Genomic DNA, 557421 nt, shown 5'->3' on the forward strand with positions numbered 1-557421 from the left:
GTCTCAGTACATTTTATAGATGTGACATCAAAGAAAACATGTTCTCTAACCAGAATGGAATAAAATTAGATAATACTAACATAAATAAATTTGGGAAACTCACAAATATGAAATAAACAACATACTTCAAGATAACCAATAGGTCAAGGATGAAATCCAATGGAAAATTAAAAATTTGAGATGAACGAAGATGAAAACATAACACACCAAAACTTATGGAATACAGTGAAAGCAGTGCTTAAGGAGAGGTGCATACCTATAAAGAGCCATCAATATATTAACAAAGAAGAAAGACCTCAAATCAATTACTTAAACTTCTACCTTAGGAAACTAGAAAAAAGAGCAAACTAAATCCAAAGCAAGAAGAAGGAAATAATAAAGATTAGGGTAGAAATAAGTGTGATATAAAATAGAAAAACAATAGAGAATCAACAAAGCCAAAAACTGTGACTTGAAAAAAAATCAACAAAATTGACCAAATTTGAACTAGACCACTCAAGAAAAAAAAAGAGGAGACTTAAGTTACTATTTGTTATTTTATTTGCTCAGTCATTTCCAACTCTTTGCAGCCCCATGGCAAGCTACTATACTCAAGAATAAAAGCTAATCACTACTGACATTACAGAAATAAAAAGGATTATAAAGGAGTACTATGAATAATTGTATACCAAAAAATTAGATAATCTAGATAAAATGGACAAATTCCTTAAAAGATGTGAACTACTGAAACTGACTCCACAAGAAATACAACAATCTGAATATACCTATAACAAATAAAGTGATTTAATTAGTAATTAAGAAACTACTCACAAAGAAAAGCCTAGCCCCAGATAGCCTCACTAAAGAATTTTATATTGTTGAAAGATGAATTCTTCCTTCATAAACTCTTCCAAAATAATGGAAGAGGAGGGAACACTTCTCAATTCATTCTGAGACCAGTATTACCCTGATACCAAAATCAGATAAAGACATTACAAGAAAAGAAAACTATAGATAAATATACCTGATGAATATAGATGCAAAACATCTCAACAAAATACCAGCAAATCAAATCCAGCAACACATAAAATGGATTATTCAGCAGGCTGCTGCTGCTGAGTCACTTCAGTCGTGTCCGATTCTGTGCAACCCCATAGACGGCAGCCTACAAGGCTCCTCCGTCCCTGGGGTTCTCCAGACAAGAACATTGAAGTGGGTTGCCACTTTCTTCTCCAATGTGTGAAAGTGAAGTCGCTCAGTCGTGTCTGACTCTTTGAGACCCCATGGACTGCAGCCTACCAGGCTCCTCCATCCATGAGATTTTCCAGGCAAGAGTACTGGAGTGGGTCGCCATTGCATTCTCCTATTCAGCAGGACCAAGTGAGATTTAGCCTAGGAATGCAAGATTGTTTTAACATCCAAAAATCAAAAACTATAATACACTACTTGAACAGAATAAAAGTCAAAACCATTTGACCACATCAATAGCTGTAGAAGGCATTTGGTAAAATCCAACATTCTTTTTTAAAACAAGAAACATTCAACAAACTAGGAATAAAAGGTATCTTCTTCAGCCTGATAAAGGACATCTAGGCAAAAACCCATAGCTAACATATTTTGTGGTGAAAGACTGAATGCTTTCCCCCTAAGGTCAAGAACAAGACAAGGAAGTCGGCTCTTTCCACTGCTATTCAATATTTCACTAGAGGCTCTAGCCAGGACCGGAAATGTGGAGTGAAGTAGGCTGACCACAATGAATCAAAGTAGAAATCAATAACAGAAAGATAAAAGGAAATCTCCAAACACTTGTAAACCAAACAACATACTTCTAAATTATCATTTCATCAAAAAAGAAAGTCTCAAGGGAAGTTAAAAAAAATTATTGAATAAAATAAAAGTTCAAATACAACATATCAAAATTTATGGGATGCTGAGGAAGCAGGACTGAGAGAAAAATTTATTTCATTAAGTGGGTGTAAATAGAAAAGAAGAAAGTCTTGAACCAATGATCTAAGCTTTTGCCTCAAGAACCTAGGAAAAAGAGCAAAATAAACCTAAAGTATTAAGAAGGAAGACAAGATTAGAAACAAATAAAACTGAAAACAGAAAAACAATAGAGAAATTCAAGAAAGAAAGAGTTGTTTCTTTGAAGGAATCGGTAAAATTAGCAAGACTGACAAAGGAAAAAAAGAGATAACACAGATCACCAGTGTTTCAAGAACAAAACAGGAAATATACTATAGACCCTGCAGACTTCAAAAAGATACCAAGGGAATATGGTGAACACACATAAATTTGACAACTTACATGAAATGCCAATTCTTTGAAAAATATGAAGTACCACATCTCACCCAAACTGAAGTAGACAATTTTAACAAACCTGTAACTATTAAGGAAATTAAATCTGTAATTTAAAAACTTCCAAAAAAGAAACCTCCAGGCTCAGATAGTTTCACCAGAGAATTCTACCAGCATTTAAAGAAGATTCGACATCAAATCTACATCATCTCTTCCAGAAAATGGAAAAGGAGGACACATTTCCCCATTCATTTAATGAAGCCAGTATTACTGTGATATGAAAATTAGATCAAGACCATACAAAGAAAGAAAACTTCAGACCAATACATCTAATGAATATAGACACAAATGTGCTTAAGAAAATATGAGCAAATAGAATTTAGCAACGTATAAAGAGAATTATATACCATGACCAAGTGGGCTTCATTTCAGAGATGCAAGGTGGGATCAATTTATAAAAATCAATCAATGTAATTTGCCATATTAACAGGCTAAAAAGAAAAAAAAAATCACATGGTTATATAATCAGTATAAGAATGATTGACCAAATTCAACCCCCTTTTGTGACAAAAACTTTCACAAAAATAGGAACGGAAGGCAAATTTGCCAAGTTGATAACTACAGCTAATTTATACTTAATGAGGAAAAGATTGAATGTTCTCTCCCTAATTCTTATCAAAATATCAGGAAGGTTCTTTGTAGATATAGAGAAGATTATTCTAAAGTTTAAATGGAAAGGCAAAGGAACTAGAAGATTTAAAACAATTTTCAATAGGAAGAACAAATATGGGTAGAATCAGTCTGCCCAATTTCAAGGTTTATTATATAGCTACAGTAATCAAGACTCATAATAGGAAAAACTGAAAAACCAGACCTTATTAAAATTTAACATTTCCTCTGCAAAGGGAAAAAAAAGTATCCATGTAAAGAGGATGAAAAGACAAGTTACAGACTGGAGAAAATATTTTCAAACCACACATACACAGAAGGACTAGGAACTAGAGTATATGAAGAACTCTCAAAACTCAACAGTAAGAAAATAAACAATCCATTTAGAAAATGCCCCAAAGATATAAACAGACATTTCACCAAAGAGAACATATAGATGGAAATATAAGCATGTGAAAGATGTCCAACATCATTAGCCAGTAGGAGAAGGTAAATTAAAATCACCATGAGCTATCACTGCAGATCTATCAAAACGGCTAAAATCTCAAAAACAATATTAACACCAAATGTTGGCAAGAATGTGGAGAAATGGGGTCCGTCATACATTGCTAGTGGAATGGAAAAATGGTAAGCTACTCTGGATGGCATCACTGACTCAATGGACATGAATTTGAGCAAACGCCAGGAGATGGTGAAGGACAGGGAAGCCTGGTGTGCTGCAGTCCATGGCGTCCAAAGAGTCAGACACGACTGAGCGACTGAACAATGCTCTGTAAAACAGGTTGGCAGTTCCAAAAAACCAAGCATGCAACCACCACACAATTCAGAGATTGCTCTCCTGGGTATCTATCTCAGTAACAGGAAAACTATTTAGGCCAAAAAACCTGTGTGCAAATGTTTACAGCAGCTTTATTTATAATAGCTCAAAAAACTGGGGGGTGAGGGAAGATGTCTCTCAATGGGTGAGTGAATGGTTAAACAAACCACGGTACATTAATACCATCCAATAAATAAACCTGCATGATTTTCCAAAGAATTATGGTCAGTGAGGAAAAAAATCCAAAAAGTTATGGACTGGACAGTTTTATTTATTTATAATGGACAGTATATCATTCTTGAAATTACACAATTTATTGAAATGATAAATAGACACATGGTTTCCAGGAGGGATGGGAAGGGGTGCCAGGCGAAAGCAGGTGTGGTTTTACAGGGAAACCTGAAGGATTCTAGTGGCGAGTAAAGATTTGAAAAGGCATTTAACAAAACAGAAAATTTGATTAGTCTATAAACACATGTAAAAGTGCGCAACCTCATTTGTATTGGGTTGGCCAAAAAGTTCGTTTGGGTTTTTCCATCCGATGTTACAGAAAAATCCAAACAAACTTTTTGGCCAACCCAAATAATTAGGTATATGAAATGAAGATCACAATTTTGATACCATTATGCAAATGCAACTACCACACAATTCAGAGATTGCTCTCCCGGGTATCTATCTCAGTAATGTTGACAAAAATGAAGAAGTCTGACAATGTTATGTTTTGGCAAGGATGTAGAGTAATTGGAACAATCATCCATCTCTGCTAGGAGTGTAAACTTTATGACCACTATGGAGAACAATCTAGTATTCTCTGAAAGACTTAAATGTAAGTATACCCTATAGCTTAGCCATTCTACTCCAAGATATATACACTAAAGAAAAGTTTGCCCTTGCATGCCAGGAAATATATAGATACATGCAAGAACATTATTAGCAGCATTATTTGTAATAACCCAACTACAACTGCACACAACAAAACAGATGACCTCATAAACATAACGCAGTGAAAGAAGAGGCCAGACACACAACAAAATGCTCGTGCTATATTGCTCCATAAACAGAAAGTTCAAAAACTAAACTACAGTGTTTAGAGATGAGTAACAAGCTGATAAAACTATAAAATATATATAAGGAAGTAATTACCATACACTTAGGATAGTTGTTGCTTTAGGGGGAAGGACTTATGAAAAACAATGGGATCTGAGTTGATGGCAATGTCCTGGTGGTTATTACAAAGTTTAGTGTATTTTTCTCTGTGTGTAATTGTTTATGAGAAAATAACGCATCCCTTCATATTTCACTGTCTCGACTTTGAGAAGAAATGAGGACGGAGGAATGTAGGTGTGAGGTTTGACTGTGTGAGAAAAAGCAGCACAGGAGAGTCTGAGGTCAAAATTTAGAACCTGTCAAGAGAGACGGGGGGGAAATGGAGTGTTGAGGAAATGGCAGACCCGCTAGGTTGATGAAGTGGGTAGATTGCCTATGGATGTTGTTGTTGTTGTTTTCTCAATGCTTAGGAATAATAAAGTTTGTTCTAAAGTGCTAAATTTCTTACTCCCCTCTGTTACAAGTTGGACTTGAGCTGAGGGACTATAGTTTTTTTTTTTTTTTTTCCAAACTGTATTTGGTTCACCTTGGCTTTGAATCCTCCAGGCTATCCAGGGCAAGAAGAGGAAAACATTTGACGTGGAACAGAAAGGCTCCCTCCTTGAGCATGAAGACGGGTGACCCCATCCCTCTCTCCTCCCCAGTCCTCAGTTTAAGCAAGATGGGAACAGGGTCAGGAGAAAGATAAACAGACCAAATCAGGTAAAAGTTTCCCAAATTTGGAAGTCCTGGAAAGGGACACTTTCCTTCTGTCTCGTTCCGTCAGGTTCTCCAGGCAGATCTCCTGAACTATTGATGTCAAAATTCATTGTCTGGAAGTACAGCACAGAAGCAACTTTAAAAGCTTTATGTGCTGTGTTGAGTCGCTCAGTCATGTCCGACTCTATGTGACCCCAAGGACTGTAGACTGCCAGGGGCCTCTGTCCATGGGGATTCTCCTGGCAAGAATAGTGGGGTGGGTTGCCGTGCCTTCCTCCAGGGAGTCTTCCCAACCCAGGGATGGAACCCAGGTCTCTCTCATTGCAGGCGGATTCTTTACGGTCTGAGCCACCAGGGAAGCCCGTCATCTCAACTCTGAACCGCCAGGGAAGCTCCTATAAAAACTTTATAAGAGGATGATTTAACTAGAGTCTCGAGCACCCTTAACGTTTTCTCCTTGTGTTGTGGGGAAGAGCTCTGCTTCTTCTTCCCTGTCTTTTCCTGCCAAATCTTGCCAGCCCAACTCTGATCACACACTGACTCCCTCCCTGCCCAGCCCGAGGACCAGGTACCCCTCAATGGCGGGGACATCAGGTGTCACTGGGGCTTCAGGGACCAGTGCGGACCGGAGTTAGGAGTTAGAAAAATGAGCCGTTCAGGCGGCTCTCGAGGCCAAGCCCAGTGGACAGCGACACCCCCCGGCCCTTACGACTGTCATTCTCCCAGAGTTTTCCGCGCCGGACCCAATCTGTACGTAGCATACCAAGTCCCCTGAGCCAGCCTTCCTAAGGCGCCCGACACCGAGTTTCCATTTTTTTTTTAGGCAAAAAGGCAGGGAAGCCTCTTTGGAAGGCAACCACCTGCGCTGTTCCATCTCTTCCCTTCGCCCTGGAGCAGGCAGCCTCTCTAGCAGGGGATTCTCCCAGGATGCGGGCCAGCGCCAATCAGGACGCTCGGCACCTGCCCCCAGTGCCAGCACCTGGAGGGGCGATGAGGTTCTCGGCTCCGGGCAGCGTCAGTCCTCCGAGTGCCGGGGAGGGCGGAGGAGCCTCACGTGGGCCTCTCCAGCCCGGGGCGCCCGGAAGGACGCGCGCAGACCCCGTGGGAGCCCAACCCCGGAGCCGTCGCCGGAGCGGAGCCGCTCAGCAGAGGTAAAGAGTAAGGCGTTAATCCAAGCCGAGGTTCCCCGAAGGAGGCAGAAGGGAGGGCGCGCGGCGGGCGGAGGACCACGCGGGGCGCCGGGATTTGCGCCGGGATGCTCCCGGCCAGCGCGTACTTTCGAAGGCGCCTCCGAAGCCGGGTAAGCGCGCCCCTGGATCGCCGCCCTCTGCCGACCCCTATCTTGGCCTTGGCCGTGGCCATGCCCTGCTGGGTCTGGGCACCCGCTCGCCTCTCCCGCTCGGCCCCAGAGCAGCTCCCTCCGAGGAGGTGGGGGTGGGGGGAGGGGGGAATGTCTCCGGCTTCGTGGCCAGGCCCCCGGGTTCTGCGGTCCCCGCCCCGGGGCGGGCCTTGCCGGGTTCCTGCCCGCGGCCGCACGTCCGCCGCCCGCCTCGGCTTGGCCTCGCCGACCTGCTCCGCGGCGCTTTCCGCCCGGCGGGACCCCCACACGGACGCGGCTTCTGCGCCTTGGCGCACGCGAGCTCCCAGGGACCATGCGGCTGCCCCGGCCCGCGACACGGCTGGCCGCGAGGTCTGGCCCGGCGCGCGTGAGTGAGCGGGGCTCGGGGCGGGGACTGAGGACCCGGGGTGGATGGGAACTGTCCGTCCGCGCTGCGGGTGGGTCCGAGCGCGCGGGCGCCCCCGGGCCAGCCTTGCAATTTGGGCTCGATGTGCTGATGGTTTTCCTGAAGTTTTTCAAAATAAGTCGGGCGGAGGTGCGTTCGCGAAGCCTGTTCAGCCTCGCCGGTCCAGGATTGCCGGGGGCTGACTGCCTGCCTCGGGGACAGAGAAATCGGACTGTCACCCGGGCCCTCTGTCCGCCTCGTCCTGGGGCCCAGGGCGGGCGTCCAGCCCCGCATCCCTCGGGCAGCGCGCGGGCAGGAGGGCGCGGCAGGTCTGACTGGAGGCGCCAGCCACATTGGAACTCGGCTCAGCGGCCGGGAGGAGGGTTTGGCTCTGATAGAGAGATCCGGAGGTGAGCGGAAAGCAGTGTCGGGGTGATTCCCCCCATTCTGCTGCTCGCGCTCCACTAACTCGGAAATCCGGCTCGTATGGGCGAGTAGAGCGCCCAGCGCGGCGCGTGCGAGACCCTCACCGCGGGGGTGGAGGGCTTCCTGGCTACTCTGCGCCTCCCAAGGCGGCGAAGGAGGGCAGGGGTGGAGAGCTGTCTTCTCTGTCGGTGTCTTTGGGCTATTTACACCATCCATGCTTTTCTGCCTCATCTGGGCATTGCTTTTCTCTGGGGCCCTGCAAGTTTGCTCCAACTACTTTAATGTGGCGGAGATGCGGATTGGGGGGCCGGTGTCCAGCGCGCAGGCTGGGGGCCCCCGCATCAGCTGAGGCACTTTCTTTCGTCCTTTCCAATCCGCCCTGCTGCGGACCGGGAGGACCTGGGTTGCGGGGAAGGTGGTTTCCACTAGCAGGACTCTGCTGCGATCCTAAGGAGGCTGCAGTGTAACTGACACGGGTCGCGGTCTACACAGTCTGATCTCTGTGCTCTGCCAGGTCTCCCCGCCCCCCCCCCCACCTCCCGTGGGTCGGCACGTTTTATACCGTGTGAGAGACAAACGATGTTGGACTCCAGATGCAGCAAGTTCACTTTGTTGCGATCCCCTGGGATCTGGAGTCTTGGGCGGGGGTGGGGGGTGCGAAAGGCCGCTTTATTTCTGTTCTAATGAATGTACTTGAAATCACATTTGAATCTTGCCCCTTTCCTTCAGACTGACAGAGTTGGACCTAGGGGGAGGAAAGAGCAAAGGAACATTTTCTGAAAGCAGTTGTAATTTCTCAGACGTCTCCCAGGAGGGTCCAGCTCCCACGCAGGAGATCTAAGCCAACAGAATACAGACATGTAGGTTCAGGTCGGCACTCATGTGGTTTCCTGAGGTTCAGCCGGGGCATTAGACATCAGCAGCAAGGTCCTCCTCACAGTTCCCTCACTGTCATAATTCCTGCCATGCTAGGGGTTGGGGGTAATGAAATGAGACAGGACCTTGAATGGGAAAAGTCTCAAGTTCCTTGGGAGGAAGGGGTATTATATGCATAGATAGAAGCCCAGCTGTAAACATCACTGAGATTCCTGCCAAAGCTAGAAATCTGCATGTAGTTGACCTCATCAAAAATAGTGTTTGGGAAAGCTAAGATGGGCCTGTGCTGCTGATGAGAGCAAGTCCTTCATGTTTTGCTAAAGAATCTCTGTTTTGTCTCTGACTTGCCCATCTGTAATTGGAAATGAGCTCTGCCTAGACCAGAGAGCCCTCAGCCTGAATACAAATGTCATCTGGCAGCAGAGGAGCCTGGCACAGAAACAGCCCACCCCTCACCCAGAGGCTCTGAAGGGGATTTTAGTGAGCTCTCCTGATAACTTTGGAAGGAGCCTGGGGTGACTTACAGGAAGGAGTTGGGAATCCTCTGGGTGGCCATTTAACAAAAGAGCCTTTTCCCGGGGTGGGCAGTTCAGGACCTGTCAGTTGTGAAAAGTGCCCTGAGGTTTAGAATCTGGCCTGATGGTTATTAACACTAATGAAAGCTGCTGCTGTTTGCTAACTACCTTCTGTGTACCAGAGATAAGGCTTTGCAAAAGATCAGTATTATGATCCCCATATTTCATGGAAATATGAAATTTCATATTTAGGAAAGGTTAAGCAATTTGCTAAGATCGTAAAGCTCGTCAGTGGCAAAGCTGTGCCTGGAACCCAGGTCTGTCTGATTCTGTCTCTGCTCCTTCCACAGGGCAACTCTCCTCCCCCTAAGAACAGACACACATGTGGGAGCTAAAAATACAGAACATTGTGAATAAAGACTGTTATTTGTAGGTCCAAGGGATGTTTGTGATCCCATTAGACTTCAGAGGACGTGCTGTCCTGGTAAAACGGGATGCTCTTTTCTCCCTCTAGAACTCAGGCATTTAACTCATACAAAACAGATTAATTTCTTTAATATGTAAAGTATAAACGGCGATGACATTTATTTACCATTCAGTTAGCAAACATCAAAAAGATGGACAAACTGCTGATGAGGTTCTGAGAAAACAGGCAGTTTCATACATCGCTGGTCAAAGAGTAAACTGGTAGTACTCCTTTGGAGAGCATTTTAGACGCATTTATCAATATTAGTAATGCCCATGCCATCTGACTCAGTGATTCCAACTTTAAGAATCTAATTTGCCCTTGTTCTCGCATGTGGCCACATAGACATGTATCCTTTATAGTATTGTTTGAACAATGAAAGAACAACCTACATGCTCATTAAAGGGGGACTTGTAGTACTTCCAGATAGTGGAATACTGTTCTGTTCCTCCATTAAAAAAAAAAAATTTAGGAAGCTTACTATTAATATATAATTGATATAGGACAGTTTTCAAGATAGGGGCTAAGTGGAAAACATGCATAGGGTGTGTATAATAAGCTACTGTTCACACTATAAAAGAGAAGAAAGAAGAAGCAGTTCAAGATATTTGCTTGTATTTGCATAACCATATATACAAAAGCTAATAATATCTGTTGCCTCCAGGGAGAGTGGCCCTGTAAACTCTCTTATACATTTTTACTTTTGAATCATGTGAATGCATCAACTATTCTTAATAAAAACCTCTTTCCTTGCCCTGTGTCTGACATAGTCCCTCAAGCTCTTCTCCAGCTGAACGGGGTGGGGCAATATTCCCCCTAGGGTTGCTTGGTTCCCTTTTGGATAAAAGCAAAAGTGCTGAGAGACCGCACAGGGCCCATAGGCTCTGGGCCATCTAAAATTCTTTTGACTTCAGGCAGGTTTTGCTTGGAAAGTTGGGATGAGAGGTGTTTTAGCCTCTCTGAACTGGGTAGGGGAGATAGGATATCTCCAGCCTTGAAAACAACACGAAGAAATACCAACTATCCTTTTTACTGCCATATTTGTTGTTGTTTAGTCTCTAAGTCGTGTCCGACCCTTTGGGACTCCATAGACTGTAGCCCACCAGCCTCCTCTGTCCATGGGTTTTCCCAGGCAAAAATACTGGAGTGAGTTGCCATTTCCTCCTCTAGGGGATCTTCCTGATCCAGGGATTGAACCCACATCTCCTGCATCGGCAGGTGGATTATTTACCACTGAGCCACCTGGGAGAGCTCTCAGGATGGTACTGCCCGATTGTTCCTCTATACAGGATAAAGCATCAGCACCTGGATAGCATTAAACAAGGGAGGGGAGGAACACTGTGGTTGGACTTCAGAAAGGGCAGAGGAGGTCTGTTTCTGGTGTTGCATTTGGACCTCGGAAAGGAGAGGAAGGGAGATACGCTTGAAAGAAAAGTTTTGAAAATTGTTCTGGGATCTAGGAATGTATTATAGACCCAGAAGAGGAAGGAAAGATATTGATGCAGTTGTCCGTGCATCAATCAATGTGTCCCCAGAAGCCCCTTTGGGTGCTCCCCATCTGCATAGATGCACAGCTCAGTTTTTCCCCCCATGCAGCCTAGAAGCCATTAGATGCACAAAGGTGGTTGGGGGCAGGTATTAGGCACTGACTTCCCTCCTTCAGGTAGGACAGACTGTAGAATAGCAGAACCAGTGGAAGAAAGGCTTGCTTCTAATCACATGAGAAGAGGCCCTCCTGCACTGTTAGGTGGGAAGCTTTCATTGGGAGCTCTCTCTGTTCAGTTACTCTGCTGAGCATTCTGCCTACATTATCTCATTTAACCTCTTGATCAGTTACACGTGAAAACCTTTTGCCATCAAGCGACGACAACTTTATGCTCTCCTTTCAATGGCTTTTCCGATCTCTGCCCGGTAACCTGCAACACAGGCATAGCGGCATCACAGAAGCGCTTGCAGACTCAGTTTGGGTTATAACAGCATGTGGCTGAGCATTCCATGCTTTGATGGATGAGCTGGAATCTGTGCAGGCTGGATAGGTTTGTATAAAGCAGGGTTCAGGGACAAAGCAGTCAGCGCTCTTGGTTTGGATTTTCATCTTTCTTGTTTCTGTCTCTGTGTGTGCATTAGGGCTGGGCTGAGTGGACTGCGAGTGTGATGTTCCCCGGGGATGGAGGGAGGAGGAGGGATTGTCTCTGCTTTAGTCCAGATACCAGTGGTGTGGAGGGCCGTGAGGATGTGCTTGGGAGGCCCGAGGTCTGCAGTCAAGGAGGGAGATGAGCAGAGTGTCCCCTGAGCCCTAGATCTGTGCTGGGAGTCTGTCTGCTGTTTGGGAAAAAAAAAAAAAAAACACAACAGCCTGAGAGCTGAGAGGCTTGCTCATGGCAAACCTTTCTTCTCCCACGCAGCTTACTGGCTAGGGCTCACCTCTGACTCCCATTCCACTTCAAAAAGAAGCAGCTTGAATTTTTCTCCAAATAAATTCTGGAGCACACAGGCTCCTTCTCTATGCTGCAGTTGCCAGCAGGAGTGAGAGCAAGAAGCTGGATGGGAGTCTCAGCTAAGGCGGTCGGGAGCCAGCCAGAAGGCGGGAAAGCCAGATACCCCATCTATGGATATTTTCAAAAAGTCACCTTATGACAAGCACAAAGATGCTATTTACATACGTACGAGTAGTGGATGATCAGCCTAACACACTTCAATTCAGAAAATGCCTATTGTTTTCTGAGGAGGCAGAAAGGTGAGCACAGTCTTGTCCCCAGATCTGAGTTGCCTGCAAGGCAATCTGGGAGAGAAACATTCATGTCAGCAGTAGGACTTTGCAGACCAAAGAAGTCAACGCCAAGCAGAGGAACAGGCGACATGCTGTCACATGCAGGGGCTAGGGTGAGTCAGGCTGCCACGGTAATTCTGATAGATTATGAAGGTCTTTTTGCAGGAGGTGAGTTTTGAACCGAGCCTTGAAGGTGAAGTATGATTTTGACAGATAAGCTCAGGAGAAAGGGCAGAAGTGGCTAAGAGAACAGCTTGGGCAAAGGCACAGGATTATGATAGAATGTGGAATGTTCAGAGATACACTCATATCAGTAAAACATCATGATTTACCCAGCTTCTGCCTCAGGCACAGCATTTTCAGATACTTAGAGAATAAAACTCTATATCCCCATTAAATAGGTGCCCACTATGATTTTTTGTTGTTGTTGTTCTTTTTTGGTGGTAAAATCAACAGGGCTTGATGATGGATTAGATATTAGAAGTGAAGCTCACAAGGACAAGACTTGTAAAGCTATAATAGGTTTGTATCAGATTCATTGTAGTTTAAAGAAAGTACAGTGGCTGGTATTTTCCATATGTGAAATTTACGTTTCTGCTGTACCGCACCGCTGAGTCACTGAGTTGTTCAATTGGGAGGCAGTGGCGCATAGAAGGAAGAGTACTGGGACCAAGGATGTAGGTTCTGTCTCACTATTTTGTTTATTCATTTATTCAGTCATCCATTTATTCCTTCATTCAACAAACATGATCCATGTGCCTGGGCCACATGCTGGGATCACTGGGGAGAGGTAGGAATGGGGGAGAGAGAAAGAGAGAGAGAGGGAAGGAAAGGGAAGGAGGGAGCGAGAGAGAAAGAGAAAGGGGGAAAGAAAAGGAAAAGCCATGGTCCCTGTACCCTCCAGGGACTTGAAGTACATGGAGGAGATCATAGGAAGAGGTGATAAATATAAAAATAGGGACGAAGGGCAATGGGAGAGGCTAGTTGCTAAAATGAATAACAACCTGATAAATTGTATGAGATACCTCCAAGAGAACAAATCAGAAAACTAAAAACTTTCAGTGGGTCTCAAATACTCGTTCAGGTAGTAAAACCCATGGGAATCATGGTGCTCTTTAAAGAACCCCATGAAATATTTATATAGTAAAATGGCTGAATGTATAATTTTGAACTAAATCCGAGAGCATCCTATGCCAGACTCTATCACAGGCACAGAATTGTAGGTGTCACATTTTAAGAAAACTTTCTGAAACAAAAACTTTAAATTGAGAATATTCTGTCAGCTCATTTTTTCTCCCTGAGAATTGAGGAATGACTGCCAGGTTTCTATTTTAGTGCAGGAAACCCTCAGTCCAGCTGGTAGAACATCAGGCCTCCACAGGAGCGTGGTTTTGGCAGTTCGAAGGTTGTGGATGACTTTAACAAGGGCAATTTCGGAGGAGTGACGTGGCCAGAAGCTAGTTAGAGTTGAGTTGAAAAGTGAGGATCGCGTTTTCGAGATGTGAACAAGTATTTATTGAATGTCACAGGGGATACCATGTTCAGTTCAGTCGCTCAGTCGTGTCCGACTCTGCGAGCCCATGGACTGCAGCACACCAGGCTTCCCTGTCCATCACCAACTCTCAGAGTTTGCTCAAACTCATGTCCATTGAGTTGGTGATGCCATCCAACCATCTCACCCTCTGTCGTCCCCTTCTCCTCCCGCCTTCAATCTTCCCCAGCATCAGGGTCTTTTCTAATGAGTCAGTTCTTCACATTATGTGGCCAAAGTATTGGAGTTTCAGCTTCAACATCAGTCCTTCCAATGAATATTCAGGACTGATTTCCTTAGGATTGACTGGTTGGATTTCCTTGCAGTCCAAGGGACTCTCAAGACTCTTCTCCAACACCACAGTTCAAAAGCATCAATTCTTCAGTGCTCAGCTTCCTTTAGAGTCCAACTCTCACATCCATACATGACTACTGGAAAAACCATAGCTTTGACTAGATGGACCTTTGTTGACAAAGTAATGTCTCTGCTTTTTAATATGCTGTCTAGGTTGGTCATAACTTTTCTTCCAAGGACCAAGTGTCTTTTAATTTCATGGCTGCAGTTACCATCTGCAGTGATTTTGGAGCCCCCCCTCCCAAAAAGGTCTGTCACTGTTTCCCCATCTATTTGCCATGAAGTGATGGGACCAGATGCCATGTTGAGTGGGGAGAAAAACCAAAACAGTCAAAGCCCCAGTCCCCATGGAGCTTGAAGTCGTTGGGAGGAAACAGATTTTCACAAGGGCGGTATAAAGTGACACAGTGATAAAAGCTGTAAAGCAGAGGTACATGGTAAGCTCCCTGGTGGCTCAGTCATAAAGAATCCACCTGCAATGCCAGGGATCTGAGTTCAATCCCTGGTTCAGAAAGATCCCCTGGAGGAGGAAATAGCAACCCACTCTAGCATTCTTGCCTGGGAAATCTCATTGGCAGAGGAGCCTGACAGGCTATAGTCCATGGGTTGCAAGAGTCAGACACAACTTAGCAACTAAACCACCGTCACTAGAGGCACGTGGTACATTATAAGAGGGTTTCATGGATGGTCTGAGGCCACTCAAGGAGGACCTGGAAAGTCATCCTGAGGGAATGCTGATTGAGCTGAAACCTGAAGAGTAAGCAGGAGTTAAGGATGTGAGGGGACTTTGGGAACTGGGAGAGAGTATTCTAGAAATGGAGAAAGGCTGTGGCTACAGGGAACATGGTATGTTAAGATGCCAAAGGCCAGTGGGTTGGGGTGCAGAGAGAGAGAGGGACAAGCACATGAGGTGATCAGGAGAGGCAGAAAGGGGTTAGAACATGCAGAATCTGATTGGCCACAGGTAAGGATTTGATGTTTCTAAAGGAGTGGGTAGTCACTGAAGCAGGAGGGCGACATAGTCAGATTTTCTATTTCAAAGAGATCTCTCTGGTTGCATGATGTGGATCGTCTGTTCGAAGTGGTCAAGAGTATATCCAGTGAGATCAATCAGGAGACTCGTGAAGTAGTCCAGGTGAAAGATGACAGTTGTTTAGACTGGGCTGTATGTAGTAGACGTGGAGAGAAGCAGGCAGATTTGAGAGGTCTAGAGGGTAAAAGGAACGGGAAGTGGTGGTTTGGATGTGAGCGTTGAGAGGAAAGTATTGTGGATAAGTCCTAGGCTCCCAGTTTTGTGTGGTGGACAGTGGTACCATTTCCTGAGACAGGATATAGTGGGGGAGGACAAGACTTCAGGGCAAACATCATGAGTTCAACCTCAACCGTGCTGTACTTGAGAAGCCTTTGAATCATCTGAAGCAGGAGGTTTGAGAAGTCTGGGCAGGAAATATGCCTCTTGTAAGTCATCAACATCTGGGGGTCATAGAAACCATGGCATGGATGAGGCTGCCTAGGGACTGAAGATGGGCCCAGAAGAGAAGGCCTGGGACTAACTTCAAGTAGAGTAGGATGATTCTGAAAAGTAAACAGAGAAGGATGATCCAGAGAGATAGGACAAAAACCAGGAGGTGAAAACTTCATGAAAGCCAAAAGCAGAGTGTTTCCTGAAGAAAAGAGAAAGCAGAGGTGCTGCTGGGAAGTGAGTTAACATGAGCACCAATAAAGGTCCATTGGCTTTAGAAACATGGAGATCATAAGTGATTTTAAGCAAGAACTTCAGTGATGTGATAAACAAAAGTCAGATTGTAGTTGATGGAGGAAAAAGTGGAAAGTGAGGAAATGGACACAGCTTATATAAATGTATTTCCAGGTGTTTGGCTGTGATGGAGAGAGAGGGTCGTTTCATTGTTTTAGGAGGAGGCAGTTGAGCACGTTTAAATGCCAATGAAAGGGGCCAGTTGCACAAAGACAGAAATATAGATCAATGGAACAAAATAGAAAGCCCAGAGGTAAATCCACACACATATGGATACCTTATCTTTGACAAAGGAGGCAAGAATATACAATGGATTAAAGACAATCCATTTTAAAGACAAATCTCTTTAACAAGTGGTGCTGGGAAATCTGGTCAACCACTTGTAAAAGAATGAAACTAGACCACTTTCTAACACCATACACAAAAATAAACTCAAAATGGATTAAAGATCTAAACGTAAGACCAGAAACTATAAAACTCCTAGAGGAGAACATAGGCAAAACACTCTCCGACATACATCACAGCAGGATCCTCTATGACCCACCTCCCAGAATATTGGAAATAAAAGCAAAAATAAACAAATGGGACCTAATTAAACTTAAAAGCTTCTGCACAACAAAGGAAACTATAAGCAAGGTGAAAAGACAACCTTCAGAATGGGAGAAAATAATAGCAAATGAAGCAACTGACAAACAACTAATCTCAAAAATATACAAGCAACTCCTACAGCTCAATTCCAGAAAAATAAATGACCCAATAAAAAAATGGGCCAAAGAACTAAATAGACATTTCTCCAAAGAAGACATACAGATGACTAACAAACACATGAAAAGATGCTCAACATCACTCATTATCAGAGAAATGCAAATCAAAACCACTATGAGGTACCATTTCACGCCAGTCAGAATGGCTGCGATCCAAAAGTCTACAAGTAATAGATGCTGGAGAGGATGTGGAGAAAAGGGAACCTTCCTACACTGTTGGTGGGAATGCAAACTAGTACAGCCACTATGGAGAACAGTGTGGAGATTCCTTAAAAAACTGGAAATAGAACTGCCTTATGATCCAGCAATCCCACTGCTGGGCATACACACTGAGGAAACCAGAAGGGAAAGAGACACGTGTACCCCAATGTTCATCACAGCACTGTTTATAATAGCCAGGACATGGAAGCAACCTAGATGTCCATCAGCAGATGAATGGATAAGAAAGCTGTGGTACATATACACAATGGATTATTACTCAGCCATTAAAAAGAATACATTTGAATCAGTTCTAATGAGGTGGATGAAACTGGAGCCTATTATACAGAGTGAAGTAAGCCAGAAAGAAAAACACCAATACAGTATACTAACGCATATATATGGAATTTAGAAAGATGGTAACGATAACCCTGTATACGAGACAGCAAAAGAGACACTGATGTATAGAACAGTCTTTTGGACTCTGTGGGAGAGGGAGAGGGTGAGATGATTTGGGAGAATGGCATTGAAATATGTATAATATCATATATGAAACAAGTCGCCAGTCCAGGTTTGATGCACGATACTGGATGCTTGGGGCTGGTGCACTGGGACGACCCAGAGGGATGGTATGGGGAGGGAGGAGGGAGGAGGGTTCAGGATGGGGAACGCATGTATGCCTGTGGCGGATTCATTTCGATATATGGCAGAACCAATACAATATTGTAAAGTTTAAAAATAAAATTAAAAAAAAAAGTTAGAAAGGGGCCAGTTGAATGGAGAAGTTAGACATTACAGGAAGGATAATTCACAATGTGAGGTTCCTAGAAGATGAGAGGACAGCGCTGAATGTGCAGGTGGAGGGACTGGCCTTGGGATGGAGAGGGGCCACTCTTGGAGGTAACTGAAGAGGGGGAGGGTAGGATAAGAGTGGATGTTAGAATGCTTGTGAGTGCTGGTGGCAAGATGAGGATGTTGCCATTGATAATGAGAAGAAAGAGTGGATAGAGGGGAGACGGGAGAAGGGCATTCTATTAGAATGGGCGTGATGAGGACAGTGAAGAGAGAAAGGGTGATGACAGTAGAGAAAGAGGATCGTATCGAAGCACTTATTAGCTGTGTGACCTTGAGCCTGTTTTCTTACCTGTAGGATGAGGGTAATAACCATGATGCCTCCTCCATAGAGTTGTGCCTGGCACATAGAAAGTGGTCAGTAAATGCAAGCTACTCTTTTAACTTTTATCCTCACTGTCAGTGGCTAGCACAGTGCTGAACAGTGGCTAGCATGGTAATTGGTTTTAGTTTGAAATAGTCATCAATACTCCCAGGTAGTTAGTAGCTCAGAGGTAGATGGCCACCTGTCCGTCTCCTGCTTGTCTCACATCCCATCTCTGAGGCACCCAACTCTTTCTTCTCCAAGCACTTGGAAGCTTTTCTACTTTGCTTAACGCTGAGGGATTTGTACATGGTGCTTAGCCAGGGCAGATTCTATTAGGGGATTTAATCATATGGGTAGGGCACAGGGCCAGGGTGAAAAGAGAAGTTCAATTAATTCAAGAGCCCAGTCTCCTCCAACCTCATTCATATCCAGAGGACAGAGCATCTGGAGAACTCATTCCTTCATTCCTTTCAGAATGTCTATTGAAGCCAGCTTTGCATCAGGCCTGCATCCAGACTGAGATAGAGATGAATAGGAATGGTTCCTGCTCTCCTCCTATTAATCTGATCAGATAAATGTTATAATGACTGTGTCACATGCTGGGAACACAGGAGAAAGAGCCCATAGCTGTGCCCAGACAAGGAAGGGAAGCCTTTCCAGAACAGGTAGTGTTTGAGCTAGAACGAGAAGATGAAAGTCTTTGCAGACAAGAAGAGAACATCTTTGTAGACAAGGAAGGAGGCCTTGCAGGCCGAGGGAGGCCCAGGAGTCTCAAGAGATGGCAGGAGGAACTGGAAGCCGCATATAATCCAGTAATGTCAGAAAAGGAAATGTTAGATTATGAAGATGAGTTGAGAGACTGGATGGAGCCTGGCATGCTGCCTCCTGGGCTAAGGACCTTGACTTGCCCCAGTAGGAGATGTGCAGCCACTGTTGATTTTTGATAGAGGCAGAGTGACTGGTCAGGAGACAGTAGTGGTAGTCGAGGTGAGGGCTGACCAGAGAACAAGTTTCAATGACACGGGTCTGAGGTACAGTCACCTTGGTGCATGAATAAAAAGAAATTAAAAGCCATTGGCATTAAGGAAGTCACGGAAATTTGAGGCTAGGCTGTTAGAGAGGTCATCTTCGTATATGTTGAAACTTTCTGGGATGATGGTGGAAGCTTAGATGATGAGGAGACAATTGCTAAAGTCCTCAGTGAGTGAGGGAGCCTCAGTGATGGGGCAGGGAATAGAGTGAAGAATAATCAAATAGCATAGAGATCTCAAAGGAATAATTGTTTTTTTGCAAGATAATGGAAATCAAACACTCTAGACTCCTGGAGAGCAGAATAGACTCATGGAAGATTTTAACTGTTGCTTGTGTCCAAGATGAGGCAGCCATCATAAAACAGGATATATTTCCAAGGTTCCAGGCCACTGCTGGAGGACACCATGCAACACTACAGATGGGCACCCACAGGTTCAAGATCTCAGAAGTCAGCTGAGTGGGCATGATGACTCCACAAGCCAAGATATTGTCCTTGGTGGAGTCCCTTTCCCAATCCCTCAAAGAACATTTCCAGTCTCTTTGCTGAGGTCTTGTCCTCCCACTGGAGCAAAGGAGTTGGGCAAACTGCCTCCCTCATCTCAAGGTTCTGGCTGTTCAACACCTGCCTTCTCTTGGCAGATGGGTTTCATTGCCAACTTACTGCTTTGTTGGGCATCCACTCTGTACCTCGGCTGTGCTGGGCACATTGGAGGATTCAGAAAACTACCAGACATGGTCCATGCCCTCAAGAATCACTCTAATTAGAAAAGTCAGACTGGTATACCTGGAGTATTAAGAGCAATAGTAAGAGGCTGTGTCCAGACAGTCAGGAAAGGAGGTACGGGCATTGAGCTATCTAGTCAAGAGTTGGTGGCTCAGATGGTAAAGCATCTGCCTGCAAGGCCGGAGACCTGGGTTCAGTCCCTTAGTTGGGAAGATCCCCTGGAGAAGGAAATGGCAACCCACTCCAGTATTCTTGCCTGGAAAATCCCATGGACAGAGGAGCCTGGGGGGCTACAGTCCATGGGGAAGCAAAGAGTCGGCCACGACTGAGCGACTTCGCTTCAAACAAAAACAAGGAATCTGGAAAAAATCTTCCAATTTTTGGATGAGGGAGGAGGCTTGAGAAGTGGTGGTACCATTCACAAAGATAGGAAATTCAATAGAGGAAATCGATGAAGACCTCTGATTTGGAAATGGAGAGTTTGTAGGCTTCTTTAGATGTAGACAGATGTGGGTCTCATTTGTCTACGTTGATGAAATGGCAAGTTCTGAGCAGGCATCAAGAATAGATGTTTTGTGAGTTCCCTGGTAGCCTCGTGGTTCGGATTCCATGCTTTCACTACTGTGGCCCAGGTTCAATCCTTGTTTAGGGAACGGAGATCCCACAAGCCACGCAGGACAGCCTAAAAACACAAGGAGCCAAATACGGAGAAGGAAGGGAGGTTCAAAAGGGAGTGGATATATGTCAACCTATGACTGATTCATGTTGAGGTTTGACAGAAAACAACAAAATTCTGTAAAGCAATTATCCTTCAATAAAAAAAATTAAAAAAAAACAGGAGGAGCCAAATGAAGACAATGGTAATAAAAAGATGAAGAAGGCACATACTTTAGAAATAGTTAAGGCAAAAATGGATAAGATTTGGTGATCAGATGTGAGGGAGAGATTGGGATCACTTACAAGTTACTAGGCATGGGGACTGGGTAGATGGTGCATGTGTGCTTAATTGCTCAGCTGTGTCCCCTTAGTCATAGCCCGCCAGGCTCCTCTGTCCATGGGATTCTCCAGGCAAGAATACTGGAGTGGGTTGCCCTGACCTCCTCCAGGGGATCTTCCCCACCCAGGGGTTGAACCCGGGTCTCCTGCATTGCAGGCAGATTCTTTACTGTCTGAGCCACCAGGGAGGTCCAGTTAGATGGTGGTACCATTAATTAGAAGGAGAAATGCAAGAGGAAAACACTTTGCAGAGAAGAGCAAGTAAAACCATAAGGCCTGTTTGGGAACATTCGAATCAGAGATTCCTGTGGAATAGCTAAGCATACAGAGTCTAGGAGCCACTTGGCGGTGCGAGTCTGAAACTCAAGGAGCATTCGGCCCAGGTATATAGCTTTAAGGTCATACTGTCATGCTGCAAGAGAGTCTCTGAGCACCAAGTGATATGGGTCCACAGATGTTGGTGTTGTTATTGGACTCTTAATGCCTTGTTAATTGAAAGGTCATATGGGAAAAGGTAGGTTGGTTGAGAATGCTTCTTGTAGTATTTTCTTTCTTTCTGTCTCTGTTAACAAAGCCTGGATCAGAGCACATGCTGCTTCGCCTTGAGAAAGAATGCTTATCTGGATGTCAGAGCTTTCCTTAATCCAGGTCATCTTCCCAAATATTTCCCTCCTGACAGACAAATAGTAACTGTATCTTCTGGATCTTTTTGAATCTAAAAGAAGATATTTTATAGACTTGCCTGGTGGTCCAGAGGTTAAAAATCCACCTGCCGGTGCAGGGGACATGGACTTGATTCCTGGTCTGGGAAGGTCCCACATGCCACCGAGTACCTAAGCCCCTGAGCCACAACTACTAAAGCCTGCACTCTAGAGCCCAGGCTCAGCAACAAGAAAAGCCTCTGCAATGAGAACCCCCGCTTGCCGCAACTAGAGCAAGCTCACGTGCAGCAACAAACACCCATCGCAGCCAAATAAATAAATAAAGGTATTTTACTAAAAGTGCTTCCCAGGTGGCAACAGTGGTAAAGAACCCACCTGCCAATGTAGGAGGCGTAAGAGACACGGGTTTGATCCCTGGGTCAGGAAGATTCTCTGGAGGAGGGCATGGCAACCCATTCTAGTTTCTTGCCTGGAGAATTCCATGGACAGAGGAGCCTAACGGGCTATGGTCCGTGGGTTCACAAAGAGTCAGATACAGCTGAGCAACTGAACACATACAGCACATTTTACTAAACTATTTGAGGACAAAAGACTGCAGTTTCTCTGAAACAGATAGAACTCTTTTAACACTTTAAGAGAAAAACAACAGGAAAAAAAAAAAAGGCTAACACTCTCCTTAGCCCCATCTTCATGTCTGCTCATGCTTTAGCCACTCCCTGTGCCTCCTCTCACGAGGTGAGTTTGAGTAAGTGTGAGGCTACAGGACTGTATGACTATGCAGACGCGGTAAATAGCCATGAAGTTAAAAGATGCTTGCTCCTTGGAATAAAAGTTGTAACCAACCTAGACAGCATATTAAAAAGCAGAGACATTACTTTGCCAACAAAAGTCTGTCTAGTCAAAGCTATGGTCTCTTTCCTTCTTCAGCTCACTAACTACTTCACCGGTGTTCCTGGCCTTTTGTCTACCCGTCACCCTGATTTTTAGCAGGCATTTATTGATAGAGCCATGCAGGTCATTATAGTTTTTATATACTTTTATTTGATATACTTTCCTTTTTATATACTTTTCCTATTCCTTTCTGGAATTCCTTGAGTCCCCCACCTCTGGGGCTGCTCTGGTGCTAAGTCGCTTCAGTCGTGTCCGACTCTGTGCGACCCCATATACGGCAGCCCACCAGGCTTCCCTGTCCCTGGGATTCTCCAGGCAAGAACACTGGAGTGGGTTGCCATTTCCTTCTCCAATGCATGAAAGGGAAAAGTGAAAGTGAAGTCACTCAGTCGTGTCCAACTCTTCGTGACCCCATGGACTGCAGCCTACCAGGCTCCTCCGTCCATGGATTCTCCAGGCAAGAGTACTGGAGTGGGGTGCCATTGCCTTCTCTAGCCCCTCTCTTAAGACTCCCAGATTTCCCCACAGTCCAGCAACCAAAGGGGTAATGTTGGCACAGCAGGGACTCCTCTTCCCAGCCCAGGGCTGCTCTGGACACCAGTACTGATTGGTCATCATGGGTCCTACCCGTTGTTTTTCTGGATTGAGGCTTACTGTGTATCAGACACTGGGCCAGGTGCTGAGATACCATGGTGAACAAGGCAGGCAAGGTCCCTGCCTTTGTGAAACCTATAGTCTAGACCAGTGTTTCTCATCTCATCGCAGCTGACGGCCTGATAACTCTTTACTGCGGGCAGCTTTCCTGCACACTGTTGTGTTTAGCAGCATCCCTGTCCTCTACCCATTAGATGCTTATAGCAATCTCTCCCCTAATTGTGACAACCCAAAATACAAACAGACGTTGCCAAATGTCCCCTTGAGGCCAAAGCATCGCTCCTTCCCCACTGAAAGGATGAAAGGTATTATCAAATGATTGATCACGAAAAGAAAAATACAAAGTACAAAGATGCTCTGAAAAAAAATTAGCAGATACCACGATGGAGAATGAAAGGAGACTTTAGGTTTGATTATATGAATCAAGGCCTCATTAATGAAGCCTCATTTGGCTTAAAACTCAACATTCAGAAAACTAAGATCATGGCATCTGGTCCCATCACTTCATGGCAAATAGATGGGGAAACATTGGAAACAGTAACAGACTTTTTGTAGGAGGGGCTCCAAAATCACTGCAGATGGTGACTGCAGCCTTGAAATTAAAAGATGCTTGCTCCTTGGAATAAAAGTTTTGACCAACCTAGACAGCATATTAAAAATCAGAGACATTACTTTGCCAACAAGAGTCTGTCTAGTCAAAGCTATGGTTTTTCCAGTAGTCATGTATGGATGTGAGAGTTGGATCACAAAGAAAGATGAGCGTCAAAGGATTGATGCTTTTGAACTGTGGTGTTAGATAAGACTCTTGAGAGTCCCTTGGACTGCAAGGAAATCCAACCAGTCCATCCTAAAGGAAATCAGTCCTGAATATTCATTGGAAGGACTGATGCTGAAGCTGAAACTCCAATACTTTGGCCACCTGATGTGAAGAACTGACTCATTTGAAAAAACCCTGATGCTGGGAAAGACTGAAAGTGGGAGGAGAAGGAGACGACAGAGGATGAGATAGTTGGATGGTATCACTGACTCAATGGACATGAGTTTGAGTAAACTCTGGGAGTTGGTGATGGACAGGGAGGCCTGGGGTGCTGCAGACTATGGGGTCGCAAAGAGTCGGACACAACTGAGCTACTGAACTGAACTGAACTGAACTGAACTGAAGGGGATGAGAAAGAGCCAGTCACATGAGGAATAAGGGGCTGAACAAAAGGTTTTTGCTGTTTGAAGAACAGAAAAAAAAAAAAAAGACTTGTTGACTGGGGCCTAGGAACCAAAGGGAAAAATGATGCAAGATGAGAGAGGAGAAGTAGTCAGGAGCTAGATTATGAGAGCCTTATAAACCATGGTGTGCTAAGAGTACCCCCAAATATTTGTGCAGTGTTTTAAGTAGACAAGAGATATGCACAGGTTAATGTCTGAAGATTATCTGTGTGCTGAGTGGCAGCCAGTTGGGAAATGATGCCAGTGGTCCCAGGCAAGAGACTGGGGGTGGCCTGGATCAGGGCCATGGAGATGGAGAGGTGTGGATGGATTTCGCATGTGCCTTGCCTGTTCCTGGTGCCTCACATATTCTGGTCATATCCAAGGGTTGGCAGTACTGGTGCAGGGACCACCTTGCCTTTATTCAGTAGCATTAGCTGAGTGCCCGCTGCACACCCAGTGAGTAAGACACTCGTCCAGGCAGCCCAAAGTCTAGTAGGGAAAGGGACACACAATACGATCCCAGAGTGTGGAGGTGCCATGTCTCTTGAAGCATGGAAGTTTGTGGAGTGGGAGGTAACCCAGTCTAGGGGGAGAAGAGTCAGGGGAGGACTGGAGGAGGGGACAGCTAAACTGACTCACAAAAAAATAAGTTAACCAAGTGAAGTGGTGGGGTGGGGAACAGGCATGCCAGGCCGAGCACGACCCAGTGGAAACCCAGAGGATGCAAAGTATGCATGGGAGGGCAGAAGCATAAAAACCAGGGCAGGAGCAGGAGAGAGAGGAGGCTGCAGGGGTCGGCAAGAGCCTGACCATGAATTAACCTTTGGGTCTTGAGGTGAGAACAGGAGCGGATGGGAGGCATGCGCTCTCCAGCTTCCGATCTAGTCTCCTCCAGTGCATCCCCCGCTTGCTACCAGAGCACTCTCTGAAGTCTAGATCTGCTTAAGACCTCTCAAAGTTCTCTCATATTCTGTGTCCCACAGAGTTCCCCACAGCGGCTCCCAGGTGTCCTCGCTCTACTCAGCTTCTGCCACTCCAAGTGACTTTTACCAAACCCAGTCTCTTCCACAAACCATGTGCCCTCATTCACAACTAAAAGAATCCTAAAAAGAGAGCACAAGATTATCATCACAGGTAAAATAACTAATATGACAGAAATGTTTACTAATCAGAAGATTCCTCAGTAAACTAGCAGCCACTTAAAATAACGTAGGGACTTCCCTTGTAGTCCAGTGGTTAAGACTCCACCTTCCGATGCAAGGGCTCCTGGCTCAATACCTGGTCAGAGAACTAAGGTCCCACATGCCTCGGGGTATGGCCAAATTTTTTAAAAAAATGATGTAGAAACATATTTGACATGAAAAGGTACATATGATCTGTAGCTAAATTATAAAGTGGCATGTCAGTTCAGTTCAGTTCATTCGCTCAGTCGTGTCCTACTCTTTGAGACCCCATGAATCGCAGCATGCCAGGCCTCCCTGTCCATCACCAACTCCCGGACTTCACCCAAACTCATATCCATCAAGTCAGTGATGCCATCCAGCCATCTCATCCTCTGTCGTCCCCTTCTCCTCCTGCCCCCAATCCCTCCCAGCATCAGAGTCTTTTCCAATGAGTCAACTCTTTGCATGAGGTGGCCAAAGTACTGGAGTTTCAGCTTTAGCATCATTCCTTCCAAAGAAATCCCAGGGCTGATCTCCTTCAGAATGGACTGGTTGGATCTCCTTGCAGTCCAAGGGACTCTCAAGAGTCTTCTCCAACACCACAGTTCAAAAGCATTAATTCTTCGGCGCTCAGCTTTCTTCACAGTCCAACTCTCACATCCATACATGACCACTGGAAAAACCATAGCCTTGACTAGACGGACCTTTGTTGGCAAAGTAATGTCTCTGCTTTTGAATATGCTATCTAGGTTGGTCATAACTTTCCTTCCAAGGAGTAAGCATCTTTTAATTTCATGGTTGCAGTCACCATCTGCAGTGATTTTGGAGCCCAAAGTGGCATGTACGCAGTATAATTCTAGTAAGCATGTGGGTATATGTCACTATGAGAGTATAGGAAAAAGTCAACAGGTCTTATCTCCAAGCGAACAGTTACAGGAGATTTTAACTTTTGTCTTTTGACTTATGTATTATATTTTAAACATTTCTAATACACAGTTATTACTTTTACAATAAGAAATAAACAACAAACAAAGCTGCTCTGGGGACATGGCTGGCCATGTTCCCAAGGGTGACTGACCTCCGGCTGGTTACCCTGACTGCTCCTTGTAGACACAGCAGTATTTTTCTCCAGGAGGACTGCAAGCGAGACTAATTCATTAAGTGCTTTCAGTCCTGAAGATGACAGAAACCAGGAAAGCATAAAGTCTCGTTACTACGACAGCCAGTAGCCTTGATGTCTGTGTGTTTATTTATTAACAGGACTTTATGTATCCATCCTCCCACCAGTTCCAGGAGCCTCACAGCTGACTTTGATACAGATCACATTTTCAAATTGGTACAGCCCATCCGTCAGAAGAAAGACAAGGCTGTCTCACCCGAGGATTAAAACTACAAGAACATGGTCCTTGGAAGCAAAATGAGCTTGAAAGATACTGACAAGGGCTGGTGAGGGGTTAGGAGAATAGTGTGCCGAGGAGCAAACTGGATCCGTGGGTCGCTTTCTTTAAGTTAACGATTATTGAATAATGACTTTACTGTGCAGGCGTTGAGTGTGCTTCTGTCACCTTTGCAGCAGTTTTATAAGGAATTATTCCCATTTTAGAGCTGCTGAAACTGAGACTCAGAGAGGATGAAGAACTGGTTAATAAGAGCTTAATTTTTAACATAGCTGTTTCTTCAATGAAATACCCACTCCCCCACAACCCCCACCCTACTTAATGGATGTTGCTTAAAGGCAGGGGATTTTAAAGCTTGGGAAATTTTCTATTGATTTTGGCTTAGAAGTTACTTAGAAGTTAGCATCAAGTAGATGCCAAATGCCCTTGTTGAATGGATGGATGAAGGTGTGGGTGGCTGGACAGATGGACAAAGAAAGAATGGTTTTTAACAATCATACAAAGGCAGAGAGAAATGATCACATTAGAAACACCCACAGTCTCTACAAATGGACGTCACCAGGATACTATAGGTCTGTCTGTTCTCTACCAGAGACTTACAAGTCTATGCCTGTAATCATCAGGAGAGACATTTTTCGAATGCTGGAGAGAAATGGGACCCTGCTGGGGATGTGGGTCAGTCAGTCCTGTCACAGCTTGGGGAGGAGAGGTGCTGGCTTGGCCGAGTTTGTGAACAAAGCTTAGATGTCTGCTGTTCTCCTTTGCAGACTGGTTACCGTGGTCCTACTGTGTTCTAGCAGTTTGCCTGCCTTACTCTACTCTCATGGTCTCGGAACACAGGGCAGTAAGGAGACCCAAACAGCACTGCTTCATAGGAAGCACAGCTTTATTTTATTTTGTCAAGGTGGTGCTGAACTGACAGCTTTCTCTTGGCTCAAGTGAAGAGCTGTTTTTCTCCGTGTGTGTGCTGTCAGCTTTAGGAACGCACGACATCAGTTATTGGGTCAGCAAGTAGAAAATGAAGGAAGCGTTGGTTCACATGTCTTATCTCCTGAGTCATCTTGCTTGCTCTGCGTGGAAGAGGCTCACACCTTCATTTTTCCAGCTCTGCCTTAGTCAGCCAGCAGCAGGAACAAAGGCCCTTGTATCCAGACCACTGTGGAAGCCTAGAAGAGAAATACTTTGGGCAACTCGAAGGTCTTTGTCTTCTAAGGAGTTCATAGCTTCCTGAGAAAGAGAGTGTCCACCAGCTTCAGATCACAGAGCAATGGGATTGGAGTAATGATGAAAAGCCTGTGAATGGAGGGGCTGCAGAACCCTGGACTGGCTAGTTTCCTCTTATGAAAAAATGAAGGCAGTTGGGATGGACTCTGCTTTTTCCTATTCTTTTTTTGCTCTAAGAATGTTAACTTCTTTAATCACACACCTAATGAGGTTAATCTGGGAAGACCTGAAGGCGCTAACTTCTGAGAAACGGCACTTTCTCATAGGACACTTTGAGAACTGTATCTGAGCCTGAGAGGAGATGCACGGTCTCTGGTGGTAGGCTGTGGCAAGTACCACTTTGCAGATGTGGAAACTGAAGGCCAGACTTCCCCACGTCCCCCCAGAATGGCAGGGAAATCCTAATGCTTGGACCTGTGCAGTGGCTGCAGGACAGGTGCCTTCCCTTTTGGATAAGAGGCACTTTCCCAGAGGCCTCCCCAGGTGTATGGGAGAATCTGAATCCCTCTCCTTGATCTTCCCTGGTGCTTCCTTACCAGCCCCATCCAGCCCCAATTTGGATTGGGGAACAGCTTTTAAAAATTATCTCTAAAAGATCACACGCCTACATATACACACCAAGTCAGCTCTTTGTATTTTATTCAGGAAATCATAAATGACTCTTAGACTGAATAGAAACCTGAACCAATCAAATAAGTTCCCCAGGGGCTCCAAAGAAACAAGATTCACAGAACTGGCTGGCAGCACTGCAGAAAATAGAGCTGATGGAGACCCCCACATGGGTGTGGGGTGACCTTGACAAAGGAAATACTAGCTGGTATTTTGATCCGCCTTCTTTCTTTCAGGACACTGATGCTGCTGGATGCACTAGCAACAGGCTCCTGCTTCTTCTCATAACACCTGGGCAGATGAGATGGGGAAGACGGCAGGGCAGATGAGAGGGTGCCCACGTGAGCCACAGATGGAGAACGAGCCCTGCTGAAATTCCTACAAGCAGGGATTTCCGTGGTGGCTAAGACTCCAAGCCCCCAATCAGGGGACCTGGCTTTGATCCCTGGTCAGGGAATTAAATCCCACATGCCACAAGTAAGAGTTTGCAGGTCACACTAACAGTTTGCATTCCACAACTAAAGATCCCACATGCTGCAATGAAGATTGAAGATCCCAGGTGCTGAGCTAAGACTCTGTGCAGCCAGATAAACAAATAAATAAAAATAAATATTAAAAAATTTCCTATGGACAGGATTTGGGGTTCCTAAACTAGAAACAGGCTACCCACACTCTGATTGTGCTCCAACAGCTCAAATTCTATAATCTCAAAATTTTCCTATTACATTTAATTGTCTTTCATTCTGTTTCTCTTCCTTTACTCTTCTGTGGGTGGTGAGGTTATCAGGCATTGGTAGGGCAACCAACTTGCCCAGGCCTTCCAGTTGTAACACTGAAAATCTCACCTCCAAGGAACTCTTGCAGTCCTAGGGAAACCCAGATGGTTGGTCACCCTAAAGGTATGTCATTGCTTTAAGAGAAACTCCTATGAAGGGAGAGTGTGTCTCCAGGTTTCTTCTGGAGGCGGTCTCATATGGTAGTTAAAGGTGTGGGCTCTGGGCACATGGCCAGGGTGCACATCCTGGCTCTGACTCGCATCCATGCCAGACCTGGGGCAAGTCACTGGACCTCTCTGTGCCTTGGTTGCCTCATCCGAGAAATGGGTATAATGGTAATCCATACCTTAAAGCATTGCTATGTGAAATCATATAAAGCAACACATGTAAAGCACTTTTATTTAAAACTACCTGTTAGTTGCAGTTATTTTGTTAATGAATGTCAAAGATCACAGGAACTCAGAATCGATAGGAAGCCCTCTTAGATTTCATCTCGTGTGTGCATGCTGTTGCTTCAGTTGCGTCAAACTCTTTGCGAACCTAGAGACCATAGCCTGCCAAGGCTCCTCTGTCCATGGGATTCTCCAGGCAAGAGTACTAGAGTGCGTTGCCATGCCCTCCTCCAGGAGATCTTCCTGACTCAGGGATCAAATCTGCATCTCTTATGTCTCCTGCACTGGTAGGCAGGTTCTTTACCACTAGCGCTACCTGGTAACCCCAAGTTTTCATCTCAGTGACCCCCAAATTTAAATGTGATTCACACATCGTAGCCACCCCAGTCTGTGCCCCTTTTCTGTGTCTCCCCACAGTGGTGACAGCTGCTGCTGGTGGAGATTAGTTTGTTCAGCCTCTGAGTGGATGCCACTCCGCTATACCTGGTGGCAGGGGTGTGGGGTGTGATGGCTAGGAGTGGTAACTCTCGATTGTGAATGTGCACACAGAACACCTAGGGATCTTGTTAAGCCTTCTTAAACGTGGATTCTGATTCAGCCGGTCCAGGTGAGGCCCAAGATTTTGTATTTCTAACAAGCTCCCAGGTGATGCTGCCGATCCAAGGTCCACAGTGTGAGAGCAAGGCCACATTGAATGTCGGCCTGCATGAGTCTGAGCAAAAGATGAATATAGTTCCCTGTGCTAGACAACAGGACCTGTTGTTTGTCCATCCTGTATATTGACATGATAGTTTACATCTGCTAATCCCATACTCCCAGTCCTTCCCTCCCCTACTTGCCTCCCCCTTGGTAACTACAAGTCTGTTCTCTATGTCTGTTATGTTCTGTAGGTAGGTTAATTTGTGCCATATTTTAGATTTCACATATATAAATATATATATATATAAGAATGTCTATGTGTGTATAACTGAGTCACTTTGGTGTACAACAGATAGAGATTGGCACAACATTGTAAATCAATTATGCTTCAATTAACCAAGCCTATGAAATTCATGCCCAACAAATTCCTGAGATTAGAGAATTAGTTCTGTGGTCGGGAAGATCCCTTGGAGAAGGAAGCGGCAACCCACTCCAGTATTCTTGCCTAAGAAATCCCATGACAGAGGAGCCTGGTGGGCTACAGTCCATGGGGCCACAAAGAATCAGACAAAACTTAGCAACTAAGCCCGCAGGCCTGAGGGCTGGGATGGGAATTTTTTGCTTATTTTCAGCATCAGAGCTGGTTCGAGACTATTGCTGTAATCTGACCTCCTCACTCACTCGTGTCCATGGGTTTCCTCTCTTAAATGGTAGAGTACCCCACCACTGCCCAGAAATCACACATGGAGAGTGACATGGGGCTGTAGAAAGATTCAGAACTACTGGCCTAAAGAGACAGGAGCCCCTAAACCTGGGACTCTGGTGTCCCACCCAATATCCCCTCAGTCACCTTGCCTGGGAGGGGTCTAAAACTTCCTCAGTCACCTCAGAACATGAGTCTGAATCTTCCACCTCCACTTTGGATAGACATCCAAATAGATGGATCTGAGTACCAAAATAAGCATAAACAGCAAACCCCTCACATCTGAGGAGCCTTTATTCCTTCTCCAAAGCCTTGAGCAGGAGTCCCCTTGCCCTCCGTCTTCCCTCTCAGACTGTATCAGGCACCAAGACAGGATCACCATCCAGTGCAGTGAATACATTCTTTGCTTCCCGCCTCAATAGATGCGGGAGGAACCTTCCCAGGAGAGGTCAGAGAAAAGGCGCCGGAATATCAAATCTGCCGGCTGCTGCCTGGCTTCCCCGAGGCCAGACTTGTGCTAACTTGAAAAATGGCCTTATGATAATGAGCCTTAAAAGCACTCCACAGACCCCGGTGGCCAGGGAAGAGACTGGGGGATTCACTCTTCTCAGCGCCTTCCCCTCCGCCGCCCCTCTCAGCACCCGCGCTTTTAATCTCCCACACGTCAGCCGAGTGTATTACACATTTGTATCTGTCACTTCAGATCCCCCCCGCATGGCTGCTCCCAGCCAGCGGGGCTTTCTCCTTTCTTCCCAGAATGTTCCCCCAGGACAGCCCGGCCGGTGATAACGGCTTCCAGTTTCTTTTGTTTCTCTTTGGTGAATCCCAGCCCCCAACTCCAGCCTTACAGGACCCAGCCCCCTGGCGCCCCCTACCTTCAGCCTGGTGGAATGCAGCCACATGCCTTCTGAGGGATCCCACAGAAGTTCTTAAGTTTTCCAAGTTTCTGAGAGCTCCCCTCTCACCCCATTTCCCTGAGTGGCTCCCTGAAAGAGAGCAATGGTGTTCTGAGACACCTCCCAACACAGATCAAAGTAACAGCAATTGTAGTATGTGCCTCCGTTTCCTGCAACCGGAATGGACCCCCAGAAGTTGTTGTTGTTTTAAAATATAAATTTATTTATTTTAATTGGAGGTTAATTACTTTACAATATTTTATTGGTTTTGCCATACATCAACATGAATCCGCCACAGGTATACACGTGTTCCCCATCCTGAAACCCCCTCCCTCCTCCCTTCCCTTACCATCCCTCTGGGTCATCCCAGTGCACCAGCCCTAAGCAACCAGTATCATGCGTCGAACCTGGACTGGTGATTCGTTTCATATATGATATTTTACATGTTTCAATGCCATTCTCTCAAATCATCTCACCCTCTCCCTCTCCCACAGAGTCCAAAAGACTGTTCTATACATCTGTGTCTCTTTTGCTGTCTCGCATACAGGGTTATCGTTACCATCTTTCTAAATTCCATATATATGCATTAGTATACTGTATTGGTGTTTTTCTTTCTGGCTTACTTCAATCTGTATAATAGGCTCCAGGTTCATCCACCTCATTAGAACTGATTCAAATGTATTCTTTTTAATGGCTGAGTAATACTCCATTGTGTATATGTACCACAGCTTTCTTATCCATTATCTGCTGATGGACATCTAGGTTGCTTCCATGTCCTGGCTATTATAAACAGTGCTGTGATGAACATTGGGGTACACGTGTCTCTTTCAATTCTGGATTCCTCAGTGTGTATGTCCAGCAGTAGGATTGTTGTTTTTAATCCTGGTGAAAAACATAACAAAGTTTAAGGTCTTAGCCATTAAAGTAACTTTTTTCTTGGCCCCTTGACATTTGAGATCTTAGTTCCCTGACCAAGGATCGAACCCCATACCCTTGCACTGGAAGCACAGTCTTAACCACTGGACTCCCAGGTGTCTTAGCCATTTTTAAGTGTACACTTCAGCTGCTGCTGCTGCTGCTGCTAAGTCGCTTCAGTCATGTCTGACTCTGTGTGACCCCAGAGACGGCAGCCCACCAGGCTTCCCCGTCCCTGGGATTCTCCAGGCAAGAACACTGGAGTGGGTTGCCATTTCCTTCTCCAATGCATGAAAGTGAAAGGTGAAAGCGAAGTCGCTCAGTCGTGTCTGACTCTTAGCGACCCCATGGACTGCAGCCCTCCAGGCTCCTCCGTCCATGGGATTCTCCAGGCAACAGTTCAGCAGCATTGAGTATATTCACACTGTTGTGGAATAGATCTCTATAGAACTTCTTCATCTTGCAAGACTCAAATTCTATACCCACTAAACACTAATTCCCCTTCTCCCTACCCCAAGTCCATGGCAACCACCTTTCTACCTTCAGTTTCTATGATTTTGACTACTTTGGATGCTTCATAAGAGTGGGATCACACAGTATCTTCACTTTTGCGACTGGCTTATTTCTCTCAGCATAATGTCCTTGAGGTTCATCCGTGTTGTGATCTGTGGGTGACTTCCCTTTTAAAGGCTGCATGCTATTCCATTGGGTGTATCTACCACATTTTTTTTTTTATCTTTTCATCTGCTGATAGACAATTGGGTTTCTTTCTTGGGTTTTCAACTCTTTATTTTGCAACCAGTCACCCACATAAACTAAATGACTTGCCCACAACCACACAGCCAATCAGATGTCTGTTTGGTTAGGATTTTATCGTTGTCTTCTGGATTTTGGAATCTGCATTTGGGGAGGTCTGGTCCAACCTGGCACTACTGGGATAGACCTTCTAGGATTTTAACCGACTGCCAAGGCAGGTAATGGCATCCAGGCAAGTTCTAATGACTGTGAACCTATGAGAATGTTTGGCTTTGAGTTTGGTGTGGTCAAATGCCCTAGGTATATGGACTCTGGATTTTTATGATATTAGGCAATTATTGTTCATTTGTTTTGGAGTGCTAATGTTATTGTGTTATATGTTTTAACAAGAACCACTTTTAGAAATGCATACCAAAATGTTTATAAATTAAATGCATGGTGATTTAGGGTGTGCTACAAAATAATCAGGAGAAGGTATGGATGGGACAGGCTGGGGGCTCGTTATACCACTCTCTACTTTTGCTTTCTGTATAACCATACAGAAACTGTATATAACCATAGTTTATATATATATAGATTAAAAGTTTAAAGTTTTATTCTTTGAAAAGCATTTTTTTCTTCTTACATTTGGATAGGGTGATATATGCCCACTTTCCTGGAACTTAGATTCTTACTGAAATAGCACTTTTGACTAGTTTCAATGGTATATTGCACAGAATAAAATGCTGCCATCATTGGGCAAATAATGTAAAAATGAACATACAAGCCCTGCAGGATGTGGAGATGACACCAGAAACAGCCGTGTGGCTGAGGGTCAGTGGCATGAGGGGTTCAGATTTCACCACCAGAACATCACAGGCTCTAGACTTTGCTCTCTCATCCTGGACCTGAGGAGCTTCTCCACCAGACCCTTCTGTCAGCAGTCCGCAGCTTCCCAACTTTTGAATATTTGGCCATGGTATGAAGCAGATATGTTTGTCTGTTGTTCAGTTGTTTACACATTCATTCTTCTGCCCATCTCCAATTCATCCCCTTTTCTAACCACCCACGTCCAAGCAATACCATCTGTGTTTGAGTTTGCCTTCTAAGTGTCTTCTATGTTTAACCCATAGCTCACTTTAACCCATAGCCATGGCCACGCCCCTCATCCACCCCACTGACATCCATAGCTCGGTTATTCTAACACCTCTTAATTGCTTTCCTTATCACCACTCTTATCCTGTTCTTTCCCTTTCCATGTGTTCTTCAGATTTTTTCATTCATCCTTCTTAATTAAAACCCAGAAAGTCCTCCCAGTGCCCCTGCAATGAAGTCCAAACCCCAGTGATGCCTTCCAGAGACCTTGGGACCTGACTCTAATTGCCTCTCCAGTCTCATTTTTCGTCCCCACCCTCTCTTTCCCAGTGCCCCAGCCCCCCTGAAATTCTTTCAGTTCCTCAAAACAGCATGCACGTTCTCATTTTCAGGCCTTTGCACATGTTGGTCTTTCTTCCTGGGATGCTCTCCCTGGCCCCACCTCCTCTGGGTAACTGTTCCTCATCCCCCAGGTGTCATCTAATGCTCACTGCCTCCTAGAGGTGTTCCTTGACCCAGTCAGTTGGTACTCCTGCTCTGAGGTCATCCTGTAGTTCTCTCATCATCGCACTTAGCTCCACTTGGAGGTATTCTAAAATATTTTTTGAACTGACAGAACAAATTTGATTTGAAAGAAATAGAAAATTTAAAAATATATATTACAACCATGTTGATGTTGGATAGCATCACCGACTCAATGGGTATGAGTGTAAGCAAAGTCCAGGAGATAGTGAAGGACAGGGAAGTCTGAAGTGCTGCAGTCCATGAGATCGCGAAGAGTCAGATGCAACTTAATGACTGAACAACAACAACAGTATATTCCAACCAGCAGGTTATAGTATCCTCAGATACTCTGTGATCTCTCAATCAACCCACAAATATTCCTTGACCTGATATTCCCACAAATAGCCCCTGGTCACCGAAAGTTTTCCAGTTGCCTCAGTCCATGGTGCTGCCCTCTGCTGTCGGGACCTGCTTGTTGTGTGACCTTACCCTCTTCAGGTATTCATTCCACAGAGCCTGTCACCCTCCTCACTTCTAGGCCACTACCGCACAAGACCAGCCCGACACCCTCCAGCCACCCCACCTTTCACCAGGGGAGCTGGACGTTCCCAGCTGGTCTGCCCAGTGGCCCCAGAGCCTCAGCCCTAGTGGAGATTCCTGCCTGGACACATGTCCTGTGCTTGCAGCCCCGCCCTGCGGCCACGGAGCCTCACCCATCAGTGGGGTCCTTTCCTGCCCCTGAGATGCTCAGATTCCATCAGCCTGCACTCTCTGACCTCTGGGCCTCATTGCACTGCTTCTGCAAGATCTGCTATCACTGTTCTTCTCTCTTCTTCTCTCTGAAGCATCCCTCTGACCTGTGCTCCCAAGCCCATCCTCTGCTTCCTCCTTCAGGACCTTATGCCATCATTGCCCTCCTTTTCCCAGTATCTTTGGTCCGTCGCCCTCTCCCCTATGTTCTTTCCTTCTGTCTACTCCTGCGCTTGGGCTTCCATCTCATATAAAATCCCCCACCCTCTGACCCCCATAAGTTAACATCCTGGCTCTCTGCTCCCTCTCCTCACCGGTGCCTTCTCACCACTTCTGTCATCACAGGTCTCCACTCACTCCTCAACCACTCTGGTCCCACCACTGTCACCAAAGCCATTCCTGTGCCCATCTAGCCACAAGTCCTAAGTGGTCACCTTGACCTCACGGATGCCTTGGGCGTCGATGGCAGCCTCTTCTCTAGGGCACTGTCTTCCAGCTGCCTGGCATGGTCTTGGCCTGCCGTGGCTTCTGTCCTTGGTCACACCTTCTGACTCATCTGCTGGCATGCTCCCATCTTCCCAACTTCTAAATGTAAGTTTTGTTGAGATTCTGTCCTCTGCCCACACCAGCTACCCAGCTGCTTCAAAAGACCCCTCGAAGTGGTCTCCAAACATCTCTCCCGCTCTTGGTTTGCATTTCAACGTTGCTGAACAAGGCAAAACTCAAACTGCCCTCCTCTAAGTGAGCAACTCTTCTGGACTTTCTCTGTCAGCAGTACTGTTATTCTCTGGTCCCCCAGACTCAAAACCCGCAGCCACCTTTGGTACCATCCTCTGCTCACGCCCAATCAGCCTCTAGCTCAGTCAGTCATGCTGTCCCCAGGATTCTCACATCCGTCTCCTTTGAGTTTTTCCTACCTCACCTTGGTTTAGGTCTCTCTGCCACTGGCAGAAACCGTCGCCCTTCCTACTCCCCCAGATCCTTTTATTCCAGTCTTTGTGCCTCCAGTCCAATGTATACTCTGCTGCCAAGTCCATGCATTTGAAGAAGTTGTTCTCCAGGAACAGCAGTTTCCACATCCCATACTCTCAGGCTCTGATCCAGGTTCTCCTGGTTCAGAAATGATCTGGGTGGGGCCCAGCAACAGTGTGGGACGATTCTGACATATCTCAAAGTTATGTGCAAAAGAACCACTGACCAAAACCGCACTAAGCAAGTTTCTCCTCTGTTGAAAAACCTAAGCATTTTGTTTAGTTAGGATTCAGCGGATATTACTTTTTAAAAGTCTTAAACAAGATAGAAATGTATATCTCCCTCACTTAAAAGAAGTCTGGCCATGGATCATTGTTGCTGTTTGGTGCCTAAGTTGTGTGTGACTCTTTTGTGACCCCATGGGCTGTAGCCTGCCAGGCTGCTCTGTCCATGAAATTTCCCAGACAAGAATACTAGAGTGGGTTGCCATTTCCTTCTCCAGGGGATCTTCTCGACCCAGGGGTCAAACCCACATTTCCTGCATTAGCAGGTGGATTCTTTACCACCTGGGGAGCCCCTGGCCATGGATAGCGCAGGGGTGTAGCAGCTCCATGGTATCATCTGGAACCCAAGGTCCCAGCTTTCTGTTTCAACTCCTGGAACACGGCTCTTGTGGTCCGGGATGGCTGCTAGAGCTCTAGCTGTCACATCTGTTGCTTTTGCTCCAATTTCCAAGTATCAGGTATTTGTTTTTCCACATCAAGCAATCCTCACACACCAGCTGAGTGTTCTGCAATTCAACCCGATTCTGACACTGTCTATCCAGAGACTGCTGTTATTAAGTGGTTAAGTCGTGTCCGACTCTGTGCGACCCCATGGACTGCAGCACACCAGGCTTCCCTGTCCTTCACTATCTCCCGGAGTTTGCTCAAACTCATGTCCATGGAGTCAGTGATGTTATCTAACCATTTCATCCTGATGCCCCCTTCTCCTTTTGCCTTTGATCTTTCCCAGCATCAGTCTTTTCCAATGAGCTGCCTCTTTGCATCAGGTGGCCAAAGTATCGGAGCTTCAGCATCAGTCCTTCCAATGGATATTCAGGACTGATTTCCTTTAGGATTAACTGGTATAATATCCTTGTAGTCCAAGGGACTCTCTAGCACCAGAATTCAAAAGCATCAATTCTTCAGCGCTCAGCATTCTTATGGTCCAAATCTCACATCCGTGCATGACTACTGGAAAAACTATAGCTTTGACTAGATGGACCTTTGTCAGCAAAGTGATGTCTGTGCTTTTTAATATACTGTCAGATTTGTCATAGCTTTCCTTCCAAGGAACAAACGTCTTTCAGTTTCATGGCTGCAGTCACTATCTGCATGATTTTGGAGCCTAAGAAAATAAAATCTTTCCTATTCCCACTTTTCCCTCTTCTATTTGAACATGAAGTGAGAGGACTGGATGCCATGACCTTAGTTTTTTTAATGTTGAGTTTTAAGTCAGCTTTTTCTCTCTTCTCTTTCACCTGCATTAAGAGGCTCTTCAGGAATCTTTGCTTTCTGGCATTATAGTGGTATCATCTGCATGTCTGAGGTTATTGATGTTTCTCTCAGAAATCTTGATTCCAGCTTGTGATTCATCCAGCCTGGCATTTCTCATGATGTATTCTGCAAAGAAGTTAAATAAGCAGGGTGACAATATACACCCTTGACGTACTCCTTTCCCAATTTTGAAACAGCCTATTGTTCCATGTCTGGTTCTAACTGTTGCTTCTTGTCCTGAATATAGGTTTCTTGGGAGGCAGGTAAGGTGGTCTGGTATTCTCATCTCTTTAAGAATTTTCCACAGTTTGTTTTCCCCATATTAGATACAAAGGAAACTGGGAAATACAGTTTTTGTTCTGGGTGGTAAAATGCCCAGCTAAAAATTGAGGTTCTCTCAAAAGTTACATACTGTATGATTCAATTTATATAATATTCTCTGAATGTCAGAAGTATAGAAATGGAAAACAGAGAATGGCTTCCCAGGTGGCTCAGTGGAAATCTGCCTGCCAATGCAGGAGACATAAGTGAGAACTCACAGTATTTGTCCTTCTCTGTCTTATTTCAGTAAGAATATCCTCCAGATCCATCCATGTTGTTGCAAAATTTCACTCTTTTTTAATAGCTAAGTAATATTCCTGTGTGTCTGTGTGTGTGTGTGTACCACATCTCTATTGATTTATCTGTTGATGGACACTTAGATTACTTCCATATCTTAGCTACTGTAAATAGTACGGCTATGAACATTGGGGTACATGTATCTTTTCAAATTAGTGTTTTCGTTTTCTTCAGATATATACCCAGGAGTGGAATTGCTGGATCATATGGTAACTCTATTTTAGTTTATTGAGGCTCTTTCTTAATGTTTTCCGTAGTGGCTGTACCAGTTTATAGTCCCACCAACAGTGTACCAGGGTTCCATTTTCTCCACATCCTTGCCAACATTTGTCATTTGTGGTCTTTTTAGTTTTAGCCATTCTGACAGGACAGGTGTAAGGTGATATCTCACTGTGGTTTTGATTTTCATTTCCCTCATGATTAGTGATGTTGAGCATCTTTTCATGTGTCTACTGGCCATCTATATGGCTTCTTTGGAAAATTGTCTATTCAGGTCTTCTACCCATAATATAGCCAGGTTGTTTGGCTTTTTCAAAAAAATATTGAATTGTATTAGCTGTTTATATATGTTGGATATTAAAGCTTCATTGGACATACCATTTGCAAACATTTTCTCCTATTCAGTAGGTTGTCTTCTCATTTTGTTGATAGTTTCTTTTGTTGTGCAAAAGCTTTCAAGTTTAATTAAGTCCCATTTGTTTATTTTTGCTTTTGTTTCCTTTGCATGAGGAGACTGAGTCAAAAAAACATTGCTACAATTCATGTCGAAGAGTGTTCTGCAGGTTTTTTTTTTTTTTTTTTTTTAGGAGTCTTATGGTTTCTGATCTTGCGTTTAGGTCTTTAATCCATTTTAAATTTAATTTTGTATGTGGTGGGAGGGAATGTTCTAATTTCGTTCTTTTGCACGTAGCTGTTGTTTTCCTGGCACACGTGTTGAAGAGACTGTCTTTTCTCCATTGTGTAGCCTGGCCTCCTCTGTCATAGATTAGTTGACCATAGGTGTGGAGGTTTATTTCTGCGCTCTCTATTCTGTTCCACTGATTTATGAGTCTGTTCTGTGCCGGTACCATACTGTTTTGATGACTGTAGCTTTGCAGTGTGACATATTTTGAGTGGCCTGTCATAAACTCCTCCATTAGGTTTATGCTGTTTGTGTTGAAACATAGAAAACAGACCCCAAGGGTATTTATGAAGCACTTATCTCTTCACTTACATGATCCTGATTAGAGCCAATGAAGCAGGTAATTTTCTCCCCTTCGGGAGCCTCCATTTGGAGAAAGCACCAAAATCCTTAGGTGTGTTGCCAACCTGACAGAATGAAAATGGCTGTTGTCCGGTGAGCAGGGGCAGTGAGCAGCAAAGAAGGACTTTTTTTAGATCCATATGTTGCTGTAGTGACTACAGTGAGAGCAGGAAGTACTGAAGCATATTTTACAAGGACTTCTAAAGAATTTCATCCTGTCGTCTTTCTCCATGTTCTGGTGCTCTTTCCTGAAGGCATTACCCAGCACCAGCTGCTTTCTCACCCTTGGGCAGCTTTGCTGAACTTGACTGTGCCCCCATGGGAAGGAATTAAGCTGCTCGTCAGGAGCTTATGCTCAACCAGAATCCTGCCCAGAGGCTTTTCCCAACAGCTTTCTGAGCTGCCCCAAAAGGGGCAAAGGAAGGTGCTGAGGAGGGAGTGAAGGAGGAGGGTACAGGGCTTGGAGAGGATCCACCCCATGGGAAAAGGGTGCCTCAGTGGCAGAAAGATGCTGACGAGAAAGAGGGAAGGCACCTCGAGGAAGAATAAAGGGAAGCAGGCACAGGCCTGGAGAGTGAGGAGGAGGGATGGAGTCAGGCAGAGGAAACATTAGGGGCCTGTAAAGAGAACCTGGGGGCCTGCCTAGCAGAGCTGTCCTCAGCCCTGAGGGACAAGCACAGTACAAGGCAGAGACTGCCTGCTATGGAGAAGCCTCCTGGCCTACAGGGCAGGGCATCCTGACCCTGAGCCACAGGCTCTCAGGAGGGTTCAGGGATGGGCTTTGGGTGTTCCATGAATTCCCTGAACTGGTAGGCATGATTCTGTGTGAGCATATGCTTTTTTTCTTTAGAAAGAGTGGCCATGGCTTACATCAGGCTCTCAAAAAGAGCCATGTGCTGCTCAGAGCCGAGAATGTGACCAGTGATATGAAGAAAGGGAGCTTTGGAGGGTGGAGTTGTAAGGAAGTTGTAGGTAAGGGCCAGGTGGAACAGGGAAGGAGCCAGAGCAGAAAAGCCGGTGAGAAAGTACCAACTGGTGGGAGGGGTCTTGGGGGAGAATGGATATATGTGTAAGTATGGTTGAGTCCCTTCGCTGTCCACCTGAAGCTATCACAACAGTGTTAATTGGCTATCAGTTTGGTTCAGTTCAGTCGCTCAGTCGTGTCCGACTCTTTGCGACCCCATGAACCACAGCACGCCAGGCCTCCCTGTCCATCACCAACTCCCAGAGTTTACCCAAACTCATGTCCATCGAGTCAGTGATGCCATCCAGCCATCTCATCCTCTGTCATCCCCTTCTTCTCCTGCCCCCAAGCCCTCCCAGCATCAGGGTCTTTTCCAATGAGTCAGCTCTTCGCATGAGGTGGCCAAAGTATTGGAGTTTCAGCTTCAACATCAGTCTTTCCAATGAACACCCAGGACTGATCTCCTTTAGGATGGACTGCTTGGATCTCCTTGCAGTCCAAGGGACTCTCAAGAGTCTTCTCCAACACCACAGTTCAAAAGCATCAATTCTTCGGCACTCAGCTCTCTTCACAGTCCAACTCTCACATCCATACATGACCACTGGAAAAACCATAGCCTTGACTAGACGAACCTTTGTTGGCAAAGTAATGTCTCTGCTTTTGAATATGCTATCTAGGTTGGTCATAACTTTCCTCCCAAGGATTAAGCGTCTTTTAATTTCATGGCTGCAATCACCATCTGCAGTGATTTTGGAACCCCAAAAAATAAAGTCTGACACTGTTTCCCCATCTATTTCCCATGAAGTGATGGGACCAGATGCCATGATCTTTGTTTTCTGAATGTTGAGCTTTAAGCCAACTTTTTCACTCTCCTCTTTCACTTTCATCAAGAGACTTTTTAGTTCCTCTTCACTTTGCCATAAGGGTGGTGTCATCTGCGTATCTGAGGTTATTGATACCCTGACACAAAATAAAATGTTTAAAAAACGTACTAAGCTGTGGCTTATAGGCAGTCAGTACAGGCAACACTCATCCTCCCAGTTCCCCTGTGGGGATACACGTCCTGGCCTGCTCTCAGTCCAGGCAGAAATCACAGCCAGGACACAGGATGGCCTGCTTCCACCCGCAGGCCCTGGGGCAGCCCCTGTCCAGGCTGACTCCTCCTGATCAAATCATTTATCTCAGCAGAGTGAAACCCTCAAGCTCAGGCAGACCTTCCCTGAGAGCCCAGACCGGTCTGTTCCACTGAGAGACCTTTCCTAACCCACCTGTACCTGCCTGTCGAAGCCCCAGCACTGGTCACTGTGCCTGGTGTCTGTCATTCCCTCTTCAGGGAGCCCTCCTCTTATCCACAGTTGTAGCCCCAGCAGTAGCCTGGCCCAGCATCTGGTATATGATAGTCACTCAATATTCAATAAATATTAATTGGATGGATGGATAAATAAAAATTTAAGAGTGTGTTGCCTTACAGGTGAGGATATGACACCCAGGGAATAGTTTGAGGCTCCGAGCTCAGAAAAACAGCAGAGGCTGACCTTTAACCCAGCAGGAAAGAATAGGAGAAAGATGAGTCTGACTTTTCGAAGGCACTCCATTGAGGTGAGGCCTAATTCCACCTACAAGATATATCCTGTGGGGTCCTTGGCAGGAAGATTTCTTCTCATTAATTCTTTGCATGTTATACATTCAAAAGCAGAAGAGGCTGAATAAATTGATGGGGTGGGGAAACATTAGGGAAATAGTTACATCTGAGGGTGAGTGAAATAGCTGAGTCATGGATTCAAAACAGAAGCCTACTTATTTGTGGTCTAGTTAAGCAGACCGCATTTTAGGATTACTCATTGTGGGTGGGATGCTGAAGAAGTACAAGCAGTATAAACCCAAGGCAGGAGCTGATGGAAGGAAAAGAACCTCCAACTTCACCACCCTCACACTCACTGCCTCTCACCTCTGCCCTACGAGAGGACAGTGAATCTTGGCCCTGGTGAAGCCCTGTCCTTTGCTTGAGGCCATCAGCCCTGCCTTCTGCTCAGTCTATTGTCAAATAGTGAAATGGCCTTTAACCAGCAATGCTGGTGCTCCGCTCTTCAGGTTTTTCAGTTTAATTTAATGAAGTGAAATTCACAGAACCATTTTAAAATGTAAACTTCAGTGGCACTTAGTACATTCACAGTATTGGGTAATCACTGCTTCTATCTAATTCCACATTTCCATCAATCCCAAAGAAAACCCAGTACCCATTAAGCAATTTCTTCCCAATCTGCATCTATGGGTTTGCCTGTTCTGAAATTTCGTGTAAATGGAATCATGCAATACATAAACTTTTGTGTCTGGCTTCATTCATTCACTTGACAGTGTTTTTGAGGTTTACTCATATTGTAGCGTGTGTCAGCATGTCTACTTTTTATGGCTGAATAATATTTCATATTCTGTATATAGAACAATTTTTATCCATTCATCACTTGATGAATATTCGGACTGTTTACACTTTTTGGCCGTTATGAATAGTGCTTCTGTGAACACACGTGCACTTGTATCTGAGTACCTGTTTTCATTTCTTCCGGGTATATACCTGGTAGTGGAAGCCCTCTAAGTCAGCAGTCCCCAACCTTCTTGGCACCAGGGATGGATTTTGTGGAAGACAATTTTTCCATGGACCCAGGGTGGGGGGGTGTGGTTTCAGGATGACTCAAGGGCATCACGTTTATTGTACACTTTTTTTCTGATCTTACGTTGCCACTGACCTGATAGGAGATATCCGTCTGCGGCCCAGAGGTTGGGGACCCCTGTTCTAAGTTTTTGCCCCCAAAATTAAACATGAATTTAAAATCTGCTGGCAAATGCTTATCAAAAGCTCAGTAAGGAGAAATATCACTTGTGATAGGTTTTTAAGCTTCAGTTTTTTGATGGGAAATCCTTTTGTCAAACAGCTGACCCCAAACACTAATGAAACAGAAAAGCAGAGATGCTCTGTGTGAGCCAGGTGAGACCAGAGGCTCTGTGAGATCAGCCTTCGTACAATACAGCGCCTCACTCACCACCCAAGACCCAGGGAGGCTCCCCGGACCTCCGAGGCTCTGGACAGCAGCTGTCAGTACTGTGGCTCCTGAGGCTCTAGGCTCCGGATCAAGCTCCCCCTTCAGAGAGCTGCAGATTTAAACATGCCACCTGTAGGCTTCCCTGATGGCTCAGATGGTCAAGAGTCTGCCTGTAATGCAGGAGACCCGGGTTCGATCCCTGGGTCAGGAAGATCCCCTGGAGAAGGGAATGGCAACCCACTCCAGTATTCTCGCCTGGAGAATTCCATGGAGAAAGGAACCTGGAGGCCTACAGTCCGTGGAATCACAAAAAGTCAGACTCTCTCTTTCAGAGAGGTGTCCCTGGGTCTTAGGAGATACAGTAAGAAGCTGATTTTTTTAAAAATTTTTAAATTTTATTTGGCTGCGCCAAGTCTTCCTTGTAGCACACAAGATCTTTAGTTGTGGCATGTGGGATCTAATTCCCTGATCAGGAATCAAACCTGGGCCCTCTGCATTGGAATCACTGAGTCTTAACCACTGGACCGCCAGGGAAGTCCCAAGAAGCTGCTTTTTAATACACAGAATGAGGTAATAACAGCCTTCCCATCTAGATCTCAGCCTCCCCTTTAAGAGGGTCCTTGGATGAAACTCCTCTCAAGGCTTACTGGAAACACAAGCTGAGATTTGTTTTAACTCTCTCGTTTCCCTTTTTGCTTTGGTTGCTAAGAAGCTCAGAGGTAAATTTGCAGTCCACATCCAACAATTCCGTGTATCAATTTTATGATTAGTCAGGCATTGTTATGCTAACCCTTCTTGCTGTCTTTATTTAATATTTACTCAACTGGATGGTATGCATTTCTGATGCACTTAAAATTATTTGGGGGTTGAGGTTAAGACAGTCATTTTTTCATCTTGCTGGTCAGGAGTATACATGTCCTCCTGTCAGTAGAACCCCAATTAGATCACGAGGAGGCCACAACAGCTCCCTTGCACCCCACTGGCCCTGACTCCAAGGAGGAGAAGCCCCCACCGGACAGATCAGGTGAAGGTGGGTGGGCCCAAGGCCTTATACATCATCAATTTCTGTTCAGCCACGCCTGTGCAGCTGCTTGTGAGCAGCACTTTATGGAATAAAAGACAACATAAGGATGATCTCAGGCCACTAGGAATTCTAGGAGGCAAGACAGAGTGGGCATTAATGACTGTGGTTAGTAGTTAGAAATGGAGCAGAGTATTATATACCCCAGGAGCAAGGTGAGGAGGAGAGTTTTCTGACCATGGGATTTGAAAGAATGATAATTTGTTCTGGGTTTTCTGACAGGTGGTGGTTGGGAGGACAGTAGCATTCTAGGCAGCAGGAATACTTGAGCATAGGCAGATGTGGGAGAAGCTGTGTAGATCAGTGTAAGTAGATGCACAGACTGTAAACTCAAAGGCTTGCAGGGATGTGCAGTTAACGTGCATGTATAAGGCATGTGTGTGTGTGTGTGTGTGTGCGTGTGTGTGCGTGTGTGTGCGTGTGTGCGTGGTAGGAAGTGCAGAGGGGCTTGTAGTGGAGCCAGGTACCACCCACTCCACCTAGTAACACTGTCCTTTCAAACACTGTGGGGCATGACAACCAGCAAGACACACATCTGCTGGCTGTGTGATTCAGGCTCCAGGCTGGGGTCACAGGGCTTAGGCCGGAGGTTCATAAGGAGAGATAAGATGGACCCAGGAAGGCAAGGGATGTTTAGGTTTTATCTTAGAAGCAGGAGGAGCCTTCAAAAGATTTAGGCAGGAGGGCAATGTAGTTGTATTTTAGAAAGTAACAAAACAATGCTCTTAATATACACTCATGTGTTGAAAATGATAGAAAAATATTAGCAGCAATTATTATCCCAGATATTAAGAATCTGGGTGGTTTTTATTTTCCTTATACTTTTTTATCTTATGTTTATAGTATTAGAAAAGGAGTAAGTAAAAGTTATAGCAAAATTAAACATTTAAACTATTTTTAAAGCTTTTTTTTAGAAAAATTTTATTTTTAAGATTTTTTTAATGTGGACCATTTAAATTTAAAGTCTTTATTGCATTTGTTACAATATTGTTTCTGCTTTATGGTTTTGTTTTATTTGTTTGTTTGTTTGTTTGTTTTGCTACAAGGCACGTGGGATCTTAGCTCTACAACCAGGGACGGGACCCATGCCCCTGTACTGGAAGGTGAAGTCGTAACCACTGGATCATTAGGGAAGTCCCTAAAATATTTTTATGGACGATAATCTGTGAGGGGTCACAAGGCTCTGAACACCAGGACGTTGGTAGCAGAAGTAGAAAATAGTAGGTGGATGTGAGCGTTTTTTAAAGTGGGAGTTAGCCTAGTTGAGAGAGAGAAAGAGTATGAGTGGACAGGGGCTGGAGCAGACAGGATGAGCCTTTCCTTTGTGGAAAAACAGCGTCTGGAGAGCCCAGGTGCCCCCCTGGCCCTCCAGTGTCCCTGCTTCCCCGGGAATTTAATGAGAATTACTGGGGTTGGGGCTTGTGGTGCCTCTTAGCTGGCACAGAGAGCTGCTTCCTCCCAAAGGCCTTAAAAGCCCCAGTGGGACTTGGTTAGTAGGTCTCATAGAAGAAGCCTGGGCAGTGACGAGATGATGTCTCAGCTAAATGAATAGACTGAGATGTTCCAGGGAACATACTCATGCATTCCGGGCATCTGAGTCTAAAAATCATGTACTAATATGCATTCACATTTCCTGCTTCTCTGCCCCCATTGGTTTTTGCTCTCCTCCTGTAGATAAACAGATTTTGTTGTTTTCAAGTGGAGATCCCAAGGCCTTCTTAATGACAGGTGGAGTTTTAACTCTAGGAGTCCACATGAATGATAAAGCAATGATATGTGGCCATGACCTTGTGTAGAGGCCTGGCTTCACCACTGGCTGGGGGTCTTGGGAAAATCATCTCAGTAAATGGAGTTTCAGTTTATTTTTGTGTTAAATAGAATAATAATATCATTCCTTATGTTGCCAGGTTGCTTGAGCTTTACTGTGTGTGTGTGTGTGTGTGTTCAGTTGCTTCAGTCGTGTCTGACGCTTTGTTACCCCATGAACTGTAGCCTGCCAGGCTCCTCTGTCCATGGGATTTTTCTGGCAAGAATGTTGGAATGGGTTGCCATTTCCTACTCCATGAGATCTTCCCGACCCAAGGATTGAACCCAAGTCTCCTGCATTGCAGGCGGATTCTTTACTGCTGAACCACCAGGGAAGCTTTACAGTAGATGATGTGAAAATACTGCATAAAATATAAAGAGCCATATATAAGCATGTGTTCGTGTGTATGTGTGTGTAGTTACTGTTATGAATATTACTATTTCTTCTCCAAATATAGTTGTTTTTACAAAGAGTGCATGCCCCTAAACATGCCTGCTGCTGCTGCTGCTGCTAAGTCTCTTCAGTCGTGTCCGACTCTGTGCAACCCCATAGACGGCAGCCCACCAGGCTCCCCATTCCCTGGGATTCACCAGGCAAGAACACTGGAGTGGGTTGCCATTTCCTTCTCCAGTACATGAAAGTGAAAAGGGAAAGTGAAGTCGCTCAGTCGTGTCCAACTCTTTGCGACCCCATGGACTGCAGCCTACCAGGCTCCTCTGTCCATGGATTTTCCAGGCAAGAGCACTGAAGTGGGGTGCCATTGCCTTCTCTGTAAACATGCCTAGTCATGACCTAAACAGTCTCATCTTAGCTCCATCTCTGAAGTAAAACACCTGAGGGGCTGAGGCTGAGCAGGCTCCCTTGGCTTTATGATACAGGCCATGACACACAGGTTCAGAGGAGAGCCCTGGAGATAATGGGCCAAAAGGGGCCCGCCAGGATTATGCGCATATATATTTATGTTGTGGGTAAACATCTCAAAGGTGACTGTAACTAGTAGGAGAGTATAATCTATAAATTCACGGTCATGCTTCTATTCAGAAAGGAAACTATTTGCTATTTGATTATGCCCTTTGCAAGCATATTAAGAATGGCTAATCTTGGCTCCCTAGTGTGAAATGGAAAACTCTGACCATAAAACATACTTACGAAAATGCAAACAATGTTATTCACCAACGGCTATATTCGAGACAAGATGTCAGCTTAATTGGCTTGAAGGAGTGACATATAAACAAAGCCAAATGCACGAGATGGGTGATTCTTCTTCTTTGCCATGGCCGTTACTTGATGTAGAGGTGGTAACCATGCCCGTACTGTGTCAGCTGTTCTCCAGTTGTGTCCTGGTCAAGCAGCATCAGCGTCACTGGAAACTCATTTTGTTGTTGTTGTTAGTCCCTAAGTCGCATCTGACTCTTTGCGGCAACCCCAGGGACTGTAGCCTGCCAGGCTCCTCTGTCCGTGGGATTTCCCAGGCAAGAATACTGGAGTCTCTGGGAAATCTTCCCGACCCAGGAATTGAACCTTCCTCTCCTGCTTCGCAGGTGGATTCTTTACTGCTCACCCACCTGGGAAGCCCTTTGAGAACTAATTAGAAATGCACTATCTCAAGCCCTACCGGAGTCCTGCTGAATCAGAAACTCGCAGCCATGCATTGTAACAAGCTCTCCAGGGGATTCTGATGTTGGCTAAAGTTTGTGTAATTCTTGTACAGGTACCAGCCCCCAAACAGTTGGCATTAATTATCTTTGTGGTTTCTTGTGTTTCCTTAAAATGCCTTATTCTTCATGCCAAAATAACTGAGGTTTTCCATGTTGGTTAAACTTCTAACACTAAGGATATCACCTAGCCTACAACTTTATTCCCAGACTTACACCAAAGAACTAGGAGGGCAGTGGTGAGAAGACAGGGGGCACTTGTCAATTGCAATGTGCGGCCAGTTCCCTGCAGCATGTAAGTGCCTTGAGACCTCAGAAGTAAAAGCACCGATGGGCCTCATGCAAAGGTCTCTTGGTATCCAGTTATGAAAGAAAATGTAGAGATAGGGAGGATGTGTGCAGGATGGCTCTTAAACCCAGTGATTTAATGGAGACAGAAAGTATTGATAGATTGGTGATTTTCCAGGCCCTGAAGAAGAGAATGGCAGGGGATTTCTTTTGGAGGGTGATGAAAATATTCTAGAATTAGATAGTAATTATAATGATTGCATAATATTGTGACCTTGCTAAAACACCACTGAATTATATACTTTTCAGTGGTTAAAATTTGAATTTTGTTATGTGAATTTTATTTCCAAAAATGTTTTAAAAACTGGTGGTTTGAGTGGAGAAGTAATGATCCTTCTTTTTTCTTTTCCCTTCTCCCACACCCAGCTGCAGTTTGACACAGGGCACGTAGTAGATGCTCAAAGAGCTCTCCGTTAGTTGACTGACTGCTCTGACCCCTAAGAAAGGGGTTCAGATGAGCAGGCACCAGGGGATTTAATGTGGTTGGGCTGTGGTCCCCGAGGCAAGTGTACCTTTTCTTGGAGTAAATCCTCACCTCTAGTTCCAGAGATTCCACTGTGATCATGGGGGTGGGGGTGTGGGGGGAGTGAACAAAGGTTAAAGGAAAATGACATTGCTTTGAGAGCCAAATTGCTTCCGGTTCCCTGTGGGGAGCACAAATCTGTTTATGCCGTCAGAGGCAGGGCTTGGGAGGCCAGCTGCTGCGCCGCCCTGACGTGGAGAAGGCGCCTCTCCTGGGCTGAGTCCTGCCAGCCGCAGACAGCCCCAGGGAACCTGGCGGGATGAGCTCAGGGGCCTGGGGGAGTGAACATCGCAGACAAGGACCAGGCCCCTCTGCTCGCAGATATAATCAGCTTTGATGGTCAGAGGCCGAGGCGTTTTTCCAATTAGGGCTGTTAGAGGATTCTGGCAGGGGCAGCAGTGGGCTTAATTGAACAGACCCGCACTCATTGAATTAGCCAGTGGAGGGGGGATGAGAAGGGTGCTGATGTGAGTGATGCTGGAGCAAGGATGGAGCAGCGATGGGGACCGGAAGTGGGGAGGTTGGCAGGGACACACAGTGAGGCCTGGCCATGCGGTCAAGGGGCTGCTTTTCAATGTGTCCTTGTTTGGCGAGAAAGCTGTGCAAACAGGCATGGGGGTGGGGCACAGAGCCACCTCTGGTACAGATAGGGCTGCCTGGGGTGGGGGTGCTCTGGGTGCTCAGCTTGTGGGGAACTGGATTCTCAAAGGCTATGGCCAGGGTTTGGGGACACTGTCCTGTGCCCATCTGCCTTCTGAGGGACCTGCAGCTGGTGTCATGTCCTCCTTTTTCTAGAACCCCCAGAACTAGGTCTGCACCACCAGGCAACCTTCTTGCTGGTTTGAGAACATGAGCATCACTGAGCTCCTTACAGGTCCTGAGTCCACACCCTCCTTTTACAGAGGAGGAAATTGTTTCCTAGAGAAGTTTAGGAAGTTGCCTGAGAGACCATGTAGTTCATAGAGTCCGTGAAGGGTTGCAGTCCAGGCCTCCCTATTTCTATCTTTCCTATTCCCCAATGTTCCATTGAAATAATAGAAGAAAAGGGAAGAGATAATCCTATTTTATTGGTTTTTCAGTCGCTCAGTCTTGTCTGAGTCTTGTGACCTCATGGACTGCAGCACACCAGGCTTCCCTGTACTTAACCATCTCCCGGAGCTGGCTCAAACTCATGTCAGTGATGCCACCCAATCATCTTGCCCTCTGTCGTCCCCTTCTATTCCTGCCTTCAGACTTGCCCAGCATCAGGGTCTTTTCCAATGAGTCAACTCTTCACATGAGGTGGCCAAAGTATTGGAGCTTCAGCTTCAGCATCAGTCCTTACAATTAATATTCAGGATTGATTTCCATCAGGATTGACTGGTTTGATCTCCTTGCAGTCCAAGGACTGTCAAGAGTCTTCTCCAACACTACAGTTCAAAAGCATCAATTCTTCAGCTCTCAGACTTCTGTATGGTTCAACTCTCACATCCATACATGATTACTGGAAAAACCATAGCTTTGACTAGACACACCTTTGTTGGCAAAGTAATGTCTCTGCTTTTTAATATGCTATCTAGGTTGGTCATAACTTTCCTTCCGAGGAGCAAGCATCTTTTAATTTCATGGCTGCAGTTGCCATCACCATCTGTAGTGATTTTGGAGCCCAAGAAAATAAAGCCTGTCATTGTTTCCATTGTTTTCCCATCTATTTGCCATGAAATGATGGGACCAGATGCCATGATCTTTGTTTTTTGAATGTTGAGTTTTACGTCAGCTTTTTCACTCTCCTCTTTCACCTTCATCAAGAGGCTCTTTAGTTCCTTTTCACTTTTTGTCATAAGAGTGGTGTCATCTGCATATCTGAGGTTATTGACATTTCTCCCAGCAATCTTGAGTCCAGCTTGTGCTTCATCCAGCCCAGCATTTCACATGATGTACTCTGCATATAAGTTAAATAAGCAGTGACAATATACAGTCTTGACATACTCCTTTCCCAATTTGGAATCAGTCCATTGTGCCATGCCTGGTGCTAACTGTTGCTTCTGACCTGCATACAGATTTCTCAGGAGGCAGATAAGGTAGTCTGGTATTCCCATCTTTTTAAGAATTATCCACAGTTTGTTGTGATCCACACAGTCAAAGGCTTTGGTATAGTCAATGAAGCAGAAGGAGATATTTTTCTGGAATTCTCTTGCTTTTCCTATGATCCAATGGATGTTGGCAATTTGATCTCTGGTTCCTTTGCCCTTTCTAAATCCAGCTGGAACATCTGGAAGTTCTCAGTTCACATACTGTTGAAGCCTTGCTTGGAGAATTTTGAGCATTACTTTGATGGCATGTGAAATGAGCCCAGTTGTCAGTAGTTTGAACATTCTTTGGCATTGCTGTTCTTTGGGATTGGAATGAAAACGGACCTTTTCCAGTTCTGTCACTACTGCTGAAGTTTCTAAATTTGCTGGCATATGGAGTGCAGCACTTTAACAGTGTCATCTTTTAGGATTTGAAAAAGTTCAGTTGGAATTCCATTACCTCTACTAGCTTTGTTCATAGTGATGCTTCCTAAGGCCCACCTGACTTCGTTCCAAGATGTCTATCCTGTTTTATAGATGAGAAAAACAGGGCACAGAAAGGTTTTTAAATTTTCCCAAGTTACATAGATCAGATCAGATCAGATCAGTTGCTCAGTCGTGTCTGACTCTTTGCGACCCCATGAATCGCAGCACGCCAGGCCTCCCTGTCCATCACCAACTCCCGGAGTTCACCCAGACTCACGTCCATCAAGTCAGTGATGCCATCCAGCCATCTCATCCTCTGTCATCCCCTTCTTCTCCTGCCCCCAATCCCTCCCAGCATCAGAGTCTTTTCCAATGAGTCAACTCTTCACATGAGGTGGCCAAAGTACTGGAGTTTCAGCTTTAGCATCATTCCTTCCAAAGAAATCCCAGGGCTGATCTCCTTCAGAATGGACTGGTTGGATCTCCTTGCAGTCCAAGGGACTCTCAAGAGTCTTCTCCAACACCACAGTTCAAAAGCATCAATTCTTCGGCGCTCAGCCTTCTTCATAGTCCAACTCTCACATCCATACATGACCACAGGAAAAACCATAGCCTTGACTAGATGAACCTTTGTTGGCAAAGTAATGTCTCTGCTTTTGAGTATGCTATCTAGGTTGGTCATAACTTTCTTTCCAAGGAGTAAGCGTCTTTTAATTTCATGGCTGCAGTCACCATCTGCAGTGATTTTGGAGCCCCAAAAAATAAAGTCTGACACTGTTTCCACTGTTTCCCCATCTATTTCCCATGAAGTGATGGGACCGGATGCCATGATCTTCGTTTTCTGAATGTTGAGCTTTAAGCCAACTTTTTCACTCTCCTCTTTCACTTTCATCAAGAGGCTTTTGAGTTCCTCTTCACTTTCTGCCATAAGGGTGGTGTCATCTGCATATCTGAAGTGATTGATATTTCTCCCGGCAATCTTGATTCCAGCTTGTGTTTCTTCCAGTCCAGCGTTTCTCATGATGTACTCTGCATAGAAGTTAAAGAAACAGGGTGACAATATACAGCCTTGACGAACTCCTTTTCCTATTTGGAACCAGTCTGTTATTCCATGTCCAGTTCTAACTGTTGCTTCCTGACCTGCATACAAATTTCTCAAGAGGCAGATCAGGTGGTCTGGTACTGGATATTAAGTATTAATATTAAGTAGCAAATCTAGAGTCTGATCCTAAATCCATATGAACCTTCAACCACTGTGAGGGACTGCTATGTGCCTTGCATTTTTAAAATACTTTCCAAATTTTCTACAATGAGCATATAAAAAAACCTAATTGTACTTCCTGATGGGCTAGGCTTGGTGGCTGCAAAGAACATCTCCCTGATCATATTTCCTGACTCTGCAATTTGCTCAGACATTGGCCATTTTTACCCTCAAGGCCACATTTAGAATGAAAGTTCCTAAAGAGAGATGTGCAAGTGAGCCCCCCTCCTCTGGGGCTCACTAAGGCCTGTCCATCTATGGAGGAGCCAGAGGTTGGCTCTGGTCTGCAGTGACCAGGTTGCAGGATTCCTGGAAGGCTGGGCAGATTTCCCAGGCTTCCCAGGTGGCTCAGTGAACCTGCCTATAATGCAGGAGATGCCAGAGATACGGGTTTGATTCCTGGGTCGGGAAGATCCCCTGGAGGAGGGCACAGCAATCCACTACAGTATTCTTGCCTGGAGAATGCCATGCACAGAGGAGCCTGGTGGGCTACAGGTCCTAGGTCTCAAAGGTCGGACATGACTGAAGCGACTGAGCACAGCACACAGCACTGCTCTACACCCACCAGAACCTTGGGCCTTCCAGAACCTCCTGTCCTCTCCACTTACATGTCCCTGTCCTCCCCTCGGGTCATGCCTCCTCTTTGAGAGCAGTGGTGGAGGAGTAAGTGTGAGATCCAAGCCTCACTGCCAAGTTCACAGCCCATCTCACTTCCCAGTGGAGTGATCTGGGCGAAAAGTTGCTTTAATCTTTCTGAAATGCTTGTGTGAAAATAAAGACAAACGTGCATCACAGGATTTGTTGTGAGGATGAACTAAGTCTGCAGTTACCGCAGTGCCCGGCACATCAAAGCCATCCCTCTGCTGTAACCGTCTGCATGGTCTGTGTCCGGCGTTGCCCTACACACCTGCATACCCAAACTTGAGAAAACATGGTGTGGCGTCGTCTCTTGAGGGACTTATTATCTTGTGAAGGCAAAAAAAACCCCTCCACGTATGAAACACAAAATTAGAAAGAAAAGTAGGCTATATGCAGACAATTCTTATTATGTACAGAGAAAGAAAAAAGATGCTGCAATGCTTTGATGTAGAAGATAGCCCAGAATTGAGACACTCACAGGGTACAGGAACTCAATGCTGGGGCTTTAGGGCATCCCTTCTGGTCTCCTTTCTTTGTGATTATTTTATTTCACTGATGTAAGTGACTTGAATCCTCCCATCCCTGTCCCTTCAATTCTGCCCAGCAAACTAGACTCTTCCGTTGCTTGGCTACCAGGCAGGTGGTCTCAAATGTGGGGAAATAAAAAGCTGCCCAGCCTTAGAAATTGGCCACAGACGTCACTGCAGGAAGACAAATAAATATAGAACATGAAGGGGTTATTCATTTAGAGCCCTGCTCCTCCAACATCGCCCTGCTGTGATTCACCAGATCAATTCAAGATGCCGTAATTCGGTGTGTCAGGGAGGCTGGGAAGAGAACAGATCCAACCCCTCCTGCCTCCCCCCAACCCCAGCCACATCCCCTCTTCCCCACCCCTTAGCCCTCACCTTAGCTGCCTCTGATGAGATTCGCTCCTCCCTTGCCTTGGGATATAAGTTACTACAACTTGTTTCAAGAAAACCAATTAAGAAACCATAAATTGCGGTTGACTCGGAAGGTCAGTGCACAGGCTATAAATACAGGCGTTTCTAACCTGTGAGTGCAAGTCAGTCTGAAGCCCATTCTCTCCTCCACACCCACGTCTTCCAGCTGAAGCTTGCCTCTGATGAACAGAGAGCACGTCCAGGATCAGAAAGGCACCCCTGGTGCCTTTAATTCTGCGGCCTGTCGGCTGGAGTGGACCTGAGCTCTGGAGGAACTGCAGGCCTCAGACACCTTAGCTAGACTCCCAGTTTTGTTTTTCTTCATAACAATCATTTCTTCACAGTGCATAAAACGTATATAGGTTCAAGGTAGAAACTTGGAAAATAGTGAAAAGCACAACGGGGAGATAACCCATAGTTCTACCCCTTAAAACAAATCTAACATTTTAGGATATGTTATTCCATGCTTTTTCCCCCTTGGCTATATATATATATAACAAATAAGGAGATATATGTATGCTGCTGCTGCTAAGTTGCTTCAGTCGTGTCCGACTCTGTGCGACCCCATAGACGGCAACCCAACAGGCTCCCCTGTCCCTGGGATTCTCCAGGCAAGAACACTGGAGTGGGTTGCCATTTCCTTCTCCAATGCACGAAAGTGAAAAGTGAAAGTGAAGTCGCTTAGTCGCGTCCGACTCCTAGCAACCCCATGGACTGCAGCCTACCAGGCTCCTCCATCCATGGGATTTTCCAGGCAAGAGTACTGGAGTGGGGTGCCATCGCCTTCTCCAGCGTATCTCCATATTTGTTTTTCCTCACAAAAATGTGTCATTTAATGATATTGTTTTGGAGCCTGCTTGCTCAGCAATATTTATGTTAAAGATATTTTTCCATTAGTGTGTGCTCAGTCAGTTCAGTCGTGTCCAACTTTTTCTGACCCTATGGATTATAGCCCTCCAGGCACCTCAGTCCATGGGACCCTCCAGTCAAGAATACTGGAGTGGGTTGCCGTGCCCTCCTCCAGGGGATCTTCCCAACCCAGGGACTGAACCTGCGTTTCCTTCATTGCAGGTGGATCCTTTACTGCTAAGCCACTATTCTGGAGAAGGCAATGGCACCCCACTCCAGTACTCTTGCCTGGAAAATCCCATGGACAGAGGAGCCTGGTAGGCTACAGTCCATGGGGTCGCTAAGAGTCAGACACAAGTGAGCGACTTCACTTTCACTTTTCCCTTTCATGCATTGGAGAAGGAAATGGCAACCCACTCCAGTGTTCTTGGCTGGAGAATCCCAGGGACGGGGGAGCCTGGTGGGCTGCTGTCTATGGGGTCGCACAGAGTCGGACACGACTGAAGCGACTTAGCAGCAGCAGCAAGCCACTATTCTGTGTGTGTGTGTGTGTCTGTGTGTGCGTGCTCGGTTGTGCCTGACTCTGTGACTCCATGGACTGTAGCCTGCCAGGCTCTTCTGTCCTGTCCTTGGAATTTCCAAGGCAAGAAGAATACTTTGTCAGGTAGATTCTTTACCACTGCACCACCTGGGAATCCCTGGTATTCTCTGTGTACCAGAATGTATTTAACTTTCTCCTGCTGTTAAGCATTTATATTGCTTCCAGATCATCCCTCATATATAATGCTGCAGGTAACATTATTGACTTAAAGTTTGCATAGAGCCTTAATGACTTCTTTTGGGTAAATATGGAAAGTGACATGGCTTGACCTGTAATTTTTAAGACTGCTACATGTTACCAAGTTGCCTTCTGGAAAAAGATTGAACCTGTTTCCACTTCCCCCACATATGCTTGTGCCCACTTCCCCATACCCTTGCCCCTTACCCTGACTATTGACAGATATCTTTTAAAATCTTGACCACTGTGTATGGTTGAAAAAAGATGTCATGTGGTTTTAATCTAAAAGCCAATTAGCACCTCCTAATACTTCACAGTGGAAACAGTGTCAGACTTTATTTTTCTGGGCTCCAAAATCACTGCAGATGGTGACTGCAGCCATGAAATTAAAAGACGCTTACTCCTTGGAAAGAAAGTTATGACCAACCTAGATAGCATACTCAAAAGCAGAGACATTACTTTGCCAACAAAGGTTCATCTAGTCAAGGCTATGGTTTTTCCTGTGGTCATGTATGGATGTGAGAGTTGGACTGTGAAGAAGGCTGAGCACTGAAGAATTGATGCTTTTGAACTGTGGTGTTGGATAAGACTCTTGAGAGTCCCTTGGATTGCAAGGAGATCCAACCAGTCCATTCTGAAGGAGATCAGCCCTAGGATTTCTTTGGAGGGAATGATGCTGGGGCTGAAACTCCAGTACTTTGGGCACCTCATGCGAAGAGATGACTCATTGGAAAAGACTCTGATGCTGGGAGGGATTGGGGGCAGGAGGAGAAGGGGACGACAGAGAATGAGATGGCTGGATGGCATCACTGACTCGATGGACATGAGTCTGAGTGAACTCCGGGAGTTGGTGATGGATAGGGAGGCCTGGCGTGCTGCAATTCATGGGGTCGCAAAAAATTGGACATGACTGAGCGACTGAACTGAACTGAACACCTCACAGATCTCCCAGAACCACCAGGAGCTTAGCCTGGAGTGGATGCTTCTTCCTCCCCAATTTGCTGAGGCCTTCAGAGGTCCTCACCCTCAGGAGGGTAGCGGTGACAGCACCCAGGTCCCAGATTCCCCCTGGGCAGGTCCCGAGCAGGGCATCTAAAGAGTCCCAGTCCTGATCATCTCAAAGAAAAACGATGCTCCAGCCATGCACCTGGGCCGCAGGCCTGCAAGTCACAGGCACAGTGAAGCACAGCTCTGAATGGGAACGTAACCGAGGCTGTGGGCTCGGGCCCGGGGCTGGCTCCTTTGTTTCCCAGCAGAGACTTCAGTTCGGCTGCCAAGAGGGGTCTTGGGGCTCAGTCTCATCAGCCACATGTGTGTGCAGCATGTAACCATCTGCTAAGCCCTTTGACATATTGATAACTGTGTCATTTAATCCTCAAGACAACCCCTCAAGGAAGATACAAAAAGTATCCCCATTTACAAATGAAAACATCAAGGTTCAGGGACTTCCCTGGGGGTCCAGAATCTACCCTCCGGTGCAGGGCACTCAGGTTCAATCTCTGGTCAGGGAACTAGGATCCCACATGCCACGGAGCAACTAAGCCCAAGTGTGGCAACTCAGACCCAATGCAGCTGAAAATAATTACATAGTTTTCTTTTTTAAAAAAAAAAGAAAATATTAAGGTTCAGAAGGATTGAGCAATTTTTCTGGGGTCAAAAGGAGAACTAGGATTTAAATTTAGACTTTAAAATACTAAACATTTCCAGTGTGACCTATAACATATCTGGCCCCTGACATTTCTCAGCCCAGCATCACTGCCCTCATTCTTACGTGTTTGTCTTTCAGGACCCAGGAACTCTTTCTCAAAGGTCTGGCTGGGAAAGCAGGGTGCCTGAGCCGTCGCTGGCAACCCCCTCCCCTGCCAGCTCGGCTTGCACCCCAGCCACATCAGGCCTGCTGCCAGGAAAAGGGAGAGAGACCTCCATAACCATCAGGGCTGTGAGAGGATGAATTAGATAAAGTCCATTAGGCGAACCTTGACATCCTTTGACTTACAAAGCAATATTATTAATAATGTTTGAAATGAGATTATCTCAGAAACATTAAGTGCTCATGGAACAAGTGGTATCAAACCCACAGCAGAGTCTTCTTCCTAAGCAATAGCTTTAGCCCAAGGCTCCTCTTAATTTGTAGTAAATACAGTCAGCTATTTAGCTGTGTTAAGAGAGCTCTCCTCTCTTTGAGCCAGGAGAGCTCATAAACATGTCTATTCTTGAAACTTGCTTGATCTAAGATGAATATAAATGACAGCTCAAGGTGCCTGCATGCATGTATACATTTATTCATTCATTCATTTGGTGTTTATCGAGCCCCTGCCACATGCCAGTCCCTAATCAGCCATGAGGGATTCAGAAATGAAGCCTTGTACCAAAGGCTGCCTCCCCAACATTCTTGTGCAGTTAAATGTATCTGTAATCAAATAACTCCATAACCCCAAGAGCAGTGCTAATAGAAGATACACAGCACCTGCTGCAGGCCTGGAACTCAGGGAACACTTCACAGAGGAGCTTTGCACGTGGAGTGGGGTGAGGGTGAGAGTGGGGGTGGACACCCACTCTATAGCTCCCCCAAAGTTCCAGGATGTGGCCTGAGGGAGCTGGAAATGGAAGCAGGGGAGGGACCTGATCAGATGGGTTTTAGGGAACTCAGTCTGGCGGTAGAGTGGAAAGGGGACTGGGAGGGGAAGAACTGGGGCCAGGAGCCCAGCAATGCAGGGCCCAGGTGAGAGACATGGGTGGCAGTGGCCAGGCTGGTATCAGCAGTGCCCAAACCCAGCTCCCCGTGGGGAGCCTTGTGGTTACATTTAACCATGTACCTGAGGAGTTCTGAGTCCTTTGGTCTGGACAGAATCTGGGGACCTGGGTGGGACCAAAACTCTCCAGGTGATGCTGGTGGCACCTTGGGAACTACTGGCTGGGGTGTCCTCCAGCTTGGAGATTCTAGGAGACCAGTTAACATGCAGGCTTTGTGAGCTATAAAATGCCGTGCAAACATGAGCAATACATTTCTCAGGATTTTCTGTGTAAAAGTAATTTTACCAAATACCACCATTTCACTTCTCTTGGTGTGAAATCAGGGGCAGGTTTGATTTTCAGTCTCTGGCACTGTATCTGTTTCTCTGGTCCTCCAGCCTCTAACAGTCCAGGCAAAAAAAGAATTCTTCTCCAGCCAAGGGATACAAAAAGGGAACCACTTTGACAGTGAATAATCCTCTCTCTTTCCCACCACCAACTCACCTGTTCGTGTATTTGGGAAATTCAAATGATATTCCTCTGCTTTTAAATAAGACTATTATTATACTCTCAGACTGCTCTTGTTAACCATTCAGAGTCCATTTACCTCCTCCCGGGGGACTTCCTTGACCTAAGCCTCACAGGGAAAGCCTGCTCTGGCCAAGACCTGCTCTTCCACTGACCCTATTACTGTCATGTACCCGCCAAAGCTCATAAGCTCTCTAATGGGCTGAGTCCAGATAAACTTGATGTGGTATATGAGGTCCTTTCTCTTCCCAGTGGCATGTATTTGAATGGGTAAATTTAAACTTCTGAACCTCAATTCCACCATCTCTAGAATGGGGGAAATAAGACCTGTATCCCAGGGATCATATAAGAATGGAATGAAGTGATGCACGTCATGTGTAGGAATACGGAATTACAGAGTTGCAGCTTTTGGGAAGAGAGATGTCACAGTAAGTGAAAAGGCTCAGCAAGTCTGCAGACAAAGCAGTCTGGCTCTGCCAGTGCTTTCCCAGCAAGGCCCGACCCTTCAGCCTGACAGCATGGTCTCCTTGTAGACACTTATGTCACCAAAACACCCTCTATGAGCCCAAAGATGGCTCTGGTAAGTCATCAGATCAGTTTAAAAGAAGTGAAAACTTCCAGTTACTTCATCTCAAAAATCTTCCAAGGCATTCCTGGGAGAGGAGATCAGATTCTTCTCTCTCCTCTTCTTCTACTACCCTCTTTTTTTTCTTTCTCCTCCTTTTTCTCATTTTAAAACATTATTAAGTCCTGAGTTTGACCAGCCAGCTGGGAGGAAGTTTGCCTTGAGTTGTCTCTTACAAAAGAAGGACAGAGAGTATCCTAGACGAGACCTGCATGGACTAAAAATTTTATATTTGCAGAGTGATTTAAATTTACAAAGTGCTGTCACATTATCTTAGTCGATCCACACAGCTGCCCTAGGAGGAAGGTAAAGTCATTCAGTAACAAAGGTGTATTACTACCCTCGTTCTGCAAGATGACAACATGGGCTTGAAAACAACTGAGAGCCCTGTCTAGAGTCACACAACTGATAAATGGCACATACTGGGTTTAAACCCAAGGTATCTGCCAGCAGAATTCACCAATGTGGCTTGAACCGAAGATTCGTATTTTAGGTGATGGGAAATAGTGGTGAAGAGGAAGACTGGAGCTACATTCTAGAGGGCTGGACAGGCAAGTTGTGTTTATGTAGTGGGCAATGGTGAGTCTCAGAATTCTTCAGAGGAGAGAAGAGACCTGACCAAGGAATGCTTTAGGAAAGTGAATGTAGCAGCACACAAAAATTGATGGAAAGAAGAGATTGGTAGGAAAGGGACAAACTATTTGATTTCTTTCTTTAAAAAAAACAATTGAAGTATAGTTGATTTGGGCTTTCCTGGTGGACAGTAAAGAATCTGCCTGCAATGGGGGAGACCTGGGTTCAATCCCTGGGTCAGGAAGATCCCCTGGAGAAGGGAATGGCTACCCACTCCAGTATTCTTGCCTGGAGAATTCCATGGACAGAGGAGCCTGTAGAGCTACAGTCCCATGGGGTTGCAGAGGGTCGGACACGACCGAGCGACTAACACACACACACATTGTTGATTTATAATGTGTTAATTTCTGCTGTACAGCAAAATGACTCAGTTATACATTGATGTATATATATTCTTTTTCCATTGTGGTTTATCACAGGATGTTGAATACAGTTCCCTGTACTATATAGCAGGGAACTACTCTCGTTGTTTATCCATCCTATATATGAGTTTGCATTTGCTAATCCTTCTCCCTGTCCTCCCTCTCCATTGGCTACCACAAGTCTGTTCTCTAAGTCTGTGAGCCTGTTTATGTTTTGTAGATATGTTAATTTGTGTCATATTTTAGATTCCACTTATAAGTGACATCATATGGTATTTGTCTTTCTCTTTCTGACTTGACTTAGTGTGATAATCTCTAGGTCTATCCATGTTGCTGCAAATGGGGACAAACTATTTGAAATGTGACCCTCAACTCAGATTGTGGTAGTTGACATAGAAAGAAAGAGACAGATTAAATACAAGAGACAGTTAAAGGGTATCAGAAATAATGCCAAGGCTCCAAGCCTTGGAGTGGAATGAGTACCATGAACAGAAGTAGGAAGTATTATTAATAACAGCTTATTTTTTTTTGAGAAACTGGAATCTACTAGCCACTGCAAAATTAAGAGATTTGGGGGGATTTTTTCATTAAGTCCTCCTAATGGCCCTGTCACATAGTTAAAATTATCATCCCCATTTTAGAGATGGAAAAACTGAAGTCATTATGAAGCCCAAGATTACAAAGCTAATAAGCTGTGGGCCAGTTTTTCAACCCAAGTTTAGCTCACAGTCTCTAGAATCCACATTCTTAACCCAGCGCTGAACAGTACTTTCCACCCACCTGCAGATATAAACCGGGACACAAGGACAGTCGGTTTGGTGAGCAGGCACACCTGGCCTTTGTAGCTGCTGTCACCACTAAGAGAGCAGGTTTACCCTTCTGCTGATCAGACCGTCATCCCTCAAGGAGATTGGGTTTTCTGTTTAAGATGATTATTATAGAAAAGGTCTAGGCAGGGTGGGTGGGAGGTGGAGAAGGCAACTCTAGTTCAGATCCTGGACAGACTTGGGAAGGTATTGGCCTTTGGAACGTTATAGAATAAGGAGAGGATGCAACTAGAGATTATCATACTAAGTGAGATAAGTCAGAAAGAGAAAGAGTGATATCATATCACCATATGATATCATTTGTATGCGGAATTTAAAATATGACACGAACCTATCTACAAAACAGAACTCGTAGACTTAGCGAACAAATTTGTGGTTGCCAAGGGCTGAGGGGAGGGAGAGGGATGGACTGGGAGTTTGGGGTTGGAAGATGCAAACTATTACATTTAGAATGCATAGACAACCAGGTCTTACTGTACAGCACAGGCAACTATATTCAACATCCTGTGGTAAACCATAATGGAAAAGAATATAAAAAGAGAATTTATAAATGTGTATAACTGAGTCACTTTGCTGTACAGCAGACCTGGGCACACATTACAAATCAACTATATTTCAACTGAAAAAAAAGAATAAGGAGAGAGATCAGTGGAAGAAACTTGTAGGATAGAGGAGGAAAATACTCAAAAGCCCAGAACATTCTGATAAGTAAAGGACTTTGTATGGGCAGCCAGGCAGGGAGAAAAGTGCAAAAAACAAAAAGAGATGAATTTATTTCCACCAGTTGTTTTGTCTGGGTTTCTCCAGCAATATTTCTTTTTAGGCTGTTGCACTCAAAGTCTAACAGCAATAGCAAAGCTTCCCTAATCCCCAGCTCAGAATTATCCATCCTAGATATCTTGGTCCCAGACAGAGGATTTGGTCTTAAACTCAGATAATATAAACATCCAAAAGACAGGAAAGACCCGAGGAACTTAACATCATGGAACTCTCATATTGGAAGAAGCCCTTAGACCAGGCAAGAGAGGCCCTGGTGCTGGGTTTCCTCGGCCATGCCATCTCCGATGAGCAGACAAGTCTGTGGGGGTCCAAAGGAGGGGTCTGTGCCTTCTCTTTTAAATCATTCCTATGCCCTTTCCAAACAGCCATGAGGTGCTTCTGGGACCTGTTCAGGCCTCTTCTCCCTTGTCTGTTCTTCCACAGGTATGCATCCTTCTGTGCAGGTGACCAAGAGGCAGTTCTTCAGGGACAGTGAATGGAGCCTGGACTTTCAGCCTGGAGAGTCCACACTCCATGTACATGAGGCCCCTCATGGGTACAGAGCAGGTCTGCAGTAGAAAGAGGAGGGGACTGGGCTGCAGACTGGCTACTGGGCCAGCTCTCTGCAGGCTGCCTCATTTCAGTGTGAAGTTCCAAGTAGTCTTGGCAGTCTCCAATTGAGCCTGGATGTCCAGGTGTTACAAAGTATATTTATCAAGGCAGGAGGATAGAAATTTTTATTTCACAGGTGCTAGCCTGATTTTTTGGAGAAGGCAATGGCACCTCACTCCAGTACTGTTGCCTGGAAAATCCCATGGAGTCCATGGAGTCACTCAGAGTCGGACACGACTGAGCAACTTCACTTTCACTTTTCCCTTTCATGCATTGGAGAAGGAAATGGCAACCCACTCCAGTGTTCTTGACTGGAGAATCCCAGGGACGGGGCAGCCTTGTGGGCTGCCATCTATGGAGTCGCACAGAGTTGGACACAACTGAAGCGACTTAACAGCAGTAGCAGCAGCAGCCTGATTTTTAATTTTGAGATATTTATACATATAGTCTGTGACCTCCACTTGTCATCTTGCCCTGGGCCCCACAAATGTTGGAGGAACTAGGATAAAAACCTTGGGTTCCCATCAAATGCTTGAACACCTCCAGTCATGACTGGTATTGGTCTCTCTGCCTCCCAAGTCACTAGACTGCTCTGTTTCAGCAGCTTCTCACTTCCCAAAAGTGCCCCTGGGTGAAAATTCCATCAAAAGCCCATCTTCCTGTTCCAGAAATAACATTTAGTAGTCCTAAATAAAGGCTTACTCTGCTGAGCAGTAATGTGCTGAGATTAATGAGCTTTGGGGCCTCATAGATCAGGGTCCAAACCCTAATTCTGCCAGTTAGGAAATGTGTGGCTTTGGGCAAGTTCCCTGACCTTCAGTTTCCTCATTTGTAAGGTGGAAATAATAATTCCCACTTCACAGGATTGTAATGGATAATGAATATCTATGATCAACATTCAGTTCAGTTCAGTCACTCAGTTGTGTCTGACTCTTTGCGACCCCATGAACCACAACACGCCAGGCCTCCCTGTCCATCACCAACTCCCAGAGTCCACCCAAACCCATGTCCATTGTGTCAGTGTTGCCATCCAACCATTTCATCCTCTGTCATCCCCTTCTCCTCCTGCCCTCGATCTTTCCCATCATCAGGGTCTTTTCAAATGAGTCAGCTCTTCACATCAGGTGGGCAAATGATTGGAGTTTCAGCTTCAACATCAGTCCTTCCAATGAACACCCAGGTCTGATGTCCTTTAGAATTGACTGGTTGGATCTCCTTGCAGTCCAAGGGATTCTCAAGAGTCTTCTCCAATACCACAGTTCAAAAGCATCAATTCTTCGGTGCTCAGCTTTCTTTATAGTCAAACTCTCACATCCATACATGACCACTGGAAAAACCATAGCCTTGACTAGACGGACCTTTGTTGACAAAGTAATGTCTCTGCTTTTTAATATGCTGTCTAGGTTGGTCATAACTTTCCTTCCAAGGAGTAAGCGTCTTTTAATTTCATGGCTGCAGTCACCATCTGCAGTGATTTTGGAGCCCAGAAAAATAAAGTCAGCCACTGTTTCCACTGTTTCCCCATCTATTTGCCATGAAGTGATGAGACCGGATGCCATGATCTTAGTTTTCTGAATGTTGAGCTTTAAGCCAACTTTTTCACTCTCCTCTTTCACTTTCATCAAGAGGCTCTTTAGTTCTTCACTTTCTGCCATAAGGATGATGTCATCTGCATATCTGAGGTTATTGATATTTCTCCCAGCAATCTTGATTCCAGCTTGTGCTTCCTCCACCCCAGCGTTTCTCATGATGTACTCTGCATATAAGTTAAATAAGCAGGGTGACAATAGACAGCCTTGACGTACTCCTTTTCCTATTGGGAACCAGTCTGTTGTTCCATGTCCAGTTCTAACTGTTGCTTCCTGACCTGCATACAGGTTTCTCAAGAGGCGGATCAGGTGGTCTGGTATTCCCATCTCTTTCAGAATTTTCCACAGTTTATTGTGATCCACACAGTCAAAGGCTTTGGCATAGTCAGTAGGTGTCAGATTCAAAAAGTCATCTCCAAGACTGTCAAGGAGCTTATCGCCTATTTTCTCTTAGGAGTTTTTGTGGTTTTAGGTCTTACATTTGTCTTTAATTCATTTTGAATTAACGTTTGCATATGGTATAAGATAGTGGTCCAGTTTCTTTTCTCTTTTTGCATGTGTTCGTCCAGTTTTCCCAACACTGTGGGAATCAGGCATCTTCCCTCCTTTAATTCCCTAGTGGGCCACAACAAGGACAAGGCCCCGAAGTGATAGGCTGAATAGGAGATAACACTACTACCGCTGTGCTAGGCAGATGCAGAAGACAACTGAGAGTGTGAGAGCTAGGACAGCTGGTGTCCTAGGTGGGACTTGGCCCGCAGCGCCCCCCTGCTACCTTAACAGATGCTGGCTGTGGCCACGGTGAATGAAACTGACAGCCCTGGGGCCAGCGTCCCCCTCCAGCTATCCTCCAAGGGCCAGGCTCTTTTCACCCACAGAAGGGGCTTTAAAGGCGACTTCATTCATCCAAATAATGCCCATATTCAAGAGTGAGAATGAACAGCAGTCAGCAGCCTGGGGCCAACAATAGCCACCTAGAGTGTGGTGAGGCTCTGCCGTCTGCCTGATGCCCAGTGTGGTATTTAAGCAGCAGCACCTCCAACTCCTGTGGCTGGGCTGTTGTTTCCTTCCAGGGGAACTTTGCTTTTGTTCATTTTGCTTTTCCTTTTAATTTACAATCACAGGAAAGCACTCAGTTCCATCAAAGTCAGTTCTGAAAACTTTGAGCCTAAGAGAGTTAAAAAATGATATCTGACCTAGTCTCTGACCTACCCACCAGGATCCCTTGAGATTTAATAAGACGCCATCTAGAGTTGAGGTTTTCACTGTCTCCTAATAACATTAAACCAGCAGTGCACAGAATCTCTTCATGAGCAAGTACACGTTCCTATGCCTTATACTCTCTTCCCAGACATACTTTTTCCATGTCCATGAGACAAGCCCATACATCACTATGTCAATGGACGATGAGACTTCTGATTTGTAGTGTATCTTACAGACTCCTGGAATTTTAGAAAGTATAAATGGCTTTAAAATAAGGTATTAATTATGCTATAGTTAATAAATTGGTTATAGAGATTATGTGACATATGTAGACTTGTAAGTCATTGGGGCATAAAGAGAATGGACCGTGTTCACAGCCAACCAAGTGAACAATGGTTGAAGACACTGGGCTTGTTGAGTTTGCCTGGGAGAAGATGTTGGAGAAAGCATGAGAGGACAGGCTATGATAGTTTTTTGTCAATATCTGAAGACCTGTCTCTTAAAGACCTGTTTTTGTGCTGCATTTTTTCCATTAATCAATGTGACTCCACACTTTCTTTTTCATAATATCCCCCTCCCCACTGCCTCCATCTCTTTCAAGTGCCACTTCCTTCATGAAACCTTGCTGAGATAGAGCCAGTTGTCTCCTCCATCAGACTGCCAGAATTTACCACACTATATTCTTTTTAAAAAAATTCTTATTATCTCTTTGTCTTGTTCACTAGAGTGTGGGGTCCTTGAGGGCAGGAGCTGGGTCAGTTCAGTTCAGTCACTCAGTTGTGTCTGACTCTTTGCGACCCCATGAACCGCAGCACGCCAAGCCTCCCTGTCTATCACCAACTCCCAGAGTTTACCCAAACTCATGTCCACTGAGTCAGTGATGCCATCTAACCATCTCATCCTCTGTCATCCCCTTCTCCTCCTGCCTTCAATCTTTCCCAACATCACGGTCTTTTCAAATGAGTCAGCTCTTCGCATCAGGTGGGCAAAGGATTGGAGTTTCAGCTTCAACATCAGTCCTTCCAATGAACACCCAGGACTGATCTCCTTTAGGACGGACTGGTTGGATCTCCTTGCAGTCCAAGGGACTCTCAAGAGTCTTCTCCAACACCACGGTAGGGGCCGGGTCACACTTTCCTATTTCAGCACTTATCATAGAATAGATCTTTCATGAATGTCACAGAATGAATAAGTGAAAAATAATTTTTTGATAGGAGTTTTTTAATATAAGAGCTCTGTGAAATGATGGGGCCATCATCAACTCCATTTCATTGATGAGGTAGCCAAGGCTCAGAGAGAAGAGGTGACTCACCTAAGGCCACACCACTAGTAAGTGGGGTTACAGACAACTTCTCTGGTCTTCCAGGTTGAATGCCACCTTCTTACCTATGAGAAAAAGTATAATAATAACAAGCAAGCTGCTATGTACTGGTGCTAATTATGTCCCTCCTCACTGGGACTGGGCCTTCAGTTAAGATGGCAAGACTGAATAATGTGCTGGTAGAAACTGAACAGATTGGTGGTTGCCAGAGGCATGGGTTACAGGGTGGGAGAAAAGGGGGAAGTGGTTAAAAGGTACAAACTTCCAGTTACAAAGTAAATAAGCTGTGGAGATGAATATGTAGCACAGGTGACTACAGTTAATCCTGTGTTGCAAAAGACAACCCTCAGAATGGGAGAAAATAATAGCAAATGAAATAATTGACAAAAGATTAATTTCCAAAATATACAAGCAGCTCATACAACTCAATACCAGAAAAACAAACAACCCAATCAAAAAGTGGGAAAAAGACCTAAACAGACATTTCTCCAAAGAACACATACATATCAGATGGCTAATAAATACGTGAAAAGATGCTCAACATCGCTCATTATTTGAGAAATGCAAATCAAAACTACAATGAGAAATCACCTCACACTGGTCAGATGGCCATCATCAAAAAATCTACAAACAATAAATGCTGGAGAGGGTGTGGAGAAAAGGGAACCCTCTTGTTGGTGGGAATGTAAATTGATACAGCCACTATGGAAGACAATATGGAGAATACTTAAAAAACTAGGAATAAAACTACCATATGACCCAGCAATCCCACTACTAGGCATATACCCTGATAAAATGATAATTGAAAAAGACACACATACCCCATTGCATTGGGGTTCCTTGCAGCGCTATTTGCAAAAGCTAGGACATGGAAGCAACCTAGATATCCATCGACAGATGAGTGAATAAAGAAACTGTGGTATATATATACAATGGAATTCTACTCAGCCATCACAACAAATGCATTTGAGTCAGTTCTAGTGAGGTGGATGAACATAGAACCTATTATACAGAGTGAAGTCAGAAAGAGAAAAATGAATATTGTATATTAATACGTATATATGGAATTTGAAAGCAGTACTGATAAACCTGTTTGCAGGGCAGCAGTGGAAACACATGGGGATTCCCTGGTGGCTCAGACAGTAAAGAATCCACCTGCAATGCAGGAGACCTGGTTTTGATCCCTAGGTTGGGAAGATCCCCTGGAGAAGGGCATGGCAACCCACTCCAGTATTCCTGCCTGGAGAAAACCCACAGACAGAGGAGCCTGGTGGGCTACAGTTCATGGGGTCTCAAAGAGTCAGACATGACTGAGTGACTAAGCACAATGGAGACACAGATATAGAGAAAAGACTTATGGACACAGGGTCAGGGGGAGGAAGGAGAGGGTGGGATGTACGGATAGAGTGGCATGGAAGCATATACATTACCATATATAAAATAGATAGTGGGAATTTGCTGTGTGACTCAGGGAACTCAACGTAGGGCTCTGTAACAACCTAGAGGGCTGGGATGGGGAGGTGAGAGAGAGCTTAAAGAGGGAGGGGACATATGTATACTTATGGCTGATTCATGTTGATGTTTGGCAGAAATGAACACAATATTGTAGAGCAATTATCCTTCAATTAAAAATAAATAAATTTAATTATAGAAAAATGGTATATTCCAAAGTTGCTAAGAGAGAGTGGATCTTAAAAGTTCTCATCACAAGAAAAAAAATTATAACCATGTGTAGTATCAGATGTGACCTACACTTCTTGTGGTGATCATTTCACAATGTATACAAACATGGAATCGTTATGTTGTACACCTGAAACTAATACATCAGTTTTAACTTTGAAAAAAGGAATGGATAATGTTGATCATACCAGACCACCTGACCTGCCTCTTGAGAAACCTGTATGCAGTTCAGGAAGCAACAGTTAGAACTGGACATGGAACAACAGACTGGTTCCCAATAGGAAAAGATACATCAAGGCTGTATATTGTCACCCTGCTTATTTAACTTCTATGCAGAGTACATCATGAGAAACGCTGGACTGGAAGAAACACAACCTGGAATCAAGATTGCTGGGAGAAATATCAGTCACCTCAGATATGCAGATGACACCACCCTTATGGCAGAAAGTGAAGAGGAACTACAAAGCCTCTTGATGAAAGTGAAAGAGGAGAGTGAAGAAGTTGGCTTAAAGCTCAACATTCAGAAAACGAAGATCATGGCATCCGGTCCCATCACTTCATGGGAAATAGATGGGGAAACAGTGGAAACAGTGTCAGACTTTATTTTTCTGGGCTCCAAAATCACTGCAGATGGTGACTGCAGCCATGAAATTAAAAGACGCTTACTCCTTGGAAGAAAAGTTATGACCAACCTAGATAACATATTGAAAAACAGAGACATTACTTTGCCAACAAAGGTTCGTCTAGTCAAGGCTATGGTTTTTCCAGTGGTCATGTATGGATGTGAGAATTGGACTGTGAAGAAGGCTGAGCACTGAAGAATTGATGCTTTTGAACTGTGGTGTTGGAGAAGACTCTTGAGAGTCCCTTGGACTGCAAGGAGATCCAACCAGTCCATTCTGAAGGAGATCAGCCCTGGGATTTCTTTGGAAGGAATGATGCTAAAGCTGAAACTCCAGTACTTTGGCCACCTCATGCGAAGAGTTGACTCATTGGAAAAGACTCTGATGCTGGGAGGGATTGGGGGCAGGAGGAGAAGGGGACAACAGAGGATGAGATGGCGATGGCATCACTGACTCGATGGACGTTGAGTCTGGGTGAACTCTGGGAGTTGGTGATGGACAGGGAGGCCTGGCATGCTGGGATTCATGGGGTTGCAAAGAGTTGGACACGACTGAGCAACTGAACTGAACTGAACTGACTAGATGGACCTTTGTTGGCAAAGTAATGTCTCTGCTTTTTAATATGCTGTCTAGGTTGGTCATAACTTTCCTTCCAAGGAGTAAGCGTCTTTTAATTTCATGGCTGCAGTCACCATCTGCAGTGATTTTGGAGCCCAGAAAAATAAAGTCAGCCACTGTTTCCCCATCTATTTGCCATGAAGTGATGGGACCAGATGTCATGATCTTAGTTTTCTGAATGTTGAGCTTTAAGCCAACTTTTTCACTCTCCTCTTTCACTTTCATCAAGAGGATCTTTAGTTCTTCATTTTAGGATTTGAAATAGCTCAATTGGAATTCCATCACCTCCACTAACTTTGCTTGTAGTAATGCTTCCTAAGGCCACTTTACTTTACACTCCAGGATGCCTGGCTCTAGGTGAGTGACCACACCATCATGGTTATCCAATGTGTCATTGAGTCCCTGTACTATGAATAAAATAATGATTCCTGTATCATTAGCAGTTTACTTATTTCCATTTTTTCTGTTATAAATAACACTATGGTGAATATTTCTCTGATTCCAGTGTTGCCTTATTCTGTTTCATTTCCTTCTGAATATATTACCAGAAATAGGAATGTTGCATTAAACAAATGAACATTTTCAGATGTTAATTTCATACATACAATCTTTAATATAAATGGAATGTTACTCTACCTCATTCTCTTTAACAACTTCATAGTATTCCGTGGAAGAACTGTAATTCATGTAACATGTAATTCAGCTTGGGGTACAAACAAGTTCATAGCTCTTATTTCTCTAATTAATTAATCAACCCCCCTCAAATATTCCTATTAGCAAAAAGTTCATTTTCACCCTCTTGAGACCTCTTTACCCTCTCCCTCTAAATGTTAGGGATCTTATTCAGCCCAGAGGAAGCTACTACTGTTTCCAGGTACAACATTGAGAAACAAACGTAGAAATTCCAGCCAGTCTGCTTGCATTTGGTTGGTGCTACGTAGTGTGCTAGGTTTTCCCTAGTAGCTCAGCTGGTAAGGAATCTGCCTGCAGTGTGGGAGATCTGGGTTTGACCCCTGGGTTGGGAAGATCCCCTGGAGAAGGGAATGGCTACCCACTCCAGTATTCTGGCCTGGAGAATTCCATGGACTGTATTGTCCATGGGGTTGCAAAGAGTCAGACACGGCTGATTGAGGTTCACTTTCCTTTTCACGTCGTGTGCTATTGAATGCAAGCTCTGACACTATCTGACGGACGTATTCATCCACTGCTGCGGATGTAATTCACTTAACATTTCCTCTACTGATGGGTATTTATCAAATATTTGCAATCACAAATAATACTACAAAGAATATACTTGTATCTGTGCATATGTGTATTTCTGGTAGGAAAACTTACCATTGTGGATGTCTTCTCTGCCATCTGTTATGGGGCCATGGGTTCTTGGTGTTCACCATGAATCTGCCCTCAACAGCTTCTTCTCATACAGAAGCTTCAGTTGGAGACACAATTTTCTGATTTTTCAGGGCTGCTGTAAATTTGTTTATTGTTTCTTATTATTTCAATAGGATGTTGTGCGGGGTAGGAAAGATAAATACAGATTTTGATAAGCCATTTAAAACTAGAAACCTTTGCTATATACATTTCTAAAATAAATATTGCCAAATATTTGCCCAAAGAGTTTTACAAATTTTCACCTAGAAACGAAGAGTATTAAACCCCAACCTGATCAACACTAGGTATTAATATAATAATTTCCTATAATTTAGTAGAAAGAAGAAATATGTCTCAGTTTCCATTCCTTTGACTTTTAGTGGGGTTGGATAGTTCTACATATATTTATTAATTCATTTCATCCTTGGTAAATCATCCATTTCTGTGTTTTGCTTATTCACCTATGTGGTCTTAATATATTCCTTTATCATCTAAATAAGTTCTCCTATTTATTGCAGGTAATTCCCCAATCTATTATTTACCTTTTAATTAATTTTTGTCCTGGGTTCATGTACACATAGAATTTTAATTTTGAATGTAGTTAGGTTTTTCTTTTGTGCCTGTAACTTGGGCGACCCACTTCACCAGTTTGGGGTACAAATAAGTTCATAATTCTTATTTATCCAATGAATTTTTCAACTCCTCAAAGGTTCCTATTACCAAAAAGTTCAGTATCTCCCTCTTGAGACCTCTTTACCCTCTCCCTCCAAACCTTAAGGATCTTCTTCAGCCCAGAGGAAGTTGTTCTTGTTTCCAGGTACAAAGCTGAGAAAGAAACTTAGGAATTCTGGTCAGTCTGTGTTTGGTTGGTCTCCAGGATGTGCTACTGAATGCTAGCTTTGGCTCTGTCACATTTGTCTGCTGCTGTCGCAAAATCTTCTCTGCTGACATGGTCCCTGAACAGCCCTGATCCTAGGTTAAATATCTCCTGGTGCTCACACAGCCATTGCTCCCCAAAGCCCCATGCTATGCCAGCCTGGTGCTCTGTGATGATCTAGAGAGGTAGGATAGAAGTGGGGAGGGAGGCTCACGATGAAGGGGATATATATAATTATGACTGATTTGCATTATTGGATGGCAGAAACCAACACAGCATTTTAAAGCAATTTTCCTCCAATTAAAAATTTTTTTAAAAAGAGAGAGAGAGACTTCTGGGAGCTCAGCTCAGAGCTTGGTGATGACCTAGATGGGTGAGATGGGAGTGGGATGGGAAGGAGGGCCAAAAGGGTGGGGATATATGTATACATATAACTGATTCACTTTGTTGTACAGCAGAAAGTAACACAACATTGTAAAGCAATTATACTCCAAAATAATAATCAAAATGCTGAAATTAAAAGAAGAAGCATCTGACTCAAGTCACGTGACAGGCCAGAACCAGCCATCACCTTCACAGGTACCCTCTGCTCCCCTGGAGTTCTTTACTTCCAGCAGATCTTGGTCAGGGCCACTCCCCAGGATTCCCTAAGTTTGGATCTTAGGAAGGAATGGAAGTCTTGGTCTCTGCCCTCTCAGAAGGATCTTGGGATCCTTATACAATTTCATACATTACTTTTTCAGCTCTGTGCATACCAAATGGCCTCAAGAAGAGAAGTACAGTTTTCATCAAGCCACAAAAGCTTTGGATGACTTTTCCTGGAGGTCAATGGGTGCCTGCTCTTACTGGTCAGGTTGCAGATACTAAAAGTCACTCTACCTATCTTTTAAATTATTTTTTCCTAGTTTTTATTTTTGCTTCATTTCATTTCAGCTATGTTAAGAGTAAGTATATTTGACACAGGGGATTAGGTGATTACAAGTCTTTGGAAGATCTAAGGGGCAGGCTCTAGGCTGAGCCCCTACAAATGATCCCTGAAACAATAGCACTGTATCAGGAAGCTGAGGGATCACAAAGCTAAGACTGTGGCTACTGGCCATAGGAACACATGGCCTCAGCTGTAATCTAGAGGTCAGGAAGCTGCCACCATAATGACTGGCTCCAGAGCCACACAGATCCTGCCTGTTTAGTCGCTAAGTCTTGTCCTACTGTTTTGAGGCCCCATGGACTGTAGCTTGTCAGGCTCCTCTGTCCTTGGGATTTCCCAGGCAGGAATACTGGAGTGCGTTGCCTTGCTCTCCTCCAGGGGATCGTCCTGACCCAGGTGAACTTGCATGTCCCACATTGGCAGGTGGATTCTTTACCACCGAGCCACGTGAGAGGGGATGCATCTGATTGGCCCCACTTAAATCATGACCAGAACCCTGGCCGCAAAGGGAATCTGGAAAATGTCACTTTTAGAGTTCTAGCTTCTGCAATGCAGTAAGACAGGCAAGAGGAGGAAGGACTAGATATTACACTCCAACCCACCATACCAGTTATTTATAATTACATGACAAAAAGAGGCTACACAGGTGATTCCCCTGCTAAGAAAGAAAGTGTGGCACAGTGACTGTCCCTATCTATAGACATAGAAACATCTGGAATAAATTTGAAAAGCCCACATAACCCAGCAATACTTACACATCTAAACTTAATGCCCTTCCCCTTAGATCTTTAAAATGTCCTATCAGAAGAGATGATTCTTGAGTGGAATATTAGATGTGCATGGCTCGGGGAGGAGGGAAGTATTCCGAGAGGAAAGAAGCGACTATGACCATAGTTGAGGCCCTGTCCCATGCCAGCCATGAATTTTGCCACTGGACGAGGGGGCAAAGCCTGTCCAGTGAAGCCTGCACCAGTCAATTCAAACCCAGAGAGCCCTATTCAGATGTGGGGCTCCCAATTTGATGATGAATTTGATACATTGGAGCTCATTCTGAAGACAGGGACAAGGATAATAAAGAGATTCAAAGCCATGTACCTGGGGAAAGGTAAAAGGAAATGAGAACATTTAGCCTGGAAAAAAGAAAACCAGGGCAGATGCTCTGTCTTTTGTTCATTCAATCACTAAGTGTTTACTGAGTCCTTTTTGTCCCAGGCATTCTGCTAAGCAGGTGCCATTCCTGCCAGAACTGGGCTTGCAGTTTAGTAACGGAGATGGGCCCACTGCAAAACAATGATAAATTATGGATTATAAATTATGCAAGTGCTACAAAGGAGGGATCCATAAGGTACAGAATGAGGAAGTGTGAAGCCTGCCTAGAGGAGTTATGGAATGCCGGAAGGGGCCGGAGTTCTTCTCAAGCTGATTCCTAAAGGAGTAATAAAAAAATTGCCAAATAGATACAGGTGGGAAGAAGGTGGCCTAGGATGAAGGAACAGTGTATATAAGGATGAAGAGATATAAGAGAGGACGGCTTAACTAGGGAAAGACATGCATTTCAGTATTAGTGGAGCAAAAGTGCAAAGAGAATGCCAAAGACTAAAACTGGACTAGAAGGTAGGGGCTGTGGCAGAGATGCCTCTGCGCTGTACAACCTGGTCCTGCTCTTTCCCGGGCACTCAGCCCTTCACGTCTCCCAGCTTCCCTTGCACTTAGGTGTGGCCTGAGTCTGGCCAATGGCATGGGAGTAGAAGTGACGTGCACTCCTGGAGGTCTGACCCACAAAACCCTTCCTCTCATGATCCTCCACGCATCCTCTGTCTGATGGCTGGAGGCAAAGAGGCCCAAAATGGGAGGATCCTGGGTCCCCCACGTGCAAGGCTCCCTGCCCAATACCCAGGCCCCAGGTCTGGGGACTTCTCTTTTATGCCAGCTAACTGAGCATTGATATATGGCATGCTATCTGTCTTGAGATGTTGAGAAGACTGTCTTTCAGAGAGAGGGATCCATCATAAATGACCCTTGAAGGCAAACCAGCTTGAACAGGTGAGAGTTACACAGAGGCAGCTTTCCACTCATCTCTTCCTTTATTATTTGTTACTCAAGTGTCATCTTTCTACCTCTCCCCCATTCCCCCTACTTCTCCAGAAAATTTAAGAAAACAAGGAAGCAGGCCATGCGGGGATCAGCATGTCCACACAATATGCTCCTTCTCTTCCTCTCCTTGCCACTCTCAGCAACGCTTTGGTTGTTTTTCATCTGGGAGTCCCTCACCTTCTGGTTGGATCTGCCCTTTTTGTATTAGCCTCCAATGAGCAGTGGGATAGAGAAATCACGTTTGCCTTTAGTGGCCTAGTTCTCCAATCTCCCATCCCTGCCAAGACTTCTGCAGGAACAGGTTTGATTGGCAGGTCGGGAATAATTAGAGGGGTGTAGTCTGCCAGGAGGAAAACACTGAACTGGATATGGAGCCTGGCCAGTCCTATAGCATCAAGCAAGACAGCAAGTGAGTTATCTCCCTTTTCCTCTTTTTCTTCCTCACTTTCTCAGAGGGGACCATTCTTGGGTCCATGACCCACAGGCTTTGTTTGTTCCTTAGGATCTGCCAGCCTTCTCTCTCCATGGCAATACAGGGGACATGGTATGCTCGAAGTCCATTTCCCAGTATCTGAGCTCACCAATCTAGAATCACCTAGGGCATTTGGGGGAGGGAGAGTCTTCACCATTGCAGGTCAGTCCAATTTGGGCTTTGACCCTCCCTGTCTGCCTGTCTCTCTCGCAGGTAGTGTGATGCGCGGGTTTGCGTATGGCGGTTCTCCAGAGGGTTGGTGTTGGTTTGAGCATGTGTGTGCACACACGCACATTCATACCACATGTCTCCCAAGGCCAAATAATTCTGAGACAGTTTAGTCTGAATCCAAATGAAGGAAAAGTTTTCCCTAACAGAGCATCACCCATAAAGGTTTCCCTGTCCACAGAACAGAACTCAGTAGACGGTATTACGCAGGGCAGCTTTGATTTGGAGTGGGATGTCCTCCCCTGAGGGCTCTCTGCACAGAGAAAGGAGTAGCAGCCCCTGCACCCACCCTCTCAAGGGGCCTGTGTCCCAGATCCTCCCGGTTCCACCACCTGGACAGTGGAGTTTGAAAAGGGAATAGCCCAGCTCTTCCTGCTGTTGGTGAGAAGAAACTGAGAGACTTCAGGCTTCAGTTGCTTTGCCTCTTTGCTCATTGACAGATGACACGGTTCAGTGCCCTTTCCAGGTGGGAAAGCTCGGGCGAAGAAGTTCACATCTCTCTCCTCATCATAGTCCAGCCACAGCAATCTTCTCCACCTTGGCTTCTGGTTATAAGGCCCTGAGCCACTCTGTAAGAAGCTATGGCCCAGGAGCCAGCAGTGGTCATGAGAAAGTGGTCATGAGAAAGTCTACACTCATGTGCCAATCACCAGAGCTCTGCCCAGGAGTTAAAGACAGACTCGTAAGCCAGAACCCTAAGGGAGACTTCTAGGGGGCAAGTTACATGGATGTGTTCGCAGTGAGAAAATTTGATTTGTGCCCTTTCTATATGTGACACAGACTTCCTTAGTAACTCAGATGGTAAAGAATCTGCCTGCAATGCAGGAGACCTGGGTTCGATCCCTGGGCCAGAAAGATCCACTGAAGAAGGAATGGCTACTCACTCCAGTATTCTTGTCTAGAGAATTCCATGGACAGAGAAGCCTAGTGGGTAGGTACCCATGGGGTTACAAAGAGTGAGACAAGACTGAGCAACTAACAGTTTCACTATATGTTACACAGTAATAAAAAGTTAAAAAGTAGTCTTACAATATGGAAGCGAGCTAAGTGTCCATTTACAGATGAAGAGATAAAGATGTGTATGTATATATATATATCATATATCTATACACACAAGTGTGTGTGTGTTGGAATACTACTCAGCTGAAAAAAATAGTTTACTGCTTGTAACAACATGGATGGATTTGGAGGGTTTTATGCTAATGGCACCCCACTCCAGTACTCTTGCCTGGAAAATCCCATGGAAGGAGCAGCCTGGTAGGCTGTAGTCCACGGGGTCGCTAAGAGTCGGACACAACTGAGCGACTTCCCTTTCACTTTTCCCTTTCATGCATTGGAGAAGGAAATGGCAACCCACTCCAGTGTTCTTGCCTGGAGAATCCCAAGGATGGGGGAGCCTGGTGGGCTTCTGTCTATGGGGTCGCACAGAGTCGGACATGACTGAAGCGACTTAGCAGCAGCAGCAGCAGCATGCTAAGTGAAATAAGTCATATAGAGAAAGAAAAATACTGCATGATGTCACTTATATGTAGAATCTAAAAAATAAGACAAACTAGTGATTTTAACAGAAAAAGAAACAGATTCACAAATACAGACAGCAAACTAATGATTACCAGTGGGGAGAGGGCAGAGGGGAGGGGCAAGATAGGGGTAGGGGATTAAGAGGTACAAAGTACTGTGTATAAAATAAATAAGCTACAAGAATATATACAACACAGGGAATATAGCCAATATTTTATAATAATTGTGATTGGAATATTAAATGTTAGAAATTGTGAATCACTATTGTACACCTGAAACATATAATATTGCACATCAACTATACTTCAATAAAAGTATATATAATCTTACAAGTCATTAAAAATTTATGATAAATCAAGTTAATTAAAACAGTGGGGCATATGAATAATTGTAGGTAAGTAGAATTGAATAGGGAATTTAGAAATAGATCCACACATAAATAGATCTGAAATTAATATGTACTAAAGACGATAATTTAGTCTAAGACAATTCGGCTTACCTGGCAGAACTGGCTTTCTATCTAAGGAAAAAAAAACTAAAACTGAAACCCTAAGAGCACAAAAACAGATCCCTGCAAGATGAATAATTAAATTTTTTAAGTGAAACATTTCTTACATAACCCTGTGTGCAAAACTTCCTAAGCCAAGTAGGGAACAAAAAGTGATGAAAGATTTAGCTCCCTAAAAGTTTAAAACTTTTACACTGTAAAGGAGTTCATACTGGGGAAAACATTTACAGTAGTTTTGACACTGCAAGTGTTAATATGCCTAACTGGTAATATTCAAAGAGACTGATAAGAAAAGCACAAAGTAATGAGTAGGAAAAGTGTATAAAATTAAGGAGTGGTCATTCAAATAAGAGGAGATTTTTTTAAAAACATCACCATGGCCCCCCAGGGTCAGAGACCCAGATGCAGGCTTGGCCATAGCCTGGAGCTCATGTTGGCTGGTCCCAGAGGGACTACTTACTAGGAATATTTTGGGGAATTGTTTATCATTCATACTTCCTACCAAATCCCTATCTTCTCTGTCTTTCTACTTAGGAAGTTCATAAACACTAATCTCTATATCTCTTTCCAACTTGACCTAAATTGGCATCCTCCCACCTCTGAGAGTTACTGGTGAAACTGAAATTCTCTCAGTCATGTCCGACTGTATGTGACCCCGTGGACTTACAGCCCATGGAATTCTCCAGGCCAGAATACTGGAGTGGGTAGGCTTTCCCTTCTCCAGAGGATCTTCCCAACCCAGGGATCAAACTCAGGTCTCCCACATTGTAGGCAGAATCTTTACCAGCTGAGCCACAGGGAAAGCCCAAGAGTTACTGGTTCGGTTCAGTTCAGTCACTCAGTTGTGTCCGACTCTTTGCGACCCCATGGACTGCAGCACGCCAGACCTCCCTGTCCATCACTAACTCCCAGAGTTTATCCAAACCCATGTCTATTGAGTCACTGATGCCATCCAACCATCTCATCCTCTGTCATCCCCTTCTCCTCCTGCCCTCAATCTTTCCCAGCATCAGGGTCTTTTCAAATGAGTCAGATCTTCACATCAGGTGGCCAAAGTATTGGAGTTTCAGCTTCAACATCAGTCCTTCCAATGAACACTCAGGACTAATCTCCTTTAGGATGGACTGGTTGGATCTCCTTGCAGTCCAAGGGACTCTCAAAAGTCTTCTCCTCCAATTATCTTTCTTTGGACAAATCATCCTCCTTTATGATGATAACCTGTGAAAAAAAAAAAACGGAAAAGTTGCCCTGTGGGCTCAGTCTCCTCAAGGTGTCTTATTTAAACTCAATCCAATATGCAAAACCTATGTGGAAAGGAATGTAAACCTTTATTGAAGTGTTTGGGAAATCCCAAGGGAATAAATTTCATTCATAATATATAAAATACTCAAAACTCCTCTTTACCTTGAGAGTCCCTTGGACTTCAAGGAGGTCAAACCAGTCAATCCTAAAGGAAATCAATCCTGAGTTTTCATTGGAAGGACTGATGGAGAAGCTGAATCTCCAATACTTTGGCCACCTGATGTAAAGAACTGACTCATTAAAAAAGGCTGATGATACTAGGAAAGATTGAAGGCAGGAGGAGAAAGGAATGACAGAGGACAAGATGGTTGGAGGGCATCACTGACTCAAAGGACATGAGTTTGAGCAAGCTCCAGAAGATGGTGAAGAATAGGGAAGCCTGGCATGCTGCAGTCCATGGGGTCGCAAAGAGTGAGACACAACTGAGCGACTGAACAACAACCTCTTTCCCATTTCCACCTCTCCCAGTGTCTCATGCACATGGCAGCCACCTCGTCTCCTCCTCTTTGCAGTCTCTCCAGAATGCTTTTCAAGTACCTTTCATGCCAGCTCTTGAATTTCTCCTCTTCTCCTTTCATTGTCTAAGTATATTCAGGTCAGGTCATATCTATTCAAATAGAATGGTGTCTCCCGATTTACCTTTTACTCTCCAGTCCAGATGAGCTGGTAGACACAGATTAGCAGAAAGCAGAAGAGGGGGAAAGCTATAAATAGTGTATGTTTCCCTATTATGCAATATGTTTTCCTATTGCACACACACACACACACACACGAATGTAAAGTTGCTCTTTTGTAACCTGTTTTCTGAGAGAGCATGGCTTATCTGTATCCAGTCTGTTCTAGAGCTTTCCCTGATGAGTAATCTGGCCACAAGCAGTTTTCAACCCTTCAGCCCTCAGGGACCAGTGGATGAAATGGGAAACAATCTCCATCTCCACTTCTTGTGGGGAGCTGGAAGCCCCAGGGTTTCTTGGGGAAGCCTGCCTACCCCATCCACAGGGTGCAAAGTGATAAAGATTCAGCTGGAAGAGCCATCCCAGGCCACTCTCGCGGCCAGAGAAATCAGTGCATGTAACAGATAGAAATACAACTCATCAAGATACAAACCCTGTTTCCTTGGTTTTGCTCCCTCTGCCCAAGATGATATTGACAAATCATGTAGGTCAATTTTTAGAAAAGTTTAACGGAACGCCACAAAGACACCCAAAGAATTACTTGAGAATTAGCAAACCCAGAATATGAAATAGGAGCCATATATATTGTGGCATGCAGTTGACTTGAGTGTGTGTGAGTGTGTGTGAACTATTAAGAATAGGAGGCATATTTGGATGTAAATTTCCCATTCTGCTCACTAAGCCCACAGGATTCTACCAGGCGCTCTCCCATGGTTTCCATGAAGTGTTGCCCCACCTGCCAAAGGCCTGCTGTCACCATTGCTGTATTACCTGCAAATGGCCTTTAAATAAATATATATATATATATGGTTTCTTTTTTTTTTTTTTTTGGTTGTTCTGGATCTTTGTTGCTGCCTCTGGGCTTTCTATAGTTACAGTGAAAAGGGGCTACTCTTTAGTTGCGGTGCACAGGCTTCTCATCGCAGTGGCTTCTCTCGCTGTGGAGCACAGGCTCTAGGCACACAGGATTCAGCAGTAAAGGCTCAAGGGCTCTAGAGCGGGGATCAGTAGCTGTGGCACATGGTCTTTGGTCTTCGGTTGCTCTGCAGCATGTGGGATCATCCCAGACCAGGGATCGAACCTGTGTCCCCTACATTGGCAGGTAGATTCTTAACCCCTGGGCCACCAGGGAAGTCCTCCTCAGGGCTCTTTTGCCCATTTTAGAATGTTCTCATTGAAGTGATTAAGTATCCTGAATAAATCCTGGTGCAATTGTTAAGCCCCCCAAAACCAGAAGTTGCCTCGTCCCATCCTTGCTGTATCCTCACCCTGGCCCAGTCAAACCCAACCGGCAGCATGAATAGGCCAGGTCTCTAGATTTGACCCAGGAGACGGAGCAGCTCCGTAATGCTCCCCAAGCCTCCCTGTGCAATGTAGGTTGACAGATTTCAAATCTCACTGTTACATTTGTTTGTGTCCTGTGAGATTTGCCTTAATTTGGTCTCAACGTCTTTGGTCTCCTTTTATCCCATTACTTCACATCCGTCCCTTGGACAGCTTGAGCAAGCCTCCCCCTTTCTGCTACTCTGAGTTAGATGGCTCTATGGTCCTGAGACCCATCCCTCACAGGTTAGCTCCTTCTGGTCCACCTGTTATCCTAGCGCCTTGCCTCTCCTTATCACCATCTGGCCTGAAACTTTACTTCCTTTCAATGGCCTGCGTTCTCACCTGGATCTCTTCCAGACTGCTGATGTCTTTCCAGCAAGGAGAAACAAACCCCACAGAGGCTTCTGCCTTTCCTAACAAGCATGTTCACAGTCAGCGGGCTGGAGGCCTGCTGCCTAGGGATCTCGGAACACCTCCCAAATGCCAGTAGAGATCAAATACAGATGGAGAGAAATCCCAGTGAACCATATAGACCAATGAGTCTTCCCAACACACAGGCCGTGATGCCCCGTCCCTCCTGCGAGTGGTGAGTCAGGAAATAGAACGTGGAGTCCGAAAAGCTGGGGTGACATGGAAATGGGGCCATGGCACAGGGCATGTGTTCCTTGCAGAGCAAGAACTACACTGGGCATGGAAGAATGGTGAGGGCAGGGTGCCCTGGCTCTCCCCAAAATAGCTGTGTGACCTTGGCTGAGCCACTTTGCTTTTCTGAGCTTTATGTTTTCTGTGAAATAAGAGAAGTGAAAAAACTGCCGTGTCTGAACATCAAACAAGATGCACACAGGAAAACTCTGTCAGAAGTAACGAATGTTGTTTTGAAAGGCAGAAAGGGAAAGAGAGTTGAGTCCAAGGTGAACCAAGCCTTTAAAACGCTTGCTGACCTCCACAGTCATCTCTCTGAAGCAGAGAGAACAGGCCCATAATCGGGAATCCTGACCCCAAGAGCCACAGAGACAAGTGTCATCTGCATAAAACAGCCCACGCTCTGCATGCAAAGCAGCTTCCCCATTAGATCTGCCATCCCACAGTCTAAAATGTGCTGAACACTGGAGTGGAGCTTTATGAAGACACAAGATTCCAATGCCCTTAAATGGTCTGTCATTTTAAGAAGAAAACAAAATATACCTACTTGACCCCAGTGTGGCAACAATACAGTTACCTGAGAACAGATAGGAAGGTCAGATAGAAGTGTGCAGCACGGAGGCCCTCCTTGGGGTGGTGAGAGACCCCTTTCCTTTTTGTTTGGGTTGGACCTCAGATGTAGAATGTTAAGTTAATTATACTCATCAGTATTACTTCTCAGATAGTCCACAATATGATTCATCATTGGTCTGGGCAAGGCCCTTCTTCTCTATTATTTTTTTTTCTCTTTTATTCTTATTCCTGTTTTCATTCTCCTCCTTCCACAGTCAGCCATTCTAACATGTTTAATGCATATACATTTTGGGGTATGTATTTTGGATTTTGTTTTATTGAGGTAAAATTGACAGATAACAGTGTATTGATTTCAGGTATATCACATAGTAATTTCATATTTGTATACATTGCAAAATGATCACCACAATAAGTCTACTTATCACCTGTGACCAGTGGCCAAAAAATGTTTTTCTTGTGATGAGAACTCTTAAGGTCTACTCTCCTGGAAACTTTCAAGTACAATAGAGTTTTATTATAGTCACCATGCTGTGCATTATTTCTCCATGACTTATTTACTTATTTTATAACTGGAAGTTTGTACCTTTTGACCTTCTTCACCCATTTCTCCCTCCTCCACTCCCTACCTCTGGCAACCACCAACCTGTTCTCTGTATCTATGAACTTGGGTGAGGGGGTTGTTGTTTTTGTTTCGGTATGTGTTCTTTTTTTTAAAGCATAGTTTGGTGATTGTGGGATCTTTTCTTTTTTCAGTTTGATTTGTTTATTTTTGGCTATGCTGGGCCTTCATTGCTGCTCAGGCTCTTCTCTAGTTGGGGTGAGCAGGGGCTGCTCTGGAGTTTCGGTGTGCAGGCTTCTCACTGTGGTGGCTTCTCGTATGGGGCTCAGGCTCTAGGGCCTGAGGGCTTCAGTAGTTTTGGCAGATGGGCTTAGTTGCCCCACGACATGTGGGTTCTTCCTGGACCAGGTGTCGAACTTGTGTCCCATGCTTTGGCAGGAGGATTCTTAACCCGGTTGCTGGACCTGTGCTTGTATTTTAAATTTATATAAGCAGTGTTATACATCTTTATACGTCTAATTCTGTTTGTGTGTGTGTTTTTTTTTTTAACCTAGCCCTCTGCTAACATTTATCCCTGTCACTCTGTGTTACTCTGGTCCAATTGGTCCTTGCTCTCAGCAGTTGCATTATCCTCTGAGGTGTATGTCTACCTGACTTTATACTCTCCAGTGATGATCACTGAGCTTGCTTCCAGTTCTCTGCCACCATAAAAAACACAGGGATGAACATCTTCACACGTGGCACCATATGGATATATTGAGAAATTTGGGGGACACAGACCCAGGAGCAGAGTTGCTGTCTCATGGGGTCTGAACTTAATATGACCAAGTAGTGGTAAGTCTCTCCCTCAACGGCTGTTATAACTACACCCTACCAGCAGTGCCCCTAAATCCCCACCAATTTTTGCTAGTCAACCAGTGTAGAGGGATAGCTCACTATGGTTTCCATTTGCATTTCCTAGATTATGTTGAGTTTGGGCATCTCTTCATTTTCTTGTTAGCCTTTTGATTCTGTTTTATAAACTGCCTGTTTACTATCGTTATTATATTGAGGTTCTCTTTTCCCTTGATGATTTGCTGAGTTTCCCTGTATCTCTCAGAGAGGCCCCTACTCAAACAGCACACACCTCTCTGCTGCTGTGGTACTTCCTCTGGGACAAAGGGACCAATCTGACCACCAAGTCTTCCCACCCTCATCCTGGGAATCAGGGCTTGGTAATGGCCATAAGCACAATCAGAGTAAAAGGAGCCCCTTTGTCTGATTCCCTCCGCCAGCCATGCCAGAGCATTGATGTCTGAGGAGACAGGGAACAAGGGGAAAAAAACTGCTCTTCTTAGGAGCTGCTAACCTGCTGTGTCAATTTCATGAGTTAATAAATGACTGGAGAAGGCTTAATTGCATCAGAAGAAATTGAGATCAGCCGGTGCTTAGGCCCTGCTCAATTAACTTGTGCTCCAAAGGGGGCCAAGCAGGGTGCAGGGGGCAGCTGATCGTTAATTACATGGGCTGGTGCCAGCTGCGGCAGGAGCTTCCTGTCACTGCTGGTCCAGGCGGTGAGGGAGATGACCCGCCTCTGGGTGCTGAAGTCACTGAGGGCAGGGGTCCTTCCGAGAGAGCACAGACCCCTGGCCTTATGGGGACTGGGAAACCCATTTCCAGCAGATTCTATCAGGGAGGCTATTTTTTTTTTTAAAGTAGAGTTGCTTTACAATGTTGTGTTAGTTTCTGCTCTTCAGCCAAGTGAATCAGCTATACGTGTACATACATCCCTTCCTTTTTGGATTTCCTTCCCACTTAAGTCACCACAGAGCACCGAGTAGAGTTGCCTGTGCTGTATACAGTAGGTTCTCATTAGGTATCTTTTATATCCATGGTAGTGTGTGTGTGTCCATCCTAATCTCCCAATTCATCCCACCCTCCTTTCCCCCTTGGTATCCATACATTTGTTCTCTGTGTTTGTGTCTCTTTTTCTGCTTTGTAAATGAGATCAGATCAGGGTGGCTTTTATGTTCCCCCAGCTTTCACTAGAAGAATGGACTTAAGGTTCCCCACCTTGACCTCTATTGGCTCCATCCCACCCAGAGACACCATGTTACCTTTGGTTCTCCCCGCACTCCCCTTGTCCTCCTTTTGGCCTGTGTGCCCTGAGGACACAGAATCCAGATTCAGCCTTGTTATGGGCAGCAGATGATGCCACAGGCTCCTCAAGGTCACCCACCTCCCCTGCTGCCTCCAGCCTGAAATCCTCCCAAAGACCTTCATTCCTGCATCTTTTCCCAAAAGTACCAGATCGCAAGATTCAAACCTGTTAAAGATGCAGATTCTGGGTCCCTCCTCTGGAGATGCTGCTTCAGGAGATCTGGAGTCTCTGCCTTAATGTGTGGCTCAGGTGGATTGTTACTGTCAAGCCAATGTGAGAAATCCAGCTTTAGGGACACCTTAGCTCCTGGTGAGATAAGAGCAGATGTGCTGGGAGGAGAGACAGCAGGGGCCAGGAGGCTCTGCTCCCAGTGCCTCTCCAGTCCCATCTCTATCTTGCTGTGTGTGGTTAAGTAAGTCACTTGTCCTCTCTGAACTTGATTTCTTCTTCTAGAGAAGTAAAGATGTTGGGACAAATTTTTTAGAGTTCTTCCATTTCCACGGACCATTTTTCTATAAAGTAACTGGTTAAGCAAGCATGTTGTATGATTTATGCCCAAAAAGCAACTTTGATTTTTTTTCTTCAAATATCCCTTTACTTTTTATTTTATTTTTATCTTTTTGGTACAACTTTCCATTTATTTAGGCATCTTTAAGTCTTTCCGTAAAATTTTAAAGATTTCTAAAAAAAAAATCCCTATACTGTTGTTCAGTTGCTCAATTGTGTCCAACTCTTTGCAATCCCCACGGACTGCAGTACGCCAGGCTTCCCTGTCTTTCAACATCTCCTGGAGCTTGCTCAAAGTCATGTCCACTGAGTCAGTGATGCCATCCCACCATCTCATCCTCTGTCATCTCCTATACAGCTTGTATTTTATGTGTGTGTGCTCTCGGTTGTGTCCGACTCTTTAAGACCCTCATGGACTGTAACTTGCTAGGCTCTTCTGTCCATGGAATTTCCCAGTCAAGAATATTGGAATGGGTTGCCATTTTCTACTCCAGGGGATCATATACACCTAAGACTTAATGCTGCTGCTGCTGCTGCTGCTAAGTCGCTTCAGTCGTGTCCGACTCTGTGCAACCCCACAGACGGCAACCCACCAGGGTACCCCGTCCCTGGGATTCTCCAGGCAAGAACACTGGAGTGGGTTGCCATTTCCTTCTCCAATGCATGAAAGGGAAAAGCGAAAGTGAAGTCGCTCAGTCGTGTCTGACTCTTAGCGACCCCATGGACTGCAGCCTACCAGGCTCCTCCGTCCATGGGGTTTTCCAGGCAAGAGTACTGGAGTGGGGTGCCATTGTCTTCTCTGATAGGACTTAATAATTTTCTCATTATTTTATATGATGTCTTTAAAATTACGTTTTCTGTGTTGCTAGTGAAAAGTGATAGTAAGATGACTTAGAGCGTTTCTTCTTTTTCTGTTCTTGGAATGCTTTGTGTGAGATAGGATGGTTTCTTTATTAAGTGTTTGGTAGGTGTTTCTGGTGAAGCTCTCTGGGCCTACGTGTTTTATTTTTTCCTTCTTTATTTTGAAAGTCAACTTCTGATGATTTGATTTCTTCACATTATAAGATCTTTCAAGTAATTTATTTCTTCTTGAGGAAATACTGGTAGGTTACATTATTCCATAAATGTATTCATTTCATCTGTATTTTTAGATTGGCATAAAGTTGTTTTTAATACCCTTTAGTTTCCTTATGTTTGCAGCGTATGTGGTAATATTCCATTTTCATCTCTCCTAGTCTGTAACTTGTGTTTTGTCTCCCTTTCATGGATCAAAATCTAGGAGGTCTATCACTTTATTTTTTAAAAACTTTCTGTTGGCATATTGTTGATTTACAGTGTTCTGTTAGTTCCTGCCGTACAGCAAAGCGAATCGGTTATTTGTTGTTGTTATTGTTGAGTCACTAAGTCGTGTCCAACTCTTTGCAACGCCTTGGACTACAGCATACCAGACTCCCCTGAGGATAGCGAAGGACAGGGAAGCCTGCAGTTTGCAGAGTTGGACACAATTTTGTGACTGAATAACAACAGCAACATGTCCATTGAGTTGGTGATGCTATCCAACCATCTCATTTTCTGTCGCCCCCTTCTTTTTGCCTTCAGTCTTTCCCAGCATAGGGGCTTTAGATTCTTTTCGCATATAGTTCATTACAGAGTGTTAAGTTGAGTTCCCTATGCTATACAGCATGTTCTTATTAGCTATCTATTTTATATATAGGAGTGTATATATGTCAATCCCAATTTCCAGTTTATCCTCCCCTCCACATCCCCTAGTAACAATAAATTTGTTTTCTACATTTGTGACTCCACTTCTGTTTTGTAATTAAATTCATTTGTATGTACTCTTTTAAAAAAATTATATATATAAAACGACATGGTATGATATTTGTCTTTCTGTGTCTAACTTACTTCACTCTATGACAATCTCTACGTCTATCTATGTTGCTGCAAGTGGCATTATTTTGTTCTTTTCTGTGGCTGAGTAAGGGCTTCCCAGGTTACTTAGTGGTAAAGAATCCGCCTGCCAAGCAGAAGACATGGGTTCAATCAGGAAGATCCCCTGGAGAAGGAAATGGAAACTCACTCCAGTATTCTTGGCTAGGAAACCCCATGGACAGAGGAGCCTGGTGGACTCCACAGAGTCTCACAGAGTCAGACACGACTTAGTGACTAAATAACAACAACAAATGACTGAATCATATTCCATTATCTATGCACCACATCTTCTCTATCCACTCCTCTGCTGATGGACACTCAGGCTGCTTCCATGGCTTGGCTATTGTGCATAGTGCTGCTGGGAACATAGCAGTGCATGTATCTTTTTGAATTATGTCTTTTCTCTGGGTATATGCCCAGGGGTGGGATTGCTGGGTCATACGGTAGTTCTGTTTTTAGATTTTTAATACTCTCCATATTAATTTTCCATAATGGCTATATGAATTCACATTCCTACCAACAGTGTAGGAGGGTTCCCATTTCTCCACACCCTCTCCAGCATTTCTCATTTGTAGATTTTTTTGATAATGGCCATTCTAATTTATGTGAGATGATAGTTTTGATTGTAGTTTTGATTTGCATTTCTCTGATAATTAGGATGTTGAACATCTTTCCATGTGATTTTCAGCCTCCTTGAATATCTTCTTTAGAGAAATGTATATTTAGATCTTCTTCCCATTTTTCAAAATTTTATTTATTTTTAATTGGAGGATAATTGCTTTATAATATTTGTGTTGGTTTCTACCATATATAAATACTTTTTGATTGTGTTGTTTTTTTGATACTGAGTTGCATGAGCTGTTTGTATATTTTGGAGATTAATCCCTGTTGGTCAATTCATTTGCAGATGTTTTCTCCTGTTCTGTGGGTTGTCTTTTCATTTTGTTTATGGTTTCCTTTGCTGTGCAAAAGCTTTTAAATTTAATTAGATCCCATTTATTTATTTTTGCTTATTTTCATTACTCTAGGAAGTGGATCAAAAAAGATCTTGCTGTGATTTATGTCAAAGAGCGTTCTGCCTATGTTTCCCTCTAAGAGCTTTATAGCCCCAGCCTTACATTTAGATCTTTAATCTATTTTGAGTTTATTTTGTGTATGGTATTAGAGAGTATCCTAATTTCATTCTTTTATTTGTATTGGCCAGTTTTCCCAGCACCACTTGTTGAAGAGACTGTTTTCTCTCCACTGTATAGTCTTGACTCCTTCGTCATAGATTAGGTGACCATAGGTGCACGGGTTTATCTCTGAACTTTCTATTCTGTCTCATTGATCTAATTTCTGTTTTTGTGCCAGCATCATACTGTTGATTACTGTAGTTTATAGTATAGCCTGAAATCTGGAAGGCTGATTCCTCCAGCTCCATTTTTCTTTCTTAAGATTATTTTGGGTATTTGGGGTCTTCTATTGTGTTTCCATACAAACTGTAAAATTTTTTGTTCTAATTCTGTGAAAAATGCTATAGGTAATTTGATAGGGATTGTACTGAATCTGTTGATTGCTTTGGTATAGTATAGTCATTTTCACAGTATTAATCCATCCAATCCCAGAACATGGTATATTTCTACATTTGTTTGTGTCATCTTTTACTTCTTTCATCAGTGTCTTAGAGTTTCCAGAGTACAGTCTTTTGTGTCCTCAGGTAGCTCTATTCCTAGGTATTTTATTCTTTCTGATGCCTGGTAAATGGAATTGTCTCTTGAATTTCTCTTTCTGATATTTCATTTTTCGTGTATAGACATGCAGTAGATTTCTGTGTATTAAGTTTGTAACCTGCAACTTAACCGAATTCATAGATGAGCTCTAGTAGTTTTCTTGTAGCATCTTTAGGATTTTCTATATATAGTATCACATCATCTGCAAACAGTGACAGTTTACTTCTTTTCCAATTTGAATTTATTTTTCTTCTTTTTCTTCTCTGATTACTGTCTCTAGGACTTCCAAAACCATGTTGAATAAAAGTGGTGGGAGTGGATATCCTTGTCTTGTTCCTAATCTTAGAGGAAATGCTTTCAGTTTTTCACCCTTGAGAATGTTAGCTATGGGTTTGTCATATATAGCTTTTACTATGTTGAGTTATGTTCCCTCTGTGCCCACTTTCTGGAGAATTTTTATCATAAATGGGTGTTGAAAGTCAAAACCTTTCTACATATACTGAGATGATTGTATGGTTTTTATTCTTCAGTTTGTTAATGTCATGTATTACTCTAATTGATACATGTATATTGATGAATCCTTGCATCCTTGGGATAAATTCCACTTGATCATGGTGTACGATCAAGTACCCTTTAGTTTAAAATGTATTCAGTGGGAGAAATCTGCCCCTGCCCCTAGAGTAAAACTTATGCCAGGCCCATTGCTTTTTCATTCCCTCCTAGGTGATAGTCTCATAGTCACTCTAAGTTATAGATACAGTTTCAACTCAGAAATTAGAGTGTCAGTCATGAGTGATAATCAAAATACTCCCCACCCAACAGCATTACTCTTCTCCTATTCTCCAGTTTGGATCTGCTGCAACTGGGGCATTGGGCAAAATCCCTTGCTGTCTACATTCCCCCCACTCTTACCCTCCCTCCCACTATCCTCAAGAGCTGCTGCGAAATAGAGAATTCTTACTGGTTAGAGAGCAGAGAGTAGCTTTAGACTGGTTCCTGCTTTTGTGAATGCTTTCTGGGGCTCTTCTGAGGTTCCCTGATGGTTCCTTAACCCAGGCAAACACATCATCTCTATTCCTGGCCTTTTTGGCAACTCCTTGCTCAGCCCCTGGGGCATCTGGAGGCCTGGCCTCCTCAACTGGGGTCTTCTCACGCCTCCAGGTGGCACTATTGAGCAGGACTCAAGACAACGAGCCCTGCCAGTTCCATGGCCCTCCCGCCTCTTTTGCTGGTTGGAGTGAGAGATTCACGGCTCAGCAACAGCTCTTGCCAAGGAAATCTTCCTCACCAAATCTTCACCAGATTATTGACCCATCTCTCTTTTACAAAGCACTCATGAATCCTGACTCAATGAACATGAATCTGAGCAAACTCCAGGAGACAGTGAAGGACAGGGAAGCCTGGTGTGCTGCAGTCCATGGGGTCACAAAGAGTCTGGCATGACTTAGCGACTGAACAACAGCATGAATCCTGAACAACAGCATGAATCCTGAAGCAGATTTGCATCCTCATGTATATTTCCCCTCACATGGCCAGGGAGGAGGGACCTATTCCAAATTCACTTTAGTCTTCTGATGTCAACCCATTGGCATCTCAATCAACACTTAGGTGGGAAGAGTCCCACTCTGACATCCAGCTACATACAACATACATTTTCATATGAGTGAAAACATCTCTTAGAAGAGAAAGCCTGAGTGTCCAGAACATCCAAGGCAGGCACTGAAGACATTGTTAAGGCCTAGATCTAGAAGGAGGTGGAGGCGGGGATGGAGCACCTCTGCAGGTGACCAACTGCCTTCTCAACTTCTCTGGGAGCTCTGTTCCTGAGACCTGCTGAACTCAGATGGGTGCAGTCCTTGAGGCCTGAAAATGTCTGTGCTTTGACCTCCAGCTTCCTGCTGAGCCAGAGATCCTGAGGTTGTCAGCCCTGTCCCTGTGGAAGGTGGCTCAGCACATCCCATTCATGGTTAGGTTCCCTCCCTAGTGAAAACACACACCCAGTGGAGCAGGTTCTCCTCGGGACAGTGAGCAGCAGCCCAGCATCACCATCGGGGGCACCCTTCCTCTCCCCACCGCCCCCAACACCCCATTCCTAGGTTGGGCCCAGATGCTCCTCTAAATAAGGTTGAGTGGATAAAGAATTTTGGCTTGAAGGGATGCCCAATAATTTGCCTACACTGGATTCCTCAGTGGATCTCACTTCCTCCACCTCCATCAGCATGAACTTATCCATCCAAGTGTCTGGTTGGCATGTTGGCCTGAGGGGTCAGGGTATTGGAGTAAGAGAAAGGTGTGAGCAGCTCTGGGCACTGGAAATACAGACAGTTCCAGGAAAGAATGGGGTAAGGGGATGGGAAAGAAGTATATGGGGCCAGAGTGAGAGGGATCAGCTTTGCAGCCAAAAGGGACACATCCACCAGGGAACAGGGCAGCATGCTCCAGCAGGAGCATGAAAGAGGAGCCAGACTCCCTTCCGCCATTGAGCCTCGCTTCCCAGAGCAGGAGGTTGCTCTTGTCCTGATGCCGTGTTGGGCAGAGGGTTCCAGGCAGTGACACTGAGGGAAGGAAACAAGGACAGGATAGGATGTGGCCTTAGAGGTCTGAGCCTAGGTTCTCAGGCTGGGGGGACCTCAGACCAAGGCAGTCACGGAGGTCAGGAAACAAGCCCCTTGGGGGTGTCCACTCCAGAGTCCTGGAGTCACAGCCAGATGCCAGCGTGTACCCATCCGTCCTCTCAGCCTCCCCCACCAGCTCTCACTGACCTTCTTCCCCTCCCTTCTCTGGCAGGAACTGATGCCCTTGGCCATGATGCGCCCCCAGCTGCTATCTGTTCAGGCACAGCCGGCGTGACTCGGCTGTCACTGATCCAGCTGTTCACGTAAGTGTGAGGCACGGAAGAAGGTACCTGGATCCTGGGTGAAGAGAGGTGCTGGTGGAGAGGGAGCTCCAGAAAGTCCTGGTCACAGAGGGTGGGCCCGGGGCTCTGCAGTTGGCAACAGCCTTTGTTCTCTTTGGCTGTCCTCAGCCCCTGAGTTGGTCCCCACTGAATCCATTCTGTCCAGGCCCTGCGAGGGTACATAGGGACCTTCTTCTCAAAGCCTCGGAAATTAATCCGGTAAGAGATGCGGCAGAAACTCCATAGCACTGGCCCTTCAGTCCTGACTTCAGTCCTGACTCAGACATTTGCTATTATGACTTTAGGCAAATCATCATGATGCTGTTAAAGTGCTGCACTCAATATGGCAGCAAATTTGGAAAACTCAGCTGTGGCCACAGGACTGGAAAACGTCAGTTTTCATTCCAATCCCAAAGAAGGGCAATACCAAAGAATGTTCAAACTACACACAATTTCACTCATTTCACACAGTGTCATGCTCAAAATCCTTCAAGCTAGGCTCCAGTGGTATGTGAACTAAGAACTAGATGTACAAGCTGGATTTAGAAAAGGCAGAGGAACTGGACATCAAATTGCCAACATTTGTTGGATCATAGAAAAAGCAAGGGAATTGCAGAAAAACATCTGCTTCATTGACTACACTAAAGCCTTTGTGTGGATCACAACCAACTGTGGAAAATTCTTAAAGAGATGGGAACACCAGACCACCTTACCTGCCTTCTGAGAAACCTGTATGCAGGTCAAGAAGCAACAGTTACAACCAGACAAGGAACAACAGACTGGTTCAAAATTGGTCAAGGAATACGTCAAGGCTGTATATTGTCACCCTGTTTATTTAACTTATACACATAGTACATCATGAGAAATGCCAGGTTAGATAAAGGACAAGCTAGAATCAAGGTTGTCAGGAGAAATATCAATAACCTCAGATATGCAGATGACACCACCCTTATGGCAGAAAGTGAAGAGGAACTAAAGAACCTCTTGATGAAGGTGAAAGAGGAGAATGAAAAAGCTGGCTTAAAATTCAACATTCCAAAGATAAAGATCATGGCATCTGGTCCCATCACTTCATAGCAAATAGGGGAAAAATAGAAACAGTGACAGACTTTATTTTCTTGGGTTCCAAATTGACCTTGGACAGTAACTGCAGCCATGAAATTAAAAGACACTTGCTCCTTATAGGAAAAGCTATGACCAACCTAGACAGCATATTAAACAGCAGAGACATCACTTTGCCAACAAAGGTCCATATAGTCAAAGCTATGGTTTTTCCAGTAGTCATGTTTAGATGTGAGAGTTAGACCATAAAGAAGGCTGAGCACCGAAGAACTGATGCTTTCACACTGTGGTGTTGGAGAAGACTTGAGAGTCCCTTGGAAAGCAAGATCAAACCTGCAAACCTAAAGGAAATTAACCCTGAGTATTCATTGAAAGAGCTGACGCTGAAGCTGAAGCTCCAATACTTCGTCCACCTGATTCAAAGAGCCTACTCATTGGAAAAGACCCTGATGCTGGGTAAGACTGAGGGCAGAAGAAGAGGTGATAGAGGATGAGATGGTTGGATGGCATCACTGACTCCATGGACATGAGTCTGAGCCAACTCCAAGAGATAGTGAAGGACAGGGAAGCCTGGTGAGCTGCAGTCCATAGGGTCGCAAAGAGTCAGACACAACTCAGTGACTGAACAACAGATAGAATTGAATCCAGCAAGGAACCAGAACCTGTGCCATCAACATCAGGCATGAGTGAAACTGTAGCTTGCCCTCCATCTCCTATTGTTGACAGTCCTTCAGCTCTACCATCTCCCATCTCCTCTCCCTCCTCCAGTCAGTAATCTTCTTGCCTGTTCCATAAATGCCAGCCCCTGAATGCCAGCTGTTTACTACTGTAGTTTTCAAGCTACTGTAGTTTAAGATTAAAAATGTTTTGTGTTTGTTTTTACATATTATTTATGTGAAAAGTATTATAAACCTATTGCAGTACACTACTATATCGCCAGTTGTGTTAGTTGAGTACCTAGGCTAACTTTGTGGGACTTAACGAGCAAATTGGACTTAATTATCGTGCTCTCAGAATAGAAGGCATTCATATGTAGGAGAAAAGACTAAGAAAGAAAGTGAAGTCACTCAGTCGTGTCCGACTCTTTGAGACTCCACGGACTATAGCCTACCAGGCTCCTCTGTCCATGGGATGTTCCAGGCAAGAATATTGGAGTGGGTTGCCATTTCAGACTTACAGTAAACTGTAGAATGAAAGCTGTTTAGGTTCAGGGAGTTATTGTGAGTATTTACATCTATTTGCAAAGAGAAAACAAGCCCACCTGAAACCATAAACGCAGAATTGAAATGCTATGCACCACCAGGACTGGAGCCTCCAGGCGGCTGGCCAGGACCACATGCACTCTGCATGTCCCTTCTAGGTTTACGACTGTGAGGCCAGACTTAAGCGGTCACGAAATGTCTGGGTCTCCCTTTTCTGTACAGATAACCATGCTTGAAGGGTATCTTAGAGTTTACAAGGGGCCATTGTATATGTGAATCGTTTTATTCACGGTCATACTAGTAAGCTGCGTTTTTTTGTAATCTCTCTTTTACAAATGAAAAAGAAGGCCAGCTTCCAAGATGGGGTGCCTGCTAAGTGGCACATTTGGGCTTTGAATGGCCCTTCAGCCCCATGGCTCCGCCTATACTGCTGTGCTCCCCTTTACAGGCCACTTCTGCTGTGCAGCCTTCACGGTGCTGAAAGAGGGAGGCCAGGCATGGAGGGCAGAGAAGGAAGGATGCTCTCCCTGTATGGTTTCATAATTCCCTGCTTCCTAAAGCAGCCTGGGCATATCCTGGGAGACCAGGCCAAGACTTTCAGGAGAGTGGACCACTGCTGGCTCCTGCAACCTCAGGTTGCTAGAGTCTCTCTGTCTTTTGAGCCATCTCAGGGGTGAACAGGCCAGTGAAGCAGGAGAAGGAGGAGTGATGTTGTTGTGATGGTGTATAAGTCCTCCCAAGGCTGAGGTTCACCTTCTCACCCCAACTCCCAACAAACACTCCAATGAACCCTGAAGCATGGCTCACCTCACATTTCAGCAGTCAAACCAGTTTCCAACAAGGATGCTCTGCCTGCAGATGAGACTCAAGTGGCTAGAGATACACTGCCCTCTGGTGGTCGATCAGGGTCATTACTGCCAGGCCTGTAAAAGAAGCGCCGTATGGGGAAGGATATATATGGATGTGTTAGTCGCTCAGTTGTGTCGGATTCTGCGACCCTATGGACTGAAGCCCGCCAGGCTCCTCTGTCCATGGGCTTTTCCAGGCACGAATACTAGAGTGGGTTGCCATGCCCTCCTGCAGGGGATCTTCCCCAACCCAGGAATCAAACCCAGGTCTCCTGCATTGCAAGCACATTCTTTACCATCTGAGCTGCCAGGGAAGCCCATATGGGGAAGTGATTACTTTTATTAAGTGCCTGCTGTGTGCCAGGCACTATGTATAAAGCTTCAGGATAGGATAGAGTATAACATGCAACTCCTGACCCCAGAGGACTCATAATTTAGTGCAGGAGTCACGATGTTCCCACATGAAAGTTGACAAGCATTGCACCAAGATAGGACCTGAAAAGTGGCACATGGAAAGGCGTTACAGCAGAAGTGCAGAAAGAGAGGTTGCATCACTATGAGGCAGCTGGGGAAGGCTTCTCAGAGCCCTGAAGGATGGGCAGAATTGAAACAGATGGAGAAGGTGAGAGATTATGGTCTCCCCTACAGAAACCCTTCAGGAGCCCCCATTGTCTCCATAAGCATTAAATCCCATCTCCTTGCCTGCTTCATGCCTACCCCAGCCTTCCTGGATCCTTACAGTTGCTGAGAACTGTATGTTACCTCTGTGTTCTTTCACATTCCTTGACTGTGCATTCTACCCTCTGCACTTTGTCTGTTGGACAAGCCCCCACACAGCTTTTAGAAGTCTGCTCATGGAACATAACATGTTCTCTGGAAATTTTCCCCAAGTAGGTAGCTGCCCCCTCCCCTGTGTTCTCACAGCCCCTGGTCTGTGCATCTCTGGTTCTTAAGGTTTATTAAGTGTCTTTTCATCACTAGGCAATACGTGTCTTAAGAACTGGGACTATCTGATGTGCAGAGGATTCCTGTGAGAGGGGCAGGGAAGGACAATGGGCAGTGAGAAGGGGAAAATAAATCGGTGGTGAGCATGGAGGGAAGTCGGGGAGGGAAAAGCCACTGAAGCTCAGTCTAAATTAAGTCTGCATCCAGATAAATGTGTCCTGAAGGCAGCGCGGTGCCAGAAAGGCTCTGGAGTAAGAGGGGTGCAGGGCATGGTGAAGGGCTGACTGTAGGTCATGTGAAGACAAAACCAGTGAAATCCTTTAGGAACCCATTGCACCAGTGCAGGTATGCAGCATACAGTCATAATTGCTGTGAAGAATAGAAGATTGGAAGAAGCCAAATAATTGGAGGATTTGAAAGTCTGGGCAAGGACTTCCCTGGTAATCCAGTGGTCAAGAATCCAATGCAGGGGACACAGGTTCCATCCCCAGTCCAGGAAGATCCCGCACGCCACGGAGCAGCTAAGCTTGTGTGCCACAACTGCTGAGCTGAAGCTCGTGTGCCTGGAGCCCATGCTGTGCAGTAAGAGAAGCCATGGCAGCAAAAGCCTGTGCACCGCAACAAAGACAAGTCCTCACTCACCGCACCTGGAGGAAGCCCGTGTGCAGCAACGAAGAGTGTTTAACATTTATTTTAAACATTAAAAAGAAATGCTTATTTATTTATCAACAAATAAACATTTTAAAAGAAGAAACTCTGGGCACCTAGGGGAATGCGCCACAACCTTGTCAAACTCCAATGTGCAGATAATCACCTGGGGCCTTGTTAAAACACACGTTCTGACTCCTTCGGCTGGTGGAGGGGCCTGAGATGCTACGTATCTAACCAGCTCCCAGGTGCTGCCTGGACTGATCCACAGACCACACTGTGAGCATCTTTGAGTGAGTTAGAAGCAGTGCCAGTGCCTGCCAGGCTCCAGGAGCACAATGGTGAAGAGCAGATGGTGTCTCTGGGTGAGGAAAGGCACCCCTTCCCCAGGTGGATACAGCAGACCACACGACTTCCTGAGCAGCTGGTGTTCCAGCCCCCGCTTGCCCTTTGAGAGAGCAACAACCTGTAAAACCCTTTGTGGCAGCTCCAGTAGAACCGGTAACTCAGAGGTCGGCAGAGGTGGGGGCGCCCACTGGAAGACAGGGTAATGACTTGGCCTGTCACAATTGGGTTCAAGCTGCAAGCTGGAGACTCAGATCTGGGACCAGTGGGCCTACTGATGACAGAGCACCCGGGAGAGCCGGGTGAGGTGAGGTGGAGCCCAGCGACTAATCTAACCCTTGGGGCCTTTTTCAGGATGACACTCTTCTAACATCATCTCCGTCTCTTTTGTTGTCTTGCAGGTCACCGTTCCCTTTATGAACGTAAGTGCTTGCGGTCATTCTGTCCTCAAGATGCCAAGTCTCCTCCCATCCTCCTGCTCCATTGGCAGAGTCAGCCTTGGTCCCTCTGTGCCTGGGGGGATCGAGAATCTTTGTCCAGTGACCTGAAAGGGGAGTCAGCCATCAGACAGCCTCACATCCAGAGCATGCCTCTGCCCCACCCAGCCCCCCTTAGCAGGACTTGTCTCCCCAGCCTCTCCCCAACCTTCCAGGAGCTGGAATGTGCCTGCCGGCTCCCTCTGAGCTCACCTTGCCCTTGTTTCCTGTATGAGTTGGAAAGAGAGGACAGATGCCACCCGAATGAGTGTGGGTTGGAGCCAGGGCAGAACCAAGTGGAACTTCTGAGGCTCAGACCCTGTGCCTTCCACCTACGTCAAGGGCTCGGGGACCATGGGTGTTTGTGCCCCAGAGGGCAGTGATCAAGAGCCTGGCCACTGGGGGTGAACCAGGCTGGGTGGACTCTCAGCCAGACCAAGTAGAGCCTCAGCTCATTGTGAGTAAAGCAGGGATAATTAACAACTATCTCGAAAGGTGATTTTGAAGATTAACTGAGATAACCAGGGGCGTGCTCAGCACAGTGCCTCACACAGGCTAAGCCCTCAGAAACAGAAGCTATTTATTCTCCGTGTCTTAGTCCCATGGGGTGGGGGGCATGGGGAGAGGAGAATTAAAGCAGAAAGACAGCAAGAACCTTTGAAACTAGATGGAAACAGGGAGCAGAATTACACCGCCAGTCAGCTCTCCTCCGCCTCTCTTCCCTCCCGCAGCTGTGAGTCCCAGGTTAGGCTGGCCTGGCCGCTGAGTCTGCAGGAAGCTCCTGGCGTCCCACCCCCGGGGCCCTCCCTGCTCTCAGGTCCCCGCTCCCCACCATGCCTCCAGCTGAGGAAGGTCAGCTGCCCTCACCTCTCCCCCACGTGTCTTTGCAGAGTTTGATGGGGCGTCGGGCGGATGACAGCGGGAACAGTTGTGATCACTGGCGGAATCCTAGCTACGGTCATCCTCCTCTGCATCATTGCCGTCCTGTGCTACTGTAGGCTCCAGGTCAGTGCCCGGGGCCCAGGGCCACAGGCCGCCAGCAAACCACTTCCCCAGCGTGGAGGCGACAAAGCCCCAAGCCTAGAAAGCGGGAGGCTTATGTTGAGGGGGCTGGACCTTGCAGGGTGGTCAGAAAGGAGCTTTTCTTCAGCCTGCATACTCTGGGCACCCGAGACAGTGAGCTGGGAAAGCACCGGCTCCTTGTGTGGTGTCTCCCAGAGGTCTGAGATTTCAGGATTAGTGGGAAGGACACCGCTGTGGGGAGACTGAAAGCAGCTCCCAGCACCCCAGCCTGGGCTCAGTGGAATCTGTATGTCCCTCCCTCTCTGCCTCCCCGCCTCTCTCAACCACGTGCATGCTAAGTTGCTCAGTCGTGTCCGACTCTTTGCTTCCCCATGGACTGTAGCCCGCCAGGCTCCTCTGTCCATGGGATTCTCCAGGCAAGAATACTGGAGTGGGTTGCCATTTCCTTCTCCAGGAAATCTTTCCCACCTAGCGATCGAACCCGCATCTCTTAAGTCTCCTGCATTGGCAGGTGGGTTCTTTACCCCTAGCGCCAGCTGGGAAGCCTCTCAACAGCCACCTGGAGTTAATACACAGGAAGTAGGTGGAGGAAGCGAGAAGAACTGATCTTGCGGGGCCGGGAGGACTTCGCTGTGGACCGTGGGCTCCTGGTGTTGACTTGTATATCCAGGGTTGACCAAGGGCTTGGGCAGGGTCCTCGGCGGAGCAGGGGCGCGGGTATCTGCGCATACTCAGAGGGGAGCACCCCGCCCTCAGGCAGCCCTCCCCTCTCTCCCCTCAGTATTACTGCTGCAAGAAGAGCAGAGCGGAGGATGCAGACGAGGAAGGGGAGGAGGAGCACGACCTGCCCACACACCCCAGAGGCCCCGCCTGCAATGCCTGCAGCTCCCAGGCTCTGGACGGCCGAGGCAGCCTGGCGCCCGTCCCCGGCGAGCCCTGCGGCCAGCCGTGCAGGGTGGCGGCCGGCCACTGCACCGCCTGCTCCCCATACAGCTCCCCCTTTTACATACGGACGGCTGACATGGTGCCCAACGGGGGCGGAGGCGAGAGGCTCTCCTTTGCTCCCACCTACTACAAGGAGGGGGGACCCCCATCTCTCCAAGTGGCAGCGCCCCAGAGTTACCCGGTGACGTGGCCAGGCTCTGGGCGCGAGGCCTTCACCAATCCAAGGGCTATTAGTACAGACGTGTAACCCCTTTCACCCCTGACCCGCCCCCAACACACACCAACACGGCTGCTCCCCACCCAGGATCATCAATGGGGACAGTGGACGACCCCTCCCACAGCCTGCAAGGACCTTCTCAGTTTTTCTGGCTCTCCTTGCCCCACAGTGGAAGGCTCACCTGGATTCAGGCTGTTGAGGGCACTGAGAACCAGGGCAGGGGCTGGCCCCATGGCCCAGAGGAAGGGGGCCTGACAGGTCATGTTGGCAGCCTGGCCGGTGTCTCTGCTGGGACTTTTCTCCGGCCAGGCCAGCGTGGCCACAGCCCTCACACTTACCTCTGTCCCCTGGCTTTGCCAGACTCTGAGGAGACGAGCAGGAGCCCAGGGAAAGCTAAGCAAGGGCTCCGGAGGTCTCCAGAGTCCTTGGGGGATGAAAGGAGAAAGTCGGGGGTGAGGGCAAGGGGAGAGGCCAGACCTGAGGCCTTGGCAGAACTCGAGAAGGGTGGGCAAGGATTGAAGGGCTTTTTCGGGACCTGCTTGCCACAATGAATCCAGGAGCTAGTTCACCATCTCATTTTGTACTTCAGCTTCCTAGAGACTGCAGTTCCGGTAGCTGTTCCAACACAGATGCTACTTCCTGAGCACGCTTGTATTTGCCCCCATCCTCACGGAACATAGCGACTAGACTTTAAAGGCCGTGGCATGAGGTTATTTGCAGGGAATGCACCCAACATGGATGTCTAGCCTTGTCTCCCCACAAATCCTCTTTCTCTGCCTTGGGAACCAGCTATCCCGGCTGTTGAAACTTTTCCAAGTTTTGTTACTAGAGTTTGAGTAGCTTAGTGAGGGAGAGCCTGCCGATGGTGTCTGGGGCCCTGGTCCACCACGCTGAGTGTGGTGCCTCGATGCGGCCCTGCAAGGACCTGTGCATTCCCAGGTGTATACACACACACATCTGTCACCACCAAGTGTGTACAAACATCACCACCTGGTGTGTGTGCACACACACACACACGCCTGTTACCACCACGTGTGTGCACACATACCACCATCACCAGCGCTCACCAGGGCTCTGCCACCTTCAGGAACCGCAGAGCAGAAGAGTGATGTGGCAGCTAGAAAGTCAGCCTCCAGACAGCAGGAGTGACAGGTGATCAGGGTGGCAGCCACAGCAGCCACTGATGGGTACAGGAAGCGCCTGCGGAGTCTCCCGTGAAACGATCCTGCCACGTGGAAGCCCCTCCGGAGACCCAGTATCCTACCTGGGCATCCAGCCGTGAGGCCGTAGACCAGCACCCCATCTTCCCATCAGGGATGGCAGCGCTGGCTCCGAGGATGGGAGCAGATTTGACTCAGCAATCAGATTCCACGCTGGCCACCCTCCCTCTGCTGACCCAACCCTCAGTCTCTGAACGAAGGCCTGTTTATTGCTGGGTCGCTCCAGCCCCAAGTCCAGATCCCAGATATAACTCAGCTGTGGCCTTATGCTGTTTGTGTGGCTGCATCTGATGAGTGTCCCAGTTGATGTAAGGGATGGCTGCCCACCCTCTCCTAAGGGCATTAGTAACCCCCAGCCTCTCTTGAGTCATTGCAGTGTGTGGGACAAGAAGGGAGCAGGCCCCTTGGCCAATTTTTGCTGAATTTTGATTTTTGCATCTGAGAAAGGGAGGGTGCAGCTGGGGGAGGCATGAAGGGGAAGAGAATTCGCCACACCTTTGCATCCCTCTGGGCACTTCTCACCTTGCATCTCAATCTGGAATCAAGGCTAACTGGGTTGAGAACCAGAGGACCTAGGGTCTGGTCACATTTGGGTTACTCTGGGTCCTCTGAGGACCGGTCCCTTATCTCCTCTGAGACCCCATTTCCTCCAGGGAAATGGGACTCGCCCAGATGGACTCTGAAGGCCCTTTAGTGCTCCAGGAAACCAGGATTCCCCGAAAAGTCCTGCCAGCCAGACCACTCTCTCTCACCCTAGTCCTGGCAGGGGGCTGGATACACTTTCCAACTGCCTGATCCCGTGTGCACGGATGCATGTTGATGGATCCAAGACCACAGTACATTGCAGGGTTAGCTGGCAAAACAATTTTAACATCAGAAAAAAGCCAACACGTTTGACCCTCCTACTGGGTGACTTCAAGTTCTCTGCTACTAGGAAGCAGCTTTCAGTGGGGGTAATCAGCTCTGTCTCCCAGAGCCCAGAGGGACCAGCTTAGGGACAGTGGCTTTCACATCCCCACACCCATCCCACTGACAGCCCTTCCTGGGCTAAGCACACCCGTTGATGTGAGCTGCTAGGCCTGGCCACCCTAGCTCTTCCTGATGGCCAGCCCCAGTGTCTTGCTGCCATGGGATTCCACAGTTGCACAACCACATCAGGGGCTGTCCCTCCTCACCCCCAAAATTCTAGTACCTCCCACCTTCAGAGAAGTCAAGACCCAGTCAACTCTTAACGTGCTTCTTGGCCCTCATTCTTTGAGATCCTGGAGTGAAAAGCATCTTCGTGCAGTCCCTCTCTCCTCCCAGAGCTTCCCCAGCCTCAGTCAACCCACAAGTCAACGTCTGAGTTTGGGGCATTGGAGAGATGGTGGCCGCGGCTCCCCCTGCCCCGACTGCGCAACGCTGCTCCGGGCACAGCCTCGAGGTTGCCCGCCAGCCTCCCAGCAGCTGCAAGGACCTTGCCTGTGGAAGAGGAAGCTCACCCCACTCCACTGCACTGTACTTTTTGGCCACCGAGTCTGTGCTCTGGGACACTGTTTGGACACTTTTCAAACTGCACCCTAAAGAGGAAGCGGAGAGACAGAGACCCCTGCTCCCGCCAACTTTTCTCTCCACTTCACTGCTCCTGCTACAGAATTCTTGCCCTGCATCTTTGATAACTTGGAGTCACAACCAAGCAAATGTCCAAAATAAAGGAGAAATTTGAAATAGAAACCCCCGCAGGGTCCTCGGTACTTTACCTGGGGGAAGGGGCAGCGGGGCACGGACTGAAGACTGAACACCCCCTTCTCAGCGCCCAGAGCGTCCTTTCTCTGCACTGAGATCTGCCAGCTTCCTCTCCCTTCCGGCTTCCCTCTGCTGTGCCCCCTGCCACCCCCCATCCCTTTTCTTGCCCTAATCAGAGCTCACTTCCAGGAGGGATGTGTCATGTGTTGGGAAAGGGGATTGAAGCATAGCTGCTGCTGCCTCCTGAGGTGGAAGGAGCCTTCGGCTGATGGTGGGGAGTCTCCCTGGGGAGCAGCCTGCCCCCCAAGCCTCACTGTCCAGGCCCCGGTGTCCCCCCCTGTAGTTTGCCTTAAGTCCCCAACTCTGATGCCTGAGGAGACCCTGACAGCCTGAGGAGGGAAGGCCAGAGAGTCTGGGGACCCGCTCCTGAGCTCAGCAGGGATGGTGATATCGTGAGAGGCGTGTGGTGAGGACCAGAGAGCCAGGGCGGAGGTTCTTTCTGGGCGAAAGGGAGTGTTCTGGGAGGACGAGGGTGAAGCTGGAGCTGTGCACATGTCTGTGAACATGTGTAAGAGAGAAAAAGAGAGACACCCACGCCTCGTCCCAGGACCACACAGCCCGCGGGGCAGCGGGCAACCTGGCCTGAGTCACGCAGCACCCAGGCCCCTGGAGTCAGGGTGCTCTGCCCCGGCAGGCCTTTGACACTCAGCCAGGGGGCAGTTGGCTACAGCTCTGTCACCAGCTGTCCCCTGGGAACAAAAAACCTGAGGCAGCCACCCCAGGCTTGAGCACCTCCCTCCTCCACTCCCCACAGAGCAGCCACACACACCCTCACCCACCCCCCGCCTCTCCCCAGCATCTCAGGCCACAGGGTGTACTTTTCTGCTTCTCAGTTTCCTCATCCATAAAATTGAGCTTGTGATGCCTACCTTATTCCATTGCTTTGAAAAGTGAGTGAGCCCGGCACGCACAGTAGCCATTGTCATTAGAGGGATTTGGCGGGGACTCAAATTGGAGCTGTGGAGGCAGCTGGGATCGCTCTGGGCATCTGGGTGAAAAGCTCCTCTGGGCTCATTTTCATCTCTGCTCCTCGCCAAGACTTCTGAAGCCTCTCCTCCATCGCCACCTCTCTCTGTCTCTTCCAGACACTGCTGGACCATCTCTCTGCCCATCACCGCCTCTCCCTTCATTTGGAACTTCTCTCCCCATAACTGCCTGTGACTCTTGGAGGGACCCAGGGTCCCATCAACCTGTGCTGTGCTGCGCTTAGTCACTCAGTCATGTCCAACTCTGCAACCCCATGGCATGTAGCCCGACAGGCTCCTCTGTCCATGGGGATTCTCTGGGCAAGAATACTGGAGTGGGTTGCCATGCCCTCCTCCAGGGAATCTTCCCAATCCAGGGATCAAACCCAGTCCTCCCACACTGTAGGCAGATTCTTTACTGCCTGAGCCACCAGGGAAGCCCAAGAATACTGGTGTAGGTAGCCTATCCCTTCTCCAGGGGAACTTCCCGACCCAGGAATTGAACCGGGATCTTCTGCATTGTAGGCGGATTCTTTACCAGCTGAGCTACCTGGGAAGCCCCCATCAACCTAGGACTGCCTTTTGGCCTCACATTTGCCCCAGTAAACTATACAAATAAGGGAGAGAATATTCATACATACAAGAGTTCAGCTCTCAGCTGGGTTCTGTGCTTATTTCATTGGCTTCCAAGTTCAAGTTCAAGGCTTGGGTTCAAAAGTCAGGTCAGAAGGGGTCCAGGGGACCCCTCCAGCCCTTCCTCTTGAGCCTGGACTCCCCAAATTGTCCATCCCTGGCCCTGCTGAGTCTCACCCAGAACCTGCTAGACATCCTGGCTTCTCTGTCGAGGCGTGGACGAAGGCCTCCAGGTGTTGGTGGGGAGGTGAGAGTGGGAGAAAGAGTAGAGGGAGGGAGTCACAACATCTGGCTGGGAGGGACAGGAATGCACTTCTGTAGGACACCATCTGCATTGTCACAGAGTCGGGAAACCAGAGGAGAATGGGACCCGCCCCACCCTATTGCCTCTCGAAGTGGGCTCTATAGGAACCACCTCCACTCGACTCTGAATCCCCCTCCTTGTGTTCTGCCTAAACCCACAGAGAACAAAGGGAAATGACAGCTGAGCTCTGCAACATAACCCACAGGCCACGAAGGACTCTATTTCCCTGGCTAACCACCATATCATCATTTCTAATCCCTCCTATCTGGGGGGTGGGTCAGGGAGAATTCCTAAGAAATAAAATCAAAGTCCTCTTTCTCTATTTAGCTTCCAAAAGGCTAAGCCAACTCTGCAAACCTGCTGCGCTCCTGTTCATCTGTTTTTGTCATAACACTTAAAGGGTGACTTTAGGGAAGTTATTCATGTAATTCTAAGTTATTTGGGGAAATGTATCCATGGACTTGTTTCCACTTCAAAATGAGCTAAGGCCGCTTGACTGGCACTAGGAGACTGAGAGCTGAGAAATAAGACTCTGGGACCTAACTCTACTAGTTCTGTAAAAGAGCATCAAACCATTCCCATGCCCCACTTCCACATGCATCCTTAGAGAGGGGTGGCCAGCCAGATCCAGACAGCCACCAAGCACCACCCACCCACCTCCTGCCCTGCCTGCCTTCATCCCTCCTCTGTGTCTTGCTGTGGATGCAAGTGCGAAAAGGCTTCATCAGGCCAGATCATATTGCTTTCCTCCCTTTCCCTTTGCTTCAGTTCAGTTCAGCCATTCAGTTGTGTCCGACTCTTTGTGACCCCATGGACTGCAGCATGCCAGGCTTCCATGTCCATCACCAACTCCTGGAGCTTGCTCAAACTCATGTCCATTGAGTCAGTGTTGCCATCCAACCATCTCATCCTTTGTCATCCCCTTCTCCTGCCTTCAGTCTTTCCCAGCATCAAGGTTTTTTCCAATGAGTCAGTTCTTTGCATCAGGTAACCAAAGTAAAGCAAAAATACATCCTTTACATCAGGGGCTTACAATCCTGTACCTTTTATCTTTTTTTGGATGTGGCATGCAGGATCTTAATTCCTTGCTCAGGAATTAAACCAGTTCTCCCTGCAATGGAAGCACAGAGTCCTAACCACTGGATCAATAGAGAAGTCCCTACAGGGTACTTTTAGATGGGAGGAAAGAGAACCTATGAGTGTAAAAAAGTGAGTGTTAGGTGCTCAGTCGTGTCCAACTCTTTGCGACCAGGTGGACTGTAATCCACCAGGCTCCTCTGTCCATGGAGTTCTCCAGGCAAGAATACTGGAGTGGGTAGCCATTCCCTTCTCCAGGTAATCTTCCCAACCCAGGGATCAAACCTGGGTTTCCTGTGTTGCAGGCAGATTCTTTATCAGCTGAGCCACCAGGGAAGTAATGTTGACACTTTAATCACGAGTTCTGTTCTGGACCTAACTAAACAACGCAAGGTTCAACAGAAGCCTGACCCTCTTCACAAAGTTCTCTGAACTCTTCCCAAACATAGGACCCAACCAGGGAACAGATCTTCTCCAGATAACCAATCAGTGCTGTTGCCCACAATATCAGTGTAGTGAGGAGGCCATGGCTTACTCTGCAGGGAGGGAGTGTCTTGAACTTTCCTTCTGGCAGGAATCCACCTCCTGAGGTGGAGGGTGGAAGGAGGGTAGAGAATGGCACCTCCACCTTCTAATGTCTAAAAGGCAAGATCGTCAAAAACAACCACACACAGGCTGTGAAAAATTTCAACACTCACCAAATCTGTGAAAGCATTGTCTAACAAAAAAGTTCAAATGCATCCAGGAATAACACACTTCTCATGAATATTCTTAAGGATAATATTTTCTGCCTTGTAATCCATTTGTTGGGCAGCCATGAACTCTTCCTGAAACTTAGGAGATGAACATCCATGCAGAGTCCCAGCCCTAAACATGGCAGAAGTCCCCCTTTCTCCATCAAACTGCCCCCCACAATCCTAAGTGAGCCTGCTTCCCAGGATGGTCCTTTTCCAAGGGTAATTGGTCTCAGGGGGACAATCTGCCCAGGCCTCCAGGAGAGCACTTGACTCCCCAATTTCCTCTCCATCCTGTCATGAAGCAACCCCTGACTCCTTCTTACACACACACCATCACTACCACCAGCAAGGAACCCCAGCCATAGCTTGGAGCTGGCAGGTAGGCAAGGCAGCCATTGCCCTGAGCTCACTGGCTCCCAGGCCTGCTCCACCCAGTGGGCAGGACAGGTTCAGTCTTCACAGAGGTGAACGTCCAGAAACTGGGGGACTGGACATCTGAGCTCCAGTGCTGGCCTGCCTGCAGGTACAGGTCAGGCCCCACACCCACGCCAACCCATCACAGTATCTATATATCCTCCTGGGCTGGGTTTTGCCTTAGGCCAGAGATTTTCTTTCTACCCATTGGGAATTACATCCTTACTCCTAACAAAAGATCTTTCCCCTGAGAAGATCCATGTTCTGGGTCTAATCAAATCTCCTAAATTCATAACTGAGGCCTAACCCTCCTCACAACATCTGAGTTCTTTCTGCAAACATGTAGGGCCCAACCAAGGAACCTAGAATGATCAGAAGACCTAAACCCCAGACCCCGACATAGAGATCAAGGGTCTCACCAGCCCCCTCACCCTCCCCTTCCTCTGCCTCCCTCCCACTGCCTGTGGTCCCTTGTCTTCGCATCTAGGAAGGAGTCGTGAGCTGGTGTCAGTGAATGAGGAGGAACTCAAAAGAGAAAAATTAAGAATCGAGTATTTTCGGAGAGGGAAAAAAGTGGTAATATAAAATGTCTGACACTGGAGGAATACACACACACGCACACACGCACACACGCACACACACACACAGGAAAATGGCTTCCTGTTGGAAGGGAGAGGGAATTGGCGAGATGAAGGCAGAAACAAAACTTTCCAGTGTACGCACGTGGTAGGTTGCTTCAATCGTGACCCACGCTGTGTGAGCCTATGGACTGTAGCCCTCCAGGCTCCTCTGTCCATGTGATTCTCCAGGCAAGAATACTGGAGTGTGTTGTCATGCCCTCCTGCAGGGGATCTTCCCGATTCAGGGACCAAACCCATGTCTCTTATGTCTCCTGCATTGGCAGGCAGATTCTTTACCACTAGCGCTACCTGGGAAGCCTCTTTGAATATATACCTGGTTATGTTACTTTCCTCTGGTAACTTTATATTTTGAAAAGTGTTTTCTCTCAGTTAAATTATACCAGACTGTCTGAGAATAGCAAGTACCCTCCGGGCAGTCATATGCAGGTACATACCTGGCTATGAGCAGAGCCCTTGGGGCAAGCCTGCTGAGGCCTGTGCTCAGATCTGAAGAGATGCCAAGTGGTCAGGAGTCTCTTCAGATGTTGCCGAGTTTGGACTCTCCCAGCTCTGGGGCTGGGTCACGGCTCATGCGTGCCGGCTCTCCACAGGCAAAGGGGCTTCTGTGCTACAAGTTTGGAGCAATTTTCTCTCCACAAGACCAGCAGGCAGAAGACTAAAGGGAAAAACAGTGTCAACTCACATAGGTTCATATCAGATAAATATTTTTTGAATTGCTTTCTGTTGTGGTAAATTTTCTATAACATAAAATTTACAGTTTTAAACATTTCGAGGTATACAATTCAGTGGTGTTAGTTCAATAGTGGATTTATTTATTTACCTATTTATTTGAGATATAATTGACATATAACACTGTATTAGTTTTAGGTGTACAACATAATTTAATGATCACTGCTATAAATTTAATGTCCATTACCACATATGGCGACACATTTGTTGTTTCTTGTGATGAGATTTTAAGATCTATTCTCTTAGCAACTTTCCCAAATGCAATACAGTAATTTTTAAAATACTTATTTGGCTTCACTGGGTTTTCGTTGTGGTATGTGGGATCTAGCTGCCTGACCAGAGATTGAACCCGGGCCTCCTGCATTGGGAACGCAGAGTCTTAGCCACTGGACCACCAGGGTAGTCCTCAGTAATTTTTTAAAATACATAATTATTAACTGTAGTGACCATGCTGCACATTACATCTCCAGGTCTTTTTATCTCATAACTGCAAATTTAACTTTTTTTAAGTTGATGACAAGTTCAAATGCATGCTAAAGCTCTACCTTTTTATCCACCCCCTCTCACCCCAACATGCTATATTTTTTGTGATATTTTATTTTATTTTAATTGGAAGCTAATTACTTTATAATACTGTAGTGGGTTTTGCCATACATTGACATGAATCAGCCATGGGTGTACATGTGTCCCCCATCCTGAACCCTCACTCCCCATCCCATCCCTCAGGGTTGTCCCAGTGCACTGGCTTTGAGTGCCACATGCTATATTTTTGATGTCACAGTAGGTTCTTTTAACACTGTGCTTCTCTAGTTCATTTGCTAGGTTTCTCCCCTAGAGAGGGCAGTGGGGCCAAGGGCGCAGGATCTGGGTTCTGGTCTCAGTTTTGCACTAGTAAACACATATCCTTAAGTGGTCACTTAGTCCCTCAGTTCCCTAATCTGTAAAATGAGGGATTTAGACTATTTAGACTATACAATTATTTCATTCATTTCGTTTTAGTAATTCAAGTCCACTTTTTAAGGAGATTCTAGGCAAAGAAACTCAAAGCCAAAATGCAAGGAACCTACTGGTTATCTAAATCCATTCAAGTGAATTCACATTTCAGCAAAGACAAAATTTCCTGGTTGTCAGAAATCTGACACATTTGTAACCTTCAGAAATCAGTATGTGGCAGAAAGTTCTAAATGAAGGCAAGGGGCCAGAAACTATTCTCTGGTGAGCCAAGTGCTTCGCTCTGCAGCCATGTCCATAGCTTTGAGCTGTGTGACCCAACTCCAACTCCAACTCCGACCAAAGTGCTCCCAGGCTGAGCTAGGTGGGAAAAAAGCACAAATGGAGGAAAACAGTCATGAGAGAGCAGGGCTAACATAGGCAAAACTCTTCATTCAACTACCATTTGCTGGGGATGGAGCACTAGGTGCTAAGCATTGTGCTAAGAGTTAGAGAGAGAAAAATGAAAAGTACCACCCTTGTCCTCAAGCGGGTTATATTCTAGGATAGAAAATTAACACATATTTCACAGGTAAAATACTAAACTTTCCAGGTATTTACTTGCCCTTAACTAAAACACAGAGTGGAGGGACTTCTCTGGCAGTCCAGTGGTTAAGTAAGATTCCATGCTTCCAATACAGGAGGCATGGGTTCAATCCCTGATCAGGGAACTAAGATCCCACATGCTATGTAGCATGGCCAAAAAATTTAAAAAAGACAAAAAGTCGAGTGGATACTCAAAGAGTATAAGATGGAGTCCATTGTCTTCATATTGGCATGGTCAAAGCCGGGCAGGGGCGTCCATCCGCCTGTCAAATGTGGCTTCGTTACTTTAGGAAGTAGATAGCAGCCTCAGCGTTTCTTTCCTGCCAGACTTTGTCCTCATGTTAGAAAGAGTGAAATTGCTAAGGACAGTGTCTTAGCTCGGGCTGACGAATTACCATAGATAGCTAGCTTAAACAGTAAACATTTATTCCTCACAGTTCTGGAGACTGGGACGCTCAAGATCAAGGTACTATCAAATCTGATGTCTGGGGAGGGCCCGCTTCCTGGTTCATGGATGTCCATCTTACACTGTGTCCTCATATTGTGGAAGGAACTAGAGAGCTTTCTGGGGCCTCTTCAATCCTATCAGGAGGGCTCCATTCTCATGACCTAATCACACCCTAAAGACTGTGCCTCCTAATATTATCACACTATGCGTAGGATTTCAATATGTAAAATTGGGGGAGACAAAAGCATTCAATCCATAGCAGATGGGTCCTAGGTCCCTGGGGCATAAACCATTAATCAAGGCAATTTTTAGGTGGTAAACACAAATTGAAATTCAACCAGAGTGGGCACAGATATGTAGAGGATGTGCTAGAGCCTTGAGAAGATGGAGATACATAATGTGGTAAATTAAAGAGAGAAGAAAAAAGATAGACTGGAAGAGTTAATACCATTGTGAGGATCAGAGTCCTAGGGATAGAGGGCAGTCAGAGATCACATAATCACCCTCACCTCAATGTACTGTCAATGCAAATAATCAATAACCAATCTAAAAATAGAGGGGTGTTTTATTCAAGCCAAACTGAGAATTATAGCCCAGAAGACAGCTTCTTAGTAGCTCTGGGAATTTACCCCAGAGAAGCATGGTTTTCAGCAGTTTTGTATCTTATCAGAACAAAGAACATCAAACATGACCGGGGTACATTCCTTCAAGTTTTCAAAAAAAAAAAAAAAAAGACAGATTAGCACATCCAGTGAGTCAGTACGACCTTGGTGCCGGGAAGGGATCCTTATCATCAAAGGAATACTTGCATTGATGTCCCAGGAAGTGGGGCATTTATCTCTGTCTTCAAAACAGACATTCTTTACTTCTGGACAGCACACCCTTTTCTTTAATGGTTAGAGCAGCTGTACAATATACGTGTGATGGACCACAGACAGAATGTCCTAACTGGCATAAAGTTCAAGCCAAATCATGTACAAGCTAGGAAGACTTCCTCAAATCTCAATATGTGAAAATTTCTTCCATCAACCATTAGAAACCATCTGGCAGGGAGTACTTCCCTGGTGGTCCAGTGATTAAAAATCTGTGATTCCACTGCAGGGGACACAGATGTGATCCCTGTTTAGAGAACTAGGATCCCTCATGCTGTGTGGTGCAGCAAAAAAAATACACATGCACGCTCTTTGGGTTTCGCTGGTAGTCCAGTGGTTAGGACTCCACGCTTCCACTGCATGGGGTGCAGGTGGAAATGGCAACCCGCTCCAGTATTCTTGCCTGGAAAATCCCATGGACGGAGGAGCCTGGCGGGCTACGTCCACAGGGTCGCAAAGAATTGGACACGACTGTGCAACTAACATACACATACACACTGGGAACTAAGGGGCTTCCCTGGTGGTGCAGTGGTAAAGAATCCACCTACCAAGCAGAAAACGCAGGTTCAGTCCCTGGGTTGGGGAGATCCCCTGGAATGGCAAGCCACTCCAGTACTCCTGTCTGGGAAATCCCATAGACAGAGAAGCCTGGCAGGCTACAGTCCATGGGGTCACAAAGTTGGACACGACTTAGCAACTAAACTAAACCTTTAGGAGAATAACATTACATTCTTTTTAAGATAAACACCACTTATTAAAATGTAAATAATAGTAAGGAAATGTTAGTCAAAAGGTACAAACTTTCAGCTATAAAATGTAAGTTCTGGAAATCCAATACAGTATGTGACTGTAGCTTACGCTGCATTGTATACTTGAAATTTTCTAAAAGAGTAAATCTTGAGTGTTCGTAACACAAAAAAGGTGAATATGTAAGGTCATGAATATGTTAATTAACTTGATTTGTGGTGATCATTTGAACTGTGGTGTTGGAGAAGATTCTTGAGAGTCCCTTGGACTGCAAGGAGATCCAACCAGTCCATTCTGAAGGAGATCAGCCCTGGGATTTCTTTGGAAGGAATGATGCTAAAGCTGAAACTCCAGTACTTTGGCCACCTCATGCGAAGAGTTAACTCATTGGAAAAGACTCTGATGCTGGGAGGGATTGGGGGCAAGAGGAGAAGGGGACGACAGAGGATGAGATGGCTGAATGGCATCACTGACTCGATGGACGTGTGTCTGAGTGAACTCCGGGAGTTGGTGATGGACAGGGAGGCCTGGCGTGCTGCGATTCATGGGGTTGCAAAGAGTCGGACATGACTGAGTGACTGATCTGATCTGCGGTGATCATTTCACAATATACATATATCAAATTATCATGTTGTACACTTGAAATATATATAATTTTATTTGCCAATTGTACCTCATAAACCTGGGGAAAATGTAAGTAATTCAAAGCAGATGAGAGATTAGATATCGTAATTCTACTATTCTATCTTCCTATGATTATTTGGGGTGCTATTAGTTAACAACCTAGTCTTTAAAAACTACATTTAATTTTTAGGTGTGTAATAGGGAAGAACCTTTGTGTTCTCTTATAAACTAATCACTAAGGGGATGTTGCCTATAAGCTTAAATACACATAATGGCCCAACTCTGGCAACCTTGCCTCCCAGATAATGAGCATTAAGCTAAAACACCTTTGTTTAGCTCAGAGGAATCATCCTGACCAGGTCCACGTGTGAATGACTGCAGGGAGGAAGAAATTAACACGTCCCCTCCAGAGGCTGATGGGAACCAGGAAGTGCTTGACTTTACACCCTCCCTTTTTAGTATAAAAGAAGCCTGATTCTAACTCAGGTAAGATAGTTTTTTGCCATATGAGTTCGTTATCTTAGTCTCTGGCTTTGGGAATAAAGTCACTATTCCTTGCCCCAACAGCTCATCTCTCAGCCTATTGGCCTGTCGTGCAGCTAGCAGTATGAAGTTGGACTTGATAACAGGTATTTATTTCCATTTAGGTCAAGAGTTTTTGTTTGTTTTTTTTTTTTCTTTTAGACTTACTAGGAATTTTTCACATCTTGCACAGATGTGTTAAAAATAAGATGTCAACTTTGCTACATTGAAGTATTATGGGAAGGAAATAATTCCAAAATTATGTATAAAACACCTATGAATCAGATATAATAAAGGACAAGGTATATGATGCACAGAAGTACAATATACTACACTTGATCTTAGCCAAAAGGCCGAGAAGCAGTAGAAGTACAATATAAATGCTAACTAATATTAAATAATACTCATTTAATAATACAAGGGGACATTTGGTCATATGAAAAGAATCCTTAGTGGTTTTGACATCATGGTGGACTGATGGTGAATTCATCTGTGCTTCTGCTTTTCTTGCTTTCTGAGAAATTTCTGAGGATTCCTGATCTCACTCAGGAAGCATTATGGTAAAAATCTGATTGAAGAAATATACATTTTATCTATGCTGGGTTTTTTTTTTTTTTTTTGGTAATTGGAATGGCTAACCTCTTGGTAAATCTGCCCCAAACTTTCATCACTAAATAAAACCCACCAAACTGATGGCTATTCTAAAACGTACTTTCCTTCTTTGTTTAAATTTGCTAATTCAGGCATGAAGTTTAAAGACAACTCTATAGAAAGACTATTACCTTGAGTTCACATGGAGTAATTATTGAGGACTCATTCAGAAAACGAAGATCATGGCATCTGGTCCCACCACTTCATGGGAAATAGATGGGGAAACAGTGGAAACAGTGTCAGACTTTATTCTTGGGGGCTCCAAAATCACTACAGATGGTGACTGCAGCCACGAAATTAAAAGATGCTTACTCCTTGGAAGGAAAGTTATGGCCAACCTAGATAGCATATTCAAAAGCAGAGACATTACTTTGCCAACAAAGGTCCATCTAGTCAAGGCTATGGTTTTTCCTGTGGTCATGTATGGATGTGAGAGTTGGACTGTGAAGAAGGCTGAGCGCCGAAGAATTGATGCTTTTGAACTGTGGTGTTGGAGAAGACTCTTGAGAGTCCCTTGGACTGCAAGGAGATCCAACCAGTCCATTCTGAAGGAGATCAGCCCTGGGATTTCTTTGGAAGGAATGATGCTAAAGCTGAAACTCCAGTACTTGGGCCACCTCATGCGAAGAGTTGACTCATTGGAAAAGACTCTGATGCTGAGAGGGATTGGGGGCACGAGGAGAAGGGGACGACAGAGGATGAGATGGCTGGATGGCATCACTGACTTGATGGACATGAGTCTGAGTGAACTCCGGGAGTTGGTGATGGACAGGGAGGCCTGGCGTGCTGCGATTCATGGGGTCGCAAACAGTCAGACACGAATGAGTGACTGATCTGATCTGATTTTTAATTAAAGAAAGAGGGAAAATAGTTTCTCTTCCTGTACCTACCAATAATATAAATTTTTTAAAAAATGGCACAGCTCCTCTATTGTGGCTCCTGTATATATATTTTTAATTTATTTGGCTGTGTTGGGTCTTCAGTTGCGGCAGGTGGGATCTTTCCCTGCAGTGTTCCGGGTGCTCTCTAGTTGCGGCATGGGGGCTCCAGAGCGCAAGAGCTCTGTAGCTGTGGTGTGCTGGCTTAGTTGTCCCGTGGCATGTGGGATTCTGGTTCCCTAACCAGGGATTGAACCCATGTTCCCTGTATTGGAAGGCAGATTCTTAATCACTGGACCACCAGGGAAGTCCCAGCTCCTGTTCATTCTGATTGCTGCTGTATAAAATTTTCAAATTAAATGTAATTGTTGAAGTTTTTGTTTTGTTACTTTTTCTCTAGTTTCCAGAGAATGTATTGACATTCTTCTAAAAACCATTTGCTCTAGATTTTACCTGGGGAGTATTCTACATGTGGCTTACCATCTCTGTGAAACTCATAAATAAATGAATGAAAAATTGATAAAATGTGATGCCATATCGCTGACAACAGACCAGGATGGTGATTTAGTAACCAGAAGTGTGTAGCTTTTGTTCACACTGTTCAGTAATGTGTCTGATGAATAATTATAGCCCCACATCAAGTAATGGAACTACTGGCTATAATCAGAAAGATAGTGGGGACTTTTTAAATTAACTTTCTCCAGTCAAACTACATGGAATATAAGAAATTATGAAACTGACTGGCAGTGCACTTATAAGAGGCAGTCAAACAAGGTGTTTTCTTAAAAAGCTGCTTGAAGCAAAGAATTACTCTGTTTTGTGGACAACAATACCAATTTTGCAGGGCTTGGCTATCAGCTGTCTTGTTTATACAACTAACCTGGTGCGCCTCACATGGGGCACTTGGTTCTAAGCACCCAGAAGCCTCTGCCTGACTGGATGCAGGGCCCAGCAGGCCTGTGGCTTCAGCCCCACTTACCACTTTGTTTGCACAGTTTCTGATCCTCAAAGGTGCATCTGTTGCTTTTGAACCTGGCTTTGTTTTGTTTCTAATTTTATTGATGTATAGTTGATTTACATTGCATTAATTTCTGCTATGTGGCAAAGTGATTCAGTTATATATACATTCTTCATATTCTTTTCCATTATAGTTTAGGATATTAAATATTGTTCCCTGTGCTATATAAGAGGACTTTGTTGTTCATCTGTCTTATATATAATAGCTTGTATCTGTTAACCCCAAACTCCCAATCCTTCCCTTCCCCACCCCCCTCCCCCTTGGCAACCACAATTCTGTATTCTAAGTTTGTGAGCCTGTTTCTGTTTTTCAGACCATGTCATTTTATATTTCACAGGCAAGCATATGGTATTTGTCTTTCTCCATCTGACTTACTTAGCTTAGTATGATAATCTCTAGGTCCATCCATGTTTCTGCAAATGATGCTTCATCCTTTTCTATGGCTGAGTAATATTCCATTGTATATATCTACCACATCTTCCTTATCCATTCACCTGTCAATTGACATTTAGGTTGTTCCCAAGTCTTGGCTATTGTGAATAGTGCTGCTATGAACATCGAGGTGCATGTATCTTTTTGATTTAGTTTTGTCTGGGTATATGCCCAGGAGTGGGATTGCAGGATCATACAGCAGCTCTATTTTTAGTTTTCTGAGGAAGCGCCATATTGGTTTCCATAGTGACAGCACCAACTTACATTCTCACCAACAGTGTAGGAGGGTTCCCTTTTTTCCCACAGCCTCTGCAGCATTTGTTATTTGTAGACTTTTTAAATGATGGCCATTCTGTTTGGTGTGAAGTGGTACCTCATTAAATTGTTATGATTTGCATTTCTCTAATAATTAGCAATGATGATGGCTCTGTTTTTTTTAAGTTCTCTTGAATTTCTTTTATCTATTATCGTTACATGTTCAGAGTTACAAAAAGATGTTAAAGTGAGAACTTAAAATGGCATCTTTGGTATTATAATAAAAGGCATTACCAAGTTGAGGGTTCATCTTAAGTACTGGTTTGTATATTAGAAAATTAGAGATCCTAAAAGGTGTCAGGCTACAAGTCAAAAAAAATGACTTGTGTCTCATTTGTAGTGTGTGTGTGTATGAAGGCCTTCTGCAGGCCCTAAATTCATATATCATGTGGGTGGATTCCTTGGTAAAGAGTACCCTGCACATATATGAAACAGGATTTGTTCCTTTTTCTTAAAGTAGCTAAGGACTTCAGTAGCTAAGTTCCTTCCCTAGTTTAGCTTGATGAAGCTACTTGTTAAAGAAAAAATATTCAATGACATGTGCTAAAAATGATAAGGCAGACTTCATCCAGGACATTAATGCTGGTATAGGGACCACTGCAATGGGATGTTACAGTGTGGAGAAAAACAGGGTTCAACTCCAAACACAGCTTGGGCAAGAGGGAATTTAGAGCCAAGGTGCAGGGATAGAAAACAACTAAGAGGAAACACCAGGGATAACAGGGGTTCTGGCTAAACTGACTTAATGGAATTCTTGCAGAAGGCAGGCCAGGGTGATGAGACATCACCTAGGGCAGGGGTCCCCAACCTCCGGGCTGCAGACCCGTACCTCCTGTCAGATCAGTGGTGGCATTAGACTAGAAAGTGCAGAATAAATGTAATGTGCTAGAAATGGACATGGAACAACAGACTGGTTCCAAATAGGAAAAGGAGTACGTCAAGGCTGTATATTGTCACCCTGCTTATTTAACTTATATGCAGAGTACATCATGAGAAATGCTCGGCTGGAAGAAACACAAGCTAGAATCAAGATTGCCGGGAGAAATATCAATAACCTCAGATATGCAGATGACACCACCCTTATGGCAGAAAGTGAAGAGGAACTCAAAAGCCTCTTGATGAAAGTGAAAGTGGAGAGTGAAAAAGTTGGCTTAAAGCTCAACATTCAGAAAACGAAGATTATGGCATCCGGTCCCATCACTTTATGGGAAATAGATGGAGAAACAGTGGAAACAGTGGCAGACTATTTTTCTGGGCTCCAAAATCACTGCAGATGGTGACTGCAGCCATGAAATTAAAAGACGCTTACTCCTTGGAAGGAAAGTTATGACCAACCTAGATAGCATATTCAAAAGCAGAGACTTTACTTTGCCAACAAAGGTCCATCTAGTCAAGGCTATGGTTTTTCCTGTGGTCATGTATGGATGTGAGAGTTGGACTGTGAAGAAGGCTGAGTGCCGAAGAATTGATGCTTTTGAACTGTGGTGTTGGAGAAGACTCTTGAGACTCCCTTGGGCTGCAAGGAGATCCAACCAGTCCATTCTGAAGGAGATCAGCCCTGGGATTTCTTTGGAAGGAATGATGCTAAAGCTGAAACTCCAGTACTTTGGCCACCTCATGCGAAGAATTGACTCATTGGAAAAGACTCTGATGCTGGGAGGGATTGGGTGCAGGAGGAGAAGGGGACGACAGAGGCTGAGATGGCTGGATGGCATCACTGACTCGATGGACGTGTGTCTGAGTGAACTCCGGGAGTTGGTGATGGACAGGGAGGCCTGGCGTGCTGTGATTCATGGGGTCGCAGATTCAGACACGACTGAGCGACTGAACTAAACTGAACCATCCCCAAACCATGTCCCTACCCACTGTCTGTGGAAAAACTGTCTTTCATGAAATCAGTCCCTGGTGCCAAAAAAGGTTGCGGACCACTGACTAAGGGATGCTGAAGGATGAGGAAACAGGTTAGATACTGAGGGTGGAGGGTCCTAGTTAAACTGGGATTCTTGTGAAAACTTTATTTTCTGAAGTACACAGATAGGCCTAGGAAGATATTCATTCTGAAGTACACAGATAGGCCTAGGAAGATATTCAGGAGCCTGACTAAAGTTTGGGCAAGCAAAGAATCATTGTCAGCTTCTGTATCAAATATACCATGATCCAGAATGCAACTTCAGACATCATTTTTATAGTATACATTTAAAATTACAATTTCTACAGTAACCAAATAATTCATAGCACCTCTTTTCCTTATTAAAAATTTTCACAGTACTGATGCCTCAGTCTGTTCCAATATATTTGGAAAAGTATGTTAACATCCTCTAGTGGTGAGTTTATGAATAAGAATCAAAAAATCATGTTGCTACAAACCCACTGTGGTTGTTTGCAGAACTGAATGTTCTTTACCTTCAGGCTCGACTTATCCTTTGACTTTAGCTCTTTCCATGGAAAGCTCTTATTTTAAGACATGCTGATTCCCAAGAGTTTCTATTATTCTGAACTGTAAGAATAAATCTCAGATTTTCAAAACTCAGTTCACCCAACCCCAACACACTGAAAGATGTCTGCCCTTAAGAGTAACACAATTCCCAATCAGCACACCAAGGTTAGGAGCAATTCCCTGAGCTCTACTTATTAAGCCAAGTCCTGTTTCTCTCTTACTCAAGAAAGCCTTGTTAAGTAAAAAGAGCACATGTAGAATGCCCAAAGAGGCCACTAACTGATGGCCAAGAGCCACCTGACATTCACAGGATTCTTTGGCTCTTGAACTTACTACCAAATGAGGGCCGTCTCCCTTCCCATCATCAATGACAATATACCCATTTCTACAAACTTGCCATTTTGAGAAACAGAATCAAGAATTAGTCAACAGAGAAAAATTAAGGAGATTTATTTTTGGTAAAACCACATAATTTGAATAAGGCACATTCGTCAACATCAATGAAAAACAAATGAAAACACAATCATGGTTACATAAGGAAGAAGGGGAATACCCAGAATTTAGACATTAATATGGGCCATTTATGTTAAGTAGAAAAAAAGCAAAATGCAGTTGTTTGAAGGTCAATGTGTGCTTCTTTTATGACAGGGATGACAAACATATTTTAATCTCCTGTAATTTGACCAACCAGAAGCAACTGCCTGGAGCTTTGGGCTTTAGAAGGCAGAGGCCAGTGTGGGCACAGAAAGAAGGTTCTGACTGCTGTGGGCGGGGGTGCCAAGCAGCGCATCTTCCTGCCTACTCAGCCCGCTGCTTCCCAAGTCCAAAATGTTCTTTCTGGTTCAGGTGACTGCTCTTAGCCAAGGACAAATTTAGTTTATGAGCCTCAATAAGGAAAAGTGGGAGATCATTTCTCAGTATAGGAACCAATCTATGGATTTTTAAAGCCATCAAAACAAACTGAAGTAAACACAGCATGTAACCCTGGAAGGAAAGGCATTGAAGACTAAATTATTTGTACCTTTACCAATTATTTACACATTAGGGGATACTGGTTGTAGGCCGTTTAGACAAGGCTATAGTGCTCTTAACTAGTTAGTAAATTTTTAAAACCAGTCGAGGAGCATTGCCATATACAGATCTGATAGGGCAGTATTTTGGAAATGAGTTTCCATAGCCCAGTCTCTGAATGAGGCAAATTTAGGCCCCACATCATCAGCTACTTTACAGCCTAAAGCCTAAAACTTAACATAATAGGAATAAGGGATATTTTAAAGTCATCTGGAAAAACTGTTTTACACAGATATTTTTAGTTAGTTCTCTCTAGAATTGGTAATACCTTCTTTGTAAATGTATTATTCAAAACAAGTATTTCCCATGTGACTCACAAGCCTCAGTATTTCATAAACTCATAGAACCCTGAAAATATTTTAAAATAATCATTTCATCATAGTTCTATGGATTATAGTATTTGTAATCATTAATAATAATCATAATACACATATAAAGACAAATATCAACAGTCCCGTTGAGCAAGTGATATAGTGTCCAAGGTATTTTAATTTTGGAAAAACACAAACAGAAAATAGAACCACTATGACTTTTCAATAAATAAATTTCAAAGTGAAATATATTATGCTGATTGACAAAATATTAAAATGAAGATTAGTATTTAACTACATATTCAACATGACAGATAGATTAAAAACTGCTTTTATAAAATGATGTCGAAGGCTTTATAAAGATGTCTTACTTTTATAATTATTTTTTATTTCCAGATGATATAAATAAGGTGTCAGGTTCCTATTTGAAAGTCCTTCTCTATCAGTAAACTGTATATAAGCTTTATTCCCATTAAATGATAATCAGATATAATGATTATATCTTCTGCTTAGGTCCTGAAGTACTGGACACCTGATTATGCTGCATAAAAACTGGTCAGATGTATGCAAATACAGTCCCAGTGAAGACTACCTTGCTGAATTACTACTTCCACATGATGAATTCGTTGTATTTTTAACATCAGTGCTCCTTACGCTTCCTATATAAATCAAACAATTAAAAACTGTGAAAGGGACAAACCCACCTCAGCAGCTAACACTGTTTACCTGGGTCTTTACCTGGAGGATGGTGGGTCACAGGCCTGCTGTACCTTACTCACCACATAAGCTTGGCAGGTTTCAGATGAAATAATATTTAAATTACTTAATTGATTTAAAAATTAGAAATAGAAACAACAGCATTGCTACCTTTGGTTTTATGAATCCCTAGAACTTCACTGCTAACCTGTGGGAACTGGGAAACTCAAAATTTACCCCATGGGGAAAGACACTTAAGTCTAGAGACGGTCTATAGTTCTACCAGTTGCTTCCAGAACTCTGATATCACTCAAAGAAGTGACTTACATTAATGTATAACATAATGAGAATTGTTCTGTGATAATAATTAAACGGCAATGCTTGGATATCATGCATGGTTATCGTATGCCCACAAGTCATTGTTCGAAGTCAAACAAACTATCACAGTAATGAAAGATGAACATAAAAGAAAATTTGAAAACTTGAAAAATGTAAAAAAAAAAAAGTACAACTGAATAGAAATTAATTTGAGTACATTATATAATAGATTTTATTTGTACATTTAAAAAATATGAAATTTTATGCTTTAAGAATAAATCATTGTATTCATGAGAAGACTCAGAGCTAACATACTGCTTCTTTTAAAAATGATTTTTGAAATAGTGGATAGAAAACTGACAACAGTTTCAGCTGACTGCACTTTCACATTGAAGGAGACTTTTTTTAACGAAGTGAGTGAGTGAATGAAAGTCGCTCAGTCATGTCTGACTTTTTGCGACCCCATGGACTATACAATCCATGGAATTCTCCAGGCCAGAATACTGCAGTGGGTAGCCGTTCCCTTCTCCAGGAGATCTTCCCAACCCAGGGATCAAACCCAGGTCTCCTGTATTGCAGGTGGATTCTTTACCAGCTGAGCCACCAGGGAAGCTGTTTTTAACAAAGACCAAAGAGTTTTGTTTTTGTTTTTTTAAAGAAAAGTGACATTTGGAAATGTTTTTCTAAATTATACTGAAAGGAAATGAGGAAACACCATATTCAACTGAATGAAGAAACAATCTTTGTCTGTGATCTGAGTCACTGATGACACGTACATACTCCATACCGGCTCTTTACAGATCCAAAGTAGCACAGGTCAGCAGGCATCAGTTCTACAAGGCACCACTGGTTTTGTGAGTGAATGAATGAAAGTGATGTAATGCTAGCATCTGAGATCTAGAAATATTGAAAAAAAATTGAATATGGTATATAGATTTTCCTTCCATTTCTATTGATTTTATACTGTATTGATATTGATCTCATATACACTATGTTTTAACTATTTGTTCAGGAAAGTCTCGCCTCAAATCTAGCAGAAGAGTCCTTCACAAAGGCCCCAGTGAAAACAGCTCCTTTAGGTATGTGGCCCTACACTCAATTGAGCACAGTGTCAGGTCTTGGTTGGAACAGATTTATACGTTTTTCCTGTGACAAACACTTTCAAACAGATTCTTCCTCCCATATCTTTATTATCTCTCTATAGGTATCAATAAAGACCCCTATATCTGATTACTGTTTTTGAAAAACCTTCTACCCTTTAGTCACTTGACTTTGGAGGTCAAAACCTAGCTGAAATATTCGAGGTTCATGGTGATAGTTCCTAGGTATGCCATGTAATGGGTTAGATCCTTCACTAGGTCAAGATCATTTTACTAAAGTTTCTGCTTTAGGGGTGAAATGCAAATCAATAATCACTGTCTCCATAAACACTGTTCTAGAGCTTTCTTACAATCACAGAACATGATCCAACAATTAATACTAGCTGTTAAAACCTCTTAGAATCTACCTACCATTTCTACTTCCTCTCACTAAGTATAATATCTCCTGCATTTTTCTAATTGTTAACCTACTGGTTCTTCTAACTAGAAGATCAAGAAATGAACTACATTATATAATGTTCCATCACTGTACAATAAGTAAACAGTATGGTAAAGTTATGCCAACGTACCCATATAAAAACCTACTATTCAACTGGTTATTAAAATCAGTTCTGCATAAAGCATTCAAACGCATCTTAGACAATTACAGAATTTCATCAGGAGAGACAGAAATGCTGAGTAACAAATTAACAAACGCATAGAAATATGCTAGTAAATACAAGTTTACACATTCTGCTAATCATCTGTAGGTCTTTGTATTCTTCATAAATAGCATGTCTCTATGATAAACTTGTATATCATCTTCTAACTACTCATGAGTTTTAATTCATTTCTTTCTACCCATTTCCTATCTTCCAAGCTGTCTTTTCCCTTAATCAGTGATTTTCAAACTTATCAGCAGAACTCTTTATTCCAATTAAATCTTATGTAGGATCCCAATATGTAAAATGGGCAAAAAAAGAACTTCTTTGATACAAAAGGGAGAGGGGCCAGTAGACGGCTTGGAAATCACTGCTCTATATCAGAAAATTGAAGCAAAGATACAGCCAGTTGCAATTTATTCATTTGCAATGATTATAAACAGTTCCCCCATCACTTCCAATTTTTAAGAACATTTCTTGAGCACAGGCTGCTTTTCCCTTAGAGCTCATTAATGGAAGAAAAACATACTGCCTTACATATAGTATTTAGGTAAATAAGTATTTGAATTCTTATTTCCTTTTTCATACTATTCAAAAGTGCAAAAAAGCATAAGATGTAGTCCTGCAACTACGTTATTAAAATGAGTTTTAAAAATATTTAACATGTAATAGAAAATTTTTAAAAATTTTAACTGCTTTATAACTGTAATTACTTTAATCTGAGTCCAAATACTATCCACAGGCTCCTTAGAGTCTCAAGAAAACAAAAATCACTCTGTAGTTACTGTGAGAAGATTATCTTCCCATTTAATCATTCTGTCGCTCTATTTTTGGATTGGAAAAAATTCCTCAGTTGTATATACCTGATTCACTTGAAAGGCAAGGAAAGAAAGTCAGGTCAACTTTTAGCTTTGCCAAGCTTAGATTAGAAAGATTTTACAGAAAGTAAAAAATGAAAATTTCTTTTCTAAAATAAGCTTGTTTGTGCTTTCCAGGCATTTCCTCACATTCATCAACCTCCTTCCACATAAAAAGGCTTTTCAACTAACTTTCTAATAATCCCATGCCGACCATAACCACCTCTGCGCTTAGCTTATACAAAGCAGCCTCGTTCTTCTATGCTCCTCACTGGCTGGACGGGCAGCACCAGGTGGGAAATCCGGCTCCACAGCCCACTCAATTTGTCTGAATCCATGTGGTTAAAGGAGCTGGGAGTGTTAGAGTTGGTAAACCTCGCCCAGAGTAAATCTCGCACTTTCTCTTCGGTTTCCCTTGGGCTGACGCTTGCTTCTAATGTTTCCTCCTCCAGTAGGACGGTCAGGACCAGGGCCACATCTTTAAAGGCAGCATTCTCATGGTCACAATACTTATAGAAAATCAAGGTGGAGCCTGCAGGAAGGGATTCAAAGTGATGGACCACAGCTGCCTTCTGGCCCTTCTCAAATCCAGAGCTCAGCTCCCTGTCAACTGAATGCTTGACCTTATCACTGTCCTGCAGGGTTTTCCCAGCCCCATCAATCTGAATGGCAGAGACCTTCTGGGCAGATGTGTAGGCATCCGCGACATGGTGGCTGAGGCACTTCAGCGTCTCTCTTCCCTCTCGGGCTGCTGTGAATATGATGGTGGCTGGCTCACTGGGGTGTGAGGCGTTGAGGTGCTTCTGGAGAAATTTTCGTCCTCTCTGCCACAGAAAGGAACTCTGGCCTGGAAATTTATCCTTCAGTTGGCTAAAATGAACCAAGAAAGCCTCCAAAGCTGGATTTTTGGGGACTTGCTGGGCTGGAGATGAATAGTAGCTATTAACAGAACTTAGCAAAACTATGATAAGAACCAGGAAGCAAAAAATGATGGAGCCTGTCAGAGAAAGAGAAAATAAAAGACAAAATTAGAGAGAATGAGTCAGAAATAAAGCCTGTGGCAAACTAAAAAGAGGCAGATACACTGTCAGATTTTACTGACTGCGTTGTGTTTCTTTTGCCTAAATCCTTATAATTTTTAGCTGTTGAAATCTATCAGAAATTTTTTAATTTCTTAAATTATTTAAAGATACAATATCTTTGTTAAAAGGTAAAATATAATTTATGTATATTTTTCTATATCTAATGATGTGTTTAGAAACGAACTATCAGCATATTCTTCTATTAATACCTTCTCAGAAGTATCTACTACCTATAGGCCATTTTTTCCTAAATAGTCAAAATGTAAAAATGCCACTTCAAAAGTTAATACTTTCTTTCTCACTGAAGAGGCAGCTTTAATAGGAAGCTATATTGAATATCTTTTAATAGACTATAATGGAAAATAATCTGAAAAAATATACATATATATAACTAATCACTTTATTGCCCACCTGAAATTAGCACTACATTGTAAATCAGGTTTACTTCGATCAAAAAAATGTTTCAGTTTCTTGTTTATGAAAAGACCTTCCTCCATTGGGGATTCCCATTTTGTTAAGGATGGCAAAATATTGGCTAACACACCTAAAGAAAAAATCCCTAAAACTCAATTGCTTTGTTCTAATATTACTATCAAACATTAAAAAAAAAAAAAACTTAAAACAATGCTAAAGCTGTTAAATCTGCTAGTTTTCTGGGTATTTCTCTGCAGATTTCTGAATGTGAATTACTGCAGTAAGACCACTTTTGTTCTCACCATAGCTCAAAAAATCCTTTTTATCAATCCTTCTTATGGTACCCTGGGCATTCTTCTCTTTGTTTTCTTCCAATTCTTGTGTTTCTTGTTGATGTGTCTCAGTCTCTGGAAAACAAAACAAAACATTATTATTAGGCAGTACACTAAGGAGAATGTGCATTCCTTTATACTTCTTATCAAAGCAAAGAATTTGACTGAGGATGCCATACTTCATAAAAGTTTGTTTTGTACAAAGCTAATTATTTTTCCTGTCTTTTACTTAAGGCTCACTATTCTACTTCATTCTACTTAGAAGAATAAAATAAAATGCTGTGAAATCACTTAAGGATACTGTTGTTACATCCATAATTCTTCACTAGTCCTTACATCAAGGACCAAGAAACAAGATTGCAGCCAAACCTATATGTGATTTGACAAAATGTACAGAACTAAGAAGGAATTTAAGAAATGTTAACTATACACAAGACTCAACATCACAGGGCAATGATGCTCTAATTTCAGTATTTATATTTCAGAAGGTTCCTCAACTCCCAAATATGCAAATAATAGACACTAAGTTTAAAGACAGAAGAGATTACTATACACTAATAGCTTATTTTGCAAAATAGCTTACAAAAAAGCAAGCCTAAAACTTAATGAGAGGTATATGAAACAAGGACGACAAGGTTAAGAAAATTTATGAACTATATAAAATTGCAGGTATGGGGTGTGATATCAATCTTAAAATGTGTTGGTGAAAAGGAGGCAGTATTTTGTAGACTCTGAGCTAAATCCCTCTAGAGTCAAAATGTGTGCCTGACCCCAGCCAGGCACCTCATATAACAATGACAGCTGACTACTGCCCATAATCCTTACTACAGAAATAACTCAAATAGCATACCCTATTAACATAAAGGAGTACAGTCATCTTCACCTATAAAGAATAGTTCATTTAGTCAGATCACACCAAAATATGGGTTTTTAAAATATGTCACAGAATTTAAGGACTGAAAGGATCTGTAATGATCACCTACTCTAGCCTCCTACCTTACCTACTGTGACAAGAGGTCCAGAGATGTCAAGGGCTTTGCCCAAGGCCAAAGTGAGATTAGAAAGAGGTTTCTTATCACCTGCTGCTGCTGCTGCTGCTAAGTCGCTTCAGTCGTGTCCGACTCTGTGCGTTCCCATAGACGGCAGCCCACCAGGCTCCCCAATCCCTGGGATTCTCCAGGCAAGAACACTGGAGTGGGTTGCCATTTCCTTCTCCAATGCATGAAAGTGAAAAGTGAAAGTGAAGCTGCTCAGTCGTCTCTGACTCTTCACGACACCATGGACTGCAGCCCACCAGGCTCCTCCGTCCATGGGATTAGATAAGCTCATTCCATTATATTAAGCTGCTTCTCACACATTATACTGCATTTTTAAAACGATGTTTTCTTCCCCTACTCAGTGAACCTGCATACCACTGAAATTCTGATGGCACATATTGGTCCATATACAAATCCTATCATTTGCTCATTTAACAAATATTCATAAAGTCACTTCTCTGTGCCAAGAGCCACAGAAACACAATGAGTGAGACACAGCCCTTGTCTTCACTCAAGTTAATAGTAAACTAATGAAATGCATATTTGAGATCAGTCATTGACTTACACTGAAACATGGAATTCTAGTCCGCATTTAAGTCCAACAAAAACAATGTCTTACATTTTATATTCCTTTGCTCTGGCAAATAGGCATTTCAGGCTGAGCTTTTAGAGTACTTATAAAACACAAATCCACACAATCCAACTCCATAATATCACAGAAGGTAAAAGCTGGAAGAAACCAGCTGGATATCATCTTGTTCAACTTCTTCATTTTTACAAATAGGAAACTGAAGTACCAGGAAGTTGGGAGATTTGCTTAAAGTCACCCAAGTTAGGAAGTGGTAGGGCTGCAACTAGAATCCATATCTCTTGAGTTCCAGTTAAAGACTGAGCACACTGCAACTATTCTTCGTGAGGAAGCTGTTCTCCTGAATACACAGGTGGGGAAAATCAAGTACAGAGAAATAACTAATTTGCTCAAAGTCCTATAAAACTGAAATATGACTGAGTTAAGGGTACTGGCTCAGACGGTAAAGAATTTGCCTGCAATGCAGGAGACCCAGGTTCAATCCCTGGGTTGGGAAGAACTCCTGGAGGAGGGAATGGCTACCCACTCCAGTATTCTTGCCTGGAGAATCCCATGGACAGAGAAGCCTGGCAGGTTACAGTCCATGGGGTCACAAAGAATTAGACACAGACTGTAGTGACTAACACTTCACTTCAAGGGTACTATACCACTGATGCTGGTTTTTAAATATACCTATCTCTTGATTTATGTAGCATTTAGTTTCCCCCAAAATAAAAGATTTTAAAAAGTGAAAGCGAAAATATGCCCGTAAGAAATAAAGAAAAGGCCAGGGGCGAAATTTTTAAGTCATACCTGTAAAAAATAAAAAAAATCATACATACAGTAAATAAATAGAAACTGTTAGAAAATGCAGCTTATGTATAAGTGGGAAGCATCTTAATGTAGTGAGCAGAATGAGCTAGCTTGAAAGCGAAAGCATTAGTTGCTCAATTGTGTCTGACTCTGCAACCCCATGGACTATAGCCTGCTAGGCTCCTCTGTCCATGGGATTCTCCAGGCAAGAATACTGGAGTGGGTTGCGTTCCCTTCTCCAGGGGATCTTCCCAACCCAGGGATTGAACCTGGATCTCTCACATTGCAGGAAGAGACTTTACCTTCTGAGCCACCAGGGAAGTCTTAGGAGATAAGAAACCTCATTTAATCTCAATGTAGTCATATCTCTTTGTGAGCTTGGGCAAGATGCAAAGGCCTTAATCCTATGAAGTAAAGAAAAGCTCTCTGAAAAGAAGGGTCCCACCTATGTTGTGTTCCCAGGACAGAACAGTACACAACAGCACAGGCTCAGGGCTTCTCTCACCTGGTGCCAGCAGTCGCCTCCTCAGTGTGTGCTGGCTCTCTAGCCCTGCACTGGAATGGCCAGGGCTCTGGGCATCCTGAGGGTCAACGACTGGCGGCTCCTGAGATGCTCCGGGTCCATCACTGACGTGCTCAGGGAGGGCTGCAGAGCTGCCCACTATGTGTGCGTCTGTTCTTCCTACCTTGTCACTTGGAGAACACTTGGTTTCTGGATCCACAGGGTCTTCACTCAGACTCTCTGAAGGGAGCTGATGGCCTTGTTCTCCACCCTGAAAACTCTGGCTGTTCTCACCTTCTGTATCCTTTAGATACTTCCCACAATCTGTTTCATCTGGATTTTCTGATTGAGCATCTGTATCTGTACTTCCTGGGCCAACTGTTTCTATCTCTTGGTGGTCTTTGTTAAGCCCAGGGGCAGGGTCTGGGGTCTGAGCTTCTTCAGTGGTACTTGTAGTGACTGTAGCCTCCTGAGTATTTAGTGATGGATCATTTTCCAAATCCTTTTGAGGGTCTATTGAGACAAAAATTTATAATTTTAAAAATTTCCCTATATTTTTTATTTCAACAAGGTCCCTGATTAATAAAAATATTTATATAGATTTTTATGGCTTAAGAGGCACTCTTCCTAAACATTATTTCTCTTGACTTTCACTAAAGGTGACTGATTACCCAAATTTATTATCATGCTAATCTAACAAATAATATTAATTGAAAACTATTTTGAATGGCAAACCAACTTTTGGTAATATTAAATACATCCTCTTCCCTAATGAAACAACCTAGGCAATAATCATCAATAGCAACTGAAACCATTATTCGAAAGACTGAAGAGGAATTTTATAATGAATGAACCTGGCTGACAATTCCTGAACCCACTGATGAATCTTAATACCACAAAAAGAAGGAAAATCAGACATTTCTAACTTCCCAAATTCAATGCAATAGGAAGTACACTATACTACCTATGAGGTATTCTTGCCAAACTGAAGCAGAATCTGATCAAGCTTCTAAAGCTAATTACCAGTTTCCAAGAAACACAGGGATAGAGGAATACATTAAATTATGCCTCAGGAATGTAATCAGAAAAACTCAAAATGATTGAAATTCTAAGAGACAAAAGACTCTGTTTCTTTAGTAACAGCAAGAAATAAAAATAAATGGCAAGAAAAGATAAAAAAAAGGAGGGGTGACCGATTGATTGAGATACTTGAGACACATCCACAATGTGTGGACCACATTATAGATCCAGTGTCCCACAAACCAACTTTTAAAGAAGTATTAATGAGATAATCAGGAAAATCTGAATACCAGCTATTTGATGAGACTAAGGAATTATTGGTTCATCTTCTAGGTATGATAAAGGAATGGGGTAATGTTTTTAAAAAGGAATCTTTACCATTTAGAGATAAGTGTTCAAGTATTTTGGCTAAAATTATATGATATCTAGATTTTGCTTCAATACAATGATATGGGTATAAGGAGAAGTAAGAGAGTATAAATGAAACAGCATTAGTCATATGTTGACAGCAGATGAAGCTGGGTCACGGAATTCATTTCATCTCTCTACTTTATATATGTTTGAATTTTCCATAATAAAGTTTAAAAAAAAAAGCAACCAAAAAGACTTATCAATGAAATGCAGTCTGTGACCCAAATGTAAAGAAAAAAAAATTAGAAACCCAACTGTGAAGAAAAAGAGATTATGAGACAATTGGAGAATGTGAATATTGGCTGTATATATGAAGAATAGTGTGGAATAACAATTTATTTTTAGGTGTGACAGAGCTATTTTGGTTCTTTTTTTTTTTTAATGTAAAGAGATGTAAAATGTTTAAGAGATGTAAACTAAAGTACTAACAAAATTATATCATGTCTTGGATTTGCACTTAAATATTTCAAGGCAGGTAACAAGAGTAGCATTATGTAGGTAAAAGTTGAAGTTAGATGTTGAGTACATGTGACTTCATTATACTGTGCTACTTTTATATATTGAAAAATATCCTTAATAAAATATTTAAATATGCCCTTCTCTTCCAAAAAATCTATTTCATATTTTGCCTATATTTCCTATATATACACTTGGGCAGGATGAAGAATTTAAATTTCATCTTTCCTTATAATTGAAAGATCCTGCTCTCTCTATATAGCATATCACAGCTAACTTGACTTTTAAAAATATAACTCTAAAGATCTGTCTATCATACTTTTTTAAGATGTATTTTCCCAATACTACAGGAGTCTCTAAAACTTAATCTTCTTCATAATTAGGGTCTGGTATGATGGTAAAATTCAGTAAATATCAAAGAATAAGAATCATAATAAATCAAGAAATTAACTTCTTTTTTACTTCCAAACTTCAGTTTTAATCACCAGAGACTTTCTCAGCACAGCCTTAGTTTCCGACAGCACAAACTTCGTGCTGTACAAATGAGTCTTACCCTCTGGAGGATCCCTAAGTCCTCTGTCAGTCATGTTTGAGTTCTATCTCTTCAGACTCTGGGGTACTTTCTGTTAGTATCTGGATTTCCTTGTAAAGATGTCTTGGTTTCTTCTTCTCCCAAGTCCCAACAGGCTCATGCTTCCTGTGGACCCAGGAAACAAGGCATATATACAGTGACTAAAATAAAATGAGAAGAATTAAAAAGACTTTTTTATTCATACATAGGAAAAATGACTAGTTCATCTTTATTTACTAAATCTGTTTAGTTTGAGTACTATTTCCTCTCTGAAACTTTTCTAGTGGATAAAAAATGTTTTCTGGCTTTCATGAGGCTCATATTCCAAATCCTAGACGATAAACAGAAAAAAAAAAAAAGCTTCAGATTATTAACCGTTGTATAGATGACATAACCTCCTAATACATTCTAGTGTGTCTGGAAGGATGTAAAAAGTAAGAACAAGTGACCAGAATCTTTAAGGAAACACCTTTGAAACTGAAATAAAAAGTAATTCCAAGAGTAAAAATTTAAGTCAGTGCTGAGTTAATCACTGCAGATTTCCCTTATATCTTCAATTTCTGTCCCATACAAATTTCTCAGAGTTTGCCTACCAGAAACTTCCATTTTTCATTAACAAGGAACATGCACAGGGGTGACCTACAGATGAAGGTGGCTGTCTTGGTATTAGGAAGAGCAAATACACATTTGGAGTTTCATCACTAAGAGTGGTTCTCTTACAGTATTCTTTTATAAAACATGGAGACAGTTTTCTCTTTATACAATGCCCTTCTATACACTGCTCAAAGAAGTCGTTGTGTTCAGTCACTCAGTCATGTCTGACTCTTTGCAACCACATGGACTGTAGATCAAAGAAGAATATATATCAATTATTAAAAGCTGTATACAAAAGGAATCAAAACCAGAGGTAACTTATAAGCAATAAAAACTCAATTATATCTTATATGCAGTTGGTGCAAACATAATTGTGGTTTGGGTTTTTTCATTTTAAATCATTATAACTAGGCTTGAATACATCTTAATTAATCAAAATAGGAACCATTACAATCAACGCATTTTTGCTAACAAGAAATAAGTTTGTTTATTCCTGTAGCATGAAAATCTATGCTTCATGATTTGACAAACTCTTGGAAAGCATTTCTGCATTCTGTTGGTTGTGGAAGTGTTTTCCCTGCAAAAAGTTTTCGAGATGCTTGAAGAAGTGGTAGTCAGTTGGCAAGAGGTCAGGTGAATACAGCAGATGAGGCAAAACTTTAAAAATACATAGAAAATCCAGCGACAGAGGAGTCTCGTGGGCTACAGTCCATAGGGTTGCAAAGAGTTGGACACGACTAAAGCAACCAAGCACGTATGCATGCACCTCATAATAAAAACTACAAGGCACCTAGTAATGAATCTACAGCACATATACAAGGACTTTGGAGTGGGGTGAAGCTTATGGTATGTAAATTATACCTCAATAAAACTATTTTTTAAAAAAAGAACTTTTAGGGAGAAAAGTATTAAAACTTTACTGAAGAAGATAAAAAGGACCCAAGTAGAGAAATATACTGTGTGTATCGACAGTAAGATTCAAGGCCATTTAATGCTAATTGCACTCATCTCACACACTAGCAAAGTAATGCTCCAAGGCAGGCTTCAGCAGTACATGGACTGTGAACTTCCAGTTGTTCAAGCTGGATTTAGAAAAGGCAGAAGAACCAGAGATCAAATTGCCAACATCCACTGGATCATCAAAAAAGCAAGAGAGTTCCAGAAAAATATTTACTTTTGCTTTATTGACTACACCAAAGCCTTTGACTGTGTGGATCACAATAAACTGTGGAAAATTCTTCAAGAAATGGGAACACCAGACCACCTGACCTGCCTTCTGAGAAATCTGTATGCAGGTCAAGAAGCAACAGTTAGAACTGGACATGGAACAACAGACTGGTTCCAAATCGGGAAAGGAGTACATCAAGGCAGTATGTTGTCATCCTGCTTATTTAACTTATATGCACATTATATCATGAGAAATGCTGGACTGGATGAAGCACAAGCTGTAATCAAGATTGCCAGGAGAAATATCAATAACCTCAGATACGCAGATGACACCACCCTTATGGCAGAAAGCGAAGAGGGACTAAAGAGCCTCTTGATGAAAAGTGAAAGAGGAAGAGTGAAAAAGTTGGCTTAAAACTCAACATTCAATCTGATCCCATCAGTTCATGGCAAATAGACGGGGAAACAGTAGAAACAGTGGCTGACTTTATTTTGGGGGGCTCCAAAATCACTGCAGATGGTGATTGCAGCCATGAAATTAAAAGACACTTGCTCCTTGGAAGAAAAGCTATGACCAACCTAGAAAACATGTTAAAAAGCAGAGACATTACTTTACCAACAAAGGTCCGTCTAGTCAAAGCTATGTTTTTTCCAGTAGTCATGTATGAATGTGAGAGTTGGACTATAAAGGAAGCTGAGCACTAAAGAATTGATGCTTTTGAACTGTGTTGTTGGAGAAGACTCTTGAGAATCCCTTGGACTGCAAGGAGATTCAACCAGTCAATCCTAAAGGAAATCAGTCCTGAATATTCATTGGAAGGATTGATGCTAAAGCTGAAACTCCAATACTTTGGCCCCCTGATGCAAAGAATTGACTCCCTGGAAAAGACCCTGATGCCAAGAAAGATTGAAGGTGGGAGGAGCAGGGGACGACAGAGGGTTATACGGTTGGATGGCATCACTGACATGATCGCCATGAGTTTGAGCAAGCTCTGGGAGTTGGTGATGGACGGGGAAGCCTGGTCAGCTGCAGTTCATGGGGTCGCAAAGAGTCAGACACAACTGAGTGACTGAACTGAACACCAATTCCCTCCAAAATAATCTGTAAGTTCATTGCAATTTGAAACAAAATCTTCAGACAATTTTTTTGTACTGTTATATGTTTCTTATGGAATGAGTGAGCGGACTGTAAAATTCACAAAAAGCAGTAAAGAATTAAGAGTCAAGATAATTCTGAAGGAAGAAAAAAGAATTCTGAAAGAGGGAAATCTTTACCAGATATATCAAGATATTAAAAACAATAGGGTACTGGCATTAGAACAGACAAACATAACACAGAATAGACAGCCAGGAAATATGCACACACTTAAGTAAAGGAAACTGAGTTACAAAGAGAAAGAATGGATTAGCGAGTAAACAGTTTGGGGACAACTGATTTTTCAAATGGGAAAAAAACTAGATTTCTACCTCCACAAAAATCAATTGAAGATTAGAGACCTAAGGGTAAAGTGCAAAACTTTGAAATTTTCAGAAGAAAGTGGGGAATACCATTATAACCTCAAGGTTAAACGATGAGGGGAACAAATGTGATGACATTTAAAAAGTTAAATCTCTATACAAATCATCAAAATCAAGGTTAAAAGATAAATTCACTGACTAGAAAACTATCAGCAACACATATAATCATCAATGGATTAATATCTAGAATACATAAAAACTACCCCAGATCAGTTAAGAGACAAATACTGCTATTTTGTTTTTTTAAGTGGGCAAAAGAGATGAACAAGCAGTTAAATAAAACGAGGACTTTAAAAGTCTAATGAATTGGTAAGAAATGTAGGCAAGGAAATGCAAAAATTAATGATGAGATACCATTTCACGACCACCAGATTGGAAAAAAAAAATGTAATGCCAAGTGTTGGTGAGGATTTGGAGATACTCAGACCTGTATTGCGGAGAAGGCAATGGCACCCCACTCCAGTACTCTTGCCTGGAAAATCCCACGGATGGAGGACCCTGGTGGGCTGCCGTCTATGAGGTCGCACAGAGTTGGACACGACTGAAGCGACTTAGCAGCAGCAGACCTGTACTGACAATGAGGCCCCTGTTACAACCTGGGAGGGCAATAGGGCAATGCGGAGTTGACACACACATTCTACAAATCAGCAATTCTGCTTTTAGACATGCACCTTAGAGCAACTTTTCCTAAAGTGCCCAATGGTGTTTGTGGCAGCATTGTTAAAAAAAAAATGAGGAAAAACTGAGAAAATCTTAAATGTCTATAAATAAGGAACTAGATTTTTTAAATTGTGGCATATTCTTTAAATGTAATATTATATACAGCAATTAACAACTTATGTATCAAAAATTCATAAATGTACAATATTAAAGCCTTTATATACAATTTAAGAAGCATAAAATACTACGTGTGTGTGTGTGTGTGTGTGTGTGGGTGTGTGGGTGTGTGGGTGTGTGTGTGTGTGTGTGTGCGCGCACGCACTCAGTCATGTCCAACTCTGCAACCCTATGGACTATAGCCCACCAGGTTCCATTGTCCAAAGAATTTTCCACGCAAGAATACTGGAGTAGGTTGCCATTTCCTACTTCAGGGGATCTTCTCACTCCAGGAATCAAACCTGAGTCTCATGTGTCTCCTGTATTGGCAGGCGGATTCTTTACCTGCGAAGCCTATAAATACTATGTTGTTGTTGCTAAGTCACTTCAGTCGTGTCCGACTCTGTGCGACCCCATAGACGGCAGCCCACCAGGCTCCCCTGTCCCTGGGATTCTCCAGGCAAGAACACTGGAGTGGGTTGCCATCTCCTTCTCCAATGCACAAAAGTGAAAAGTGAAAGTGAAGTCGCTCAGTCGTGTCCGACTCTTCACAACCCCATGGACTGCAGCCTATCAGGCCCCTCCGTCCATGGGATTTTCCAGGCAAGAGTACTGGAGTGGGGTGCCATTGCCTTCTCTGATAAATACTATAGAGTAATTCAAAAATAATTAAATGGAAAAAAAATGAACCAACTACTGATACATAAGATGGATGAATCTGAAAAATGTGATGAGGGAAAAAAGCCACACTCAAGATTATATGCCAAATGATCCCATTTATATGAAGTTCTAGAATGGCCAATGGTCTACAGTGATGGAAAACAGAAGTGGTTCTGAGGGTAAGGACTACTGACTTGAAAAGGGCATGAGAAAACCTTTTGGGGTAATTAAAGTGTTCTATATTTTTACTGGGGTGGTGGTTACATTTGTCATCAAGCTTAAAATCTGTGCACCTTGTTGCATGTAGGATATCTTCAATAAACTTTATTTCATGTAAACCTAACTGAATGCTTAAAAAAAAAACAAAAACATATTACTTGGAAACTAGGTTGCAGTCAGTAAGTAATCTGCAAAGGAACACCAGAGATACATCTATAATTTTACAAGTGCTCAATATATGCCTTTCTTATCACAAGGCACACATCATTTCTGTAGCCCATTTCACTCAGACCCTTTGACACACACTGCTGTTCATAGCTGAACCAGTATTCCCTCAAGGCTACAAGGAAGAAATGATGTAATCACAGAAGTTCTTGATGTATCTTCAGAAAAAATTACATGGTGGGGTATCTGGGAGACCTGGAGGCAGATTCCAGAGGCAGGTCAATTTTTTGAACTGTGTCTAATCCATACCAGGAAATGTGCGTATTAGAAACCTCTGGACTGCATAACAGAACTGAGGTAGCACCTCATTCTGATGGAAAATGGACATGTTGAAAACTTTTTGCAGCTTCAGGAAAAACCATCCATGAGCATCTCAAAATACACCACCACCCATCTTTGATGGTATCTTGAAAGGAAAAAAAAAAGAAAACTGATGAAGACCTACATGCTTCACTTAGCACAGAGGATGTTCGCTTTTAGTCAATCCCTTCTTTACAGGTTCAATTGTGAAATACTGGTTTTCAGTGCCCCATTTATAGAGGTTACAATGATTCATTTTCCCACTTAAATAAAACTTAGCCTTATCATTGGCAGGTATCTTTTCTTCCCTGTGATCCTGAAATCTGCAGCAAAACTTACTGTTTTCCTTTAACTGTCTCCATGAGGGCTCAAATCAGGTTCAAGTAATAAGGTTTTATTGTCTATGGAGAATACAACAGGGAGTAGGCTGAGGGATGGAGAAGGCAATGGCACCCCACTCCAGTACTCTTGCCTGGAAAATCCCATGGACAGAGGGGCCTGGTAGGCTGCAGTCCATGGGGTCGCTAAGAGTTGGACATGACTGAGCAACTTCACTCTCACTTTTCCCTTTCATGCATTGGAGAAGGAAATGGCAACCCACTCCAGTGTTCTTGCCTGGAGAATCCCAGGGACGGGGGAGCCTTGTGGGCTGCCGTCTATGGGGTCGCACAGAGTCGGACACGACTGAAGCGACTTAGCCTTAACCTTGGCTGCACTGGGTCTTAGTTGCGGCATGTGAACTCTTAGTTGTGACATGCAGGATCTAGATCCCTGACCAGGGATTGAACCTGGGCTCTTTGCTTTGGAGTTCGGAGTCTTAGCCCCTGGACCACCAGGGATGTCCCCTGGCTCTGTCTTTTAGGGCGCACCCTTTCTGCTCCGTCTCAATGTACCAATGTTAATGCTTTGACAACCTGGCAGGTGTTGTTCACTGTTTGGTACATAGAATGATCTCTGCACTGCAGTAATAAAACCAAGTTTAGCAGCCTGGAACACACAAAATTACAAGTTGTGAGAGTGATTTTACAAACTGATGCATAACACAGTTCATATACAACTGGTACTGAGTAATAAAATGTTGAAAGTGTTCAACTTTTTTATTGCAATGTACATTGTTTAAATGTACATAAAAATTAAACACATGATCAGAAAAGATACGTTTGCTTCTGTGGAGGAAAGGATAGAAAGAGGATGAGAATGAGTTTCAACTGTCATCTGTTAAGCACTTTTTAAAAAATGTGGTATATGTGGCAAAATGTTAGTATACTTTATCTATGAACAGAATTCCTGTGCTACACAAGGACCTTGTTGCTTATCCATTCTGTATATAATACTCTGTATCTGCTAACCCCAAACTCCCACTCCACGCCTCTGCCTACCTTCCCTCCCCCGTTGGCAACCACTAGTCCATTCTCTGTCTGTGAGTCTTTCCCTTCCATAAATTCATTAGAGTCATATTTTAGATTATACATATCATCTTCTATCCATGGACATTTACACTGTTTCTATGTCTTGGCTACTGTGGACAGCCTTGGCACTATGAACATAGAGGTATATGTATCTTTTTGTTTTTGCCATGCCAAGAACCTTGCAGGATGTTCCCCCACCGGGATTAAACCCAGGGCCTCAGTAGTGAAAGCAAAGAATCCCAACCACTGACCCACCAGGGAATTCCCTCTTTCTGAATCATAGTTTTGTCTGGAGTGGGACTGTTAGGTTGTATGGTCATTCTATTTTTAGTTTTCTTGAGGAAGCTCCGTACTGTTTTCTGTAGCAGCTGCACCAACTTACACTTCCAGCAACAGTGTAGGAGGGTTCCCTTTTCTCCACACCCTCTCTAGCATTTGCTATTTGTAGACCTTTTTTCTAAGAAGAGCTGCTTTTTCTCTTTTAATATTTTTATTTATTTTCAGCTGCACTGGGTCTTTGTTGCTTTGTGGGCTGGGCTTTCTATAGCTGCAGAGCATGGGGGCTACTCTTCTTGCGATGTGTAGGCTTCTCGTTGTGGTGGCTTTCTCTTGTGGAGTACAGGCTCTAGGGTTCACAGGCTTCAGAAGTTACAGCAAGTGGGCTCGGGAATTGTGGCTTGTGGGCTCTAGAGCTCAGGCTCAGCAGTTGTGGCACGTGGTCTTAAGTTACCCCTCAACATGTGGAATCTTCCCAGACCAGGGATCAAACCCATGTCCCCTGCACTGGCAGACAGACTCTTATTCACTGCACACCAGGAAAATTCCATTTGTACATTTTTTAATCTCGGCCATTCTGACTGGTGTAAGGTGGTACCTCACTGTATTATAGTCTTGATCTGCATTCCTGTAATTAGTGACGCTGAACATCTTTTTCATGTGCCTATTGGTCATCTATATGTCTTCTTTCAGAAATGTCTATTTAGGTCTCTGCCCATTTTTCTTTTTCTCTTTCACAATTACAGGAGACTTGGACAATACAGAACAAAATTACAGATAGTTCCACTAAAATTAAGATTTTTATTTGGAGTTTCAATATAAAACTCTCAAAAATTATCAAAACGAATATACAGAAAAGTAGAAGCACCATGAACCAATTCAACATGATTAAGATTTATAGTGTATGATTTCAGTATCTTTAGTTCATGAAATTTTTGCAACTGTTTTATGTCCCTGTATATGTTTCAGTGTCTCCTAGTTTATAAAAACTTGAGTAGAATTTGTATCCTACTATTGTATGAAAATTGCCCATTTTTCATTTGGGTTCGTTTTTTGTTGTTGAATTGTATCAGCTGTTCGTATATTTTGGAAATTAAGACTTTGTCAGCTGCATCATTTGCAAATATTTTTTCCCAGTCTGTAGGCTGTCTTTTTGTTTACGGCTTCTTTTGCTGTGCAAAAGCTTTTAAGTTTAATTAGGTCCCATTTATTTTTGTTTTTATTTCTATTGCCTTGGGAGACAGACCTAAGAAAATATTGGTATGATTTATGTCAAATGTTTTGCGTATGTTCTCTTCTAGGAGTTTTATGGTTTCAATGTTTAAGTCTTTAGGACATTTTAATTTACTTTTCTGTATGCAATGAGAGTGTGTTTCAACTTCACAGATTTACCTGTGGCTGTCCAACTTTTCCAACATCACCTGCAGAAGAGACTGTCTTTTTCTCATTGTATATTTTTGGTCTCCTCTGTTGAAGACTGATCACAGGGGTAGGGGTTTAATTTTGGGCTCTCTATTCTGTACCACTGACCCATGTATGTCTGTTTTTGTGCTAATATCATCCCATTTTGATTGCTGTAGCTTTATAGTATTGCTTGAAGTCTGGGAGGGTTATGCCTTCTCCTTTGTTCTTTCCCCATAGGATTGCTTTGGCAATTCTGGGTCTTTTATGGTTCCATATAAAGTTTAGGATTATTTGTTCTATTTCTGTGAAAAATGTCATGGGTGATTTGATAAGGAATCACATTACATTTTGTAGACTGCTTTGCTTTGGGTAGTATGGCCATTTTAACAATATTAATTCTTCCAATCCAAGAGCACAGGACATCTTTCCTATGTTAATATATTTTAGATTTGGGTGCATAGGTGAATACTATTTTCAGCACTTTTCTATAAAATGACTGATGTTAATAAATTTTTTAAATGAGTAATAAAATGTAATGTATTAGCTTCTGTGAGGAAAAGTTAAGAATCAAAATGAAAAACCTGTAAGGGTTAACTCTGAGCCCACACACAGGGAACTTATGTTACAAAGGCACGCTTCAACAACAGTTTCCTATGCATTTTGTCACAACCAGCTGAGAGGAGACAGAACAAAGGAAAGCTACTCTCAAGAATAAAACTGGGGCTGGGAGAGCAGTAGGACCTTACCCAACCTCTATTCCATCCTGGGAACTTCAGTCTTATGATGTATGGACTTAATATTCCTTCTATTTTACAGATGAGGAAACTGAGACAAAGAAAGGCTAAGAATCTTACCCAAGAACCCACAACTAGTAGCGACAGTTAGGATTTGAACTCAGGTGATCTGAACTCAGGTATTCTGACTGTGGGACCCTAGCTGTTAACCATGATACTAAACAACAACAAAAATAAAACCACATAGTAAACCTACTAAGGCACTCCAAATCTAGGTGTGAATTGTGACTCTAGCACCTATGACCTGGGTAAATTTACACACATTCAACTTTTCTCTAATTGCTTTTTTTAGCATTGTGTAAAGTCTCAGGTGATAATAAATCATATAATAAGTTATATCTACCACAATTATGACTATAAATGGGCCTTAAAAAATGTGACAAGGATCTGCCTTGGGTTATTCATCCCTCTAAGCCTCTTAATCTTCATCTCAGACCATTGAATCACACAACTACAGGCTTAGCCTCAGTTACAAGATAAATCTTGTCCTTCATCAGAAAAGACCTAAGAAATTTTTGATAATTTAGCATCCAGTTCTAACAGTTGGCCTTAATCCTTATTCTAAAACTGAGACTCTATCTTATCCCTAGTTCTAACTTTTGCCTCATTCTCTTATACCTCTCCTCATCCTAAAGACTTACTATGCTGATAGACATGTATCACATTTAAACCTCACAACAGTATGAAGTAGGTATTATTACACAACTTATTTCACAGATGAAACTGGACAAAAAAGGTTAAAATGCCCAAGCTCATTTAATAATGTCAGAATTAGAAGACAAACTCAGGTCAGCTGGCTGCAAGGCCAGTATTTTTCCTCTATAACAAGCAGTTTTTAAGCTGTGTTCCAAAGACTGCATTGACTCAAGGGCTGCCAGGGGAGACTCCAGAAATAGAGGGGTATGGCTCTCAACTCACTTTTACAGACATGTGTATTATGATTGCCACCTACCCTTGGATGTCATGGAATTCTTTCTTGCATGTGTGCTTGCCTGGACTATGTTCTGCTACAACTTAGAGATGAATCTTAATTCAGTCACCCACAACCCAAGATAGCCTTCTCTTTAGTACTTTCCATTAAATTTCTCCTCCTAGGTCTGCATTAAAGTAACAGAAAGCAGTTCTGGAAGTCATTTTAGAAATGGCCACCATTACATGTAAGTAATATTATCAATTCTCCCAGAGGATGGAAGTAGAGCTTAATATGGTTCACATCATCCTAAACAGTGGATCATCTGTCATAAGAATTAATTTTAGGAATACACTTATACTTTCAAATTCATTATTCATAACCATGAATGAGTATTTAAAATAGTCTGCAATGTTTTAAACCCAGTGAAGTCCTACTAAAGACCTAAGTTGAAAAGCTATGAAGTTTTCTAAATTTTCTCCCTTGCTCCATTTTATGACCTCTACCACACGATGTTATTTCTGAGAGCTGACCATATCAGGTATGTGATAATAATCATGTATGAAGGCAGAGTACCCTTCTTAATGTAATATTAAAATTAGTATTTTTGATTCCTTTCTCTTGCCCATATACTCACAAAGTTTATGACGACACCTTACAGAACTATTTAAGGGCGACAATAGAGCCCTCCCCACAAACCGTTGAGAAAAATATGACTAAGTTATGACCTGAAATATCAGCAGAGTCCTTCAGTCTGCTATGAAACCTCTTTATATGTCACTGGCAAAGTACAATAACTACCACTATCTTACAGTATTATGAGTACTCTTGGTTCCTAGTCTTTTAAGCTAGGCAACTAAGTATGATGGATATGCTGCTATGGTATTTTTCAAGGTATGGTTCATAGAGCATCTGCATAAGAATCTTCTGAGGCACTACTTATAAAATGTAGATTCCTGGGCCCCATAAGAAACCTTGGAAATCAAAACTTCTGTAAGATCAGGAAATTTGCATTTCTGACAAGCTCACTGAGGCACTGACTTGAAACTCAACTGTATAAATCCATTTAATGTCCTACTATTTAAGAATGAGATTGGTTAAAACAAAAACAAAAGGACCTTTCTCTATTCTCTAAGTGAAGTCGCTCAGTCGTGTCCAACTCTTTGAGACCCCATGGACTATAACCTACCAGGCTTCTCCGTCCATGGGATTTTCCAGGCAAGAATACTGGAGGGGGTTGCCACTTCCTTCTCCAGGGGATCTTCCCGACCCAGGGATCGAACCCAGGTCTCCCGCATTGCAGGCAGATTCTTTACCCTCTGAGCCACCAGGGAAGCCACTATTTAAGAATGAGATTGGTTAAAACAAAAACAAAAGGACCTTTCTCTATTCTCCTGAATTGAACAAAGTAGTGTTTTTTGGTGTGTGTCTAAAAAAGTTTAGGAGACAGTAATATTGACTATAATACCATCCTCAAAAGCAATACCTCAAAGTAAATTTTCACTTTTTAGATAAAGCTTTAGGATAGTGTAGTTCTTAACCAAGGATTAATAATCAACTAATTAGTCTTCACTCAGTATAGCAGTCCACACACAATTTATTCAGCAATAGAACAGAAGAGAACGTCAATCATGACAGACATAAGGCAGATACAGGGTAGATCTCTGGGGTACATTCTTTATACAGACTAACAAATGACTTTTAACAACATGTGGCAGGCATGATTTGCTGCATACCAACAGCCATTCATTCCTCACTTCTTCCTAGAAGAGCCCTGATTTTATTAGGGGAGACAATGTGTCCTACCCAGGCAATGTCAACTCCATTCCCCTCTGTCAGGTTTCCAGGCTCCCTTGTGAATCAAGGATGTAAGGGAAAATCCCTGATGTAATGAGATGTAAGGAAAAATCTGAGGGACTTTTGAGAGAAAGATTTTCTTCCCAAATAAAAAACAGAGACTTGAAAGAACAAAGGTTTTTGCTCCCTACTTCCAGTCTTTGAGAGAGATTGAAATGTCTGGAGCAGCAACAAGCTATATTGTACTCACTGAGAAAACCGTGAGGACAAAAAGCCAATACAATAAGGATCCCAGAGGGGAAAGACAGAAAGAACCTGGGACCTTGAGAACATCGTTGAGTTGCTACATAAGCAATGGATTATTTAGCATCTTAAGTGGAATTTTTAAATTGTTAAGTGGACTCTGAGATGTTTTCAGCTGCTTTTTCCAAGTTTCTTAACTCAAACTCTGGTTCCATGATTCTTATGAACAAGTGAAGGCCAGAATGAGGCCAATGTCAGGTAAGTCCTTCTTAGTTCCAAGAAAAATGCTTCCCCTAAACTGTTCATTATCTATATGGAGTCAAGTTTGATAACTCCTTCTGTCACTTAGCTCCTAATACAGGTACTTTTCCATTTCCAGAGGAGGACATTCTAAGTTCAGTCACCACAAAGACAGGATAGTCTTTGCTTATGTAGAGCCAAGTAACTAGATAGTGGCATTTCTGCATATTATTCTGTAACTTAGATAGGTGTTGCCTGATTGAATGTGGTTTCTCTGACAGTGACCAGTTAATAATGTCAAAGCCACACTGAGGATAAACCAAATAGAGCCAATGATGAATGTTTGGTTAGATATGAATAAATCTTATATATATATATATAGTTATCACTGATTAATATATAAGAGGTGGAATTTAGAACAATATAGATTCTTATTAAATGTCTAATTGTTTTACTGGAATAATCTAGAATTCAGCTACAAGGATGCTTTCCCACAAAAGTTATTACTAGAATATAATTAAAGTACACACAGTATGAGGCTTCTCCTCAGGACTACCTTGTCATAATAACATCAATGATTAGGCTGTGGAGATTTTTAGGAGGAGCAAGCTAATTCCAAAACATAGGAAATATGGATTAGTCAGGTTCCAGAGGAACAGTCTGGCTTGGACTACTAATTAAATTCATGCTGAACAAGAGATGCATAGACCCTGGAAGCAGATCCAACAATTTAGCAGTTTCCCAAAGCAGTGACAGTCTGAATCAGATTTAAAAAGGAGTCATTTTTCCATCTTCCTTGGGCTACTAGTACAAAAATCCTCTAGAGTCTCCAAGATCTTGACTGTTTAAGAAGTTATTTGCTTTGGCCAAGTTTTTTGTTTAAGGTTTTGTCTGTCCTCGTCAGGATTAACTGTAGTGCAGGGTTAAAACCAGCAACTCTAGAATCATGTATTCTTTTTCTAACCAGTGGAGGACCCAGAAGAAATGGGTGGCAAGCTTTTTCAAAGGTCCACCTGGTAAGATTTTGAGGAGCCCACTCAAGTGGGAAAGACCAAGGAAGAACAAGGCTTCTATTAGCAGGATTATCAGGATAACACTCAGGGCAATAATCAGCTCTGTTAATACGGTCTAAGAAGACTTGGTAACATTCATTCTCAACCAGTTCAGTTTGGTACAACCAATGCCCTAGTTCTAAACTAGGGAACCACTGCTGCCCACAGTCAGGGCAATGTGAATTATCTGAGAACATTGGGACCTGGAGAGACAACACAGAAAGCAAATGTAACAGTAAGAGGCAACAATGATAATAAAGAGAGACACCCAAGTAACCAGACCTATTACAATTTTGGTTTAGCACTTTCTGAGTCCAACCACCATTACTTGGAGAGGGTAAAAGCTGGCTTGCACCTCCGTGCAATTCTTCAAGATTTCGTTGTCTATTTTTCACTCACTTGTAGCCAGTCTCCAAACTCAGGGACTGATCCAGTCTATGTTATCAGTCACTACTAGCAGCACAGATGTCACAACAGCTCCTTTAAATCTCAGCTTCTTAAGAAAAGACAGGGTTCTAGTCTAAGTTACTTTTTCTTGTGTGTTATCAGCTGGTGGTATTTGCAGAGGCACTTGGCTTACTCTGCTTTGCTGGTAAGTTATTATGTCTGTTTGGTGAAACAGAAGCTGACAGTCCAACGAGTCTTTGGTGGGTGCTGGCACTCTTGCCGCTGTAATACAAGTGCCCAAGTCTTAAGGCCTTAGCACTTTATAGCGATGTAGAGGGGTCAGGAAAACTCGGCAGTGTCCTCTTGAGCGTGGATCCAATGAAGTCTTTCTTGGGAGGACCTTAATCAGGACCCAGTCACAGGGAAGTAGCTGCTGCTGAGTTGGTTGAACGGTTCTGGGAATGCTTCACATACCTGTAAATAATAAAACTTCAGACAACTCATATGGGCTTTGAGTTGCTCATAATATCATTAGAAACATGCATTTGGAAATCATTTGGGTCAGTCAAGGTGCATAAGAATTGTCTCATGGGATTCCCCATGACAACTTTACATGGGTTCAAACCAACTTATCTTTTGGGAGTTATTCTTATGCTCGACTGGGCAACAGGGAAGATTCTAGTTCATTTAAGATTTGTACTAGTCTCATTTATTTTTTAGGACTATGTATTTATTTTTCCTACTCCTTTTGCACTCTGGGAATAATACAGTCTGTATAATCATATACATGGTAAAACTTTGATACTTCTTTTATCTGTCTTCCATGAAATGGGTGCCATATATATAGTATTACCATAATGAGTGGGATGTTAACAATGGTGACAGTCTTCTAAAACAGACTTCAATGCAAGGAAAACCTTACAAAATTATTAGATAATATTCTTAACAACCAAGCATAGAACGTTGGGTGAAATCCTTTTGAAGGCTGGAAACGAAACCATAAGGGACATGCCTCACTGCCCACATCGTCTTTATAGGCTTATTATACACATTTAAGTTTAAGCCAATTAAGGCCCAGTCCCGAACTATTCTTGGGACATATATAGTAAATCAGTTGGGATTAAGAGACACTTTCACCATCTTTCACTCCTTCATGACCTTTAAATGTAACAAGTAAACAAGGTGGGGAAAAGTAGGATGTGCTGAACAGTAGATAGCCACCTACAGTGTGCCACAGATCATCAGAATATAGCCTGCCTTTCTCTGGCAATTTTTTTGTGATTGAGGCCTGATTCTGTGAGAGCACTAAGGAACACTGGGGAAGATGGGTGTCCCATTTACACAGGGTTAAAATGTATAAAGATAGAGCCTGAAAAGCAGAGGCAGTTATAGCCTTAGCTGTGATCAGCCAAAGCATTTTCCTTACAGACTATCAACAGTAGCTGTGATTCTCATTTTTAAAATGGCAACTTTAAAAGATAACTGAAGAGCCACCTCTGACAGGGCTGCAACACGGAGCGAATATTTTGGTGGGGGCTCCAGATGGGGTGAGACAGAACCAGAGTCGATACACTGATGTGTTTTATGAGGTTAGGTGACAATGTGTGAAGGCTACCAATCCAGCCTCTCAGGCAAGAGTGAACACAAAATAGGATTTCTGACCTTTGTGGTGACAACACAGGGTACAGCAGATCGCCCTGAGGGTCTGCTGTCAGGAGCCACTATAGTAGAAGTTTCACTTGCTGAATCAGGAAATCTTGGGTACATGAAAGAGATGATGAATAAAACCCACATTACTGTGGGGTTTAACACAGAAGTTAGTGGTAAAGTTATATGACTAAGTTTGATGTTGAGAAGATATAGAATTTTGGAATTTTTAGAGTAAAAAGGGGAAACTCAATTAAAACCACAAGATACCATATTTCATTTCCACCAGACTGGCAAAAATTAACAAGTTTGACAATGTGGGCTCTATACACCCTAGGCAAGACCTCCCCTCCACCATGACTCCACATCTCTGTATAGCAGAGTCAAGAAGTCCTAAAGCTCCAAATGCTCAGAATAAATCCACCCTTCTCCCAACCTTCGTTTCTCCAACTTCAAGAGTTAAGAAAGCACTAGAGCTCCAAGTGCTTATATGTTAAGCGCTTAACTTCTATGCAGAGTACATGATGAGAAACGCTGGGCTGGATGAAGCACAAGCTGGAATCAAGACTGCTAGGAGAATATCAATAAACTCAGATATGCAGATGACACCACCCCTAGGGCAGAAAGCGAAGAAGAACTAAAGAGCCTCTTGATGAAAGTAAAAGAGGAGAGTGAAAAAGTTGGCTTAAAACTCAACATTCAGAAAACTACTAAGATCATGGCATCTGGTCCCATCACTTCATGGCAAATAGATGGGGAAACAATGAAAACAGTGAGACACTTTATTTTTGGGGGCTTCAAAATCACTGCAGATGGTGAACGAAGCCATGAAATTAAAAGACGCTTACTCCTTGAAAGAAAAGTTATGACTAACCTAGACAGCATATTAAAAAGCAGTGACATTACTTTACCAACAAAGGTCCATCTAGTCAAAGCTATGGTTTTTCCGGTAGTCATGTATGGATGTGAGAGTTGATTATAAAGAAAGCTGAGTGCCAAAGAATTGATACTTTTGAACTGTGGTATTGGAGAAGACTCTTGAGAGTCCCTTGGACTGCAAGGAGATCAAACCAGTCAATCCTAAAGGAAATCAGTCCTTAATATTCATTGGAAGGACTGATGCCGAAGCTAAAACTCCAACAGTTTGGCTACCTGATGTGAAGAGCTGACTCACTGGAAAAGACCCCGATGCTGGGAAAGATTGAAGGCAGGAGGAGAAGGGGATGACAGAGGATGAGATGGTTGGATGGCATCACTGACTCAATGGACATGAGTTTGAGTAAACTCTGGGAGTTGGTGATGGGCAGGGAGGCCTGGCGTGCTGCAGTCCATGGGCTCGCAAAGAGTCAGACACGACTGAGCAACTGAACTGAACTGAGAGCTCCAAGTATTCCTAAACCAAGAGAACTCTAGTGTTCCATGTGTTCCAGACAAAACTGACCCTCCCTTGGTCCTCAAGCCTCTACAGGTAAGCAGGGAGTTAAAAGGGGGCTCCAAAGCACTAAATGCTCAGAACAAGATCACGTACTACCAGCCTCCTAACTCATTCCCAGCCTTATCACCCGAAGAGTGAAGAGGCCTTCCCCAAAATACTCCTGGCAAGATTCTCAAACCTTCCCGCTTCTCACCCCCACAACTTCACTACCATTATCTGCTTGAAAATATGAGGACCACCTAATCCCATCAAACCTGTACCTCTGTTTATGTCAATCACCACATGGAGCCCAAAGCTTCCTGATTATACTTCATCCCCTTAGTCTCTAATCTCCTATGGCTCTGAGCACAGTGAGACAATATTCCCTCTCCTTCTTTACTACTCCTCCCCATAAAACATGTACCATTTTGATATATTAAATATATATCAGAGAACATAGAGTAACTTGAATTCTTATACCCGAATGACAGGAACATAAATTAGTATAACCATTTTGGGCAGTATCTAATAAAGCTGAGAATGTGCGTTTCCTATAACTCAGTAACTCCACTCTTAGGTAACTACCCTAGAGAAAATTACATGTTTATTTAAAAACATGAATTAAAATATTCATGGTAGTTCTCTGTATAATAGCAAAACAACAGCTAAAATGTCCACAAACAGTAGAATGGCTAAAAAACCCTGACATTCTTATAAAAAGCATACACTCACTCTCTCTTATGTAAGTTTCCATTTACATAGTTTCAATATATTGCTTAGGAATAAATATGCAATAAAGCTAAAAAAGAAAAGATAAGCACAAGGACAATTACTACCTTTGATAGGAGAGGGAAGAAGATGGGGTCAGGAAAGGCATGCAGAGTATTTCAAAGATAATTATAAACATTTTTTCTTTGAATGGTTGGAGGTACATGAATGGTCACAGTATCACAAATCCTAACAATTTACATAACCTCTATTTGGTATTTTATTTTTTTTCTATTTCTATCTTCATTTTTGTATTTTAAATAATTTTTACTAGAGTACAGTTGATTTACAAGGTTAAGTTTCTGCCGTACGCAAAGTGAATCAGTTATACTTAAATATATATCCACTCTTTAGAGCAGAGCAAAAATAGGAGTGGGCTAGAACAACAGATTAATAGGCAAAACCAAACTTTCACACTGTGGACAAGATCAGCAGCAATTATTCTGTTCAGAGGCAAGGTGGGTGACTGAGGAAGAGGAACCCTATAGAAAGACACAGAGCTGTGTCTGCAAGCAACTATCTCTTTCTAAAAACAAGGTAAAAGAAAATATAATATTGTAAATCAACTATTTGTTGTTGTTCAGTCACTCAGTCATGTCTGACTCTTTGCGACGCCACAGACTATAGCCCGCCAGGCTCCTCTGTCCATGAGATTCTCCAAGAAAGAATACTGGAGTGGGTTGCCATGCTCTCCTCCTGGGGATCTCCCCAATCCAGGGATCTAAGCCAGGTCTCCTGCATTGCAGGTGGATTCTTTATTGTCTGAGTAACCAGGGAAGCCCAAGAGTATTAGGAGTGGGTAGCCTATCCCGTCTCCAGAGGATCCTCCCGACCCAGGAATCAACAGGGTCTCCTGCATTGAAGGCGGATTCTTTACCAGCTGAGCTACTTGGGAAGCCCTACCTAATGTTAATTAATGGAATTAATTTCTCCATTAGCTACATAATGGAAAGCAAAGTTTATCTTGGCATATTCTATGAAGGCACGCATCTCTTTGCAGCACTTTGTTTTTTCATATGGTGCCTTTGTGTGTATTAGAAAAGAAGCACTCTCCTTCCAGGCAAGATGAAGCCCAAAGAACCTCGACTGGCCTCACCTGGCCAAGCATTCAACAGTAATCCTCCATCTGTGAAATAATTTTTTTTTCCTGGCCACACAGCACGGCAAGTAGGGATCTTAGTTCTGCACCAAGGAAGCGCCCCCTGCAGTGGAAGCAGGGATCCTCCGCATCCTAAGATTCAAACAACCACAGACTATGCAGTACCATACTATTTATCGTTGAAAAAATCTGCATGTAAGTTGACCCACACAATTCAAACTGGGTTGTTCAAAAGTCAACTGTACACACATTTTGATTCCCAAAGGAACCTGAAATGGTTCAGAACCATTGAGCAGGAATGGCTCCTAATCATTTCAATATCAAAGGCAATTTTTATTCGTAGGCTCCCCCCTCAGATCTCACTTTGGAAGGATGCCAGAACTACCACCATTCTTGTAATGATGTCATTTTCACATTTTATTAATTAGATATGTAACTCTGCCAGTCAGAACTTCTAATAAAACAAGTAAAAAACCAGTGTTAATAGCCCTGGTTTAGAAATTTTCAATACTTTAAATCAGAGATAATATTCAAAGCACCTGTAACAAAGTTGGAAAGACTGAGACATTCTGGATTTGTTTCCTTTCTCAACACCACTAGCTTAAGTCAGAAGTGGTTGATTTGAGGTGAATATATGATAACCATTTTCACATGCATGCACAGTCACTTGTGACCCTTTGTGATCCCTATGGACTATAGCCCACCAGGCTTCTCTGTCCATGGAATTCTCCAGGCAAGAATACTGAAGTGGGTTGCCATTTCCTACTCTAGGGGATCTTTCAGACCCAGAGATCAAACCCACATCTTTACCACTGTGCATCATTAGGCTTGTAGAAATGCTGAAAGTACCCAGGGAACAACCGGTACTCGACTGATTATTGTATTAAGTTACTGAGGAAACCACCATGTAGTAGGCACAATGCTAAATATTATAAATACAAAGAGGAAAAAACCTTACAGAACTTCTAGATGTCCAGGGAATCCAGAGTGGAATCAATGCTTTAGGTAAAGGTCTTATAAGGGCTTTTGAAAGTTAAGTCGCTCAGTCATGTCTGACTCTTTGCGACCCCACGGACTGTAGCCTATCAGGATCCTCCGTCCATGGGATTTTCAAGGCAAAAGTACTGGAGGGATTGCCATTTCCTACTTCAGGGGTTCTTCCTGACCCAGGGATTGAACCCAGGTCTCCTGCATTGTAGGCAGATGCTTTTACTGTCTGAGCCACCAGGGTGGGTTTTAAGGGCTTTTAGATGGATATAAAAAGATTACCTATAGAAATCACAGAAAATTATGGAAGGCCCACAGAAGTTGGAATGTTTTTATTTTCAAGAACCTTCCAGCCAACAATAGTGAGCAAAAAACAAAGTTTAAAAGGCTTCTTTACCACATAAACTCTATACAGTCATGCTATATAAGTGGGGGATTCAATCCAGGATCACCCAGAGATACCAAAATACACGGAGGGATGAACACTCCAGTCCCTTATATAAAACGGCATAGGATTTCATATAACTTATGCACATCTCAAGATTACTTATAATACCTTATACAAAGTAAATTCTAAGTAAATAGCTGCCAGAGCACAGCAAGTTCAAGTTTTGCTTTTTGGAACTTTCTGGAATTTTTTTTCACAAATATTTTCTATTCATGGTTGGTTGAATCCACAGACATGGGACTTGTAGATACAGAAGACCAACACTACAAAAGAAAAACACAAATCAGATTTTTTTTTTTTTTTTACTGCACTGTGAGGCTTAGTTCCCCAACCAGAAACAACCTGGGCCATGGCAGTGAATGTGCCCAGTTCTAACCCTGGACTACCAGGGATCTCCCTAAGTCAAAATTTTTGTGTGTGAGATGTTTTCTGCAGCTTTATTAGAGGAAAATTTAGAAAACAGCACTTTAACATCAAAATAGAAAATGCAGTTCTATTTAAACCAGTGAAATTTACATCTACTAAAAAATGGCAGCTCAATATATATTAAATAATCATCTCTAAATATTGTGAGTCTATATCAAGAATCACTATTTCCTGAATGCATGTTAGTTAGACAGCTTAAATCTGCCTTTGATAGACAAAAACCACCTTATTCTTTTTAGGCTGCATAATATGTTTCAGATTGAGTAGAGTTGGGGCGACTTCTCCAGGCAAATATATCAGTTCAGCCAAGTCCTCATATAATACATAAAACTAAAAGACAGACACAGAAAAAAATACAAATGCTCTAAATTTTCTTGAGTCTCCATTTTAAATATTTTCTTACATGGAATATTTTATTCTAAAGTTAATCAATAATCAAAACTATTTTTTGTATGAGACAGTTTCTCTAGAAGTCTCAACCGTGTGTGCTCTGTCATGTCTGACTCTTTGTGACTCCATGGGCTATAGCCCATGAGGCTCCTTTATCCATGGAATTAACTGGCAAGAACAGTGGCGTGGGTTGCCATTTCCTACTCCAGGGTATCTTCCCCTATAAGTCTCACATATAAAGTGAAATCTCAAAAGCTTCTTATTTCATTAAACAGTTCTAAATTTAGATGTTGAGAGTTAAGAAGTAAGGCTTCCCAGGTAAAGTGGTAAAGAATCTGCCTGCCAATGCAGGAGATGCAAGAGGTGCCTCAATCCCAGGGTTGGGAAGATCCCTTGGAGGAAGAAATGCAACCCGCTCCAGTATTCTTGCCTGAAAAATTCCATGGACAGAGGAGCCTGGTGGGCTACATTTCAAGGGGTCCCAAAGAGTCGAATACGACTGAGCAACTGAGCACACACAGCACAGATTAAAAAGTATGAAAAAAAAGAATTCCTCTTCTTTTTAAATTCACATAATCTAAAATAATTCTTTGCTTAAAATATATTATGAAAATACATGCTCCTGAAAGACGTTTTCAGTCTGTTGTGTGAGGAATTACCTTTAATTTGGCAAAGTCTTGAGATCACAGAGAGAAGGCACACTCCGGCACTATTTGGCACACACACTATTCCTCTTCGAAAGAAGATAAGCTGAACAAAAAATATCCTGAGTTGCACAGGAATTGACACAAAGAGAATTCCCCTGGTGGTCCAGAGGTTAGGACTCTGAGTTCTTAATGCCGAGGACCAGGGTTCAATCCCTGGTTGGGGAACTAAGATCCCACAAGCCTCGAGAGGTACAGTCCAAAAAAAAAAAGTGAAGAACTGACAAACTTACCAGGTGTGTTTGTGCATTCCTGGCATTCCACAAAGGGGAACAACTGGTTTAGACACTTACTGGTGCATTTCAATCTACTTTGCCCTAATGGACACAAGTCCATGGTTCAAATTCTGTCTACAGTTTCAATTTAACACACTAGGAGCCAAACTTTTAAAAGTTAATTCGTAGTTTTCAATAGTGAGACCTAGTAGTGCTAAGGTTACGTATTTCTGAATTTGTACCAGCAATTTGGGCTTCCCTGGTGGACCAGTGATGAAGAATCCACCTGCCAATGCGGGAGACTCAGGTTGGATCCCTGGGTCAGGAAGATCCCCTAGAGAAGGAAAAGGCAACCCACTCCAGTATTCTTGCCTGGAGAATTCCATGGACAGAGGAACCTGGCAAGCTCGTCCATGGAATCCCAAAAGAGTTGGACTAACTGAACACCAACCAACACCACGCATGTCTGTGTTGAAAACTAAGTACCTAACTAAGTCTTGCCCACTCCTCTATACCATATCCATTGTCATAATAAGTTAGGATTACTATGATCACAAATTAAAGTTATTTCCCAGTGTTTTCCCTAGGTAGTACTTATCCGATATTTTTAAAAGGCAAGTTGAGAAAGTACTAAACACTAAAAATAAAAAGCAATCCACTTACTTCCCTAGGGAACTGTTTCTTTTCAAGGGCCTGGAGCAGTTCAGATATATACCTTCCTTGAGTACAGAAGTCTTCTTTTCCTTCTTACCCTTCGTTCTGCTCCCTCCCAACTCCTCTGATTTGTATCTCAGGTTTAGGATGACTTATGTAGAGGCAAAAAGCAAAGGTTCAGAGAGTTTGCTATGATTCCAACAGTGGGCAGCACAACTGATTCCCAGTGTCAGTTCAACTCCACTGATCATCTTTAGTATCTACATTAAGCCAGCACGTTTTTATTAAACATTTTATTTTGAGCTAATTTTGTATCTATTATAAAACCAAGACATTAACATGAAGTCAATTAACTACAGACTGTTAGAATTCTGCCAGTTTCTCCACTAATGTTCCTTTTCTGTTCAATGGTTCAATCTGGGATCCCTCATTGCATTTAGTTGTTTATTCTCCTGAGTCTCCAATCTGTGACAGTTTCTGTCATTATCTTTTGTGACTTTTCCTGGTCTTTGCAACCTTGATATTTATGAAAAATATCAGTTGGTTATTTTGTAGAATGTCCCTCAATTTGTGTTTATAATGTTTTCCCATGAGTAGAAAAGAAGGCACTGGCACCCCACTCCAGTACTCTTGCCTGGAAAACCCTATGGACCGAGGAGCCTGGTAGGTTGCAGTCCATGGGGTCGCTAAGAATCGGACACGACTGAGTGACTTCACTTCCACTTTTCACTTTCATGCATTGGAGAAGGAAATGGCAACCCACCCCAGTGTTCTTGCCTGGAGGATCCCAGGGATGGGAGCCTGGTAGGCTGCTGTCTATGGAGTTGCACAGAGTCAGACACGACTCAAGCGACTGAGTAGCAGCAGCAGCATGAGTAGAAAGATAAAGAGGTTACGCATTTTGGGCAAGAATAATACCAAAGAAATGATGTATTTCTAAGTGCATCACATCACTGGGTTCATGATATCCATAAGCCTTATTTCTGTGGAGATTTTAACCTTGGTCAGTTGGTTATCATGGTATCGCCACTGTCAAGTTACTAATAATTATCTTGGGGAGACACTCTGAGACTGCGCAAATAGCCTGTATTTCCTCAAACTTTCACCTACCAGCATTACAGGCACATTTTGTTTGCAATAATTACTATGCTGCTGTTTTGCGTAATAGTGATTTTCTATTTCCTTCTTGCCATGTTTGTTTATTGGAATTCTTCTATAAGAAAGAGCTGTCCCTTCTTGAATCCTATTTATGTACTCCGCTATGTCAGTATGGACTTGTGGCCACTTATTCTATGAGTTAAAATCCAGTACTACCATTATGCATTCTATTACGCAAGTTGTTCCAACTTTGGCAATCAGGAGCTCCTTCAAGTCACTCTTGTGTCTTTTCAACGAGCTCCCAAACCATTTTGAGCATCTCCTTAATTTCCAGCACCACAAAATGTTTCAGGCTCCTCTTATATTTTCCCTGCCCATGCCCTAGATTCAAGAGCTTCCCTCCCCCCAAAAAAAGTTCTGGTTCCTTTTATTAGAGGATAGTGTTTTAAAACAGGAGCTGGGTGCTCAATGCTACTGAGGTTTCACTATCAGGCCAACAATTTGGACAACCACCACTAATACTTGTTTCCTTACTGAACTCATTAGCTGGAAATCATTAGCATCACCTGGGCATTTATTAGAAATGTAAACTCTTGGGCCCCACCCTAGACTGATTAGACCAGAAACTTTGAGGATGTACAGGAATCTGTGTTAAGAGGCTCACCAGATGAGTCTGATGCTCCTTATAAAGTTTAAAAAACACTTATAAACACTGTTTTAGTGAAGAAAAGGTAGCTCTCTTTCACTAGAAACCCTGTATTTACTTTATGATGTTTATCTCTAATAAAAAAAAAGGGAAATTTTAGTCTTAATAACTTGTCTGGTATATAAATCATATTTTTTACTACCACAACTATTAAAACTATAGGTGAATGCCTCAACTGTGAAGACACTAAACACCTCCCTACTCCTGTTTTTTTTTTTACATGTGGTGGTCATGGTTGTTGTAAGGTACAAATACTGTTTGTTGTTTTTATACAAAGAAGTTGTAAGTCAGCCTCCAGGATCATCTCCTGCATACACATACAACTTGACATCCATATAGTGAATCTATAAATAGGAAAGACTGGCAGCACAGTCCCCTAAAGTCAGACTGCCTAGGCCTGAATGACTACTCCAGCACCTGACTTGGTGAACTCTTCCCTGTTTCTCTGATTTTCTTAATAACCACAAAATAGAATAACACTACCTACATGAAAGAAGCATTATGAGTGTTAAAGAGACAATGTGCAGTCCTTACCACAAAATAAGTCTCAGAAAATGTTTATTATTAGTCTAACTAAGTGAAAGTGCAACTAGACAGTTACTTTTCGGACTGAAGAAAACAAGTGGAAACTGTGCTAAAGGAAAGTTCTGCTCTTTCATCACTAGTAGATCAGAGAGGCAGAACCAGAAAGCTCTATTTGTATAATTAAGACAAAACCTTCAGAAGTTTACAAACTAATGTCTTAAACTTGCCTATCTGCAAAAATGTTATTTACATTATGTTATATCCATGAACGGATGCTAAAGAAGAGTATATAAAAATTTAAAATTTTTGATTTGTTGAGGTAGTGGAATTACAGGTAAAGTTTCCTCCACTCTATTTTGATTATCAGAACCATATGCCACTTATTTTAATATTAGTAAAGAGAAAATTAGCCCAATTGGCAATAACTGTTTCCACTTAGGTTCTTAAACTATCCCATTTAATGTTCCGAACAACTCTAAATCTCTGCTTTCATGGACTCAGAGTGATAAAGTAACCTGCCCAAGTTACAAAGTGACAGGACAGGAATTTAAATTCAGCTGTGACTCCAAAGTCTATGCTCATAACCAATGTGGGAGCCATCTTTCTTTACTCACAAGTGCTTAATTTGCTGTCCAAAACCTAGGATAAAGTATAATCAGTGTACTGAATTATCTCTTGCTGGGCACAATAGTCATAAAATATTGACTAGCAATGAAATTTTAACACAATTAAATTTCTAAATGCAAAATGAGAAACAGCATAAAGCATACCAAGCTTCTCTGAGCAAACTTTCCTTCAGGAAATTCAAGTTTCACTTCAGAGGAATGTGGATTATCATTCAGCTTTCAAAACTACTTCCACGGCAAAGATAGATTACATACAAGGCACTGTATATTATTAAAATACCCAATAACCCCCAAATAATTAGATAAATTCTTGTTACTTTATTTGTGAATTACAGACGCTCTCAGGCTAGTATTATCTCTACATAAGTTAAAAAAAAAACAAGTGAAATACTGCTTAAATGAGTCACTTATGGTTACGTGATAAACCAGAAGCAAAACTGGTAATCAAGTTCTGGACTCTGCGTTCAGTATAAAAAATATTGCTGAGGAGAGGCTTTCAAAGTTTTCAAAGCAAAAGCCAGTTTTCCAAACTATTCTAATCCACATAAAAGATTCCAGGAACATTTTCAGTTCCTCTACCATTAAGTTCCTTTTAAAATTATTTTCCACTGGCCAGTTACATACTAATCCTGTGCTTGAAAAACAAAACTGAACTGATAGATATGGAGAACAGTCACAGCCCTAACTCTCAACAAACAGACACAATGAAGGAATCTCTTATAGAGATCCAAAATAAAATGTTTTAGAACCTTAAGAGAGGTAAAATTGAAATAAAAACAGTGTATTGAATCAGATTAAGATAACTGATTTTTGTATCTTGTGTACAAAATCTTTCAATTAAGCACTACTGATTAAGCACTACATTTTTTTTGAAGGAACGAAAAGGGGATAAACTTTCTCACCGGGTATGAAATACAATTGGGAATACATATATAATAATGTAATGAATTGGTAATTGCAGGGTCTCATTAAAACTTCAAACTTCGCTCTTTTTAGCACCACTAAGGCTGATTTTCTTAGTTACCACAAAATAGAATAACACTACCTACATGAAAGAAGCATTATGAGTGTTAAAGAGTGAGGAGTTGGGGAGTGAGGGCGGCCGGGGCACTATCTTACAAGGATGAAGACGACGAATGATGGAATCCAGTCAAACACGGAGGTAAGAGAGTAACCAACACCTGCACTGGTAGATTTCCCGTTTACATTTGAACCTTAGAGGAATTCTACTTCTCGTCTCAAGGTCCAAACCAAACATTTAGTCTCACCTTCCTGTGTTTAATGTTTACGCGATTCTCTTTTTCACTCCAAAACAAAAATATACCTCCAACCTGCTCCGTTTAAGGTTTTTGCGGTAAGGAGGTGGGGGTGGGGAGGGATCTTTTCTGAAAGATATTTAAAAAGAAGGTATCAGATCAAATATTAAAACATGGGAAAGTTGTACACACATTTTACTTACAATGTCTAGCGAGGTTTTAAACCGTCGACTGTCAACGTCAGGAGAGCCTTTCGAGCGTTCTTTCTGCTTCACGATGCGGGGCTGCACCCCTCGGACGCCGCCGAACTGAACGTCGCCCCGTCCCTGCCCACGTGATGGCGACCTCCGCGGGGAGGGTAGGCGCCCGCGGAATGCTGGGACTGGTAGGCGCCGGCCCCTCCTCCTCCCCCCCCAGGCGTCACCCCCGGCTCCACTCCCCCGGCCAGCCGGCGGCGGGGCGGGAAGCTGGAGGCGTGGGGAGAGCAGGGACAGAACCGCAAAGCCTCCCAGCGTTCTCGCAGTCGCGCTGCTCTCTGACCCGAAGGCAGACATCTCTGCAACATATTGGAGGCCCTTGGAGTTGGTGAATGGCCAGAGAAGCCTGGCGCAGCCCTTGGGGCCGCAAAGAGTCGGACACGACTGAGCGACGGAACTGAACTGAACTGAGCCCTTAAAAAGACCTAAAGCTCACAGGCTTGAGGAACCAATGGAACTTACGCAGTGAGCGGCACTAGCCAACGATAATGGCAAGCACCAGTCAGGCATGATTTGGAAACCGAGTGCCACCTTTATGAGGTGCGTGCCCCCATGTTAAATGCGGACAACGCTACATACATACCTCATAAGGTGGTTGTGAGTAAATGAGATAATGAACAAAAGTGTCGGCTAAATGGATAAAAGATCTGTTTTCTTGATCTATTAATTTCATAAAAATGAAAATTGAGAGATGGAAAGCAGTTTACCCAAGAACACATAATTGGTTAAGGGCAACTGTCAAGTGAGTCTAAAAGTCCTGTTCCTGAACTAGGCCATTCAAGACAACAGAGAAGAAATCTGCTCATATAAATCTCACTTCCCCTTTCCTAATTTTTTCCTATAAAACTCCTGACCAACGTACTATTTTACTTACATTGATTTTTATCTGACTCCCATAGAATATACAATCCTAGAAAGAAAAGAGGGTTGTCTTTGGTCTAGTCTTCTCTGCTATATCCCCAGCACCTAGAATAGAGTTTACCTAGTACACAGCACCGGAGAAGGCAATGGCACCCCACTCCAGTACTCTTGCCCGGAAAATCCCATGGACGGAGGAGCCTGGTGGGCTGCAGTCCATGGGGTCTCGAAGAGTCGCACGAGACACTGAGCGACTTCCCTTTCACTTTTCATTTTCATGCACTGGAGAAGGAAATGGCAACCCACCCCAGTGTTCTTGCCTGGAGAATCCCAGGGACAGGGGAGCCTGGTGGGCTGCCGTCTATGGGGTCACACAAAGTCGGACACGACTGAAGTGACTTAGCAGCAGTAGCGACAGCAGTACATAGCACAAGCTCAAAATTTTATTGGGTTAATGATTCTTCATGTAAATAACTTATTTTTTTGGTGTCTTCAATCATCCTTTTTTGGCAGAAGTTGCAGGATTTGGGAACATTTTTAGATGTTTAATTGCAATTTCGAATTTAACAAAGAATAAGTGGAAGGCCATTTATTGTTGTCACTTCATTTCCAGCAAGACATTTTCATTTATATTGTCTTCAAAATATTTTTTCTATTACTTGTGAGAATGGGGAATAAATGCAGCTGGCTATTATGTCTTTACTTCCTCTTATTTAATATTTTAATCTTTTTATTAAAAATAACAATGTTACCTTTTTCTACTAAGATATAACCCCACAGTTATTCTTCTGACCAAAACTGTGAACACTATGTACAATGAATTGATAAATGCTTTCTCACTACATAACAGGATTTCTGCTTACCCTGAACTAAACACTCCAGGAGACAGTGGAGGACAGAGGAGCCTGGCTGCTGGAGTCCATGGGGTTGCAAAGAGTCAGACATGACTTAGCAACAGAACAGCAAACAAAAAACTCATGTACAAAAATTATCTTATTAAAATAGCTGCTTTACTTAGAAATCCAGTGTCAAGAACATTAGATTTCTAGACTGAGGCCTAATAGGTATTTAAATTAATGCCAATATATAATTGGCATTATAATTTTGTATATATCTGTCTTCCCTAATATATGGCAAATTCCCTCAGGGTGAAAAATACTCTTAATTGAATTCATATATTTATTAAGTATCTATTCTGTTTCAACACAGACGTTTAATAAATACATGAATTAATGAGTCTATTCTTTGTTCTCGGAGAAGGCAATGGCACCCCATTCCAGTACTCTTGCTTGGAAAATCCCATGGACTGAGGAGCCTGTTAGGCTGCAATCCATGGGGTCGCTGACAGTCGGACACTCGATAACAGTTGGACACTGAGTGACTTCACTTTCACTTTTCACTTTCATGCACTGGAGAAGGAAATGGCAGCCCACTCCAGTGTTGTTGCCTGGAGAATCCCAGGGACGGGGGAGCCTGGTGGGCTGCCGTCTATGGGGTCGCACAGAGTCGGACACAACTGAAGTGACTTAGCATAGCATAGCATAGCATTCTTTGTTCTAATCATTTCTTCTCTTTTTCTCTTTCGATTCATTGAATTCCTCCACAGATCTCAAACTCCCACAATAACTGTTTAACATTCAGAGTTCATGCTTCCTCTCGGTATTAGCAGTCCAGCAGTTCCCTTATGATATTAGTGCAGTCTACCGTCTCTATGTCACTTCTTTTGTGCCACCCTTGGGTTTGGAAAACATCTACAGCAGAATATCTGGTTCGACAAGGGTTTAGCTTTACCTCACAGTTGGTAAGGAAAGTTGGTTATTTGTCAGGTTGCTAAGTGTGGGAGGCACGTATGGCAGAGCTAGGATTATGTACCCTTATTACCTAGACAAAAGAGGGAAAACCCTAAAAAAATGTATGTTTTAATGCTAAAGTTACTATTCCTCTGATCCTGCGTAAGCTCATGATTTTGAAAACCATTCCTAAGTTCTTCAAGCATTTTTAATTACAAGATGACACAGGTGGTGCTAGTGGTAAAGAACCTGCCTGCCAATGCAGGAGACATAGACATGCAGCTTCAATCCCTGGGTCGGGAAGATTCCCTGGAGGAGGGCATGGCAACCCACTCCAGTATTCTTGCCTGGAGAATCCCATGGACAGAGGACCTGGTGGGGTACAGTCTGTGGGCCTGCAGTCTGGGACAGGACTGAAGCAAATTAGCAGCAACAATACATGTACTAATGTATTGAATCTCCTGTCTTTTTAATACATCCCCCCAAATCTGTTTAACAATCTGTATCCAAGTTTCTATAAAGTTAACTGTCCTCATAACTGTTTTAAAGAGCTTAATATTTGTATCAATATTACCACTATAATATGAATTTTATTAATACTACTTGTATAGTTTTATATCCTTTAATCTATTATATCCTTTATTATATCCTTGAATCTATTATATCTTTTCATCTATTACAGTACTTTTCCTGTTACATATTAATAGAGTAATATAATAGGTACCTTATAAAGCACTAGTTAAAACCAGTAAAAGCCAGATATTAATCAAGTATCAACACTTCTCAGCATTTTGTCAGAGAAAATTCTCACAAATTTTCCAAATATACTAACTCAGGCTGACAAGGGAGAACATGCTTTTAATTTTCCCTAAGATAAAAGATTCTTTAAAAAGTAGCATCTCTCATGTTGCTATTCCTTTAGTTTCTTTGGCTATATTGTATATAATTAAAAAAAAAACAAAACAGAAAACTAAACGAGAGCTTCCATCAAGCAAAAACCTAGGTGATTCTAAAGCATGTAATTACTCGGGTCTGTGACCAAATTTATGGACTATTAGTGAAAACACGACATCATTAAGATTTCATTAAAATGAAATATGTACCCAGTTTGGACAATGAGTTGCTCAAAAACATTCTAAAGTGATTTTAAATACTTGAAAGAGTAAACACCTTTGTGGCTCAGCTGGTAAAGAATATGCCCACAATACGGGAGACCTAGGTTCGAATCCTGATTGGGAAGATCCCCTGGAGAAGGGAAAGACTAGTACTCTGGCCTGGAGAATTCCACGGACTGTACACCATGGGGTCCCAAAGAGTCGGACATGACTGAGCGACTTTCACTTCACTTCAAAATTTTCAGGCCCATTCACTGTAACTGCTATCCAAACTGCAAATTTTTAAGTCTAGTCACTAAAATCAATTATAGAAAATCGTCCGAGAAGGCTGTGTGTATGTGAAGGCAAGATTAACCGATTTTTCAATAACATTCCCTCAGTGTGTCTAACTTTAGATATTTGCAGATTTTCCACACAGAAGTGAAACAAATGGCTTTGTCATGCTTTCTTATTCAGTAAACTAAACGCAGAAAAAACCCTGTATCAAATGCAGTGTATCAAGTCATGCTCAGAATCAAAGTGAAAATAATGGATCACAACTGAAAATTACAGTGCTGTCTTTAATCAAAGTATTTGTTGATTTCTCACTGTCCATAACACAGCACTAACAAAGTCTCTGAACAGTGTTGCTGAAGTACAGCCTTTATACGAAATCAGGAGTAATACTGGTTGCTGCGTACGTTTTGTAAATGGAAATCCACCCAAGTAAGCCTGTAGATGCGATTTCGTACACTCAACGAGACTTTTAAAACCTAAAACTGGTAAACTGCCTTCCCAAGGAACTTGAAACTAAAATTTTCTCCAGGGAAAGATGACACCTGCGCATATGTCTTATCAGCCCTGCAAAGCGACACTTGGAAAGGTACGGCGAAGGCAGGAGTCGATCAAAAAGGCTGCGGGAAAACTGCGCAACAGCCTGGGGCTGAGGAGCGAAACCTCCACCCGCGTTTCACTCCGCCTTTCCCAGCTACGCTGTGCTGGGGGCCCGACCCAGCGCCTCTTGCGAGCAGGCAGCAGTTGCCAGGAGCAGCTGGACTGTGGACCGGCAATTTGCCCAGCCACTTGTCCCTTCTCCGTCTTCCCTCCCTCCCTCCCCGAAGGCCGAGGACAGCGACGCCTCCTCGCTCTTCTCCTCCTCTTTAGTGCCTTCAGCCAGGAGGCGGGAGTGACCCGCGGCAGCTGACCCAGCACAGGCACTGCCTCTCCCACAGCCCTCGGAGCACACCATGGGCCCAGAGGCCGGTTTGCAGCACAGCAGCGACGACGCAGGCGGCAGCCCCGGCGACGCTCAACTGCCTCCCTGACCGCCGACACCACCGCCCTTCACTCCCGAAAAACGATCGCCACCAACGGCAGGAGACTCTTAAGGGCACCGCAAAACACCTTCGCGATCGACTCAAGCTACGTCAACAACTATGGCAGGCGAGGGGCAGCGGGCGGAGCCGGAGAGAGAAGGATGGGCGCTGTACGTCACGCCCAGGGCTCCGCTACGGGAGGGAAGGCCCCGACTCGCCCCTCAAAATGGCGGCAGCGGTGACGTGCCTGCGTACGGAACTCCTACGCCGTCGCGCCACGGCCGGCGGGAAGTGAGGTTCTCAGAAGAGCCGCCCGAAGTGTACGGCGACTTCGAGCCCCGGGCGGCCAAAGAAAAGGCCCGGGTGGGAAGACAGATTCCGCTAGAAGGGTTCCGTCCCGATTCGGCGAAAGAGGAAGTGAGAGAAAGCGCCTATTACCTTCGGTCTCGGCAGCGAAGGCAGCCCCGACTCCACGAAGCCGAGGAGATGCAGACGCGGAGAGCCGCTCTCCTCCAGCAGCAGCCGCACTCGCCGCCGCCTCCGCTACGACCCTCTCCGGTTACGACCAGAAGAGGATTACGGGACTCCCATTCATCCGAAGGTGAGACAGTCGGAGGTAACAGTGTCAGCCGCGAGTCAGGGAGGGAGTGCCGTGGGCGGGTACGCGTGAAGGGTGTGCGCTCCCTGGGCGGGCGTGTGCCTGCCTTGAGCTCATCCCCTCTGAGCTTCTCCGGGATGGACGTGAGCCCCCTCCTCCGGGCCGCCCCGTCGGCTGGCGGGAAAGTGGCAGGGCGGGGGGGGCCGGAAGGAAAGGCGGTCGTGCGTAGTGACCTGAGCAGAGTCGAGGAGCCGCGTGCTTCCCTGGGCATCAATTTAGAGGTGTCAGGAAATTGCCTGTTTTCTGCAGGCCTGCACTTCGGGGCGGCGAGTTAGGCAAAAGGCAGGACACTGAATCACTCAGAGTTCAGTTTCACATCGGTTTCAAATTGGTTCTCTCTACCCTGCGGATGTTTCTGCCTAAGCCACTTCCATTTCCTCCTTTAACTCCGAGACCAGAAGTCCTTCAATGAGATTTTTGGTCCTCCTCTAACCTTCCAGTCTTTCCCGGTCACTATCCAGGTGGGGAGAAAGGAAGGGGAATTTCGTGAGTGGCCGTTTTGAGGACTAGCGTAGTTGATGAATTGATTTGAGATCCCACCCACATGTTTACACTGAAATGGGGTCAAGGCAGTCATCCTGAACCTGAAGCTTCCCAGTGTGTGATAAACTTGAACTGATCGATCTTTCTCTAGTGTGGTGGTCTCTGCCAGAAATTCGCATATTGGGGACCGTCAGTGTAACCTCAGTAGTTAAGTAGTAGCGTGACAAAGCAAGACTTTAATTAGTTTTCATCTAAATGGGCCACAGGGTTACTGAGAAAGTGATTGTGTAGTCTTAGAAAAGGCACAGATGAATCAACGCCGGTAATGCATCCTTTGCCACACTGCCCCTTCTTCCCCATCTAACACTGAGTCACAGATGGAGTTTCATGTTGGCTCCAGGTAGGGCACCTATGAGGTAAAACCAAGGGGTTTGAATCATAATGGGATTACGTAGTTGGTGATAGACCATTGGTGGATACGATGAAGAGGAGGTGGATTTTCAATTTAGAGCTGGGTAATAGACTGCACATTGCCTGCTGATGCCTAAAATGTGGACACAGTAGAAGTGTTGATGATTTTGGAAATTATGTTAAAGATATGTGAGTTACTGTTGGGAGTAGCAATGCAAGACCGTTTAACCCCTATACATGTTTTATCTCTCTCTTAAGGTTATAAACTTGTGAAGACAAAGATCCTACATATATATTTGAGGGACCATGTTATATTTCAGTGTTGATCTTCTTTCTATATCTCCAGTAGCTAGAAGAATGCTTTGGAAGGCAAAGGGAATATGCTAAGTTGTATTGACTCTTCCACACAGGCCGGTGCAATTGTATAAGCTAGTTTTTTTTTTTTTTTTAACACACAAAGGATTTACTTCTATTTTTAGTAAATCTATGAGAATCTACACGTTTTTCAGTCTTCCTGTTTAGTCCATCTTTTAAATTTTCTAGAGTAATATTTCTATATTTATTTTGTAAAGCATCATTGGTGAGTAGTTTATTTTTATGTTGTCCTAAAGAGTAGCTCTTACTAGTTCAATTCCCAAGTTTTAGTAAACCTAATTTTTTGTTGTTTAGTGTCCCCTAAGTCGTGTCTGACTCTTTTTGCCACCCTATGGACTGTAATGCACTAGGCTCTTCTGTCCATGGGATTTCCCAGGCAAGAATACTGGAATGGGTTGCTATTTCCTTCTCTAGAGGATCTTCCCTACCCAGGGGTCAAACCCGAGTCTTCTGCATTGGCAGGCAGATTCTTTACCACTGAGTCACCAGGGAACCCCTTAATTACACATTTCTGAAGGGATTGAAACTGAGTGGGCCCCTGTGAGTCTCCCCATTGTTTGGAGGCAGTACGCCAGCCATTATGACCTTCTCTGAGTTCCAAATGGCAGGTTCCAACAGTTGCTAATCAAGGGAAGAACAACCAAGAAGTCACCTGATGCAAGATTAAAAGGCCCAGATTAATCATCAGGATTAGGAGACTGACCACCTGAGATGAGAGTAAGGGAGTGCAGACCCTGCTCACACCCGTATCTTGTCAGACACCCCACCTTTGACCCACTTATAAAAACACTCGTGAAGTCCTCCGGGGATGGGACACGTAGTTTTTCAAGGCAGAAGCCTGTGTGTCTCCCTTTGCCTGGCAAAGTAGTAAAGCTATCCTTTTCTGCTTCACTCACAACTCTGTCTCTGGGATTTGATGTGGCACCCGTGCACAGAGAGACCAAGTTTTCATAACAGAATGAATTATTTGCGTTTCTATTTATATATTGCTGTTAATATACATAATCTCTACTCACTTTGCATATTGTGAATTTTACAATTGTTATGTCTATTCTTTAGAGGATGAACCACCTTCACAAACTGTTTTAAGCCAAACGGTCACAAAGAAAGCTATCAGGAGAACACAAGAGACTCCAGGTAAGAAGAGTTGAGTTTGTTTTTTTCTAACCTGTCAGCTTTTTTTATGTATAGATTATAGCCTATAATTATTGGGTTATTGGATTATTGGGTCAATCAGGGGTCCCAAATCATACCTCATTCAAAGTTTCAGTGAATCTTATTTTTAGGTTGTTAAATTGTTAAATAGTAGCATTTGTCAGGATAGATGTACCCACTTTTTTGGTGAGGAAACTGGAGCTCAGAGTAGCTGACTTTTCTCTTAAGATTGCTTGCTTTGTAACTGAGCCAAATTCAGACCTAGGCTTGTCTTCTCCAAAGCCCCTTCACTTGCCCCAAGTACCTCACTGTCACTCTCCCATGGAATAATTAGCTGCTCAGTAAAGCTTGTTAAGTGTTGAATGAATAAGTGTCATGTAAAATGGATTAAATGGTCTGCATAGTAAAATCATGATACAATATAATCAATCTCAATTTGATACTATATTTTATTAAATCTAGGATCTCATCAGTTGTAAGATACATCCTCTTCTTGGGCTTCTCTGATAGCTCAGTTGGTAGAGAATCCGCTTGCAATGCAGGAGACCCGGTTTGATTCCTGGGTCGGGAAGATCTGCTGGAGGAGGGATAGGCTACCCATTCCAGTATTCTTGGGTTTCCCTGTGGCTCAGCTGGTAAAGAATCTGCCTGCAATGCAGGAGACCTGGGTTCTAACCCTGGTTTGGGAAGATCCCCTGGAGAAGGGAAAGGCTACCCACTCCAGTATTCTGGCCTAGAGAATTCTATGGACTGTATAGTCCATTGGTCACAAAGAGTTGAACACAACTGAGCGTCTTTCACTTTCACTTAGGAGGAAGAAATGCTGCCAGTTAAGGGTAATGTGCCTTAGATTGTATAATATATCCCAATTTTAGAGATGTTAAAGTATAGAACTGTTTGCATCTTAGTATCAAGTGGCATTAGGCTACATTTGATAGTCAGATCAGATCAGATCAGTCACTCAGTCGTATCCGACTCTCTGTGACCCCATGAATCGCAGCACACCAGGCCTCCCTGTCCATCACCAACTCCCAGAGTTCACTCAGACTCACGTCCATCAAGTCAGTGATGCCATCCAGCCATCTCATCCTCTGTCTTCCCCTTCTCCTCTTGCCCCCAATCCCTCCCAGCATCAGAGTTTTTTCCAATGAGTCAACTCTTCGCATGAGGTGGCCAAAGTACTGGAGTTTCAGCTTTAGCATCGTTCCTTCCAAAGAAATCCCAGGGCTGATTTCCTTCAGAATGGACTGGTTGGATCTCCTTGCAGTCCAAGGGACTCTCAAGAGTCTTCTCCAACACCACAGTTCAAAAGCATCAATTCTTCGGCGCTCAGCCTTCTTCACAGTCCAACTCTCACATCCATACATGACCACAAGAAAAACCATAGCCTTGACTAGACGAACCTTTGTTGGCAAAGTAATGTCTCTGCTTTTGAATATGCTATCTAGGTTGGTCATAACTTTCCTTCCAAGGAGTAAGCATCTTTTAATTTCATGGCTGCAGTCACCGGCTGCAGTCACCATCTGCAGTGATTTTGGAGCCCGGAAAAATAAAGTCTGACACTGTTTTTCCACTGTTTCCCCATCTATTTCCCATGAAGTGATGGGACCGGATGCCATGATCTTAGTTTTCTAAATGTTGAGCTTTAAGCCAACTTTTTCACTCTCCTCTTTTACTTTCATCAAGAGGCTTTTTAGTTCCTCTTCACTTTCTGCCATAAGGGTGGTGTCATCTGCATATCTGAGGTTATTGATATTCCTCCCGGCAATCTTGATTCCAGCTTGTGTTTCTTCCAGTCCAGCGTTTCTCATGATGTACTCTGCATATAAGTTGAATAAACAGGGTGACGATAGTAGCCATTTTAAAACTTATTTTGAAAAGCAAGGGAAAGGATTAAGTTCAGTTATTAATGCATAGTATCCTTTGCTTTTTGGTTCTGTTTATTTTCAGTTTGCTTTTCTTGATATTAGGAAATCCACAATAATAATGACTGTAGCTATTGAAACTGATCATCCGTGGCTTTTTTTTTTTTTAACCCAAATCCTGACTTACTTCCTTACCCATTCCTGCTAATAAGATTTTGCTTTGTAGTTTAAACTATTCTGTTTAGCGTAAATAAATATCTGGTTAAGGATCAATTCCAAATAACACACCCTTTATGCTTAATTCCTTGAACAGCCTGTGTTCCTGTGTTAAGATTAGAAACTATTTTAGAAAAATGCTTTGAGTGATAGGCTCTATAATCACATTTTTCAGGCCATTTGAGAAAACTATATTCTTGAAATTTTATTTACAGTAGCTTCAATTACATGACGCTTATGCCTAGAAAAGCAAAAGTTTCTCATTTTTAAAATCTACAGCAAAAATAAATAATATCTACAATAAATTTATAAAATTTATGGGGTTAAGTAAATTGATACAATGAAGACAGTTGAGCACCAGCCTATAGACCATACAGACCATTATAAAACTATTAAACAATAGAATGTCTCGTACAGTCTTTTGGGGTTCACATTAAGCTTGTATTTTAGGACTGCTATTGAGGTACATGGCTGCGTAATGTTGTGCAAAGAGCACTGGACCTTGGTCATATTAGCTAGCCATGTTGACCCTCAGGCCTTTATCTGTATGACTTAACGTGTCCTAACTCACAAGCTCACTGCAAAAGTGAAACAATACTTGCAAAATCACTTAGTATACAGTAAAACATATGGCTATAAGGTGGGGGTTTTTTTTTCCCTCACGGCACTTTGCAGGCAGTGTGAAGTTCATAAAATTTTGCTTAAGCATTTCTTTTTCTGACAAAGCTCATGCTATGGTTGATAATGCAAAAGACAAAACATTTCCCAATGTAGATGGTAGATTGATGGAACTCATGCACATATTACCTGGAATATATTGTGCTACAATATAACTAGACATAAAGATATGTGCATTTTGGGGAGATTTGAGATACTCTGGGTTCTTTTACTATAAAAGGTGCTTTTAAAAATCATACTATATCTACTACTTGTCTTGCTCCTCTGTCATTCCTCTTAAAAAAGGAGAATGTTTAGGAAAGTCATTAAATGAACGCTTGTAAAGTCCGTCTTTACAAGCTTTGTAAAGTACTGAATATTCATTGGAAGGACTGATGCTGAAGCTGAAACTCGAGAACTTTGGCTACCTGATGTGAATAACTGATTTATTGGAAAAGACCCTGATGCTGGGAAAGATTGAAGGCAGGAGGAGAATTGGATGACAGAGGATGAGATGGTTGGATGGCATCACCAACTCTGTGGGCATGAGTTTGAGCAAGCTCCGGGAGTTAGTGATGGTTAGGAAAGCCTGGCTTGCTGCAGTCCATGTAAAGAGTAGGACACAAATGAGCAACTGAACTGAATTGAAAGTCTGTCTAGCAGAGGAATTACTTAAACAGGAGTCAGTTTGATGGAAAACTACTTTAAGTACAAGTTTAAGATAGGCCCTTCCTTGTTTGAGGGAATATTAATTGGTACAACCACTATGGAAAACACTAGGAGGTTGCTTAAACCTAAAAATAGAGTTGCCATATAATCCTGCAGTCCCACTCCTGGGCATATACTAGGAGAAAACTCTTAATTCAGAAATATACATGCACCCACAGGTTCTTAGCAGCACTGTTTACAATAGCCAAGACATGGAAGCCACCTAAATGTCCATCAACAGATGAATGGAATAAAGACGTGAAAGTGGTGTGTGTGTGTGTGTGTGTGTGTGTGTGTGTGTGTGTGTGTGTGTGTATGTGTGTGTGTGTATGTATACACACACATGTGCAAAATGGAATAATAGTCATAAAAATGAATGAAATACTGCCATTTGCAGCAACATAGAAGGACCTAGAGGTTATCATATTAAAGTGAAATAAGTCAGAAAGAGAAAGACGTATATATAGTATCACTTGTACATAGAATCTAAAATATGATACAAACAAACTTATTTACAAAACGGAAACAGATTCACAGACTTACAGTTACCACAGGGGCAGGAGGGTAGAGGAAGAATAAGTTAGGAGTTTGGGATTAGCAGATATAAACTACTATATATAAAATAGATAAACAACAAAATTCTACAGTATAACGCAGGAAACTGTATTCAATATCCTGTAATAAACCATAATAGAAAAGAATATGAAAAAGAATATATATATATATATAGAACTGAGGAGAAGGAAATGACATCCCACTCCAGTGTTCTTGCCTGGAGAATCCCAGGGACAGGGGAGCCTGATGGGCTGCCGTCTATAGGGTCGCACAGAGTCGGACATGACTGAAGCGACTTAGCAGCAGCAGCAGCATAGAACTGAACCATTTTACTATACACCAGAAACTTAATAATACAACATTGTAAATCAACTGTACTTCAGTTAAAAAAAATATATAGGCTCTTCCTCCTCCTTGTAGAATCACAGACTTTCAATTCAACTCTGGTGTTCAAAATCGTGGTGTAATTGTATGTAGGACCACTGGTGTGGTCTGACAAAACTTTATCCAAAAATGTCCTTAAAAATGATGACCTATACCAAGGGACTTCCCTGGTGGCTCAGCTGATTTAAGAATCCACCTGCACTGTGAGAGACCTGGGTTCGATCCCTGGGTTGGGAAGAACTCCTGGAGAAGGGAATGGCTACCCACTGCAGTATTCCTGCCTGGGAAATCCCATGAACACAGGAGCCTGGTGCGCTCCATCTAGTTGCATGGGGTTGCAGAAGAGTCAGACATGACCGAGTGACTAAACAACATTTCGTCATGAACATTTGATTCTCTGACTGCTGTAATTACAGAATTCATTCATTCTCCAGATGTTTATTGAGCACCTACTGTATACTAGTTCCGTTGCTAGATTCTGGGGGTGCAGTGGTGAGCAAGAGCAGCAAACAAGGGAAGGAGATTGCTACGAAAGAAGAATCCTTGTTATTTTATTCCCTAATACCCCTCTCTGCTACTCTCTGTCCTTCAACCCCTCTTACATAGGGCTATGTATTTGGTAGAGCATACAAGAAAAGCTTAAATGAAAAGATGGGGTCTGAAATAGTAATTGGTATCTATAGATTAAAGTTGAGTTTTAGGTTTTAATTAAACCTACAAAGGATGGGAATATAGGGGGAAAAAAAGAGGAAAGTCATTGTAATAATAAGAGTAACGGACATATGTGGTATTTCTTTTTAAAGCTATTTATGTAAGTTCTAAATATGTGTTATGTAGAATGCTAACAACTGATACATTGCATAGAATCTTAGAGCTGGAAGGTTTAGGAGAGTCATGTACTCAGAGTTTCTATCAGTGTAGGTGTCCCTCTGTTAACATCCATTCATGCATTGTTGATCATCTGCAGTGATGTGGAAATCACTCCCTCGCCATCAGTTCTGTTTTGGAGACAGCACTAATAATTTGGTTGCTTTTGTTTTTACCGTTGAACTAAAAGCTACTTTGCTGTAAATTTCTCTTGATCTTAATTCTGCCTTTCGAGCTACATAAAATCAACTTAAGTACTTCTCTATATCTCTGTCTTTAAAATGTACAAAAACATGCTCAATAAGTATTTTTAGAACAAATAAATGGATGTCCCTTCAGGATTTCTCTTCTTGATACTGTGAAGAGGAAATGGGGTTAAGTCAGTTTTATGAGAACAAACATAGGCAGCCAATATAGTGGAGAGGGGTCAGTGATAGCTGGTTCAGAGCATGGTTTTTGCACTTCTCACGCAAAGCCAAACATACTGCTTTTTTTATAGATACAAATGAAACTAAGTGTAATATAATCCAAATTTAAATATAGATTGGGTTTTATATTATGTTGTGCGAGGCTCTTTGAGGACATACACCTTGGATTTCTAGGCCAACATTAACTTATTATTTAATGGGATTGGCTTCCTCATTAACCCTGTGCCATTGAACTGTAGACAGTCTGAAATAAATTATGGCTAACGATAACATATTTTTTTAAATTAGAGCTTGTATTTGCTGAAACACACAGGGTTAAATAATTGGAGGGAATGTATTATCTCTTAGGAAGTTAACCTTCAAATCAAAGTTTAACATAAATAATCCACAGTGAGGGTATGCCACAATGGAATAGATAATTGAGTTGGTGCTACGGTACAGATTTTGGTTCTTAATTGAGACATTTAGAAGTTTTATTTGATGTTCCTTTCTTTTTATACAAATATGGTCTGGTGAGAAAAACTGCCAAATTTTACATCAAACCCATATGTTTTTCATGGCAGCAAACCTTTCTCTAGTTCATTATTGTATTCCCATACTTAGCATAATGGAGAGCTCAGAAAAAAACTTTGCTGCCTAAATAGGTGATTGTATAATAAATCGAATATGTTCGAATTTTATATATGTATTTTATTTTTTTCTCTTCCCATATTAGTGATGAGTGAAGATCCTCTAATCAGCCTGCGTAGACCTCCTCTAAGAAGCTCAAGATCTGGTAAGAGATTGTTTTGTCTGTTGGTTCAGCTTTCTCATATTTTTAAATAGGGTACTTAACATGTATTTATTGGAGAAGGCAATGGCACCCCACTCCAGTACTCTTGCCTGGAAAATCCCATGGATGGAGGAGCCTGGTAGGCTGCAGTCCATGGGGTCACTAAGAGTCAGACATGACTGAAGCGACTTCACTTTCACTTTTCACTTTCACGCATTGGAGAAGGAAATGGCAACCCACTCCAGTGTTCTTGCCTGGAGAATCCCAGGGACGGGGGAGCCTGGCGGGCTGCCGTCTATGGGGTCGCACAGAGTCGGACATGACTGAAGCGACTTAGCAGCAGCAGGAACATGTATTTATATAGTTCAAAATTCAAAATTTCTATAAATATTCGATGGAAAGTCTCCCAGCTCCCTTCGTTGTTTGTCCACCCAGTTTCCTTAAGCAACCAGTGTTGTCAGTTTCTTAGGCAGTCTTCCAGAGATATTTTATGGAGATATAAGGGAATTCATGTATAAATCATCCTTTCCTGTCTTTTTTAACCCACATTTTAGCCCAATAATTACTCTTTTCTGTACCTTGTTACTGTTGATTTTACTTAAAATATATTGAGACATCCTTCCATATAAGTGTATAAAATAATTTCTTCATTCTTTTTTAGGGGTTGTGTCCTTGTATGTTGCTATGATTCTTTTTGTTAGCAAAATGGTTTTAAATTAATGTCAGGGACTTTTTATTCTTCCCAGTATAATGCTAATAAAAAATTGAAGACTGAGGCTTTGTGGCTCAGGGCTATAAATTTTTCCTGCCTTAACGGCATTTCTTCCCTTGTGGCTCAGCTGGTAAAGAATTCGCCTTCTATGCAGAAGACCTGGGTTTGATCCCTGGGATGGAAAGATCCCCTGGAGAAGGGAAAGGCTACCCACTCCAGTATCCTGCCTGGAGAATTCCATGGACTGTATAGTCATGGGGTCACAAAGAGTTGGACATGACTGAACAACTTTCACTTTAAGACCGTAGAAGAGTATTGCCCTTAAATTGATTTCATGACTATGAAAGAAAACTAGGAATGTCATTCCAAGAGATCTACTTCATTTTTAGAGTTTCCCAGCCCATAAGGGTGCTTTATTGTGGGAACTAAAAAAGGAAACATTTACCTTCACATGAGGTTTCTACTTCTCAGTTATTCTCTTTTAAAAAGAGTTAGGTTGTTTTTTTGTTTTTTTTTTCTGATAAATGACTGTCCTTTTAAGTGATAAAAATCTGTTAAGGTTTTGATGATGAACCTGTGGTAAAGAACCATATGATGCATTTCCTTTTAAGCACTAATCATTTTGTTGCTATCTCTCTTACAGATTCGGCACACAAAACAAATGGAAATGCTAAAATGAGTGAATTAGGTTTGTTTATCTCTAATTCTTATAGGTTCTCTTTGAGGCTTCAAATTAGCAGTAGAATACAGGAGTACTTTCATTTGGTCACTGGCTTGAAAATATTACTTTGTTCATTATTTCAGCTTGAGGGACAGTGTCTTTATGACCAATAGCCTTGGTTTTTATTCTCTGAAATTATGTTCTTTGTTATATTATTAAGTTCACGTAAGAAAATGCATAACCTATATTTTAGTTTTTATTAGCAGTTGTTAACACTATCGCGAGAAAAAAGATAACAACTTACCAATTAAGTTTTTTCTTGCTTTAGAAAGTGAATTGGAAATTTTTCTGTAGTAAGTTGTGTCCTTTGCCATGTTTGTTGAAGTGGTTTATATTCTTTTCAGGATTTGCCTTGATATAGGACTTGAGCTACCAAGATCTGTGGCTTTAAGTGAACTTACATTGATTGTGGTTGGACTTAGTCTTAAGTTACAAATTTTCTAAATTTGGAGATGAGTCAAAGGAGAGAAGCTTCATTTTTCTTTATAAATAGTTGCAGCTTGGTTTAAATTTGTCTTCCACTTAAGCTCAATTTTTTTTAGAGACTTCAGAATTTATAGTGTCTGGGTACTGAAAATGATCCTTGTAGTATGCAGCTTATCATTTGTACTTTTACCTACCAGCTTCTCAAATGCTCTATGTAAAAACTTAAAAAAGGATTTTTTTTTTAAGTCATAGAGTCTTAAATAGAAGCAAACTTGTAGATGAAATAATCTAATACTTTTCTGTTCTTTCTATGCTAGATTTAGAAATTATTTCTGTAAGTACTTTATAATAAAAACTAACTTTACAAAAAGTACTTTCCAGCTTAAAGGAAATTTCTGTGAGATCAATAAAGAATGACACCCCTTTTTTTTTCCCCAATAGTAATGCTAGTAAATCTTGAAATGTATAAAATGGCTGTTCATGGAGCTTGAACATTTGTGATATTTCCAGACTATTCTTTATTCTCTTCTTGCTGCGCCACTCTCTTGTTCTCCAAAGCATAATTGGCATTGAATAGTAAGGTATCTATACCGGGGATCCCCAGAGTACAGCCTCTGAGTAAAACCTGACATGTGGTCTTGTTTTTATACAGCCGGTAAGCTAAGAAAAATTTTTACATTTTGTGGAATAAATATATATATGTATACACACGCATATGACAGAGACCTTATGTGGCTAGAGAAGCCTAAAATATTTACTATTTGGTCCTTGATGGAGAAAGTTTACCCATCTCTAATTGCATTAATGGCAGACCTAAAGACAGCAAATCACCTAAATTATCATTTGTTTTAAGAATAAATTCAGAGAGTTAAATAACTGCCTGGACATAGATATATGTCCACACATAGATTGAACATTCCACACTAGGTTTTACTGACAACACAAAAAGGAGACACAGTGACTCCTGTCTTCTCTTTGAAAAAGCATGATCGTCTCACTTTTGAATCTTCATGCCTTTGTCCCCAGACATAACACAATTATGAAGTTTGTATTTCCTTGAATACCCTTCACGCCTCACACCAACACATTCCATAAATCTCTTGGAATAAGAAAGCCTATAGTAGAAATATCCTGGGACTTTGTATTTTTCTTTAAAACTGACCAGACAAAAGAAAGTGAACAGGAAGTGATACAGATAATGGTTGATGTTCACCAGAGGAGGTGGTTTTAAGTGATCTGTTTTTTATAACAAACAGAAAGACCTTAAACTTCTGAAAGTACCTTTTCCTAATTGGTTGAAACTGTTAGAAACATGACATCTCCTTAATAGCACATTTAATTACTGCTATTTGTCTAAAAGCCACAGCCTTTGTAATTTTTTTTAAATAACCTTTTTTTGGTTAGGATATTATTGCTCCAAATAGAATTCTAATGTCTTGAAAGTTTTCACATGTGTGTAGGAAAGAGTAATACTTTAAAAAAAAAAATTTTTTTTTTAATGCTTTAACTTCCCCCATGTAGCAGCCAAGAAGTTTAGAATAAAGGAAGCTGAATGACAAAAGAGGGAAATGAAATTAAAAGCTATATAGTCATAGATACTGCTGATTCATCATCAAATTGTATTTGGATATTTATCTATACATTCTTTGCCGCTTGGGTAAAAAAATTGTTATAAGCATTAACATAGTGGTATATGCATATGGTAGAGAAGAGCCCTACTCTGTGGAAGAGGTCAGGAAGGTTTAATGGCGATGGCATTAGAATTTTGAAGGATGCAGAACAGGCAAAATGAGAAGGAGAGTTATAAATACTACAGTTTGTCTTGTAATAGAACGTCACTCTTTTACGTTTACAGTTCAGGCAATGTGAGAAACTCTTCTACGTTAGAAACAACACTCAGAGTAACTGCAGCTCCTTGAACTATTTTGTGGTAAATGATTTTCAGAATGACATTCTCAGTTGGTAGACTTGGGTTTCTAGAGTGAGAACTATGTTTTAAAATGTGTATATAACCAGGACAAAAGCCTATTACAGTGAAGAGTATGTGTCAACTATATAAAATGTATTATTGTTTAAGGTGTCTTAATTCATAAAATACTGCTGGATTATAAGGCACAAAATAATACTGATTTTGTTTTTAATGATGTTACCATGATAGCCTTGCTTGACAAATTATTATTTATGTCTTACATAGTGCTGATAAATATTTACTGTTAGGAACATGGAATTCTAAAGAAAGGATTTTTAGACCCTATATTAAAAGTCTTAAAAGTGTTCAAAAATAGATTAAATCCATGATTTATTTAATACTTCATATTAAAAGTATTAAAAGTAAGTGCAGAACTCCCTTATAGAAGCTGATTTAAAAATATTTCTAAATCCTTCATTGTGCTAATTAAAACTAATTGACATAACTAACATAAACTGAAAGAAGGGAGATTGAACTGTAGGCAACCTGGTATAGGAAGGATTGATTATTAGTTAATTTGCTCTAGACAATTGACACAGATTTGCAAAAGTATTGTGGAAATATATTTTATCAGGATGAAAAAAGAGGGATTACTGTACTATTTGTTTTTTCTGATAGTTTGGTGAATGAATGTAAATTTTCAACATACTTTTATTTCCATTAATACAGATTCAAAAATCAGTTCAGCCTTAAATTTTGCTACAACAAATAATTTTTGAACTATATAAAACATAATGCCTCAATATAAATGTGATTTTAACAAAGCTACTGTATTACATTTAGGTATTGTTGAAACCTCTCATTTTAGAAAGAATTCACTTTTCAGCTTTCCCCGCATTCATTCATTTACTCAAAAAATTACTGACGGAGACTTTTTAAAAGGTTCCACATGTAAGGAGTTTGGAAGTCAACACTTTAGCCTAATAACAAGTCAAAAACTGACAACTGAAAAATCAACAACTCTTCTTAGATCCATAAGAGAGGAAATGACACAGGTCAAATCACTGCCCCCAAGGTTGGAGAAATGGGCAAATACAGGAAGTCATAGCTTGCTGGAGCCGAGACTCACAAGTGGAAGCCTCTGCGGGAGGTAGTGCAGGGTAGGAAAACCTGAACTGCAGTTAATGAATTGTTGGATGTTCTGTGTGGACAAGTCTGAAGAGTTAAAAAATTTCAACAGGACCCAGTCTATGGCGGGCCCCTACTGTGTTGTGAAATTTACCTCCAGAGGCTCAGCCAGGCTCACATTAAAAAAAAAAAAAATCTCTTCATACTTCTGCAAGGTAGAGGGAGAAAGGCAGCATTTTGAAACATGTCAGGATATTCTGTTCTTAACAAGACAAGCCCTCAAGGAAATCTCCTTAACTGGAGCCTGTCCGTCTAGTCAAGGCTATGGTTTTTCCAGTGGTCATGTATGGATGTGAGAGTTGGACTATGAAGAAAGCTGAGCGCCGAAGAATTGATGCTTTTGAACTGTGGTGTTAGAGAAGACTCTTGAGAGTTCCTTGGACTGCAAGGAGATCCAACCAGTCTATCCTAAAGGAGATCAGTCCTGGGTGTTCGTTGGAAGGACTGATGCTGAAGCTGAAACTCCAGTCCTTTGGCCACCTGATGTGAAGAGTTGACTCACTGGAAAAGACCCTGATGCTGGGAAAGATTGAGGGCAGGAGAAGAAGGGAACGACAGAGGATGAGATGAGTGGATGGCATCACCAACTCAATGGACATGAGTTTGGGTGAACTCCGGGAGTTGGTGATGGACATGGAGGCCTGGTGTGCTGCGGTTCATGGGGTTGCAAAGAGTTGGACACAGCTGAGTGGCTGAACTGAACCGAACTGAACCTACTATATCAAAGCCCAGCTGACTTGAGAGATGGGAAATAAACCCAACTCCAGACAATTCTGAGCTCTCTATTTCACCTAAACAGGAAGGGGAAAATCTTTGAACTGTTGTGAAGTTCATGGTCTTGAGGCATGAGCTTACTAAAAAGTGGACACCTAGAGCTGGAAGATATTTCCCTTCTCCCAGGATACTGCCCCTCGCTGAACACCTTACCACCACTTTACTAAAGACCTATTTACAGCAGTATTCTTTTTACCCAGTATATCAAGAAAAAATTATAAAACATGACAAAATGCAAAAAAGCAGTTTGAAAAGATAGAGCAGTATCAACCAGATATGGCATGGATGTTAGAATTATCAGATCAGGAATTTAAAACGACTATGATTAATATGGTGCAGACTCTAATGGATAAAGTAGGCTACATGCAAGAATAGATGAACAATGTCAGCAAAGAAGTAGAAATCCTAAGAGTCAAATGCTGCAGATAAAAAAACACTAACAGAAATGAAGAATCTTGATGGGCTTATTGGAGTGGACGTGGCTTAGACTCTCTAGCAATAGAATATCAATAGCATTCTCAAAGAAATGATAATATATGATATGATTTATTAGCTAGTGCTATGATGATAATAATACAGCAATATGTAAATGTATCAAATCAACACATTATATACCTTACATATACACAATGTTAAATATCAGTTATATCTCAATTTAAAAAACAGAATCCTTAAAAACCAAAAAGCAAAGAGAACAATGACTAAATAATACAGAATATGCTAGACTGTGCAAAAGCTACAAAAGGTATAACGTATGCATACAGTGAATAACAGAGAAGAAAGGAACAGAGAAAATGTTTGAAATATTAATGACTGTGTGCTCAGTTGCATCCGACTCTTGGCTACCCCATGAACTATTGCCTGCCAGGCTCCTCTGTCCTTGGGATTTAGGCAAGAATACTCGAGTGGTTGCCATTTCTTCCTCCAGGGTGTCTTCCTGATCTGCGGGATTGAACCTGCATCCAGTGCGTCTGCATTGCCAGGTGGATTCTTTGCCACTTGAGCCGCCTGGGAAGCCCAGTAATGACTAAGAATTTCCCAGGTTAATGTCAAACACTAAACTCAGATCCAGTAATCTCACAAACACCAAGAAAGATAAATGCCAAAAATAAAAATGCCCTTAGGCATATCTTTGTTAAGCCACAGAAAGTCAAAAGTCAAAAAAAAAAAAAAAAGAAACCTAAACAAAGCCTGAGGAAGACAACACGTGACCTGTAAAGGAATAAAGGTCAGAATTACATCTAACATCTCAGAAAGCATGCAAGCAAGAAGAGATCAGAGTAAAAGATTTAAAGTGTTCAAAGAAAAAAACCCACCAACCTGGAATATTGTACCATGCAAACCTATCCTTCAAAGGTGTAGCCTCTGCCCAAGTTAACTAAGAAAAAAAGAAAAAGAAAGAAGGAAAAAAAATGGAGGGGAATAAAAGGTAGGATGCAAGTTACTAATGTCAGTAATTAAAGAGGGGACACTGTATATCCTATGGAAATTAAAAGGATAACATGGGAATATTATGAACAACTTTATGCCCACCAATTTGATAACCTAGATGAGATGTAACTGATTCCTTGAAAGATATAATCTGCCAAAACTCACTCGAAATAGGTGATCTGAATAGCTCTATATCTCTTAAATAAATTGAATCAACAATTAATAACCTTCCAAAATAGAAAGCATGAAACCCAAGTGAGTTTCTTAGTGAATTCTATCAAACATTTAAGGAAGAAATTATGCCAATTCTCTACAGTCTCTTGGAGAATGGAAGCAGAGGAAGTACTTTCTAACTCATTCTGTGAGGCCAGCATTATGCTGATACCAAAACCAGACAAAAACAGTAGAAAAAACTATAGACCACCAGCGTCAGAAACACAGCAGTGTGAAACATCCACCTTTGTCTTCCCTTCACTCCATAACCAGTGAAAAATCCACAGCTTAACAAAGATGTCTCTGCTAAAAGCAACAGGATGCTGGAGAGTTCCACACATCTGTGCATCTACAGATGGGTGAAATGTAACACTTAGTGGAAGGGGAACTGAGGTAATAGTGGAAATGGGGCTGCGATTTGGGTCCATTGATGGGAACAGCAGAGCCCAGAGACAGAGAACCCAGAAACAGCAAGAAAGGCTATACGCATGACTCGAGCGAACCAACCAGCCTGGCACCCAAGGCCACAAGTAACTGGTCGACGGCAGCAGTGGGGCCTGGGATCCCAAAAACCCCAAATAGCAGCACCTCAATAGCTGCTGAGGTGCCCACATCCACATCACCTCCCATTCACAGTGGCAGAGCCTGCAAACCTTATAACAGACAAGGTAGAGTTGTCTGTGTGACTCCAGTCCCTCTGCCCCCTCCATCATCTTCCCTCATGATGGAGCTTGTGTCTCCGGGGATCCCAGATGCAAGGAATGGAAAGAGCCCACCATCCTGGTGATGACAAAGGCTCTAGCACAAGCAAGGAGCTATGACCCTGGTGGCACAAAAAAACTACAACAAAGGCACAGTCACACCTCTTACAGAGAATGTGGAGTCTGTAAAATGCCATTCAGATAGATGTAACCAGTGGCAGCTCAGGTAAGAAAAACAAAACCCATGTGATAGTGCCACCAACTGGAAAACAAAGGAGTCTTAACTGCTAACCTATCATTTAATATCAAATGTGCTTACAGAGTAACAGTTCATCATCAAACAACACGAAGAACCACAGTAACAGTATACCACAAAAAGAAAATAACAGATCTCCAAAAACAAAAAGTCATGAAATATTGTAATCTGTTAGAGAATTAAAAAGTTATCATGAAGATACTCAAAGATATAATAAAGATATAATACTCAAAGATACTCAAAGATATAATAAAACTTAGTTTAATGAGCTCACTGATAAAACTAATGGCAGAAAGACTACCTTACCAAGACATTAAAATTCTGAAACAAATTCTGGACCTAAAGAACACAATAAATAAGATGAATTCATTAGAATGAGAGCAGACCACATGAAGAGAGAGTTCAGTTCAGTTGCTCAGTCGTGTCCGACTCTTTGCAACCCTATGGACTGCAGCACGCCAGGCCTCCCTATCCATCGCCAACTCCCAGAGCTTGCTCAAATTCATGTCCATCACGTCGATGATGCCATCCAACCATCTCATCCTCCATCGTCCCATTCTCCTCCCACCTTCAATCTTTCCCAGCATCAGAGTCTTTTCAAATGAGTCAGTTCTTTGCATCAGGGTGGCCAAAGTATTGGAGTTTGAGCTTCAGCGTCAGTCCTTCCAATGAATATTCAGGACTGATTTCCTTTAAGATTAACTGGTTTGATTGCCTTGCAGTCCAAGGGACTCTCAAGAGTCTTCTCCAATACCACAGTTCCAAAGCATCAATTCTTCAGCACTCAGCTTTCTTTATAGTCCAGTTCTCACATCCATACATGACAACTGGAAAAACCACAACTTTGACTAGACAGACCTTTGTTGGCAAAGTAATGTCAAAGTAATGAAGAGAGAGGTAGTGACGTCTAGATAGAAATCTAGAAGTGATACAAGTAGATGAGAAAAGAGAAATAAGATGTTTTAAAAATGAAGGAGTCCTAAATACTCAAAATTCAGTAACAGTATTTTAAAGGCAGCCAGAGAAAAAATGGTGACCTACAAAGGAACCCTCATTAGGCTATTGGTGAATTTCTCAGCAGAAACCCTATAGGCCAAGAAGGAATAGAATGACATTTTCAAAATACTGAAAAATAGAAACTGTCACAAAAGAATACTCTATCCACCAAAGTTACCATTCAGATATAAAGGAGAAAAAGACTCTCCCAGACAAAAACTGATGGAGTTCATCAACACTAAACATGCCTTGCAAAATATATTGAAAGGGGATCTTCAGCCAGAAACAAAGTGGCCAAAATGTGCAAAACTTTGAGCAGATAAGTAGATAAGTAGAGCCAGAAAATTACAACTGTCTATCAAAAAAGGTTTTTAAACCATCTTTTATCACATAAAGATTAAAGGGAGAAAAAAGAAGAATAAATAGAGCTATCTCACTTTGATAACAGACTCACAACTTTAAAAGGGATAATTTAAGACAACAAAAACATAAAAGGAAAAGAGGAAAAGGACAGAACTTGTATAGGTGAATGAAGATAAGATGCTATCAACAGAAAATGGACTATTTTAACTGAGATATTTCATGCAAAACTTAGGATAAACATTAAGCAGAGACACAAAACATGAGAGGAACTTGTGGAAAATATCTTAGAAAATCACCAAACCAGAATGGCAACAGAAATACAAGGAGAAACAATGAAGATATAGATCAACCAGGAAAAAAAAATATATAATAGTAGTACTGTCCTTATCTCTCAGTAATCACCATAAATATAAATGGATTGTACTCACCAGTCAAAAGACACAGAGTGGCTGGATGGGTTGAAAAACAAGTACATGTTGCCTCTAGACCTCGGCTCTAAAGAGGCTAGAACTCTAAACATAGGCTAGAAGTAAAGGCATGGAAGATAATACATGAAGCAAATAGCAGCCAAAAGAAAGCTATCTCCATACTCATATCTGGAAAAATAGACTTCGAGCCAAAAAAGGTAGCAAGATGTAAAAATGAACAGTATATAGTAATGAGACAACCCATCAAGAAGACACTACAATGATTATCATATTTGCATCTAACATAGGCACACCAAAGTGTATTAAAGCAATTGTTAGCAGACCTAAAGGGAGAAAGCGACAGCAACATAATAATAATAGGGCATAACACCTCACTTTCATCAATGAGTATATCTTTCAGATGAAATTCAACAAGGAAACACTGACTTTAAATTAAACATTAGACCAGATTGATTTGATAGATTTTTAAAGAACATTCCGTCCAAATGCAGCAGAATATGCTTTCTTCTCAAGTGAACACAGAGCTTTCTCAAAGATAGACAATATGTTGTGGCATAAAACTAGTCTCAGTAAGTTTAAGAAGATTGAAATCATATGCATCCTCTCTGATCACAGTGGAATGAAACTGGAATTCAACTACAAGAAGAAAACTGGAAAAGTCACAGATATGGAAACTGTTTGAACAACTATTGGGTCAATGATGAGACAAGTGCAAAATTTAACAAGTGAGATTACATCAAACTAAGAGACCTGTGCACAGCAAAGGAAACCATTGAGAGAATGAAAAAATAACCTACTGAATGGGAGAAAGTTTTTGCAAATGATATATCAAATATGGGGTTAATATCAAAAATATATGAAGATCTCATACAACTCAAAAATTAAAAAACCCCAAACAACCTGGTTAAAAATTGGACAGAGGAGCTGAATAGATGTTTTTTTCTAAGAGACATACAGATGGCTAATAGATTCATGAAAAAATGTTCATAACTGGTTATTAAGGAAATGCAAATCAAAATCACAGTGAGATATCACCTCACACGTGTCAGAATTCTCAAAAAAGGAGAGATAAAGCAAGTGTTGGCAAGGATGTAGAAAAAAGGGACTCCATACATTATTGGTGGAAATGTAAATTGATACAGTGACTGGAAGACTGTATGAAAATTCCTCAAAAAATTAAGAATAGAACTACCATATGATCCAGCTTTCCCACTCCTGGGCATTTATCCAAAGCATATGAAGATACTAATCTGAAGTGATATCTGCATCACCGCTTACCTCCATGATCATCACAGCATTACGTACAGTATCCAAGATATGGAAACAACCCAAGTGCCTATCAACAGATAAGTGAATAAAGAAGATGTGATGTATATATATACATACACAGACACATATATATAACATATATACAGTGTAATATAACTCAGTAATAAACAGATGGCATTTTGCCATTTGTGACAACGTGTATGGATCTTGAGGGCATGATGCTAAGTAAGATAAGTCGGAGGAAGACATACATGTGATTTCATTCATATGTAGAATATAAAAAGCTAATATTTAAAATAAGTGAACAAACCAAACAAAAGTAAGCATGTAGATATAGAAAACAAAGTATTGATTATCAAAAGGGAAAGAACAATGGGGAAGGGGAAGTAGGTAAAGGGGGATAAAATATTTGACTGTGAGCACATAGATGTAGATATGTAATGCTGTATGCATGAAACTTATAGATCAGTGTTACTTAAATATTTGAAACTGTTTTACAAACTACAGACTAATATTTCTCATGAACACAGACACTGAAAGTACAAGAAGAATACACTACAACCAAATAGGATTTATTCCAGGTGTTCAAAGCCTGATTTAACATTTGAAAATCAACTCATATAATCATTAACAGAGTAAAGAAAAATCATACAATAATATCAATAGATGCAGAAAAAAGCATTTGATAGAGTCCAACACCCACTCATGATAAAAAATTAGGAATAGAGGTAAACTGTCTCAACTTGATAAAGACTATCTGCAGCAACTACAGCTAACATCATGTATAATGGTAAGGAACTGGAACCTTTTGTACTAACCTCAGGTACAAGGCAAAGATGACTTTGCTCACCACTTTGAAATATCAGGCTGGAAGTTCTAGCTAGTGCAGTAAGAGAAAAGGAAATAAAAGGTATAGAGATTGAGAAGGAAGAACTAAAACTGTCTTTATTCACAGATGATATGACTGTCTATGTAGAAAATCCAAAAGAATGGACCAAAAACCTCCTGGCACTTACAAGCAGTCATGCAAGTTTGTAGGATACAAGGTTAATACACAAAAGTCAAGCAATGTCTTACACACCAGCAATGAACGATATATTTGAAAATAAAAACAATATAATTATCATTAGCATATCCCACAATGTAATACTTAGATATAAGTCTAACAAAATATATATAAGAACTATATTTTTAAAAAATACAAAACTTGATGAGTAAAATAAAAGAATTACTAAGTAAATGGGGAGATGTTCCATGTTTATGGATAGGAGGACCCAATGTTGTCAAGATGTCATTTCTTCCCAACTTAATCAGTAGCTTCAATGCAACACTGAACAAAATCCCAGCAAGTTAACTCACGGATATCAACAAATCAGCCCTAAAGTTTATGTGGAGAAACAAAAGACCCCAAGTAACTAACAGAATACTGGAAGAATAAAGTAGGACAGAACTCCAAGCTAAACTAAACCTAAAGCTAGAATAACTGAGACAATGTGGTATTGTCAAAACAGTAAACAAATACATCATTGGAGTAGAGTACAGACCCATAGGTAGAGCCATATATAGTCAACTGATCTTTGACAAAGGAGTGAAGGCAATGTAATGGAACAGAGAGTCTTTTCAACAGATGATACCGAAACAACTGGACATCTACATGAAGAAAAAAAAAAGAATCTGCACATAGACCTTAACACCTATCACAAAAATTAACTCAAAATAGATCATAGACCCAAACGTAAGCAGAAAGCTATAAAACTTGTAGATTACATAGAAGAAAACCTAGATGATCTTGGATTTGGTGATGCCTTCTTAGGTATAAACCAAAAGCAGAATCCATGAGAGAAATAATTGATAGGCCAAATTTTGTTAGAATTAAAAACTTCTGCTCAGCAAAAGACAGTGTCAAGGGAATGAGAAGGTAAGCTATAGATTGGAAGCAAATATTTGCAAGTGACGTATTTGAGAAAGTACTGTTATCCAAAATATACAAAGAACTCTCAAAACTCAACAGTAAGAAAACAATTTAAAAATGGGTCAAAGAGCATAATAGATACCTCACCAAAGAAGTTAGATGGCAAACATAGGTAAAGATGCTCTCCATTGTGTGTCATCAGGGAAATGCAATTGAAAACAATGAGATACTACTACTACTACTACTACCACCACTACCACCAGTCCCTTCAGTCGTGTCCGACTCCGTGAGACCCCATAGACGGCAGCCCACCAGGCTGCTCTGTCCCTGGGATTCTCCAGGCAAGAACACTGGAGTGGGTTGCCATTTCCTTCTCTAATGCATGAAAGTGAAAAGTGAAAGTGAAGTCGCTCAGTAAGTGTCCGACTCTTCGTGACCCCATGGATTGCAGCCTACCAGGCTCCTCCGTCCATGGGATTTTCCAGGCAAGAGTACTGGAGTGGGGTGCCATATACACTTAATACCAAATGCTGGTATGAATATGTAGCAACAGAAAGTCCTGTTTGTTGCTGGTGGGAATGCAGGGTGGTCCCCTTTGAGGTTACTTTTATAGTTTCTTAAAAAACTAAACATACTCTTAGTATGCAACCCAGCAATCACACTCCTGGATATATACCCAAAGGAGTTGAAAACTTAGGTCCACACACAAACATGTACACGTGTGTGGCACCTTTTTATTCATAATTGCCAAACCTTAAAAGCAACCAAGGTATCTTTCCATAGGTGAATGGCTAAATAAACATCCAGACAATGGGATAATATTGTGTTAAGAACTATCAAGTCATGAAGAGACATGGAAGAACCTTAAATGTATCTTACCGAGTGAAAGAAACTAATCTGAAAAGGCTGCATACTGTATGATTCTCACTATATGGCATCCTGGAAAACGCAAAACTCTTGAGACAGTAAAAAGATCAGTAATTGCCAAGGATTGGGGGTAGGAGATGGGGGAGCAATGAATAAGTCTGGCACAGAAGATTTCTAGGACAGTGAAAATATTCTGTATAATACCATAATGGTATTATACATGTCATTGTACATTTGTCTAAACCCATAGAAGGTGCAGCATCAAGATAGAACTGAAAAAAGAAAGAAAAGAGCTGTAATGTAAATTACGGTCTTTGGGTGGGTTATGATGTATCTGTGTAGGTTTATCAGGTGTAATAAATGTGCCACTGTGATAGGAATGTTGGTAATGGGGAAGACGATGCATGTGTAGAGGCCTGGAGCATATGGGCAATCTCTCTCCCTCCCCCAGTTTCATGAATCTTCAACTGCTATAAAAAATTAATTTAAAAATAAAATTTTTTAAATTACTGAGTGCTTACTATGTGCTATTATTATGAACAAAGCTGATGTAGTGGTAGAATAGTAGACTCGAAATCAGAAGAGTCTATTCCAGTCCTTTTTTTCACTTGTTGGTCTTGACACCCTTAGACAGGGCACTTGATATCTTTGAGCCTTACCTATGATAGTATCTCTTATGATGTTGTGGGAATCAGATTAACACATGAAGTTTTTTGAAAACTAGCAACATGAAGATATTAAGGATTACTATTATTAAAATAACTAAGACGTGACCATTGGCTCTTAAAATATTTTTTGTATGCTTTGTAAATAGTTGCATAAATGAATAAAGCAAAACTGCTGTATAAAAAAGAAGTACTGTTAATGGTTATGAATTTAGAAAATACAATGTCAAAGAGGGCAATACCTTTTAATGTGAATGGAAATATTAACATTTTAATAGAATAACGATAAAACAAGTTTGACTTTCCAGTTTTCTGCTTGGGAAAAAGAAGATAAAATGAAAAGACAGTCTTTCTAAAGAAAGAATCCTGTGCTGTGCTGTGCTTAGTCGTGTCCGACTCTTTGCAACCCCATGGACAATAGCCCACCAGGCTCCTCTGTCCATGATTCTCAGGCAAGAATACTGGAATGGGTTGCCATGCCCTCCTTCAGGGGATCTTCCTGACCCAGGGATTGAACCCAAGTCTCCCACACTGCAGGTGGATTCTTTACCTCTGAGTCACCGGGAAAGCCCAAGAATACTGGGGGTGGATAGCCTAACACTTCTCCAGGAGACCTTGACCCAGGAGTTGAATCTGAGTCTCCTGCATTGCAGGCAGATTCTTTACCAGCTGAGCAACTAGGGAAACCCAAAGAAAGAATTGCATAGTATTATTAGCAGTTTTCTCAGAGTTAATTTTTTTTATAGCAAAAATGTTGTCAAATGCCGATTTGCACTTGGCACTATCAAGTAAAAGTAGCTTGGCTAGTATTGATGTTATACCAGTCTAATTAAACTGATTTTTAAAAAGTATTTCCACATTCATAGTACGATGGGTTGTTGGTAGTTGCCTTCTACAATACAATCCTTTTTTCTTTTGAAAAGCAAATAGGAGTTACAGTCAACAGAGGAAGATCTGAAAGGAAACAAATTTTCATTCTGGTTCATTCTATTCTCATATGATCATTCAGCAGTATTTTAGCCCAATTGTGCAATGCTTAACATTTGGGTATATGTTCCTTTATTTAAAAAAAATCAGGAAATTCCCTGTGGTTGGGACTCTGCTCTTCCACTGCCAAGGCCTCAGCTTCAATCCCTGATTGGGGAACTAAGATACCACAAGCCAAGCTACACGGCCAAAAAAACCCCCAAAAATCAGAATAACCCATGTGAAAATACTGCATTTCTTTGACACATTGTACTCATTTATCTTTGTCCAAATTCTCTGACTTGAGAATAGTGGTATATATGGACCTGCTGGAACTAGGAGCGTTTCTTTACCTTTCTTACAATCTCTGTAGACACACCTGTGCATTAAAAGACTGGTTTTTCAGCTCCGCTTTTGTGGTTGGCTTTTTCAAAGGAGTATGAGAAATCTAGCAGATATGAGAAAGAGAATACAGTAAACCTATTTACCAACCTAGGGGACTCTATTTATCAACATAGAGCTTCACATTTTCTACAAACACAGGTTACATTTTATAATACAAATAGACCTCTCTGAAGAAACAAAGTTTCTGATTCTAGTTTGTAGCACACTTATTTCTGAAATATAGTGTAAAGGGAAATAATCCTTTCTTTTTTATGATTTAACGGGGAAAAAAAGTTTAATTGGTGTGATGTAATATTCACTTTCCTAAATTAAATGTTCTTATTTATTCCTGAATTTTGGCTTATGATGTTATATACAACATGTATGCTTCTCTTTTCTAGAAGCTGCCAGTGTCCAACAGAAGGTCAATTTCTTGGAAGAAGGTATTTTCGCCTAAAATACCATGCAGTATTTTCTAAATCTTTTTGTTGTTGTTAAGATTAGAAGCAATTGTGGTAGGTATTTAAGAGAGTGGACAGTAAAGAAGGCCTTTTTCTTCAAGAAAAAAATATTCATGCTTAAAATCTGAACTGTTAAATGAACAGGTAAAATAGGATAGAATGCGTGATGATGGCTCTTATGTATATTTTAAGCATCTTTTGTATGTTGAAATTAATTTAAGCAAAGCTAATATGTTCCATTTCTGTCATGTTCTAGCCTTTGATTATGGTATTAAAATAACCAGTTTTCCAAATCTTATATTTGAATAGTACCATAAAATTTAGTGTGTTTTTTTAAATTTATTTATTTTTTAATTGAAATATAATTGCTTTACAGAATTTTGTTGTTTTCTGTCAAACCTCAACATGAATCAGCCATCGGTTAGTCTGCTTTTAGGTTCACCGTAATCTGAGATTAGTCCCCTGCATACTGAAATGTTTGTGTATGGGTGTATGTATATACACACCCTTTTTGCAAACATACACACATATATGTAAACACATTAGTGCATATGCTAATCTTGTATGAATTTGTACACTAATTGTATGTACTTTTCCTCACCATAAGGTAAAACTTTCCTTCTGTTTAATGTTCGTTTGTTTACTTTTTTACTCTAAAGCCTTAGAATACAATCTTACTGAATATTCATTTGGGATATAATTATGTACTTCAGAGAACATGAAATAAATGAGCTCAATTTTAGCTTATTTAGAACTTTGTGACTCAGGATAGTAAGTATAATAGCAGTTCTATATCTGATTATTTAAAAGGCTTCATTTTAATGTCAGATTGTTTTTATTTTTTTTTATCCAGATTTTTTAAGACATAGAATAAAGACTATAATAGTGTGTTTTTATTTTGTTTTAGGGGAAACTGAGGAAAATGATCAAGACAGCTTTGACAGTGATGTTACTGTTAAGGTCAGATCCGGGGATTCTGTTGAGTCTGGAGGTAACATTGCTTTATGCTTTATGACTCTTATCTTAGGAGCTGTAGTTCTAGGTAGAGTATAAAGTATTCTCTGAATTTGCTTTTTTAAAAAATATTTTAAAGTATTAAAACTACTTTTTAAAAAGTGTACTTTTAAACATTTATTAAAATTACTGATTCCACATATGTATCTGGATTAGTAATATAATATCTAAACAAACATATCACTTCTACCTTGCCTTGTTATTTGTGGAACATATTTTTTTGCACCAAAAAAAAAGTTATTTGTGGTTTTTAAAAAACTTTATGGTAGAGAAACTGATTACACTGGCATAGACTCACTATACTGTCAGGAGTGTTAGCTAGGTTTTAGGAAGTTTTGGTAAACTTAGATTACTACTTTTATCTGAATTGTTCAAATTCACACCAAGTTAGCAGTAACAGTTTCTGATTGTTCACGAAAATTGATGTTTAAGTTTATTCAAGGAAAAAATCAACTGAGGAAAAAGAAGTGCCAGCTTGAGGCTTAATGAGAGTGCCGATCAAATTTGTAAACAGTGTAACTTATGAGTAGTTTTATTTATATGTTAGTCCCATTAACAATTAAATCTCTATTTACTCTTCCCCACCTTTCGAGAATTTCTATAATTTGTTTATGTTTTACTTAATCATTCTACTTTCAAAATGAGCTCAGAAGCCAGTTTATGGACATTTGATATTCTTTATATTTCCCATCCTTTGTCATTTTTCCCCATCCTTTCTTGACACATAAATCCCAAGGGAGATATGCAAGACTCTAATATAGTGGTTAAGATCGTGGCTCTTGAGTTTCACTGGGTTTCACTCTTCCAGTACTATTGATAGGTTTTGTGCCCTCAGGCAATTGCTTAACTTTTCTGTTCCTCAGTTTCCTCACTGGTTTGTTGTGAGGTTAAATTACTCAGAGTGCCTGGCAAATAGTAAACACTCAAATTACGTGCTGCTGTTAGTTGTTGTTAGTTTTCCTATATGCATACACCTATGCTCTAAAACTGAGAGACTGAGTAAGCCATTCGTATAGCCGCTAGCTCGATACCATTGCCACCAGGGCTACTCTTTGGAACCACATAAACCACAGGCTCTGTAATCGCTTTTGAATTCTAATAAATTCTTATTGAACCACATATACCCCATGCAGAAGAAAACTCGAGCTAAAGAACAAAGAAGTGAAGCATATTAGGAAGAATACTGATGTTTCTAGATTCTCTTCTGGGCCTGTTGTCACCACAGAGGTGGGAGAAAATCCACTGGAGTGCAGAAGGGAAATATTAGATTTTAGTGTGTTACAGCTTTTATTTCATCCATTTAAAATGTCTATTTTAGTTTGTTTTATAGTATGTACATTAGTTAATATTATTTTAGTAATGCTTATATATAAATTTAAAATATATTTTGGAGATTGATGCTCAAAAGTTTTTTAGTTCATAGGAGTACACTAGCAAAACTACTTAGCCACTGCCTGGATGTCAAGTACTTTTGCTCCCAAGATAGCAATCTGATTGCTTTTAAACATAATTTGTTATAAATTCTACTTGTAAATGAAAAAAAAATGAAGATTTTTAAGAAGGGAAGACTAAAATATATAACATCTTGATCATTTACAAGAAAAATTTAAAGCAAAATGGATGGTAATGATTCCAGGAAGATCCATTATTGTAAACTTTTAAGATTTTCCCCCACTCACAGGTGTCATTATTTCTTTTATCTCCTGCCATGTTCTGTATCTTACTTTTATCTTTAAAAAGAAAAGACAGATAATTAATTTTTCAGATATAACATGATGACCCTTTAGAAACTATTTTTTTAAATAAATTATACATTCACATTCAAGTGTTGAATTCCCTGAGGTTTATCTGAATATTTTTGCTCTTTTGATTATTCATTATTTTCTGGTAAATGTGCACTTAGAAAGTTAAATGTGCTTTATAGTATACTATATTTCTTTTTTGTTTTTAGACCAAACCACCAGATCGTCAAGTCAATATAAAGAATCATTTTGGCAGTCATCACAAAGTAGGTAAAACCATAATTTACACTCTTAAAAGTCTAGATGTGATTGTGGTCAAATGCTATTCTTATTTTTGAAGATTGTCTTTTGCAGTTTAGTGTAAAATGTTGAAAGAGGGTATAGTGAATGTTAAAAAAAAAAAAAAAACAACTCATCTTGTATCTTGAATTTGCTTCTTGAGTTAATCACCTCTGTACTCAACTTTGATTTTTGAATGAAAGAAAAACAAAAAACTACTGCTTTCTGCGGCTTGTTGAATGTCCTTGTTTGCAGTACACATTTGTTGATAAATCAGGTATAGTAAAGTTCATGGTACATTAGTTGGTGTGTATATAACAGTCTTACAGCCTTGCTTCCAACTTTGAAATTTTTCATAATAAAATGTTGAGAAAATGTAACACAGATTGGGAGGTAATATGAAGATGCTAATAATGATGTGTTCAGGACAGTAAAACTGTTGTTGATGTTTTTCATTTTCTTTTATCTATATTTTGTAGATTATCTATAATGAGTATGTATTTCTTAGATTAAGCAGAAATTACACTGTTTTTTTCTTTTCCATTTTTAAGTAAAATCCCAAAATTCAAATGAATAATCAATCAAAAATATCCTGGAATGTAAAATCTTCAAGGACTTCGTTTTCCTCCCACATGGCCATTTTAAAAATGAGACTTTTTATATTTTTAAAGAAACATGTTTTTTAATATATGTCATTTTATTTATTTATTTATGGCTGTGCTGAGTCTTCATTGCTGCACTGACTTTTCTCTGGTTGCAGAGAGCAGGGGCTACTCTCCAGTTGTGGTGGCAGGCTTCTCACTGCAGTGACTTCTCTTGTTGTGAAGCCTGGGCTCTAGGGTACGTGGGCTTCAGTAGTTGCCACTGCTGGGCTCTAGAGCACAGGCTTAATAGTTGTGACACATGGGCTTAGTTGCTCCATGGAATGTGGAATCTTCTTGGATCAGGGATTGAACACATATCTCCTGCCTTAACAGGCAAATTCTTTACCACTGAGCCACCAGTGAAGCCACGAGACTAGCCATGAGACTATTTTTATAAAGAAAGGCTTTGGAAATCTGTTTTATAATCAATATGTTCATAGAATTCCACTTTATATATGTGTGTGTGTATATATATATATATATATATGTAAGTATACATATATATGTGTGTGTGTGCATACATATATACATACACAAACCTACTAAACCTATATACATACATATATATGTGTGTGTGTGTATATATATATACTATAAATGTATTAGTTTTTAGTAGGTTCTAAGTTTGGAATTTAAAGCAGCTGAAACAAAAATCAATCTTTTATGGAAAATTACTCTGAATCATCTTATATATTTGCCCTTTGTTATTCTAAATCTTTACTGTTTGGAAGCTCTGAAATGTGTCTCCCTATATTAATTATGCTATACTTATGGTATACTTTACAGTTATGGAAAATGAGTTAGGTGATCAGTATATATTTCATTGAATGTAAAATGCCATTGCTTTTACATGTCACTGAGAAAGAAAACCATCTAGTTAAATTGTGTCATACCCTTGATTGTAAGTTACAGCCCTAATGCAAAGGTGTTTTTTTAAAAATTACTTCATAGAATCAATGAAAGACAATACAAAAAAGCATGTGTCTACTTTTTTGGAGTTCTTTGTTAGTATAGACTGAAAACAAATCTGGAATATACGTCTGTCTGTGTTATTCATCATAGTTTCCCTACAGTGTTTTGCACATAGTAGACACATAGTAGATGTTAATGAATTTTTAGGTTATGCATTTCTAGAATGGTGTGTTTGTATTACAGCCAGCATATATATTACATTTATAGTCAGGAAAAAAAATTACGTTGAACATAAATTTATATTGATGCTTGTATCAGTAGGTAGAAGTAACTTGTTTCTTCAGGGCAGATTTGGAAATCTACCACATTATAATTGTAATATCATTTTCTAATTATCCCCTTGCATCATTTTATAGTTGTCCTTAAATAGCATCCCAAAACATGAAGGTAGCGTCTTGCACTACTTTGCTTATACGGTGTTCACAAATCTGCTTGTGTGGTATATACTGTCATATATGAACTGCTGGGTTTATATCTCAGTCCTACTACCTTTACATATTTAATTTTGGGGAAATTTTCAGTTTCCTTATTTGTGAAATAGGAACAATAGTATCTACCACATAAAGTGTGAGAATTAATAAAATTATACTTAGTACTGGTTAAGCAGTCAGTACATTTAGCCGTTATTTTGATGGTGTTCCTCTTAAAGCTAGCTTCTTATTATCCAACTCCTGAACATTTTGAAGTTTAGGAAAGGAAAACACAGGTTGTATATGTTTGGGACTGATGACAGAAAGGTTTGATTTTTTTGTTTGGTTTTGGTGTCAGTAGTAAACAAGCAACATGTCTATGCATCCAGCCATCTTCATTTTTTTCCCCAAGGTTTCTATGACCTTATCTCTGGCTTCTGTTTCAGGTGGAGACTTCACAGCTTTTGATGAGCAACCATTGAAGCTAAGTAAGTGGTTGGTTGTCTCTTCTTTATCAGTTAACCAAGTCTAACCCAGTTTTATTCTGCCAACAAAACTCTGAATAGGATTGACAGTCATTTTACCCCTTTGCCTTTTAACCCACCACAGCTTGGTGCTGTATGTAATACTGGTGCTCTGATGTGGAAATGTGCTCAGGACTACTTTACCAAACATAATTTATTTTCAAAAGTAAAGGTTAACCTTTCTCTTCTTAATTAACACCAAAGTGTTAGTTAATGAAGTTCAAGTATTGACAATCCCAGTCTCATAGACCATAGCAAAGGACTTGTACATAGTTTTGTCTGTTAGGAGATTATGTGTTTATTTGTTGCCTTTTTTGTTGTGGGAAGTAGTTCATCCTCACGGATGTGATCTTTTGACATTATTGTTAACTTCTGAACCTATTGCTTTTGTTTTTTCCCTCCTTAACTTTGTTTTACCTTTCTGATAAATGTACCTTATAACACTTAGATATAGTATACATTTTCAAAGTATGTGCAGTGATATCTTGATATGTTGCAGGCTCAGGATATCAGAAAACTCCTCAGGAATGGGCTGAAAAAACCGTAAGAATAAGGACTAGGATGCTAAGTAAGTTGATAAATCTGTACCTGTTATTGAAGTATTTTTAAATCTGTTATTGAAGTAATTTTATTTGCTGTTTTCTTGATTATTTAACAGATAAAGCTGTTTAATTCTTCAGATAAGCATTTGAGTTGTTTGTGATCTCATTAATAAAGGACTTTTATTATGATTGCTAGTGTAGTTATTTTTATGTTTGGACTGGTAAAAAATGTAGATAGTAGTGTGAGAAAACCAGTGGATGATACGTCTGTACTTGACAAGTTGTCAGTTCTATCCAGCAGTTGTACAATCTGCACATGAAAATGAAATTCTGATCTTTTGACAATACCAGTTTTTTTTTTTTTTATATTTAACAATTGTTTGTGTGAAAGTCACTCGGTAGTGTCTGACTCTTTGCGACCCTATGGACTCTACAGTCCGTGGAATTCTCCAGGCCAGAATACTGAAGTGGGTAGCTGTTCTCTTCTGGTTGGGATCTTCCCAACCCAGAGATCGAATCCAGGTCTCCAGCATTGTAGGTGGTTTCTTTACCAGCTGAGCCACCAGGGAAGGTAAACAGTTGTTTACCATTATGTAAATAAACACTTAGACCAGCTTTGCATGCCCATTATTTTTCAGTTATAAATGCTGAAATCCTCAAATTGTATTTTCAGTTATAAATGCTGAAATCCTCAAATTGTATTTTCATGTTTAGGTTTAAGATAGAGTAGATGTCATAGAGTTTAAGAAATATTTATTTAAGAAATAAATAGGTGCTGTAAAACTTTGAATTCATTGTCTGTCGTAACACCTATAGCAATGTATCCACATTAAACTTTGTATTAAAAAAATCCATGCCATGCCTTAAACTAAATTGATAACTCCTATGTAGTATATTCTCTGTTTGCATTTCTGCTTTGTCTTAAGTTTGTACATTTGCTATCGCGTAAACAGTTATATGCTGATTGATAGCCATCCACCTTATATATAGGACTTCCAGAATTAAATAGAAATTATGTAGCAGAAGTTTGTACATCAAGGTGCAGATAACAACATTTTTTAGATTTTTGACTGCACAAGGACTTTAAGATAAGAACAATAAACAGGAAGAATTTTCAAAGTAGAAGACTGCAGTGGTTTCTAGACAGCCTTATAAATTTCTCTTCAACCTAAGATCATTTGAAAAAATTTTCCTTAGGTTTCAGAGTTTCAATCTCATTGTCTTAACTCTGAATTTCTGCTTCTTTGAGAAAAAAAATACTCATTTTTAGATTTATGTGAACTTGGATTTCAGATTGTTATTATTCCTTGTTAGTCCTGGCTTCTTGGGTAGACAGGTCCCAGTTCAGGTTTCTGCATGTATCCAAACCTTTTGGGAAAGATAGAGCCACTGTCTTTACTTTTGGTGTTTCCCAGGTGATAAAATAGTGAGAGTAAGGAAAACTGTCCATGGAAAGTCAGGCCTCCAAGTCTGTGCTTCCTCAGTATACATGTTTTGGAACCTGCCTCTGAAAGTAGTATAGAGAAAAGAGGAGAGCTTGGAATTAGAGCTACAGGGTTGTGGTCCCAGATCTTCTATTTACTAATTGAGTGATCTCGGTAAAGTCACTTAACTGTTGTCAACTTCAATTTTCTTAACTTAAAAGTTGGGACGGTAGTACCTATAACTGGGTTATTCTAATGAGCTCGATATGTGAACACATTTTTTAAGTCTCAGTGTATTAGTTACTCAGTCATGTCCAACTCTTTTTGACCCCATGGACTTTATAGCCTGCCAGGTACCTCTGTCCATGGGATTTTCCAGGCAAGAATACTGGAGTGGGTTGCTATCCCCTTCTCCAAGGGATCTTCCCAACCCAGGTTTCCTGCATTGTAGGTGGATTCTTTGACCATTTGGGCCACTAGGGAAGCTCAGGTCTCAATGTATCACATGAAAAGTGAAAGTCACTCTGTCTGACTCTCTGTAACCCTGTGAACTATATAGTCCATGGAATTCTCCAGGCCAGAATACTGGAGTGGGAAGGCTTTCAGATTTTCCCAACCCAGGGATCCAACCCAGGTCTCCCGAATTGCAGGCAGATTGTTTACCAGCTGAGCCACAAGGGAAGCCCCATGTATCACATAATTAATACTTATTTATTGTTAACTATATACGTGTAATAATCAGTAGTAATACCTATGAAATATTCATGCCCTCTGTTTTTGACTTTATAGAATGATTGATTGTTACCTACTCTTCATACTAAAAAAAACTCTGAGCTTTATCTTTTTAAAAAGAGCTTTTTTAAAGGAATTTTTATTACTGTCTCTAAACATATTTTTAATAAGAAAGATAGAGTTTACCTTTTAGACAGTGTGCTGCCTCAACAGTATGTGCCCTGCTAAGTTTGTGTTCTTTGAATTCTACAAATAAATATTTCGTATAGTGTATAGTAGCTGTTAATAGTAAATTTTCATACAGTATGTAGTAGCTATTCCATAATCTTTAAAATCATCATAGAAGGGCATGTAAAAACATTGTTATGTGTTGTCACGTTGGATCTTTGCAACCATGGATTCAAGATAAACATCTTGATGGATTTCCTTCCTTTTAAGAATATTTTATTGAAGTGTAGTTGATTTACAACATCGTGTTAATTTCTGCTGTGTAGCACAGCGATCCAGTTTTATATATATATGTATATTCTTTATCATATGCTTTTCCACTATGGTTTATCACAGGATATTAAATTAACTTCCCTGTGCTACACACAGGGACCTTGTTTATCCAGCCTATACATAATAGTTTGCATCTGCTAATCCCAGACCCCAATCCACTCCTCCCCACCCTCACCCTCTTGGCAGGTCAGCCTGTTCTCTATGTCTGTCTATGTCTATGAGTCTGTTTCTGTTTTGTAGATATGTTCATTTTGTGTTGTATTTTAGATTCCACATATATAATATCATATGGTATTTGTCTTTCTCTGACTTACTTCACTTAGTTTGATAGTCTCTGGGTCCATCCAATGCAAATGGCATTATTTAATTCTCTTTTATGGCTAATATTCCATTATGTAAGTATGTGTGTGTGTATATATATATATATATATATATATATATATATGCCACATCTTTATCAATTCATCTGTAACTGACATACATTTTATGTATACAATTTATGTATTTAATGTATACAACTTGATGAGTTTGAACATAAGTATACATCTGTGAAACCATCACCATAATCTATACCATAACATATGTATCACCTCCAAAAGTTTTTTCCCACCCTCTTTACTTATTGTTATGTGTGTGAGATAAGAACACTTAACATAAGATCTACCCCTCTTAGCAAGTTTTTAATATATAGGACAATAAATACAGGTACTCCACAGTAGATGTCTAGGATTTATTCATCTTATTTAACTGAAACTGTGTACTCTTTGACTAGTATCTTCTGATATCCCCCGTCCCAGGCCCTGAAAACTACGTGCTTCTATGAATTTGACTATTTTAGATTCCTCACATAAATGACATCATGAAGTATTTGCACATCTGTATCTGACTTATTTCTTTTCCATGGGGATGGTCTTGATCCCTGTCTCCTGTGCAATGTCACGAACCTCCGTCCATAGTTCATTAGGCACTCTGTCTATCAGATCTAGTCCCTTAAATCTATTTCTCACTTCCACTGTAAAATCATAAGGAATTTGCTTTAGGTCATACTTGAACGGTCTAGTGGTTTTCCCTACTTTCTTCAATTTAAGTCTGAATTTGACAACAAGGAGTTCATGATCTGAGCCACAGTCAGTTCCCGGTCTTGTTTTTGCTGACTGTATAGAGCTTCTCCATCTTTGGCTGCAAAGAGTATAATCAGTCTGATTTCAGTGCTGACCATCTGGTGATGTCCATGTGTAGCGTCTTCTCTTATGTTGAAGAGCGTGTTTGCTATGACCAGTGCATTTTCTTGGCAAAACTCTATTAGCCTTTGCCCTGCTTCATTCCGTATTCCAAGCCCAAATTTGCCTGTTACCCCAGGTGTTTCTTGACTTCCTACTTTTGCATTCTAGTCCCCTATAATGAAAAGGACATCTTTTTTGGGTGTTAGTTCTAAAAGGTCTTGGAGATCTTCATAGAACTGTTGAGCTTCCTCAGCGTTACTGGTTGGGGCATAGACTTGGATTACTGTGATATTGAATGGTTTGCTTTGGAAACGAACAGAGATCGTTTTGTTGTTTTTGAGATTGCATCCAAGCACTGCATTTCGGACTCTTGTGTTGACCATGATGGCTACTCCATTTCTTCTAAGGGATTCCTGCCCACAGTAGTAGATATAATGGTCATCTGAGTTAAATTCCCATTCCGGTCCATTTTAGTTCGCTGATTTCTAGAGTGTCGACGTTCACTCTTGCCATCTCCTGTTTGACTACTTCCAGTTTGCCTTGATTCATGGACCTAACATTCCCGGTTCCTATGCAATATTGCTCTTTACCGCATCGGACCTGATAGATAGAAGGTCACATCCACAACTAGGTATTGTTTTTGCTTTGGCTCCATTCCTTCATTCTTTCTGGAGTTATTTCTCCACTGATCTCCAGTAGCATACTGGGCACCTACTGACCTGGGGAGTTCCTCTTTCAGTATCCTATCATTTTGCCTTTTCATACTGGCTATGGTTTTTCCAGTGGTCATGTATGGATGTGAAAGTTAGATTGTGAAGAAAGCTGAACACCAAAGAATTGATGCTTTTGAACTGTGGTGTTGGAGAAGACTCTTGAGAGACCCTTGGACTGCAAGGAGATCCAACCAGTCCATTCTAAGGGAGATCAGTCCTGGGTGTTCTTTGGAAGGACTGATGCTAAAGCTGAAACTCCAGTACTTTGGCCACCTCATGCGAAGAGTTGACTCATTGGAAAAGACTCTGATACTGGGAGGGATTGGGGGCAGGAGGAGAAGGGGATGACAGAGGATGAGATGGCTGGATGGCATCACTGAATCAATGGACATGAGTTTGGGTGAACTCCGGGAATTGGTGATGGACAGGGAGGCGTGGTGTGCTGTGATTCATGGGGTCGCAAAGAGTCGGACACGACTGAGCGACTGAACTGAACTGAACTGATCGGACTTATTTCGTTGGGATAATGCTTTCCATGTTGTCAAAAGTGGCAAATTTCCCTTCTTTTTAAAAGATGAATAATAATTCCATTTTGTGTGTGTATCACATTTTATCCATTAATTTGTCAATGGACATTTAGTTTGCATACATGTTTTGGCTATTGTGAATATTACTGCAGTTAACATGAGTGTGCATATATCTCTCCCAAGATCCTAATTTCAATTCTTTTGGATATATATCCAAAAGTTGGATTGCCAGATCACATGGTTGTCCATTTTTATTGTTTGAGGAACCTCCATAATTCTTTTCCTAGAGATTGTACCAGTTTATATTCCCACCAACAGTGTACAGGGATTCTGTTTTCTCCACATGTTCTCCACATACCTTGCACTTTTGTTTTTTTGGTAATAGCTACACAATACATTTGATAATGTGAGGTGATGTTGTGATTTTGATCACGTAAGTCATTGTGCTTTTTTAAGTTCGATGTCATCCCCTGGTCTAATTTTACTTTTGTTGTCTCTGCTTTTGGTGTCATAACCAAGAAATCATTGCCAGTGCCAACTTCAAGAGGGTTTTGCCCCATATTTCTTCTGGGAGTTGTATTATTTCAGTTCTTAGTTTAAGTCTTTAGTCTGTTTTGAGTTGATTTTGGGGTGTGGTATATGATATGGATCCAATATCATTCTTTTATATGTGGATATCCAATTTCCCCAGCACCATTTCTTGATGAGACTGTCTTTTCTTCATTGCTTATTCTTGACACCCTTATTGAGGATCAGTTGAACACATCTTAGGTTTATTTCTGACTCTATTCTCTTCCATTGGTCTATTATGTCTGTTTTTATGGCAGTACCATAGTGTTGTGATTACTCTAGCTTTGTGATACATTTTGAAATCAGGAAGTGTGGTGCCTCCAGTTTTGTTCTTCTTATTCAAAGCTGTTTTGGTTATTTGGGATCTTCTGTGGTTCCATATGAATTTTAGGATTGTTTTCTTTTTCTATAAAAAAGAAATGCCATTGGAATTTTTATAGGGATTGCACTGAATCTGTAGCTTGCTTTTGGTAGTATGGACACTTTAAGAATATTCTCTAATCCATTACCATGGGATGTCTTTTCCATTTACTTATATCTGCTTTAATTTCTTTCATCAATGTTTTAGAAGTTTCAGTTATAACTCTTTTGCCTCCTCGATTAGTCTTCAATTCAGTTCAGTTCAGTCGCTCAGTTGTGTCCGACTCTTTGCGACCCCATGAATCACAGCATGCCAGGCCTCCCTGTCCATCACCAACTCCCGGAGTTCACTCAGACTCACGTCCATTGAGTCAGTGATGCCATCCAACCATCTCATCCTCTGTCGTCCCCTTCTCCTCCTGCCCCCAATCCCTCCCAGCATGAGTCTTTTCCAGTGAGTCAACTCTTCACATGAGGTGGCCAAAGTACTGGAGTTTCAGCTTTAGCATCATTCCTTCCAAAGAAATCCCAGGGCTGATCTCCTTCAGAATGGACTGGTTAGATCTCCTTGCAGTCTAAGGGACTCTCAAGAGTCTTCTCCAACACCACAGTTCAAAAGCATCAATTCTTCGGCACTCAGCTTTCTTCACAGTCCAACTCTCACATCCATACATGACCACAGGAAAAACCATAGCCTTGACTAGACGGACCTTTGTTGGCAAAGTAATGTCCCTGCTTTTGAATATGCTATCTAGGTTGGTCATAACTTTCCTTCCAAGGAGTAAGCGTCTTTTAATTTCATGGCTGCAGTAACCATCTGCACTGATTTTGGAGCCCAAAAAAATAAAGTCTGACACTGTTTCCACTGTTTCCCCATCTATTTCCCATGAAGTGATGGGACCAGATGCCATAATCTTCGTTTTCTGAATGTTGAGTTTGAAGTCAACTTTTTCACTCTCCTCTTTCACCTTCATCAAGAGGCTTTTTAGTTCCTCTTCACTTTCAGCCATAAGGGTGGTGTCATCTGCATATCAGGTTATTGATATTCCTCCCGGCAATCTTGATTCCAGCTTGTGCTTCTTCCAGCCCAGCATTTCTCATGATGTATTCTGCATATAAGTTAAATAAGCAGGGTGACAATATACAGCCTTGACGTACTCCTTTTCCTATTTGGAACCAGTCTGTTGTTCCTAAATATTTTCTTCTTTTTGATGCTGTTGTAAATGGGAGTTCTGTTTGTGTTAACTTCGTTTTCTTAGTTCTATGTTCTATGAGTTATAAATGTTACATATGTTTCATAATAACAAATTTAGCTATTCTCCATTATTAATATCATCATGTATGTCACAGATTTTTCATATATTATCTCATTTGATCTTTGCAGTCATGGAGTAAGGTATTTAAGATAAACATTATCTAGTGGAATTTTAATTTTAATTTTGGTGACCTAACTTTGAAGCTTCTAAATAATGACATTTCCTAGACTAAACTGTAATGGCAAAGCAATTATTAGTTTAGAGTTACGGTTGATGTCATTTTGTTTCATTTGAGGTTTTTTGTCATATGACCAGAAATAAGGCTATTTCTATTAAAAACAACAGCATAAATTGTATTCCTCCAGTTTAGTCCAGTGTTTCTCCAATGAAAAGTGTTGGTAAATATACCTAGAAAGATCACTTATACACATAAAAGCTATAAAGTTCCAGGCAAGTGATAGATGACAATATTGGTAATGTAGATCATACAAATGAATAACTCATCCTCTTCACCTTCTAAACGCTGTCTTTCCATTTCCGTTTTCTTAGATGTTAAAATCTGTCACCATGCCAAAAAAGATGGAGGGGAAAAGGAAAGAGCTGGATAGTTTTTTATTTATTTTCTAAAGTAACGATGGAAATAGAGATTTGATGGAGTTGTGAGAAAATTATTTTTTATATCTATTGTTTAGCCACAAAGCTAAAACAGAATTACTTGTCTATTAACAGAAATGGTGAAAAGTTTTTTAGTGTAATTTCTAAAATATTACTGATATTTGTAATGGTCAGAAGCACCAGAGGCAGTATTGAGTCAGTTTGAGGTGGAAAATAAGATTTAAGATTGAGTTTTACCTTAAAAATCCCTCATCCAAATAGCTCAGTAATCCATAATCTATATTTTGTCCTTCTTTCCCTCTTTACAGCATCATCACCAGGCATGCGTTCAATATATGGCAGTTTTTCAGATGGTATAATATGTTTCCTTTTGTTATAGTTGTACTTGTTTTCTTTGTCCTCTTACCTTTGTCCCGGAAATTTCACCACTCCCATTAAATAATTTGGATCAAATTCAAGGCTTTCTCACAAAACTAATGTATTAAGAGTATGCTTTGTACTAGACTCTTATGTGCCATGAATAATTATGAAAGAAATGGGTCTTATGTCTCAAACATCTGTCAATCTAGTAGACACCTGAATCTTCTGCTTTTTCTTCTGTTTCTGGCTGATCTCTCCCTTATTTTCTCTTGGTGACATTTTCTTTTTTCTATTGGAAATACTGAAATTATGAAACATAAATTGATAATCTTTATTACTCCTATCTTTAGATGACAGTGTTCAGAAATCAGAGCTTGGAAACCAATCTCCATCAACCTCCAACCAACGTAAGTTTGTCTATTCACCTTTTATTAAATGAGTCTCAGTCTCAATACCACTTTCCACTAGGAAAGTTAATAAGTATCCCTTAATAAGTATCCCTAGAGACCTTTGAGAAAAAAAGGGTTATACCTGTCTATAATTACCTAGAGATTAAAGCTGAAAAAAAATTTTTTTTAATGTTTGTTAATTATTTTTAAGTAATTTTGTGTTTTCTCTAATCTCTAATGCCTGGTTTAATAAAATGAGCTGGAATTTCATTCTGCTTCTGTATTTAGCCTGTTACCATATATTGTTTTGGTTGAGGTATCTGCAAAAATTTAGCTTTGTACAGATATATAATGTTTTAATAGTCTTTAGACAGTTGTGAATATTCTCTTTTGATACTCTCCCAAACTCAGATAACATTAGTTTCTAAATGTTATTTGAAATATGAAATCTGAAGCCATATTAATGAACTTTTGTATTCTGTTACATTTTTACATTCTGTTAAAACCCATTGGTCTTCCTTGTACTTTGAGTATCATGCACTGGTCATTTGGAAAAGGTTGGTTCACTAAGTTATATAGACCTTCCAAATGCTGACATGTTTTTAATACTATATAAAAAGATCACATTTGTTAAGATCACCACCAGTCTCAAGACAAAGAAGTCATAAGTATTGAGAGCTGTTAAATTCATGATGGCAGATATCCTGCAATTCTAATTTTCACTTGAAACCTTGAATTTTACCACTGGGAACAAAGATTGTCAGTTTCCTTGAAGGCAAGAGGCTCACACTGTTCCTTTTCAAGAAAATTTCTCCCAAATACGAAGTCTGACTAGCCATAGTTTGTCACTTGTCCTTTTCAGTAAAAATTCTATGAAAAAGCACTAGTTCAGCTGACAACTCAATTGCACAAAGTGCTTTATATATACTTGCCATTTTTTCACATAGAATGTTATACTCAAGGATTGAGTGTTAATAAGGTAAATAGCTTTGAATGCTTCATGAAGGATGTTCTTAGGTGAAATTGATAACCTTAAATACATGGCCATGAAGAATACAAAGACAGTCCTAGTATAGTTTGGTGCCACTGCCCTGTGATTCATCTAAAGCGTCAGTTGTTTTTCCTACCAAGGCTTTTTACACCATTGGTGCAGATATCAATATGGCGGGGAAAAGGTTGAATAAGATAGGAGAACAGCTTTAACCTCAAAGATCCCCTTGAGGAGATCTTGAGATAGCCTACCAGCCATACTTTGAGACCTGTTGGTCTACAGGGTCCGTAAATAGGAAGTAAAAATATTATTGCTCTCATATTTAAATGGTTAAATGATACGGTATATGAGAAAATGCTTTATAAACTGCAGCTGCAAAGCACTAGGTAAATATAAATTGATATCATTGCCGATAATAATTAGGAGTGAGTTACAAACAAAATTTGCCAATATTAACAACTGCATGCCACAAAAGATAGGCATCAGTGCAGTTATATGGAAGATTTCATTTATAATGCATCCTTTAGTTTATCCCTTTTTATAATTAAATATTTCACATTGGAGAATAATCCATGTTAGTTTCTAAATTTAAAACTATTTTGTAAAGTGTCTTCTAATATTGTTTACCTCCCAAATATTAGCAGTAGTAATGATAGCTCTGGTTTGTAAATTATATTCTTTCCAATTTGCATATGCCATTTCATATACTTAAATTCTACTTTTCCTCTGAGACTTCCTATCATTTTGATATTGAAGAGACATATACATACTCATACATATGTAAATACATAACTTAAAATACATGTGTTGAATTATTTCTTTAAGAAAGTAAGTTATCAGCTCCCTTCTTTAAATTCCTCCCTCTCTTATCTAATGTTTGTAAATATTAATGTGGGCTTTAAAAGTCACTTGCTCTTGAACCTAAGAAAATAATATTTGTATGTGTCATTTTTTTTCCCGAACAGAAATGACTGGGCAACCCAAAAGTGTGTCTTCTGTCAAGACAAAGCGTTATTGGCCCTTTGCTGTGATAGCCGCTCTTCTCATTGGGGGTTTTTTGTACACTCGTCCTCCTGAAGCAGAAACCACTGCTGTTCAAGAATTCCAGAACCAGATGAAACAACTGATGAATAAGTACCAAGGTCAAGATGAGAAGCTGTGGAAAAGGAGCCAGACATTCCTGGAAAAACATCTCAATGGTTCTCAATCTCGGCCTCAGCCTGCGATTTTGCTGCTCACTGCCGCCCGAGATGCTGAAGAAGCGCTCAGGTGTCTGAGCGAACAAATCGCTGATGCCTACTCCTCCTTCCGGAGTGTTCCTGCCATACGGATCGATGGGGCCAGCAAAGCTACTCGAGACAGTGATACTGTCAAAGAAGAAGTAGACCAGGAACTGAGCAATGGATTCAGAAATGGCCAGAATGCGGCTGTGGTCCACCGCTTTGAGTCACTGCCTGCAGGCTCTACTTTGATCTTCTATAAGTATTGTGACCATGAAAGTGCAGCCTTCAAAGATGTAGCCTTAGTCCTAACTGTCTTGTTGGAGGAGGAGACGCTCGGAACCAGTCTAGGCCTAAAGGAAATTGAAGAAAAAGTGAGAGATTTCCTCCAAGTCAAGTTCACCAACTCTGACACACCCAACTCCTACAAACATATGGACCCAGACAAATTGAGTGGGCTCTGGAGCCGTATTTCTCACTTAGTCCTGCCTGTACAACCTGAAAATGACCTGAAAAAAGGCATCTGCTTATAAAGGAAGACAGAAGAGAAAATTAAGTCTCAAGTGCTGAGAATTTTTTCAAACTTTAACGAGACAGCACTCAGTTCTTTTTGAAAGAACTGTTTTCTTTTTAAAGGAGGTTAGGTTCTTAGGTAAACATAGAACATCTGTATTGTTTATTCAGCCTAATTATCTGTTACCTAAGAGACTCGTTTCCCACTGAGATCTGTGTAAATGATATCTACAGACTATAAATTATATACAGTCCCATAGAGGATCTGCTTAGATTCCGGAGTGAGTCATTATTGCTGTGGTATGACCAGTGGGAGGGATTTGGCTCCTTCCTGTAAATCCTCCCCAATTTTTTAATTTGGATTTTTTTTCACAGAGTTTGTTATTAGTAAGACAGCTCCCTGAACGCAACTGTGGGCTTTCCTGTTTTGTTCTCTTTTTACATCATTTAGATGTGAATTCCTTAGTCAGCTTCTCCTTATAGGAACAAAAATAATGAAGGGCAATAATGAAGAGCCATCTGAGTGTTTGGGTGTTTCTTTCTTTTTTTCTTTAATTTTGGAGGGCAGGGAAAAGGAGACCAGGGAAAAGTTGTGGAATGGAGAAAGAAAGGGGAGGAAAAGTCTTCAAGATGAAATATTAAAATAAGTCACTGGGGGAATTCCTTGATGGTCTAGTGGGTGGAACTCCATGCTCTCACTGCCAAGGGCCTGGGTTCCATCCTTGGTTGGGGAGCTAAGATTCTGCAAGCCACCCCATGCACACTCAGAAATTAAAAAAAAAAAAGGTCACTGTCACCAGGGGTTCATCAAACATAGCTGTATGAACTCCATTCTCAGTGAATTCTGTTGGGACTTTTATTTTTCTTTAAGAAATTTTTATTCCTCCCAAGGATTCTGAAGCATGTATATGATGAGGTTTAGTATATTTGCTCACTTGGCTCTTAAGAACAGGCAAATCCAGGCAGTTTATTTTGTTCATATCCTGAAAATTTTGTTAAGAAAGATAATGTCAGAAGTTGGTAAACCGTTTTGTCAACCACCTGTCAGTGACTGAAGAGGGATTTGATTTTCTGAATGTCCATTTGTTGCAGTCTACGTCCTTTAATGACACTCTTGTAACAAGTATAAAGACTTACTCTGCACGTGATAAATTCTATTGAGTGCCTCAAGCCAAAAAGAAAGTGAAGTTTACTGTATATGAAGGATGTTAAGATGTACTGCTGTATATAACTGTACCGTAGGATTTCAGTTTTAACTTTGCATCTCTTAACAGCTTTCTCATCTGTCAACAGCTTTAGTTTTCTTAGAATCTTAAAATTCTGGATCAACTTTCTTTATTTTTTTATTGTCTACAAACCTTTAAATGACAATATTGTTTTTAGAATACTAAAGCCTGTCAGTGGCTTCTTCATTTACCTTTTGAGGATCCCTAACTGATGGTAGAGTATGGTCTTATTTCTTCCCACTAGGACTACCAATATTCATAAATTTATACTACTTATTATAATTTGTTCCCGACACTGTCAGAAGTCAGATATTCTTGATTTATAGAGGATTCTAAAATAAGAATTTTTGAAAAGGCTTATTTTATACATATATGTATTATACGGAGAAACAGATGTTTTTATTAACTGTTTCATTGACCAAAATTTTAAAATAATATTACTTATATCAGGAAAAATAATTGTAGCAGCTAATCTGTAAATGACTTTAAAAGCTATTTTAGTAATTTAAATAAATTTACTTTTTTGGTTTGTACTCTGTGTGTTGTACGTTTAATGACTCGTATACCTTTTAAAAAATTATTCCTAGGGTTTTCTTTATACTTGAACAATTTTAGTGACTTCTGCTTGGAGAAACAAAGGGCAAAGAGAAAACTGGAGCTGCTCACAAGTACGTTGGTAGAAAATACAATCACTGTGGTTTTCTGTTTCATCTGGGGATTTTGAATTATCACGAAAGTTGAATTAAAGTATTCCTCACTTGGTAAAAATCTACACCATGTTTCTCAATTTTTTCATTCTCACCTCCCTAAGGAACCTTTTTAGGTTTTTTTTTCCCCCCTAATCATCTACCCCCATGAAATTTTAATACTTCATACAGACTGTGAATCATATACATACTTTTATGCTTTATACACATGAAGGGTAAGATTTTGTTGCCCTCACTAAAAATGGGTGCTCAAGAACATCTGTATTTTAGATCATTGATGCCTGAAATACTGTTTTGTTCATGTTACCAATAATACTTTTGGAGGGGAAATTGTAATAAATCATTGGCTTGAAAATAGGAACTTGGGCCTCTAGAAATTAGGCCATTGTGACTTTGGGTGACTACATGGGCCCAGGGAAAACCACAGTGCAATGCTGACCTTACAGATTTCTGTAAACATAATTTGCTTCCCGTCTTTTAATGACTCATATTACTTGTAAAAAAGTTTTCTTAATCTCTAATCTTCAAAACAAAAACTGAAAGAAAACCTGATTTTCATTCTATGAAGAGAATTTAGAAACTTAGAATTTCTAAGAAATTATAATTCGTAACTTAGAATTTGCATAGTTAATACCTAAACTGAAGCTGTAAAGCCAAATTTACCTCTGATCTTAGATCATCAGAAAGTGGACTTGATGTTCACAGTATGAAGAAACATTTCTCATTGACTGCAAAAAAAACCAGTGGACTTCTCTACATTGTCCTTATCAAGGCCACAGAGTAAAATCTTACGAAGATTTTTACTGACCTTAACAACCTTTGATGAAAGTGTAAGTCCTGAGTTTGGGAAACCAAACTGAGAAGTCTTCCATTGTTTGCCACTGACTTGGGAAAAGAGGAAACTCCTGCTTTAAGCCTGTCTTTGGCCTAGATTCAGAGAAGTCCTGTTTGGCTTTCAGGTTCTTTTGGATGGTAGGGGAAATATAACCCATCATCTGAGGATAAACAGGAGAAACCTTTGGCAATTTGCAAATTGTTGTCTTTCTGCATACTCTTGAACACTTCAGAAATATTCATATATCTTGCCTTCTCTCTCTCTCATCTCTGCTAATTACGCTCTGCTAATTCTTACTTTTTCTGAAGCCTTTATTTTTTTAGGCAAAAATTCACTGAAACCTTCCTTAAGTCCCTACTATGGAATACTGGTGCAGGTGCCTCTTTATGCTTTTGTTCAGCCTGTATTACTCCTGACACCACATTTAGCTCATTCCCACTACCATATTTGTTGTCTAGTCGCTCAGTCATATATGACTCTGCAATTGCAAGGACTGCAGCATGCCAGACTTCCCTGTCCTTCACCATCTTCTGGAGTTTGCTCAAATTCATGTACATTGAGTCGGCGATGGCATCCAACCATCTCGAACTCTGTCATCCCCTTCTGCCTTCAATCTTTCCCGCATCAAGATCTTTTCCAATGAGTTGGCTCTTCGCCAACTGGAATCAGGTGGCTAAAGTCTTGGAGCTTCAGCTTCAGCATCAGCCCTTCCAATGAATACTCAGGACTGATTTCCTTTACGATTGACTGGTTTGATCTTGCAGTCCGAGGGACTCGCAAGAGTCTTCTCCAACACCACAGTTCAAAAGCACCAATTCTTCAGTGCTCAACTTTATGGTCCAACTCTCACATCCATACATGACTACTGGAAAAACCATAGCTTTGATTAGACAGACCTTTGTCAGCAAAGTGGTGTCTGTGCTTTTTAATACGCTGTCTAGGTTTGTCAGCTTTTCTTCCAAGGAGCAAGTATCCTTTAAATTCACGACTGCAGTCACCAACAGCAGTGATTTTGGAGCTCAAGAAAATAAAGCCTGTCATTATTTCCATTGTTTCCTCATCTATTTGTTATGAAGTAATGAGACCTGATGCCATGATCTTAGTTTTTAGAATGTTGAGTTTTAAGCCAGTTTTTTCACACTCCTCCTTCACCTTCATCAAAAGGCTCTTTAGTTCCTCTTCACTTTCTGCCAGTAGGGTGGTGTCATCTGTGTATCTAAGGTTATTGATATTAATCCCAGAAATCTTGATTCCAGCTTGTGCTTCATCCAGCCCAGCATTTTGCATGATGTACTCTGCATATATAAATTAAATAAGCAGGGTGACAATATACAGCCTTGACATACTCCTTTCCCAATTTGGAACCAGTCAGTTGTTCTGTGCCTGGTTCTAACTGTTGCTTCTTGACCTGCATATAGGTTTCTAAGGAGGCAGGTAAGGTGGTCTGGTATTCCTATCTCAGAATTTTCCAGTTTGTTGTGATCCACAGTCAAAGGCTTTACCATAGTCAATGAAGCAGAAGTGGATGTTTTTATACCTATTTTTAAAAAAATTGTATTTACAATGAAATTAGATTTATAATATTGTGTCAATTTCTGCTCTACACTAAAGTGATTCAGTTAACTATGTATATAGTCTTTTTCATGCTATTTTTATTATGGCTTATTACAGGATATTAAATATAGTTCCCTGTAGTTATACAGTAGGACCTTGTTGTTTATCCATCCTATATATAATGGGGTTTTTTTTTTAACTTTACATAATTGTATTAGTTTTGCCAAATATCAAAATGAATCCGCCACAGGTATACATGTGCTCCCCATCCTGAACCCTCCTCCCTCCCCATACCATCCCTCTGGGTCGTCCCAGTGCACCAGCCCCAAGCATCCAGTATCGTGCATCGAACCTGGACTGGCATCTCGTTTCATACATGATATTTTACATGTTTCAATGCCATTCTCCCAAATCTTCCCACCCTCTCCCTCTCCCACAGAGTCCATAAGACTGTTCCATACGTCAGTGTCTCTTTTGCTGTCTCGTACACAGGGTTATTGTTATCATCTTTCTAAATTCCATATATATGCATTAGTATACTGTATTGGTGTTTTTCCTTCTGGCTTACTTCACTCTGTATAATAGGTTCCAGTTTCATCCACCTCATTAGAACTGATTCAAATGAATTCTTTTTAATGGCTGAGTAATACTCCATTGTGTATATGTACCACAGCTTTCTTATCCATTCATCTGCTGATGGACATCTAGGTTGCTTCCATGTCCTGGCTATTATAAACAGTGCTGCGATGAACATTGGGGTACATGTGTCTCTTTCCCTTCCGGTTTCCTCAGTGTGTATGCCCAGCAGTGGGATTGCTGGATCATAAGGCAGTTCTATTTCCAGTTTTTTAAGGAATCTCCACACTGTTCTCCATAGTGGCTGTACTAGTTTGCATTCCCACCAACAGTGTAAGAGGGTTCCCTTTTCTCCACACCCTCTCCAGCATTTATTATTTGTAGACTTTTGGATCGCAGCCATTCTGACTGGTGTGAAATGGTACCTCACAGTGGTCTTGATTTGCATTTCTCTGATAATGAGTGATGTTGAGCATCTTTTCATGTGTTTGTTAGCCATCTGTATGTCTTCTTTGGAGAAATGTCTATTTAGTTCTTTGGCCCAGTTTTTGACTGGGTCATTTATTTTTCTGGAGTTGAGCTGTAGGAGTTGCTTGTATATTTTTGAGATTAGTTGTTTGTCAGTTGCTTCATTTGCTATTATTTTCTCCCATTCTGAAGGCTGTCTTTTCACCTTGCTTATAGTTTCCTTTGATGTGCAGAAGCTTTTAAGGTTAATTAGGTCCCATTTGTTTATTTTTGCTTTTATTTCCAATATTCTGGGAGGTGGGTCATAGAGGATCCTGCTGTGATGTATGTCAGAGAGTGTTTTGCCTATGTTCTCCTCTAGGAGTTTTATAGTTTCTGGTCTTACGTTTAGATCTTTAATCCATTTTGAGTTTATTTTTGTGTATGGTGTTAGAAAGTGGTCTAGTTTCATTCTTTTACAAGTGGTTGACCAGATTTCCCAGCACCACTTGTTAAAGAGATTGTCTTTAATCCATTGTATATTCTTGCCTCCTTTGTCAAAGATAAGGTGTCCATATGTGCGTGGATTTATCTCTGGGCTTTCTATTTTGTTCCATTGATCTATATTTCTGTCTTTGTGCCAGTACCATCAAATAAATAACCTAACTCTACACCTAAAGCAACTAGAAAAGGAAGAAATGAAGAACCCCAGGGTTAGTAGAAGGAAAGAAATCTTAAAAATTAGAGCAGAAATAAATGCAAAAGAAACAAAAGAGACCATAGCAAAAATCAACAAAACCAAAAGCTGGTTCTTTGAAAGGATAAATAAAATTGACAAACCATTAGCCAGACTCATCAAGAAACAAAGGGAGAAAAATCAAATCAATAAAATTAGAAATGAAAATGGAGAGATCACAACAGACAACACAGAAATACAAAGGATCATAAGAGACTACTATCAACAATTATATGCCAATAAAATGGACAACGTGGAAGAAATGGACAAATTCTTAGAAAAGTACAACTTTCCAAAACTCGACCAGGAAGAAATAGAAAATCTTAACAGACCCATCACAAGCACGGAAATTAAAACTGTAATCAAAAATCTTCCAGCAAACAAAAGCCCAGGTCCAGACAGCTTCACAGCTGAATTCTACCAAAAATTTAGAGAAGAGCTAACACCTATCCTGCTCAAACTCTTCCAGAAAATTGCAGAGGAAGGTAAACTTCCAAACTCATTCTATGAGGCCACCATCACCCTAATACCAAAACCTGACAAAGATCCCACAAAAAAAGAAAACTACAGGCCAATATCACTGATGAACATAGATGCAAAAATCCTAAACAAAATTCTAGCAATCCGAATCCAACAACACATTAAAAAGATCATACACCATGACCAAGTGGACTTTATCCCAGGGATGCAAGGATTCTTCAATATCTGCAAATCAATCAATGTAATACACCACATTAACAAATTGAAAAATAAAAACCGTATGATTATCTCAGTAGATGCAGAGAAAGCCTTTGACAAAATTCAACACCCATTTATGATAAAAACTCTCCAGAAAGCAGGAATAGAAGGAACATATCTCAACATAATAAAAGCTATATATGACAAACCCACAGCAAACATTATCCTCAATGGTGAAAAATTGAAAGCATTTCCTCTAAAGTCAGGAACAAGACAAGGGTGCCCACTTTCACCATTACTATTCAACATAGTTTTGGAAGTTTTGGCCACAGCAATCAGAGCAGAAAAAGAAATAAAAGGAATCCAAATTGGAAAAGAAGAAGTAAAACTCTCACTATTTGCAGATGACATGATCCTCTACATAGAAAACCCGAAAGACTCCACCAGAAAATTACTAGAACTAATCAATGACTATAGTAAAGTTGCAGGATATAAAATCAACACACAGAAATCCCTTGCATACCTATACACTAATAATGAGAAAACAGAAAGAGAAATTAAGGAAACAATTCCATTCACCATTGCAACGGAAAGAATAAAATACTTAGGAATATATCTACCTAAAGAAACTAAAGACCTATATATAGAAAACTATAAAACACTGGTGAAAGAAATCAAAGAGGACACTAATAGATGGAGAAATATACCATGTTCATGGATTGGAAGAATCAATATAGTGAAAATGAGTATACTACCCAAAGCAATTTATAGATTCAATGCAATCCCTATCAAGCCACCAACAGTATTCTTCACAGGGCTAGAACAAATAATTTCACAATTTGTATGGAAATACAAAAAACCTTGAATAGCCAGAGCAATCTTGAGAAAGAAGAATGGAACTGGAGGAATCAACCTACCTGACTTCAGGCTCTACTACAAAGCCACAGTTATATAATGGTTTTTATCTGCTAATCTCAAACTCCCAATCCTTCCCTTCCATACCATTCCTCCCCCATTGGCTGCCACAAGTCAGTTCTCTGTAAATGTGGTTCTGTGATATGGATATATTCATTTGTGTCACTTTAAATTCCACATATAAGTGATAACACGGTATTTGTATTCCTCTTTTTTCTATACAATTTAATTTTTATTTATTTTTGGGTGTGCTGGGTCTTTGTTGCTGAGCAGGCTTTTCTCTAGTTATGGTGAGCAGGGGCTACTCTTTAGGTGCAGCGTGTGGGCTTTGCATTGCAGTGGCTTCTTTTGTGGGGAGCCCAGGCTCTAGGGCTAGTAGGCTGAGTAGTTGTGGCTCCTGAACTCTAGAGCACAGACTCAGTAGTTGTGGCACATGGGCTTAGTTGCTCCACAGTATGTGGGATCTTCTGGGTCAGGAATTAAACCCACATCTCCTACACTGGCAGGTGGAGTCTTTACCACTGAGCTGCCAGGGAAGCCCTCTATTTCTCTTTCTGACTTACTTCACTCTGTAATTCTAGGTCTATCCTTGTTTACACTATCCTGCAAGTGGCATTATTTTGTTGGCATTATTTTGTTCTTTTTAATATATGTGTATACACACATCTTCTTTATCTGTTTAGCTGCAGATAGACACTTAGGTTGTCTCCATGTTTGGCTATTGTAAATAGCTGCTATGTACATAGGTATGCATGTATCTTTTTGAATTAAAGTTTTCTTAAAAGAGCTAGCAAGTTTCCTTACATCTTTTCATGTTGCCTAAGAGAGTAATTATAGTCTAGATAAGAGATGGCTATTCATGTGGAGAGAAGATAGATAAGAAAAATATTTGAGAAGTAGAAATGATAAGAGTTGGTGGTTGAATGTAATATTACAGAGAAAAACACCTCATAAAGGACTCTTCAAAGTGCTGTACTACTAAAAATATCTCTTCAGTCTATTTAGCTCATCTGTCTTCTCCCCAGATACTAAGTACACAGTGCTAGACTAAATTCTTATCTCTACATATCTTTCTGTTGACTTTTAGCATTTTGTAGTAGAGATGTAATCAGGAATTACTTAATTGTTAATAAAAATCCTGTCTAATCAACAAAAGAGAAAAGGAGGGGTAAGGTGGATATTATAAGAATATAGATCTCAGACTCCAAGGTGGGAAAATATGGGAACTGTGAGGACTGTTCTGCATGGAAACCTCATGGACGTTCCCTCTGCCTCTCTACTTCCTGCTTGCTGTGCCTCAGCAACTTCCCCCTTGTGACTTAAACACACCAAGAGAGTGAACCTGATTGGCTTGGTCCAGTGTATGGGGTGATCCCTGAAAAGAATGTATAATTAAACATAGCTGCCTAGGTTACCCCTTTAATAGGGTCTGTGGGCTGGGGATAGAGTTGGACAGTCTTCTGAGGTCAGGCCAAGAAATGGGCAGACATAGTTAAGAGACAACTGAATACATCCTCAAACTTATAGGCCTTCATATAATGTGATGCTATCCTTTTTCATTCATTTTGCCTTTAAAAATATATCAGTGAAAGGAAATTAAAGGTAGTGGAAACAATGAAGTTTTAAAATCTGAGTCCTGGTCATGGCTCTGTCTGATAAATTTGACCTAAGCAAGTTCTTTTTGTAGCTCTGCTACAAATGTGTTCTGAATTTTTCCCATTGCTTCTGTGTAGTGTTTCCTAGGAGAAGGCAATGGCAAACCACTCCAGTACTCTTGCCTAGAAAATCCCATGGACAGAGGAGCCTGGTAGGCTGCAGTCCATGGGGTCTCGAAGAGTCGGACACGACTGAGCGACTTCACTTTCACTTTCCACTTTCATGCATTGGAGAAGGAAATGGCAACCCACTCCAGTGTTCTTGCCTGGAGAATCCCAGGGACGGGGGAGCCTGGTGGGCTGCCATCTATGGGGTCACTCAGGGTCAGACACAACTAAAGCAGCTTAGCAGCAGCAGTGTTTCCTATGCTGAAAAAAAGAATGGCACAGTAAAAAAAAATCCCACCTACTATTTTAATGTATAATGGCTATTATTAATTTGTTCTAAGTCCCTCACAAGCACACCGAGCTTCCTTTAGATTTCAGTCTGTTTCTTGGGCATGTGAGGTAGGAAGTGACCAAATACTCCTGATTCAAACTTGATTTTTTTAAGAGTTTGTTTTCCCACTTTGAGAGAGCACCATTCTTAGGCTAAACCCAAGAAGAGAAACACTCCTTTCTATATAGCCCATAAGAGAACATTTAAATATAATTATTATGTCCTTTTCTTGACGAGCAACTCTTTTTAATGTGCTCTTAATATATCAAAGTTTCAATGGACTTTCTTTTACCTTGTCTGTAATGAAGATGGAAAAGATCTATATCAAAATTTTTGTATTTGAATATATATTAAGTTGTCCCTCGTTCTAGTTTTTGTTAACTATTGAGTGCTTATTAATGCTCCAAACACTGTTTCAACAGCCCTATGTGTATTAACTGATTTGTCACAATAACCCTGCAAGGTGGTTCATTTCAGTTCAATTCGGCCCCTCAGTCATGTCTGACTCTGGGACCCAAAGAACTGCAGCAGGCCAGGCTTCCCTGTCCATCACCAGCTCCTGGAGCTTGCTCAAACTCATGTCCATCGAGTCAGTAATGTCATCCAACCATCTCATCCTCTGTTGTCCCCGTCTCTTCCTGCCTTTAATCTTTCCCAGTTTCAGGGTCTTTTCCAATGAGTCAGGTCTTTGCATCAGGTGGCCACAGTATTGGAGCTTCAGCTTCAGCATCAGCCCTTCCAATGAATACTTAGGACTGATTTCCTTTAGGATTGACTGGTTTGATCTTGCAGTTCAAGGGATTCGCAAGAGTCTTCTCCAACACCACAGTTCAAAAGCACCAATTCTTCAGTGCTCAACTTTCTTTATAGTCCAACTCTCACATCTATACATGACCACTAGAAAAACCATAGCTTTGACTAGATGGACCTTTGTTGGCAGAGTAATGTCTCTGCTTTTTAATATGCTGTCTAGGTGGATTGTAGCTTTTCTTCCAAGGAGCAAGCATCTTTTAATTTCATGACTGCAGTCACAACCTGCAGTGATTTTGGAGCCCAAGAAGATAAAGCCTGTCACTGTTTCCATTTTTTCCCCCATTTATCTGCCATGAAGTGATGGGACCGGATGCCATGATCTTCATTTTTGAAATGTTGGGTTTTAAGCCTGCTTTTTCACTCTCCTCTTTCACTTTAATCAAGAGGCTCCTCAGTTTCTCTTCGCTTTCTGCCAGTAGGGTGGTGTCATCTACATATCTGAGGTTATTGATATTTCTCCTTGCAATCTTGATTCCAACTTGTGCTTCATACAGTCCAGCATTTCACATGATATGCTCTGCAAGGTGGTACTATTACCCCAACTTTATTATCAGGAAACTGAAGCACAGAAAAGCTAAAATGACACTTAAGAATACCCAAGTTAAAAATATTAAAGCAGAGATTTGAACACAGGCAGTCCATGTTTAAGACACCTATCCTTACTACTGTGCAGAGAATCTCTAAAACCACATATATGTTTTCCTCCAGTTTATTCAGGCTCTATACCAGTTGGAGTATTTCAACTCCAAGTATTTTTGTATTTCAAAAATACAAAGTATTTTTCCAACTTTGTAGATTTTTTTTTCTATTGAATTATAGTTGATTTACAGTATTGTGTTAGTTTCCGATGTACAGCAAAGTGATTCAGATATATATTTTTTTCTGATTCTTTTCCATTATTGATTATTACAAGATATTGAATATAGTTCCCTGTGCTATACAGTAAATTTTTGTTTTTTGTCTATTTCATATATAGTGGTATGTATCCCATACTTCTCATTTATCCCGCCTCCCTTCCTTTCCCCTTTTTTAACCATGTTTGTTTTCTATATATGTGAATCTATTTCCATTTTGTGAATAAGTTTTTGTATCCTTTTTTAGATTCCACATATAAGTGATATCAAATGATATTTGTTTTTCTCTGTATGATAATCTCCAGGTCCATCCATGTTCTGCAAATGGCAATATTTCATTCTTTTTTATGCCTGAGTAATATCCTATTATATATATGTACAACATCTTTATCCATTCCTCTGTTGTGGACATTTGGGATGTTTCCATGTCTTGGTTATTATAAATAGTGCTGAACGTTGGACTATATGTGTCTTTTCAAATTAGAATTTTTATCTTTTCTGATATACGCCCAGTAGTGGAACTGGGGTGTCCCATGTGGTTCAGTGGTAAAGAACCACTGAACCTGGCAATGCAGGAGACCCCAGTTCAACCCCTGCATCGGGAACATCCCCTGGAGGAGGAAACGGCAACCCATTCCAGTATTCTTGCCTGGAGAATCCCATGGAAAGAGGAACTTGGCAGGCTACAGTCCATAGAGTTGCAAAGAATCAGACACACCTGCGCATGCACACACACGGTAACTACTTTTGGTTTTTAAGGAACTTCCTTCCTGTTCTTCATAGTGGCTGTACCAGTTTACCAACAGTGTGAGAGGGTTACCTTTCCTCTACATCCTCTCCAGCGTTTATTATTTGAGACTTTTTGACGATGGCCATACTGACTGGTGCGAGGTGATACCTCTTTGTAGTTTTCATTTACATTTTTTTTAACAATTCATGATGTTGAGCATCTTTTCATGTGCCCGTTGGCCATCTGTATGTCTTCTTTGGAGAAATGTCTATTTAGGTCTTCTGTTCATTTTTTTTTTATTGGGTTGGGTCTTTGATATTGAATTGTTTGCCAACTTTGTAGATTCTTATTTGTGATTTTCCTTTAAGCCATTTTCTTTCTTGCCTTCTTGCTCAGCTTCATGGAATCCAGTATTGCACACACCAAGGATCTAAAGAATTCTGAGTAGAGTGAGACAATCACACAGTCCTACCTGTTGACTCACATTGGCATACATTGACATCATGCTTTTTTAACTGGAAACCTGAAGTGTTGACTCACAATTCATCATTTTCGAAATAGCTGCACGCAACCGAGTTGTTAGCTGTGCCTGCATACCACAGAGCCTTTGTTTTTGCCTGTCCTCAGCCTTTGATATCAGACAGCACTTCTTGAAATTCCTAAGGAAGAGTCCATTTGCTTTAGTAGCATTGGTCATTTGGGAATTCCTTGTCAGTCCAGGGACTAGGCTTTCACTGCAGGATGAAGGGGGAGGTGGCCCAGGTTCGATTTCTGGTTGGGGAGCTAAGATCCAGCAAGACATGTGGTGTGGCAGACAAAAAAAAAATTGATAATTTCACAGAAACTCTTGGAAAAGGATGATTAAGAGCACAGACCCTACAATGCCAGTTCCATACTTTTTTCAATGAGTGACACTGGCAAATTACTTCTCTGAGCCTCAGTTTCCTCATCTCTAAAAAGGGAGAAGTAATATAGCTACTCCCTTAATGGTATTGTGAGAATTAAGTCAGTTACACATACAAAGCACTTAGAAAGTGCTGAGCACATCAAAGGGTACAACATTAGCCACTTTTATTCACCTAAATTCTTACAAAGGATTCTCCTCGTCCCCTCTGTGTGGCATCCACTGTGGCTGGCTTCTATTACTACCTCCTATGTGATCCTTATTACACAGAGTATGTGGGCTCTTTCCAGCTTACAGCTCCATCACAAACCCCAATCCGTTGCAATGTTCATTAAACAAAGGGCTTCCAGTTACCAGAATTCATCCTCCCCCCAAATCTGGGAGATTATGAAGAAGGAGAAAGCTTTCCATCTCACACATATTATTGATAGCTCTTTCATATTTCCGTGGCTTATTCAGCTTCACTGTCCTTGAATCCTTAAAGACCTTACTTTTACTCAAGCAACTGTAGTTTGTTGAGATTATTTTCCAAGTGCTGCACAGACCACTCTGTGTTAAATACAGAGATGTGCCACCTAGACCCCCTTACAAGGAAAAAACTTTTGTGCCAAATGCTGGGAGTGTGGCCAATGGACAACTTCACAGTCCGCCACTTCATGGATTGCTTCAGCTGCAGAGTCACTTTACCCAAGGTTATGCCCGGGGAGAGGGAGGGGGTGCACATCCCATGGCTAATTGAGAAAATATATATAGACTCAGCTTTCTCAGCCCAAGACAATGGAGTTTGGACTGGTCATTTGCATCCAGAGCTCCCCCATGAGCCTGGCTGAGGCTATAGCACTCTATCATAGTGTGACATCCTGCTTCCTTCCCCACCCTTCCACAGGTGTTCATTCATACCCAGCACATTCCCTGGTAAACATGCAGCATACTAAATTTTGTTTCATAGTCTGCTTCTCAGAGACACCCCTTCCTGTGTCATGCTCTAAGCTTAGTGTAGTCCATAAATGGAGCAAATAATAGCTAATGTTTACTGAGCATTAAGTATGTGCCATACACCATGATTAGAGAAGGCAATGGCACCCCACTCCAGTACTCTTGCCTGGGAAATCCCATGGGCAGAGGAGCCTGGTAGGCTACAGTCCATGGGGTTGCAAAGAGTCGGACACAACTGAGCGACTTCACTTTCACTTTTCACTTTTCACTTTCATGCACTGGAGAAGGAAATGGCAACCCACTCCAGTGTTCTTGCCTGGAGAATCCCAGGGACAGGAGCCTGGTGGGCTGCCATCTATGGGGTCGCACAGAGTCCGACACGACTGACGTGACTTAGCAGCAGCATACACCATGATTGACACTGTAAATATATTGGATTGGCAAAAAACTTCATTTAGTTTTTTCCATAAGCTGGCTTTAGTAACAGTTATCTTTAACTTCATTCAAAGGAATTTTGTTAGATTGCATTGTAACAATTGTCATTAAAAAAAATCTAAGTTGGTGATTTTTTTATGTAGCCATTTTAATATTGAAGATAGAAGGAAAAAGTGACATTTTCAGCGTATTATGTTTTATTATTTCAAGAAAGGTAAAAACGCAACTGAAATGCAAAAAAAATAAAATAAATAAAACGGATTTGTGTAGTGTATGGAGAAGGTGCTGTGCCTTATCGAACATGTCAAAAGTGGTTTGCAGAGTTTTATGCTGGAGAATGCTGCATGGTCAGGAAGACCAGTTGAAGTTGATAGCGATCAAATCAAGACATTAAGAACAATCAGTATTATACCACTCAGGTGGAAGCTGACATATTCAAAATATCCAAATCAAGCCTTGAAAATCATTTGCACTAGCTTGGTTATGTTAATCACTTTGATGTTTGGGTTCCACGTAAGTTAAGCAGAAAAAACAACCTTCTTGACCATATTCCTGCATTTGATTCTCCACTTAAACATAACAAAAACGTTCAGTTTTTAAAAACAAATTGTGACAGTCAATGAAAAGGGGTTATTGTACAATAACGTGGAATGGAAGAAGTCATGGGGCAAGCAAAATGAACCACCAACAACCACACCAAAGGCCGGCCTTTATCCAAAGAAGGTGGTGATGTGTATGTGGTAGGATTGGCAGGGAGTCCTCTACTATGAGCTCCTTCCAGAAAACTAAACAATTAATTCCAATAGTGCTGCTCTAAATTAGGCCAACTGAAGGCAGCAGTCCATGAAAATCAGCTGGACTTAGTCAACAGAAAACACATAATCTTTGATCAGGATAACACAAGACCGAATGTTTCTTTGACAACCAGGCAAAAATGGTTACAGCTTGGCTGGGAAATTCTGATTCATCCATGTGTTCACCAGACATCACACCTTTGGATTTCCTTTTTTTTTCTGATTCATCCACGTGTTCACCAGACATCACACCTTTGGATTTCCTTTTTTTTTTTTTTTTCTTTACAAAATTCTCTTGATGGAAAAAATTTCAATTCCCTGGAAAACTGTAAAAGTCATCTGGAAATGAAATTGTCAAGTTCCTGAATAATGGCAGAAGGGGAACAAAATGGTCAATACATTGTTCTATATTGTTCTTGATGAAATGAAAAATATATCTTTTATTTTTACTTTAAAACTAAAGGAACTTTTTGGCCCACCCTATAGTATCTCATCAGAGAAGGCAATGGCACCCCACTCCAGTACTCTTGCCTGGAAAATCCCATGGACAGAGGAGCCTGGTAGGCTTCAGTCCATGGGGTCGCTAAGAGTCGGACATGACTGAGCAACTTCACTTTCATTTTTCCCTTTCATGCATTGGAGAAGGAAATGGCAACCCACTCCAGTGTTCTTGCCTGGAGAATCCCAGGGACGGGGGAGCCTGGTGGGCTGCCGTCTATGGGGTCTCACAGAGTCGGACATGACTGAAGTGACTTAGCATAACATAGCATAGCATAGTATCTCATTTAATTTTCATAATCTTTTGAAGTAAATTGTACTACTATCTCACTGTTATAGATGAGAAAACAAAGATACAAAGCTATATTGTTAGTTATTGGTAGAGATAAAATTTGGATGCAGATCATCTGACTCCAGAGTCTACATTTTTAACCATCATGCTACATTCTATCCCATCAAAATACCTACTTCTTAAGAAGTGAAAATGATATTAAACTATGTCTTACAAACCATGACATATAGTGGATATAAGTTAGAAAAAACATAATGCATGACCTGTAAGATTACTTCACAATCTGATGAAATTTGTACCTCTCTATAAACACAAACGGAAAAGGCAACCGCAACCCACTCCAGTACTCTTGCCTGGAAAATCCCATGGATGGAGGAGCCTGGTAGGCTGCAGTCCATGGGGTCACTAAGAGTTGGACACGACTGAGCGACTTCACTTTCACTTTCCACTTTCATGCATTGGAGAAGGAAATGGCAACCCGCTCCAGTGTTCTTGCCTGGAGAATCCCAGGGACGGGGAACCTGATGGGCTGCCGTCTATGGGGTCGCACAGAGTCTGACACAACTCAAGCGACATAGTAGCAGCAGCAGGATAGACATAAAACCTGGTTTTGAAAAATTCTTTTGAAACTCAATTAAGAAGAATACTTTTCTAATAACTAAGGCCTACTGTGGTTCTGATTTCCAAAATCTTAACGTAGGTTGAACTAGATGTGCACGTGTGTTCAGTTGCGTTTGACTCTTTGTGGCCCTATAGACTGTAGTCTGCCAAGTTCCCCTGTCCATGGGATTCTCTAGGGAAGAATACTGTAATGGGTTCCCATGCCCTCCTCCAGGGGATCCCCCCAACCCAGGGATCAAGCCTGCGTCTACTGTGTCTCCTGTACTGCAGATGGATTCTTTACCCAGTGAGCTACCTGGAAAGCCTGAACTATGTGTAAGTTGAACTAAATCTCTGTCAATGCTCATTCTATAAATTTGGCAAAGGTTATGACTTCTTAAAACACTGTAAAGTCCAAAGTATTTTGCTTGATGTCACCTCTTAAAGAGTCTTTATCTCTTGTAGTGCATAATCTATCCATTGTTCAACAGATGATTCAAGCTGGGTTTGAGTGGTGTCATACTTGCTGCTTGAAACACAACACCCCAAATTTACTGGGCAAATTCCAGTAAAATCTTTCCCTTTGGAAACAGTCCCAAAGGATGAGATTTTCTGTTAACTGGTGGAATCCAAAGACCAAAGGTTTGCTTCTCTGAAACATTTTTATTAGCCTTGAATAAGCAGGTTGACAGACTCAGAGGGAATGAAATACTTTCATGTTCAGGAAATTCAGCCAACTTCCTATCTCTAAGTTTTTATTGTTACTGAATCAGCAAGTCTGCTCTTTGAATGATGTGGGTTATTCCTGAAGGAGCCCCTTTACTCTTGCCATTTTTCCTGAGATGGATGTGTGTTAGCTGGTTGGACTATAGGTTCAGCTCAGATTTAGTTCTAAGTGGCTAATCTTTTGCCCTTACAGCATATTATCTTGTTTCTCTAGAAAAGGCACACACACATCAAAATTTACAGCCATCTCAACATCTGCCTTAAATCGTTCACAGAGTGTACAGGAGGGGCTATATATCTGTGCTAAAAATTGCCTTTTATTATGAAATAAAATGCAAATAATGTAAATAAGAGAGATAAATAAAGCTCGTATAACTCTCATAGCTATAGTTGTCTCTTCTACCTAGAAAGTTGTTCAAGTACTTTCTGATTTGTTTCAAATCTTAAATGTAAGCATATGAGTTTACATAAGTGAACACACCAAACATAAAACACTTTAAATCATGGTTTCCTCAAAGCATCAACTCTCCTTAAAACAACACAAACAGCACAATGAAGTTAAAATGCATAAAGAGTATAAATAGAAATGAATGGAGCTGAAAAGCAATTGAACAGGTAAAGGTCGGAAGTAAGGTGCTGGGCTAATCAGTAATCTGGTGAAGTTCATTTCTTCAGACAGTATGAGGTCATGCCTCAGATAACAAAATACTTCTGGCGCCTTTCATCTGAGTTCTTCAAGTGCTTTGCTGACATTATCTAATAGCAAATATTATTGTCCCCATTTTATAGGAGGAGAAACTAAGATACTAGGAGACTAAATAACTTGCTTAAGCATGCACAGGGAGGTGGTGATGGAACCAGAAATTTACTTCAGGAATCTAATCTGCTTTTCTGTTCATATCATTAGGTCAGCTTTCCAGATACCAAAAGACATTTATTGGTATAAGTTTGTATTAAATGTACTTTTAAAACTGTTATCTTCTGTAAACAAGTCAATGAAAATGCTTTTGTTGTCCGTCATGGTTGCTTTTTGTAGAAGTTATTTGAGAGGTGATTTAAAAATAAATTCTCCCAGGTTCAAGAGTATCCACATTAAGTTAAGGTTACTTAGTAGAACCCGTTTTTGGATATCTAATACAGAACTATAATGAGATTATGTCAGTTAATATCCAAAGTCCTAATAATTGTGTGTGTGTGTCATACATTATTTTTGGTGGGGAAGAGCGTGAACAGGAGAGATCTAGTAATTATTCCATACTTCCTAACCCTACTCAACTCAGAATTGCCCCTGAAAATTCTATAATCTCTATGGGAACATATTAGGGGAAGAGGGGTGGTTTTTGTTGTCCTTTCTCAAGATTATTATTCATTCTTTCCTTTGTCTTAATCTCCAAGTTCCTGTAAATCTTTTATAGTCTGCCTCACAAACACAAAATTTTCAATGTGTAATACTGACATTGCTTCTTCTGACAAGAATCACAAATATAAATTATTTATAATCACAAATATAAATTTTTTTTTGCAAAGCTTTTAATTTTATTTTATTTTTAAACTTTACATAATTGTATTAGTTTTGCCAAATATCAAAATGAATCCGCCACAGGTATACATGTGTTCCCCATCCTGAACCCTCCTTCCTCCTCCCTCCCCATACCATCCCTCTGGGTCGTCCCAGTGCACTAGCCCCAAGCATCCAGTATCGTGCATCGAACCTGGACTGGCATCTTGTTTCATACATGATATTTTACATGTTTCAATGCCATTCTAAAAATATGGAACACTTCACGAATTTCTGTGTCATCCTTGCACAGGGGCCATGCTAATCTTCTCTGTATCGTTCCAATTTTAGTATATGTGCTGCCGAAGCAAGCACTATAATCACAAATATAAATTATTTATATTCTACTACTATCAAATACTTGTGCTAAAAGTAAGCTGTTCACAGGACAAAAATAAAGTTTTATAGTATTAACTGCATGTAAACTCTAACTACATTGCAAAATGAAAAAACTAATAAACTCCTTCATTTTGGCCTGAACTTGGGATTAAAGTTACTGACAGGAGGTCAAGGGCAGGGCGCTGCATATGAACATGCAGGGATACACCCTTCCTTTATTACCTGTGTGTGCTAGTCCAAAGGTGACTTAAACTATACTTCAATATGAAAAAAAAAAAAAAAGGTCACCAAAGAGTTTCAAGAAAGAGAAAGATCATGAACTCAGCAAATACAGCTGTTCTTCATTTAGTCACTCATATCCTTTTTATTCAGCCAAAGCACAGAAATTCATATCCCAGTGTTCTTTCCAAAGAGCATCTGACTGCTTTGAACAGCCATGCTATGTAGTAGAACAGTAATACGTTCTGGATCTAGAAGAGGGAGTTTCCAGTGCCGCCTCTAGCACTCTCCAACTTGTGTCTAAGAGCACCCTACTTCACTTTGCTCATCTCAATGATGCAAATACTCCTCAGGTTTTCATGAGAATTACGCAAGACAGTGTGTGAATAACAGGTTATTGGAGGTTATACAAGAGTTACTTATATAGTATATACTATATAAGTACATATATTAGTTATATAAAATAAATATATAATAGTTGTATAGTTACACTGTAACCACTTATATGTGTAAAATAATTGTCAACATATGTTAGATCACTATATATGTTTGCTTGACACAAATTTTTCCATTCATGCTTGATACATGCAATCATTTATATTTCCCAAAGCAGCTACCTATTCACCATCACTCTCATTTCTGCCTGTCATTTTTTGTCAGACAATTCCAGCTGCTTTTGCCTCTTATAATATTTTGTGGGCCTTCTGTTCATGCTCTAGGATTTGTAACCAAATGCTCACATGTTCTCATTTCTTGTTCAACAGGTGGGGAGCACTTGATCCTGGGATTCCAGGAGTGTTTTTAGTGGCTGATAAGCCTCATTAAAACCTGTGGGTCTTCTTCCCAGCTGCCTTTTTCTATTTTTGGAATGGCCAGAGAAAACGTCCTGTCAAGAGCTTAAAATTTTCCACTGTCTGTAAATAGGATGGTTTATCCCTTGCAAAACTTAACCTGGTTTGGTTACATACAATCTCATTCAGACTTATAGTCTGCAGTGTTTTTTGTTTTTTTTTTTTAATTGCACCTGTCTTGCTATCAGATGTTTCATTGCACATTTCATTTGTATAATTAGTTCATAAATCAGCTCTGAAACCAAGAGATTCTCTTAAGAGAGATGGTCTTCTCTCTGAGTGCTCTAAAAAACAGGGCTTGCCTTTGTATAGTGAAGGGATTACCATGTCTGTTAGCTAAGCTATTTACAAGCAATGCCAGTAGGTAAAATACTAAAAAGAAGGCACTCAGCAAAAAAGAGGCTAACCTTTGAAGATTCATGGAGATTAAATACAGGAAAATACAATTTTTAAAGCTTAGAAACGTTTCGAAATCACATGTTTCAGAAGTACTCTTGTTCTTAACAAGTATACAATTTAAGTTCGGGAAAATGGGAAAGACTTAGTACTTATATTCAAACATACTAGTTGTCTCACTCATAAATCTTGTTGAGGAAAACTAAAAAGATAGAAGTAAAGCATAGAGAGAAAATGATCAAAAGCCAACCTCACCCTAATCCATACCTCCTCTCCAATTTCAGAGTTTATCATTTTTATATATTGTTGCATATTTGTATATACACATGTACCCACAGAATAAGTATAGAATCATTTTGTTTTTTATTTACATAAAAGTCAGAGTGCAGACATCTGTTCAAGCAAGTTGCTTTTTTACACCCAACAACGCTTTTATTAAACAATATTTTTGAGACACACCCATTGTTTCCAATGTCTCATGATTGTCACAATACATGAATCTATGGTTCTAATCCTGTATATTAAAAAAAAAAAGATCAGCCTCAGATGTGCGCTAAATCCTGGTTTACTTTTGACCTTACCAGAAATTGAGGAAGGAAGAAACTCTCTAACCCCATTGCCTGTCGCTATGCCAAGAGTACTTCAACATTCATCTTACAAGAGGGATTAGCCATCAAAAGTGAAATGTGGGTTTGAAGCAATTTTCCAGATAATTCAGTCTCCCAAAGCTGCTTTGATCTGAACGAGAAGATACTTAAGAAATGGCTTTTGTTCTGCCTTAGACTTCCAACTAGTTCTCCTCATCTGCTTCACTAAAGGAATGAATTCATCCATCCATCCATTCAGTGAGTTTTTATTAACTCTTACAACTAAATGCATAGCACTATGTTAAACAGGTCTGCATTTTTTTGTGATTGCAAAGAAGGGCAGGCCCTGTGTGAAGGGCGTGTTTATCCTTCTCACGTCAACTTTACACATTACAGGATGTACTCCCTTAATCCAAGCTACCTTTCCCAACCACTATGAACCAATAACTCAAAAACAAGATGGGAAAAAGTGTAGGTCCTACCACGGATTTAACTGCTCTACAATTTCATCACATCTTCAAGTCATACCCTATCTCACAAAAGTGGAAATAGACCCTAAAATCAGAATCCCTGCTAACACTAGGTCCATCCAGGTTAAATTTCTTGTTTTAGAATCACAGGGCAAGTCTGTGTGAGTAGAGTTTGGAATCAGACAATCAACAATGCCCTGCTATTTAAAATTTCAAGTCCTTGTAAACCCTGAGGTATTTTATCACAAGGCTTTTATTCTCAACAACTGGTTTGTGCAAAATCAATGTTAATTATATCTATAGATTATTTGGAATGGGGATATTAAGATCCTTTTTTTGGTCTGCACTGCATGGCTTGTGGGTTCTTGGTCCTCCAACCAGGGAATGAATCCAGGTCCCCACAATGAAAGCACTGACCCCTATCCACTGAACAGTCAGGGAATTCCCATTAAGATATTTTTTAAAGTTCAAAAATAAATTTCCAGACCATCCAAAAGTAAATCTGAGCCTATTTGGGTTGTTTGCTGCTAAACTCATTTAGCTGCAACATACACTGAAAACCTCTCATTTCTTTCTGAAGCATGATGTCTCACTTTCCCAGGCAGGGTTAAACCTTTTCCTTAGCAATAAGACAAAGATAATATTTTAACATTTACTCAACAAGAGGTTGTAAGTAAATTAAGTGAAGGTCTCTGTTTTCATTTTACTAGATCCTATTTAATGAGAACTTCTTTCACTTCACTTCTTTCTTCTGAGCTATGGCTTTCTGCAATGGTCAGGTAACTTTTTACATTTAAGAAGAGTGAGTATTCTGAGCCATGGCTGAGCTCAAATCCTACGTCCTTTTTTCACTGAGATAGACAACACTGCTGCCTTATTGGTGTATTCTATCTGTGACTTGAATGGCTGAATTCTCAGAGAACTTGAAGACATATTCTTACATGATGTATTTCTAATCAGCAATAGGCCTCATTGTGTGCCCTCTCACAGAATCTCAAAATCCCAGGGCAGTTCCTCTGAGCTGAGTCATGGTGTCAGGACTGAGTGGCATCCACCATGAGAAACACAATGCATAGACTTATGCCTACCCATCTGTCCAGTGAAAAAGGGATTCTGCCGAGGTGACCCAGTAGATTCTTACCAAAGGCAAATTCTTGCCGTATATTTCTTCTAGGGCTGTTGGGATCATTAAACAAATGGGCAAAGCCCACTGAAAACACTGCCATAAAGTATTATACCTAATTCTCAGCTGATGTCTAACTAGTCTGTACTAGTTGAGTTGTTTAAATATTAAAATAGTTCTGTATGAGTTGCTGAAAAACTGCTGTCCCTCAATAAACTGATTCATAAGATCTAACAACTAAGGAGCTTGTTATCCCCATCCCAAAAGAGGTGGTGGGGGGGGTGTGCTGTGACCCTGCTGCATCCTTATTGGCTCCAAACCTGACCACACATCATAAATTTTAGTGTCACTTTCACCTAAAACAAATGTAAAAATAAAAATGAATGATGCAACAAATGCATATACAAGTAGACGGACTATGTTTTATAAATTTAATGTCCAATTATTCACGTTACATAGCACATTATCCAGAAATTTAGTAGGTTAAATAAAAATACTGCTCAGAAGTCTACAGATTGGGCAGGACTTGTCTCTGCTTCAGTTATGTTAGCTGGGGTGGCATAAAGACTTGTGTGATGGTTAATTTCATGTGCCAACTTGGCTAGGCCACATAAAATAGCACTCAGCTATTTTATCAAACAGCAGTCTGGATATTGCTATGAAGGTATTTCTTCGATGAGACTAACATCAAATCAGTAGATTGTGAGTAAAGCAGATCACCCTCCATGATGTGGATGGGCCTCATCTGATCAGTTGAAGACCTAAAGAGAAAACAGACTAAGGTCCCATAGAGAGGAAATTCTGCCAGTAAACTGCCTTTGAATTGAATTCTTCCCTGGGTTTCCAGCCTATTGGCCTACTCTCAGATATTGGACTTGCCAGGCTCCATGGCTATGTGAACCAATTTCTTAAAATAAATCTCTCTCTCTCTTTCTCTCTCTCCATATATACATAAAATATGTCATTTCCTTCTCCAGGAGATCTTCCTGTCCCAGGGATTGAACCCTCATCTCCTGCATCTTCTGCATTGGCAGGCAGATTTTTTTTTTTTAACCACTGTGCCAGCTGGGAAGCCCCATTTTTTACTTGAACTGGTACTAATTTACCCCCAATGAAGTTACTGTTGCTTTTTCTTGGACATAAATTCTTTTCTTGGCTTAAACTCTGATGAAAAGAATGACTGTGCTTTTCTGTCCAGTGTTGAAAAGGTGAAAACCTTCTTGAGCCCCAATTTTGTAAGATACCATTTCTACTGAGTGAATTACATTTTTGTGCTGTTCTTCCTCACATTCCCTGCAAGGATTTTTAAATTGCTTATTTTTATTTTTAACGTGTACTATTTATTTATTTATTTTTAAATTATGTGATAAGTGTTTATAACTAAAAATTATCCTTAAATATAGAAAAAATGGACAGGAAAATTGGTACATGGATTATAGTGGTTGTACTGGATACTTAAATTATAGCTTTTTTTTTTTTCTTTCTACTTATATACATACCCCAAATTTTCTATAACAAGCAAGAAATACTTAGTTCCAAAAACTGCTTTTCTATATTCATGACTTGGGGGAGGAAGACAGTGGCTCAGTGCCAGGACCCTTGGGTTCTCATGCTGGTGTACACTTCTGACTCACCCTGAAAGTGACTTCAAATTTGGGGGCCTAAGTTTTTCATCTGTTAAGTGAGAGAAATGGGGACACTGGCCTATATAGCCCCAAATTGCTCTATGATTCTTATTCTTCTGCCTCTTCTTTTTTTTGTCCTTTTCTGCTTGCCCCTTTCTTCCTTCTCTTAATTTCCCCCTCCTTTCCTTTTTCTTTTCCTCTTGTCTTTCCCATTCTCTGACCTGCCTCATTATCAAAACTCTTCTCATGCAAACATCAGATAGCAGCAAAATTCCAACCAGTCTATAAAATGAAAAGGATTTATTCCTCCTGGAATAACTTTCTTGAAGTCAAGGGAAGCATAACTTCAGGGATGGCATTAACGTGTACTATTTAATATTTTGAATATAAAAGGGCTCTGAAGAATAATAATAGCACATCTTTATATCCACTGGAGAAGGAAATGGCAACCCACTCCAGTACTCTTGCCTGGAAAGTCCCATGGACAGAGGAGCCTGGTAGGCTGCAGTCCATGGGGTCACTAAGAGTCAGACACGACTGAGCGACTTCACTTTCACTTTTCACTTTCATGCATTGGAGAAGGAAATGGCAACCTGCTCCAGTGTTCTTGCCTGGAGAATCCCAGGGACGGGGGAGCCTGATGGGCTGCCGTCTCTGGGGTCGCACAGAGTCGGATACGACTGAAGCGACTTAGCAGCAGCAGCAGCAGCATATATCCACACCCAGCTTGAGAAATAAAACATTATCAACACAGTTGAAGCTTCCTGTTTTCACCCCATCACACATTGATTCTCCTTCTGCTCCCTCAGAAGTAATCGCATTTCTGAATTTGGTATTTTTTTATTCCTTGATATTTGGGCTTCCCTGGTGGCTCAGATGACAAAGAATTCACTGGCAATGCAGGACACCTGGGTTCAATCCCTGGGTTGGGAAGATTCCCTTGAGAAGGGCATGACAGCCCACTCTAATATTCTTGCCTGGAGAATCCCCATGGACAGAGGAGCCTGGCAGGCTACAGTCCATGGGGTCACAAAGAGTCGGACAGAACTGAGCGACTTAACACATACATTCCTTGATATTTAAAAATATTTCAGTATAATTGTGTGTATTCCTAAGTAAGCTATACCAAAATTGCATGTGTTCTTAAGTTTTATGGTAGCGGTACTATGTATATAAGGGCTTCCTCAGTGACTCAGTGGTAAAGAATCTGCCTGCCAATGCAGGAGATTCGAGTTCAATCCCTGGGTTGGGGAGATCCCCTGGGGAAGGAACTGGCAACTCACTCCAGTATTCTTGTCTGGGAAATCCCATGGACAGAGGAGCCAGGTAGACTACAGTCGTTGGGGTCACAAAAGAGTCAGGAATGACTTACTGACTAAACAACAACAACAAATTATGTACATACCGTTTTTCAATTTGCTTTTTAAAAACTATGTTTGTGAGATTCATTCTTTAATTTCATTGCTGCTTAGTATTTTATTGTATAACTATTCCCCAGCTTACTTACCCATTCTCCTACTAATGGGCCTATTATTTCCCATTTTTGAGATTATGAACAATGCTTTCATAAAATCTCTTGTACTTGTCTATGCACTTGGGTTTCTTATAGAAGTTAACACAAGTTTGAAATAAGGAACTTGTATCAGAATATATATCAATGTACCATTTCTTTCATCAGGAAAGTTTTATTGCCAAAAAAAAGGTCAGCGCACCTAGGCAGTGTGCTTAGTGATGCAGCTGATTTATATCCTTGCACAAGCTTTTGGGGCTTCCCTCGTAGCTCAGCTGGTAAAGAATCTGCCCGAAATGCAGGAGACCCCAGTCCGATTCCTGGGTCAGGAAGGTCCCTGGAGAAGGAAATCACAACCTACTCTAGTATTCTGGCCTGGAGAAGTCCATGGACAGAGGAGCCTGGCAGGCTACAGTCCACGGGGTCACAAAGCATTGGACACCATTGAGTTACTTTCACTTTCACAAGCTTTTTATCTTATTGTGGCTCAGTAACAACAGGTTTGAGAATGTGAGCCACTTTCAGTGAAATTGTTGGTTCATAGGGATATCTTCCGGAGAAGGCAATGGCACCCCACTCCAGTACTCTTGCCTGGAAAATCCCATGGATGGAGGAGCCTGGTAGGCTGCAGTCCATGGGGTCGTGAAGAGTTGGACACGACTGAGCGATTTCACTTTCACTTTTTCACTTTCATGCATTGGAGAAGGAAATGGCAACCCACTCCAGTGTTCTTGCCTGGAGAATCCCAGGGACAGTGGAGCCTGGTGGGCTGCTGTCTATGGGGTCGCACAGAGTCAGACACAACTGAAGCGACTTAGCAGTAGCAGGGATATCTTCAACTTTACTGCCTATTTCTAAACCATTCTCCCAAATCATTGAATCAATTTACACGGCTATCAGAAGTGAATAGAAATTCCCATTGCTTCACAGCTTTGCCAACATGTGGTATTATTATACTTTTAAATTTTTGCTAATCTGGTGGCGTCAGATGGTTTCTTATTATGGTTTTATTTTGTCTTTCCATAATTGCTAGTGATGCAGAGCATCTCACCATTTAGAAGAATTTTAAAATTATTTTTTATTGAGATATAACTGACATATAACATTGTATTAGTCTTAGGTAAACAATATTATTATTTGATACTTGTATCTGTTGTGAACATATAGTATTTGTCTTTCTCTGTTTGACTTATTTCACTTGGCATTATGTCCTCAAGTCCCATCGATGTTGCAAATGGCTGCCACTTTTAAAAATTGGTTTTCAGTTGTTTTTTAAATCACTGAACTTTTCTGGACCGTTGCTACTAATCTTTCTTTTTTTATTTAGTCTTTTTTCTAAAGATGAACTATATCAGCTATTGCTTTTTCTTGTTTTTATTTATTTTTTTGATGTGGACCATTTTTAAAAAGTCATTATTGAATCTGTTACAATATTGCTTCTGATTTTTATGTTTTGGGTTTTTTTTTTTTTTGGTTGGGAGTCACGTGGGCTCTTAGCCCCTTGACCAGGGATCTTAACTGCACCACCTTCATTGAAAGGCGAATTCTTAACCACTGGACCGCCAGGGAAGTCGTCCACTACTGCTTTTTAAATCTCCTCCTCTTTCTTTCCCCACTGTTGATCATTCCACTCCTGCCTGTGGAATATTACTGATGCATGTATGACAAACTTTCTGCTTTTCTAACTCTTTGCTGGCTCACATTCTCTCAGGATCTATCTCCAGTTGTAAAGGTCATGGAACTGACTGCTGAATAAGCAAGACTTAGGGGTACAATAATAAAAGCAGCATGATTCTTGCACTGTCCTGCTAAATCTATTCAGCGAGGGAAATCCTTCTCTTACTCCTAGATAAAGCTCAGGAAGTTCTCATGACTTTTCTGATCAATTTTAGTTAACAAAAAGTCTTAAATCACGTAAGCTGGCAAACAATGTTAATTCAGTAATAAAACATCCAGTCCAATTTATGAATCAACATTTCTATCCTTAATCAAAAGTATGACTTCTACTTCCCTCCTATCTAGGGCTTCCTGCATTTGTGCTGTCTCCTTCCACAGAGGGAATAAAGTGCTTTTCTTTTTCTATCTGGACTGTCTCCCTTTCCTCAGGTTTACTGCTTAAACAGGGGAGGAAGGCAGGAAGTCAAGGAGGCAGCAGGGAGCTGTGAGGCTTAGGAGAACATTCCCACCTGTTGTAAGGTAGATGTTTAAAGCCAATGTTTAAAGCCAGTCCTTTCTCTTGGAGTACTTCCCTGGCTTCTTTAAGGGTTCTCCTGCCTGGTCACCATAGCTGCAGCTCCCTGGGTGGGTGTCTTGTGTCCTCTTCAGCTGACCACTCCCAATATCCCCTCATCTTCAGTTCCTGGACAAATACTCTTCTTTCTTTCTGAATTTCAGGCTGCCCTCTTGAGAGGATTCCTTCACTTTTGATTTTTTTTTTTTTAAAGAAAATACTATTCTTTATTTTAAAATATTGGGTTGGCTGAAAATTTTGTTCAATTTCCCCAGAATATCTTGTGGAAAAAGCTGAAGAAACATTTTGGCCAACCCAATATTTGTTTTTTCAATGGTTAGTATATTCACATTCTTTACTGACAAGTCGCTTTAGTAACCCAGAGAAGTGAAGGAGAAAGCAGCTGCCTCACCACCCAGATATTGATTTGTTCAGATATTCCAGTGCCTACTGATACAATAAAACCATGAAAATTTTCTTTTAAAAAAAGTTCAAAATTTTAAAAATATAAAGGAGTACAACTGATGTGTCTCCCTCTAGTCCCTGTTTCCTTCCACATTGACAGTCAGTGTTGCACTCTCCTCTGCATCTCTGAGTGTGTAATCAAATGTTGTATATCCTCCCCCCTTTTCTTAAGTCGAGTCAGTTCTTAAATTGACCAGTGGAATACTAATGACATGGGTTTCTACTTCAGGTCCCATCTCTGGTTCCTGGGATTCACTAATCTCTGACTCCCCTTTCAGAGCAAGACAAACTTGATTTCACAAGTAGCGTCAGATACTCAGACACAGAAGTTGTTCTTTTTTCAGGCCCATTTCCAGCCTCAGGCTACTCTGGCGTCCAAATTCCGGAGCACACATGTAGTTCTCCATGTCGACTCCTCAGAGCTCCTCTCTCACTAGCCTGAGGTAAGGAAGAAGCTACCTCTGCACCCCACTGCCTGTTTTTTCCCCAAAAATCTCTTCCTCAAAGCCTCTGAATCTACAATCTCTGAATTCCTTCGTATCAGTGACCAAGATGAAGGCTCTTTGGTGAAGTTATATGAAGAATCATAGTTCTCCTTTGATAATGTGCTTCTTGGAGGTCCGTCATGTAATTTACTCTGGTTGTTGCTATCAGTTTGCCTTAGGGCTTCAGTCAAAAATAGTAATTTCACATTTTTCCAAAGAAGACACGCAGATGGCCAACAAGCACATGAAATGATGTATCACTCATCACCAGGGAAATGTAAATCAAAACCACAGTAAGATGGCACCTCACCTCTGTTAGAATGGCTGTTATCAAAAAGAGAGAGCAAGTGCTGATGAGGCTGTGGAGCAAAGGGAACCCTTGAACACTGTTGATGAATATGTAAATTTAGTGCAACCACTACTATGGAAAATCATATGGAAGTTACTCAAAAAGTTAAAAATAGAATTGCCATATGATCCAGCAATTCCACTTCTCAGTATTCATTTGAAGAAAATGAAATCACTTAACTTGTATAGATATATGTACCCCCATGTTCATTGCAGTCTTATTTATAATCGCCAAGATATGGACACAAACTGTTTATCAACAGATGAATGGTTAAAGAAAATGTGATATATATCTATATCTATATATATGTACAATAGAATATCAGCCATCGAAAGAACAAAATCCTGCCACTTGTGACAACATGGATGAGGGCATTATGCTGAGGAAATAAGTCAGACCAAGAAAGACAAATACCACATGATCTTACTTAGATGTGGAATATAAAAACAAAAGGAAAAGAAAAGCTAAACTGATAGGTACAGATCTCTGGTGGAGGCCAGAGATGGGGAAGTTGAGGTGGAAGAAATGGGTGAAGGGAATCAAGAGGTAGAAAACTTCCAGTTATAAAATAAATGAATCATGCAGTTGTAATGTAGAGCATGGTGACTGCAGTTAATAATACTGTATTTCATGAAAACTGCCAAGAGAATAAATCTTGAAAGTTTTCATCACAAGAAACAAATTCTGGAACTATATATGGTGATGAATGTTAATTAGATTTATTGTGGTATCATTCTGCAATATATACAAGCATCAAATCATTATGCTGTACACCTGAAATTAATATAATGTTATTTTTCAATTATATTTCAATTAAAAAGAAATGAAAAAATTAAAAATTGCAATTTAATATCCCTGTTAACAACAATCATATATGGTTACAAGCTGCCTTTATAGATATTCTTCTTTTGCTTTCTGGATTTGGTGTCAAATGACTTCTCCGACCATGACCTGACCTTGGCCCATGTATACATACTCACATATGCACAACTATTTATATATATGAAGATAAATGACTATGTCTGTTTTCTTGTCAAGCTTCTTATTGATAAGTTTTAGGTTTTTTTTTTTAAATAATTCTGCACATCAGAACACCAAGCACTCTAAAATATTCAAGACTAAGCCAAAAGACTGAATCTAGAAAAAGCAAGTAACCAGAAAACCCATCCCTAAATTTGCACAATTTGTTAGAATTGAAGGGAGATTTGCAGTCTGAATGGTTGCATTTATTATTGAAAGGGTGTGGACAAGATTACAGATCAGATTTGACACCTAGGCTTGATATTTCAATAGAAGTGTCTTTAGCCAGTCCTGACACATAATTTCATTCAATTAACCTCAAATAGTGAATGACACCACCATAGCTGTATCTCTCTGTTTCTCAATTTGTTATGTCTAGAGATCATTGTCAAAATTTACATTCTCAGGAGAGAACACATGTAGCGATTCACCTCAAACTTAATTAAATCCAACAAACATTCAGTTTAATTCAACAAATATTGAGTGCCTAGTACATGACAGACACATATTCAGCTGATAAAAAATAGCAAAAATAGCTAACATTTTTGAGCATGTACTATACACAGAGTATGTCCTTTATTTATTATTTATTTTTGGCTACACTGGGTCTTCGTCGCTGTGTGCAGGCTTTCTCTAGTTGCGGCGAGCGGGGGCTACTCTTCCTTGCAGTTCAAGGGCTTCTCCTGCAGTAACTTCTCTTGTTGCACAGCACAGGCTCTAGGGTGCTCGGGCTTCAGTAGTTGCAGCTCGTGGACTCAGAGTTGCAGCTCTTGGGCTATAGAGTGCAGGCTCAGTAGTTGTGACGAACGGGCTTAGTTGCTCCACATGTGGAATCTTCCCAGAGCAGGGAACGAACCTGCATCCCCTGCATTGGCAGGAGGATTCTTCTCCATTGTACCACCAGGTAAGTCCTATGTCCCTTACACATGTTGTTTCTTTTGAAAGTGATAGTGTTAGTCACTCAGTCATGTCCAACTCTTTGCGAACCCATTTCCTTCTCCAGGGTATCTTCCTAACCCAGGGATTGAACCTGGGTCTCCTGCATTATAGGCAGATTCTTTACTATCTGAGCCACCGGGGAATCCACACAAAACCTTATGGCTGTCAGGAAGATCCCCAGAAGAAGTAAATGACAACCCACCCCAGTATTCTTACCTGGAAAATCCCATGGATGAAGCAGCCTGGCGGGCTACACCCCATGGAGTTGCAAAGAGTCAGACACGACTGAGCGACTAACACACAGAAACTATTGTAATCTCTACTAGACAGATGCAGGAATTGAAGCACAAAGAGGTTAAGTATCTGACCGAAATTATTTGATTTAATCCAGGCCCACTGCTGCTGCTGCTGCTGCTAAGTTGCTTCAGTCATGTCCAACTCTGTGCGACCCCATAGATAGCAGCCCACCAGGCTCCTCCGTCCCTGGGATTCTCCAGGCAAGAACACTGGAGTGGGTTGCCATTTCTTTCTCCAATGCATGAAAGTGAAAAGTGAAAGTGAAGTCATGTCGGGCTCTTCGAGACCCCATAGACTGTAGCCTATCAGGCTCCTCCATCCATGGGATTTTCCAGGCAAGAGTACTGGAGTGGGTTGCATTTCCTTCTCCAAAATTTATGCTCTTAAGTAACTATGAAGGAGACAAAGGCCTTTACAGTCTAATGTGATGAAGATATGTAAGCTAAATGCAGAATTATCTATAGTAGATAAGCCCTAAGGAGGTACACAGCACTGTGGAGTGCAGGGGTGTGCTCAGTACTGCAAAAGATGAGCAGTCATCTTTTCCTGCAGTTGATAGCTTTTGAGCTTGTACTTAAGGAATGTGGCAGAAATTATAAACCAGAGTGATATGTGATCTAGGTTATGGACAAAAGTCTATAAGTAGGAATGAACAGGCTGTGTCCGATATCCAATTTGACTTGAGCATAACATTCAATTAGGGAAGTAATAATAGCCACTGTTTATTACTCTCTTTTATGTGCAGGCTCTTGACAAATGTTATTTCTAATCTTTACGGATTTCCCAGGTGGTGCAGTGGTAAAGACTCCGCCTGCCAATGCAGGAGATGCCAGAGACACAGGTTTGATCCCTAAGTCAGGAAGATCCCCTGGAATAGGAAATGGCAACCCACTCCAGTATTCTTGCTTGGAAAATTTCATGGACAGAGGAACCTGGTGGCCTACAGTCCATGGGGTCACAAAGAGTCAGACATGACTGAAGCGACTTACCATGCATACACAGACAATAAAATGAAGGGTTTTGAGTTCATAGGGCAAGTGATAGAGCCAAGATTTGAACTGGAATCTTCCTGACACCACACCCCTGCCCTGTTTGTTTGTTTTAATATGGCCTTACTTTAGTGTTAGTGTTAGTCGCTCAGTCGTGCCCGACTCTTTGTGACCCCATGGACTGCAGTCTACCAGGCTCCTCTGTCCATAAGATTTTCCAGGCAAGGATATTGGAGTGGGTTGCCATTTCCTTCTCCAGGGGAATCTTCCCAACCCAGGAATCGAACCCGGGTCTCCTGTACTGCAGGCAGATTCTTTACCGACTAAGCAACAAAGGAAGGAAGATAGAAAGCTTGGCTTGTGCCATATTGAGAAGATCTTAATGACTGAGGTGAGGAATTTTTACTTATTTTGGCAGGCACAGGCAGGCAGGGGCAAAACTCAAGCTGAACTCTAGGAAGACTGCTGAAATTATTTGGGCAATAGAAATGAGAGCCTGAATTAGAAGAGCAGTGGTGCAACTGGACAGAAAGGGAAGAGATAGAAGAAATATACATTCCTGGTATTTAGAGACAATATTTGCTTGGGTATGAACAAGGCATAGAGAAGAATATATAATATTTTAATACTTTTGATTCTCTCAGTTCTCAGAAGTATGTTTGCAATGATCATTAGCAGAAATACAGGGCAGGAGGAGGATCTGGCTTTGTGGAACTGAAAAGAGGGAAAACAATAAACTTAATTTGGGAGTTGGAGGCACTGATCTGTATCTATGTGGAGATGGGTAAGACAGTTAGAGATTCAGTCTGAAGTTTTAGGGCTAAGATCCAGTGCTTAAAAAGAGTTGAGAATCAAAGCTAAGTTCAGAAAAATTTGATCTTGGTGTCTACTAAGAAGTAGGAGAAAAAAACAGAGCTGCATTAAATACCTATTATGTGCCTAGCACTGTGGAAACTACTTGGAGGTTAACGTTTCCTCATTAAGCTTCCAATCTTGTTCAAGAGATTAGTTACTCTTATGAAGAGCAAACAGTATAAAACTTAATATACTCAGGAGCCAAGCTGTAGGGTATAAACAATAGGAGTAGGAGATGTTGGAAAGGAGAGAGCTTGATTTGTTTAAGGTATTTTCAAGGTGAGGGAGAGGCCAAAGATTGTAACAACAAAGATTACAAGTTGTAAGAGATGGAAATCGTGCATAGGCTGAAATGAGGGTAACGCTGCTCCCCACACAGTGACAGAAATTTTTGGCATTTTCTCTATTGCCCAGGGGATAGCATGGGGATGAAAAAAATATAAATAGTCTTTGGATTAAGGAGACCTCAAATTCTACAAATTCTGCCCTTTATTAATGGTTTAATACTGGGCAAATTACATAGCTTTTCAGAACTCATTTCCTGTTTTTTTAAAAAATAAGTATAATACTCAATAAGATCGTTGAATACATTCAGAAAATAGCATGAAAAGCATCTATTTCTTTGTTTTATATAGAAAAGTTGGGGGAAACCTAATGAACTCTTTCCTTATGTTGTTTTTCTAGCTACCACTTACACCACTGGGATACCCACATTTCCTGTTCTTCCCTCCAGCACAGCTTCCTGGAGACACAGCACACATTTTACACGTGTGCAGGAATTTTGTACATTCATTTACCTCCTATTTAGGCACAGGTATAGGCCCTACATAGAGGGGACAGTTATTGCCTCCTGCTTTTATTAAGATCCACTCGACAAGCATTTATTGAACACCCACAATGCTTCAGTTACTATGCTAGAACCTGTTGGGGTAAAGGATAAAGACGAAAACAACCTTTGGATATACGAGTTCAGAAGGTGGAGGAAAGTGATGGGTGCAATGTGCAATGAGCTTATGTGCAATGAGCACCTAGCAGGTGGCATTATTTGCAGAATAGATGTCATTTAAGCTAAGTCTTGTCAGATCATAGAATTCACCATGCAGAGTCTAGGGAGAGGATAAAAATGTTAGACTATATGGTGATCAAAGGGTCTCTTAAAGCACAGTTATAACAATGCCAACACCTAACGGGAGAAAAGTCCATTTTACTTGCTCTGGGGTCTTAAACCACTAGACAGAGCGCACGCTGAACAGAATTGTAACCCTCGCGAATAAAACGGCCAGTGACAGCACTGGGTAACTGCGGCAGCCGCAGAGCCGCAATTACTCTGAAACTGACTGGGATACAGAAGATTTATTTGGACAACTGGTGAAACATCGTAAACTCTGAGAAGCTGCGATTTTCAGACTTCCAGTTCATTCTTGTCACAACCCCAGCTTGTTGTTTTTTTTTTTCCGGCCCAGGGTGAAATCCGCAGTCAGAGGCCCAATTAGCTTCCGAAGAAAGAGGGCGGGGGATGGGAGTAGGGGGGAGACGAAGGGGCGGGGCGGGGCGGGGGGGGGAGGTCTCCGCTGCGGATCTACTTTGGCTCCTCCCAGGTCCTGCAAGGCTCAAACTTCGCCACACAAAACATGGCGCCCTTGAGGTTCCTCTCATCGTTTTATCTCACATTCGCTTCTTGGCCACACTCAACATGGCCCTAACCGAAGGTTGCATTCCTCTGGAGCCGACTCGGGACAGTTCTCGCGAGGTTTGCCCGGACCCTGACTGCTCCCGCCCTGCCTCGCGCCGCCGCCACAGCCACTGCCGCCGGCGCCGCTCCTCCTCCGTGTCAGTTGTTGGGCTGTAATGGCGACTGGGCCGCCGCTGCCGAAGTGACTCCCGGGCGGGGGAGCCGGGCCAGACCTGCGCCAGAGGGAACTGCAGAGAGCCGCAGCTCAGGGGGTGGCTTGCTGTGGGGGAGGGGAGGCAGCCTTTCTGCCTCTCCTTCCTTCTCTGCAGACCGGCGGATCCCGGGAGCCGGTGTGAGGCGGGCAGCCGGTGCGTCCCCGGAGCGGGGAGGCCAGGCCGGGCAGCCCTGGGGCCGGTCGGGGCGGCGTCACTGCACCCTCCGCCAGGCCCCGCGGGATGCGCCGTAGGGGCCGAGGGCGGAGGCGACACTCTCAGGTGAGCTGTGGGGGGACCTGGCTAGGACCGCGGATGCTCGCTGAGCCGCCGCTGCCTCTGTCCGCGGTCCCCGGTCCGCGGCGGCGGCGAGAGAGGCGGGGCGGGGCGCGGGGAGCCCTGGCCCAGCCTGGCGTCCCCCTGAAGGAGCCTCCCTGGGTCCTGAAGCTTTGCTAGGAGGGCCATTCTGAGACCTGGGTTTCAGGTCCCACCGGTGCCTGCCGTGGACGAGATTTCCTTCTTTACCTGCCAGTGCGTGCGACGCCCCCCCGCCCCACCCCGACCCTCCTCTCTTCTGCAAAAGATGTGAGATACATTCTTGCCTTTGGTCTCCAGAGAAGTGTCCCTTCTTCATTTGGAGATCAGGCATATTTTGGGAAATTCCGGGGAACTGGCTACAGTGGCAAGGATGACGAGTTTCTGTTCCTTTTTGGTGGGAATAAACGTTCTCAAGTATAGGGAAAACTTTGATCTTCTGCTTCTCTGGCAGCTGCTGAATGTCGTCTATTCATTTATTCACAAGTGGTGGAGGGGGAGATTTAAAAAGCTTGTACGCTTTGTAAGCTGTCAGTATTCTCCCCCGCCCTCTTTAAAGTGTAGCCTAACATACTAAATGACATTTAACTAATGTCACAAATATGGGTTGGATTTTGACTGGCTTTTCGGATAGGAAGTTTGCACATAGGTATAGATTTTGGTGTGGTTTTGGTGTAGCAGCAAGTCCTCCATATAGGAAAAAAACGCGTTGTCAGGAATACTGATCAGTATCCATGTCTGTACTCCACCTGTTTGTTTTGATGGTGATCCTTGTTTTGAGTTTCGAAAAGTCGTTAATGGTTATGTTGCCATGTTAACGATACCTCCTCCAGTCCTGACTTTTAAGGGTTTTAAAAGAATGGCTATTTTAGGCAAATCTAGTAACTGGAAAAGGTTTGTGGAAGCAGTGATAAACCACTCTCCAAAAAACATTTTCGTAGTTTAAAATATTGTTTTTTAAACAAGGCACCGTGCTGCTATTAATCATAACATGAGATTGTGACTTTGGGGGTTTGTTTGTTAGACCTGTGGTAGAAGTTGCCTTAAGCTCATGGGAATGTAGTAATTAGTTTTGGTGTGCTAAATTGGCAGACTCCATTCAGTGTAATAAAATAAATCTGAACTGTTGAACTGTCATTGCATTCAATTTAAGATACTTTAATCAGAAAAATAAACACAAAACTAGGATACATTGTATATATGTTTAAATACATGTGTATCTTATCTTTGCTTAGTGACTAGCAGGGCATGTGTTTGTAATGATGGTTAGTTATAATATGTAAAAAATTTCATGCATATGTAGAAGAATTTCTCTGATTCTCTAAGATATATTGGAGTATGGTGTTATGTAAGAGTGTTAATACTTGAACAACCAGCCTCCTGTTGGGTAATCAATGAATTATGAAGTTTAGAATTTTTTTCTAATGCTCTAATTGCTAGTCTTTTGTCCATTTTATAACACTTTTACTGAAGAAAGGAAGATGAAGTCACTATCTAATAAATTTTGTTGTTAGTTAAATAGCTGTAAGTTACTGTTGGAGCAAAAAGAAGCTGCTGCTAAAATAAATTACATCATTTTTTGGTGTGCTTCCACATAAATTATTTTATTTAGACCTCATAGCAACTTTATGAGGTACATTTGACAAATGTCTTTATTTTGCAGTTGTGGAAATTGACAGGGAATAAATAAATGAACAAGAAAGTTCATTTATTTATGTGAATGATGCTCTTATTTCCACTGATGATCAAAGGCTTTAAAATTTTTATTTACTTCATTGAGGTATAATTGACATATTAGTTTCAGGTGTATAACAATGATTCGATCTTTGTATATATTGTGAAGTGATCATAAATTAGTTAACATCCTAGGATTAATATCACTTAAAATTGAATATTAATATAGATATTTCTGGGATTTGTTTTCTTTTTACATCTAAAAAAGTTATTTTTTCTTCCTTTTGGTAAGCCAGAAGTTCCTTATATTGATGACTGTCAGTTCTTTAAAAAATTAGTATTTTCATAGCATTAGGTTAATTAGTAACAAGCCATGAATTATTGTAGTGAATTGCTTTACTTCTATATGTACTTTTTGGTTGAACAATGTTCTTAAGAAATGGTAGTTAATTTGTCATCTTTCATTTTGTTTGGATACTGAGAGTTCTGTCATTTTTAGTGTTTCAGATAGTTTATATTTTTGTTTAGTTGAAACAAATATTCAAGCCACAAGCAGCATCACTGAAAAGTATTGCAATCTTGGTGATTTTATTATAGAATCGATGATTTTAAAAGTTAACTTGCCGCCTGTATTTGTGATTGCTAATTTTGCCTTGTGGGGCAAGTTGTGAAGTAATTTTCTTTATTGTCTTTTTTTTTCCATGTCAATTTCTAATGTCACAAAATAGCCTCCTCCCAAACCTGAATTATCAAAAGATTGCAGTCTTTTTTTGTGTGTTAATATTTTTTTGTTCAGTGAGCAAGTATAACTGCACATTTGCTAGTGGTTTCTTTGGGTTATTTGCCTTTCTCATCTCGATGTAAGTTCCATGATGGCAGAGATTGTCTATCAACTATTGTGCACCCAGTGCCTAGCACACAGAAAAATAGTCAATAAATATTGGCTGAATAAACTGACTAGAGAGTGGTGTTGGTATAGTATATAAACGAAGTAAAATACTAGTTCATGGTTCCTAAGCACACATCAGCTCTTCTTAGGAATATACTTCACAGGTAAACTCAGCTTTGGTAGGTGGCAGGGGAATGACAGCCTGGGATTAAAAGATATTGAGAATAAGCCACAGGTAGATCCTAAAAACTTTATTGACTATTTTAATGATTTGCCTAGATGTTCTGGCAATAGTTATTGTAATTTAAAGGAAATGGGAGCTTTAAGACCCTGACCTGTTACACTAGTATTGTAATTACAGCCTTTAATAACCTTAAGTCACTTCTTAATTACAGCATTGGGAGTTTTAAATCTTAAAGGCTAGCTAGTCCAATTCCCACGTTTTATACATAAGTAAATAGACTATCATATAGAGGAAATATCTCACCCATAGTTGATTTCATAACTGAAGACTCCACTATGCAGACTCTACTACATTTGTTTAATATGAAGATACTTATCAAATGAGAGGGTAATTGTGATCAACCAGCAATCTCTTCTCTATAAGAAGAAATTGTATAAGTATTAGTTAAAAACTCAAAAGAGGCTTCACTTTTCATGAATCAAAAATATGTTTTAACTTAAACATGAATCTCAACCCTCTTCTCTGTCATTGGGACTATAATGTGGTACAGCTGTTTCTGGAAGGAAATTTGGCATTACCTATCAAAATTAAAACTGCACATATTATTTGGTAGAGTCATTTCTTTTTTAGGAGTTTACAGAAATTTTAATACAGAAGCACAAGAACACATCTATAAGGATGATCATTTTAGTATTATTACAAATAGATGTCTATAACATTTATAAATAGTAAAAAAAAGTCCTAAATGTCCATTGGTAAGGGCATAGTTAAAATTATAGCATATTTATGCTGTGACGTACGATGCACTTATTAACAGATTGAGGGAGAGCTATACTTCCTTCATGAGAAGTAACTGAGTGTTTCTTTGAGCACAGGGACCATGCAGCCCATTTTCTGGGATCACATCCTAACCATTTATTAGCTGTGACCATTAGCAGGTTACTTAAACTCATCTGTAAAGTGGATATAATCATAGTTCTCACCTGCCAGAGCTGTTGTGAGAATTAAATGAGTTAATGTTTAAGCCCTAAGTAAGCACAGAGAACCTGCCTGCCAGTGCAGGAGACATAAAAGGCATAAGTTCGATCCCTGGGTCTGGAAGATCCCCTGGAGGAGGGCGGCATGGTAACCCACTCCAGTATTCTTTTCTGGAGAATCCCCATAAACAGAGGAGCCTGGCGGACCAGAGTCAGACATGACTGAAGTGATTTAGCATGCACGCACGCACGCCCTACATATGTATTTGCAATTATTGTTATGTTCTGACAGGGAAGAATGTTCATGATATAATATCGAATGAAAAAAATTAGTTGCACTAACTGTGGAATGTGATTCAGTGTAAAAACAAAAACATAGGCAAAGAAATGTAGTTTGATTTTGTTTTGATTTTGTATGTGCATAGGAAAGGCTCTGTAAGGGATAGACATTAAACTATTAGCCGTGTTTATGGCTGGGAGAGTAGATGACTTTCTTTTTTTTTTCCTTTAGACATTTTTGTGTTCTTAATTGTAAGTTCCACTTTTTATCATTTTTGAAAATTTTTCTGAAAACAATATTGAGGTAGAATTTTTCTCTATTATACAAAAATATAAATGTATTTTTGAATATAATTTTTCAGAGAGCTACAGAGTTCATTCACAGAATATCACATGATTAGGTTCTATTTTAAAACTTTTATTAATGGAGAGTTAAAACTAATCTATGAAAATTTCAAGTGAGTGTATTTATTTTCTTCTCACCTTGTGACCTTACATATTATTTCTTAATTTACAAAGTAAGCACATAGACTGGATCAGTGTTTCTTAAACCTTGGATCCCCCGGCCATGCTGTGATGCTGTGAGGTACCTGGGAGCACTGTAGTAAACTCTCCTGGGCACAGTGGGATGTTTCTAAATTCTTGAGGGAAACAGTTATACTTGACAACTGTGGGTTCAGTTCAGTTCAGTTCAGTCACTCAGTCGTGTCCGACTTTTTGCAACCCCATGGACTGCAGCACGCCAAGCCTCCCTGTCCATCATCAACTCCCAGAGTTTACTCAAACTCATGTCCATTGAGTCGATGGTGCCATCCAACCATCTCATCCTCTGTCATCCCCTTCTCCTCCTGCCTTCAGTCTTCCCCACCATCAGGGTCTTTTCAAATGAATCAGCTCTTTGCATCAGGCGGCCAAAGTATTGGAGTTTCAGCTTCAACATCAATCCTTCCAATAAACATTCAGGACTGATTTCCTTTAGGATATACTGGATCTCCTTGCAGTCCAAGGGACTCTCAAGAGTCTTCTCCAACACCACAGTTCAAAAGCATCAATTTTTTGGTGCTCGGCCCTCTTTATAGTCCAACATTCACATCCGTATATGACCACTTTGAAACCATAGCCTTGACTGGATGGACCTTTGTTGACAAAGTAATGTCTCTGCTTTTTAACATGCTGTCTTGGTTGGTCATAACTTTTCTTCCAAGGAGTAAGTGTCTTTTTATTTCATGGCTGCAGTCACCATCTGCAGTGATTTTGGAGCCCCCAAAAATAAAGTCTGCCACTGTTTCCACTGTTTCTCCATCTGTTTGCCGTGAAGTGATGGGACCAGATGCCATGATCTTCGTTTTCTGAATGTTGAGCTTTAAGCCAACTTTTTTACTCTCCTCTTTCACTTTCATCAAGAGGCTCTTTGGTTCCTCTTCACTTTCTGCCATAAGGGTGGTGTCATCTGCATATCTGAGGTTATTGATATTTCTCCTAGCAATCTTGATTCCAGCTTGAGCTTCCTCCAGCTCAGCGTTTCTCATGATGTACTCTGCATATAAGTTAAATAAGCGCAGTGATTGTATACAGCCTTGACGTACTCCTTTTCCTATTTGGAACCAGTCTTTTGTTCCATGTCCCATTGTAACTGTTGCTTCTGGACCTGCATATAGGTTTCTCAAGAAGCAGGAAAGGTGGTCTGGTATTCCCATCTCTTTCAGAATTTTCCACAGTTTATCGTGATCCACACAGTCAAAGGCTTTGGCAAAGTCAATAAAGCAGAAATAGATGTTTTTCTGGAACTCTCTTGCTTTTTTGATGATCCAGCGGATGTTGGCAATTTGATCTCTGGTTCCTCTGCCTTTTCTAAAACCAACTTGAACATCTGGAAGTTCACGGTTCACGTGTTGTTGAAACCTGAGAATTTTGAGCATTACTTTGCTAGCGTGTGTGATGAGTGCAATTGTGCGGTAGTTTGAGCGTTCTTTGGCATTACCTTTCTTTGGTATTGGAATGAAAACTGCCCTTTTCCAGTCCTGTGGCCACTGCTGAGTTTTCCAAATGTGCTGACATATTGAGTGCAGCACTTTCACACCATCATCTTTGGAATATTTGGCATCTGTGAGCCCTTGATCAAACTATTAGTTTGAGATACTGTGCTTGAGTTTGTGTTCCTTTCCTTTGGGAGTCTTTTGAAGACAATGTGTCTTCAAAAAGCTAGAATCTGCTGTTTGGCTCAGGAAACTCAAACAGGGGCTCTGTATCAATCTAGAGGGGTAGGATAGGGAGGGGAAATGAGAGGGAGGTTCAAAAGGGAGGGGATATAGGTATACCTATGGCTGATTCATGTTGCGGTTTGACAGAAAACAACAAAATTCTGTAAAGCAATTATCCTTCAATTAAAAAATAAAAAAAAGAAAGCTAGGTTTTGGTGGTGGTTGTGATTAAAGGAAAGTTCTGTGCAGAAATCAGTGTGAAACAGTAAATCAAAGTGGCTGTATCCAAAGTGATTTCAAGGTTTGAAAAATTATGTATTATCTATTAGGTGCACACATCCCATTAGTAGGTAATTGTGGTTATTTAGTAATTAAAATATTTCTTTTAATTTGCTATGTGTTTTTCAGTTGCTACTAAGTTGTTAAGCTATAAATACTTATTAGGTTGTATGGACCTAACTGCCTAATAAATGGGGCTATTTCCATTAAATATTTTTTTAGCCTATGAGCACTGTGAAAAATAACTGATACACTAAAGATTCTGTGAACTGAGAAAGCTTGGGAACCTCATGAACTCTTTGGGACACTCACAGTATAAAATAGATTTTCCACGGGAACATAATACACATAGCTACATATATATTTTTATGTAAAATGAAATGGAAGCTTCACTTTAAAAATCCAATACACTCTGATATTTCAATGTAGTTTTATTTGGTTTCAATAAAAAATTCAAGCTTCAGCCCACCAGGTTGATTTCGTTTTGATCTGCTAATGGTTCCATTACTGATATTTGAAAAAGATGAGGCTAGGTGACTCCTCACTTTCAACTCTAACATGCTGTGTTCTCTGTAATTAGTTATAAATGGAGTTGGACTACACTTCCATAGATATATCTCTGAAAATCTGTGTAGATGCTTCACTCTCTTGTTGAAATGATGAAACATTTAAATTCTGTAGAGAAATAATGATGTAAAGGAGGTCTTGTTATAGATGAAAGGATATTTTTGCAACCAGAAGAATTGGATTTATCTTTGATAAGTTTGGGGTTAAGTGATTTTTTAAAAAAATAACCAATTAAATTTTTTGTTGTTGTAAGTGGACTTTTTTTTTTTTCTTCTTCCCTTTCCTCAGTCGTGTCTGACTCTTTGCGACCCTATGGACAGTAGCCTACCAGGCTCCGCCGTCCATGGGATTTTCCAGGCAAGGATACTGGAGTGGGCTGCCATTTCCTTCTCCTTAAGTGGACTTTTTAAAAACTAGATTTAAAAATCATGCATGAGTAATAATAGCACTGGGTTCATATATGTTAACAGGCTTCATTTCATTCATGATTTCATGTCTAAATTTATAAGAGTATTTTAATTTATTTTAGTTTGGGGCTTATTTTAAAATATAAAATATATCTGTATAACTGTTATTTTATAATCCTTATTTTTTTAATATATTACCACGAGAGAAATTTTTGCTTTCCAGTGGTTAACCTCTTCATATTATATGAAATACCTTTGGGTTTTTTTGTTTTTGTTTCTTTTGCTCTGTTTGCATTTACGAATTGGATTCTGATAGTTATCAGTGGGGCCATCATTCAGCAGAGAGGTCTGAGGCACCTAGTATGTGCTGTGTACTGTGCATGGACTAGGGCTATAAAGAATAAAACATCATCCCTACAGTCCCATGTAAAAGACAGATATGTAAATAATAGTATGGGGGTTGGGGAGGTAAGAGGAAAGGTAAAGTGCTATAGATCCACAAAATGGGAGCGACTGCACAGTGTCAAGAAGTCAGAGGCTTCCAATGAAATAAAAAATTGTATTTGTTTCCTTAACAGCCTCTAAATTAGCCAAATTATTGAATGTTGAGGAAAACTTCTGAAAATTATTTTTCCTTGCTTGTTTCCTCACAAGGTGATAAATGCAATCCTTACCCAGCCTTCTGTACTCCAGAGGCCAGACTGCTTTAACAAATTCAAAAGCATATCCACTGGAAAATCTGCTTTCTCAGACTCTCACTCTTTCTCCGCAGAGTTAACCAGTGTTAATGGTTTCTTCTGTATTAGGGAAGCTTTTGTAGTGAAAATTTCATACTTTAGGGGAAAAAAAAAATCCTGATTCGTACCATAAGACACTTTTATAGGGATATATTCCTTGAAATCAATTTAGAGGAGTAAATATTCAGAGTGGATAACTAGATAGTAGGTGGAACAAAATATAGGTTCCTATTTTTAGGGTTTTAAAAATAAAAGACTAGGGGTACCTTTAGTTAGGCTCTGGTTTAGCTCTTCATTTCATATCAGTGGAAGACATTGCATTCTTTGCAATCCTTATCCAGCCTCTTATACTCCAGAGGCCAAACTGGTACCAAATATTACAGGGTTTTTTTGGATTTCCTGGATTATAGGCAGTTATTCTTCATTTGTAAAAGTAGTTGTTGAGGTTTGTATATTGTACATGAGAAGAGGTAAGGCTAATTCTCAGATCTCAGATGGTAAAAGCATCTGCCTATAAAGCGGGAGACCCGGGTTCGATCCCTGGCTTAGGAAGATCCCCTGGAGAAGGAAATGGCAACCCACTCCAGTATTCTTGCCTGGAAAATTCCATGGACAGAGGAGCCTGGCAGGCTACAGTCCATGGGGTTGCAAAGAGTCAGACACGACTGAGCGCCTTCACTTCATTAGGGGAGTATTGGTTACTCTGAGAATTTACATGGAACAGTACAGGTCTGATTTAGAGCTGGAATGTTTTCCACTTTTCCTAGCCTGGTCCTTAGTAAATTTGTCCACTTTGAGACTAGATAGTATGATTATTGCAGGGTTGGTTTTCTCAACCTTTCAGGCAGGGATGGTTGTTACATAGGGTCTGATAAAGATGAGAGAAATGAAGCAAAGGTATGGAAAGTACTCCTTGGGAGAGCCAGAACAAAGTCACATCTTTCATCTTTTATCCCCAGTACCTGGCACATAGTTGGTGCTCAGTAAAAAGTTGAGCTGAATGAGTCTATGTGACTGAATGAGAGTGCTGTCAGTAAATGTGAAAGGAAAATTTACTGCTAGAAGATACTTGAGAGTTGGCTGTTTCAAAGTGTCACATCTTATTTGTATATACATATGATAAATATGGGCTTCCCAGGTAGCACTAGTGGTAAAGAGTCCACCTACTAGTGCAGGAGATGTAAGAGACGTGGGTTTGGTCCCGGGGTTGGGAAGATCCCGTGGAGGAGGGCCTGGGAGCCTACTCCAATATTCCCGCCTGGAGAATCTCTTGGACAGAGAAGCCTGGTGGGCTTCAGTCCATAGGGTCGCAAAGAGTCGGACGTGACTGAAGCAGCTTAGCATGCACGCACTTGTGATAGATACAGATCAGTGTTTCTCATACCTCTCCGTGTCAAGAAGACACATTATATTCTTGATTTATTGAAAATTCAAGGAGCTTTTATGTGGACTATATCTACTGATATATATTTTATTAGAAATTTAAACATTTATTTATTTAAAATAGCCACAAACTCATATCATATTGGGCTTCCCTGGTGGCTCAGATGGTAAAGAATCTGCCTGCAATGCAGGAGACTCTGGTTCAGTCCCTGAGTTGGGAAGATCCCCTGGAGAAGGGACTATTAATACATAATAGTTTTAAATAAAAAAAAGCTATATTTTCCAAAACAAAAAAAAATTAGAAAGTGGCATTGTTTGGCAGTTTTCAAATCTTTTTAATGCTTGATCTAATAGAAGGTACCTGGATTCTCATATCTGCTTCTGTATTCAGTCTGTGTGATATATGTCATGGAGCCTTCGGGAAACTCCACTACATGCACTCTGATGAGAGTGAAAAAGACAAATAAAGTCTTCATGTTATTATGGAAATAATTATAACTTTAAAGACACCCTCAAAATGGTCTTATAGATCCTCAGAGATGCCTGGACCATACTCTGAGAGCTGGTGGTATAGATTATAAATTCAAAGGGTCTTAGAGGTCATATAGTATAATTATTGACTTCTTGTGGCTATTTCTTGCTTGTGCAACTGGAGTGCGATAGGAAACACCTCTTTTGGTTTTTGGGAATAATCATGAGTTGGATTTTGGAGATGATAAGTGTGATGTGCTTTGAGATTTCTAAATAAGCAGTTGGTTATATGGGCTAGGCTATCAGAGATGAGATCTGACCATAGTTTCAGAAATCAATAACATAGGCTCTGTATCACTGTATTGCTCTTGGTCTTCTTACACTACTGTAAACTTAATTTTCAGAAAACTTGAGAATACTTTTGTTATTTATTTGACTGAGGAGTTTTAGTGTAAATTTTACAGTGAGTTTAACTGCCATCTTACAGAGAAACAAGTTGTTTTGTGTAAAAGTCAAAGCATAAATGAACAATACTGCTTTGTTCAGACTAAAGTCAGATATCACAAGAACTAAAAAAGAAACTGTATTTGGCAATTTACTCTATATGCATCAAGTAAAATATAAATGAAAGCTCCAAACAATGAACTCAAAAATAAAAATGGCGAGTGTGTGTATGGGAAAGGAGAGGGCTGCAGAAGCAGTGGAGTAGTGGTGGGGAAAGGACTGACAGCTAACTTCCAAACCATAGCTCAGGGTGAGACTAACTTGCCAGTAGAAAATGGAAACACAGTTTCAAAAAAGCTATGATAAATGGTATAAAAAGAATCTAGTTAAAAGTGATATAAATAAAAAACAGGAAAACCTATAAGTCAAATAAGACTGCAACGAAAAAACTATTTGCTTGATAACAGTCATAATCTAAGGCCAACAAGGAGTTCATACTTCATGGATCACCAAAATATTGACCTCATAAGAGAAGTAAGTACAGTCTAAGAGACGACCAACCAGAACTGAGAAATTTAAAGGAATTATATTTACGTTTTATCTTTCCCTTTTACTATGCAGGCTAAGAGTTCATAAATAGGGAGAATGGAAAAAAAGAAAAAGTAACTTTTAGAGGAAAGGGACCGTAAGAACACTTCATCTGTTTTAACATTTCCTCACTCCAGGTTCTCTCAAGAAACTTGGTAACCATCAATTATATTTTCTCTCATATGTATCTCTAGCCTTCTTTTCTCTCTGAGATTCTTCTTATCATCATTTATACTTAATCAAATCTTACTTAAACACAAAAATCCCTCAACACAATACCCTCCTCCGTTACTGCTGTTTTTTCCTTTACAGACTTCTCAAAAGAGTCGAATCCGTTTTCTGTCAGTGTTTAGAAGATACTTTTCAGTCTCTCTCCAAGCAGTTCCAGTGAATTTGCTACCCCCATTTCTCTGCATTTAGCTCTCAGTAAAATCACCAAAGAGCTCTTTATCTGTAAACCTAGTGAGCATTTTCAGATAGCAAATTCTCAACCTGCTTGGCCTTTTGGCAGCATTCATCTCATCTGACCACTCTCTTGACATATTCTCTTTCCTTTGACTTCTATACACTACACTCTGATTTTCTACCTCCACTCTACTTCCCTTTCTCGGTCTCCTTTGCTAGCTAGTCCTTGTCTTTCAAATCTTGAGGTGCAAGAGAGTTTGACCTTGGGTTCTTTTCTTCTCTAGTACTGTGTTTTCTCCCTGGGTGACCTTTCCTATGCCCAAAGCTATCATCTGTATGCCAGTGACTGCCATTATATGAATGACCATTAGTACCTTTCAGAGGTTTGAGAAAGGGAGAGATCTAGATTTAATTTCCAGTTCTGTCTTTTATTAGCTGAATGACCTAGGACTAGTTCCATTGTCTGATACTATTTCTTCATCAGTACAATGAGTATAGGAATATTGCCTCATGAGATTGGAAATAATGTGTGAAAAGTAATGTGCTCCCTTGGCCCACATAGAAGAAACATGGACTATATTAGCTGTGGTTATTTCCTACTAAATGCTCTCATGTTCATCCACCATAGTGTTAGAGGTCTGTGATTTTGCTTCCTGGTTTAAAATGATTGTTGTTGTCAAGTGTTCTGGAACTTCAGGAGAGAGATGCTGTCAGGTGGTTGGGGAATAGGATTAGTTCTCTCCACTGATGCTCATCTTTATGGGATCAACAGTGTTTTGGGGCTTCAGGCTTCAAAGAGTAGATTGAAGATGATTTCTAGAGCTGTAGTTCTCAAAGCTCATATGTATTGGGATTTCTGTAGACCTTTAAAAATACAGGTTTTTTTACTTCTCAGATCCACTGTGGAGAAGGCAATGGCACCCCACTCCAGTGTTCTTGCCTGGAGAATCCCAGGGACAGGGGAGCCTGGTGGGCTGCCATCTGTGGGGTTGCACAGAGTCAGACATGACTGAAGCGACTTAGCAGCAGCAGCAGATCCACTGATTCAGAATCTCTTGGAGTAGAGCCTTGGCATCTGTTTTTAATGTGTTATCCAGGTGATATCTCCTCTAGAACTTCTTGAGAAAGTATACTCAAGAGACAGGAACTCCGCAGCTGCTTGGTGAAAGGCATTGCCTGGCTGCTTAGAATCTTACTTACAGTGGGAATGATTGGGAATGTAGAATTTTTGTTATTGGGTTTCAGTATACATCAGAGTTCATATCTGCTGAGGATATACACTCAAGAACATCATGATACTTCCAGAATCAGGAAATTTGATTGCTAACAGACATGGAATTCTTTTTTTTTTTTTAATTCATTTTTTATATATTTTTGACTGTGCTAGACTTTTGCTGCTCTTCATAGGCCCTCTCAGCTATGGTGAGCACAGGCCACCCATTGCTCACCCCCTGCCCCCCCAGTTGTGGAGTACAGGCTCTGGGGCACATGGACCTCAGTAGTTGCAGCCCTCAGGCTCAGCATTTATGGTGTATGGGCCCAGTTGCTCTGTGGCACATAGAATCCTCCCGGACCAGGAATCAAACCCATGTCCCCTTCATTGGCAGGCAGATTCTCATTCACTGTGCCACCAGGGAAGTCCCAGACATGGAATTCTCAACAAGGCAGGTGTGTTTGCCAAATTGTAACCTGACAGTTTGCAATGATGTGTGAATGTTCAGTTGCTAAGTCGTGTCTGACCCCATGGACTGCAGCCCGTCAGGCTCCTCTGTCCAGTATTCCAGGGAAGAATATTAGAGTGGGTTGCCATTTCCTCCTCTAGGGGATCTTCCCAACTCAGGGATCAAACCTGTGTCTCCTACCCCTCCTGCATTGGCAGGTGAATTTTTTTTACCACTGTTCCACTTGGGAAGCCCTCTAGTGATACCCTTCTAGTAATTCCCACAAAGTATCTGTTTAGCTGGGGCCGTACCATTCCCCTCCAAAAAACACTAAGATTTTTCATGAGGTTGAAACTATGGGTCTAGTAGTTAATCTTTTCTCTGGGTGAGTAGCTGGGAGAAATGTCTTCCTTTTCTGAGTAGTTTCTGCTGTTCAGTGAATCTTGATTACAGTGTATAAGTGAAGTGAGAGTCACTTAGTTGTGTCCGACTCTTTGTGACCCCATGGAGTATATAGTTCATGGAATTCTTGAGGCCAGAATACTGGAGTGGGTTCCCTTCTCCAGGGGAATCTTCCTAACCCAGGTCTCCTGCACTGCAGGTGGAATCTTTACCAGCTGAGCCACCAGGGAAGCCCAAGAATACTGGAGTGGGTAGCCTATTCCTTCTCTAGCGGACCTTCCCAACCCGGGGAATCAAACTGGAGTCTCCTGCATCCCAGGTGGATTCTTTATCAGCTGAGCTACAGGATTTATTTCTCCAGTTTAACTGCTCATTACCTTGTACATGTCTAGAGAGTGAATAAATGAACCTCAAATACAGTTTATACATAGTTCTTGTACTGTTTTTTGACCCAATTGTAATAAGGCCTTTACTTGATTATAGCCCTAGCAATAACATTGTCTTTTGCTCCTGTCTTCTGATTCATTGTACATTAATGATGGATGATGTATTTTTACCAAATGACTCCCATTTTTTCCATGGTGTTGTACATTTAACTTATTAAATGGTTACCTGTAGACCTCTTCTTTGCCCTGCTATCAGCAAGGTCGATTACACTTTTTGTATGTGTGCCTTGTAGTTTATTTTGCCACATATTCTTATAGGCTACTTGCAATTCATCAATAGGGTATGAATTCCATTCCTTTGTTTCCCATTTCTTTTTTTTCCTCACTGGCTTACTGGCCTAGTGATATAGGTTAATTGTGTTCCTCTTCCTTTATATGAGTAGTTTTCTAGCCTGGCTTTCTTTTTTTTTTGGCCATGCCTCGCAACTTGTGGGAACTTAGTTCCCTGACCAGGGATCGAAACCAGGCCCTTCACAGTGAGAATGTGGAGTCCTAATCTCTGGACCTGCCAGGGAATTCTTAGCCTGGTTTTTCATCCACCTCTTCTGCTTCTGTGATCGTGTTGCTTGTCACTTCTAATGATCTACTTCACTCTCTTTCCTATATATCCTTTCACTGGCAGCTCTTTCTTTGATTCCTTTTTATTTTTTCCTGTTTCTATTTGTTTATATGTATGTCTCTCTCACTGAATTGTGAACATTAAATTCAGTTCAGTCGCTCAGTTGTGTCCGACTCTTTGCGACCCCATGAACCACAGCACGCCAGGCTTCCCTGTCCATCACCAGCTCCTAGAATTTACCCAAACTCATGTCCATTGAGTTGGTAATGCCATCTAACCATCTCATCTTCTGTCGTCCCCTTCTCCTCCTACCTTCAATCTTTCCTAACATCAGGGTCTTTTCAAATGAGTCAGCTCTTTGCATCAGGTGGCCAAAGTATTGGAGTTTCAGCTTCAACATCAGTCCTTCCAATGAACACTCAGGGCCGATTTCCTTTAGGATGGACTGGTTGGATCTCCTTGCAGTCCAAGGGACTCAGAAGAGTCTTATCCAGCACCACAGTTCAAAACCGTCAATTCTTTGGTGCTCAGCCCTGTTTATAGTCCAACATTCACATACATATATGACTACTTTAAAACCATAGCCTTGACTAGACAGACCTTTGTAATGTCTCTGCTTTTTAATATGCTGTCTAGGTTGGTCATAACTTTCCTTCCAAGGAGTAAGCGTCTTTTAATTTCATGGCTGTGATCACCATCTGCAGTGATTTTGGAGCCCCCAAAAATAAAGTCAGCCACTGTTTCCACTGTTTCCCCATCTGTTTGCCGTGAATTGATGGGACCAGATGCCATGATCTTCGTTTTCTGAATGTTGAGCTTTAAGCCAACTTTTTCACTCTCCTCTTTCACTTTCATCAAGAGGCTCTTTAGTTCCTCTTCACTTTCTGCCATAAGGGTGGTGTCATCTGCATATCTGAGGTTATTGATATTTCTCCTAGCAATCTTGATTCCAGCTTGAGCTTCCTCCAGCTCAGCGTTTCTCATGATGTACTCTGCATATAAGTTAAATAAGCACGGTGATTGTATACAGCCTTGATGTACTCCTTTTCCTATTTGGAACCAGTCTTTTGTTCCATGTCCCATTCTAACTGTTGCTTCTGGACCTGCATATAGGTTTCTCAAGAGGCAGGTCAGGTGGCCTGGTATTCCCATCTCTTTAAGAATTTTCCACAGTTAATTGTGATCCACACAGTCAAAGGCCTTGGCATAGTCAATAAAGCAGAAATAGATGTTTTCCTGGAACTCTCTTGCTTTTTCAGTGATCCAGCGAATGTTGGCAATTTGATATCTGGTTCCTCTGCCTTTTCTAAAACCAACTTGAACATCTGGAAGTTCATGGTTCATGTGTTGCTGAAGCCTGGCTTGGAGAATTTTGAGCATTACTTTACTAGCGTGTGTGATGAGTGCAATTGTGTGGTAGTTTGAGCATTCTTTGGCATTGTCTTTCTTTGGGATTGGAATGAAAACTGACCTTTTCCAGTCCTGTGGCCACTGTTGAGTTTTCCAAATTTGCTGACATATTGATTGCAGCACTTTCACAACATCATCATTTAGGATTTGAAACAGCTCAACTGGAATTCCATCACCTCCACTAGTTTTGTTTGTAGTGATGCTTGCTTTCTAAGGCCCACTTGACTTCACATTCCAGGATGTCTGGCTCTAGGTGAGTGATCACTCCACTGTGATTATCTGAGTCATGAAGATCTTTTTTGTACAGTTCTTCTGTGTATTCTTGCCACCTCTTCTTAATATCTTCTGCTTCTGTTAGGTCCATACCATTTCTGTCCTTTATTGAGTTCATCTTTGCGTGAAATGTTCCCTTGGTATCTCTAATTTTCTTGAAGAGATCTCTAGTCTTTCCCATTCTATTGTTTTCCTCTGTTTCTTTGCACTGATCATTGAGGAGGACTTTCTTATCTCTCCTTGCTATTCTTTGGAACTCTGCATTCAAATGGGTATATCTTTCCTTTTTTCCTTTTCTTTTTGCTTCTCTTCTTTTCACAGCTATTTCTAAGCCTCCTCAGACGGCCATTTTTCTTTTTTGCATTTCTTTTTTTTGGGGATGGTCTTGATTCCTGTCTCCTGTACAATGTCACGAACCTCCATCCATAGTTCATCAGGCACTCTATCAGATCTAGTCCCTTAAATCTATTTCTCACTTCCACTGTATAATCATAAGGGATTTGATTTAGGTCATACATGAATGGTCTAGTGGTTTTGAATTTGGCAATAAGGAGTTCATGATCTGAGCCACAGTTAGCTCCTGGTCTTATTTTTGCTGACTGTGTAGAATTTCTCCATCTTTGGCTGCAAAGAATATAATCAGTCTGATTTCGGTGTTGACCATTGGTGATGTCCATGTGTAGAGTCTTCTCTTGTGTTGTTGGAAGAGGGTGTTTGCTATGCCCAGTGCATTTTCTTGGCAAAACTCTATTAGCCTTTGCCCTGCTTCATTCTGTACTCCAAGGCCAAGTTTGCCTGTTACTCCAGGTATTTCTTGACTTCCTACTTTTGCATTCCAGTCCCTTATAATGAAAAGGACATCTTTTTTGGGTGTTAGTTCTAAAAGGTCTTGGAGGTCTTCACAGAACCGTTCAACTTAAGTTTCTTCAGCATTACTGGTCAGGGCATAGACTTGGATTACTGTGATATTGAATGGTTTGCCTTGGAAACGAACAGAGATCGTTTTGTTGTTTTTGAGTTTGCATCCAAGTACTGCATTTTGGACTCTCTTGTTGACCGTGATGGCTACTCCATTTCTTCTAAGGGATTCCTGCCCACAGTAGTAGATATAATGGTCATCTGAGTTAAATTCACCCATTCCAGTCCATCTTAGTTCGCTGATTCCTAGAATGTTTACATTCACTCTTGCCATCTCTTGTTTGACCACTTCCAATTTGCCTTTATTCCTGGACCTAACATCCCAGGTTCCTATGCAATATTGCTTTTTACAGCATCAAACCTTGCTTCTATCACCAGTCACATCCACAACTAGGTGTTGTTTTTGCTTTGGTTCTATCCCTTCATTCTTTCTGGAGTTATTTCTCCACTGATCTCCAGTAGCATATTGGGCACCTACCAACCTGGGGAGTTCATTTTTCAGTGTCCTATCTTTTTGCCTTTTCATACTGTTCATGGGGTTCTCAAGGCAAGAATACTGAAGTGGTTTGCCATTCCCTTCTCCAGTGGACCACATTCTGTCAGACCTCTCCACCATGACCCGTCTTGGGTGGCCCCACTTGGCATGGCATAGTTTCATTGAGTTAGACAAGCTGTGTTCCGTGTGATCAAATTGGCTAGTTGTCTGTGATTGTGGTTTCAGTCTGTCTGCCCTCTGATGCCCTCTTGCAACACCTACCGTCTTACTTGGGTTTCTCTTACCTTGGGCGTGGGGTATCTCTTCATGGCTTCTCCAGTGAAGCACAGCGGCTGCTCCTTACCTTGGAAATGGGGTAGCTCCTCTTGGCCGCCGCCCCTGAGCTTGGACGTGGGGTGGTAATTAAGTACTCATTGACTGAATGAATGATTGTGTGTGTGAGGATAAGTGCTGTAGAAAGTGAATAAAATGGTATGGGAAACAGATGAAGTAGTAATTCTTAAGGGACTGCCTGGGAAAGATTTATAGGAGATGACATTAGAGGTTGGTCTTGAAGGGTATTACTGCTAGAGAAAATTTAGGAAAAGAAGATATGGAGATAATGAAAGTTTCGATGTTTAGAGAAAGCGTGCTAGGTATAGCTGTTTGACAGGAGCAGTTGGTATACTGTGACAATAGCGAGGGGTAAGACAAAATTAAGGGTTGTGAAGAGTTCAGACTTCCATTGTGCTAAGGGATTTGGAACTTTATCCTATAGATGATAGTCACTGAAGAGTTACAAAAGTAGAGTTGCTAGGATCTGTTGTAGAAAGGTAACTTTGGTTGTAGTATGGAGAATGTTAGGAGCAGAATAATTTAGGAAGCTTTTTTACTATAATTTAGGCTAAAGATGATGCTCTTACAGAGGCAAGGGGAAGAGAGAAATTAGAAATATTTTAAAGATTTATTTTTCAGCATCTTTGCAGAGGCATGTTTTACATATTGTAACATCTTAAAGTTAGCATTGACTTGGTAACTCAGTAAATAATGAAGTGAGGAAAAGGCAGGGATGTCAAAGATGAGATGGATGCATGGTAATCCCATTTGCTAAGAGAACAAGAAGAAGGAACCATTTTGAATATAGATGATAATGAATTTGGTTCTGAACTTGATAAGTTTGAAAGGCCAGTTGAACTGGGAGATGCACCATCAAGTAGACTGAAAACTTGGGTCCAGAGCTCAGAGAACAATTCAGGACATAAAAATATGGTGACGTTTAGGAAGTAGTTGAAACCATGAAACTGTGTGAGTTTGCCTGGGAACAAGGAGCACAAAAAGAAGATGCCTAGGAATGGAATCAGGAAGAAATAGAAAATATGAACAGATTGATTACTAGTAATGACATTTAATCAGGAATCAAACATCTCCCAAGAAACAAAAAGTCCAGGACCAGATGGCCTCATGGGAATTCTACCAAACATTTAAAGAAGAGTTAATACTGTCCTTCTCAAACTGTTCCAAAAAATTGAAGAGGAAGGAATACTTTTAGACTCATTCTTCAAGGCCAGAGTTACCTTGATAGTAAAATTAGACAAAGACCCTACAAAATAAAGGAAGGAAGGAAGAAAGAGAAATTGCAGATCAATATTACTGATGAACATAGATGCAAAAATCCTCAACAAAATATTAGCAAACCTAATTCAAGAATACATTAAAAGTAAACACCATGATCAAGTGGGCTTTATTCCAGAGATGCAAGGACGGGTCAATATCTGCAAATCAATCAACCTGATACATGACATTAAAAAAATGAATAAAAATCACACAATCATCTCAATAGATGCTGAAAAATCATTTGACATAACATAGCATCCATTTATGATAAAAACTCTAAACAAAGTGGGTATAGAGGAAATATACCTTAATGTAATAAAGGCTGTATATGACAAACCCACAGCTAACATTATACTCAACAGTGAAAAGCCCAAAGCTTTTGTTTTAAGATTGGGGACAAGATAAAAATACCCACGTCTGTCACTTTTATTCACATAGTAGTGGAAGTCCTCCAGTTCAGTTCAGTAGCTCAGTCATGTCCGACTTCGCGACCCCATGAATTGCAGCATGCCAGGCCTCCCTGTCCATCACCAACTCCTGGAATTTACCCAAACTCATGTCCATTGAGTTGGTGATGCCATCTAACCATCTCATCCTCTGTCATCCCCTTCTCCTCCTGCCTTCGATCTTTCCCAGCATCAGGGTCTTTTCAAATGAGTCAGCTCTTCACATCAGGTGGCCAAAGTACTGGAGTTTCAGCTTCAACATCAGTCCTTCCAATGAACACCCAGGACTGATTTCCTTTAGCATGGACTGGTTGGATCTCCTTGTAGTCCAAGGGACTCTGAAGAGTCTTCTCCAACACCACAGTTCAAAAGCATCGCTTCTTCTGCTCTCAGCTTTCTTTATAGTCCAACTCTCACATCCATACATGACTACTGGAAAGTCCTAGCCACAGCTATTGGATCAAAAAAAGAAAGAAAGAAAAAAAAGGCATCCAGATTGAAAGGGAAGAAGTAAAACTGTCACGATTTGCAGATGATGTGATACTATGTATGGAGAACCCTAACAGCTCCACCAAAAAACTGTTATGCATAATAAATGAATTCAGTGAAGTTTTAGAACACAAAAGTAATATACAGAAACGGTTACATTTTTATACAGTAATAACTTTCAGAAAGAAAAATTAGGAAAACAGTCCCATTTACAGTTGCATTAAGAAAAAATAAACCCAGAAGTAAATTTAACCAATAAAGTGAAAAACCTGTACTCTTCAAGCTGTAAGACATTGATGAAAGAAATTAAAGGTGACACAGATAAATGAAAAGAGATACAGTCCAATGTTCATGGACTGGGAAAAATAATATTGTTAAAACCCATACTACCCAAAACAGTCTTATGTAATCCCTGAAATGGCATTTTTTTACAGAACTAGAGCAAATAATCCTAAAATTTGTATGGAACTGCAAAAGTTAGTAAAAGAAAAGTTTTGATAGATTAGATTCTCTTCTTTCTATGAGGAGATTTTTTTTTTCATTGTAGTTATTCCTCAATGAAAGAAAATGGTGACATATGTATTATATATTCTTAAGTGAAGAACAAACCTGCTTAAATAGATTTTATTAATAACATTTATTGGGCATGGGATAACCATGGATTATGAAAGGTGAATTATTGTCAAATTGAAGTACTTCATGATACTGAACATATTATAGAATTTAATTAAAATTATAATTGTAAACCTAAGCTAGGATTTGGTTATTTCATGGTATCTGAAAATACTTTGGGAGAGGGGAGAATAAACTGGAAGATTGGATTGACATATACACACTATATATAAAATAGGTAACTATGAAGGACCTACTGTGGGCTTCCTTGGTGGCCACTTAAGTGGTGGGAGACATGGTTTTGATCCCTGGGTCGGGAAGATTCCTTGGAGAATGAAATGGCAACACGCTTCAGTATTCTTGACTGGGAAATCCCATGGACAGAGGAGCCTGGTGGGCCACAGTCTATGGGGTTGCTAGAGTTGGACATGACTTAGCTACTAAACAACAACAAAGGACCTACATTATAGCTCAGGGAACTCTACTCAATAATCTGTAATGGCCTTTTTGGGAAAAGAATTTAAAAAAGAGTGGGGCTCTTCATCAAGAGGCTCTTTAGTTCCTCTTCACTTTCTGCCATAAGGGTGGTGTCATCTGCATATCTGAGGTTATGTATATGTATATGTATAATTGATTCACTTTGCTGTACACCTGAAACTAACACAACATTATTATTCAGCTGCTGCTGCTGCTGCTCACTAACTTCACAGGTGTTCCTGGCCTTTTGTCTACCCATCACCCTGACGTTTAGCAGGCATTTATTGATAGAGCCATACAGGTCATTATAGTTTTTATATATTTTTATTTTATATACTTTCCTTTTTATACACTTTTCCTATTCCTTTCTGGAATTCCTTGAGTCCCCCACCTCTGGGGCTGCTCTGGTGCTAAGTCGCTTCAGTTGTGCCTGACTCTGTGCGACCCCGTAGACAACAGCCCACCAGGCTCCGCCGTCCCTGGGATTCTCCAGGCAAGAACACTGGAGTGGGTTGCCATTTCCTTCTCCAATGCATGAAAGTGAAAAGTGAAAGTGAAGTCGTTCAGTAGTGCCCGACTCTTAGCGACCCCCATGGACTGCTATACGCTAGTAAAAATTTAAAGAAAAAAGAAAATACTTTTAACTGAAGTTTAATATATATTGAAAAAGTATATGAATGTACAGTTTGGTGAAGTCTTACAAACTGAACACACCCAAAAAGTCAGCACCCAAATCAGTTCAGTTCAGTTGCTCAGTTGTGTTCGACTCTTTGCAACTCCATGGACTGCAGCACACCAGGCTTCTCTGTCCATCACCAACTCCTGGAGCTTACTCAAACTCATGTCCATTGAGTCGGTGGTGCCATCCAACCATCTCATCCTCTGTCGTCCCCTTCTTCTCCCGCCCCCAATCTTTCCCAGCATCAGGGTCTTTTCAAATGAGTCAGTTCTTCGCATCAAGTGGCCAAAGAATTGGAGTTTCAGCTTCAACATCAGTCCTTCCAATGAACAGGACTGGTTTCCTTTAGGATGGAAGGGATGCTCAAGAGTCTTCTCCAACACCACAGTTCAAAAGCATCAATTCTTTGGTGCTCAGCCCTCTTATAGTCCAACATTCATGTCCATACATAACTGCTGGAAAAACCATAGCCTTGACTAGATGGACCTTTGTTGGTAATGTCTCTCTTTATTATGCTGTCTAGGTTGGTCATAGCTTTTCTTCCAAGGAGTTAGTGTCTTTTTATTTTGTGACTGTAGTCACTATCTGCAGTGATTTTGGAGCCCGAAAAAATAAAGTCTCTCACAGTTTCCATTGTTTCCCCATCTATTTGCCATGAAGTGATGGGACCAGATGCCATGATCTTTGTTTTCTGAATGTTGAAGCTGTAAGCCAACTTTTTCACTCTCCTCTTTCACTTTCATCAAGAGGCTCTTTAGTTCCTCTTCACTTTCTGCCATAAGGGTGGTGTCATCTGCATATCTGAGGTTATTGATATTTTGCCCAGCAATCTTGATTCCAGCTTGTGCTTCATCCAGTCTAGCATTTCTCATGATGTACTCTGCATAGAAGTTAAATAAGCAGGGTGACAATATACAGCCTTGACGTACTCCTTTTCCTATTTGGAACCAGTCTGTTGTTCCATGTCCAGTTCTAACTGTTGCTTCTGGACCTGCATATAGGTTTCTCAAGAGGCAGGTCAGGTGGCCTGGTATTCCCATCTCTTTAAGAATTTTCCAGTTTATCGTGATCCACACAGTCAAAGGCCTTGGCATAGTCAATAAAGCAGAAATAGATGTTTTTCTGGAACTCTTGCTTTTTTTTTGATGATCCAACAGATGTTGGCAGTTTGATCTCTGGTTCCTCTGCCTTTTCTAAAACCAGCTTGAACATCAGGAAGTTCACGGTTCACATATTGCTGAAGCCTGGCTTGGAGAATTTTGAGCATTACTTTGCTAGTGTGTGTGATGAATGCAATTGTGTGGTAGTTTGAGCATTCTTTGGCGTGGCCTTTCTTTGGGATTGGAATGAAAACTGCCCTTTTCCAGTCCTGTGGCCACTGCTGAGTTTTCCAAATGTGCTGGCATATTGAGTGCAGCACTTTCACAGCATCATCTTTTAGAATTTGAAAGAGCTCAACTGGAATTCCACGACCTCCACTAGCTTTGTTCATCGAGATGCTTTCTAAGGCCCACTTGACTTCACATTCCAGGATGTCTGGCTCTAGGTGAGTGATCGCACCATCGTGATTATCTTGGTCATGAAGATCTTTTTTGTATATTTGATTTTGCCAAATCAGTAAACAATATTATTAGTACCTCAAGCGCTTCCTTGCTCCAATTTTTGTCACCCTCCTGCCAAAAGCATACATAAGGAAAAAAAAAAGAAAGCATAAATAATGACCATTGTCAGTTGTAACAGAGTAGATTAATTCTGCCTGTTTGATGTTTTATAAAATGTATACAGTGTGTACACTAGTTTCTGGCATTCTTCACTTAACACGTTTGTGATGCTCAACTGTGTGGTTGTATGTAGTTGTGATTAGTTCATTCTCATTTGTTAGGTGGTGAATATACTGCAGTGTATTTACAGGGTGAGATTTCTGTAAATGTCACACTCTTTGTATTTAGTTATTGCTTTTGAAGATGATTATTAATAGGGCTGTTATTTTAAAGCAGATAGATTCTTTTTTTTTTTCCTTGGCTGCACTCTTTGTTGTGGCACACAGCCTTTCTCCAGTTGCTGTGTGCAGAGGCTTCTCTATTTGTAGAGCATGGGCCCTAGAGCATGGGGGCATTCTCTAGTTGTGGTGCACAGGCTTAATTGCTCTGCAGCATGTGGGATCTTAGTTCCCTGACCGGGGATCGAACCTGTATCCCCTGCTTTGGAAGGCTGATTCTTAACCACTGGACCACCAGGGATGTCCCTGAAGCAGATTCATTTCTTTTTGCTAATCTCCATTGTCTCAGCTTTATCGGCATTAGCTCTTAAGCATAGAGATTTTGGATGTATATGCAGGTTTTGATTATTTAATCTGTTTCTGCTTCCCATTAGAAAATTGATCATTATTTTAGCGTTTATTTTAAAATGAGGTCTGCTCAAAGAAAAGTTTTGTCTAGTCATTGACAGATGATTTAGTGATATAAAATAGCTCATGTTTGTTTCGGAGAAGGCAATGGCAACCCACTCCAGCACGCTTGCCTGGAAAATCCCATGAACAGAGGAGCCTGGTGGTCCGTAGTCCATGTGGTCGCTAAGAGTCAGACACGACTGAGTGACTTTTACTTTAATTTTTCACTTTCATGCATTGGAGAAGGCAATGGCAACCCACTCCAGTGTTCTTGCCTGGAAAATGCCATGGATGGTGGAGCCTGGTGGGCTGCCGTCTATGGGGTGGCACAGAGTTGGACACGACTGAAGTGATTTAGCAGCAGCAGCAGCAGCCACATGTTTGTTTAGTTATCATTTGACACTTAACTAGACCAAAAGTATCTTTATGAGAAGGACAGTGAAGTGAGTTTATTTTTCTAACTATGTTGGTAGCTCTGATTCTAACTCTGGTTAGAATAACTTTAACTATTGGCATATTTATTGATTTAAAATTTTTACTATTCTATTTTTAAACATCTAGATTGACTTTTCTTAGAATCATATTGTATAACCTATGAAAATTTTAGTTTTAGAAAATTTTTATTTTTGGAACCTTTTTGAAGTTTTTCCTAAGAAGTTTATAAATCAGGATTGTTTATTATAGGTAAAAGTAACACTCTTAAAAATTAATTATACCTTTAGTTTTTCATGTTTGGACTTAGTAGGTAGGCTTTTCCTTTTTTACGTAAATTAGAGTCTTTAATAATTACAATATTGAACTGCCTTTACAGACATTGAAGAAAATTATTTTTATCAAATATGACAAAGGTTTAATATACTATTTATAATGTAAGATGGCACCCTACTCCAGTACTTTTGCCTCGAAAATCCCATGGATGGAGGAGCCTGGTAGGCTGCAGTCCATGGGGTCACGAAGAGTCGGACACGACTGAGCGACTTCACTTTCACTTTTCACTTTCATGCGTTGGAGAAGGAAATGGCAACCCACTCCAGTGTTCTTGCCTGGAGAATCCCAGGGACGGGGGAGCCTGGTGGGCTGCTGTCTATGGGGTCGCACAGAGTCGGACACGACTGAAGCGGCTTAGTAGTAGTAGTAGTAGTATAATGTAAGAACTCAGCAAATCAATAAGAAAAACTTTAATATCCTGGTAGATTAGTGGGCAAAGAACAAGAAAAGATAGTTCACAAATGAGGATCTAAAATTAAGTTCCATGGCAGAGTGTTTACTCCTTCAAGCAATCTACTAAATTGAAATTAAAGAAACCTTTTTCTGGTACAAATGAACTTACTTGCAAAACAGAAACAGACTCACAGATTTAGAGGACAAACTTATGGTTGCCCAGGGGAAGGATGGGGGAAAGAAGAGATAGATTGGTAGTTTGGATAGATAGGTAGTTTGGTAGTGTGTGTGCGCTACATTGCTTCAGTTGTGTGTCTGACTCTCTGCCTGCCAGGCTCCTCTGTTCATGGGATTCTCTAGGCAAGATTACCAGAGAGTGTTGCCATGCCCTCCTCCAGGGATCTTCCTGACCTAGGGATCAAACCCATGTCTCTCGTGTCTCCTTCATTGGCAGATGGATTCTTTACTAGCGCCCCCTGGGAAGCCCAGATGGACACATACACTGCTTTATTTAAAGTGGATAACCAACAAGGACCTACTGTATAGAACTCTGCTCAATGCTATGTGGCTGCCTGGATTGGGGGGCAGTTTGGGGGAGAATGGATACATGCATATGTATGGCTGAGTCCCTTCGCTGTTCACCTAAAACTATCAAAACATTGTTAATGTACCCCAATACAAAAGCTGTACCCCAATACAAAATAAAAAGTTTTTAAAAAGCCATTTTCTTCCCTAAAAGGAATATAATTAATATTCCTTAATAATCAACAAAAGTAAAAAGCATAGTTAATACTAAAATATATTAATAAAACTGATCAGCTCGTATTATTGTAAATTGGAAAACAGTTCAACACTGGATCTCTAGAGTAGCATGTTCTATATATTCTTTAGTTCAGTTTTTGCATACTTTGTAGATCCTGTTCTTGTTGAATAATCCAAATGAGCAAACATTCATATATATAGCTATTTTCATTACAGTGTTATTTATCATAGAGAAAATGAGTCATATTATTGTATTGATAAACTCTTGTTGGATTACTTCCAGGATGGCTCATTCATATGGCTATAGGCAGGAACCCTAAGTTTTTTTTGCCACATGGATCTCTTCATAGGGTTGCTTGACTGTCCTTATGACATGGCAGCTGGATCCTTGAGAGAGAACAGGCAGTGCCTTTTGTGACTTAGTTTTGAAAGTCACACATCATTTCTACCACATTTGATTTGTTAAAAGTAAACCACTAAGTCCAGCCTACATCCAATGAGAAGAAAATTAAGCTCCACTTCTTGAAGAAAGGAGTATCAAAGAATTTGTGGATATATTCTAAAACCCACTTCAAATGTCTAGCATTTAAATAAGACACAAAATTGAAATTATAGTGATTACAGTTGGACTCTGTTGCAGAGGGAGAGGGTGGGAAGATTTGGGAGAATGGCATTGAAACATGTATGATATCATGTATGAAACGAGTTGCCAGTCCACGTTCGATGCATGATACTGGATGCTTGGGGCTAGTGCACTGGGACGACCCAGAGGGATGGTATGGGGAGGGAGGAGGGAGGAGGGTTCAGGATGGGGAACACATGTATACCTGTGGCGGATTCATTTTGATGTTAGGCAAAACTAATACAATTTGTAAAGTTTAAAAAAAAAAAAGACAAGCTCAAAACAATAAATTAAGGAACCTAATTCAATCAAAAAAAAAAAGTATAAAGAAACAGAAGGGATCTTAATGATTGTGTTAAGATTTGGAGAGCAGGAATGAGTTTTCCCCTTCTACATTTTCCAAACTGTGTTTTTATGTGACTTTTACAACAGAATTTTGTCATCAGTCTGTTTAGTTAGCGTAAGTAGATCATGATCTTTCTCTTTGAGTCATTATATACTTTTTTCCCCTTTTTAATTTGTGTTTTGTGGTGAGATACATGTAACATAAAATTTACCATGTTAACCATTTTCCAGGATTCAGTTTAGTGGTACTAAATACACTATTACTATTATGCAGTCATAGTAACCATCCATCTCTAGAACTCCTTTCATCTTGCAAAAATGAAACTCTATACCCATTAGACAATAGCTTCCTATTTTCCCCTTCCCCCAGCCCCTGACAGTTGCTATTTTACTTTCCCTTCCTATGATTTGGACTATTCTGGGTATCTCATATAAGTGGAATCATATAGTATTTGTCTTTGTAACTGGCTTATTTCACTTCGCATAATGTTCTCAAGTTTCATTTATTGTAGCATATGTCAAAATATCCCCCTTCTTTAAGACTGAATAATAATGTTTTATGTGTATACTGAAAGTGAAAGTGAAGTCGCTCAGTCGTGTCCGACTCTTTAGGACCCCGTGGACTCTAGCCTACGAGATTCCTCCATCCATGGAATTTTCCAGGCAAGAGTACTGGAGTAAGTTGCCATTTCCTTCTCCAGGGGATCTTCCCACCCAGGGACTGAACCCGGTTCTCCCGCACTGCAAGCAGATGCTTTTACCGTCTGAGCCACCACACTACATTTTACTTATTTTTTCATTTGTTTATGGACACTTTGGTTGCTTTCGTCTTTTGACTGTTGTGAGCAGTGCTGTGAACAAATATCTCTTCAAGCCCCTGCTTTCAATTCTTCTGTGCTGGACCATATGATAGTTTTCCTTTAAATTTTTGAGGGGCTACTGAGCTATTTTCCATAGCAGGTGTACCATTTTACATTCCAACAAACAGTGCACAAGAGTTATAGTTTCTTCACATCTTCATTAACACTTTTGTTTGTTGTTTGGTTTGATAGTAGCTATCCTAGTTTGTGTGGGGTGGTTATGATATAATTTTTAATGGTTTAGCTTTCCAAGCAAAAATTAAGTTACTAAATTATCAGGAACTCTTAAGAGAATATAAAGATAACTTTTAGAGATGACAAAATTCTTTTTTGACTTTCACAAAAGGCAAGATAGGGCATTTTCTTCACTGATATTATAATGTTGATTTTCAGTGAATGCTGATGATGTGATTGCAGGTAAATTGGCAGGATGAGGAGCAGCAGATCAAAAGAGGTGCCTTTACCAAATCCAAGGAACTCTCAAAGCACGGATACTATTCAAGGTATGATTTGTTTTTTTTTTTAAACTGAACTTAATGCTTTGTTTAGGTCCTGTGCCTAAGATTTTGGGCTATTCAGTAAATGAAAATACCCATATGCTTTGATTTATAACAAATGGATAAATGCTTTTTAAAATTCAGTTTCATTTTAAATATACGATGTACTTTACCTTCAGAGGCACACAATAGTAAACTGTCTTGTAAAGCAATACATTCTTTTTTTAAAAAGAATCAGTATATGTAAAATTAGTTATATATAATATTTTACAATAAATTCTGACTTAATGTCAATAAATGATACTATATAGCTCCCGATGTAGACCTGTAGTGCACAGATTAAAAAGTTATAGTCTCATTGAACTTCTTGTTTTTAGTGATGCATGGGGGTAACTTTAATTTAGGACTTGATTATTTTGAGGGACTTTGACAAATGTGTACATCTGGAGCAAGATAATTGGGTTCGTGAGGGACCTGGAAATCATGTCACATGAGGAGCATTTAGAGAAGATGAAAATATTTATCCTAGAGAAGGCTGACTCAGGGGAAATATATAGACTGTTTGAATATATACTCTTTGAAGGGCTATTGTCTGAAAGAATGAATAGATGTTACCTTTGTTTCTACTAGTAGGTTGAAGTCTGGAGTAGTTTTCTGATCTTTTCATATCATAATACGAAATGCAGTATGGTACTTAACAGTGTATTTGTTCAGCTCATTGGGATAAACTGAGGATACTGCTTATTGTTGGAAATGTAGATGGGGGTGTTAGTCTAGTTGTCCTATGGGATCAGTGTCCTAGGGGGATCAGTGCCTAATACAGCTCTAAACCATGTATTAGGAAGCTAGGCTTTACAGGATGGGAGAAGAATCATGTTTTGGCTCAATGTAATAAAGCGCTTGCTGGAGAACAGTTCTGCCTAATAAAGTGGTTCTCAAACTTTTGAGTGCATTTAGGAGCTTATTAAAATGCAGATTTCAAGGTCCACTTCAGAGATCCTAATTCAGTAAATATTAATGTTGCCCAGCAGATATAACCGCACCATGGGATGCACTTTCTCAGACCAAGGCTGCTGTAAGTAATTATAGGTTCCATTTATTTCCTTCTAGTTTAAAATTTTCTGTTATGATTGAGTAGATTAAAATTCTTTTCTATAGTGCTTTTTTTATGAGAAAATAGTTAAACTTTTCAATATGAAAAGTTACATACTATGTTACAAAATTAACGTTAGTGACAACTATTAGTAAAGTAGTAATTAGGACATTACTTTAAGTATCAGAAACATTAGCACTATGGCATATAAATTATTAAACTATGTTGTGTTATTTATTCTGCTTTAATAAATTTACTCAGTTGATATGTTGAGATGAAGTTTTAAAATGTAGAATTTATTAGAGAAGGTAGGAATGTGTCTATGTAGGAAGCTCATAGAGCAGAAATGAAAGGGACAGCTTTTGTTTGAGTGGACTGTGAGTCACCTGCTAGTTTTTTGTGGCAGTAACAGGTTGTTTTCTCTTAGTACTGCTGAAGAAGGATGATTATGTGCCACCGTTCTCATTTATATTCAGTCCAGTCTTGTCTGGAGTTTAGGAATCCAGATTTGTCAAGTGATACATAGCTCTTTAAAGAGAGACCTTTTTCTTTTCTTTTTCATTTGCTCTCTAGGCAAATTGCTCTTCTAATATATATTAGGTTGGTACAAAAGTAATTGTGGTTTTTGCATTATTGAAATTTGCCATTTGATATTGGAATACACTCTAAATGTGGTTATGTTATACATCATTTTAACGTGCATTTCTCACTTTATGTTTTTTTTTTTGCTAAAGACTTAAATTACTTGCTGCTTATTTTATATTTTTTTTAGACTATGGAAATTATGTTAGACAAAAAGCAGATTTGAGTGATTTTCTTATTCGAGTTCAAAATGGGTCATTTGATGCAACAGAGACAACTGACAATAACAGTGCTTTTGGACCAAGAACTGCTAACAAATGTACAGTGTAGTGGTAGTTCAAGAAGTTCTGAAAAGGAAACAAGAAGCTTGAAGATAAAAGAGCATAGTGGCCGGCCATCAGAAATTAACACGACTAATTGAGAGCCATCATCGAATTGATCCTTATATAACTGTGTGACAAGTTGCTGAAGAACTCAGTGTTGACCATTCTACAGTCGTGCAGCATTTGAAGCAAATTGGAAAGGTGAAAAAGCTCTATAAGTGGATGCCTCGTGAGCTGACTAGAAGTCCAAAAAATCGTCATTTTGAAGTGTCTTCTCTTATTCTATGCAACATCAGTTGTATTTCTGATTGAGAATCCATTTCTCAATTGGATTGTGCCATGTGATGAAAAGTAGATTTTATATGACAACCAGTGACAACTAGCCGAGTGGTTGCACCGAGAAGCAGCTCCAAAGCACCACCCTAAGCCAGACTTGCACCAGTAAAAGGTTCTTGTCACTGTGTGGTGGTCTGCTGCCCGTCTCATCTACTGCAGCTCTCTGAATCCCAGTGAAACCACTACCTCTGAGAAGTATGCTCAGAAAATCGATGAGATGCACCCCAAGTTGCAACACCTGCAGCCGGTATTGGTTAACAGAAAGGGCCTAATTTTTCTCCATGACAGCACCCAACTGCATGTTGCACAACCAGCACTTCAAAAGTTGAACAAATTGGGCTACAAAGTTTTGCCTCATCCAGATATTTACCTGATCTCTTGCCAACCAACTACTACTTCCTCAGTATCTCAACAACTTTTTGCAGGGAAAATGCTTCCACAGCCAGCAGGATGCAGAAAATACTTCTTAGGAGTTTGTTGAATCCTGAAGCACAAATTTTTATGCTACAGAAATAAACTTCTCATTAACAAAAATGTGTTGATTGTAATGGTTCCTATTTTGATTAATAAAGATGTGTTTAAGCCTAGTTATAATGATTTAAAATTTGCAGTCTGAGGGCTGCCCTGTTGTGTCAGTGGTAAAGAATTCACTTGCCAATGCAGGAGACACAGGTTTGATCCCTGATCCACAAAGATTCCACATGCTGCAGAGCACAATAGCTGAGTTCAAGAGCCTGGAAACCACGACTACTGAAGCCCTTATGCCCTAGAACCTGTGCTTCCCAACAAGAGAAGCCACCGCAATGAGAAGCTGACACACCACAACTAGAGAGTAGCCCCCGCTCTCTGCAACTAGAGACTCAAGTCCACACAGCAATGAAGACCCAGGACAGACAAAAATAAATAAATAAAATTAGTTTTAAAAAGTCACAGTCTGAACTGTAATTATGTTTGCACCAACCTTATATATGTGTGTGTGTGTGTATGTATATATATTTATATATTTGTCTTATTTGTTTTGTATTCTACCAGAATTCAAGTCATCTATTTTTTAACAGTATAAACTTGATATTTTCTGTCCTATAATCTTTTGAACTGATTTGAAAGTCAATCTGATAACCTAGATTTGGTCATAATGCAGAGTCAGATTTTGGGTCCATGAATGTAGCAATCAGCATATATTCTTTGTGAGCATTGTACATTTATAATGTAAGAATAATTTTTATCCCATATTAAATTTAGAGGTAAACTAACTTAGAGCTGAATTGTTAATAGTTGTTTTTAAAAAAAAATTATTGGGTTTTAAAAATAATTTTTAGGGGTGATCAATGGTTCATAATATAAATGGGGGAACAGTCTGATATAGAATTATTAATATATAAAGGATTATTCCAGTTTTGTGAGTACATTGCACTGCTAAAATATGAAAGAAGATAAATCAGAATTTTACACAAAGCTTTTATTTCTTTGTGGTGGAATTTGGAATTTTGATTAATTTTATTTTTTTCTACTTTCTTCTGTTTTCTTCACATTTTCTCCTGTAAGCATTTAGGAGAAAATACTTTTTAAAATCATTGGTGGTTATATCAAAAGTCAACTGTAGTGCTTGGAAACCTGAATTTTATCTTATTAACTTTGTCCTTATTGTAAAACTTATTTTGTAGATATAAAATGATAAAAAGTTGTGGCTATTTAAATAATCCTAAATTTTAGTCTCGAGGAATTGTTCTTTCCTCACTTTTGCATATAAAACACATAAAATATGTAGAAATGCAGAAAATATATGTAGCATAATGATATGCAGCATACAATGTCAGAAAATTTACTGCTTTTAAAAAACTCAACAATTAAAAAAGTAGTCAACAGGTCAAATGGAAAACTCTTGGTATTCTATAGACATTTTTATTTTTGTGTCCAAATTTGGGCAGCATTGGCCAATTGCTTAAGTAGTAAATAATAGAAAAACTATATTGTTTTTAGTTAAAATAAAGCATTCCTAAGTTTTTTCTGCTTTGGAGAAAGTTGTTGGATAATATAAGTAATTAAATTGATGGTAGCTGGTTTAGAATAGAATTAACCTATTTGTTTTGATGGTGTTTAAACTTTAGCTGAGACACATTGAAAACAAATTGGAAGTAGCCCCTACAAGTACAGCTGTGTTTGATTCTGTCATGGATACCAAGAAATCTTCTGCAAGTGCTACCAGAAAAATTAGTAGAAAAGGTATGTAGGAGGTGACTTCCAAAGATATAAATATATTAAATATGAATTTTTGGCGTTTTGGTTTAATTTCTCCATATAGTCCCATGTATTTCCTTGTTCTTTTGTCAGAGACTAGGTGCTTCATCAGCATTTAGTTCTTTTCCTTTGGTACTGAGTAGTTACGAAGCAGCCTCATGTTCAGTGACTGTAGATGACGTTTTCTCCATCTTTTGATCGGGGACTTAGCACTACAGCATCACCTTTGGCAGTGAGTTTTCATTTGTTAGTGAGAATTTGATTTTGAGCCTTTAGGGTTATATATGTCCTTTTTAAAAAAGAAAAATTACAGGTATTTTAGTTTGAAATTTAGTTGACTTAAGACTTTTGTTTTTTTGGTTGGGATTTCTGATCAAAATTAGAATATTTATCTTACAAATACTATCATAAATTGACACTGTCAATATTTTCTTTGGTTACCTTTTATATATTTAATTTTGTGGTTGCATAATTAGTGGAATAAACCTGCAGATTAACTGAAACTATGATTCTTTTTTATAATCTGTGAGTCTTGGGTTTTAGCTGATGCATCTTTTTTGAAGTGAGAGCCTTTGACAAAAGGAATTTTTTATTTAGAATTTCACTTGGTGTTGTTTGCTTAGAATGCAGTCTTTCTCTATAGATTGAGTTACTGTAATAATAGAACCTGAATTTTTTTTTAATCTACTTGTATGGTATTCAGCTTGAGAGTGCAGAAACAATAAGATACCTAAGTTATTTTCTTAAATGCTAGCCACGTTCAGAGACAGTTGTATTTTATATCATATGTTTTCATAGATTTCCTTTTTCTTCAGATGGTAGATACCTGGATGATTCTTGGGTTAATGCTCCAGCCTCCAAATTTTCTAAATCACGAAAAGAGAAATCTCGTAGTCCTCTCAGAGCTACCACCCTGGAGAGTAATGTAAAAAAAATTAATCGTGTGGAGTTTCGTGACCCTTTGGTTTCTTACAGGTTAGTGTGGGTTTCTTTTTTTTTTTAAATTATCTATAGAGTTAACCTATAGTATTTGTACTAATATTATAGTTTATTTTCTCAGTTTTTCATCACACTCTGAATCTAGTAGTATTACCTTTTCCATTTTCCAAAAAGGTAAAGCAAAATCTTTTATGAAATGCTAACTTTCTGTTCTTTTACAGATTGAATATTTGGGGAGAAGTAGTAATATTTACTCCAGACCACTCCATTGTAATATGCTTCCTGCACACAAATTATTCGGTTTCTGGAAGTATGGCTTTCTTCTCCCTTATATCTCAGATTGGATGTTCTACACAGTGGTCTTCACATAGTTTAGTTTTCTTCTCTTTTTTGAGTTGGAGGGGGCTAGCATTAATCAGTTACCTAAAATTTCTTTCTTCTGAGAATGTGAGTTGGTTTATTGTTTGTGTTGCCAGTGGTTCCTTTTAACAATTTAGTTAGATGTTCAAGATTGATGAATGAATTTTAATATATGAATAGTATAAAATGCTTTGCATTTTTGTTAGCTAATTTAGGATATTTACCAGATAAGATTAAAGAGTTTTGTATTTGAGGGACGTTTTAACTACTGATAGAAATATGTTCTTGCTGTTAGGATAGCAAATAGTATTAAGTAATAGACACTGAAACTTATAGTTTGTTGTTTCATTTATAATCATTTTTTAGTATTTTAAAGTATCAATCAGTAAAGTAAGGAGTTTTTAATGATGGTGCTTGGAAATACTTAGTTTTTATATTTGCTCTTGTTCAGTTGCTAAGTCATGTCTGACTCTTTGTGACTTTATCAACTGCATCATGCCAGGCTTCCCTGTCCTTCACTATCTCCCCAAGTTTGCTCAACCTCATGTCCATTGATTCAGTCATGCCTTCCAACAATCTCATCCTCTGTTGCCCCATTCTCCTCTTGCCCTCAATTTTTCCCAGCATCAGGATCTTTTCCAATGAGTTGGTTCTTCACATCAGGTGGCATTCAGCATCAGTCCTTCCAATGAATATTTAGGGTTGATTTCCTTTAGAATTGACTGGTTTGATCTCCTTGTTGTCCAAGGGACTCTCAAAAGAGTCTCTAGCACCACAGTTCAAAAGCATCAGTTCTTCAGTGCTCAACCTTCTTTATGGTCCAACTCTCACATCTTATATTTGAGATAAAAAATTTGGATGATGAAGGTGAATTATGCTTCCCCAGTGGCTCAGCGGTAAAGAATCTGCCTGTAATGCAGGAGCTGCGAGTGATGTGGGTTCGTTCCCTAGGTCGGGAGGATCCCCTGGAGGAGGGCATGGCAACTCACTCCAGTATTTTTGCCTGGGGAATCCCGTGGACAGAGGAGCCAGGTGGGCTACAGTCCATAGGGTCACAAAGAATTGGACACAAGCAACTTAGCACACAAGCATGCAGAAGTAAATTATGGGTTTGATTTTCAGTGTGTTCCATTTGATGCAATTTTGAAATATCTAGGTGAAAATATTCAGTAGGCAGTTGGATGTTTGGGTAGGAATGTGTGTGGAAAAGTCAGTGCTACGAATATAAATATGGGAGTTGTCAGTAGCATTGAAGTGATAAAAGTGAAAAAAATAAATAGAGAAAAGGCCAGGGACTTAATCTGGGTACAAGTGCATAGTTTAGAAAAAGGAGAAAGGGAAAATTTAAAAGAATAATGAGATGCCTAGAAACATAATCACTATCAGAATTGAAACTAAATTACTATTTCTATTCTAATATTCTTTCTGCAAATAATACTACCTCACATTTAAAATTGTGTAAATTATGTGTATTTTAAGAAAAGAAACAAATATCCATAGGATAGCTGTGAATAGAACACCCTCCACCTGGCCAGCTCCATTCATCATCTAAAACTCAGCTTTTATCACCTTCTGTATGAAACACTGCTGTATCTGTTTCTACCCCATTTCATTCCCTAGCTTATTCAACCCTTCCTCTGTGCTTCCCAGGTGGCACTAGTGGTAAAGAACCTGCTTCCTAATGCAGGGGACAGAAGAGACTCAGGTTCGATCCCTGGGTCAGGAAGATCCCCTGGAGGAGGGCATGGCAACCCACTTCAGTATTCTTGCCTGGAGAATCCTATGGACAGAGGAGCCTGGCAGGCTGTAGTCCATAGGGTCATAAGGAGTCGGACAAGACTGAAGCGACTTAGTACCACCTGTGCTTCCTCTGTTGGAGCATTTTCATGCTGCATTATATTTTGATTAAATGTGTACCCATTACATTACTTTATGTAAAACTACAAATCTGTCTCATTCCCAAATCATCTTAATGCTTGTTATTTAACTAAGTATTCTATAGATATTTTTTCCAGCATTTTATTACGACAATTTTCATATTTATAGAAAAGTTGAAAGAATTGCATAGTGAACATCCTTATTCATAGTAGATATTTAATGAGTGAGTGAGTGAAAGAATGTGTGAAATTACTTTTTTTTTTTTAAAGTTCATTTATTTTGGTCTATCTAATTTGGCTCTGCTGGGTCTTAGTTGTGGCGTGCTGAGATCTTTAGTTGCAGCATGTGGGATCTAGTTCCCTGAACCTGGCCTCCTTCATTGGGAGTGCAGAGTATTAGCCATTGGACTACAAGGGCAGTCTCTACTTTACTTTTTTTAGTTAATTTTCTTTCCCTTACGATTAAGACATGTAGGTAACCTACCATTTTATATTTTATTTTATTCTCTGTTGTTTAGTCACTAAGTTGTATCTGACTTTTTGCGATCCCATGGACTGTAGCTTGCTAGGCTTCTCTGTGGGATTTCCCAGGCAGGAATAGTGGAGTAGGTTGCCATTTCCTTCTCCAAGGCATCTTCCCGACCCAGGCATAGAACCACATCTCCTGCATTGGCAGGTGGGTTCTTTACCGCTGAGCCACCAGGGATTCCTGTTTTATTCTCTGCATGTGCTGATTTTAGACCTTAATCATTTAAACAGTGAGTTGTTGCAGTCTGGTTGAGATAGTGAAAATAATTGAATTTAGTCTTGATCTCTAGTGAAAGCTGCAGAACTCAGTTCTCAGCCCCCGTCTTATTTAATAATCAGCCTCTTAGAAGAGGGTCTAATGTTTTTTGAGTCATGGACCCCAGTGAGAATCTGATAAAAGCTATAGACTGTCTCTTTAGAGAAATGCACACACTTGTGTACTCATGATAGCTGCAAAATTAACCATATTTTGCTGTAATAGAGTCATGACTTTAATAATTTTTGTGATATTTAGAGTTTTATGCCTAAACTGAAAGATTTAGGTCAGTATATACAATGGCACCATTAAAGTGAACCACACATATGTAATTTAAATATTTTTAGTAGTCATATGCACACACCCAAAGATGTTTTATGGTCTTTATTTTTTAATTTTTAAAAATCTGGTATGTAATTTACATTACAGCACATCTCAGTTTGGATTAAGCACATTCTAGTGCTCAATTGCCACATGTGGCAAATGTCTACTCTTTCGGAACTTGGGGGTCCAGATGATTGTTATGTCTGTTCCTATAATTTTGTTGGGTAGCTTTTCATGTCTTCTTCCTACTGCTGAGGCTTGTCTTCATTAATCTCCCTTTTAATAACTGCTTCTGTTTCTAAAATATAACTTACTAGAATGATACGTAAGATCAAAATAGTTTCTGAAGGAATACTTTTGCTAGTGTTTTTGTGAGTAGAGAATATGGACTTTGTGATGCATGCTTTGGCTGTGTCCAGTCTTCTTTGCCTACTCTGGAATTTCTAGACATGCTTTACATAACTTGAAGCTGCCAAAAAAGTTGTCTGTAGTTCAGAGAGATTTAACTTTACTAACCACGTTTATCTGGAGGTGAATGTTTATTGTACTTCCACTTTATTTCTACTCCCAATCTGTTAATTTCGTACACTATTTAGAAGTTATATATGTGAAATGCCAGAATTTGAGAACTTTTCCCCCTAGTTCTTAAGATTTTATGGAGAAGTAAAATGTACATTTTGGTAGTAAGTGTCAAGTGAATATCCAAAGTCAGATTGTATTTCTGCTTTCTGGGGTTCTTAAGGAAATCTCTGCATGCATCTTTTGCATAGTTTTATAATATGCACATTATGATTTAGATGATTTGCCATAATCTAACCTTTGATACCCAGGAGGCATTGAGCACTGAATTATTTCTAACCTACTAGAGTGTCTAAGTTTTGGGGTCTCTAATGTTTAGAGTTCTCCACTCAGTTTGTATGACTGGTTTTTGTATTCTTTATTTAAAGCTTATTATTTTTTAATCATAGGGAAGTCCATGGCACACCATCCAGTATAAGCCCCAGCCATTTAGAGTCAAAGCACGTATATTGTGTGGATGTTAATGAAGAGAAGCCTGAGAGTGGGAACCGGTTGATGTGCAGTCAAGAAGATCGGAATATACTTTGTTGTGATTTTGAGAGCTCCCAATCATCTGCCGTTGATGATACAGTTGTTAGGTTTTTAAATGATCGACCAACAATTGATGCATTGCAAAATTCTGAATGTTTGATTAAGGTGGCAGCTGCCATGAGAAGTGATGAAGAAAAACCTAATAGAACAAAAGGAAATGAGAACACTTTGAAGTCTTCTGTGTGTACCATGGGCCATAATATTGATTCAAAAGTGTTACGGTTAACTGACTCTTCTCCGTCTTCTACTAGTACTTGTAATTCCCAAAGATTAGATATCCTAAAGCGACGACAACATGATGTCAAACTGGAAAAACTCAAGGAGCGGATTAGAAAACAGTGGGAACACTCAGAAGAAACAAATGGCCAGGGCCAGAACCTGGGTCATATTGACCATCCGGTAATGGTTGTTAATGTTGATAGCTCAGTGACAGCGAAAGTCAGGAAAGTGGCAACAGCTCCACCTGCTCCAACATATAAAGGTTTGTAATCAGTGTTTACATCTTCTCTTTTCCTGCCTCCTTGTCTCCTTGTTTCCCTAGGGTGTATTGGAGTAGAGAGGATCATTTAGAACAGGGGGTGATTCTCAAATCAAGTGCATAAAAAAATTAATTCAAAGTGCATGCTAAAAATGCAGACTTAGATCCTTCAAGAGGTTCTTTTAGTTTGAGACTTCCCATATGAACCTTTAATAAGTTGTACAAAAGAGAAAATAAAAATTAGTATAAATTTTAAAATAAAATATATATAAATAAAATATAAAAATAAGTATAAAATTTCAGAGAACTGAAAGAATATTGCTCTTACTCTGTCATTGTATTTCTGTTGTTATTAGAAATTCTTTTAAAAGCAATGTTTGAAAAATACTTCAATCACTGCTAGTAAATATTTGGTTACAGAATATCTTGGCACTGACATTTTGATCCTCTTTTGTTAACCTTAGAATTTTGACAGGGGTTTTCTCCATGTTTAAGAAAACAATAAATCAGATTTCCATTGAGAAGATGCTTTTCAGAGAGAATTTCTGCTTTCAGCCTAACTCAAGTTTTTATATATGGTGGTTTTGCATATTTATGTCCCTGAAATTATTTTCACAGGGTCAGGGTCATCCATGTAAAATTTTGATTCATTGATGAGGTTAGACTTTGGTCTTAAAGTTCCTACCATTCTGGCCTTTCTTTTGCAGATATTTTTTCAAGTTCAGTATTTATAAATGTATGACAATCAAAATATAATCAAGATTGGTTTATTCTATTAATTTTAACAGAACAAACTTAACTATCTATAGTTTGAACAGTTTATCAGTTTTTTTGTGATATGTTTTGCTAGTAATATTCATTATGAATTAAAGATAGATAAGTAGCATTTAATTCTAGATAATTTATGATAAAATTGTGGGTAGTTCCCTTAATAAAATTCTTTCTTATCCTTCTAGTTGTTTGTGTGCCATGTAGAAATTGTCCACATTGCTGACAGAGCAATTAGCAAATGATGGGGTCAGAAGTTCTGGCTGGTTGTAAGATAGTGATTATACAAAACTTTGGCTATATTTATATCAGACCCATTAAATGCAGATTGTACCTTTAAGCTTTGTTCATTCTAGAAGTCAAAGTCTGCGGTTTCAAAAGTTCTTCCACTAAGGCAGAGTTAAGATGGTTGATTTGAATCTGTGTTCTATTTAATAATTTGTAAAAATCTAAAAATTAAGAAAGAAAGCAACCTTAAAGAATCAGAGTGAAAATCTTAGGTATGACTTTGAGTTGTGACTAGATTTTGTATATTCCTTTTATTACTAGTTTTAATACTTTAGTTTCCATATTAAAATATATTATGAATGTAACTTTCATGAGGTTAACTAATGAAATATAGTATTCATTTCAGAAATCATAACAGAATATGGTTTCCAGTGGCATCCTGAGCAGTGGATTTATCTTTTCCACCAGTGAAGAACTGTTTTTCTGCTAACTTTTTGTTAGTGTAAATTAAAAGTATCTTAATATACTGTATTCTAAAGTGACATTTTAATTTCATTTGTTTAAATACTTAGTAAATTCACTTGATTTGCAGTTGAAAAGACGAAAAAGACATACATTGAAAAGCTGTATCATTCTTGTGCTCCAGTCACCTGGTCCCCTTTCTGGAGGTTACTTGTGTTAACAATTTATGTACCATTCCAGAGATAATATTCTCTTACACAAATGAAAGAGAGAGAGAAAAGAGAGAGAGGAGGAGATTTTTCTTTGTCTTTTTATATAGTTGTTAGTATATGAAACCCATTCTAAACACATTACATTTATGTGTGTATATGTTTAAAATTTGAAGTAGTGAACACAGTGGTTCTTTCATTGTTTTATACTTAGTGGTTTACATATCTTTTTCTTTCTGGTTTAAATGCCCAAGAAGATTAAGCCTTCATTGATCATCTTATTTTATTTCAAACCTTAGTACAGTGTCTTGGACACAAATGCACAGTAAATATTTTATTCTATTCAATAAATTCAATTAGTAAGAAAAGTGTACACAAAGAGAATGGAAATAAAAACTGGGGAACAGAAAGAGAAACTGATGTAGATACTGAAAGCTGCTTAAAGTTGACTTATAAGTAAAGATGCAAATATAAAGAAAGGCTCCCATAAAGATAAATGTTTCCTGAAGGGAAGAGAAGAGAAAAGTGATAAGGTTGAATGTAGAGAGATGGAACGAGGGTAAGAAATGTTGGGAGGAAGATAGGTTTACATGGAATTGCCACACTTTCTTGTTATAAACTGTAGTTTGCAATAGACTAAACACTTTATAAACTTTTTGTTTATATAGCTATAAGCATAGTTGTATGTGTCCTGTGGTACAAATTTCAGGTGAAATTAAGCTTATGCTGTTGTCTTAAGAGCTGAATAGAGTACTTCTTATTAGACATGTAATTATTTTACCAGTAACATTTTATCTAGCACTTTTAAAGTGCTTTTACCAATTTTTGACTCCACTAAATTGATTTAATTTTTACAAAATATTTAATGGCAATTCTTTGGTAAGTTGAGCCCATTTGAAAATACAGATCTTTTTACTATTCTGGTTATCATCCATATTCATTACTTCATCTTTTTTTGCAAAGTAACATTTTAAGTTTAGTATATTTCTTAAGGAATAGTGATAAATTTGAAGTAGGAAACCAGAATGATAATTTCTAGGAAATAGCACATGTGTAATGTTTGTTAAGAAATAGAACAAGTATGTTTTAAGCAACTGTTTTCCACACTTTGGTTGTCTGATTTTGCCTGTGTAGACAGAAGCTTGTCCATTTGTTCAGCCATAGGCAAAATCAGAAAAGTGTGATTATTGTTGTTTCTCCTCAGACTTGAAAAGGTAGTTTCTTTCTCGGATATCCATAATTTATGATTGACATTCTTTTATCATTTAATTTGGTGCTTCTCCATTTCTAGTCTTTTTGAACAAATGTATATTGCTTTGTCTAACTGAAGCTTACTTTTCCAAACAGCACTTGTTAACACATTATGTGGTAGCTAATGATGCATTCCTCTTTTAAAAGCTTATAAAGCTGTTCAACGTTTAATTATTAGGGATGCACAAATTAAAACCACAATGAGATACCATTTTATACCTATGAGGGTGACTATAATAAAAAAGACAATAACAAGTGAGGATATGGAGAAATTGCTGATAAAAATGTAAAATGGTGCAGCTTCTTTAGAAAACATTTTGATAGTTCCTCAACAAGTTCAGCGTAAGAGTTACCATATGACCCAGCAATTCCACTCCTAGATATACTGCTGCTGCTGCTGCTAAGTCGCTTCAGTCGTGTCCGACTCTGTGCGACCCCATAGACAGCAGCCCACCAGGCTCCCCCGTCCCTGGGATTCTCCAGGCAAGAACACTGGAGTGGGTTGCCATTTCCTTCTCCAATGCATGAAAGTGAAAAGTGAAAAGTGAAAGTGAAGTCGCTCAGTTGTGTCTGACTCTTCGCGACCCCACGGGCTGCAGCCTACCAGGCTCCTCTGTCCATGGGATTTTTAGGCAAAAGTACTGGAGTGGGGTGCCATTGCCTTCTCCGCCTAGATATACTACCCAAGGGAATTGAAAAAGGTATATTTACACACATCCTTGTGCATATATGTTTATAACGACATTATTCATAATAGCCAAGAAGTAGAAAACAGCCCAGATGTTCATCAACTGGTAAATGGATAAGCAAACATTGATATATCTGTACAATGGAGTATCATTCAACAATAAAAGCTAAGTGAAAAGCCAGACACAAAAGGCCACACATTGTAGGATTCTATTTATATGGAAATGTCCATAATAGGCAAATCTGTAAAGATAGAAAATAGTTGAGTATTTGGCAGGGAATAGAGGGAGTAGTGTGGGGAGCAACTGCTAATGGTTACAGGGTTACTTTTCAGGGTGATGAAATGCTCTAGAATTAGATGGTGGTGATAGTTGTGTAACTATCTGAATATCCTAAAAAGCAGGGAGTTGTACACTTTAAAAGAGTGAATTTTATAGTATATTAATTTATTTCACTTAAAGTTAATAATATAACAAAACTTTGAATGCAGTATTGATAAGGATGTTTTGTATTGTTGGTTATATATTAGGCTTCAATCCTTCAGAGACCAAGATTCGAACACCTGATGGGAAAGTGTGGCAGGAGGCTGAGTTTCAAAACATGAGTAGAGAACTGTATCGTGACTTAGCACTTCACTTTGCAGGTGAGAGTAGAGTGTTCCTAGGTTTTCAGTGTTTTATCATGCATACTACCTAAGCTGCAATGCTGAAACATAAAATTGTCACCAAACTAAAGTTATTTCCCATTTCTAAATGCATGGTATACTTAAGTGGTGATATTGTCAGTCACAAGACTCTTAGCTTCTAGGCTTTGCTCCAGGGTTAAATTAGCATATATAGCTGAAAAGACAGAAACTAGGCTATTTTTAAACTAAGGGACGTTCTGAGTGGGCTTGTCTGATTTGAAGGAAACATAGGAGTCTAGTTGAAGTTTAGTAGCCCTCTGAGATCTTTGAAATGGTCAGTAATTTGGTGGGCAGCAGATAAGATACTGTGAGGGCAAAAAGCAGGAAGAAAAATGAACATTATCAGAAGGGAATAATGTGTGTTAGAGGATTGAAAATAGAGGAACTTATGGAAGACTCGAAGAGGAAAATAGGAAGATCATACATATAATATTACTATATTGAAACCTTGTATGATTTGGGGCAAGATGCTGCCCAACATTTAGTCTCCTAAATGTTTTACAGTTGAGGAAGTGTAAGGTCAAGGAGTAATTTTCCCATGGTTGCATAGAGCAGTTAAGAATTGAAGCCAAGGTTTAAAACCAACTCAGTCTGACTCTGAAACCTGAAAATTTTCTGGTAAGCCCTAGTAGAGACTCTGCTAATAAATATTATGGCATTCACAGTCCAGTCCAATTTTCCTACTATTATTTTTGAAACAATATCTTCAGAAATTTTTTCTCATATAAAAAGGAAATATAATGTAATAGTTAAGAGCGAGATTTTGGAATTAGTTTACAAGGATTCAAATTCTGGCTCTGCCACTTAATTAGTTTTTCATACTATCTGTGTTACATAAACTCTCTTCCTTGGTTTTCTCATTTGTAAAATGGGAATGGTAATATGCTTCATAGAACAGTATCAGTAGACTAGTGGAATGATGTATGCCAAAGAACTCTTAAAGAGGTCTGCCTATTATAGTCTGCCTTCTCTTTTGTTTCGGTGGGTCAACTCTCCCACTGCTTCTGTCTTAAACAAAACCCATCTACTTCTGTATTAAATTCCAGTTGCTCTAGTGTATTTAAGGACATTACTACAGCCCTGTTTTCTCTTTTCCATTATCAAGTTTTCCCTCTCTATGAGGTCATGCCCATCAACATAGTGTTTGATAACATGCTGTTATCTGGGCCATCATAAAAGAACCCCTCTTTTGGCCCTACTCTGCTTTATTTCTCTCCTTTTATTTACAGTGAAGCTTCAGAAAGTTGCTTTATCTTCATAGTCTCCAATTTTTCTCCTCCATTTTACTCTTGAATCCTTTCTGTTAGGTTTTTGCTCCTACTTCTCTGTGGACTGCTGTTACCAAGGTCATCAGTGACTTCCACATCGCTAAATCCAGTGTGTAATTCTCATTTGTTATCCTGCTTGATCTCTTAGAAACATTCAGTTCAGTTCAGTCGCTCAGTCATGTCCAACTCTGCGACCCCATGGACTGCAGCATGCCAGGCTTTCTCAGAGCTTGCTCAAACTCACGTCCATCAAGTTGGTGATGCCATCCAACCATCTCATCCTGTGTCGTCCCCTTCTCCTGCCTTCAATCTTTCCCAGCATCAGGGTCTTTTCAAATGAATCAGTTCTTTGGATCAGGTGGCCAAAGTATTGGAGTTTCAGCATCAGCATCAGTCCTTCCAATGAATATTCAGGATGATTTCTTTTAGGATGGACTGGTTGGATCTCCTTGTAGTCCAAGGGACTGTCAAGAGTCTTCTCCAACACCACAGTTCAGAAACATCAATTTTTCGGCACTCAGCTTTCTTTATGGTCCAACTCTCACATCCATAGATGACTACTGGAAAAACCATAGCTTTGACTAGACGGACCTTTGTAGGTAAAGTAATGTCTCTGCTTTTTAATATGCAGTCTAGGTTGGTCATAGCTTTCCTTCCAAGGAGCCAGTGTCTTTAAATTTCATGGCTGCTGTCACCATCTGCAGTGATTTTAGAGCCCCCAAAATAAAGTCTCTCTCAGAAATGTTGGATATCACTAATCACTTCATCTTTGAAATTCTTCACTTGGAATCTTATCTATGATACCATAAGTGTTTAGTTTTCCTCCCAAGTTTATCTGCTCTTTTTTGTTCTTTTTTTTCCCTAATCAACTATCTGATCTCTGAATATTGGCATGTCCTGGTCCCTGTGCTTGGATCTGTGTTTCTCATTGTTTTTCTTTTTTCGTTTTTCTTTTCTCTTCCATCCCTTTCTTTTCCCTTTGCTGCTGCTGCTGCTGCTAAGTCGCTTCAGTCGTGTCCGACTCTGTGCGACCCCATAGACGGCAGCCCACCAGGCTCCCCGGTCCCTGGGATTCTCCAGGCAAGAACACTGGAGTGGGTTGCCATTTCCTTCTCCAATGCATGAAGGTGAAAAGTGAAAGTGAAGTCGCTCAGTCCTGTCCGACTCTGAGCGACCCCATGAACTGCAGCCTACCAGGCTCCTCCTGTCCATGGGATTTTCCAGGCAAGAGTACTGGAGTGGGGTGCCATCGCCTTCTCCGTCTTTTTCCTTTATTGTTTTTTAAATTTTTTGTTTATCCATACACAAACTAGGCAAGCTCATAGAGTTTCAGTACTTTAAATATTCTCTGCTGATGATTCCCACATTTATGTCTCTGACCAGACTTCTCTGAATTCAGATTCATATCCAGCTGCTAACTCTGCACCTCCCCCTGGATGTATAATAAATTTCTTAAGCTTAATATATCCAAAAATGGAGCTAGCTAACTAAATGAGGTCATGGTACACCCCTTAAACTTATTCCTCTGGTAGTCTCTCCATCTTACTGGAGAGTAAATCTTGTCCTTCTGATTATTCAGGTCCCAAATCCTTGGTCATCCTTGACCCCTCTGTTTCTCTCATACCTTATATCTAAATTGTCTGAAATACCTCTAAAATATAATCACCTTCACCTACCACCTAGGTTCAAGCCATCCACTGTCAGTCTCCTGGCTGGATTACTGCAGTAGCCTTCTAACTGGTTACCCTGCTTCTGCTCTTCTTCTAATGAATCTGTTCTCATCATAGCTATCAGAGTAAGCTTATTAAAATAACATTTAGGTCATGTCACTCCTTTGCTCAATTTCTCATCCTATTCTTGAGTAAAACCTGAAGTTCTCACAATGACCTGTAAAGCCCTATGTAATCTGGCCCTCAGTCATGTCTTTTGACCCTAACTCTTATTGCTTTTCTCTTTCTTCACTTCATTCACATTGATTTCCTTGCTATTTCTTAGACACTAAGTATGCTCGTGCCTCAGGGCCTCTGAATCACACTTAACTTCTTTGCTCAGAATGCAGAGCTCTATATATGTTTAAAGTACATTTATCCAGATCTGTGGTTGAGATTAATTTTCAAGTTTATGTGTATAGTCAGTTTATTTCTGCAGATTGGAATTTAAAAATTAGTGAGCATAGTTTATATGTGAAATACTTTGACATATTTCACTAGCCTAATCATCAGATCAGATCAGATCAGATCAGTCACGTCCGACTCTTTGCGACCCGATGAATCGCAGCACGCCAGGCCTCCCTGTCCATCACCAACTCCCAGAGTTCACCCAAACTCACGTCCATCGAGTCATTGATGCCATCCAGCCATCTCATCCTCTGTCATCCCCTTCTCCTCCTGCCCCCAATCTCTCCCAGCATCAGAGTCTTTTCCAGTGAGTCAACTCTTCGCATGAGGTGGCCAAAGTACTGGAGTTTCAGCTTTAGCATCATTCCTTCCAAAGAAATCCCAGGGCTGATCTCCTTCAGAATGGACTGGTTGGATCTCCTTGCAGTCCAAGGGACTCTCAAGAGTCTTCTCCAACACCACAGTTCAAAAGCATCAATTCTTTGGTGCTCAGCCTTCTTCACAGTCCAACTCTCACATCCATAAAAGGGCCTAATTTAGGAATATTGAGTATTTTATACAGTTTTATTCTAGAAGTTCATGATATTTCAGTTAAGTGGGAATTTTTAAATGAAATAGGAATCTATGAAAGTGCTTGCTTCTGAGATTCTGTAAATGCTATAATCTAGCTTGGAAAGCATTATTGTAGCTTCTTTCAGTTTGTGAAAACCAGGTGAGTGTCTCAAGGGTTTCCTGAAAAAAAAAAAAATAAACCCACAAAGAATTGAGACTTAACAGTAGAGTAATTGTGATCTCTAGACCTTTCTGTAAGAGGACTTGACATTGCAGCTTTTGAGTCAAAGAAATAGTGAAGGTTTCTCTCTCCCTTCCTGAACCATGTATTCTATATAGCTTTCTCATACTGGGGGGAGGATGAGTGGGTCAATACCATTTATTATAATATTTGCTATAAATGTTTCTGTTTTTCAGATGATAGCTCTATGAAAGAAAAACCAGCTGAAAAAAGTAGAGAGAAGAAAGTGGTCAAGCCAGTACGAAAAGTCCAAAAGGTAGCACAGTTATCAAGTTCAGAATGTAAAACAGGTTGGTTTTCTCAATATTAGGCCCATCTTAAAATTACATATTAGTGAAATGGCATCTATTCAGAAATAAATGTTCTTATTATTTGACACATACAAAAATTCAGTATATTTTATATATCATTTTATGTGTGTTTTCTTGAGGTTAATTGACATATTTAGAATATGTAGTCTGAAAAGTCTTCATATATGTATATACTCATGAAATATGTTCACCATGATACTGAACAGTGCCCCCCCCATTTTTTTCTGTCATTATTTTTTAATAGAAATTAACCAGATTAAAGGTAATGATTTTTATATAGTGAACTTTTATACACAGAGGGATGGCTTATGCCTGTAGCTAAGTCTCTTTCCTTATTCTAATGAGTGAATAAATATTACACAAGAAAATCCGGCAGTTTGTGGTAGTAATGGACTGGACGCAGAATAAATCAAGATGAAGGGAAAGAGAATTCCCTGGCTTTATAGTGATTACCATTTTAGGCTTAATCTATATTGCCTGAATTGATACGCTGGTTCTGTCATGTCTAACTTTATTCCTTTGGTAATTGAGTTAATTTTGGTGTCCTTTGGTTTCCCTGTTTGTAAATGGGAAACCACTAGTTACTTTTCTCATAGGTTGTTGTGAGAACTAAAATAGTTAATACAGTATAGTACCTGACACATTGTAAACACTCACTTGTTAGGTGTAATTTCTCTACTACTAATTATTATTTCTAGCTATATTGAAAATGGCTGTTTAGTGTGTCATATTTAAGTCATTGAGTAATTTGGGTCAAGGGAGTGGAGAAAGTTGGAAACTTGTCACTTTCAGTTTGGAGACAATTCACACATTCATTATGCAAATATATTTGCTTTATTTAAGGCACTGGGATATTCTAAGCTTAGGCAATATAGTGGTAAGCAAGATGCACATAGCTCCTTCCCTCCTGGAACTTAGAATCTTGTCAGGAAAAAAGTAGATATGTATTATAATAAAGTGTAATGAATATTGAATAAAGTGAAAGTTAAAGTGTTAGTCACTCCGTCGTGTCTGACTCTTTGCCAGCCCATGGACTGTAGCCCACCAGACTCCTCTGTCCATGGGATTCTTCAGGCAAGAATTACTGGAGTGGGTTGCCATTCCCTTCTCCAGGGGGTTCTTCCTGACCCAGGGATTGAACCCAAGTCTCCCACATTAGAGGCAGATTCTTCACTGTCTGAGACCACAGGGAAGCCCCCAAATAATTGAATAGGGAACATACAAAGTCCTATAAAAACATGAAAATAGAGTGATGGGGCACTGGTTTCTGACGAAGTGTTTGTTTTTCTGATCATAGACTAATCAGTTCAGTTCAGTTGCTCAGTCATGTCCAACTCTTTGTGACCCCATGGACTGAAGCATGCCAGGCCTCCCTGTCCATCACCAACTCCTGGAGTTAACTCAAACTCATGTTCATTGATTGGGTGATGCCATCCAACCATCTCATCCTCTGTTGACCCCTTCTCCTCTCACCGTCAATCTTTCCCAGCATCAGGATCTTTTCAAATGAGTCACCTTTTCACATCAGGTGGCCAAAGGATTGGAGTTTCAGCTTCAACATCAATCCTTCCAATGAATATTCAGGGCTGGTTTCCTTTAGGATGGACTGGTTGGATCTCCTTGCAGTCCAAAGGACTCTAAAGAGTCTTCTCCAACACCACAGTTCAGAAACATGAATTTTTCGGCGCTCAGCTTTCTTTATGGTCCAACTCTCACATCCATACATGACTACTGGAAAAACCATAGCCTTGACTAGATGGACCTTTTTTGGTAAAGTAATGTCTCTGCTTTTTAATGTGCTGTCTAGGTTGGTCATAACTTTCCTTCCAAGGAGTAAGCGTCTTTTATTTCATGGCTGCAGTCACCATCTGCAGTGATTTTGGAGCCCAAAAAAATAAAGTCTGCCACTAGTTCCATTTTTCCCTATCTATTTGCCAGGAAGTAATGGGACTGGATGCCATGATCTTGTTTTTCTGATCATAGACTAATCAAAAGAGTGCCAAATAACTTACTTTGTGACGTCCATTGTTAATTGTAGATGCCATACAAGAAAGACCCTGGCTATATTCCAATAAAAAAATAAAATTTTATAGGAACAGGAATTACCTGGGTGTAAACTAAACTAATTCTTACATTAAAAAAATGTAAGAGTGTTTTTCATGTGATATTGTTGTGAGGGGCATAGTTTGAAAGGAAACACTGGGACCACTGTAACTTGTAAATACTGATCTTGGATTGTATTTATCCAGTTTTGTGGTGGGCTAATTCTGCCATGTGTATACTGTGGCAGTGACTGCTACAGAGAGTCATTTAATTGAGTTAAAGCTATTTTAAGAGTTTATCTATAGTAAAAGTTCTTTTTCTACCAATGACTGCATGGGACTATTCCAGAAAGCCAGAATTTAGAAATAACCACCCAGCATATTTGGAAGCCAACATTAATAACCACCCAGCATATTCATGATTGCTTGCTCTTGATTCAGAAAATTAAGCTGAAATTGAAGAGAAACCTGTTCTCCCATTTTGCTTAAGCACATGAAGTATCTTATAAATAGATTGAACAGTAGACTTAAAACCATTTAAATATTTTAGATAAACTTTTTAAGGTTAATAGCAAGGTGCAAAAGCTTTTATAAAGTAAATAGTACACATTTATAATTCATGTTTTTTAATGATAGATGTTTTCATTAAAACTACTTTCATTTAAACTTTTAAATGGTACTCTAAATATTTTTAAAAATTATAGATGCAAAGTAGTATCACAGAAAGCTTGGAAAATAGAAAAAAACAGATAAAAACCACTGCTCTTACTTAAACAAAGGACTAGTAGTTTTGTGTATTTTCTTAATTTTAAAATCAGTAGTAGATTACTGTAGTCATTGTATTATAAGATTTTATCTTTTTCTCTTAGCATCTTAGGACACGAATATTTCTGCTATTTCTTATAGAAATTGTAATTGGAAATGGCCACACAGTACTCCTAATAGAAACATAGTTTATCTACTATTCAATATTTAGGTTACTTCTGATATTATAAAAATAATACAGTGAACATTGTCATTTATTTTTTTTCTTTCTGTTGGATACATTTCTATTACTTCGATTATTTGATCAAGGGAAATATGACCCCTTTGACATGTAATACTATTTTTTAAAAGGAAACTGTATCCATTGATATTTCAACAAGCATAGTAAAAATGATTTTTACTGTAATTTTACCAGCTTTGGCTAGAATGTAAAAGTATTTTTTCTAATTTAATTAGGTTTAAAGTATTACTTCATTATTTTCATTTCTATTACATTTTTATATTGCTTTGTATTTAAATACTTTTGCATATTTATTGCAGATTTTTTAAAATGGTTTCTATTTTATAAATGGTCTTTCATGGTATTTTTTGTTTTTTAAGTCACTGTTTTGAAATAATGGTCTAATTTTATTTTTTTTTACTGTCTCAAGCTAATAAATGAAAATTTTTTCTCTTGGTAAACAGCTGTATTTATTGGAATATACTTTTATTTTTATGAACTTCTATAATGGCAGTTTAAAGCATTGATGATATTTGCTTTTTGAGTGTCATTGTTTTATGCATTAAAAAGTAATGTGTAGTAATGTGTTATATGTCTGTAAAATCCAATGTTAAATTCTCTGTAATAACCATCCCCTTCAAAGGTAGTAGTCACTGTTAACTCTTTGTTACATGTTTCCTTAAGGTTTTTTTCTATGCTTTGCTTAAGTCATTTGCTCATTCAGCAGACATACATTTTACTGTGTCAGGTACTGTGCTAATTTTGGTAAAACCAAACACTTATAGTTAAGACATATTTTTATTCTGTGCCAAAATTGTTGAATTTGGTGCCCTGGTTAAAGTTTCATAATTCATTAATATTTGGTACTTAACTTTCAAAGCATTTTACACTTAGTATTTGAGGTGTGTGGGTAAATAAAAATTTAAACAGACTCCATTAATTGATTTGGGGGGACTTGAGTTTAAAAATAAAATTAGATTGTAAATATTTTGACTTTGGCATAAGATAAGCAAAAGATTAATTACAAGTACTTGTATGGTTAAGTAAGAAGTACTTCTTACAGCTAAAATTTAAGTTTTATATATATATATATATATCTTTTCTTTTTTAGGTAGCAGTCATCTGATTAGTACATCGTCTTGGCGAGATGGACAAAAATTAGTAAAGAAAATTCTTGGTCCTGCACCTAGAATAGAGCAAAAAGAGCGAAGAGCAGCATCAAGTGACAGAAGTGGAAGAGAAAGAACTACTAAATCTGGTGAGCAGTTACGTTAGTTAAACTACTTAATCATTTAAATTGTTGAGCAAAGTGATTAAAAGTTGATTGTGTAAGTACTTTGAGAGATGAAAATATTCCTTTAAGAATACTCTTTAAAATTTTGCTTTTTAATTGTGAATGTAGCTTAAAAAAGAAGAAATGTTCTGTTGGGCTTGGCTATGGGTAATTTCCATATATAGATGTTATGTTGATCCTTATTAAGAATTTTGTTTGTGTTATAGTAATTATATTTATCTGTCATTATGAATAAATAGCAAGGCATCATATAATCAAATCCTATTAGACCATTAGGGACCTTTAGAGGATTAAGTCCAATCTGTCTTATCTCCATAGATACAAGCAGAAGTAGATACAAGCACAAGGTTGGATTTGTTTGTTTGTTTGACAGATTAGGAAACAGGCCCTGAGAGAGAAGTGAGTTTTCTCAAGGATATACAGTCAGTGGGTGACAAAATTTGATCTAGATCCAGCACTCTTTAGTTTGACACTCAAGTCCATTCTCCTTTTAAAATGTCATGAGTGCCATTTGAAATAACTAGTTACTTTTTCATGAACACTAATTTTAGAAAATGAAATATAAATACCTACAAGCCAGTTTTCCTTTTCAGTTGAAAAAAAATTGCCTCAATTTGAGCTTCTGAAATGGATTCCGTAAGAAATGCTATTTGATAGAGAGAAGAACACATATTTTGTATTTGCTCTTTTTATCTGACTTATAAATAAACTCATACCATTGTCAGTCTAAGACTAAGCCACATCAGCAAACATTTAGTTGATAAAATGATTGTTTTTCTATATATTGAATTTTTTCCTGTTATTCATTGGAGAGTTGTGGCAGCCTGACATCAGTTTTTTAACAACTGATTGAGGGTTTGGGGAGAGAGATAAATAGTAACATTAAATATGCATATGGGAGAGAACTGTATCTCTCTATTAATAGTTGATATCGATAATTATTAATAGTTAGATATTCACATAAATAGCAAGATTGTCCTTATTTCAGAAATATTAAAAGATGCACTAAAAAAATGCTGTGGAAGTACAGTTTCTATGGAGTATCAGAATTGTTCTCTGTTTTTCTTTTCTTATGTTCTTTATAAGACTTTTTAAGATATTTGAGTTAAAGTGAAATTTCCTAATTTTCTCCTTAATGCAGTAAATCTTAGAAATGAATATAGAATTTTCATACTTTGCAGGGGGCCATATTGGAAGAGCAGAGTCGGATCCTAGATTGGATGTTTCACATAGACATCGTCCACAAAACTCAGAACGTTCAAGAAGTAGAGCTCGGTCAGAAAATAATGTAAAGAAATTAGTTCCATCTCTTCCAGATAATAAACAGGAGGAAAATGCTGCCTTAAATAAGGACTTTTTACCTGTTGAAATTCGTGGAATTCTTGATGACCTCCAGTTGGATTCAGCAGCTCAGACTGCAAGACAAGAGACAGGAGAGTTACAGAATCAGAAGTCATCAGCATCCATACAAGCTCCTAGAAGTCATAGCCCAATAAAAAGAAAACCTGACAAAATAACAGCTAATGAAGATCCCCCTGTTATTTCTAAAAAGCGTCACTATGATACAGATGAGGTACGACAGTACATTGTTAGACAGCAGGAAGAAAGGAAGAGGAAACAGAATGAGGAGAAGAAGGCCCAAAAGGAGGCCACTGAGCAGAAGAACAAACGATTACAGGAGCTCTACCGGAAACAGAAAGAAGCCTTTACTAAAGTGAAAAATGTGCCTCCTTCTGAGCCATCAGCAACTAGGCGACTGCAAGAAACTTACTCCAAATTGCTTCTAGAAAAGTCATTGCTTGAAGAGCCAACTCATCAACATATTATGCAGGAAACACAGGTAATGGTACTGACAAAATTAGAAAGGGAGGTAATTCATGGTTAGGAAAAACTTGCTTGCTGTAATATTTAAAAATTACTCACCATTCCTAATATTCAGACATATGTTCAGACAGTATTGATAATAATGATGGCCTTTCATGAAGTTTATTCTATATGCAGAGTAATTTTATAAATACAATTGAAAACAAGTGCTCAGTTAGTTTCCTAGAGTGATTGTTGATCTGTCTCATTTCTGGTTAGTTATATTCTTGCCTAGTTTTTGTTGTATTACTGAGCAAAGTTAGACTGTGTTAATAATGAAAAACCTAGTTTTGTTATCTGTGCTGAAATGAGAGAATATTCTATTATAGTATGCTAATTTTATGAGTATTGATTTTGTTTTTAAGGATAATAAAAATAACATCTGAGTCTATGCTGTGTGCCACTTACCATTTTAAAAGCTTTACAGGTTTAAGTTTCAGTAAACACAACTCTGAGAAGGGGAAGTACTGCTAGCATTTCCACTGATTAGGTGAAAAAGAGAATTAGAAAGAGTATTATTTCCTCCAAAGTACACAGTGAATTAATTGTAGGTGCCCTTGTTGGATTTCAGGTGTAATTTTTGCTGTTAACCGTAATGGTTGGTTTTAAGACAAACTAATTTAAATTGGTTTTATTTGAGAGGAAAACAGCTCCGGCATTTCATGATCTTTGTAAAGCTGAAGTGACTTAATATTTGTCTTATGTATAAATGTGTCTTTATTATGGGAGTCAGATAAAAATACCCTTTTTTTTACAGACCAGACCAGGGTATCAGCCATCTGGAGAATCTGACAAAGAGAACAAAGTGCAAGAACGTCCCCCAAGCGCATCTTCCAGTAGTGACATGTCTCTGTCAGAACCTCCACAGCCTCTTGCCAGGTATAAAGGGGAGAATGACAGATGCTTAAGGTTCTTTCTTTCTGTGATTTTTACTATAGTGGTCTATGCCCAGTGAATTTTGTTCATTGACCTTCTGTGAGAACAAGAGGTTTATCTAGAAATTGGTTAATATCTTCTAATGGACACTTAAGCATGGTTATACATCTGTACTTGGTGCATGCCCTATTTTGCTGTTTAGTTTCTTCCCTGTTCTTTAATATTTGGTGTAAATAGCAGTTCCTCTTGGGGATCACCTTCAGTTGGAAGTACTCTTGCTTTCTCTGACCTCAACCCATGAAAAAAGTTTGTTGGATAAGTGAATCACAGTGGAATTAATATTTTTAAGTATTTGTGTTAAATATTTTTGAAAAGGTGTTTCTTTATTTATTATTACTCAAAATTTCTTCATATAACTCCTGCATCAACATATCTTACCTCTCAAAAGCTGTATTTGGATACACATATGAACAAATGAACAAGGACTAAGAGGGGATTTGATTTGAATTCAGATTGGTGACTGAGGGCTATTTTACCTTAAATTAAGAAAAAGGTTTTTTTTTCCCCCTTGGGCTGTATTGTTTGCAGTAAACAAACAAACCTATTTGTCCATGAAAGTTAAGGTGATCTTCAGACTGCATGATTATAAATTATGCTTTGAAATAATCATTTTTGGAAGAGAAAGATTTTAAAATTCTCTTTTGGGAATGCACAAATAAAAATCAAGTCACTGGTTTGGGGTTAATGTACATAAGACCCTCTCACCCCTTGCTGACCCCCATGACCACCCTCCACCAAGAGAGTAATAAGTTTGATAAAAATAGCTAACATTTATTGTTTGTTACATTTCGGACACTGATCTAAGTACTTTGCATTTAACCCTTGTAAATTCTTTGAGTTCTCTCAGTTGTTGTTGTTCAGTTGCTACGTTGTGTCCAACTCTTTGTGACCCTGTGGACTATAGCATGCCAGGCTTCCCTGTCTTTCACTATCTCCTGGAGTTTGCTCAGACTCAGGTGCATTGAGTCTCTTGGTTTCTTTGTGCTTAAAAGCACAGCATTTCTTTTCCTTTCCCTTCTTGTTCCACCATTCTGCATTGAAAGTGAAGGTTGCTCAGTTATATCTGACTCTTGTGACCCCATGGACTATACAGTCCATGGAATTCTCCAGGCCAGAATACTGGAGTGGGTAGCTGTTCCCTTCTCCAGGGGATCTTCCCAACCCAGGGATGGAACCCACATCTCCAACATGGCAGGCAGATTCTTTACCAGCTGAGCCACCAGAAAAGCATACCCTATTGAACTTTTATTATAAGTGAAGTTGCTCAGTCATGTCCAACTCTGTGACCCTGTGGGCTGTAGCCTGCCAGGCTTCTCCATCCATGGGATTTTCCAGGCAAGAATACTGGAGTGGATTACCATGTCCTTCTCCAGAGGATCTTCCTGACCCAGGGATTGAACCCTGGTCTCCGCATTGCAGGCAGACTCTACTGTCTGAGCCACCAGGGAATTTCATTGAACTTTATATATTTTCGTATTAGTACTTAATGGCATCGTGTTTAGCTGTTTATTAGTCTGTCACCCCTGTTAATTCTTTTGAAACTGAAGGATTAGGTCTTAATTGATCAAGTTTATTTCCTTTTTTGTGTATGGCTGTTCTTCTACCGTTAAAATTAGCATTCTAAACACTTGAATATAAAGATCACAGATTTTTACTCAGCAGTACCTTTTTATTTGTAACTTGCTTTGTATTTCCATTACTGCCATTACTAGTTTAGTTTGGGCACTAATAACTTCACACTTGCATACGTAATAGTCTATATTCTGTGGCATAGAATCCATTCACTAGTCTTCCTTTACTCCGCTTTCATAGCAGTCCTTTAATATGAAAGACTGCTACAACATAACCTTCAACCAAACTGTGCATGACATGCTTTTCATTTCCTTTCCCTGGTTACTCTCTTCCAGATGGTTTTTTTTTTTTAACTTAATTGGTAGGACTTCATATTTATTTATATTTGATTGGTCTGAGGTTGCAGCCTGTCTAAATACCTTTGAGTCATAATTTGATTATATGTTGGGTTAACCATGCCTCCTAGCTTTCTGTCATCTACAGATTTGATAAGCACACCTTCATGTCATCATCCAAAAATAATGGACAAGGCCAAGGACGAAACCTCATTTTTTTTTCTCCCCTAAAGATCTTCTTAATGGTTAACACTAGCCTTTAATCTTTGTGTATGGTATTCCTTAATATACAGGGAGGTATCCATAGTCTGGAAACATAAGTGAATTATATAATGTCATCTAGGACATCTTTGTTCTGTTTCTAGCCTCTGTGGATGGACTATCAGTTATTTCTGAGAACTAGTTTGTATTCATCTCATTTCTTTAGAATGCACAATGTTAAAACCTAACTGTTTGATACTTACTAAATATACATTGATTAGAGTAATATTATGCCTATAATCTTAAGCATTTCTCTTTTATGAAACATTATTTTTAAAGGGAAAGGTAGAGCCAATGTTGTGAAAAATTTTGTCCATAGAGTTTTAAGGGTTATAAGGCCTTCTCTTTAAGTTTTAAAAATATGACTTAGTTTAAAAAAAATGTCATAGTGAAGAAAGCTGTTTATAAAACAATATGTATGATAAAATCTCATTTTTGTGAAAGTAACACCACCAAACACAACATACATGTAGAAAAGGGTTTGGAAAGATATAATTCTAAGTGAACTAGTGATAGCCTTTCTCTCATCGGTTAGCTATGAGTGATCTTTATCCTTTTCATCCTTTGTTGTTGTTGTCCTCATCTTTTTTTTTTTTTTGCAGTGGCTACACATTATTCTTATAATCAGCAAATGCAAAACTTTAAAAAAGAAAAGGATGGCTTAATTATGAGGTCCTGTGTTAACATATTGTAACTTTCATTTCCAGAAAGGACCTGATGGATCCTTCATGGATGCAGCCTGACAGACTAAGTCCACGACTCCACCATCCTCAACCACAGCCTCTTGTTGGGACAGCTGGAAGTTTACTTTCCCATCTCTTGAATCTAGAGCATGTAGGAATTTTGCATAAGGATTTAGAATCCATTTTACCAACGAGGAAGAATCATAATATGGCTTCGGGGCCGTTAACTTTTACACCTCAACCATATCTGACCTCACCAACTGCTCATCCAGATGCCTTGTTAAAATCTAGTGCTAGCCAATATAAAAGTAAACTGGATCGTATTGAAGCCTTGAAAGCAACAGCTGCTTCTTTATCCAGCAGGATTGAAAGTGAAGCCAGAAAATTAGCTGGGGCTAGCATTAACTATGGGTCAGTATGGAACACTGAGTGTGATGTGCAGCGAACACCACAAGAAGATGGACATTGGACCAAGGCTATAAGTCCACCTGTGAAAGAGGATGCAGAAGATGTTTTCTCTGCTCGAATTCAAAAGATGCTGGGAACCTGTGTATCTCATGCAACTTTTGATGATGATCTTCCTGGTGTAGGCAACCTCAGTGAATTTAAAAAGCTTCCTGAGATGATAAGACCTCATAGTGCCATATCAAACCTCAGAATGAGATCTCCTGGACCCAAACCAGAAGGGCTGCTAGCGCAGTTGTGTAAGAGGCAGACCGACTCTTCTGGCTCTGATATGCAAGTTTGTTCTCAAGACAAAGCCAAGATGTCTCTTGGTTCCAGCATAGATTCCGTCAGTGAAGGGCCTCTTCTTAGTGAGGGCAGTCTCTCTGAAGAAGAAGGACATCGAGATGAACAATCCCCTTTGAAGTTAACAGAGATCTTGAAAGAAAAGGAATTTTGTGCTGGAGAAAGAAATGCTTATGAACCCATCAAAGAGTTTCAGAAGGAAGCTGAAAAATTCTTACCACTCTTTGGGCCTATAGGTGGTACACAAACCAAAGGACCATGGGAAGAATTGGCAAAGGGAAGTCCACATAGTGTCATTAATATTTTTACAAAATCATATAAGTTATATGGAAAAGGTGAGAAAAATAGTAACCCTTGTAATATTTGTATGTTATCTTGCTGCTGTTACTGCTGCTAAGTCGCTTCAGTCGTGTCCGACTCTGTGTGACCTCATAGACGGCAGCCCACCAGGCTCCCCTGTCTCTGGGATTCTCCAGGCAAGAACACTGGAGTGGGTTGCCATTTCCTCCAATGCATGAAAGTGAAAAGTGAAAGTGAAGTTGTATCCAACTCGTAGTGACCCCATGGACTGCAGCCTACCAGGCTTCTCCGTCCATGGGATTTTCCAGGCAAGAGTACTGGAGTGGGGTGCCGTTTCCTTCTCCAGTATGTTATCTTAGGATAAATTATTTTGCAATCCTGTACAAGATAATACTTAACTACAGATTTTCATCATTCATTATAAGGGTAGTAGAGATATATCATTGTCTAAATTAATCTCAATTATCTGCAAGCTTCAACTAGAGTATTGTAATTTAATCTTTAAAATTTTATTTTTTAGCTGTTGTGATTAAAACAGTAGTTGATTGATGGTTATGGAAATTTTGGTCTGATTCAGAGAAATTCTTAGATGATGTTCAAGATTGGTATATTATCAAGTGTATACTCGGGTTACTCTGGCCAGAGTTATATATTTAGATAGAAAATATATGTATTTCTTAAAATGGTGATTTGTGTGTGACTCATAACAAATAGATCTTTGGGACTATAATGGTCAAGAATTGAGAGGGGCAGCTGTAGTAACATTTCTAATATGGAAGCAAATTTGTTATTGTTTGTCTAAACGAATGCTAAAAACAGACTTTGAACAGTAATGTAGCTGTATATTTGGGTCCTAAAATAATAACTTTTAAGGTACCCTTGTGATCCCTGAGATCCTGCAATGCAGCATTTCCTTTTGTGTGGCAGACTGAATTCCTTCAAGTTCCTTTCTTTGTCCTTCCTACCATAGGTGGATTCTACCCATCTTATGCTAATATCACCTTAGAATTCCCAGGTTGGAGAGTGAGTGAGGCTGAACCTGAAATAGGCTATGGATACTGGGTTTTTTTTTTTTTTTTCATTTCCATTCTATATAGTGAACGATTTATCTGACAGATGAATTGATTTCATCTTTTCATCTTATGCTTAATTGGGTTTCCCATTACATTTGACTAGAATTCATAGTTAGCTATTTCATTTGATCTTGTGCAGACCTATATGTGCCTGTTTATCTCTTTTGTTTAACACTTATTTCTATAAGTAGTCATTTTCAAGTTCTTTGAATATTAAAGTTCTTTTGATTAAAGCAAAGTGCTTGTAAATCAACCCCCTCAATTTTTTTTCCACAAGAAGGTTGGATTTGTTTTTAAATCTTTCTATTAGATTTTCATTAAGATATTATAGTTATACTGAAATATTTAGAGTTGAGATGTTATCTGGGATTTGTTTCAAAGTAATATTTGAGGAGAATTACAGATGGAGGGAGTATGAAGTTTGTGTTGCTATTTGTTAAAGCTGGATAATGGACGCATTAGTTTCATTATATGACTCTCTACTGTCATATATGTTTGAAAATTTCCCAAATAAAAAGTTAAAAATGTATTATCAGATATAAAGATAACTTGAAAAGAAGAGCTAATAAAAGAAAACTAAAATATTCCTAAATCCATGTTGTTAATCCCCAGGTTGTGGAATGCTTTGCTTGTAGTTTTTTAAATTTTTATTTTAAAACACATTTCAATTACTACTTTTGACAGAATTTGAAGACAGGTTGGAAGGAGGAACATCAGCATCACGGCCTTTGAATGCCATCACAACCCCTTTAAGCAGCATTTCCTATGAAGATGATTTTGTCTCCTCTGCAGGGAGTGGGACTTTGACAGAAAGAAAGTCAGCTCTTGAACCCAAGTAAGACTGTGTTAACAGTATGGAATAAAATCTGAAGAGTGAGACAAATGTACAAATGAGAACTGAGGTCTGGATATAAGTCAGATTTTGCTTGTTTGAAGATCATGTAGAAGCTGCATAGCCTAGTAGTTATTAAGAGCATGGGCTCTGGATCCAGACCACGTGGGTTTAAATACTGACTCTACTAGTTTGTCTTTGGGCATGTTGTTTATCTCCCTGTGCCTCAGTTTTCTTCTCTGTTTAAGTGTTATGAATGTTCAGTGAAATACAAAGTACTTGGAATGAGTCTGGCACATAATAAACAAAATATAGATTGTTAAATCAATCTGTGAATCCCCGGTCGAGGTTAGTATTGGGAAAATTATCCCATGGTGTGTTAATGTGAGATGATTAAGAAATGGTTTTCTATAACGGAGTTGAAGATGACTAGCTAAACACTTGGCTCCATGATCCTATTCAGTTCAGTCACTCAGTAATGTCTGACTCTTTGCGACCCCATGGACTGCAGCATGCCAGGCTTCCCTGTCCATCATCAACTCCCAGAGTTAACTCAAATTCATGTCCATTGAGTCAGCGATGCCATCCAACCCACCTCATCCTCTGTCATTTCCTTCTCCTCCCACCTTCAATCTTTCCTAGCATCAGGGTCTTTTCAGATGAGTCATTTCTTCACATCATGTGGCCAAAGGATTGGAGTTTCAGCTTCAACTTCAGTCCTTCCAATGAATATTCAGGACTGATTTCCTTTAGGATGGACTGGTTTCATCTCCTTGCAGTCCAAGGGACTCTCAAGAGTCTTCTCCAGCACTACATGATCCTAAGTAATCAGTAAATTTTTTTATAGTTGGAATAGCATCAAAAACTTTGCAAATCTTTGAATAGTAGCGATATTATAATGTTAATATTTATTGAGCAGTTAATGTACAAGGGACTTCCCTGGTGGCTCAGTCAGTAAAGAATCTGCCTGTAATGCGGGAGACCAGGGTTTGACCCCTGGATGGGGAAGATCCCCTGGAGAAGGAAATGACAACCCACTCCAGTATTCTTGCCTGGAGAATCCCATGGTCAGAGGAGCCTGGTGGGCTACAGTCCATTGGGTCATAAAGAGTTGGACACAACTGAACAACTGACACTTTCACTTTAACGTGTTAAGTTACTAAGAGGACTGATTGGGCTTTCCCTGTATGAACTCATTCTTCTAGTAGCCTGATATGATAAATATTTTTGTTACTATTCATACTTGAGAGAGGAAACTGAAGTCCTAAGGTTGTTACTTGTACAGTGTCATATAGTACGTGAATCATATTTCGCCAGAGAATTTCCTCCCTAAATTTTGTTACCATATAAAATAATCTGTAGTCACTCACATGCAGTATAATTTTCTTCACACATTACAAATTGTAATGCACATAAAATTATTGGATGATCTTTTAAAAATTAGTTATATCCTCATATATATGAAATCTAGAAAGATAGTAATGATGATCCTACATGCAGGGCAGCAAAGGACACACAGACATAAAGAACAGACTTTTGGACAAAGTGGGAGAAGGGGAGAGTGGGATGATTTGAGAGAATAGCATTGAAACATATACCTACCGTATGTAAAATAAAAAGCCCGTGGGAGTTCAGTGTATGATGCAGAGAACCCAAAGCCGGTGCTCGTGACAGCCTAGAGGGGTGGGATGGGGAGGAAAGTAGAAGGAGGGATTCAAGAGGGAGGGAACACGTGTGTCTCTAATGCCTGTTCATGTTGATATATAGCAAAAACCATCACATTATTATAAAGTAATTATCCTGTAAAAAATTTAATCAAAAAATTAGTTATATATAGCTGGATTAATGAAAATAAGTATTATTAAGATTATAGCAGAAGTGTAGTTTTAAATTTTGAACTTCAAAGAAAAGGTTTATTTTTTAATCAAGATGTGTAAGGATTTAATTGTGGTAACATTTAGTATCACCAATCAATATGATTTATTATATTTTATTTCTGAGTTGGAGTAGAACATATTATTCCCTATAAGATTGTTAGAAGGAAAATAATAAATTATACATTTGAATAGAAATTGAGCTCACATTTTTCAGTATCCAGCATTATATTTTTTTCTTTTATGTGTCCGAATTACCCATTTTTATTGGTTTCACTTCAGTAAAAAACTGCCTAAGACTTTTCTCAGTAATAAATTGAGCCATAGGGAATAATGCAGGCTTCTGGTACTGACAAAACAAGACAAGTGGAAAGCATCTTTGATTATAGTTATATTCTCTTTGTGACTAAATAGATTTTAAAATATCTATAGTTTTAGCTGTGAGTTGAAACTTTTTGTTTCTTTAACCACTGTTACTTATTCTTTGACAGTATTGGGGGTCACAGTTTAGGCATTCAGGAGGATCATTCTAGCAGAAAGTCTGCCTATGATCTCTCCTCTGTGGATGTTACTTCCCAGCACTCATCAGGGGCCCAGTCTGCTGCATCGTCTCCTTCTTCTTCTTCTAAAGGGAAGAAAGGAAAAAAAGAAAAGATAGAATGTAAGTGGAATCTGTGTGATGATCTTTTTCTCTTTACCAGTGGCTTTGTGACTGATCTAAAGTTAACAATTTGATTTCATAAGTTAGATAACTTCGTTATGATAATAGTATAATTGACTTTCATACTTACTTATCATTACAATAATACCTTTTGATATATAGCATTATAAATCTTTTGCTTACTATGAAAGGAATACATTAACAATGGTAAAATATTAAAAGTTGTAGAAAAACAATTGTACAACAATTATAAACCACTGTTGATTCTTCTCCTCAGAGATAACTACTATTGATGTTTTTGGTGCCTATTTTTCCAATATGTACATAAAACCAGGCACACTCCCACATGCATTTTAATGAAATAATATTTTGCAGCTGCTTTTTAAAAACTTTGTATCCTGTATGTTTCTGAGTGTTGTTAAATATAATGGTCAAATTTCTGTATCTACAAAGGGAAGATGATAATAAATGCTTTCTATGGTAATTTTGAAGCCTACATATATAATATGTACATCTCAGTACTTGCCACAGTAGCTGGCCCTTTGGCATTCTTGACTAATTGAGAATACCTTTCAGTCCCCTCAGTTCTACTGGCTATAATTTGCTCAGTAGGCCTAATGATGAGAAGATAACAGTCATTAGGCAAAGGCCTCTTAGATTCACAGGATGGTCTCTAGGGAATGATTTTGCTTCCACAATTATTTTTTCTAATAGTAAAAAATTGCTTGTTGAGTTAAAAAAAAAAAAAAGACTGGGGAGGACAAATGTATAAATATAGAAAGCTATTTAAAAATGAAAAATCATCTGTATTCCCTCCACCTAGAGATAACCAATGTTAATGTCTTTTTAGATTTTATTTTACTGTGATAAAATATACATAATGTAAACTTATCATTTTAACCATTTTCAAGTGTTGAATTCAGTACTGTTAATAAGCATGTTCATTGTGTTCCACAACCATCATCATTACCCAACTCCAGAACTTTTTCATCCTGCCATGCTGAAACTTGGAACCCATTAAACAGTAATTTCCCTTCCCTGAGCTGCTGCTAACCACTGTTCTACTTTCTGTTGCTAAATTTGACTACTCTAGGTACTTCATATAAGTGGCATCGTCCAATATTCTTTTTGTGTCTGGCTTATTTCATTTAGCATAGCATCTTCAGATTTCATCCACATTGTTGCATGTATCAGAATGTCCTCCCTTTTTAAGGCTGAATAATATCCCATTATATGGATATACCACATTTTGTGTATTCTTTGATCAGTTTATGGGTATCTTGGTTGTTTCATCATTTTAGCTATTGTGAGTAATATGGACATGAACATTGGTGTACAAATACTGTTTGAGTCCCTACTTCCAGTTCTTTTGTGTATATATCCAACTGTAGACTTGCTGGATAAAAAGTCATTTCTATATTTTAGCTATAACATTTTACATTCTCACCAGTAATGTACAAGGGTTCCAGTTTCTCCACACATATACTAACGCTTGTTTTGTAGTTTTTGTTTTTTTAAGAATAGATATCTCAATGCATGTGAAATGTTAACATTTTTAGTGAGAATACTTCTAGACAGTTAGTAGGCATATGTAAATAGAAAATGTTACATGTATGAGATCACATTTTATGTGATTTTTTTTTTTCCTGTCAATGGGTTACAGAAACCTTTCTCTGTTAGTAAATATGGTTAACCCTTTTTAAGGGCTTCCTTGTTTGTTGTTTAGTCACTAAGTCTGAATCTTTTTGCAACACCATGGACTGTAGCCCACCAGGCTCCTCTGTCCATGGGATTTCCCAGGCAGGAATACTGTAGTGGGTTGCCGTTTCTTTCTCTAGGGGATCTTCCAAACACAGAGAGCGAACCCGCATCTCCTGCATTGCAGACCGATTCTTTACCACTGTGCCACCCGGGAAGCCCAGTGGCTACCTAGTATTCTGTTGTTTGAATGTATTGTAATTTGTTATCCAGTTCCCCATTGCTGGACATTTAGATTCTTTCTTTTCTGTAATAAACACTGCTGCATTTTCTATAATAAACACTGTAAGGCATTGAATAGCCTTACAAATGCATCTTTACACATTGATCTGGTTCTTTTAAGAGAAAATCCTAGAAGGAAGATAATGGACAATGAGTATAACTTGCTTAAAATTTGGATACATTTTGCTGAATAGCTCTTCAGAAAGCTAGTGCCACTTTATACTTCCAATGTGAGACTGCTAGGAGAGATTTTTTTCTTTTAATTTTAATTTTTTTATTGAACAATAATTGCTTTACAGAATTTTGATGTTTTCTGTCAGATCTCAACATGAATCAGCCATAGGTATGCATATATCCCCTCCCTTTTGAATCTCCTTCTCATCTCCCTCCCCATCCCACACCTCTAGGTTGATATAGAGTCCTTGTTTGAGTTTCCTGAGCCATACAGCAAATTCCTGTTGTCTGTCTGACAGTTTTACATATGATAATGTAAATTTCCATGTTACTCTTTCCTCCCCTCTCCTCCCCTCACCCCATGTCCATAAGTCTATTTTCTATATCTGTTTCTCCATTGCTGCCCTGTATATAAATTCTTACAGTAACATTTTTTTAGATTCTGTATATGTGTATTAGAATAGATATTTATCTTTCTCTTTCTGACTCACTTCACTCTGTATAATAGGTTCTAGGTTCATCCACCTCATCAGAACTGACTCAAATGTGTTCCTTTTTTATGGCTGAGTAATATTCCATTGTGTGTATGTACCACAACTTCTTTATCCATTCATCTGTCGATGGACATCTAGGTTGCTTCCATGTTCTAGTTATTGTAAATAGTGCTGCAAGAAACTGGGATACATGTGTCTTTTTCAGTTTTTATTTCCTCAGGGTATATGCCTACGAGTGGGATTGCTGGGTCATATGGTGGTTTATTCCTGGTTTTTTAAGTAATCTCCATATTGTCTTCCATATTGACTGTATCAATTTATATTCCCACCAACAGTGCAAGAGTGTTCCTTTTCTCCACACCCTCTCCAGCATTTATTGTTTGTAGACTTTTTGATGAGGGCCATTCTGACCAGTGTGAGGTGATATCTCATTGTGGTTTTGATTTGCATTTCTTTAATAATGAGCGATGTTGAGCATCTTTTCATGTGTTTGTTAGCCATCTTTATGTCTTCTTTGAAGAAATGTCTGTTTAGGTCTATTCCCTACTTTTTGATTGGGTTGTTTGTTTTTCTTGCATTGAGTTGTATGAGCTGCTTGTATATTTGGGAAATTAATCCTTTATCAGTTGTTTCATTTGCTATTATTTTCTTCCATTCTGAGGGTTGTCTTATCACCTTGCTTATAGCTTCCTTTGCTGTGCAATAGCTTTTAAGTTTAATCAGGTCCCACTTGTTTACTTTGGTTTTTATTTCCATTACTCTAGGAGGTGGGTCATACAGGATCTTTTTGATTTATGTCACTGAGTGATCTGCCTGTGTTTTCCTCTAAGAATTTTATAGTTTCTGGTCTTACATTTAGGTCTTTAATCCATTTTGAGTTTGTTTCTGTGTATGGTGTTAGGAAGTGTTCTAATTTTATTCTTTTACATGTAGCTGTCCCGTTTTCCCAGCACCATTTATTGAAGAGGCTGTCTTTCCCCATTGTATATTCTTACCTCCTTTGTCAAAGATAAGGTACCCATAGGTGCATGGGTTTATTTCTGGACTTTCTGTCTTGTTCCATTGGTCTATATTTCTGTTTTTGTGCCAGTACCATACTGTCTTGATGACTGTAACTTTGTAATATAATCTGAAGTCAGGAAGGTTGATTCCTCCATCTCTATTCTTCTTACTCAAGACTGCTTTGGCTATTTGGGGTTATTTGTGTTTGTATATGAGCTGTGAAATTTTTTGATCTAGTTCTGTGAAAAATGCCATTGGTAATTTGATAGGGATTGCATTGAATCTATAGGTTGTGTTTGGTAGCATAGTCATTTTCACTTTCCTACCCAGGAACATGGAATGTCTCTCCCATCTGGTTATGTCATCTTTGATTTCTTTCATCAGTTTCATACAGTTTTCTGTGTATAGTTCTTTTGTCTCCTTGAAAGTGAAAGTGAAGTCGCTCAGTCATGTCCGACTCTTTGCGACCCCATGGACTGTAGCCTACCAGGCTCCTCCCTCCATGGGATTCTCCAGGCACGAGTGGCCTTAGGTAAGTTTATTCCTAGATATTCTTTTTGTTGCAATGATGAATGGGATTGATTCCTTAATTGCTCTTTCTGTTTTTTAATTGTTAGTATATAGAAATGCAAGTGATTTCTGTATATTGATTTTGTATTCTGCAACTTTTTTTTTTTTTTCTGCAGCTTTTCTTAACCTCACTGATTAGCTCTAGTAATTTTCTGATACTATCTTTAGAGTTTTCTATGTAGGGTTTACTTCTTCTTTTCCAATCTGGATTCCTTTTATTTCTTTTTATTCTTTGATTGCTGTAGCTAGGATTTTGAGAACTATGTTGAATAATAATGGTGAAAGTGGACACCCTTGTCTTGTTCCTGACCTTAGGGGGAAAGCTTTCAGTTTTTCACTATTGAGAATAATGTTTGCTATAGGCTTATCATATATGATCTTTACTATGTTGAGGTATGTTCCTTCTATGCCCATTTTTTGAAGATTTTAGTTATAAATGGGTGCTGAATTTTGTCAAAGGCTTTTTCTGTGGCTATTGAGATTATCATATGGTTTTTGTCTTTCAGTTTAATATGGTGTATCACATTGATTGATTTGCGTATATTGAAGAATCCTTGCATCACCGGAATAGACCCAACTTGATCATGGTGTATGAGCTTTTTGATGTGTTACTGGATTCTGTTTGCTGGAATTTTGTTGAGGATTTTGGCACCTGTGTTCATCAGTGATACTTTGCTGTAGTTTTCTTTTTTTGTGTTGTCTCTGGCAAGGAGAGGTATAACTCTCTTGCGCATTGGAAGTGTTCTTTAAAACAGATTAGAACATTAGACATTTTATCAACACTTCTCAAAGCCTGTCTTTTCTTGTGAAATACTGATTCACTGCAGTAGGCCGCTTCATAGGTGTTCTGAGAACAAAAGAACTCCCATGATTCCACAAACCTGGGAAATGCTTTTAGAGTGAAACAGGCTTCTTTCTAACAGGACTTATCAATACTTTTAATATGCTGATATGGATTATTTAGGATGAGGATGAGACTATAGTGTGATATTTTTCAAATTTATTTGACCACAGAATCAGTTCTTCAGTTAGCATGTTACATACAAATTCAGCAGAATACATTTCAGGAAATGATTTTGCTCAGTTTTTTTTTTTTTGCAGTTGTTATGCTTTATTATGTTAGTTTCTCACCTAAGGTTACTAACTGCTGCTGCTAAGTCGCTTCAGTCATGTCCAACTGTGTGACCCCATAGACAGCAGCCTACCAGGCTCCCCTATCCCTGAGATTCTCCAGGCAAGAACACTGGAGTGGGTTGCCATTTCCTTCTCCAATGCATGAAAGTGAAAAGTGAAAGTGAAGTCGCTTAGTCGTGTCCGACTCTTCGCAACCCTATGGACTACAGCCTACCAGGCTCCTCTGTCCACGGGATTTTCCAGGCAAGAGTACTGGAGTGGGGTGCCATGGCCTTCTCTGAAGGTTACTAACTAGTTATTGGCAAAACCTAGATTCTGACTTCTAACTTATAAATCAAGTTTATGTTTTACTATAATATATTGTACAACTTAAGATATCATGATATATTAAATTATGAGCGTAAACAATATGATTCAGTGTAAGTTTTAAAAATTATAAGCTAATCCTTGATTAGGTGAAATACAGGTAATTTTTTATGGTTTTCAGTTTCCCTGATTCCTTCTCACAGTGCCTTAAGAAAACCCATATATTTTACTTACCACAGCATCAACTTAAACTTAGTATCTTATCCCAAAGTTCTAAGATGTATACATTTTGTTGCATATACTTCGATCTGGTGGTGAAAAAGAGTGCGTGCTCACTCACTTCCTCAATGTTGATGAAAAGAGTAGATGAAAGTGGTAATCATAAGAAAAAAATTATGTTAATTTAACTTTAAAACATATAAATATACTTTCATTTGGAAATCTTTTAAACTAGGGGCAGATGATTTCTTTGCATATAGGTCCCTTGAATGGAGTTTAGATCTTTCTTGCATAGACCATTGTATTGTCTACGATTTCTAGTTTTTTGAAATGAACAGTTTTTAAATTGTGTATTTTAAAAAATAATATATTAAGTGAATGAATTGTTTTTATTCTATAAGAGTGCATCTTTATTATGGTAAAGTTAGAGATAACCAGTATTAACAGCTTGTTTCTAGCCTAGGGGTCATAAATAGATATTAGATTGTAGAATCCTTTCTAATTGATGGACAGTCCTATTTGTATTTTTCTCCTCATTATGATATACTGACTAGCATATTTAATTCATTGTATACATCCTCACGTAGCTTCCTAGGATAAATTGCTATGAAGAATTCCACTGTCAAGGGTTTGGCTGGAAAATTATTTTTATGTATTTTTTGAGTTGTCCTTAAGAAAGGATATATGATTCCTTAAAAAACTAGGAATAAAGCTACCATATGACCTAGCAATTCCACTACTGGTCATATACTGTGTGAAAACCATAAATGAAAAAGACACATGTATCCCAGTTCATTGCAGCACTATTTACAATAGCTAGAATATGGAAGTAATCTGGATGTCCATTGACAGATGAATGGATAAAGATGTGGCATACACACACACACACACACATATACATATACACACACACAATGGAATATACTCAGCCGTAAAAAAAAGAATGAATTTGAGCCAGTTCTAGTTAGGTGGTAGATTTACAGAGTGAAGTAAATCAGAAAGAGAAATATCATATTATTGCACATAAATGGTATCTAGAAAAGTGATATTGATGAACCTATTTTTAGGGAAGGAATGGAGATGCAGATACTGAGAACAGACTTGTGGACACAGTGGAGGAAGGACAGTGGAACAAATAGAGAAAGTAGCATCAGCATATATACACTACCATGTGTAAAATAGATAGCTGGTGAGAAGTTCCTATATAACACAGGGATCCCAGCCAGGTGATCTGTGATGATCTAAAGGAGTAGGATGCGGGGAGGGGAGGGAAGCTCAAGAGGGAGTTGATGTATGTATAACTATGGCTGATTTACATTGTTGTATGGCAGAAATTGTCATAATGTTGTAAAGCAGTTTTCTTCCAATTAATAAATTAAAAAACAAAGAATATATGAGTTTGCACTCCCATGAAAATGGTGTGTGAGTATTATTTCATGTGTGTGCTGAATGACAGTCAAGGTTACATTACTTCAAAAATATTTGCTAATCTGATATTGAAAAATGGCATCTCATTGATTTGCATTTCTTTGGTACTTGGGTTTAATATTTTTCACATGGTAAGACTGTTCAAGTTTTTCCTTTTCAAACCAAATTTTGATGAAAAATTGTTACTTTATTACCATCACTACAGAATAATGTAGCTTAATTTTAAAATTTATTTTCTGTGTGACAAACATAGCTAACATAAAATTTGCCATTTTAACCATTTTTAAGTGAACCATTCAGTGGCATTTAATTTATTCAAACTGTTTACAACTAAGTTTCACTACTATCCACCTCCAGAACTACTTCATCCTCCTGTACTGAAACTCTCTATACCTATTAAACAGTGATTCCCTGTTCCCCCCTTTCCAGCCCCTGGCAGCCCCCATTCTACTTTCTGTCTATGTGGTTAAGTGTGTAGTTCAGTATCATTAGGTACATTCACAGTGTGCAACTGTCACCATTTCATTCATCACAGCTGTTTCATTATTCCAAACTAGAACTCTATGCCCACTAAATAATAGCTTTCATTCTCCCCTCTGCCATTGTGTTTCTATGAATTTGTCTATTCTAGGTACCTCATATAGATATGTAATGATACTATTGTTCTTTTGTGACCAAATGGCTTGTTTTACTTAGCGTAATGTTGTCAGAGTTCATGCATGTTGTAACATGTGTCAAAATGTCCTCCTTTTTTAAGACTGAATAATATTTCATTATATGTATATACCAGTTCTGCTTATGCAGTCATTGTTGAAGGACATTTGAGTTGCTTCTGCCTTTTGGCTATTGTGAATAATGCTGCTATGAACATGGGAGTGCAGCATAATTTGTTTTTTACTTTTCCATTGTCTTTTGATCTTTAACCATTTAAAAACCAGATTAAAAAAAATTTAGCTGCCATTAAAATGTGTACACGGTTCTTTTGTGCCTTTTTTTTTTTTAAACATAGCGTGCATTTTTCTTTGCTGCTATTGAAGCATATCATCAAGATGAACAATGCCCTAAAGTCTGGGTTTATGTCCTATTTCTGCTGTCAATCATGATTCCTTAAGTTATTTAGCCTCATAGATCTCTAGTTACTGCATCAGCAAATTAAACATACAATACCTACTTCATAAGGTGTTTAAGAGCAATAAGGTAATGTATGTGTTCAAATTACAAAAAGCTGTTTCTTTATTCAAGTTACTATTATCTATGTAATTTAGACAATTCTATTGCTGGTAATGGAGGTTGAAATTTTTTTAATTATAAAGTTATACTTTGAATGTCATGTACAACTTTTGTTTCAACAGTCTCCTTAAGATACCCATATAAGTAAAATTATTTTGAATCAGAGAATAATTGTTCAGAGAATATGAACAGTTTTGTAAATCTGGGTGCGTAGTTCTTACCATAGAGTTTTTCAAAAGGATTATGTAGTTTAGTTGACAGTTGATAACCTTTTTCTCTCACCTCTGAGTTTTACCCTTAAAAATGTGGTGGTGGTTACTTTCTTATAGGGACAGAGTAGTACTTCATTCTTATTTAATATGCTTGTCTTTTTTCTGAACCATTTGATTTAAAAAGTTTATTTTTTAATAGCAAGTAGATATTAATGGAAGAAATGTCACTTCCCTTATATGGAAGTAAAGAAAGAACTGCATTAAAGTCCATTTTAAGATATTCTGGTTTGTGTTTTTCATTATTTTATTGAAATCTAGGTGTTATCTCTTAGTAGCTTCTAATACTGGGAATCAGTTTTATAAGAAATTTACTTTACAGGGCTAGATTCACTCACTGGAAATATTCAGAACTCACTTGTTGATGAAGAAAAAGTACACTCTGGTTCAGAACGTGGCTCTCATCAAGGAAAGAAATCTGGGACCAGTAGCAAACTTTCTGTGAAAGATTATGAGCAGACTCTTGATACCGATAGCACTTTGGAAGAAATTTCTGGGCATTCTTTGAGGTAAAGTTATGCATATTTTATACTGGAATTTGTATTTCATTAAAGTTATAATATCATTGATGCTCAGAGAATTCACTTAGTAAATTTATGTATTTTTTATAGTTTTGTTCATAGCTCTAGTCTTTATATTATAGAATATACTCATCTCTCACCTAAACTATTATAGCTACTGCTACAGGAATTCTTTGCCTCTAGCACAGTCCACCCTTCTATTCCAAACACAATTTTCACAGTTGTTTTCTTCACTCAGTCATTTGACCAAGCAACTACTCTCCTTAGAATACTCTGGAGCTCACAATTACCCGACAGATCAACACTTAGAGCTTAACTTTATTTGAAGTGTTATCACTAGGCTACCAAAGACTGTCTTACTTCCTTTGTTTATGCAATTTTTCTTCTCAACTGTATTCTTCCACTCTTTAAACATAACCACTTAGTACCCTTTTGGTATCATTGTTTATTTGTACCTCTGAACTTTTCGCTTATGCTCAACTTATTAGACAATTAGATTTTGAAATCTCTTAAATTGATTGTGTAACTTGCACACTGTAATATATTATGCACTTAGCCTATTGCTTACAAATAACTATTGCTTCATGTACAATTCCTGCTCTGTCTCCATGACTTTTATCTGCTATGCTGGTTCTGTTCTTCTGGAAATTTAAGCTCTGAGAAGGCATGGACTTATTTTTTTACTTTAAAACTATTTGCTTTTTCCAATACAGTGCTACATACAGACAATCATTTTTAGTGCTTTCATGTTGCAGATAGTGCCATATTATTAATACCATCATTCCTGTGTCTAAAGTTGAATTTTAATTTCTTTGTCAATGATTTTGGAATTCAGAAAACTTTACCTTTCCTTAAGAGATACCTGATGATTTAACTGGCAAAATTTACAAAGTTAAACATTTCTAAAACTCCAGAGCCAAATAAGTTGATAAATGCCCCATGCTATAGTCTAGACCCCCTACTTCCTCACCTATGGAATTTGACAGTGGATAAAACAATTTAAGGATTTGATACAAAGGAGTCCAGTTTTTTAAAAAAATTATTTAACTTATATTGTCTTATTTGGCTATAGACACTTTCTGTGTCCACATTCTTTTCCTTTGTTTCTTTTTTATATTTTAGAAAACTTATTAATATCATTGGAAACAGCTAGTCTAGGTAAGTCTCTGCAGAGCAAATATGAATTCATCTTGTAAATCCATATGGTGAGATTTATCTTATGAGTCAGTTCAGTTCAATTTAGTTGCTCAGTCATATCGGACTCTTTGTGACCCCATGGACTGCAGCACGCCAGGCCTCCCTGTCCATCACCAGCTCCCGGAGATTACTCAAACTCACGTCCATTGAGTCGGTGATGTCATCCAACCATCTCATCCTCTGTCATCCCGTTCTCCTCCTGCCTTCAATCTTTCCCAGCATCAGGGTCTTTTCAAATGAGTCACCTCTTCGCATCAGGTGGCCAAAGTATTGGAGTTTCAGCAATTGGAATATTGAGCTTCAGCATCAGTCCTTCCAGTGAACATTCAGGACTGATTTCCTTTAGGATGGACTTGTTGGATCTCCTTGCAGTCCAAGGGACTCTCAAGAGTCTTCTCCAACACCACAGTTCAGAAGCATCAATTCTTCTGTGCTCAGCTTTCTTTATAGTCCCAACTCTCACATCCATACATGACTACTGGAAAAACCATAGCCTTGAGTACATGGACCTTTGTTGGCAAAGTAATGTCTCTGCTTTTTAATATGCTGTCTAGGTTGGTCATAACTTTTCTTCCAGGGAGTAACTGTCTTTTAATTTCATGGCTGTATCACCATCTGCAGTGATTTTGGAGCCCCCAAAAATAAAGTCTGCCACTGTTTCCCCATCTATTTGCCATGAAGTGATGGGACTGGATGCCATGATCTTTGTTTTCTGAATGTTGAGCTTTAAGCCAACTTTTTCCCTCTCCTCTTATGAATACTTTGTTTTAATATTGTGTTGGAATTCTTTCAGGGAAATCTATTAGGAAACAGAAGCGATGATAATTCTTTCTATGTTCTATAAATTGTCAGACTGTTAAAAACAGTATTTCTCTAAACTTCAGAAAATTAAAGGTTACTGGAAGCTAGTAAGTGCCTCTGAAGACTACTTTTATTCAAATTTAAATGCTGGTATAAGAGAAATTTTTACCTTTTAAAACCATGTCATAGTTTTATTAAAGCTAAAAGTAAGCTTGCTTTAGTATGTTGAAATATGCTAACTGCTAACATGCTTTATAGGATATTTGAGTCAGTATATAAATCTTTAGTGCAAAGCAACATGCTTTTTGTTATCAGAAACATTACCTTTAATGAGCTTAATTTATCAAAGAAGGACTTGACCTGTGCCTTGTGTTGAATTAAATGCTTTGAGTTGTTTTAATAAAACTGCTATGAGAGGTTACTTCTTAGAAAGTTCAGGAAAGAACTATAGCATTAAAAAGTGGAAAGAAACAAATGGACATATATATTTAGAGATGGTTAGTATGAAACTTTGCTGTGACTTTTTGGTTAATAAAAGTAATAACAAAAGTAGTTTTGTCATTTAAAATTTTTTAACATAAAATGATATTCTCTTTCAGAGACATTTTAAGGTATTTTTATGAAATAGGCTTTACCTTGCTTTTTTTATATGTTTGTAATTTTATTGCTATATAAGATTTTAGTATTCTAGAGGATTTTGCCTGCTACTAAAATAAGTGATTCATAGTAAATTACATTGTAGAGGAAGGAGTTTAGTCCCAATTTAATCAAAAGACTCCTTTTCCATATTATTTTGAGCAGGGCTTGTCCCTAGCTTCTTCCCTTCTGTAAATCTAGCAATAAAAGGAGTACTCATAGTCATTTATTCAGTGTAGCAACTCTGTTAAAATGAATAAATCAAAGCTTTTTAAAGCTAATGTTAATAAGTTTTGCATGTTGTTCTTATTGTTTAGATGGTTTTTGAAGTAGATTTCCTGTCTCTAATGTCTTTATGAAACAAACTTGTAGTGTCTCATCAGATAAGGGAAGATCTCAGAAAACTCCAACTTCTCCCATATCTCCAAGTTCTCAGAAACTGTTGCAGTTTGACCTTCCAGGAACTTCATTAGAAAGATCTAAATCCTCAATAGTAGTGACTCCAACAGGGTTTAAGCCTAATGCAACTTTTGCTGACATGAACCTGGCTGCCAGCAGAACGACAACAGAGATGGCGTCAACACCAGGCAAGTAGATCCATGCAGCTGTAATTTTAAAAATAGGATATGAATTTATTTCTAAAAATTTATTTCAGTTAAACCATAGAGGAATGTTACTTCAAGTGAATGCAATTACTATTTGAAGTATTAAACAAAAATTGTGCCAGAAAATAAATATTGAAAAGCATGAGAGATTCAGTAGTGGTGACTTTTCCCATCTAGCCAGCATCAGTCAAAAGACACTTGAAAAATGTGTCTTGTGTATGTATTATGTACACTGGCATGGTTTATACGTACGTTCACATGCATACACACTCAAAAAAAGTAGCTAGTAGAATACTATGTACTAAAACGTCACTGTCTTTCCTACAAAGGATAGCAGACTTGTTTTTGGACCTTAAGAAATGAATTTTAGAAATCAGATGTAATTTCACATGAACTTTTATATATGACAATTATATGTCTTCCAGGTTCTAAGCGCTTTTCTCCTGCTGGCCTCCAGCATCGGATGGCAGCAGAACTCAGTTACTTGAGTGCCATTGAGGAGTCCGTGCGTCAACTATCAGATGTAGAAAGAGTTAGAGGAGTTTCACTTGCTCAACAGGAGAGCGTGTCTCTGGCTCAGATCATAAAGGTATTTGTGGAATTTTCTTTAGCTTTCTGTGTTTTTTTTCCTCTTTTCTTTGCTATTTAAAATGATCTTAATGATGAGTTAAAAAGAAAACACGAAACTTTAAAGTGCTAAGTAGAAAAAATAGTCTTGTCACACAGTACCTATAAATAATCTTGAGAAAAACTGTCATATGCTAAAAAGATAATTAAACATGCAGTATTTGGCAACAGAACAGTAATACAGTCATTCTCTTTCAAATACTTCATTTTCCACATTCTTTACCTTTTTTTGTTACAGTGTGAAAATTGGCTTATCAAAATTTTTCAATATTTTCTCTTTTTGTGTGACAAGTCAGAAATGACTTAGTTTTGTTTTGTTTTTTTTAATACTTTATTTGTACTGAAAAGTTTCTGAGCTCTAAGTGTTTGGTAGTACCAGGATAATAGGACTTTTCCTTAAGGAAGCTAACAAAAATCTTAGTGTTCCTTGGTGGAGATGCTATTGGTATCTTAAAAAAAAACTGAGGTGACATTTGCATATAATAAAATACACAGATTTTAAGTGTATAATTTGATGAATTTTGAGCATGTAACAACTACCTTAATCAAAATGTATTACACTTTTATCACTCCAGAAGGTTCACCCAGGCCCCTTTTCAGTTAATCTCACCACCCAGAGGCAATTAGTATTCTGATTCATATCACCATAGTTTATTTCTGCCGGTTCTGCTGCTGCTGCTAAGTCGCTTCAGTCGTGTCTGACTCTGCGTGACCCCATAGATGGCAGCCCATCAGGTTCCCCCGTCCCTGGGATTCTCCAGGCAAGAACACTGGAGTGGGTTGCCATTTCCTTCTCCAATGCATGAAAGTGAAAAATGAAAGTAAAGTTGCTCAGTCGTGTCCGACTCTTTAGCGACCCCACGGACAGCAGCCCACCGGGCTCCTCCGTCCATGGGATTTTCTAGGCAAGAGTATTGGAGTGGGGTGCCATTGCCTTCTCCTTCTGCCAGTTCTAGAACTTCATAAAATGGAAGTATACTTTGTAATGTGTTGTGTTTAGTTTATGCAGCATGACATTTTTAAGATTGATCCATTTTGTTGCATGTATGGTGCTTTTGGTTTTTTAGCTGAGTAACATTCCACTGATGATTATATCACGTATATTTATCCATTTAAATTCATTTGGATGAATTTAAATGGATAAATATTTAAATGGATGAATGGATAAAATTCATTTATCCATTCTCTTTGTTGGTGTACATTTGTATTATTTCCAGCTTTTGGCTATCATAAATATTCCTGCTGTGAAATTTTTTTTTCCAATTCTCTGTGTACGATACAAAATTTTACTTTTCTTGCTTAAATACTTAGGAGTGTAATTGCTTGGGTTAAGTATATATTTATGAGAAAATGCCATTCTTTTTTCCAAAATAATTGTAACATCTTATACTCTGATGGCAGTTATATGAGAGTTCTAGTTGTGTTGTTTCTTTGCTGTTATTGTGTATTCTAGTCATTCTAGTGAGGGTGAGGTAATATCTCATTATGGTTTTTAATTTGCATTTCTTTTATGACTGATGAAATTGATCTTTTGGTATATTTATGATTCTTCTTGTATCTTCTTTTGTGAATATGTGAGCAAATCATTTGCCTCTTTGATAATTGGGATATTTGTCTTTTAATTATTGAGTTGTAGGAGTTCTTTATATGTTCTAGAACAAATCCTTTTCAGATATATCTCTAATATTGCTATCCATCCTAGACTTGGGGCTTCCCTGATAGTTCAGTTGGTACAGAATCCGCCTGCAGTGCAGGAGATCCCAATTCGATTCCTGGGTCACAAAGATCTACTGGAGGAGGGATAGACTACCCACTCCAGTATTCTTGGGCTTCCCTTGTGGCTCAGCTGGCTCAGCTGTGCCTGCAATGTGGGAGATCTGGGTTTGGTCCCTGGGTTGGGAAGATCCCCTGGAGAACGGAAAGGCTACCCACTCCAGTATTCTGGCCTGGAGAATTCCATAGGCTCTGTAGTCCATGGGGTCACAAAGAGCTGGACATGACTGAGTGACTTTCACTTTCACTCACACCCTAGCCTTGCCTTTTCATTTTTTTAAACTCTGTTTTTTGAAGAGCAGAAGATTTTAATTTTGATGAAGTCTAGTTTTTAATTTTTTTCTTTTATGGGTAGTGCTCTTTGTATTCTAAGAAATCTTTCCTTACCCTAAGATATTAAGATACTCTAACAAAGATATTCTTTTATGTTTTTCCCCAAAACTTTATAGTTTTGCCTTTATATTTAAGTGTGTGAGCTATTTCAAGTTAATTAAGAATTGTGAGAAATGGGTCAAAGTTAATCCTTTCCCTCCCATTCAGGTGTTTGGTTGTACTAGCACCATTTTCTTAAATTACCCTGACACCTTTATCAACAATTAAGTAATCATATATGTGTTGGTCTGCTTTTGCATTCTGTTCTTTTCCATTGACCTATTTGTCTAGTACCATACTGTTTTACAATAACTTCAGAGTGAGTCTTTTTTCTTCTTTCTTTTATTTTTTCAATTAAAAATTTTTTATTGGAATACAGCTGATTTACAACGTTCTGTTTCGGGTGTACAGCAAAGTGAATCAGTTATACATATGCATAATAGCCACTCTTTTTTAGGTTCTTTTCCCATTTAGGCCATTACAGTTTATTGAGTAAAGTTCCCTGTGCTATGCAGTGGGTCTTTATTAGTTATTTAATTATCTATTTTATATATAGTAGTGTGTATATGTTAATCCCAATCTCCAAATTTATCCCTCTCTCCCATAGTGGGTCTTGAAATCAGGCTGTAATTACTCCAGTTTTGTTCTTCCCTCAAGATGATTTCAACTTTTCTTTGTTTTTTCTATCTAACTTCTAGAATCAGTTTGTCAGGTTCTACCACAGTTTTTTAAAAGCCTGGTGTAATTTTGATTTGATTGACATTGAATCTACAGATCAGTTTGGGAAGAATTCACATCTTAACAGTATTGCGTCTTGTAGTTCATGAACATAATATCTTTCTGTTTGTTTAGGTTTTTTAGATATTTCTCTCAACTGTAATTTTCAGTGTAGAGATGTTACACTTTTTAAAAGTTATTCTTAAATTTTATGTCTTTTTGACGATAAATCTTTTCTTTTATTTTTAATTTGATTTTCTAGTTCCATCTTAAAATATCTAGATAGTTTTTTTGAGTGGAACTATTCAGCCTTCCTTCACTCCTCCCAGTAAATAACAACAGTGCTGTCCATTCATTGTGACAGTAAAAGCTCCCCAGACACTTCTAAATGCTCACTGGCGGACAGTGGAGAGGAGCTAATTCCACCTTTGTTAAAAAATCAATGGATTGAGAAATAGCCCTTTTGCAGCTGCCATCTTTTCCTTGAAATCTGAACCACTGATACTATGTAGTATTTTAGGGATTTATTGTAACCCCAGGTTTCCACATATGGCCAGGGCATTGTATGACTTCATATGTAAACTTACCACCTTTAGAGAATCTATATTATTTAGCACCATTCTAGAAGAGATAATAATATATAAATTTATAGATAACATTATATGGAATAATTGTAAGAAAGTGTTAAAAAGGAGACCTTTGGGGGTGACGTTTTAATGAAGCTGCTCCTGCAAAGTCAAAGGAGTCATAAAATTGTGACTTATGAAGCATTATTTTTATTTTTACATGTAGGATGTTTTAATGTCCTCCAAAGAGCTGCCTGTAACTTTTGTTTTAAACAAGCTTTTTGATATCAGTTCTTAGTTCTGTATGCCTTGGAAATTTTTTTCTATTATATTATTTGACAAACAGGTGGTGGTCACTAAATACTTTCAGATCAGATCAGATCAGTCGCTCAGTCGTGTCCGACTCTTTGCGACCCCGTGAATTGCAGCACGCCAGGCCTCCCTGTCCGTCACCAACTCCCGGAGTTCACTCAGACTCACGTCCATCAAGTCAGTGATGCCATCCAGCCATCTCATCCTCTGTCGTCCCCTTCTCCTCTTGCCCCCAATCCCTCCCAGCATCAGAGTCTTTTCCAATGAGTCAACTCTTCGCATGAGGTGGCCAAAGTTCTGGAGTTTCAGCTTTAGCATCATTCCTTCCAAAGAAGTCCCAGGGCTGATCTCCTTCAGAATGGACTGGTTAGATCTCCTTGCAGTCCAAGGGACTCTCAAGAGTCTTCTCCAACACCGCAGTTTAAAAGCATCAGTTCTTCAGTGCTCAGCCTTCTTCACAGTCCAACTCTCACATCCATACATAACCACAGGAAAAACCATAGTCTTGACTAGACGAACCTTTGTTGGCAAAGTAATGTCTCTGCTTTTGAATGTGCTATCTAGGTTGGTCATAACTTTCCTTCCAAAGAGTAAGCGTCTTTTAATTTCATGGCTGCAGTCACCATCTGCAGTGATTTTGGAGCCCAGAAAAATAAAGTCTGACACGTTTCCACTGTTTCCCCATCTATTTCCCATGAAGTGATGGGACCAGATGCCATGATCTTCGTTTTCTGAATGTTGAGCTTTAAGCCAACTTTTTCACTCTCCACTTTCACTTTCATCAAGAGGCTTTTTAGTTCCTCTTCACTTTCTGCCATAAGGGTGGTGTCATCTGCATATCTGAGGTGATTAATATTTCTCCTGGCAATCTTGACTCCAGCTTGTGTTTCTTCCAGTCCAGCGTTTCTCATGAAGTACTCTGCATATAAGTTAAATAAACAGGGTGACAATATACAGCCCTGATGTACTCCTTTTCCTATTTGGAACTAGTCTGTTGTTCCATGTCCAGTTCTACTGTTGCTTCCTGACCTGCATACAAATTTCTCAAGAGGCAGATCAGGTGGTCTGGTATTCCCATCTCTTGAAGAATTTTCCACAGTTTACTGTGATCCACACAGTCAAAGGCTTTGGCATAGTCAATAAAGTAGAAATAGATGTTTTTCTGGAACTCTCTTGCTTTTTCCATGATCAGCAGATGTTGGCAATTTGGTCTCTGGTTCCTCTGCCTTTTCTAAAACCAGCTTGCACATCAGGAAGTTCACGGTTCACATATTGCTGAAGCCTGGCTTGGAGAATTTTGAGCATTACTTTACTAGCATGTGAGATGAGTGCAACTAAATACTTTAGATAAATAATAAAGGGTTGATGTGTATGCTATTTACTCTCTTTCCTTTAGGCTCTCATGGGTTGCTTCAAAAGTTTTGTGTTAGGAAAACAGCTTTCCATTTAATATAATTTCTGCATTAAAATAGTTTAGTATCTTAGAATTAATAGTTGATCATTTCTTTATTTCTGAAGGCACAGCAACAACGCCATGAAAGAGACTTGGCCCTTTTGAAGTTGAAGGCTGAACAAGAGGCTCTGGAATGTCAGCGACAATTAGAAGAAACCCGAAGCAAAGCAGCTCAGGTAGCTTCTTTTACAAATTTCTATCCTTGAAATCACTTTAGATTTCTTTTAATTTTATAGGAGGCATAAGGAAAGATGTAAATAATAATGTTTTAGTACATTATCCCATGAGTTGATTTTATGCCATTTGACTCTAATAGCCACCTTGTGAAATTTAAGTAGTCACGTCAAGATTTATCCTCAATTTAGAGAAATGGAAACGGAAGTACATGGTAGTTACTTGTCTACAGACACATCAACTTGTAAAGAGTGGAGTTAAGACTTAAACTTCAGCAGTGATTTTAAGATTCCAGATTTTAAACTCTAAATTTTAAGACGTGAAATCCAGATAGTCAAAGTTTGGTCCCCCCCGCCTCAACAAGGCAGTTGATCCATGAAACTGATTTACATGTTAAAACTAATTTGGATAGGATGAAATTAGACATAAAGAAAGTTATCTTTCCCCCACTTTTATTAACAGGTCCATGCGGAATCATTACAGCAGGTGGTTAAGTCACAACGGGATATGACTGAAGTCCTGCAGGAAGCAACATGTAAAATAGCCACTCAGCAAACAGAGACCGCTCGCCTGACCACAAATGCAGCACGCCAGATCTGTGAGGTAAGAGCCACTGACAGCACTTTTCCTTTAGGTCTTTTTAGTCAGCCTGAGTACCTTTGGTCTTAGCAGTAGTGGGTCTCTAACATCTAGCAAATGCATGCTTTTAATAAGTGACTTTCAGTGAGGGCCATACCCTATTGAAATGAGGCATCATTTATTGTAATGTGTTGTCCAGGTCAATGATACAGGGGCAAAAGATGCAAAAGAACTCTATATTTTTTCCCCCGAGTAATCTTTTTAAAAAGATTATGTAATGTATACTAATATATATTTACAATAATGTGTGTGTATATATATTTACAATAATATGTATCCCTTTTAAGTATACAGTTTTATGATTTTTGACAAATATGTAGGTATAGGCATCTGTGTATATTTCTTATTTATTTATTTATGACTGTGCTGGGTCTTTGTTACCCTGTGTGGGCTTTTCTCTAGTTGTAGTGGGCAGGAGCTACCCCATGCGGTGCATGGGCTTTTCATTGCAGTGGCTTCTCTTGTTGCCGAGCACAGGCTCCAGGTGTGCAGGCTTCACTAGTTGTGGCACGTGGATTCAGTAGTTGTGACTCCTGGGCTGTAGAACACAGGCTCAGTAGTTGTGGCACACAGGTTTAGTTGCTCCATAGCATGTGGGATCTTCCTGGACCAAGGATCGAACCCGTGTCTCTTACATTGGCAGGCACACTCTTTACCACCGAGCCCCAGGGAAGTCCTAGGTATATTTCTTTATCATATCTTTCTATCCCTATAAACACCACCATAATCAAGAAATATCCAGCACTCTTAAAAGTTCCCTCATGCTTTGCAGTCAGTCCCCCATCTCAGTCCCACATCTGTTTGGTATGTAGATGTTTCATTGTTACCCAGAGTGATATTAGTGTCTTTTTTTTTTTCCTTAATTGTACCAAGTATAAAGCCAGAAATAGTTTTACTGCTGTCTCTGTATAGGATATCATGATCTATACTATAAAGTTTCAGTTTATTTTAGCAGTTACTATTTAGGACTGTTTGTGAAATGATTCTGTTATTAAAAAGCCATGAACCTGCTATATGCTGAGTACTTGGGGTTGTGCAAAAAAGTATAGAGTCTCTTCTCTCAAGAAATTTTAGGTTACAATTAACAAAGGTTTTAAAAACACTTAGTTTGTCAAAGCAATGATGGAATTAACACCAAATAAATAATATATGGCACTAATGGCTAAGAGTAGGGAAAATGTACTTCACATTATTGGTGAAGTTAGAAAATTCTAATTGAGTTTGCTTATTGAAGAAAGATTTAATTTTTGGTTTTAGTTAGTTCAGTCACTCAGTCATGTACAACTCTTTGAGACCCCATGGACTATAGTACACCAGGCTTCCACGTCCATTACCAGAGCTTGCTTAAACTCATGTCCATTGAGTTGGTGATGCCATCCAACCATGTCATCCTCTGTCATCCCCTTCTCCTCCCCCCTTCAATCTTTCCCAGCATTAGTTCAGTTCAGTTCAGTCACTCATTCGTGTCCGACTCTTTGCGACCCCATGAACCACAGCACGCCAGGCCTCCCTGTTCATCACTAACTCCTGGAGTCCACCCAAACCCATGTCCATTGGGTCGGTGATGCCATCCAACCATCTCATCCTCTGTTGTCGCCTTCTCCTAAGGCTGTCAATCTTTCCCAGCATCAGGGTCTTTTAAATGAGTCAGCTCTTTGCATCAGGTGGCCAAAGTACTGGAGTTTCAGCTTCAACATCAGTCCTTCCAATGAATATTCAGGATTGATTTTCTTTAGGATGGACTGGTTGGATCTCCTTGCAGTCCAAGGGACTCTCAAGAGTCTTCTCCAACACCACAGTTCAAAAGCATCAATTCTTTAGTGCTCAGCTTCCTTTACAGTCCAACTCTCACATCCATACGTGACCACTCGAAAAACCATAGCCTTGACTAGACGGACCTTTGTTGACAAAGTAATGTCTCTGCTTTTTAATATGCTGTCTAGGTTGGTCATAACTTTCATTCCAAGGAGTAAGCGTCTTTTAATTTCATGGCTGCAGTCACCATCTGCAATGATTTTGGAGCCCAGAAAAATAAAGTCAACCACTGTTTTCCCATCTATTTACCATCAGGGTCTTCTCTAATGAGTTGGTTCTTCCCATCAGGTGGCCAAAGTATTGGAGCTTCAGCATCAGTCCTTCCAGTGAATATTCAGGACTGATTTCCTTTAGATTGACTGATTTGATCTTCTTGCGGTCCAAGGGACTGTCAAGGGGCTTGTCCAAACCATCATTCAGAAGTATCAGTACTTCAGCATTCAGCCTTCTTGGTGGTTCAGCTCTCACATCCATACATGACTGCTGAAAAAACCATAGCTTAGACTAGACAGACCTTTGTCGGCAAAATAATGTATCTGCTTTTTGATATGCTGTCTAGATTTGTCATAGCTTTCCATCCAGGAGCAAGCATCTTTTAATTTCATGACTGGAGTCACCAACAGAAGTGATTTCAGAGCCCCCCAAAATAAAGTCTCTCACAGTTTCCATTGTTTCCCTGTCTATTTGCCATGAAGTGATGGGACCAGATGCCATGATCTTAGTTTCTTGAATGTTGGGTCTTAAGCCAACTTTTTCACTGTCCTCTTTCACTTTCATCAAGAGGCTCTTTAGTTCCTCTTCACTTTCCACCATAATAGTGGTGTCATCTGCATATCTGAGGTTATTAATATTTCCCCTGGCAAATTGATTTCAGCTTGTGCTTCATTCATCCCAGCATTTCACATGATGTATTCTACATAAGTTAAATAAGCAGGGTGACAGTATACAGCCTTGATGTACTCCTTTCCCAATTTAGAACCAGTCTGTTGTTCCACATCCAGTTCTAACTGTTGCTTCTTGACCTGCATATCGATTTCTCAGGGGGCAGGTCAGGTGGTCTGGTATTACCATCTCTTTAAGGATTTTCCACAGTTTATTGTGATCCAGGCTTTGGTGTAGTCAATAAAGCAGAATTAGATGTTTTTCTGGAACTCTTGGTTTTTGATGATCCAGTGGATGTTGGCAATTTGATCTCTGGTTCCTCTGCCTTTTCTAAATCCAGCTTGAACATCTGGAAGTTTTCAGTTCATGTAGTTTTGAAGCCTAGCTTGGAGAGTTGTGAGCATTACTTTGCTAGTGTGTGAGATGAGTGCCGTTGTGGGGTAGTTTGAACATTCTTTGGTATTGGCTTACTTTGGGATTGAAATGAAAACTGACCTTTTCTAGTCCTGTGGCCTCTGCTGAGTTTTCCAGATTTGCTGGTATATTGAGTGCAGCACTTTCACAGCATCATCTTTTAGGATTTGAAATTGCACAGCAGGAATTCCATCACCTCCACTAGCTTTGTTCATAGTGATGCTTCCTAAAGGCCACTTGACTTCAGGATATCTGGCTCTAGGTGAGAGATCACACCATTGTGGTTATCTGGGTCATTAAGATCTTTTTTGTATAGTTCTGTGTATTCTTGCCACCTTTTCTTAATATCTTCTGCTTCTATTTATTTTTTTTTGGTTTACTTTGGCCTATTTTAGACTTGAAGACTTTCTGCTTAGTAATTCATAGATTGTTATAGTTAGGTGAAACCTTAGAGATCCTGTGGTCTACCTCTGTTTATTTTATAAAGATGTGAAACTTCAAGAATCTAAATGACTTGCCCACAATATGTTACCCTATTATGGTAGAATTTGCTTGCTTTCAATACAGTGATCTGTCCAAGACACTCTACTCTCTCTCATTTCTTCTGTGACATTACCTTTTTGCTTCTTCTTTGCCTTCTGTCTGTTCATATTTAGATGGCGGAGTTGACTCGAACTCATATCTCAGATGCCATCACTGCTTCAGGAGCTCCCCTAGCAGCACTATATGATCACCAGCGGCAGCACGCTCCAGACTTTGTGAAACAACTAAGGACAAGAGCTGAAACAGATAGGTTAATATCCAGTCATTCAGCAAATATGTAATGAATATCTGTTATGTTCCAAGCACTGTTGTGGGTACTGAAAATATAATTATGGACATATAATCTAGTGGGGAAGAGAGACATTAATCAAATGCTCTTTTAGGTGAGTAAGCACAAATTAAGATAAGTATTACGAAAGAAAGGAACATTTGTTTTTGAGATATACAGCAAATGAGTTTGAATAACATGGAAGTCAGAGAAGATTTTCCTGAGGAAGTAAAGCTAATGGTGAGATCTAGTGGATGAAAAGGAATCAGTGATATAAAGGAGATAAGGAATAGGCAGGTCAGTGCATGCAAAGGTGGAAAAGAAAGTGAAAGAACACCAAGAAACTGGAGGCAGAGGGCGAAAGGAGAAAGGTAGGAGATGATGCAGGAGTCAGATCATGGTAGAACTTGGCAGATCCTCTGGATTTTGGAGTTTATTCTAGGAGCAATGAAAAGTCGCTAGAGAGTTTTTTAGGCAGTACTGGGTGATGTCATTATGTCTGTGTGTATATATTTTTTATATCAGCTTTGTCTCTAGTTCATAGATTTTTTTTGTCTATTCACATTCATTGATAATTGAGGTGATTTGTGTTTATTTTGCATAGTGAATAGATATTCTTTAGTGTGTTATATACTTTTCTATGAACAAATACCTTTCTCAAATAGTTCGTAACCCGTATTTCATAATTTCTATTCAAGATTTTATCTCAATATTAAACAGTATTTAAAATCTTTCTCTTATTTGAGACTTTAAATGTTTTAATCAGTTTTTCTTTTCTTTGTAGGAAAAGTCAATCTGGTTCACTTTCTCAGAGTAAAGAAGGAACCCTTGACTCTAAGCATCAGAAATTTTCCCCTTCGTATGATAGTTATTCTGAGTCTTCAAGATACAAGAATCGTGATAGAAGGTGAAGACAGTTTGATTTAGTAAAGTTTGACAAATGGCTTAGACATTGCTTTTTTAAAATTCTTTTGTCTTATTTCTTTAAATGAAATAGTGTTTTCCCTTCTGTTCTGGCTTCCCTGATTTTTAGCCCGTTTATGAAATAGTTGTTTCATGTAATAATATAGCTACCATTCCTTGACAATCTACTGTACAAGTACTGTAAGAATTGTTTTTACTGCATTTAATCTTCACAGCAACCTTCCAAGACAGATGTTATTGTCATTTTTTAGGTAAGGGAACTAAGGATCATGGAGATGTTAAGAAACTTATCTATAATCACATAGCTAGTAGCACATCAAAAAATTGAACCATGATGTATCTGGCTTGAGAGTACACTGCTTTGCTTATATCCATATTTTTTGACATTACTGTATGTACTAATTTTTATCATTATGAAAGAAGATTGAATACTTTGTCATTGATACTTGATACTTGGTAACATCTGTAATTTTCAGTGATGGATCTGTCCTTCGATTAAAAAGTTTTAGAGGCTACTTTCCATCATTCCTAGAGATAGGATACCTATGTTATCAAAGTATACTAAAACCTCAATTTAAAATATTAAATCATGAGACTGAAAAATATGAAAATTAATGGGGGTTAAGTACCAACAGTTATTAAGTACTTTCATACTTAATAACTGTTGTGTGGAACTGTTGTGTGGAAAAAGTGTCTGGAACTATGTGACTTTCATTTAACCTTCACTGACACTTAATTTAGGCCATCACCTGAGTTCCTGCAGTGGTCTCCCAATAGGTTTTCCTGTCCTTTAACCTTTCCCTTCCTCTATTCATTAACCACATGGCAACCAGAGTGATTGTTTGAAAATTTGCAGCCGATTGGTTATTTACCTCTTTGAAACATCAGTGTTTCCTCAGAGCCGCTTAGTACAGCACGGAAGTCCCTTTGTGATTAAGCCTTTAGTCCATCTCCAGCTCTGTCACTTGGCATTTCCCCTCTTACCATATTTTACTAGTTCTAACTACTTCATTTCTCTAAGAGCCTTGCTCTCTTTGTCTCCTGTGCCATTACATGCTGTCCCTTCTTTCTAGACCCTCCCTACTCCATTTTATTTACTATAGTTTTACTTCCCCTTTAAGAATCAGTATTAGCCCCTCATCTGCTTTAGACATCCCTTCTGTGTTTACCCACAGCAATCCAAGTGTAACTATTACAGCCATTAGCAGCTTCTATATTCTTACTCCTTTACTTATTACTTGTAGACTAAACTTGGAGCTCTTTGAGGACTTCATTTTCATCACCCCCACAATGAAACCCTATACCCATTAGCAGTCAGTTTGTATGTCCCTTCTTTCCCAGCTTCTGGCAACAACTAATCTACTCTTTGTTTTCTATGGATTTTTGTCTATTTTGGATATTTCATATGAATAGCACCATTCAATAGGTGGCTCTTTGGAACTGGCTTCTTTGACTTAGCATAATGTTTTCAGAATTCATCTATCATGTATCAGTACTTTTCCTTTCTATAGCCAGATAATCTATTGCATGGATGTCCCACATTTATCCATCAGTTGATGGACTTTAGAATTTTTTTCATTTTTTTTTTTGCTCTTGTGAATGGTGCCACTGTGTACTGATTCATTCATGTACAAATTCTTGTGTGGATATATTTCATTTCTCTTGGGTATATACTTAGGAAAGGAATTGTAACTCTGTTTAACATCTTGATGATATGCCAAACTGTTTTCCAAAATAGCTGCTCTGTTTTACATTTTCACGAGGAATATAAAGATTTTCCACATCCTTACTAACACTTCTTGATAGGCTGATGAAGACTGTGTGATTCCTATATCCCTAGAGCTTAGCAATATGCCAAGTACATAGGTAGGCAGTCTACTACATGTTTTTCGAGTGAATGATTGGCACATAACTGCTAAGTAGAAGAATTGAGATTAACCGCATACCCTACTGATTGCAAAGCGCTTGTGGTCTCTTGCATTCTTTTACCTTATAGCTTTATTATACAATTTATCCTTTCAAAAACGTTTATTAAGTCAGACAAATAATTATGTAATATTCTGATAAGTACCATCATAGAAATCTGCACACACAGTATAAACACAGAAAAAGAAGTGACCAAACCCTCTTTGAGAGTAGAGAAGGGGTCTACAAACAGTTTGCAGAAATGCTACTTCAACTGAGTCTTGAATTCATTAAGCACAGAGGAAAGGTAGGGCGTGTCACAGGAGGGAAATAACTTATTCAGGGGACCTTAAAACTTGGCTCATGGTTGGCTATGTATTTATATTTAGTGAATAGATAAAGAAAGCAAAGAGGGAGGGAGGAAAATACTAAACTTTAAAACAAGTTCACTAAGCATTTGGAAACCCGAGGCTTAAAGTAAGGAGAAGAGCAGAGCTAATGATACAGACTTGAGGCTTACTCCAGATGATAGCAGTAGAAATTATAGATATGCATAAGATTGTCTAAGGAGAGTATAGAGCATAAAGGAGAAAGAAACCAAAACCCTAAGAAGCACAATCATTTTAAGAAAAGATAGAAAAATTAAAAGGAAGTGAAAGAAATACAGGAAAACTTGCTAGGGAGGTAGGGAGAGAAGCAGGGGGGAGTAGAGTCAGGGAATATAAGAAAGGAGAGCCCTTTTATCATTTAATTTTGTTATAATTTCAAGCTTACAAAAGCATTGTAAGAATAATACAAGTTTCCCAAATATCTTTCCTCCAGATTACTCTACTGTGTTAACATTTTACTATATTTGCTTAGCAAGTTTTTAAAGGAAGGAGATAAGAGATTCATATCACCTGATGTAGAAAAATAAATTATCTATTGGATGTGATAGTTAGAATTTAGGTAGAGTTTACAAGAACAGTTCCAATTAGAGCAGGTGGGAAATGAGGCAGGCTTCAATAAATTATGAGGTTGATGAAAAGTAAGGAAGTGGAAACAGCAAGTAGAAGCCCCTTTTACTAGTAGATTGATTGATTTTAAAATGAAAGGCAAAAAGGGAATGAGAGCCTGAGAATAGTGGTTCCCCATCATTACTATTTAAAAGTGAAACCTCTTCTGCTACTCATCTTTTCTAAAATAGTTTCTTCTCAGACTTAGGTCTAAGTGGCATTTTTATGTTTTATATCTTTCATTGTTTCAAATCTTGATCATAAGGCACATTTCCTTGGCCAAATAAGTTACTTTGAAATTATATCCGTATTTTGTTGCCTTAATTTTTTTTCTCATTTGTTTCCATAATATGCCTAAACAGGAGTAGTAGTGGTAGCAGCCGTCAAGAAAGTCCTTCAGTTCCATCTTCTAAGGAAAATGAGAAGAAACATCATGGTGAAAAGATGGAGAGTTCTATTGATGAACAGGTTCAGACCGCTGCTGATGATTCTTTTCGAAGTGATAGTGTACCATCTCTTCCTGATGAAAAAGGTAACTTTGTTTGCACATATATGTGTAATTACTTATGTGGGGAGGCTTCTGAGCCCTTCCAGATATTTGTGACTGAGCTAATTAGTATAGTTAGAACATGGTGATATTATAGACAGGTTTCATGTTTGATATTAAATGTGTTCAGGTAAAACTGTTTCAAATGCACCATGCCTTGATGGTGCATTTATTAGTAACATTGCTAATATTTTACATGATTGTGTGTCATGATCCTAAAGGGAGGCAAAACTAAATCTAGGAGAATGTGCATGTGAATGGAAAATATATATTCAATACTGAAAAAAACTACTTTTCTCCTATTGTAGGTATGTAACATGACCATAAGAAGGAAAATACATTATTAGACCTTTAAATTTTAAACAATATAGTAAGGATACAATTTCTTATAAATGATGATGCCATCAGATATATTAATTAGAATAAACTCATTACCTAACTCCTCCTGGATCATAAACTAAACGTGTACACCTGTCAAATCAAGAATAGTAAATAATACAGCAAAGAAAATAAAATTTGGCAACAAATGGCACCTTTAAGACATTAACTCAACAAATTAACAGCCTCATTTTTAGATATGCTCTTAAATAACTTTATTAAGCAGTGTTTTTGATCGATAGTCTAAAACTCTGTTCAAAGCAGGATGAGCTAGACAGTCTTTGGAAAGTAAGAAGAAAATATTTAAATTTATTCATCCTTTAAATATTTTTTTTGTAAATTTTGTAGTGAGTATAAAATAGGGGTGCGTGCTAAGTCGCTTCAGTGGTGTGCGACTCTTTGCGACCCTGTGGACCATACCCTGAGGGGCTCCTCTGTCCATGGGATTCTCCAGGCAAGAATACTGGAATGGGTTGCCGTTTCCTCCTCCAGGGGATCTTCCGAACCCAGGGATCAAAACCAGTGTCTCTTGCATGTCTCCTGCATTGGCAGGTGGGTTCTTTACCACTGGGAAGCCCTAATATAGGGTATAGTAGTCTATAGTTATGGCAGCCCTAGCTGATTAATACAGATGTTGGTACCTAGAAGTGAGGTGCTGCTATACTTTAAGTGTGAAAGTGGCTTTGAAACTGGATAATGAGTAAAGGATAGAACAGTTTTGAGGTTCATGCAAAAAAAAGCTCACATTGCCCTGCAGAGATTATTGGTAGGAATATATATATATATTAAAGGTGATTCTGATGGAGTCTGATAAAGGTGGAAATAAGGAACATCTTGGGCTTCCCTGATGACTCAGTGGTAAAGAACCCACCTGCCAACGTCAGAGGCGTGGGTTCGATTCCTGGGTCAGGAAGATCGCTTAGAGAAGGAAATGGCAACCCATACCAGTATTCTTGCCTGTGAAATCCCATGGACAGAGGATCCTGGCAGGCTACAGTCCATGGGGTCGCAAAAGAATTGGACACCACTTAGTGATTAAACAACAACAAGGAACATGTTACTAGAAATTGGAAGAAAGACAGTCTTTGTTATACAGTGGCAAAGAACTTAATTAAACTTGTTCTAGTGTTTGTGGAAGTTCAGTTCAGTTCAGTCACTCAATCGTGTCCGACTCTTTGCGACCCCATGGACTGCAGCACTCCAGGCCTCCCTGTCTGTCACCAACTCCCGGAGCCTACTCAAACTCATGTCCATCGAGTCAGTGATGCCATCCAACCATCTGATCCTCTGTTTCTCCTCCCGCCCTCAATCTTTCCCAGCATCAGGGTCTTTTCCAGTTAATCAGTTCTTTGCATCAGGTGGCCAAAGTATTGGAGTTTCAGCTTCAGCATCTGTCCTTCCAATGAATATTCAGGGATGATTTCCTTTAGGATTGACAGGTTTGATCTCCTTGCAGTCCAAGGGATTCTCAAGAGTCTTCCCAACACCATAGTTTAAAAGCAGCAATTCTTCGACACCCAGCTTTCTTTTTGTCCACTTTCACATCTATACATGACTAGTGAAAGAACCATAGCATTGACTAGACAGGCCTTTGGTGGTAAAGTAACGTCTCTGCTTTTAGTATGCTGCCTAGGTTGGTCACAGCTTTTCTTCCAAGAAGCAAGCATCTTTTAATTTCATGGCTGCAGTCACCATCACCATCTGCAATGATTTTGGAGCCCCCAAAAATGAAGTCTGCCATTGTTTCCACTGTTTCTGCATCTATTTGCCATGAAATAATGGGACCGGATGCCATGATCTTAGTTTTCTAAATGTTGGGTCTTAAGCCAACTTTTTCACTCTCCTCTTTCACTTTCATCAAGAGGCTTTTTAGTTCCTCTTCACTTTCTGCCATAAGGGTGGTGTCATCTGCATATCTGAGGTTATTGATATTTCTCCCGGCAATCTTGATTCCAGCTTGTAACTTCATCCAGCCTGGCATTTCTCATGATGCACTCTGCATATAAGTTAAATAAGCACCGTGACAATATATAGCCTTGACATACTCCATTCCTGAATTGGAACCAGTCTGTTGTTCCATGTCCAGTTCTAACTGTTGCTTCCTGACCTCCATACAGATTTCTCAGGAGGCAGGTCAGGTAGTCTGGTATTCCCATCTCTTTTAAGGATTTTCCACAGTTTGTTGTGATCCACACAGTCGAAGGCTTTGGCATAGTCAATAAAGCAGATGTTTTTCTGGAACTCTGTTGGTTTTTTGATGATCCAGTGGATGCTGGCAATTTGATCTCTGGTTCCTCTGCCTTTCCTAAATCCAGCTTGAACATCTGGAATTTCATGGTTCACGTACTGCTGAAGCCTGGCTTGGAGAATTTTGAGCATTACTTTGCTGGTGTGTGAGATGAGTACAATTGTGCGGTAGTTTGAACATTGTTTGACATTGGCTTACTTTGGGATTGGAATGAAAACTGACCTTTTCCAGTCCTGTGGCCACTGCTGAGTTTTCCAGATTTGCTAGTATATTGAGTGCAGCACTTTCACAGCATCATCTTTTAGGCTTTGAAATAGCTCCATCACCTCTGCTAGTTTTGTTCGTAGTTTTGCTTCCTAAGGCCCACTTGACTTCACATTCCAGGTTGTCTGACTGTAGGTGAGTGATCACACCATCGTGGTTATCTGAGTCATGAAGATCTTTTTTGTATAGTTCTATTGTGTATTCTTGCCACCTCTTCTTAGTATCTTCTGCTTCTGTTAGGTCCATACTGTTTCTGTCCTTTATTATGCCCATCTTTGCATGAAATGTTCCCTTGGAATCTCTAATTTTCTTTAAGAGATCTCTATCTAGTCTTTTCCTTTTTGTTGTTTTCCTCAATTTCTTTGCATTGATAGTTGAGCAAGGCTTTCTTATCTCTCCTTGCTATTGTTTGGAACTCTGCATTCAAATGGGTATATCTTTCCTTTTCTCCTTTGCCTTTAGCTTCTCTTCTTTTCTCAGCTATTTGTAAGGCCTCATCTGACAACCATTTGCCTTTTTGCTTTTTTTTTTTTTTTTTACTTTTTCACTCTCCTCTTTCAGTTTCATCAAGAGGCTCTTTAGTTCTTCACTTTCTGCCATAAAGGTGGTGTCATTTGTATATCTGAGGTTATTGATATTTCTCCCAGCGATCTTGATTCCAGTTTGTAATTCATCCATTATAGCATTTCTTATGATGTACTCTGCATATAAGGTAAATAAGCATGGTGACAATATACAGCCTTGACATACTCCTTTCCTGATTTGGAACCAGTCTGTTATCCCATGTCCAGTTCTACCTACATACAGGTTTCTCAGGAGGCAGGTCAGGTGGTCTGGTATTCCCATCTCTTTCAGAATTTTCCACAGTTTGTTGTGATCTGCACAGTCAAAGGCTTTGGCATAATCAATAAAGCAGAAGTAGATGTATTTTCTGGAACTCTCTTGCTTTTTCAATGTCCAATGGATGTTGGCAATTTGATCTCTGGTTCCTCTGCCTTCTCTAAATCCAGCTTGAACATCTGGAAGTTCACAGTTCATGTACTGTTCAAGCCTGGCTTGGAGAATTTTGAACATTACTTTGCTAGCGTGTGAGATGAGTGCATTGTGCAGTAGTTTCAGCATTTTTTGGCATTGCCTTTCTTTGGGATTGGAATGAAAACTGACCTTTTCTAGTCCTGTGGCCGCTGCTTAGTTTTCCCAGTTTGCTGGCATATTGAGTGCAGCACTTTCACAGCATCACCTTTTAGAATTTGAAATTGCTCAAGTGGAATTCCATCACCTCCACTAGCTTTGTTCATAGTGATGCTTCCTAAGGCCCACTTGACTTCGCATTCCAGGATGTCTGGCTCTAGGTGAGTGATCACACCATCATCATTATCTGGGTGGTGAAGATCTTTCTTGTATAGTACTTGCATTTCTTCTTCTTCGGATGGTCTTGATCCCTGTCTCCTGTACAGTGTCACGAACCTCTGTCCATAGTTCTTCTGACACTCTATCAGATCTAATCCTTTGAATCTATTTGTCACTTCCACTGTATAATCATAAGGGATTTGATTTAGGTCATACCTGAATGGTCTATTGGTTTTACCTACTTTCTTCAATTTAAGTTTGAATTTGGCAATAAGGAACTCATGATCTGAGCCACAGTCAGCTCCCGGTCTTGTTTTTGCTGACTGTATAGAGCTTCTCCGTCTTTGGCTGCAAAGAATATAATCAATCTGTTTTTGGTATTGACCATCTGGTGATGTTCATGTGTAGAGTTTTGTCTTGTGCTGTTGGAAGAGGGTGGTTGCTATGACCAGTGCGTTCTCTTGGCAAAACTCTGTTAGCCTTTGACCTGCCTCATTTTGTACTCCAAGGCCAAATTTGCCTGTTACTCCAGGTAGCTCTTGACTTCCTACTTCTGCATTCCAGTCCCCTATAATGAAGATGACATCTTTTTTTGGGTGTTAGTTCTAGAAGGTCTTGTAGGTCTTCATAGAACCATTCAGCTTCAGCTTCTTCAGCATTACTGGTTGGGACATAGACTTGGATTACTGTTGTATTGGATGGTTTGCCTTGGAAATGAGCAGACATCATTCTGTCGTTTTTGAGATTGCATCCAAGTACTGGATTTTGGACTCTCCTGTTGACCATGATAGCTACTCCATTTCTTCTAAGGGATTCTTGCCCGCAGTAGTAGATACAATGGTCATCTGAGTTAAATTTCACCCATTCCAGTTCATTTTAGTTCAGTGATTCCTAAAATGCCAATGTTCACTCTTGCCATCTCCTGTTTGACCACTTTTAATTTGTCCTGATTCATGGACCTGACATTCCAGGTTCCTATGGAATATTGCTCTTCACAGCATTGGACTTTACTTCCATCACTAGTCACATCCACAACTGTGTGGTGGTGTTGCTTTGGCTCCATTTCTTCACTCTTTCTGGAGTTATTTCTCCACTCTTCTCCAGTAGCATATTGGGCACCTACCGACCTGAGGAGTTCATCTTTCAGTGTCATACATATTTGTCTTTTCATACTGTTCATGGGGTTCTCAAGGTAAGAATACTGAGGTGGTTTGCCATTCCCTTCTCCAGTAGGCCATGTTTTGTTGAAAGTGGAAATTAAAAGTGATGACCCTGGATATTTAGCTGAGGAGATTTCTAAGCAAAACATTGAAGGCCTGGCCTAGTTTCTTCTTACAGCTTATAGTAAAATGTGAAAGAAGAAATAAATTGAAGGAATTATTAAGCAAAAAGGAACCGGAATTTGAAGATTTGGAAAATTCTCAGCCTGTGCATGTTGTAAAAAAAAGGAGAAAGCGAGTTCTGGAGAGAACACTAAGGGCACAAGTAGACAGTTACTTCATAAGAAACCGCCCGTGGATTTAATCAGCCACCTCAGCATGTTCAGCTGAAGCCAGGAGTACACATGGGATTATATGAGCAGAGACACAACCAGTTTGGATTAAAGGGCAAGAGACAGGATGAAAAAGGAAAGCTTTCAGACTTCTGGGATTCTGTGGGATGAGACATTAGAGCTATCCAACAGTGAACATGCCTATAGAAGATTAAGGTGGCTAGAATTGATGGGGCAACCAAGATCCAAAGAAATTAAAACTTTGAAAAACTAATATGAGGAAGAAAAAAAGAAAAAATCTAAGTCACTTTGGTTTGGCAATGATTTGTTAAATATAACACCAAAAGTACAATCCATGAAGGAAGAAATTGACAAGATGTACTTTATTAAAATTTTTAAAATTCTGCTCTATGAGAGAGATTATTAAGATAATGAAAAATTACAGACTATTAAAAAATATTTGTACAAAAACACATATTGGATAATAGACTTATATCCAGAGTACATAAAAGACTCTTAAAACTCAACAGGAAAATCAGCAACCCAGTTAAAAAATATGCAGAGATCTAAACAGATACTTCATTGAAGAAAACATACAGATGAAAATTAAAATCTCAGTGAGATAGTGTAACTTGCTTATCAGAGTGACTGAAATCCAAAATAACAACAAATTGGTGGCAAGGATCCTGGGCACCAGGAACTTGAATTGATCACAGATGAGAATGTAAAATGGCATGGTGCCTCGGGATGACATATTCACAGTATTTAATAATGACCCAGTAGTCATATGCCTAGGTATTTACCTAGTGATCTGAAAGCTTAAGTCCACACAAAAATCTATATGTTTAATGTTTATGGCATCGTTATTCACAATTGCTAAAAAACTGGAAGTAATCAAGATGTCTCATGGGGGGAATGGATAAACAAACTGCTAAATCTAGGCAGTAGAATACTGTTCAGCAAGGAACAATTTGATTCATGGACCAACACGAATCAATTTTAAGTGAATTTTACTGAGTGCAGTTAGCAAGCCCCCAAATCATATATATTGTATGATTCCATTTATATGACATTCTGGAAAAGGCCAAACTATAGGGGTGGAAAACAGATTAATATTTCCCAGGTATCAAGTGGAAGACAAAGTGTTAGACTGCAAAGAGATGCACAGAAGAACTTTTAGTGTGAAACAGCTGTTACGTAATAAAGTATTGTGTGTTCAGCATGTACTGTCTGATGTGCATTTGTCAAAACCCTAAAACTGTACATTACAAAGAGTAAGCTGTAACATATGCAAACTAAAGATACACACACCAACCAGGATGTTGGAATGGGGAGGTCCCAGGATGCAATGTCTGTGACAAATCAGCCTAAATGCAGTACAAATGAATAGCATAACCGCACTGAAGGGGTAGGGGTGGAGGGAAAAGGAGCTGGCCCAGATAAGTTTGGAAAATGGCATTTTCCAGTAGGAATTGTAAGCTTAAATACAAAAGAAATAGTATAAAAACTCTGTATTCTAGTTGGTAAGTTTGTTTTTTACAGATGGACAGTTTACAGTTGTTTACATATCTGATGGGGTTGAACAGATAAGTAAATGGATGTTAAATTGTGGGAAATAGATTTCTCAGTGTTGGAGATAGAAATCATAGACATACAAGAAAGGAAGACTAGAATGAATCCTGTGATAGAGGATTAGAGTCAGAAACATCAGTATGGATCATGTTTGGATGGGTGGATGGATACAGGAACGTGTGTGTGTGTGTGTGTGTGTGTGTGTGTGTGTGTAGATGGGTTGGTATACCTGCAGTTATTAATATTACTTGACTCTCTCCACTGAGAGTGAAGAGAGAAGCTCTGTCCACTGAGAGAGAGTGGAGAAGCAACAATGTCCTAGGAGTTATAAGGACAACCATGCCAAGATTGTGGTTTCTAAATATTCTCCAATAAAAGAAACCAGAGCTCTTTGGAGAAATGACTGACTCTAGGACTATACAGGGAAAATATGAAGTGAAAGAAGGGATTGAAGGGCAGGGGGAATGTCAAAGGCGCACAGGAACCAACCTAAAAGAGCTGTTATGTTTTTAATTAAGCATGGGATTGAGGAATTTCTAAAAATTTTTTCATTTGCATTTCTTTAACTTCTAGTCATGTTAATCTTTTTTAAAAAACTTAATTTTGGCCATTAATATTTCCTTTGTGAAGCATCATATCATGGCAGTTTTTCATTTTTCTGTAGGGGTATTTGTTGTTTAGTTTCTCAGTTGTGTCCAACTCTGTGACCCCATCGACTGGTTTTCTGATTGATTTATAAGAGCTCTTTATATATGAAGTACATCACACTTTTGCCATATTTCTTGTACTAGTATTTTTAGATAGTTTAGGTTTTTTTCTGTTTCTTGTTTGTAAAGTGAGTGAATTTTGCTTATTATTCCATGCCTATTAATAACTAGTGTTCAGTTCTTTAATTTGTTAGATGGTCCTGTAAAGATGCAACAGGGGCTACTAATTGAATATCTACTGAAACCTTTGTAATGGTAATGCCTACTTGCTCCATATTCTTTTAGATTCAACTTCTGTTGCAACAGAATATTCCCTGAAATTTGATGAATCCATGACAGAAGATGAAATAGAAGAAAAATCATTTCGATCTTTACTACCTTCTGAGAGTCATCGCAGATTTAACATGGAAAAGAAAAGAGGCCATCATGATGACTCTGATGAAGAAACTTCTCCAGAAAAGACTACCCTGTCCTCTGCCAAGGTGTGTTTTAGTTTACCCATGGAGATACTTCATATATAGTTATGGATATGCTCTCTCAAAAGTGTGAAGTATCATTTTGTATTTGAACTCAGTTGTCAGCTACCAGAATATTTTTCCTAAGGTACCAATTTTGGGGGTTTTTTTTTGGGGGGGGGAGTATAGAATTTAGCTTTTCTTTCCTTATAAAGTCGCTTAACAAATATATTCCTCGAAATAATACATAGGACCTTTGAGGATGTGAGCCAGAGTTATGTCTTGAGCTTTTTCATTCACTTCAGTCTTACAACACTTTATTCCATTAAAAAAAATTGCATTTATATAATCCTTCTTATTAAATTTTAAGCCTTTTGGATAACAGGGACAAATTCTTACCATCTTTACATCCCTGGGACAGTGCCTGACTTACTCTAGTTATTTGTTAAAATTTTATTGGGTAAATAAATTGGCAGTTGAGTGTTACTTTCTCTCTCATGTGCCTTTTTTTTGAAGAATGTTCTTTAACATGGTTGGCAGCCTTTCTATATACATAATTTATTTTTATAAGTGCATACCTCTTTTAATGAAGTTAATTAAGTTCCAAAAGGTATATACAGTGATCAAGATGACTTAAACTCTCTAACTCAGGAGCTGAGCATGCCATTCTCAGGAGGACAAGACAGCTTTTCTAAATTTACTATGGAGATGGTTCGACAATATATGAAAGAAGAGGAAATGAGAGCAGCTCACCAGTCTTCACTCCTGCGTCTCCGTGAAAAGGCCTTGAAGGAGAAAACTAAAGCTGAACTAGCCTGGTTAGAGCATCAGAAAAAGTAAGTTCTTTCAATGAACATAATTTTGACTGTTCAGTTTCTCCTTTTATGAAATGCTTTGTTTTTAAAGATGTTTTTGTTTCCTCATTTAATTTGATCAACCTTGTTTCTCAGGCTAGAAGTATAGCAGTCATTGTTGAATCATGTTGCTTTCAAGACCTCCTATTCATATAACATTCTCTTTGTATTTCTTTCATCACTTAACTGACTCTTATATTGTTATTTTATGCTTACTTTATTGTGTTATAGATTCTCAAAGCTATTCTATCTTTAAAGGACATAGTCTAAGATTTGCTTATATCACATATCCAATAAAATATTGGTTGGGATAGGAATTGTTGCATAAAGCAACTGTTTTCTACATTTGAAAATGTTAAATGATTTAAAAATTTTAAGGGGTTGAGAATTCTTGATATTAGAATAGGAATTTAAACTAATTTTGTCTCAATGGGAATGATTGCAGACATCTACGAGATAAAGGTGAAGATGACAAAATGCCCCCACTCCGGAAGAAACAGCGTGGTTTGCTCTTAAGGTTGCAGCAAGAAAAGGTATGTTAGGAAAAACAAAGGGGACAAATTAGATTGTGAAATCTATTATTTCGCCTAATCTTTTTTCTTATTATCTCACTGAAGCAGATTTAGTTGATATTAACCACTCGTTATGCCTACTACTATAATTACAAGAGTTGCTTAATGGCCTACTGTATTTCTTCTAAATTAGGATTGTGCTTCACTGCCAACAGAATACCGTATTAAGTCAAACCTGCTTTCATTTGCTGTGTAAAATATTGTACAATTGTGTTTTGATATGTGTATTTTAAAAATTATAATATTTGTGAGTCTAATTGTCTTAACTTTTTAGTCATTGTTTCCCTAAAAAGACTTTTAAGATACATGAATTACAAATTGACAAATATTTAGGCTTAGTGGACCTAGCAGGACCTGGGATTTGAATCCTGGAGAGGCAGTGTAGTGTCATGGTTAAAAATTCAGGCTCTAGATTCAGACTGTTTGTTGTTGTTTAGTCACTGAGTCGTGTCCAACTCTTTGCAAGCCCCTGAACTGGAGCCCTCCAGACTCCTCTGTCCACTGGATTTCCTAGGTAAAAATATTGGAATGGATTGCCGTTTCTGTCTCCAGGGGATTTTCCCAACCCAGGGATTGACCCATAGTGACAGACAGATTCTTTACCACTAAGCCATAAGGGAAGCCCTAAATTCAGATTGCCTAGATTAAAATCCCAGATCTACCAATTATTAGTTTTATAATCTTGAAAAGTTACTTAACTTATCTGTGCCTCAGTTTCATTTTCTATAAACTGATCATAATAGTAATAACATACTTTGTTGTTGAGAGGAATAAATGAGTAATATATATAATAAATTTAGAACAGACCTTGGCACAAAGGTAAATGCTCAATAAATGTTAGTTGTTATTATTTGAATTCGAGCTTTGCCAGTTGCAAATGTGTAATCATGGTCAAGTTTAAGTAACTCTCTGAAAAAAAAAAAAGTAACTCTCTGAGACTTAGTCTCCCCATCTGTTGAAGTGAGATTATATTTCATATGGTGGTTGTGAGGATTAAATGAGATAACATATATATAATGTGTTTCACATTGCCTGGTAAGTATTTAATAAATTCTGCTGCTGCTAAGTCACTTCTGTTGTGTCCAACTCTGTGCGACCCCATAGATGGCAGCCCACCAGGCTCCGCCGTCCTTGGGATTCTCCAGGCAAGAACACTGGAGTGGGTTGCCATTTCCTTCTCCAGTGCATGAAAGTGAAAAGTGAAAGTGAAGTTGCTCAGTTGTGTCTGACTGTTCGCAACCCCATGGACTGCAGCCTTCCAGGCTCCTCCGTCCATGGAATTTTCCAGGCAAGAGTACTGGAGTGGGTTGCTTAGTTTCCCTTTATTGACCTGTTAGCAGGTACTAGCTGCTATGTTGTATAGGCTATGAACTTAATCATTTGAGTCATATATTGGAATGTTACTTAAAAGTTTGTTTTTGTTTAACTTTGCCATAGAGGGAATTCCTTGGTGGTCCAGTGGTTAGGATTTGGTGCTTTTATTGCTGTGGTCCAGGTTCGGTCCCTGGTTGGGGAACTAAAATCCTACAAGCCACACAGCATGGCCCAAAAAAGAATGTTCACCTGAGGAAGCATCACTGGTCATATGAAGTTGAGAAACTTTTTTTTAAAAGATGTTATTTTTTTAATCCAAAAAAAAAAGGTTTTAAAGTAACTTAAAATTCTCCCTTAGTTTAAATAAATAATTTTTTACAATATTACAGTAGCTTTCTCTTTGTAAAGCAGGAAAAAACTGAATTTACAAATAATTTCTCATTCCGTGGGCTTGTTTTCACTTTCTTGATACTATACTTTGAGGCACACAACTTTTAATTTTGGTGAATCTGTTATTTTATTGTATGCTTGCTGATACCAAATTTTACTTTCATTGGTTTGAAGATATACTTGTTTTACCTTCTTTTTTTTTCTTTTTTTCCCATATTTTTTGGCCATGCTTTGTGGCATGCAGGATGTTAGTTCCTTGACCAGGCATCGAACCCATGCCCCCTGCAGCAGAAGCATGGTGTCTTAACCACTAGACCACAAGGACAGTCCCTTACCTTCATTTTTGAAGGATATATTTAAGTAGGTATAGGATTATTTTCCTTTAACATTTTTAATGATTTCATTTTCCATTGTCTACTGCTTTCCTTTGTTCCCATGGAGACACAAGTTAATTCTTTCAGAGATTGCTTTTAAGATTTTAAAGAATTTGTCTAGGGAATTCCCTGGTAGTCCAGTGGTTAGGACTTGGCACTTCCACTGCCAGGGATTGGGTTCAGCCCCTTGTTGGGGAACTAAAATCCTGCAAGTCACACAGTGTGGCCAAAAAATAAAAACAAAAATTTGTCTTTGATTTTACAATGATTTAATATAGATTTACTGTGATGCGCGTAGGTAGTTTTTTTTTGTTTTTTTTTTAATATTGATACTATTAGAGTTTGCTGAGCTTCTTAAATCTATTGTCTGTATTATTTCATCAGTTTTTGAAAACTCTCTCTTTAGGGTTTTGCACTGTGATATATACTGTTAAATCTATCCAATGAATTCTTAATTTGAATTTTTTTTAGTTCTCTAATACCTGTTTTGTTCTTTTTTATAGATTTTCATTCTTGTTGAAATTTTCTACCTTTTCATCTGTTTTTCTGTATTTTTCTATTATTTTTTGAACACATTATACATAGTTTTTTTAACTTGAAAGAAAAGTGAAAGTGAAGGTTGCTCAGTTGTATCTGACTCTTTGTAGCCCCATGGACTATGCAGTCCATGGAATTCTCCAGGCCAGGATACTGGAGTGGGTAGCCTTTCCCTTCTACAGGGGATCTTCCAAACCCAGGAATCTAACCCAGGTCTCCCGCATTGCAGGTGGATTCTTTACCACCTGAGCCACCAGGGAAGCCCAAGGATACTGGAGTGGTTAGCCTGTCCCTTCTCCAGCAGATCTTCCCGACCCAGGAATCAAACCGGGGTCTCCTGCATTGGAGGAGGTTTCTTTACCAACTGAGCTACCAGAGGAGCCCACTTTTTTAACTCCCTTATCTCCAACTCCATCATTTGGACATTTGTGTGTCTACTACTATTGTCTGCTACTATTTTTTATTATCATACTATCCTTTTTCTTTGCATGCCAGTAATTTTTTTAAAATCAATGCTGGACAGTGTGTATAAATAACTGCAAAGGCTCCAAATGATGTTATCTTCCCTTAGGATTTGTTTTTTCCTCTGCTATGCATTTGGAGTGGTCAGCTGTTCATTTTATTCCACTCAAGGGCTGAGCTGGGTTGATATTGGGTTACGGTGTTGATAAGCCTCAGTGTCCTGCTTTGCATTGAGCCTAGGTTGTGACCCTGCAGGGATTTTAGCTAAAAGCCTGGTTAACTTTTTTTTTTTTTTTACCAGCACAAGAGACTATAGGATTTCTGCTGTGCTGTTGAACGGTTTCTGGCTTAATTCCTTAGGCTTTTTGTCTATGCTACTTTAGAATTCGCAGATAATTTGAGGGGAAGACTGAGTTTGAAGAATTAAATTGGAAGTTTTAAGACAGGTTTAAGAATTAACTGTCTTAGGTCTCCAGTTTTTGTCACTGAAGTTCTCTGTAGCTGGTGAGAGAGTTCCTGAAACTGGTGTAACCCCTTTCAGAGTAGTTTGATTGTATCTAGTCAACTTGAAGACACATATAATCTGTGACTCAGCATTTCTGTGTCTTGGTATATATCCTCGAAGCTTTTGCACTGTATAGGGGAAAGTGGAAACAACTTATTTCTTCAGTGATAGATGAAATAGAGCATATTTCTGCAAGAAAATATAACAATGCAGGACAAATTGTACTAGATATAAAACCCATTCAATAATGGTAACATTCTGTATCTCTGCTGTCCAATACCTGGAGAAGGAAATGGCAATCCACTCCAGTATTCTTGCCTGAAGAATGCAATGGACAGAGAAGCTGGCAGGCTACCATCCATAGGGTCGCAGAGAGTTGGACATGACAGGTGGATTCTTTACCAACCGAGCTATCAGGGAAGCCCAGATAGTAAAGAATCTGCCTGCAATGCAGGAGACCAGGTTTGATCCCTGAGTCAGGAAGATCCTCTGGAGAAGGGAATAGTTATCCACCCCAATATTCTTGCCTGGAGAATTCCATGGACAGAGGGGTCTGGCAGGCTACAGTCCGTGGGGTCACGAAGAGTCAGACATGACTTATGACTAAACAACAACAACACACATAACATAAAATAAGCATTTAAAAATGAATGTACCATTAATCATTTTAAAGTGAACAGTTGCTTCTACAACCTTATGGCTTATTCTTAAGAGAGACGCAAACATTTCCCCCTTAGAACCCATTAAAAAATATTTTCTTTCTGCTAGTCTTGGATTGGGTGAAATTATACATTAATTGATTTAGAAACTCGGGCCTAAGCTAGTAGGTGGTTTGTAGAGCTCTGGGAATCCCTTCGACCTTTTTCATGGGAGAAGGAGATCAAAACTGTTTTCATGAGGACAGTAAGATGTGAATTTGCCGTTTTTATGTATTGATATTTGCACTAAATGGTGCAGCAGCAATGGTCGGTAAAATTGCTGAGGCCTTATTTAGCACAAATCAGGCAGTGGCACCAAACTGCTAGTAATCTTTTATCTTCCATTGCCATACACTTGCAGCGAAAAAAAGCTAATTTCACTAAAGAATGTCTTGATTAAGTCTAGTAAAATTATTATGTTGGCATTTGAGTACTTGTTTTTGTGTTCTGTGTGACAGGAATGGGAAGCCTACAATGCACTTTTCCTGGATATTAGGGGAAGGTGATTAACTCATGGGAAAGCATTTGTACAGTTGTTTCAGCTGCAAGCTGAGCTAGCCACATTTTTTCGTGGAATACTGTTCTTACCTGAAAGAGTTATCCAGAGACAAACTATGTTTATTCAGAATAGAGTATTTGACAGTCATTTTCTCAAAAATGAACAAAGTGTGCTTGTACTTCAAAGAAGACAATTGATAGTATTTGTTGCCAATGGTAAAAACTTCTATCTACCACCTAAAACTAAAGAATTTTTCTTATAAGATCATAGTGATAATAATTGTGATTTTCTTGGTATTGTGTAATGAAATATATGAACATTTGGAAGATCTTCATAACTGAGTGAACTAAGCATTTTCCAAATAATCAGTGCATGGTATTTTTTTTTTTTTTAAATCAAGCCATGGTGGAGGGTGGGATAGGATAAATTAGGAGTATGGGATTAACAGATATAAACTATTATGCATAAAATAGATAAGCAACATGGAATTACTGTATGGCATAGGGAACTATATTCAATATCTTAACAATAATCTATAATAGAAAATAATCTGAAGAGAATATGTGTTACTGAATCATTTGCTGTACACTGAGACTAATACAGTATTATAAATCAACTATACTTCTGTCTAAAAAATTTTTTTAAACCCCAAAACTCAAGTCAGAACAAAAAAATCAAGCCAGACAATAAAGATTTACAAACATCTGAATACTACTCTTTTCACTAATTTTGTTTGTTTTAGAAAATAGAATTATTTTCTTAAAACTGTGCTCAATGCCATTGTATACACATGAGAGTGAAAAGACAAATAATGTCTTAGTATTATGAAGATAGCTTGAGAGTCTCCAGAAAGGATCTCAGGAACCCCTAACGACCATGGACTGTACTTTGAGAAGTGTGTTTGAGAGGAATTTTATACATGTGCCCAAGGAGACAAAAAAGTGAAAGACTGTTGATTTTAGTATTATTTGTAATAGTAGACAGCAACCTCATCTAACCATAGGGGTAACAGATCCATGAAATATATATACCTCCAATGTAATTTTATGCAGAATTTAGGGACAAATCAACATGGAGACATATAAAAGCAATGTTTAGTAAATAAAGCAAGATTGAAAATATGTATGTATGATATTATTTATAAAATATTGTAAAACATTATACAAACCAAACAGTATATTTATTTTTGCAGGTAACTACAATTATTTGTAGAAGAATTTTAAAAAGCTGTATACCGTGGAAGCGTATATACCATGGTAGTGGTTACCTTTAGGGAGTGGGGTAGGGGATTGCAGACTGGTGTTATCTGTAATATTTTAGTTCTTTAGAAAATTTAAGACTAAGAGGAAATATGACAGAATATTCAGTTCAAGTCAGTCGCTCAGTCGTGTCCGACTCTTTGCGACCCCATGAATCACAGCACGCCAGGCCTCCCTGTCCATCACCAACTCCCGGAGTTCACTCAAACTCACCATCGAGTCGGTGATGCCATCCAGCCATCTCATCCTCTGTCGTCCCCTTCTTCTCCTGCCCCCAATCCCTCCCAGCATCAGAGTCTTTTCCAGTGAGTCAACTCTTCGCATGAGGTGGCCAAAGTACTGGAGTTTCAGCTTTGGCATCATTCCCTCCAAAGAAATCCCAGGGCCGATCTCCTTGCAGTCCAAGGGACTCTCAAGAGTCTTCTCCAACACCACAGTTCAAAAGCATCAATTCTTCGGCGCTCAGCCTTCTTCATAGTCCAACTCTCACATCCATACATGACCACTGGAAAAACCATAGCCTTGACTAGACGGACCTTTGTTGGCAAAGTAATGTCTCTGCTTTTGAATATGCTATCTAGGTTGGTCATAACTTTCCTTCCAAGGAGTAAGCGTCTTTTAATTTCATGGCTGCAGTCCCCATCTACAGTGATTTGGGAGCCCAAAAAAAAAAGTCTGACACTGTTTCCACTGTTTCCCCATCTATTTCCCATGAAGTGATGGGACCGGATGCCATGATCTTCGTTTTCTGAATGTTGAGCTTTAAGCCAACTTTTTCACTCTCCACTTTCACTTTCATCAAGAGGCTTTTGAGTTCCTCTTCACTTTCTGCCATAAAGGTGGTGTTATCTGCATATCTGAGGTTATTGATATTTCTCCCGGCAATCTTGATTCCAGCTTGTGCTTCTTCCAGTCCAGCTTTTCTCATAATGTACTCTGCATAGACGTTAAATAAGCAGGGTGACAATATACAGCCTTGATGTACTCCTTTTCCTATTTGGAACTAGTCTGTTGTTCCATGTCCAGTTCTAACTGTTGCTTCCTGACCTGCATATAGGTTTCTCAAGAGGCAGGTCAGGTGGTCTGGTATTCCCATCTCTTTGAGAATTTTCCACAGTTTATTGTGATCCACACAGTCAAAGGCTTTGGCATAGTCAATAAAGCAGAAATAGATGTTTTTCTGGAATTCTCTTGCTTTTTTGATGATCTAGTGGATGTTGGCAATTTGATCTCTGGTTCCTCTCTGCCTTTTCTAAAACCAGCTTGAACATCTGGAAGTTCACAGTTCACGTATTGCTGAAGCCTGGCTTGGAGAATTTTGAACATTACTTTACTAGCTTGTGAGATGAGTGCAATTGTGAGGTAGTTTGAGCATTCTTTGGCATTGCCTTTCTTTGGATTGGAGTGAAAACTGACCTTTTCCAGTCCTGTGGCCACTGCTGAGTTTTCCAAATTTGCTGGCATGTTGAGTGCAGCACTTTCACAGCATCATCTTTCAAGATTTGACAGAATATTCAGTTCAGTTCAGTTCAGTCGCTCAGTCTTGTCAGACTCTTTGCGACCCCATGAATTGCAGCACGCCAGGCCTCCCTGTCCATCACCAACTCCCGGAGTTCACCCAGACTCACGTACATCGAGTTGGTGATGCCATCCAGCCATCTCATCCTCTGTCGTCCCGTTCTCCTCCTGCCCCCAATCCCTCCCAGCATCAGAGTCTTTTCCAATGAGTCAACTCTTTGCATGAGGTGGCCAAAGTACTGGAGTTTCAGCTTTAGGATCATTCCTTACAAAGAACACCCAGGACTGATCTCCTTTAGAATGGACTGGTTGGATCTCCTTGCAGTAACAAGTGTTAATTTTGGAAATTAGATGTTTATTGTGCACTTTCCTGCACTTTCAGGTAGTTTCAAAATTTCTTAAACATGATTTAAAGAAATTATAATAAGTTATTCATATCTTTATTATGCTCACTTTATTGATGAGAAAACAGATTACAAGAAATTTATGATAAAAAAAGGATAATTGTTAAATTTTAATGATTGTTAATAGTGAAATGTGTTATCTTTTGCTCACTGTTAGCAACAGAAATGGAGAAGGCAGTGGCATCCCAGTCAGTATTCTTGCCTGGAAAATCCCATAGATAGAGGAACCTGGTGGCCTACAGTCCACAGGGTCGCTAAGAGTCAGACACAACTGAGCAATTTCACTTTCACTTTTCGCTTTCATGCATCGGAGAAGGAAATGGCAACCCACTCCAATGTTCTTGCCTGGAGAATCCCAGGGATGGGGGAGCCTGTTGGGCTGCCGTCTATGGGGTTACACAGAGTTGGACACGACTGAGGCGACTTAACAGCAGCAGCAACAGAAAATAATATCCTGTGTGGAGAATGTTTGATGCAATGTTGTCTTAAGTGTTTTCTGTTCGCATTTTATGTGGAGAAAATTCTTTTCTAAAAGCAATTTTAAAAACTGTTCTGCTGCTGCTACTGCTGCTAAGTCGCTTCAGTCGTGTCTGACTCTGTGCGACCCCATAGACAGCAGCCCACCAGGCTCCCCCGTCCCTGGGATTCTCCAGGCCAGAACACTGGAGTGGGTTGCCATTTCCTTCTCCAATGCATGAAAGTGAAAAGTGAAAGGGAAGTTGCTCAGTCGTGCCCGACTCTTAGCGACCCCATGGACTTCAGCCTACCAGGCTCCTCCGTCCATGGGATTTTTCCAGGCAAGAGTACTGGAGTGGGGTGCCATTGCCTTCTCCTATAAGGCCATAAAGTGATTCATTCTCTTTGACTTGTTTGTCCTACTTTTTGGAATCTCCCCTAAAGAACTAGCCCATGGTATGAAACAATTATAGGCATTAAAGCATTATTTGGGATGGAGTTTACAATAGAATAATGGTTATATTAATTACTTTACATGATATGCAGTTATTAAACAAAGAACTGTAAAGATTGAAAGGCACTATGGAAAAATGTGAAAGGTATGTTAAGTTTTAAAAGGGAATATGAAATTATTACTCTGTTGTGGTTATAATTACTTAAATTAAGGATTAAATCATGTTAAATTATTTTACAGTGATAGAAATTTTTCCTCCTTCACTACTAAAACATTTTTCAATGTTATTTTATCTTGAAGTTCTTTATGTATGTAGTTTTGTATATGTGATGATTGTATTTTCTTTTTAAAATATTAGTTTGAATTTGTCTCCTCCAAATTTTAAACCCTCTCCTAAATCTTTAAACCTTAGGCAGAAATTAAACGTCTTCAAGAAGCCAATAAGGCAGCTCGGAAGGAAAGACAACTGATTCTTAAACAGCAGGAGGAGATAGAAAGGATCCGACAGACCACCATAAAACTGCAGGAAAAGTTGAAATCTGCAGGGGAGAATAAATTGGTAAACTACATGAAATTCTTGTTTGTTTTCTGCCTCATGTAGCTTCCTAACACCTAACTCTGCCTCCTTACATGATGGATGTGTGTTCATCCCAACACTGTGATATAGTAATGCACCAGGATAAAGTTGTATGTACGTGCCTTTATATAAAATGAGAGTTCTAATTTTATTTTCCCCATGGATTATTCTTTTGAATGGGACACATAAGTCATATCTTAGTTTCAAAATGTTTTCTATTTATAAACTCAGTTGGGATAAAGAGCTTTGCTTTTTGCTAATCAATCCAAATATATTCTTCAGAATTAATGGGAGGAATTAATTTTTTTACTCTTTATGTGATACCTCTTTCAGCTGTCTAATGTCTTATATAATGATACAAGGCTAAAGGAGATATTCAGACAAAAACAAAATTGGACTTATTCTGAAGTATTGTAAAGTGTCAGTGTAGTGTTGGAAGATTCAGACTGTATAGAAATATAGTTAAATAATACTTTAATATTCACTGCTTTGACTTTTAAAATACACTTTAAAGTTTGAAGCAATCTCAAATTTATAGAAAGTTTCAAACACATAAAAAGAGCTCTGATTTTCTGAGCAAGAGTTATGTTGCTAACAAATTAATATTGACACATTACTACCATTTAATCTGCAAACACTATTCAGGTTTCTCCAGTTATCACAATAGTGTTCCTTATTTCAAAAGGTAAGTTCAGAAGCACATATTGTATTTAGTTTTCATATATCTTTAGTCTCTCTCAGTCTGGAAAGGTTCCTCGATTCTCATGACCTTCACATTTTAGATTACAGGCCAGATACTTTGTAGAATGGTCAAGTTGTGTTTGTCTGATGCTTCCTCATAATTAGATTCAGTTTATGCATCTTTGGCAGGAATATCACAGATGTGATGCTGTGTTCTCTGCATTCGATCTGGTGGTACCTGATTTCAATATATCTCATTACTGATGTGTGTGCATGCATGTTCATTCGCTCTGACTCTTTGTGACCCCATGTCCTGTAGCCTGCCAGCCTTCTTTGCTCATGGAATTTTCCAGGCAAGAATACTGGAATGGGTTGATGTTGACTCAATCACAGAGGAAAAAAGGGTAACTATACAGTGAAGGTGGCATCTACCATATTTCACTGTAGTTACCCTCTTTCCCTTTGTGATTAATAAGTACTTTGCATGATGATTTGATGATTAATAAATACTTTGTGATGGTATTTTGAGACTACATTAATTCCTGTTCTTCATCAGAGTTAAATTTATTCTTTTATGTCAGTATGGACTCATAGATTCCTATTTTACTCAGGAGTAAAATCTGTTACTATCATTATTTATTGTGATGCTCACTTTTTCTTAAGTTGGGCCATTCGGAGCCTCTTAAGCAGGTTTCTGTGTCCTTTTGACATGTACTCATCAGTCTTTGAGCACTTCCATATTTTCTGAAACAAGATGTTTCAGTCATTTTTTACTCTTTTTTGCCTCAGCCTTGGTTTCAGCTGTTTCTCTGAAGAGGATACTTACTTAGAAATCAAGATCTGGTGCTAGGCATGCTCACTGCTATTTAGGTTTTGTTCCTCTAAGCAACAAATCTGGGGACTGTGTTAGGACATATATATACATTTTACTTGTGCAGTATAATTTTGTCCTTTAAGTAATACCTTAATTTCAGCTATTTTACAAATACTGTTTAGAAGATAAATTAATTTTGAGAAGACAGTGTTTAAATTAGTTTGAGATCTTAAATTCTAGTTTAACACTTGTCCTCTTTTGTTTGCAGGAGTCTCATAGTGATGATGATACAAAAGATAATAAAGCAGCCAGTCCTGCTCCAACTGACTTGGAGACACGCAGTCCTTCCCCTATTTCAATCTCCAGCAGTGAAACAAGCAGCATTATGCAAAAACTGAAGAAAATGAGAAGCCGCATGGATGAAAAGTAATTCATTTTTTAAAATATCTCGTTTACACTGAAAGTAGTAGGAACAAATAATATTTTTAATGTACTTCATCAGATTAGATGGATACAACATAATATTTTATGGCTTCAGCTGCATTTTAGTAGATTAAGTCATCCTGGAAGTCAATTAACTATAGACCTTATTTATAAAACAAATTTTCTCTATTTTAAATACTGTCATGTTTCTTATTTTAAAACTTAAGTAGTATTTGCAGATATACCCATGATAATGTTTTCTCCTTGCTTTTATTAAAAGTAATAAAATGAGTAAGTGTGAATTTTTTTATCTTTTCTGAAATCTGAGGACATGTCCACTAACTTGGGAAAACAATCCAGTGGTATAGCTTGAGATCTTATCTTGTGACTCTGACAACTCTCAGGCTTACCCAAGTAGAAGAGTGAACTCTTAAACTCGTGAGTGATTCTGAATTGCTCAATTGAAACCATAAAGTCTGAAATTCTCCCAGAATGTTGAATGATTTGGCTGTCTACCATTCTACTAAAATATTTCTATGTATTATTTTTTAAAGACTCTTGGAGAAAGCTACTACTACTTGGATATAGCTCAGTCATATGCCAGCTTTGACCATACCAATGATATTTACCTGACAGTTTACTTTTTTGCATGTACATTTAATTAAATATACTTATAAAGTAGCTGCTTGTAGACTATTTTCTACCTTCTTTAAATATGGAAGAGAGGTCCTTTAAAATTTTTGTTGATTGCTATTTTATGTTAGCAGTTTGGACCACAGATTGAACTTAAATTGTACCTTGATATCCTTTGGCAGTATACTATGCATCACCAAATTTAGTGATGTTCTATCTTTATATGTGATATTAGCCTATGATTTAGGTTCTGAATAGTCAAACAGTTCTAAGTCAAACCTTACTTACTGTAAGTACAGTGTTGTACACTGGCACTTCATTGCTTAATTGAATTGCATTTCAGTGACTTAAAATTGGCATTTCACAACTTAAAAATACCTAAATTAATTATGAAAATAAGTTTAAAAAATAAATATAAATTTAAAAAATAAAAAGTATAAGGGAGTTAAAACTGAATATTTACAAATTTTATAAGAATGCGTTTTCTAAGATTTCCATGGACTAGACCAGTTAAGACGTATTCAAGTAGGAATTCTTTCTTCCTTTCCTGACAAACTTTCCAGTAGTCTATGTGGGCATACTGTATTGCTCCAGGGATCTTTAATTCAGAATAATCTATCTCATAAATTTTCATAACTAATTAAACATTTTCTATCTGCCTTGTAAATGCCTTTGGATCATAAGTGTTGGAGGAAAAAAAGCTTCACGGGAAATTTCTTCATTGATTTCTTGCTTGTCTATACCAGTAAAATCTTCATTGCTGGTCTCTATGAATAATATTCTAATAATTTTAATCACATCTGTGGAAGGAACTGCTTATTCTGCTTGTAAGATTAGTCAGTTTATGTGGTGTTTATTTCCAATTTTGTTAGAGTTTTAAAAATCCTAAATAACAAATTAAAAGTTGAATATATTGACTTTGTTCTAAGTTTTGTTATTTTCTCAGAGCCCAAAATATTAAACACCTAGAATTTTTTTGCAACATTGCTGTCCCTTCCTTTGTCAACTACTGCAATAAATTTTTGAGAAATTTGTCAAAGAGAATAGGCCTTGAAGCATTCAGTGACTTCTTAATTTATTGTTTGAAACAATACTTTTGTGTTTATGGGAGGGATGGCGTAAAGACAGCAAAGAAATTAGTTTTAATGTTTGGAAGATGATGCTGAAATTTGAGGATGAACAGGTGTATTTTTCAAAACTAGCAATGCATTAAAAAGGGAGGTTATTGTTATGCGATTTTTTTTTTTAATCTCTAGAACAGTGTACAGTTGATCCTTGAACAGTGAGGGACAGAAGTATTAGGAATGTTAACCATCTACATGGTTGAAAATTCACCTATAACTTCTATGATCAGTTCAGTTCAGTCGCTCAGTCGTGTCCAACTCTTTGTAACCCCATGGACTGAAGCATGCCAGGCCTCCCTGTCCGTTACCACTTCCTGGAGCTTGCTCAGGCTCATGTCCATTGTGTCAGTGATGCCATTCAACCATCTCATCCTCCTCTGTTGTCCCCTTCTCCTCCTGCCTTCAGTCTTTACCAGCATCAGGGTCTTTTCCAGTGAGTCAGCTCTTTACATCAAGTGGCCAAAGTACTGGAGTTTCAGCTTCAGCATCAGTCCTTCCAATGAATATTCAAGACTGATTTCCTTTAGGATTGACTGGTTTGATCTCCTTTCAATCCAAGGGACTCTCAAGAGTCTTCTCCAACACCACAGTTTATTTATTTATTTTTTTACTTTACAATATTGTATTGGTTTTGCCATACATCAACATAAATCCACCACGGGTATACACATGTTCCTCATCCTGAATCCCCTGCCACCTCCCTCCCTGTACCATCCCTCTAGGTCCTCCCAGTGCACCAGCCCCAAGCATCCTGTATCCTACATTGAACCTGGACTGGCGATTCGTTTCTTATATGATATTATACATGTTTCAGTGCCATTCTCCCAAATCATCCCACCCTCTCCCTCTCCCACAGAGTCCGAAAGACCGTTCTATACATCTGTGTAAAAGCAGCAATTCTTTGGTGCTCAGCTATGTTTATGGTCCAACTCTGACATCCATACGTGACTAGTATAAAAACCATAGCTTTGACTATACACACCTTGTCGACAAAGTAATGTCTCTGCTTTTTAATATTTGTGATTCCTCCATATACGTGGTTCCTCTGTATCTGCAGTTGTACATCTTCAGATTCAGCCAACCACAGTCATGCAGTACTGCAATATTTATTGAAAAAAAAATCCACATGTAAGTGGACCTATGGAGTTCAAACCCCTACTGTAATGTGAAAACTATTTTTGAATACTATTCAGATTACCAAAGCTTTAGAGTTCAATCTCTTTCAACAATGTTGAGGTGTCAGCTCAATAAATAGAATGAGTTAATTTTGTAGTCATTTGCTACAGTAAATAACTAATGACAAAATCATTTAAGCCTTTGCTACTAAGCACTATTATTTGTTTTGTAGATTGGAAAAGCCAGTCTTCCAAGAGATTGCTATTTTATTAATATAAAATACCTGTCAGAAAATAGTCAACCTTCTCAATAAGTTAAGATACTTTGAGAGGAACATTTTCATTATGTATTACTGCTTATTGTTAACTCTTTGAACTTTGATTCTGTGATAAATATTTTTTCTGAAATGTTGAAACTTTTCTTGGCTACAATTAAAGATTTCCTTCATTAATGTTTCCCTGAAACAATAATGCCTTTGTTAAAATTTCTAGTCTGTGGCTTTTATTGACCTATTTAACAAGTTGACATTTTAGAAATCATTTCCATTTCTCAATATAGTGAAAAGCAAAAGAACTTTAAACTATGGAAAAAGTTAGTTACAATGCAGATATCAGTATGTTTGCAAAAGCCACACTGTCTAGACCTCAGTTTTTTGATCATTATTGGTAAATGGAATCTGAGTTTTGTTTACTGCTGTGAGGGGTATTATTTACAGTATAAAGTTGTGAAACAGATACTCGTGGGGAAAAACCATGCATTTGACTTCCTGTTAAGTTGACAATTCTATTTTAGGAAAATTATTTACCGAGCAAATGAAACACTGAAAGAATGATGTTATCTTCCTCATTAAGTGTTAAAATAGGACATAGGGCACTTTTTATTTCATTTGTTAACAGCAACTTGTTCTTTATTAATTGTATACTTATTCTCTCAGCAATTATTTACTGAGAATTGTGTGAATATAGTAGGTTCTGAGGGACATGAAGATGAATCAGACATAAACCCTGCTCTTGAAAAGCTTACTGTCAAGGTGGAAAAAAGAATAAATACCAGATTCCTTTAGTAAGGTGTATAAAAGTCTAATGCTAAGAAACTCAGAAGAAGAAGTTTTTACTGAAAAGAGTACATATCACAGAGATTTTCTTGATGAGTGTTCAAAATTAAATACTTTGGATTTGCACTACTCCATTAAAGAAGACATTTTAATTAAGATTTTAAACAATGTATTAAATATCATTGCCTAAATTAGATATACAGTTTTCTTAGAGAAAGTTCTAGACTAAGTATAGTGGATGAATAAATCCTGATAGTCTAATAATATGCTCTTTTTTCCCTTTACTTCCTAGATTAGGGATAATGCACCTGTATTATTTCATTTATTTAAGTACAGTATGCTGCTGCTGCTAAGTCGCTTCAGTTGTGTCCGACTCTGTGCGACCCCATAGACAGCAGCCCACCAGGCTCCTCCGTTCCTGGGATTCTCCAGGCAAGAACACTGGAGTGGGTTGCCATTTCCTTCTCCAGTGCATGAAAGTGAAAAGTGAAAGGGAAGTCGCTCAGTCGTGCCCGACTCTTAGCGACCCCATGGACTTCAGCCTACCAGGCTCCTCCGTCCATGGGATTTTCTAGGCAAGAGTACTGGAGTGGGGTGCCATTGCCTTCTCCGATTTAAGTACAGTATATGCAGATTATTAAACAATTCAATAGATTTTGCTGTAGGAAAAATAGACTGTGTTTTATGTCAATACTATCCATATGCTCATTTATCTTTTTTGAATATCATTAGAAATGAAAGAATTGATTCATTTTAAAATTAAGAGCACTGTTTCATTTTTACTTGTAATAGTATAGAATTAAAGAATTGTTTATATCCAGAAAAAAAAAAATTCAAGATGTTAGGTTTTGTATTTTGTTTAATATCTTTCAGAATCAGATGACTTTAGAACTGAAAGTTTTATTTAAAGTTTAGATCATAATTCTGCTCTTTCAAATTGTAACCTAGTTTTAGAATCTGTTGGAATACAATGCACTGTTAGCTCAGTGGGAAAAAAGGGTTCTCGTATCACATGGTCTAGCAATGTGTTGAGGTATGTATTTTTCAAAAAGTGTGAAAAGGTACTTAAATGAAGAAAGAATCATAAAACGTTGAAACTAGGGAATTTTAGGGAAGTTGTCTATTACAGTCTCTTGGTTCTACAGGATGAAATTGAGGCCAGTAGTTATTGAGTGCCTTGCCCTAGGTCACACAGGTAGCATAATGGCAGAGCTCGAACTAGAGCCCTGCCCTGTGGACTTCAGCCAGCTACAGTGAAAATTAAGTTAGCATATCTGTTTTCAATTTTGTAAATTTTTTTTTTTTAACTTAAAGTTGTCTTAGTAGAAACTGACCTTCTAAATAGCATTTGTTGAAGCTGGGCAAGTGCTCAGTGGCTGATTACTAAGGTTCAATAGCTGCATGGCTAAAGTTTAGAGTCTAACATTTTGACTTTCTTTTGAATTTCTTAGGCTTAAGCATTATAGGAACATTATTTCCATACTAAATTAAATCTGTCATCTATCTCATGCTCATCCAGAGTTCTGTAACCACCAGAGGCCTTGTTGAGGAATGCCTTGACAACAGGCATAAGGTGTATCAGTAGCATTTTCTATGAGTAGGCATTTGTGTCTCCATCATTCATAATTTTGTTTCTTATTTGTGTGGCATTAACTCTAGTGTGAAGTATTACTTTTTTTTTTTTTTATCAATTTTTTTTAATTTTTAATCAATTTTTGGAGGACCCTCTTGAATTCTAGAATATATGTATATTAAGTAAGGAACATGTTTGTGGGAAGAAATTCCAACTTTAAACTTTTCTTAATACTATCTCTTATACTGCTGTCTTTTTTTAGCGTTTCTTTTGTTGTGCATTTCTACCCTGGAGCTTTTGAATATGCTTTAATCTTTGTAAGTGAGAAGTAAATGATTAGTATTTGTTCTAAGAGAGAAAGTTATTATTCTCTATATTGAATTGGACAAAAACATTTAATATGTATTTGTTTTTTTTTTTTTTACAGTTTATTTCACATGTTCCAATATTCTACTTTTTCTACTAGGTCATGCATGCATTTAGCTGTTATATACTTAAGAGGGTGGGTGATATTTGAATGTTATGAATAGAATTTTGGAATCTTTTTTGAAGTACATTTGTTTTTGCATAATATTTTGATAATTGGCATCAAAATAAGCTTATTATATATTCATAAAGAGGGGCAAGGAAGAGTGCAGTGTCTTATTGAAAGTTGGTAAAATTGGTTTTCCTTGCACTTCAGTGCAGAAAATCAAGGCAATCCAGAAACAATAGAGAGAAGGAAGGGAGAGAGAGAGAAAGTGAATATTAAGTTGTATGTGGGGAAACAGACTTGAAATCATCTACACATGTAGTTATCTAAAGATATACATGTAGTCAAGATTCTACATACTTTTTAAATTCCAAATAAGTAACTGGATTCATACCTAGATTTTCTCACATCTGTGATTTACTGATATATTATTCCTTGCTCTTCCAAGGCAATAAGTGTTGGCCTTGATCTACAAGTTACTGTGTGCATGTGAGCAGGAGCATGCTCTGTCAAAGAGAATTAACCTTTAAACCTTTTAAAAATTACTAGACTTATGTATCCTTTCATATATACAATGATCTATTTAAAAATTTTTTAAAAAAGAGAAGCTAGTGCTTTTTTCCTACTTTTGTAAGTTTAACATATGGAATTTCTTACAACTTTTAACCATATGATTGATTGAACTGTCCACAGCATGATTTTTTTTTTTTTTTTTCTTTTAAACTACTGGTAGTATTTGTGCTCGCTTCGGCAGCACATATACTAAACTACTGGTAGTATTTATTGGAACTAGCTTAGTTTATTCTCTCTTTTTTGGGGTGGGGGAGCCACATCATACAGCTTGGAGGATTTTAGTTCACCAACCAGGGATCAAACCTGGGCCATTGCAGTGAAGCAGTGAAAGCACTGAGTCCTAATCACTGGATTCCCAGGGAATTCCTATTTAGTTTATTCTTAATTATGCACCCTAATATTTTATAGAATGGGTATTATATTCCAGTATTGTTTAAATGGGCTTTTGTTAAATATAAAGCAAGATAGCTCCACTAGGTCCAGTTAGCATTAAGTTTTATGTTGTAGATATGAACAAGATATCTTTACTATAAATTGATTTTCTAAACTATATTACTGTTTTAGGCTAGATTATGATGGTGAGTTGAGTAAGGCAAATGTAGTGCTTTTTAAATTTAAATTCAAGTTTAAAATATATGATAAGACACAGATATAAAAATTACTTGTTTAAGATTACATATATGTATAGAATTGCTGATATGCGAGGTTCATGGCCATAATTTTTGTACTCTATGTTAAAGCTTATGAGAAAAAAAACTTAGCTTCACACTCCTCATTACTTTACTCGCAAATAAATTTACCTGAAAGTATAGATGATGGTTAAGCAACATCTGAGAAGAAAGGCACGTACATTCAGAAATCATTGGTAAGGTCTATAAAAGCAAATGTTTTATATGTCACACAAAGTATAACACTTGCTTTAACCAAGTGGCTTATTGTTGTTCAGGAAGCATATTTAAAGTTCTGTGATCGGCTCTTATGCTTTCCCTTTCTCATTCTTTCTCCTTCTTGATCTCTTGGTTTTAAAATCTTCCTCCTTATTTTGTAGACACTGCTCTCCTGTTCACTACTTCTTCTCTGTCTTTACGTCTCATCACTGGGCCTCTCTCAGTGTCTGTTTTCCCAACCTTCATCCCAAATTCCAGCTGTATATCTACAACCAGTTGGTCAGGTAACTTTGCACCTTTTTCAGTGCACTCTTTGATAGAGCATGCTCTGTTCTTTTTGCTTGTCTTTATTGCTTTTTTTTTTTTTTCTTTCTTTCTTTCTTTTTTTCTAACAGCCTAGGGGCCTCTTGTCAAATGTCCCATAGATTTTACCTTTTTGTTCCCACAATTATTTGACATGCTGATTGTTCAAAAAGTAGAGTGACAGTTCTTGTGCTTTTTATTAAGTGTGTGTTGGATATGTGAATGCCTTTTTGTTGATTAGCTACCACTACAGATCTAACACTCGTAATATGAGCAGCCCAGCTTTTATTTAGCTATGACATCTACATTTGAGGAGAGCTTAATAGAAGCTTTTTAACTTCTCAAATAACTTTTCCTAAATCAATGCTATTCTCTAACCCTTTGGAGCCAAGATTTGTTAGGCTATCTAATTTCAGAGATTGGGTTAAATTGAGAAGTTTGAGGATTTGGTGCATCCTTATTTTTTACTCAAGTAAATAAATAGTTATGTTTTATGCGTAAGGCATCTGACTGTGGTGCATCTGACATTGTTTCTCTCCATGAAAAACAGATATAGATTATCACTTGGCATGGCATCTCCCAGGTAATGCTTCACTATACCTGAAGCAAAACCAGACTGAATTTGAAATAAAGGTCAAAAAGGGACAAGAATATGTTTTTTGTTTGCTTGCTTGCTTGGGATTTTGGGGGTTTTTGTTGTTGTTGTTTTGGTCTTTGTTGTTTTGAGTTTGTGTGTTTTTTGGTCTGAGCCTTCAGAATAAATTCTTTATACCTTCTGTTATGAAAAAAGAATCACCTATGAAGAATGAATATATAAGTACTATCAGTCATGGTTGGCTGAATATTCTGAAAAAATTTTTTTCTGAATTTACGACTGTTTTTCCTTTGCTAATCTTCCAAACAGTTAACTACAAGTAGAACATAAATTCTCTCATTTCCTGAATAAGATCACTTATAAAGTTTCTGTTCTCTCAAAAACTTTTTTCAGAGAAATATTATGAATGTCCTGCTGTTATACAGTTTGTTGATAGTATAATGAGTGATAAACCTCTTTAAGTGATTTCTGCCTATAGATTTGTTTTCTCACTATTCTTCATGGTGCGACCATAGGTTTCTGACAAAACGAGAGCAAAAACTAATGCAGCGGCGACAACATGCAGAAGAGCTACTAGAGTGGAAGCGACGTTTAGATGCAGAGGAAGCAGAAATTCGTCAAATGGAAAAACAAGCCTTGGCTGCCTGGGACAAAGAATTGATAAAACCTAAAACTCCTAAGAAAGAGTTGGAGGACCAGAGAGCTGAACAGAAAGGTAATAAATACTAACTGTCCAGACTACATTCTAAAGCCTGACATAAATGAAAGATTTACTTCATTATCTTAAAAAATATGAATGATTAAGGGTAAAGAAGGTGATACAAACATATATGCTTCAGAATTGGAAAGATAAGAGAATATGGTAAATACTTTTATGCTAATATACTTGAAAACTTAGAACAAATGGGTAAATTCCATGAAATGGAAATAGGTTATTCTAGGATCAAGTAGGGTTTAACACATACTAAAATTGATAATGTGGTCAAAGATTAAAGGAGAAAAAGTACGTATATCTCAAAGATTCAGGAAAAAAACACTTAATAAAATCCAAAACATTTGTAATAAATCTCAAATCAAATTAGCAATACAAGGAAACTTTCTTTACCCAGTATAGGATATTTATTAACAAAAACAAAAAACCAAACCTGCAACAGACTTCATATTTTAATGATAAAACTTAGAAAGTTTTCCCTTTGAATCTGGAGATCAGAGTTGCTTATTTTTACCTGTAGAATGAAAGAAAGAAGCAAAACTCTCATTATTGCAGATGAGAAGGCTATGCACATAAAAAATCCAACATTTACATGTCAGTTATTAGAATTAAAAAGGGATAGAAAGTTGCTGGATTTACAATCCGTAAATAAAACTCAATTGCATGTCTATAGATAAGCAGAAATCGGTTAGAAAAATCTAATTTTTAAAAGAGATGCCATTTATAAATTTTAAAAAGTATACAAGATCTTTATGGAGAAAAATTTAGAATTTTCTTAGGAAACATTTGAGAAGACCAAAATAAATAGAACTTTTCCATATTCACAACAGATTCAGTATCATAAAGATGTTAATTCTCTATGAATTTAATGATAGATTCAAAACAGTTTAAAGCAGAATCCTAGCAAGATTTCTTTGCAAGGTTTGACAGCTCCTTTTAAAGTTTATATGAAAAAGCAAAGGACTAAAAAACAATGCAAGAACTTAGCAGTTCTAAAAGTCTTGAAACTGGTAAGTTCTTGCATTGTGTTTTAGTCCTTTGCTTTTTCATATAAATTTTAAAAGGAGCTGTCAAACTTTGCAAAGAAATCTTGCTAGGCTTCTGATTTTTGTTATCAGAGATAGACAAATAGACTGTTAAACAAATAGCCCAGAAAAAGACCTGTGAGTATATGAAAGTTGACTTCTGACATAGATAACTCAGGAAACTAGTGAAGAAAGAAGTGACTCCAATAAATTTTGTGAGAAGTGAAAATAAAGTTGGGTCCCTACCTGACAATATAAAAAGATCTATCTCTAGTGGGGGAGAAGAGTGTAAATGTGAAATTTAAGCTGTAAAACTTTTAGGAGACAATATAAAAGTATATCTTTATGACATCAAGGGGATGGAAAGATTTCTTTCACATTATATAAGACAAAAATCATAAAAGGGAAGATATATAAATTTGACTGTAATAAATTATTTGTTTATTAATACACCATAAAGTAAAACAACATATTTGCAGCACATACAACAGACAAAGGAATAGTATCAAAAATATATAAGTAACTCCTGTGAATCAATAATAAATGACAACCACATTAAAAAATAGGCAAAAGAGCAAGTGGTTCACAAATAAGAAACTCTATAAACAGTCAATAAACATATGAAAAAATGTTCAACTTCATTAGTAATCAGAGCATAAAATCTTAAAGAAATACCATTGCATGCCAATGTTCATTTCCTAGGGCTGCCCTAACAAACTACCACAAATTTGGTGGGGGTTTTTTTTTGTTGTTCGCTCACTTCCGGAGGCCAGAAGTACAAAATCAGGGTGTTGGCAGTACTGTGTGCTCCCTCTAAAGGGTCCAGGACACAGTTCTTTCTTTCGTCTTCCAGCTTCTGGTGGTATGCTACAGGCATTCCTTGTGTCTGCTTTTAACTCAGTCTCACATAGTCTTCTCCTCTGTGTCTATCTTTCTCCTCTCCTGTCTCATAAGGAAACTTGTCATTGAATTTAGGGCCTACCCAGATAATTCCAGAAGATCTCATCATGAGATCCCTAATTTCATTACATCTACAGACCTTTTTTCCAAATAAGATTGTATTCATAAGTTTTGGGAATTGAGACATGGACATATTTTTGGGGGAGCCATCATTCACCCCATTGAACACACCCATCAAACCTGTTGGTTTGTAGGTGGAACAAAGAACTGCTAGTGTAAGTGTTAATTGTTAAACCTACTTTGAAAAACAGGTTGAAAGGTGAGGCATTAAAAATCATCAATAAAATAATAAAAATAATAGAGCCAGGTATGTATGCCCTGTAATTCAGCAATTCCATTGCCAAGTATAAATCCTAAAGTATGGTCCTTGATCTCTGAGATCCTTTCAGAAGGTCTGAATAATACTGACATGTTGTTTGCCTTTTCTACTGTGTCAACTTTACACTGATAGAATAAAAATAATGGTGGGTAAAATTGCTGATGCATTAATATGAATCAAGGCAGTAGAGCCAAATCACATAGTGGTCGTCGTACTGTTCACAACCCTGTACTCACAGTAGAAATGTGCCATTCTTACACTTAATGTAATTTTAAATATTTGTGTAATTAATTTAAATATTATTGAATCTCAACTTTGCGTACGTATCTTTTTAATATTTTGTGTGACCAAATAGAAAATATTCAAAAAGCACTTGTGTTTGCCAAAGCATGACATTTATCTTGAAGAAAAGCTAGTTATTTGATTTGCAAACTGAACTAGCCATTTTTTTCATTTGGTACCATTTTTACTTAAATGATCAACAAACTGTGTTTATTCAGTCTTGAGTATTTATAAGCAATTTTTCAGAAATAAATGAAGCAGCTCTGACTTTTCAAGAAAAACAACTGATAGTGTTTATTGTTGATAATAAAATTAAAACTTTCAAGTGAAGATTAGGGCTTTTAGCAATGCTATTTCCCCTGTTGTGAGCTTGACTGCTTTCCAGACTTCTCTGGTATGAGTGATGGTATCAGTCAAAGTCATCTTTTAATATTGTGTGATAAAATGTGTGAATATTTGAAAAGATCTTCCTAATAACTCAGTGAACCAATATTTTCCAAATGACCAGTGAGGATTAGAAAATCACGTATGGGTAAAAGATCCTATTAAGGTGAAAGATCAGACTGTGGATTTTAATGCAACAGATTATGAAAAGTTCACTGATAATGGTGTAAGATTTCACATTACAGCTAACATTTAAGAAACTACTAATTGTCCACTTTTGGTGTGGCATTAAAAAAGGAAATCCAGTTACCTGTAAATACTGTTAAAATATTCTTCCCTTTTCTTATTATGTATCGTTTGTGTGAAGCCAGATTTTCTGCATACGCTTCAGCCAAATCAACATATAACCACAGATTGCATACAGAAACAAATATCAGAATCCACCTATCTTCTGTTAAGCCAGCCATTAAAGATTTTATTTTACTGTGTCAATAAAAGTTTCTCTCCTTTCAATTAAACTTCATTTTTTCAAAATAAGTACTATGGTGGCTCAGAGGTTAAAGCATCTGCCTGCAATGCGGGAGACCTGGGTTCGATCCCTGGGTCGGGAAGATCCCCTGGAGAAGGAAATGGCAACCCACTCCAGTATTCTTGCCTGGAGAATCCCATGGACAGAGGAGCTTGGTGGGCTATAGTCCACGGGGTCGCAAAGAGTTGGACAGGACTGAGCAACTTCACTTTCACTTTCACTGTGTTTAATTTTAGAAAATATAATTTATGTTAACACATAAAGGTTTATTACTCTTATTTTTAATTAATTAAAAATTTTATGGATTTTAATTTATATTGTAAATACTGATAGAAATAACTGTGTCTATAACTACATAAACTAAAGTTTTGGGGGGTCCTCAGTATTACAGAGTGTAAAGTGGTCCTGAAACCAAAATGTTTGGGAACTGCTGTCTTATAGCATTGTTTTTCAAGTTCTGGTTTGTCCCATTAGAGATGCATGAAATCTATTTAGTGGATTATAGTCAGCATTGTTTAAAATTGAAATAGAATAGAAAATATCATTATGTCATACATAGTAAGGATAAATACTATGATAAAGGTAAAAAAAAAATCTTAAAACTACTGCTCTAGAGAACTTTTACATAGATAATAAATGGATATAAATAAAGCTATCTATAAATACTGATATTATAGAGATATACATATAGATATCTATAAGTATTTATCTATACTAGGAGATATATAACAGCAGTATTTGAAATGGCAGGGGGGAAAAAGGAAACCACCCACATTAAATAGGAAAATGGATTAATAAATTGTGGTATATTTACATATTATGCTCAGTAAAGATAAAAAAATTACAGTATACAAGTCAACATATAAGAATCTCAAATCACAGGAGACTGCAAGCAGCTTGATTTCTTTTATAGAAAATTAAAAGCAAACAAAACTAAATGATATATTGTTTAGCTATACATACCAAGTGATACATAAAACTAATGATACAGTAAATGCAGTTCATCTGTAGTGTTCCTTTTTATCCTTAACAATTTTTATTTAATTTCTTCAGCAAAGGCTTACTTCTGTGTCAGTTTCCACATCCTCATTCTATAGCCTCAAATTCTGCTAGACTTGTCCATCTTGAAAGGAAATCTAAGAGGACCTAGTAAACAGATTCAATTTCTCAGGTTTCGTCATTTGCTGTAATAGAAGTAGAAAACATTTCCAACCATGTCTGGAGGGCAAATCAAGACTAGTTGTTGTTATTCAAACCTCCATATGTCAGGAACTGTTGACCTGTATGATCATGGAAAGTGTTACTGGGTAAATGAGCTAAAGACAATTTCAATCTCACCAAATATTGCTAAGGAGTAGTGTAGTTAATGAGCTAAATGACGTAAGTAAAAGAAAAATTAAGAAAAAGAATTGTGTGTACCTATTAGGGCACATTGTTGGAATAACTGAAGTTTACTAAGACCAAGCAGAAAAGTAACTTTCTGAAGACCATGTAGTGGTTCATAAAATTTTGAGTTGACTGGAGAGCCAGCTCTACACTGAGCTTCTAGAAGAAGTTCTAAAACCATACCAGAGAACTGGCTTGATGAGAAGACTGCTCTAGCAGTTACTCACCAGAGCACTAAAGAAAACTACTGTTTTTGTCATTCGCCATTCATGCCGCTTCTGCACCACTTTGCAACCTCTGAAAAATCCACTGTCACTACCAAAAGCCACCTAAAGTAGAGTCCACATGGAGCCTTCTTTTTCAGGTTATTCACTTTTGTAATGAGGTCTTCTACTGGGACACCTAGTTTCAATGCCCAAGTTCCAGTGCCCAGCAAGGAAGCTGGCAATTGGCTTTTCTGGGTTCTGTCTTGGGTGACAAGGAACTCATGTGGCAGGAAATCATCAAATAATCAATGAGGGATTAAAAGTAAGCTTGGGGTCCAAGAAATCTGACAGATGTCCATCATTAAGGAGTTTAAGCCATGTATCTTTCTTTCATAAAACATAAAATATTATTCAGGGAAGAGCTCTTGAGACTTTTCAAAAGCCTGATTTTTTAAATGGCTATTGAGCACTTGAAATTTAGCTGGTAGAACTGAGAAATTGAATTTAATTGCTATTTAAGTGGCAACATAAGGCTGATGGCTACCATATTGGACAACACCTACAGATTAAACATTTTACAAAGTTGTAGTGTTTTTCTGCTATAGTCCGTATTTCTTTAAAAGCGTAAAAATGTTGCTAGACTCCTACTGAAATATAACTCTTCAAAAGTCAGGAATACAGTGAAATACATACTCACATCTATTAGGAAAGCTATTCTCAAAAAAAAAATGTTGACAAGGATTTGGAGAAATTGGTGCCTGTGTGCAGTGCTGATGGGAATGTAAAATAGTTGTAACTATTATGGAAATGGTATATCAGTACCTCAAAAAATTAAAAATAGAATTACTATATTCCACTTCTGGGTTTATATACATATATACCAAAAAGAATTGAAACCGAGTTTTCAAAGAGCTATTTGTACACCCATGTTTATAGCAGCATTATTCACAATAGCCAAATGATGAAAAACCCAAGTGGCTATCAACAAATAAGTAGATAAACAAAATATGGTATATACAGGCAGTTTATTAAATGTAATTTTGTAAATGTTTATTAAAGTAAAACATTCTTTGGGGTATAGGTATTTCTTTTGTTGGGCTTCTCAGGTGGCTCAGTGGTAAAGGATTTGACTGCCAGGATATGGGTTTGATCCCCAGGTCAGGAAGATCCCCTGAGAAGGAAATAGCAACCCATTCCAGTATTCTTGCCCGGGAAATCCCATGGACAGAAGAGCCTGACAGGCTACAGTCCAAGGGGTCGCAAGAAGTCTGACATGACTGAGCACATGGTGATAATAATAGTAACTGATATAAAATTTTATCGATATTGAGCCAAAGTATAACTTAATCCTTGTGGGGCATTATATCCATGGTGACAGAATGAAAGCAGTGTACATTCTTAAGATCATACAAGTATAATATCAAGAATTTTCTGTTTACTGTCAAAAGTATTTGTTTTCTTAGAGCTGAGGCCACAGTGGACAGGAAATTCCAGAGGAAGGATAGTGCTACACGTTCCAAAAGTGCTGAGTAAAATTCATAGTATATCTCGATGCATACAGTTCATTCATTTGTATTGCTGTGTAGCATTTCAGTTTATAAATATACCACAATTTATTCATTTTACTTCAGTTCAGTTCAGTCACTCAGTCGTGTCCGACTCTTTGCGGCCTCATGAACCACAGCGCGCCAGGCCTCCCTGTCCATCACCAACTCCCGGAGTCCACCCAAACCCATGTCCATCGAGTCAATGATGCCATCCAACCATCTCATCCTCTGTCGTCCCCTTCTCCTCCTGCCCTCAGTGTTTCCCAGCATCAGGGTCTTTTCCAATGAGTCAGCTCTTCCCATGAGGTGACCAAAGTATTGGAGTTTCAGCCTCAACATCAATCCTTCCAATTGAACACCCAGGTCTGGTCTCCTTTAGAATGGACTGGTTGGATCTCCTTGCAGTCCAAGGGACTCTCAAGAGTCTTCTCCAACACCACAGTTCAAAAGCATCAATTCTTCGGCGCTCAGCTTTCTTCACAGTCCAACTCTCACATCCATACATGACCACTGGAAACACCATAGCCTTGACTAGACAGACCTTTGTTGGCAAAGTAATATCTCTGCTTTTCAATATGCTATCTAGGTTGGTCATAACTTTCCTTCCAAGGAGTAAGCGTCTTTTAAAATTTCATTGCTGCAATTGTCATCATTTTACTTAGTTTTTTACTATTACAACAACACTGCTGATAACCATGTATATGTCTCCTGCTGCATGTATACAAGATTTCTCTAGGATATATACCTAGAAGTAGAATCTCTAGAGCATAAAGTGTTTTTTCATGTTTACCAAATACTCCCAAATTGCTTTCCAAAGTGATTGATTTCCATATGTTTCCATTTTCCTAACAAATACGAGTTGTAATTGCATCTTTACAGACACTCAGGTTATCATTATCATTGCTGACTCTATGTTACAGATAATGTCTCTCAGTTTGGATCAGCCAAAATTCTTAGACTTAAGGATGTTAACAGTAAATGTGATTCATTAAGTGATGGGATTAAAAAATATATCTAAATGCAACTAGTGAAATCATGCTAAAAACAAATGTAAAGTCTAACAGATGAACATTTCCCTTGACTATGATTGTGTGCTTTTTCTTGTTTTCACCTTCTCTTCTAGAAATAGTGAGTGAAACAGAATCTCCAGTACCTTCCTACTCTCAGCTACACAGTGAAAGCTCTATTCCAGAAGAATTGGGCAGCCCTGCTGTTGAGTATATACCATCTGAGTCTATAGTTCAGGAGCATCCTGGGAGTCCAGATCATAGTATACGTACTGAAGACATGGTTTTTTCACAAGAACTAGAATCTTCTACCTCGCCTAGTAAATATGTAAGTTAATATATATTTATATCTTAAAGGTTCTTTACAAAAAACCTATCTGAAAGGTATATTATTAACTTATATTCTTGCTATTAAGGAAGCATTGACTATGACCCATACCTGTAATGTATAGTACATGACATTTGAATAGAAATAAAGCTTTTCATTGACTCCTAAAAATTTATAAATATATGAATTTTAGCTTTAGTGGCATTTATAAAATTATATGCTATGAAGTTTTTAATAAACAAAGATAGGAACTTCTAAAGTCTTTAATAAAGATAATGTGTGGGGCAAGTTCTTATTAAAGTCTGCGATTTGTCACATAATAGAAACAATAAGACCTTAAACCATACCAGTGTGCCTTTTCTATAATTTAGTTAATGACTGCTCTATACTTCTTAATCATAGTAGTGGTTTCATCTCTTTAAGGCAGATCTGAAATGGATATGGATTCTAAATTAGAATAATAGTCACTTCAGAATAAAGAGGTTTTTCACATTGCCCTTAATTCTATACTTTAGTAAAAAACTGTCTAGTAAAACCTTAAGCTAGAAATTTAGCTTTTTCTAAGCTTAATTTTATAATGTGTATGAAGGATTAGCGTAATAATATTAAATACTATAAGTGAACAAAAACATTGGTAAAAGCCACTTTGTGTTTGAAAAAAGAATCCACCTAAGTTGGAAATAGACCATATAAGAAAGTCAAAGCTAGTGTGCCTTAAAGTCACTTTTATAATAAAAAGTAATATTTATTGGGTGTTTGTCAAGTGCCAGGTAGTGTGCTGAATGCCTTATGTAGATTATCCTCATAGCAATTCTTTAGATAATGTTTTAAGCCCCACTCTGAAGCTTAGCAGACTGAGTAACTTGCCCACCATTGCAGGGAAAGGAAGTGATGATATAACAATTAGGAACCACATCAGGCTTATTCACTTCCTCTTGATACCAGGGTAGAAATTACTCCCTTTGTGATAAATAATCTAGTGTGGGCAGTCTTCTTATGCTCTTATTTTCTTCCCTCCCCCCTTTCCTATCTTCTTCTTTTCTTCCGTAAAGATAGTACCTATTTCATATTAAATGTTTTTCAGTTTTATTGACATATAATGGACATTTAGCACTGTGAATTTAAAGTGTACAGCATGAGTTTAAAGTGTACAGCATGATGACTTGACATACACATATTGTGAAATGATCACTACAGTAAGTTTAGTGAATATCCATCATCTTGTATAGTTACAAAAACATTTTTTTCCTTGTGATGAGAATTTTTAGGGTCTACTCTTTTAGCAACTTTCAAACATACCATGTAGCAGTGTTAAATATAGTCGTCATGTTGTACATTATATCCCCAGTACTTATATATCCTATAACTGGAAACTGATACCTTTTGACCAGCTTCAGCCAGTTCCTTACCCACTACTCCCCACCTCTGGGGACCACAAATCTGATCTCTTTTTCTATGAGTTGGAGTTTTTCTGGATTCCACATACAAGTAAAATCATAAAATATTTGTCTTTCTCTCTCTGACTTTCTTCACTTAGTTAAGTGCCCTCAAGATCAATTCATGTTGTTTCAAATGACAGGATTTCCTTTTTCTTTTTTTTAATGACTGAATAGTATTTGTGTGTGTGTGGGGGGGTGGATGTCACATTTTCTTTATTCATTTATCTATTGATGAAGAACTACCAATGATCCAGCAAATGCACTTGTGGATATGTATCAGAAGGAAGTAAAATCACTATGTTGAAGAGATATCTGTACACCCATATTTAGTATTTTTAAAGTTAAATAAAGGGGTAAATATCACTGATTCAGTAGCCACTCATAGTTTATCATAAACATCTTTAAAAGCATGCTTTTAAATAACTTTTTCCATATACTTAAAAAAGTTGAAATCTTTTGTGTAATTTGCAAACTTTTTCACTTTTTATTTCATGAAGTTATTTAAAATTCTTTGTAAATATTACCTTTAACTTGTTAGTATCTTACATTTTAAATAGAGTTTAATAATTGTATCACAGAACAGTTCTTATTTGATTTCTGTTTAAACAGTCACCTCCCAAGAGCTGCATGTCTGTGTCAAAGCAAGAGTCTAGCAAAGGAAGTCATAGGACTGGAGGACACGGTCGTCTGCCCGTCAAGTCCCATCAACATTGTTATAGTTGGTCAGATGAGTCATTATCTATGACACAGTCAGGTAAGAGTAACAAGGAAGGAGTTAGTTTTCTTTGTAGTATGTTTGCATTTCTCTTTAATAAGCTTTGTCTGTCTATGTGACTGGTAAAATGTTATACTCTGTTTCATTTGTAAAGGCTTTTTCCTTGCCAAAATTGAATTACATAATTCTTTGCTTTCCCTTGATAATTTATATGCCTCATTATACAAACCATGATAAATTGTTATGTTCTTAGACATTAGTAGTCATTTATTCATCAGACATTTGTTAAATTTTTTGTGTGTGACAGGTGCTGCTTATGTGTTCCTATAGTGCTCTGCACTTTTAACTTGTTATACCAGACAGCACATAAATTTAATCAAACATTAATTTAAAACACATTAATTCAACCTAGTAGCAGGTCTCCTCTACTAGAATTTATGTTCCTGACCCTAGCAGTACTTTGCATTGCACATAGTAGGTATTATGTTTCTTGAATGATTTAATGATGCCCATGAGGAGAAACAGGAGGTGGTAGAGCAGGACAGCATTAAGTCTCAAGGAAGGAAAAGTAGAGACTGCACATGGCAGTAGGGAGCATTCATTATTTTCCCATAACCTGTATCCTACTATAAATCCCAGTTGTACGTAGATTATGAAAGAATGAACGGGCTCTACTCTAAGAGACTTCAAGGCATTGATCTTGGGAGACATATCTAGACAGACAAAACTTGGTTTATGTAGGATTCTGAGGAAGATTAATACTATATCGAGTGTATGTCTTTTGAGCTCATTTTCAATTTTCTTTTGAGAGTAGACATTTAGTAAAGGAAAAGTAAAAAATATTACTCATTTTTTTTATCTTTGATCCTATTTTATACCCCCTTTGCTTTCAATGTTTTATTAAACAACAGTAACTCTTGGGTTTTTCCTATGCCCATATTTACTTATTCTTTGAATAACTGCATAATATTTCAAAGGGTAGATATACCATAATATAACCATTTCCCTGGTGATAATCATGTAGATTTTCTTTAAATTTTCAAAATTTCAAGTAATGGTATAATGAATATCTTCGTTTATATATGACATGACATGACATGTGTGCATTCTCAGTCGTGTCCAACTGTTTGCAGCCCTATGGACTGTAGCGGCAAGGCTCCTCTGTCCATGGAGTTTTCCAGGCAAGAATACTAGAGTGGGTTGCCGTTTCCTACTTTCTGACTCAGGAATCGAACCTGCATATCTTGTGTCTCCTTCGTTGGCAGACAGGTTCTTTACCACTGTGCCACCTGGCAGCCCTTTGAATTTATATTTATATTCCTGTTGAATATTTCAGTAGGAATAAATTCTTAGAAGTGAAATTACTGAATCAAGTCAGTAATCGAAGTTGAAGAATGTTGTCTGTCATATTTATCTGTTGAAAGTGATTAATTTTTTGTATATATTTGCTTTCATGTAATCTGGGGAAAGTGGAGTAAGCTTACTGCCAGTGGAGTAAGCTTTCCGTGGACATAAACTTGATATTTGGAAATATGGATTCTCATTATTTCTCTTTTACTTACTGGTGACTTTCTTCAAGTTTCCTTCCCATAACTGATGTTCTTTCTTATCTATAGCAATGAAATAGTATCTTAATCATCCTTGTATGAATTATAAAATAAGGATTAATAATATTTGTAAGATATTATTTTAATGGTAAAATATATTCAAATGAGAACTGTTTTAGAAAAATATCTCTGAGATTTCTAGGCTGTAGATGCCATCTACCTGTTCATGACAGCATTATTCATTATATGTGGTATTTATAGGAGTGGTAATGTTAATGCAGTGGAGTTATATAATACCTTTCTTAGTTACATGATGGAGAGTTTGTTATGAGCCAGATTAATACAATCAACGTGTCAAATAATGAAGCTTAATTTTTAATCAAGTTATTCTGTTCATCAGGTTATTCTGTCTTGATGTATTTCAGCCAACAGAAGTCTCATTTTCCTGTCATTTCCCCTATCCCCTTTCTTCCAAAAAAAACCTGTAGGAGAGAATTCCATAAAGACAATACATTGATCTAGAGAGTTACTTGGATAAAAAAATATTTTTCTAGAGGTTCCTTTAGATATTATTGATGATAAACACTATATAGTAGAATTAGATTTGGGCATGTGGAAAATGTACTCCCATTCACTGTCATAGACTTTTATTTGATCTCTTTTTACCTTTCACTTGTAGAACTTTGGTTTCTTTACTTCTTAAAAATGTAAACATTTCACATGGTCTTTCATCTGAACTTAAAGTTTCTCATCATCTCTGTTAAATCTTCATAGTTATAGTTGAGAAATGTTTTTATTTAAAAAGATCACTGCTTACATATCCAATTTTTAAAATATATTCATTTAAAATAATCATTTTGGAGGCAAAGTTATAGGAAGTATAGTGGTCTCCTATAAAATTTTATCAAAGTAACATCTCAAGTTCTGGAAGCACATAAAGTTTATCAAGCTAAAAGAATACACAGCTTTAGCAGATTCAAAGGTATGGGGTTTATATTTCATTTTAGAAAGGTTATAATTTTCAGCCCAACTTGCAGTCCTACCCCCCAATTATTGTTCAGAATTGTTAATTAAATCACCGTAAAGCTTACCAGTAAGATTCAGAGCCTTTTAGCTCTAGAACAAATTGAGAGGACGTCTACTCGTCTCCTGCGAGAACACCAAAATTGCATGTTCAACAGCCATTGACAGGAGGATGCTAGAACCACCATAAAAAGATACTGTACGTCCAAAGTCAAAGAAGCTATAGCGAGATGGTAGGAGGGGCACAATAACAATAAAATCAAATTCCCATACCTGCCAGGTCGGTGACCCAAAAACTGGAGACCAATAGTAGCAAAGAAGTTCTCCCACTGTTGTGAAGGTTCTAAACCCCACATCAGGCTTCCCAGCCTGGGGATCCCACAAAGGGGCTGAGAATCCCCAGGGAATCTGACCTTGAAGGCCAGTGGGATTTGATTATAGGAATTTCACAGGACTGGGGGAAACAGCAGAGAAGGCAATGGCACCCCACTCCAATACTCTTCCCTGGAAAATCCCATGGACGGAGGAGCCTGGTAGGCTGCAGTCCATGGGGTCGCTGAGGGTCGGACACGACAGAGCGACTTCACTTTCACTTTTCACTTTCATGTATTGGAGAAGGAAATGGCAACCCACTCCAGTGTTCTTGGCTGGAGAATCCCAGGGACGGGGCAGCCTGGTGGGCTGCCGTCTATGGGGTCACACAGAGTTGGACACGACTGAAGTCACGTAGCAGCAGTAGCAGCAGCAGGGGAAACAGTGACTCCAGTCTTGGAATGCACAAACAAAATCTTGCACACACCAAGACCCAGAGGAAAAGAGCAGTCACCCTGTAGAAGACTGAACCAAAACTACCTGCTAATGTCGGAGGTCTCCTGTGGAGTCATGGGTTGGCAGGGGCTCACCACAGGGAAGGGGACACTGGCAGCAGCAGTCCTGGAAAGTCCCCCTTGGTGTAAGCCCTCTGGGAGGCCGCCATTAACCCTGCCATAGTGCCCATAGACCTCAGGCCGAACAACTGCCAGTGCAACCCCACCCATCAGCAGATAACTGGGTTAAGTTTTACTGAGCAAGGCTCAGATTTTCCCACTGCCAGTCCTTCCTATCAGGAAGCTTACACAAGCGTCTTAGCCTCCTGCATCGGAGGGCAGACAGAAGAAGCAAGATCAACAGTCCCACAGCAGCTAAAACAAAACTCACATTACTGAAAGTCAGTCAGGATGAAAAAGCAGAAAGTTATGTCCCAGATGAAGGGACAAGATAAAACCCCAGAAAAACAACCAAGTGAAGTGGAAATAGGCAACCTTCCAGAAAAAGAACTCAGAATAATGATAGTGAAGACGATCCAGGGTCTCGGGAAAACAATGGAGAAGATGCAAGGAATGTTTACCAAAGACATAGAAGAACTAAAGAATAAACAGAGAAGAATAATATACTAGAAGGAATCCATAGCAGAATAACTGAAGCAGAAGAACAAATAAATGAGGGAGGACAGAATGGTGGAAGTCACTGCTGCAGAACAGAATATAGAAAAAAGAAAAAAATGGAGACAGCCTAAGAGACCTCGGGACAACATTAAACACACCAACATTCACATTAGAGGGGTCCCAGGAGAAGAGAGAAAAGACCTGAGAAAATATTTCAAGAGATAATAGCTGAAAACTTCCCTAACATAGGAAAGGAACTAGTCAATCAAGTCCAGGAAGCACAGAGAGTCCCAGGCAGGATAAACCCAAGGAGGAACACACCAAGACACATACTAATCAAACTGACAAAAATTAAAGACCAAGATAAAATGTTAAAAGCAACAAGGGAAAAACGACAGGTAACATACAGGGGAACTCCATCAGGCTATCGGCTGATTTCTCAATAGAAACTCTACATGCCAGAAGGGAATGGCATGATATATTTAAAGAGATTAAGGGGAAGAAGCTGCAACCAAGAATACTTTACCCAGCGAGACTGTTATTCAGATTTAATGGAGGAATCAAAAAGCTTTCCAGACAAGCAGAAGTAAGAGAATTCAGCACCACCAAACCAGCTTTACAACAAATGCTAAAGGAATTTCTCTAAGCAAGAAACACAGGAGAAGGAAAAGACCTACAGAAAATGAATCTGAAACAATTAAGAAAATGGTAATAGGATCATTACAACTGTAAGCCATAATGGGAATATGATTAATCTAGTAATATAAAATAATTACAATCTGGGGGGTTAAGTAGAGTGATGTGGTAAGTGGAAGTGCATACATGGACATGTTTTCATCTGCTCAGCCAGTCTGTGTCTTGTGGTTGGTGCATTTGCACTTACCACATCACTCTACTTAACCCCCCAGATTGTATGTAATTATTTTATATTATTAGATTAATCATATTCCCATTATGGCTTGCAGTTGTAATTACCTTTTATTTTTTGTCTGGCTATTGATTGTGAAAACTGATAAACATCTTTTATTATTGTGATTATGCAACTATTACTCACTTAATACCATTGTATCATGATTGTTTCAACAGAAAAATAATTGAATTCTGTATCATCAAAACTACCATTTAATAGAAAAACCTGTAATCACTTTTTAAAATCCAAATGCATATCAGATTATCTTGGAATGTTTTGAAAAATCAAATGCCCAGATCTGCTTTTTTTCTCCCAAAGCTCCAGATACGTTTCTCATGAGCAACTGTGTTTAAAAACAACTGGACTTACATGATGCTCTTTTACTTTCATCTAGTTCGTTTCATTTTTTCATTTCATATTCAGTGCCCCCGTTTCACTTAGTTTATGTTTTCCAATTTCTCCATCTTCTCTTTTTTGTGATATTCTTTCTCAAGCCTTTATCAAGCGTAGTAGAAAAGTTTTTGTATACCTATATATAAGTAATATTGCCTAACTAAAAAACGTATGACATTTGACTCAACTTGTTTGACTTAGTATGAATAGAATGCTAGATTTCTAATTTTAAAAAATAGATATTCAACAAAGATTTACTGTATAGCACAGGGAGCTATAGTCAATATCTTGTAATAGCCTATAATGGAAAATAATCTGAAAAATAATATATGTGTATATGTATAACTGAATCACCTTGCTGTGTACCTGAAACATTGTAAGTCAACTGTACTTCAATAAAATATATATAAATAAAATCGATAAATTAAGCCAAAAATAAATAAAATGAATTTATTATTTTCTTCAGAAATTAAAGGAGAACAAGAGGAAGATACTCAGTTGCTGTCTCCTTACCACCACCTTTTTTAGGTTTAAACCAAAAAATATGTTACATAAAATATGGCTACATAAAAATGTTTTATGTGTACTAATACTACCACTGTTTATTGAGCTTTTTATAGTAGTCCAAGTACTGTGCTACATGCTTTATGTATCTTATTTAATTTTCACATCAGTTCTAGAAATCATTAAGTGACAGACACCTTACTAATTACCAGTAGTAGATTCTAAGCTAAAAATGACCTTTATTATTGCTTCATTTTATTAGTGTTGATCAGTAAATAGTGAACTTCGCTATTCACTCAGGGCTCAGTCTGATGGCACTACTGGCATAAGATGGGTATAATTTTCCTTTTTTTTTTTTTTGGGGTATAATTTTCCTAATGCACCTTAAGTCAGGAGACTAAAGTAGCAGGAACTTAGATGTCATTATTTCTAATTATTTAGATCACATTGCAAAAAAAGGACTTTTCAAAATAAATTCTGTGATTAGTTCTTTGCAATTTAATCTGAAGTGCTTAAAAAAAAAAAAAAAAACCTGGGTGTTTATGATGTAATGTTATAATGTGCATCTAAGTCTTCAAGTTGTATATAATAGTATTTCTCTTAAAAGACTATTAAATGCCTCACTCATCATTAGCGTGTGGAAATGACACCATGGTGTGATTCAAGGAGGAGATGTCATTTTTTTTCTGTGTAATTTCCATGTGTAGTGAAATAAGCTGTTTTTAAATGATGCTTATTTTATTGTCAGTAGTGTTCATTTGACTGTGCCGGGTCTCAGTTGTGGCATGCTGGATCTTTAGTTGCCACATGTGAACAGCACATGGGATCTAGTTCCCTGACCAGGGATTGAACCTGGGCCCCCTGCACTGGAAGCACAAGTCGTAGCCACTAGACCACCAGGGAAGTCCTAATGATGCTTATTTTTATAAGATTTGTGTGATGCTTACAATGAAATGTCTTTTTCATGATTTTGCTGTGACTAAACATCTACTTTGTATGTATGCATGTATGTGTCTAAATTGTTGGGAAGAAAATAAGATTGAACCATAGCTTTATTTCATTATTTTAAATGTTTTAAGAGCTTCCAAAGGTTATCACAAAGTATATTTCTTTATAATTTTTCTCTCTCCTTTTATAATATTAAGCCATTAGCTGATGACTCACAATCAATTTCAAATGGTAAAATTCTAGTTTGATTTTAGTATGACTTTAAAACTATCAAACTATCTATTAATAACCAAGAGGAGGTACAGTTAAGTATGGCTATCCTGTTACCAGGAAATAAATCCTTAAAGAATGTCCAAATTCCGCTAACCAAAAGTTTTTCTACTTCCAGCTACTTATCAAGACAGAGTATCTTCAGATTTGCAAACTTTATTTGCAGTTTCAAAATAGCACAATTAGAAGGTGAAAATAAACAGGAAGACACACACCCACCCCTGCATAGAGATTTAGGAGAAAGGATGGAAATCACCAATAATTTTTTTCTGAATCTAAAATTTTAAATGTTAGATTAACTTTACATTGGTGCTTTCTATTAACAGTTACTGAATTTATTTTTTTTAATGACATTAAAAGGTTTTATATCTCTTTCAGAAACTACATCTGACCAGAGTGACATTGAAGGTAGAATCAGAGCCCTGAAGGATGAGCTGCGGAAAAGAAAATCAGTTGTGGACCAACTAAAGAAGGAACAGAAAAAAAGGCAAAAGGAAAGACTCAAAGCCCAAGAAGCCAGTCTGATCAAACAATTGGAGGTTAGATATAAGAAGGCTAGTGCAAACATGAAGCCAGAAATGTTTTAAGCATTAAAAAAGTGATAGATTAAAAATTTTCAATATTAGTTTTGTGCCACATTTTAACCTAACTTTAAAAACAAAGAAACTGACGTGTCTGAACAAACTCTTGCTTGAAGCATTAAATATTAAAATGTTAAATATTATAATATCAAGTATTAAAGTAAATAGTAAAAGTATTAAAATGAGTTTTTTCCCCAAAGAGGAAAGATTAGGCCTATGAAAGTAAGCTTGATATCCATGTCATCTTAAGGAAAGAACCATTAGATAAATAATCCTGGCTATTGAAACTGTTAACTGCCTTTTCTTTTCTTTGGGTTTTTTTTTTTTTTTTTGCAGAATGGTGTTTCATGCCACCCAGCTTATTAGTATGATTCTTTGTACTATTTGAATAGCTCCTAAAGATAACTTTAAACTTGAGTTTCCTTCCAAACTCTAGCAGCCTTCCCTGATTTGATTCTACCCAACTCTGGAAACCTGGTTTTTGTTTGTTTGTTTTGTTTTTAGCTTTAAAAGCATGTGGGCACAGAAGGTTTTACTGAAAATTCCTCTGAATATTTTTAAAATTAATTTATTTAATTGGGGGCTAATTACTTTATAGTTTTTATATCTTTCTCATTCTGTTTTTTCCTATTCATTCAGTTATCAGATCCCATTGATTTCTTTTTTCATAAATCTTGCTTGCCCCTTTCCATTCCTACTGACATCAAGCTATTTGGAACCTGATGTCCTCTTACCGCTGTAGTGTGCACAGCCTCTTACTCTTACATGTCCTTGCCTCCAGTTGCTTCCCTACGGCTTACATGCATTCTGTCAGCCTAGTATTCCTAAACACCATATTCATTACAGAACCAGTCTGAACTTCCTGTATCATAAGAACCCCTTCTGAAGGCCTCACCTGACGTCATTCAGTTTCTTCTCAGTCACTTTCAGTAATAACAAGTTTCAGATTTTCAAGGCAGTTGATTTCATTGGTTGGACTCCAGGTGCTCTAAGTGCTAAAAAGGTTTTTGTTTGGGCAAAATTTCTGTTATTTTAATCATCCTTGTGTGCTAAAACCAAACATGTATTCTCCTTTATTAATGTGTTTATTAATTTAATCAAATACTCAAGGACCTTTTTATGTGCTGGAAACTTGGCTAATTACTGTACACATATTTTTCACTTTATCGTCAAAGCAACAAGGTGTGGATATTACTATCCCTGTTTTACAGATGAGGAAACTGAGTTTCAGTGAAATTAATGATATCCAGAGAGATGCAGCTCAAATGTGTTAAAACTAGGATTTTAATTTAGCTTGAATTCCAAATTCTGTGGCCTTACCATTACACTACACTGTCTTCCACATAGAAGATAAACCTGCTAACAGATCTGAAGAAGATAAGACATTTACATTAGTACACAACACAGAGATGGGAACAGGAATTGTAACTGGCACATATGTTTAGAAGAAAAGTGATTAAGATTCAGTGGCCATGCTGAAAAGCAGTGAGAAACAAAATTTTAAAATGAAGATCAAATTTAGGGCTTTAGAAATCAGACTGATGAGTTTGAACTTCATCCTATAGGTCTGTAGTGCTCAATCTGACTATACATTAGAATTAATCAAGGAGGTTTTTTGAAAAATACAAATATCCAGGCTCACTCCCAGAGATTTTTATTTAATTGGCCTAAGCTGGGGCCCACGATTTAAAAGTACTGCTGAAGGTCATGTTCAGTTCAGTTCAGTCTCTCAGTCGTGTCCGACTCTTTGCAGCCCCATGAACCACAGCACGCCAGGCCTCCCTGTCCATCACCAATTCCTGGAGTCCACCCAAACCCATGTCCATTGAGTCAGTGATGCTATCCCAACCACCTCATCCTCTGTCATCCTCTTCTCCTCCCGCCCTCAATCTTTCCCCACATCAGGGTCTTTTCAGATGAGTTAGCTCTTCGCATCAGGTGGCCAAAGGTCATGAGGACCAATTAAAAGCTAAATGAAATACTATTACATTGAATAGCATTGCCCCAAAAGTTCAATAATAGATACATCAACCAGAAAAATATCTAGAGAAAAATATAAAGATCCATCTCATTCAATATTATATTAAATGATTTAAATAAAGGCAATAAAAAGTTCTTTATTTAGATTTTATAATTATAGTATATGTATATAGTATACTATATAAATTAGTGAAGCTTTATTTATAGAATGACTAATAACTACGAAGTATTTTTGCAATTCTGTACTATTATGCTCTCAACCACTCCCTTCTCTTTCCTTGAGATCTCTATTCCCAAAGTACAGATTCCCTTAAGAAGCTTACTGCCATTGAAACTCAGTGCAATGGCTGAACTTAAAAATATCAGGAAAGTATTAGGACATCCTTTAAAGAATAATTATATAATCAGCTAAAGAGTTTTTTTAATATGGCAGGGCCTGAATTATTGCTTCATAAGTATTACGCTTCTGTAATTGAGATTATATCATTTCCTAATTGATATTAGTGTTACATTATACATCTTGCTTATACATAACCTATTTCAAGAAGGCTATGCAAATAACTAATTTTAGAACTCTGAGAAATAATACTGATGCAGGGAGTAAAAATTTTATATTAATATCTTTTTTACTGTTTGAATATTTTACCATTAAATGTTTAGTTTTCTAAGTTAAGATAGTTTTTAAAAATTCTGTACATTGACTCCTCTGATTTCCCTAAACGTAGTCATACGATGAATTCATTAAGAAAACTGAAGCTGAGCTTAGCCGAGATTTGGAAACTTCACCAACAGCCAAGCCTCAGATTAAAATGCTCTCCTCAACTTCTGAAAAACCCAAGATCAAGTCCCTTCCACTGCACAGGTAGAAATTTTGATAACTAACCTATATCCTGCCTTATTTGCAAAAGAAATAAGGAAAGATTTTTAGTTGAAGCTAACTTTTGAGTAACTGTGAAATTGTAGAAGTGAGAATACTGGTTTATGGTTTTAGTGTCACTAAAGTAAATTTGTTGTTTATGATATAATCACAAATCAAATTTATAATAAGGCACAGATTTAAAAATATATTCTGAAATCTGGAGGGTGCAGTGAAAATAATACTTCCAGCATTGTTGTTACAGCTTTGTAAGTTGGTATAGTTGTTGTGAAAAACAATTTGGCAATGTTTCAAAAGTCAAAAACAGTCTGTAACTTTTGACTCAATAATTCCCCATCTGAAAATCTAGCTTGAAAAAATACAAACTACCAAAAATATCTATTTGCATGAACATGTTTATCATAACATCTTTTATATTAAGTAAACACTGGAAGCAGTCTTTATATCCAGAAATGGGTGAATAACCCTGTTAATGATGGTTCTTTCCAGGGATAGAATATTATGCAATCATTGAATGCAAATACAGAAGATACAGAGTAGCACCATTAGAATATATAATATGATATATAAGGATTTAAAATGAATTTTGAACAATGAGCAGAGGTTATGTAGGTCAGTGGGACTGAAGTAGTGGGTATTGCAGAGAGGCACTGATGAGTGACTAAAAGCAGTCAAGAGCTTGGCATATCATGGAAGCTGAATGCCATAGGATATTACCAGAGTTAGGAGAAGAAACTGGAAAAGTAAAAAACAGATTGTGATAATATTGTACTCAAGCATTTTTAGTATTTTCTTATTCACTTTCTTAGAAGATGTGAAACCTTAAAGGCAATATTTTAGGATATTTTTTGTTTCTTAGAAACATTACACAGACTCATTACAATTAATTTAGCATTACCTGGGTTTAAATCCTGGCTCCAGCACCAGCCAGCTATTTAATTAGGGGCAAGTTATTTAACCTCTCTGTACTTCAGTTTTTTAATCAGGATTTATATCCCTATAAGAACACCTGAGTAGTAAACTTGTTATCAGGGTTAAAAGACTTAACTTAGGGCAGGGTCTAACACACAAAGTTAGCACTGTGTATTAGTTTTATTATTATTGCTACTAAAATATTGAGGGAAGTGGTAAAAAGGAATAAATTTAAATCATATCATTCATAACTGTCCCAAAACAGCAGACATCAACAATTAGATATATTTCTTTCTCGGGTTTTTTTATAGTTAGATTTTGTATTTTTGTTGTGTATATACTTTCCCTTTATGTTACATTATATGTAAGTTTTACTTTAATTTCTACATTCGATTAAGGGTTTTTATAGTTTTTATTAACCAAGCTACTAAGTATTTTAACTGGAGAATGATAGAATCATATTTCTCTTTAGAGAAATCTTTTTGACTACAGTATGAAGGAAAGATAGAAAGGGATAAGTTTAGAAGCAGGGATAACAGTAGTCTAAGCCAGGCCTCAGATAATCCACTGTAATAAGAATAGAGATAGGAGATAGATTTTAGGAATATTGAAGAAGTATACTTGACTAATTAAAGTTATATGGGAATGCTGAATGTCATATTTCTCTTAAGTAGTAGTTGGTTGAGTCAAAGTTACACTAACCTAAATGGAAAATCAGGTGTTCCTCAGTGGGAGGCTTAAGATTTTGGTTTTAAAATGTTAATTTTAAGGTATCTATAGTTCATCTAAGTGGAATTATCCAGGAAAGATGTTAGGTTTATACATATGTGTGTGTATATATATATAGGGATGATCAACATATAGATCATGGTTGAGGCAATAAATATGGCAACATTTGGATAAACCTTCTTCACCCAAAGAAAGTATTCATTCAGAGAGAATAAAAGAGAGCCAAGTACTAGATATGATAAAATAGCAACCTTTGAGGAGATTAGGAAGAAATAGGAGTAGAAGGCATATAATATGACTTTGCAAATAAAAAGAAAGCAAGAAAATGAAGATGGTAAATGTCAAATTAAAGCATAAAAGAGAACAGTAGTGTAGCATCAGATGAAGGAATAAAGAATGGGGGGAGGGGAACTTTGCTCAATATTCTGTAATAACTTAAATGGGAAAAGAATTTGAAAAAGAATAAATATATGTGTATGTGTAACTGAATCACTTTACAGCTGATACTAACACAACATTGTAAATCGGCTATAGTCCAATATTAAAGGAGGGAATCTTTTTTTTTTAAGCTTGAGGTATACATATAAGCTAAAGGGGAAAAAAACCCACCAGATTGAAGGACTAACGATTGTAGAAAAAAGAATGGTTAGTTGAGGGATATTGTCAGTGAGACTGTGGAAATTATGGGATTTGGGGCAGAAAGAAATTTGAGCAAATGTAAGAGATACACCTTTTTCTTCTTGCAGACAGGAGGAAAGGCAATTGGGATGGCTGTGAATATAGATGAATTTGTAGGTAAAAAGGTTCCTGCTGATGGCCTCTCTCTTTCTTATTAAAAGAGGCAAGATCATCTATTGAGAGTCACGAAGGCCAGAAATAGGCTTGGTGAAAGTGGCAACGGTTGGAGTACTTCCTGTGGAGTAGAAAGAAGTCGTCTAGTCAATTCGACTGCTTTTTGTTACCAGTTATTATAGTAGCAGCAATACACTTATTTCTGTTTATTAATTTTTCTGCTTAAGATCTGAAACAGCAAAGAATTGGAAATCACTGACAGACTCAGAACGATCCAGAGGATCCCTGGAGTCTATTGCTGAACATGTTGGTATGTAACTAGAAAAAATAATCACACTGTATCTACATGGGCTAAAGATTTATACAAATGCCTATGCAATTCTACCTCTAAGTTATTTGGTTAAAAAGTGAATTTTCTAAAGATAGTAGATCATTTAATATTTTAAGTTACTTTTATATTTTAAAGTGATTTACGGGTTATGCATAAGTTATATGAATCAGTCTTTATTGTCCCAGTAACTGACAAAAACTGAATCATAAAGACATTGATCTAAAATGGCTATGAGGGTGTCATCAGCATCTCAAAATTCTCCCTTAATCAGATTTTGCATCTGATTGTGTAATTGTTGGCCTCCACTATTTCTCAGCTGTGTGGTTATATACATTTTTTTCAGTCGAGTCCAAAGAAAAATAAGAACTATTGAAAATAAAGTATAATTAAATGAGGAATTAAAACTGAGGCGTGAAAAAGCCTACCTGGCAGTAATGACAAAGCAGCAATTTGAATTCAAAACTTTTAATTCTTGGTTTGTTGGTTCACTGAATCTTAATTATTTTCTTCTTTAAAGTGCTAATATTTGCAGAAATAGGTGTTTTTTGGGTTGTTTTTTTTTTTTTTTACATTCAAGAGGTTAGTTGAAGTCCCTGGGAAAATTCATTCTTCTAGAAGTATATATACTAGTACATTTGTCCCTCCTTTATTGTTTTTCTATTTGAAAAACATATGTAATATGCTTCATCCAATTCTGTGTTTGCATAATTTGAGAATCAATTTCTCCATAAACTTTGATTCATTTTTCTTAATTTTATAACTTAAGACAACACTTAAAAAATTATACCAAACTTCAGATTTTTCAGTTTAGTTCAGTTCAGTCGCTCAGTCGTGTCCGACTCTTTGTGACCCCATGAATCACAGCACGCCAGGCCTCCCTGTCCATCACCAACTCCTGGAGTTAACCCAAATTCATGTCCATCGAGTCAGTGATGCCATCCAGGCATCTCATCCTCTGTAGTCCCCTTCTCCTCCGGCCCTCAATCCCTCCCAGCATCAGGGTCTTTTCCAGTGAGTCAGCTCTTCGCATGAGGTGGCCAAACTATTGGAGTTTCAGCTTCAGCATCATTCCTTCCAATGAACACCCAGGACTGATCTCCTTTAGGATGGACTGGTTGGATCTCCTTGCAGTCCAAGGGACTCTCAAGAGTCTTCTCCAACACCACAGTTCAAAAGCATCAATTTTTCGGTGCTCAGCTTTCTTCACAGTCCCAACTCTCACATTCATACATGACCACTGGAAAAACCATAGCCTTGATTAGACAGACCTTTGGTGGCAAAGTAATATCTCTGCTTTTGAATATGCTATCTAGGTTGGTCATAACTTTCCTTCCAAGGAGTAAGTGTCTTTTAATTTCATGGCTGCAGTCACCATCTGCAGTGATTTTGGAGCCCCAAAAAATAAAGTCAGCCACTGTTTCCACTGTTTCCCCATCTATTTCCCATGAAGTGATGGGACCAAAAGCCATGATCTTTGTTTTCTGAATGTTGAGCTTTAAGCCAACTTTTTCACTCTCTTTCACTTTCATCACGAGGCTTTTGAGTTCCTCTTCACTTTCTGCCATAAGGGTGGTGTCATCTGCATATCTGAGGTTATTGATATTTCTCCCGGCAATCTTGATTCCAGCTTGTGCTTCTTCCAGCCCAGCGTTTCTCATAATGTACTCTGCATAGAAGTTAAATAAGCAGGGTGACAATATACAGCCTTGACGTACTCATTTTCCTATTTGGAACCAGTCTTGTTCCATGTCCAGTTCTAACTGTTGCTTCCTGACCTGCATATAGGTTTCTCAAGAGGCAGGTCAGGTGGTCTGGTATTCCCATCTCTTTCAGAATTCTCCACAGTTTATTGTGATCCATACAGTCAAAGGCTTTGGCATAGTCAATAAAGCGGAAATAGATGTTTTTCTGGAATTCTCTTGCTTTTTTGATGATCTAGTGGTTGTTGGCAATTTGGTCTCTGGTTCCTCTGCCTTTTCTAAAACCAGCTTGAACATCTAGAAGTTCACGGTTCATGTATTGCTGAAGCCTGGCTTGGAGAATTTTGAGCCTTACTTTACTAGCGTGTGAGATGAGTGCAATTGTGCAGTAGTTTGAGCATTCTTTGGCATTGCCTTTTTCTGGGATTGGAATGAAAACTGACCTTTTCCAGTCCTGTGGCCACTGCTGAGTTTTCCAAATTTGCTGGCATATTGAGTGCAGGTCTTTTAATTATTTTTAAATGTTCTGTTTATTTTTGGTACAGTGTATATTCATAAAGGAAAAATTTACTACCTATGGTAACCTATAAAACAGGTCATATTTACTGACCAGAGCTTTTTCTCACTAATATTTGGTTTTTATTTAAACTTTGGTTTCAGAAATTGAAAGTTGTGATTTCAGTAATTTTGATGTGATTTTTTTTCTTCTTCCCCCTTTAAGATGCTGCATTGACAGGTTCTGAAAGATCAGTATCGGAAAAATCTTCATCTGCCTACGCAAAGAGAATGACTGAATTGGATGGTCGGACAGAAGAGCACTTTCAGACTTCTCCAATTCTGAGATCATCAAGGAGGACAAGAGCTGAATCTGGAGATTCTCTAGAAAATGTCCCTTCATTATCTCTTCTCAAAGAATTAAATGCCTCTCATAGAATTCTGGATGTATCAGGTGCCAAGGCTGAAGAAGAGTCTAGTCAAAAATCAGAAATACAAGAAGTAGAATATACAAAATTGGAGGAGAGTGCAATTGAAGATGCCTGTTCTAAACAGTCTAGGAAGGCTGATGTCTTCCTGAAGCTAGACCTGGAACAGGGAGATTCATCTGAAATTCTTTCAAGAAAAGATCTTCCTTTAGATTCTATAAATGTTCAGAAAGACTTAGTTAGATTAGCCATTGAAAATCTTCATAATAAAGAAACGAAAGAGGGACAGTCAAATGAAGATATCAGTCATAGTCCAAACATCCAATCAGAAAAAGAGACTCATGTACAAAAGAATATAAAGAGCAGAGACTCATCTTGGTCACAGCGTCTACTTGCATCTAAAGAGATATCGTACTCTGAAGATTTTGATGTATCGTCTTTCAAGAAAGACATTTCAGCTGAATTGTACAAAGATAACTTTGAGGTGGCGTCTTTGTTGTCACTCAGGAAAGACTCTCAGTCTTGCAGAGAGAAGTTACAGGCAACAAGCATCTCTAGAAGTAGAGCCACTAGCTTTGGTAGTGATGATGAAATCAGCGAGTGCCTCAGTGAGAAAAGCCTTTCTATTCATAGCAGTGTCCACTCTGAAAGGCTGTTAGAACTCAAGTCCCCCACTGAGCTTATGAAAAATAAGGAGCGCAGTGATGTAGAGCATGAACGGGGAGTTACTGAATCCCCTTCCTTGGCTTCAGCTTCTCTTACAGATGAATTACTTGATTTCCACATTGGTGATAGGGTATTGATTGGCAATGTTCAGCCAGGAACTCTTCGGTTCAAAGGTGTGACTAGTTTTGCCAAAGGGTTTTGGGCTGGAGTGGAGTTGGATAAACCTGAAGGAAATAACAATGGAACATATGATGGCATTGTATACTTTGTGTGCAAAGAGAAGCATGGGATTTTTGCTCCTCCTCAAAAAATATCTCACATTCCAGAAAACTTTGATGACTATGTAGACATAAATGAAGATGAAGACTCTTACTCAGATGAGCAATATCAATATTATAATCAAGAACAAAAAGATACCGAGGGTCCCACGTCTGACAGAGAAAAGGATACAATTGAATATTTTTATGAGAAATCTCTACCTAGTGTGCATGACACAGAAGCCTCAGTTGATAAAAGCCTTAAAGTAGAGACAGACAATATACAGGACATTCCTGGGGTACTCGAAGCCCATATTCACCAGCAGAATTCAGTGGACTCACTGATGTCTTCAGAGGAAAACAAAGACCTTGTTTCTGATGCCACAGAAAAGGTTTCTTCTGTTGTAGAAGACGATACTTTAGATAATACCTTTTCCGAAGAGTTAAAGAAGCAACAACAGTTGACTGAAGAGGAAGAGAACTTACATCCCGAAGTTTCAGAAACGCTTTCTACCCCACTTCTGGACCTGTTAGCAAGAGAGAAGAACCAATTGGAAGCCCAGCTGAGGTCATCTGTAAGTGAGGAAAAAAAGTCAAAGGAACAGCTAGAAACAGTCAGCTTACTGACAGACAGTTTGCTCCAAGTCTTTGTGAAAGACACAGTCAATCAACTACAACAAATCAAAAAAGCTAGAAATGAAAAAATCCAGCTTAGCAATCAGGAGCTTCTTGTTGAGGATCAAAAGAAAGTACCACCCCAAGGCCTATCCCAAAATCTTGAGGAACAGTCACCAAGCGTTCCGGGTTGCTTCTTAAGGTCTGAATTGGAAGATGAGAAAGAGGAGATTTCCTCACCAGATATGTGTCCTAGACCTGTAAGTATTTTGTTTAGAAAAAAAATGTCAATTAACCTTGCCTTTGTGGTACACTTTAATTCTGTAACTCCTAATAGGTATTTTGGTGATGTGTTGTTTATTAAATACAGATCACTGTACTAGTTTTTAAAGGCCATGTAGCTATTTTTCTGTCTGAAGTATAATTGTCCTCTATTATGTCATGAGTGGTCACTATAGAGTTGTCACAAACACAGGCAGATTTATGCTGGGTTGAAAACCCCTGTATACTGTCCACAGATTAGATTCCCTTCCAGATTCACTGATCAAATTTATTCATGGAGATTTCCATTGTTTCTCAACCCAGTTCTTTCTTGCCTATGATATCGTTTGTTCACATATGTACTCAGTCATAGTTGCCTTGCAGAAACTGCCAGTTGTGATGTTGACTCTGGTACAACTGAAATATATCCACTGTGACATATACTCAGGCCATCAACTTGTTTAGGGTGCCCATGGACAGTTGAACAACAGTAATGATTTTGAGTAACTTGAACCAGATGATCACCAAAGGTGAGAAATTTTATCTCATTTCCATATCCCAGAAGTAAAACATTACTTGAGAAACAGAGTAATGGTGATACAAAAAGGAAAAAACTAATCAATACATATTTTGTAAAAACTGAATAATAAGGCTTATGTAAATAGAATTACAGGAAATAGGGTAGTTTTTCTTAAATTGTTCATCAGTAGCCATTATATTGTTTTTATTTTGCTTGTTTATAGAGAAATAGCAAATATACAAGTAATGTATGTAGTTTGTCTTAAAAAAAAGAAAAAAAGCCCAAACTTGTTAAGTGACCTGAGTTTACTAAGTGGTGATCTGTTTGAATGGTTCCATTTCTGTAGGAAAGTCCAGTATTTGGTGCCAGTGGGCAGGAAGAGCTTGCTAAGAGACTTGCTGAACTTGAGATCAGCCGGGAGTTCCTGAGCGTGTTGGGAGATGATCAAGACTGGTTTGATGAAGACTTTGGTTTGAGCTCTTCTCACAAGATCCAAAAAAACAAGGCCGAAGAAACAATTGTACCTTTAATGGCAGAACCTAAAAGAGCTCCAGAAAAGCCGTGTGAAACGTTACTGGCAGTCCCACATACTGCAGAGGAAGTAGAAATTCTTGTACATGATGCAGCAGAAGAACTTTGGAAATGGAAAGAATTAGGTCATGATCTTCACAGCATCAGTATTCCTGCAAAACTGCTTGGCTGTGCCAGTAAGGGTCTAGATATAGAAAGTACTAGTAAAAGGGTGTACAAGCAGGTATGTAACAGGGAAGGATAATTCTAATTTTTAAACTTCTCACCGTTGTCTGAAATTTGGATTCTTAGCCATTTCATTTGTTTCTTTTTCTCTATCAAGGCGGTTTTTGATTTAACAAAAGAGATTTTTGAGGAAATATTTGCTGAGGATCCCAACTTGAATCAGCCTGTCTGGATGAAGCCATGTAGAATCAACTCCAGTTATTTCCGACGAGTGAAAAATCCAAATAACCTTGATGAAATCAAGGTAAATTGGAAACTACAAAGTATCTCCTTTTTTTATTTGATCTTCTTTTTGTACAGGTCTATAAATGTCATTAAAGCAGGTACTCTTTTGTATTATTCACTCTTCTGCCCTCAAGACCTGTTCCATAGTAGATATTCAGTAAATATTTGTTCATTCAGTCTGTGAGCAAAAGAACAATGAGGGTGACAGGGAATCCTGAACCCTCAACTTATTGCAAAATAAAACGTAATGGTAATTTCATATACATATGTTTTATAATATTTTTAAGAAATTAGCAAATACTCGGGGAGGTAAATTATTGGAATTCGTACGAGCTTTAGGTGAGTTCTTAATGATTTAGAGATAGGTATAATACTCTAAAAGTATCAGAAGACATATATCAAATATGCCAACCCTAGACACATAAATGATATAACCTTTCCATCTTTGATTTTGGAGGTTTCAGATTGGTTATGTGGTTTTGAAATATGTAGGATAGTGTGATATATAAAAAATATTGCTTGTTGTCTAAGAAGCCCCTGAAAAGATTAAGTGCCCTGAAGCTACAGGGACTTTCAACAAACCAACTTTAAAATCACATGGGTGAAAACCTCTCTGCTTGTTCACCTGTTCTTGAACTATATAGCAAAGGTTATATTCCCATTGCAGTGCCTCTCAAACTTCAATGTGCATCTGAGTCACCTGGGGGGATTTTGGTAAAAATGCAGATTTCTTATGGAGTAGATCTGGAGTAGGACCAGAAAGTCTGCATTTCTGCAAGCTCCGAAGTGATGCTGTTGTTGCTGACTCTAGGATTATTTTGAGTAGCAAGGCTCTAGAGTTTTGTCTCCCAAACTTATTTGATCATAGAAACTATTTTTTCCCCAGAGAGTCTGCCTCCAATTACTTATTTTACTTATGTATTGTCTTACATTATTCAGTTGTATATCTGGACGATCAAAATACATTAAACGAGCATACACATTAATCTGGTATATAACATGAAAGGAGGCACTGTCTAAACAATTTTGTCTTTTTTTTCCCTGAGATATAATTGACATATAACATTATATTAGTTTCAGGTATTTAATGTAATGATTTTATCTTTGTATATACTGTAAAAAGAGCACCACAATATGTCTGGTTAACATCCATCACCACACATAGTTACAAATTTGTTTTGCTTGTGATGAGAACTTTTAAGATCTCTGTTAGCAACTTTGAAGTATATAATACAGTATTGTTAACTATAGAAAGCTTTTAAAAATAGGCATACTGACAGAATACCAACAGATATCTATGAGATATATGCTTACATCAGAGGTAGGCAAACTATGGCCCACAGGCCAAATCCAGGCCACCACATGTTTTTAAAAATAAAGTTGCCATAACCACACCTAGTTATTTACATCTTGTCCAGGCCTGCTTTCCTACTACCAACAACAAAGTTGAGTAGCTACAATAGGGACCATATAGCCCACAAAGCCTGAAATAGTTACAATTTGGTCTTTTACAGAAAACGTTTGCTGACCTTTGCTTAACTTAAAGCAGGAGAAAAAGAAGTTTTCAAAGATTGGCTTGATGGATTAAAAAAACAAAAACTTTTAAAATAGTGTTCGACTTTGAGAAATGAATTATCAGAACCACCTAGGGGGCTTTTTCAAAGCCCCGGTGCACTCCATTCCTTTCAGCCCCCAGCAGTTGATATATCCTTGAATGCATGTGTGTGTGTGTGTGTGTGTGAATGTGAGTGTGAGAGAGACATTGTTTTTTTTAATAGAACCATAGAAAGTAATATTATTTTATTGGTAACAAAGAACAAACATGTTGAAATAAGATACATAATATATACCAGCATTCGTCAGACCATGTACATCATTATAACACACAGTGATGCTTCCTACCAATTTTAATATTGCTATAGCAAGGCTTCCCAGCTGGCTCAGTGGTAAAGAATTTGCCTGCAGTGCAGGAGAACCCAGGTTCAATGCCTGTGTTGGGTAGATCCGCTGGAGAAGGAAATGGCAACCCACTTCAGTATCCTTGCCTGGGAAATCCCATGGACGGAGGAGCCTGGCGGGCTACAGTCCATGGGATGACAAGGAGGCAGACACAGCTTAGCAACTAAACAGCAATGGCAGCATCTCAAATGCGTATCTTGTATGTCTATATCCTCAGGTCATTGAAGAATACCTTCTATAAGGCAGGAATTAAAAAAAAAAAAAGCAACAAAAATATTGTTAAAGCATTTTGTAAAGCTTTTTTAAAGGGTGATAGTTCAAATACTGTTAGTAAAATTACCATGCCTCTCAAACTGAAGTGTTGATTAGTATTTTTTTAATTTAACATACTTGAATCTTGGTGCTTCAAAATAAACTATCCCAACCAAAGCCTTATTCAGAGATTTACTTTACACGTTCTTTTGTAGTTTTGCCAGCTTGAAGTAAACTAACGGTGGTTCTTGGGTAGAGGGGACTCTAAAGTGATTTTTGTTTTTGCAAATTCATCAGTGGGTTTTACTTGTTTTTTTGTATGTTGTATAGAAACAAAAATTCTTTAAGTGAATAAAGTCTGAGCATTTGGGAATGCTTTTCATTTCAAATTGCTAAGTGGAACCGTAAATGAAAGAAGTTTGCATTAATGTGATCTTTTTTTTAATAAACATTGTATTCTTAGCAAAAATCTGTTTACTGCTTTATAAGTACTAAATCTGAAAAAGTTTGTGTTTCATGCATTCCTCTTATTTTCACAGAACTTCATAGCAACTGAAGTACTCAAGCTATTCAGTCTTAAAAAGGAGCCAAACCACAAAACAGATTGGCAGAAAATGATGAAATTTGGAAGAAAGAAAAGAGACCGAGTGGATCATATCCTGGTCAGTGTCTATAACTGAACTGTTTTTATTTGACCATCTTTTCCAAAATCAGAATGTAGTTAGAGTCTAAAAGGAAAGGAAATATAATTGATCTTAGGTATATGATGTGCTCATGTGCTCAGTTCTGTCCGATTCTTTGTGACTCTGTGAACTGTAGCCCGCCAGCCTCCTCTGTCCATGGGATTTTTCAAGCAAGGATACTGGAGTGGGTTGCCATTTCCTCCTCCAGGGGATCTTCCTGACCTAGGGATTGAACCCACGTCTCCTGCGTTGGCAGGAGGATTCTTTACCACTGAGCCATCTGGAAAGCCCAAGTCTATAATAGTAAAGTCTTAAAGTCTTCATTTGCTGCATGTCTCTCTGCCCATCAGTTTTGAAAATTGCTTTCTTTTAAATTCAGTAGATGAATATTTAACTTAATAGTATCTTGTAGGTGTGGAGAACTTGAGAAATAAAATGTTTGGAAACAAACTTAAGGTTCTGAATTTAAAGAGACCAGTATAGACGAGGGCCAGACCACCTGAATTTAAATCCCTTGTTTTGGCACTTGTGTAATCTTGGACAAATTATCTAATCTCTTTGTGCCTCATTTCTCTATCTGCAAAATGAAGATGAGAATAATAGTACCTACCTGTTACAATTATTAAGAGAATTAAATGAGTATTTATGTATATATATAGAACAGTACCTTGCACATAACTCAATAAACATTAGCTGTTATCATTTCTTCCAGAAATTTAGCTGGACAGGATTTATTCCATTTTGAAGTATATTTTCTAGCATTAGAAAAGTGCTTATCAAACAGCAACAAAAAAAAAAAAAAAAGGAGAAAAAAGGCTTTCATTCTTTCTTCCCTAAAAGAATGTTAAGATGTTGCTGCTGCTGCTGCTGCTGCTGCTAAGTCACTTCAGTCGTGTCGGACTCTGTGCAACCCCATGGACTGCAGTAGATGTTAAGTAGTAGCAAACCTTAGGAAACTCAGGTATTAGTTGATTCAGGTTTATCTCCAAGCATTTTCACTCTGGACTTTATATTTTATCATGAAAAAAAATATAATGCTTAAGTTTATCAATTTTTTCCAAATATGTACCTCTAGTGCTTCATTTACTCAGTAATAACTTTACTAGGTAAACATTGGTTAAATATTCTTTCTCATATCTTACTTGATCCTCACAATAATTATATGAGGTAGGATAGACTGTTACTCTGTTTTACAAATGAGATTCAAAGATACTAAGTGACTTGCCTAACAAATAAGAGCAGGACTTTAACCAATTCATAGATCTTTGCCTCTCAAGATGAACTTGCTCTCATATTTCTGCAGTGGTTTAGATTTGAGTTAGTAATTACCACAATGTTACTTCTTCCACCTCTTTAGAAATTAAAGGAAAAAGCACACCAAGAGACATTCATTTATCCTTCTATCAGTTGAATTGGTCATATTCCCTATAAATCATCTTTGCATGCATTTAGCCAAGAATTGAAGAAGGAAATGGCAACCCACTCCAGTGTTCTTGCCTGGAGAATCCCAGGGACGGGGGAGCCTGGTGGGCTGCCGTCTGTGGGGTCGCACAGAGTCGGACACGACTGAAGTGACTTAGCAGCAGCCAAGAATTGTGCTAATTAAGGACCAATGTTATAGTAGTAAGCAAGATAGACATAGTCCCTGCCTTCATGGATTTTACAGTTTGTTGGTGGAAGCTGCTGCTGCTGCTGCTAAGTTGCTTCAGTCGTGTCCGACCCTGTGCGACCCCAGAGACGGCAGCCCACCAGGCTCCCCTGTCCCTGGGATTCTCCAGGCAAGAACACTGGAGTGGGTTGCCATTTCCTTCTCCAGTGCATGAAAGTGAAAAGTGAAAGTGAAGTCGCTCAGTCGTATCCGACTCCTAGCGACCCCATGGACTGCAGCCTACCAGGCTCCTCCATCCATAGGATTTTCCAAGCAAGAGTACTGGAGTGGGGTGCCATTGCCTTCTCCATGGTGGAAGCTAGCCATTGTATATAATTATACAAATGTGTAATATAAATTATAAAAATAGAAGAATAGGGAGCTATTGTAAAAGCATTGACAGGAAACTTATCTAATGAGGATGGTCAGGAAAGGCTTCCCTGAGGAAGTGACAGTTGAGCTGAGATCTTAAAGATGAATAAGCACAACCTGAGTTTTGTGTAGAAAGAAGAGCAGTTCAGGGAGAGGAGGCTACATGTGCAAAGACGTGAAATGGGAAGGAGTATGGAACCAAAAAGTCCGTGTGGCTGGAGAGTGAGCTGAACTGCCTGGGCCTATGTAACTTTTTTCATGAGTTCATTTTTTATAATGTTTAGTGAAATGATACTGTTATCAACTTGAGTTCATTATCAACAAGAAACACTAAATAAACTGGTCATCGTCACCATTCCCACTATTATATTTAGCCAGTTTAGCATTTGGAGATTCTAATTTATGTGCATTTTAGAGGAACTGAGATTTAAAACAATTGTCATAACATGTAAAACAGAAACTTTGCCGTCAATTCAAAAGAAAAGGGTCTCAAAAATAGAAATTTCAAATAAGTTTTTAAAATTATATTTATTATAAATAATCATGCTCATTTTCAAAATGTAAAGTACTGATTATTTAAAAGAAAACAGTCATGATAATCTTACCATGTAGAAATTCTTAATTATTTTGACATAATATCCTTAGAGTTTCTTTTTATACAAAGAATTTTTTTTAATGTTTGGGATCATAGTTTCTTTCATATTCTGATTGTTTTTACTTAATTAAATGTGGATTTTCCTGTTATTAAGTGTATATCATTTTAAAAATAAATTTCCATTTTAATTTCTGTGGAAATAAAATAGTCCATTGTGGAATTATATATTATGGTTTATTTAATCAGTTAATCATTTTTTTTTATTCTTTGAAATAATACTGTTGTAATAAGTATCTTGCAATATGGTATATCTTTGTAACTATTTCCAATAATTTACTCAGTAAATTCTTAGAAATAGAGTTGCTGATTAAAAGTATATGCAGAATGTTAAAGCTTTTGTATGTGTTTGTCAGATTGTTTTCCAGAAAGGTTGTACCAGTTATACATACTCACCAGCTGATACAGGAGTGGCGCGTCTTTTTACCTTTGCCAATACTGGCTAATGTTTTGATCTTTGTAAAAAAAAAAAAAAAAGTTCATTTTTCTTTTAACAATTTTATTATTAATAAGGTTAATTTTTTTTACTGGTTTCATGACTATTCCAAATCTTTCATATGTTTAATAAATATATTGGAAGTACAGAAAAGAACAGAAATTAATAGAGGAACCATTGTTTGTTCATCTTTCATTCTGAGTTCAGTTTTCACCTTTGTAGTCTTTGTCTATACATCTTTTTATTTCAGCTCTTACTCTCTTTTTACTTCAGCAATTTGAATATACTATTTCATTATAATCTGACCTCTGTTGTTGATCTTGAGGAATATGCTGACAGTCCTTTATGGGGGAATTTGTCTTTTCTTTTTGTTTTCTATTTAAGATTGCATGTGTTTATATATTTGTTTGGCAATTTCTCTGGATGTGTCTAGTCATGGATTTATTTTTATTCTTCCTACTTTGGATTCCCTGTGCTTATTGTATCTGTAGATTCATTGTCTTTATTCAGTTCTGGAAAATTCTCAGCTATTGTCTCTTAGAATATTGCCTTTCCCCAGTTCTTCCAGTTTCCTCAGGTACTTTTTTAGACATATCATTGGCTTTATTCTTTTTCTTTCTTGTCTCTTAATTCCTTCCCCTAAGTAGTTGCAACACTTGCCACTCTTTTAAATCCCTATTTATTCTAATACTTAAAATCTCCTTCCTTTCTTATGATTTCTTTATGAATTACAAACATTTTTTATTATGCAAGAACTTTTTGCATTATCTTATGCTTCCACTTTTGCTGGAATTGATAGTCTTGCCAGCTAGTTTTCCTATACAGGGTTTGGGGCTTTTTTTTCCTTTTTTTTTTAATATACTCAAATTTTGTTTGTAACTGATATTTGGGTATTGTAATTCAAAAGAGCAGGAGAAGGCAATGGTTAATAATTTGGTCGGCTTTATACTGTAGAGATAAGAAAGCCTTCCTAAGTGATCAATGCAAAGAAATAGAGGAAGACAATAGAATGAGGAAGACTTTGGTTTGAGACCCTCTACACTGCAGTTAACTTTGCTGAATTCATGACTGGCTCAGGGTTGACAGTCTACTTCCTCCACCTGGCCTCCATCCCACTCAGAGTATCATTACATATATTAAGTCTAACCTGTTCCTTGTATAAGTAGTTTTTAAACGTTTATTGTCAACAAGCAAAGCATCTTGGACAGTTTGTTCTGATTTGATTCCTTTTAGTTTACCTTGAAAGTGAAGTCGCTCAGTCGTGTCCGACTCTTTGCGACCCATGGACTGCAGCCTGCCAGGCTTCTCTGTCCATGGGATTCTCCAGGCAAGAGTACTGGAGTGGGTTACCATTTCCTTCTCCAGGGGATCTTCCCAACCTAGGGATCGAAACCAGGTCTCCCTCATTGGGGGCAGACGCTTTAACCTCTGAGCCACCAGGGAAGCTAGGAATCTCCAAATCCTAAAATGCAAAGACAGCATTTTTTATAAAATATAACAGTAACTTTTAAAATAAACTTGAGCAATAGCACATTTCAAGAATATTCTAATACCAAAAGGAGGAGGGGGAGAAATTCCTTGGGAATCCAGTGCTTAGTATTTGCCACTGTCACTTCTGGGGAACTGAAATCCCACAAAGCCACATGGCATGACCAAGGGAAAAAATACTCCATAAATATGAAATTATGCTTATTTATTTATATACTCCAGAATCATGTCCAATATTATCTTTTGATATATGCGTTTTATAATTGTAAATCCTTATATCTAAAAATTTGCTTGCTTCTCTCCCCCTAAAATTCCTCTATGTATTCTCCTGTGTTGACAGAGACAACATACTTGCAATCCTTAATATCTATAAAATAATGAAATATCATCAAGGTTGACAGATTTGAAATTTTTATTCGACAATTGAGTTTTTTCAAACTTTTTGCAGCTTAAAAGGGCTATTGATAACATCATATAAATTACCATTTTTCTCTGACTTATTTCCTTGGGCTGTATTCCCATGCATGGGTTTACAAAGTCAGCAAATATCATTAATCTCCTAGCTTTTGTGTGACAGTAATGTTCTAACCTTTCTGTTTTCTAAATTCTAGGTACAGGAGCTTCACGAGGAGGAGGCCCAGTGGGTGAACTATGATGAGGACGAGTTGTGCGTGAAGATGCAGCTAGCTGATGGGATCTTTGAGACCTTGATCAGAGATACTATTGATGTTCTGAATCAAATCAGTGAAAAACAGGGGAGAATGCTACTTGTGTGACATCTTGCAAATAAATCGAACACTGAGTGCTAATGTGAGTCCTGGGCCTTTCTGCCTCGTGATACACACCCCATCTCCATCATAGCAAGAGTGCTTCTGGACCTTGTACCTGTTCTTAAAGACTACTGGTTTGGAGTTCATGGGACAGTGTGATCTATCTGGTATTACAGCCTTTGCCTTTAGGGACTGTCCACTGGATTAATTGGTGGTTTTGGTGGGCAGGGTTGCACTCGTGATGTTGACGCACAGTATGATCCTACACCTCTTGTTAGCGTTCCTACTGGTCTCAGATGAGGGCTGAAAACACCAGACTTACCTCTTAGCTTAGACTAGGGTATCACTTCCTTGAGTCTGAAGTCAGGCAAGAGAGGTATATAGATGTGCATCATACCGTTTCTGAAATGTAATCCTGGTTTGTACCATGAAAGTCAGAAAATGGACGTTATAGTCTCTATAGACAGTATTAAACCCTGAACTGCTTTCAGATAGGCAAGCTGGATAATGTGTGCCTATTTCCCATTGTGGAGTGCATTTCATTTCCTTTTGAAGATGATTTTCTTCCATTATTGCAGTTGAGCAGCACCAAGTGGACTGTCAAGTTGACAGGAATCAATGGTAGCCTTGCCTTCTGAGCACCATCTAAAGAATTTTAAACTTGTGCATTACGCTTAGTTTTCCTCTGTGGGCATGAAAACAGAGAAGTGCCCTCACTGAAGACTGGGCTTACAGGACTGGTGCAGGGCTGGTTCTTCTACCCCTTGTCGACTCCTGCACTTTTCTTACTTCTTCTGAACCTCTACCAGCTGCTCCCAGAATCACAGATCCTCAGGACCATCTCAGGCATCCAGGCATGGCAGAAGTGGAAATAATTCATTTTTGGCCTTCAAACTTTCAGCTCCCATTTCTCCCCAAGAAGTCAGAGACGCTGTTACTTGAATGATTTAGGAAATGAGTGTGTGCACCAAAGACAAAAAGATAACTGTCTATTGTTTGTGTGCTTGTTTTGCGCTATAGAACATTTTTTTAATTTATTTTAAGATAAATTATTAAGTTGAAAATGTATGTCCCTATTCAGAAGTGAAAGATTCTTCTTGTAATAGTTAAACTTCCGTCTTGAAGCTTCTATGGTTCGTAGTCTTTGCACAGGAAGCCTGTGGTTTTAACAAACCCATACACCTGTCCAAGAAGGCAGTTAAATTACATGAGAAGAAGTGAACTTTTCTAAGATCATCTGAAAGTAGCAGGAATGGGATAAGATGATTTGAAGACACTGTAAAATTCAAATTCTGCCTCTCTTGCAGCATTGCTTCTCACAACTATTACCTGTATCTGAAAAAAAAATATATAGACTCCAGCTGCTACCTTAGAGCATGTGTGATGCTCTCCTGGGGCCTCAGCACCCTGCCTTCTTGACTGGTTTCTCTTAATCAGTCCTATCCTTCTTCAAGCAATCTAGAAGAATGTGGATAATCTTAGGCGTGAATGTCAATGCCTTAATATTGAAGGTCCTGATTAGAAGCATGATAGAAGACATCCACTGGATTCATAGTTAAAATATCCTGGAATGTTATACCTTCAAAATACGTTAGGAAAACCCCAAAGATGGTATAATCTTTTAGTGTGCACATTCGTTCATTTCTGCATCTTTCCTCCAGACTTGCCTTTGCGTCTCAAATGTTTCACTATGCACACTTCCATTCTCTTTGGTTTCATCTTGTTATTATGAGAAACTTACTGAAATAATCATTGGAATATTTGCATTTTGCACAAGGACTGGTATGATAGCTCTTGACAAATAGGAAAGCACTGAAATGTTGTGATAGGGTCTCGGGAAATGCTCAGATTGATGTTGCCAGCATTTCTTCTAGGCTTTTGATGTTGAGCTCTAGTCTTGTAGCCATAATGAGCAAATTGATTAAGAGAAGCTAGGGTTTCTTGGGGTTATTAACCAGTAGTGTGGAGATATTATTTTCATGTAGCCAAGGAAAAGCAAAGCCTTTTCTTTTCAGTTGTGTTGTTTGAAAGACGGAAAAACACCTTGTCTACATTCTTTGGCTGTTTGTAGGATTACATTGTCCTTATGATACTGAAACTTTACAGCTGCTGTAAATTTTTTATAAGCGAATATGAAAATAATATAATAGGAATATAGGTTGTTTTTCTACATCCTCATTATTTGGACCTAAATCAATTTTTAATAAAGTTTTATCTTAGTCTGTATGACTTTGTGATTCCAAAAAAAGGAAAAAAAAAAATGATATAAGTCCATGGAATCAGCATCCTGGACTTAAAGTTCCCTGGTAAGAATGCTGCCAAGAATCTGGCAGCAGCAGTCCCAACATACTCCAGCTCTTGTTACTGTCTTGAGAATCCTGGGTTTCCGATGAGAGGCAGGAATGAATCAGTCTTACTCTTTGCTAGAAATGATTATCCATAGTTTGGTAGCAGAAAACAAGGGAAACTATAATCCGCAGATTTCTTACTGTTGTAACTATTTGGATACAATTGAAAAGGGGCTCATTGTTAGCATTAGGAATAACAAACATGGATACCCAGCCACTCGTTCCATATTGGGATCTTTTTAATCAAGCTCTGCCTCTTAACCAAGAATCTAAATACTCCCTCTTTGTAATCTTTGTTCCTTCTCCCCACACTCCCATCCTCTTTCACTCTTCATAATTCCTCTAAGAAAAAGATCTTTGCATCAGCAGTAATATCTTTTAGAATAATAGCACTATCAGAATTTAGCAGTAAACCAACCTATAGGCTTCAGATTTATTTCTGAGTCCAAAATAATTTGTGCTATCCAGGGTACTTCACTCTGGGTTAAATAAGTACAGGGTATAGATTCCCTCTTCAGGTCTAAACAGGAATTTTTACTCTAGGGAAAAATGGGAAGAGCTCAAAAGTAGTTAATAAGGAAGGTAATTTGTTTTTCTTTTACATAAAAGAAAGGAAAATTCCTTCTGTGACTACAGGTCTCTGAGAAATTATCTTTCAGAAGAGATTTCATTGCTCATAAGAGTGTTGTGGCCTATTGATAAAAACAATTTTGTTCACTTTCTTGTCTTGAAAAAAAGTGGCCTTAGCTTTTTGCAATACTTGAATAAAGTGTGTACTCGCACAGCGTTAGAGACTCATAACTTTTCTGCAAGAAGTTCAAACTTACATCTTCTTTTACTACCTTAAGAATACTAGTGAATAAAACATTAATTCAAAGAGCAAATGATAGAAACTACAATGATGTTTAATGCAAATTGTAGAAATTTACATGTTTACAAATCATCTTAAACTGGTTGTGCAACAATTCAATAAGATATCTTTGTATTATAAAAATGTGAAGAAAAAATGTAAACTGATGTAAAAGAGGTACTGTCATTTTAATTAACCTATGTTTAATAGCTTTTCCTTCCGAACTTTGCAAAGCCTTCTCGGTAAACACATTGCAAAGCGTCCCCTGGGAGGCCCAGCCTCCCTGTGTGTACTGTACTGTGCAGACATGAAAAACAAACCCGTTTACTGTGTATTTGTAAATAGCCTGGTCATCAGGCCATTTTCAGCCAATAGTCACATCCAGTGCAACTTCGCACAGAAGACTTAGGGTGTGGTTTGTAAGTATGATCTGTAAAATAACTGGGATGAATTCCCATGTACACCTGTGTAAATAGATTTGTTAACTGAAATGTACTTTAAGAAAAGAGAAAAATCTGTAAATAAACTGATTTGTAAATTAATTTCATGTCAGGCCTTCGTTTCTTTTTTTGCCTTTTGAGCCAAGTTTCGAAAGCTAGTCTGCATAAAATTCACTTCTGATCTCTTACTGGACAGCAGAGTGCTGATGCCTGAGCAAAAGAGTAGAGCAGGCTGCACGGAGGCACTCTTTACACAGATGCCACTTCCACACCCTCTGAGCAGCTTCAGCAGTCACCGCGCACACCTTCGTGTTCCGAGCGCTGTGCCCAGTGCAGGGGAGATAACGAAGACGACGGGCGTGATCCCTGACCTTGGGGGATGAAAGAGACATCAAAAAGTAATTTCAAAAACAGTGCACGACAAATGTGGTAAGTCCTGCAAAGGAAGCACGTGCTGTTTTGAGAGTATGTAATACAAGGACCCAACAGAGTAAGGGAGTGAGTCAGAGGAGAGTTCCCTGATAAAGTACACATTGTGTTCTGTATCAATGGGCTTCTTCCCTGTCATTCACAGCGAATGTCTTTTCTCCTAAGTGACTTGAATTCTGATCACCCTTATATAACACACCTGGAAAGTCACAATTAAGTGGACAACACGGAAGAACAACTATCTGATGTGATGTGGCTATAATTTATTTCTAGATATACCAACTTGGAGAAGAATGGGGCTAGACATACGGAAGAATAAAAGTACTGCAAAGGTGGAAATGGATGGTGTTCAGGATTATGAATGATCTCTGGTACAACGAGTTAGAACTCACCACCATCATCTCTCCTGAATTCCTCTGGTAGCCTCCTGATGTCTGTCCCTGCTACACCTTTTAAGTCCTACACAACCATGAACATGCAAGAAGTTCTCAGAAAAAGATCCCATATTGCAGCAAGTTCTAAGACATTGCTTCCGAGTGCCCACTTTGTGCCAGATACTGTGTTGCTAAGTCACAGTAGTAATGACAGCTTGAACCTTGGAATAAAGACCAAATGCCTGTTTTCTTGAGTGAAAACATGCAAAAATAGTAGATGGGGGAAGGCAATTAACATAGCAGAGCTAAGTAGAAGGTGAGACCAGCACTGGTGGGACCTGCAGTGATGAGTGCCTGTAGAGGTGAGTGCTGGAGAAGCAAGCCAGTGCTCCACGAAATCCCAGAAAAGCTCAGAAACTGGAGGCAGCGGCTGCCACAGAGAAAGGTGTGAAGCATGGCATTACTGTTTCACTGGCTGGCCAAAGCTGTGGGGCCACCTGTAGGGCCAGAGCTAAAAGGCAGGCTGGTGCTACTCATGGAAAAGGCCAGTGCGTAAGGTCACTGAGAACAGACAACGGCACCGCAAGCTCAAGTGGTACCGCTTTGCCTTACAGAAAGAGGCGAGAAAGCGCCCAGGATCCAGTCCCTTGCAGTGCTTTGTCCCGCGTGGCCAGCGGGTCCATCCGAAGCCTGAGGGGACGATGTGATGGCACACACCCCTCCTGGTGTTGTATGGAAGGACCCTGTCACCTCCTGTGGAGTCTGAGATACAGCAAGCTAGGGGCGGGCCTGAACAGAGGGCCACTGACGCTGGCACGGAAGCAGAACCCGGAGTACAGGCTGAGTCTGAAGCAGGGAAGGGTGACGAGCCCGGCACAGACTGTGAGGACTCTTAACTCTCAGTAAGGGTGTGTTCCAGGCCCAGGCCCATTCTTACGTGACTGTGCAGAAGGCGAGAAGTTGTACATGACTGCCTTTCCTAACAGTCCACCCCGCCCCCGCTGCCCAGACGCCGACAGAGCAGATGAAGGCGCACCGAATCTGGTAGGACCGTCGTTGGCCCCAAATGTGTAGGCGGAGCTGGGTGATGGGCCCCCTGAAACTCTGCATGGATACAGCGTGCTTGCGGAGCCTCCCTGTCACCCTGAGATGGCGCATCACCAGAGAAGCAGCAGACCCAGGAGGATGATCAAGCAGGCCTCCCTGGAGGATGGTCCTCAACTAGGAACCACCAGTGCCTGGACTCAAAAGTGGAGACCAGGGGGACTGGGGGTGCGCAGATGGTAACCATCCAGCCCAAGCCGGGCGCTTCTGCCTCCCCACCTTGTCGATATGCCCACAGCAAGAGGCGCTGGCAGTCGTGTTAATACCAACACCACCCCCTTCTCCCAGCGGAATGAGAGCCATTCAGGTGTGCATCACCACCTTGGCTAGTGTGGGTTGTGATTCTTGTTGATCTGAAGGAAAGTCCAAGTCACTGTGTACCGGCCAAGCCATTAAAATGGGAGTGTGGGACAAGAGGGGCCTTGTTCTGGGACGAGAAGCCCAGCATTGTTTGAGTTGGCCTCCTCTCCCGCCCGCTGTGCTGATTCTTATCAGAGTGTCATGCAAGCACCACAGAGGCTTCTTAGAAGTAAGAAGACAGGTTCAAGTTCCCACCTCACTCCCACTCCAGGAAACACCCAAAGCTGAAGACACTCTGATCGGCTATTTCTGTGGGACCCACCGCCCCTTGTTGCTTGAGCCGAACAGTCCGTCCTGGGGAGGGGAGTCATCCTGAATGGACTTGACATGCCCAGTAATATCACCCACTTGAGTCAGAGGTCCCAGCACGGCCAGGGGAACCTAGTGCCCCATGTTCTGTGTAGGGTTCCCGGGAGGGAGGCACTTGATGGTAGGTAGCATTGCCTCCATATTTGAACTGGGAGGCCCTCCTGGTGATCCCACTGTGGCCCCGATCACATCACCCCCAGGAGGTGTGTTCCAGCAGGAGAGAAAGAATGGTTGGGTGTCCTGGCATTGGGATTTGGCTAGTGCAAGCTAATCAGGCAATTGCCTGGTCCTCCACCCTGTCCAAGTTCAATGTCACCCCCTGTGTGTTGGAGCGCAGTGGTTAGTGTTCAAATGGCTTTTCTTAAGTGGGGGTGCCATTCAGTAAGCTGGGTTTTTTGATGGTTTTGTTGCAGTTGTTGAGGACTGAATGGAAAGATCCAATCAAGCTTATTCAGAAACCCCTGCCCAAGTGAGAAGACGGCACGACCCTCTTCTGGAAAAACAGTAGCACTGGAGAAAAGACCTGTAGGTATTAGCATTTGAAGACTCCTTCAGAGGAAAAGTTGGATTGCCACCTGACCTCCTTCCAGTAGAGTCGACCAGTGAAAAAGCCCCACCCACACACACTGAGTTACTCATCACACTTTTAGCACATTACCCACGTGTGAACAAACTGCCAACCATGTCCAGACACTTGGGGGAAGCCTCCTACGTGAAACATGTGTGCTAAGTCACTTCAGTCATGTCCAACTCTTGTGCGACCCAATGGACTGTAGCCCTCCAGGCTCCTCTGCCCATGGGATTCTCCAGGCAAGAATACTGGAGTGGGTTGCCATGCCCTCCTCCAGGGGATCTTCCTGACCCAGGGATCGAACCCACATGTCGTGTATCTCCTGCACTGGCAGGCAGGTTCTTTACCAACAGCGCCACCTGGGAAACCACCTATGTGAAACAGACCAATCCAAAAAGGAAAAAAAATCAGCGGGGGTGGGCGGGGGTCGGAATTCGGTGAAACAATGAGGGGCAAAAAGAAAACATCACAAGGAACACAAACTGTAATTCAAATTAAAATCCTGAGATAGCAGAAGCAATATTGTATCCATAAAATAGGAATGAGATGCTCTGAAAGAGTAGAGTCAGACACCAAGATACTGCTCTTGAAAAATAAAAGTATTATAGCCATAATTTTAAATTCAATAAAAAGTTAGAGGATAGAATTAAGGAAGTCCTTCTAGAAAATAAAACAGGAAGGTAGATAAAAATAGGAAAGAAATAGATAAAATCAGGGAACCAATCCAGGAAATCTAACACCTAATTAACTGGACATCTAACAAGAACAGAGAAAACAAGAGGCAATGACACAAGAAAAAATTCTGCAAATTAAATATATGAGCTTCTCATTGGAAATGGTTCAGTAGGCGTCCAGCACAATAAACAGATCCCCAGTAAGTCGTGTCATTGTGAACTATCAGGACTCTGTAGGTAAAGAAATAATTCTTAAAGTTTCTGCAGAGAAAAATAAAATATTGCATGTAAAGGATTAGGAATAAAAATATCATCATTCTCCGGAGAAGAAAAATACAGCAGAATTTTCAAAAACTGAATGGAAATAATTTTCATCCAAAAGTCTACACTTGGCCAAACAATGAATCAAGTGTTAAGGCAGAATATGGACACTTTCAAAAATGCTAAGTCCTTACTTATCAAGCATCCTTTTCTCATAAACCATGAAAGGTAAAGACTTGGCATCCAGAAACAAGGGCTCTACTCCAGGAAGACTGTGAGGGAAACTCCCAAGATGACTTGGAAACGGCATTTCCAGGATGACGACTATCTTGCACACCTAAGGAACAGTCAGTTCAGACTGGAGCAGGGGGACGGACAGCTCGAGAAGGAAGGTCTCTGGGTGGAAGGGAGGGTGGAGAAGAGAGTAGGAAATAACCTGATGTTTTAATCATGGGAAACTTTTAATTGGTAGGCTGCTGGAAGGTGAGAAAAGACTTAGTAATAGGTTCAAAGAATGAGTAATGAAAAGATGAGGAAAAACAGTTTTGTACAAACAGGGAACAATCATGACATACTGCTTGACTCAACTAGAAACAATGTTTATAATTAAAAATTGAATATTGTGATATCATTATATTGAGAAGATGAGGAAGGGAAGGGTGGTATCAGAGAATTAAATATGCATCTACCATTCTAGCAAATCTGATGGTTAATTTCATGTGTCAACTTAAGGCCAAAGTATCCAGATATTTGATCAAACATCAGTCTAGATGTCTCTATGTATTAGATGACATTAACATTTAAATCAGTAGATTTTCAATAAAACTGATTATTCTTCATAATGTGGTAGGCCTTGTCCATTCAGGTAAAGGATTTAAGAGGAGGAGGAAAAAAGACTGAGGCCCCACAGGGAAGAGGGAATTCTGACCCCAGACAGCCTTTGGCCTCAAGCTGCAACATCAGCTCTTAACTCAGCCTGCTGGCCTGCTTTGGTGATTTTGTACCTGCCAATCCCTACAGTTCCTCTCTCTTTTTCTCTTTCTCCACACATACATGCCATTGGTTCTGTTTCTCTGGAGAACCCTGAGGAATACAGGCATTCAGTAGCTAAAGTATAAGAACACCAAGGTAAAGACCAGAGCAAAAATCTGAAATGAAATGATGAACAGTGGGTGCTTCTGGATGATGCGAACTAGAGAAATGAGATTGAAGACTCCTCTGTGTATCTGTGTTTAATAAAAAAAGAAAAATTTTTTTTTTTTTGCCATGTACAATCACTTTCTGGGGGACTCCACTGGGTTTTTGTTATAGCATGCAGGATCTAGTTCCCCAACCAGGGATAGAACCCTGGCCCCCTGCATTGGGAGCACAGAATCTTAATCACTGGACCACCAGGAAGTCCCTACAAGAATCACCTGGATAATAAAAATTAATACTCCCTCTGCCCCAAAATAAAGCCACACCAAAAAGACCATATTCAGCTTCTCTTCATTTACTTCTCTAACCACATTTAGATAGAATTATACTCCTTTTCCTCTTACAATTTCAACACTATTCTGATACTACTATCTGCAAAAGTTAACTTTAGGTCACAGCTTTTCGACCTAAATATTTTTCATTTCAACTAAGAATTAGATTCAAGGTCATTAAAAAATGTTGATATGTAATTGAAATGGTGCATTTAACACAATTAAAAATATTTTAGTTCTTTTGCATATTAAAAAAAGATTAAAGATGTGCATCCGATTGTAGGGAAGTGATTTGTCCTGTTGCGTCATTAACTAGCGGCCTCAATGTGTCAACTTGAGTAGAACTACATTCAGAAGGCCCACATTTCCCTTGGCTCTGTAACTCTTACAATTTATTTTGTTTTCGTGACACTGGCATCGTCTGTAAGTAGATATCAAATTTTTGTGTGTCTTTGTTTGAACAAGGATATTCTTGAAAAATACATTTTATGCAATTTTGTCTTAAGAATGCACATCAGGAAACCCAAAACCACTCTTTTAGCTCCAAACACATTCCAGGATTCTGAGTTTCCACAATACAAAGAGGCATGTGTGATGACCCATTTTAAGCACAGTCAAAATATTTTGAAAAGTAATAATCATCTAAATAACTTCCCTAACTGGTCTGTCAGTGTTATTACTACTATTTTGAGAAAATTGATTTAAACAATTAGATGAGCTAAGTGGAATTTTAAAACTCCAAATTCCTACTCTGAGTCTCAAGGTTGAGTTTCTTCAGTGAGAGAAAGGGGGTAGAAAAGGCATTTATTCAAGAATTCCTTGGGAGCTGCAATATTGACCATTCCTGCTTCTGGTCTTTGAGACCAGTATCTTGTTAATTCTACTTCCTTCAAAGAACAATTGCTCAAAATGTATATAACATGAAAGTTTGTCTTAAGAAGCCTCCATACACTATTTTCATCACTCTGGGAGACCCAGAATAGAAGCTGGGAGAAACTGTACCTTTCTAGTGAAGAAGATGAACCAATTAACAAAACTGTTAATTGGTTCTTCAGTGAAGGGCCAGTGATTGGAAACAAGACCATTTCGGTTTCTACATCTTTGCTTATAAAAAGAGCTAAGGACCTCAATGTGTGAAATAACCAATATGAAAAATAAATTTTCCTGGGAACTCTCACAACTAATAGTCATTTGACTGCAAGGAACAGAATACTTGGCTAAAAGTAGATCAACAAGAGGGTCTTGGACCTCTCACACAACAAGGAATCTAGAGGTAGACTGTGCTGGGATCTGTCAATGATTGTGCAACGTTAGAGCTTTGTGTCAGCTTTATTCTCTTTGATCCCTTCCTCATGATGGCCGGGTGTCCAGAGCAGCTCCAAGTACCTTGTTCTCACACATCATCCAAAGGGAGAAGGGAAGAAAGGGATTCTATCTACTTCATTCTCTCTTTTACCCAGAGAATGGAGTTATTCCCAGAAATTACAAGGGGAAATTCATTTAAAATGATACTAGGGAATGAATATGTATTCATGGAGCCTAGGGATCAATCTTGCCCCGATTCCCATTTCCTCTCATGTCTCTTTCTTGTTGTTATTATTATTATTTTCTCTGCTACTGCAATTTTTGTTAAATGTTTTGATGAGAAAAAAAGAATTGAGAAGCTATTCATATAAGTCAAGAAGAAATATGTGTTTATGTCAGCAAAAGAAGTTCAAAGTTAAAAAATAATTTACTTTATTGAAGTGTAGTTGATTTACAATGTGCTAGTTTCTGGTGCCCAGCAAAGTGATTCTGATATATCCATATATGTATATTATTTTTTTCATATTCTTTTCCATTGTATGTTATTAGAAGATATTGAATACAGTTCCCTGTGCTTGTTATCTGTTTTATAAGTAGTGGTTTGTATCTGCTAATCCCAAACTCCTAATTTATCCCTACCCCCTTTCAAAGTTCAACATTTTTAACTTAAAAAATATTTTCAATTATTCCCGTAAGTCCCAGCCAACGTCCTCTGATGTGTCACTGGCCAGTGTCCTCCTCAAATTGTGAAACTCAGCAAGTATCCAGAATTTTCAGCTTCTGAGGGCAGGTCCCATAGGTAAGGAAGAAGAATGGGGATGTGACTATTTGTTTCACAACCAGCAGTGTCTGCAAATGTATATATCCCAAGCTGCTGACTTTCTTGGCAGAGTTATGAGTTTGTGACTAAATAAAGGTGTAACTGAGGAGCTCTTGCTGACCGGTCGTGTCATCATGTCAACACCCTTCCGTGTGCTCTATTATGACCAGAAGGGCCTTGGGCGTTCATCCATCTCTTCACTGCTGGGAACAACCACATACCAAATAGCCACAAAATGGAGCAAGTTCTCCAGCTTTAAACGCACTAGAGACAAAGCCATTTTTCTTGATCTCATTCATTAGCCGGAAGGTCTTCAAATTTCCCTTGCATGATTTACGATCTGGGTGTGGAGGCAAAACACATCCGTGTTAATAAGTAAAGGAAACCATTAGGTAGCAGCCATCCAGGGCCAAGCTCATCATCCATCCATGCATTCCACGCGTCCACTATTTTCTGGCTTTGTTCTACGCACTGGCAATCCCCACAAAAAATCAAGAAATCTAGGTCGCTGTTCTACTTGCTTACATTCAGGCAGGAGGAGACAGACAATAAAACAAGCAATATATATCTTGGGACTTCCCTGGCAGTCCAGTGGTGAAGATTTCACACTTCCACTGCAAGGGAACGTGTGGGTTCGATCCCTGGTTGGGGAACTAAGATCCCACATGCCCGTGAAACACAGCAGGATGGACGGCTGGGGTGGGGGGAGGCGCGGAGGGAAGTGTAATGAGGAGAGTGGTAAGATCTATGAAGATTGACGAACAGGTGAAGTAAAGAGGGGGTAGGGCAGGAACTACTGTCTACAGAAAGGTCAGGGAAGGCCTTTCTGAGAAGCTAACACTTGAGCTGAGACCTGGATGATGAGAAGATCTGAGGGAAGAGCATTCCAGACAGAGGGAACAGCCAGTGCAAAGGCTCTCAGCTGTGAATGAGGAATAGAGAATAGACGGGTGTGGCTGCAGCCCTGTGAGCAAGGGAGGGTGGTAGATGCTGAGCTAGGGCCTCACTGGCCGTGGCGTGGGGCTGGGGTCTATTCTCCCGTATGTCACCTGGGAGAGCCGTAACCAGGGGAGTGACAAGGTCAAGTCTGTACTTCGAAAATCTCCCTCTGGCTGCTGAACAATGAACGAAGAAGCTGTTGCAGGGGAAGCTAATGACATAGACTAGAGAGTGAGCTGTAGAGAGGGAGTGCCTTTCAGAAGGGAGGCCCTGGGCTGCTGCTGACTGAATGGGGCACTGATGGAAAGAGAGGCGTTAGCCTGATGTCAGTGGTGTGCCTTTGACGGAGACGTGGAAGGCTGGGAGAGGATGCTCTTGTTAATTCGGGTTATTCAGAGGTGGGGAGGATGACTGTGGCCTGTGGTATCAAAAAAACCTTTTGGAAGGGTGTGGGTCCTGAGCTTTGGGCTTGACAAAGAGAGGTCTGAGTGGGAGCTTCATGCAGGGAAAATGTGAGCACAGACAGGTGGGCTGGCTTACAGGAGCAGGGTGCACGTGGGGAGGATAGGCTCGGGGAGATAGGCTGAGACCACGTGACAGCCGTATTTAACTTTATTTGGTTCGTGACTCCACTTACCAGTTCTTCAGCAACCACAAGGGGACAACTATGCCGACAGCTACGAACATCTGAACGGCGGGAGGCCTCAGGGAAGGTCCACCGGCCCCTGTCAAGAGGCGTCATGGAGCGATACTGAACTCTTCACCATGACCAGGGGTCTGTTCCCCAACCTGAGAGGCTTAGAGACAGGAAGGTATCAGTTCTCCCAGAGACGTCCAGGCACTCTAGAGAAGCCAGAATAAGTCTCATAAATTGAAGACTACACCAGAAATCTTCCTTACTAATTTACAGTGGAGAGTATAACTTTTCAAAGCGCCTAACACCCCTATCTTCTCCCCATGGGCATGCACCCTGCCCTTTCCTGGTCCCAGAGGTCGCATCGTTAATTAGCAGTAGGTGTGGTGAGTGTGGAAAGCGGCCGAGGTCCGGAAGGGCACTGCACCCTGCATGGAGGCCCCGGCGTCCTCTCAAGCTTGGACTGCTCCTGCCTCTGTTCTGCACAACGCTGCCCCTCACGACCTCCACATTAGCAGACCCTCCAACAAAGGCCGCGACGATTCATAGGATAATTCAGTGAGCACTAGCTACCCGGGTGCTGGGCCCTCTGCAAACATCAGTGGATTTGGTCCTCCCAACAACCTTACGAGGCAGGCCCCATTGTACAGGTGAGGAAACTGAGGTTTGATAGTTTAGCAACCTTGCCCCAAAACACAGTTTATGAGTGACACAGCCTAGACTAACCCGGGTTTCTCCGGCTCCCAAAGCCAGGCCTTTTCCTGTGTGGATTTTTGGTCATTGTCCCTTCTATTGGAGCATCTTCCTCGGGGCTCAGGAGAGGTTCCATCTTCTTCCATGTAATTCTGGGAGGGCAACCTAAGGCCTCAGGTCCTCATATCCTAGAAAAGCCCCCAAGAACTGTCCACAGAAGAGTTCAGTTCAGTTCAGTTCAGTCGCTCAGTCGTGCCCGACTCTGCGACCCCATGGACTGCAGCACACCAGGCCTCCCTGTCCATCACCAACTCCCAGAGTTTACTCAAACTCATGTCCATTGAGTTGGTGATGCCATCCAACCATGTCATCCTCTGTCGTCCCCTTCTCCTCATGCCTTCAATCTTCCCCAGCATCAGGGTCTTTTTAAATGAGTCAGTTCTTCACATCAGGTGGCCAAAGTATTGGAGTTTCAGCATCAGTCCTTCCAGTGAATATTCAGGACTGATAACAGAAGAGCTAAAATCTTTAAATACCTCCCCATCTGTTTAGAACAGAAACAAACCCCTCAGCACAGGCTGCAAAGGCCCCGCAGCCTGGGCTCATGGCCTCATCACACACCTATGCTCAGATCAGCATTACGATCACCCAGAGGTTATCATAGTGTAACGCAATGGCACAATTTCCTGCCCCCCCTTGGATGGTTAGTAATATAATATGACAGAGTATTTAGAAGTCCTTCTAAATGCTTTTCATCTAAGTGTATCAATGTATATTAATTCACTTAATTGGCAAAGCAGCCTATGAAACAGATACTATTTGCAGGCCTATTTAATAGATATTATGATTGGGCATAGGGAAAGTAATTAACTTGCCCAATAAGATTCAGCTAGCAAGTGGTGGAGCCAGATTTGAATCCATATAATCAGATCAAAAGCCATATATTACATCTGGCAACAGAGGCCTTCTAGTGTTAGGGCTCAGGTCCTGAATGTGGGTACTTGTTTTCTTCTGAAAACAGGCTAGAAAACAGCCTGCTGAGGCCTGACTTCCATGGTTGTCCAGAGAAGAGAGAAATCCTCTTGGGTCCACAACCAGTACTTTAACCAGGTCCTTTAGTCACCTAGCCTGGGTTAGGACCACAGAGATCAGATTCCTGTCTCTGAACTCAGACCCCACATCTGCACAAACAAGACAAAGGAAGGAATGTCAGCTTCAGCCTCCTGCTCTTTAGAAATCCCTGGTGTTCTAAACTCCACCCTCAAGAACATCTTGCCTAAGATGGTTTTCACAATGAGAGGAGAGGCAATCTTCATTTCTCAATAAGAGCATTAAACTCTTGTTAAATGTAGATCTATTTTTAGCCACTAAAGTCACCTAATCTAAAACAATATGCATGGGGGATTCCCTGGTGGCTCAGACAGTGAAGAGTCTGCCTGCAATGTGGGAAACCTGGGTTCAATCCCTGAGTCAGGAAGGTCCCCTGGAGAAGGAAATCGCAACCCGCTCCAGTATTCTTGCCTGGAAAATCCCACGGATGGATGAGTCCAGCAGGCTTCAGTCTATTGGGTGGCAAAGAGTCAGACACGACTGACGGACTTCTCTTCAACAACAAAAAATCATGCGTGGCTACGTCTGTGTGTGGGTCTGAGTGTGTGGTGCAGTCATTCTCAGTGAAGGGGAAGCCACAGACCAGCACAGCTCACAGGTGGAATAATCTGAAAGGGAAGTAGGCAATTCTGAAGGTGGAGGCCAGCTCACCCCGTTCCGGGACTGCAAGACTCCCTAGGGTCCACAGAGTCCCGGGCACAGTGGGCAGAGTGCAGGACAAATCCACCCGGCACAGGACTTGCCACGAGGGGCCGGCCATGCCTCTCTTCACTTTAGTTCCCTCCAGCTCCAGGCTACGAGATTGGCCTTTGGGCAGCTACTTTGAGAACCACGAGGTATTGTCCCTGGGCCTCAGAGCAGATCACTGAATTATGTAGACGCTCCCACATAAGCCTTAAAGACAGAACATTGAAGAGCCCATCAGATCAGATCAGATCAGTCGCTCAGTCGTGTCCGACTCTTTGCGATCCCATGAATTGCAGCACGCCAGGCCTCCCTGTCCATCACCAACTCCCGGAGTTCACTCAGACTCACGTCCATCAAGTCAGTGATGCCATCCAGCCATCTCATTCTCTGTCGTCCCCTTCTCCTCCCGCCCCCAATCCCTCCCAGCATCAGAGTCTTTTCCAATGAGTCAACTCTTCGCATGAGGTGGCCAAAGTACTGGAGTTTCAGCTTTAGCATCATTCCCTCCAAAGAAATCCCAGGGCTGATCTCTTTCAGAATGAACTGGTTGGATCTCCTTGCAGTCCAAGGGACTCTCAAGAGTCTTCTCCAACACCACAGTTCAAAAGCATCAATTCTTCCGTGCTCAGCCTTCTTCGCAGTCCAACTCTCACATCCATACATGACCACAGGAAAAACCATAGCCTTGACTAGATGAACCTTTGTTGGCAAAGTAATGTCTCTGCTTTTGAATATGCTATCTAGATTGGTCATCACTTTCCTTCCAAGGAGTAAGCGTCTTTTAATTTCATGGCTGCCGTCACCATCTGCAGTGATTTTGGAGCCCAGAAAAACAAAGTCGGACACTGTTTCCACTGTTTCCTCATCTATTTCCCGTGAAGTGATGGGACCGGATGCCATGATCTTCGTTTTCTGAATGTTGAGCTTTAAGCCAACTTTTTCACTCTCCACTTTCACTTTCATCAAGTGATGAAATCACTTTACATCATTACATTACATCAAGTGATACAATTTGCCCAACTGGTGGAGCTGAGACTTGAACCCAAGTCATATGCAGTGTCAGGACATGAGTCAGAGCAGCTGTTCCCAAGCCCTTCCGCCCTATGGGGTGCCAGTGACAGAGGATCCCAGGGGCTGCAGGATGCAGTGGAAACAACCACTATTTGAGCTCCCAGGGCAGGGACAACTGGAGGACAGGACAGCCACCGGGGAGAACTGCCCTGGGATCAGAGGGTCCCCGCCCAGAGCACAGAGGCATAGCCAGAGCGTGGCCCCGTTACCGCAGGGGTTAGTCCACCCTGAGACAGGCAACCTGGGTCCGCTTAGATCCACCTCTAAAATTCGTGGGGGCAGGACAGGAAGAGAGATGGAGGCCACAGGCCATATATCTACACGTTTAAACTACTTAAAAGTCATCAATCAAGCTCACACACTGTTAAGTGAAACGTGTTCTCTCCTCTGACTTTGACACGTAAGCTTCCACGATGACCTGGGAGGCCAGGTTTGGATTTAGAGCTCTCGGGCTCCGCGGAGCTCTGTGTCTGACTGAGGAGGTATGGGGAAAGTGGGCCCCAGCCCAAGGCCCTCCCTTCCTCTTCTAGAGCCTGCTCTGTCCTACCTCTTAAGGGGCTTTGCCACACATGTGTGGACACTGAGCCTGCATATTCAAGCTCTGCCCATGGTTTTTTGCACAAAGCTGCTGCTTGGCTACTACTTGGGCCCACTCAAGAGCATGGCCCAACCTCAAGAAGATGAACCCAGGGGAGAGGCCCTGGGAGCAGACTCATGGTCATTTGGGATGGGAATTCCACAGTCCCAGGCACCCCAGCGTGGTCTGGGGGGCAGGGGGGTGGGAGTTTTCTCCTTGGCCCGTGGATTCTCCACCCTGTGGGAAGAGACCCCTCCAGAGAGGGCCTCCTAAACCAGGAGGCCCAGGGCAGAGGCACTTCAGTCTGAGCCTAAGGAGGTTGTTGTTGCCACTTCCTTACTGTGAAACGTTGAGCACAGTAATCTCTCTGTTCCTTGTTCTCCACATTTTTTTTTTAAAGGAAATCATTGTAATAAGGAATAACTGAAGAATAAGTGAGCTTAGTGTCAGTAAAGTATTTAAAACAATGCATGGCAAACAGCAAGGTTATGTAAGTGCCATCAGTTTAGTGTAATTATTATTTGGACTTAGTCAGGCATCCTCAAAGTTGTTAACAGATTGAGTGCTCCCCAGAAAACTCATTTCTTAACTGGTGATGGGCAAGAGCTCTTCCTGGAGAACTGGAGAATTCCAAGAGTCAGGCACTCTGGAAGCCTGATTTGTCCTCAGGCCAGAACATATAATAGAACAGAAATTTTGGAAAGGCAGGAGCAGAAGGGAGTGGGAGAGAGAGGGATGCAGCACTGGCTGCTAATTCATTCGGAAACCGTGCTTGGGCAGCGGGCACTTTCCAGGCCCCAGGTAACCAGACTGTGCAAGACAGACTAGGGGCTGTGCCTCTGTTAGTCTTACCTTCTTGGGACAGGGGAGAGGGAGAGAGGAAGCTATTTAACAGGAAAGCAAGGAAATAAACACGGCTTTCACTGCTAGAGATTAAGAGGAGTGAAAGCGATCAAGTAGGGTGAAGGGAGAGTGATGACTATTGAGGGGAGGGGAGCTGCTTTCTACAGGATGTTTATAGAAGGCCTCGGAGGAGGTGGTGTTAAGCAGAGACCTGCACAATGAGGAGGGATTGGCTCTGTGAACGACCAGGAAAAGATGTCCCAAGAAAACTGGCCAGAGCAAGCGCCTGAGGTCATAGCATGTTTGATACAATGTAAGAAGCAGAGAGAAGAACTACGTGGCTTAAAAGTAGTTCACAGAGGGAAGAGTGATAGGTAACAGAAGTCAGCAAGGTAAAGAGGGACGAGATCACGCCCTTCTCAAAATATAATATGCCTACACACCATCTGGGATCTTGTCAAAGTTCAGATTCAGAAAGTCCGAGGTGGGGCCTGAGATTCCGCATTCCTGACGTGATCCCAGGTAAGGCCAATGCCACTGGCCCGTGGACCACTCTTGGAGTAGCCAGGCTCTCGGCAACAGATTTCATTTTAACTATGTTCAGAAGACTTAAGTAGGAACTTAAGTCTTAAGTTCTTAAGACTTAAGTCTGGCCATAATTTTTTTGGAGGATAATTGCTTTACAATGTGGTAGTCTCTGCCATACATCAATGCGAATCAGTCATATACACACACACACACACACATATATATATATGCTAAGTCACTTCAGTCGTGTCCAACTCTTTCTGACCCCATGGACTGCAGCCCATCAGGCTCCTCTGTCTATGGGATTTCCCAGGCAAGAACACTGGCGTGGGTGGCCATGCCTTCCTCCAGGGGATCTTCCCGACTCAGGGATCCAATTGTGTCTCATTATGTTTCCTGCATTGGCAGGTGGGTTCTTTACCACTGGCCCCACCTGGGAAGCCCATATACATATATATCCCGTCCCTCTCGAGCTTCCCTCCTCCCTCCCCCTGCACTAGGTCGTATTTTTAAAACTCGGTCTGTTTGCAATGTGGAGACTGGGCTAAGGGTAAGACAGAAAACTGGACCCCAACGGGGAGGTGACTGTAGTAGTCCAGGTGAAAGGCAGTGGAGGCCTGGGGATAGTGGGGGTGGGGGATGTGGGTGAAGCACAAGTCAACCAGCATGGCTAATCGACTGGATGACAAAGGTGAGTTAAAAACAGAAACGCAGCATGTCTAAGCATTTCTCAGATGTCTGAGTCAGGGTTGGGCCCCAGCAAGGGGCTAGGTGATACCATTACTGACTTGGCTGAAGCTGGTGTCGGGGTGGGGTGGGGTGGGGGTGAGGGACAGAGTTTATAAAGGAAAACCCAGAGTTTCAGTTTGGATGTGCTAGGTTTGAGATGACGGTCACATATTCAAGTGGAAATGTGAGTCATATAGACGAATCTTGAATTCAAGAGTAAATTTACAGCTGAAAATAAAAATTTAGGAGCATTGCTTTGTAGATGATGTTTTAAAGGCACAAGAGTGTTGGGCTTGCTTGTGGAAAAAGTGTAGAAGCTGAAGCTGTGGGTATCTGATACTGGTGAGGCAGGAGGGGAACAAGGAGAGCATAACAGTGGACCCCAAGGATGTCCACACCTGATCCACGAAGCCTGGGGATACATTACCTGGCATGGAAAAAGGGACTTTGCAGATGCAATGAAGGTTAAAGACTTTGAGATGGAGAGCTTAGCCTGGATTATCTGGGTAGGCCCAATCTTACCAACAGAGTCTTTAAAAATAAAAAAGGAAGGTAGAGAGGGGGTCAGAGAGAGATGATATTGGAAGAGGCAGAAGTGACTTGAAATATGGGAGGGATTTACCCCCCCCACTGCAGGCTCTAAAGATGGAGGAGCTAAGGAATGAGTTGCCTCCAGGAGCTGGGAAATAGTCCTCAGCTGATAGCAAAGATGTAGGACCTCAGTCCTACAACTGAGGGAATGAATTCTGCCAACAATCTGAATGTGCAAGGACACAGATTTTCCCCTAGAACTTCTGGAAGGGAACACAGAGCAGCCAGCAATTAGATGTTAGCCAGTGTTGGACTTCTGACCTATGGAACCGTAAGATGACCAACTGCCTTGTTTAAAACCACTAAGTAAGATAATTTGTTACTGTAGCAATAGAAAAGGGATTCATGTGGTTTAAACTAAAAGCAAAAAGAAGAAAGGGTTTCAAGAAAGAGGGGGCCATCTGCTGTGTCAAGGCTGCAAGTGAGAGGAAGGAGGTGGGAGGTGGACCAGGTGATGCTCCTGATTAACCAGGAGCTTGTGGTTAATCTTGATGGGCAGTGTCAGAAACCAGGCCAGGATGGGTTGAGGAGGAAAGGGCGGGGTGAGGAAGTGGAAGCGGTGAATACAGACAACCCTGTTGTTAAGTTTGGTTGTGAAGAGAAGGAAGGAAATGGTACCGTACCTGGGGGGAAGATGTACGTTCACCTAGGAGTTTTGTCGGTTTTCTTTTTTCTTTTCTTTTCTTTCTTTCTTTTTTTCTGGCTGCCCTGCACAGCATGTGGGATCTTACTTCCCTTACCAGAAATCAAATCCCTGCTCCTTGCAGTGGAAGTACGGATTCTTAACCACTGGACCACCAGGGAAGGCCCTTGTTTTCTCAGTTTTAGGAGTAGATAGAGAGCATGTTTGTTTGCTGAAGGAATCAATTTAGTACCAAGAAAGAGTTAGGTGTGTGGGAGCAGGAGGAGAGGATCGGGAGCAAAATTACAGAGCCACAAGCGGAGGGGGTGGAGGTGATGAGAGGAAGGAGCTGGAAGGGAGACTAAGCAGATGAGCACAAGTGTAAGGGGTTTGCAGTTTGGTGGATGGAGGAGGAGCTCCCGTCCAAGGGCTTGTTCTGTCATCCAAATGCCTGAAATGCTCACAGGAGGGTATGGGGAGAGAGACGTGCTGGAGGTTTGAGGAAAGACAAAATGATAGCAAATGGCTTGTCTTAGACTAGAGGAAGTCATCTGATTATGAAAGGAAGGAAGGAAGTGGCCTTAGCTTTCTCTTTCTTCTCCCCCGGGTGCTGGGACTGTGGGTGGTCTGTCGGGTCAAGGTTGGGCTCTGCAGTATGTTTCTTACTAGACACACACCCTTGGAGCAACTTTCTTAGCCTGCCTGAGCTTCGGTTCGGTTCTGCGTTACTGTCGTCATCAGGCTTGACGACGCCTACTTGCATCAAAGGAGACAGCATGTGGCAAAGTGCTTCGTGGACTGTCCGGTCCTGTTTGGGTGTGAAATGTGCTCTTTCGTCATGGGTGGAGTCTATCTTATGATTCCTGGCCATGGCAGGGGGATCCCTGAAGGCTGGAGAGGAGTGTCTGGGAGGGTGCTCATCTAGCCATAGCCTCTGTGTGCTGAGATCACTCCCTTTCGTAGCTGAGCAGTCCCTTCCACCTCCACCTGTTTCCAGGAGGGCTGAGAAACTCAGGCCTCAAAGGGAGGGGAAATCTGTATCGGGGTTTCCTCTCCTTGGGGTGCTCCTCCAGCCGTATTATCTGCAGCTGTATTGTTTGCGGCTGTCACCTGGCAGGTCCTGCCTTGCCCCTTGCTGAATGTCTGCTTCCCAGAGGGACCCCAGAGTGGCAATAAGTTTTCCAACTCAGGTTCCCTGCAAAAGCTGTCTGTTGGATTAGAACATGTTGTGTAGGTTGTCTGGAGAAGGGCTTTTGTTGTTGTTCAGTCGCTAGGTCATGTCTGACTTTTTGTGATCCCATGGACTATAGCCTACCAGGCATCTCTGTCCGTGGAATTTTCCAGGCAGTTATACTGGAGTGGGTTGCCGTTTCCTACTCCAGGGGATCTTCCTAATGCAGGGATTGTACCTGCATCTCCATGTCTTCTGCATTGGTAGGCGGATTCTTTACCTACTGAGCTATCAGGGAAGCCCCAGAAAATGTTGGGGTACCCTTTAAAAATGATTCATAGCTGCCACAAGGATAAAAGATTATCTTTTCTGACCAATATCTGAGCATCAACCAGGATATGCAAAGACACACCCCACAGTTAGTGAATGGGTAAATCACAAGTGTGATTACTTTCAAGACAAGATTAATAACACAAACAATGTTTCCAGAAAGAACAGGAGGTTAGCGAACTTTTATTTTTGATAAGGCAAAGTTAAGAAGAGGAGACCATGAAGGTCAACTAGGAAATTTCAGGCTCATCAAGTGGTGGACAGGGCATTTTATATTTTTATGAAAGTACAGAAGCAGACACTACATTCAAACTCCCCTTCTGGACTAGAGGGTACAGTCCCCAGCTGCAAATGAGGCAGCCGACCACCAAACTGCAGAGCATGGCACCCCGGGAGATGCGACAGTGGTGTCTGGGCACCTAGAAAGTCCATCTGTCCAACAGAAGCATCCTCTCAAGGGGCTGGGCAGGGAGTGAAAACCAGGGCTGGACGGGGTGTGGCTGAACTGTGGACCGCAGCACAGGGCAAGTGGGTCCATAAGGAAGGAGAGGTGGGGCCTTGTGAAGTCCTTCAGGGTATCTGCTGATAAGCAAGGCCATCGTAAAATAAGAACAACATTCTTATCCACACACATCTGGACACTGACGTGGTCACCTGGGAACATTAACACACTCGGTATTTCATCTGGGTGATTCATGCAGAAAGCACTAACAGTGCCTGCTGTGGACTAGGCAAACTCCTGCAGGATAGCCTTTCTTCTCTGCATGTGCTCTCCCTCTTTTTGCAGCTAAATGGCTTAAGTCAAATTTATCTGGATATCTGAAAATTTCTGATGCATTCATGACACAGCTACATAGGTCTTGTGACCTCCTGGAGTACCCAGACTTAGCTACTATTTTAAAAAATACTTATTTGGCTGCGTTGGGTCTTAGTTGTGGCATGCAGGCTTACTTGCTCCAGGGCATGTGGAATCTTGGTTCCCTGACCAGGGATCAAACCGGTGTCCCCTGCATTGCAAGGCGGATTCTTAACCTCCGGACCATCAGAGGAGTCCCTTTGCTTCTACTTTAAAAAACAAAGAAAGAAAGAGAGAATTAGTTGAGCCCTGCTGTCCTGGATACTGTCCTAGGCTCTTTCACTTTCTCCCACTGGATTTGTCCGCCTCTGCCTCCAGGCTCTGGTCACAACCTGCTTTAGTCTGTGCCGCCTCATTTACCCTCTTCCCCTGATAACAGTATTCCTTTTTCTTTGGAAAACCGATCCTTTCTTACTCCAAACATGTACTTATGGTTGGGGTTGCCAGTTACAGTGCTCACCCCAATAGTGACGTGACCTCTCTGGTCACAGTGACTGATCTGGGGATAAACAAACAATCCAAGCCTAACCAGAGTTTTCTCCAGTATTTTTCAAACTAGGATCAGGAGAGAAGTTCTATTGCTTTTTTTTCCCCCCCTTCTGATCTCAAAGTTGAAAGCATACAACCAGAATTCTGGACTCTCAGAAGCAGCCCAGCTGAGAAAATAATGCCAATGTACAGAGACCAGAAATGCAGAGCAAGATGGTGTCATGGTGTCTCAGAGTCTAGGCATGGCTTTGTCCTACCCTTGATTTAGTTCTTTGAGGCAACTGAGTCCCCTTCCCTGCTTCAGCTGATTCGGTTTGGGAAACCCACTCCAGTATTCAATCCTAAAGGAAATCAGTCCCGAATATTCATTGGAAGGACTGATGCTGAAGCTGAAGCTCCAATACTTTGGCCACCTGATGCAAAGAACTGAGTCATTGGAAAAGCCCCTGATGCTGGGAAAGATTGAAGGCGGGAGGAGAAGGGGACAACAGAGGATCAGATGGTTGGATGGCATCACTGACTCAATGGACATGAGTTTGAGTAAGCTCCGGGAGTTGGTGATGGAAAAGAAAGCCTGGCATGCTGCAGTCCATGGGGTTGCAGAGAGTCAGACATGACTGAGCATCTGAACTGAACTGAGTCACCTTCCCTGCTTCAGCTGATTCAGTTTAGGATTTTCTTGAGTATAACCAAGTCCTCCTAAGGTGCTCATTTATTCAGACAAATCCCAGAATCTCAGGCAGTCCCTTCAACTGACCAAGAGGTTCAGATCCTGTTCCTCTGAGTTTTGACATCCCTTTGAAGTTTTCTTGTTTCCTCTGTAGCAACCCCCACCAAACTGGCTCCAGCTCATGATTCTGGATTAAATATTTATCTCATCTCCTCTAAGACAGGCTGAATTTTCAAAGGCTTGACTAAAATTCTGAGGGCTGACAGCCAACAAACAAATAATATGAGGTAGTAAATGTATAAAACAGACAACATTACAGAAGTCTTCCGCAAGCTTACTTCAAGACTTGCAGATCTATATTACTGCATGAGCTGTCTTGAAATGGCTTTATTGTAACTCTGAAGATGTGGCAAAAGGTTTTAGCAATTCAGCCTGGATCCTTTGCTTCCTGGCTATGAGTCTGACTCCACATAGAGGGCATTGTTTAAAAAGTTAAAAAAAATTTAATGTACCAAGACAAATTGATTAATCCATGCAGAAATCTGGTGTTGAACTCCAACTCTGTCCTTGTAGAGCTGTGTGACCTTGGGCAAGTTATTTAGCTTTCTATGTCTCAGAGACTATGTCTGTAACATGGAGATCACAATATTATAGGATAGTACGGAGGATTAAGTGAGATAAAACATGTAAAACATTCAGGGTTAATAAGTGGAATTTCTGTTCACTTCGTCCCTGAAACAGAACAAGCTGCAGGAGGACATGGCCATCTTCTTTCTGGTCCTTGCTTGCCTCACTGAGAGGAAGGATGGTGACCTAACTGGTAAGTTTTGGGAAAGGAACTCCACCGTATGGCTCAGTCTCTCCGGAATCTCCTCCTCTGGCACCTGGCAGCCTGTGTGCCAGCAGGTGCCCACCGAAGTCTTTTCCTCCATTCAGCCAGCTTACCGGACAGGCTCAGCCCGTCAAGAGCTGGAGTCACGTTTAATTAGGAACGCTTCGTGAAAGTGCATCTAAGCCACATTCTCCAGTCAATTTCATCTGTGAGAAAGTGGAGGCGTTTGCGTCTCCATTTGCTCTCTGTGCTTGTTCCTTGCTTGAGACGGGACACAGGGGTATTACTGACAGCCCCCCATACTCCCACCCCAAGCCCCTCTACTTAACAGTGCTCAACCCATAGGAAGCGCTCAGTAAGTGCACAGACATCTATTCTAGGAGCCTAACATTCTCCCAAACCAATCCCACAGTATCACAAGGTTGGCAAGGTCCCCAGAAGTCTCCTGAGGGGAAGACTGGACAACTCCACCCCAGCGACTCAGCCTTGTGGCCCTGATGCTTTTGACTTCAGGCCTCATTTGATGACTTGCAGGTTCCTAAAAGGCTTGCCTCTTGATATTGGCCAGAGAGCTCTAACAGAAAGCCCTGGAGACTACAGCCTTATATCTTCACTTGAAATAATCTGCTTGTCCTTGTGGAATGAGGATGGAAAGAGGGAGAAAGCAGAGGGGTTAGAATAGTATGTTGTTGTGGGGGAGGTACCTATTCCCTTTGAATTGCCAAATGACCTGGGGACCAGGGAAGCTCTACCTGAATATGGGGCTCTGCCCCATTTATCCTTTTCACAGAGGTCCTCATCTTAATATTTCAATAGCTATGTTGGAAAGCCTGATGAAAATGAACTCTACCATTACTTTGCTGTGAGACCTTGCGCAAGCGCCTTCACCTTTCTGGACCTCAGTCTCCTCAGACAGATCAAGAATAAGACCATTGGGCTAAGTGTGAGCAGGAAAGAATAAGGAGCTGGGAAGGGATTGCCTAAGCCCTTGCATGCTGGCTCTCTCCAGTGGGTGGCTAGACCCCCAGTTCCCTGCGCCCACCCAGGAGACTCACAGAAGGACGGGCAGGGATTTCTGTGTTTCCCACTCTCATTTCTAAGGCCTCGAAGTGCCCAAGTTTAGGTACAGTATTCTGCCTCCTCTACCTTCCTCTAACCAGCCTTTTGTCTCAGAAGCCCACTTTTATGGACTATAATCAGGACATCCTCACTTCCGGTTTTGATTGAGTTTGGCCAATGGGAGGTGATGGCAAGACAGCAGAGGACCGGGGGAGAAAGAGACGGAAGTGAGATTTCCCTGGTGCCTCCCTGCTTTCCTCCTGGCTCTGTGTCCCTGGCAGTGGCAGCATTTTGTGGTCACGGCTCCTATTGGGAGGCCTCTCTTCCTGGACTCAGCTTCCACCAGTCTTCCTCGCAGAGTTCCCTCCCATAATTTCCTCCTTTGGAGGAGTGCAAGAAGGACTTCTGTCATTAGTTGCTAGGGACCTTACACGTCTTGTCAGGTCCTTCCACCCACACACACCTCTGAACCAGTCCATCCATTAGCAATCCCCTCAGCCATCCTTCTGAAGGTGCCTTTTCTTTCCTGCCATATCTAACTGATAATGGACTCTCACGACCTCTCTTCCAATTTTCACAACGGGTATTCCAACTGAGCCCAGGCATGGAGAGGTTCACCTTGAAGACCAAGAGGCAAGTTCTGAAGGGACAAAGCCACGATTCCTTCCCTGCTGCTCAGCCCTTGCCTTCCAGCGGCTCACACTCTCTCTGATCCTCAGTGCTAGTGAGTAAGTAGAAAGTCATCTAGTGCTCTGCCACTGGATGACACGTTTTACCAAACACTATTCTGTTGCTCACCATCACCATCTGTATTGGTGTAGAAGCTGCATTCCTCTTACCGTCTATCTTGTTTTTAGTGGAAAGACTCCCAAATTCCCTTTTATTCACACATAACACACGAATGATTCACAAGTGGGAAAGTCAACAGGGCTCCTTTGACCTTAGTCTTCTCATTGGTAAAAATTAGATAATATAATAATATTCTCAACCTCATAAGGATGGGGTGAGGGTTAAATGAGTAGCGTCTGTAAGTGCTCAGCAGAGCAGGTGCAAACTATTAGCCGTTACTTTTATTCTCCCATCTGATTTATCTTGCCTCACTTTCCTACCACGTGTATGCAGGAAGGGGAACAGGGAACCAGCTAGGAATTCCCAAATGCCCCCACTTTCAATCCTTTCCTTGGCACGTCGTCCCCCCTCCATGCCCTATCCCCAAGTAGATTTCCTTCTCTGGCACTTTTTCATCCCAGGAAGCTCCTGGAAGAGCAAGCCAGGAAGTTGTAAAATTATGTTTTCTGTTTTCAATTCTAGACCAGTGGTTTTCACATGGTGGTCAAGGGGATCCCTAGGGTTCCCAAGAAGCCCCCATGGACCACAGAAAGTGGTTACTGCTGTAGGTCATACCTTTCAGCTTGCTTTGATCTGAGACTCCTTTTAAGATTCTGTTTAAACAGACTTCTGAGGCTTAAAGTTGAGAACCCCCGTATGACTGTTGTGAGACACTGATGTTCCAGATTTTATAAGTCTCAATGCTAATTTCTTCAAAGAAGAAATTGCCAAGAAACCTTATTCCATTCTTATCATTTGTATTCTTTTCTATTTCTGATATGATCTGAAATAGATATGTGAACAAACAAGTCTTTGTGTACTTACATGGGCTGTCCTTCCCAGGTACTCTTCACGTTCAGCCAACATTGTCCCCTTAATTCCCTAGGGAAGATAACTACAACACTGTTTAACAACAGAGTGAAGGCACTTGACTTTTATCGGCACCTGATCTCACCACTGGAGTGCATCCATCCCTGGGAATCCCAGGTTGCCAGGGGACTATCTGTGCAGTTCAAGACTTTGGCACAGAGAATATGAATGGATGAAGGGAGCAAAAGCCCCAGCCTCCAGATATCTGCCTGGAACACTCTTCCACATTGACACAAGTTTCCCTCCCATTCTCCATTTGGGTCTTTGGATCAAATATTACCTCATTAGAACTGCCTTCAGACTGGGGGCAAGAGGAACCCCCTACCTTGTCTTCTGAGCTCTCCAGTCCTCTTCCAGCCATGCCCCTTTCCACAGAGTTAGAAGCCCATGGGTCAAGGGGATGTGCCCACCCAAAGCTCCTGTGCCTCACCTCTTCTTAGATCATACAGGGAGTACCCGAGACCCTAGAACTCCCATTCCAAGAGTACCAGGCCAACTTCCAGAGACTACATCAGCCTTTTCCTCAAGGTCTATTCTCTTGAGGAACCAAGGATGGGCTATTTGCTAAAGGTATGGCTGGAGCTCAGATATGCAGACAGGGATGTTATAGGTGCAGGCACAAAGTCCCATGAAGAGTGGGACAGAGCTGGGGTGCAAAGAACGGGAGGAAGTTTGAGGGCCAGGGACCAGTTACCACCCAAGAAGCCCCATTCCAGTGTACATCTTAGGGGGAGTCTGAGAATCCTAAACTTAAGTTTGGCCTTCCAGATTTTTGTGACTGTGTACTTGTCAAGATGAAAGGACAGGATTTCTACCTAAGTTTAGACTGGCTTATAATTTTAAATTAGGTAGATATACGTGTGGGGCTTCCCAGGTGCTCAGTGGTAAACAATTCGCCTGCCAATGTAGGAGACATGAGTTTGATCCCTGGGTCGGGAAGATCACCTGGAGAAGGAAATGGCTACCCACTCTAGTATTCTTGCCTGGGAAATCCCATGGACAGAGGAGCCTGGAGGGCTGCAGTCCATGGGGGTCGCAAAGAGTCGGATGTGACCTAATGACTGAGCACACACACATGATATGTTTATCTCCATTTGCACTGTTTGCCCTGGCCCTGTAAATATCAGGGATGGGTCTATCCCTGACCTCCCTATCTAAAATAAAATACCACTTCCTCTGTCAAATAAAATACCACTTCCTCTGTCACTTTATTCTTACTTCATCGTACATTTCTTCAGAACCTTTGTCAACACAGGATCTACATTTATGTCTCTATCCTTGTCTATGTAGGTTCCATGACTGTAGAGTCTTGATTTTATGTACTGCCTTAGCCTTAGTACCTACAGCAGCGCCTCGCACAAAGAAACTACTAGATAAATGTTGAATGAATAACAAATCTAGTCTCAGAAGACTTACAAGCAAGGTGGGCTAACCCAGGAGGCACAGACGAAAAAGATCAGTTGTGACAACACTCTGAGGAACACCTGCTCCCCTGAAGATAACCCAGCATTGGAGCAGACTGGAGGGTTAGATGTGGGGGACCTGGGCTGCTGGGAGCCAGGTGGCCAGAACTGCGCGCTGAGCAAACTCTGACGCCACCCAATGGGCCATGCCAATCCAGTCCAGTCTATGATGGGAGGGGGCTTCTAATTCATTATCAGGAAGCCCTCAAATATGTTTTCCTTGGATGGTCACAGGCCTCAGGCGGTGTGGACACATCTGATCCCCGTGGGGTCATTGTGGTTACACACTCAAGAGACTGTCTTTCCACCCCTCCCTCTCTCCCACATGCTTCTAAGTCACAACTTCTCGTCGCTTGGTGGGATCCCCAGCACTTTCTGGGAACAACGTCCATCGGTCCAATCCATTCCAACGGATTCCTTTTCCGTTGGATACGGGGCCCATGAGAAGCCAAACAACTTCCCCGGGTCGCCCAGAGAGACTCTGTCGCCCGGGACTCTGCCCCAGCGGATGTTCCACACCTATCATTTGGCGGGCGGGGCTCGAGGGCCTGGGCTGCGCTCTCCGCCTTTTCTAAGAGGCGGAGGCGAGAACCCGAGCAGCTCTGAGGTCTAGGCGAACGGCGAAGAGAGGCGCTCGCAGCCGGGCGGGGAGACCAGCGCCGGGCTTCTGCCTTCGTCGGCTCTCTGGCCGGCGGGCGGGGCCAGAGGGCGGGGCCAGGGGCGGGGCCGGACCATGGCGGGCGGGGTCTGCGGGCTCCACCTCCCGACGGAGGCAGGAGGTGCCGCGGCGGAGCCGCTGAGCTCCAAGTCTTCCGAAAACTTGTGCGCAGCGGTGGCCTCGGCGCGGCGGCCGAGGATGGGGTGGTGCGGCCGCGGCTCCGGACCGCCGCCGTCGCGGCTGCTGATGCTGCTGTCGCTGCTGCTGGCGGTGCGCGGCGCTGGCGCGGCCCCGCGCTCTGCGCTCTACTCGTCCTCCGACCCACTGACGCTGCTGCGGGCGGACACGGTGCGCAGCACGGTGCTGGGCTCCAGCAGCGCCTGGGCGGTGGAGTTCTTCGCCTCCTGGTGCGGCCACTGCATCGCCTTTGCCCCGACGTGGAAGGCACTGGCCAACGACGTTAAAGGTGAGAAACTGGGTGCCGGGGTTGGGTGGGGGGAGGCTCGCTCTCCTCGTCCCATCCGGGCGGATCCCCGCCACCTGCCTTGCGGAGCCCCCTTCGGCATTGCCCGCTTCCCCCTGCCCATCACCTCCGCCCATCTTTCTTTCTGCCCCTCCCACCCCCCTCCCCACCCCCGCGCCCAGTTTCCCAGCTCTCAGCTCCATCTTTAGCTCCCGCCCTTCGCTTTCTTTTTCCCCTTGGCCGATGTCCCGAATTTCTCTCCCTCTTCCCGCGGTCTGGGTCCGCAGACCTGCCCTGCTTTCCATGTCAGTCTTCTGCCGGCTTACGGCCCCCATGCCTGCGACGTGGTCGCCTTTGTTCCTCCTCGCTGACACCTTACACGGCTTCCTGTAGTTCAGCCTTGTGGCAGCAGCACCCCTCCTACCGAGTTCCCCAGCTGCGATGGGATCAGTACTCATTCGACTGCCCTCTTATCCCCACTCCCTCCTTCCTTGCCCCACCCCTTGGCTAGCAGACCCAGCTGGTACGTAGACTCCTTTCTCAGCTTTATCTTTGAGGCAGAGTTTCCCTGTTTCCTGTTTCCAGGCCTCTCCTGACCTGCTGCCTCCGGCTTTAGTTTCTGGGCCCTCCTCTGTCTCCCCTTCCTTCTGCTTTAACCTAAGGAGCCCAGAGGCCTGATTGAGGGCAGCCTCTTGGTGTGTCTTTGGCCCTTACTCCATTTTACCATTCATTGGCCTGGCCGCTAATACCATGTTTTCTTCATTCTAAAGAGACCGTCAATTGCCATTCTTTTACTATCAGCCTGAGAGGTAGAGGGATAAGATGATCACTAATAGATGGATAGGGATTTAAAGGCATCCTCCATTACAGAAATGTTAATGTTTTTAAAAACTTAAGTTTTGGAGCTGAATAAATATGGCAACCATAGTAATTTATATTTATCTAGTGCTTACTACAATAAATGTCAGCTTCCTGAGTAAGTACTCGATGTACAGTATCTCAGTTTCCTTTCTGCAAGTCAGGATCCCTGTGGGGTCATCCATCTGTCTAGCCCGGGTGGTGGGTATTTGGGCGGGGCTGGTATGTGGTAGTGCTGTATTTCTGATATGCTGCTCTGAGTGGAGCTATTTCCTGCTTATGGTGCTAGGGCCCTAGCAGGGCTCCTGGCCTTCAGTGGTCACTGAATGAAGACTGCAGTTGTCTTTAGGGAATAGGCCTCTTCCTGGAGAGAAAACAACTGGAGCTGTTGTTCCCCTGCTGTGCTGTTGGTATTTTTTTTGATAAACTTAACTGTTTGCGGTAGAGTAGTGCATTTGGTGGCACTAGAGCCCACCTGTGTATGCTGAAGACATAAGAGACACGAGTTCGATCCTGTGTCAGGAAGATCCCCTGGAGGAGGGCAGTATTCTTGCCTGGAGAATCCCATGGACAGAGGAGCCTGGTGGGCTATGGTCACACAGAGTTGGACATGACTGAGTGACCAACACACAGAGATGTTGTTACATTTGTAGATGTTGTAGATGTTACATTTGTAAATTTGTATGTTGGTTTTCAAACTCAGGCCCCTTCTTCCCTGGAGCAGCTTGCACAGTGGTTGCTGAAGTGGCCAGATGGAAAGATGTATCATATGGTCTAGCCATATGGTCTTGGAAAGTTATTTTAAAACAAAACCAATAAACCAGTTTCCCTCCAAATTACATATAGACACTTGTCTGCAGGCCTCTACAGTTCTGTCACCTAAATGTGCCTTTTCTCAGCAGTTCTTCATGCTATTTCAGTGATATCTACACATCTGGTCAAAGCAGGAGGCAGGTAGAATGTTGAACGTGGAATCTGAACACCTAAGCAGTGTTAGGTGTTCAGGGGACACTGTGGTCCTGAACATCATAAAAAGTCCTAGGTCAGTTTCTACTTTGAGGCCATAAGAGGTCCTTAGTGGCTACAGATGGACTCCATCTAGAAGATTCTTAGGTCTTGAGAGTGATGGACAGAAAGATTACCTTCCAGCTGACTCATGAGTTCATTCTCTTGCAACCTAGAGATTTCCAGTGAATTGTACATCCAGACACTGACCCTGCCTGCTCCTAGATGAGGGTCTTCTCCCCACTGTAGGAAGTAAGAGTCTTTCCCTAAAAAAAGCAAGTCAAAACTTACCCTTAGAAAGGAAAATGGTGTCTGTGGAGATGAACCGCAGTCCATGAGAGGTAGGAGGTTTAGGTGAAAACCTGGAGTCTCTCATGAGCCATGGAGGTGTCAGCTCCCTAAGCAGGATCAGGTTGGGGGAACTGACTTGTCGAATCTGGTGTTGTGTTGCCGTGATAAAGAATGCCTCCACTCCAGTCCAAGGAAGTGTTTCCTGGTGAGGCCCTTCAACACCTCTGTGTTCTGAGGTTCCTTGAGAAAGTTTGGTTGTGGACCAGCAGAGGGCTGCTCTCCCACCACCACAGGCCCAGGGGCCTGTGGCCCCTGCCCTCTGCCTTTGGTATGAATGTGTTGGGTAGGAGCAGTGAGACTGTGGAAGGTTATGGGCGGGGTGGAAGTGGGGGAGAAAATTGTGCAATCCTGCCGAGTTGGCCTCAGGCATTCAATCTGACTGGCCAGGGCTCATTTCTTCAGTAACCTGTGGGCTAGGTTCTCTGGGGCAGTTGTTACCCTGGGGCAAAGCACCTGTTTCTAAGGACCCAGATCATCCCTTTCTACTCCAGAGCAGCTCTTGTTACCTCACCATACATTTGGGAAAATTGTGTTCCTTTTAGACCTTCAGGCTTCTTTACCGGCTAATCAATCAGCAAATATTTGTTGAGTGACTTCTGTGTACAAAGCACTGTTTACATTACTATTGGGTAAATCACCCAGCAGGGAAATTGGCACCCCTAAGAAGCTATATTTGAAAAGGGTCAAAGGAGCATGGCTTAGCCATTTCTTGTTGTGGGAATTCAGGGAAGGGCAAAGTCACAGAGGCCTTTATCTAAATAGTTATTTATTACACACTTGCCTTCTGCCAGGCACTGTGCTAAGGGCCTTTATTGGCCATTACAGGCCTTTAGACAATCTTTGTGAGAAGACATCTGAGCAACAGATAGTCCTGTTTAAAACAAAACAGTTAAGTAACTTTCCCAAGATTACACAGATGCTGGAGGAGGTTCTCTCTTTTTTTTATGTATTTATTTTTAATTGAAGGATAATTGCTTTACAATATTGTGTTGGTTTCTGCCGTACATCAGCATGAATCAGTCATAGGTATCCATATACGTCCCCTCCCTCTGGAGTCTCTCCCTCCCACTTCCCACTTCATCCCACCCCTCTGTGTTGTCACAGAGCCCCAGTTTGAGTTTCCTGAGTCATACAGCAAATTCCCACTGGCTATCTGTTTTCCATATGGCCGTGTATGTGTTTCCATGCTGTTCTCTCCATTAGTCCCAGCCTCTCCTCCTCCCCGCCCACCCCTCCCCAGCCCCGGGTCTGTAAGTCTGTTCTCTGTGTCTGCACTGGAGGAGGTTCTTGCACACAGCTCCTCCTGACTTTTTAGAGCCAGGCCAGGTGGTGAGGCGGGAGATGGAGGAAGGGTAACGCAGGTGAAGAGCGAGGAGATGAGACGTGTGAGACGTGGGTGCTGAGTGACAGCGAGCGGTGTCGGTCCCTCCCTTTCTCTCCCAGGTGTGGCCCTTGCATCCTGCTGGTACCCTTGCACTACTGGTGTAGAGCCTGGCCCAGGGCAGCCGCTCACTGAACACCCGTGCAGACTGGGGACATGAGCCTCACGGGATCCCCATGAGGCCGTGGGGAGCAGGGCTTCTGCTGCTGCCGTGGCTCCCCTTGACTCAGACCCAGGGTGTCAGCCAGCGTGAGGCACAGGGAAGGCATTTTGGCCATGTCATGGTCTCATGGCCCAGAAGCTGGCATCAAGGGGGAGGGGACGTGGTGGGAACAGCCTAGGCCGGGCTCCGGCTCCCTGAGTCGGAAGGACTCCCTAGAGACTCAGGTGGGATCGCGTTCTGACCTCTCCACCCGACTGGCCCCTGTGGCTGGGGCAGGCCTGGCCTCTGCCTGAATAGAGGCCCAGGCTGCATCACCCTCCGAGGTCTCAGCCATTCCCCTTGGCAGGAGTGGGTATCAGAGCTGGAAAGGACTTGAGAGACCTTCATCTCGGCCCTCTTTGACCTGTGAGGAAACAGACCCAGAGAGGAGACGTGAGGTGCTCGTGGTGCTTCGGCCAGTGACAGCCGTGAGCAGGCCTTGGGTCCAGTGCCCCTTCCCGGTCTTATGAGTGGGGGCGGGGACGCTGCCCGTGACTCCGGAAGGGGTGCACCCCCCTCACCCCAAGGTCTCCCTCTCCCACCACCCCAAGGTCTACAGCTGTCCCCTGCCTACCCTAGCCTCCCCTCTCAGCCCTTCCATTTGCTCACTTACACTCTGGGCAGTGGAGAGGTTACTTTGCCAGGGCAGTAATTGAATAGAGAGGAGGGCTGGGCTGAGTCTGCTGATTATTCGGTGTTAGGCCTGCAGGTTGTGGTATTAAGTCACCCAAAACCTTAGAAAGCCTCCTCCACCCAGCTGTGTTCCTTTTTGACAGCAGGGCAGCTTCCCTTAAATGTGGCTTAGCTTTACCAGCGGGGCACCCAGATAAGGCCGTCTTTATTCCTGGTGCTGTTACTAGAATGATGAATCGTCAGACCTGCGGTGACTAGTGTCAAACCAGATCTGTGTAGGTCATTATGGCTCATTAAGGTATTGACATTGATATTCCTGAGAAACATTCCTCAGCCTGGACTTTCCCAGCACCTGACTGGCCCCAGCCTCCCTCTCCCCCTCGGGCTGGGGCTGGTAAGAAGAGGCACTGGGTTTCCATTTCCTAGAGGTAGAGGGAATCAAGGCATAAAGAGAAGAGTCGCAGACTTCCAGGAGCCAGGAGCTGAGAACTCCCAGGCACCACCACCACGCCCCACCCCCCCCCACCTCAGCCTTCCCCATTACTAACACCCTCCCCATCCCATCCCCTCTGAGCTTCCTGGCTGAACAGAGCAACTTTCTGTTGTGTCCTGGGCCCTCTCGAGACCAACAGAGAGGCTCAAATCCTGGGTTTTCATCCCATATTCACCACTGATTAGTTATGTACCTTGGGCACAGTTATCTGATCTCTATTTTACAGTCTAAGAAAGCAGGTCTAGAGCTAAATACCTTCTTACTTTTTCATAGCGGAGTTGTGCACATTAAACTACATAAATAAGGCATGCAATAACCTAACATGCCTGATATCATCATCTGAGTAAGGGCTGAGTCTGTGATATTGACCAACCCTTGTGTGTTGCAGAGAATGGTGTGTAGCTAGAAGAGGAAACCGTTTTAACCATTCTCTCTCTCATGGAGAAGGTTGTGATCAGAAGTGAAGTGAAATTCGCTCAGTCGTGTCTGACTCTGCGAACCTATGGACTATACAGTCCATGGAATTCTCTAGGCCAGAATACTGGAATGGGTAGCCTTTCCCTTCTCCAGGGGCTCTTCCCAACCCAGGGATCGAACTCAGGTCTCCCGCATTGCAGGCAGATTCTTTACCTGCTGAACCACCAGGGAAGCCCTTTGTGATCAGAGCAAATGGCAAAAATACAAAGGGAGTGTCTTGACCCTGGTGAGGTAGAGGGACGAAAGTGGGTTTTTGGGTCTGGTAGGCCTTGGGCCCCTTGGAGACCTCTTGGTCCCTGTCCTCATTTGGCGACCAAGGGGAAATGGTGCCCGGGGTGGTGGTGGGGTGAGAGAATCTGGAGTGTGCCATGGGTGCTCATGGAACACTAGCTTTGAGTCCTAACCAGCCCCCCTTCCCCGCCATCCCCTGCCAGTCCCTTGAGAGCCTCATTCCCCAGTGAGCAGCAAGTTTGAGTCCTAACCCCACCCCCTGCCACCCTGCTGCCAGTCCCTTGAGAGCCTCATTCCCCAGCGAGCAGCAAGCAACAACTTGGCCTGAGGGAGAGCGGCCTGTAGTCTCTGAGAGGAGAGGAGCAGCTGAGGCCTGCTGTCCTCGGTCACCCTGCCAAGTGGCCCTGAGAGACCCCTGGCCAGGGGCCCTCACTGTTGGAAGGACTCAAAATTGTCTCTCTTCCGCCCTTAGATCTAATTGACTTGTTGACTCTCTTGAGAACAGCTGGATCTTTCCTGGGGGTCTCCCCAAATTAAATGACCAGAGCCCTAGACACAGAGCTGAAGAAGCCAAACCTGGAATGTGCTAGATGACCCTGTGGGGTGACTTGTACTTCTCACACTTTGCTGGGCCTCCCTTGGATAGGAGAGGCGCCAGAGAAAGGAGCTCTGGGGTGCTCTGTCTGTGATCCAGGGCACCATCCCGTCCCTGAGCAGTTTGCTTCTCCTGCAGGTGACGGGCATTAACCTCACTCCTTACCTGAACCTGAGGATAGAATGTGGCTGGGAGATGTTCCAGCCCTGGAGTGGCCCTTGCGTGCTACGTTGCTCAGTCATGTCTGACTCTTTTCAACCCCACGGACTGTAGCCTGCCAGGCTCCTCTGTCCATGGGATTCTCCAGGCAAGAATACTGGAGTGGGTTGCTATGCCCTCCTCCAGGGGATCTTCCCCACCCAGGGATCAAACTTGGGTCCTGCCTTGGCAGGTGGATTCTTTGAAGCAGCCCTTGGACAGGGGTCAGTTGTGTAATTCATTTAATAGTCGCTGAGAACCTATTGAGTTCAGGATAATGCGGAAGCTTGGCAAGGAGGGTTCAAGGATGGACAGGCTGTGGGATGGACAGGCTTGGAATTGTGTGGTGGAAACGAACACAGGGTCCTGAGCCTTGGGCTTGGAAGGTGACTCTTTCTAGGGGAAAATCCTGTTCCAGTTGAGTTGTACCTGACAACTGGAAGTTTGTTAGAAGGGTATAGGTGGCCGTGGAGTAGCCTTGGTGAGCATTGTGCTTTTAAGAAAGAAGAAAACCCTCAGAGTTCCTGGGGTATGATCTGGGGAAGTGGTAAGGGGATGCTGGGTGGGGAGGGACCAGACCAAAAAAGGCCTTATGCCTATAGGTTTTCTTCTAGAGGCAATGGGAGCCACCAAAGAATATTGAATAGAGAGTGACATAGATCTGCAGATAGGAAAGATCACTGGAGGCCAGCTAAGCCGGTGATAGAGCATAGTAGAACTTTGGCCAGGAGGGAAATGAGACATTTCATCTGGACAAGAAACCCTGCACTAGCTCACTGGGAGGGTGGTTAGAGGTGAGGTTAGAGATAAAGAATCCAGGAGCAGGAAAAGGAGACTAGACTAGGGAGTGGGCGGGAGGAGACTTGCGAGGGAGGGTGGACAGGACACGGACGATGCTTGGGATTAGCGGTTCCGCGTGGCTGGACTGCCTGACTCTGTCCCTCCCACGTGGTGCCCACAGTGGGGGTGGGGATGGGGAGAGCAGAGTGGCAGGGAAGGCAGGAGGGCTCCTGTCCCGAGCCTAGCACGGAGCAGACCCTGACCAGTGACCAACAGCCCCATTTGTGCAGGCCACCCTGCAGCTAGATGTCAGACCAAAGGACACAGGCCATTCGGGCTGGCAGGCGTTTGTAGGTCAAAAGGCTGTCTTTCTGTGCCAGGGGAGCCAGGAGCTCCCTAAATGGGGTTCGATGAGATGGGGGAACGTTGGGGAAATGGCATCACAGGCTGGGGCTCACCTGTCTCTGCAGAACACTTCCATTCATGCCCTATTCCCCCATCCTCACGTCTCTCTCCCACCAGGATTCAGTGCCAAGAGGAGACTGCCAGCCAGAAAGCAGAGGGGGAGGGGGGTGGGGAGGAAGTGGGCATTGCCTCTGGCCTGCCTCACAGTCCCAGACCCCCTCCCTTGTGTCACCTCTAGAAGGACCAGCTTGGCTGCTTTGAACCTTCAGAGCCTTTCCTTTGAGGGCTGGCTCAGGGTATGCAGTGGTATCCTGGCTCTTCTGTCATGGAAGTGGGGGTGACCCTGCTCCTCTGGGCATAAACAGTTCTTGGGAGATCCGATGGTTTTTCAGATGTTGTAAGGGACAGTTCTGGGGCGAGGTCAGAGGTCCTGGGTCTTGGGGATGTTATTTGGCAGTTAGTCTCCTGTCATTAGTGGGTTCTGGGTGGGCTGCCTGTGTCACCCTCCACCGCACCCCATCCTGTGCTCCAGATGGGAGGTGAAGGGCCCTGTGGGGAAGATGTGGGCTCCCCGAATCCCCGGGCAGGCTTGCTCCTTCCCTTACATGCCCAGAAATGCCCATGCTGCAGGGTGCTGTGGGAGTCAGCCCAGACCCCCTGCCTGCACGCCTATGCTGGCCCCTGCCTGCCTCCCAGCAGCGCCTCTGCAGCCCGCCTGGTCTGTGTACATGCCCTCACAGTCCACCTGCTCCTCACCTGCCCACCCCGTTCCCTGGTTCCCTGGCAGCTCGATGACTGTTGAGGCTCCATTCGACTCCCACCTTTCCTGCCAGGCCCCTGCATGGTCCTCAGGGCTGGTCTCCCCTGTGGCCACATTCCTCCAGGGCCCTGTGCCACTCAGCATGGTACCACCCTTCCATTGCCACCTCACGGTCTGTGCAGCTTCATGTGCCTGTCTTCCCGCCTGGCAGGAGCAGCCTCACCATAACGTGGCACTTTGGTGGGTACTCCCGGGGCACCTGACCTGGAGCTGGAGCTCGCGAGGCCTGCCTGGTTGATGAGTTTGTTTTCTGTTTCGTAGGTCCTGGGCTGCGGCCCAGATCGGTGCCATTGTTCTCTCTGCCAGTAAGTTCCAGCAGAGGGAGACTCATGGCCTGGGGCCTGACGAAGGAGCAGGGTGCCCAAGCAACTGGCCTGGGGTGCTGCTCGACTCCTTCCAGACCTGGCCTCAGGGCTTCTTTCCCAGCGGCTCTAGGTCCCAGGTGTCTTCGCCCGCCTCCTCTAGACCTGTGCCTTCATCTCTGGTTGGGCAGCCGGGCCTCACCGCCCTGTGTCCCACCCACCCAAATGGGGCTGACAGCCAGCACCTTTGGCCACAGAAGCCTTCACCGAGGGTCCACTGGGGAATTCAGAACTCCTGAGGCATGCTCTTCACCCTTCTGGAGCTGACCCTCTCTAGAGGCCAGCAGCAGTTGAGGCAACTTCCCAAAGGCTTTTCCCCAGGAGGGCCAGGCTGGTCTCACACCTCCCTTCAGCCCATGTGTCCCTCCTCCATCCCCGAATAATGGAGAAACACAGATTGCCGTCCTGAGTAGGCTGCTGGTGCTGGGTAACTGTGCCCTAAGCACAGGCTAAATGCAGAATAACCCAGCTATCTCAGAGGCCCTTTTTTGAAGAAGGGGCGACCTTTCTCCTTAGAGCTTCTGGGACAGGCACTGTGGGCATTGGTGGGGATGGCGTGTACTTACCCCAGGGTTTTGGTTTTTTTTTTGTCATTTCAGATTGGAGGCCGGCGCTGAATCTCGCTGCTCTGGACTGTGCTGAGGAGACCAACAGCGCAGTTTGCAGAGACTTCAACATCCCTGGCTTCCCGACCGTGAGGGTGTGTGACCGGGAGAGGGCAATGCGGGCCTAGGGGGGAGTGTCGTTGGAGCACTTTGCCGGCTGCCCCGTGCTTCCCTGGCATCTGCCCAGCTGAGCTCCGTGGGGGTCCTCCCAGGCTTCTGGGCCTGACCTGATTAGATCCCAGCCCCTGGAGTCCTATGCTTTGATGAGACATCTTCTCTAGAGGCAGAAAGGCATGTGAACTGGGAGGCAGAAAAGGAAGAGGCTCACGTGGTGTGTGACCTTCTCCCCTTTATAAAAAGGGGCTGGCTGTGTGTTGTCGTGTTGGGACCCACAGATTTTGGCTGTGAAAAGTGATCATCCCCTAGGTTGATGAGAGCTCCCAGCTCCTGGGAGCCTCTTTCCAATCAACTCCTTCCCCCGCCCCCACCCCCCGACCTCCCAGCCTTAGAGGGCTGATCTCAACCATGTAAAACCAGGGTTTAGGCTCTGACATACCTGGGGGCAGGATCAGACTCAGGGGACCACATGGTCTCCCCAAAAAGGACCCGAGAGACACTGGCAGGCCTCATCTTCCTCAGGCCAGTGCCTTGAACCTGAGTGTCTCAGAAGTGACCTGTCTGGAGAGGCTTAGCCCCGTGCCTCAGGCTGCAGGGATACCCATCACAGGAGTCGACACATGACGGCCCGTCACCCGGCTCTGGCTGCAGGCAGCATGAGTGCTCTGATGAGACCTTGCCTGCCCCCCACAGGGCATCAGCCACTTAGTTAGCATCTGGACGCCTTCCAAGGCTCTCACGTCAGAGGCCCTGGGAAGCCCAGAGCAGCAAGGCTGTGTGCCCTCCTCAGGGCTCAGGTCCGGCTGTAATCCAGTTAGTTCTCCTCCAAATTAAAGAATCCACATCCGCATCTCTCTCTCCAGCCATAGATAATTAGCCTGCTCCCCCCTGCCCCCGAGAATGGTATCTAGAAAAGCAGTTTCCTCTGCTTCCACTAGGATTAAGCAGGAAATGCCTTTGAAGACTGAAAAGCCAAGCATTGTCCCCAGAACAAGAGATCTCTGAGTTGAGGGGCTTCAATTGCCAGGTGGAACTTTGAACCATATCTGAGCCTGAGGACACCTGGTGAATTCCTCTGGAGAGTAAGACCCTGGGCTCCTCCAGCCACGTCCAGTTCTGAGTCCACATTCTCCTCCAGCCATTTCCAGCTCTGAGTCCATGAGATGGTCCTGTTCTCATGGCCAGTGACCTCCTGCTGGGTTCAGGGTTCTGTGGCCCAAGAGAGCTCCCTCCCACACTCCTGTTTACCACTTAGGGTGAGGGCCCTAAGCCCCCATTCCGCTGGCCTGGGAGGTGTCCTGAGGCAGCAGCTGCTGCTGTTATCATTTAGAGGAGGCAGCAGAGACATTTTCTATTAACCATCTCTTTTACATTAAAGACTCCCATGATGGGGCCACTCCCCTATCCCCAGCCCCAAGATATGTAACTTGAAATATTCAAAATTATTCTCCAGGGGCAGCATGGAGCCTTCTGTTCTTTCTGATGAGTCAGGGTGAGCAACCCCTTGTGGGAAGCTGAGGAAAAGAGTCAGGGTGATGGCAGGAGTCCCTGTTCACAGGCCAGAGTTTTGGTCCCACTGAGGGTTCTGCTCAGGGGTCCAGCTACTGCCCAACCCCTGGGAAGAGGGTTGGTGATGGGCCTATGGCCAGGTCGGGACCTTCTTGGGGGGTTCCGTGGGGCCTGGCACCTGGGACATTCTGTGTCTGGGAGAGGCTGGGGCTCAGTGGGTGTGAAGGAGGCGGCCCAGCCACACCAGGAGATCCAGTTACCCGAGTCACGCAGAACACGCAGCCCGGGTGCCTCAAGTGATTCATCTCCCCAGCCGCCCAGCTGGCTGTGGGAGGGGCGCTGGGAGGGCCCCTGAGCGGGGCTCCCTGACCTCTCCTGCCTCCACACGGGCAGCACCAGGCCGGGCCAGGCGGGGCTGGGCTGGGAGTCACCTGTCTATTTCTTCAGAACTCCAGAGACCAGAGTGGTGACCTCTCAGCCTCTCCCAGGCAGCCCGCCGCTCAGCCCTGGCAGGGAGAGGCACTCTGTGCCCTGGCCTCAGGGCTCTGGGCCAGGGTGCGTGTAGTTCTAGCTACTGGTGCATCTCAGCTCTAAGGCCCCAAGCAGTGGCTTTCAGATCTTGGTACTGTGGCCAGCGATATTTACAAGGAGATCCAGAAGTCGATTTGGATCCGTTGTCCCTAAAAGCAGTCGTTTCATAAAACAATGTTCTTAGTAAGTGCAGTACACATTGATATTTTCTATTCTATTTATTAAAAAAAAAAAAAACTGGCTGTGATTCACTAAGTTGATTTTACAGCTTACTGCTAGATTGCTTCTGGTGTTTGGGAAGCACTACTCAGATTCCAAATCTCCAGAAATTCTGGCCTCCTGAGAGCCCAGTGTGCCTGTGAGCAGCGTGGCTGGACTCCCTGGAACGCAGTGCAGAGCCCAGAGGTGGCCCTGGCTGCCAGCCGGCCAGGGAGACAGCCCTGGTCCCCTGGGAACTGGGGCCCGTCCTCACCCCCACCCACGAAGGCTGAAAGTTCTAAGATGATGAATAGGCCGAAGAGAGAGTATTGCTAGTGTAAAGGGGACAGGCCCACACAGGAGTCTGGCCACCCCCAGTGACATGTGTCATTGTCCCTTTCCTCTGCTTCCTGCCCCTTGTCACCCTGAGCAAACAGCTTCCACCAGCCCATCCTGTTTAGCAAACAGCTGGCCCTGCAGGGCGGGCCAGCTGCATCAGGGCCCAATCAGATGGGAGCTTGTGCCCAGCTGGAAGAGAACAGAGGTGAGGGAGGGAGAGGATAGCTGGAAGCAGGTTCTGGCTTGTGCTTGGGGACCTAGAAGCTAGAACCTGGGGTCAGGGAGGCTTTGCCATGAGTCACAGGAGCGCCCCTCAGTGGATAATGGAACAGTGCAGCCGAGGGCCTGGCTGGGATCAAGATTACAGGAAGCAGCAGCCTTGCGTGGGAGCAGACAGAAGTCTTCCCTTTGCAAGATTCTGAGGAGATAATCGACACAAGTTCAAATCTTGGCTCCCCTCTTACTGTGACTCGAAAAGTTGCTTAACAATGCCCTAGCCACCGGCCTCAGTTTCCTCCTCTGAAAAATGGGATGATAATATCTCCCTAATAGATCGTTGCCACGTGTGAAATGAGGTCTTACATGTGAGACTGCCAAGGCACTGCGGTGTTCACCAGAGTTCCATGAATCTTAGTGGTCTTCTTTCCGGTTGCCCATGGGCTCATGGTAGCCCCTCTGTGATGCTGCATTTGAGGCAGTCCATCTGTCAGCAACTGTGGAGTGAGTGTTTTCTGTGGATACAGCCCCGTGCTCACCATTGCAGAGAAGCCAGGCCTGTAAGCCACAGCCAGAAAGATAAGCAAGGCTGGCCAGACAGGAGAGTGCTGTCCACAGGGCACTGGAGTGCCCAGCTAGTTGCCAGGCAGGGAGTGACGTGTCTGTGGTGAACGCAGGGAGAGTTTGGGCTCACTGAACTCTCCCTCCCACGTCAAAGAGCCCTTCGTGTGGGAGGAGGAGCACCCAGAGGAGGGGGACTTCCGCAGGATGTGAAGGACAGATCAGGTTTGGCTGGGAGGGAGGAGGAGCATGGGCAGGGAGGATGTGAGGGCAGAGGCTGTGGGCAGAGCCATGTAGTGAGCTGAGAAGGCTGATCTGGCTGGAGTAGAGGCTCCTGTGGGGGCTGAGGCAGGGCCCCGGGAGGAGGGAGCCCAGGGATGGCCCGTCCTGGAATTCAAGGCTGGGAGTAGGGGTTGCAGTCTGGGCTATTATTTTGTGTCTCTCGTTAGATGGTGACATGTCAGGGAGCTGGGGCACAGGGATCAGAAAGATGTCTCTAGCCTCTCCAGAGAAGGAGATGGGCTTGCTTTCAGCAGTCACTCATGCTCTTCTAGGCATCTTCTCCATGGACAGTCCACAGGGTAGGAACCGTTAAGCTTGTGCATATCTTACAGGCTTACTGTAAGATATTTGGAGGTCATTTTCCTTAAAACTTGTTTCAAAGGCTTGGACTCAGTGCCACTGATGGTTGCCACTGGCAAATGTACTTCCTGCTTAGCCTTATTTGCCCCCTGGGAAGGCAGCTGTTCCTGGATAGGTTGGCAAAGACCTGCCCAAGGCCATCCGGTCACCCACCTTTGGGGAGATCCCCATGGTTGGGGAAGGCAGAAACTCCTGGGCAAAGTGTTGAGAGGAAAGAGACTGGGCTGACTGCTCCTGGAGGAAAGAAAACTCACTGCTGGCATCTTAATGGCCTGTTTCCAAGGAAGGTGGTAGTTTCCCTTGGGTACAGCACATGCCTCCAACAGCTGACTTAATAAGGATGCATATTAATAAGAGGACAAAAATGTGCCCTGACTCGATTTTAATGTGATTTTTACATGAGCTTCCAAGCTGATCAAAGGGCAGAGGTTCTCTATTCAACTGAACAAATGTCTTTTGAGGGTTTCCATGTCCTTGACACTGTGCCAGGCACTGTGGGGCTTGCAGAGGTGAAGAAGCTGTCGTCCTGCCCTCCCAGTTGGGAGGTGGATGCGTGGAAAGATCAGGTTCAAGTTCAAAATAGCTGAAGTGTAAGAAATAGGGGGCCAGTGGGAGGTAAGTGTGGGTGGGGGCAGATCCTGGAAGGCCTCGGATGCTGCGAGTTCACACTTTATTCCTTGGCAGTAGGGCGTGATGGAAGGGCTTTTTAGGAGGAGTGACGTGATCAGACCAGAACTGTCCTTTAGAAATCCTTGCAAAATGGCGGTGAGGTGATGGCTGGAGAGTGAACAGATGGAGTGTATTACTGATTCTAGGGCATGAGTCGGGGCACAGGTAGAGACAGTTGTAGTGGTCCCGGAAGTAGGGGGTAGGCCCTACTTCAGACAAGGCATCTGGTCTCGAGAACTGCAGAAGTGTCACAAAGGTCAGGTTCACAGAACACAGGGCTTGGGGGAGAGAGAGGTCCTGGGCTGGGTGGCAGGGAGGAGCTGGGCGTAGAAACAGGTTGGGGGAGGGCTGACTCAGTCTCCAAGAGTGTGTGTGTATTGAGGGAGGGGTGCCAACATCTGGAAGAAAGAGAAGTTAAGACAACTGAGGCTCTGAGGCAGGGTTCAGGTCACAAAGCGTTGGGACAAAGTAGATGACATCAGCCAGGGAGACAAATAATGGGTTTGTCTGTCCATTCACCCGTTTATTCACTCGTTCATTCAAAAGCAGAGACTGAGCCCCTCGTTGGTGACAGTGGCTCCCTGCGCTTTTTAAACAGCAGAGTGCCACGGTCTGATGCATGGCGGGAGGAGAACTGGGGCAGGAGATGACAGGGGCCATGGGCACAGGGGAGGAGCCCAGGACGAGGCTGAGACGAGGGCAAAGGGAAGGCTGTGAAGATGACCACAAAGGCCTGGGTGGTGTCAGGCAAACCAAGGGAGGGTGATGACATGAGGTGGAGAAGGAGAGTGTCGGGAAGACGTGGCCCAAAAAGCCCTGGCTGAGGGGAGGAGAAGCAGGCAGCGGTGGCGACAGATACCGCGGAGAGAGTAGGAAGGGCTGGAAGGTCACTGGGCGGCCAAAGAGGTCAGCCTAACTTTCCTGGAGCCCTCACAGCTGAGTCGAGGGGGCCTGAGCCACGGCTGGCTTCTTGGGAAGGCAGAGTACACTGTTCTGAGAAATTTGGCGGTGCAAAAAAATGGGACATGCCACAACTGGAGAAGCCTCCATTCCCATCCTTCATCCCTTCCTGTCCCTTCTCTTTTTTTTAACTTTTTAAAAAAATAGATCTGAGTCTATTTGTAGGCTTAGTGAAGGAGCTGGTAGACTAAGTAAAAAGTGAAAGAGAATGATCGATAGGAAAAAGTTCCTCTAGAGTGTGAGGTGCGGGAAATAGCACTCCGGCGGTGACATTGTTCTGGAAGGTGGCTGGGACAGAAGGGGCGGCTGTGTGAGGGGAGCTCTTGGAGTTCCTGCAAGCCCCTAACTCAGGCCCCTGTCTGACTTCCCACTGCCCATGGCTACGGCCTTCAGAAGGCTCAGCTTGGGTCTGGGGGGCTCACGTTTGATGGAGGTCATGCCAACCCCCTTTTCATAAGGCCCCTGCTCAGATCTTGGAGACCTGATGGTTGAAGAAGAAGAGTCACCACACTACTCTTCAGTAATGGACAGTAGCAACTATTGCCACGGAAAAGCCACATGGCTTAAGGCGTCATGGTGTCAGTCATGTTTTTACAGCTATGGAAGCAAGTTGAAATCTGTCCTGTCTGTACAAGGACCACATCACTCTGCGTAACTGCAGCTGTAGAGGCCAACCTCTGGGATATTATTTGTGAGCAAACCAAACCCCCAGTAGGTGTGTCTTTTATTTTGTTTCTGAGAAACAAAATCAGCCTATAACATGCCCTCTCTACTTGATCTCATGTCATAAGCCTGGAAAAGTGTGCTCGTTTTTACAAGTATAAGGATGGCATATAGTTTTCTTAATTCAAAGTATATTCAGTATCTACAAAGAACACTATTGGGAATACAAGTGGCATGTGCCAGTGAATGGTTTTCACCCAGAATAGAAGTTTATATTAATGCTCTAAGTAGAGAGAGGATAAAACAGGGTTCAGGTCCAGGGTCCAGGTGAGGTCAGCAGGAGCAGATTTCAGGTGGCGAGAGGTGCGTGACTTCTCCACATCTTTGCTGTTCACGGGGGAGAGGCGGGCAGGTGGCCTCCACATTTTAGTTTTCTACCTACAAATAGCAAGAACAGACAGGTCCAGCTGATCGGTGTTTCCTAGTATTTAAAAGGAACAAAGAAAGGGGATGATGATGTTAACATGTGTTGATTTCTTGCTGTCTGTACCAGGTACCATGCTAAGCACTTGAGTTGTCATTGAATTGTCACAGTTCTCCAAGGTCGACAAGTGTCATCCTCATCTTAAAGATGAGAAGGTTCAGAGAGGTGGACAGATTGCCCAGGGTCACACAGCAAGAGCGTAGTAGAACCAGGCCTTGAACCCAGGCCTGGTAGACCCGAGGGCCTGCACTCAGGCACCAGCTTGGATAACCGAACGGCCCTGCTGTTGGAGACGGGGGCCCAAGATGGCTACAGGTAGCCCTGAGGTTAGGGACCTCAGGAAGAGACCTCTCCCTAGCCCGCAGGCTCTCCCTCAGGCAGTTAAGTAGCCACCTGTCAGGACGACCCAACTCCGTTCCTCCTGAGCCCAGGCCGGGGTTCTGGCTGCTCTCTGAGACGGGAGCCCGGGTTCTGAGGTGCCCTCCTGTGTCCTCTCGCCCAAGGCGGTGACAGGCTGGCCCTGGGCGTCATGCGAATGGGGAGAGAGTTAGCCCGGCCCATGTGTTACAAGGCTTGTTTCCTCAGGGGCTCAAGCCTACCCTTCAGTAGGACTGAACTGGAGACGCCTCCCTTCTGGAGTGTGCCGAACCAGGCTGAGAGTCCTTGGAGGCCAGAGACGCCAGCCTCTCTGCCCCTCTTCCAAGATAAGGAACCAGGACAGATGGCCTCCAAAGGCCGCTGACATTTTCCAGGGTGGGGCTGGGGGTATGAAGTGACTTCACTTTATTTTTTCAGACGGGCCTGCATCATTTAGTCACAGAGGAGCTATTTACTAGTCCTACATGCTGGGTCCCTGAGCTTCGTAGAAACAGGCCGCCTCCAGTCAAGTGTCTGAGCCACAGCTTCCCTGGGGTCTCCAGAGCTGTGGGGGCAGGGCTCCGGCGCAGGACACTGGGGAGAGGAACCCGGGTGCTCTCCAAGAGCAGACACCTCCTCCTCTCATTTTACAGACCAAGAAACAGGCTCACAAAAGTCATTTCCCCATAGCCGCCCCGCTGAGTAAACAGCTGGGCCTCCACAGCCCAGCTGCTGTGGCTGTGGTACTCGGAGCTCCACTGACTCCTGCCTGTGTGTTTGCTTCCAGTTCTTTAAGGCCTTCTCCAAGACCGGCTCAGGAACCACGCTCTCAGGTGGGTGTCCCGGCTCTCGGGGTCCCGTTGGCGCTGTCCGCGTCTTCCTCTCCCTCCTTCACCTGGGCTTCTACTGAGAGGGGAGAGAGAGCCCAGCAAGGTCTGAAGGGGGAGGAGGGCCCCAGGGAAAGCCAGAGGGATGTCCTCCTGAACCTGCCCTCCCCAGCCAGCCTGGAAGATTCCTCCGGGAAAACGAGGCTGAAGAAGCCCGTCCTGGGAAGCGGGGTCAGGTGTTCCCAGAATGGCCCTTGTGTCAAAGTGGGATGGGCACCCAGAGGAGCAGCCAGACAGCGTGTGGAGGGCTTTTGGGGCGCTCTCTCCTGCCCTGAGGGATGGGTCCCTCTGCCGAGCTTAGGGCCGGGGGTGACCCCCACCTGCCTCACGTGGAGGAGGACTGACAGATGCTTCGTCTTGCTCAGAGCTAGCTCGTGCGTTGGGCCCTTTCTTCTGTGAGGGAAGCTGGGATCTGCACCCTACTCCTCATCCCCTGCCCCCTTCATCACTCCCCTCCCCCATCATCATTTACAGTGGCCGGAGCTGATGTGCAGACGCTTCGGGAGAGGCTCATCGATGCCCTGGAGTCCCACAGTGACACGTGGCCCCCGGCCTGTCCCCCGCTGGAGCCTGCCAGGTAGCTGGGGCCGGGGTGGGCCCGGGGCGGGGTGGCAGGATGGCAGGCATGGCAGTGAGAGGGTGGAGGGGACAGCAGGGCTGGGCAGTGGCTTGGGTTCTCCTGTTGCCTGTGCTGTGGACACCTGTACAGTGGGCTGGAGCCCGGAGCCGCTGCGAGCAGCTGGCGGAGGGCTTCCCATTGCTGGAGAAGCCCTGACTTCCTGGGGCTGAGCGGGATGAGAGGGCCCACCCCACCAGCTGGGAAGGGAAGGGTGGGCCGGGATTCTCTGGGTCATACCTGCTCTGCTTCTCACAACCTGTGCTCAGGAACCTTTGAGGAATGAGACAGGATGTCGCTCAGTCTGACAGAGGAAGGGTCCCTGAGAAGGTGGGCGTGGGGAGGAAAAAGGGAGACCAGATGCCATTTAGAGGAAATGGGACGGGGAACTGAGAGGCACAAAGCCCTGTCAGATGAAGGTGCTCCTTTCCTGAGCCGTGGCTGTGCCTGGGGGAGGGGGAGCTGACTCTGCGCCCCCCACCCCACCACCCCACCCTCGTGCTGCAGAGCATCCAGTGGCTGGGATTCAGGCAGCCTCCCAGGATTGCCTCTGTTCTAGGAAATCAAGATAACAGGGTGCACAGTCTCTGGCCCTAACTCCCCCATGAGGGAGACAGGGAGATTGAAAATACGAGGTCCTGCCCTTCTGGATGAGAGCTCCAGATAGGAGACAGCCCACCTGAGGGGCCAAGAAGGAACAGATGCAAGTACCAGCCAGGACTGCTGGAGGTGCCCAGCTGCAGGACACAGTGAAGGTTCCAGAGGCTGAGAGGGCCTCGGGAGGCAGACACTGGGCTTAGGGCCCCCTAAGTGTGTGTGCTGGTGTCTCGAAAGCTGAGGCCCTGCTGAGAGATTGTGTTTCCAAGTGTCAGTGGCTGTTGAATCCAAGTCACAATGCTTCTTTTATCCTCTTTCCCAATTCTTCATCCTCCCAGAGGGCCTCCAGGAGACCCTGGACTGAATATCTAGTCTTGGTGCAGTTTGGGGGTTCCATAAGTAGACCCCATCTCTGCAGGAAACACCCAAGCCAGCCTGTGCCCCGCCCCTCACTTCTGACGTTTCTCAATGACCGTGTCTCTATGTCTCTCTCTCTCATACCCACACTTCCCTCATGGTGCCTTTCGGCCCAGAGGGATCTCAAGAACAGTTGACTGGGTAAACCTGCCAGCCTCTCTCAAAGTGATCCTTCTAAAGAGCTTTAGGGAGGAGGCAGAGATGTGTAATGGAAGGTGGGCTGCCTACTCCAGAAGTGTGAGAGGGAATGAATGGGTTGGGGGTGGGCTGTGTGGACAGCAGCCTGCAGGGCCTGCTCTTCTGCCAGCCTGGGGGACACCTGCTACCACCTCAGCGGCTGTCAGTATCCATCCACCCACTGGGGCACGCTCTGGCCCCCACCTCTCTGGCATGTCGTTTTTACCATCACTGGGCTGGAATCCATTGGCCAGCTGTTGTGTCATTGGATCCAGAGAAGGGAGACAGATCATCAGTTTGAGGATAAAAGTAGAGGCCATCATGTACTGTTACGTGTCTGATGAGGTTCTGCTTTTTTATTGAAATAAGGACACAGATCATTTTTGCATTATGTAATTGTTTTCTGTTGAAACTCTGCATTTTAAAAACAATTTATATCTTAATTATTTGATTTTGGGGGGAATAATAAAATTTGACTTATTAATTTCCACCTTTGTCCTGGGACCCTAGTTTCCTTGTTTTAAAATGAGGAGGTTAAAAAATCTTAAGATAAGATTAGATGGCTTCTAAGATCTCCTGTACCCAGGACTTTCTGATTTTTTAATTCCTCTTTTATGCCTGCTACAGGAGAGGAAAAAGCAAATCTCCCAGTTGGTAGTGACTTGGCACAGACTAAGACTTGTGTCTGATAGCTAATAAACACCAGTCTTTTAGGGGACCAATAAAAACTGCAGTTCTAAGTCTGGGCCGTACCCTGGGCCAGAGCATAGAAATAACTGGTCTCAAAGCTTGCCTCCCCAGGTCTCCTCCCTAGAGTGCCCATACTCACTCCTGACTCTGAAAAAACAACCCAAATAGCTTGGTGAAATGAACCAGACATTAGTTTAGGTTTAGGTAACAGAGAATCTTTTGAGAATCAGTGTTTGGTTTACTCCTGCTGGAAGGCTGGTATGGAGACTGCGCGAAGCCTTGTGTGAAAACAGCAGATGTGTGTGGCTGTCCCCACAGTACTGTGTCTGCCAGGACGGTTGTCACCAGCAGTTTTGCTTTATTCTCACCACAGAAAGAGTGACTGCCAGCGGTGTCTCTTGCAGGCTGGAGGAGATTACTGGATTCTTTGCAAGAAACAATGAAGAGTATCTGGCCCTGATCTTTGAAAAGGAAGGCTCCTACCTGGGCAGAGAGGTGAGCTGCCTGCAGGGTTCCTGCATCTCCAGGATAGACATTGTGGGAGAGAGAGCCCATTGAGTTCAAGAGCAGGGCTGGTCCTGTGCACTTCTTAGCCCAGCACTGGCCTTCCCCCTGCTGGCGGAAGTGGGGAAGTGTAGGAGCTGGACCTTTCCGTTTAAAGCCTTTTTGTCCGTTTTGATCTTCCTCTTGGCAACTGAGGGCTTCCCAGATGGCTCAGTGGTAAAGAATCTGCCTGCCAATGCTGGAGATTCAGGAAACTAGAGTTCGATCCCTGGGTCCAGAAGGTCCCCTGGAGGAGAAAGTGGCAACCCACTCCAGTATTTTTGCCTGAGAAATCCTATGAACTGAGGAGCCTGGAGGGCTACAGTCCATGGGATCGCAAGGAGTTGGACACGACTGAGCACACACGTTTGCATGGAAAATGAAAATAATAACATCTGCTATTTATTAAGCATTGCTAGATTGCTGACACATATAGTTGCTAATTTTTCTAATTAACAAAGATGGTCAAATAACAAGCCGAAAATCACACGGCCAGTAAGTTGGTACAGCAGGACTTCAAACCAGGTTTGTCTGCCTCCAAAGCTCGTGTTGTTCCTATGCTACCCCACCCCCAAAGAAGTGGAGTAACAAATCAGGGGGAGGGAACCTCAGAGAGCATCTAGTCCCTCTTGAGGATATGGGGTCCCTTCCCAGGTGAAACAGATAACAAAATCAGGCTGGTTGGAATCTCCACTCCAACATTTATGATCAGTGGTCCTCAACCTTTTTGGCACCAGGGACTGGTTTGGTGGAAAACAATTTTTCCACGAACTGAATGGAGGGGATAGTTTCAGGATGATTCAAACACATTTCATTTATTGTGTACTTTATTTATAATCTAATGCTACTGCTGATCTGACAGGAGGCACCAGTCTGCAGCCTGGAGGGTGGGGACCCCTTACTTATGTGATATGGCTGTGATCGTTAGTCAACTTTTCTGATCTCATTTCCCTGTCTTTGAAGTGGTGATAATTACCTTTTGTCAGAGAGTGGTTGGGAACAGCAGGTGAGACAGCATAGGGGAAGAACCTGGGTGAGTAACTGGCAAAGAGTATGCACTTTATAAAGATCCATCCCAGCCTGCTGTGTACAGCCCGCCATTCTGTGGCTACATCATGAGCTTCTCAGGCCCCTGGGCTTATTCCAGGTCCCGAGGTGGGACAGGCCAGTGCCCGGGAGATGTTCCAAGGCAGTGCTAGGAGATAAGGAGGGGATGAAATTAACACCACTGTTGGATCTGGGTGGTTCTCCTCCTGAAACTCACCAAGCACAGTAGAACACTCTGAGCTTTCTCCAGACCTCTCAGCCTTGAGACGGGAAACATGGAGGTGGGAGGAGCAGGGAGCTTTGCTGAAGGATGCCTGGCCCTTCTGGGGTCCCCTTCCACACCTGGGGTCATGCCTGTAGAGATGACTGATGAATGTTCACTGGAATAGCTCTCCCCACTATACTCCCTCCATCCCTCTAATAACCAGGGGCAGGGGACCCGTGTTCATGCAAAGGCGCTCAGGGATGGGTGGTTTGAGAGGGAGGAGGACACACTGGCCAAGAGCCCTGGCTCTGGAGGCAGATTGACTTGGGATTTATAGCCCAGCTCAGGCACTTGTTAGCTGTGTGATCTGATCACGTGATTTCACTGCTGCGCTTTCAGCTTTTGCCTCTACTGTACAATAGGAGTTTGATTTTTTAAACGGATACTTACATACATACTATTTACTGGTCATTATTAGAAGCATTCTTGTAAAATTAATCTATTCAGTCTTCTTAACAGCCCTTGGAGGGGGGTATTATTACAATTTTGCAAGTAAGGAAATGGAGTCTGGGAGAGATTTAGTCTGATCAGGCCAGGATTTAAACCCAAGCAGCCATGGTATTCTGGGCCACCTGGCTTAGTCTCCTAGTAATTGTTCCTATTTCACAGTGAATGTTATTTTTGAAGATTAAACGAAGCAATCTATATATAAAACACAATACATACTCAATAAATACTACCTAATATTATATTTCTCCTTCTTAATGCTAGTGCATTAAGAAGGAGAAATTAAATTAATCAATTCAGTCGTGTCCAACTCTTTGTGACCCTATGGACCATAGGCTTCCCTACCCATGGGATTCTCCAGGCGTGAATACTGGAGTGGGTTGCCATTTCCTCCTCCAGGAGATCTTCCCAACCCAGGGATCGAACCTGCTTCTCTTACATCTCCTGCATTGGCAGGCAGGTTCTTCTCCCTCTTAACTCTTTCTAAAAATAAAATCATTGTGTCTAAGTGCTTTTCTGATTTGGGACATAGGTAGAAGTCTTTTTTTTTTTTTTTTAATTTTATTTTATTTTTAAACTTTACATAATTGTATTAGTTTTGCCAAATATCAAAATGAATCCATCACAGGTATACATGTGCTCCCCATCCTGAACCCTCCTCCCTCCTCCCTCCCCATACCATCCCTCTGGGTCATCCCAGTGCACCAGCCCCAAGCATCCAGTATCGTGCATTGAACCTGGACTGGCATCTCGTTTCATACATGATATTTTACATGTTTCAATGCCATTCTCCCAAATCTTCCCACCCTCTCCCTCTCCCAGAGTCCATAAGACTGTTCCATACATCAGCGTCACTTTTGCTGTCTCGTACACAGGGTTATTGTTACCATCTTTCTAAATTCCATATATATGCGTTAGTATACTGTATTGGTGTTTTTCCTTCTGGCTTACTTCACTCTGTATAATAGGCTCCAGTTTCATCCACCTCATTAGAACTGATTCAAATGCATTCTTTTTAATGGCTGAGTAATACTCCATTGTGTATATGTACCACAGCTTTCTTATCCATTCATCTGCTGATGTACAGATATAAAAATGAAACCACATTTTATTATGCCTTTTGCAATTCATTGGAAAGAAAATTACATTAAATTGGGACTGTCCTCAAAGATTTGAGACACGTGGCCTGCACAGTTCAAGGAGGCAGCATTTGCACGCCTTGCTGTGGGTTGGATGTGGTTGGTGGTTGTCACTCATCATGAAAGCCTCCTCTTGGAAAGACTGAGAGTCTTGCTGGAGCACAGCTGTCACCCAGGCGCATGCCCAGGGCTCCCTCTGCCCAGTGGCCACTCCGCCCCGATGTTCCCCTGTCTCTGCAGGTGACATTGGACCTGTCGCAGCACCAGGGCATAGCAGTGCGCAGGGTCCTGAACACAGAGCGTGACGTGGTGAACAGGTTTGGTGTCACCAACTTCCCGTCTTGCTACCTGCTGTCTCGGAATGGCTCCTTCTCCCGGGTCCCCGCGTGAGTGTCTCTCCACCCCTCTCCCCTATCCATTCCTGTGTTTCTCCTTTCTTCCTGCCTGGAGAGGCCGCCAGCCTTTCACAGGGGCTGATGAGTTCTTTGCCTTGCAAGTCTCCTGAGGAGTCCCTGGGCAAGCAGGGAGCACCCTCTGCAGGAGGAGCAGATGTCTGCCTACGGCAGGGTCGGGGAGTCTACAGCCTGAAGTCAGGGCCCAGGATGCTGCACACGCACTTCCGCCCCCCAGCTCAGCAGTCCAGGCCCAGGTCCCTGGCACACTCAGCACCCAGCCAGTGCCAGTGCTTCTGCACCAACCCCACTGCAGCCCTGGCCCTATTCCCCACCCTCCTCTCTTCACAGACAGACTCCTTGGCAGGCTGCGGGCCTGGCAAGCACTCAGCTATGCCTGACCCTCCCTCCCTTTGGTTTTCTAATTGCAGAAAAGTTCATTAGGAGCCAGACAATAGCCAGTTCCAAAATGCCAAGAGAAAACAATCAGGCCAGCCGCAGCCCCTCTGTCAGGCTCCCGCTGCTGAATGGCCCATTAAATGGCGCCAGATGGTGCCTTGGTGCCCTCCTCAGGCAGATGATTGATGTCCGCCCGGCCCCACAGGCAGGGGCCCAAGGGCCAGGGAGACCGCAGCCGGCCCAAGATGCCCAGTGAGCCGCTTCTTGGGGCCGTCAGTGCCATCCCGCTCCGGGGCCGGGCAGTGTGGCCCCTGGTCCTCCCGGCCACCCGGCAGCATGGGGCCAGGGCTCAGCAGGAGCACAGCCTGGGAGGAGGCAGGATGGCAGTGGGGACAGGGAGGGGCAGGACGTGCCAGTCCTGGTGGGAGCGGAGGCATTGTTTCCGCTCTTGGAGTTGGTGAAGGGGAAAATGGTTTGTGACGATGCTGCTTCCGCGCCATCTGCTCATTGATCGACATCAGTCTGGGACAGTGGAGTGGAAAGCAATGTTTCTTGATGCCGGCTCCCCGGGGTGTCCCGTCACACTGCTGGGCTTCACGTCCTTCCCTCCAGTGGCCCCGTCTAGGAGGCATCGCCTGCCCCTGAGGACTCCTCTTTATGAGAAGACAGGGAGATCAAAAGGATTGGAAGAGACTTGAGAATTTTAGTGGTTTGGGGGGTTGTGGCTGTGATTTTTTTTTCAGTCAGGTATCAAACTTCCGTTGACCTCCCTGGGGCGTGATGTCGCCTCTGGTACCTTGGAGCCAGCTTGTGTACTTCCTTGAGGCCACACACGCCACTTTGTATCTTTGGTCTCTGGGGAGGATCATCAGACCCACAGTCCAGTCTGCAGCCAGAAGTAGCACTCTCCCCAGGAGACCCACCTGCTCCCGAAAGTGCCCTGTGCCCTGCTCCCCCCGCCCCACCTCTCTGGGGCAGGTCGAGGAATTCACAGGCCCAGCCTCTTTCCCAGGTGGGATTTTGATTTCAGGCTGGTGTTAAACAGACTTGGCACAGCATGGCCAGTGAATAGAAAGGTTAACATGAGGCAGGGGTGCCTCGCTTTTGACCTCACTGAGGATAAGATCAAACCAAGTTCAAATATTTCTTGATAAACATTTTCGTCAGGGGACCCACCAGCCTTCTCTCTTTGTCATGAGTTAGCTCTGGGGTTTCACTCCTTCGAGCTCACTGCCTCTCCCCGGTGATTCCCTTCCCTCACAGGCTTACAGAATCCAGATCTTTCTACACCACTTACCTGCGGAAGTTTTCTGGGAGCACCAGGGGGGCTGTCCAGACCACAGCTGCGCCAGCTACCACCAGCGCGGTGGCTCCCACCGTGTGGAAAGTTGCAGATCGGTAAGGCCTTGCCTCATCCCTTCCCCTCCCCACCCTCTCCTCGGATCACAGCCCCCCGGCCCACCCCTTCCTTCCACACACTGTCCCTTGCCACAAGCCTGACTCCACAGGGCTGGCCTTGGCCTTAGGGGGACCTGGGCTGCTGGCCACGCACTGGAGAGTCGTCCTGTTGGGGCAGCAGCATCTGACGACTGCGTTCTTCACGATGGAATGCATACTTTCTGATGCCCACATTCCTTAAGCTTAACTCTATTCAAGACCAATTAGAATCGGCTTGGGAGGATGATCTGCAGCCTCCAAAACAACTTCCCACCCAAGCAATTATTTCTCCAACACAGATTTGAGTACCTGCTATGTGCTAGGCACCAGAAATACCAATCGTGCAGGGCAGGTGTGGTCCCTGCCCAGAGATTACAGTCCCTTCACAGCATCCCTTCTGGGGAGGCACCTGACCTCACTTGAACGCCTCTGGGGTCAAGGAGCTCACTACTTTTCTTCAGGGTAGTCAGTATCTTTGTGCTCAGCTGTAAGCACGAGGAAACTGTTCTTCTCTCTCAGCCTCTTGAGCCCCGCCCTGGGAGTAGAATTTCTGCCTTGGGCAGGGAGACATGGCCGTGGACTCTTGCTCTGGCCCCCAGGAGTGTACCGCGTGGAAATGGCTGAGCAGGAAGCTCAGAGCTGAGTCCAGAGGGTGGTCTCCAGCAGGGCGCTGCACAAGAGAACAGGGAGTGGGGTCATCAGATTCCAGGAAGGATTTTGCATCCCAGCATGAGGGACTCTAAGGATGGAAAGTGCTAATGGAGAGGTTTTTAGTAAATCGGGTGAGAAGGAAAGAGAAGGTGAGAGTGATCATTGTAATTATTCACATTGTAATTCTTCGGACTATTCAGATTGCTGTGATGGCTGGCACTTCTAGCCATGTGTGCTGGGCTCTGCTGGTACTTCTGTCGTTAGCCCCTCTAGTCGGGGGCCACTCCTTGACGCAGAACACAGAAGGAAACTGAGACTCCAGGACACAGAAAGGGAGCAGAGAGAGGGGACTCGGGCAGGAGGGTAAAGCGCAGGTGGCCACAGTGCCCACCCGTCAGCTGACCTTGCTGACTCCCCACCACCTCAGGAGCAGGAGGGGCAGAACTTCGTTTTACCTTGAGATCACTGTGGCCAGAGAGGTGGGCTGAGTTGCCCAAGCTCCCAGGGCTAGCCCACCATAGAACGAGACCAGAACCCAGGGGTCAGGAGGCAAGGGTAAAGAAGCAGCCTGTCCTTCAGGTCCCTGGGCCCAGATCCCACAAGAGCAGTGATGGGCATGGGGTGGAGCAGCCAGCGCGGAGCCTGCAACCCTTCTCCCAGGGCTGGGGTCAGCCCAAGAGGTGTAAGATGGATCCCTGCCTGATGCCCACCGTCTGGCAGCTGCAAGAGCAGCAATCAAAATAACTGGAAACCCCACTTCCCCATTTCCAAACCCCCATTCTCAGCCTTGGCAGCCAGCCGAACCCATGGTCTTTCAGAGGGCTTGGCTTCCCCAGAGCCTTGTTGTGTGGGTGCCCCTGTGGGTCTACTCATCTGTCCCTCGGAGTCTTTGTTCAGATCAGAGCATGAAGCTCAGTCTTCTCCTTGTGGTCTTTTGTGAGTGCTAGGAGGGGTGGGGCTGTGGGCCTGCAGAGAGAAGACCCCATTCTATGCCAGGAGCTAGCGAGGGTTTTGTGTTTGTGCTTTTGTTTAATCCTCTCAGCAACCTACCTGTGAGCAAGTTGTTACTCTCCCCATCTCACAGATGAGGAGTTGAGGCTCACGTTAAGTAATCCACCCAGGGTCACACAGCTAGTTACTGGCAGAGCCAAATGTGAGCATGTAGGACTCTGTGACCATCAGGAGTGCCTCCTCTTCTCTCCCTATGGCCCTGGGTGCTCCTCCTCTGCCCCTTGCCCACAGTTATCACCCCTTTCTCTTCCTGGCTCCCTCTGGGTCCTCAGCTCCAAGATCTACATGGCTGACCTGGAATCCGCACTGCACTACATCCTCCGGATAGAAGTGGGCAAGTTCTCCGTCCTGGAGGGGCAGCGCCTGGTGGCCCTGAAAAAGTTCATGGCAGTGCTGGCCAAGGTGAGCGGGGCCCTGGGGCCCCTCATTCCAAAGCTCCACATGGGACCCGTGTGCATCCCTGCAGGCCGGTGCTGTGCCCTCCTGGAGGAGTCAGCCCGGCCCCTTCCTCTGGAGCTCGTGGTTGGGTTCGGATCTTTGGACCCACCAGCTGTCGCAGTCCACCGTGGGCTGCTGCCCTGCGGCCCCAGTCACGCGCCCCCCAGCCCCCTGGGACAGCCCCCTTCCCCTGTGCAGGGAGGTAGGTGGGACATGGCGCCAGATGCCCGGGGGGTATTCCCACCTGCACACGTCTGCCTGCCTGAGTCCTCTGCCTCAGGCCGAGCCTGGAGCGTGGCCTCTCACTCCCCGTCGTGATCACTGGGAAAGGAGAAGCTGTGGATGCTGCAGTGAAGGCTTCTCTGAGTCTCTTCTTTCCCCTCTCAGACTCAGAGTCAGAGGGAGCTCCCTGGCCTCAGCCTTGCATTCCTCGTCTGTAGTTTCCTGCCAGCGTGGCTCCTCCACATTAGTAGCCATGCTTACATGCAGCTCCTGCTTACGCAGGACCCGATATGTGTCAGGCATTTAATCCTCTCAGTCTCGCTTCAGGGTGGCTAGTACTACCCCCCTTAGGAGGTGCAGGTTACCCAAGAGACCTGCCTTAGGCCTCCCGGGAGGAGGTGTCATGGCCAGGGTTTGAACTGAGGTTCCAAGTTCAGTCCCCTGGAGGAGGAAATGACAACCCACTCCAGTAGTCTTGCCTGGAGAATCCCACGGACAGAGGAGCCTGGCAGACTATAGTCCACAGGGTCGCAAAGAATTGGACATGCCTGAGCAACTAAGCACAGCACAGCTAATCTAAGCTGGCTTCCCTGATGGCTCAGATGGTAAGGAATCCGCCTGCCAATACAAGAGACCATGGTTTGACCCCTGGGTTGGGAGGATCCCCTGGAGGAGGAAATGGAAACCTACTCCAGCATTCTTGCCTGGAGAAATCCCATGGACAGAGGAGTCTGGTGGGCTACAGTCCATGGGGTTGCAAAGAGTTGGATACGACTGAGCGACTAACACACACATACACACCTCCAGGCGTGCACACACACACACACACACAAACCTCTCCAGGTTTAGAGCTGGGCCCTTTCTCTGCCATGCTCCTTACACACACCACACACACACACACACACACACACACCCTCTCCAGGTTTAGAGCTGGGCCCTTTCTCTGCCATGCTCCTTACACACACACACACACACACACACACACCCTCTCCAGGTTTAGAGCTGGGCCCTTTCTCTGCCATGCTCCTTACACACACACACACACATACACACACCCTCTCCAGGTTTAGAGCTGGCCCTTTCTCTGCCATGCTCCTTCCTCATCTCTGAAGACGAGATGCCGGCTGCCTCCTCTCTCTGCACCTGCTGCCTCCTCCCTCCCCACACCCTTCTCTGTTGCTCTAGGCCCCCTGCCAGCGCTGCCCTACTTAAATCCCAAGGCTCTGGCTGCCCAGGATGCTGAGTCAGATGCGGGCTCCATCCCCTTCAGAGGCTGACTGCTGACTCAGCCGCCCTCGCCCTGGGGGCAGGTCTGAGCCCCTCCTTCTGGCGCAGGTCTGGGGCAGCTGGGGCTCCCTCTGGGGGTGGTCTGCACCTCTCCCTCGGGAACTGCTGCCTTCCTAGCCCCTTGTCCCACCTCACCAGTCCTGACCTCCTGGTCCACTTGGCTTAGTGACGGGCAGGTGTGGTTACACCGAGGACCCTGGGAGGTGGTGAGTGCTCGCCATCATGCCATTCCAATCTCAGCCGAGACAGCCTTCGGCCCCTCTCACGTGTCCCATGCAGACAGGGCCCCTGTTCTTCAGCCCCATCTGATAATAGAGCCTTTCCCCACCGGCCCTGTGAGCTGCTTGGTTCTCAAGTGGCTGAGGCCCGGGGTGGCTGGCCCAGAGAATCAGGAGAGGGGAAGAATCCTGGAGTAGTTCTGTAGGCTGTCTTCCTGCTCGACACATGAGGAGGGGCAGCCAGGAAGCTGGGAGGGACCCCCTCACCCCACAGGCCAGTCCTCTCTGAAGGACTCCTCCCAGGGGGGCTGTCAACTGAGTGCTGCTTGTGTCTCTCAGCTGGACTCAGAGCTGGTTTTGGTTTGCGCCCCCCACCCCGTGTGAGGAAAAAGAACTCGACCCAGGAAAGTCCTGACCAGGCAGAGGCTTAAGTGCTGCCCACCGAGCTTCTGCCCTCAGCAGTGCTGGAACTGAGTTTGGGGTGAAGTCCTCCCTGCTGGAAGACACGCCCCTCAGAGAGGAGAGGGCTGGCCCTGGGGCAGAGGCAGACTCGAGGTAGGAGCCGTGGGCCAGAGGGCACAGGCTTGGAAGCCTCTGAGCCGAGCAGCACAGCCCTTGAGACTGTAGAGACTTCTGGCCGTACCCTTGTTGTGTGGTTGCTTCTTCCTGAGTAGCAGTAATAGGAGCAGCTACTCATTTGAAAAGACCCTGATGTTGGGAAAGATTGAGGGCAGGAGGAGAAGGGGGTGACAGAGGATGAGATGGTTGGATGGCATCACTGACTCAATGGAGGTGAGTTTGAGTAGACTCCGGGAGTTGGTGATGGACAGGGAGGCCTGGTGTGCTGTGGTCCATGGGGTCGCGAAGAATCAGACACAACTGAGTGGAGTGAACTGAACTGAACCATTCCTTGAGGGGCTTCCCAGATGGTGCTAGTGGTAAAGAATCCACCTGCCAAGGCAGGAGATGCAAGAGACTCAGGTCTCTGCGTTGGGAAGATTCCCTTGGAGTAGGAAATGGCCATCCACTACCAGTATTCTTGCCTGGAAAATTCCATGGACAGAGCAGCCTGATGGGCTACAGTCTGTGGGGTCACAAAGAGTCAGACATGACAGAGCGCGCGCACACACACCCCATTCCTTGACCTCTGACAAGGTGTCAGACTCTGAAGAGTGCTCCTTTGTGTTTTAGCTTATCTGTATTTCTCAGAACAAAACCCCACAGGTGGGTTCTAGCATCGTCGCATCACATGCATGTCTGAGCTAACCGTCACCCTTTCCCACTGCGTGCCTGGGGCGCCGAAGAAAGTCTGGGGGGCATAGAGCTCCCTCCTCCTGCTCAGCCTCAGGGACCTGTCAGCTGTGGGTCTGCCCTGTGGCCCAGCAGGGAATCTCCCTGCTCCCTCACGGAAGCAGCTGGCAGGACTGGCCACTAGGTGGCATGTGGTCACCACAGTTTCCCTGCTCCCAGCACAGGGTGACTCCCTGTGGTCCAGAGCCCCTTAATTCATCCTTCCTCCTGACACCGTGGCCTTAGAGGGCGTCATCTTTCCTAATCAGGACAGCGGGTGAAGGTCAGTGAGGAAACGCTGACTTGAAGCTATAAATTTGTGTTGAGAACCCAGAGGCCAGTGTGAGCTGACCAAGAGGCAGCGTGTCAAAGCACAGGATTCTTTCTGGCCATTTCTCCCGCTGGGGGACAGTGTCCTGCCCGGAGGTTTGATAAGAACACGCCATGACTCCCTCAGAAGACTGGATCCCTTGGCAGGTTTTTCTGTTTAGGGATCATTCCTGTCTTCAGCTTCCTTCTTCTTACAAATGTTTCTCTGTGCTCTTGTCCTCCAGGTTTCTCTATATTGTCCTTCTGACCTTCTTGATGATTTTTCTGACCTGCTCTGCTACTGCAGCCCCCTCTCTCCTTCCCCCACCCCCGGTATGCTCGTGCATGTGCTCATGCGTGCACACACACACACACACAACACATCCATCCTCCTCCCTGGAGTCCTTGTGGTTTTAAAGTGCTGATACTAATCAGATTTGAGTTGACTTATCTTCAGAGTAGCTTTTCCTGCTCCTCAGAGACTACGGGGAGTTCCCATCAAGATTTGGATCTCGGCTCTGGCCCCTGTGCTGCCTGGTCGCCACTGGCAGCCCGTGGAATACAAATGAAAGGCCATTTGCCAGCCCAGCCCAGCTGGTCAGTTCACTAATCAGCTGCTGTATCAGAAGATTACCTGAACAGAGGCCCGTGTGGCACAGGGGTCCCAGCCGCCCTGGGCAGTGACACAGGTGCTCGGCCTTCCCCCCAGTGGGTGTGTGGTCAGGGGTCAGAGCCCCAGCCTGCAGCCTGGAGTAGGGGCAGCCTTGAGGGCCCAGCTCCACTGAGCACCTCTGCCCAGCCCTCTGCCTCACCTTCCGGTGTCCCAGGGCAAAGGTAGTGAGTGAGGAGCCCACATTTGGGTGTTTTTTTTTTCTCTCCTCACATTTGGGTCTTAGAATGTTTTCCTGGTGCTTTTGGAACATTCCAGAACATACCTGAGCCCCCTTCCGCCCACCCCCACTACCCTCCCCAGGGGAACCCCCGGCGAATTGCTTCTCACTGTCCACTTATTGCTTCCATAGTATTTCCGTGGCCGGCCCTTAGTCCAGAACTTCCTGCACTCCATGAACGACTGGCTCAAGAAGCAGCAGAGAAAGAAAATTCCATACGGTTTCTTTAAAAATGCGCTGGACAGCAGGAAGGAGGTGAGTCTGGGAGGCAAAGAAGCTCTCCTCCATGTTCCATATCTATGGGAGCAGAAGGGTCCACCTTGTCCCCTCTGACCTCCTCACCAATCCGCATTTAGGAAGGAGGCTGTAGTCTTGGTTGAGTCCTTGTGTTGGTCACGAGTGAACCGCCATCTGTTGAGCGCTCTCTCTCCAGACCTCACTTAATCCTTACAACATTAGTAGAAGGCAGATACTGTTCCCATTGGGCAGATGAAGAAGCAGAGGTCAAGTAACTCTGTGTGTGTCTAAGGCCACACAGCCAGTAAGTAGTTAAGCTGGGCTTTAGAGCTGGTTGTGAGATATCCCTGGTGGGAGAGCTTTTTAACCACAGCCCTCTGTTGCCTGCCGGGCTCCTCAGCACAGCTTCTCTCCAGGGGCGCTTTCTGGGCTCCTGCTGTCACTGCTGTTTGCACAGGTGGGCACGTCAGCCAGCAGAGGTGCAGAACCTCACAGACGTGTGTGTGTGTGTGTGTGTGTGTGTGTGTGGTAGGGGGGCGGGGTCAAGCCTGAAGGACCCTTAGAGATGAACCGCTCATTCTGCAGAGGGGGAGGTTGAGGCTAGAGGAGGGACATGACTTGGGCTGTGTCACCGTCTCTCAGCCCTCCTGCTCGTTTGATGGGTGTCACCAGCGGAAGGGAAACGCCCACCTCAAGGCGATAGACTGAAAAAGGGACCGTTTGTGTCAGGGCTGCGTGCAGAACTGGAGTCTCCTGCAAGCTGCTCTCCCCACTCCCCACGCAACTCCTGTTTCTTCTCTGCACATGCATTCATGCTCCTGTGTGTCCCGTAGGGCACTGTGATCGCGGAGAAGGTGAACTGGGTGGGCTGCCAGGGGAGTGAGCCGCATTTCCGGGGCTTTCCCTGCTCCCTGTGGATCCTGTTCCACTTCCTGACGGTGCAGGCAGCTCAGGAAGGTGTAGACCATCCTCAGGAAAGAGGTGAGTGGAGGCCCAGGCACCCGCTGTGCCTCAGCCCACCCCATCCCGCCCTCTGCTGGCGCCCTGCTGCAGGCCTGAACTTAGGGGAGTCCGCGTTTGCAGCTGGGGACACATGACCAGTGTGGACCCAGAGCAGGAGGGCCTAGAGGCCACTCTGTCCTGCCACTCCGTCTTGCTCATGGCCCCCGGGGTGGTGCCTCACAAACTCAGGGGTGTGAGGCTGCTCCCTGGCTTTCTCGAAGCTACAAGCTTGCTTTATTTTTATTCTTCATGAAAGAGATCTAGTTCTGTTTTTTATATTCCTGTAAAGAAAAAAATCTATGTCTTCTTCACAATGTATGCAGCTAATACCATGGACTCTGAACAACTTCATTGTATTTCTCCCTGAAAAAATCATTTTCCAGGGGAAGCTGGGGAAACCTTGCCCCCTTTGCCCTGTTTTGTCCCCAAACCATGCAACTGCTGTCCGTCACTTACCCTGCCTCTCAGCCACACGAAACGACTGCATGGGTGGGCACCCAGTTCAGCCCCCGTTCCCTGAGGCACCAGGCTCACTCCAGGCCCTGGCCCAGCCTGGAGGACGCAAAGGTGGGAGAGATGTGCCCTGCCGCCAGTGGACTGTGAGGCAGGTGGGCACAGGGCTGACGGGCCGTGTGCCAGGGCCCAGGGGCAACGGGGAAAGGAGGATGCGCGGGGGTGGGGGAGTGAGGGAGTGCTCCATGATGTTGGGAAGAGCAGGAGGAGGTCAGTGAGGGGGAAGACGGACCGGAGTCCTGGAGGGAGGAGATGGCCTGTGCAGAGACAGAGGGAACTGGAGGAGTGGCCAGGCATGCGGACAGTCAGCCGGTCTGTCAGCCACGATTTACAGAGCGTCTCTGAAGAGCCAGGCCCCACGCTAGGGGTCAGGTATAGCAGTGCTTGCAGCAAGACATCCCTGCCTCGAGGGGACAATATTCCAGTGGCAGGAGACAGACAGTAAACACACGGATAGATCACTTCAGGTGTGATGGTGAGTCTGTGAGGAAGACAGAGCCCGTGGTGGGGTGAAGGGCTGGGGAGGGGTTGCGTGTTCAGACGGGCTGGCTGGCTGGGGGAGGCTCCTCTGAGGAGGGGCCCAGTGCTGAGACCTGATTGGGGAGAGGGAAGCAGTGGTGGGATGTCTGGGACAGGAGCCCCCCGGGGCCGCCTGAATCTGCTCAGGCCGCCACAACGAGCTGCCACACACTGGGCCTTAAACAATAGAAACGTGTCTTCTCACGTTCTGGAAGCTGGAAGTCCATGATGAAGGCGTTGGCAGGGTGGGTTCCACGGAGGCCTCTCCTTGGTTTTGTAGATGGCCGTCGTCTCCCTGGGTCGTCACATGGTCCTCCCTCTGGGTGTTCCTGGCTGTGTCCAAATGTCCCCTTCTTACAAGGACACCAGTCATATTGCAACAGGATACACCCCGGTGACCTCATTCTCACTTAATCACCTTTTTAAAGATGCTGTGTCCAAATACAGTCACATTCTGAAGGACTGGCATTAGGACTACAGCATAAAAACGTTAGAGGACGCAGTTCAGCCCGTAACACAGGTCAAGGACTGGAAAGAGCAGGAAACAAGTCAGGCGGTTTGCAGCCCCAGAGTGGGCCAGGAGAGGGCTGCAGGAGAGGAGGTGGGCACTTGGAGGTCCTGGGGAGGGAGGGAATTGGATTTCAGTCCCTGCATTATGAGAATCTACCGGAGACCATTGGCAGGGGAGGGATGTACACGATTGATGCTTTAGAGAGATGACTGGGTGGAGGGTGTGCTAGAGCAGGGCAAGGTGGAAGCAGGGCAGCCAGTTAGGACATTGTAGAACTTGTCCCGGAGAGGTGGTGGCAGCTCACACTGGAGTTGTTAGGTGAGCACGTGTAAGAAGGGCAGATTTGGGTATGTTTTAAAGGCAGAGCTGATATGACTCAATGAGGAATTGGATAAAGAATGTGCAGGATGAAGGACTTTGGTCGGACCCTGGACTTGGGCCTGAACGTCTGTTGGATGATGGTTCTGTGAGCCGAGAAATGGGAAGGCTCGGGGGTGGTAGTAGATGGGGAGAGGGCACACATAACCGTGTGCAGCTGTGGAATCTGTGAATGGAGATGCAGACAGTCAGCCCGCAGTTCTGGGCCGAGGTCCATGACAGAGACACAAATCTTGTGGTCGTCAGCATGTAGATGGTAGTTAAGACCTGGGGACTGGATGAGTGCATTAGAGGGTGGGCAGAGAAGAGTGCAAATAGGCCTGAGTTCTGGGGCATTCAGCTTCCAGACCTCTGCTCGGTGGAGAGCAGGGGCCAGCAAAGGAGACTGAGAAAGAGCTGCCGTTGCAATTTCAAGAAGGCCCCCAACATAAAGAGTATCAAGAGAGAGGACCCAGCTGAGTGGATGCTGCTGTGCTGGGGGAGGTGATACCAAGGGAGGACCTCGCTGGCAAGAGCTGTTTCAGGGTTTAGTGGAGAGAAAGGCCTGGGTGGATTGGGCTGAAGAGAGAAGAGCCGGGGAGAAGTTGGAGGTACTGGGGGAGTGATTGGGGTATGACCCCGGTCAGAGAGAAATTTCTTTATTGTAGTTATTTTTTTCTGTCGGAAGGAGCTCATACAAGGAGGAAATGGATGATGCCATAGCAAATGAAAATATGGACAGGAGTGAAATCTTGGAGGAGGCAAGAGGGGTGAGGTATAGAGCATGAGGGCAGGCAAAAGGAGCGCTGGGGGTGGACGCAGGAGCTGAGGGGACTGAGGCGGTGAGAGGCAAGGCACACCTTGGTGTGGACACCGAAGTTGCTAAAACCAAGGGCCCAGGGAGTGGTGGTGAGCAGGACAGAGAGCAGGGTGCTGCGGTCCCAGTGGGCAGAGGGGTGGGACTAGGAGACGGGCTTTTAAAGGGCTGGGGGTTCACTGCAGGAAGGAGACAGAGTCTGCATGCAGCCAGCAGCAGGGAGGGTGCTTCCACCACCTCCAGCCCTGAGGTGTGTGGAGTGTGGAAGACAAAGGGGTTCAAGAAGGGCGGGCTTGAGGGAGCAGTGGTATCTTCAGGGAGGAGCCCATGTCGGAGCAAGAAGAGGCTCAGAGCCTGTGATGTTGCCAGTCCAGAGACCCCAGTGGGAGGGCATGAGGGGGCTGAGGAGAGATGGAGACAAATTAGGGGATGTGCAGAGCCAGATCAGGATGGGCTCTGGGTGTTGTAGTGCCCAAGGGAGGAGACACAATGGAGAGCAGGTCACGACAGGAAGCCTGAAGCAGGAGGGGCAGGGTAGGGACCCACAGGTCTGGTGGTGGGCGCTCCAGCCCCTGCTTAACTCTCCAGCCACATCTCTAAGAGCCTGAGTGTCCTGACGATGAGTTTGGACTCTATCCTAAGTGTCAGGAAGTGATGAGGGCCTGGATAAGAGTCAGACAAGGGAGACTGAGGTTTAAGAGTCTGGGGTGGGGGATGGAGTCAGAGCTGTGATCACCCCTGGAAGGTGAAGTAGGCGAAGAGACCAGTCCCCGCATCAGTTGGGCCCAGTGTGTGTGCCCTATGCAGAGGAGGCCGTGGTGGGCCTGTGATGGGGCTGGTGGTGGGGTCGGCAGGGCCAAGCAACCTGCAGGGCCCCCGGTGACTGACATCTCCTCTTCCCTGTAGCCAAGGCCCAGGAAGTCCTCCAAGCCATCCGGGGCTACGTCCGCTTCTTCTTCGGCTGCCGAGAGTGCGCTGGCCACTTTGAGCAGATGGCCTCTGGCTCCATGCACCGGGTGGGGAGTCTGAACAGCGCCGTCCTTTGGTTCTGGTCCAGCCACAACAAGGTCAACGCTCGCCTCGCAGGTAAGGAAGGGCCATCTCCAAGGCCAGAGTCACCTGCAGAGGGAGGGTGAGGTGGGGGAACTTGGGAGTCTTGGACCAGAGGCAGGAGACGGGACCCTGACTGTCCCCCTAGGTAACACTCCATGTTGTTGCTTAACACCCAGAGCCCCTTCACGGGCTCTCCCAGCCCTGCTGATGTACGCCAGCATCACTAGACCTATTTTCTAGATGAGGAGACTGAGGTTTCGGCACCCTGAGATCCTGGGCCTCCAATGCCGTTGCTCTCTCTCTGCCCAACACAATGGCCACTCCCTCTGGCCCGCTGGGGTCCCTCTTCCTGGCTTCCCTGTTCTGCTTCCTGGCTATTGACCCCTTTCTCAAACCAATAAAGAGAAAAGAGCTGGGTTTTTCCACCCCCCTGGGAGGGGTCTAATGATAAAATGTGCTTGAGAAGAAAAACCTTCCTGGAAGCCAAGGACCGATTCTCACAGGACGAGGCCTTGTCTTCTGCGTTTCCCTTGTTTATAGTGTTTTCTATTCCCCTGTGTTAAGGAGTCTGATGGGTCCCACAGACAAAAGCATTAAACTCCAGGGGTGACCAGCAGCCATCTGTGGATGGAAGCCTGGGCTGCTCTGCAGGGAGAGAGAAAGTGCGATTGGCTGGGACAGACCTCCCAGGAGTGGGAGGCGGGGGAGAAGGCCTAGGGCAGGCCGAGGTTAAAGGAGCCAGTGGAGCAGGTGGCGTGCAGGCGGCTGCCCTTGTCTGCATCTCCTGGGGCCTCCTGGTGGACTTCTAAAGGAGACACGTGCCATCTCTCCTCCCACTCCTTCTCTCCCTGCCCCTGCCCCGCCCCTGCCACCAAAAGCTCATCTGAGCCTCCAGCCTTGTGTGACCTGCAGGCTCCCGGCTTTCCCGGGGGCCCAGATGCTGCTGGAGGGCCAGGAAGTCAGTGCCCTTACTCTCTCTAGGACTGCCCTTTCGGATCAGCCAGTAACAATAATGAGCAGGTGCAAATGGAGTGCTCACTTTGCAAGGCCTGCTCGCTATCACTTCTCACTGAACCCTTGGAATCTCCGTGTTGCTCCCTCCCCAAAAATAACCCTTCTGATTTTACAATTCTGATTTTTACATCACTTGCTGCTGCTGCTTCATTCTGCCCAACCACTTTTTTTTTCCCCCATAAAACCTTTAATAGAGGTGCCTCCTCCAAGAGAGATGGGCTGATTGCCATTCCCCAGGTGACGCTGGGCAAGGGGCCGGTGGCAGGTCCTCTGGGGCTCAGCCTGGGGCTCTGCCCACAGAGCTGGCCCCGCTTGGGGCTCCAGCAGCCTGGCAGGAAAGGCAACTTCCTGTCTCTCTCCTGAGTGTCCTTTCCCCGATCCAGGCGCCCAGCCCTTGGGACCCACCTGAGGAGGAAATTTCACTGTGCTGTGTTGAGTCGCCCAGTCGTGTCTGACTCTTTGCAACCCTATGGGACTGTAGTCCACCAGGCTCCTCTGTCCATGGGGATTTTCCAGGCAGAAATACTGGAGTGGGTTGCCATGCCCTCCTCCAGGGGGTCTTCCCAACCCAGGGATCAAACCCAGGTCTCCCGCATTGCAGGCAGATTCTTTACTATCTGAGCCACCAGGGAAGCCCAAGAATACTGGAGTAGGTAGCCTATCCCTTCTCCAGGGGATCTTCCTGACCTAGGAATCAAACCTAGGGCTCTCCTGCGTTGCAGAAGGATTCTTTACCAGCTGAGCTACCAAGGAAGCCCAGAGTTCCACTACCCGCTACCTACCCTAGAGGGCTGCAGGGGGTGCAGGAGAAGCCTCGAAACTACCATGTGCCTTGAACTCTTGCTTTAAAAACATTACATAAAGAATGTATCTTTACTCATGTGAAATATGGGAACTTTCAGAAAAATGCAAAGAGGGTTAATGCTAATGGGCCTACCAAAGCCTGCCAGACAGATCATTCTGTGTCTTCTCGCCCTTTCCCTTGTCTGGTCCAGGGGTACAAACCAGCAGCGAAGGTGACAGAGACAGTGGGTTGACACGGGGAAGTGGCTGGGGGAGAAACTGTGGCGTGGCGGGGGTGAGGAGGAACCGCCTTGTCCAGACGGGCACTACTGTGGGCTCCGCTGTGGGCCAGGCCCTGTGCTAGGCCTGTTATCTGCCCTCTTGCATGCATATCCTTTCCTGGGGCAGCGGTGCCCACTTTGTGCAGATGAGGGAGCTGGCATCGTGAATGGAAGGGTGAGATCTGGGTTTCTGGGTGTCCAGTGTGTCACAGGCAGTCTGTATGTGTGCTTCTCTCCCCAGGCGCCCCCAGCGAGGACCCCCAGTTCCCCAAGGTGCAGTGGCCACCCCGCGAGCTCTGTTCCGCCTGCCACAATGAACTCCGGGGCACGCCTGTGTGGGACCTGGACAACATCCTCAAGTTCTTGAAGACCCACTTCTCCCCAAGCAACATCGTCCTAGACTTTCCTTCAGCTGGGCCGGGCCCCTGGAGGGGTGCAGAGAGGATGGCAGTCATCCCAAAACAGGTGGAGCTGGAGCTGGCAACCGGAAATGTTACCCTGGCCCCTGAGAAGGCTGAGATCCCGGTGGGCTCAGGGATAAAGGCCCCTGGAGGCACCATCCCAGTGGCGGGACTTGGGGCAAATCACCCCAAGATGCAGGCTGGCCTTGGTGCGGCCACAGACGAGCCAGACCCGGGAGCTCCTGAGCACGTAGTGGAGCTTCACAGGGATAAGTCAAAGCAACCAGAGAGGGAGCAGCGCTTGAGCAGGAGAGACACAGGAGCCGTGTTGTTGGCTGAGTTCCTGGCTGGGAGGAACCTCCCTGGAGGCCCTTCAGAGCTGGGCCGAGTGGGCCGCAGCTCCCAGCAGCTGGCGGGCATCCCTGACAGGGAGCCCGAGGCTGGGGCCGGGCAGGGCCAGGGCCAGTGGCTGCAGATGCTGGGCGGGAACTTCTCCCACCTAGACATTAGCCTCTGCGTGGGGCTCTACTCCCTGTCCTTCATGGGCCTGCTGGCCGTGTACACCTACTTCCGGGCCAGGATAAGGGCTCTGAAGGGCTATGCCAGCCTCCCCACCGCCTGAGCTGTCCAACTCGGGATGGGGGCAGGATAGGAAGCTGCTGTCCACGGGCTCTTCCAGCCCTCTCTGCCTCCCTCCCCTTGCTCCTTGGCCGGGGACACCCAGCGAAACCAGTTGCTGAAGTGAAACCTCCCTGGGGCTTCAGGAAAGGGATGGTCCATACATAGGGAGACGTGCAGAGGGCCCGGGTCCATCTGCCAGCACGGGCAAGGGCAGCCTCGGGCAGCGGGGTCGGGAGGCTCCGTCCCCAGCCTCTCAGCGCCAAATTCCTCTTTTTCAGCTTATTTGAAGTCCTGCCTCATTCTCCCCGAAGCTTCAGTGTTTCCCGCTTGGTGTTGGCCCTAAACTGGGGCTGATGAGGCTGCAGTGTCCAAGGCTTCCCCTCTCCAGAGGAGGGGCCCCGGGACTGGAGTGGACCCCCTCCCTGCTTCCCGGGACTCCGTCCATCCTGCTGCAAAGAGCCCTTTGCGCCAGAGAAGGAAGGACTGCCTGTGGCCCTCTGTGCCTGCCCATCCTCCAGCCCCTCAGAACCCCCGCCCCAACCCCCGGGTGGGGTTTGGCTTTGGAAGGGGTCCTGGAAGCTTCTGGAAGTCCTGTTGTTCTCCCAGGTGAGGTCTTTGGGAGGAGAGCCTCTGGCTGGCTCCCTTCCCAAACCTTGGGTACAGGAGGAACACAGGCTGGAGCCGGTGTGTGACGGTACCGGGCTGGGGTGTGGGGTTTATGGAGGGCTATCTGGTCTCTAGTGCCTTAGCTGTGAGAGGGCCAGTGAAGCCTTTGCTCTGAATGTGCTTTCCGCATTGGGCTCAACCCAATTGGGCTCAAACCGCATTGGGTCTTCTGTCTTTTGATTTTAGTCTCCAAAATAGATGCTAATCTATGATTGTGGGGGGAGCCAAAGCGAGGAGAGGGCCGTTCCTCTCGAGGGTCACCTCCCATCGTGTAGAGGTTAAAAGGGTCAGAGGGGAGGGTGATGCTGTCCGCAGGCTCGATTCCCACTCCCCTCCACTGTTAGCAGGGGCTGTGGAATAAATTATTTTGTTAAGGCAAGCACCGGTGTGTTCTTTAACTTGCTACTAGCATCCAGGTCTGGATTGCTGTTGTTGTTTACTCACTCAATCGTGTCCAACTCTTGTGACCCCATGGACTGTAGCCCATCAGTCTCCTCTGTCTGTGGGATTTCCCAGGCAAGAATACTGGAGTGGGTTGCCATTTCCCCCTCCAAGGGATCTTCCCGACCCCAGGGATCGAACTCGTGTCTCCTGCATTGGCAGGCACATTCTTTACCGCTGGGCCACCCAGGGAAGCCTGTCCACGTCTGGAGAGAATATGCAAAACCCAGCCTCATCTGGGATCCAGTCACCTCACGGGGGATCAAGGGGCCTTGTCACAGCCTCTCACTCCTGGACGGGCTGTCCCCCACTGCCCACAGAGCTCTCTGTGCCCGGAGCCCCTCCATGCCACCTCCTCCCCACCCTCCTAGGGAGCCCCTGGCCGGGTGCTCTCAGCCCTGCTCCAGGAACCTTGGCTTGCACCTGCCTGGCCCTCCTCAGCCAGGTGGTCTACATCTCCGCTGTCCCTGGAGGAAGGAGAGAGGGCTTGTTTGTGAAAGCCGGCCTGGACTGGCTGCTCAGCAGGGAGGAGTCAGCCAGATTAGAGAGGCTGCCCCTAATCCGGCCTGCTGGGTTTTACAAGGATCAGAGCCGCTGATAATGAACCTCATTAAGGGGGAGCAGGAGCCTCAATCCGATTTGGGGTTTTCTCTTTGACATCTTGCTCTGCTCAGATGGCCTCGGCACCGGGCGGAGCAGGTGGGGTGCCAGGCCTGCTCCTCTGCTAGGGCAGCCGGGTGGGGAGGGGTTGGCCCCACTTCCCTGCTTTGATAGCCCTGGGTCACCTCTTTAGCTGCCTGACTGCACGAGTGGATGGCGGCTTGGAGCCTCTCTGCAGGCCTCTCATCTTCCCCAGAGTTCCCTCTCTGTGTCCCCACTCTAGTCATCCACCTGCCTGCCCCATCCGCCCAGGCCGTCTCTGCTCATCTTCCCCTGACCCACCGGGCCCTGGTTGAGAGGCTGACAGGCCCACAAGAGGGTGAAAGAGGCTCCCAGCCCCCGCCGGGCCAAGACCACTTGAGTACGCCTGTACCTCCACCACCTGGTACCTGACTTGATGCCAGGAGCAGAGGATTTCTACCAGACGGCCCTTACGGCTCCAGTGACCATATTTTCTAAAACCAAGCTCAGGCGTTCAGAATTAGAACTAGGCTGAAAAAGCTGACTCTGCGACTACCCCCGGTGCCCAAGGCAGGGGGTAGGGCCTCACTTGGGGCCACGGGGGGCCCTGGTGGTGGTTGTGGGTCTCTGTCCTCACCTTGGCCCCTGGCAGACAGCCTGAGCAGCTTTCCACCCTGTCCCAGTCCCTCTGATTGATACACAGGGGTGGGCCTCCTGAGCAGGACTGCTGCCTTTCACCTTGATTTCCCCAGGGCTCTCAGCAGCATCAGCATCGATAAACCGGCTTCGCCCACCAGCTGGTCCCCTCCCCCACCCAGGCTGCCAGCCTGGAAGCCGGGGCTTCTGTGATTTGAGCACCGCCCACCTGTCCTTCCAAGTTGTTTTCTGTACCTTAGGAGAGCTCCCCTGCAGGAGAGGGTCCTCAGAGGACCCCTGCAAAATAAAGGGTCCTCATTCCAGGGTCTGACAAACTCACCTCTGCCTGGTATGTTCCATACTGACTTCAGAAACGATTTCCTAGAGGAGGGGCGGCTGTGTTGGGTGTTGAAGGATGAGTGGGTGTTCCCAAGGAAAGTGAGGAGGAAAAAGGACATCTCAGGCAGAGAGAGCACGTGCCGATTCCAACAAAGGAAAATCACAAATACAAGACATTCTAAGCAAAAAGCTTTAAAAGACATTTGAGAATTTTTTTTTCCAATGCTGCACTGGGCTAGAAGCTGGGGATAAACAGGAGAGAGACATGGTGTTATGGAGCTTATGCTCTAGAGGAAAAGACAAACAGATGAGGGGGAAAAAAAAGATTGTGGTAAGTGCTCTGCAGGATAGAGAACGGGAGGTAGGTGGGGCGGCTTCTCTGAGAACTGAAGGAAGGAAAACCCAGAAGGGATTCTACGGGCAGGGGTGGAGGGGCTGCTCCATTCAGAAGCCACCCCTGGGCTGTGGAGGTCCCAGAGAGGTGGCCCACCTCTCCGCTGGGTCCTCCCCATAGCCTTGGCACAGGCTGTTCATGGCAGAGGCCGATGTCACCTCCCCAAGCCCTGGTCTCTGCCCTAGAGGACAGCGTGCTTATGGGTGGGGTGTGATGGCCTCCAGAGGGTCCTGGAGTGCACAGGGCTCAGTCCCTCTGCTCACCCTCTCTGCCCCTTCCCTCTAGGTGTCATCTGTACCTATGCAGGGCTGGGACAGGGAGGAGGGGGCCTAGCCAGTACCAGTCATGGGTACCAGACAGGGAGGAAGAAGTCTAGAAGTCACCAGACGAAGGTAAGGGGCCCTCTGTCAACAGGAGGGGTAAAGTTAAGAGCAACAGTCTTGGGGTCATTGGCCTTGGGCGTGTTGAGGAAGACTCCATGAGCATCTGCTTCAATTCTAGGGTGAGTGCCACCTGGCAGGGTTGGCAAGTTGCCAGGTGTTTCTTCGGCAAGACTTGCTCATCTCTACACAGAGACAGCAAAAGGCGCTTCCTTGGGGGTGGCCAGACATTCTGGGAGGAAAGTGGGCCCCAGGGCTGCCTGTTAATCCCCTGCCTCCACCATCACGTTGGGACCTCCTGCCCTCACCAGGGTCTTCCTGGGAGCCTCTGCCACCTCAGAATCAGAGCTTGTGGTCTGAGGGGAACAGAATCTCGTCTGTCTCGAATCTGCTCTACCCTGTCCGCATCATGTTCGCAAACCTCAGCACTTCTGACGGTCGCAGAGTTTAGCACATGATGTTAAGAATACTGATCATTTGAGGAAAACTCAGCTGAGATTCCATTTTTGCACCATACATTCAAATAATCCCAGTGATGAAAAAACTAACACCTAGGGAAATATAGCCGAATAGTGTTTTTGTTAGCATAAGAGCAATGGAAAAAATAAGTGATAGTTTGATCTACTTGATAACACCAATTTTTAAAAATACAGTTTAAAATAAAATCAAGCTACATATGTAAAGAACTGGGAAATATGTGCAATAACAATTACAAAGGGATATGTCTATTATGATACATGGCAACTGGAGAAAGATCAGTTTGTAAGTATTGACATAAGATGTCCAAAGATACATTTCTGTAAACATAAATATTACTATTTATTACTATCTTCATTAATATATATACATATTTAACAACATAATTATTAAATATAATTTAATGTAAATTATTAAATGTCATATATCCATATATATTAATAATGTAATTTATAACATTGTTACATATATGTGTTAATGTTTAGAAAAAGTCTAGAAGAATATACACCCAAGCTATAATCAGTACAGTTATATCTAGAAAGTGAGGTTGGGTGGACTTAAAACAGGGTTGGGACTAGACTGAGCAAGGGAGGTATATAGGGTGCAAAATTTAAGTGAAGTGAAGTCGCTCAGTCTTGTCCGACTCTTTGTGACCCCATGGACTGTAGCCTATCAGGCTCCTCCATCCATGGGATTTTCCAGGCAAGAGTGCTGGAGTGGATTGCCATTTCCTTCTCCAGGGGATCTTCCCAACCCAGGCATCGAACCCGAGTCTCCCGCATTGCAGGCAGACTTGCAGGCAGACGCTTTACCGTCTGAGCCACCAGGGAGAGTGAGCAAGGGAGGTATATAGGGTGCAAAATTTAAGGAGGCATTTATCAACAGGGTATCCCAGTAGGGCAGGTCAGCCTCTGAGAGTGAGTGCCTCCTTAAATTTGGTGCCCAGGTGCCTCCACCTGGAGCTGCCTCCACTCTAGCTCTGGCTCTGACTTAAATACTTAAGTTTGTTTTTGAATTTTTGCAATAAACATTTTTGAAAAGAAAAAATAGCAGGGAAAAGAAATAGAACTAAAGGATCTTCAAGATCTATCATAAATAAGAAAAGCATTAAAGCCCTATTAAAAATAATGAACCAAAGTATTAAAACCAAAAGAGAGATGCTCCTTCTATCTATCCTGTTGGCAAAAATGGAAGGGGAAAAAAAAAGATAGTGGTAGCTAGAGTGGGAGGAAATGAGATGCCTCTGTTATCTATTGCTGTATAACAAACCACTCCAAAGCTTAGCAATTTGAAACAGTAACAGTCATTCATTTTGATCATGAATCAGCACCTTGAACAGAGTTCAGCTGAAAACTGGCTCATCTCTGCTCCATGCAGTGTATCTGAGTGTGGTCCATCTGGCAAGTTGAGGCTGGCTGTCCCTCGGAAGCTCAGCTAGACAGTGGGTGGGAGGTCTCTGTTCCTCTCCACATGGAACTCTCTGCAGGCTTCTTGGGCTTCCTCACAGCATAGTAGCTGATCTCCAAGAGCAACCATCCAAAGAGAATAAAGTGGGAGTGCATGGCAGTTTTTTGTGCTGGCCTCAAAAGTCAAAAAGCATTACTTTGTTGGTTGAGGCAGATTTAAAGGCTTACCTGGGATGCAGCTACAAAGGCCTTCCCTGGTTCAAGAAGAGGAGTCCTAGATTCCACCCTTTGATGGGGTAGTGATAAAGTTCTAGAAACTATATGAGATGGAAGAGATTGTTGAGGTCACCTTAATACAATCTGCTTCAGAGCACTCTCAAACACTGATAGTGGTATTATGAACTGATATAAATTTTGGGAAATGTGTAATTTTTAATGTAATGTAACTGGTAATAAGTTTTAAAAGCTTTAAGAAAATATGTAACCTTTGATCCAACAATTCTACTTTTAGAATTTATCCTGGGAAAGTAATTGAGGATACATACTAAGATTTGCTATATAATGAATATTTATAATACCAAAATAACATAGACCTACAGTCTAAGTTAGGAAATTGATTAAATTCTGGTACATCATTACAATGAAATACAACGCAGCCAACAGAAATGCTTTGAATGTGTACTTTTTAACCTGAATATATTTCCACATCATATTGGTAAGTGAAAACATGAAGTTGCAACAATAGTATGATCTTATTTAAAAAAAAACAAAACACACATATACTTATGGATACTGGATGTAGATCTGGGATACACACACCAGAAAAATAGTGGTTAATAGTCAGTGGTGAAAAAAAAAAAAAAAAAGTCAGTGGTGGAATCATAGCTATTTATTTCTCTTTTTACCTATCTGTATTTTCTTATTTGCATTAAATAAATATGTATTACTTGTACAGTTGAAAACACTTTTAGCAGGCCAAGAATATGAACTGTCAATTCATAAAAGAAGAAATACAAAGATCAAAAAATATATGAAACAATTTTTCAATAATAAAGAAAGTGAGAGATTAATGTAGTATCTTTTCTATACATCATGCAACGATAAAACCTGATACTGGAAAGGTGATAATGTATGTTGGCAGAATATTTCTGAAAAAAAAAATCCATCTTAAAGATGTTTATACCCTTTGATTCAGTAATTACACTGCTCAAAATGTATCCTACATTTTGAAGGAAATAATCAGAGATACTAACCAAAACCCGGAACCTACCTACATGTTCACCATCAGAAGACCTGCCCCCATAGAGTACAGTACCCACAGGGCAACTGGGTTTCCCAGAGCTGTGGTTCCCACTTCTTCCTTTTGTGTTCCCTGTTTGGAGGCCAAGAGGCAGTTACCATTTATCATCACATTTGCACTGCTGATTTAGAAGAGGGCAATACTTCTCCACATCCATCTCTCTAACTCCACGAGTCACGTTTCAAGGAAAATGAAGAGAGCATTATCTGTGAAGAATGTTCCTATATATTTGATACTCAGCAGAGCATATCTCCATTTTAAAATGGAGCTAGCTTACTGTATTTCGGACCTCAGATGCCTACCCTGTGGGCATGTGAGTTGTGATCTGACTTTAGACTCAGCTGAGATCTCACTCCATCAGGAAAGCCCTCTGAGCCCCTCAATCCTGAGTCAGGCATGCCCACCCCATGAGATCGCTTGCCACCCAGCAGCATGGTCTCCTGGCTGTGGCCTCCTCCCCCATCTCCTCTGAGCTCCATGAGGACAGTCTTCCCCTCTTCCACTGCAGCGCCAGGACTTAACACAGTGCCTGGCCCATCACAGGTGGCCAGATGGCTTCTGAATCAATGGGCCTATATCCTGGGATCTGCATCTCTCAGAGCATGTTGTTCCTTTGTATCCCCCTTTCAGTGCCACTCAGTGCTTTGAGCCTCAAAGATGCTTAGGATAATGTTAGGATGAGTGGAAAACAAGACTGTAGTACATTATTAAGGCTGGTGTGCTGTGCTCAGTTGCTAAGTTGTGTCCAACTCTTGGTCTTCCCTGGTGGCTCAGTGGTAAAGAATCTGCCTGCATTGAGGAGACCTAGATATTATCCTTGGCTTGGGAAGATCCCCTGAAGAAGGAAATGGCAACCCACTCTAATATTCTTACCTGGGGAATCCCATGGACAGAGGAGCCTGGTGGGCCACAGTCCATAGGTTCACAAAGAGTCAGACAGAACTGAAGGGACTGAGCACGCATGCACACATATGTCCAACTCCACATGTGACCCCAAGGACTATAGCCCGCCAGGCTCCTCTGGCCATGGAATTCTTCAGGCAAGGATACTGGAGTGGGTTGCCATTTCCTTCTCCAGGGCATCTTCCTGACCCAGGGATTGAACCCACATCTCCCACGTCTCCTGCACTGGCAGGCGAGTTCTTTCCCACAGAGCCACATGGGGAGGTTGCCCACTGTGGTAAAAGGATATTTTAGAGTCAAGAGACCTGGGTTCAAATCCTCCTGCTGCTCCTCACCAGCCATATAACCTTGGCAAGTGCTTCTCTGAGCATGAGTTTCTTCATCTGTAAAGAAGGTAGCACAGGGCTAAAAGTGTATGTGACAGGGCTTGGCACATCATAGGGGTTCAGACATAGTCCAATGATCAATACCATCAGCCTTCCCTCCTAATCACGGCAGACTAGGGATTGGGAAGGGGGTGGACTCTAGAGACCCAAGCAACAAAGGAAAACCAGGTGGCCGACACCCCTGGCTGCTGGAAGCATCGGGCCCTGGGTGTTGGAACTGGCCTGGAGGCCTGGCCGCTCCCTCTGGCTGTGAAACAGCAGTGCCAGGGCCTGGCTACCACAGCAACTCAGGGTCATTCCTCCAAGACAGGAAACTCCGTGTTGTCAAAGTCTTCTCTCAGAGGCCAGTCTCATTCACGGCCAACCACAGGTCAGACCACAGGCAGTAGCCTGAACTGTGGGTGGTAAGATGGACAAATTACCCTGACGAGCTCCAATTTCCACTCTCCAGGAGCAGTTCCCCACAGGCGGTCGCAGAGCGGCAAGTGTTAAACGTGGCCTTCATGGCGGATTACCCACATAAAGGAAGCTGTCACCTCCAGGCGTCAGGGAGAGCCTGGGGCTAATTCTGCTTCTTCCTGGGAGAATTCCTCTCTGTGTGCAGCCTGTGGCCTGAGCAACCCTTCCTGTCACGGCTGCCCTGTTTCTGTGACGGAAAAGACTGAATCCATGCCGTGCACGTGTGTGTGTGCGTGTGCGTGTGAGAGCAGGCCACGGCCACACATGCTGCAGACTGGGAAACACATCTGACCCTCTTCTAGAAAGCTTTGGGCGGGTGTCTCCTGAAGGGCAGTGACATTCATAGCTAATAGGTATGCGGTGCCCTGCCCTCCAGGGCTGGAGTTCTAGAAGCTGAGGCCCATTATAAGTTCACTGTAAAGGGTTTCATTATAACTTGGCCCTGGGATGGCTGAGGTGCCCAGGAGCCCTGAGAAGTCCCCTCCTCTTCAGGAGGAACAGAGGTTCACAGAAAAGTTAGCATGAGGGGGCAGGGGTAGGGGAAAGAGGGGGAGCCCCAAGAGTGAGTAGGTGGGACGTGGCCTAAGCAGGAGTCTGAAGGAACAGTCTGTTGGTTGCAGCTTGATCCTGCAGACAGCAGGGGCTGGTGGGGTATTGCAGCAGGAGATGATACAATCTCGGGTATTTTTTAGCAAGATGTCTCTGGTGTGAGAGGTTCAGGCCTGAGGCCCGCCTTCTCAGCCAGTACATGTAAGACCTTGGTGTGGCTGCCCAGCTGTGCTCTGACCCTTGCCCACCCCGCCCCCCACCACAACTGCCTCTCTGGCCACCCTCATAAGCGCCCTCCACCCCAGGCTGGGCAGTAAGACTTGTGGGCGCCCCAAGTTTCAGGATCTCTCGGAGCGTTCCTGGCCCTCCTCACATACACCCCGTAATCAGGCTCTTCCTCCCCTGACCTCGGTAGGCCAGCAACATCTTTTCCTCTCTCATTGCTCCCATCGCATTGCTGAAGACACGTGTTGACGACACGGCCTCCTCCATCAGACTTGAACTCTGGGGAGGCAGGGGCTGAATTTTTTCCATCCCTGTATCTCCTTGTTGGTCACCCCGGCTGCTCAGCGAGTGCTGACGAATGAAAGCACGGCCTCCACTCGCACTGGTAAGGAAAACGCTTTCTGACTTTGCTAGCACCCAGCTTCTCTCTGTCCAGGCCAGTTCAGCTCTCTCTGCCCTGGCTGCACTCAGCACCCTAGGGAGAACAGAGATGCCGAAAAAGTATTTTGTTCTCAGAAGCACTGTGAGATTTGTCCACTGATAGACTCTTCCTGGTGAGGTTTTGGTACACAGTATCTCCAGCAGAGCTCACACACACAGGGGTCCCAAGCCCCCAAGTGCCATGCCTTCATGAAGCTTAGTCCCAGAACTGGTGCAGGGTCGCATCTGTTGTGTTCTGTTGGTTAAAGTAAGTCACGGGCCCAGCCCAGATTTGAGGAGCAGAGATGCCACAAAGGCACAGGTACTAGAGATGTTCATTCAGCATCCCTTGTGTGACACACGACCACATGACCCTTTCTGACTAATATAAACCCCACAGGTATACTCCACATGTGTGGTATGGTATGTGTGCGCTTTAAGGATGTGGTCACATAGGTGGCAGCCATATTTTTTCTTCTAAGTGGTAGGACAGATGTTAATCAGTAATACATTTTGCAGCAGGAAGAGAGTCCATCATGAACAGAACTCAAATTGGATTTTGTAGAGGTGAAAGGGCATTTTAAAGGGAGAATGAGGGAGTAGGGAGGGGAGGCTAACCGGGGCTTAGTACAGTCAGGGACGTGAGTGGCAGCTTATTTTTGAGAGCAATTCATTTTTGTGTTTTTTAGGAAATAGTCAACAATCTAAAATTCAGTTAAAAATCACAGCCCACTTTGAAAAAGCCAAGATTGAATTGTGAATTTTAGAGATCACCTCTCATCACTGTAGTTTAAATAAATGGTGAAAAAGCAAGTCACTCCAAATGGTAATTTTGTAACTATTTACAATAATTTAGGCTCTAACTATAAAGCATATGTAACACACACACTAGCAAAATTACACTTTCAACTAAACCTACTGAAAAGCAAAACTTGGTGGGAAGGGATCATCCTGGGCAGAACTACCTGGAGGTGGTCCTGGCTGCTTCTGAAGAGCCAGCCCGTGACACCTGCTGGGTCCATACAGAAACCCCCAGATGCCTGCCCCGCAGGGCCCACAGACTTAAGTCTACAGGGCAGGCAATGGGCTAGAAGTCCCCTCAGCTGCTTCCTGCCTGAGGATCTGGTCCTGTGATGCCTGAGGTGGCCTGAAAGGGGGGCCGGGACTTGGATAGAAGGGAAGCAACAGCATGCACCCTGGGTCTAGGGCAGCACCCTGAGGACCAGCGGGCGGGAACCCCCAGCCTCGTCCCAGCAAGCCGCGCTGATGCGGGAGACTCGCGTGGCTTTTCCTGTGTCTTGGGGTCTGGGCTGTTATCCCAGGCTTTCTTCTTCTAACTCTCATTACAGGGACCACGTGGTCCACATAATAAAGTCCAAACAGTGCCATGGGAGAGCAGGAAGTACATAAAGAGCCAGGGACGATTAGGGGTGAGAGGTAAGTGGGGCCCTGACAGCTGAGTTAGCTCGAGTCCCCAGCCGGTGACCACACTGATAACAGGCCCGGCAGCCTAACCAGGCCTGACAGGGCCACGCTGGCCACCCCGGGAGCAGCTGCTGCTGGGAGGGTGTGTTCCTCCAGGTCTCAGGCTGTAGCAGTGGATTACTTACAAACTCAGTTGCTCCTTCATCCCTTTATGTAACATACATTCCCAAAGACCCCATAATGTACAGGGTCCTACACTTGAAGCTGGAAGCATAATGGCAAACAAGACAGTTTCCTTACTGAGGGGCCTGAGGACTTGTTAACAACGTTTATTATCATTTCTGAGTCTCTGTGATGCCATGGATGGTAGCCCACCAGGCTCCTCTGTCTCTGGGATTCTCCAGGCAAGAATACTGGAGGGGTGGCCATGCCCTCCTCCAGGGGATCTTCCCAGCCCAGGGATCAAACCTGCATCTCTTACATCTCCTGCATTGGTAGGCGGGTTCTTTACCACTAGCGCCACCTGGGAAGCCCTGTTAAGGGCCAAATCCTGAGCACAGTGATTTCACTTGTAATCATGAGAGGCAAGTGTTCCTCTCTCCATTTTATTGCGGTTGAGTAACTGGCCCAAGCTCTCCAGCGCGGGGGCCGCTAGTGAATGAGATCGCCTTTGGAGAGCACAGCTAGTGAGAATCCAGTGCTCGAATGCCTTCTCAGAGCCCCCCAAGAGGATCGCAATGACCGAGTGGCTAGGACAACTGGGGGCACACAAGGAAGGGCAGGAATGTGTATTGTCAGGGGTGTTGTTGTCATGAAGATGCTGGAACCCCGGAAGGACTTGCCCTCTGTTGGCAGGTATTATTCTAACAGGTGCAGAAGGGCTGGGGGGAGGGTGTTCTCAGACAGCAGAGGTCTTGTCCACACTGGTTGGACCCTGGGGGCCTGGGAAGCCACCACAGGGAAGGTGCCCGGCCATCTGCAACACCAGCCAGCTCACAGGGCTCACTGGTACCTTCAGGGACTAAATCCTTGCCCTGACAATTGAGCAGCAGGTAGGGGTTGGCGGGGCTTACTGGAGCCCATCACTGGGCAAGAGTAGCTTTTTCAAGACAGACCCTGGGCTGGAGGACACGGGCAGAGCAGTGCTAGGCTTCTCCCTTCCTGCCGCAACAAACAGCGTGACTATCCTGCTCACAGCCTCGAGCAGGGGACATCCTGTACCCCACACAGCACACACTTCCCTTTCTGAACACCCCCGTTCCTGCCCTCCCGACAGAACACAAATTTCTTGCTACTTGGGCCAGTACAACCACCCCAGCAATATAAATACACAGTTTAACCCTTGGTGTAAAAGTCAAGCTCACTTGGGGCTGCGATTCTGTGTCCCCAGGGCCCTCGGGGGAGCCTTAGATATCTGAGTATGCAAGAGGAGGGTCACATTCACTATTCTAATCCCGGCCATGGTCGGGACGATGCGCCATTCACTGGTGTTCTCAGAACTCTACGTCGCGTGCACCGGTGCCTCTCCGTGTTCAGGAAACGGTGTACTGGCTCTCCTCGTGATACATTCCAGGTGCTTTTGTTAAGCAAACGAAATCATCTTACAGCCAGAAACTGAAGGAAATCAAGCAAAACTCTTTCAGTATAAAGGAGAGGAGGCGCCGTCTCTTTAAAGGGCTTACGGACAGCAGGATCTAGAGGCCAGTCAAGCTGGTTGAGTCAGGGCCCTATCCCACTGGTGGTAGGAAGGAGGGGGCTGGTAAGTGGGCCTCAGTCATGGGGCCTCAATCTAGACCTTTCTGCCGGAGCTCAGATACAGTGTGACCTATATTAACATACAACCAATAGCTAATAATAACCCTGAACATTTGTGAAACTCAGTATGTGCCTTTAGGCAGCACAACAGCCCCAGAGAGTACTTGTTATCATTATGCCCATTTTACAGTTGAATTTGTTTTTACCATTTACTAGTCCATGAATGTATCGTGTATCAGTGGACATATCTGCCACTTGTATTTCTCTGTATCTCCTCCCTGGTGCCAGATTCTGCCCATTCAAACCCCGCCTCCTGTCCATTCCTCACTTTTATTCCTGCCCTTTCACTCACCGGATACCCTTCTCTTCTCCCTTCCTCTCCCTCCTCGTCTTCTAGCCATCTGACCTCTGACCTCTCCCAGCCCCGCCCAGGCCTAATGCAGTCCAATCCCAGTTCTGTCCTCCGTGGCCTTGCCTGTCCTTGTTTTTGGCCTGTGTTCTAGAACAGCCAGGTGCACCCACTTAAAGAGCCCGGGGGCTGTGAGTGGTGAGGGAAGGGTCCTCTCAGGGTGAGCTGGGGAGCAGGGGTGGCTGGGCCCCCGGAGGCCACTGGCCTGGCTCCCGAGGGCGAGGGACAGAGCTCCCGGGCTCTGGGGTGGAGGTGCTGGGCCGAGCTAATCACCTAAATGGACGCAGGCTGCTGAGAGACAGGCTCTATTCCCTAATAGAATTTGCCCTCAAGTGCAATTTAATTTTCTCCGAGGCGGTCTCCAGCCCCTCTTCCCCTCCCCCAGACAGACCCTCACTTCCCCAGCTTCCAAGGGGGAGCAGAGCACCTTTTCTCGGAGAAAAGAGGAGAAGGGCCTCCCCTGGGCTCTGTCCTGATGGTCCGTCTGGCTGTCTGGCCTCCTCCTCTGGACCGGCTCGCACCCCGCCGGCCACGCCCCTCCCCCAGTTCCCACCCTGCCCAGGGTGCTGCTCCCCTCCCAGACACTCGCTGCCTTTCCCCTAGAGCCGCCTGCGCTCAGCGCTCAGCGAGAACAGCCGCTCCACGCTCCAGTCCTCACCACGAAGGCAGAGTCTTCCCCTGACCTCTGGTAAGTTCACATGCTTCGAGAATTCTCTTTGTCCTGCTTAGTGTCGGAGGCGTGGAGGGGAGGCAGGAGGCGGGAGTGGGATACGCGCAAGTGGGAGATGAGGACCCACGTGCACACTCTCGCCCTGGTGGAGGGGGCAGAAATGTGCTCAGAGCCCTGTGGTTTGGGGCAGAGCCCAGCGCCAAGCACCCTGGGGACCTTCCGGCCCACCACAGCCTCTTCCTCTCCCTGTGCTTTCCTTGGACTCCCAGATCTCAGACTGCAGTGCCCTGAAACCTGACTCTGGTCACTGGAAGTATTGGAAGACGTGGGTATCTGGGCTCTGAGGTGTCCTGCTAATTTCAGAGTGGATGAAGCGAGCATCTTTATAACAGAAGGTGCTGGCCACCTCTTTATCTAAGAGCCCCTCAGGCTAGGACAGGGGCTCAGGGAGGTTGGTGCAGGTTCCTACCTGGCCTGTGCCCAGGGTCTTGGGCCTCTCTCCCACCCTTCCCCTATTCCCCATCTACCCCTTCCAGCAGAGATGGGTGAAGCCCACAAAGAGAACCTTGGGGGAGGAAAGCTCAGGAAAGGGGCAGGACCCCCAAGATTAGCTGATGTGGCTTCAGGCGAGGCAGGAAGACTGGGGGCACAGATGGATCCCTGGATTCAGGCAATCCTGTGACCCTCCTTTTTTATCTGGCACGCCCTAGGGAGGGAACACTAGAATTCCTTTTTCTTTGCCGTCAAAGCCTTGAAAAGAGCAAAGGGTGGGGCCGAGGATGAGGGAGAATGGATGGGTGGCAGGTCAGGGTCAGCTGCAAGGGGGAGATGGCCATTCTTCAGGCACAGCCACCTGCTCAGCCTGCCGGTTCCCTCGTGCAGCTGGGGTCACCTCACAAGAGTGTGGGGCCAGCTCCCGTGGGGCTCCACTTGTGGGCATCCTCCCTGCTCATTCACAGCAAATGCTTATAAGACCCTTATTCTGTGCCAGAAACTGTGCTGAGTTGGGAAAAAAGGGACTGCTCTGGTGTGTGTGTGTAGCACAGGCAAGTCAAAATGCCCAGGAACAGCACTGTCCAACAGCAATATAAAAGCCAGCCACGTGAGTAATTTTAAGTTTTCTGATAGCGATGCTAATAGAAGAAAGAAGTGAAATGAATACTCGATTTTATTTAACCCCACATATCCAAAAGACTGGGCTTCCCTGATGGCTTAGTGAGTAAAGATTTTGCCTGCAATGCAGGAGATGCAGGTTTGATCCCTGGTTTGGGAAGATCCTGTGGAGAAAGAAAGGGCAACCCACTCCAGTATTCTTGCCTGAAGACTCCCATGAACAGAGGAACCTGGTGAGCTGCAGTTAAGGGAGTTGCACAGTTGCACACGACTGAGCAACTAAACACAACACACATCCAAAAGACCCATCATTTCTACACGTAATAAAAGCTTCTAAAATCTTAATGAGATACTTTACACTCTTTTTCGTATGAAGTCTTAGAAATGCAACATGTAATCGACATTTACAGCGTGTTTGGTTTGCGGCTGGCCACGTCTTTCAGCAGCCACATGTGCTAATGGCTTCTGTATTGGGCAGCACTGCCCTAAAGCACTCATACACACCGTGGGGTCCAGGGGCCAGCAGCACTGGCATCTCTTGGCAACTTGTTAGAAATGCAGAATGTCTTGTCCCAGACTTGCTGAATCAGAATCTGTATTCAAACAAAATGCCCAGGTGATTGATGCTTATTGTAAATCCAAGGACCCTGGGTGTGTAGGGGAAGCAGGGTAGAATGAATTTTATAGAGCATTTGCTTTAGGGGCTTTTCGTATTGGATCTCAACCCCTTATCAGGGGGAATGATCTGAGTATTATCACTCCTGCTAACACAGGAAAACAGAGGCTGGGAAAGTTCAACTTCTCTCAGCCACAGAGCTCAGATGTAGAGTAGACCCAGGGTTTATGTCTTCTATGGAATGCTTCCTTGGTGAGGTCTGGGGGAAATCCTTTACCCCTCAAAGTTCTTAGTATTTCTTCCTTGGTCATCAAAAATGGCTTCCGTGGGCCTTCCCTGGTGGTCCAGCAACTAAGACTCCGTGCTCCCTAAGCAGGGGGCCTGGTTCGATCCCTGTGCAGGGAACTAGATCCCATATTCCACAACTAAGACCCTGAGCAAACAAATAAATAAAAAACAAATATTTTTTCAAAAAGTGGCCATGGTCACAGTATGATTGCTCCCTCCACTGAAGCATGTGAAAAAACAGGCCCCTTCCCAGTGAACGTGGGCCGTGAAAAGATGATCAAGCGGTGAGAGAAGTAAACAGTGGCATGTTCTTCGTCCTCAGACACTCACACTGGCATTTGTGGGGGACTTTCCGTGTGCCAGCCCCTGCGCTGATGGTGGAGCCCTTCTGCGACAATACCGGCTGGGCGAGAACAAGCACTGTCCACATACCAGGCAGTGAGTGGAGGCTCAGAGGGCGTCCCCCTGTAGCAGGCAGCAACACTGAGGTTCATGTGGTTCCAGGGTGGGCAGTGTCTGACCCCCCTGCCTCACGACTTCTCACACGAACCCCACCCCCACCCCAACCTTTCTCCTGTCGCCTCTGCCCACATCTAGCACATTCACATTTTTTTGGTTGTAAGTCAGTTCCTGAGAGGAAACTGCTGAGTTAAGCTCCTCCAGTAAAAACCTTTCGCCAAGATGATGACGGGGTTGTTTTATAGATTAGCCTTGACACCTGCAGCTATTTCCAAATGGAGCCAGGCAGGACTTCCACCCCTCCCCCTCCTGCTCCCCATTTACAACCTCCTCCCTAGAAGCTGAGACAACAGAGCATCAGGTTAGAGGCTCTGGGACTGGGCCCTGGTACGTAGAGCAGGCAGCCCCATCTTTCTGCGCTGTTATTGGTAAAGTCAGATTACGATTGGCCCTACCTACCTTGTGAGGCTTAAGTGAGAAAAGATGTGGAAAGGCTGCTGCTGCTGCTAAGTCACTTCAGTTGTGTCCGACTCTGTGTGACCCCAGAGACGGCAGCCCACCAGGCTCCCCCGTCCCTGGGATTCTCCAGGCAAGAACACTGGAGTGGGTTGCCATTTCCTTCTCCAATGCATGAAAGTGAAAAGTGAAAGTGAAGTCACTCAGTCGTGTCCGACTCTTAGCGACCCCATGGACTGCAGCCTACCAGGCTCCTCCGCCCATGGGATTTTCCAGGCAAGAGTACTGGAGTGGGGTGCCATCGCCTTCTCCAGGAAAGGCTCCTAACCAACCACAAAGCACTGTGAGATGGAGGTCACTGGATCATTCTCGGATTCAGGATGCCTCTGGGTCCTGGAGACTGAAGAGGGACAGAGGGAAGGGAGACAGGGTGTCGGCTGTGTGCAACCTCTGGAGTTCAAGTTCTTTTTGTAAATGAACTTGGGTATTAGGTCAACATTAAAAACAAAGGTCAAGAGAGAAGGATTACAAGTTGTGTGGGCAGATCAGCTTCCGAAGAGAAGATACAGAATCAGGTATCTCAGTGTGCTGTGGAGAGGCTGTTTGGGAAAGCAGGCAGAAGGCACACAGCCCAGTTATTGGTGAAGACTGTGGGTCACCTTATTAACAACCATCACAGACACTTGAGTGCCTTCTGTGCATTGAGCACTGGGTTCTGGAGTTTATATGCATTATCTCTAGTCCAACAAGCACCCTAAAATGTAGACACCCATATTACAGATGAGAAGGGAAGCTAGTAAGGTTAAGTAACTTGCCCTAGGTGTCAGGTGAGCCCTGATGGTCTGACCCATTGCACCAGAGGCTCTTTTCAGGGATCCCTTCTCCCAGCCACCACCCAGCTGTACCTTCCTGCCCCCTTTGCTCGGTACAAAAGCTGCCTGTTTCCTTAATGGAGTGACAACTTATCATAATATAGTTAAAATTTCACCCAAGGAGTAATTTAGGTACCTTTACCTCAGCTTGTGACCTACTGTTGTGTAAGAGTAGGTTTCCACCTCCAAAGAGGAAAGAAAACAAACAATAAGGGGAAAGAAAACAAAAGCCCATGATCATGGGTCTCCCTCCCAACTAACAGTTTCAGGAAAGAAGAGCTCCCAAGTTCTAGTCTTTACTTGAAAGCATTCCAAAGAGTTTCTTGTCTCTTAGTTTCTCCCGTAAATACCAAACAAGAAAAAGTAAAACAGGCAAAATGCTATAGAGGGGATACAATAATGATGCAGCTTCCTAGTTGCTTCAGGTGACCATCTATGATGAGAGCACTACCATTATTTAGCCACTGAGAAGGCAAAGTAAGGGACCTGCCAAAGGTTACCCCAGTTAGGATGTACACAGTTGGGATTTGAATTCAGGTACTCTGAGCGCAGAACCCAGATGTTTCTAACCCAGGCTCTGACTCCCTCCCAGCACAAGGAAGGCAGATACACCTGGGGAACTTAGCTGACACTATTCCACAGGTGTGCTGGGAATCATGGAGCAAGGTAATCTGTCTGCACTTGGCACTCTGGGTCATTGTCTTCCAGGGCCTACCAAGATGCTGGCATTCACTGGCTATTTAGTGAATGCATAAATTAAGAAATAATCTAAAATATCCTAGATTTTTTTTTATAGGAAGTAAAAAGAAAAAAACTCTGAGATTAGAATGAAACCAAATTCCTCAATTCATTCCCCTGCTCTCCATACACATAGGCCATGGGGTGTTATGGCTGCACAGGTGGATCTCAGAAGACTTGGCCTTGCTCGGTGATGTATCCTGTTCTACCACCAGGCTATGCCCAGGGGCCTTCAAATAAAAGTTACTTCATGGTGCTGGCAGAAATAGAGCCAGACTACCTATGACCATAACCTGGCCCCACTGCTTACTATCTATGTAGCCTTGGCCTCATCACTTGACCACTCTGTGCTGACTCAGTTTTCTCAACTGTAAAATGGGGATAATAACAGTTCCTGCCTCAGTGGATTTTTTGAGGGTTAAATGAGTTAATATATACAGAACACTTAGAGTAGTGCTGGTGATATGAGTGTTAGCTATTGTCAATTTCCTTCTTCCTCTAAGGATCCCTGTGCCCTTTACTTATTCTGTTTCGCAGCTACTTACTGACTTATAATCTCATTTTGAGAGTTAGATGTCCAAGTACAGGACCATCTCTTTTCCATGTCCCTTAAATTCCTGTGTCAAGGACACAGGGCAGGTTTAAGATGAGCAACAACTGATCAGCATCCCTGGGGGGAGAGATCCCTGGAAGATTCTGGGAAGAGGAGGAGACAAATGACAAAGTGGTGGGCTCATAAAAGAGGCCTGTGACAAATGACTGGGAGGACTGGGTGGACAGATGGAGAAGAGCAAAGGCCCCTGTCCTTTTATTGGAGAACTCCTTGTGGCTCCCTGAACAAGACAGTGGCTCCCTAGGGGCTGGGCTAAGGGTTGGTCTCCCTGGTTTTCTCTGCTGGGATGAGTAATATGGACCAGGGCAGAGGGTCTATATCAATCTAGCCCAGCAGAAAAATGAATGAAAATTGAATTCCCCAAGGAGAATTGGGGAGCTGTTATCCAGACAGAGATAAATCAAAGGATGCCACAGAGACAGGGAGAGCAGGTTTCCAACAGCAGGAGAATAATTAAGGAAACAGTTTCGAAATGCAAATGATAAAAGAGGGTTTGAGAGGAATAAGGACAAGGAGGAGATGATTGGAGATGGGGTGACACGGAGCAGAGGCAGTGAATTGTCCCTCAGCGGGAAAAGAGACGGGGCTTCAGGATTCCTGGCGTCTTGAGGGTGAACTCCCCCACCCTGTGAAGTTCCTAAAATGCAAGGGTTAGAAGACACACAAGTCTGCTGTGCCCGGTGGAAAGAGCACCAGATTGGGAGTCAAAGGCTGGATTTAATTTCCAGTTGACTCTGTAACTTATTAGCAGTGTGACCTTATGCAAACCACTTAACTTCTCCGTTTCCTGATAGTCATACCCAAGCCCTGGCATGATGATGAAGATCAAATGAGATAAAATATGTGGAGAAACTTTGTAAAATGTAAAGTGCTAGACAAATGCAAGCTTTAATCATTTTCTTAAATTGAGTTTCTGGAGAGTCTTCTCTCAGAATTGGATCCACTGACATGTTGGGTTTGGTTCCCAGAAATGTAATATGTAAATGTCCAGAAAGTACTGGATACTCTTCCTGACTATTGACCGACTGCCCTGACAGAACTTTAAACCTGGGAAAGCCACATGGCCACCAGCCATGAGTGGTGGCTGGTACCCACCCTCCTACTGGGTATAGCTGAAAGGCACAGGTCTGAGGAGGCTCTGAGAACCGTTGCTCCTGGGACGTCACCTGCCAGCTGTGGACAGCCTTCAGTGGGAAAAGCCCTGAGTTAGCTCAGAGGTTTAAGTCCAAACACCTGGATGGTTTTCCTGGGCTATTCCAGTAGAGACTGTCTGCTCTTTCTGGGAACCAGTCCTTCTTCCATTCTGTGGGGGGTTGGGGCGGGGAGACTAGCTTAGCCCATTATCCTCGGTGTTTTCACCCTCCAATGCCACTTATGAAATTGTTGTGAATAATAGATGGAATTACACAGGTAGAAGTTCTTACCTTGGTGCCAGGCACAGTTTTACACTTTCAGTAAATATTGGTTATTATTATTACCACCATAGGTTATTATGTTGATGTTATTATTGTTGCTATCTGTAGTGGCAGGCACTAAAAGGTACATTTAAGGGAAGCTTTTTCTTTTTTAAACTGGAGATTCATTATTAGATGGGAAAGGTAAGGGCCCAGGAGGAAACTGAAATACCTTGGCAGATGTAGGTGTTAGTGGAAGACCTCAGGGAATGGGATTCAGCTCATACCAGTAGACAAATACCTCTAGAGAAGTATAGGAATGCAAAAAGGGTATTTATTAGTGGAGCTGCTTTGTGGGTACCTACAGAGGGATGTTGGGGGAACTGCTGCTCACAAGTCAAGAATTGACAGCAGAATGGGTCTCCCAGGGCTCTTCTGCCATTGGGTAGAGTTGAAAGTGGCATCCCCTAAACCAGCCCTGGGCACAGGAGAGTCCCCACCACAGTAATGCTGCCCCAAACCCAGTGACAGGCTAAAGACATGCAGTGAGAAGAGGGCAGGACCCAGGCAGGTTCATTCAAGGGGAGCAGGAGCTGCAGAGAGCATTTAAAAAATATAATATTAAATCATAGAAGTAATTATGCATATGCTTCACATTTCACTGCAGATAAATATTTTATCTTTCACTAATATTACTGAAAACATATATCAACTTTACAGGAAATCTGGAAAAGAAAAAATTCCGTAAAACACATCTCCCTAATATACTTTTTTTCTGTAATACACATCTGAATAGCATTCTGATATATTTTCTTCCAGTTTTTCCCCAAAGTTTTTGAAAAACAACTTCTATTAGTATTTTTTCTGCTTTATAAAATAGTGTGTTCATTGAGGAAACTGAAAAGAGCAAAAAGAAAATAAAAATTGTAATGTACAGATAACCACTTTCGTATTTTAGCATATATTTCTATCTATGCTTGTTTAAAAAATATCCTAAAGTCCATACTGCTTCACATTCTTATTTTTCCCTCACCTCCTAATAAATCTGGAGCACTTTTCTACATTATTAAATATCCTGTTGTATTTTCAAATGACTATAATATTCCATTTATATACTCTAATAATCCCCTATTGTTGGATATGTAGGTTATCCTCTTTAACTGTTATAAACATATATCATTATAGATATTATTCTTGATTATTTTGTGTGGACAAATTTTCATATGTATGAGGTCAAATCCATCACACTGTTAGGCTATAAAAGATATTGTCAAAATGCCCTCAGAAGACATTGTTCCTTTTTCCATACCCACCAGGAAACTGTTTTCTAATTTTCCCACACACCCTAGCCAACAATGGGATTACCACTGCTTTTATCTTTGACTAATATTTTTACATACTTATACAATATTGCATCCTGCTTTAAAAATTTTTAGTATTTCACAAGCATTTCCATGTTGCTAGGTTTCATAGTTACTTTCAATAATTGTATAACATTATTTTTATTTTATTGAATATTTAGGTTGTTTAAGCATCTTCTTGTCTGAAACTTTTTTCAGATTTTATTATTTCCGTAGAATAGACACTCAAAAGTGGAAAGACATGAGCTAAAGAGTATGAATAGTTTATGGACTTGATACATATTGCCCAATTGCTTTTCAAACGAATTTAAGAGCTTATAAACACCTTAGCAATGTTTGTGAAACAGTCTCCAAGTACCTTCAACAGGGGTGAATTTTCCGATTCCTCCTCCCCTTTTTCACTGAACAGACAGAAAGAGGTATATGTACAAGATGTTTTGTTTTGCTTTTCTTTAATTCTTAATGAGGCTGGCATTTCCTTGTGATTGTTTGCTGGCAAAAGTTTTCGTAGAAAACATTTTGGTAAACACTGAGAATGTCACCTGGTTCTTGGCTTCTTGGGCACTGGAATTGCCTCCCAGGTAGGCAGGGCAAGAGACGATGCCAACCCAGCACCAGGACACACAGAAGTCACTGTGACTTCATTGAAAACAAATTCTAAGCGCTGACAGCCATGCCAGGCTCGCCCACTGTCATGCTTGTCCCTCACCAGTCCTGGTATCCCCTCTTTGTGAACAATCCCCTCTTTGGAGAAAAGGCTGGATGGTTGGAGAGAGAGCACCCAGTTCCCCTTCCCATCAGAGCCAGACCCCACTAAGCAGGGACCACACATCTGTCTGTGTCTCCGGAACGAAATTCAGGGTGGCGGTGTTGCGAGGACTGGGATCCGGAGAGTTGCCTATTAGGATAGGATCCTAGGATTCGGAGAGGGTCCTATTGCAGGGGGATGGGCTTCTCGCGCCTGCAGTCAGGCGGCGTCGAGAATCTGATGAAGCACTCGGCGGAGACCCGTCCCACCGATGGGCCTTCTGTTTTATTTCCTCCAGGACCTCGCGCGGAGAATTGGTGTTTGTGTGCGTCTTGTAAATACCATAAGCCACACGCGCGCCCTCGCTCGTTAGCCCCGGCGGTGGGTGTGCGCGGTGCCGTCCCGCACGCACGAGGTGGGGAATTGTTCAAAACACCCGCGGTTGCAGTGGGTGAGGCAGGGCGGTCTCGAAGGACTGAGGGCAGGACGAGCGGGTCGGACGCAGGCAGAACGGCCGGGACGGGGCGGCAGAGGACCGAAGAGTCCACTGGGAGCCGCAGGCCGCGGTGTGCGGGGGCGCGCACCGGGGGCCCGCGCCCCGCTACCTCCGCGCGCAGTCCCTGGCGGCCCTCCACCACCGGCCGCCGCCCGCTGCGTGACTCGCGCGCTCCGGGTTGAGTACGGGCTGTCCCTGGCCCGGCCTCAGCTAGACGCGGGGGAGAGAGAGCAAGGGCTGGGAAGCGCCGGCGGGAAAGGAGTTGGCCGGAGGAGAAGAGGAGGCCGAGGACGAGGAGGATGGAGTCATCTAGTTACGGAGCGCGCTCGATCATCAGGCCGGGAGAAGCCCGGGACCGAGAGCGCGCGACGGAAGACCCCCGCCGAGCGGCCCGGCCTCCGGAGCGCCTGCCCCGCCCTTTGGTTCGAACGGAGGAGCGGAAGAGGACAACAGCCGCCCGCTGGGGCCGGGACCCCCTCCACCTCGGGGGAACCCACGGAACCCTCGAAGGCCCGGACACCGCCGTCCGGGACACCTGCTGCCGCGGCCGAGCTAACCGCAGTATTTATACCCGGGGCGCGAGCGCGCACCGCGGGCAGCGGGTGGGGGAAGGCCAGTGAGGCCCCGCCCCGCTCCATGCAGTCCCGCCCTCCTGCCTGGCCGGACTCCCTCGGGGCGCTGGGACCCCCACTCCGGCCTGGGTTCGCCGCTTGCTGCCCGGTGGGGGGCTTGGCTGAAGGGCGGGCCTGCCTGCGGAAAGCGACGTCACGGCCGTTCCTGCAGTGTGAATGAATCAAAATGCCTGGGTGACCGCGGCCTCCCCAGCGGCCGGCACGCCAAGGGTGGAGGGGGAGGGGGAGGGAAGCGGGCGGGGGAGGGAGGAGGGGAAAAAAAAGCCAGAGCTGCAGCAACAGCGTCTCCTCAACCCGGGATGTGCACCAACCCGGGAGAGGGAGATCAAAGGGATTTGAAACAGACCGGGGACTGGCAGGGGGAGGGGGCCAGGCAGCCTGTGGAATCCTGCTGGAGAAACGGAGGGTCCGCTTCCACCGTGACTTCGGCGGTCTGGTTGGGTGTTTTTTTTATTATTATTATTTTCCAATTTCTGAATCCAGCTTGAGCGAGAGATCTCCGTAGACTGCGACTCGCTGGCTCTCGCTCGGAGATGATGCAGAGCGCAGCTGTCCCCGCGGAGGGGGCTGTCAAGGGGCTCCCGGAGATGCTTGGTGTGCCGATGCAACGTAAGACACCCCCCTTTCTCGCTGATTTAATTTGGTAGCCAGACAGCCAGCAGCTTGGGCCGGTTTGGGGCGGGCCGGACGCTGCGCGTAGCCTGGACTGGAGGGGACGGGCGGGGCGAGGGGCCGACGGCCGGGGCGCAGAGGCGGTCGCAGGGCAGGGGCACCGGGCAGAGTGCGTGTGAAGGGTCTGGCCCTCGGCCCTAGGGGCCGAAAGTGAACGCCTCCGGGATAGTGCTCAAGGCGAACCGAGGGATACCGAACCCCGCATCCCCAGCCCGTGGCTTTTCTAGGAGCGTTGGGGAGAGTGTTGTTTGGGGACGCCAGGGGAACAGGCTGCAAGCCAGGCCAGAGCCCTGGGGTGGTCCCCCCAAATCACTCCCCCGGGGGGGGCGGGGAGGGCTACAGTCAAAGCTCGCAGTATCGCTAGTGCAACTTCACCCCAGCTGGCGGAAAGTTGGAGAGCGCGTCCCCCGGCCCCGGGGCTGGCGGCACAGAAGCCCAGGCCCACTCTCTGTCCCCGCGCGCAGGGTGTGCGCGCCTGGTGCGTCCCCAGCCACTGCTGCCCGCAGCGCCCGCCGCCTGCGCCGCCGAGACTGCCAGCTCCCAGTGAGGAAATCTACTCGCCATATTCTAGCAAGCCGAGGAATGAAGGGAGGGGGAGCACCAGGACGAAGTTCTGAACTCGGGGTACATCCTTGGCGCACGAGAGGGCAGGTTTCGGGATGGCTTGGACTCGGAAGGGAAGAGATTAGAGCGTAAGGGCGCTTTGCTCGCCCGCTCGCTTGTCTTTCCTGTGCCCGAAATTAGGAAGGTGGCCGAAGCTCAGAGCCTGTTTATCTTCAGGTGTGTGTGTGTGTGAGAGTACGTGTGTGCGCGCGCGCGCAGGGATTTTCCAGGTGGGAATCTGTTTCTGACCCTCACTCGCGAAGGGTGAGTCTTCGGTGGAAAATCTGTGCAGAGGCCAGAGCAGGTCCCGTGGCGTCGCGCGCGCGTGGCGGGCGCCGCGCGAGCCCTGCCCCGCGGGCTCTTAGGTTCCGCGGAACGCCTCTGGGCTTGGGAGAGAGAAGAAGGGCTTCCTCCCTCTAGTAGCCGAAGGGTTTCCGCCTGCGACTTCTTCCATGGAGCGGTAGCTACATCCTTGAGGTTTAAGTAAGGGCCGGCTCATCCACGGATGGTACCTACCTACGAACTAGGATGCACGAGCGCGCCCTCCTGCGCCCCGGCTCTCCATGACAAGGTTTCTGCCCCAGCAATACCTCAAAGGTAGGCTGGCGAGTGTTCCCCGACTCCGCGACTTCCTAAGAAGTTTGTGAGAAGGGACTAGAAGAGGATAGCTTCACTCAAGTTATTTAGGTTGTTCCTTGACTATCCTACAGTTATCTTTTGTGTCTTTTTCGGTCAGTTATTGACAATTCTAAGTCTGCGCTGTGCCTTCGAGAGTTTACTGCTAAATGTGTCTGTAGAAGGTGTTGGGGGCTCACTGACTCCTTACTCCCCTCATCCACCAAGGGCGGGGAGGGAGGGGGTTGTCAGCCCCTCGCACACACACTCACAAACCCTGTCAAATGTGCTCCGGCTTAAGCTGATTGTCACTCTGTGCAAGTGAGGGGAGCAGTGTGAGAGTGGACGAAGGTGTGTGTTTCTCGGGTCCCTTTACTGTGATTTAATAGTTGTGGTCCATAGGTGGCCTGTGTTAGGACTGCAACATAACACAGTGGGTTTCGCTCTGACAGCCTTTCTTTGGATGCCTCGCACACACTCTCAGATGGTCTCACTTTTTGTTTTTCTTACTCAGAGACAAGTTTGATTCCATCATCAGGAACTCGATTTCCTAAAATGCCTAGAACTCACCCTCAGAGCAACAGTTCGCCAGGGCTCAGCGTCTGGGTTCGAAGTGTGGAAAACTTAAGGAGGTAGAGAAGGGGACTCTCATTCCAGGGTGGTCCAGCAAGGCAAGGCTGAACCCGGAGAGGGTGGTCTGTCCTTCCTTTTGTCTTGCCCTGGTTCTGTGGCCTGGGTTGGAGGCGGCACTGGCCAAAATTGAGGGCACCAATCCCTTTGGGGATTGGGATCAGTTTTTTTTTTCTTTTGGGGATGTGTGTGGATTGTTCCCTCACCAACTGCAGCAGATCTGTCTTCTGGCTATTAAGCTGCTGGTGCTGGGAACTGGGGGTGGAGGGGAGGAGGGGGGCTGGCCCCCTCTGGCATATTTATCCAGCCATTCTCTTTCTTGGGATGTACGACCCAGTAGCCTAAGGATTCCATGTAGAAGTGGACATGCCCTTGGGCCTCAGGGAGGGAGAGGGGTAATCCTGGGATGTGGGTGTTTAAACCTGGTGTGGGGGTGGGGGTGGGGAGCAGAGAATAGAAGAGCTCTCCAACAGCCCGGGTCCCTCCAACCCACCAACTGGAAGGCTTACCCATCCCCCCACCACAGCCACCTTCTGCTTCTTCACCCTGAGCCACCACAGATAGAGCACAGGTCTAGAGATCCCCCCACCTCAGTGCCTCTGGTGCCCTGGCCTCTAGGGGTATTGTAGGGGTTGGAATCCAGTTTGGTTCTGCTTTGAGGGGATGGTTTAGGCGCATTCCCTTCAGGAAAAATTACCAAGTTATGTAATTATTTCTCTCTCTTGGCGGTCCTCTTCCTTACACCCTATCCGCTCGCTCCCATACCCCCCAACCTCCCCCCCCCCCACACACACATACTCCTTGCTCCTGGGTGGCCTGGTCTATGGCGCTCCCTGTCCCCTGCTTCACCGCTTGGAGGTTGCAGAGCAGGTCCCGGCCTTGCTCCCACAGCCCCTGGGTCACCCAATAAGGATGTGCCGGGCTCAGGCTTTCTTGGCTTTCTTCATCCCTTTGAGGGGCATAGGCCTGGGCAAGAAGCTTGGAAGAATCTGGAAGGAGAAGGCTGGGAGCAATCCAAGAGCAACTTAGGGTAGAGAAATACCCCCACCCCCCAAAGCTTGTACTGGTTGCCTGGGCAGCGCCCTCTCCCGCCTCAGGTCAGTGTTTTCTAAGGAACTCAAACCCTGGCTCCTTGCTCTGGGTGTCGGGAATGCTCTCCTGTGCAGGAGGCAACACCCTCAGGGTCACATCCAGCACCGGGCGAGTTCGTTGTTTTGTGGGTGCGGGCGGACAGGTTCAGAAAAGGACCTTGTCCTAAGTTGATGGGTCCCAGCTATTTGGCCCACGATTTAGGGTAGCTGGTTTCTGTTGTTCCTGGCACAGCCTGTCTTTGTCTGGGTGGTCCTCGCTGCGTCCCTCAGGGCTGCCAAGGTCGGAGTCCCCACAGCGCCTGACCCTGTGCAGCGCTGGGTGCAGTGACTTCTCAGCCAACTCCGAACCTCTCTTCTCCCCGAATCCAGCGGTTCCAGTCCTGCTGGTCCCTCTTGCTGGCCAAGACATTTAGGAACAACGAGGGACATGGCGGGCCTGGGGGGGTGGGGGCACGTTTTATCATCCCCTTGCCTTCGGTTTTGGCCCATCTCACAAGTAGTCTCCCGGGGCACCAAGGAAAGGAAAACGGACATCCGAGAATGTTGGCTGGAGAGCGGCCCGATCCCGCGGGAAGAAAGACTGATTAGCCCGGTCCAGACTGGGAGTGGTGAATGGGAAGCAGGCCCAGGGCGGAGGTCACCCATCTCTTACTTGTGTCCTAAGAAAATCTATCTTGGAGCTCTCGTGAACCTCGAAGCTCTCCTGAACCCCGAAGCTGTGGGCAAGGGTGTTTGGTTTTGTATTTGATAGGATCTGGGCAAAGGACGGCTCAGGACGCCTCACTAGCCTTCTTCCCTTCCGGGTGCTCCTGCGTGGGGTGAATTCTCCCTGCCCTGGTCGGGTCCGACTCCTCGCCCCCAACCTTAAACTCTTGCAGGCTATATCTTAAGGGTGGAGTAAACGCATTTCCCGGCAGGGAGTTCTCTCCAACTCTGGAAAAGCGATTTGCTCTTCTTCCCATTCCTGCCTTTTTCGTGGTTCCAAGGGAGGTAAAAAGGAAAAAGAAAAAAAAATATATATATATATATACACAAAATACAGAGAGATTGATATTTCATCAGATCCGATACAGATATTCAAACAGCAGCCCCCAACACTGCAAACCTCTTTCCCTGCGTCATAAATATATAGTCCAGCGCGGGCCAACTTTTATAGGTCAGACTGGTTGGTCCCGCTGGCAGATTTGGGCCTCGCCGGTTGGGGATCCTGCCCCCACCGTCCGGCCGGAACTGCGCACCAACCAGAGGGAATTTGGAGAAACCCGGGTGAGCGCGGCCGTGCCTCGTTAGGGGCGGCGGGGTGCCGCGGCGCCCGAGGGGCTCGCTTCTCGGGCCTCCTCGGTTCCCATGCCTACATCGGAGAGGGCGGAGGGGAGCCCGCCTGGGAAGCCGCAGTCTCGGGGCGCTCAGGGAGATGAATTAACGATTTAACCCAGACAGAGAGCAGGCAGGTCGGGCAAGTGAGGGTCGAAGGTCTGCACTGAGCAGCCCCAAGTCCGCGTCCGGGGAAGAAGAGAAATCCCGGCTGAGAAGAGGAGGCAGGACCTAACTCGAGTGGTTTCCTCGCTTGGCCGCGATCCATCCTCGCGGAAAAACAGAGCCAGGAGGGGCCAGGCGGGAGCGGCGTCCTTGGGTCTGGGAGCACGACCTGGGTGACCTCGCCGCCACCGGGGCAGAGCGCCTCTGCCCCCAGGGCAGGCGCCGGCCTGGGTGGCCCGGGGGAACCGAAGATGAATTGCTTCCAAAAGCGATTGCCTCGCACCTGCGGGCGGTGCACCGTCCGGAGCGAGCCCGCCGCGTGCCCTGGGTTTTTGAGGGTTCGCCTGGGGGGCAGGTGCGGACAGGGCGGCCCTTCCCGGGGAGCCAGCTTCGCCAGCACCGCGTCCACCCGCTCCAAGTGGAGGTCGCAGCTGCGAAGGGGGCAAAAGAGGGGGCGCATTCGGCACCGCGCGGCGCATTCGGCATTTCTGCGCCTTGGCCCTTTCCCTCCGTCCACCTTCCTCGTCCACCTTCCTCTTCCTAGTTTATTATCCCGTTTAGTCTGGGATTGGCCAAGCCTGGAACCAGTTTCCTACTTGTTTGGAGCCGGGCAGACTTTTCTCGCCAGGAACGCGGACGGAGCGCGGGAACTATAAACCCTCTTCTTCCGCATACCCATTTCGCACCAAGAATTTGGGAAAACCTTGTTCACCCCCCTCCCCCCCGCCACGCGGGCGGCACAAGTCTTTCCGTGAATTTTTAACCCTTAGAAAGCGATTCTCACATTTTGGGAGCAGTTCCTCCAGCACAGAACCTGGAGGCAGCCGGCGGGTCCCTGCGCCGCGCGCCCCTTTCCCGCGTCGCGCGCCCCCTTCCCGCGTTCCCCTCTGGGCTCCTGGCCCTGATCCCCGCGCTTAGCGGACCTGGAAGAGCGCTCGAAACGTGGCAGGCTCAAGAGAGACGAGGTCTGTACCTGGACAGCTGTTGTTGTAAATTAAATTCGACCTGGGCAGGGACTTAGTAACACTGTGCGCCCAGGAAAGAAATGGAGCGGGCTGTACCCAGTGTCCTACAGAGGAAGGCGCGGCTGGGACTCAGCGCAGGCTTCATTCACCCTTTGGGGCTCAGAGGTTGGTTTCATCAAGGATGGGATTTTTTTTTTTTTTTTTTTTTTAAGGCAGGGTGAATGTCTTTTAAAGGAATCTGAAGGATGAAACTAGTCAAGAAGAATTACTAGCAAAGCCCGGGCGAGATGAAACCAGGAGCGGCAGGAAGTTAAATGAAGGAATACCAAAGAGAGGTGTACCTCCCTCCCGACTCGCCAAAAACAAAGCGGGGTTAAGGCAAGAATGTAGGCTGAACGCCCCGGGATTAGAGTAGAGTCTTCAAGTAGAGTCGAGTCTTCAAGACTTCTAGGAGGGGCAACCTACGCGACCAAATACCAGGGTCGATTTTACAAAATCGAGTCCTCCTGGAGGTGAGGTGGGGTAGGGTGGGGTCGAGGGGTCGAAGCAGGAGGGAAACCGGCGTAGGAGTGGCTTTCCATTGAGTAGACAGAGCACAGCCCACAGGGGCGTCTTGGATTTTGAACAGTGACCTGATGACCCCGCTGACCAGGTGTAGACAGCCTCAAGTCCTAAATATTTCCATTGTCCTAACACTTCCCTTTTGCCACGGATTTTAGAGTCCTTTCACTCTGTGCTCCAGTCAATTAGTGATTACTTTAGCACCGCATTAGCAGACAGAACCCAGAGAGACTCAGGTGCTGGGAGGGCTGCAGTGGAGGAAAGGGAGGGAGACAGCCACACCTGCAGTCATCCAGGGATGGGAAATTAGTTAACAGGCACTCACCTTTCTTTCTATCACATTGTTAAGAGGTCTCCTTTGAGCCTCTTGATTTAGTCTGTACCGGTGGGTATCTTGTGAGTTTCTCAGGGAAACTAGTCTTCTCCTAATTAAGGAGTTGTGGAGCGGGGAGGTGGGTGGAGTTGGATGGAGGGATCTTGTGCCATTTCTTTCAATCAGGGAAATAGATCAGGATTGGGGCTGAGAAGCTTTGGAATGCAGAGAGACTTGGAAACAGTTTAGTTGCTGAGCAGCCGGTGGAAAGGAGTAATCTTATCCACTTTGGGAAACCCAAGGCTGGAGACAGACTGAAACAGCCGTTTGCTATGGCGCACCAGATACCTTACTGTATAGATGGCTGAGTTTGGAGATGGATGGTGTGTGCAGGGGGTTCGTTTTGTAATGGTTTTCTGCCTTTCCTCCCCTTCTGGAACGAGTGTTAACAATGCCCATAACACAGATGTGAGCCAACAGGGTCTACTGCTTTTAGGAAAATGTCATCATGGCTTGAATGTCTGTCTTCCTTGTCTGTCTCTCTTTCCTTTCTCCCTTCCTTCCTCCTTTTGTGAGATCCTTGCGGGAGGAGCATGGGTTTGCACAGGATTTCTGACCAGCGGGATCTCATCAAGGGTTGAGTGCCTAGCAGGCTGTGGGGAGGTAGATCCATCCATCTCTCACGCAGTTTCCAGGAGGCTTGGGGTGGGGGAGGAGAGCAATTTCTGGATCTGGAACAGAAACGATCCCAGAGCGGGGCTACTGTTGTTTGTGATAGGAAGAAAAACTCACATGCCCCCTGTGAGGTCTTTACCTTTTTAAGGTCTCAATTTTATAGGAACCTCCATCAAAATGGAGCACAAATGAGCCATTTTGAGGCGCTGCAGCTGAGGGTAGGAAGAGAGGTTTAACTGGCAAAATTGAAATGGATTCTTCCTTGGAAAATGTACTTTGGGTTCGTGGCGGGCTGGAAAAATAGTCTCAGGAGGCAACTAGTAACTCCTATTGTTTTTTGGCAGATTTCTTTTCTCTGATCCCCACTCCCCTTCCCTCTGCCAATCTAGGTCTAGTCACAGATGTTTTACTGTGGTATCTCACCCCCAAATGCCTTTAAAGTATAATTGGCTTTAATTATAATGTTAGGGGGTTAAGGGATTGGTTCTGGGAACAGCTTAATAGAGACAAAACTTGCAGCCAAATTAATTGAAAGTTTCTTCTTATGAAGGAGCAGTTGCCAAACATATGGAATATTGCCACAGAATGAGACATCAGAAAAATGCATTGTGGAGATTCAGCAATGATTAAATGTGAAGAATGGAATAGAAATAGATGTCTGTGGCAGTTCCATAGACTGTCATGGATTCGTTTAATGTGATTTTTCAGTTTTATTTGCAATTATTGAGAATAGTCAATACTCAACAGAAGATTACTAATTCTGTGTCAATGTATAACCTAGGAGATAATTCTACACCTGCAAAATATATGTCTACATTTCTTATTTTATTTACTATGGGATGCCTTCTTTTAAAGGGTTGTCCAGATTCAGCCTTAAATGGTAACATCAAAATTGTCTCAAGGCTACTTTTGAATTTGATCTTTCATCGAAGAGGTTACTATTTTTGAGCTAAGCAGAAGAACAAAAGAGATTTTCAAAGGGACCTCAAACCACCAAATGAAACAAATAGGATCTGTGGTGGGAAGGATTCTAGGGAAGAACAGGGGGAGAAGACGACGTAAGGTGTGATAATTTCTGATTCTCTGACTCTTTTCTAGTTGTTAGTCATTTGTCAAGACAAACTAGAAATTAGATAAGATGTGTGTAGATTGCTGTATTTTTGAAGTACATCAGCAAACAGGATTATATTAGAGAATATAATTTACCTTAAATGTGATGCCAGGTTTTGTTTTGTTTTTTACTTATCTCAATATTTTTGTGGCTGGCCCAGATCCTTATAGACAATGCTGTCATCACATAATAACACAATGTTCAATAAACTTTTTATTCTTAAATTTTTAAAGAACTAATATTGGAATTTTGTGCTTCTACTGTGCTGTTTAAGATTATTCTTACTAGGTTATTAAGAGAAAGTTTATGAGAAACATTTTTGAAAATTATGTTTGGTCTCTTGAAGATGCTTTGGTTTAGAATAAGGGAACATATAAATAAGGATGCTCTAAGTTCAGTTCAGTCGCTCAGTCATGTCTGGCAAAGCATTTCAGTATTCTTACTGAGAATCATGAACTCCTTGTTGCCATAGAATAAGGGAACATATAAATATGCTCTAAACTGTTCAATAAAAGTGAATTGTCTTTAATAGGGAAATAATAAAGAGCCAGGAGGGGGTAGAAAACAGACACATCTAGTTCTGATTTGTCATATAAACTGCATCCTGTGTCTCAGTTCTCTGTTCCTTTGGTCACAGTTATCAGGTGATTTGAAAGGGGAGTTATGACCAGAAAACAAGGTTTTATTGTCAGTAGGGATGGCAGCGACTTTGAAAAGTTTTATTTAAGAAATAGGTATTGAATAACAGAACTTTCAATTAGTTTAACTGTACCTCTGTTATAATTCTGAGACTTGGATATTCCAGAACTTAGGTTTGCATTTAGGCAGGTCTGGTGCCATACTTGCTATGTCCTGTGGCCTTCTGTTAGCAACACTTGAGAATTAATCATTCCCAGATGAAACGAATAAGCCCCCACTGAGAATATTTCCCCAGCCTGCCTTTTCAAAACCTCCTTCTTTCTTTCTTAAAGAACTTTAGGTAACAGAGCGACATTGTCTGCCATTAAGTGCTGTTTTCTCCCTCTTCTATGTTGGGAAGGAATCGAGAATTCCAAGAAAAACATTTGCATAATATTTCAATTATATATGTGTTTCCTTAAAGCCCCATTTGGCTTTTCTCCTTTCAGTTTGAAGTCAGTTTAAAAAAAAAAAAAGGCAAATAAAATTAAGTATTTTGGGAAACATACAGTAGCCAAATGTTATTTAACACAGAGTTCAAAACGAAAACTACTTACCAGCAAAAGAATTTGAGGTGAAACCCACCAGACAGAGGTGCTTTGGTGAGCATTGTTGGCAGCCTTGGTCTTCAATCAGTCTCAGAATCTATCACAGAGAAAAAGAAGATTCTAGCCCTGGTTTGCTCCCCAGTTGTGTACCCTTAGGGAAGCCCTTTTAAATGTAGAGGTTCACTTTTCTCAAGATCTCAAGGAAGAGTAAATGAGCTTACAGATTTGCAAGTTCTTGACAAAATTCATAGTGTGGGCAAACTTAAAGACCACAATCATGATCACGGTTCCTGTTTTGGGGATGGAGTTGCCCTAAGTGGGCTGGAGGGCTCCTGGGTTTCCCGAGAGGATGGCCAAGACAGTAGGGAGCACTGAAGGGGTCTCCAAACAGGAAAGAAACCCTGGAAGCAGGTCCCAGGGACCAGCTCCCTATCCAGAAAGAAGCAAGGAAAACCTTTTCCTGGGCATAAGGCTGTCAAGTCAAATGGTTTGTGAAACAAAAAGAATTTTATTGTCCAAAAAGCAGTGATAAAGCAGTGTCTTGCAGGATTCCAAAGTGGCCCATGAAAGTCCAAATTTTACAAAATATTAATCTGTTCTGAGACTGTAATTAAATGAACATTATTCCAACCAGTACAAAATACCTGTCTTTAAAATATTAAAGTATTCACCAGCATTATGGGTCCAATGGAAATATCTGAAATTCTAAATCATTTTCCCAGAAAGATAAACTTTCTCAAATACACTTTAGAAATCCTTGTCAAGTGCGTTGGTTCTAGTTTTAGTCTCCTTAGTGAGAAAAAAATTGTTTTTCCTCACCTTGTTGATCTTCTGTGACCAAAGAGATGGAAAGCACAATTTTTCAAAGAATTAAAATCGATTAAACAAACACAAACAGTCTCTGAAATGTTTCAAGGTGGCCCCAGGTTCCTTGAGAGCAGTTTCTTGGAAATGAAGAAACGTGAGTGGGGAATAAAAATACACAGTACTTATTATACATACCAGAGGGGTGTGGGCAATTTGATCTGCTGCAGACCGTATTAGACCTTTGATCTCTTCCACTTCCCACCTTTCTGAAACTTCTCAAATGGAGGAATTTGGGGATTTAAAACAGAATCCATTGTCTGTGGGCCACTCTGAAAAATAAGCCCCATGTGCACTTCAGGTGATTTGAGGGCTGAGCATCACGTTGTGGCTTTTATGAAAGCTTATAAGCTTCCTTGATGAAGAAGTAGGTTCCAGCTATAGGCAAAGGGTTTTTAGTTATATCTTACCAAACAAGAAATAGTCACTTCACCATTGGGCATTTAGATGTCTCCAAGGAAAATAGGAGAAGCCTCAAATGTTAATTTGAACTCAATCCACTCTTACCTGGATACATTACAGCAGAAGGTCAGGCAGTTTGTGGTCCCAACTACCCCACTCTCAGCACTCACATGTGAAGAGGGGGACCAAGGTCTGGCAAATTTGCCCTCATTCTGTGGAGGAAAAAATCTGACAGATTTCTTTATTCCAAAAAGACTGAATCTTGTAATGTTGCATTATCTGCTGTTCATACTCTGGGATTATGTTGATTAGAAAGGGTTGTACATTTTCCAGATGCTTTAGAACAAGGGGGGTGAAGGAGAGTTTTGAGTGTTTTGGTGGTGAGGGTAGGGAAAATTATATTGGGAAATAATGAAGCATGAAATAATTTTGATACGCTTTAAATGTATAAATCCATCTTGTTGGTGACCGGCTATGAGAAGGGAGAAGGAAGCTGACCACTGAGCTTGGACAAAGGTATTATGGAAGTAAGTGTTTTATACTCATTAACTGACGCAGTCACGTAGCAACCCTGAGAAAATGATGTTATTATCTCCATTTTACAGATAAGAAAGTTGAGGCTTCAAGAGATTCTACCATGTGTGTGATTGTCCATGTGTGTGATTGTCCAAAATCACACACGTGGTAGAATCAGCATCTCATTATCGTAAATAATTTGGAAGACCTAAAGATTTGAAGATCTGAACTCTAACCAGAACTGAAAATTTTCAAATTCCCTAAGTAGTTTTCCAAAAAGGTCTTTGAGCAAAATTTTCTACCTCTCCCTAGCTTTCCATTTCACTCACTATCCATTCACCCTACCTCTCCAGGGTTGGACAGCTCCCTCATCCAGAGATGGTTTCCTTTCTGTAGATACAGCTTGACTTCAGAAGAATTGGCATTTTCCCAGAGTCACCACGCCTTAGCTGTTGTATCCAGATATGCGTGTGCATGTGTTTGTGTGTCTTTAGGAGTGTGCGTTAGAATCTGTGGCATGTGTGTGTGTACCTATGAATAAATGTATGTGTATATGCTAAATGTTTGAGTATACGTGAATGTGTGTGTGTGTGTCAGTGAATGTGGTATGTGTGGGTGCCTTTGTCTATGTATGAGTGTGTATGCTTAGTGAACATTAGTGATTGTGTGTTTCTCTGTGTGTCTGAGTATATATGGGAGTGTGTCTGTGTTAAGTATGTCTTTGTATATACTGCAAGTGTGACTATGTGGGTACATCTGACTATGTGTATGTGTCTGAGTGTGTGTAAGGGCATCTGCTTGGGTAGTTGTGTACATGCAACTGTTCTCCCTGCAGACCTAGGTCTGTGCCTTGGGTTGTGTCTCTCTGCTGGACTCTGGTGGACGGCCCCATGATGGGAGGGTGTTGTCCCACGTGGTCCAGCATGTCCACAGATTCCTTGGCTGCTCCAGGAGTGTTGCTGTCTTTTCATGCCTGGGTTTACCCTCTACAGAGCCCCAGCAGAGAGTATCACCACAGAACACTTTCCTGCAGATAAGATAAAAATTTTCATTTTAAATGAAATGACTCCTCAGATCAGGAACTGAGTTTATAGATCAGATTCTGTCTTAGTGACTGCAGAAGTCTGCTTAAACTCCAGTTTTCAAGGTAAAATCTTGCCGTATCAAATACTGCATGGATAAGTCAAGTTTACTAGGGACTTGGAAATCCTCTCACACCTTGGAAATTTTGGTTATGACTTTATTTCTTGTAGGAGACCTATATAAGCTCTGTCCTGTTCAGACTCTTCAAATTATGGGGAAAAAAATAGTTTATTGTAGGTTAAAAAAAGATTTGTGTTGTTGCTCTTTGAAATTTTCTGATAAACATTTCACATGCATCTGAATAATTGCCTGGAGCTCTGTCTCCTGAAGTGTGGGGTCTGAGGTCACAGGTCCTCACCCCCATCACAGGTGGGGATGAATCTGAACTTGAATAAATGAATCAACAAGCTGGCACCTTGCAGCTGGGGGGAGGGGATCAGCCGGACAGGGGTTCCCACTCCCAGCCCTGCTTGGGCATTAGGTGTCTGTCCCCTAAAACACCTGCGTGCTCTGTCCGAAGGAGGGAGAGCTGTCCCTCAGACAATTCTGTCTGCACAATTGTTAGGGAGCACCAGAGGCTGTTGGCTTATCAACTCCTCGTCACTGACACAGAGCAGCTTAGAGACTATTCCTCCACCTCCATCTCCCCTCCGTATGTGACACGTGACCCAGTAGAGCTAGCTGGGTGAGGTGATGTCTGACCTTCTAGCTCTGGGGTTGGGTGAGCCCACCCCATGACAGGCTTAGTTCAAATCCTGGTTGCCCCGTTGGGGGACCTCTGACATTTTGCTTGACCTCTCCCAGACTCAGTTTCCTCATCTGTAAACTGGGGATAATAATATTCCTACACCAAGTTGTGTGGATTGAGGAAACCTATGCGCAGGGCCTGGCATAGTTTATAACAGGTTCTTGTTGCCTGGTTTTACCTTTATTATTGATATACAGTGGATCTCTTAAAACCATTTCTGCATTATTTTTGTTTTTTTTAAATGCTCTGTCTCTCAAAATCTGCAGTGGAATACAGTGGGAAAGGTTTTGTTTTCTTTTAACTTAAAAAGCACCCTTAGTATATCCTTTACCTTTTTGCCAAGCTTGAGGACGCCAGCTGGGTTCCAAGGCCTCAACCCCAAGTTTGGGAAGCCCAGCCTGATCCCTCCGGAAGCACTCCCTGCAGGCTGGAGGTCGAGAGAAATGGCTCATCTGCCTGCTTTTAGTGTTGTTCCTAGACATGCTGTTGTCTCGGCTTCCAACCCTCTAAACCCCCCACCCCTGCCCGCCCTTCCTGCATACATTAGCCTTAATGTATTCTCCCTTGAATACTCATCATATTAAGGCTCCCGGTAGATACCTTGCTTGAAATAAATTTTATGGGCACGCATCCTCGCCCTCATCTCCATGCATTTGTGGCCTGGAGGAGAAATATAGCTGTATCTTTCCTTGGAGGCCAAACAACAATTAGGTGGGAATGGGCAGCCCTCTGGCCTGGGCGCAAGGCAGGGTGTGGGGAGGGAGCGGGCTTGCTCTCCGTTCCCCTATCGGTCTTTCCCAGCTTAATTTGCCTCTGCTGGCCTGCAACCTGGCTCCTGGGACAAAGACGTCCCTAGTTGGTTTTTTCCGGGCTGATGATCCACGAAGACCCACAGGTCGGACCAGGCACCCCGCGGCTCAGTGGGGCATGGGTTCCTTTGGCTCTGCACCGCACCTCCAGGCTCACCTCTTCGCTGAGCCGGAGGGCTTCTCCCCTAGGGCTTCCTTCCCATCCTTTGCATAAAGATGCCTGAGCAGACTTCCTTCACAGCTCTTTCCGTAAAACTCAGTAGCTGCCACCAGAGCGCCTGCAAGGGAGATCCACACCCTTTTCCTCTTAATGGCTCCATTTACCTGCCTATCCCCATCCCTTTCCCAGGCTGGACTTGTCACACCAAGGGAGCTCCAGGTTACCCGCCCCTTACTTACTATAGCTTCGTCTCTTCTTTCCCAACCTCCCAACTGGTAAGGCCCCTGCCCTCAGAACCCTCCCTGGCAGCTCCAGGGATGTGGCCCTTGGTGGTTCCTGAAGAGTCAAGCGTGTGGTTGAACAGGAACCTGCCTGGAGGTGCCTGATGAGTCCCCAAGCCATGGCACAGCTGCTGTGTGCTGTGGGTCCACTCTGAACCTCCGCATGAGGGTCTTGACATCTATGCGGGACTTCTTGGTGGGAGTTCAATGAGATCAAGCTCAGAAACTTGGGCCCCTAACTTTCCTTACTCAGCCCAGTGGCACCACTGCAAATACCCGGTTACTGCAGTTATCTTACCTCCTAATGATAGAGACCTTTACTGAACACCTACTAAATACCAAGTCCTTGTCCTGTATACTGAGTCCTGTTTGGCCTCCAGCCAAAGTGTTGTGAAGATGAATTGATTAATATATCTTCACAACACTTCTACCAGATTCAATTGTCATCATCACTCCATTTTACAGGCGAGGAAACTGAGGCAGAGGCAGAGTATTGGGTTGGCCATAAAAGTTCGTTTGGGTTTTTCTGTAAGATGGTTTGGAAAAATCCAAATGAACTTTCTGACCAACCCAATGATTTGTTAAAGCTTAGAAAGCAGAATCAAAATTGGGCAGACTGGCTCCAGAATCCACGGTCTTAACCTGTGTCCTATCTTGCCGCTCTTATTCAATGGAAATTCCTGTAGCTGTCCTGTGCTTAGCCCTTTGCTGGGACTCCTTGGTAAATACTTACTGGTCGAACAGTTTCTTTGTCAAGGAGGAGAGCTTTTGAGATAAAAAGAAAATCCCATCTGAACTGGGACCGGTAGTGAGTGTCCAAGCCTACATGTACCAGGGAGTTTTCATTTTGGTCTGAGAATCCGGTCAAAGGGCAAGGCATCTAGTGAGTCTGACCTTCAGGCAATGGTGGTGCCTGCTGAGGCCATGAAGGGAACAGACTGTGTTGGGGTTCAGTTGGGTTTAAGATCAGCACTGTGTGTACAGGGCTAACAATGATGGTTAGTGAATGTCTCCATAGCCTGTCTGTGTTTTAGATATAAATGACTTAATACTTGAGAAAGCTTTCTCTTTACATAGGTTTGCTGCTGCTGCTGCTAAGTCGCTTCAGTTGTGTCCGACTCTGTGCAACCCCATAGTCGGCAGCCCACCAGGCTCCGCCGTCCCTGGGACTCTCCAGGCAAGAACACTGGAGTGGGTTGCCATTTCCTTCTCCAATGTGTGAAAGTTAAATGTGAAAGTGAAGTCCCTCAGTCTTGTCTGACTCTTAGTGACCCCATGGACTGCAGCCTACCAGGCTCCTCCGTCCATGGGATTTTCCAGGCAAGAGTACTGGAGTGGGGTGCCATTGCCTGCTCTGTTACATAGGTTTGAATGTGTTCAGTTTTTCCCCTTAATGCTTTGAGGCTAATGCTCTTATGTGAACACTTTAAAATCACAAGTCTTGATAGCCTGTCTATGTTTTAGATATGAATGACATAATACTTGCGAAAGCTTTCTCTTCACGTAGGTTAGATGTGTTCAGTTTTTCCCCTTAATGCTTTGAGGCTAATACTCTTATGTGAACACTTTAAAATCACAAGAGATTTAGTTTTACTACTTTTGTTGACATTTTGGGATGTGCAGGAAAAACTAGTGAAGAACTGTCTCCAGGTGAGCTTCTTAGGAATTTTTTCTTTTTGTAAATTTAAACATATATATTAAAAATTTTTACATTGTTGTGTTGGTTTCTGCCATACAACCATGCAAACCAGCCATAAATATACATACATACCCTCCTTAACCTCCCTCCCTGTGATACATATATACTATGGAATATTACTCAGCCATAAAAAAGAATGCATTTGAGTCCATTGAGGACTAGTGAGGTGGATGAACCTAGAGCCTGTTACAGAGAGTGAAGTAAGTCAGAGAAAAACAAATATCATGTATTAATGCATATATATGGACTCTAGAAAAATGGTTTTGATGAGCCTATTAGGAAGCAGATACAGAGAAAGAACTTGTGGACACACTGGGGGAAGGAGAGGGTGGGACGAATGGAGAAAGTAACATCAACATATATACTGTATCAGGTGGAAGATGGGCAATTGGTGAGAAGTTGCTGTATCGCTCAGGAGCCCAGCCTGGCATTCTGTGATGACTTAGAGAGGATTTGCTCAGTAATTTATTTGGTGATAAATATCTTTGGAGGTACTCTTGTGTGCCTGACACTGTGCTAGGCATGGAGGAGACACAACTGAGAAAGAAATGCTGCTCCTGCTCTTAAGGATTCCGCCTTTTAATGGGAAAGATAGTGTGTAAAAAGACAAGTAGCAAAAAATGCTATAATAGAGGTAAGAAACCCCAGGGTTTGCCAGCCTTGTGACCTGCTGTGTTATGAGACTACCATGGGAGGCCAAATGCTTGCCCATTTATGTTTTTGTTCTTAACATTTGTTACAGTCCTTTTTTTGAGGAAAAGGACAAGGGAAAATGGCTAGAGATGTTTACACTATTTGTTCATCCAACTGTGAAAGCCTGACCATTTTATACATTTTGAAACTAATTCAGTGACTCAAAAATACTATCAATCCCCTGAGCAATCCCTTGGTAGAGATGGGATGGCAGAGAAATAGACCTTGGCTAGGAAGTCACCCAACCCAGGAACAGGATGGGGCAGTGGTTAGGATTCAGTTGCAGACAACAGAGTCCGTTTTCACTATTTAAATGGAAAGTGGTCAATTACCAGGTATGTATTAGATGACTTTCAGGTTAGTGGAGCCAGCCCTGGAGCAAGCTTCTGGGAATAACTCCCAGTCCCCAGAATGGTGTTGCTTCTGCCATGATTGATTAGGACATTAAAACCAGAGAATCCTGTGGCCTCTGCCATGCTCCACATGAGCATAATGGGGGCCTGCCTCTTGGCTGTGCCTCCATTCTACTCAATTCTGAATTCTGGTCTCTCCTTAGTGCATCTGATTGGCAGACTCTAAATCACATTTGGAACCTGAGCTGCAAGGGAGTCTGGAAAAGCAGAGTCTAGTTTTCCTGTCTGAGGTACTACACGAAGTCATATTCACTGGGGATATTAATTGATGGTATCTTTTGTAGTTCATTAAAATACTGAGATTCTTTCTCCTCTTGGACCTTTAGGCATGGACCTTGGTCACTACCCCTCTCCCCTACATATCATTTTCTGTTTAGGCCAGATGGCCTCTCAGTCCATGCCTAGGCAGGGCTCACTTTAGAGGTTTTAGCACAGATTCTACCCAGTAGTGAAAGTGTCATGGGCTTCCCTGGTGGCTCAGATGGTAGAGGATCTGCCTGCAATGCAGGAGACCTGGGTTCAATTCCTGGGTTGGGAAGATCCCCTGGAAGAGGGCATGCAACTCACTCCAGTAGTCTTGCCTGGAGAATTCCATGGACAGAGGAACCTGATGGGCTGCAGTCTATGGGGTCTCAAAGAGTCAGACATGACTGAGTGACTAAGCACAGCACAGTGAAAATGTCATAGAAATAAAAGTGAATGTAATTGGGTCTTCCTGGCCACTGGCTGCTGAACTGCAGCTGGCATAAGTGGAGTTAGCTGATGCTGCTAGCCTTGTGGTGCTCTCAGAAACAGGCCCTTTGGGCCAAAGCCACCCAAAGCCAGGCCAGCAAAACATGGATTGGATTTCAATCCCAACCTACTCCTTTGGCCAGGCGTCTTTGCACAGTGTACAACCTGCACAACTGTATGTGGCAGCTGTGGGAGTTTGGTTTATGTTCTTTCCCAGATCAGGCAGAATGAGAAGGCATCCACACAGCACCTGGTCCAGTTAGCAGTGCTCTGCTGAAGGCTCACACGGCTCTCTCACCTCTCTCCACAGAGATCCCCCAGTGTGCTGGCTGCAACCAACATATCCTGGACAAGTTTATCCTCAAGGTCCTAGACAGACACTGGCACAGCTCCTGTCTCAAGTGTGCAGACTGCCAGATGCAGCTGGCTGACCGGTGCTTTTCCAGGGCTGGCAGCGTCTACTGCAAGGAAGACTTCTTCAAGTAAGTCAGAACTGGGTGGTGGGGTGCAACTTGCTCTCCCTGCCCTAATCTAAGCCTCCCCCATGCAGTGAGGGGGAAGTTTGCCGTAAGACAGGGTGGGGAGGGCAGGGGTCCATCCTGTGTGGGACGGGTGAACCCTGATGCTAAGAGCCTGTTCCTCATTGAGGTCCGGCTTCTGATCACTGGCCCCATCATTCCTTGATGCCCAGAGTCTCAGCCTCACGTGAGCTCTGCAAGGGGCAGGTATGAGGAGCCGGCAGGAGGCAGGAGCCAGACTTCTCCAGGGTGACTGACAGAGGATCCTTGCAAATTCTAAAAGGAGTTCTTCTTTCTGTCTTTGTGAGTTGGTGCCTCAGGGCACTTCAGTTCAGCTTAGTTGTGTCCAACTTTTTGCGACCCTATGGACTGCAGCATGCCAGGCTTTCTTGTCCATCACCAACTCCCGGAGCTTACTCAAACTCATGTCCATTGAGTCGGTGATGCCATCCAGCCATCTCATTCTCTGTCGTCCCCTTCTCCTCCCACCCCCAATCCCTCCCAGCATCAGAGTCTTTTCCAATGAGTCATCTCTTCGCATGAGGTGGCCAAAGTACTGGAGTTTCAGCTTTAGCATCATTCCCTCCAAAGAAATCCCAGGGCTGATCTCCTTCAGAATGGACTGGTTGGATCTCCTTGCAGTCCAAGGGATTTTTAAGAGTCTTCTCCAACACCACAGTTCAAAAGCATCAATTCTTTGGCACTCAGCTTTCTTCACAGTCCAACTCTCACATCCATACATGACCACTGGAAAAACCATAGCCTTGACTAAACGGACCTTTGTTGGCAAAGTAATGTCTCTGCTTTTGAATATGCTATCTAGGTTGGTCATAACTTTCCTTCCAAGGAGTAAGCGTCTTTTAATTTCATGGCTGCAGTCACCATCTGCAGTGATTTTGGAGCCCCAGAAAATTAAGTCTGACACTGTTTCCACTGTTTCCCCATCTATTTCCCATGAAGCGATGGGACCAGATGCCATGATCTTCGTTTTCTGAATGTTGAGCTTTAAGCCAACTTTTTCACTCTCTTCTTTCACTTTCATCAAGAGGCTTTTTAGTTCCTCTTCACTTTCTGCCATAAGGGTGGTGTCATCTGCATATCTGAGGTTATTGATATTTCTCCCAGTAATCTTGATTGCAGCTTGTGCTTCTTCCAGCCCAGCATTTCTCATGATGTACTCTGCATATAAGTTAAATAAGCTGGGTGACAATATACAGCCTTGACGTACTCCTTTTCCTATTCAGGGCACTTGGTTGTATCATTCCTGTGACTTTCAGAGTGGTCCTTTGAAATTTAGCTCTAGAGGCATCTCCATGGCTGCTTCAAGGATCTCAGAGAAGAGTTGCTCCTGGTAGGGGTTGAGCCAGGCTCACACTGTGTCATCGATTTCAGTGGAAATATGATGAAGAGACAGTTTTGTGTGATGGTTTAGAGCTCAGACCCTGCCTGGGTTTGAACTTCCTTATTAGCTGTGTGCTCTTGAGCAAGTTATTTAACTTCTCCATGCTCAGTTTGCTCATCTGTAAAATGGGGCTGATGATAATAGGGTTGTTGTTAGTTTTGAATGAGTCAACATGTGTAAGTTCCTTAGGACAGTGCCTGATACATGAGAACTAGCTCTTAAGACTGTCCTTGGTTTTTCATTCTGGGATTGGGTTCATCAGAAAGAAAAATCCTGTTGGAACTTCAGAGTGAGGGATCTCCTAAAATTTATTTTCCATGGCATTTGGTCTGGCACTTCTCTTCCAGAATTTATTACCTAGGCCTCAAATGAAATGGACAGGCTGGTAGGACAGGAGGCGAGGAGTGTCTGTCAGTGACACAGAGCCCATTGCAGTGGCCCTTGGGGTGTGTGGAGTGTGGTGGGGCTGCAGGGTGGCTCACCAACACCGGGAAACACCGGGCAAAAATGAGCAAGCCCCGGAGAGATGGTGCGCCTCCTTCAGGGGATGTGTATTCTGGAGACAGGGAGAAGAAATGGGGAGAAGCACCGTTCCTGGGTATGGAACTCGATTTCTCCCAAATCCTTCCCAAGGTTTAACCGCAGGGAATGAGTGATTTGAATTTCTGAGGATTCTCCAATTTTGTCAGTCCAGTAGAAGTTGGAAAGCACTTTAAAGATGATGTTGATAACCACGGGGGCTGCCTCCACGGCTTGTGCTCAGAAGGCAGGACTCGTCACTATCACACTTCGGTCAAATAAGCTCTGCTCTCTCCTTGAAAGTGTGTGTGTGTGTGTGTGTGTGCACACCCATAGATGTGCACACATCTAAGCTCACGCTCCCTGAGGGTGGGGCAGTGGCTAGCACAGGCACGCCCAGCAAGTCCTTATGGCTCCCAGTTGAGAGGTGGGCCTCTGGTTCTTTTCTGTGGACTGCACCCCCCTTTCTCCCCATCTTCCTCTTACTTTGCCCACCCCTGATGCTCACCTTGTTGCCTGTATTCTGCCATGTAAGCAGTTCCATCCCCTCCACTCACATCCTTTCTCCACAACAAGAATTTGCCTCAACCCTCTTTGCTCACAGATGCCCTGGTCAGATACCATGGCAGCTCTTTGGGCCCCAGATAGGGCAGTTGTCATCCTCTGTGTTGGGGGTGGGGAAGAGGGCAGGAGGAAGCAGGTGGGCGGGTCTGGCCTTGGGGCTTTGCTGAGCAGTCCATGCTTCCAGGGCCAGCGCCTCATCCTACCGTTTGTCCCTGGACCTTCAGAAATCCTCAGTGAACTCCAGGGTGAGCAAGAGGCCACATTGCCTTCTTGCCCATCTGGGGACAGGGGAGGTGCTGAGGGATCCCTTGGTCAGAACTCTGGCTGGGTGCAGGCCTGTCAGGATCAAAGACGTAGAGCTCCATAATCAGAGAAGCCCTTTTGAGCCCTGGCATTGCCCTGGGGCCCAATCTGATGTTTGGACCTTGACTGGCTAGCTCCAGGTTTGGGAAAGGGAGATGGCAGCAGCTGGCATGTAGCTTTGGCTTTGGGAGAAGTAGCGATAAGGAAAGAGGATCACTTTAGACCCAGGAGGGGCCAGGGAGTGGGGTACGAAGGGATTAGCACAAGCCTACGAGCCATAAGCCCGAGACCAGCAATAACAATGACAATTACTCACGCAGGCTGTTGCCCCAATCCCTGCCTCCATGACCTTGGAGACTCATCAGTAGGGTTTGTAGTCATCTCCCCCTGGCTGCTGCCCACAACACCTCCCCACCAGACCAGCATCCTCCATCACAGCTCAGGTCCTGGCCCACCATCCCCAGCTCCTTTGGCAGGCCCCCCCGCATACAGAATATTGCAGAAACACTATGCCACCAGAGCCTTCTGCCTGGCACCCAGCCTCCTGTCCAGTCCTAGCTCACGGCTTTCCTTGGGTACCTGATGCCCCCCAGCAGGATGCCTCCTTTCCCAGGCATGCTTAGCATTTCCCCATCTCCACACCCTGGTCCGGGGATGAGGTCCATCCTCTCAAGGTCTCCCTATTCTTCCATGGTGGTGAGTCCAGCTCCTCGGTGGAGGGAGCCTGGTCGAGGCCTGGCCATCTTACGCCTTGTCTCTGCCAATGACTCAGCACAAGCTGCCTTGCTTGGCTGATTCCTCATGCACCTGTTGGCCTGAGGAAAGGCTTATTAGTCATTCATTTTTCTGTCTCCCCCATACACATAGGCTGTTGCTGGGTTTGATGCAACAAAGAGTAGATTACACGGCGAATTCACAGTGTGCTGTGGGGACCAGTTTCTTCTGTACCCAGCTTTGGCATCCTGCAAGTCACAGAGGCCCAGGCTGCCTCCCTTATTTAGCCACAGTTACTCTCCTCTCCTGAGATCATTCTGCTTTTTAAGGTAGCCCACTGTCAGGACTGGAGCCCCTTGTTAAGGGGAGCTGGCCACACATTCAGTGCTGAATCCACAGGTCGTTAATTCTGTGCTGGGGATGCTGTGTGGAGAGAAATGGAAAGTGGAAGTGATTCTCCCCACTGCCCACAGAGGGACGATCAGACACAAAGACCCAGGGAGGACCCTTGGATTTACAGGCAGTCAGGACTCACCCAGCATTTGGGATCATGGCTGTTTGGTACAGGAAGGCACAGGTGCAGCACAGTTTGGTCTAGCAAGTCACAGTCCTTGGTGAGGACGGGGAGGGAGCATTGTCTACAGTTAGAACGGCTTCACCTCCCATCCTCAGGGCTTGGGACCTGCTGCCCACTTGGGGCTCAGACAGCAATCTGGCTGCAGAACTGGCGGTCTGCTCCTCATTGCAGCTCATTAAAGGTCACCAGGCACCTGCTTTCAGCTGACATACATGCAGAGGGACACTGGGAGCAGAGAGAACAGGAGATAGGGCAGGAGGGGAGGGCAGTCCTGGGCACCCCAGTTCCCTCCCGCATCTCACACCAGGCTGCAGGAGTCACCTCTGGCGGCCTCAAGAGAGCCCAGCAGGTGCCATGCACTCGAATCTGCCCAGAAGACCTCAGAATGCTTGCGGCTGTGGCACTTGGAAGATGCCTGGTTGAAGGCATCTTCTCTATGCACCTTGAAGTAAAAGAGAAAAAGAAAAAATAATAAGTACTATTCTTTTATGATATCTACCCCAAAGCCTGACTCAGAGACAGAGGGCAGGATTCATTGACCTTACTGATCATCACTGTGTTTCTAAGTTCCGGGATCAATACTTTAAATCTCTTTGTTTATAACAAGGGGCAGAGCTACTGCTTTGCATAACTCCAGGGGCATCATTTATTTTGTGTGACGTTTTGTGAATCAAGACAGTATTGTGAGGAGCTGGAGGGGTGATTACCCCAGAAGTCGGGGGAGGATGGAGGTGAAAGAGATTGGCTTCCCCTAGCCTCCAGCCTGTGAAACATGGCAGTACTGGTGCCTGGCAGCAGAGGGCGATGTTGGCGTGTGCACAGACAAAGAAGTACTGTTGGAAGGTTGTACTCTGTGGTTGTTGTGCTTTGGCGGGGGTGGGGGGCACTGTTAAACACTGTCTTGCTCAATAACATTGGCTGATTTTTGCTGTTGTTTGTTGTTTTGCCTCTTGCGTCCTTGGCTTCCCTTCTCCAAAGGAAATAAAATTCCGAGGCCAGAGAGGAGAGGCAGTGAGTCGACTAATGCAATGTGCTTCTGAGACTATTACAAAATTGCAAGCTAGGAAGCCAACAACTCCTTGGGTTGTGTTTGCTGAGCAGGTCCTGTCTGGACTTTGCATCCAGGGGTGGAAGGTCCCTGGCTCCTTGCAAAAGGGCTGGAGCCTGGGGATAGCAGGAGTCTGGGACTTGGGCTTCTGGGTCCCCTACTCTTCACTGTCTGGGTCCTGGCAGCTCCCTTACTTTGAAGCACGGTGAAAACAGATTTTCCGCTCCTGGTTCAAGTGCTGGAGGTTCTTAGGCAAGTTCCTTAATGTCTCTCAGCTCCAGTGCCCCAAGACTGGGTACACAGGGGCGTTTCGCAAAAAGGGAGTCATTTTATGAGCAGACTGGTTTGGTGAACCCAAATGGAGCTTGATTGAATTGCTGTTCTGTGTTTAACCAGCTGTTCATCAGCAAACATGTGAACCAGGCCTTCCTAAAAACCTCATCCCCTTATCTGTTAAGAGGTGATGTTCTAACCCACTGAGTTGCTGTGAAATGGGAAGAAGGTGGTGTGTAAACTGTGTCCAGCACTGCTGGGTTCTTCTTGCTAGGTGCTAGAATCTCTGGGTATTGGGTTTCTGGCCCCAGAGGACTAGCTGTCAGAGTTCTGCCCCAGGGCTGGGCCGTGCTGGCTTCTCCTGCACCACCCCCCGCCCCTGCCGCTCCCACTGAGATGATTTTAAAAGCCTAGAACTCCTCACATGGAGGTCAGGGTAGTCTGGCTCACGGCAGTGAGCTGGGCATAAACCATGGCATAGAGATGCTGTGCTGATTTACACAAAAACTTGAGAAGCAAACCAGTGATTATTATAACATGAAAACAGAGAGCTAGAGAATTGAAGGGCAAGATCCACATACATTTTTAAGGTAAGCCACAGCCCTTGAGAACATTCTAGTCTTGTGGGGGAGCTTCAAGCTGTATCCTGGCTGCCAGGTCTCTATGCTCACACCTGCCTACCAGAAGGAGCCGTGGGGAAGAGTTGGAGACATTCGGGGGTGACTGCCACCCCAGGGGGGTCCTGTCTAAAACTTCATGCTCCTTTGGGGGTGTCTCCCTGTGCCTGAGGCCCTCCCCTGCCTGGCACTGTGGGGACCCAGCGAGATGGAGGGCCACTGGACCACTGTCAGTGGGGCGCTGCGTCCCTCCCCCAGCCAGTCAATCTCTAGGCAGCAACGGGCTGTCAGCCAAGGGCAGGTAAGAGGCGTCCTTGGGAGCCCAGGAGCTGCTGATTTATCCCCGCCGTTCAGAACAGCCTGTCTCAGCTCCGGCAAGCTCTGCGTTTGGCCCAGCCGCAGGGTGGTTTCGCTGGCTCCTGTGAGGTCTTCATTAGTGACCTTGAGCCAATCACTCTTGTAACCAGGGCCTCCATCCCTCAGCTGGGCAGATGCCCATGGGACATCGGGCAAGCTGGGGGACATGGGATAAGGCCCGTGCTCTGAGTTGGACATTTGGAGAGGGAGCAAGCATTGGGTTTGAATCCAGGCTCAGTGTGAATTTGGGGCATTAGACCTCTTGGAGCCTCATTCTCATCTTGAAAAAAAGAGATGAAAATGTCTACTTTTCTAAGTTACTCCGGGGATGGAGTGAAATGAGGTACTTAGTATCCATCATTATTGGTGACTACTCTGTTATTTATTTTTATTTTTTGATGTGGACCATTTTTAAAGTCTTTATAAAATTTATTACAATATTGACTCTGTTGTTTATGTTCTGGTTTTTTGGCCATGAAGCATTTTGGATCTTAGCTCCCCGACCAGGGATTCAACCCATACCCGCTGCATTGGAAGGCGGGGTCTTAACCACTGGACCACCAGGGAAGTCCCTGGCTATTCTTATTAAGACCATGACAGCATATCTATGTAGGGAGGAGAGAAAAAGAGAAAAGGAGGGTCCTGGGGGCAGAGGCTAAAAAAGCCTTGAGCTAGACAGGGGTCCCGGGGAGGGAGGTGGGGCCTGACCAGTGCGATGGCGGGTCAGATGACTGGAACAGCTGTCCGCCTCTTGGCGTGGGGGTGGTGTGTACAGATGCCATGGGTTTTCTCCACAGGATGCCATCCCTCCCTGTGCGATCCAGAGCTCTGTGGTGGTGACCGCAGCCCTCAGCCTTCACTTCCCAAAGTGGAGTTCCCAGCTCTGGCCAGAGGGGCCAGCCTGGGCTTGCACGGGTGCCTCTAGCTAGCTGGTACCTTGCTGCCGCAGGAAGAGGACACTTCAGTTCTGCGGTTGGTTGTGGGTCCAGTCTGGGCCCAGGTTCTTGCCGAGCCACCTGTTATTTTTGATGACTACACACCTACTACGACACACACACCATTCTCGAAAAATGTTCTTAAAGAACTCACAAGGGGAGGGTCTCTTTGACGGGTGACTTTCCATAATTTCTGAATAGTTTATAGTCTAATCCCCTCACTAAGCAAATTAAACCTTTTAAGGTAACGATCAGATGGTTCAGATAGTAGCTGTGCGTGTGGACATTTGTAAGGTTCAAACACACTGGTGGGACCAGGCCCACAGTCATTTGCAAAGGCCTGTAATCAAGGCAGAAGCAATTACTTAGCCGAGCAGCTCCCCCTGGGACCCAAGGCCATATATCAGGCAGTGATGAGTCCACAGATTATCTGTCTGCCCGCCCCGGAGCCCTCCTGTTCAGCTGCGCCCGCCCACCCTCCAGGAGCCCAGGCTTGCTGCGGGAAGGCCCCCTGACATCTGTCTACCTGCATACCAGAGACCTTTGTGTCCTGGGGAATCTATTTGGAACCAAATAGTTGCAGATGAGCCTGAGAGTCGGACAGCATCTGGGCTGTGCAAACATAGTCCCCAGACAAAGAGGGATTGGAGTGACATGGGAGTGGGAGATGGGGGCACCCCAGCAGGCATCAGCAAGCCCCATTCTCTTAATCACTGGGACTCCACCCCTCTCGCCTTTACCTTCTGCCCCGCTTCATTCAGGTATTGAGACACAGGGTCCCACCTCCAAGAGGTCCTCTCTTTCCCTTCCCACTGCCTCTGTCTTCTCTCGGGCCCCTGTCATACGCCTCTGCACCACTGGAAGCTTTCCAATCAGCTATCCTACTCATCTTGTTCCCCTCATGCCTTCCTGCTGCAGGCCCATCTTTGGTCACCTTACTACCCTGGCTCCTGAATCTCCTGAACCCAGCACTCAGGGGTTCATCGCCTGGCTCCATCACATTGCTTGCTGATTCTCTGGCCAAGATCACATGAGCGTCCAGTGGGAGCCAGTCTCTGGCTTGTGGCTGTGCCTCCTGGGGTCTGTCAGTGCCCCTGGAAGCCCACCTGAGGAGGAGCTGCGGACTAGCCTTAGACCCCGTGATGGGCATCATGGGTCCTTGCGGCTGGCTGCGGGATGGGGTGAGAGTGGCTTGGGAGGGGGCCCTGTGCCTCTCCCGTCCCAGTGCCTGCTGCACCTCCGTGAGAATGAGTTCTCAGGCCTTGAAGGGCTCAAGAATCAGCAGGCAGTCTGCACCTGCTGCAAGAGGGCCTAGAGCACCCATTACATAGGGTTTCTCAAAGCACAGTCCATGCCACAGCTGGACTTATTAAATGAGGGGCTTATTAAAGTGTGCAATCTGGGGCCAGAGTCAGGAATCAGGGATGACTTTTCTGCTTTTAAGCAAACATCCCAGTTGGCACTTCTACACAGGGTAATTTGGTAACAGCTTAGCTAACACCTTGGCAGAGAAGAATTAGCCTGGGATCAGGAGGGCTGATTAGGTACCCGGAGGAAGGGGGTGGAAAGGAGGGACAATGTTGTTGGGCTAGTTGGACAATGTTGTTATCCCACCTGTGGAAAGGGACTAATAATGCCTATGATAAGGGCTTTTGTGAGTTCAGGTAAGACAGCTCGCTAGAAACTCCCCTGGTGAATACTAATGCTTCATGCATGTTCACAAAAATTTAAGAGAGATGGGCTGGACTCTGGGAGAAGAGGATCAGATCCTACACATCCCATTGCCTCTTGGGAAGCAAATCTCCCCCCAGCAGGGAAAGCAGGGACATCCCAATTGCCTCTTGAGAAGAGGATCAGATCCTACACGTCCCATTGCCTCTTGGGAAGCAAATCTCCCCCCGGCAGGGAAAGCAGGGACATATGATGGGAGAAGGGAGAGTTGGGCTGTAGATTTTTTTTCTGCCACTCACTGGGCTGTGTGATCTTGAGCAAATCTCTGACCCTCTCCGGGCCATTTTCTTCTGTGTTAAATGAGGAGGTTGGACTAGGTGACTGATTCTAAAGCTCTTCCAGTTGCATTCATCTCAAAGTAATATTGAATGCTCATTGAAAAGAAAAATGTTATATTAGAAACTGCAAATAAAAAGCGGAGCCTGAGCGGAGTTCTGCTGGGGCTGGGAGGTTTATGTGTGAACATGCATATGGTGTAACTGTGTCCCCATTCTCCAAGGCTCTAATGTTCTCCAGTGTCAGGCCTTCTCCAAATATGGCACCTTCTGCATCTGGAGAAGGCTGACTGTGCTAGGGCAGGACTCTGTGTGCCGTGACATGGCTGTGGTGGTGATATATGTTGGAAATATTGGTACATACAGTAACAGTAAATATCAGCGACTTACCTGTCAAGCGTGGTGATAGATAAAAGAAATACATGGAGGAAAGTGTCAACTGGGGAAAAAATATATGGCCAGCAGTAAATCACCGCCAAGCAATTAAAGCATAAAATTAAGTTGTGTGATATTTTGTTTTCTTGGGATGGTGCACCGCTCTGTGGCAGCTCCCACACATGGGGGCTGGCGTGGGCCTGGGTTGGACTGCTCCCAACAGCCCAGAGAAAGGAAGAGGATTGGGTTCAAATTCCAGCTCCACTGTCTATTGCTGTGATGTCTCTGGCACATTTCTTACCCTCTCTGAACTTATTTCTTCCCCTACAAATGGGGGAGTGGCGCCTGATGTAATTTGGGGTGGAGCCAATGAGATTTGCTGACAGATCACACCAGGGTGTCCAAGGCAGTGGGCCTGAGCAACTGGAAGAGAGAAATCGCCCTTCTCTGAGATGGGGAAGGAGCAGATGCTGAGGGAAGATTAGGAGTTGAGATGCTGAGGGGGCGGCTGTGGGCTGTACCATCTGGAGTTGGGAGGAGGTCCCAGCTGGAGGTGGAAGTTGAATCCCCAGAGGTGTGGGATGGATAAGAAGAGGTGGAGAGAGGTGGAACAGGGGCTGCCAGAGAAAGGAGCAGAACCCGGAAAGCCAGGTCCTGAGGCCCAGTGAGTGATGTGTTCTAAGGAGGAGGGACAGCCGATGTGGTGCAAGGTAAGGGACAATGAGACCTAACCAATGGACTCAGCAGTGTTGGGGCCACCTGGTTAAGTGAAGTTGGGGTTGATTCATGGGCGACCACCTGACTGGAGTGTTGTATTAGTCAGGGTTTTCCACAGAAATGCAACCAACAGGCTGTGTGTGTGTGTGTGTGTATAAAGAGATTTAATTTAAGGATTGGCTCACAGGATTTTGGAGTCTGGAAGCCCCAAGACCTGTAGTCAGTGGGCCGGAGGACCCAGGAGAGTTGATGGTATATACAAGTCGGTAGGCTTGAGACCCAGGAAGAGCCAGCATTTCAGTTCAAGTCTAAAGGCAGGAAAAGACCAACGTCCCAGCTCCCGCAGTCAAGCGGGAGGAGCTCACTCTTGGGAGGACAGGCCTTTGTGGTCTCTTTGGGCCTTCACCTGATGGGAAGAGGCCCATCACGGTGAGGAAGGCAATCTGCTTTACTCGGTCGACTGATTGAAATGTTAATCTGTCCAAACCACTTCCAGACACACACAGGAAGACATTTGACCAAATATCTGGGAACTTTGTGGCCCAGTGAAGTTGGCACATTGCAACTGGAGGTAGAATGAGAACAGGGGCATTAGAGACTGTGTATAGACCCCATTTTTGAGGGATTTTGCTCCGAGGGGAGTAGAGATGCAAGGAGGCGTAGGGTCAAGAGAAGTTTTTTGTTTTGTCTTGAAGTGGCAGAAGTAACGGTGCTGTATGCTGCTGGGTACCTGTGATAGAGAGGGGACATTGATGGTGTGGGTGGCAAGGGGTCTAGTTGCTTGCTGAATGATCTTACTAGGAAGGAGTGGACTCTGTGCCCAGATGGGCTGACAGCCTTGACCGGGAGTACAGATGGGTCAGCTGTAGAGAGCTAAAGACTGGGCATGCAGTGGGTGGACAGAAGAGGGGGAATGCCTAGCAGGCCTTTGCTGAGAGCCCCTCTTTTGTCCTGGAAACAGGAAGCTGGGCCACCAGCTGAGACCAAGGATGAGGGGATTGGGAGAGAGAAGGGATAGGAGGGTAGGATTAACAGACGAGAGGGGGCACTGTGCTTTCCCAGGCCCTCCAGAGGTCTGGACCCTGAGTTTAAAGGTCGTCCAGTCAGTGAGGAGGTATGTTTCCCTCAGCCCTGTCCTGACACCTGTGCTGCGTGGCAGAGGTCGGGGGTTGAGAGCAGGGTGGGGAGTTGAGGGTATGGGCAGGAGAGGGGTTTCTAAGCTGGACCACGGAGTCTTTGCTGGGTTGGGGGGAAGTGAGGCCATGAGGAGAATGAGGGGCAGTGAGAATGGGCCGGGTGGCAGGGTTGTGGGAGTCAGGCTGCTGTGGGCACCGAGTAGAAGGGCAAGACACTGTGATGCTTGGAAGTCATTCCTGGAGGCACTCTAGTTCCTGATGGGATTGTCTGGGGTGGACCATGAGAGTGAGTGTCTGAGGATATGACCTTCAGGGGTGCCTGCTCTGTCGCTCAGTCATGTCTGACTCTTTGCGACCCCATGGACTGTAGCCCACCAGGCTCCTCTGTCCATGGGGTTTCCCCGGCAGGAATACTGGAGTGACTTGCCACTTCCTCCTCCAGGGGATCTTCCTGACCTGGGTATAGAACCTGAAGCTTCTGTGTCTCCTGCATTGGTAGGTGGATTCTTTACCACTGAGCCACCTGGGAAGCCCATGACCTTCAGGAGAAGAGGTCAAAGAATTCAGTGCACAGGGTCAGGAGGGACTTGTGGGGACATCGATGTCACTGAGAATTCTGGCAACAGGGTTGGTGAGCGTGAGGGTGAGCCAGGAGCAAAATCAACCCAGGAGGGCGGGGGTAGGCTGGGGGTGGCGATGACACCCCAGGGAGGTAGCGGGCTGTGCTCTGAGAGCGGTGGTGAGGTTTAAGTGAGGTTATGGACACGGGCACACAGCAGGTGCTTGGTAACTGGGAGCTGCTTTTTAATTGTATTGGTGACCAGAATATGGTGCCTGGTCTGGTCGTAGGTGAGGACATAAAATGAGGAATGTGCTGGAACACCTGGGGTAGACGGTTTACATGCACCTGTTTCTAGAAGATGTGGCGCCTGCCAGGTCTGCCTGGCATCCGTTTTGCAGTATCTGGGGATCCTGCACTGGAGAGAGGGCCAGTCAGGCCTGTTGAGAGGGGTGGGAGTGGACAGATAAATGGGCCGAGGGGACTTGGGTTGAGCATGGAAGGAAGGGTGAGACCAAGGACACAGGTTTCGTCCCCTCGCTGGGGTCAGGGGCAGCCCTTGAATGTCAGCCGTGACATCTAGTGCATTTCCACAGTCAGCAACCCAGGCCCTTCACGCCTGAGCTGTAGGGGCAGGGGAGTGTCGACAGGATCAGTCGGTGTGTTGGGGTGACACTGACTGTTGGGGGAGGGCTCCTGGGGCGGTCCCCACATTGCAGGGTCGGGGACCCCAGTGGCTCAGAGGGGGACAGGGCCCCTGAGCGCCAGTTCCAATTCAGAGTGGGTGCACCGTGACTGGCCTCTCGGTGGCATTTGCGTCTCTGACGCCCACTGTGTGCCAGCCGTGCCGTCAGAAGCACCGAGTTCAAATCCTGGTCTTTCTACTCTGTGCCTGTGTGAGCCGGGGCCAGCACCTCACCAATCTGAGCCGCAGTTTCTCATTTGTCAGAGGCTATCAGAGTCCCTACCTTTCAGGCTGGGAGACATTTGTGGACTGAGTGTGATGATGGGAACAACGTGGGGTGGAAAGTTGATGTTTTAATAAACTTCAGGCCTCATTTTACAGGGGGTTCAAGTCCCTTCTTTGAAAAGCTTTTGCCAGGAGCTGCAGCTATTATGGGCTTCTCTGGTAGCTCAGACGATAATCCTGCAATGCAAGAGACCCAGGTTCGATTCCTGAGTCAGGAAGATCCCCTGGAGAAGGGAATGGCCACCCACCCTAGTATTCTTGTCTGGAGAATTCCATGGGCAGAGGAGCCTGTGGACTACAGTCCCTGGGGTCACAAATTGTCGGTTATGTCACGTGCTAATTCTCCCCTGCTTGCTCCGACCTGTGCCTGAAGACGCAGTTGGTACACTCATTCCTCCCAGCATGCATTCATCCACTCCTTCAGAGGTTCTCCCTGGGCAGGGATAAGAGAATCGCCAGTGATGTTGCTCTGTGGAGGAAAGTCATGTGAGCTGTTAGAATTCTTCCTTGCATTTTCTTTGTCATTTGGATCAGCTCCAACTGCTTTCCCTGGGGAGACCGGCTGTCCACGGAGGTCTGGCAGGGCAGCACTCACCAGAAGGGTTGTCCTTCTGATGAGCGAGGCCAGTGCCGTTTGCACCTGAGTGGGCAGGGCCCTGCACGCAGTAGGGGCTCAGTGATAGGATGAAGCAGGTGCTGACTGGCAAGTTCCTCGGAGGCCTCTCCCTCGGCCAGTGTGCTGCTCTGCCCCCGTCGCCGTCATCCTTCGGGGCGAATTCACAGTTTTACCTTGTTTCCATCCAGGGAGTTTTAACTATGGCCATCTCATTACTGCCTGCTGCAGAACAAGCCGCATAGCCTTTCAAGGCCATGGCTGTCGCACCTGCAGCCCTGGCTAGTCTAAGATCTGGAAACTCACGACAGCGTCATCATCACATCCGCAACTCACAGGATGACGGCACTGTATTCTGGGCTTGCTGGCTCTGACCAGGAGTGGGGGTTGAGTGCCCCTCGGGCCTCAGCCACACTAGGGGAGCCCTGTGGGCCCCGGGGATGCACACAGTCCCCTCAACAAAGAGTCTCATTGGCTGTGCTCCAGGGGAGAAAGGTAACGAGAAGCAACTTCCACTTACCATCGGTATAAATCCCACAATCAGGAAAATTGCTTCAATTGCTAAAAAACGCTGGTGGGAAAGTCCATTTATTTTTCATTTTTCTTGTGCACTTGCCACCCTCATGCATGAATCACTGTCGGTATGTAGATTAAATTTATACCCCTGTTATCTTTCATGTCTCTGGGGCTCTGGTGTCAACTGGGCTTCTGGTTACTGAAAACCACTGCCTGCTTTTTAGTGGGGAGAGGATGTGGCCCTCCCTGTGGGCAGGGGCATGGCGGGGTCTCCACTGTGTTTTGGAGTCTCTGCTTTGTTTTGAGGTCTCTACTCTGCCTTCCTCCTCCTCTGGTCTCCGCCCTTGATTCGGCCACAAGACTTGCTTTTTGGAAAACTCTAGTTCTTCTCTGGAGCTGCTTCTGCTCTATCCTTTGCAGCAAAGGATTTGAACACTTGGGTTTTGGTGGTTTATTTGAGCGAGTTTGCAGTGAGCAGGATGAAGGCATTGTTTCATTTCAAACACCTGCTTTGTGCATTGCCTTGGACTGGATAGAAAAACTCTAGGCAATTTGAGAACACACTCTAGTAACATATATGCAGGCTTTCCTTTCCTTTGTCCCTGAAACACACATACACACACGCATACACACACACACACATGCAGTAGAGCTGGGTGCCTGCCTGCCTTCCTCTCTAATACAGTGATGTGATCAGGCAGCAGTTGTGGAGAAGCCTGTTCTCACCTGTGCTCTGGTGGGTACTGAGCCACAGAACCACCTAGAACTGACAGCAGACGTTGTTCTCCATTCTCAGATTTGGCCATCTCCACGCACAATCTCTGAAAGCATGGTTCTTTATTCACTGACTTACTCAACAAATGTGATCTCTACTTTTCTGGGTCCTGGACTTGAAATCTGATGAAAGCTTTGAAACCTTTTGAAAATATCGGTTGAAAGTCCAGACTCTACCTCCTGATGCACAATTTTGAACAACTCAGGGGTGGCGGACGGAGCCTGTCCTGAGCTCCAGTCTGAGAACCTCTACTTGCAAGAGGCCTGCTCCCTGCACGCCACCCTCCTCACAAAACCCAGAGGCATTCCAGGAGTTCAGAAGTCCAGGGTTCTTTCAACCCAAACGCCTCAGCCCCTCACACCCTGACACCCTCCTCGTATCTTGTCTCAGTGGAGCAGTCCTTGGGGCCACACTCCTGGCTCTTTGGGGGTTGTCCATCCAGACCCCCACTTCTCTGTGATCGTGTCCCTGGGAGGGGCTGAAGCCGCAGCTGGCCATGCCTGCTCCAGGCCCCTGCAGCCCCCCAGCAGGTATCATTACTGCACAAGAGACCCATCATTCTGCATTAATCTGGGATTCATCATGATCGCCATGACCATAATTAATTTATTTGGTATTAATGTGGATGAAATATGTACTGTCCTTTCAGGGGAAATCAGGCTGCCTATAAGCATTAGTTAAAAGGACCATTAAAATCAAACCTTCCCCAGATCCATTAGGCGAAGTCTTTCATCCTGAAGAAGATAAAGTTCTGCTGTGTGAAATGTCATGAATAATTAGGTTGATTGCTGTTTTAAACTCTGCCCCTTCCTCCCCAGCCCCTCCTGCTTCCCTCCTAAAGCAGGGAAGGCTCACCTGCAGTGGCTCACCACCGCCCCCTTTCCCTTCATCGCCACCTCTACACTGGCCCCATATTTCCCTCTGACCTCTGGGACCACTGGCGTGGCTCTATGTGTGTGGCCAGAATGGGGAACGGGGCTTAAATGACCCAATTGGACTATATTTTCAATGGGTCTACTTCTCTTTCCTTCCCAGCCTTGGGCCAGGCTGGTGGTGGGCACAGTGCTGCTCCAGAAAGGTGCAGATGGAGAGAGGTCTGAGGCAGCATCCTTTACACTCGGGTCTGCAGACTCTCTGCCCGGAATGGTGTCAGGGGTAGAAACGCAGATTCCTGGGCTCACATCTCTGGAGCTGTGCATGGGAGGGGGGAGGAGGCTGGTAAAGATGGTTTGACGTGTGCAGGGTGGAGGGGAGAGGAAGAAGAGAGGAACCATGTCAAGAGCCCTGCTCTGCTGCCGAAGTGCGATTTCTCTGGAGCGCCCGTGTGGATCCTGACATGCGGGCTGTCCCGGCCACACGGCTCCTCCTGTGGGAAGCACGTGAGGAGGTGTTCTGCCTGATGCTTTATGCACATGGGCACTTGCAATTGCCCGGTGGGACTGGTCCTCTAGGCTTCACCATAAGGCTGAAGAGACCAGGAAACAGAGGGTGAAACTGTCTGCCCAGTGGGACTTGGAAAATCCTATGGCCCTGGGTGAATTGATGACCTGTTAACTGGACAACTGGATGGCCCAGAGGTGGAGGCCCATGGACAGCCCAGAATAGTGGAGTAGGCGAGGGGCTGATGAAAAGTGGGGGGAAGGCAGACCCCTCTCCCACCCCCGTGTTCTAATCCACTCTCGTTCCTTGACAGGCGCTTCGGCACAAAATGCACAGCCTGCCAGCAGGGCATCCCCCCGACCCAGGTGGTCCGCAAGGCACAGGACTTCGTCTACCACCTGCACTGCTTCGCCTGCATCATCTGCAACCGGCAGCTGGCCACGGGGGACGAGTTCTACCTCATGGAGGATGGGCGACTGGTGTGCAAGGAGGACTATGAGACGGCCAAGCAGAACGGTAATCAGCTGGGCCCTGCATGGCCAACCTCTGTCCTGCCAGAGTCCAGGCTGCCCACCCCTCGGAGCCCCGCAGGCATCCTGCCTCTTCTAGAACCTTCCCAGATGCCTGAAGGGAGAGAGATCTTCCCCCCACCCCTCACCCCCAGTCCTTGGCATTGGCTTCCCCAGTGAAGCATCAATCAAGTTATGGTTGCTGAGCAGCTGCTTGTCTTGGGACAAGGCAGTACTTTGGCTCAGGAGTAGCTGGGGACCTTGTCCTCATCATCACTCAGACTCCCTGTATTGGGACTTAGCCACTGGACCCCCAGGGAAGTTCCATGCTCCTTAGTTTTTTTTTGTTTGTTTGTTTGTTTGTTTTCTGCAAAAAACTTTATTGTTTCCATTTGGTCCAAGGCTTGAGAGAGGGCTCCAAGGTGTTAACAAGCTGCCCAGTGGTTGCAGAGAGGGACTTCAGGCAGAAACCCTGACATTAGAGGGGCTCCTCAAAGGCTGCTGGGCTCCAGAGACTCCTAGTTGTGCTTGAGGGTGAGCCTTTTGAAGAGATATTCTCCCAACCCCACCCAGGGAGCAGCCAGCCCGCGGAGGTGGGTCAGGTGGCCACCCGTCTTCTAGATGAGTTTCACCTCCTCCCCTAAGAAGTGGTTCTCCAGGAAGTCACAGATGCAGGGGTCTGCAAGGGGAGAACCCAGGCCATGCAGATCTGAAAGGGTCTGGTTTGGGTTCTTCTCCATGAGAAAGGTGGCTTCCATAGCATCCTGGGTCTTACCCCACTCATCTTGAGGTGGCTCCTGCATGTCCAGGAAGAGGGCGCGGCTGCTGTGCTGGCTTTGCGTGTTTAAGACTCACTCCACGCCCTTGTGCTCCTCGGCCAACTTGAAGGAAAAGTGGCTTACACCCTCCAGAGCCATATTGTTGTGGTTGAGATAGAAGCCCAGAGAGAGGTAGGTCTAGGAGGCCTGCAGATGCTTGTTGACCAGGCGGTTGATGGCGGCCTCCCCTTGATGGAGTAATTCTGATGCATCTGGGAGCTCATGGTTGATGGGTAATAGAGCTAAGCTCAAAAAACGGTGTTGTCTGGTCCTGGTGATCGTGGACAGCTGAGTGGCGGATTCCAAAGGTCGCGACTGGTAAAAAGGCTGGAGGGTGGTTGGAGGCTAGAGTGAGGGCCGTCCCTGGGTCTGTTTTCTCCAAGCACTGTTGAAGCAAGAGACAGATCCCTGGACTGCCCTGCCCTTAGCTTTGTATATCGGGGTGCACATTTACCTCAGCACCTCTACACCTCAAAGGCTTCAGTCAGCAAGAGCCCTCGCATTGGCCTGAGTCCCTCTTGGAACAGGTCAGCTTGTGTTTCCGTTAAACGTGCTCTGTTTCACCTCTCAGACTGCAGGCTCCTTGAGGGCAAGGACTTGGGGGTGATGACTCTTGTGTCTCCCAAAGTCCCTCATGTGGGAGCAGATGCTCAGCCGGTCTCCTCACTCATGAAGACTCATCCATCTCGACCATCTGCTCCCGTGCACCCGGCCACCCTCCCCGGCTGCCTCTGGGCCACGTCCGTGGTCTGCACAGAAGCTGACAGCACGGCTGATGTCAGGCCCCAGCATTGAGCAGCCACCCAGAAAACCTGCCTTCACAGAGGTGGCCTGGGCAGCAGCTGCTCCTGCCGCCTAAGGTCGTGTTCTTGGGCAGCCCTGGGACTTTTCAGGGCTTGGGGAGCTCTTGAACCCCCATTCCCTGGGTCCCCTCAGAAAGACCATGTCTGATTTCCCACCTTCTACCACCTCACCTCAGGCTCCTCATTCACAGCTGTACCCTCCAGCCTGGCTCAGATTTTGGCATTTGGCCAAACTCACCTTGGGCATTTCAGATGCACGAACTCATGAAACATCAAGGTCATTTGCCCCTGACTAGAATTTTTATGAACTCAGGGTGTTCTGTGGAATGCTCTTATTGACAGCTCTGGGCTTGATGAAAACAAAAACAAAGCAACAACAATTCCATGTATATCTTTCCAGGTCTTTCCTGAGTTCCCACCTATATATTATATGGTTATGATCAAAACATGGAGAAATTAGTTTTTTGCTTAATAAATGCAGTTCAAGGGTGGTGATGGGGAGGCCCTTTCGGTGAGGCTGCTGGAGCTCAGCTTGGCTCTGGCAGAGGTGGGAGGGACGGCACCTCTCTTTTCGTCACCCGCCTCCCACTGTGCCCCCCACCCCCAGCTCTGGCCTTCCGCATGGACAGCCCTTCCATCTCTTCTCCTCTTTCCCGGCCTCTGCAAGCCTGCTCCCGGGCTCTTTGCTTTAATGTATTAATCTGCTCTGGCTCCTTAAAACTCACTTGGTGCTGTTGCTCTGGAGTCAATTACGGTGTCACAGAAGATTAGGGCGTCTTGTCAGGGATAAACCATCAACGCAGAGGGACTCAGAGAGCCCAAGCTGTCTTCGGAACTCTGATGCCCTTCACCAGAGACATTAAGGATGCAGGCCTTCCCCCAGGCTGGTGGCTGCTTCTTGCCATCAGAGGCCTCATTTAGACTCTGAGAAGTCACAGCCTGGCCTCTGCTGCTGCTGTGGATGGGTCAAGAGAAAGGAGAGACCAGCTGGGGAGGCAAGAATGACCCAGTGGAGCTCACACTTGTATCCAGGATTGTTTGCGCCATGCAGAACCTCTGAAGGACAGTGGAAAGACACTGGACCTGGCCTCAGAGGCTGGGGGGCATCTCTGCTGGGTCACCTACTAACTTGGGGGTCCCCTGGTGGTTGTGTACCTGGTTGAACCTTGGCATCTCACCTCCACGTGGGAGGTCAGGCATCTGCCACACAGGGCTGTGTCCTGGGGTTCAAAGAGGCTGCAGCTTGTGGGATGGGATGGCACATGAGGGAGAGCCCAGTGAGGAAGAGAAACACAAACAGTAAGATATGCTGTAGGTTTGCCAGCAACTGGGCGTTACACCGTGTTTCTGATGTGTTCTTCTGGCCTCTGGCTGTCTGCGAGGCTGAGAACACTCCATCCCATGGAACCTGGGTGATTCTGAGTGCAGCAGGGGCCTTGGTCTGCTGTGGGACATCGGGCTTTCTCTTTTTATGTTTTGATCCCTCCTTGCTAATCTAAACCCTCTTTCCGACTTAGGTTCCCTCCATTGTGCTACACAAAGGATTGAGTATCAGCTATTTGTACCTTGGTGTGAATAATTTTGTTCATTTGTTACATTTCCTTGAATATTTGCATTTTCAATATAATGAGGTTGCCTTTTATGCCAGGGACAAGTGTAGGAGACCCTGCATAATTCAAAACTAACATACTTTAAGGCTAATTTTCCCATAGGAATTAATGTGAAAAATTGGGATGGGATGTATTCTGGGAGCACATAAATCCATAATCAGTGAAATGTATCTTTGCCTTAATGCTACTTTTTATTTTCTCAGCACTATCTCAGTCCCTCCCAGATGCTCTTTCCTAAATTAACAGCCTAGGGTATCATGGTCTTGCTTGGCCTTCCTCATAGCGTTTTATCACATTTAACTTCCGCACCAAAGTTATTGATTTTTGGGTACATTTTTCAGCATGAGCACTGCCACTGCTACTTAATGAATACTTGGATGACATTGTTATAGGATATAAAAAAGATTTTAAATTATAATAACAGTGAATGTTAAAATAACAGCATAATAGTCCCTGTAATCGCAAGAAGAAAGTGCTGTGCATGTAGCCAGCAGTACAGGACCAAGGAGCCACCAACCCAGGACAACAGGGGTTTGTCCCAATGGCACTGCCCAGTGGCCATGCTGAGAACAATTTCTAATTCACTAGGGCAACCTATTTGAAATTAAGTGATTCTTGATGAATTAAAAATTTGGAGTGATTCCATTATTTCAAATTTTGTGTGTAAATAGTATATATATATATATATATATATTTTTTTTTTTAGGTTTAAAAAAAAAAACTTTATTTTTGGCTGCACTGGGTCTTCATTGCTTTACACAGGCTTTCTCTAGCTGCATCGAGCAGAGGCTGCTCTTCATTGCACTGCACAGGTTTCTCACTGTGGTGACTCCTCTTGTTATGGGGCATGGGCTCTTGGCACGCGGGCTTCAGGAGTTTCGGCTCCCGGGCTCTAGAGTGCAGGCTCAGTAGTTGTGGCCCGTGGGCTTAGTAACTCCTCTTCATGCACAGTCTTCCCGAACCCGGGATTGAACCTGTGTCCCCTGCATTGGGGGGCAGATTCCTATCCACTGCACCACTTCCTCCCCATTGGCAGGAATTCTGAAGAGTATATGAATATTTTTGAAATGCACTATTTTGTATTTACATTAAGTGCTGTCATATTGTTCTCTCTATGAATATGGGAAGAAGGAAGTGATTCCTAACAACGAGTTTTGAAGGTTTTTCTCAGTGTCTGCCTCAGTGGCTCTGGAATCCTTCCTCACTGGGTTCAGGACCCCAGGGAGGGACTTGAATGGCGGGGCTTTGAGGATGATGGTGGCTCTGCTGGGGAAGAAAACAGCCCGAGGAGAAGGGAGGACCGGGGGCCTGTCCCCCACCCACTGTGTGCACCATGGCTTGTCGTGTGAGCCGGGCTGCATGACTACTTACTCCTGCACCGTGCTGCCCAGACGCAGGCTTCTGAAGGTGAGGGGACTTGCCCACATCACTGACTCAGTGAGAATGGTGAACCCAGGTCTTCTGACCCCAAGAAAAGCCGTTTAGAATGGTCATGAAGATCATAGGCACATCAAGCTCTTGATAAACATCAGCTATTATTGTTGTTTTAAGAGAGGACTTCCTTGGATGGAAGGGAAGAAAGGGAAGAAGATAGACATGGAGCAGACCCTCTTCAAAGGACGCCAGTGTGAAGAGGCACAGAGAACTCAGGGGGCTGGAGGCAGCTGCCATTCCTCTTCCTGACTCTGGGCAGGGGTGCTGGGCAGAGAATGAATGAACTTAAGTGCTGGGAGAGGAGCAAACCATTTACACTCAGTGCTTCTCCTGTGCTGGACTCTGGCTGAGAAGAGCCTTTGACTTACAGGCACCTGAGGCTCAAAATCCGTTGAAGACAGTTGATTAGTCAGCTTATTGTCCTGAACACTCTTTATACAAGTGTTTTTCAAAAAAAATGTGTTTGAATATAAGCCACAGTAAGAATCTTGTTTTGTTTCAACTCAGCACACATATTCATACACCTGACACTGATCAAGTTTCATGAAGCAACACTTGCCCTCATCTGTCTCATCCATCCCACCCCATCCCATCCCATCCCATCCATCCCACCCCAGGCCACTCCACGCCACCCTATCCCATCCACCCTACCCCATCCCATCCGATCCATCCCACCCCATCACATCCCATCCCATCCCCTCCCCTCCCCTCCCATCCCATCCCATCCCACCCCACCCCATCCCATCCCATCCATCATCCCACCCCATCCCATCCCATCCATCCCACCCCATCCCATCCCATCCCATCCATCCCATCCCATCCCATCCCATCCCATCCATCCCACCCCAGGCCACCCCATCCCACCCCATTCCATCCACCTCACCCCATCCCATCCACCCCATCCCACCCCACCCCATCCCACCCATCCCACCCCAGGCCAGGCCACCCCACCCCACCCCATCCCATCCACCCCACCCCATCCCATCCCATCCCATCCCATCCCAACCCATCCCATCCCATCCACCCCACCTCATCCCATCCCATCCCATCCCATCCCATCCCATCCCATCCATCATCCCACCCCATCCCATCCCATCCATCCCACCCCATCCCATCCCATCCCATCCATCCCATCCCATCCCATCCCATCTATCCCATCCATCCCATCCATCCCATCCATCCCATCCATCCCATCCATCCCATCCACCCCACCCCATCCCATCCACCTCAGCCCATCCCATCCACCTTACCCCATCCCATCCACCCCACCCCACCCCACCCCATCCCACCCACCTCACCCCATCCCATCCACCTCACCCCATCCCATCCACCTCATCCCATCCCATCCATCCCATTCCATCCCACCCCATCCCATCCCATCCATCATCCCACCCCATCCCATTCCATCCATCCCATCCCATCCATCCCACCCCAGGCCACCCCACCCCACCCCATCCCACCCACCTCACCCCATCCCATCCACCTCACCCCATCCCATCCACCTCATCCCATCCCATCCATCCCATTCCATCCCACCCCATCCCATCCCATCCATCATCCCACCCCATCCCATTCCATCCATCCCATCCCATCCATCCCACCCCAGGCCACCCCACCCCACCCCATCCCACCCACCTCACCCCATCCCATCCACCTCACCCCATCCCATCCACCTCATCCCACCCATCCCACCCCAGGCCACCCAACCCTACCCCATCCCATCCCACCCTACCCCATCCCATCCACCCCACCCCATCCCATCCACCCCATCCCACTCCATCCCACCCACCCCACCCCACCCCATTCCATCCCATCCCATCCCATCCATCCCACCCCATCCCATCCCATCCCATCCCATTCCATCCACCCCACCCCATCCACCCCACACCACCCCATCCCATCCACCCCACCCCATCCTATTCCACCCATCCCACCCCAGGCCACCCCAACCCACCCCATTCCATCCACCCCATCCCACTCCATCCCATCCCACCCTACCCCACCCTACTCCATCCCATCCCACCCCACCCCACCCCATCCACTCCATCCCACCCCACCCCATCCACTCCATCCCACCCCACCCCACCCCACCCCATCCACTCCATCCCACCCCACCCCACCCCACCCCATCCACTCCATCCCACCCCACCCCACCCCACCCCATCCACTCCATCCCATCCCATCCACCTCACCCCATCCCATCCACCCCATCCCATCCACTCCATCCCACCCCACCCCACCCCATCCACTCCATCCCATCCCATCCACCTCACCCCATCCCATCCACCCCATCCCATCCACCCCATCCCACTCCATCCCACCCACCCCATCCCATCCTACCCTACCCCACCCTACCCCATCCTATCCCACCCTACCCCATCCTATTCCATCCCATCCCATCCATCCATCCCACCCCACCCCATCCTATCCCACCCAATCCCATTCCATCCCCATCCCCATCCCCATCCCATCCCATCCCATCTCATCTCATCTCATCCATCTTGTTTCCTCTTTTAGTTTTTGATCAACTAAATTGACTTTACAACCCACTTTTGGGTTCTGACCCATAATTTATGAACATTGCTTAGGTGAATAGTAAATGGACACGTCACCTTTGCTATGAGCCCAGGGCTGTGGAAAGGCAGTGATGTCATGGGTGGGACCTGGGGGAATGGAGGTTTCTGATGGGAGGAGGGACAGGTATCTGGGGCAGCCCAGGGCAAAGACTTCCTTCTGTCTCCTTCCCCTCCGCAGCCTTGGCAGTAACTCACAAGGTTGGCCAGTGGAGTGTGCCATGATGGGGAAACATGTAGAATGGTACACCTTCAGTCTGATGAGAGCCCCGTGTGGCTGGGCTGGGAGGGGATGGGGAGAGGCAGGGAGCTGAGGGAACAGCATATTGTCCTACCTTTCCAGTGACTCGGGAAGGCCTGTAGTGCAGGAGTGGGCTCCATGCAGGTCGAGAGTACTCTCCCCTGACGTTGCTCATTCTTCCTCCCTCTTGCCCATAGCAGGCAAGGTTACATGAGGAAAGGAGGAAGGAGGGTGAGACCCAGCTGCTTCAGATGGGCTGGACGCAGTAAGAAGTGGTTTTCGTTGCAGATGACTCAGAGGCTGGAGCTAAGCGGCCCAGGACCACCATCACAGCAAAGCAGCTGGAGACATTGAAGAACGCCTATAAGAACTCCCCTAAGCCCGCCCGGCATGTGAGGGAGCAGCTGTCCTCGGAGACAGGCCTGGACATGAGGGTTGTACAGGTGAGGCTCCAGCCACCCCAACCCGTGGGGGCACCTTTGCTGACCGGAGATCCCAGGCCGGGCACCATGCGGTGCCGGGGCTGGCGTGGGGGTGGAGGGTGTCCTGTGGGTCCCCACATCCGCGCGTCCACAGGACGGCTCCAGGTAGCCATGGCGCTTCATCTGTGCGGTCCCTGATCCCCTTGGGGTGCTGGGCTCAGGACCACAGCCCCAGGAAATCTGCTGAACCAGAGAGATGTCTGAGGCCCAGGCCAGGGGAAGCGATGGGCACAACCCGTTCCTCACCCATCTGCTGCGGCTTCAGTCTTTGTCTCTGGTCTCGAGGACCCTGGGGGCTTTGGGCTCGTGGTGGACACCCCCAAAGTATGTCCCTTTGCTTGTTGTGGCAGGTTTGGTTTCAGAACAGAAGGGCCAAGGAGAAGCGACTGAAGAAGGATGCGGGGCGGCACCGCTGGGGGCAGTTCTACAAGAGCGTCAAGAGGAGCCGGGGAGGCAGCAAGCAGGAGAAGGAGAGCTCTGCGGAGGACTGTGGGGTTAGTGACAGTGAGCTGAGCTTCCGAGGTGAGCAGGGCTGGAGGGGCGAGGCCAAGGCCCTAGGAGAGGCCCCTGGGAAACAGTGACCCCCGACAGGCAGGAGGGGTCTTTCTGGAGGCCTTGCCAGCTCTCTTCTGAACACAGGCCCCACCCTGTGACTTGCAGTAAAGGGTGGGGGGAAATGGTCGTGGCCCTTCCAGAGGGGACAGGGCAGAGGAAACCAGAGCTCTGCTGCTGACCCATGGAAGCTGGGCTCCCAGGCCTGCGGGGCCCAAAGGCCTCCCCTCCTTGCCCGCTGCCCGGGGCTCCCTCATCAGCCCACACAGCTGCAAAGGACCCCTGTGTCTCAGTCTGTGCCCCAAGCCCCTCTCCGGCATTTCTCCCCTCAATGGGGGCAGTGGCCTTCCTCCCGTTACCCACTAGGTGAGCCCCCTCCTCTGCTGGTGGTGGGAGGATGTGCGTCACAGCCCTTGGCCCTGGGGAGTCAGTACTGCGAGTGCATGTGAGGTGGGGGCTGGCCTCATTCTGGAATCCCTTCCCCCACCGCTCACTTCATCTTGTCCCCAGCACATATGCTTTGCTGCATGTGCTACATTCAAATTTTGTGCATCAGTAGAATTGCAAATGGCTGCATGTTTTGGATCCTTTGGTTGTTTGCAAATAGCCATTCTCTTGTATCGAGTCCTCAAACGTGGAAGGTCTTCTGTTGCGGCAGGAGAAGGGAAGAGGCCTGAGCTGGGGGAATCAGAAATCTGGTTTCCAGTTTGGCTTTGTCAAATTGATTTACTTTTCTTGAGCCTCAGTTTACCCATCTCTAAATGGGTTTAACAGTATCGTTGCCCATATCCCAGTGGTCTTGTGGGAATCCGTGAATACAACTGACTGGATGCGTTTGGAGAGAGCTCAGCACATTTTTACTCTTATAAGACACAACCATTTTTAGGCAGCTTGTGGTTCCCACAGAGGGCCCTGGTCACTGGGGATGACAGGTGTAGGCAAAACACCAGTTAAAGGCCATTTTACAGTGTAGCTGAGCCTTCATCTCCTGCCCCCTTTAAAGGGCATGACTCTCCTCCACCTTTTCATTTTCATGGATGGGATGCGGGACAGCCTAGGGCAGGTTGTCAGAAGGGATGAGTGTTGAAGTCCACTCTGGGGTGGCCTTGGTAGGAATGGACACACAGGCCCAGTGGGAATAGAAAGGAAGTCTGTGGGGCAGCAGATGGCAAGAGCTGCCTGTGAGGGCCATGATTTCCTGAGAGGACCGTAAGTCAGCCCAAAGGTCTGCCCATGAGGCCCGGGGCATGTTCCAGGCTCACCTTCCAGGCCTCTTGGGGGTGGAAAGCCACTCAGTCTCCTCTAAGATGCTGAAATCAACATCTGGAACATACAGGATGGTTAAGTCTTGGTTTGTAGCTCCTTTTTGTTGGGTGCAGGTGGGCCCCCAGGTTGACATATCACTGGTCTCTCCACATAACTGTATAATCTTATTTTTCTTAAGACTAAAATTGTTCACCTCTGTTGGAGAGATGAATTCTTCCAGGTGGTAAAGATTCCACGAGATCCCCTTAATGAAATTCCTCAAGAAACAAGAAGGTCCATTTGCCTTAATCAATCCAATGCTTTGTCCCCAGTGAAGAACTTAGAGAAACCAAGTCCTTTGATACTGAACCTCTTTCCCAGGTACAGCAGAAAGCTTTTGTGTATACATGTCTTGAGTCCTCAGCTCCCTTGAGCCTACGGCCCTGCTTGTTTCCCTACAACTGAATCAAGCACTTTTCTCAGCTCGAAAGCTTTCAGATGAAATCTTGTTAGCATGGAGTTTATTCCCTTTGTGCTGTGGATGACATGTGACACAGCAAACCTCAGGCACTGGCACTCCATAGCTGTCAGTGTAGCCCTCTTCATACATGACCCACCTGAGACCCACAAGCTCACGAAACATTTGTCCAGCCTTCTGGGACCTGGGCATGTGGTCTCTGGAGGTGTTTGTTCTGTTTTTCCCCCTTGACGTGTCTGGATGCCAGGCTGACATGCTGGTGTCTGGTTCATGCTCGGGCTTCTTTCCTGGTCATGTGTATTCCTAGGTTGTGAAGAACAGGGGAGCGCTGGAGTCCTGGCGGCTGACAATAAATCTCCGTTCTTTTGTCCACAGAGGATCAGATTCTCTCAGAACTTGGCCACACCAATAGGATTTATGGCAACGTGGGGGACGTTTCAGGCGGACAGTTAATGAATGGGAGCTTCTCCATGGACGGGACAGGACAATCCTATCAGGACTTGAGGGATGGGAGCCCCTATGGAATCCCCCAGTCTCCATCCTCCATCTCGTCCCTGCCATCCCACGCTCCTTTGCTCAATGGGCTGGATTACACGGTGGACAGTAACTTGGGCATCATTGCGCACGCAGGGCAGGGAGTAAGCCAGACGCTGAGAGCCATGGCTGGGGGACCCACCTCTGACATCTCCACAGGAAGCAGTGTAGGCTACCCCGACTTTCCGACTAGCCCGGCCTCTTGGCTCGATGAAATGGATCATCCTCCTTTTTAAACACTTCTCCTCCCCACCCTACCTGTCCTCTGGCTTGAGAGAATATCTTCAAGGATTGAAAGACACTTGCCTTTTAAGGATGGAAAGTGCGCCAATGTGAATTTCCATTATTTTCAATGGAAGTCCTCTGCCGATCCCGGGGAGGTCGCGGCGGGACCCCACTGGGGCTGGCTTTCCTGGGAAGCGGTGGGAGAGCAGCCACCTCTCAGAACACAGCACAGGGGCGCAGAGCCCAGAGCGCTAGGGTGCCGGCTGGTCGGCTCCTCCCCTGTCCCCGTCCTGCTTACAGGCTTTGGCTGCTCAGTGCTTGGTTGATGGGGTGACTGTGTCAGGCCACCTAAGCCTTCGGGAACTCTGCTCCAACTGGAGAGTCTCGTGAGATGTCTCCTGAACCACTGCTCTCGCCAGAACCGAGATTCCCAAGGTGGAGGCCTCATGGCCCTTGAGTATCAATAAAAGTGATTTATGGACCACCCTTACTTAACCCCAATTTTCAAAATTAAAAAAAAGTCACTTATTAAAGATCAGTGGAAAACTTTGATGACCACAGTTTGATGTTGAAAACATGCTCCCTCCTCTTTTTTTTTTTTTTTTGCTGTGAAAAAATATGACTTTTTCCCTATCCAGAACTACACGCCAGAGACAATTTTGTCAGTTTTGGTTTTTATGAAATTCCATCCCAATCACTGAATCCCTGATGGCAAGAAGTGGTTTTTATTGCAGGTGACTCTGAGGCTGGAGCCGAGTGGCCCTGGATCATCCCAGCGACTGCCTGACAAGTCCCCCTGGTGCACAATGTGCCTTTTTAATTTGCTTGTATTATTTATTCCACAAGACAGGCTATGGGTTCCAAAATGATCAAAGCTAAAATATGGAGAGAACAGAATGACAATCAGTGAAAATATTTGCAGACGTTTGGATTCCAGACATGCAGTCAGTTTAGCCAAATCAGCAGATGCTAGTCTCCCAGAGTTCTCATCCGGTAGGGTGAAATGATATTGGATCTGTTTGGAGGGAGTTGGTTTAGATGAGATTGTAAGCCCACTGCCCACCTGCAGCCAACCATCCTTGGCCCTTTAAAAATGAGCGCTTTCTCTGCCACACTAGCTGACTCAGTAGGAGGACAGTCTTGGCCTCTTCTGAGTACTGGCCATGCTTCTTGGCCCATCTCGGTTGGGAGGAATCATTTAGGGAGCGGCCCTTAAGTTGTCCACAGGGTTCCAAATGGTCCTTGGGCTACATCCCTCTGGGTTGTTGGCTGGGCTCATGCCATGCCCTGTGGTGCTCCAGTCCTGTGCTCAAAAAGGCAGCTCTCTCTGGCCACTGGCAGTGCAGAGACTCTCAGCTTGCAGGTTTGCAATAGCAGATCACCAAGCCTGGGACAAGGGCAGGGCCTACCCCTGCTTTTTGAGCTGCTGTCACTGCAACAGACTGCGCTTCCACAGGAAATGCCGTTGTGATGGTGCTGCAAGGCCCACCTTACATCACACATCTGTCCATCCAGAAGCTCTCCATGTGCATATGGAACTTAGCCAGGTAGAATTGATTCCAGTCCCCTTGGAAGACGGTGGTTTGCTTCTGCTGGCCTCCCATTCTCTTGAACAAGATGAGCAGAGTGGGAAAGGGCAAGAAGGCATTGCCTTTCTTTCACAGCAAGTGATGGCGTCAGAGCACCTGAGGAAACTTCCTTCCAGGAATGGATTTGAGGACCACAAAAGTTTAGGTATATGGTAGGCAGACTACCTATGGGGAAGGAAATGGCAACCCACTCCAGTATTCTTGCCTGGAGAATCCCATGGACAGAGGAGCCTGGCGGGCTACAGTCCACAGGGTCACAAAGAGTCGGACACGACTGAGCGACTTCACACACAGGCAGACTAAAGGAAGAAATCAGCACTTCCTTTCTGGATGCTGCATCTTTCGTAAACTCCTTTCCAGGACTAAACTAAGGTCAGTGAAGCTTCTTTAAAATAGATAGTAAATTCCTGGATCAGCCTTCAGGCCATCTTTTCTCTGATCAATTTTGTAGTGTACCCTTATTTTTTGATATGCTTGATTGTCATGATTTTTTGCTTGGGGAGTCTGCAAATGTAGACTCTCTGCCCGTGATTCCAGGTGTCAGGATGACGGTGTGTTAAGCCTGGCCAATTCTATGTGCTATTGGGAATTCCCCAGTAATATGAATATTCGGGGTGGGGATGGAGACACAAATGCAAGATTAAAAATGTGAAGGAAAGGAAAATGCAACTGTCTTTTTAGAGGACAGATTCTTAGGCACACTGTTCTTAGCAGGCTGCTTACAAAACACAGGAGAAAGACTGCTGGATTAAAACCAGTTAAAAACTGCCCCACTCAGACCACTGTCTTAGCCTGATTACTTGGAGTGGTATCTCATGGGATCTCAGAGACCCTTTGTATTTTCCCTGAGTGCAGTACTGGGAGAGCAGGCTCTTTTAAGATGGGGCGGGGGGGCGGATTTGCATCCCCCTCTGTGTAGCCCTGCTTTTGGAGACTAGATGAAACTGACCAGTCTTTGTTTCTGTAGGTGGGTTCATCAGGCTTACTCTCTATTCATTCATAGGAGAATGGAAGGCCTCCCTCATTCATGCACTCCAGTGAGGAGCTCAGGTGACACTGTGTTGGGAGGAGCTCCTTTGGTTTGGTGGGGTCGACCAGCCGGGAGGGCTCTTGAGCAAGCCCTGATCAGAAAGTCAGGGGAGCTGAGTGTAAGTTCCCAGGGCCACCTCGCCAGAAAGCAGCAGTCACTGGTGCTGCCGTCAGAAACACAGTCACAATCGGTCTCAGATTTTTCGTGGATCTCTGTGCAAGTGGGGTTAGCATTGTGGGGCCAGCGCCACCCATAAGCCCATAGGCCAGGACAGTTCCTTGGCTCTTCTGAGGCTCAGGGATGGAGAAGAATGAAACTGTCCTGAGATTATGGTCCAGGCACTCCTCTATTGCTCAGTAGTCTGTTATGGAGGTATGCTACATGGGAGCTTTTCTCCCCCTTGCGAAATGACACAGATGAATTTTAAAAATGAGCTGACACCTTCTGGAGGCACTTACACTACTTGGACCTGTCTTTGGCTTTAGGAGAGCAATCAACTAACAACTGTTATCTGTGGTGCCTGGCTGATAGACCTGAGGGTAGGAGGCTTCTGAATCCAGGAGCAAATTAATAAAATGGGGGGAAAAAAAACACCCAAATTTCCAGTGGTAACTGATAAAAGCAAAAATGGAATCTGCAAGGCTATGGAAGAATCTGTATTTGCTGAAAAGGGGTCAGACCAGGGAGGAAATCCCAAATGCAAGGGCTAAACCGGCCATTGGGTAAACCACACTGTGGGGAAGCCTGGACCCCAGTCCTTCAGGAACTGGCAGTGCCCCCTGAAGCCAACTCCTTTCTGACCTTGTGCTTTTTCTTTTTTGCCTCATCTGACAGTTATAAAATGAAAATCAACTACCAGATTGATAACATTGTTCATGTACACTAATACCATGAAACACCAGGGAAAGAGGACAAAATTAAGACAGAAGAAAAGCATTTGGCAGTGTCGTTCAATAAGGTGTCTTTTTTTTTTTTAGGCCAATGTAAAATATAAACTCTGATAAAGATCCCTGGGGGCCGTTAGATCTTTGTAGTGAAGTTCTCTTTGCAAGAAGTATAAGAAATCTGACAAACAAAAGACGTTAGCGTCTCTGAAGCTCGAGCTGGTTATTCTGATACAACTGCCTCCTGGCCAGAGGGGTTGAAGGCTTCAGCTTAGCAACAGCTGTGTGCTGTGTGACAGGCCACCGTCCACCACCCGCACCCCCGCTCGCCCCCTCCCTCTGACCACTTGGTTATAACCATGGAAATAATGACCGTACCTCCTCAGCCAGCAGGGTCTGGAAGGACCGAGGAGGCTCATTTTTAAACATTGCACTTTAAAAATTGGAAACCGTGAGATGAAGAAAAATTCAATTAAGCGGAAATGAGTTTTGTTTTATTGCCTGCTGCTGAAGGGCGCTGGGCATGCTGAAAGCTAAATAAAAAGCACATCACTGCCTCTCTCTTTCTTGGATTGGTCGATGGGCCCTTTTTGCAGTCGTTGCTCCAACTGCTCTAACACGGTGACTGGAGCCAAAAAGAGAGAGTGCAGCAAAGTCACCCCATCCCCACTGCTTGGTAGGACCACACGGAAAGCACAGTTTCAGCTGCGAGCTCTGGTGAGGAGTCAGCTGCAGGTCTGGGAGGTGCGCCAAGCATCCCTTTGCTTCGGGAGGCAGAGCACAGGTGGACAGAGCCGGACCCCCCACGCTCACCCGCCGCCTACCTAGAGACAAGAACCATTTGTACGTTCCCCGCTTGAGGACTGTGTTTAGCCAAACACGCAGGTTCAGGGCTGCAGCATCTCAGACGCTGCTCTGAACTTGCATTCAGACCTCAAAGCCCCAGATCCCCTAAGCTCTGGATTGTCGCCCTCACCCTTCGCAGTGTAAATTTTGTATAGTTAAAAAGAAATGGAGTCTCATTTCCTGGGAAAAAAAGAAAAAGGAAAAAAAAAAAGGACCCACCCATCCTTATTTATGGCCATGTGACTGGAACACAGAAGCTGGTGCGTTTGTTTGTATGTGCCTCCTGTGTGTTGGCATGATGAGATGTGTATGGTAAAACTATGTCAAATAAATATGGAAATTCTTTAGAAGCCAGTGTGTCTTGCTTTTCATTTGGCTTTCTGGAATGTTTTTCTCTTGATGTAATAGAATACAAAGCTGTGCTGACATAGATCCCTTTCATCGCCAGAAGGAAACCCAAGGTACACCTCTGAATTTGGAGCTACTTACAACTGCAAATACCTGTGCTATGCAATAAAGGGTTGGGTAGAGGAAGTTCTCTGATTTTTCTAATAATTTTTCTTTTTTCAGTTTTCTGGGGCCCAGTCCTCTGTTTCAAGGCTTAAGGAATGGGCAGAGAAAACTAGTTGATTCCATATTTAGTTACCATTTGTCCTGTTGCATTTTTTTAAAAAGGTTTCACATGTTTAATACTGAGCCACACAGGACACTAGTGAGGAAACAGGAAACATTAGGAGTCAAGCTCTGTCTCTTGCATGAGCTGCTCAGACAGCAGTCATGTTCTCACTACTGTGATTTGCTTGGTTGAGGATGTGGGTGACCTTGACATAGCACGAATGCGTTCCACTTCATATGTGAGGCCCTTCTAGACCCAGCTTGGTTCTTCTCCAGTGTCTTCTTCTGGAGTTATACCCAATTTTATTACCAGTTTTCATTCGAATCTGTTGGGGAAATGGGATGATTCTGCTATTGTTTCTTGGCCAGGAATCACATGATCCTGAAAGTCTTGTGAGAAGACGAGAGGAGCGAATTCAGCTGCACGCAGTGATGGCAGAGAAGAGAAAAGAGCTGTCCTCTTGTGTTGTTGAAGTCCTTGACATGTATACGTTTTCTCCCTAAAGATGTGCAAATGAGTGTATTTGGGTGAGAGGTGAACAGAGCGATAGAAACACCTCTTCAGTGATAGAAAAGCCTGGACAAGCTTTTCCAGGAAAATCTCCATTCTTTTTTTTTTTTTTTTTAATCTGCAGGAGACTTTATTAATGTGCAGGACCTGAAGTTTTGCTAGAGTGGAAAGAGCAACAGAGATTGCTTAATAAAAAAGTTTAAAGTAATGACATTTCTTTAGAGCTGGGGTTCCATCTAGGAAAAACTAGTGCTTTTTGTATTAGGGATTAGATTTGTTTGTTTGACGAGAAGATCCAAACAGAGGTGCACTGAACTATATGGTAACTATTGGCCACTTGTGGCTATTTCAGTTTAAATCGATTAAATAAAAAGTTTAGTGCCTCACACCAGCCATATTTTAAGTGCTCAATAGCTATTTTAAGTGTCTAGAGGTTACTGTATTTGGATATGTTTCTATCATCGCAGAAAGTTTTGTTAGACAGTACAGATGGAGTCTGGCTAAGAAGAATGGGCAGAGATAGCTTATTCATCACCTGTTTAGCTACTAGTTATCCTGGAATACTTTGTATTCTCAGCCTCCATAGACAGTGGTAGCACCAACTTTTTTTTCCTTTTTTTCCCTTTGGTTTGGTCCCTACAGACCAGCTCCTGGAGAGCATGATTCTCTTCTGACAGTGGCCTTTCCAAAAGGACAGTTGTCTAAAGAAGAATAAAGGAAAGAATTATAAAGAAAAGAAATCACTGGCTAGAAAGAATGAAATAAGACACAAACTCAGGAGATCAAAGACTTAGCAGTCAGTGTTTTCCACCTCTTTCTGAGCTATTCAGCAAAAATCAGAAAAGGCTAATAAGCCATCAAAGGCAAGTCAGTATGTTGTAAATTCTAACCAGTTGCCAAACCAGAAGTAAAATCACAAGAAAGGTAGGTGATCCTCAACGTAACTGAATGTCTCTTCCTAGATTTGGTATTTGAGACCTAGTTTAAAAATTGGCCTGTACAGTCTAAGTGGAAAATTGTTGCCGCCCTGTGCCAAGTCTCCTAGAAGGCTATTTCAGTTTCATCATTTGGAACTCCTGATGAATCTCCTCCTCTGCAGCCTGTGCAGTGAGCGGGGAGCCATGGAGCTGGGTCTGGGTGCTTGTGTGGGTCATGACTGTCTCAGGGAAATAAGCACTGTCAGCTCAGTCTCTGCTGCTGGGGAGACACTGTGAGTTAGGAGGGAGGGTATAAAATGGGGCCAAATCACTAGGAAGAGGGAACTTTTATTACTATAATTCTAAAAGAAGTAATAAAAGCAACCCATCCAAACTATTAAGGTCTTCTGAATGATCAGCTGCTGCCCTCAGCATTCTGTCAGAGAAAGTGGGCGTGGCTTCTCCACGGAACATTTTTCCCTTTGTCATTTTTTCCTTCGTTTTCTTTTCTCACTTCTGTCTAATATGACGTCAGGATTTTCCTTTAGAATTCTTTCCTTTGGTGATTCTTCCTTTGGCCATCTCCCCCGTTAAAACACAAAAACTGAACTTAGGTATGTTATTAAGTAGTAGGTTATTTTGTAATTAAACTAACAAGTCACAGATGTCCCTGACAGAATGTATGTCTTCCCTTCCCACAGAAGGAGGAAAAGGTTTCCATGTGACTTATTCATCCTTCAGGTTGTTGAGGAGATCACTGAAATGGCCAGAACTTTCAAGGCTGATACAGGTTAGGCTTTCTCTAGAGCTGGGGGAGAGTTTATCATCTGTCTGTCTATCATCATCTATCTATTTATTTAACTGAAGTATAGTTGATTTACAATGTTGGGCCAATCTCTGCTATATAGCAAAGTGACTCAGTTAATGTGTGTGTGTGTGTGTGTGTGTGTGTGTGTGTGTATTCTTTGAGAGTTTTTTTCTTTCTTTTTTTTTTTTTTTTTTAAGATTTATGTTTCTCTCACTTGCATGCCAACCCTGGACCAGGATCTCCTCTTGGTTGAGAGGGGCTTGGGGGTTTTGGAAAGGAAAAATTGCTTCCTGAGAGATAAAATATAAACCCCCCAAAATGGTCTTGGCACACACTTGGAGTTGGAAATAAGCAGGTTCTTTTTTTTAAAGGCCATTAAAATGGTAAATAGGTTTCAACAGATGGCTTCAGTACAGCAGTGGAGAGCTCAGGCAAGGACTTTGGGGTTAAATCTCATATTTTAGTCACCTGGGACAAACATTTATAAAGTTGACAGCTTTCTCCTCATCTCTAAATAGAGACGGTGAAGGTTGCCTGCTCCCTGGCCAGCTGATGGGGGCTGCCTGTAACCTAGGGAATTGATCGTCACTCTTTTTGACACCTGTCACGCTTACAGCTCCCCCAGTCTACAGGAATATGATAACCAAGAACCTATATGGCGGATGGGCCAGGACTTTTATACTCAATATGTGTGCTGGCTTTATTATTTTTTCAGAATCATTTTAACATTTAATGCTTCTCAATTAAAGTGATTTCCTGGAGTGGATGCCAAGCTTCGTTTAGAATGCGCATTAACCACTTTCTGTATCGGTAGTTAAAGGCACTGAGGGATTTAAACAGCAATCCACAAGTCTGTTCAGTCAAGGTTTGCTGGAATAAAGCAGATTATAAACAATAATATATGTCTTTCTCTTCTTTTTTTGGAAGGTGTCCAAACTCACAAACAGAGCTAAAGTGCTGTAAACATATCCAGGAGTAAGCTTTGGGCTCTGCAAATGTACTCCATGAAAGCCACAGCCACTGGCGGTGCCACTTTTTATCCTGAGTGTGTATGTGTGCACGTACTTTAAAAGAGCTTTTTATTACACAAAGTGTCCATCAACTGAACTTACCTTCTAAATATTAAAATGGAAACCAGGGTTGCTACACAAGTGAGAGGAAAAATAAATCCTGGCTGCAGTGTGGATGATGAATTTGCTGCTGCTGCTGCCTAGGGCGGCCGTGGAAAGGCACCTCTCTACTCCTTAATGCCCTCACAGTCTCTGAGGTTCGGCCACTGCATCTAGTAAACTTAGGTTCAGATGGTCTTTTTCTGCCTCCCTGGTGGTTCAGTTGGTAAAGAGTCTGCCTGCAATGCAGGAGACCTGGGTTCAATCCCTGGCTCAGGAAGATCCCCTGCAGAAGGAAATGGCAACCCACTCCAGTATTCTTGCCTGGAGAATTCCATGGACAGAGGAGCCTGGTGGGCTATAGTCCATGGAATCACAGAGTTGGACACAACTGAGTGACTTAACACTTTCACTTTTTTTCAAGAATAACCCACCCTGAGTGCTTAGAGTTCTACCATGAGGCAGAGCATGTTATGGCGGGCAGCTCCTGGATGTTCACTTTCTGTTTGTAACTTCGGTGTTCTAGGAAGGACTCATGTTCATTCCTTCTAAGATATGTAGGAAGAAAGTGAGAAGAAATCTGTTCTGAGTGTAAACTAGTTTGTACTTTGTGACCATCTTAATCTGGTTTTTAGGGCTAGGAAGCTTTCTGTTGGTGGAGGAAGGCATACTGCCCTCAGAAATGACTCCAATTCATGAATTTCCAAGAGAAAGTAAAAATATACAATAATGACATTTATTTTATAACCATGCAAAGGAGAAGTGATATAACAAAACATGGAAGAATTTGAATGATTTATATATAAAAGTAAAAATAGTAATAAATAAAAAGCCACGAACTCCCAATAACTATGATGATCCATACAAGGATTAAGCCATTAAGTTCTGCTTTTCAGGTAGGAGCATGACAAGAATATTTCAAGGGTAAGTGAATAAAGATGAGATTAAATAGCCTTTCCTGTTCAATCCTTTAGTGTAATGCCAATTAATGTGTATTTGAAAAATTGATCATACTTGGTGCATAATAAATGTTAGATGATAAGTATAACAAGGAAGCTTTTTTCCCCTTCATTCTAATAATTACTGCACTTTGACCTAAATCCCTCTGATGAAGGAACTGTGAATAGTTTCTGAAATAATTAAAGATGCTCAAGGTAAAGCTTCAGTAACGATCATAATAATTTTTCAAATCACATGATTACAAAAGATTGCACTGAAGTCTTTTTACGCTACAAGGAGAAAGTCCAACATGTGTATATAAAATCCACGAAGAAGATTTTAAATCCTCAACCTCTGTGGTTACTTTTGGTGTTGCTTTAGCTTATCCTGATAAGGTGGTACAGGGAAAACTTGGGACTTGGTATCACAGGTTTGAATAACCACCCTGATTCTGGAAAGATATGATTGTGTATATTGAAGTGCTTGATATATAATAAAGCCTATGTAAAGCTGGGCATTTCCACTGTTTATACGTGTATAACCTCGGACAATTTCCCTAACAACTCTGAGTTCAATTTCCTCATTTGTAAAATAGAGAAAATACCAATTATTTCTACTTTTATAATTCTGAGTTTCATTTAAGATGCTTATGTATAAAGTCCTATACAAGGTAAGGTGTAATTACTGTTACATCATTAATGTTAAAATGTATTGACTTTAAGATACAGCAGTTTATGTGTTACTAAGAAAAAAATGCTGCCAATTCAACTATGACATTGTTTATAAAAGATATACAATTTTGGATACATTAAAATGTGAAAAAATGTGCATCTTAAAATTCATCAATTATAATATTATGGCTACTATTAAAACATTTGACTCCAAATGCCTTAAGGATTAGGATTTAAAATTCACTCAATAATATATTTGAACTCGACATTTTTATTACTTATGGGTTACACACCTTTTTGTGATAAACATCTACTTATGAAGGTGATCATTTAGGGACCTGAAGTTTGATGAAAGCCTTCATGTTTCAGCCATTAAATGCTAAAAAAACATGTGAAAGTCTCATGTTCAGCTGAAGCATATGTTAGCCTGGGCACTAACCCTTCTGCAACCCAGGCTCAGCTCTGCTCCAGTAACACACCTTGTTCATTAATCCTCAAAGATGCTATATTGTACATGGAACAATAACCCATAGCCAAGTAGTTAAACCTGGCAGAAAGCTAAGAAATACCTATTTAATAGAAAGGTTCAATGGATTATGACAACCTTTCATCAAGAAAATGCTGAAACGTTAAAAAAAAGATAGAAAAGATTCTAGATACAATACTTTGGTTGCTACCCTTCTACCTAACAAGCATCAGAGATAACAGTATGTGTCCAGTTGGCTGACTTCTTGTCTCTTTATTAGAAACATAGTTATAGTAGGTTTAAATGATTTAGTTTTTGATTATTAACCTGTGAATTTCTATGAGACTTTTCAAGATAGTCCATGCAATATCTTTGAATGCGTGTGCTCAGTCATGTCCAACTCTCTGCAACCGCATGGACTGCAGCCTGCCAGGCTCCTCTGTCCATGGAGTTTTCCAGGTAAGGATACTGGAGTGGGTCGCTGTTTCCTCCTCCAGGGGATCTTCCCAATCAGGGACTGAACCTGCATCGCCTACATTGCAGGTGGATTCTCTACTGCTTAAGCCATCGGGAAGCTCTAAAATAAGATAGCTTCCAAAATCTCCTGTGTGGCCCCAGGTGGTGCAGTGGTAAAGAACCCGCCTGCCAATGCCAGTATTTTGAGATAACATCATATAAGTACTTTTCAATATCCATGATAATGGGAAAAGGGAATGACAGTGGCCTAGAACAACGCCTGTCATTTAGAAGGCTCTCAAGAAATGTTTGTGGATTGAATGCAGGAGGAGCTTTAAAACTTCACATGAATTTTGTGGACCAAAAAAGGGCTGAGATTCAGCAGATTTGGTCTCAACTATGGCTCTGCTACTGCTCTGTGATCTTGGGCAATTTAAGTAACCTGTTAATATCTCAGATTCATCCTCCTTTAAGTGGCCTTAAGAGCCCCTGCACTACCTACTCTACAGTACTGTGGAGGGATGATAGATTAGATAATGCCCATGAAAGCATTCTGAAAAGTCAAAAGAGCTAATGCATATAAAAAGCCATCATTAGTCACACAGAATTGAACACATGGGCTCATTTCTACCCTGCAGCAGAATCAGTTTAGGGTCCAACTTTTTGGCCCAGACTTCTTTAAAAATTTCCAACTGTGGTGATCAGTGATAAAACTGTAGTCTAGATATATTGTTGAAATCATGAACATTTTTTTTTAATAATAAAAAAAGACACAGCAAGACCCTATACATCATCCAGTAGAAGCACTTAAAACTGTGAAAATTGGTTCAAGTCAACAAAAGATTTCTCATAAGTATGGTAACAAGAAGACAGAAAAGAAGGGGTTCTAAATGGGATTCACAGACCCCATGGAGTTCAGAGATGGGCTTCAGGAGACCTCAAGGTTTCATGTACAACACTGTGTTCTAGGGGAAGAATGAGCCGGAACTCTGCAAGAGTTAAGAACACTGGTGTAGTTGACTCAAGCTAGAGTTCTCAAGGTAACAGTAATTCACATGCTTTCTTTTGCCTTTTTTATAATGTTTGCTTACATGATTCTCTCTTCATTCCTTGTTTTTCCCTAGTGTGTTATCAAGACTACTGTAATGGCATTCAGGGCCTCTTATGTGAGTTGGTTGAGGGCCAAGTAAATGACAGTGTTGAATAAATATTAAATACAGAGTTATTAACTTTGTTCTGATCACAATATCTTCAGAAAAGGAAAAGAACAAAAAGCAACACGTTCCGCTTTTCACTGTATTAAGGAGATAGGAAAATGGGGCTGGGCATGCTTTTGTGTTTAGACACACACATCCACAGAGGTGGCCAGGGGACAAGACAATAGAATAAGTGTGGAATTGAGAACGAGGTGAAAGTAGATGGTAAACTGTAAATAGTCTAGAAAATGCTAGTGGTGAAGTAGCAAAAAGTAACTATTCATGACTCTGACAAATGTCTCTAGTTACCCATTACCTTTATGAGGCCTCCAAGCCAACTAGTTTCCAGTTTGGGAACACAGTGGAGACTCGATTTTTAAAATACTCATGTACAACACTGCTATATTTAAAATAGATAACCAACAAGACCTACTGTATAGCACAGGGAACTCTGCCTAATGTTATGTGGCAGACTAAGTGGGAGGGGAATTTGGGGACAAATGGATACATGCATATGTATGGCTGAGTCCCTTTGCTGTTCACCTGAAATTATTACAACATTGTTAATGGCTACACTCCAGTATAAGATAAAAACTTAAAAAAATACTCATGTACACTAAAAATAATAAATCAGAGAACTCGAACCAAGGATGAAGGTAAATGAAATCCCAATCCCAGTAAACATTAAGGAAAAAAAGAGACTGATTACTCTTAAGTTTTTGTTGAACCATGATTAGAATTGAACCTTTAGGGAATTCCCTGGCGGTTCAGTGGTTAGGACTCCATGCTTTCACTGCTGAGAACATGGGTTCCATTCCTGGGAGGGGAACTAAGATCCCACAAGCTGCTTGGCATGGCCAAGAAAGAAAGAGGAAATGAACCTTCAGAAAACGGTTTTCTAGAACATTTTCAAATGCTAATTGGCTTGAACATCACTAATCAGTCCAGGAAAAAAAAAATCTGCAAAACAAAACCAAACTTACACTCAAATAAAGTATGTCCTAGTTTTATCCTGCTGAACTATATGAAAAAGTGGTTCGCCACATATCTGAGGAAGTGAAACAGCTTTCTGGTCCAGTAAACTTGTGTTCTTTGAAGGTAAGCAGTGCGGCTTTGGCAGTGGAACTCGTGATCTGGCTGATGTGTGATGTGTGCGTGTGTGTTAGGCGCTCAGTCGTGTCCGACTCTTTGCGACCCCGTGGACTGTATCCCACAAGGTTCCTCCGTCCAAGGGATTTTCCAGGCAAGAATACTGGAGTGGGTTGCCATTTCTTTCTCCAGGGGATCTTCCCAACCCAGGGATCGAACTCAGGTCTCTCACATTGCGGGCAGACTCTTTACCATCTGAACCGCCAGGGAAACCCTGAGCCACCCGTGGAAAGCTGACGTGTGATGCACTAAGTAATTGTTCAGTCATTTAAGGGGAATGAAAGCAAGTCAAGATCCAGTTTTCTGTGACATGGATGAAACCTTCCCCTTAATAAGGCACAGGGAGATGATCCATAGATTGTTATATACGACAGCAAGGTTTTTGAAAATTTAGATACTGGTGACCAAAGCATAGAGATTTTGGAAACTGATTTTAGAATGTGCTTGAAAATGTTAAGTTGATGACTGTTTCTAGTGGTAGCTTTCAGTGCAAATCTGAAACCTTTAAAATCAAAGTAATAAAAGCCAAATTACATTCTTTATTTAAAAACAACTATATAGTTTAGATGTGGCAAAATAGCTTATTAAACACTTGTCTAAGAAATATCAAGGTTGAATTACAAACAAGAGATGAAAAAAGGAGTTTCTTGATAGCTTCTTCCTCAGATAACTACTCTGTAAATCGGAAATGAATGAACATTTTTTGATTTGCTAATGTCCTAAAAATGCACAAAGTACTATCAGTTAAAAGCTGTATGCAATGTCTTGGTCGCTTTTACTGTAAATAATGAATAATGTTTCTTAAAACACATTCAATTAATGTGGAACATGAGGTTAGCTGAACAGGAGGTTGCCATGTAGCTGGGATTGTGGGAAAAGAAGAGATAACAAAGAGAAGGCTCTGCTAGAATTACAGTAACATTTCAGGATGTACTAATGTGCATATCTCTTCCACAGATAATTAAGCAGTCATTTTAAAAATGAATAATCTTGGTGAATGGTTTTGGTTTACATCTCAGAAAATTAGACATTAGAAAAATCACAAAATAAGCAGTATTATGTAATATGCCTCATTTCTGCTCTGGAGGGGCTGGTTGAGCTAATGCAACTCTTGTCCATTGCTGAGGGTGCCACTAAGCAAGTTTATTCCTTGTTATCTTAGGAGTGATATGTTAGAAAAATGATCTTTTAAATGGTCATCTCTGCATCTCAACTTGT

The 557421-nt window shown here is 42.6% G+C and overlaps 6 protein-coding genes, 2 long non-coding RNA genes, 1 other non-coding gene and 1 pseudogene across 31 annotated transcripts; 6 read left to right on the forward strand and 4 right to left on the reverse strand.

The window, feature by feature from the left end:
- Window positions 1-6480: 6480 nt before the first annotated feature.
- Window positions 6481-103822, forward strand: FAM163A (family with sequence similarity 163 member A). Of its 3 annotated transcripts, none has more exons than XM_024976875.2 (5): window positions 6481-6869; window positions 93070-93160; window positions 98630-98650; window positions 99595-99709; window positions 100509-103822. In XM_024976875.2, the coding sequence occupies exons 4-5, from the start codon at window positions 99617-99619 to the stop codon at window positions 100917-100919; spliced, it is 504 nt and encodes a 167-aa protein (XP_024832643.1). In that variant the 5' UTR covers window positions 6481-6869; window positions 93070-93160; window positions 98630-98650; window positions 99595-99616; the 3' UTR covers window positions 100920-103822. The 3 variants fall into 3 exon arrangements, with proteins under 3 accessions (XP_024832643.1, XP_024832644.1, XP_002694209.1); XM_024976876.2 differs by having other exon boundaries at window positions 6585-6720; XM_002694163.6 differs by lacking the exon at window positions 6481-6869 and adding an exon at window positions 6944-7275.
- Window positions 103823-114349: 10527 nt separating this feature from the next.
- On the reverse strand, window positions 114350-114508 carry LOC112441913 (uncharacterized; annotated as a pseudogene).
- A 5800-nt stretch (window positions 114509-120308) lies between these two features.
- Window positions 120309-164891, reverse strand: TOR1AIP2 (torsin 1A interacting protein 2). 6 transcript variants are annotated; one of them, XM_010813374.4, is made up of 5 exons: window positions 164802-164891; window positions 132057-132200; window positions 129620-130129; window positions 126667-126771; window positions 120309-125865 (listed from the first exon to the last, which is right to left on the reverse strand). In XM_010813374.4, the coding sequence occupies exons 2-5, from the start codon at window positions 132088-132090 to the stop codon at window positions 125105-125107; spliced, it is 1410 nt and encodes a 469-aa protein (XP_010811676.1). In that variant the 5' UTR covers window positions 132091-132200; window positions 164802-164891; the 3' UTR covers window positions 120309-125104. The 6 variants fall into 6 exon arrangements, with proteins under 6 accessions (XP_010811676.1, XP_024832311.1, XP_010811675.1 ...); XM_024976543.2 differs by having other exon boundaries at window positions 132057-132235; window positions 164802-164889; XM_010813373.4 differs by lacking the exon at window positions 164802-164891 and adding an exon at window positions 159252-159376 and having other exon boundaries at window positions 132057-132235.
- TOR1AIP1 (torsin 1A interacting protein 1) lies at window positions 164275-209817 on the forward strand. 9 transcript variants are annotated; one of them, NM_001435071.1, is made up of 12 exons: window positions 164275-164964; window positions 167350-167427; window positions 173841-173900; window positions 175253-175297; window positions 190480-190521; window positions 191447-191530; window positions 193505-193561; window positions 196047-196088; window positions 196624-196692; window positions 204896-204940; window positions 205298-205354; window positions 207293-209817. In NM_001435071.1, the coding sequence occupies exons 1-12, from the start codon at window positions 164484-164486 to the stop codon at window positions 208078-208080; spliced, it is 1848 nt and encodes a 615-aa protein (NP_001422000.1). In that variant the 5' UTR covers window positions 164275-164483; the 3' UTR covers window positions 208081-209817. The 9 variants fall into 9 exon arrangements, with proteins under 9 accessions (NP_001422000.1, NP_001422002.1, NP_001422001.1 ...); NM_001435078.1 differs by lacking the exon at window positions 164275-164964 and adding an exon at window positions 166907-167007; NM_001435073.1 differs by lacking the exon at window positions 204896-204940.
- Window positions 209818-227176: 17359 nt separating this feature from the next.
- On the reverse strand, window positions 227177-227283 carry LOC112441922 (U6 spliceosomal RNA). The gene has a single exon (XR_003029877.1). It is a non-coding gene; the product is annotated as a U6 spliceosomal RNA (small nuclear RNA).
- A 16267-nt stretch (window positions 227284-243550) lies between these two features.
- On the forward strand, window positions 243551-406244 carry CEP350 (centrosomal protein 350). Of its 3 annotated transcripts, none has more exons than XM_059875815.1 (39): window positions 243551-243883; window positions 272419-272504; window positions 273527-273573; window positions 276941-277055; window positions 277886-278045; window positions 282323-282945; window positions 287077-287190; window positions 291587-291700; window positions 295860-296006; window positions 297224-297882; window positions 298663-298784; window positions 301717-302777; window positions 304500-304650; window positions 307013-307182; window positions 316311-316497; window positions 319516-319730; window positions 320174-320337; window positions 325634-325744; window positions 326205-326345; window positions 330149-330285; window positions 331088-331210; window positions 334490-334659; window positions 342971-343167; window positions 343792-343976; window positions 344440-344527; window positions 353849-353995; window positions 355777-355934; window positions 363525-363647; window positions 364777-364976; window positions 372735-372946; window positions 374995-375139; window positions 382498-382658; window positions 385406-385542; window positions 388218-388300; window positions 390743-392742; window positions 393610-394017; window positions 394117-394263; window positions 396995-397117; window positions 402346-406244. In XM_059875815.1, exons 2-39 carry the CDS (start codon window positions 272432-272434, stop codon window positions 402508-402510), a joined length of 9483 nt encoding a protein of 3160 aa, XP_059731798.1. In that variant the 5' UTR covers window positions 243551-243883; window positions 272419-272431; the 3' UTR covers window positions 402511-406244. The 3 variants fall into 3 exon arrangements, with proteins under 3 accessions (XP_059731798.1, XP_059731799.1, XP_010811799.1); XM_059875816.1 differs by having other exon boundaries at window positions 273530-273573; XM_010813497.4 differs by lacking the exon at window positions 363525-363647.
- On the forward strand, window positions 307191-315455 carry LOC132342486 (uncharacterized). Its single transcript, XR_009490895.1, has 2 exons — window positions 307191-311364; window positions 311909-315455. It is a non-coding gene; the product is annotated as an uncharacterized lncRNA (long non-coding RNA).
- Window positions 406245-413406: 7162 nt separating the features above from the next.
- On the reverse strand, window positions 413407-432036 carry LOC132342485 (uncharacterized). 5 transcript variants are annotated; one of them, XR_009490893.1, is made up of 5 exons: window positions 429903-432036; window positions 426871-426984; window positions 425295-425408; window positions 415395-417802; window positions 413407-414158 (listed from the first exon to the last, which is right to left on the reverse strand). It is a non-coding gene; the product is annotated as an uncharacterized lncRNA (long non-coding RNA). The 5 variants fall into 5 exon arrangements; XR_009490892.1 differs by lacking the exon at window positions 426871-426984; XR_009490894.1 differs by having other exon boundaries at window positions 415395-415554; window positions 426871-432036.
- A 92-nt stretch (window positions 432037-432128) lies between these two features.
- Window positions 432129-473696, forward strand: QSOX1 (quiescin sulfhydryl oxidase 1). 2 transcript variants are annotated; one of them, NM_001102074.2, is given in 13 exon segments: window positions 432216-432534; window positions 441922-442022; window positions 449961-450006; window positions 450535-450637; window positions 452962-453052; window positions 456239-456384; window positions 458053-458187; window positions 460161-460290; window positions 464675-464797; window positions 465613-465760; window positions 469405-469584; window positions 471871-472094; window positions 472930-473696. In NM_001102074.2, coding segments are annotated over 13 exon segments (1704 nt in total). In that variant the 5' UTR covers window positions 432216-432266; the 3' UTR covers window positions 472939-473696.
- Window positions 473697-496831: 23135 nt separating this feature from the next.
- On the forward strand, window positions 496832-543028 carry LHX4 (LIM homeobox 4). Its single transcript, NM_001192785.3, has 6 exons — window positions 496832-496907; window positions 514950-515121; window positions 531827-532029; window positions 539790-539944; window positions 540334-540505; window positions 542634-543028. Exons 1-6 carry the CDS (start codon window positions 496832-496834, stop codon window positions 543026-543028), a joined length of 1173 nt encoding a protein of 390 aa, NP_001179714.1.
- Window positions 543029-557421: the final 14393 nt, after the last annotated feature.

The sequence above is a fragment of the Bos taurus genome, chromosome 16 (assembly GCF_002263795.3).
Source record: "Bos taurus isolate L1 Dominette 01449 registration number 42190680 breed Hereford chromosome 16, ARS-UCD2.0, whole genome shotgun sequence".
Lineage (NCBI taxonomy): Eukaryota > Metazoa > Chordata > Mammalia > Artiodactyla > Bovidae > Bos > Bos taurus.

Coding starts and splice junctions, on each gene's coding strand:
- CEP350 (XM_059875815.1), top strand. CDS start 272,432: ATGAGGAGCAGCAGATCAAAAGAGGTGCCTTTACCAAATCCAAGGAAC. Junction 316,498..319,515: donor ATTTCTGGGCATTCTTTGAG/GTAAAGTTATGC, acceptor ACAAACTTGTAG/TGTCTCATCAGATAAGGGAA. Junction 392,743..393,609: donor CAGATATGTGTCCTAGACCT/GTAAGTATTTTG, acceptor CCATTTCTGTAG/GAAAGTCCAGTATTTGGTGC.
- QSOX1 (XM_024976246.1), top strand. CDS start 432,144: ATGGCGGGCGGGGTCTGCGGGCTCCACCTCCCGACGGAGGCAGGAGGT. Junction 442,023..449,960: donor CTGGCTTCCCGACCGTGAGG/GTGTGTGACCGG, acceptor GTTTGCTTCCAG/TTCTTTAAGGCCTTCTCCAA. Junction 453,053..456,238: donor GCTCCTACCTGGGCAGAGAG/GTGAGCTGCCTG, acceptor CTGTCTCTGCAG/GTGACATTGGACCTGTCGCA.
- TOR1AIP2 (XM_010813374.4), bottom strand. CDS start 132,090: ATGACTGACAGAGGACTTAGGGATCCTCCAGAGG. Junction 130,130..132,056: donor ACTTAGGGATCCTCCAGAGG/GTAAGACTCATT, acceptor TTGTCTCAATAG/ACCCTCAAAAGGATTTGGAA. Junction 126,772..129,619: donor GAGGCGACTGCTGGCACCAG/GTGAGAGAAGCC, acceptor TTTGTTTTCCAG/AGACTGAGACACATCAACAA.
- FAM163A (XM_024976875.2), top strand. CDS start 99,617: ATGACAGCGGGAACAGTTGTGATCACTGGCGGAATCCTAGCTACGGTC. Junction 99,710..100,508: donor TGTGCTACTGTAGGCTCCAG/GTCAGTGCCCGG, acceptor CTCTCCCCTCAG/TATTACTGCTGCAAGAAGAG.
- TOR1AIP1 (NM_001435071.1), top strand. CDS start 164,484: ATGGCAGGCGAGGGGCAGCGGGCGGAGCCGGAGAGAGAAGGATGGGCG. Junction 175,298..190,479: donor TGCTAAAATGAGTGAATTAG/GTTTGTTTATCT, acceptor TCTCTTTTCTAG/AAGCTGCCAGTGTCCAACAG. Junction 196,693..204,895: donor AATAAGGACTAGGATGCTAA/GTAAGTTGATAA, acceptor CCCTCTTTACAG/CATCATCACCAGGCATGCGT.
- LHX4 (NM_001192785.3), top strand. CDS start 496,832: ATGATGCAGAGCGCAGCTGTCCCCGCGGAGGGGGCTGTCAAGGGGCTC. Junction 539,945..540,333: donor TGGACATGAGGGTTGTACAG/GTGAGGCTCCAG, acceptor TTGTTGTGGCAG/GTTTGGTTTCAGAACAGAAG. Junction 540,506..542,633: donor CAGTGAGCTGAGCTTCCGAG/GTGAGCAGGGCT, acceptor TTTTGTCCACAG/AGGATCAGATTCTCTCAGAA.